Source organism: Pezoporus flaviventris, unplaced genomic scaffold (assembly GCF_033815535.1).
Source record: "Pezoporus flaviventris isolate CSIRO_AGI_PZ_B2104156 unplaced genomic scaffold, CSIRO_AGI_Pfla_v1 ptg000023l, whole genome shotgun sequence".
Taxonomy (NCBI): Eukaryota; Metazoa; Chordata; class Aves; order Psittaciformes; family Psittacidae; genus Pezoporus; species Pezoporus flaviventris.
This window is the reverse complement of record NW_026892571.1, coordinates 3,593,374-4,036,489: the sequence shown is the minus strand read 5'-3', so window position 1 is coordinate 4,036,489 and position 443,116 is coordinate 3,593,374. Positions and strand designations below refer to the sequence as shown.

Below are 443,116 nucleotides of genomic sequence, written 5' to 3'. Positions count from 1 at the left end.
TTGCTCAAAAAGCAGGTCGGTCTTTTCCTCCATACATTCACATTTTGCCAGGAGCACAAACAAACTGGGGCCATGGTGGAATAGTGAACACTGGGGTAGTTCTGTCCTGCGGCTCACACAGATTTGTGGTGCCAAGTTCCTCAGAGCTATAGGGCAGATGTCAGTGGCAGGCAAAAGAGCTCCCACCTCAGGAGCCATCAGCCTGGCGGCTCTTTCAGAGGTTGGGCTGCTACTCAGAACCCATCCTGTTCCCTGTGGAGACTGTGCAAGGCTTAGCCCTTAAGCAACAGAGCTGTGTTCAGTGCTTGCCTGTGACTTTGTTCTCACTTGCGGTTTGTGTTACATACTGGTCCGTTGTGGGAAATGCTTATTTTCAGTTGGTGTCTGCCAACATTTTAGGGCTTGTCTTTGCACACCAGCGATGTGGAAACTACTCTGCACTCTACACCTATGGGGATATGAAAGTCTAATCTTGAATTCAGTGCTGTTTCTAGCTTGTGTTAGACAACACCTGAGATGGGAAAGACTTGAGATTGTGCAGTGCATCATCCTCCTTGCTCTGAATAACACATCTGGGCTCACAACGCTCATCTGTCACTACCCTCCTCCTGCATCCCACATGGGATGACAGCAACACCGGTAACAACCCCAGGCTGCTCCAGGACATCAGTGCAGCTGACTTGCTTCACTCTAGGATATATTAGCAAACGTTAATTTTGCCTCCCCTGCCATGCCTGATGCACCTGCAGCAGGACAGAGCCTAGGTGCCTTCCTTTGTCTCTTACTCTCTATATCTGGTCTTTACTGAGCATCAGTTTGACCAATGAAATGGCCTCAGGACCAGTTTGTGTGCATCCCAACTGATGTTGGAGTAAATATCTTGTGTTGCAGTAGGACTATATATGGAGACGGTCATGTGTGAGGTGTATTGAAGTCCATCAGTGAGAGAAAAATTGCATGTAGGAGCAAATCATAGAATTACAGAATAGTTAGGGTTGCAAAGGACCTCAAGATCATCCAGTTCCAACCCCCCTGCCATGGGCAGGGACACCTCACACTAAACCATCTCACCCAAGGCTTTGTCCAGCCTGGACTTGAACACCGCCAGGGATGGAGCATTCACAACTTCCCTGGGCAACCCATTCCAGTGCCTCACCACCCTTACAGGAAAGAACTTCCTCCTTATATCCAATTTAAACTTCCCCTGTGTAAGTTGTAACCCATTCTGAAGTCCATATTTTCTAGTTTTTGAGAGTTTCTCAAGTAAGATGTTTCCCTTGGTCAAGCCAGCAGCTCTTTAAGAATACTCTCACAAGGCATTAAAAAAAAACCCTCCTTCTCCTACTACCTTCTGTCCCTCCCCTCCTTCCTTCTTGAAGTAACCAAAATAAGCGAGAAATGAGAACAGACAGAGCTGACACTTTTCAAGACAACATCCTGTTTGCTAGACTGGATCAATAAAAATCATTTTGCTACACAGAGGTGTAACTTAAAATATGTCCTGAGCAACTTCAGAGCAGAAAGTTGTAAGGGAAGCAGCATCTGATGAAAGCAGGCCTTGAGAGTGGCAGTCTACTATAACATACAAAGAAATTCCTGTTAACAGTATTTGGCAGCTGGTGTAGAACACATTAGGACATTTTAGTTGGGTTTTAAAGACAGAAATTGATACAGAAAGAGGTAATGATTTTGGTTTTGTTTTTAATAGAGGATCTGTCTAGGGGTTTGTGTTCATATCACACACATTCACTTGATTACATTTTATGGGATGGGCTTTAAATGCCAGTACATACAAGACAATGTTTCATTATTGGAGTTTGTGTTTATTCACTTGCCATTGTCAGTCTGCTCCCCTTTGACTTCTTCTGCTGCTCTTTGTAAAAGCTGTGATTTATGAATATGTGGTTTAGATCCGTCACAATAGAGTGTGGAGAAGTGGTTCAATAAAAAGTTATTAAAGCAAAAAATCCATAGTTTCATGTGCTTTTCCCAGCTTCTGTAGGAACCTCTAGTAAGAGACTCTTACCCTAAGCAAACAACTGTGTGCATGATACTGTAACATAAGCTACCTGCTCAGTCAGAACTCCTGCTGAATGCTGGCTACTGCAGGCAATGACAGGTTTCCCTAATAGGACTGCAAGAATTCACCCTCAAAGTTATGAAGGCTGCATAGACCAAAAGGAGGGGAAGAGGGGGAAATCTGCCATAGAATGTCCATTTTAAAGTTGGGAAATAAAGACTACCAGCAGCCCTAAATGGCATTTGGTTTTCAAATATGTGTGCTTGCCCCATACTTATTTTTAAAACAAAGCTCTCAGTCCTGCTAATCGCAGGATAACCAAACCTGACCAGCAGTTCCCAGAGCCCAGCTGGATTTCTGCAGAAGCCTGACACTGTTTCAGCCTAAAATAGCGAGTGAAAGGCTGATTTAGATCATTGTAGGTCAGCCCGACACAGATTTTCACCCAGTAGCACTGCTGACTTGCCACAGCTGCACAGCCACATAAAGGAGGGGACGACATACTGGCCACTCTTGCATATGGCTAGCAAGGAACAAGAGCTGCTTCTGGCACTGGAAGCTGAAGGAGGCACTCTGCAGGATGAGAAAGAATTTGCGAGGAAGACACAAGGATTTGTGGTAGAATCTGTTCAACTGCACCACAACAGTGCAAGAGATGTGTTACAGAACAGTCGCTGCTTCTATTTGGTGTTCCTGAATCTCTGAAAAAATGCAGCTCTACAAACAAAACCACCCTCTGTATCTCAGGAATGGATAACTGCAGCAAGTGAGGGTCACCTCAAGGAGTCAAACAGGTGTTGAAAACAATGAGGCATACCACTGCGCCGATGCCAGCCACACCAAACCCCCTGATCTGGCACTACATTACCCCAGGACAAGGAAGCAGAATGCATGGAGCCTGCACAGGGCACACTACTGCTGCCTTTGGTCCCCTTGAACAGAGGAGCTATTGAGACTGCAATCACAGTTGCTCTGTTATCTCTGGCAAACAAAGAATAACAGCTATAATCCTACATCCTCTTGGAGAGCTAAATTACAAGGTTCCATCCTGCCTCAGAGTACACAAAGATAATTTTGCCACCTATAGTGTTCTGCGGCCTGCCTCATGCAGTCCTGCACACCCATCTTCAGCCAGGTGAGAGGCTGGATGCTGGAATGAAGAGCAGGTATGAGCAGAAGAGCCCAATACAGCCACTCAGCTGAACAAGCAGTTGTCCAGTGTCAACATTGCTAATGCTGAAGCACCAAGGCTTTGCACCTTGCATACCTCATACTCTTTCTGTACCTCAGGAAGCACAACACAGCAGTTTGTGCACATTGGATTCACTGAGGGTAGATACCAGGTTAGATACCTGGCAAGATTCCTCTCCTACTGAAGTAGGAGAATGAAGCCACTAATTTCTACTAAAAATATAGGTAGTAAGCCCAATAAAACACATTGGCCAGCATGAAGAACAAAGGGAAAAGCAATTTGGAGTAGTGGTCTACATTGCTGGGGTTCTGAATTGTGAAATAACCAATAATCCTGTGCAGTTTGTTTCTCAAGACACGTTTGATTTTCTCATGAGTTTTCATGGTCAAGTCATTGCAGTTAACATTATCACTGGAAATCTCAATGCTTGTAAAGCTGATTTTCCGTCTGTAGCTGGTGAGGATGTTAGCAATGTTGACCTCTGCCATGTCTTTAGTGAGTTCATTTGAAGGCCCCTAGGAAGAAAGAGTATGCAGTTAGTTTTAGGACTTGTCTTCTCCTGCAGAGAAGTGCTTTAATCAAAAAGGAGACCATACAGGTAAAGATAAAACCACAGCTTCATATGTGTTCATCCAAACATTCAGAGGTGCCTTTCAGCTGCTGCCTATTTTTAGGAGTGTCTGAAGTCCCAGAGATGCCTGTGTTTCCACCATGGTATTTCTAGAGGTATTTTTGAGATCTCTGAACAAGTCTCACTCTATGTCACTAAGCACCCCAACATCCATCTCCTACAAGACATCCATCTCTTCATGTCTGTGCAGTAACTTAATGGCTGGGGAACTCAGCATCAAGGTGGGAAACCCCTTTTTCCTCTGACAGGATTTGGACCCTTGACCACTGGACTATAGCCATACTACTTGATTTCTCACGATGAAGCAGAGCACTTTGAACAATTCATTCTCATACCCCCACCCCCAGAACACTGTGGGACTGATGTTTGGTACTGTCTTCTGGGAAGGGAGGAAGAAGGGTTAATGGAGGAGTAATCTTAGAAAGATCCAGGATAACTGGGCTTATTTAAGGTAGATCAAGCTTTACCTCTTGAGGTGTTTTAGCTGCACACTTTTGTGATGAGCTGTAGTGAGCCACTGCATATTCCACAAGGGCACCAAAGATGAAGCTGAAGCAGATGCCGAGGTAAACATCAATGGCCTTAATGAAACAGTTGGTTTTTGAAAGTGAACTTCGTGACCCAATCATCAGAGTTGTCATGGAAAGCACCGTTGTTACTCCTTGGAAAGCAGAAAAGGAGAGATCTTTTGGGGTCACTTTGGAAAAGGCTTGGCCTATCCTTCTTCAAATGTCACTCTCTATTGCTTGCCAGATAGAGCACATCACTTACCAAATCCAAATCATCCATCAGTTTAAAAGCTTTTGTAGTGCTAGCTACTAGCTCCACTCAGTCTCTTCCTGCCTTTGACACCTTGGCTCCAATGTGCATTTGGCTCTTATTTTTCTTGCTTTCAGTAAAAAAATCCTCCCCTCCCTGCCCAAAGCACATCCCAAATAACATGTGCTCTACTTCCTGCTGTGCATCTGCTGGGAGCCTCAGCCATACCCAGCTCTACAGGTGGGCAAATGTACTGGCCACAGCACATCCTCCATATTGCTAACCCAGCTCTACCGCAAGTAAAAGAGAGAGTGAACAGACCGTTTATCACTGAGAAGAGAACTCAAGAAAACAACCATCTACCCAGCCCTCAGAGGCTCCCTTGCCCGCCCTTGGGCAATAACTCACCAATGCACGTCCTTGCAGGCACTGAATCTAATGTGATCCAAAAAGAAACCCAGGACAACATGACGAGCAGAGTGGAGGGCACATAGGTCTCCAAAATGAAGTAAAGGACATTTCTCCTCAGCTCAAACTGCAGGATCAGTCGTGGGTAACTGCCTGTTCATGAAAGGAAGAAACTCTGAACATGAGGTCCCAAGGACACTTGGACTGATGCTGGGATAGCCTAGCACCAGCCTTCAGCTGATGTACATCAGCAGAGCTGCACTGAAATCAGGGGAGATGCATTTCTTACACAGCTTGACTTCTTGCCTCAGAAGTTTTACTTATCTAACATACCCTAGACAAGAGGACACATGCACACAGCATTGTTTGGCAAGAGACATCTAAAACAATGTGTGGCTTGCAAGGGGGCTCCTGAACTTAATCCACAGTGGAAACATTTTGTACCAGTGTCTTAACTCAGAGGAGAGGATGGATGATGTTTTTATCTGCTCTTATACTCGGCACAACACATTTTCTCCACTGTGGAGGGACATTGCAAAGTTCAGTCTTATCTGGTGGCTGAGAAATAACACAAGATTTTTATCTCCATTCCAACAGGCTCTGGCTTACATCCAATAGCATCCGATACCTTATCATCAGAGGGAATTAGACCCCTGCATGCATTATTTGTTATCTTTGATACCCATGTCTCTTTGTGCTCAAAAAAAATCAGTCACTTGTTTAAACTCCATTTTTCAGCTGGGTTACTGGCATTTTCAGGAGATATTTCTGCTCTTGAAACAATAGTTCCCTTTGAAACATAGAAACAAACCCTGTGTTGTCTGTGGGCTGTGTACACTACAGTAAACAACAAAACACTTATGTTTAGAACCTGGTCATTCTGAGGAAGTCTTGCCCCTATTCATAGTGGCTGTGATTGGAGAGAAGAGTATTTACACTGATAATGAAAAAGACATTGAATTCTGATGTACAAAGGGATCTTATTTCATCAGGACAGAATTGTAATTTACAAGCAAAAGTATATTTTAACAGTTACTTTTACTCCCAGTTACTGTGAACATGGATCTCTGCACACCTGGTAGGAGGGGACAGGTTTTTTTGGTGGATAAGGAAAGAAGTGGAGATAAAAGAAGATAATTCCAAATCTATCAAGTGAATATAGTATATCAAAATCCCCATCTTTCCATGGACTTCCGTCTTACGCAACATCCTGATTGCAACTAATTGGATTTCAGCATGTTTCTGCCCATCTCTTTTTGTGAGATTAAGATTTGCTAAAGACTTCACATGTTCAAGCCCAGAGAAGGGAAGGGAGCTGTGAGGAGAAATAACCTGAGAGCTTTTCTTGCTTTTCTCTTTCACTGATATACCTGTTTCCTGCTGGGTCTTTGAGACGAGGGTGTAGTAACGTTCCACCGTGTACTGAGAGAGACGCAACTTTTCTATGCCATGGACAGAATCGTTTCCTCTCAGCCACGTGAAGATGACGTCGTTTTCATCATATCCCCCTGAGGAGAACATAAAGACCCATATTACTGTGATTTAGCCAGGAAAAGCCCAGCTACTGCCCTGCCCTGTCCCCTGAGTGAGAACAGAAACGCAATCCAGGCTGGACAAAGACCCTGTTGACTGTGTTGGACCATGGGTAGAGGTTGGCTGTTCTTTCATTGCTGTACTTTCAATCTGCGGGTTCAGACACTGGGAATGATGCATAACATGCAAGGCAACAGAGAACCTATTTCAGTTGTTTACATGGGGTATTTGTACTTTAAAGTATTTTAGCATTTTAGAAAATAACACATTCCTGTCATCCACAGTTTGGTAACATGCAGTAGGATAGATAATACATGCAGTGATAACCCCTTGAATATAGTCTCTTCAGTCAGGAGAGGAGGAGAAACCCAGTGGTAAGAAAACAGAGGATACAGATCCCCCTGAGCTCCTTACCAACTGGCAAGGGCACATTTCACTGAACTATCTATTCAAATGCTTAAAAATAGCAGAAGAGGCATTTTCAGGTAGTCAAGAGCTTGGAGCTGAGGCTGCTGTGTGGTTCTGAACCAGGCTCAATGCCTCGGTATGCACTGCCCATGAGACTTCTTCATTCCTCCTATCCCTAAAAGCTGTAAGTTACAGAAGGCAAATAATGCATCTGACATTTAGGTAAGGCTGAATTCCTGCCTCAAAATGGAGGGACACACGAGATCAACAACTGAAGCAGTTATCAGTAAACTCCATATATGGCAGCTAAATAATCGTCTCCAGGAATGTAAGTGATGGCATTACGTGACCTCAGGTTGGACTGAGGAATAAAGCTTGTATGGAGCTGCCATTCGCTTCAAAAATATCATTCCATTTAGGATCTCACCAATTGGATTCTTTTATTAAGTGCTCTGCTTTGAGAAGATGAGCAGGGATGCTTGGATTCTGATAATAACCTCTTTGGCCTGGTAGAAGGAATAAGATGCAGTTGCAGCTCTGTTTTTATCTAATTGTGGTTTTTTATTAGATAAAATTATCAGCGCTTGAGTGTGATGAACTCCTAAATGAGGTGTCCAGGGTATGAATCCCAGTGTAGAATCCTCAGCATGTGACTTTGGAAAGTTTCTAAGCAGTTTTATACATTGTGGTTACTCAGGAAAATTTTATAATAAATGATAGATCGTTGTTAATTCATCTGGTGTGTGTTTAAATAGCATTATTTCTGGGCACTTATCCTAATGAAATCTCCAGTGGGCAATGTGCATGTAATTTCATTGGAATTATACCACAACTGAGCATGATGTAGGACCCAATCACTTTTCAAACAGTCACAAACATGTCGTGCTTTAGCAGAAGAGGCCAATCATTGTTTTTTCAGGAGCTATTCTTTGTAATAAAGTTAACTATGGTGAACTAATAGGATTTTAATGTGAAAGTAATATGTGCTTCCCTAGGTGCTTCGTGCTGCAACCCCAGAAGTTAAAATCTGGCCTTTTCACTACTGAGATTTTTGTGACATGAAGTGGGAGATGGTTGCTTGCTTGTTCCGGAGCTGTACAGATATGGAAAAGCAGCACTACTCTTGCTGAGCTCCTGGCTACAAGCCCTGGAGTGGCCCAGCTTGTCCTGGAGTCCTTCCCAGCAAGCTTTCCTGAGAATTAACTTTTAATTTAATGGAGAGCAGAACTCACTAATTATTCCTTTTTTTTTTTTTTTTTTTTAAGGCTTCCAAGGCTGAGACTCCTTGTGTTTAACCAGAGTCCCATCACCTGTGTTGCTGCAGCAGGCAGGCTTCAGGGAGAAGCACATACCATGACGTTGGGTTTGCCTTAGTTTCTGTTCATGTGTTGGAGAGTTTGTTCAACTCATATTCTGGTAAGAGCCACCCTTCACACTGTGTTGTTGCAGTGGAGGTTTGGGAAAGGCAAAGATGGTGCCTTGCTGTACTCTGTCCCGTGCACTTACCTCACCAGTTAGTTTTGAAGAAGCTGTTTGGGCAAAATGGACCAAATTTGGCAGATGCTCTGTTGTTACTTCATCCTTTCTGTTGAACAGAATTGAGCGATCTACACTTTAATATCTTTTTATATAAATTGCAGTGATAATCTGAACTCTGGATTACACCACAGATGAAGAACGATGAAGCAAAGTTGTTTTCTTTCGGACATTAATGTTTGCGGGAATAAGAGTCTACTCCAGAAAGCCACTGGGATCAATCCATATACTCAAGTTGCATAGTGACATATGAATAAATGAATGATTTTTCTAGAATGCTACACTTACAGCTTTCTAGCTGCAGTCTGCAGGTCTGCGTGTCCATGGGGTATTTTGACAGGTCCATGTTACAAGCAACAGTTGTAGTGATCCTGTAGGAAAAGAAGGAACTCTGAAAGTTGCAATAAAACCATGTAATGAAATAGCTGGTTTTTATAGCAATATAGACCACAAAGACTCTGCTCTGGTTTTAAATGCCCTGTCATTTAGATAATTTTGACTTATGTAATGAGTGGATTGATATAGTGCGGGAGAACCCTCCATAGGATGATGTGTTCTCTGCAGCCCACTGGTGAAAATGTAACCAAAGGAGGAATTTTGCTTTGCTATGGTGGGAGATTTAGTGTAGATTTACGTGTTTTCCAGTGCTAGTTTGCATCTCATAATAAGTCACTGCTTGTTACCTGAGGCACAGTAAATGACTGCACACATACTCCGGCTTGCTTGAATGTGGGTTGTAAATGAGTTTTACTTTGCAGTTAAGGTAACTGGGACACAGTTACCATGAGCTGAGAAGACATAACACTGCATGATTTCCTAACACAATTACAGAACACAGCTCTGCAGTATATTTACAAGTACACTTTCTGCTAAAAAGAAGAAATCATGGCTACATGCACTGGGTAAAGAGTTTCCCACTGCCTGTTAAACTTTCACTGTTATGATACCCTCCTTCCATTCCTGTCCTGCCTCCATCTGATTTGACTGGACTTCTTTAGGGTAACACCTCAACATGTGAGCTTTGTGAGCAGGCACTGTGCTCAGGACACAGCACGTACCATGGTGGGGAATCCTGAGCCTTGACTGGCGTTTCCACGTGGCCCAAAGAGGGGGTAACAGATCAGAAGAGTATTGTCACAGTTGGCTTGTTGATCCCAAGCTCATTACCGGAGATAGCTGGTATCTGCTTCTGTCCAGTGTAATTCTAGAAATCTATCCTGACCCATCAGCAGCAGCAAAGCAAAGGTGGCTTTACCTTAAGGCATACAAGATAGTGCCATTAGAGAACAATCTTATGAGGCGGTTCCCCACGGTGACATCGTGCAGGAAGGACTTTTTGGACTCCACAATGTAGGTGTCTGGTACCCAGAGCAATTCCACCAGCCGAGCATCCAACGTGAAGCTCTTGTTGCCGTGAAAGACCAAGCGGGGGTCTGTCCAGCGCTGCCGCAGATAGATGGTAGCTGTGTAATCCTGTGATTACAGAGAGGAAAAGCTGTGAGGATGCATGTCCAGCACATCTGCATGGTGCCTCTGTGTGTGACAAGTGGCAGAGCACAAATTTAACCTATCCAAGCTCAGCTTCAAATACATGCAGTAAATCTGATTGGTGGGTTTTCATCATAGTTTTATTTCCTGTATCACATTTCTCACATACTTACACTCTAAGGTAGCGTTTGAGATCTAAAGATCATACTCATATACTTTTTCTAATGAGCTGTTACTGTAACTGATATTTTGGTGTCCATTTTGCAGGTAAGAAAATAGATAGGAAGTGGACACATTCAGCAAGTCATTGACATTAATAATCACTTGTTGTCTAGAGCTGGAAGATTACACACGTACTATAAACGTGATCATGAAAGACATCAGCACTTTGGAGAACAAAAGGTAATCAAATCCAATGTGTTATTTCACTGAGGTCTTAACAAGCCCAAGCAAATAACCCCCCCAAATTTGTAGCATCTTTTTTAATTGGAGTTTTGTATCTAAGAGCATTAGGATTAACTTGAGGTCAGTCTGCCAAAACCTACATGCAGTGACTGGAGCATTTTTACAGTGCCCTGTCATAAAAGAATAATCACAGTACTTAGCTCTAAAGAGAATTCTTTACTGAGCTGCTGGACAGACCCATGGCATTGATGCCCTATTTCACTTCCTTCCTTGTTGACAAAGTAAATGCAGCCAGTTAATGCCTTTCATTTTCCAAACATCTTGTCACAGGCAGACTGATGCTGGCGATGGTGCTAACAGTGTGAGGTCACTATGTTTCACCACAGATAATGCTGCCAGTCTGTGGAGGATGAAGCAGTCCTGTTTAATTTGATCTGTTATTTGTAAAATGCTGTAAGAGAAAAGGTCTGAGTAAATACCTGGTATCAGCTTTAGCTCTTGCAACTTTTAAAACTTTACTGCCTGTGACAGAGGAAAAACCATGTCAAATAACGCACTGTTATGGCTGCCAGTACAGTGAATTCTAACAGTGACTCAAGTGAAGACTCTTGGTTGATTTTCCAGCTTTTATTGAGGCACAGAGTAAGCTTCTGTAGTGTTTTCCATGCGGCAAGAGCAATTTAGATGGACCATTGAGAACAAAAGCTCCAGAACAGGAGCTGCTTTACAAGGCCCTTTACTCAGGTTAGAGGTATGTGAATAATTGATTCTGCTGGTTCCCCCCATCCCCAAAATGAACAATATTTTATTTAGTGAACTTGTTTAATTTGCTGGGGGAGAGGATAAGAAACAAGCCAGTAGTGTTCATGAAAGTGCTGGTATTAAGTTTTGACATTGTTCCTGATTGAACTTTTATGTGAAACTATTTACTGCATTTACCTAAGTTGCCCATAGTTTTGGTGAACCCGAAACAGGAATTTTCAGCAATCAGTATTTGAAATCCAGCTGTTACCAGAAGTGGAAGAAATCACACTCAGCACTGCTGGGAAAATGTTTTCTGTATATTGGAAACTGTGGTTTTTTTTTTCTCTTGGGATCACCAGACCTTTGAGCTCAGCATGTGTCACAGCTCAAAACCTCATTTCTCCTCCCTGAGAAGAAACCCTGTCTGTGTCTTCAGTCAGCAGGAGCACATCCAACAGAGGCCTACCCTGCACAGAGAGCTCCTGCACAGAGGAAAGGTAAAGGACACAAAATGTCCCACAGGAGTGACTTTTGCAGTTTCCAAGAGGCCCAGTTTCCAGGAGGTGCTGAGGTTTTGCCCAGTAGGACCTTTGAAGCCATCTATATTTACTTAGAAGCCCACATTACTTTGTTACCTTTGCAGTCTGCAGCCATAAATGAGCTGTGTCCTCATCACACTTCTGAAAGTGATCAACAGACACAGAAAAGCAAAGCAGCTTGAATATGACAGTTTCTGGGCTGAGCACACAGGAATATATGACAAGTTTCTTGGGCAGATACTACTCTTATAGAATAAGATTTCTTTCACTTACCATGTCACTCTCAGATATACTGGAAATACTTGCAATGTCCAGACTCATTGCAACTTGAACAGGCTCTCCTGTGGAGGGAAAGAAAAGCTAAAGCAGAGTGCAAGGCACAATGAAACCACCCAGGGTTGTGTGCAGCATGGCACCCCTCCAGCATCACATGCTATCCCTAACACTGCAGAAGCCCATAGAGGCACAGCTCCAAAGCATTAGACTCACAAATGACATTGTGATCCAAAATGAAGTTGTCTCTGTTGGGGAGCTGGAGTCCTGTGTTTGGTGATGGGAGCAGAGAACAAATACCCACGAGCACCAGCTGGGAAGAGCAGCAGTTCCAGGGCACTGAAAGGCCACTTTAGATAAGCATTAGCCACAGGGCAGTCAGCCAGGGCCAGTCCGTCCCTTGTCACCCAGCCACAAAACCCACACAGTGGCAAGAACGGTCAACCGTGCTGTTTGTCACACAGGGCTCTGGGAGACCTCACAACCACGCAGTGATCACAGCCCTGTTTCTCAGAGGAGGAACACAAACAGGCAGAGAAAGTCAGTGATTCCCGAGGCCATGCACCGGGTTAAAGCGCAGAAATGCAGCAGCCTCTGTCTCTTTTTGGTTACTGTATTAACAGGTCTATTTGAAAGCAAGTTTTCAGCGCCCAGCCCGAGCCCCGGTAGTTCCCTGTTCCATCGCCGACCGGTAAAACCCACCACAGGAGGGCAGCTCCTGCCCAGGAATTGCCGGCGCTGGGGAGAGCTCTCCGGATCCTGCAGCAGAGCATCACAGCAGCAGGACAAAGCCTTTCCCTTGGGCTCTCTCGGGTTTGTCTAATCCGGGCTGAAGTCGGGGCGCTGAGTAGGAATGGCGCTTTCCAAGACATCCCTCGCTGCCGAGGTGACACCACGGCAAGGCCCTCCCTCGTGGGACGTGCTGAAACTCCTTTTGATAATCTGAACACCATTTAGGAAAGCCCAAAGGATGCAACTTCTAAATCTGCTTCCAGGTAGTTTTGTGGGGCTTTTGTTTGTGGTTTTTTTTTTAATTGATTTTTAATTTTTAATCAAACTATTTAAAAATCCAAAATGTAATTTCATTTCCAGATGGTAGGTATTTTTTACAGGAGCTGTCGTTCGTGTCTTCCATCTTAAGAGAGTCAAAGAATGGTTTGTGTTGGAAGGGACCTTAAAGCTCATCCAGTTCTAACCCCCTGCCATGGGCAGGGACACCTTCCACTAGAGCAGCTTGCTCCAAGCCCCTGTGCCCAACCTGGCCTTGTTTTCAGATATTTAGATATTCACACTTGAAGCCCACTCAAATTAATGACCGGGGTAGATCTATGAGGACTCAGGGTCTCTGGAGGAGGTCAAACCACAGTCCTGACTACTGTTTAGCATTTATAGTACTGGTAGGTGTAGGCTGGTGTAGATGCAAGTTAACCGCTGTTATGCAGTTCAGAAGCATCTGTATAGTGATGTGACATGATCTGGAGGAGCTTTTCCATCCTGCATGTGATCAGACGTTCTAGGCAAAACAAGATGGTAAATTCTGTATTGTCCCCAGTCAGAAAACGGAAGAAGCTCAAAGTTGCCAGTAGCAGAAGTCTACAGTCTGCCAGTCTGCAGGAAGTACAATGGGAAACATCTAAGTCCTGGTGAAAGCACATGGGGAAGTTTTTTATTGAGTGGAATTTCATTAATGGGTTCTGGCAAAAAAAGTAAAATTAAGTAAAAAAAAAAATTGTAACTGTTCTTTAAACTTTAATCAGTACTTGTCAGGTGGCGAGCATCATTCTGAGAAACTCCTTCCTCACAGCATTTACCTGGAGAGTGGGAAACCTGACACCCAAAGTGGAATAGCCTCATGTAGGCTCCTCAGGTTAGCTTCAGGTAAGCTCCTATCTAGCTGACTGTCCTTCAGGTGCTCCCTACAGTTTTATGAGGGCTTAAAGCAGGTTTACTTTGTGTCTCAGTGTGAAGTAAAATCATGTGTCAAGAGTCAGTATTTCTGGCAAGGAGAATTGCTTTACTCCTCTATTGCCACAGTCCACTAAATGCATACATTCGCTAAGTATATCCACGAGATACACATGAACCAGAATAAAGCAGAAAATCACAAGGGTCAGACTCTAAACAAAAGCATATACAGTTAGAGCTGAATTTAGCTACTTGTCAGGTCTTTCACAGAAGTATTGAGGCTTATCAATTCCCTGTTCTTAACCTCATAGATGGGGACATACTCATGTCCCACACATGCATGCACAATCTCTTCAGCACATCAGTGGATGTGCAGAGAGGAGGGCATCCCTGGCTACTGGCTGGCTTAAAAGAAACATGATCTTTTAAACTGGGGCATCCTAAAGAAAGCTGAATGCACACTCTCCCCTCCACACAAGCCTTACAGACTGTTCTTCAATTGGTCAAATGCTCAGCGCCAACGTACCACCAAAGTAGGGCCGGAGGTACTTGTTGTATCCGGTGGTGAGGTTCTCAAATCCAGGGAGGGATGCTGTGTCAGACGTGTGGCCCACGGAGCACCTCCTGGGGACAAAAATACGTAGTTACGTGTGGCTGGGCATGCCAGGCACATCTGGTGTGCAGCTGCAGCTGTGTTACCAGCTTGTGCTCCAGCAGCCAAACAAACTGCATACAATGTTTATTAAAAGGAAGTCGATCACTGAAATCACAAGCACTTGTGCTCATTGCTTGTCTTGGCTGAAAAGCCAGCATTCTGAAGAGGTGGAAAATGGCAAGTTTCCTCAGCTGACAGATACAGGTTTGCACACGTGGTAGCTTAAGGATGTTCTTAAGATGCCCCAGACAAATCAAGCAAGGTCTATATATAACAGGTCTTAATAATAACCCACAATCTCTCCCTCCCCTCATGCAGTCTGTGTAAGGAAAATGCATTTCTTTTTCCTGTCTGCTTTTGAGAACCTGAGACAAAAGTTACAGACCAACAGCTCCTCCTCCCTCATCACTAGTCCCCTAAAGAAGCTTTCATCCTCATGTTAGTGTCTGGCAGAGTGCCTGCAGCTACTCTCAGGAGTAAAACCTCCGAGTACACCAGAAGAGGAAAGGTAGAGCTTCACAGACACCAGCAAAGCTTTGTGGGCTGGAGGGCTGAGCCACCACAGCTGTTGTGCATACAGAGGGTTCAGCTCTCACTGACCCTGTCAAAATTCACGTTGGGTGGATGGACAATGGTGCTGTTACCTGGCATTAGGAGGTTGATGGATCTGTACAGGCAGCTCGAGGGTTGGGGGGGGACTGCAAAAGGTAAGTTCTCTGCTGCAGTGTCCCTCTGGGGCATGTGCTCACTTGGTGAAAATAAGGGAATGGTTAAGAGTTTGCTGTTGCTTTGTGAAGGGCCAAAGGAGGTGGAAGGCAGTGTCTGTGCCTCTCCCCAGCACCTCAGCACCATGGGGCTGTAAGAACTTAGCTGTGCAGTTATTCAAAGCTTTGATGATTTGTGTCTTCTGTTCCATTTCAAGTTGGGTTATTAGTCCTGGGAGCTTTGCTGTGAGTTTTAGACCAAAAAGGCCCTTACAGCAGAACTGAACCGGTTTGTGCACAGTATAAACATAAACCATTGCAGAAATTTAGGACTTATCGTTCCAGGGATGGCAGTAACACAGCTGGGAGCCCTGTGGGAGACACTTCCAGCCCAAACTGCAAGCTGCTGTGGTCCTGAGCAGGAAACGGGGGTTGCACTGTTAATGCGTCTGTTGTGTTTTGGGGGCCTATGCAGGTTGGTCTCTTCTACACTACATCCATTACAGCATTCAGCTTTCTTTGGATGGGTTGGATAATTGGAACCATAGTTTGCTTTTGACCCACATTACTTATGTGAGCTATAATTCAGCTGTTCCCTGTGAAACAAAACAAACACCCTGCTTACCTTTGGGTTGGAAGGAAAAGACACAGACTGAAGAAGCAGAAATATCTGCAGAACATCTCCAGAGGTTATTTCTGTATTTGCTGGGCTTCTCTGTGAAGCTGAAAGGAAAAGCAAAGTTTAGTGATTTAAGGAAGACTATTTTAAGGGAAGGGCACAGGGAAAAGAAGCCCTGCAGAGCCAGCACCATGTGTGATGTTTGACATTCCCAATACAGTGGCTCCTGCCCTTTCTTCTAGCCTGTGTCGCTGCTCCCTTAATACTTTCCACATGAGACACTAGTGACAGCTCCAGGTCTGAAGCCACTGACAAGGTCACCACATTTGAGCTGCCATTTTGTGGCAGCTTTTCTTCTTTCTGCACGGGATGGTGGTTAGCTGCTGTTGGGAATGGGAAGGGACTTGTTAAAGAAAAAAGGGTTCAGACAATTCCCAGGTGCTTTTAGACTCTAAAGCCAAGTGGAATCCTGCCCATGTATGACAGATCCAGCATCTTTTAGCGCAGGGCTTCACAAATCTGCACAGAAATGCTGCAGCCCTGCACCCCATTAGCTTGTACCTGGGATAACTCATGCTATGAACAGTGATGTTGGCAAGGCACTCGGCATGCAGAACTGGATGAAATCATTCCACTTAAAATGGGTTTCGTTGACTTTTCTGGGAGTGGAACCAAATCTTGGCTTCTGGCCCAAGACTCCAGGGGCTTATGCTGTCCATGGAGCAGGCACCACGGCAGTGCACTACGCTGCAGTGCAGCTCCCTGCCTGGAATGCTGCATCAGATGCACCCCTTTTCCCGAGCATCCAGAAAGCCTTCTGCCACACTGCCAGTGTGTGTTGCCACAGGACGGGATGGTGAGTATGACACTGCCGTAGCTGCCAAGGGGAGATGGTTACTCAGCCATCGTTAGTTTGAGCTGCACACACAGTACTGCCTGCCCTGCCTCACTACACTGTTGGAAGCGTACCCTGTGTGTCAGAGCTTTCCTGCAAATACAGGCAAGGCAACATCATCCTTGGATGGATTTGAGTCTTCTTGGTTTTTATGCTGTTACAAATTGGGAATGACTATGCAAATCTTTAGTCCCTGTACCTTGGCACCTCTGAGAGTAAGATCTCAGCTTCAGATTCAGAGCCTTCTCCATCACACAAACTGGTTAGGACCTCAACTTCAAACCTGGTTGTTCCGCAGCAACCCAAAAAGCAGGAATGTTCTGCTCAGGTTAGTTTCTTCCTGGCAGCTCACTGCAGTCCAGAGGCCACTCTGCCTTCTCCACTAGTTGTATGGATCTGGTGCTGTGCCATGGGGCAGCAGGGCTTCAGGCCAGGAGAACATCTTTGAGCATACAGAGCCACTAAAAGCATCTGAACATTCAAGCATCACAAATTCAGGAAATCCCACTGGAGAAAGGCTGTTGTTCAAAACCAGATACACTAATATGTGTCCAACATCTGAATTCCTAACAAGGCTTTGCACTTCTAGTCCTTCCTCTGAATACGATGTTCAGATGTTTCTAGTGCCGAGTGCTCCTCACTATAAGGTGATCATGCAGGGATAGAGAGGGGATCATCTAGTTGCCCAGAACAATGTCAGACCACAGTTCTGATGGGAAAGAAGAAGGATTAGTCCAGGTAGTTTAAAGCAGAACTTGGAGGAAGAAAAGATGAGTTTACAAATGGGCATTTAGTTCAAGTCTAAGAGGATTCATGAAGAGCTGAGGAACCCCTTTTTCACACAGGGACTGGCATCGCTAGAATCATGGTGCATGAGTTTTATTCTACCTGATCCTAGTTGCTAAGCCCTTCTTTTGAAAAAATAAAAGCAAGCCAAATTCTGTTTATTCTGACTAGTGGTTGGAGAGCTTGAGTAGTAAAAAGCCCTCCTGGGACCCTGTTGCCTTGTCAGGTAACTGAAAAGAACACTGCAGCATGTGCTACCATTACCTAGTGAAGACAGCTGGAGCAGACCAACTCAGGTAAATGCAGAGCTGCTGCCACAGGCAGTGAGCTGCACAGCCTCCATTCCTCCCCAACTCTGCTAATTCTTAGCAAAAGAAGGAAAATCTCGTTCTCCTCCTTCAGAGGATGGCTGTGAAGATAATAAATACATCAGAGACTGAAACAGTGACAGGGGGATCTGCAAGTACCCAAGAGAGCTAGAAACAAGGCATACCAAAGCACTCATGGGCAAGAAAAGGGGATATCGGTGCACAGAGCTGAGTGTATCCAGAGCATCCCTTTACTATGCAGTGTGTCAGTTAATACAGTTCAGTTCTGCTTTTAGAGTGCAGGAGTTTCGACCAGTTCTGTTATACAGCACACTGGGAAAGAAATGGTTACAAGACTGTGTGTTTACGTTTCTCCATCCAGATTTTAGTTCACTTTCATAGAAACAAAATAAGAACCTTAAGCACTGTTCAATCTGGACATTTTCTGTGGTCACGGAAGCACGGTGCAGACAATGCCAGCACAGCAGTGGTCATGAAGGCAGCACCAGTACAGCTAGGGGAGAGACTGCACCCAGTGCCAAAGTTACATAAAAATCATCCATTATGTAGACACGGAGAGAATGAAAACCAGGAGGATACAATGGCTTCTGGCTCAGCTCTGTGCTCTCCCTGCTGGCAGTGAGCATTATACAAAGATACAGGTGTTATGATAAACCAGCTCTGTGGAAGCCTGTGTCCACTTCCAGAGGATTTAATGAAGTCATGTTTCTTTACACCAACCAACAGCAGCGTGTCTCCTGCTACAGCTCACTCTGCACTTCCTTACTTCTGCTTTATTCCTCTGTCTGTGAAGGGGTGGTAAGAGTGAAAACACAAAAGGTGGAAAAATCCCTGACAGCTTCAGTTCTGTTTGTAGGTTACAGGGCATAGGGTAGGAGAGATGTACACTGTCACTGATGGGGCCTGGAGTGGTGCCCGTGTAACCCAGAGTGACAGTCTCCTTCCCCTGAGCAGTAACTACTGGGAGGGATGCAGCAGAGCCTTACCTCCCACTTCCCATCTGGAAGCATCATCTGTGTCTCATGACACAGAACAGGGGATTAGCATATGCTCCAGTTTTCTACGTGCTGATGACATCCCAACGACAGGCAATGGGAGCATTTCTGAAGATCTAAAAAGCCACCCACAAAAACCAACCAACCAACCTGTTTACTAAGCTTATGACAGTAATTCACCCTGTCAAATTTAACTGGAGCAAAATTGCTATGGCTGCAGAACATGCAACACAGGCACCCCTGCATCTCAGAATGAAACCTGGCCAGGGAAGAGAGAGAAACAAAAGACATGTTGAAACACAACCAGATTGCATTTCCTTTGCCAGTTTAGGTGCTGCCTTTACTTACTACACAAAGTGAAGATTTCCATGATGAACTCGGGCATAATTTGTCATTTCCCCTGCAAGCTCTGCAGGAAGCCCCCCAAGGCTTCCTGTGCTGTGGGCAGGGGTGGCTCAGCCCTTGTCCCACATGCCTGGTCCTTGTGCAGATCCCGGCACAGAAACATCAGCCTGCCTGGACTACGCACAGGTAAGACTGTATCCCAGAATTCCAGCAGCCATTTCAATGGGGAGTTTTCACAAGGGCTCTGATTCCCAGGACGAGGTTTGATGGACATCACAAGGGATGAGGATGCTTATTTTCATCTCAGACACGGTGAGATGGGGATTGTTTGGCTTTGCCCTGGCTTGGCTCTGCAGCTGGAGCAGCACAGCCCTGGAAGCAGTTTCCCAACCTTTCCTCCACCCAGGCCCAGTTGTGTTGTGCAGTGTCAGCACAACCAGCAAATAGGAATGGTGCTACAGAGAGAGCAGAGGCGGAGACTTCCCCTTTTGCTCCCTGTATTCACTGCTGTGGAATAACTTTCCAGAAGGAAGCATCACTACACCAGCACCACAACCACCTTGAGGCTGCACTGTCCTGTGCTGAGCTTTCTTTGGCCACTGAGATGAAAGCAGTAGTTGCCAAATACAATTACAAAACAATGAGAGGCAAAAACCGTCATACACCCAGGACCAGACTCGCTGGCTTTGCCAAAATGTCACTTCAAGGTCAACGTATTTATTTATCTGGAAGAGGTCTGCAGTGATTTAAGGCAGATAAAATCTGTCTTTCCTTTTTTAATGTTTCTTTTTCCCCCACCCAGCCTGAACTGTGAGCAATGAACGATGAGTGCTGTGGGGATGTGTGGACAGGGGGTGTTGTAAGGACAGGGTCAGGGCATGACAGCTCTGTGAGAGTCAGGTATTCAGTGATTTATTATGCGAGCTGTTCCAATTTGAACTTACTGAGCAAACAAACCATTAAAGGCTTCCATGTTCAGTTGGTCTAAAATGATTTGCCTCTCAATTCCCTCTTGCCTGAAGAAAACGCCACGACATTTAATTGCTATCATTCTAATTGCTGAATGTTTTAAATCTAGTTTGGCAGGCCAGGAGAAAATCTGAAGTAACTAAAAGGAAGAAAATGGAGTTAACATTTTTATGCAAGCCACTCTTAGTTACTTGGCACTAAATTTATGCAGAATGGACCCAGTTATTAGAGAATCAAAGAGCCTGTGGGATCCTCTCGCATGTCAGCAGGAATGAGCTCACTCCTGGGCTGGCCAGGACAAAAAGATGTTAGAGGGTGATGGAGGAGAAAGGAGTGGGAGAACCTGGCACCAGGGGGTTGGTAACACTGCGGTTAACAGTTTCTCATGGTTTAGCCTCAAAAACCTCTTTTCCTGCTTGTAGTACTTTCTGACTAAAACAAGAGATTGAGAAAAGGTCTCAAGTGTGTTAAATAGGAGAAGACAACATGATTTTGGATTGAATGTCTCATGTTCGCTCAAGTCTGTCATGGTTTTGTATTCTGTCAAAACCTCAGAATGTTTCTGTTTTGGTTTGGTTTTTTATGTGCTGCCGGTTTCCCTGTTTGATAAAATATCAATCCAACCGCATTGTTTAATAACGTGACCAAGCCTGGAAGGTCATTCCTGGCCCTGTTTTCCCTGGAAGAGCAAGAGGTGTGTTGCAGACGTCAGGCCCCAGGAGGCACGTCTGGCCATGGTGGGGTGTGATGCTCACCCACAGACCCCATGGCTTTCTGTGCTCCGTGCCTTTTTCAGTTTCCCTGGGTGGGTCTCAGGAATCACAGACACTTGAACAGGTGACTTCATGGTACTTGCAGAAATCTTTCAACTGCATCTATCTGTCAGCTGCTCCTGGTGAAAAACAGATTCTTTCCATGCATGTCACTGCCTTACATCGCATGGAAAAATAGCCTCTCGGTTCCAGAAGCAGTGGCTGTGGCTGAGGGGACTCCAGCTCGTGCTCGCTGGAGGCTGCCCTCACTGTGCTCCAGAGCCCACTGACCCTCAGCACCACAGGGGGACCAGCTCCATCGTGGGGGACAGGGATGTGCACCTGCACCCCCAGGCCACTGGCAGCCACCCAGAGAGAGTTCCAGCACCAGGTAACACACACAGAGCCTACTCCTCATCTCACATGCGCTGGTACCATGAGTGACACGAACATCTGTATGCGAAGGCTTTATACAGCACCTTTCTCTTAGCATGAGAGGGAGGGGAAGCAGACCTGTTACTGATACGGCACCTGATAAAGTGCAGGCCCATTTCCCCTCTTACTGATTCCAGTCCAAGTCAGAAGTAACTCTAAGATACAAGAAGGTTTAGATAAATTTAGAGGCAGTGCTTATGTAAGAATGTTAAATCCGTGCCTCAGTAATGCATTTATGTTTCCCACAATGTAAACTCTCATTCTTCAAGCTGCTTATGAAAAAGTACCTTATGCTCACTTCTGCCCACCTAACATAGCCCACAGGTGTGCCTGCAGCTCACAGGCCCCAGTTCTTCAAAAACACAAAGTCTTAAATTACACCAAAATGAAGGTTTATGAGGTTTACTTATGTGAAACAAATTCTTTCCCTAAACCGTTAAGTTTGGCTTCTGTTCAGTCAGCTCATTTACTGTGTTTGAACAAATACAACGTACATAAAATTCACAAACAAACACGACTTTACACAGGAGCGTGCTCCAGGAGATCTTTTTCTCTGCACCAGATACCTGGAGTCCGCCTCCAACCTGAACTTGCCTGCAGTTGTCCGTGTCCCGTGGTGGCGGACGGCTGAGTTCACAGCTCCCTGCTCGGTCACGTTGGGCAGTTACTCCAGGCTTCAGTCACTCAGCAAACCTGCCCCTCGCTGCAGGCAGGGATCCAGGTGTGGGTGCCACAGGCTCACCTTCCGGCCCCTCACAGGCAGACAGGCACAAACCCGGCAGTGCTGCTCTCTAGGAGTTCACCCTATATATACGGTCCCTCCCACCTTGGCAGCTCCGCTTGCCGAGGCTCCTCCATTGTGTATGTGCAGGTATTTGATGTGAGACATAATTATTCTTGTTCCTATCAGCTGAGGCAAGCATGAGCAACATTAACTCCCTCGCAGGACACAAAACAATAGAATCACAGAGTGGAAAAGGCTGGAAAAGCTCTTTAAGATCATCGAGTCCAACCGTTAACCCAGCATTGCCAAATCTGCCACTAAACCGTGTCCCTCGGTGCCACTTCTACACATCTTTCAGATACCTCCAGGGACGGTGACTGCACCACTGCCCTGGGCAGCCTGTTCAGTGCCTGACAGCCCTTCCAGTGAAGACATTTGTCCTAGCATGGTGTGCCCCGAGTACCTCCTGAACTGTACCTGCAAAGGGGAGGATAATGACTGTAAGTACCTGTTACATTAATGGTAAACAAAGCAAAAGGGGTTTTACTGAGTGAGGAGCTTCCTGAGTGCTCTGCTCAGTTCTGGCCATGCTAGAGGAGGAAAGGGGAAATGAAAGGTAATTATTATGGAAGGATTCTTACATGAGCAGGTTTTGGAAAGAACGAGTGAGTCGTTTAGGCTTAGAGGAGCACAAAGATGGAGGAATACACAGAGGAAATACACTGGACATCTGATTATCATTGGGCCAAGGGCAGGGTCCATACACCAAAAGGCTACCTCAGACACATGGCCACAAAGTCCACAGGTGCCAGGTACATGTGAAAGCAGCAGCCTGCATATGCTCTGGGTGGTTCTGGATTGCTTTCCTCTGTCATGGCCATGACAAAGGGAACAGTTTCCCCATCGCGCTGTGCTGGCCAGTCTCCACTGTTGTTTCGGTGCTGTCTCCCACAGCGTGCATTGCTGGTGGACTCACGGGGTTGCTAAGAAATCAGTGTGATTGAGGGGAGCAATTGCTGCATGGCCTGGCCCTCCCCTGCAGGGCAAGAGCAGGAGGGACGTGCTGCCCTCCCCGAGGAGCAGGGGGGTCACAGCATCACCTGGTTTTGTCTTCATTCTCGCTAAGCATCTGTCTCCTCCCCGCAGCTGGGTGCCGTGGTGTGCCAGCCCCGGCACTCGGCGCGCCGAGAGAGGATGGATGGAGCTGCCAGGAGCACTAGCTGAGGGCTTGACAGCACGCTGACAAATGAGCCTGTGAGGAAAAGGATCAGATGGGGCCCCAAGGAGCACGGCGCAGACGTAATCATTCATTTCACACACAGATTAGTCTGAATGTCTGTTGGGCAGTGAAACATTCCCCACCGCAGTATGTTTTAGGGGAAAACCAGCCATGTAATGACCTGAATGCCTCCACGGCCCACTTCGCCCCAACACATTCATTTTGCTCTTGCAGGCAGCGCAGTCAAAGTCACGGCAGCTGTGGGTCCCTCCGCACCAGCATTCATTTTCCCTTAATAAATACTCAATATCCACAATAAAGCCACAGACACAAAGTACCAGCACTTGAGTTCTGGCAGAATTTAGTTTTTTGTAGATAAATGCTTTTATCTGTTGCATCAAAAGGAATAATTTATACAGGGAATAAATAAAACCTCATCCCCAAGGCGAGTGAAATCACCCACAGCAGATCAGTATGAACACTTCAGCTGTCTTTGTATCACTTTCAAAGCAGTGGCAGCACTTTGGGGCACAGGGTTAACTGCTGCAGTGCCTGCTGGGCTGGCCCTGTGTGCCCATTTACTGTGGCCCTGTACCTGCAGCGAGTCACTGCAGCACAGTGGTTAGATGCAGAGGCAGCACTGAAGTGACTGAGCTGCCCACAGCAGCTGCCACAAGGGAAACAGGATTTAACCCAAGTACCCCATGTGCTGATGTCCCAGGAGCGGAGCTGTGAGCAACACAGAGCCGCCCTCAGCTGCTCCAGATTTGACTCAAGCTCTTGCAGCTAATGCTTACCACCACCTAGGTGCCTCTGTGGGTTGTAATAGAACTTCAAAGCTATTGCACCCCAAACACCACACCTGGGGTGACAGACCAGGACGAACCTTGGTACCCATTCAGGTTTGTCAGCTCCTGCCAGGGGCTTGAGAGCAGCTCTGCACCATGTGCTCACGTTGTCCCTCCCCAGGCCACTGCACTGCCATGGGTCAGTACACCCAAGCCTGGGCTCAGGGGGTCTGCCCCCCTCAGGGGGTCTCCCTGGGCAAACTGCCCAGGCCTTGGTGGTCCCATCATCCCCTCCCTGGGACAGGCTTTACAAAAAAGCACTTAATCTGGATTCATTTTTATAGGATCATAGAACAGTTTGGGTTGGAAAGGACCTGAAGATCATCCAGTTCCAACCCCCTGCCATGGGCAGGGACACCTCAAACTAAACCATAAGGCTCTGTCCAACCTGGCCTTGAACACTGCCAGGGATGGAGCATTCACAGCTTCCCTGGGCAACCCATTCCAGTGCCTCACCACCCTTACAGTAAAGAACTTCTTCCTTATATCCAATCTAAACTTCCCCGTTTCAGTTTTAACCCGTTACCCCTTGTCCTATCACTACAGTGCCTAATGAAGAGTTCCTCCCCAGCATCCCTATAGGCCCCCTTTATATGTTCCCTTCTTTCTAAAGGCTGTTCAGCCCCATGTTTCTTAGCACAATGTACAATTTAATTTAGAGTTACAAGAAGCAAGAATCATTTTTTTTTATGTGGAGCTTTCCTCATCTTTTCAAATCACCCTGCAAATAGCACAGATATTCCCTGTTTCTAACACCAGAGAAACCAAGGTACTCGGAGGCCACGTTATTTGCACCTCAGCTGTTAGCAGCAGCAGCCAGACCACCCGCGAGGTGAACAAGCCTCCTGCAGAACACGCTCCAACAGCTCCTGCTCAGGCCAGTGCCCAGGTTCACGTCTCCCCAGCAAAACCCCAGCAGCAGCACCGCCGCCATTCCCGGCAAGGCATCACCCAGGCCGCGGGAGCAGCACCCACCCCGTACAGCTGCACCCGGTCAGTTCCCTCCTGGTTCCAGGTGTACCCCCTTACCCAGCCCCTGTGCCCCTCTCCCAGCTCAGGTGGCGACGCAGCCTCTGCTCTGCGCGGCACCAGCTTTATTTGAGGTAATCCTTCATTGGAAGGGTCATCCGTAACTGCTAACGCACTCCCTAAAAGACACAGATCAATTGACAGAGTATTATAACGCCTTAAAATATTAATGCCCTATCAAGGAGACAATTTCTCTGGGCCTAGGGACTCTTCCATTATTAGAAATTATGCCCCAGCTCTAAATAAATTAACTCAATAAATGTCTTACCATGAATACAAATTCCTGCTTAGGGCTTGCAAATAAAATGATTTAGAGCTCTTCTCTGAGGAAGGATGAGGTGTTTAAACTTGCAAAAGAGGCAGGGCTACCATATTCATTAGTCTTTTGTTTTAAATGGACTTGTGATACTAAACTGAAGGCATCCCTCTAGGAAGGGAGGGGGAAATCCTTGGGAGATGAAGCAGTTGTGCTGCACAGCCCCATTCTGCCAAGGCACAGATCTCTGCTCCACTCCAGAGGCTGAGACCCCACTCGTGGGGCTGGGGCTGCCCAGCAGCACCCTGCGGGGTGCCAGGAGCAGCAGGGGGCTGGTGCTGGGCTGGAGCTGCGCCTGCCTGCTCGGGGCGTGCGACAAGAGGGACACAGCCAGCACCTCACACACCTCACCTGCAGCCCCACTGCCCCGAGCGTGGATTTGGCCACAGGAGCTCTGTGACTGGCTCCCTGTGGCCGTGCCCACGTGCTGCCAGCACCGGGGTCTCTGATGCTGTGAGCTGCTCCCCAAGCACAGGGAGCAGCCTTTCACACCTGAAAAACTGCCTCTGTGCTGCGGCCGGCTCAGCCACTGCTCCCTCAGGTGAGGAAACACGAGCAATGTAAGGAGCACAGCCTTTCTGTCACATGCCTTTAACGTGGAGAACAGATGCCAGGCCAGACCCCGCGCTGCTGTTCGCTGCCTGCCCCCAGGTCACCCAAGCTTCAGCCGCGACCGTGCCACATACACACTGTGACATAGCCCTGGTCCATCCAGTGGAGTCTTTCAGCTTGCAGCCCCACTGTCCCTGACTTACAAAGCATGAAATACCCCACATTTCACAGGAAGGCCTTGCTGAAGCTTCAGACTTTGCAGGTGTAATTCCCACAAACACGAAGCACACATGTGCCCGTTCATCATCCCAGCACCCTGTCAAAGTGTTTGCCTCTTCATAGCGACAAATTGGCTGTAGCAACGTGAAAGCCACCCCAACACATTTCATTAGAGCTGCACTGGACGCCAAAGGCCCCTGATGTTTCCAGAAGAGCGTTACAGCTCTGCATTCCTTTATGAATCTCTGAGCTGGCAGGATGAACCCAGGGCAAAAGCAGAGCAATACCGTGGCTGTCTGTTGTCTCCCACCATTTGCGTTTTTGTCTACAGTGTTCCAGAGAAGTTACACACACACACACACACACACACACACACACACACACACAGTCTTTCCTGCTCACCGCAGTGCTGTTACCAACACATCGCGTGTGACTGAATCAGAAAGGTTTGTGAAAGAGACCACAGACCCAACCCCTTCTGCCTCAGAGAGAAATTCCATCAACAGCCACCCACAGAGACACTTCAACGCAGGGAACGGTACAAGCAGCTCATGGAGATGGCCTTGGCAGCAGCCTTCTCCCCTTCGTTGCACTGTCTTTGCATGTGTACCTGATGCATTCCCATCAGGAATGCCTGTTTGTGTGCTGTACTTGTAATGCAGCATCTGACTTTGAAGGCTGGGGTAAAGGTAACCCCAGCTTGCCCAAGTGAGGCACTGACAGAAGGCAGGGTGAGCCCCGCATCCCCAGGGCTAACCCTTCATTGCTGTGCCTGCGCTACCACAGGACCTTCAGGTACCCACCGGCGCCTTTGGCACCACTTCCCAGCCGGTGCTGCGCAGTCAGGAGCATCCCCCTGCCACGGCTTCACCACAGGCCCCACATTTCCCAGTTCACATTTCCCAGTTGCTGTGCAGCAGATCCGGCCTCAGGGCTCCCCTCTGTGTCCCCGTTGCCACCTCCCTCCCATCCCTGGTACCTGCCTGTGGCTTCCTGCTCTGTCTGCAGCTGATGCCCAGGCCCTGCTCTGATGCTCCCTGCGATGGGTAATTCCTTGGGAAGTGCTTCCTTAACAGGCTGATCTCTGCGCTAGGAAAGGACCAAGGAAGGGAAGAACATGTTATCAGCTCTGCTCTGGTGTTACAGCACACTTCCTGCTTTGGTTCTGCCTCCCAAAACCAGAATTGCTGGGCTAGAAAGTGCAAATGAATCAATCAGCTCATGGCACACTTATTTTCTGTGGCTCTGCACTGGGCTCCAATGGAACAGCAGCGACACCCACTCGTGCTACAGAGAGAGGTAAAGACTGGGCTCTTGCCAGAGACTACCTGCAGAGAGGAGGGGTAGCCCAGCACACAGGCAGGGCAATGTGGACTCCAGCTACAGCAGCGATGTAGAGCCAGACAACATCACAGCAGTAGTGTTTCTGCCTCATTTCAGCATTTAAGGCTACTGTCAAGCCAGAGCCATTGCATAAGTTGTCTTTCTAGACTGTCTAAAATAAACACGTGGAAGACAGGATAGGAAGAGGGGGCAGAAAACTGCTATTGTGAGGAAAGAAATTCCATTTTCTCCTGTAGACTCACTTACAGCCAGCTCTGTGACTTGACAGCCGTGTCTACAGCAACAAAGAAAACAAAACAGCAGTTACCAGTGCGGCGCTTTCGGGTGAAGCGATGAAGCCAACACCAGCCTCCAACCAGGCTCGGGCTGCACAGGAAACACTCTGTGGTTGTGCTTTCCCACCCAGGGCCGGGTCCCTGCCTGTCTCCCCTGCCCTGGCTGCAGCGCAGGTCACCCATGACCAACACTTGAGGCCAGAACTCGTAACTCCCAGCGCTGAGCCTCCCTTTCCCTTCGCCGTGTGTCTGGGGTGAGCAGGGCAGACCAGCACCCTCAGCGCCTGCTCCTGCCCTGCATCACCTCTGCTCTGCTGTGTCCTCCTGCACTGTTAAAGGGACGTTGACGTGGAAGGTCCCTACCGCAGCTCAGACAGCAGATGAATTGAGAAGAGCAGGCGAACACCTCACTTGAAGCTCCTGCCCTCTGTTACACGTCGAGTCCCAGCATCTTCTGCTTCTGGCTGAAACAAAATCAGGTGGAAAAATCACCTTGAGGTTCATAAGGGTTTATCTTTATAGTTAGCTTATAAACTATCAGTAGTGGTAACCTTGCACCAGGAAGACAGCTCTCATTACCTAGGCTAGGCTGTTGCTTCATTGTCTAAAAATGCCTCGTGCAGAGGCAGTGCAGTACAGAAACATAGTTTGGGTTAAAAATAGCCCGACCTGTTGTCAGAGGGGATGAGGCAATGCTTTTGTCATTTATCAGCAAAACAGAGCAGTGTGGACAAAGTCAAAGGGCAGCCGGTGCTACTCTGTGACTGAGGAAATGCTGTTTTGTCTAATTCACTGCAGCCCGTGGTGAAACATTAACTTAGCCTTGAATGATGGTGGGATGTAAAACAGCCTGAACAAAAACATTACTGGGCTGTCTTTGCAGGGCATGAACTTAGAGGTCTTTAGAACTGAGTCTGAATGGTATCACAGCACTCGACTTTCATTTTATTGAAGTGTTCACTGAAATGTTTACCTTTGGAGCAGATTATCGTGGAAATAAGGAGAAGGAAATTTTGTATGATGGAGGTTTCCCAAAGAACTATGGGAATATTTGAAAGGGATAAAAAGCAGGAATTGCAGATGCACCTTCAGTTTTGTTTTTAAACAAATAAAGAAAAGGTTTAACCAGCTTTTACGTAGTTCAGTGTGTGCTACCTGCAGAGTGCCCTGCCTGTTCTGTGTGTGACTGAGCTGGCACTGGCTTCCCACCCATTCTGGGTTGGAGCCAGACCCATTCTCCTTATGTATTTGGGATAAGCAGGTTTCAGGCTACCCATCTCCGGGTCATTCTTGATCTTTCAGATGTGTCAGAGACATCTACCTGTCCACCAGGGAACGCACATGCCAAACCAAAAGGGAAATCACAGAAGGAGGAAGCAATCTGGCATTTTCACTCGTGGTTATTTACAGTTGATGTTTGTTACATGAAATACCTCCAGCACCAGCACAAAGGAAATGAGTTTCTGCTGCCAAAAACTGGTGAAACACTTGTGAGCTGATGGAGGACACGACCTTTGGTATGACACTGATCACTGTCTGACAGAGACAAAATGCCTGGTGTCCTTAAAGGCCCTATTGCCTATTTGGGGCTAAATCTATGGAATGTCAGATCACCACACACCCCGGAAGGAGCCGTGCGCCATCTGGAAAAGTACTGATCAGTGTCCCCAGTTGGCACCCAGGTGACCCAGCAGAACCCCAGGACAATTACCAAAGGGAGTTTGCTCATGTTAGGCTGTGTATCTGCTGCCAGTGAATGCATGCACTACATCAGAGCAGAGAGCCAAGAGAAGGAACAAAACTGACACTGTCACTCATGCACACTGTTACTTACAGTTTACTTCTGTTGCCACATTAAAGCGGTTGCCACTCATATAAGAGAAGCTACACCACCACCCGAAATACCCTGTGCAGCTTTATTTCAGCCTGGCAAGCTGGTGAATTGTAGCCATCATTCAGAGCTGCTGGGCTGCACAGTGCGGCATGAAGGATGACAATTAATAGCTCCTTTGGGAATGCTGCACACTCTTCCTTGGGATGTCCCACAAAGCACACTCTTGAGAGAGACACCTGATGACGTGTCACATTTGTAAGGGAAAATGTCACTCTAAGGAAGAGAAATACGTGGGGACTCACCAGCACCTATTTTCTAACTGCTTTCCAGCAGCATTCTCTGCAACCTTGACCAAACACCATGGCCTTTGCCAGGCAGGGACTGCAGGAGGCAATGCCAGCACTGCTCTAAAGGAGCAAACCATTTTCACTATAGACTCCTAAATGCTTTGATCCTCACGTGCCTAAAGGGAAAAGGTGCTTTGCAAAAGCTTGGGCAATGCAGAGTGAACGGTGTGTGGGTCAAACAAGGAAACCCATTGTTTCTCCTCTGCAAACACCTCCTGTGCTGGAGCCACCACACAGCAGCCCGGGAGCTCTGGCGTGGGCCTCGACACGAGGGCTGGCCTTGAGCTCCACAAGCACGGTGCCAGCTCAGCTCACCATGGCTTCACTGAGGACCCTTTGGAACGTGTTTCAGGATGTGAGACTTCCTCAGGGACCTGGCACACGTATAGTGCGTTTATGACAAATAGAACAAGAGCACAGAGAAAGGAAATTGTGAAAGACTCATGGTCTGATTCTCATGTTAGACCAGTCCCCTGCAACTTTCCAGTAAATGCTTCATAGTTTCTTCTTATACTGGTTTGCTTTCTCTCCTCAGATCCACCCTCATCCATTGTTCTAAAAGCTAAAATCCATTTTCACAACTCCCTAAGAGCCCTTCTCCGTGTCAAGGGCACCACTGCATCAGGATGTCTCTCTTCCTTCACCTGGCTATTGAACACCAACAATGTCCCAAAACACCCCTGCATGCTGGGTGACTCATCTGCAGGTACCAGATGCCTGCTCCTGTAAACTCAGCATGAGCAGTGCAAGTAAAGAGGCCTTTGAAGGTTGCTTTATTTTAATGAATGACATTTTGCTGTTAAGAAAACAACCCTGTACTGGGAAATTCAGGCTCTGCTGATGTGTGGTGATGGTTTTTGAACAAGTCTTGGTGATTATAAAATTTGTTATGTCACCACAATGACGACAGTATTGGATATTTAGCCCAGCTCCACGCAGGGAGTGGGGGAGCACTCAGTGGTGCCTCGAGCCATGGGATGGGTACAGCCCATATATTCCCCATGGAAGTCACACGCCTTTGCTTTTTTTTGTGCCAAGACCCAACCTTGTGAGTACCAGCTGGCTTCTTCCATGTGTGGTGGGTGGAAGCTAAGGGTTTAGGAGAGCTGGAGTATTGCCTCTCATTAAAAACAAGGAAGAGACCCGCACACTCAGGTGCCCATCTATCAGTGCACTAAAATACCTTGAGAACAGAACCATAGGAGACCGACCAAACAACATCTATTGCTCCCCTCTTTGCCAAGTGCTGAAAGAAGCCAAAGGAGAAAAATCCCAGCAGAGGAAACAGGTTTGACCTGCTCTGTCACATGTTTGTGTTGGCCCTGCTGTCTAGCACAGACCCAGGCAGGGTTTTGTCTGCCTCTTCATGACTCTGAAGCCACGAGGCACCTCCAGCCCCTTCCTCAGGGAGCTGTAACCAACTGCCATTAACTTTCTCCAGAACTCCACAAGGCAACTTCATACTCCATGGGCTTGTCCTTGGAGAGAAGGAACAGTTAATGCACAAGGGCTCATCTGCTATGTGAGAGGCTGGCTTCATTCCAGCTCTGCCAAAGTTACCTCCTCAATCATATGGCTTTTCTGAGTCCTGCACAAGGCAGCACCTCCCAGCCCCACTGGGGGCTCTGGAGATACTCACAAGAGGTGGCAAGGTGTTCAGATACTCTCGGCACAGAGGTCAGCAAGTATTACAGATACGGTACCAAAGCCCTAGTAAAGCTACAGTAAAGGATCAGTACATCCCTCCTTCTTTATTAAAGTCTTGAACATGGCTTTTAGGGTACCTAAAATTACCTGCAGGTCTGTGCAGTGCCACTCCAATTTCTTCAGTGATCTTCTCTGGCCCTGCTGAGTGGGGCTTTTTGAGCCCTGGAATATCCTCTTCCCAGGCTGTAATGAGATTTGTTCCAAATGGGGATTCAGGGGGCTCTCTGACAAGTGAATTGTCAAGGTGGGAAAATTCTGCTTTTGCACTTTGCAGCCTCCACTGTCTTTTGCTGGGTTTTATTTACGGCGTGTATTAAATATTCCTTGCTTCAATAAGACATGGAATAGTCTTAAATATTCTGCCGATTTTATTTCATTGATAAAAATGACTGCAAGGTCTTGCTCGATTGAAATCTCTCACCTTTTCAGTTCAAAGCGTCTCCTGTTTGCCTGTATCCAGCTACTTCATTTGAATAAGAAAGAAAAATGATCTAGACAAACGTTCAGGAAAGAACTTGGTTGCAGCAGACGCCCTTAAAGATCAAATCATAGCTTAGTTGAAAATACAACACACACAAGACAAATAAACTTCTCTTTGATAAATCTTAACCCCCCCGACATAAAAACCGGGAAATCAGAAGTGTTTTTGCGGCTCACTTTGTCATTTCCGAAGACTTTCCCTAGCAATCACCCACAGCGCAGACAGGTCACCCACTAAGATGAATGTTATTTTTCTCACACACAGGGGTTGGTAGAATAAAGGGAAATGGTTTTCCACAACAGCTCGTGCTGTGTGCAGTCCCTTGTGCTGCTTCATGTTCGAAGTTCTTTAAACTCTAGGATATCTGTTCAGAACGAAAACACAGGGCTGACTTATCTCATCCTATACTTGCACTGTTGTATATTTTCAGTTTATATTGATGAGTAGATCAATACAATAAGTAGAACACGTGGTTGAAGAGGTTCCTATGAAAATGTCAATAAAGTCAATCTAAGCCTAAGATTGTACAAGATCAATCTTAGATTTGATTTTTTTTTTTTTTTAAATCAACACTTTCCAATAACTTTCTATCCTGGAAAATTCTGGATCAGCACTAACGTTTCACAGACAGTTTAACAAAAGAGATGTCTGGACATTACTAGAAGTGTCCCTTCCACTTCCACCCTTTACAACATCAGCGTACCTGCTCCTCAGATCTCCCTGCCAATATAAAGGCTAAATAACTGCGCTAAACACAAGGAGAGTGGCAATGTGGCTCTACCATTCCTACACACACCCCACAGCCCCTTCAGTCATAGGCAGAGGAAGCGGAGCTGTGGCCTGAGCAGCAGAGACAGTGGGAACACAGCCACAAGAGAAGCTGTGGCGCAGGGGAGGACCCAGAAGGTCGCAGGACTCGGTGAGGAGTGTTCAGGCTGACCGGGGCGGCCTCACTCTTGCATGGACTCCTGGCCCTGGGTGAGGGCTGTAACCGTCTGGGCTGACCTTCTGCAGCTAGGCTTAGACCACAGCTGACTCCTGTGAGTGAAACATTGCTTTGCTGTGCTGCAACCCTGTTCTCACTCTCTGTTTCATGGCACCGGCTGTGGCTGCACATCCCAGCGACTTCACAAGTCTCCCAGGTTTTGAAGGGAATTGCTCCCTTCTCCCAAAGTGCTGCCAGCCTCTTGTAGAGCCCTGGTCCTGAGCTAGGAGTGCAGATTACCTTGGTACCACCTCAGCTCTTACACAGGCCCCTGTGTGCACCATGGGGAGCTGTCTGCAATGGCCAAACACAACCCCAGGGAGAGGGCAGCAGGTGAATTCCCAGAGAAACTTCATAAGCAATACGGAAACTTACCCTGTGCTGCCAGGAGGTTTCCAGCCAGAGCCCCACAGTGATTGCAAGTCTCCGCAATAACAGACGGACACAGACATAGTTTTCTTTTGCAAGACAAAAAGGGAAGTTTAAACAAAACAGTCCAGAAATACCCACGTCCACTGAGCATCTGGAGCTCCTCCGTTCGTCTTCTGCCTCCTGGAGGGGGAGTGGGACAGGCCTCTTCTCTGCAAAGAACCAACCTCTTTGGCCAAGCCGCAGGAGTAGCTCCACGGCCAGCTCTCCACTCAGCCAGGACATGCATGCAGGGTTGCTGCTTATGCAGCTCCCATGCCCGTTCTCCATAAAGCACAGACCTGATGGGATGAAACAACATGAAATTTTGCCTCAGTTCTCTTTCTGTGCATTAGAAATAACTCCCTAGATTAAAATATCGGGCTTCAACTGACACCTGATGCCACTGTACTTACTACATGGGCAGTTGATAAAGGGGTGTCTGTCCTTGACTTGCCTGTTGTAGTTGATAATCTCCCATGCTAACTTGATGATTTAAATACAGTAAGGAGTTAGTATCACTATTACTAACACCTTGCCAATTTGTTTTTACTTGAACTGTCACACAATTAGCAGCTGTGTCGTTCTGTTTATTTTAAATAACATTTATTAAAAGACTCTCTTATCATTCCTTTCATTTGGTCTCACTGGTGTCCTCTGTACTTGTCTGCTGTCACTCTACTGCCTGTCACCGCTTTGCTTTTGCTTTGCAAAGGCAAAGGAGTTTAAATAACCCTGAGCACTGAACTGAGGGGCGGGTGCTATGATTTCGGACTGCAGCTGAGGAGGTAATTCAGGCTGGAAAGCAGAAGGTTAACAAGCTGCCCTCTTCCTAGCAGGGGGGCTTAGTTCCACCTAGGCTTGGAACTCTCAAAATTGATCCCAGCTATTTGGCTTTAGAGGTGATGATGCTGATCTGAGATTTCTTCCCTTACAGCAATTCATTCAATTGAATCTAGGTTGCAGATGAATAGATACCTGTTATCCTGCAGGGCTCTCAGCCACATCCCACTCTAGCAGGACACAAGCCTCGCTTTCCCCAGCATGTTGCATGATTTCTCTGTGTTTCTGTCTCAGATGCATCTTTTAGCCATGAATGTAAGAGAACAGAGTAGCTCATACCTTCTGCTTGTGCGGAGAAGTAAATCGTCGTGTTCCAGTATGTCCTGGCCTGTTCCCTTTCCAGCTTTGCTGGACCTTTTTGGATAAGCAAAGGTTACAGAATGAATCTCACAGTCAAAAAAAAGGTATTATTGCATTCAAAAGTAACCTTTTCCACAGGCTGAGCTGCAGCACGGGCCTCAGTTTCACACTGCCATGCTCTGGAGGACTTTCCTAGAGACACTGTGGGGACAGCATTCATTGCCAGCGCATACCTGGGCTTTTCCCAACTGTCCCTTCAAACCATGGGATGCAATGCCCCGGACAGGATGAGATGCTCCGTCTGTCACCAGGTGACAGGCTCAGCAGTGGTGACAGGCTGACAAGGAGAATATGTCACAGCAGTAACTAAGACTTCAAACAACCACTGAAGCAGACCTGAAGCCGAAGAAAGGATGAAAAGCATACGCACGTGCTGGTAAGCCCGAGCACACTGTACCCAGTGGCACTGGGTGCATTCAGATCTTGTGAGAGGTGCTGAACAGGCAGCTTCAACGCCTTTTCCTTGCAGGGACAGCAGCAAGTCAGGGTTGGTGTTTTCCATTGGGAAGTGCTGTCTCTTCTGGGCAGGCTGGTACCTTGGTGGCCAAGGGGGCCAGCCCAGAGGACTGTCCTGCTGGGCACCGTGGCCTGTTGAGGCACCAGAGTGAGAACAATGCCAGGGTTCACACAGACATCTTTATTTTCACATTTCTGCATGTATGCAAGGGAATGTTCTTTCTCCTGGGATGGGATGGCAGACATTCCCTACAGAACGGAGCTCAGCAAATGTTATATATATATATAGTGTTCTTCTGCATTTCTCCATGTGTCAGAATGGATGTTTACAACAAAGCAGTTCTAAAGGGACACTGTGAGGTTTTACTTTTTTCTCTCTAGTATAAAACAGGGTTTGCATTTTTCTTCAATTCAATCGCCTGCTCTCCTGGTTATACCTAACCATAAATGCTGAAAAGCTTGTAAGCTTTCAATATTTATTACTCCAAGATACTATCAGTGATGCAGGTAGAACGTTTCTGAACTCTTGTTTCCACCAGGGCCAGACTACCAGGTGTATATCAGTGCACCAAACAGAAGAGCACCTCTGAACCAGTGACACAAATAAATCATTAGTGTGTAAATGTTATACTCACAGCACGGTTCAGCAGTTTAAGAGCCTCTGTGAAGACAGATACGGGTTTATAAGAGACCTGCTTTTAGGTTTCACTGTAGATTTTAAACCTGACAGTGTCCCTTCAGAAAAAAGTACATAACTGGGCTCAAGAAAGGACACCCTCCTACAGGCATTTTCTTTTTATTATTAAAAACCAACGGTTTAAAAACCATTCAACAGAATTTAATACAAATTGCCATTGGAGAATAGCATTTGTAAGAGTGAAGCTATACATTGCTGCTCCGTTAACATGGCTTTAGTTATCACAATAATATATTTGCACATTGTCTTAGGTCTTCCATGGCAGCTCCACGAAGAAGAGGTTCTTACACTGCTGTTATCATCTTATCAGAGCTCACACATGGACACAAAGATGTTTGTTCTCAACATGTGTTGCAGTCAGGCAGTGCCAAAGTTCTGCCCATCATGCTTGAACCTCAGGATTTCAGTACCCCAGGTTTATAGTTTGACTTGTGATTACTCACAATATTGCAATGTATTCCAAGTAACAGGAAAACAAACATCAACAGTAACAGGCATGATACGTTTCTTTTTGCATTATTAACCACATCCCTAGTTTTCAACAGATTGTTGCCTAAAACGTGTGTTAGAAAGGCTCTTTTTTTGTAACTAATGAAACTGTCAGACTAATGACTCAGACATTATTTAAACATTCACAGCTTTAAGGACATTTGCACAGCTGATAACACTGACACACAGTCTAACTGTAACTTAGAAGCCAGCATAGTAACTACCTTCCACACGCTGGCAGTAGGTTGTATGATGGCGTGAGATTAGAACAGCATACTATGTTTTATTCAGAAAGCCATCGTAGTATTTGCCATAAATATTGCAAGCCCCATTTAGGAGCGATGGGAGGCTTTGCAAGTTTACAAAGTAACGTTACAGAAAACATAAAAAACAAACCCCAAAACATTTCCGTGCAGAGAACAGCTCTCTCACAGTCACTGGATCTCTGTCAGCTGCTGGCTGGAGCACAGATGCTATAGACGCGTGTGCGGTGCCTGGAAAACCTGGAGGCCTGCTCTGCACTAGTGCATACCAGCTTCTGGCCAGTATCAGTGGGATCAGAGCCACACACAGGATAATGAACAGTGTCACAAAGGCAGCGACTCTGCCACAGGCAGAATTTACAGTCAGAGCTCTGTGAAAATGAAACTACCGTGTGTCACTTCGCAAACCCTCCTATCTCAGCTACAATGGACTTGGGAGGTAGCAACAACAGGCTGAACGTCAGGAATGTACAGGTGGGGTCTGGAGTCCTGTGAGACCAAAACCAAACTTAGTTACGCCTCAGGGACACAACCAGTACCAGTGTGACCCTCTCTGCCCAATGCACCCCTGTTGTTACTGGGAGTAACACAGCGGAGCTGAAAAGGAGATGCCAAAACTGCAGGGTCACTGCTGGCAGCCTGATGTCAGCAACGCACTTGAGCACGCGCTGAGAGGAACGTGCACGTGTTTGAAGTGTGTTTATAAACTGGAGCCACACTCAACAAAACGCATGTTTTACAGCCCCTATGACACAGGCACCCCTGCACCACCCAAATAGCACTTCTGCTAGCGGAGACACAGAAAAACAGAGCTGAGGCCAAATTCATTGCAGCAAGTTAGCTCTGGGGACCTTCGTAGCATGCAACTAATAACGTTTGCTCTTGAAAAGACACACTGACAACTTTCCAGGCTGTATGTGCCGTCTCCTGACAAACATGGAACAACTGTGTACCTTTACTTTTAGCGCTTCCCCTCAGCTGAAGTCAGCTGCTTAGCCTGCGAACGTACAGATGCTCTTTAGGTGTGGGGGTAAAAGTCATTGTTTTAAATTCTGTCATTTGCTAAAGCGATTGCAAGAAGAACCAAGAAGGAACATTGTGCATTACTTCAGCTACAACTGATGTCTTGGTCAAGTGCCTACTGAATAAAAACTACATAGACATTACAGGACGACTGAAGAGCAAAGCTGCTCTCACAGCATTGCACGGATTCTGCATGTTACTGGAGTTGCTCTGCTCTGTATCATTGCTAGGGAAGAATTAAAGTTATTTGTGTGAAAGGCAAAAAGTAGGGTAGGCCAGGGTGTCATTCCTGTGTCCGTGTAACTTCACAGACCTGAATAGCACTTTTGACAAGTGGGCATCTTAAAGAGCTAAAAGTTAAGACTACGTAGAAGCGTATGGAGAAGCACAGTAAGAGGGGAAAATATCCTATCCTGGGGATCAGCCTAACGTTACACTAGTACTGATCAGACCTACTCCTATGATCAGGAATACTTCAACAGATTACATTTTTATAAAAGATAGGGCTAAATGAGGCATTCTCTATATTTTGTATTATAAAAAGCTTCCATTTCCATAATTTTTAAAATATATCTTCACTGCTAATCATATATTTGCAATATAGTATCTGATATAATAAAAATATATGCTTACTGGATGGGAGCGATGTAGCACTACTGCAGGGACCCTCCTTTGTGCTTTTGAGCAGCTGGAAAAGTCGGCTGTTCCCCTCCTTCCCTTGGTTTCTGAGCCATAAATCTGGGTACAGCAGCAGCAGCATGCTGGTGTGTCAGCTTTAAGAGTCTTCTGCAAAGCAGGCTCTGACATGTTCCTCAGCTGTCAAATAATCTACTGGGCAAAATCCAACCACATGATTCTTGCTGTTTACTACTTAGAAAACCCAGCTCCCCAATCCAACGCTTATCTGGCATTAGAAAGTGAAAGGGACCTGTGCAATTCATGCAATTGCCTTGTAGGATAAAAGATTCTTCTACAGAAGATGTTAAACTACCCAACAGGGCATACGGGCCTGGCAGTGGATTCTGAGACTAACAGCAATTACGTTGATCCCAATTAAACTTAGAGAGCACTTGATGTGGAAACACAGCTGAATTATCTGGGCCCCTTCCTGCACTAAGAAAAATAAATCCGTAAAGTAGGCAATGCTATACTGTAACATCCAATGGAAAAATACATTCAAATGATGAACCTAGGAAGTGTGTGCCAAACTACACCAAAAGGACCATAGAACATGACCATGGCGCTGCTGAGATGCACTCTAGAGAATCACTTTTTGTTCCACTGCGTGCTGGACTGCAGAAGGTGGCCGGTACCAGTGCAGGTATTCATCTCCCTGTACCAGCCCTTATAAACTTGCCTGGTCTTGCAAGAACTTCCCATCATTGAACAGAATTTGTTCTGTAGTTTGATATTTATATGTGCAACACATGCTTATTTTTTTCTGGCCCACCCTGATGAAGATGATGATTCTCTGGTTAAATGTGGTCAGAAAAATCTCCATGGAATAGCATGTGGCACCAGTGCATGTGAGAGGAGAAGCAGGATCTCTGCAGAAATGGGGATATTGGCCACATGGGCTCTCTGCTTAATGTCCTAGGTACATACATTGTTCTTTTTTCTCTACAGACTGCCTTGGTAAATTTTACTTTTGTCAAAGCAGATTAATGGCAAGGCATCCATAAAACAATTTGCCCTATGGTAGTACAGACTGAGATTTTCGCTTGCAATAGATTGCTGGGTAAGCTATTGGCATGTGCTATCATAGGTGATCAAGCTTGCTAGATTAAAAGCAGGACTTGTGCCTAGCAAACAACACTGTGGATTACTCATTGAACTTCGAGCAGCAGTTCTCTCTTGTCAGGGTTTATTAAAATATTCACATGCTTCCAAAATGAAACAAAGGTCCACCGGTGTCTCCTGGGGAGAAGAGGTGGGATCGGTTGCATTCAGTTCCCATTTGGTTGGACATGTCATACAAAATCCTCACACACTGAACATGGCTCAACTGTAAAAAGCTTTCACCCGCAGGGAGATCTCTGTTACACAGAAAGTCTGTGACTCCTCCAGCGCTCAGCCGGCAGCCTTACATCACGTTCTCGAAGAGCTGTAAGGACCGCATGATATTGTCATCCTGAAAACAACGAGAACACACTTTTACAAAGGCAGCATGGACAAAAGTGACTTGTAACTTTGCATGACACGGGGGAGCTCTGCAGGTGCAACTGCAGGCAACAGCCTTGCTTTCATAATGCTTTCCATCCTCGATGCGCTGGAATTGATGCAGTGATCAGGTCCTGATTCAGCAAAACAGCTGTTTCTGACACCTTGGTCAGTTTGAAGCACGCAAACACAGGATCTTCTCAGACGCTTGATGAAGAAAAGCAGAACTCGCACTGAGCTTGTGACTGTACTGAGCACTCCAGTGCCCAGCTGCATTTCATGGACCCTGGATTTACAAATATGTACATAGCCAATAGGCTTCAGCAACCCAAACAGAACTGCAGGTTTGAGCTGATCAGCAGGCTGCCTTGCAGGACCACTTCATTCCAGAAATACAACCAGCTCAAACCCCAAATAGAGGGAATCTCAGCTTCTCTGAGGTTCCTAGATCCAAATGACAAAGCTGGGAGACACACAAGGGAAACGTCAGACTGTTTCTTATTAAGCCTCGAAATTGTACTTTGAGAGAATAACCAGACTAATACTCAAAATCATAAATGATGATTCCCCATGCTCCCGAGAATTAAATTATTCCAAAAGTTAAAGTAACTGCTTACCTGTGACGTGAAAATAATTTTCCACATTGAGCAACTTAAGAGCTCTATTGCAGCTCCTTCCTCTTATCTTATTGTGAGGCTGTGTCCATTTATCTCAGCTCTAAGTTTGGTGGGCACTAGTACAAGACATCACCTTGCATGGGGAATCACTCAGCCTTTCTAAAGTAATGCAGGAGTTCACTGCTCATGAGCCATATCCTATGAGATGGCAGAGGTAAGCATTATAGTGCGCTGGGTTTTGGGTTTCATAAAGCAAAACCAGTAGGGCTTGCTCCCACCTACCACGAACCCGCAGGTGACAGCGCATCAGTCTGCAGAGCCCCTAGTGCAGGCGTGTCAACAGGAGCAGCCAGCTCTAGGGCAGAACATCAGTCAAACTCTATCACAGCCAGAAGTAAAGCTGCTTCAGTACTGAGACCACTAAGCACACACACGTACATGCAGGTAAGTTAGGAATGTGAGTAACACACAACACAAATGATCAAATTAAATACAAAGAAAAAAGAAGGCAAACAATCAGGAGGGACCAAGAATGAAGAACATGAAAATAATTACCCTTATATTATGCATCTGCTAACAAGGATTTTGCCTCCTGAAGTCCCTGACTAAGAAGCAATTTGGATGTTGCCAGAGCCAGGCTAAACACAAAAGCAGCAGGAAGCCAGCCTAGCCCTCCACAGTGAGCGTTTGCCCATTGCTCAGGTACAGGAGAGCTGTCTGACTGCAGAGCAGGGAAGATCTTTCCAGGGAAACTAACATACACAGGAGGCTGGTCTGTAATTCCTTGCACCAATGGAAACTTTCCAAAATGCAGAGGCCATCATTGTACTGATTAAATATTGGAGTCATCTCTAAGCAAACATTCACACAGTTAATTACAGTCTAAGACAACAGACGCTTGGCCCATTGCATGTTAATGCAGATGTTTGTCTTTGTGACACTGCTAAAACACACACCTTACGTAAAGAAATAAAGCACTGTGCTGAGGTGCTGGCACAGGGTGCCCAGAGAAGCTGTGGCTGCCCCATCCCTGGCAGTGTTCAAGGCCAGGTTGGACACAGGGGCTTGGAGCAAGCTGCTCCAGTGGAAAGTCTCCCTGCCCGTGGCAGGGGTTGGAGCTGGAGGAGCTTTAAGGTCCCTTCCAACACAAACCAGGCTGGGATTCTATGATACTAGCAAATATTTATTACAGCCAACCCAGTGTATGGAATTTACAAAAGAGTTTATTGCCAAAACAGAAAAATAAATTAAAACTGTTGCTGTGATTACAGCATTTGCTCTGAATGGTTGTCCATGAAAACATCAAGTGGTTTTAGAAGCCAGCGCTGCAATTAGAAGCTTTTGAGAGACCTTCAGCTCTGGGCAGTTCCAGCAACACGGTGTCTGCTAATGTCACCCAGGGGCAGCACACAGAGACAGTATCAGCCTCTTGACAAAACCAGCCCCCCACCCATGGAAGGGAAAAGGAAAAAGACAAGGAAAAGACCTACGGGAGTTTCAGGGTGGTGGGAGCTTTTTCTGCACTTATCTGCTTTTCTACATGACCAGGTGCTGCAGCTCACTCAGGAAAATAAAAGGTTTCACAGAGCACCACCAGAAACTCCATTTTGAAGCTGCTTTTTTTCAGCAAGCAAAGGAAACCTGGGATCCCGAGCAGGATCTTGTAAATGCTGGGGCATGGGCTTGAGCTGTCATTGCAGTTATGATGTTGTCCTTACCTCCTGACACGATTCAATAAACTCATCTAAAGTTACAACACCATCTTTGTTTTTATCCATTTTCTGCAAAATAAAAGAAAATAAATAATTGTTTCCATAGCTAGCACTGCAGTTATAGTACAAAATCTGACTTGATGCAGCCTGGTTAAACCCGAGGCACTTTATGAGCCTAGGTTACGGACTCTGTCATTGATTTAATTTGCCAAACACTAAGGACTTGTTTACTCTGGCAGTTGGAGCACTTTTGAGGTCTCCAACTATTCCTTCATTGACATACACAGCAACCTCTGCCATTACTATGCCATTTATTTACTCACTGCCTCAACAAACAGCACCCATAGTCCTGTCTCACTTTATGGGCAGTTGAGAGAAGTACAGAAGTGCTGCAACACATGCACGGCCTTCAGACATGCTGGATATGACACATCCCAAAGCAAAGGGTTGGGCTAAGAGACACATGAGATGCCTATGGAGCCAGGAAATCAGCAGACACTGTAGTGTCAGGCTGAATGGATGCTAGTGTTTATTTCTGAATATATAGGGGCCTAGGATTGAACTTGGGGCTAACTTTATTGTAGTGCATGGTTCAAACGTTAAGAAAAACACATCAAAAATCAAGTACCTGGAAGAATACTTCTACATGCTGCCTTGGTGCATCTTCCTTGAGCACTGGGTAGGTGTACTTTCCCATCATATCATAAATTGCCTTTACAATATCTGTCATTTCCTGCAGTAGTGTCATGCCAGCAACAACACAAAAGGAAAGATAATAGAAATGATAGCATATTTTTACTTTTTACTGCTCTTTTCTCCACCTTCCTGCTCCTGTTACAAACCAGCACAGAGAATGCCTGTACATGGGCATGAAGACAGACGTATCATCGTATACAAGTTCAGCTATAAAGAAGTGCTTCTTTCTGGCGGTGCCACGACTTGGCCACGGCCTTGCTGGAGGCTCCTGCAAGCATGGGCACACAAGCCCATGACCAGTGGCAGTAACTGCAGACCCTGCAGGTACACACACCAGTCTGACGAGACAGACCAACGTGTGTTTGCAAAATATCTGAGGTTACCGTGCTCAAACCCACGGCCCCACGCAGGGAACAAGCAATACCAGGGGAGAAGATAACACCACGTGACAACACAGGGTTTGGGGGTGGTGTGACTGCATCCAGTTCTTCAACAGTATCTCCTAGGGCAACCATGAAACCTTTGTGCCTCAGTCACCAATAGCTACTGTCACCAGGTAGCCAGAAGTTATATTTTGCTCCTGTCTAAAGCAATCTGTTAAAGCCACTATAATATAGTAAAATGTCTACAAAATCATGCGTTATAAGATCACTGTGCGCTTAACTTGGACATAGATAAATGCTCAAATCCAGTCTGGTTTGCATTTAAACTAGCTGCATGTAAAATTAATTGTTCTCTGCAACAGAAACCAGTTGTTCCTCTTCAGCAGTCACCCTTGGTTGTCAGGAACAGCCTTACCTCCTTGTTTATGTAGCCATCCTTATTTATGTCGTACAGGTTAAATGTCCATCTTAGCTTTTCATGAGCAGTTCCCCGTAACAGAATGGACAATGCCATCACAAAATCCTGTTCGAGGCAGAGAGAGGTGTGAATGTCAAGAATATCTTTTTCTAGGTCACCTTCTTTATATAATGCCAGTCAAAAGACATATTTTCAGATATAGGTTATGGCTTTCAATCTCTTCTAACCCCCTTTCCCCAAAATGTGCCATCTCTGACTGAAATCAGTGGACATATCGCCCAGTAAGATACCCCAAGTACTGTCACACTACTAAATGAGTATGCGGTAACCATTCAAACCAGTAAAGCAAAGTACTCAACTGCAGCCAATGTAAAAGCCAAGCTTATGATATGGGTTAGGCAGCTTAGCAAGGCTGGAAGGGCAGGAAGACAGAATGGGTGCTGCAGCCTTAAGCTCTCCTAGTCCTGAAGAGAGGGTGTTGAAAACAGAAGGGGGGGGGGTAAGAACAGTTCCAGTCCAAGGCAGGTGGACTTAGAGTCTAATGTTGAAGACAGGGGCTGCTCCAGCTCCTCAGACACAGTGTGCTCCATCCACACTGATCATGCCCTAAACACTGCATGGATGTAAGCGTGGCAAAATATGTGTGGGGCTTTTTTAAGGGTAGTGCCCTCTGCTCCAGTGGCCATTTCCCTGCTGCAAGGAGTCATCACTCTGATTGCCGCTGCCTGGTTAAACACAGCTGGACCCTGACTGAGGAAGTAGAAGCCGTTGCTTTCTTACCTCCAGATCTAGGGTGCTGGTGAAGAAAGGAAGAAAACCCATGATTTTTTAACATGCCCATCTTGAGAGAGGTGGAGAGAACCCAAACTCCTCTAACACAGGGAGCCACAGGTTTTGTTCTCTGGCAAAATCTCTCAGACATGACCAGATACAATTCCCACCACTTGACTCAGGCTGGGACACAGCATTTGAATTGTAGTTTCTTGTTTACAGCAAAGTTATTGCTTCCAAGAACTTTGATTTACTGTTCATACTGCATGGCAGCTCAGGCACTGCAAGCAGCATTGCTAGGGGGATTTGTTGGCACAGGCAGAGCTTCAAGCTAACAGAGCTTTACAGTTCCTGATACCTCATTTAATGCACTGGATCTGCCTATGTTCTCTCCATTAGCATGAGGCAGTGCATCACTCAGAAACCTTTGCTCCTTTTTACCAAGGCTCAAATTTGCTGAACAGTACAAAAAGTACAAACATGCTGATGCCTGACAACCACTAAAGAGGCAGGTTTGCCAGGAAGGAAAGCTCAGCAAGCTTTTTAAATACTTATCTAAGCATTTTCCCGTGTCTCAGTCTGTTCAGGTTTCTGGAAGATTCTAACTACTGAGTAGCTGCCATATGCAAAACTCCCACTGCAGCCATCTCTACAGAGACCCACATATACATATGATAACATTCCCATTTCACATTTGACAAATGAACAGAGTTCCCAGTGTTACCTGGAAATGACCAGAGTTCTTGGCCATTTGGCAGCAAAGGCAAGACTGCCTGTGATTGCTGGTTTTATAATCACAGTAAACTCGCTTTCTATGAAATCTATGAAATCTATGAAATCTATGAATCTATGAATCTATGAAATTCATCCTTTACAGGTCTGTGGCTTTGCTGCGCTCCTACAACTGTGTGTGTGAGCTTGAAGTACAGCTGTTTGTAGTCACAGCAACAGGCCTTTTAGTTAAAGGTTTATAGCTTCCATTTGGTACCAAGTATCTGAAAGGCTTGTTCAATATATCAAATAACCTTAAAACAACCCGTATTCCAGGAATATACAAATATGACAGTTCAGACATGCAATGTGTGATGACTGCACAAGATACAAGATGTACTGGCTTTTCTTTGGTATCCAAATTCTCTGTGCAACTCCATTTGCATAGAGTAAAGTGAACCAGAATTTAAAATATCAACTGATTTTAGACTGAAACCTCTCCTGCATAATCCAATGACTCCTACTAGTTTACAATGAAGAATGGATGGAAAAGCTTAAAAATACAAAATGGAGAAAGGGGCATAAAAGGAGTATGCAAAACAATTACCTCAAACTTCACTGAGCCATTTTGTGCAGTGTCAAAAGCATTAAAGAGATAATGTGCATACATGCTAGCATCTGAAAAACACAAAGGGCACTCGTTGGTACAACAGTTCACTGTAACACATTATAAGGGGTCTAAACAACATTCCTTTTGCATAAAAACCAACCTTGTAGCAATGCCAGATATCCTATCAACCAGTAAATGTTAGCATGGACTTCCATAATCCCCATGCCCTACCTTAAGACAGCCTTGAAATGTAAGAGCGTTTATGACAGTAGAAACAATCTGGATTATGGGGCTGGACCTGAAATAATGAGTTAAAAAACCAAACCAAACCATCCAAGAATATCTCTGTGGCAAATGGAGCGGCAGCACTGGTCAGAAGTACAGCAGAAGTATCAAAGAGTGATTCCAGCGTGTGTGCTGCCTTCCTCTGCCTTCCTGCTTTGTGTAGAGAAGATCCCCAGGGACTGTCCAACTTCGGAAGGGTCTAGTTCCACTACCTTGAGTTTGGACCATGAGTAACAAAAAGCAATCTTATCTGAGGTATAGTTTTGTCTTTTTGAATATTAAACTGCTGATTTTAGGGAGTCCTTTCTATTACGAAGAACAGTTTCTATGTCCACGTGAAGGATGGCTGTTAAAGGGGAAAAATCAGTAATGGGAGGCAGAAAAGAATCAAAGAGGTGTGTGAGTGTAAGACCTTCCTTGGCCTGTTCTCTGCTCTGGAGGCAATTCACACTGATCTCCTTAGTATTAGAGCCCAACTACTCAAGATGGAAGCAACTGACATTAAATGCCCTTGACGATTTCATTGCCATTCTAGGTGCCACACATTTTTTGCCTCTTCTATTCTTTGCTTCTAGCACACAGCATTATTCAAGCCTGAGTCTCCCTATTCAGTGTATGGGCATTGAGGTGAAGCCTGGTGCCCTGTGCTAGGTGGGCAGGCAGGCAATATTACTTAGCATGTCCTTATTCTGATCTCTGTGAAATGATCAAGTAGTTTTACATTATTCAAATCCAGGAAAGTGTAACAGTAGGCAGAAAAATCAAATACTTCAGTTACTGTCACCTGTAAGGACAGAATACGCTGCCCTGCAAAGAATACTCTCCTACATTTTTTGGATTCTGAAATAACACCTTCAGAATTAAAACACTTACGGGACAGTCCTAAAAGCTCCCATTAAGCTAAACAGTGACCTAAAAACATTAAACTAGGTGCTTATTTTCAACAGGGTATAATATAATACTAAATTCCTAATATTACTTGATGCCTGGTTAGCAAAAATGAAAACCTGTCAAGGATAGGAGCCCTATGTAACAAATCCATCACAAGCCTGGGAAGAGGCTGCACAACGTTTTTATAACCCAGAGATGCTTTACTCCCTCTGGGATGTACAAGTTTACCAGCACAGAGCCCTACAGAGAGCCACAGTGAAAGGATCTCTGAGGCATCTGAACTCTCACAATTTATGACACTAAAGTTACACAGTTTGGAAACCAAGTGAAAGAAAACAGTTCAAAATACGAAATGGCCTGCTGCCAAACTGACATATTGTTAAGCAGGATTGAACTACCATCATCATTAAGGGAGGGTCAGAGCCCAAGGGAATGGAACACCAGAAAAGGGGTGAGGGTCTGTCAGGCTCAGGAGAGGTGGGAAAAGTTGTCTGTCCATGAAAAGATGAAGTATCTGTGCCTGCCTGTTTTTCACACACAGGAAGGCAGAAGTCAGCCGAGGTGTGTCACAAAGGAGGCAGTACAGTTACTTGGGGCAAACTGAAAACACAAAATATATGTATAAATACATTCAGACCATACTGAAATTTAATGTAAACTTTTCATAGGTGTGCATCTTTGAGGCCATACATTTTGAAGCATAGATATAACATGGTTTGTCTTGAAACGTAGTTGAAAAAACACTTGTTAATGGCTTTCTGAAGGTACACGCACGTGCACACATAGGCTTTTGTAGAAACTTCAGCCATTATTCCACAATGAGTGCATTCTGCAGCTACTATAGAGTGGAATACAGAATCATAGGATCATTGAGACTGGTAAAGTCCTTTAAGATCATCAAGTCCAACCATTAACCCAGCACTCCCAAGCCCACCACTAATCCATGTCCCTCAGTGCTACACTTACACGTCTTTTAAACACCTCCAGGGATGGTGACTGCACCACTGCCCTGTGCAGCCTGTTCAGTGCCTGACAGCCCTTCTGGTAAACGTGTTTTTCCCAATACCCAGTCTAAACCTCCCCTGGTGCAGCTTGAGGCCATTTCCTCTTGTCCTATTGCTTGTTTCTTGGGAGAAGAGACCAATCCCACCTTACTACAACCTCCTGTCAGGCAGTTGCAGAGAGTGATAAGGTCCCCCCTGAGCTTCTTTTTCTCCAGGCAAAACATGTATTTGGAAAAGCCTCAAATACTGAATCTTTTACTGAAAAGCCACTTAAACCCATGCCTCATTTCTTTCAGTTTGAGACCAGCATCCCCACAGAACACATTCAGTTAGAACAACATAGAGATTATTGATGTCTTTCAAAGGTAAGAATATGTTGAGAGGTTTAATACAACACTTTGATATTCCGGTACATTCCATCACCCTGTTCTTAGTCACACAAACACTAAAGTGATCATTTCAGGTAGCTAGAAGTTCACACATCAACTAGGAACTGCTTTAAGAATTTTGGGAAGGTTTTGATTCATTTGCAGGCCAAAAGGAGGGCTGGGATTCTCCTGTGCTAGATACTACATGCACAGCAATCCACAGCACACACAGAGGGGAAGTGATTTAGCTTTCTGCCGTCTAGAAAGTCAGTACAAAACACCCCATCAATCCCGTTTCCATCTGGGACTCGGGGAACAAAGAGCTGACAACTAGGGGCAATCTTTAATGTGGATTTGTCCATTCCTGTGAAATAACTGTTCAACTGCACTAAGTAATTTTATGACCTTGATGTTTGTGCTTCTGTTTAGGATCCTGCAAAGGTGAAGCTCAATCCACATTTCTTACACAGATTACCTGAAGGAGTTTTGCAGCCAGCTGGCAGTAATGAATGTTAAGGCATGCTTCAAGAAACCTGCCAGATGCAAAGTACTCTGCTTACCTCCATGAGGAAAAAACTGTGCATAGATCTGTTTAAATGCCTCTTCATTAACAACCCCACTAGGACATTCCTGTTGGAAAAACAAAAAGAAGAACAAATATCAAGCAAAAAAACCAACCCCAACACTGTAAAGGTTCATTTGCAAAACTCTGCAAGCCCAAAGAGAGCAATTAGACAAACAACACTGCTGTTCTCCCAGGGCTCTGGGCATGCAGGCTGTGCAGCTGGAGACATTAAAATCATTCCGAGTGCAGCTTCATCTCATGCTCTTGTTTCACCATTATTAACATTTCTTAGCAGTATTTTCGGCAGTGTTTAATTGCTGCTTTATAGGACAACCAGGAAAGGCACCTCATGCCTTCCGTCAGGTGAAACTTCCATCATATAATTACAGATAATGTTAGTGCCAGCTAACAGTGCATGGTCTGATACCTCCACCTATATGAATTCATTAATCATAGAATCATAGAATGGTTTGGGTTGGAAAGGACCTCAAGATCGTCCAGTTCCGACCTCACCCTAGATCATGTTGCCCAAGGCTCTGTCCAACCTCAATGATTGTCAGTCGTCAGTGGAAGACTGTATCCAGAAATGTGACACCAGCTCCATGGAGGCTAATGGTATGGACTATACTGGTAAGTCCATATGAAGAAGCATCAGTATTAGGCTGATAAACATTAGACCATTCTTAACCTGTTTATCCACTCAGTCTTCCATAAACTTCTGAGAAGCCAGACTGTGCCCACGCACATTTTGTAACCTGTGGGGTTATTTGGCTTTTAAGTTCTGGCACTGGAATGTAGAGCACTGCATTTCACTTCTGGCTGCTTCAAATGAGGGCAAACTCTTAAGAAAAGGGGGGCAGATTTTCTGTCCTGAACTTCCTGACCTACTAAGTAAGTAGCCCCATGGGGAAGGGAAAAGGGGATTGATGTCCGGAGGGCTCACACTTGCTCTACCTTCAGCCAAGCAAAATCCAGGTTGTTACCTCGTTACCTCTGTTCAGACTGAGACGTTGGGGTAGCACAAATAAGCTTGGGGATGAACACAAATGAGTTTGAGAGAGCACAGTGCTGCTCAGCCCCTATATTACATCTATAATGCCAATGGTAGCATTACAGGTTGTTGAATCTGAGATGAGTAAACTTAGGAAGTCTAAGAAAATCCCTTTGAATTTTTGACATAAAAAGCTGGAGGATGATTCAAGTCTATGACTTATTTATTGATGAGTTCTTTAGATACCTTTTAAGAACAAAAAGGACTTTGATAAGAAATTCTTCAACTATGAAAAGCCTATAAAGGAAAAGCAGCATTTTTCCAGCCTCTGATCTGCCAGTATCACCTGCTGCTGTGCATTCCAACCATGGAAAAGGACAGAACAAACAAGTGAAATCACTTTATACTGTGCACGTCAAGGAAGGAGAGCAAGGAGGGGTACTTCAGGTGACAATGAGGCAGTTCCTTAATCACATACCTGTTTGCTATTGAATTAGGGTGATTAGGTTGGAGTTCCTTGCTCCACTGCAGAAATCCTGTGGTATCCTACCCACTATGTAGGTAAAATCCATCAGTGATTTGAGAAGATTTGAGCTAAATAAAAGATAATTTGTTGCTTGAAAATCCCTGAAATGATCTTTTTCTCTGCATCTGCATGTCCTGACAAGTGCCCTCCCACTGGTTATGTTGAAGTGTTCCAAAGCTGGCACTGTAGCCTTCACCTGGCTGGGGCCATCCCTTCTCCAGCAGCACTGCTCAAGGCCTGTTTCAGAGCAAGGGGATAAAAGGACCAATTGGATTAGCTACAGAGGGGGCTGCAAGGGCTGAGCCTTGTGTTTTCATTTACAGACAAAGCTGACAAAAATTCCTGTTTAGATGAATATCCTCAAAATATGCCACAGCTCCTACTAAAGCAGCCAGTGCCTGTTGTCTTTGTCACGAGAAAAGTGGTTACTGCTCCGTCTGCCTGTGCCACATCTAATGAGCTACGAATCATTAAAAGGAGAAGAATTAATGGAATATAACAGCTAAAATAAAAATGTTCTTCTGAAGTTCACATTTCTTAAAGCTTGTAATTTAATGTAAATGAAATAATCACCTATTTATTTGTGGTAGCTGGTAACCATCAGTCAGACCACCTACCTGGTAACTGGAGTGCTGCTGTTCCACGACTCACACTGGGCCTTTGCACAACTGTAGAGTATTTGACCAAATTGTCATTCTTTTTAAAATGAAGCCTAGCACAGCACTTAACCTTCCTTTCCATCGTAGTGCTACTGGCCCGAGTAGTGCTGCCCCAAGTGAAGATGCAGTTCTTTCTCTATTCTTGATAAATACAACTAATATATTCACTAAGAAGCATCGTTTTGCATGCTTAAGGCTAGTGTACACATGTTTGGGCTCATTCTTTTCTATATACTTTCCACAGTTGTAGAGTCCATTGGGCCTCTTCCACACTATATTAAAGCCTGTGTTTGCCAAGAGCCCCAGTCCAGCACCATCCACCCTGAGGATGAAGCTGAAGCCTGTGAAGGGCAGGTTGGTGCTGCACACGCTGCCCTTGCAGAGGCAGGGTTTTCTGTGGCAGTTTCAGCCATTATGCATCATTGAACTCTCTCAATTTCCACACGATCCTTTTGCTTCTGATGCTCCATCTGGAAGCCAAATGAAACGTTTGCAGCAAGCCTCCAGGAGTGCTGGGCAGAGGCAGCGCGGACATTGATCAGCCTGCTTAGCTCAGTGTAACTGGATTGCTTTCAGACACATATGCCTGTTCCAATTCATTTGCACTTAATTGATCACAATTTTGCTTTTCTAAGAGCCAAATAATGCTCAAGTGGCCTCATTAGTGCTCCAGTACTACTGAATTCAGCTGACTCGCAAGAAATCTGTTAGGAAAGGAGCAGGTAAGCTGAGCGTCAGTTTGAGTTCCACTGATGCTGACAAAGCCTTACTCATTCACGAAAACGTTCTTGGCAGTATGGAAAAGCACAGTGCCTCACCATAACAGTCTGCCTCCAGTGGCAGGGAATTAGATTCAGGCAAACACCTTGCATTGCTATAACCTACGAACTACCTACCTTAAAACAAGAACAGTGTTCCACAGTTTTGGGATTGCTAAGCACGGAACCAACCCCTCATCTTCAACAAACACTGGCACTGGCAGCATGAGTCATGCCTTTGAATCTACCCTCTCGGAACTCTTAACTCTTTTCAAACAGGAAACCACAAAGGAGCTGAATCCACGTTAAAAATAGAACCCCCCAGCACAAAACAACCCAAAAAGGAAATCAAAGAGAAGGTCACTTGCTGTTCTTTCTCCTGCTGGAATCAGAAATGAGCTTCATCAATTGCTTCCAAAGATGAGCAACGTGCACAAGCAGGGATCAGCAGCAAAACTGAAATGGGGCTGAACATAACCTGCTCACCTGGCTGCTCTCACCAGAACAAAGAGGAGCACCCAGGGGACTGATCTCCTCCCTCTTGTTCCATAACTGTTCCCTAAACTTTACTCCTGTGGGAAGCAGAAACTTCCTTCTCCTGCCAGCCTATGCCTGGTCATGTCCATTTTGTTCCTGTGCCAATACTGCCTTTTAGCTCAAACGGTGCTCTCTCCTGATGTATTTATAGACAGCAGGTAACACATTCTATTTTGTTGAGCTAAACCAAGGCAAGATCCACCAAAGGTTGTGCTGGGTTTTGCTGTCTCTGTTGCTTTGCTTGTGCAGAACCACAGCCAAAGAAATGAGTCCAAACACCTTAACCTGGCTCCAGTATGACAGCAGCTATCTGCAAGGTGCGAAACAGACTATTGCACAAATTGCACCCTGGGGGCAGAGATAACTGCAAAGATAAACAGGAACTTTTGGTCCTGGTATCAAGAGATGTTGGAGGACATCTCACAACGTTCCCTTTCACAACTGGAAAAGAAAGCTGATAGCAAAGAGAGAGGGAACACTTCCCTCTTGTCCAGGCAGCAAGCACACCAGCTTGAAGTGGGAAAGGATTTGTATTCAGTGGAAGTCACCATCAATATGGTGCAGAAACACCAGATCTGACCAGTGACACACTGGGAAGAGACTGGGAAGATTTTGAGGGCATAGGGAAACAGATTTGAGAGATGAAGTAAGAACAGGAATTAAAGCACTGAGAATTAGTGCCTAGAGGGTGCCCCAGGCTGTGCTGAACTGCCTTTGGTCAAACACCATCAAATCTATGTTCATGAGCATCAAACCTTCAACTCCTGTGACTGCAGCAGGGCTGAGCAGGGCCACATTCTCCCCTGTGCCTGTAAATGGCTCTGGGATTATCCAGGTGTTGCCTCATGATTAAACAGGACCTGTGCAGTCACCATGAGCAAGCCAGAGAAAAGAAAATGACTGTATTCCCACAGGGATCTTGAATCTCCAGATGGCACTGTAACATCATCCCAAAAAGCAGATGGTTTGGTACAACAGCTGAGTCAGTTTGCCTGCTGTAAATAATTACTCACCCCATTGAAACCATAATTTACATGCTACAAATGCTAAAGCTACCCTTTCATGTCAATTTAAACCTTAGATATTAAAGCTTCATGCATATCATGTAGTAGCAGCTGGAGAAAACCAGACTGTTTGTCCTAGCAACCCAATATAAAACATCATCTTGTCAGCACTGCCTATTAATACCAAGACCTTCAGTGAGGTTTAGGAAAGGGGTTAGGTCATAAGTTAAATGCACTTGTCTATCACTCTTGCCCTGGGAGGTAATGCCTCTATACTGCAAAGTGATAGCAGAACTGAGAGGGGCAAGGGGTAAATATCATGGGTACTGAGAGCTGCAGAGCCAGCTCCTCCTGCCAGCACGGAGCACAGCAATCCAGCACGGGTCTCCCACCAAACAGCAGTACGGGAGGCACTTTGGAGATCTTAGCTAAACACAGCAGTTCAGAGCTCTCACTGCAGGCAGCTGTGTCACATCAGATGTCTGTTAGCCTGTCAAGCTGTCTCAAAAGCCAAATGATTTCTCGCTGACTGCCCAAAGCATGAAGACGTTTCAGGTATCGGTCTACAGTGGCTACAAAACTTCACACGCGGAATGAGCTCCTACGTGCAGCAAAGGCTGTACAAATACAAGACATGCACCAAAAAGAGAAGTACAGAAAGCTGAGCTGTGCCTTGTCCTGCTCAGGTGAGCGGTGAAATAAAGGCTGAAACCACCGGACTCCTCAAACTTATTTTGGTGATGTGATTCAAGGTAACTCCAAGAGCCTGTCAGAGAGAAAGGTCCCTCTCAATATCCAGCAGGTTTCTCTCAACACTTGCAGCTCAGCTTTCTTTTGGGAAGCTTTTACCCAATGGATTTGTTTTTCTGAGAGAAACGACAGGATTTCACTGGGGCAGCAGCTGAAATGCTGGAGCTGTCCTGCAAGACGACTGAAACCCACCCCGTGTTTATTGAGCTTAATACCGATCTATTCATCATCATAAAAACATCACCTGGCACGAACCACCTGGGTGACTAAACCCAGACCCGCAGGCAACCATGTAATGAGTATTCATTCTTCAAGGGGCATAAAGCATCTGCTCCACGTAGCCTCAAAATTCCCTGTTTCTATTTATTATGACAAGTCCCTAAGAGGCAGCAGCAGGTGAGCTGGAAGCTGAGGCTCAGGGAGCTCCAGCCTCCCCGCTACCAGGGAGGATATGGCTGGTGGTTGACAAAGGCGAGGGCAGCGCTGCTCTGCCTACACAGACATGCCAGCTGGCATGGCTCCTGCTCTCACCTCAGTCTGTAGCCTCTTTCTTGTCTCCTCGGTCTTGATACCTTTTTACTTTTGATTTCTTTTTGGCTCCTGCCACTTCAGCTTAATCTGTTTGCACAGGAACTTATAGTCCTAGTGTGCTCTATTACATCATGCTGAAAGAGCAAGATTTCTGTAGCCAGAGAAAGGACACAAGCTAATCGCAAGCAAGCAGTACTGCTCATATTTGAACATGAGGAACTGACAGCAAGAATTAAATAAGTACCTATAAAACATTTTCAGGTTATCTTGAAGTAGTGGCACAGTTGGGGAAATTGCAGTGTGCTTCCTGACATTTGGGCAACAAATTGAAGGAGAATATTATATGCTGAGTATTCATCCAAACCCAGTTTTAGGCAGATTATGGTGTCATAAATATTAGATGAAGTGGCAGATTGTGCTCGTTTTGCTGTGGTAGGGGACATCTAGCACAAAACCGCAAACGTTTCGCAGGGGAACGGCACATAATGCAGCTGAGCAGGGGAGGCTGGGGGGAACATACATACTGGACTCGGTTCACTGCAGGATCATTCTTACATTTTTAAATCCTCTGTAAAGCACTTGAAGTTCTCTTTTAGTGAAGTTGGTTTGTGCTTCAAGCTGTTCCAGTCCTTCAGGTCTATGGCACACTGTAGTCATTTCTAATTCATCTTCAATTTTATCTGGAAGAGAAGACAGGAAAATATTTAGTTTGGTTGTTACCTTTGCTCTATTAACATGATGGATAGGACAGCCTGGAGTTCAAGAGCAACAGAGAGAAAAAGAAACCATCAACAGAACAGATCTCTATAACTGTTTTCAATCTCTTGAAAGCAAAATAAAAGTCGTACGAGTAAAGCAAAAGTTCACATTTTACAGGGCTGCCAATTGGCTCCCCATCTACAAAGCCAAAACTGGTGGTGAGAACAGAAGGGCAGGCAGCAGATATGTTGCTCCAAAAGGCAACGCCAGGTATTTCTTATCTAAATATTGAAACAACGTGGAAGAATAGGCCTTTCAAAGTACCAGCTTTGAAAAAGCTGTGCAAATACAAGTGAGAGAGCAGACGTGCTTAAGCATATTAGGCAACGGCATTATACTGAGGGTAAACAGTGAGGGAAGCTCTTCTGTTAACCAAAAAGCTTGCTATAGAGACACTAAAGGTCACCTTAATCCTAGGAGAGATTCAGACAATGTCCACAGTTGCTGAGTCTGGGATGAAACCAGCCTGCATTTGCGTGGATTTTTGGGGGAAGCAGATAAGAAATGAAAGATTCTGATACGCATTTTATTCAAGTGGGTATCCTCACAAGGAAGAAAGATACCGACCTCCTGTATTGCTGTAATCTCACCTCTATTCTGATGCATGCTTTTACTTGTCAAGCCCATTTCCCCAGAAGTGTAGGCAATGCCCAAATATACACAGATGCTTAATGTGTGTCGTTTTGAGATTCTCTAAGCTTCGAGGATCAGATGCAGTTTTCAGGTGACATGAAAATCCCATCTACATCCAAAAGTGGCCTGGCATAAACCCCAACACCCCCCTTGTTATCAAACCAGCACAATTTATGCCCTGAAGAAGTGTTTTAGATTATTGGGCTCAAGATACTACAGTAATTCCTGCTGAAAGACACGGATTTCACAAGAAACATGGAAGGAAATGGAGTCACTCTGAATGGGGGAAATGCATGAATTCAGAGCAGACTGGCTCAGTGAAAGAACAGGCCAGACTAAAGCTCCATTTTCATAAGTGAATTCTGTACATATATACGAATGTTATTAACGAAGGACACACATCACTGAGTGACAAAGGTTAATTCACATCAGTTCACACTTCCAGTATTAAGAGATCAGTTTGAAATCATGGTGTATTCAGGCATCCTCCTAATCCACTGTGTCTGGAGCTTCACAGTCTGTGTTTGTGGGGCTTGAGCTGTGAAAATACATGCCTAAATACAGTGCTCAATGTCGCTTGCAAGGCAAGGAGACCAAGGAAAGAGGCTGTAACAGCATGGGGTAGAAGGGGAGTATCACAACCAGTTATGATGCAGAAAGCTTCCTGAGGTGGTAGGTGGCCAGAAGAGGCCTGAAGGAGCCACCTTCTCCTCACAAAGGGAAACTGAGAGTCTAGAGATTACAGCTCCTGTTAAAAAAAAAGAGATGGAAAAGGATGTCTGCTACAGGAAGAACAGATGTGGAATGGGAAATAAGGGGGGAAAGCCATTTTCTTTGAAGCACAACACATGCCACAAAATTAAGGAATGCAGAAGAAACTATATAGAGAGAAAAAAATGGGGAAGAAATTCCTTGAAATGAGGGAAGTGCAATGAGTGGCTGAAAAAAGGAGAGGAAATACATTTATAAGGGAGCCAGGTTACGGAGACTCAGAACTAATCCATACATTATATAGCAAATACTTCTTTTTTTACCTTTGGTTAACTGCAATTTACCTCAAAGCCTTTACAAAATGCAAGTAACACCTGACTCCTCTCTTGCATGTTCCTGCTGTTCCCAATGCAATAAGCAGTTTACAAATGGCCTTGACGGTCACCTTGGTTTTCCCCGGCGAGCCATGCATTTTGTACTGTGCAGTATGTAAGCAAGTTGCCTCCGAGCCTCTCTCTGCTCTTTAACCAGTTAAACACACCCAGCTTTTCACTGACATTTCCTACTGAGTCACTCGAGTTCTTTACAACTTCAGTCAATGGAAAAATCTAAGAGTAAAATACTGGCCATCTACTCTTTATATCCTATAATTCAATGGGGAGGGGAAACCCAACAATCTATGCACTCTCAGGTAAGTGGTGAGGGTAATGGGGGAAGCCAGCCTGTTGGAATACTCTTAGGCTTGGTTTTATTTACCCTTACAGCATGGAGTTTCACATGGTTTGTACAGAGGCAGGAAAGATCCAGCTGAGAAAAGTCACACTCTTTGCAAAAGCATTTTGATGTAACCGACTGGTTTTGGTGGGTCTTTAATTTCCCATATACTTTCCTCACCTCCTTAAGCAACCAGTGTTAGTACCCCTATATCCAACCTGAACTTCCCTTGTTTTAAGTTTGAACATTACCCCTTGTCCTATTGCTTGTCCTGCAAGGATATGTTTCCGCAACACTCAGTTCACAAGCTTTGGTCCCACAGGGCAGATATTCCTATGTTAAAAACAAGCCAGATGACTGCTGTAGATTTGATTCTATTTCCCATGCTGAGAAATGCGGCTCTTTTCTTTATAACAAACTGTAGAAAGGAAAGGATGAAAAATCCATCCCTTTTCAAAGGGATGCTCCAGTTTTTCCTTCCATTTCCCCATTCCAGAACCAGCATTAATCTCTGCCTCTGAAGAGAATCTGATGGTCCCCCATGGGTGAATCCTTTCATCTGCTTCCTCCTCCTTTCTCAAGGGAAGTATTTTGAAACTTAGCAATAAAAGGTGTGTGAAGCTTTAGCTCTGGCCCAGGGGACACTCAAAATGACACCACAGCAACAGGCTTCCAGGGGGCACATCCTAAAAATGGCAGAAGCTTTTCCTTCGATGGAACATGCCCGGATACAACGGAGCAGACCTGGGCATTTTCTGGAGCACCACCTCAGAAAACAAGTACAAGAAAGGCTTATTAGGTCATTTTGTCTATCCCTTGCCAACAAAGAGCTGTTTTCCACCGTGTTTCATGATAGTATTGGTCTTACAAGAGAAGACACTTTTCAGGAGTAACTACTTCACATTAATGGGCCTCACAGATCAAACAGTCCCTCCCCTGTGCTCAAAATATACCAACACTTTAACTTTTCTCAGCTGGCAGCCCACATTCAGAGATCCCCCTCCAGCAACACTCTGTTCATCCCTCCTCCCTCCCTGGCAAAAGCCTGCCCTGGGCACAGCACAGACCTGTATGGGCACAAACTGCTCTTCCAAGCAACTCGATCATTTCCAACTCAATAGTCCTCACCTCCCACAAAGATTTCTTTGTCAATATTTGTTTCCTTTCAGTGTTTTCTCTTGACTCAGGTCTTTAAAACCCTTTTCTTCCACTCTCATATACCCTATAAATTAACCACAGTGACAAACCCACAGATCCTGTCACCTCCTCATCTGCTCTTGCCTTTTGTCATGTATATTGTGTTTCCTCTTACTTCCATTGGCTTTGTTGCACTGGCTGGGTCCCTCCCAGCTCTCCAGGGATGTCACTGTGTGAAAGACAAGCCCTTGCATTTGTAAACACTGCAATTGCATTAAACTGAAGCTCACTTCATGGTGCTGAGTGCAAGCAAAAGTGTATGCACATAGATCCACACATTTTTAATTAGGAAAGCATTGTGTGAAGATATTTTGCCCAATATCATATTCTTCCACAGTTTTGCCTTGTCTACGGCTTGCTGAGCACTCTGAGTGGTTTGAGGGTGGGAAATGGGCATGCCACTGGTTTCAAGTTCATTTTCTTCTTCAGTCTGCAAGCTCATGGAAAGCCCGAGGGAATGACACTGCCAGAGATGCCCATGGTGCCCTCCCCAGCTCAGGTGCCATGTGTCAGCAGCTGATGCTTACGGCATCCCTGTGGAGCTGGAACTCAGCTGTGCCCTGCTGGGGGGACACACTCGCCTCAGGGTCTGGGTACCACACACCTGGTTAGTGAGAGCTTGAACACTGGCAAATAGGTCCAAATTTACCATTCTGAACCTGAAAGCATGATTCTGTGCTCCCCAGTTGGGTGGACTCAGATTTCTCCCGCTTGCAGGTACTGATAAATGATAACTTTCTTCTTGGTTTTTTGTTTGTTTTTTAGCTTCAGCACTTGTTGCAATGGTCCCTGGATCAACCCCTTCCGCACCAGACAGTTGCAGTGAGTTGTGTCTTAGAATCATGGAGTCATCGAATGGTTTGTGTTGGAAGGGACCTTAAAGCCCATCCAGTTCCAACCCCTGCCACAGGCAGGGACACCTTCCACTAGAGCAGCTTGCTCCAAGCCCCTGTGTCCAACCTGGCCTTGAACACTGCCAGGGATGGGGCAGCCACAGCTTCTCTGGGCACCCTGTGCCAGCGCCTCAGCACCCTCACAGGGAAGAGCTTCTGCCTAAGAGCTCATCTCAGTCTCCCCTCTGGCAGGTTAAAGCCATTCCCCTTGGCCTGTCCCTACAGGCCCTTGTCCAAAGCCCCTCTCCAGGTTTCCTGCAGCCCCTTTAGGCACTGGAGCTGCTCTAAGGTCTCCCCTTCAGGAGCCTTCTCTTCTCCAGGCTGAACAAGGACTGGTGTAAGATCATCTGTACTGTTCAGCTGGTGCAGAACATGCCTGTGCACTTGCTCAGCTGTTTTTCTTGCAATGTATTTGAAACTGTAAGAACAGAAAGCAGCACTTTCTGATTTAGAATTTGTCTCTGGCCATAGGTTTACGGCTGCTTTAGTAGCAGGATATGAAGTGTGGGTCTGGGAGAAGCAGCTGTGTTAATCCTACTCCAAAATAGGTCCAGGTTGTAATAATGATGTAATTTTGCATGTTTACTGGGGGCAGAACACCATCCCTGTTCGCTTAGCCCATAGGATAGGCACATTTTCTGTATCAGACAAAATAGTGGCTTCACTTTGCAAAGAAAAATACTGCTGACATACTTGCATGTACGTGCATATTTTATAGATTGTTGGTAATGAAAGACACAGTTTCATTTCTCTGCTGCTTGCTCAAGAGCAGAGAATGAATTTTCATTAGAGTAGATCAATATTTTAACTGAGCACACTTTGGAAACTAATGAGGCTGGGTTATACACCCTTTCATTTTCATCCTATTTTTACCTTTTGTAAGCTTTACAATTGGAAGGTTTCTGTGCTTAGACTGCCTGCAAATGGCCCTGTGCTTCACTGCTGTAAACTTTGCTGAACAGAATTTGCACTTCCCCAACGGATAAACTGGAGTAATCCAAGCCTGTTCATGTAACAGCTGGTTTGTGCATCAACACACTTACAGACAAAATTGGTTCATCACTGAGGAAAACAGATTTTTATCTATTAACTTTGAAGGAAAACAACCTGCTCCGGTATTTCACTTCCCCAGATCTTTCGGTTCAGTTGGACACAAGCTCCTTTGTCTGCCATGTGATGGAAAAAATCGTTTCGTTGTCAATTTATCTTTGAAGTGCACAGGTATCATAACGCACATCCAGACAGCTGCATGAACCGAGGCACTGCCCAAACCCAGCTCCTAAAGGTGCAGAGACCAGGCACTAACTTGCCAACACCAGCACCAGAAAGCATGTGCCATCAACACAGAGGCCAAGTCCTAAAATCCTCTGGTGACAGCACATCTCCTGGTACTCGCTTTAGCAACCTGTTTCCACACAAAAATGCCTTCTTCAGATCCAACTATCCTTTCCTGCTAAACGGAACAGATTAAAGTGGTCCCAGACAATGCCAAAGTTGCATTCGTGCACTACAGAACAGGAAACAGTCGTGTGTTATTTACCAACTGCTTTCTCAGCTCTGCCTTTGAACAGCCATTGGACCCAAGTTCATCGCCCTGCCTGTCCTTCCTCCCACTGGCGCTGCCTCTACACAAGTAACATCTTGCACAGAAGCCCAGCGCTGGTTTCACTTGGCCAAACCCCCTTGTGAAACACAAGAAGCATCAAACACCACTCCCTGCAGCGGCCACATCAGCACTGCAGCATTTCCAGCCCTTCAACCCACGTGCCTTTCAAATGGCTCAATACATTGCTAGGGCTGGCCAAGGACAAGCCAAGACCTAAACCACACTTTAAAGGGAGGGTGTCGATGATCCTGTCCCCTGCTTCCTAAGGCTGCATGGTGAAGCTGCAACAGCAGGTTCTGTGGCTAACGGAAGGGTTTTGAAAAGATGCTGCTTATAAATAAATTCAGGTTTTGTTAAAGACGAATAATCAAGGCGTAAAACGCAGCTCATGGGCCCGGTGTTAACTGTAACACTGACAAGCATTAGGTGAAATGGGTAGTTTTACAAATACAGCAGAAGGGGATTAAGATATGTGCAAGAATTATTAGACTGCACCTTATTTTTATTAAAAACCCATTAGTTATATTTTAGGAGTGAGGACCTGAAGGAAAACATTAACTCCAGTTTATGCTTTACGTCCTTGGAATTAATCTTCAGACAGGCCACTTGCTTGGGCAGATCTTGTAGGAAATACATCCTGCCTGTGGGAAACCAAGTGCAAACAGCTGAATATTTCACGAAGAGACATAATTGAAGGCCTGAGTCCATAAATTCTCATTAGGGCCAAAAATTACAGGATGGGAGTCAGGTGAGAGCTGTTATCGGTGCAGACCCTGCTTCAGTGTTCCCTCCCAGTAGTGTAAGCAGAAAAGGTAGGAAACACTGCTTTGTGAAGTCCTCTGAGAGCCGTGTTTCCAGATCCCTGGGCAGAGACAGCTGCCAAATACAGCTCCACTCTCTGAACAGTCAAGGTATTTGTGTGCAGTTCCACCAACAGAATCCAAATGTCAGCCTTTAAGCGACCCCAGCTGGCAAATACTTGCAAACCAGCAAGGTTAAGAGGGCAGAATGACGGCTCAGCTGGAGCTTAAACATATGTACAGCACATCTATCACTTCTTAAGAAGGGTTAAGGAAAATCTGCTCATGGCAAATACCAGTAAACACATGACACTAAGATACCAACTGATATATTAAACATCAAACAATTAAAATGGAACACTCCTTATTAATAAATTATTATTGTTATTAATATTATTGCCTGCCTGAAGAGATCAGCTTCCAAACCAAAGGGACTCTCTCCAGCCAATAAACCAAAAAGGAGCTGATGTCTCCTTACCCACTCCCTTTTCCTTGAAGGATTTTCTGACTCCTTCAGGTCCTTTTCCACCACTAAATCAGCAACATCAAATTCCTTGCACTAAGAGTCAAGCTCAGCAAGGCTGTTCTGCCTGTGCGCACCTGCACCACCACCAGCTGCAGGGAAAAGCTACATGAAAACCCAACAGTATATCAAATTCTGAGATTTAATTACAAAAATGATAGAATTTCAGGATTTCTTGGCTAATTCTTGCTATGATATAAGCAAAAGTCATGTATATACTTTCCTCTGCCTCTATACTCTAATCAGCTCCACAGCTGAACATAGGGAAGCTCAAACAAGGCTGTGCTCTGAAAAGGGAGGTACAGCAGTCAGAGGCTACGCCTGCCTCCAAAGTGCCTTTGTGGCACACAACTAAGATCCAGTACAATGATTTGAAGATGAACTACACAAAGTCCAATTTGGCCTTGAATGTTTCTGCAAACACTGTGTTAAGTGTGTTCAGCATCAGAACTAGCTTTGCTGCGGCCATTCCCAGAGAAGGAGACAGCAGGTTGTTCTCCCAGTGCACCGGAACTTGTGACAGCACTTGCTTTTCACTTTTCCTTGCACATTCCCACTTATCTGTAGTAATGTTTATAAGGGAAGCAACTTCAAAACAGGTGGAAAAACACTGAGAGCTTGAGGGTGCTTTGCTGCTTTTTCATCGGAACGCTGCAGAAAATGTGCTTTTGGGACAAGGGCTTTCTTGCAAGGAGCTGGTCAAAGATGAGTTTGCAAAACAAGCTCACTAGGAACGGTAGAAAATCACTTCCCTTTGGTTATTGTTTGAAAATTCCCAGCAATACCATCTGAAAACCTTACCTGGAGGGTACCTGAACTGTGAAGTACTTGGCTGAGCACTGCGCAGGAGGACATGGAGGTTGAGGGAGAGCTGGGACTGCTCCCCTCGCTGCAGCCTTACCAGGGAGCTGGGCAATGCTCAAGCACCTTTCATACCAGCATGGAAAGTGAGACTGAGCTCAGCCAGAGGGAACCTGTTTCTTAGCTTAAAAAAACTTTTGCTACGAAAATTAGATGACCAATAGAGTCAAACCGGTTCAAGTTTTACCTCTCTGATACACGTAAAACCAGCAGGCAGGGTCTAGGAAAAAGTAAGAAAAAGATTTAACAAAAAGAAAGTGACAACCATACACAGCTTTGTCTGGTGGTAATTTTAAGGTGACACTGGATGTGCTCTGCATGGGCCATAAGGTACTCTTTCCCAGTGACTGTAGGATTGTTTCCAGGTGTATTTAATCGTTGGTCCTATCCCCACCTCCTCCCTCCCAGAACTGTCTTTTTCCCTTACCGTAGGGGCAGGAAGAGAAGTCAAAGCCCACTGTCCCCTGCATGACCATGGAACTCAGGGCAGCAGTGGAGAGAATCATGCACACAGTTATGCACTCATGCAAGCATCCATGCATACAGAAAGACAGCAATGCAACAGTCAGTGTAGTAACTCTGAGAACGGAGAAGAAGGACTTTGCATGCACTTCTTGAAGTCTGCTAAGGGGCAGCAAGAGGGGCCACAGCCTCCCGCTTCCTCTCCACAGCATAGCTCTTTGCTGTAGAAATGAAGTGATTAGAAGAGTGAAGAAGTCTCAGGGGGTCTGGAAGGCTCTAACTTGTGCTCTCTGCAGTCACTTCACTTGCAACGGGGTTATTTTGTACTATCCTCACATCCCCTGGACAGTAAATTACCTGGCCACAGAAAACTGGCAGAAATAAGTATTAGACCACAGCTTCCCAAGAGCACCACCTACATACTGAGGAACTGCCTGGTCAGGCAGTATTGCTGAGGCACAGTGCTTGGCCTCACTAACCCCGGCTCAGCTCTTCTCAGCCTGAGGAATGAACAAGTAAAGAAAAAGCCCAGGTGAACACAAGAAAACCACAGTGGATGCTCCAGTTGGCTGCTGCAGCACAAAAGCAATGGTGATACTGAGGACAATCACATGAGAGATCAATAACAGAATCAAATCCTCAAGGACTGGCTACTCACACAGGGATATAATTCATATTAGTGACTATAGATACCTCCACACTTTTCCCTTTTGAACTGAACTTGAAGAAAACTCCAAGAGAAGCTAATCTCCAGAGCAAAGAGCCTACAAACAATCGTCATTTAAATTGCATTCATAGACCACGACACATACCAGAGGCAGAGCAGTACATATCTAGACCTTTACAGAAAGCATATAAAACAATCAGTAGGATGTAACAAATTCCACTGTACCCTATGCACACTGTACCTACCACAGGACTTTTTAACCTCCTTGAACCACCAAGACAGGATTGCAATAAATAAAGGTTGCTTAAAGAGGTCCCAAATCTCTGCTGAAGCAGGTTTTGAACTGTTAACCATTAAATCACCTGCTGCCAGGGAAATCCCACTTTGCTGGGTAACCTAAGGACAGAGGAGAAAAAACCAACCACTTCAAGCCTAATAAGGCCAGTTCTAAATTCACATGTTAACACTAGCTACAAACTAATTTCCCTTGATGAGAACAAAGAAATGTAAATGCAGTCGTTAGAGAGATCATGATAAGAGCATCCTGATTTAGTAAGGGTGAAATCAAGGAATAAAAAGAGCCAGAGTACATCGAGAGGTTCCACTGTCAATATTGGGCTTGAAAAGATGAAGCTGCATTAGAGATGATTACAGATAGCAGGCAGACAGTAGGTGTGCTGCAAAAAAGAGAACGGTGATCTGTTTTTCTATACTGGGTAACCTTGTGGGTTATTAAAACTTTAGACTGCAAAGAATGCCTTCTGGATATAAACGATGTTTTCTTTTCTTCCTCAGAGAGGTAGGAAAAAAGCCCTTAGAAAAGTGAAATAGAAAATGCTTCTTGTAACAATACACTTCATTATATGAAAAACTTCACAGTCAGCTTTCAGGGGTTCAGGGGAAAATTAATTCCTTTCCAGATTATTCAAATCCAACTACGAGGTTTTGGTTCATAGGCTCTATTTTTTTATTTAACACTGCAGTGGTCTTCTTTGACAAATGGCGTTTTTCAATAAGCTCAAGAGGAAACTTCTTAACCATCAGCTCCAATTCAAATGCTTATGTCTACTTAGCATATTGAATAGTACAAATAGGAGAAAGTACAGCGTTGTTACTGCCACTTACAAAACCTCTTCCTAAAGCATGCAGAAGCAGTTACTGAAGACCTGGTTATTTGCCATCTCTTCCCAGAGGAGTTTTAGGATTGGTTTTTTCCCCCTAAAACTCCCAGGTTATGGATTACTCTGTGAGCAACTACAGATCAATGAAAAAGAAAATAACTTGGCAGAAACTCAGTTCATCATTGCTGAGGATTATTTCTGACAAGGTAAGCTGTTTAGAAGCAGCAGGTAATGCCACAGCCAGCCCATCAGTGCTGTGCATATGGAATGGGACTGTCCCTGTACCTGACCAGGGGGAGCTGCACCAGAACTCAAGTACCGAAGCCAATATAATACTCTACTTAAATCATAACAATCTAATTACATTTTTCAATGTAATTGGACTTTTCTTTGTACCCTAAAAAAAAGGAAAACCAAACACAAACCTGTCAGGTACCAGAACAACATGTGGGAAGCAGTGATATTAAAATGGAAAAAAAGGAAGATTGGATTTGCAGCCACATAGTCCTGTTTCAGCACCGGCATGCTAATAAGATGCTCACATTTCCCCTGCAACATCTGCCTGGCAGCAGTTTTCATTTGTGCCCATGGCCAAGCCTCTGAAAGTTCAGCCACTACCTGAGCACCAGTGGGTTTGATGTCGTTCCAATGGCGCTGGCTGGGAAACCATTACACAGCCCAACATTAGTGTTTGACCTTGTGCCTGTTATCTGAGAAAATAAACAGGGCAGATAGCATTTATAGCAATGCAAACCCCAGACCTGTTGGAGAGCAGCGTTTTGGTACAAGGCAAAAAGAAGGCATTTTTCTGGTTTTCTGGCTTTTAGAGTGCTAGAGTTCTGTAGGGTGTGGTGAGACAGGTTGGCCAGAGACACATCCACATAGGGGTTCTTCCTTATATCAAGAACGCTTTCAGAATCCGAAGGTAGAGGTGGGTTTTTTAGACTCTAATCCAGACTCATTGTTTCTTTCATAAGAATGAATTTAAAGGAATTTAATAGATATAAAACGGCTTTATACACAAATTCCTCACTGCCAAACATACTGAGGGGATGGGTCCTCAGCTCCAGGATTGTTTTCAACCAGCTCTGTTGTTTTCTCAGTGACAGGAGCCCCAGCACAACCTCCCTGCTCTCAGGGAGAAATAAACTGGCTTCATAAACATAATAGAGCCCTTGGGAAAATTACTGTCCTGCCATTGTGCCACATCTGGTACAGAGGCAGCAAGTAAACGCCTACTACGGGGAATATTTTGCCCTTTGCAGGGTATGGGCAGTTGAAAAACTTCCTTAAATTATGCAAACTCCTGCTCGCTAAGTAGGTGAGAGCGGGATTGAAAAATAAGGTACGTGCCCAGTGGCAGTGGAGGACAAGCTCCGTGCTCCAGGAAGAGCTGCTCCAGCTCCAACACCTCCCAGAGCAACCTCTGCCTGTGTGTTTGCCGAGGGTACCGTGGGCTGAAAACACTGAGCTGGACACAGCCCCCTGCTTCAACCTGACCCCTCTGCCCCTCCTGGCTTGTACAAAGAGCCCCTGGGGATGAACAGCCTTTTTTTGTGCACTTCAATCTTGCTGTTGAGTGATCTCAAGTAGCACAGTAGGAGCGCATCCCATTTCTCAGCATTACTCTTTATTGTTGAAAAAGTCACGTTTCCTTACACTGCCATAACACAGACATTCAGAGCACAAATAAAGCTTCATGTTACCCGACCCACACTGGGAAGTGAAAAGCTTGATTATGTTCAGGCTTTGTAAGGAACATAGTACATCACTTAGCACTTAAACAAGATACTGAAATGCCATCTGGTAACACACCCATTCCCACTGAAAAGAAAAAATGAAACCTATTTACATACTCTTTATATAGCTGAACAATTTTTGTATTGTTTGTTAAACAAATGTATTCCCTACAATACATAAATTTTACAGGCCATAGAACCTGGCAGCATTTTCCATTTTACTCTGTTAATATGAAATTGTGAATCCATTCAGCATCACTGTTACAATTCAACCTCTCTGCACAAAATACAGCTCCGGCTGACATAATGCTCACCTGCTGAGAATAACTGTGGTGTGTGTGTGTTGTTGGGGTGTTAAAGGCTATCTCACCAAGCACATACCATCTTAGTTCAAGAGGTGGGTATACAGCTTGCAGTCCTGTGGGTTGGTGGCAGTTTGGACACGGCTCTCGGTGGTACCTAATGAGATGTGCAGTATCTGAAAGAGATGTGCAGTATCTAAAAGAGATGTGCTTATTCCCACAGTAAGCCCCCATTGCCTTGAAGCCCTTTTCCATGGTGGTCAGGCTGGGCTGTGCTGAGGGCACAGATGCCATGTGCAGAGTAGCAATTCCAGAGCTCCAATCCAGGCTGGAGTTAAGGCAAAGGCACTGCCAAGGGCTGTGTCCAAACTGCCACCAAGACTGCTTGTGTGTTTTGCAATGTTTTCTGCTGCTTTCCAGGAATCCTGTAGGTGCCCGAAGAGCAATCAAGGCTTTGGTTTGTACAATTCTTTCCCAACCATCAGTAATGAGTTTCATGGAAGAAGATGCTGGATGTAAGGAAGTTCTTTACTGCGAGGGTGGTGATGCACTGGAACAGGCTGCCCAGAGAAGTGGTGAATGTTCCATCCCTGGTAGGGTTCAAGGCCAGGTTGGACAGAGCCTTGTGTGACATGGTCTAGTGTGAGGTGCTGGAACTGGATGATCTTAAAGTCCTTTCCAACCCTAACTATTCTATGATTCTAAGATATTCTCTGCTCTGTCTCAAATGCAAGTTTATACACAGAGGCCCTGACAAAGCCTGCGTGAAGAGGTAATCCAAAGACAAGTGCAATCAACCCTTTTCAAACACTAAATGGCACATAACAAGTCATGGCTACAATTAAACTGTAGGATTGCAAGGGGACAGATGGTGAAGCTTTTTCCCCAGCCCCCAGAAAACACCACTCCAAACCCCAATGCTCTGCTCCTTCTCCGATGCCCTGCAGCAGCAGCAGGGAACCTCAAGCCCACCAAAAAAAATCTTCCAACCACTTAATCCTCCCAGAATTAAGTCATTGCTACTTAAGTGAAGTAAATCATTTCCCTGTAGGAGATTCAAAGATACGTTAGAAATCAACTTTCCCCTTAAAGGGGAGTTTTGCAGAACTTGCAGTATTGTGCTGGAAACACAAAATGGTTTATATGAATCAGTTGTTGCATCTATAGCAGGGCTTGGGCGGCAGAGCCCAAGTATTCAAAAAGAGGAATGTGCAACACAAATTGCAATGCATCCTGAAAGCCACCTTGCTTGAGAGCTTCTTCCAGCCTCCTAGTCATGATCATCAGTACCATCAGCAGCGTTATTTGCTCACGACAATGCACTATAACCAGAAGCACCATTTCACAGCGTTCAGTTGCTTATGAATCTATTTCCAGCCCTACTACAGAAACTAATTATGTCTCAGTAGCTCTCTGGCAGAACAGGACAAGTAAAGGCAATTTGTAAAACCTCACCAGTAAAATGGGGATAATAACACTTATACATCCAGACATGCTCTCACAGCGTTCCACTTGAGTCCCCTCAACTTCAGCAGCACCCAGCCCACGTAATGCATCTCCCTTGTAACAAATGGGTCTGACTTTGGTTCTGTGCTGTTGTGCAAGACAAAGCTCCACTCCACTTACAGCACAGACTATTTCAAGACTTGGTTTGCTTTTCTAGGTTGGTATTTAGGCAGTGCTTGTACTATGGCTTTTGCTTCTAAAGCACTCCAAATACTTAAAAAAGAGCAATCTAAGGAACACAGCCAAGACTAAGAGTGATGAGGCCAAAAGATGAGCAACAGGAAGAACTGGTGGTAAGCATGCATTTGATTAAATAAGAACAAAGCCCAATGACTTATCTGAAGGAGGTGCACCAGATTCTTTTGCCATATTCCCAGTTACATGCTAGTGAAATTCCTTTTCAATCTACCACTAGTATAACAAACCAGGTTTAACATGGCTGGTGGTGTATGAACACATTTATACATCCACTGCCACATCCAGAAAAGGTGACATGGGACTTCGGGAGTAGGGAGGCAGTCATCTTCCATGCCATGCCCCATCTCAAGGCTTTATAACAAATGCCAGAAGTGCAAATAAAGGATATAGATGCAGTAATCTTCTCAAGAAAGCAGCACCAAGGCACTGGCACTGAATGGGTTCCCCTAGCCTGGGACACGCAGGCTGAGCAGGGACCAAAGCAACATTTTCATTCCAAAGCAGCAAGGAAAAGGAAAACCATGAGAATGTGTCAAGCTATCAAACTGTGATGATTTCTCAGAATAAATAGTAGAAACACTTCATAAGGCACCTGATAAATGAAATAGTCATAGGAGACTTCTGGATTATAAATTAAGTAACTGAACTGAACATTTTTTCTCTTCTGGAATAGGTTATTCTTCAAAACCCCTCTGATGAGCCTAGACAATGCATTACAAATGGACTTATTCTCTCCAAGAAGAATTATTGCTGCCAATGGTTTTTTTATCTCATTGAAAAGCAAATCAGACACTTCAAGTCCCTGATTTATTACTGCACCAATTTCCACAAACGTTGGTTTGCTCTAGCTTTAAGTTAGAATAGGGGGTTTGAAAGAACAATAATCAATGAACATATAATGTGAGGAAACCAAGCAATCAGAAATAGTAATCAGTTCAGTGCCTAATTCAAGGACGCATTATCCTTGGGTTATTTTAGGGGGAAAATTCAGGCAGCTTTTAACTACAGCGTAAAAGTTGGACTTGAGGATCTTAGGGGTCTTTTCCAACCTACTTGACCCTATGATTCTAAGTAAGTTGTTTTCCCCCTCAGAGGGGGAGCAGCTTGGATTACATACACTTGGCACTGGCTGCAGAACTGACACAGGAGTTAAGCAGACATTTGGAAGACCAAGACTAATAGACAACAGTGTGAGGACAAACACAGCTTCAGCTTTGTAAAACCTTTATAATGGCAGCCTCAATCACATATACAGTGTTTAGGTAATGATTGCAGGGGACCACAGAGCTGCAGCTTCACCTGAGATTTTGCAGCATGGTCTAGTGTGAAGCATCCCTGCCCACGGCAGAGGGTTGGAACTGGATGATCTTAAGGTCCTTTCCAACCCAAACCATCCAATCATCCTATGATTCTATGATTCTTTATTCTGGACTGGGACTTTTCACCTGGAGAGAGAGAACATGTGCATGTGCATGTGAGCATTATCTTCTGATGGAGGCCTTGCTGTGCCTTCCATAAAGCATGCCTGTGCTCAGTCACTCTAGGCTGATGGTCCCAGTCTGGAAGCACAGCCTCAGCGCTGGAAGCCTGTAGCAGCAAGGCATGCTGTGCCCATCACTACCCACCACCAGTGGCTGCTGTGGGCCTATCCTCCCCAGTGTGCTCCCATGGCCATGCACAGGAGGTCCCTGCGTCTGGGCCACCCTGGGGTGCGTGAGCAGCTTGGGCTGCGCTCCCAACCAGGGCACAGGTGCTGTTTGGAATTCAGGTGGATGTCACTCTTCCTAAGGTGATGTTCCAGATTGGGAAACTAAATTGAAAAAAAAAAAACCCCTTTTTCACAAAAATGGAAACTTTGCCTGGCGTTTGGAAAACCTCCTTTTGGAAACCCTGCAAATTTCATTTCTCTCAAGTGTTCACATCCCATTATAATGCAGGCAGAAGCCACCTCCCCCTGGACCGTGCTCAGCCTGGTTACAGCGCAGCAGCCCTTTGGAGCTTTCTCTCAGGCTACCCAGTGCCATAAATGTTTACTTCATTCCTGGGTAACTGCACATTGAGTGAGCGGAGCTGTAACACATGCCCATAGCCAAGGACCTTCACTGGAACTCTGCACTACAGAAATGTCATGCCAGGTATCTCTCACTCCCCCCCCCACCCCAAGGGGTGTCACTAGTTCTACTTTAGCCTAAAGTTTCAATTTCTTACTATGAGTTTTCCTTAAAATAGAGCTTGCTTTGTTTTTAAACAGAAACTTCTATTTTCTCAGGCTTGAAACCTGGGTGGGTTTGCTCACATTTATTAAAAAAGAGAAAAAAACTATTTGGTTTTGTTTATCAACATGCACGTAATCCTGTTTGGAAAAGCAGTGTGGAAGACAGGATTTGCCAGGTAACTCTAAGGTAACGCTAGCATCCCCAGCAGGATTGAATCTGGGAGTGATTCTCAGAGAGGAGAGCTCACCTCCACACTGCAGCAATTCACCTCTGCAAAGGCTGGAAGTACAGGCTGTTCTGGTCCAGGCAGAACCGAGGAGCAAACACTGCTATCAGTAAGCGCATCATAGATCCCATCTGCACAAAACAGTATCACCCAAAGGATTCTTCCTTTCCATTTCACAGAGCTGTGTTTAAGTTGAGCAGATTGCTCCTAAATGGGAAGCGTATTTAAGCAGAACATAAGCACCAATTCAGCTCTATTTGCACAGAAGGAACTGCTCAAGATATATTGTTCCAATACAGATCCAGATTTTTCAATAGGGCACGAGAATATCTACTGGAATGCAGTTGCTTATTAAGGCTTTCTGCTGGAATACACAGTATGCAGCCATGGGGGAGCTGACAGCATCCAACCCTGGTTAGAGCTCCAGGAACACGGCACAGGTTTTACTTCTGTAGGTATGCTGTTAGAAGGCAGCACCTATACCTCAAGCGCTTAAATGGATCTGATCTCAGACAATGTATGGAAGCAACTAATAGCGCCTGGCCTTCCTGTTCATAAAAAACATCAGCATCATAATTTCTGGTTTGCCAAGAAGGTGAACAAGAAGTGAGTCTTCAGGACACTGGTGTAAATAGACAGTGCTCTGCTACTGGTGTTTCTTCAAATACAGCCTGCTACATATTCCTTCCTGAATCAGAAATAGAGGTGCTTTAGTACCCGTGTGCTCATTCAAATTCCTCAGCAGGCTCTTTAACTGTTGCGCTTAATCATTTTGAACAGACACAGCTATAAATCGGGTACTTACTTTTCTATGTACACACCACTGACCAGGACTGAGGGCAATGACTCACTGAAACTCGTCATCAAAGTATCAGCTCCTGACATTAAATAAAAAAAGAAAACCCATCCAACACCCTAGATTCCTTGGAGTTAGTAAGCAAGAGGAATAAATTGTACCAAAATACCTAGCAGAGATTTTACCCTTACAAGGAACCTTTGTGTCCTTTTGCCTGGCTCACGGTGATACTCCCAAGAGTGGCTGTTTCACCAATCCCATCACCCCAGCTGCTGCTCACCCCTCTCCTTCCCTGTGCTCCCACCTCCAAAGAGCAGCATGGGCACTCTCCAGGCTGAGGGCAGGCTCTTCCTTGTTTTAGCCAGCTCTGAGGAAGAGAGAGGAAGCGTCCTACAGAAAGGAAGTGCTCCAGAGCTCAGGAGTTCAGGTCTTCCTCCCTTTGCTCAGCGGTCTGCAATGGTCTGCTGAAACCCCACAAGTCCCCATCGAGTGGTTCAGTGCAGTGAGGACATCCCTTCTGGGAGTGCCTTTAGCAATTTGTGCCTTTCTTAGAGTGGGCAAACACAAACACATGCACACTGCAAAGATGTACAGATTTTTCACACGGGTTTCTATGTTCCACTAAAGTATAAAAAGTCAGGTGGGGAGGACAAAAGACACAACACATTGGTATCAACCAGTAAGCAACCCCATAAAGTGGGAGCTAAACCACATGTTTCATACACATTGTGATAGATCCCTCTGCTATGGTCAATATATCAAATATACCAGCACAATATACCAAAGCAGGAGCAGAACTGAGCTAGACCTCTCTAAACTCCATGCTGGATCCAAATCACAAGCAGTTGCCAGCCAGCCAGCAAAGCAGAGAAGCAGGGAGCTGAAACCCCAGCACACAAAAGGCAGGAAAGTTTAAGTTAACACACAATAGCTTAGTAATTTCCAAACTCTGGCCCAGCTTGTGGTGCTGGGAACCTTAAAACTTTGCTTCTGCAGCAAAAGCTTAATGGGACAAGCACAAAACGTGCTCCCATTTTTCTCTATCTTTATTCTGCCTCTCCAGGAAGGGCAGTAGGGACTAAGGCACACCCTGCCTTAGGGTATAGATGCGACTAACTACACACTTGACAAGTCTCCATGCAGTCAAAAGACATCATCGTTTAAAACTACCATGCTAAAGTTAGAAGCTTTAAATTGCACTGATTTGTCTAAGGATCTTTTTGCTTCTGAAACATGAATTTTCAGACAGCAGGAGGAAGACCATGAGACTGAGATCTTCTCAGCCTGGGGCCTGGCTTCCATCAGCCCCCTAAAAAGACTGGCAAATTGAGAGACCTGGTCTGATTTTTGAATACCACCACCAGAGAGAGTAATTTGAGGCTGATAAACATCAGTGCTTGCAAACACTGGAGCTCTTCTGGTTGACAATGTCTGAGGACTTCTGCAAGCAAAAACCAAACACACAACTGGGAACGTGACCAGTGCCAGAATGCTGCTTATTAAATTTTCATGCTGACTCTGATTGCGTTCATTTAGCAGCACAGATGTGCAACAAGGATGAGAAGATAGAAGGGCCCATGAGAACTGGGGAATGGCTGGCAGTGTGAGCAAGGTTCGGAAGCCAGCCACTTGGAGCAAGTGTTCACATGTGCACTTACCAGCTTGTGTCATACCAGTAGCTCAATTTGAAAGAAGCCATTAATGTATTAGATTTCATAATTGTGATTCTTCCATTCTGGTTTGTGGGAGTCACAGTGTAGTCCACAAATGAGTTTGAAACCAAGATAGGAGAGCACTGCTAAGAACAGTTAAAGAAAAAAAAACCCAAAAGGAATTATAACTCAATCCAGGTCATATATGGAGTGGTTTTAGAGTATTTTGTCTGAAATGTCACAGAATCAGGGAACAGTTCATGTTGGAAGGGACCTTAAAGCTCATCCAGTTTCAAACCCCTGCCATGGGCAGGGACACCTTCCACTAGAGCAGCTTGCTCCAAGCCCCTGTGTCCAACCTGGCCTTGAACACTGCCAGGGATGGGGCAGCCACAGCTTCTCTGGGCACCCTGTGGCAGCACCTCAGCACCCTCACAGGGAAGAGCTTCTGCCTTGTGTCTAATCTGAACTTCCCCAGTTTAAGTTGAAACCCATCACTACATCTCTTATCACTACAGTCACTGATGCAGAGTCAACCAACATGCTGAGCAGCTCCAATCTAGTCTATATGAACAAAACTGTAACTGAGCAAGAGGCACAGGAAACAGATTTAGACAAATATGCCACCATGGGTAAGGTCATCCCAGTAGTAAATGAAGAGCTGCTTGTGCAGATGAGCCCCCTGGCTCTTTTCCTTTTGCTCTGGGCTCTGACATGAGGGTGCCAAGGGACCAAAAGAAGGGAAGAGGTAACCAAGCCCCACAGCCTGCGTGCTGATGGGAACTCCTGGTCTATAGTCCACCTAGGGAAGCCTGACTTGCCTGTGCAAGTGCTCATTCCCATTTATTTTAACAAGGAAGAAACATTTAGCTTGAAACAATTTCACTAGAGGACGTGAAGAATAAAGAAGAAAAATTTCCTTTTCTGAATGCTCCAGATTTCATCTTATAATCGCAATTCCCCCTTTAATCACCTGCAAGAAATGTAATACAGTTTTGGCCTGATCCCCACATAACAGGAAACGGAGAGTTAGAGCTTTGCACATAACAGGACACACAAAGGGAGCCTCTGCACCCGCGGTCGGTGTGTGCCACCAGCCCTGCTCCAGCAGCCCAACCAGCCCCGAGATGCGGGGACAGGGCACCGCTGCCCTCCTCACCTTCCAGACAGGTCTGGCAGCTTCACCTTTCCCTTCTACTGCTCCTGCCTAAAACCCCTCAGCCGATGTCAGCTCATGGCAGCACATCCATGTGCATGGTGCTGTCACAGACCTGCAGGAACACTGCCTGCCTCCCTTCCTGCTCCCGCTGCTGCTGGGATCACTGCGGATACGGCGGTGCTGTCAGGAAGTGTGCTGGACTTCAGGTGGACAAATGAGATGTTCTCTTTCCACAGTAGGAAGTCTCCTTTTGAGAGAGGCAGGATTAACTGCTTAAGTAGTTAAATTAATAAGGACTTAATTAAGATACCGTTGGACACACATCCTCAATTCAAGGTTCCCATGTGTAGATTTAAGAATTATGGGAGAGGGATTAGGGTAATGTTAATTATGCTCCATTTATAGAGACTGTTTAAATAGCTATCCCTTCCCAGTTATGAGCATCTCTAACTCCATTTCTTCAAGAAAAGCAGCCTTACCTTGGAAATCTCAAGGGTATTCTTCAGCCAAAAGAAACATCTCCCCCTCCAACTGTAAATTTATTCAAGCCAAGTGAAATGATTCTGCATTTCAAATCACAGCATGTTGCTGCAGCTCTTTTGTGCTTCTTGCAAGGCTTTGAAAACAAGGAGACAACCACGCAAACACAAGCAGCCCAGTGTTTAGACAAGTGATGCTTCATGTCACTGAAGTGATTCAGCAACAAGACAAGAAGCTGGACCAGAACTCTCCTTTTGAGGTTTACTAACAACAACACGTCCATGGTAATTTGGCAAGTCAGTGAAAAAGATGAGACCCCAGCCCCCAGAGTCCTGTGTCCTGCTTTGGGTACCCCAACACACATGAAGGATGTGGACCTGTTGGAGCAAGTCCAGAGGAGGCCATGGAGATGCTGTGAGGGCTGGAGCAGCTCTGCTCTGGAGCCAGGCTGAGAGAGCTGGGCTGGGTCAGCCTGGAGAAGAGAAGGCTCCTGAAGGGGAGACCTGAGAGCAGCTCCAGTGCCTGAAGGGGCTGCAGGAAACCTGGAGAGGGGCTTGGGACAAGGGCCTGTAGGGACAGGCCAAGGGGAATGGCTTTAACCTGCCCGAGGGGAGACTGAGATGAGCTCTTAGGCAGAAGCTCTTCCCTGTGAGGGCACTGAGGCGCTGGCACAGGGTGCCCAGAGAAGCTGTGGCTGCCCCATCCCTGGCAGTGTTCAAGGCCAGGTTGGACACAGGGGCTTGGAGCAAGCTGCTCTAGTGGAAGGGGTCCCTGCCTGTGGCAGGGGTTGGAGCTGGATGAGCTTTAAGGTCCCTTCCAACCCAAACCAGTCTGGGATTCTGTGAACATCCCACCAGAGCAAAGTCACCTCAGAGACCACCCCAGGGCCAGGGCAGGGCTGCATCTTCAGAACCCAGGTAGGCTCTCAGGGTTCAAGTTATCACCCTCAGAGGACACTCTTCTTGTTCCTCCCACGTTACTGCCCCCTCCCCTCTCTCCCTAGTGCTTCAGATGAAGGTCAATCTCCCACCAGGGATGCACACATTGCTTCAGGACTGTTCACCTCTCTCAGGGGCACTGCTAAGGCTGATACTGCTTATGGGAACTCACTGCAGGAACAAGAATAGCAAACACAGCTCATTGCTCCTCACGCACTGTATTAAAAGTGACTAAAAAACCCTGATTGCAAGATTCCAGACACCTTCTGCGTAACAATGGTCTAAGTTCACATTGGTGTAAGTCAAAGAACTTCAGCTGTTTAACCAGGCCATGTCTCTTTAATGCTGTTTTCACACTATTTAATAACTATAATTTAAAGATGCATGGAGAGGGGGAGGAAAAAAAAAGACTTATTTTCCTTTCTGCTGCAATGAGAAACCACATTTATTTCATATAAAAATTTACCACCATTATTTATTAGCAAGCAGAAAGCTTCTGGGTGTAATAAAAATTTGGTACATAAAGCTGCAGCTGCCTGAGGAGAGTGGAATTAACTGTAATGACACTGCTTTAAAGAACCTCATAACATCACTTGAATAACATGAAAAAAGAAGGGGGTAGAAGCAAGAGGAAAAGGAAAGATTTCTTTTTTCTGTGGTACATCACAAAATATTATATAATATTATATTTCTGCTAAACTTTCATACGGAAACAAAAGACAAGTTTTCCTCTCTTGTTTGCATTTCAAGTGTATACCTGGAAGGAGCATTTTCTTCTTCCTAGTTTAGAGGCTTTAGCTGGTCATCACACATGGGAGAGGGTAGCTCTTTCTCACAACTAAACTCCCCTTTTCTTGCTGTTACTCGTGTGAGCAGCTCAGCTCACATCGCTTCACTCAGGAAATAAATCCAGTAGCATCTAGAAATGAACCATTTCCATTTGCAAAGCAGTGGCAGGACTGAAGAAACAAAACACATGGAGAAATTCAGTTCTGGGGAGACTGCACAGTCCCTTGTAAACTGAAACCAGCACCACAATTCATAGACCGGCTTGGGTTGGAATGGACCTTTAGATCATCAAGTTCCAGCCCCCCTCCCTTGGGGTAGGGATACCTCACACTAAACCGTGTCATCCGAGGCTTTGTCCAACTTGACCTTGAATGCTGCCAGGGATGGAGCATTCACCACTTCTCTGGACAGCCTGTGCCAGTGACACACCACCCTCACAGAGAAGTACTTCCTTATATCTAATATGAACTTCCCCTCCTTCAGTTTGAACCCATCACTCCTTGTCCTGTCACTACAGTCCCTAATGAAGAGTCCCTCCCCAGCATCCCTATAGACCCCCTTCAGATACTGGAAGGCTGCTATGAGGTCTCCACGCAGCCTTCTCTTCTCCAGGCTGAACAGCCCCAACTTTCTCAGCCTGTCTCCATACAGGAGGTGCTCCAGTCCCCTGATCATCCTCGTGGCCTCCTCTGGACTTGTTCCAACAGTTCCATGTCCTTTTTACATAGAGGACACCAGAACTGCACACAATGCTCCAGGTGAGGTCTCACAAGAGCAGAGTAGAGGGGCAGGATCACCTCCATGACCTGCTGGTCACGCTCCTTTTGATGCAGCCCAGCACATGGGGGGTTTCTGGGCTCAAGCACACACTGAAGCCAGGTCATGTTCAGTTTGTTCAGTTTCTCATCGACCAAAGCTCCCTTAGAGCAGGAGCGTGTCTTGCCCGGCTGAGTAAGGCAGGCAGCGATGGCACTCAATAAAGTATGACAAGCTCTTACTGTGGGAATTTCTGTTAGATCCCTGGCTGTATTTAGTTTCAGTGGGTGCTTTGGTCATCTCAACTTGAGCATTTGGTAAACAGCTTTGCTGCAAGCAATATGTATGTCTTGAAAGTCCTCAGTGCAACAGCCAGATAATGATGTGAGATTTAGAAAGCTTTACAGCTCTTAGATCCAGCTACACTAGAGAGGAGAAACTTTAGCACTTAAGAACAACTATTTGTTTCTCATGCTGAAGCAATCATGAATACTAGGTGTCTGAGTACCTTAGACAGGCTCTGCAGGCAGATTTTGCCTAGACAAGATTTTGCATGTTTTTATAGTTTTGCTCCTAAAGTCACCTTTCTCCTTCACCCTTCCCTATGGAAAGCTGCTCAGGTTCACTGCAGATAAAACCCCCCCAAGGTAGGAGCCTGTCACGAGTCAACATCCAAGCTGTCGAAGGTGGCAGTGAAGTGTTCGGAGTACAGGTGGGCTTGAAGAAAATAAACTAATCACTACATGGTGATGAATCTTAGTACACAATACTACAGCACAACACGATGATTATGTGGCAAGCAGGCCTGTGTTTAGATTATTATTGCAAATAGCACCCATTAATCACCATGAGCAGCCCTGATCCTAACATTCTCCAAGATAAACTACATTCCATTTCCTAATTCCTTATAATAATGATCATTAGACATTTGCATCTAGTCCGCCATGCAGCCCAGAGGTGACTGCTGACACAGACAGAAATAGCTCAAACCTGGCACGTAGCACCAATATGAATTGTTACACATTTTGCCCAAAGCAGGATTCTAGTTAAGATTCTAGGAAAGGTTCAAACATCATTCATAGCTGGTTTGGTTAGAAGGTTTCCCCCAGCATCTAAAAGAATTAAACACAAAATACAGCTCTAGAGATTTCATTAGAAGCGCAGAGAACAACCCCAACCCGTACATGTGGAAGTGTCATGAAGATGCTTTTCCTTCAGCTCCCTTTGTATTCCATATCCTTGATGCAACTAAAACAAATCCTTCTCCCAAAAGTTCATGTGAAACAAAAACGCGTCCTGATAAACAACTTCAATTAAACAGCATTCCAAAAGATATATTCATGCCTAAGCCAGCTGCTTCTATGCTCTTTCAACTTCTACAGCTCCTCATAGGACAAATGGCACTGGGCTCCTCTGCACTTTGTGCCCACAGTTGTGATCTTCACAACACTTGAAGTGAAGGTGGCAGAACCTGCACCACTCATTTATAAAGCTAATTATGCATTTTGTCGCTGCTGCCATCAGGAGATTCCATCTCAGTCATCAGTGGACACTTACAGTTGAGAGAGCTGTAGAATCTGAGGATAAACTAGATGGATAGCTTTGCCCAAACTTTACTACACAGTGTCAGAGGCAGCGTGGCTCTGAGCAGCACCTCCCCAGCTGATGCTTTCCAGCACATCTCTCAACACAAAATGGGAATTGCTGAGGTACAGAGAGAGCTCAAAGGGACATGTACTCTTCTGTCTGATGTAAACAGACAAGAGTGGAAGGCAGAGGACTTCAGCTAGAGCCAATGAAATGCAAAGCAGATTCTAAACCACATCATTTTACACTCATCCGGTAACACCATGATCCCTACTATTGTGGTCTGAAAAGCAACAAGATGGCTCACTGGAGTTCCACCACAGGCATCCCCGCTTCTCAGGGGTGCAGCACTGTTCACTGCTCTCACTGTTTCTGACCTGAAACATGGAGCTCAAGAGGGATGAAGCTGCTGTGTGTATTTTGCATTTCAGAGTGGTTCTGTAGTCCACAAATGCAGAGCCTTGCATACAGAATCCATTTGCTATGCTATTAGCTGTCTTAGTTTACAACGGTGTTAATACTGCAGAGTGCTTGAATTCTGAAGGAGGTACAGATGCAGGGTTGGTGAAACAAATGCCTTTTGGTGTCTGCCAGACAGCTAATTGCTATACATAAATTATTTAAAGCATTACAGAGTTGTGGGGATATGAATTAAATTTCAGCAAAAGCAGATAAAAACGGGGGAGGTAGAGATGAACAGATAGATATGCTTGACCAAACCCAATCTCTATTAACATCACACCCTGCTAGAGAACATATGAAGATTTTCAACCGTATATACATTAACCTGCAAGCAAACACTAGCTCCTTTTGTGCTTCATATACCCAATCTGCTAGCTGCCACGCCTCCCCCAAACTCTATTATGTGTCAGCTCCATGAGAACAGCCTGGATTATCATTTTGCTGCTCTGTATAGGTGTAAAAGAGAGACTTGACACCGGCACAATTTAAGAGCCTCTGTCAGGAAAGTAATATACATTGCAAGCTTTGCACGGGTAAGATCCTTTTTTTACTGTTGCTGCTTGATGCAAGGGAAAGAAATAGGCAAATACATTATGCTCTGAGAAAACATAACTGGTGACAAATGAAATAATCAAACTATATGCCATTATCAAACTATTGCACTTCCAGAACAGGATGAGAGCACAGTTAAAGTAAGCTCCACTCAAACAAGTGAACACTTTATGGAGGCAAGGAAGTTGCGTTAGAAGTTTGTCTTCATGACCCAGACCTCACTGATGGGACTGACTGCTGGCAAGTCTCCCAGCAGGACAGCAGCCAGACAGGATTAAAACCCAGATCTTTTCAAACCTCACCCTGAATTTCACGTTTTCAAGCAGCATTTCAAGTTACAGGTCCCATTAGGAGGTAGTTAAACACCATTAATATCTGGAGCAGATACCTTCTGCTAGTTTGGATTGCAAGACTTGCCACAAACTATTTCAGTGTTCCCTCAGTGACACAGTTCTTGCGCTACAACAGTGCCTGTTGTGCAGAAGCCACCGCGGAGATATATTAAAGCAGACAGAACCCAATATTGTACCGTTGGCACATATACTAAGTTAACCTCCAAAACACTCCACAATAAGATCACTGTGTTGCCACAGGAGCCTCCAGGGTGCACAAGCAATTGCCCAATTGTAAGGAAGAGAAAAATGGCATCACCCTGTTGCAAATCCTGAAGTAGCTGTGAGGGCTGGAAGGATCCACAGAGGTGTCTGAATTCCTTCCCAGCAAAACCAGCTGGCACTTAAACCCCTTCAGAAATATTCTGAAGCCTTCTCTAAAGCCAAGTCTGCCCGAAGGAGTTTCACAAGAGAGCTTTCAGACACATTTGTGGCACAAGGTGGCTTCCTTATAAAGCTTGCCCTTGCGCTGGTGCTCTCCATCCGCTCCAGCAATAGTTCACCACTTCCTCATCATCCTCACCAGCCAAAGGATAGCTGCATTCAGATGTAGCTCAAACCTCAGACATCCATTCTAATCCCTAAAACGTGACCAGATCTCACGGCAAGCATCCAGACAGACTTAGCTTTTCATTTAAAACATCTGCCACTCGCGTCTCTAACTTACCAATACACTTTAATTAAATTTATCGGCAAAGATGTGCCTCACAGATTGTATCTATTCCCCTGAAGATTAGTAGATATGGACAACTGGATCCTTCACATCTGGTGACACTATGCACCTTTGCTACTGGGCTATATTTAAGAGTTAAAACCCAATAATCTTCCTGCAGAAATGAACTCTCTCCAGATCAAACTGATAAACTGTGTTTTAACCTTCAGGAGAGGGTTCTGTTGATTACACTATTTTGGAAACACTCTCCTTCCTAAACAAATGAACCTGCACGGACTGAGGCACATTCCTGCCTAAATTCCCCATGATCCACCTGCTCTTCCATCCCAAAACACATCAGAGAAAGGCCTTGAAGGGAAGAGACAAAGAACAGTGAGAGATCAGAAAACCAGACTCACCAAGTGCCCCCAGTCTGACAGGTACCCATCAATCCCAGTCCTGCAGCATCTGCCAAGCAGCCTGACACCCGGCTCAGCGGCACTGAGGAATTTCTAACTTCCACAGCTGACACTTCCAAGGGCTATAAATTAAGACCAACTTTGACAGCCTTTCAGAAATCAGCTTTGCACAAGCACAAACTCCTCTCAGCGATGCTGCCGGTCAGTTTAGAAAGCGCCGTGCATTTGTTTTTCTTAACCCTCACCAGCTTTTCCTTAAAACAAGTATGTGCTTGGCAGGCTCTACCTGCACCAAAGCCTCCCCCTTCTCTGCAATGACCCCATTTACCCCACTGTAATCTGCAGCGATGTGGATCCACATGCACAAGTGCATCACACTCCATCAAATCTTGCTGTGTTTCTGAAGTAGAGAGGCTACCTGGAGCTTGCTGCTTTGTAAGGTGGATGTGATGCAGCATGTTGCAGTCCACAGTCTCTTTCAGCTCTAGCAAACAGGTATCATTAGCTCATCCTCTTTTGAAATATGCTATGACAGATTACCACCTCTGTTCTACCTTGGGAAAGAAATGAAGCCAAAGAAAAATCCTGGCAATGAAACAGGATATCCATCAAGTTTTATGCAATTCCATTCAATTTATTTAAAATAGGCTCAGAATATTAACCTTTTCTAACATCCTTCTTCCCAGCAGATTATATGATGGATTTAAGGAAGGAGTCTGAAGGAAGAAAGGCAAGATGGAAGGGAAGATAAGTGAATAGGTACAAACCTCATGTGCTACTGCATTGTTATATACATGGGAATTATCAGGAGCACAGAAATAATGAAATTATGGTGTGTGGTATGTTAACAGCTTTGCTGTGGTATATTGGTATATTTATTTTTGCATGCCTACCATGCTTTTTAAGAAAGGCCTAAGTAGCCCTCTTTGAAGTTATGCTTAGTAAAATAACTAAGATAGGTAGATACCTAGCCTACTCATCACTACCACAAAGGTCTGCACTTTTCAAACCATTAACAAACTTCTAACAGCCAAGTTCTTCAAACACTAATGCACAAAGCACAATAAGCGCTTCTACCGTAGAGCAGCTTACTTTTTACCTGCCCCTCCAGTGCTCTGTGTTTCCCACTTGAAAGCACATCTCTTTCCTTTCTTGGCCATCCGCTGCCATGCTCCATGGAGAACACTTCTATACCTCCAGTCACGCTCACTCCTCCAAACCCCTTACACACAGTCTGCATGCTTGGGCTTTCCACTGATGCTGGTTTAGGAAAACGTGATTGTGCTTTCAGAGGAGGTGCTTGTGGCTCTGCTTTTCCACACAGTATTACTTCAGTCCTTTCACCACTACACTCTCTTCTCCAGAATGTGAATGGAGATCAAAGAGCATTTCTTAACCTCCCTCAGTGCTGTCACAGGTAAGCGTTATGCACATGATACTTCCTTCTGCAATGCTTTCTGTTAAGAAGGGTCTGGTGATGCTGAGAGGCTTTCTGAAGAAGAAGGCTTGCCGTGTGCACATGGACCGACTCTTGTACAAACAGACTAAAAGTAAAATCCATATCTATTCAATTCGAACTGCTAAAGCTGAAAGGGAAACACATAGAATACACCCCAAGGGAGGACTGATGGAATTACACCCCTGCAATAGTCCCACAAAACATTATTGATCTCGGACTGAATGCTTACATTGTTGACTACTTAGGCAGGAATTGTAAAACACAGGTGTATTTTTGTCACCTGAAAGAGGAGGAGGGGCACTTTGGCACTTTCCATCTTCTTGGTATTACAGTTGTCCTGATGTTACTAATTTTGGTTGGACAGTGTCGACCCTCAGAGTCTTACATCAGAAACACAAAGACCAAAATTGAGAAGCCATGGAGGGATGCAGTTGTCTGAGAGCTATACCAGCAATTAAAGAACGTGACTTAGAGGCTGGGGGGTTTGCTAGCCAAGGAAGCCAGAATGAGTCAGCATCTCCTGCTTTCACATGTCTTATGCATCATTAGCATCTTGCTGTAATCAGCACAAACCAGGGGTCTGGAGGGGCTGTTGCTGCACTGCCATGTGATGCCTGTGGCGAGGTGACACCTCTCTTCACCGTGCATAAAGGGGCAGAAGAGAACAGTTTCTCAGCCACAGTCTCTAAAAGAAAATCCGACATGACAGGGTATATGGGATGTCTCCCATCATACTGTCATCCTGTTTTACTTCCAAGCTTCCCAGCACTGGTGTTTCTGTGATCACTATGTTTTCTCTACCTTCAGAAAACCAGGAGACCAAAGGCAGGACTTTCTCCTTTGCCCTGGAAGGGGCGAACAGCTAAAAGAGAAGGAAGGATTACAGGGCCATATCCTTTTTTTGCCTTTCACTTTCTCAGGAAATACTGGAACAACCAACGATGTCTGCTCACAAGTGTGGGCTACTGAATTGCCAAAACTGCAGTAGAACAGAACTGAATCAATATAGCACATCCTTGTGTGGAGGAGAGAAACAGGGAACACGTTACGTCTTCATGTGAGTAACACTTTTGGACCTATCTCACCTACCATTCTCCTCTGGAAGCTGGGGAAAGGAATGGTTTATGAGGCTTCCACGAGGCACATGGCAACTGGGTGCATAGCTCTTGAGAGGCAGCTCTCAGCAGCTCAGCATCAAAACAACAGGAGGGATGATGCACAGCTCCACACAAGTCTTTTGTAGGTCTGGTCCTGGTCAATATGTTTGTAACCAAGCTGGGGATCTAACAGAACAGGTATCATCCTGTTGGAAAGGACTGCAGGAGACCTTTGCAAGTTTGAGAAAAGGCTTGAAGGTAACAACCTGAAATTGAGTAAAGACAAAGGGCTACAAGTTTGACAACAGCATAAACCACACCAAAGGGCTGGCCAGGCTGCGGATCTACACCTTACAGCGGGGCAGAATTGGAACATAAATGACCAAGATGGTTTCCTGTAAAGACAACAAACACTTCACCAGACTTACAAACAGGAATACACCCTGCCAGGCACATGAAATAGCCCCTCTGCTGGTTTCAGTGGCAGTCAGGTCACAGCTGCAAGACAGAGGTGCATTAACAATAAATACTTCAGGTAAGAGCAGTGGAAATGATCAGGGGCTAACTCACAAAACAAACAAGGAAAGACCAGAGGAAGTAAAAGTGATTTAGACTAGCAAAGAGGAACCTGAAAGAGCAGAGAACTCTTTAAAGGCTTTTACACAGATCAAGCAGTCATCTGTTCTCTGTGCCCACTGGTGGACTGAAGACAAGTAATACTTGTACAGAGTTTGCCATGCTGCCATGGACAGGTACAACCCTGCTCTGGACTAGGAGGCCTCTTCATATGCCACATCTACTTCCCTGTAATTTTATGAGGCATTTACATACTTTTCCCATAAGAGATTTAGTTTTGGATCTAACCAGCCTCAGACAGATTTTCAGTTCTGTGCCTGTGCAAGTTATGGGGTACTTGTGGGATATAGCACCCACTGATGCTGACCTTTAATTAGGAAAGTAAATGCTTTTAAGCAGCTCAGTTGTTACGTTTCACTCAAAGAATTTGGTAGGTAACAACCACAGACGTTTCAGTAAGAAGCTGCTAGTCTCCAGTACCACAGTTTATTGCTGTGCTCTCCCTCCCCTTCAGAAAAGATAGAAAATGCACTACTGTCATTTGGGAATTGGGAAAATATGATTGCATCTGTCAAAATGTTACAGCTTTTGGCAATAGCTTTAATAACCTTTTTAATAAAGATCGGTATTTGCCGGTCTTTATTCTGATGGGTCAGGACACGCATCTGCCACTTTCCACTTCTGAGTACCTCACTGTTCCCTCTAGAGTGACAAGCAGATAATGCGAGCATTAACAGAGCTAGAAAAGGAGCCTTGTATTAGTTCTAACTCTTAACAGGAAACAATGAAATAAACCCAAGCTCCTGACTGCTTAAGCAGGAAGGCACTAATCAAAGTATGGAGACACTGAACAGCTGCAAGGACCAGACCGTGTGCTAAAGGCAAAGTAAATGTTCAAGGAAGTACATGGGAAAGAGGCCCAGGTAGCAATTTCGATGCTACCTATTTTATACACGGTTTGTGCTGGTCTTGCTTGAATGCAGAAATTCCAGCAAGCAAATAGAGCAGGTTTTAGTACTCAGCTGGAAGGATGGGATTGCTGTGGTGCAAAGAGAGTGAAAGAGCATAGTGTCACGTTCCTCACAGGTTCTGTAAAGCAGTGACATTTAGAACCCCTTGATAACAAGCAGAGGGACATTACCATGATAAAAAGCAGACAGGCATTAACACAACAAAGTGAAAAAGACCAGGCAGCATTTCAGGTGAACAGAGCCAGCCAACACAGCTCCTGAAAGCCAGAAAGGAAAGTGTGACACGAAGAGCAGAGGGAAGTTGATAAGCTACAAGGAAAACAAAACTTATGCACATGTACAGGTGAGGCAGCTTTACAGAGACACGAGGGGATGCTGGACAGAGCTGTGAAACTGAGGATGCTTTACTACTGCATGCACATAAATGAATGTGGAATCACTATTTCAAGAGAAAGGTTATCAATGGAGCAACTATGATAAACAGCGAATCACGGAGTCCCAGATTGGTTTGGGTTGGAAGGGACCTTAAAGCTCAGCCAGCTCCAACCCCCTACCACAGGCAGGGACCCCTTCCACTAGAGCAGCTTGCTCCAAGCCCCTGTGTCCAACCTGGCCTTGAGCACTGCCAGGGATGGGGCAGCCACAGCTTCTCTGGGCACCCTGTGCCAGCGCCTCAGCATCCTCACAGGGAAGAGCTTCTGCCTACGAGCTCATCTCAGTCTCCCCTCTGGCAGGTTAAAGCCATTCCCCTTGGCCTGTCCCTGCAGGCCCTTGCCCAAAGCCCCTCTCCAGGTTTCTTGTTGGCTCCCTTTAAGTATTGCTTTTCCAATATAAGAAAACATATGCTGCCTGCATGTGAGCAAGTCTCCACCATACAGCTGTAGAAGGCAGACAAATGAGATGAGGATTTACCAAAGCCATTAAGAATGGCATTAGTAAATGGGGCTGAAAGAAGCATCCTTCTCAGTACAGAGCTTAAAACTGCATGTTCTTGGCCAAGCATAGCAGGTGCCACAATTGCCTTTGTCAGTGCTGGCCCAGAACAGCAACAGAGCTCTTAGGCAGCAAGAGCACAGAGCGTGCGAGAGGATGTTGCTGCAGTTGACGTAGCCAGCGTGGACTGTGCCTCATCTGCATTTCACTGTGCTTTATGCAGGAAGGTGGATGCCGCTTGGCTGTGCTTAGCTTACTTGTGTGTCACATCATTGCCTGCCTGCTGCAGCTGTAACCGGGTTGGGTCTTCACCACCCAAACGTGGGCACGCTGCCTGCGGTACCAATGCTCTCTGGTGCACACCTGGGGAAGAGCAGGGTGGCAGCAGGGAACTTCCTATGATGGCACACCTGGTTTTGGAGCCAGGCACTGCTGCCGGCACAGGGCTGCACCCCTCGTCCCACAAGCAGAGCATGCAGCAGGGGTGTGCGGCGAGTGCCTGATCCCGGGTTCTGCCCCCCGCCCGCCTGGAACCACGCACCCTATGACATCAGTCGCCGCGGGCAGTGGCCGCTGCGGCAGCGGTGCGGACCAGCCCAGCCCTCAGTTGCTGTCGCTGCCATGTGCCGCCGGCAGTGATGAATCTGCTCCCTCTCCTTGTCCCGCTGGCCATGGGCTGGCCCGCTCATGGCACGCAAAACAGCTGTGGGTAAGTGGCCCGAGGCTCTGGGAGGGGACCCTGGCAACTCTTACGGAGTTCACTGGAGGGAGCCTGCTTGTCCCCCAGCGGTACACCGCAGCTTCTCAAACCCCATGTGGGCACCTGGGGCTGCTGGCACAACTCGTCTACAGGACTAAACCAGAAACGGGGCAGATGAACAGACGCGTGCCCCATAGGGTTCCCTGGCCCTCCTTGTCCATGCAGCACCTTGCGGGGAAGGGAGAGAGCTGACCCGCAGCCCCAGCAGCAGCAAGCCATCGGAAAGGACACTAATGAGCTTCTGCTTACAGAGCGAGCTGCGGGCGCCGGCCCATGGCTGCTTACTACAGCAAGCAGCGCATCGTGGGTGGCAGAGATGCCCTGCCAGGGGCCTGGCCCTGGATCGTCAGCATCCAGCAGACCTCAGAAGCAGGCACCGTGCACATATGCGGAGGGTCCCTCATCAGCCCACAGTGGGTCCTCACAGCAGCCCACTGCTTCATAAACGCCAAGTAAGGAGGACAAGGGAGCGGGGGGTATTCCCATAACCTAGCAGGTGCCCTGTCTGCAGCACCACGTTATTCCCACCCCATTTCCTCGCAGTATGCCCAGTGGCTGGTCACTGCAGAGCCCAGCTGACAGACTGCTCAGGAGAAGGCTGGGTTCAAGCTGTTGCTTCCTAGCAGCCTCCAACTCGACATTCCTTGAGCCTAAGGCACACAGGGACAGTCGCACCCTCTGCAGCACTGCTTCCCTTTCACCCTTGTGAAGTGGAAGGCACCCGGCTCTGCTCCCAGTGACCCTTTCTCATCTGCCTTCCAGGCATATCCAGATGTGGTTCGTGCTGCTCGGGGCCACTCGGCTGACACGGCTGGGCCCCGAGGCTCAGGTGCGCAAGATTAGGAAGCTAATTGCTCACCCCTACTACAGTAGGGTCACAGAGGAGAATGACATTGCCTTGCTGGAACTGGACCGGCCTCTCCAGTGCAACGACTACATACAGCTTATCTGCGTGCCAGACATGTCGATACGAGTGTCCCAGCTGACAGACTGCTACATCAGTGGCTGGGGTTCCAGGAAAGCAAAATGTGAGTTCCCAAGAAACACTCATGTTCAAAGGGCAAGCTTAGCACACTGGGGAGACGGGCTGGGCTTCCTGAGAGCAGAGGTGAAAGCCAGAGTCACTCTGTGGGGTTGTTTGCCTTGAGAGATGGGCCTGACCCACTGTGCAGAGCAGCACAGATGGGAAACACAGGTCCAATGCCTCTTGAGGGGCAAAGCCAAGCATTGGGGAAAGGGAACTGGCCATGAGCTGCTGAGTGTTAATTCCTTTCTGTGCCCACAGCTGCAAGCTCAGCTACTGTCCTGCAGGAGGCCAAGGTGCACCTCATCAATGTCAACACCTGCAACAGCAGCGAGTGGTATCAAGGGGACATCCACACCCACAACCTGTGCGCTGGCTACCCGGAGGGTGGCATTGACAGCTGCCAGGTAGGAGCGTGCTACAAGTCAACCCCAGCAGCACAGGCAGCCCGGGCACAAGTGTCCAAACAGAGCCTCAACGTGCTCAGCCTGGAAAGTCACCCTCCCACCTCGCTGTCCCTACTGCTGCTGGGGCTTCCATCACTTCTCCCATCTGCAGGTCCTTGCCCAGTGACCCCCCCATCCCAGGGGCCTGGCACTCTGCCCCATCCAGTGCTCCCGACAGCCTGTAGGTCCAGTTCCCAGTCCTGGAACACCCCATCTTCCACACACCCATGGCCACTGTGCAGACACGAGAGCGTGCTCTACCTTACAGCCCCAGGACCCGCTCCAGATAAGGTTCTGCAGGCTCCAGCACCTGAGCAGAGCCTCTCTGTGCAGTGAATACAGCTCTGGCGCGTGCTGTGAAAGAGCAGGAACCAGCCATAGTGCCGATAGCGGCCACCTAATGCCAGTTTCATCCTCTCTCCCCCGCCTCAGGGTGACAGCGGTGGTCCTCTCATGTGCAAAGACAACAATTCTGACTTCTTCTGGCTTGTGGGAGTCACCAGCTGGGGGGAAGGCTGTGGGAGAGCACAACGGCCGGGAATTTACACCTCCACCCAGCACTTCTACAACTGGATGGTGGCATCGATGAGACTGCGCCCGGCAACAGCAACCAACCCAACACCACGGCCGGTCTCCACCTCACCCCCTACTCAGACCCCACCACCCCGCCCTCAGACCTCACCAGTCCCCCAGACCCCCACACCAACACAGGCAGGCACATTCACGCTCTGCCCACTTCCATGCCAGAAGATGATGCAATTCCTCAACCTGCTGCAGGAGCTCCAGCGGTCCCTAAAGGGAAAAAGCACTGAGAAGCAGTAGGACACAGGATGCGGGGCAGACTGTGCTGTACCATGACCATTCCCTTCTGAGTCAATGCCTCCTGATTCAAAGGCAGCCTCACTGTTAAAGCAGAGTAGTACAACATGCTCTGATAAACACACAACCATAAGTAATTACAGCTACTCATTGAATCCCTCCATAGATCAGAGGGCTGAGGCAGAATCTCTGCTGCTAAAACAACCCCTTCTAGTTAAAAGGTTTAACTTGCCCATCTGAAAGAGTGCCAGACACTAAAGGTTGTGCAAGAAGAGCAAGGACAAACCACCAAAAACTAGGAACTCCCAACTTCATTTTGGCTGTAAACCCCTAGTTCTGGCCCCCCATGGGTATAGATTATGCAGTATTTACTGTATGGATATGAATAATCCTCACAGAGCAACACCATACTCACAAGTGTTCAGACTGAGCAGTAGGAATAGTTTAGGCATTTCTCTTCTGACTGCTTCCCTCTGGAATGTGGGACTTTGTCTGCAAGTTACCAATGTGTCTAAATGAGCCAAGCCTTGAAAGCGGGGTACCCCTATGCAAGCATGGGCACAGGAACACATCGTTACCATGATACATCCCTGGCCATAAAATAAAGTGAGATTCTGAAGCTGAAAAATCCACGACAGGTTTGGTGTTTGTTCAGGTTTCTAAAACCTTATTTTTACTGCCATATCTTACAGACAGGGTCTTACTGTTTCCTGCTGCACAGTAAATAATTGCATAATCTCGCTCAGAACAATTTCCATGAAAAACCTGAGATCATAGAATCATATAGAATCATAGAATGGTTTGGAAAGGACCTTAAGGTCATCCAGTTCTAACCACCTGCCATGGGCAGGGACGCCTCACACTAGACCATGTCAAGGCTCTGTCCAACCTGGCCTGGAACACAGCCATGGATGGAGATCTAGTCGAGATGCTATGGGATTTAATAGCTGCAGTAAGAACCATAGCCCAAAACACTGATCTACCAAACTGATTCAGCTCCCTTTTAGTCTGAACAGCAATTCTCATAACCTTCTCTATGAGGTAAAAATGACTGAGAAAATACAACAAATGGAGGAATTTCCATAGTGGGGCAAAGAACAGGGCTCCTGTATGTGTGCACTGCTCCAGCCTCCGCCAGCACTGACACCTCTGGGGCACTGCAGCAGTGTCTCCCAGCACTGACCCCACACGCAGGTGCTCAAGCTGCTTCATGGGGGCTGACGTTACTCCAGCTCTGCCTCTGAACAGCCTGGGGTGGCAGGAAGAGAGCAGGCGATTTGGGCTTCAGATGGAGAAATCTGTACAAGTGTTGGAATAACGGAACAGCAATCGCTGGGAAGACGTAATGAGATGTGTTGATTCAGCTCTAACACAGCCTCTGCACCAGGAGCACCTTCACAGGGGATACCCTGGAGAAGAGATTCCACTTTCCTGCTCAAATCTCTCTCCTCCTTCCCTCTCTTTAAAGTGGGTTTGAAGTTCCAGTCTGAATCTTGGAAGGAACAAGAGGAAGGAACATGCTCTCACAAAAGCTTTTATGTACGAATATCCCTATTCCACATTTGGATTAATCAATACCGTATCAAATTATGAGAACCAGACAGAGCACACTTTTCACTGCAGGCCAGCTAGCATCTGTAGCAGCTGGGCAATAAATACCTTTGTGGGAGCCAGAGCAGGAACCCTGGTCTGCCCCTTGTGCAGGACTGCTCTCTCCTTCAGAGGCTTTAACCTTTAGGTACTATTACTTAAGGCCGTGCAGTTCTGTCCTGGGTTCAGCAGTAGCTGAACCCAGGACAAGTTCCTCATGAATCAAAGCAATATCAGGTGTGATTTGCCTTTAGCTATTCCCAGCCTCAGAATTTGCAACAGTACCAAAGGCTATTTAAGGTGATCAGTTACCAGATCATAAATCCTCCCTCTTTGTGGTTACTTTGGATCAGAACTCAGGCAAAATCCCTGCTTCAGCTAGTTTTGCTTTCAACTCAGCTGCTCCCAGGTAAAGCATTATGAAGAACAAGCCTCTCACTCTGAGGTCTGGGTTACCTTAAGGGTTACTTGGTACAACAGCAAACGTCTGTTTCCTCTCTCTCTCTAACATCATGTACTCGACACACCACATGAAAAGGGGTGCACTGGAAAGCCCTGAAGCACTTATTCTAGTGAAGGGAACTGCCTTTAAGCTCTATCTCCATTGGCAATTTTATCAAAATTGTTCCAGTGGCACCTGAAATCTACCCCTTGGCAGTGTATTTCTGGCATACCGTTGCATGAGACACGTGTAGTAACAACCTCAGGAGCATCTGAGATAGCCAATTTGTACCTTTACTTATTCAGTCAAAAATATTTGAGCACCTGCTTCTAATCTGTGCTAATATAAGTGACTTCAGCTAAGGAATGAAGGCTTTCCTGTATTAAAAAGCTAAATCCCTGACATTATACTTGATGGTATATTTTAACTCTATTTATTTTGAGGGGGTTGCACCCTGCCATATGTATTACTGAATCAATATTGAACTAGTCCAAAAGCACAGTTCATATTTGCCCTGGATCCCTCTGACTAGAAGAATTATGATTTATGTGTGCTTCAGAGGTACCTGTAGGATGGATGGATGGATGTTTTGCAAAGAAGCTGGGTTAAAGCCAAACTCATAAAGCAAACGCACAGCCAGAATTTACTCTCACTTGACAGAGGCTTTTGGTCTCTAACCACAAGTTAATACAAGGTTTCCCCAGATGTTTCCCCAAACATGTAAAACATAATTGTTTGTGGATACACGGTTGCACTAAAGAAAACCCATTTTCAGCTCTTAGCCCACCTTTGGATGTGGTCATGAGCTGCTCTATAGGAGCTGGGAACTAACCCTATGGGAGTGCAGGAGCTCTGTCGCAGCACAGAATGGCAGCAAGGACACAGCCCGCAAACATGGACCCCAATAGACAGCACAGTGGGATAAAGCAAAGAGTCATCAACACCCTGTGTCTACTGGTGTCACCAAAACCTGCCCTGTGCTTTGCAGAACTTCCTCTGGTTTAGCAAATTTTGCCTGTTAAATGTATCTAGCCAGTACCCTTCCCTGGGTTGCAAAATGGGGACATTTTCATACAGAATTTGGAAAACACAAACAGTGCAGCCGGCAAAGGTCTGATCTTACTGCAGCTCTCCTGCTCGGCTGACTTTCAGGGCACCATTTCACAGAGACTTGTCCCAGCTGCATTCCAGGTGGACAAAACAAAGTAGAAAAAATAACCTCTTGGTTTAATATTGTATTCAAAATGCTCAACAGGTTTAGGTTGTGCTCAGGGATGTAAGCTGCCCCTAATGGCTGTGGCGTCGGTTGTTCCCAGTCAAAGCCCCGAAATAGCTGACAGTGAGGATGGGACCTCACCTCTGGACCACAGCTGTGAGGGAAGGTGGAACTGGGCTCACGTGAGCTCAGCTGCAGCAAGTTCTGAACCTTCACATTTCCCAGTTACTGTCTTTCCCTCTCATAACTGTTGCTTCTTATGCTAGACTGATGGAGAATCAGCACTCCGCTTTATCTTTGTTTTCCTCTCTAACCAGGACAAAGGAACATTGTCTGAGAAAGCCTGTTCCATCTACAGGAAACAGAATAATTTTAGTTCTAAAAAGAAGTAAGTCTATAGGCAATTTCAATGCCTTATTTTAGTGTTATTTACACAGTCAGGAGAAACTATATGGATTTTCTAGATGCTTATGAATGGAAAGCAACAATCATATTCTAGTGAATGTAAAGACGTTAGAAATATTTATGTGGCAATATAAGCACCCACTGTACCCTTCCTATTGCTGCCTCCTAGCACAGGCAAGAAAACAGTTTAATGCCACTTGTAAGGAGTGACTGAAATCTGCACTGCACTACAGGAATGATCACCTGCACTACATTAATGTTACTATCCAGCCGTTTAAGTAATTCTTAGCACAGGTACAGAATCAGAAGGGAAAATCACAAGCTCGTATCATTTAATGAGTACTAAGTAAATATATCTTGGTCTCCCCGTGAACCATTCTGCAGCCAGAAAAAAAAAACAGAAATCCAAGAAAAAAATACCTAAAGCTAAAAAGGTTTATTAAGTGTACCCTATACACTGTCAGGTAATCCATCAGCAAATAGGAGCTATGGCTATCGGTAATTTTGGTAGGATTCCCTTAAGACTTAAAAGAAGCCGTACTCTTCTGCGCTTGTATGGATCGAGGGATTATTGACTGCTGTCTGCAACCTGCAGGTGAGTACAAGCTGGGGCTATTTGTTCACTTCTGCTCGTCATCTTTGAACAGATGACTTCCTCACCTGGCACACATTTAACTTTGTTGGGGAAACACTGGGGAGACACTTCTGGGAAAGAGAATGCTTTGGAAAGAGCAGACACTGGAATTAGAGTCAATAGATCTGGAAAGAAGGCATAGAAATGTTCTTGCAGTGAAACAGGCAGCAATGCCATTGCCTCAGCACTTGACAGCTTGTATTTCAGGTGAGCATTTCTGTTGCCATTTAGGAAATCAATTGTCATTGTCAGATCTTAATTTCTTTTTAATTATATAATGGAACTCTGGTGACATTCTGAGAGTAAGCTTACAGCTCCCACAGCATTCAGTTTGTAGTAAGGAATATCAACATTCATGTCATGACAAATCCATGACAATTTCCATCTTCTCAAACTACATAACTCTTATTTAGGAAATTTTTCCTGTTTGTTCCCAATCCTGCAGGAGGATTTCCAGGATTACACAACAGCACTGATTTTATAATAGCAAGGTTAAAATCTCATCTGCTTTTCTTGCTTTTAACATTATCCAGCAAAACATATTTCCTATCTAAATTTCCTTGACTTTTATTCAATCTTTCAACAACCCTCACTAGCTCCTATTTTAAAGATAGCATCTGAATAAAGTAATGTGGGTCTTCATGCTAATATTTTATCACTGCTATTTCCTTTGCTAGATAAACGGGCACAGTGATCAAAGCAAAAATACGCTCAGTGACTTGGGGGTCTCTGTTTTAAAACAATTTGTTTCATCAAAAATTTATTTTCTTTCAAAATTCAATGGCACCTACATCCCTATATATATATATATAAAAATTATTCTGTATAAATAGAATAAATAATACCATCCCCGAAGCTCACTTGACTGTTAACACACACATGCTTTACTCAGCCAGGAAAACCTTTAGGGAAAAACAAAGTTCATTACATTGGTAAGATGAAGAGAGATCAAATCTTCCAGTTCAATAAGTGAAAACAGGGATATTTCTGTCTAGGTTGTTTTGCTGAAGCGTCTGCAATAGCAAATACAGAGAAGTTTTGGTTTGTTCACATGCATTCCATCACGTCTTAAATCTGCAAAAGTCACGACTGTTTTAGGTAGCCGTCTGAAATCATGCACGGAATTATCAGCTGTGCTTCCACTACCCCAAGAGAGACTTGCCTTTTTCTAGGTTGGCACTAATTTATTTGCAGGAGACAAAATGAAGTAACACCAAGAAAAATCAAGAAAAGTTGGTAAAATAACGCACAAAACAAAAATAATCACGGCTTCAGATTCTCTCGAAGATAATACACTAAAAGCAAACAAAAGTCCTCAGTAAAGCATAAAGCATAATTCCCCCTTTGCAGCCTGAATGATTCTTAATACAGACAAAGACAATACTGAACACCAGTGCACTGGCAGACAATGCTTTCCTTCCCACAGCCTGTCTGCTGCCTGCAATGGCTTTCCCAAAACGGATTTAAACAGAAGTAAACAGGAGCAGGAAAACTTGGAAGTTCTCTTACCATCTGACAAGTCAATGAGCCCAAGGTAGTGCAAAAGTTTCAGAGAGGAGCACACCACCACCACAATCCCCAAAGTCTGGAGCCCCTCCGACTCGCCTTTCGTCCACATCCTTTAAGGCACCATGCGGATACCTACTGGTGTGCCTGCAAACATCTAAAGCTGAGAAATCCTGTTTGAAGCTTTTCTCCCTGCTGCTCAGCTCAGTGTACACTGCATTTCCCTCTCCCCTCCTCACTCTCACATTCCGCTTCTCAACCTCTCTACCTCCCTCGCTTGCTTTTTCTCTTGTCTTTAGCACGCAAGCACTTTCTGCATTTAACCATAACCTCTGGGTGTAGTTTTTGTCACTTGTTGGTAATTCTCTCAAGGTTTCGCTGTGCCCCTGAACGACTTAGCCCTGTGCTACCAACCTCAGCAACATTGCTCAGCTCTGCCTTTTCTTTATTTAAGCATCTGTGATACCAGTCAACTTTTGCTTTGGGGATTTTCTCAGCAGTTCTGCCAATGCAGATGCTTTTGTCAATGCCTCTTCTGTGCTGCATAAGGGAATACAGCACATCGTAAGGGGGAAAAGAAAAGGTCTTTCCCTGTCTTAATTTCCACTCCTACAGTCTCCCACCCCCGAGATGGTGGGATATTCATAAACACACTTCCCACATACATGTCTATACCCACATAAAGCACAGGATCTACACAGCAATTCTGTTTGTAAGCAGCAGCTCCAAACTCTGTTCCTCCGGGTTAGCTGCTGGACAGCAAAGAGCGTATTTGATTGGCATTTATCACATACTCAGACATCAGGGTGAACAAGTGCTGGCTGGAACAAGCATCCTTTGCAGGCAGCTAAGGCAGACAGATGCGCTTGCACTTGTTCATCTTTCAGTATCTCACCAGGCTGCTGGCATGGGGTAGCACTGGGGGCTGCTCTCCAGTTAAGTCAGTTATGTATTTCTCCATTATCACCACAGATGAGTGAACACTTGGCAGGTTGAGCGTGTTATCAGAATGGCAGATGTAAGATCACAAGACCAGTAAAGGCTGTATTTTTCAAGCATGCTGTTAGTGGAAGATGCTGGCTTACCCATGTGGGATGTTCAGAAGAGAGAGAACCAGTGCCTGTTATTTTACAGGACTCAGAGGCAGTCCTTTTCCCCATACTGCTTCCACACCTGAGGCAAGCAGTAGCCCCAGCTGAGCAGGGCAAGCTGGCTTTCACCCACACTCTGCTCTCAGAATCTCTTCTGAAGCTCCCTTAAACTACTGCCCAGCAGTTAACATCTGGAGCAGAACCTCAGAAGGGCTGTGTGCATCACATTAAGTAATGTGCTTGAATTGCTTAGGGATGTTCATATGAAAGCCAAGTTGGTAGCGTATCAAGTCAACAAGTAAGACACACCTGAACTGAGCTTCTGTATGCAGGTGGCCAAGGAAGAGATCACACTTGTAAATGTGCTACTGGGGTTCTCTGTCATTAGCATCTACCTACCTAGAGCTCAAGGGAGTGACATCAAAGCCACTTCTTTGTGCTGATGAGTTCTTTAGACCAAAGGACTGGTTTTGGTACTCTATCCTGCCACATTAGGTTTTCATTGCCTTGGCTGTATGACTGCCTGCCTATGATGCCACATTATGGTTCTTATTTCCCAGATGAACACATTCAGCTATAAAACCATCAAGGAACTAAAATTGCTGCACTGACAAATCTCTCCTGGACAAGTAGAAAAGATCATGAAGGAGAAACATGATAAATAGACCCTAAAATGTTTAGATAATTCCTTATTCCATCATGTCCTATTTCTATTGCCCATCCTGTTTCCTGCAGTTCTACAGTTCTCCCACTATAATGTCCCACCTCTGCATCTTCTAAAGCCTTGCAGCAGTGCTTTAGCAAGAGGGATGGGGAAGGGCATGAAAAACTGGTAGTTCCACTATTTGTATTACTTCAGTTTACTCCAAGTCTAACAGTGCAATTCTTTAGGTGTTCCTGATACAAGCAACTGCAAAAGAACACGCTGGTTTGGTCCCCAGAATCCTCACTGCAGGAAGACCTCATGCATCCCAGCAGCTCAGAATACATCAGACAGGGTCAAAGCCAAATCATGAGGTTTTGACTCAGTTTTTAAACAGGCTTGGAGGGAATACTGAAGGACAATTTTTCCCCCTTAGGACCTTCAGGCTAGTTTGGGACTGCCTTGGACCCAGAGGATCTTCCTGAACACTGTTGCTTCTCCCTCATTTCCCAAAACAGTAATGCAGCTCATGCTTTACCTGCTTGTTACTGCCCCGAGAACCAGAATTCCTTATGTTAAGGATACATTGATGTCAAGTCATGCTAATGTTTCATGGAAAGTGTTGCCTGAGAGGCAGAGCACCAGACCCCTCCATCCATGCAGCTTGGAAGCCACATACTGACCTACCATGGTTAAAACAAATCAGCTTTCTACTTTTATTTAAACATGTCCCTGCCCATGGCAGCGGGGTTGGAACTGGATGATCTTAAGGTCCTTTCCAGCCCTAACTATTCTATGATTCTATGATTCAAATCATCAGGAGTGACTAAAGGGTTGACTACAGCTGCTTTATGGGAGGCAAATCCTATGGACCCAAATCCTGAGCTATGTTTTGCCCACTATAAAGACTCATTTAAGTAAAAGATAGTATCTTTCCTCTCTGATGTCCCAGCTCAGCTCCTGAGGTACAGGAACACTCCTTTTCTGTAATATTGAGCTAATGAGAGAAACGGGCTCTGTGCTTGAAACCAAAGCCCAGTTTAGCTCTCCAATAGAGAAACAGAACCATCAACACTTAACAAGAGGCACAACTATTAGTCAAGAGCTTCTTAGGCATTTTATTTGAGTCACTCCTGGAGCAATAAGAACCCCAAACCAATGCCAAATAAGAAGAGTGGGATTTTTACTTTTCAGATCTTTTTTAGCTAAATATTCTACAGCCTGAAAACCATTCTGCAGATCTGCAGCAGCTTTTGGATCAATGCTTCCCCAACATTCCTAAATCTGCTGCAAAATACACACTGTTATCCTCAGAGAGGTCAGCTCAAGGGACTGAATGCTTTCAAGTAGAATCACACATAAAATAAAGAGCACAAACTAGAGTGCTTGGGTTTCTACCATAGCCGCTGCACACTAGATTTTGTAGAACAGCAACTGGAGTATATTTTCCTATTTATATACAGACAAGGTTAAGCTCACCAGTGGAGCAGTAAGCTTTATTTTTGTCAAATCCTAAAAAAAAGGAGGAATGGAAAAAGCCAGACGTTTAAAATACCGTATGTCTTGCTAAGAGAGATAGATGTTCTTGCTCATGTCTTGGGTACACGTCTCACATGCAGCAAAGGCGGCTGAATGCCTCAATTAGCTGTGAAAAGGTTTCTGCTGGGTATGCACAATGGGTGCCCTCTGGGAACATAAGTAGGAACTTTATAAAGATCCATCAAAATAACATGTAATGAAAAGGATTTGCGGTAATAAAAGAATTGCTATGATGAATCATATAAATGATTTATGTAATCTATAATCAGCTCTTATAATTGGGAAGAAGGGGGGGAAACACATCACATAAAGGTGTGAAAATCACAGCAAAATAGAAAAAAAACTATTCCCCACAGCAGGAGCCTCTGCCAGTGACCAAGGTATTTGGAAGACATTTGTGCTTTCACAAGAGGTTTGTCTCCTCACTTTGTTTTAGAGCAAACGCAGCATAACATGTTCTCTTTACCCACACAGCTTTAAGAACACGTCAGCAGTACTCTATGACTAGCTTGGTACAAACCCCTAAATATTCAATTTTTGTCATTTTGATTGAATATTCCTTTGCTCTTGTGTTATGATAAAGAATAAACAGGAACACCTGATTGATGCTTCTTGTATAGTTCGTTAGTTCAAGCATCTCTAGAATACCTCTGCTTATGGATCTTCTGATACTTAGCAATCAGGAACAGTCTTCTCACACAGCTGTTGTCTGTAAATCTATTCGCATTGCAGACCTCCGAAGCCCTTCCATTTCTGTTGTACTTTAGAAATGGCACAATGAGATCATTTACAGGTGGCTACAGGACCAAAAGTATGGTATTACTGTTGCACACATACTTATCTGATACGATTTCTTTTGTGCATGCACAAAGTTAGTGGGTTTTATTGCTGCTTTGATTTTAAGAGGAACAACCCACAATGAAAACAAGGTCTTTCTCATGAGAGCTTTTAACTTGCCTAGTCTCAAGCAATGATACTAATGGCTTAAATTGCAGCTTGTGTTCAGCTTGCCTTGGGCAATAATCATTCATCTGCCCTGTTCACCACAGGGGATTAAACTCCTTTGGTGTTTCTCAGATTTCTCTGGATCTGACCAGCCCGAAGTAATTTGTGCCCTCTGCAGATGGTGTGGAGAGAAAACCCATTGATTGCTAACTGCTGAGTACTGTTAACATAAAATAACACTGGGAATAAATGAGCAAATCTGGTTACTTAAATAAGTGATGGTTTAGGACCCTGTCTAAAGTACAGGTAACCTTGAGTTGAACTAACCACCATTTGGGGACGATGAACTTGGGCCCCTTCCTACTTGCACCAATACAATTCCACCCTGACCTGTCTGCTGCAAATTAATTTAGCTTCGTATCCCATGTGGGTTTCCTGGCAGTTATTCACCAGCTAGGAGGAGCTTTGAAAGTCCTGGCTAATTACCAGTTATTGTTCTTGTCACTAGAGATACATTGTCTGTAATGAGAGGTGAAGCACAAATGTCTCATTAGCTGGTTTGGATAATACAGGAATTTGGATTCTTTTCCTGTGCTGCAAAGGGAGCTGGGAATATAGAGCTCGGTTCCTCATCCTGCCCCTTCCTCACTGTGTAGCTGCAGGGAGGTAACTGGCAGATGAACCTTTATCCTGACATAATATAAAGCGTTCTGCTATAACAAAGCCAGCTATAATTCCATCAAAAATGACTCCCCTAGTTCAGTTTTCCTGACTCATGTAAAGGAATTACTGTCTTTGTTCTACCAACATCTTCAGGCTTGCTGGCAATGATAGGATGTTGGTGGACCTAAGGACACAACCAGTGAAGCAGGACTGGGAAAACACCATTTGCCCCTGAAGAGGATGGTCTTGAGCTAGCGATTCCCAGCTTCCGATGTGCCTATGAACACAACTCCCATCACCAACCCTGAAAAACGGAGGAATCTCTTGGGAAGATTCCAGAAATCCAGCACATCATGGCTGACTTCTTCCAGGCCAGCTGGGGGTACAGAAAAGCACATCCTCCTTTCAAGTTCCCACAGACTGCTGGCTGGAGGCCTTTGCATCACTCTGGACCTCATGATGGCAGAAGCTGGTGAGTGTTAGTGATGGACCCCAAAGTTAAAGTGAACCTCCTGGCAAGCTTCAAACCAGAAGACCAGCAACTACTAAAGAAACCATGTAACCCTGAAGGACTAACCTGACCCATAGTTCACACACACGCTATCTGAAACTGAGTAGTATACAGGCTATTAATGGGTACTAGTAATGGCTATTACTGGGTAGTAGAGGCTATTAATGAAAGGGTAAATAAGAACCTCTCCCAACTATGAAATATCAGTGACAGGAATTCAGGCTCTATTGCACTTTTTTCCTTCTATTTACTCTGCTTTTCACCCATTTCTTTACACTTTTATCTGTAAACCAACATAGTTGCACAAACCCCAGACCAGCAGCCTCCTCCAGATCTCCATCAGACTTCAAAAGTGCAATGGCTGCTCTCAGGACAGACCCAAGGAACTCCTCCAGCACTGAGCTTGCCCTCTTTTCAGCGCTGCTGTTTAGTCTGAAGGAAATGCTAGCGACTGCTTAGTGACCTCAGCTGCACCAGGAAGGGAGATCCGGAAAGGCTGCAGGGTTTTGTCATTGTCCTACTTTATAAACAATGAAAGCCAAGGAGGACACATGCTGCGAGGAGAATAGGAAGTAAAAAGTTAAAAGAAACAGCACAAGAGGGCATTTCAAGTGAAATGAGGAACACTGCCACATGCAGACAGATCTGGCAGGGACTAGGAAGAGGCCAGGTACAATCTGAAACTGCACAAAACCATAAACCCTGATGTTTCAATTATACTGGAGGTTCATTCCCCAAGCAGGGACAATGCCACTGCAGCAGTCCATGCAGCCAACTTGCGCTGAGCCCCACCTCAGGGTGGGCATTTCCCCTGGAACCCAGACTCAGAGGTGAGCACTCTTGACATCAGCAAGCACATGTAACTGGTGGCAGTAAGGAGGAACCCACAGTGATCAGAAGACAGATGTGACAGGCCATTTCTGGCTTACTGTATTTCTGCCACAAGCAAGAGGAGATGTGACACCTCCCGTGTGCCACTGGTGATAACTGCTTCCAGAACCAGGACAGTGAAGAGGCATAGAGCTAAAAGCCTCTGCTGCCAAGTCAGGCTGCAGGGATTCTCTCAGCCCATATGGATTTCCCCCCATATTATACATGTCCCATAGGCATCAGCTTGTCACAGTTTCATTCCCAGTTTTAATAAAAGAGATATTAACAATGCAGAACCTCTGTGCTCAGACTTTTGTTTTCCTAATGGGCTTTGTTTTTTCAGATATATATTGCATTAGGTGTATGAGAGTGGTGGGGGACACCTACCAGTTCATTATCAAAGACTTCGAAGTTCATAAGTTAACATCACACCAAACTGATGCAGGATGAATCACAGGTTAAAAACAAAATTAAACTTGCTCAACATCAATCATACCCAGTTATTTGACATAACTGCATGTATTATATATTAGTTTCTCCAATGACAAGCATTTGCCTTTCCAATGCATGAAAACCTGCTGATAACTACTAAGATGCTCCTTCTGACCAAGTCTTTTGCTTATTCCAACCTTGTTGGTAAAGGAAAAAAAACCCTGAAGGATAAAACCAGTGAAACCATCCAGAACCACATACACTCTGCTGCTCTCATACTCCTCTCCCTGGTGGGTCTTCTCTTGACATCAGTCACAGCATGAGATCAGGGAGCTGCTCACTGGGAGTTTTCACTAAGATTATGTGACCCTACTGGTGTCTCCCGCCCCAGGCACTTCCTAATCTTACAGCAATGTAAATTGGAAGGAAGAGCAGATGCCATCTACTCCAAGCTGCTGCCCAGAGAAGGAGCTGCCTCACTGCCAGCACATCATGTGCCAGACTAGTCAAGACTTCAAGACCTCCAAGCAAGCCCACCACTGGAGACAGCAGCTCACTCTGGTGCTGCAGCACTTCCCTAGGGAAGAGGTTTCTTCTAATGTTCAACCCAAACCTCCAAAGCTGCCACTTGTTGCCACTGTTTCTTCTACTATAAAAATACGGATCTTTCAACTGTGCACGAAAAGCCACGGAGCTACACTGAGTGCCATAAGGTACATCTATGTTGGTTACAGCCATGCCAGGCAGATAGTTAGCAACTCACTGAATGTCTCTGTAATTATTTAGTAAGTGTACTAAGGAGCATGATTACACCTCCCATCGTTCCAGTATGGTAACATAGAATTCAGCCAGCAGTACAGGTATCACATCTCAGGTGATCTCTCCCCTCTTAGAGGCCCGTTCTTTTCCAGCTTCTTTATTTACCCATTTACCATTTACCCTCTTTATTTACCCATTTCTCTTTAAGTAGTGAACTGAAGAATCAGTTATCTTGATGCATTTTTCCTCATGCTCCAATGGCATACTAAACCATGCTGTTCTTTTTGCATAACAATTATGCACAATATTGCCCAGTAATCTCATACATTTTTCTTAGTTACAATATATGGATTACAGGCTTAAACACTAAAACCACTCTCCATTTGAAGGATACTGGTCCATTGTTGACATGGTTTAGTGGTGGTCTTGGAGGTCCTGGGGTAATGGTTGGACCTTAAAGGTCTTTCAAACCTTGTTGATTCTATGATTCTATTCTATGTCCTCCCACCACTTTTCATGCTGTTTCTTACTTCCAAGTGGCCTCAAGCAGTGAATTCATGAACAGGGTTTTCTAAACAAGCCTGTATTTCCTTCCCCTTACTGATCTGTTGTATAAAGAAATACCTTTAAATATTATCATTGATGCTTTACAGATTCCTCATTGTACCATCTCGACATTACATGCACTGAAGTTTTAATTTTCTCCTCTGTTCATATTCCTGTTTTACCCCCAGCTTGAAAGATTTTATTTAATTAGTGATTTGCATAATTATTCTGCAAAAGATGCTGTCACAATAAATAAGGTTACTACTAGAACAGAGTAATAAATTCAGAAAGTAATTATGAAACTGTACAAAAACAACCCCATTTTAGATACATCACAGTGAATTATGAAGTAGTGCCATACTGTTTATTTCAGATCCATCATATCTCAAACGGCACCAACCCAGAAACTTTTGCAAGCCTGGGCCAAGCAACAAAACTCTCAGCAATTCATCATTTGCAAAGAAACAGAAACCAAGAACAAAGAGACCAATTTATAAAGCCTGTGTCTGAAGTTACACTTTCTAAACTATCAAGTTTGTGAAGTATAACATAGACAAACAAAAAAAAAGCAGTTTCTGCTATAGGTCTAAATCCATGCTAAACAGGAGAACTTTTGGAGTGGGATGGTTTTGCTTCTGCCAGCACAGCTCCAACTACTAGATACATGAGAGCAGTGCCACGTAACAGGCACTCGTGTCAGCAGTCAGCTCTCCACGCTGCCTCTGATTTAGGAGTTACAGATTAACTGGTTTCTTAGTGGTACCACTATTTAAATTCTGCTTCTTGGCACTGCACATGCAGGGGCTGACATTCATCAGGGCATGGAAGTCTGGTCAGCTAAGCACTTGGAGAGCTGCAATACAGGTGTACGTAACAGAAACTATACTTAGGATGTTAAAGCTAAGCAGTACCATGAAAGATCAGAGTCATCAAGTCAGTCACTGAGTGGTTTGGGTTGGAAGGGACCTTAAAAATGTTCTACTTCCAACCCCCTGCCACAAGCAGGGACACTAGAGGAGGTCGCTCCAAGCCCCATCCAAGCATTCTATAGGCTGCAGTAGGGGCAGGCTTCACATTATTCTGTGTATGCAAGATCCAGCCATGGCTGTGGGATTTCCTCCCCTCACATCAGAGAGTAATTCAGTTATGAGGCCTGTCCATTCATTGTCTTTCTGCCAATCTGTATAGCATAAGAAAAATTACTTGGAGACATTTGTTCATTGCAACTATTTGATGAGCCAAGAGATTGTAATTATTTTCTGTAGACTAGGCTTAAATTCTGGTGCTGCGGTTTCAGGCTGCTGCAGCTGACAGCTCCATTGACTTAGGGGCACGTGCTTATTAAAAGGAGTCTCAAAAGTTCTCCTTCCTATGTACCTTACAAATAAGCATGCCAAATGTCCTGAAATGTTCCAGCAGAGAAAACCTCTGCAGAGCTTTAGCAAGCTATAAACCAATGGGGCATCAAACATCAACCTCTCTTGTTCAGTTGTTTTTGGAGGCACCTCTCCAACAAATTGTGCTGTCTCATTAGACTTTAAAGCATAGGAACAAAGTTATTTAAAGGCGTTCAAAGAGTTTATTGAAGAATGGGTTTGAATTTGGTTGTACTGAAGAGCCTTTATTTCATTCAGGTTGTCTTGCTCCAAGGGTGGTAGAAATGCTTTACTGAAGAGATGGAACCTTACAATTAACTCTCTCCTTTGCCCCCAGTCTGTAATATTAATCTTGTGCTATCTTTATGCTGAAGTTGAAGTATTTTCAAGTTCGCTCTTTGCTTTTGGTGCTGAATGCACAATACTTTACTTATCCTGCTGAGACCTCCTGGAAATCTGCCTGGAATCACAAGCAGTAAGAAGTAGAATCCCAGACTGGTTTGGGTTGAAAGGGACCTTAAAGGCCACCCAGTTCCAACCCCTGCCACGGGCAGGGACCCCTTCCACTAGAGCAGCTTGCTCCAAGCCCCTGTGTCCAACCTGGCCTTGAACACTGCCAGGGATGGGGCAGCCACAGCTTCTCTGGGCACCCTGTGCCAGTGCCTCAGCACCCTCACAGGGAAGAGCTTCTGCCTAAGAGCTCATCTCAGTCTCCCCTCTGGCAGGTCAAAGCCATTCCCCCTTGTCCTGTTGTTACACGCCTTTGTTAAAGCCCCCCAGCTTTCAACCCTCTTCAAGCCTCTTCCCTCATGCATATCTAAGACTAGTCCACTACCAAGCAAGCTGGACACGGGTGATGGAGCCAGCATCCTACTCATTCCCACACCGCTGCTACCAAACATACAGCAGAGAAGAACAGAACAAAAACAAGATGGCAACAGCATGTACTGTCTGTATAGGGGAGCTGCCAGGACAGCCTGGGAAAAAGAGTCAATCCCTTTAAGAAAACAGGAGGTCAGGAAGAAAAGTAAAATGCTCAAAATGCATCAAAAGCCATGAGATGCATAGAAAAAAAGCTGTAAAAAAAATGAAAGTTCCAGGGTTTTTTTGCAAGTAGATTTACATTCAAAATTTAAGCTCAAATTCAAGGGCAAAAGCAAACTGAAGTAGATTCATGACCATAACATCACATCTGGGGAAGTGCAGCCCAGGTAAAAGAATGATTTGTACACATCCCATCCCAGGTCTGTAAATATTCGTATTTAGGGCACACTATGTATCATACACACTTCAGCAAGTACAATAATCCACAATCCTCTTGAATCACTATAGGTATTACTATTGCATTTCTATGGTTGAAGATGATATCAGAAGTATAGTTGGGGGGAGGGGGGAAGGGGAGAGAGAAAGGTGGATTTTTTAAAGCAACATTCATCTACAAGAAAGCTTGTTGGATCTTATTGCAGAGGCATGTATTGCCTGAAGCAAAAGAGCTGTGCATCTCTTGGGCTCATCCCAGGGTCAGGATAAACCCAGGCTCCAGAGGAGACGGACAGAGTTCAGTGTATTTCAGAAGTGCTGACCTCAGGACTGAAGGGTTTCTGCCAACGTCTGCAGAAAACCACATGGACGGGACTTGGAGCAAGCTGCTCTAGTGGAAGGTGTCTCTGCCCATGGCAGGGTTGGAACTGGATGAGCTTTAAGGTCCCTTCCAACACAAACCAGGCTGGGATTCTGTGAAGAGTGGCAGTTACACAGACTCCTACCTCAGAACTCTCCAGGGACAGCTACTACACTGTGGCACAATACTGATGGGAGCTGTGAGCCACTTTACCCTATGTGTGTCTCAGAAACCTCATCATGCAGTCGTTCACACCTGTAACTTGTACTATGCCATGCCTCATTAAGACTCGAACACACAGCATGCAAAGGTATGAAGATGAAAAGCCAAATCCCATTGTGAATTATGCTGGTCCAGTTCCAGTGCCAAGCTGAATTTTGGGCAGTTCAAGCACAGGAGATCACTGCTTGTAAGAACATCATGACTCACTATCCAAAGAGCTTTTTAAGGAAAAGTTGATTAAATATGTTCTTATCAATTAATCAGCTATTTTCATGATGGTCCATGGTGCTCACCAGAGATTTTAATAAACCTCTGTCTTTACGTACATATTCCTGTCAATTAGCTGATTGGCCAAGAACAGAGTATGAGAGAGGACACTCTCCCCCCTCACTCCCCCCAGTTTAATTACACTGCGGCTTATTAATTGTAAGGTACATTCTTGTGAGAAAAAATGCACTGCCATTATTAAACTAAAGATCATTTTGGATAAGTCAGTGGGTGCTGCTCAAATGTATTATAGCTCAGGCCTAGAGGGTAATGCATTTAGATAAAATGAAAGGATATTTCAGTTGTTGGTACTTACTCTGTTCCTATCTCATTTGGGTAAACAATAAACCCAAAATCTAGCAAAGATGCTCAATTATATCCTGAGGTGTTAGAGGTGACAGTTTAGTTAATCTAAAATATAAAACACTCTTCAGTACATTGAAAAATCCTTGGCTGGAGCTTACTGTATCCTTAAGCATTTTGCATTCACAGTGAGTAGTTAATTGCAATTAACTCTTTTGTTAATTGTCAGGAGACCATACACTACAATAAACTTGTCTTCATATAGGATTTATCTCCCAGGAACAGCATAAGAATTTCAAACAGAAATATTTATATGAATTCTAGAGATGTATCTGTCATTACCAGAGAGAATAAAGGTGGCACAACATCCAAGCACTTGACTCTTGACTCAATAAGGAAGTACTGTGCAGTATCCCATTTCTAACTGGCCTTGAAAACTGAAGGATGCTTCTCTGCAGAAGAGGAAAAGCATGCTGAAAAACACCTGGGAACTGCAGAAAGGCAGAAGTTTTTCCAGTTCTGTCAGATCATGAAATCATTCCTCCAGTTTAGGCTTCTTAGAGAAGAACTATTGAACTTGGTGATGCAAATTTAACTCTCTGAGTAACTGTACAAAGCTTTAGGTTTATACAGTTACTTGATGGAAGGTGGATGGACAAGGCTGAAAAAACAGCCTATTTTCTGCCCTCCATTCCCACTGCTTTGTGTAACATTCAGTTACCTGAAATGCAGCATTTACAGGCAGGCCATTGCCTACAAGTGAATTGGAACAGAGGCTTATGATTAGCATCCTTCTGCAGTTTCACTATTTCAGCCTTGTGGGCTACTTAGAAGGATTGCTTTTAGATATTGAGAAAAGTGTATCTGTATATTAAGGCATCATATATCACAACTACTTCTTTGGGAAAAAATATGTAAATACATTCGTGGATATATGAAGCTTTGTGAGCCTGAAAACTGTTTCCAAGACTCGCAAACCATCCAGTTCCACAAAAGGCCCTAACCCTGATTTAACTGCTAGCTCCAATATAATCAAACCAGGGAAGTGGGAAAACACTTGATTTCACACCTAAGCCCACAGGTGACCCGGTACAGATTCTGCTGAATAACTGATCTAAACAGGATGGAATTTTCTAGTGACTACTTTGTTACCAGGACTGCAAAGCTACAATCTTCTGTGCTAACATTCCCCCAAATTCGATCCCTGTGTATTTCCCCTGCATACCAAGCGGGCAGTCTGCAGCTGTTAGGATATAAGCACCAGTAAGCATTAATATTTAGATCTCTTCAGACCTGGGTATAAACATTTTCCAGTGAGAGAGATATCCATCTTCCTGAACAACATAACTGTGCCTGGAGAGTCAGTGGAAAGAAAAATGGCATCTTCTCAAATAACAATCTCAAATTTACAAAGGATTTCACTGTTATAACTCTAGAAAGTGAAATTAGAATATTTATTCAACACATTCAGTTCAGCTTATGTAGTAATTGTGCTCAGAGGGAGCATTAGACAGTGCATAGACTTGGAAATGCCATATAACAGCCTTAAACTTTAAGTGTCAGTTGAGGATTCTGGCTATCACTTGTTTATGGGGATGTTAAGTGCACAGACATTCATTTAATTTTAACGGCACAATATCATTTCAGGCTTTGCTTTGGTTTCTGCTACAACTCCAAAACACAGGGATAGCAGAATTAACTGTGCCCGAAGAGCTGAACCAACAAATCTTAAACAGAGGCTTTACTTGACAGGAAAGCTGTGTGGTCCACAGGTGAAGGGCTTCACCTCGCATCACGATGAATTGTCAAAGCTGAGCTGCAGCCTTCACAGGAACAGTTTCCTCAATACCTCTGCCTTGGTGGGCTGACAGGAAAGGGTGCAGACTCCCACATGCACAACCGAGCAGCTGTGGAGCGGACATACACAACCAAAGCATTGGACCATCGGAGGCCACTTGATGGGGGCTGCCTGCAGATACACCAGAACTGGCAATGAGACCTGCCTGGGAGGTACATGAAGCCCACACCTTTATCCTGCCTGACTACCCATAAAACACCCATTAGACTAACAGTGGTCAGCGTCACTTTGCTACTGGAAATCACATTTTGTCCTTGACATTGAGCCTTGCTTGGCTGAAATGTTGTTCTGTGACACTGCCATTATGGTAGTCCTTAGTTACTGGTAGGTATCACTCACATTAATGCTATTCATGGTGGGAAGCAATAACTAAACTAATAGGTGGTCAGTTTCAGCTCTTGCATGTTCCTATCGGGAATCACAAAATGAGAGAAAAGATGGATGTTACCCTGAGACTCTGGCAAGCTGGGTGCTCTGCTGGGGAAAAGTTGTGAAACCACAGCCAGTTCAGACACCAAGATGCCCTGGTGCGTTTAGGGGCCCAAAATGGAGGAGCACATCCACCAAAGCTCTGTGCTTTGCTCCCTCCTTCACAAGAGGGCTGATGACACTGCCTGGCTGGGCTGTAGTGAGAATAAGTAGGCCAAGTGCTGTGAAACACTGGGACATTACAGTAGGCGGCATTCAGAGTCTTGAAGCAGGCTATACAGGGGTAAAGGTCAATGTGACATACACAATACAGCAAATGGAAGCTATCAAACATCCACTGGCATCATTGTAGGCCTTAGCCCAAGAAACAGCTGTAAGGCACAAAACCTTAATAAGCTTTTTACGTGAATTTCAGCATCTCAGAGCTTGGCAAATCACTGCTGATTCCCTCACAAGTAACTTGTTTTTCCCTCACAAGTAACTTGTTTTCCCCTCACAAGTAACTTGTTTTCCCCTCACAAGTAACTTGTTTTTCCCTCACAAGTAACTTGTTTTTTCCCTCACAAGTAACTTGTTTTTTCCCTCACAAGTAACTTGTTTTTTCCCTCACAAGTAACTTGTTTTTCCCCTCACAAGTAACTTGTTTTTCCCTCACAAGTAACTTGTTTTTCCCTCACAAGTAACTTGTTTTTCCCCTCACAAGTAACTTGTTTTTTCCCTCACAAGTAACTTGTTTTTCCCCTCACAAGTAACTTGTTTTCCTGGAAGTCATTTGGGATAAGACCCAGCTCACATTGGCTTAATTTTGAAGAAAATCTATTGAAAAAAAGTCCTGCTCTGCTCTACCAACATGCAAGAAATAAACCCAGTTCCAGTTCACTCCATTCAGAGACTGCCCAAACTGAGGTCCCTTTTATCTAACAGTGCCCAGTAAGGCACCAGCTGCTGGACGCTTTGTGCTACACATTTCCTGGGACTTAGGGCAGGCATAGACTGACGTTTCCATTTTAATTAAGAAATCAGTTACCGAAGATGCTATCAGCAAAAGGCAGTTGCAGTTGATACAAAGGGTTAACAGCCAGCGCATCACTGTAATGGGAAATTAACAAGTTCCTGCGATTAGCCATCTAATTCAGTAAGAAGTTGCATTTTCTCATTGCATTCATTGCTCTTCCCAGCTAATTCCAACTGCAGAAAAAGATGGGAAAGGTAAGACCCAGCAAGGAACATCAGGTTCAACTGCTACCCAGCCTCCGAGCACACTCCAAAGCTGACCAACATTGCATGGCCATACCCGCTCCAAGGAAAGCTGGAGGGACTCAGCAGCTGGTTTGCGCAGCACCAGCTGCCCTTACACAAAACATGGGTAGTTTTAAGTAGCAGTCTGAACACAGTGTTCAACTACGGATTAACTGGCTCAGATCAAGGCAACACCTGGCAGCACAAACCTCTGAGCAGGGTAAGCCTCGTGTATGGAAACATTCGGGATGCGCTATCGGGAGCTTCACCCAGCCCCTGCTCTGCCAACACAACCTAAGCTCAACACAGCAAAAGTCAGCAAAGACACCGGGACAGGAAGCTCTCAGTCACACCTTTCTATCTGCCTATGGCCAGATCCAAGATCAAATGTTAAGCCTGATATTTTCAGAGATCATAAGGAGAGCAGCACTTCAGCTCTGCCTCAAACCCGCTAATGGAGAAGGAGTGCTGAATTCTATTTCACAGCAGATTATATGTTACCAGCCTAGCTCTCACCCTCCTTTCTTATCATTAAGGAGAAGGAAAACCACAAAACATTGGTTTTGCTTCCATTTCTGCTTATAAATCAAGCCACAAAACGTATCTTAGCCTTTATCTATGAACTAGGAAAACATTTGCTGGCTGTATTCTGAAGTACTGCAATTCAGTCTTCTTTTAGTGCAGGATTATTTCTTGAGGAGCAAAGCTGACACAAAAGTCTCCATTTCCCAGCTAGAAGAAAACAGAAGTAATTCCAGAGAACATCCCTTTTGTAGCAAGTCTGTGGATATTTTTTCCTGTTCCAGGTGACATAGTTTATAGACAATGCTGCTTAAATAGGTTTTAAATTTATACAGAGCACAAAAATTTAGCAAATCACTAAGAAATGGGAGAAAGTGTCCACAAAAACTGAATAAACAAATAGCTGCAAAAGAATGAAGAACTGCCCGCTGTAGGACATGATCAGGTTTGAGAACATCGAAGGAACCTGAAGGGGCACAGACCATGGGATGTGATAAAATACACCCATGGGTCCTGAGGACACTGGCAGATGAAGTGGCTAAGCCACTCTCTGTCATACTTGAGAAACTGAGGCGGTTGGGTGAAGTTCCAACTGACTGGAAAAGGGTAAATAAAGGCCCCATTTTTAAATAGGAACATAAAGGAAGACATAGGGAACTATAGGCCAGTCAGTCTCACCTCAGTGCCCAGCAAGATCATGGAGCAGAGGCTCTTGGAAACTGTTAAGACACATTGAGAACTAGCAGGTGGTTGGTAGCAGCCAACATAACTCCATCCAGAGCAAATTGTACTCAGATTTGTGCAAGGCATTTGACACTGCCCTGCATGATATCCTTGTCTGTAAACTGTAAAGACCTGGACTTGATGGATGAACCACTTGGTGGAAAAGGAAAACTCAAAGAGTTGAGGTTGACTGCTCAATACCTAAGTGGAGGCTGGTGATGAGTAGTGTTCCTCGGGGTCAGTATTGGGACCCCAGTTGTTTAACCACGGTTGTTGCCTTTATTGGCAACATGCACGGTGGGACTGATGCGCTCTCAGTAAGTGCCAACACCACCGAGCTGTGAGGTGTGGTCCACATTCTGAAGGGAAGGGATGAGACACTTGAGACATGGGCCCGTGCAAACCTTGTGCCATTCAACAAGGCCAAGTGCAAGGTTCTGCAAAGGGTCAGAACCCAAATACAAGCCCAGGCTGGGAGGAAAATGGATTGAGAGCAGCCCTGAGGAGAAGGTCTTAGGGGTGTTGGTTAATGAGAAGCTCAGCATCACTCAACTTCAGTGTGTGCTTGAGCCCAGAAACCAACTGTGTGCTGGGCTGCATGGGATCCTACCTGCAGCACTACATGCAGCTCTGGAGCCCTCGATATAGGACATGCAACTGCTGGAGCAAGTCCAGAGGAGGCCATGCAGATGAAGATGAATCACCACTCCATGTCAGTAAGAAGTGATTCAGCAACAACACAAGAAGCTGGACCAGAGGTTTACTAACAACAACACGTCCATGGTAATCTGGCAAGTCAGTGAAAAAGATGAGACCCCCCCCCAGCCCCCAGAGTCCTGTGTCCAGCTTTGGGTACCCCAACACACATGAAGGATGTGGACCTGTTGGAGCAAGTCGAGAGGAGGCCATGGAGATGCTGCGAGGGCTGGAGCAGCTCTGCTCTGGAGCCAGGCTGAGAGAGCTGGGCTGGGTCAACCTGGAGAAGAGAAGGCTCCTGAAGGGGAGACCTCAGAGCAGCTCCAGTGCCTAAAGGGGCTGCAGGAAACCTGGAGAGGGGCTTGGGACAAGGGCCTGTAGGGACAGGCCAAGGGGAATGGCTTTAACCTGCCAGAGGGGAGACTGAGATGAGCTCTTAGGCAGAAGCTCTTCCCTGTGAGGGTGCTGAGGCGCTGGCACAGGGTGCCCAGAGAAGCTGTGGCTGCCCCATCCCTGGCAGTGTTCAAGGCCAGGTTGGACACAGGGGCTTGGAGCAAGCTGCTCTAGTGGAAGGTGTCCCTGCCTGTGGCAGTGATTGGAACTGGTTGAGTTTTAAGGTCCCTTCCAACACAAACCAGGCTGGGATTCTAAAAAAAAAAATTAAAAAAAAAAAAAAAAAAAAGTATTCCTGAACATTGGAGCAGCTCAGTTTGGTTCTGCCTTGTCTTCTGTCTTATGTGAAGCCCTTAAATGATTTTTTTTCTGGCTCAGGTTTATCCACGACTTTGCCCTCAGTTTGTTCTCTCCTAATTTTAATGCTGTTTTCAATGACTTGCTCACTGAAGTCTTTTGTTTTGTTCAAAGTCACCCATTTCAAAACTTTGCTGTTCCTTCACTGCTATTGCAGTCTTACCTTTTAGCCTCCTTTCTGCTTTCTTCTGAAACAGAACAGAAGAACAGATGGAGAAAGTAAAAAGGACAAGAGGAAGTAGTGAAAATAATGATAAATCGAGACTAAAAAGGAAAGAAAAGAAAAGCCAGTTTATCTGTATGTGCCAGCCAAACTTACGTCAGTTATACTCCTAACTAGAGATGCTTTTGCTGGGAGACGTGTGTCAATTTACTGAACCAACCTTGAAGAAAAATGTATTTTAAAGTCAGAGAAAGAAAGTTAAAAATAAGGAGATAGTCTCCCATAGCCTTAATAAGCAGCACAAAACCCAGCTTTGATCTTAAGCATTTATCTACATCCAAACACCTCTGGAGGCACAAAGAGCACAACCCGATGTATACTCACTCTTTAAATTTGCAGTTACCCAACAAAAGCAATTCTGCTGCCCCTGCAGATGATACTGGACATAGACAAAGACAAAGCAGAGACCAGGAGCAGGTTATCCAGTAGGATTTTGGTTCAAGGACTGATTTCAGAAACCCATTTGAAATTCTGCTGAACAAAAGATCACTTTCGGACTCAAAACTGAGCAAGACGCAGACAGACTGCAGCTCATTAAAACTTACAGAGCAGCTCTTGAGGCTCTTTGCTTTTACTCAAGCAAATACCCATGAAGCTGTTCTGCCTTTGCAGAGAGTAAAAACATGGCAATCACTGGGGAAAAACCCCAACCAACACAACAAAACGCCCACAGAAGTACTAGGACTATAGACTCTTAAAAGGGAAATAAACACCGAAGGAGAAAGCATCATTATGCCTGTAGCTCATGCAGAGTCTTTTGTTTTCCAAGCTAAGGCAAACCCTCAAGTTCTTCTCTGAACAATACAAGGTTTTACTTCACTGGGAAGTTACTTGTTTCAGTGAAAAGTAAATAGAATTTGCAAATTCTATTTTCTCTTCAAAAGGCTCTTTTGGAGTGAACTCTGGTATAATCCAGCAAAAGCACATGGTAAGTGAGTTAGCAGTAAGGATTCCTTTAGCAGAGACAGCAAGCAACCAGTTCATTTGTGCCAAGAGCTGTACCAACACACATCACACAGAGAGCAAGCTTGATTCATGTCAGAAGAAGAGTGAGCTGCCCAACAGACACTTTAGCAGGATCATAGAATCATAGAATAGTTAGGGTTGGAAAGGACCTTAAGATCATCAAGTTCCAAACTCTGCCTTGGGCAGAGATGCCTCACCCTAGACCATGTAGCCCACGGCTTTGTCCAACCTGGCCTTGAACACCACCAGGGATGAAGCATTCACAGCTTCCCTGAGCAACCCATTCCAGTGCCTCACCACCCTTACAGTAAAGAACTTCTTCCTTAGATCCAATCCAAACTTCCCCTGTTTAAGTTTTAACCCATCACCCCTTGTCCTATCACTACAGTCCCTAATGAAGAGTCCCTCCCCAGCATCCCTATAGGCCCCCTTCAGATACTGGAAAGCTGCCATGAGGTCTCCACTCCAGGCTCAACAGCCCCAACTTCCTCAGCCTGTCTTCATACAGGAGGTGCTCCAGTCCCTGAGCATCCTCGTGGCCTCCTCTGGACTTGTTCCAACAGTTCCATGTTCTTTTTATGCTGAGGACACCAGAACTGCACACAATGCTCCAGGTGAGGTCTCACAAGAGCAGAGTAGAGGGGCAGGATCACCTCCTTCAACCTGCTGGTCACGCTCCTTTTGATGCGGCCCAGGATACGGTTGGTTTCTGGGCTGTGAGCGCACACTGAAGCCGGCTCATGTTCAGTTTGTCATCAACCAACACCCCCAAGTCAAGACAACCTTTTGTACAATCGGCTGGATATTATGTCTCCATTGATTCTCTTCTTTCCCTGGGAGCTGCAGCGAGGGCAGTCAGAGGGTTAAACCAGTAGATATAGAGCAGTGACCCTGCAGGGTAGGCAGTGCTCCCCTCTGGGACAGCAGGAGGTACTGGGTGAGCACATGCTGAATGCGGCTTTACTTCCTGTATCAAATATCCTGAGTCGGTTTCCTACCATTAAGGTACTTTGAGGAGAGCTATCATGCTTTGTACCAAATGTACCAGACCAGTCATGTCTGGGGAGTTTATAATGGGCAGATCTGAACTGGAAGAAGTTTGGCAAACCCCCACAAGTGTATTTGTTAGGCACATCCACGAGGTTTCTTGTGTCTGCTTTTCATTAAAGAAGAGTATTAGAGACAGGGAGAGAACACACACATCAGAAAGAATTTGAAGTCACTTACAAAGAGGATTCAACTGGGTATTGTCAGCACTGTTACAAAGAAAGAGTCTAAAAACTCGTCACTTTGTTTACACTGAATTTCTTGTCTCCAAACCATCCATACACACACATTGCGATGGAATATTTAGTTCTGCTCTGACACTAATTACATCGATTCGATGTAGACGTTCAATAACACGTTGGCAAAAGAGTAGTCACCTTTGGGACAGAAGAGCAGGATTCTCTTGCCTCTGTTCTTGAACTTCATGCATTTTTGGGTACCCCCAGTAAAAAAAACTAGATTTAAACAGATTGAGTGATTTCCTGAAAAATGAGTCAGACCTATTCTCCCAGGCCAGGCCTCCTCCAGAAATCTGGATTTTATGTGAAATCTATTCAGAAGTCCAGTGGTTTTCAGCACCGAACTTAAACAGGATATTCAGAAGCATGCTGTGAAAGTTATATATAATTGTAAGCTGTTTATTTTAAACCACACTGAACACTACTTAAGCCATAAGAATCAAAGTGGGCTCACTTTAGATTAAGTTGAACCTTTGCATAACACCAGCTCATGCACCCTTTGTAGGACCACAAAGATGTTTTAAGTCCTTATTTTTTCTGGTACCACAATAGAGACCTTGCAAAGCCATGCATAAGAGACCTGGATATGATGCCATCAGGATTTATGCAGTAATGCGCAAGACACAAAATTTTTATGGATCTTTGTTCTCTGGCTTATGCTGGATCACTTTTGTGCTCCAAGAAGAGTTTCTTCCACCAGACCCCCCTATGCTAAATTCTCAGGCAATGATATTTCACTCCGGCAGCTTTACACTGGCTCATAAATCCAGGAAGTTCATTCTGGACTCTGAGTTACAATCAAGAGCATATAAAAAGGCAGGTTACAAATAGAGAAGGTTGTTAATGCTGCTCAAGTGATGAGCTCCAAGGAAGTAATTTGAAATGCATAATTTCTCACTGCTCCAGTGAAAGCAGCACTCTTACACTGACAGAGGCAGAGGGAGGCAGCCTGGAACAGTAAGGAGGCACTTGTGGTCTGGCCACAAAATCATTTGAGGGCAAGAACTTCTTCATAAGAATATTTCATGAATTCTTCCGGCATCAGTACCAATGAACAATTTGTTTTCACGAAGGGGGAAAGCAAGAGTTTTGCAGAGAATTTTGAAAGCTCTGTGTACAGAGAGAATAAAACGGCTGCAGCTGACAAGTACGGCAGAGTTAATAACCTGCCTACAGATACGCCATGAAGCTATCAAGTGGCTGCCGTTCAGGTTTGCCATCCCTTTTACTGCCTCCAGGCCAAGATGGGAGGAAAAGGAGAAGAAAAGAAAACCAGGAGGGGAACTTCATGGATCCAGCCAAGGAGCTTTTCTCAGTGATTGTGCCTGACTGGAAAACTGTCGGCGTCAAAGAACAGAATCTTAAAGCTTAATTAGTAATGAGAGCTCTCAAGTTTCTAATTCACTGCAAACCAAAGTACCACACATTTTGTATCGTAGGTTCTTGTCACACATAAGCCCCCATTTTCAAATTACTCCGGAAGATTTATTTCATCGAATGGTTTGGGCTGGAAAGGACCTTAGACCACCCAGTTCCAACCCCCTGCCATAGGCAGGAACACCTCACCCTACACCATGTAGCCCAAGGCCTTGAACACATGCCCTGGTGTGCTAGACAGTTCCCATGGGGTTTCAGAAGGTGCTACACCTACTTGCTGGTGATGCTGACAACAGAAACTGCTTGAAAAAAATCACTACCAAAGTCACTGCAGGCTTGGAGACAGATTTGTGCAAAGCAAGTGGCCCCGTTGGACATGAGGCACAGAACTGACACCAATTCTGCAGCAGTACGCCACAGAACTATGGGGTAAAGCAATATGGCAAAAGTGGTGTGAGGGTCATCCAAAGCTGGAACCACAACTGGATGCTGATGATGAAGGATAAGCAATGTTGTTTTGAGTCCCAAAAGGGAACATAAAGACCTACTCCTATTCCTTTAGAGCGGAAGTCAAAAACAGCAAGAAAAATCAGGATGGGAAGACTGAACCGAAGACCAGGCTTAAGTGAGGGTATATGGGCTTTTCACAGATGAAAACAAGCCTGCTGGCTTCTGCAAATCTCCTCACTCTTGTGTGGAACATGTTGAAGACTGAGGATGACTGGATTTAGATTAGAAACTTCCATACACGTTTGAAGTTCTAGATTGCATTAATAATTGAAATTGTATTCACAACATGGGCTGGCAAGGAAATAACGAAGACTTGTGGTCTACAGAGCATTCAGAAGTAGCTGCTGTGTGCACAGGCTCCCTGACACTGGGAAGCGTCACTCTGCAGGGCTCCGAGTGACCATGGAAGGACACAGCTCTTCCACTCACCTAAAACCCCTTAGATCTGAGGACTCACTGCTGCAGGGCTAACTGCCTGCCCCTGCAGGGCCCGGCATTGACCTGCCACTGATCACAAGCTATTCCTTCTCTTCTGAGAATCTTTAACATAGTTTCTCCTTCAAGCTATTCACTATTGTTATTTAAATATGATATTTTTACAGCTTTTCAGATGTCATGCAAGAGCTCAGAGAGGACCAAATACCACAGGTACCCTTCAGCTGAAGTCCTACTTTACAAGGTTTACATCACTAAACATAAATCACCCATGTTGTTGAAGATGACATTGTTAAGTCTTTTCAAAGGCCCTCGCCAAAATACCTAAAAAGTCTGGGCCAGTAATAGAGATACACCATTTCCATGCTGTATCTCTACACTGGTATTATCAGCAAGAACATGCACTGCATCCAGCTGCGGAAGCCAGTGACAACTGCAGTAAGACTGGTCTATTTCACAGCTAGTAAATCCAACAGTTATTATCCAGTAGTGACAGAGCCAACATTTAATCTATCACCTACAGGGACCATCAAAACCTGATGCCTGTCCCCACTACGAGCCCAAAGGAAAAATAATTACATGCAGAAAGGACAAATCTCATTCTCCATTATCAGCAGCACACGGTGTAATAGATGTTTGTAAACTTCCTTTACCCCCCGCTAGGACATTCCTGAAGTCAGTGCAATACTCCTCATTTCAGCAGAATAAATTGGGAAAGCCTAATTTATTCCAAGATAAAGATAGCAGTCACTGTAAGAGACTCAAGTTTTCTTCTCTGTTAAATACTTGATTTCACAATTTCATCTCCTCATTCTTCTAGTGTAAGATTGAGAAGTTAACTTCTTTCCCTACACACAATCACAGAATGGTTGATGTTAGAAAGGTCAGACGGCACTGCTTAGAGGAGGCTTAACTACAGCAAGCTGCTCAGGTTAGTCTGCAGTCAGGTTTTGGCCATTTCCAAGGCTGGAAACTCCACAACCTTCCAGAGCAACCTGTTGCAGTGTTTGCACTGCTGCAGCCAACAAGCAACCTTCTACTGCCTTCAGCATGTATTGAGTTACCTTGCACTATCCCACTCACTATTTAAACTCATAAATGCTCTAGAAACAACTCAGAGGTTGTCTGAAATCAAGCAGTTTGGCACTCAGTCTGACACAACGGTATAGGAACAGTACATAAATCATGTAGAACAAGTGCAAGTCAAATAGCTTGATATCTGAATATTTGTTGATTTTCCATAAAATCATAGAGTGTATGGGTTGTAAAGGACCTTAAGATCATCTAGTTCCAGCCCTCTGCCATGGGCAAAGAAACCTCACACTAGACCATGTCGCCCAAGGCTCTGTCCAGCCTGGCCTTGAGCACTGCCAGGGAAGTATTTACCACTTCTTTGGCACCCTGTTCCAGTTCCTCAGCACCCTCACAGTAAATAACTTATTCCTTATATCTAACCCAAACTTTCCCTGCTTTAGTTTGAATCTATCATTGCTTGTCCTATTGCTACAGTCCCTCTCCAGCATCCTTGTAGCCCCACCTTCAGATACTAGGAGCTGCTCTGAGGTCACCACACAGCTTCTCTTCTCCAGATTGAATAGTCCCAACTTTCATGTCTCATTTGAAGACAAAGCCCAATGTAAATCTCTCCTATACACTCTCATAGTTCACAAATTAAAAGCAGAGAATTTGTTTTCTGTTTTATACACATTGGCTTTAAGGACTTTTAATAATATCAAATAAAAAGACCTTGGTTTAAGACCAAATTAAGTATCATTGTAGTAATTGACCAAGTGAATCAAATTTAAAAGGACAGCAGAAAGGCTGCACAGTTTATGTAATCAGATCATGAAAACAATGTTTTCAGGAAATGTAACAGTGTTGTTTCAGCCAACTGAAAAAACCTATCAGCTTTTCCTTACCTAGACCAAAGCCTAGGGAAGCGTTTTGATGCTTAGAGGGCACAACTTTGTAAAGGGCGGTAGAAATAATAAATGCAAAGAAAACTGGTACTTATGAGCAAACAAATTTTGACAGAGCACCAAGATTTTCCTCACCGCCCTCTACATCTAGATATGTCAGTCTGTAATAAAAGCAAACACTTAGCTAGAGACTTTTTTCTGCCATCCCCTTCCCCGCTCCTTAAAGGTGCTGAGATGTCCTAGCTCACACTGATCAATCCATGCAGGAGTAGCAGCTGGAGAAGCCAAAACTTTGTGGCTGAATCCAGGCAGTGTGGATGGGGGATGTGAATCAGATAGGGGCAAAAGTGACTTTGCATCCTTTCACCTCTGTTGACAGACTCAGGAGACCACCACAGGCTTGTCTTAGCCCCTGATTCTGGTTGAGGAGACTACAAATCTAAAGCAACCAGTTTTGAGTTCCTGCTTATTCAGTGCATTCATTCTATTGTCTACACTTAAGGAGGAATTCAATTCTACTTTTTTTTTTATTTTTAACAGAAAATAACCATTGTGGGACAAAAGCACTACTTAAAACATTCAAACCTTTAAAAACCTTCATCATGTTTGCTACTGTGAGCTGGCTCTTATCTTGCAAAGCAGGCAGTTCAGTATATCCTGTCCTACTGCAGATGTAGCATGGAAGGAAACTGCGTTGACATTCATTGGCCTTGCCATATTTTGCAAGGCAATCAAGTTGAAGACAAGACTTTTGCAGACTTACGACCCCAAAATGTGTTAGATTCCTTTCAACTCCTATTTTACTGGGGATTTTAGATTAAACTTTTAACTTCTCCCTTTTATCACAGCAGTGTAAATAAGCCTTACAATGAAATGAAATGAAGTGAAAACTACAGCATGGATAAAACCTGAGTGTGAGGTTTGCAGAAGGGCTGATGAAGACACACCAGCTAGGTTTGACAGTTGGTTTGTGCTGTTCTCCGTTATTCACTTGGTATGCTGCGAGTGCTAAGCAGTGCACAGCGTTGGTTCTCTCCCTAATTACAAATCAAATGAAAGTGGTATTTGCTAGCAGGATGATGGTTTAATTAAAAAGAAAACATTTCATAACTAAGACTCAGCCAGGAGAAGCAATTGTACAAACCTTCAGGGATCACTGAACGCTGTGATCAGCCCTTTTAGCAGAGAGGCTAAATTCTGGAGTCCCTCGGTTCATTCTGTTGGGCAATACACACTGTTATACAAGGCAAACTGTTTCCACTCATGGAGGACTGCTACAAAGAAGTCAACATTAGGTTCATCTTTTCAGTCTGGATAGCTGCATTAACCTTTTCTCTTAACACAGTACAGAAGTAGCTGGTAAATACACAATATTCTAAAAGGTTTTATTAAAAACAAGTGTTCTACTTCAGCATGTTCAAATTAATCATGCTGTAACAGTCATGGTTCAGAAAGGAAACAGACTCCTAATAGTAAGTCAACATGATAATGGTGCCCTGCAAGTTGTAGTGCAAACTGGATTTCCTAATTGGATTGGAAAGGGTTTGGTTTTAGTTTTGTTGAGGGAAAAAGAAAAGAGAGACAAAATGGTAAAAGAAAGACTGATCCAAACAACTTGATATTAGATACAGGTTTTACCCCTAGTCTGCCTAGTCACCTCACAAGCAGTGCTGGAAAAGGCACCTGTGCCCCCATGCAGCTCAAGCAAACACACTCTGACAACCACTTAATGAAGCAAGATGTTACTTTCGGACTCATCTTCACACCTACAGAAGTTCTGTTAAAACCTTCACTAAATGAAGATAGACCTCAGTGTGCCACAAAAACCCAAATGATCCAAGGTGCAATAACGCTCAGAAGGTATAAAGACGAGTATAATAAAAGCAGGGTACAGCTTTATTATAATAAACACTGCATAATGTATTTGAATACTATGGGAACAGCCACTTAACGAAACTCTGAGGACAGAGTTTGGGTGACATTTCCTTTCTGAGCCTTTCCCTCACAAACCTGGTCTCCTCTTGACTTTTTTATGACAGCTCCAGCCTGAAGTCAGTGCACCAGGAATCTGCCGTTTCTCACAGCAGGTCTCAGCAGACAGTTGCACACCTTGGACCTGCAGACCTGAACTTAGACACCCTTCTGCAGTTCTTTGTTATCTACATGATAGAGGAAAAACCTAGCAATGGAATAGGAGGCCGCCAGTCCATCGGCAAGATCACAGGTACTACACCTTTATGATCAACGCATTGCTGCGAACAACCTCCTAGTTACTAAGGTGGAAGACTGACAACTGGAAGAGGTTTTAGAGGGAACACAAGGTCTCCAATTTAATCCCTAGGCTTCAGAAAGATTCCAAAATCCACAGTGAGATACTCCTACTTCCAACTGTTCAAATGCAGGCTACTACACACTTCCCCCAAACCCAAAGGAAAGCTGCAGGCTTCCCACACTGTAGCATTAGGAGTCAGCCTCTATTTCATGTCTTTTTGCAACTGAACTGGAATCCAGCAGCTTGGGATGGAAAGAGCCCAACACATCCTTGAACATGAAAATCCTGCACCTCAGACATCAGGGTACTGAGCTACCTCTTCCCACAGAAGGAAAATGTATTATCAAGGAAAACGTATTATTCCCACAGAAGGATATGTATGATCAAGCAGGCTGGCTGCATATCAAAGACTTGCTGAATCAGAATACACTAGAAATTAGTAGGTCTAGTTGACCAAAAGCCATGCTTTATTTCAGGCAGAATTGTAGCATTGATTTTCCTGAGGTCTATGATTAATTTGAATACTGAATTATTTGTTGGGCCTGAACTGAGGGAGTTTATATTATTGGGTTGCTTGGTGTTTCTGGCAACAGCTGAACTGAGATTTCAAATGTTTCCTTCCATGGCTACAACCAGAATTAACTTCAATTTGCCTTCTGATAAAGTTTGTACAAAACACACACTGAACACAGGAACTTGCACCTCTTGAAGGAAAAGGGAATGCATGTGAAGTGCTAAGAGAAAACACAAGTGAAAGCTCTAGAGATTAAAGGCCTTTCTTTTATCCCCAGTCACAGCTGCTACTTGTGCCAGCCCTCCTCTGCAGAACCCGTCATGAGACTGATGTGTCTGCGATCTCGGAGCAATCTGTTGTATCACCTGGGGAAGAGCCTTTGGCTACCTTCATTGAGATACAGCCCTCTCATAAGAAATTCCATGTTCCCTAAGTGGTAAAGCAAATATGGGACAGATTTTAAGGTAGCAGTCAGGTCACTGAATCCTGCCTGCCACTGCGCAGAGCAGGTATGGGATTTGGTCCTTCCCCTCTTCATTCACTGGAAATCCAAAGTGCCTTTTGCTTCACAGCCTTTCTGACACTACATGGCTACATCACAGGGTCTTTTCCCCCCTCAATTTTTGTACCCACAGAAAAAAAGCAATTCACACAGACCACCCACCACATGACCATGAGCTAACAGTTAGCAACCGATGAGCCAGGTTCTGTTCATGCATATCCATCACAGCCCTTGAAATGGCCTTTGGTAGACAGTGATCAACTAAACTGGTATTCTAGAGCGAAGCCATTCCACATATGAAGCCCACAAGCATGATCTCCTGCTCTCATCCTGTGCAGTATTTAACAGGCATTGATGCACGCAGAGCATTTACCAGCTCAACCAAAAACCATGCTAGAAAATGACTGATGCAGCTCTCCCTGCATTGCAGGTGTGCTGTGAGAGGCGCTCCACACGGCCACAGGAAAAGGTTAAGTCAGGAACTGGTCAAGCTGGTGGTTACCCACTGCCACGGTTTAACCCCAGGTGGCAACTGAGGAGTTTCATGATTGAAATGAAATTAATTAGAATTAAAGGGAACATAACAAATAAAACCCAAGGCAGACCAGTGATGCAAATGAAGACCAGGACCAGCCGTGTCTGCACCCCGAGTGGAAGCAGCAGCAAGCCCAGCTTCTCAAGCTGGCTGCTCCCACTCCTCCCACCTGCCCTTTGTGCCAGGGCTGCAGAAATGAAAAGCAGAGGCTGCTTAGTCAGACTACCCGTTCCTTCCCAGATAAGAAAAGCAAACCCACATACAAATTACCTATCTGTTTCCCCTTCTTCTCCACCCCTGCCCCCACAAAACACATAAATCTCTTCTCAACCAAATTTACCTGTTCAGCAGAATTTCAAGAGCAGCTCAACATTTCATTCCCCGATGGACATCCTAATCCCTTCCAACTCTGTCAGTGCTGCAAAATCACCATCTCGAAAACGTTTCCTGCATCCCTAACACACACGTTCTTATTTACAGCACAGCACCCCTCGCATTAGCCACTGTTCTGTAGCTTGGGCCTGTGCCAGCAGTGGGGCCGTGTACAGGATTAGCACTGCGCTATGGGGGACATAGACACCTGCAAGCCAGGATGTGCTGGGGGAGCTGCATGGCTCCGCATGGGGACTTGCCCCAGATGAGCAGGGTAAGAGCAGGACAATTCACGGCTCCCTGGATCTGTGCTCTGGACCTGCAGAAGCTTTGAACAGCAACAGCAGAGGCTGCAAACCAGCAGAGCCATTCCCCAGGGACAGGGTCCCAGTTCCCATGAGATTTGAGAAATGAGAGCACAGCGATGGGCATCGTGTTTAGGCTTTGCATAAGATTTTTCCTTTCACAGGTTGCAACGGCTTCCTCCCGACAGTGCCTCCATTTTTCTGGCTACTCGAGAGCTGCGATGAACCTGTAACCTGCCCAATAGATCTTTAGTGCAAGAAGCTGTGAGGAGAAAATGGCATCCACTTGTTGAGCACTTGCAAGAAGTGTAATGAGGAAAAGCCCAGCAGAGATTCCTCTTTTTCACACTGGTTGTCTTTTAAAGGATTCCTAGTGATGCCTATGGACCACAGCACACCCAGGAGAGTTCTCCTGTGTTTGTGGAAGCTGAATTATTTCATTTCTGTTAGAGTTAAATGGCACTAGATCTCAGGGAATTTATTAGACCTGGCAACTTACACTTCATGCACCTGATGTCAGTGTTCAACCCTTCAAATGCTAAAACAGACATCCAAGAAAGGAAACAAGGAAACTTTTTTGTTATGCATGCTTATACCATATCAGAATTCCACTCCATTTCCTGATGCAAGTTATTTTACACACTTAGAAGGACTTTTCAGGACCTCATGCAAACACATACACACAGTAGTGGTCTGACTGCCTACAGTGTTCCATCCTATACACCATCTTGGCTAGAAGAGAGACACCACTGTTAACACTCAGCTCTGGATGTTCAGGAGAGCTTAGCACTCTGAGTAACCAAGAAATCAGTTTGGTTGGAGATGCCTCTGCTGCAAGGTCTGCAATGCCATTTGCAGGGAAGCCTCTGTTTTGCTCAGACCAACCATCTAAGAGCCAAACCCATGCACCGTTCTGAAAAGGCATTTGGCCCTTTTGGGGTATTATACCTGCAGCAAGGAAAACCCAAGAACAGAGGGTTTCCCCCCACACTGTTGTGGAGGAGCGTTCAAACATCAATTGCCATTACAAGTTTGTTCAGTACAACAGTCTGGAATTCAAAGGAAGCCTTCTCTGCAGGAATAAACAGTGGGATTGATTTTAAAATGGAACTTTGGGGACTTTAAGGTAAATTCTCATCAAAAGCTTCATTCTCAAATACATTTCACAGCTCATTCAAGCTGAGAAGCACTTATCTCCTGAACCTCCACACTGCTGGGCAGTGCAGAGTTTGGTTTTAACTGTTTCAGTGCATTGCGCAGGGAGGAAAGAAGAATGATGGAGGGATTTCCTGATCTGAGCAGCAGCCACTTAACCCGGAAAACCCAATAAAAATCCAAGTAATTCCATCTTCACCGCTACTTTAATCAAAGTTAATCAGCTCAGTTCAGCCATCATCAATTAAAACTCACTTCTCTTTCTGGAAATGCATCTCTGAGCTGTATTACCATTTCAGCTGTGCTTTCCAAACGTTCAATGATTCACCGAAAGGCAGAGACCACAAAACATGCTAAACTCTGCTTGCCAGGAGATGTAATAGCAGATAAGGCCTGGAGATTCTAGAGAAGAGGGACAGTGAGCAATTTCGAGCAGACAGAAAGAGCAAGAACTCACTCAGCTTCCTCAGTCTTACACGGCACCTACCTAATTTCACAAAAGCAGTGGATTCTCTGGGACTGAGATAATAAATCTATTTTACCACACATTTCCCCTAAACAAAGCGCTATTTACTGTCATAAGGGATAAATATGCAACTAGGTTTATACCTTGGTTCATACTGCTTTGCTCTTTATATCCCTGCTACACTCTTTGCAGACAAAACAGACCAGTTTATTCTGGCTGCTGCTCAGATTGCTGCTGATTTACCGAGTGGCTTTTGCAGCTCTGCTTCCTACCCCTGCTACAACCCAGCTTTTTAGAAAGAGAGAGTTCTTCCCATCAGCTCTTCTCTACATCGTCTAGATTCTTTATTTTAATTAAAGAATTAAGAAATCATTAATTTCTTTATCAGTGAAATAAGAGTTCCATTCAATTTGCATGATCTTGTAAGTATAATTTAATACAGACAACTTAGTGAACCATCTGGATAGTCACAGAATTGGTTAATAACTGTAAAGCATTTGGAAGAAAAGAAGTGGCAAATACTCTCATCTATCCGTGTATTATGTTTAAACTTGCCAGGGCGCCCATAAATAAAGCAACTTGCTGAGTGAATAAAATTACTGCTTTCTCTCTTGGAACTTGTAAAATGTGACTCCAGGAGAACATGATACATACATTTTGAGGGGAAAAAGGGTGTTTGTGTGTGTGGTAAACCCTGAGCACTGCTGTTGGCAAATGCCACAGTGGTTAGCCCTTAGGGTCTGGGTTTTTTTAAGCAATCAGAAGCCACCAGGATCTTAAACCCCACATTGTGATGAGAACAGCATTTCATCGGGCCTGGGAACAGCCACAATAACAACGACAACAAAAGTTAGGCCTTTACATAGGCACTGAAGAGGAGAAACCCGGTTTTGTTCAGGGGGTGTTCTCTCCAGAGGCAGTGCTGTCGTGGCGGTCCCCAGCTCCTGCCCCATCAGCTGCAGGGCTGGTGAATAGCCTAGGACACGGGCTATTTCTGCAGTGCCTCTCTGAGCTCCAGCTATAGCACCACTATCATTAGGGCATTAAAGTTCTCTACAAAGGCAAATGAACATTCTATTTCATGCCCTGGGCCAGCAAAAGTGAATATTCTACCAAAACGAATGAACTTCAGCGCAGTTGGGGCCCACCTCAATTTTAAGTGCTCTTATTTAGCTAAACCTCTCACTTTTAAAGAGGAAAAGTCCTCTTTAGCACACCACGTGGACACTAAGATTGTACAGATGATCTGCTTCCACCCACACAATAGCTCTCCACATTGTTATTCACCTATTAAACCCGATTTCTGCTATTCATCTACCTTCCACCTTTCCTACACATTGTGCTAACACAGACACACATTTGTGTGTTTATGAAGTTCCTTTACCTTTTAAAGTCATATTCCCTCCCTCCCACAAAACACAAGGAATCTTCCTAAGCAAGAAAATGTCAGTCTTTCTCTGAAAGAAGTTAAGAAATACAGCCTCAATTCAAATGATTTTTAGTCCTCACCTCTCCTCTGTCTCTCCACAAATTCTACTCCTACTTCTCTCTTCCCACTTCAGAGAGGAGATTTTAACAGATAACTGATCCCTGTGCGCTGTATTTTATCGTACCCTTTTCCCCAGTCGTGGTTTACATTCCTCTGCTTTCAGCTTTACAGCATGACGTCTGTCTGTATGCTAACGAAGGAAAGAATTCTTCTTTTCTGTGGAATGAAGACCTGCTTGAAAGTAAATTCCAGACAATGAAACCTCATTCCACACTCCCTGTAAGAAGTGGCTACAACAATGCAGATTGAGAGCACAGACTGGACTTGCCCTCCACAGGCTGCCCTGCACTAGGGCTCTGCCTTGGAGTAAGCCCTGGCCCTGGCTGTGCTGCAGCCCAGCACGAACTTTGCTCACTGCTGTTACAACCAACCCCCATGGTCCCTTCTAGCCCAAATCCACCCTTTCACTAGCAGTTCCACCAGGACAAGCTCCAAACTCATCACAGCAGGTCCTTTCACACAGCTCTCCATAACCATTGCTCTTTCCAGTGATCCTTATCCATGGAGGATACCCATTTTCCTACTCATGGGTGGCGCACAAACAGTGGCAAACAGGGAAAGCAGGGATAGGCCACCCCCAGCTCTTCTAGGGGATTTCTCCAGCTCAGCCTCCAAGGGTGATAATGAGCATTCCCCCTCCAGGTCCCCTCGCAGCACAGACCTCCTCCACCACCCCATCACCTGCTGCAAGCTCCCTTCACACTATTTTCACCAGGAGAAAAACTGCAACCAAATCCATTTCTAGGTTGACAGCACAGTCTCTGTAGCATGGGGTACAATTAAGCAGTTTTACACATGACATTCCCAGGAACCTGCTAATTAACATTAACATACCAGTAGAGGTAAGGTAGCTGAAAAGCACTCTAAACAAGCAACTTTTGGATATTCAGAATTACCTTTTGTCCTGAGACAAGCCTGAATGTCCAGGACCTTACAGAATAATTAAGCTTTTAGACCAGGCATGGGATCACACAATAAAGTTCCAAAGGACGTTCCAAGTCATCTCTTTTATTGAAAACACATCTGTTCCACAGCATTATGTTACTTCTAGCACAGCATGTTTTAACTAATCTGCAACCTCAGAGACCTGTGAGCATGCACCTCTTACTTGGTCCTGATTTTTCTAGTGACACAAAGCGGTAGTCTCCTTCTGACCAGGGCAACACTGAAGGAAGGTCTGTTAGTGGTATTGAGGAACCATTCCTGCTCTGAATCCACACTGCAAGGTACAAGGCTTGTTTTGGAGCAGAGATTGTACAAAGATGATTTAAGAGTTTAGGGTGGAGACGTCCATCATACCTGAGCATCCTAGAGATTTATCAAAAGCTTTGATTAGATTGGAACATGCAATTCACTGTAAGCTTAGGCCAGACCTTTTTCCATTTACAAGTTTGTTTTCCTGACCCGCATCTTATAGCGACCAAAATAAATCAAAGCATCCAGGAAATTAATGGCGAGATTTATGAGAGTAGCAGTGGCAACAGCTGGAGCTTGTCTTGGCCAGTAACTGATAGATACATGCAGCACAAAGTGCAATATTTACTCAGACTTCGTCTGGATGCTAATGCTGAGGTTTAATCATTGGAAAGCAAGACTTGGAGAAAACAGAAGCAAGAGAAAGAGGGAAGGAGGATAAACGCAACCATACATTTAGACATGCACCGTTTAAACAGTGTAAGTGAAACAGAACCAAATTTCACACACATTTTTACACTTCAGTCACAATGCAGTTATGATTCAGCAGTGGTTTAACAAATGCAGAGAACTTGCATGCACACACACACACAGACACACTTCTTTTCTGCCTTCTCTTTCCCAATGGCAGAGCCATGGTGGTGGTACAGAACAACAAACCATTCCTTCTGTACTTCAGGGAAGGGGAGAAGATTTACAGCAGCTCCTATAAAGTTACTTGGCCAAAATCCTTCCATTGAACTGGCTCAGCACAAGTCAGTCTCCTGTTCCAGGGCAGGGATGTTCAAGGATTCATGTTCTGGGTGTTTGAAAAGGCTCTCCAGATCCTCCCCGTTATTAAAGGAGTCTCCAATAGCTGACCGAGACTATGGGATGTGCATAACAGAGAGGAGCCTGCTGCATGTCACAGATGACTTTTACTGTCACTTGTGCCCACAAGCCCCATGTCATCTGGCACAGACATGCTGGCACCGCTGCCTGCACCCACAGCACCCAAATGCCAGGCTGTGATAGCTCTCCCACCAACCAGCCTCTGTGCTACAGCAGCCCTGGCCTACTGACAGCTACAACAGAAGGTCCCTCCTCACTGTTCACAGGGAGAAAAAGGAACAGGGCTTGCAGAAAAAGCAATTCTCACTTTTTAGAGAAAACAAACCTCAACTACAGCCATCTCCGTGGTTACTGTTATCATTACTAATTCATCTGGAGTGCACTGTATTGTAATAGCAAAGCCATGCAGTATTCATGCCAGCTGGGGACATGGCTGAGGTCCTTGTACCCTGCCCAAGATACAAAATGGTGTGGCTCCCCTTTTAATAAGGAGGTTTGGCTTTGTGCCCTGGGAAAAGAGCTGCCAAGTATCTATTCTGTGTGCAGTGATACCCCCTGCTTGTATGTGCAGCCCCAGGAAACAGTGCCTTAGGGAGCGGGACAGAGACTGGAAATCCTCAAAGGCCTGCACCACATTTCACCTTCCTCAAGGTCACTTGGTGGAGTTCGAACAGGACAAGGTGGCTTCCAACACGACACACAGACTGGTTCCCTCCCGCCGCCTTGTCACTATATGCCACCACACCAGAGGTCTCCATCTTCCCCACAAGCACTGGGATAGGCACTACCACAACTAATGTAATCAAACAGAAAGAACCCTGATGTCCTCCAACATTGATACCCTTCTCCAGAGAACACGTAACTGGCTCTCCCTGCTTGCAAGCTCTCCTCCTGCCTGGAAAGTCTTTTGCCCTTCAAGCTGAGAACAACAACATGGGGTTGATTTCCATTACCCCCAGCTTATTCACTGCAACAGATCACCTGCAAGCTGCAGCCCTGTGCCCATGCACAGGCTCCCAGCAGTTTTCTCTCAACTCTGGAAACGAAGGAGACCCTCTTTGCTAACCAAAACACTAACAAGAAAACCCCCATACAACCTAGGAGAGCCGGTGTAAAGGCTGTCCCCCAGAGCTCCTTCCAAAGCCATGAAACCTGTGTTGTGTGGCAGTGATGTCATCACCCTAAATATGAGTTAACAGGGCTTATGGTGAACGTCAGAGGAGAAGGACTTCTTTCCTGCACTCATTCCCAGTAACAACCCTTTGCTTTAGCTTTATTTACCGTGATTGGCCAGCAAGGTCCAGAGAGGACTAATACACATTTAAGGTCTAAACTTTCCCAGATATAAATAAAAGAGCTATGTATGCACCACTATATAATTTCTATGTTCCTTCCCCTCACCTCTCTTCTCCTAATTGCATTTACAAAGTGCCAAAGGAAAACAGCCCCGCTTGGTATGGAAAAGGTAATTCCAGGAGAGATTATATTGTGCTCCTGCAGTGACCAAGCATTATGCCTTCAGAAGAAGGCGAGTGTCACCAAGGTGAGCTCCTATGAGCTTCTGACCAAATACTACCTGCTTTTTAACTACTGCATCCTGTTGACTATATTTCTAACAACAGGAGAAATACCCTGTAGCTCTGTTCTTAGAGAATGAAAGATCAATCCCAGGTCATTTTGATGCAGCCTGATCTTTGTTATGATATTGCTTCACAGACTAAGGTCAGCAATATAATTGACACCTTTTTAAATTACAGTGTAGAAACATTGCATAGAAGAGCACATAAAGTGCATGAGTTTAATGATCAAGCTCTCAGGTCGCTGCTAAACACACAAGGGAGAAGATTCTCTTTGCTCCAAGAGCATTTCCCACTGATGCTAAAGCATGTAGAGAAGAGAATACACCCCATAAACTTCCATTGCTCACTTTCTCCCTTGCTCTTTGACGAAGGAGTTGCTGATACAGACTTACAGGTAGGTAATACGCCTACTTCCCTCTATGCCAATGCTATAGAAAACCAAAAAGGTTTTTCCTTGCAAGGGCAGACAGTCGCAAAGGACATTGTGGATTTGATTAAATCCTGCTTTCAAGCCATTCAATTGCTGTCAGGATTTAGTTGGGCTCAGATACACTGTCAGATACACTGACAAACACTGCCAGAAAGGACAATCTTCTTTCTTCCCTTCCCACCCACTGCCCTCACACTGCTGCTGCCTGCCTTGCACCAGCTGTGGTGCTTGGCTGATCCCTTGGAGAGTCAGCTCACCCCATTAATTGAGCATAAAATCAACGATTCCTCTTCCAGCCTAGCAAAAAGCCTTGGCTATCTCTAAACTTCTCTCAGAGTCTGATTTTTTCCACAGTCAGCTGGTATCCTGGCAGCATTCCAGGCATATATATCCTGGTATAATTGCTTTCTGGCCATTCACATTCCCATAACGCTTCACTGCAAGGTACAGGTTATTTCACTTTGCACCCTAGACCAAGTGGAAGGAACTGCCACATGTCACTTTATCAGTGGCCAAATGTTGCGGATGAATAAGGTAGCTCTGAACAAGGAAAAATACTGGTCCAAGAAGAGGAAAGATTGCAGGTATTGAAACGTCTGCTGTGGGACTCAGTTCACAATTCACACAAAATGGGGGACATGGTCATTTTCACAGGTGTGAGGAATCCATAGTGGTGAAGTTGTTATGAAATAAAAGCATCTATGGGATGAAACAGTCACCAGAGCTGTAGACAGAGCAGCAGTCCCTGCTCCAGGTGATGAAAAGGGGAATTTTGGGAAGGCTGCCCTGGATGGAGGCATCCTGCCTGCGCAGCACCCTGCTATGCCAACAGCTGCCATCAGACCTCAGAGCTGAAGCTGTCCCCCCTGCTCTGTGCTCGTGGCTGGGCAGGACACTCAGGGCTGGCCCAGGAGCACTGTGTGCCCAGCTGGACAGTCCATTCCTGCTCCCTGCCAGTCCGGTCTCTGCAGGGGAATGGGACCTGCCGGCAGAGGTGATTTGCTCCATGGTGCTTCTGCCAGCTCTGCCCCTCACCTCCCCATCTGTTCTTGGCCTCAGCCTTGTTTCCTTTCCCCTCCTCAGCTAACAGGGGTGCTTTGGGTAAAAGAAAGGTGGAAAGAGCACATCTGGACTAGATGTCCATCAGCATTGACGTTATGGACTTGTTTGCTTTTGTCGGGGTGCAAGTAACAGCTTTATTTCTTTAGCTGCTGGATTTCACAAGGAAAGGAGAAGGAAAGTTTCTTGGAAAACTGACTGGAAGTAGAAGGTTACATGGGGAAACATGGATACATGGAAGTCACAGCCAGGAGAGGAAAAGATAAACCTAAATGTGCCTTACCAAGAGTGCCTCATGCCCCAGCTCTTCCATTGCCCTCAACCCATAGGCACTGCTCCAAGCTCCGCTGGCCCCACAGAATTCACTTTACTAAACAGTAGTCTCATACTGACAAAATCTAGTTTTATCCACAATAACACACAGCTCTGAACCAGATCCAGCTTTTTGAACTTGATCACCCCCTTCCAACTGCATTTCTGTGTACTGGGAAACTCCCCCAGCCCTATAGGACAGGGAAATACAGCAGGAAATCCCACCCTCTCCTAAAATTTGTTGCTTCCAAAGGTTCCAGCAAGCTCCCCGTGCAGCCATGCCACATTTCCTTGTAAGCTCCCAGGTCACCGGCTCATAAACTATGCCTGAGTCTTTGACACATCTGCCTTCACTAAACCAAAACACCAAAACCACAGACTCCACAGCATCAGTACCTTTACAAGTCGGTTGCTCAAAACCCTCCTGGTTCCCTTGGGAACCAGGACTAAGAACAGTTTGAATCAAGAACTCAGTGCTTAAAACTTGCAAGTCTAAAACAATCCCACAACCTTGGACATTCAGTCTTGATTGTGAAGTACCATCCACAGCTCACCAGGATTTTGTGCCAGAATGGAGTCTAGCAAAACTAAGCAATGCCTTTAGTTCAGCCTCAGAGCCCTGCTGCTCTCTGCAAGCCTGATCCACGTGTGCAGCTACACAATCCCAAACCTTTGCTAGACTAAATAAACCAGTTGTCAAGTCTATTTATAACTAAATAACTTGGTAAAAAAAAAAAGAGTATATAAACCAGGTTTCAGAAGCACTCAACATAGTTAAAAAGCATCAAGTTTGAAACTCAGGCATGAAAATCCTTAGCTTAAAGACATGCAAAGTAATAAACAGGTCACTAAATAAGCAGCCTTACTTGAGAAGAAACAAGGCAAACATACCTGTCACAGCTCTACTGCTTCTGAGCATTGCTCCAAGCCACTCAAGGGTGCCAAACAAGGGGTGACCCTTTGAGCCTTTCCTCGCCTGGTATCCAACGTTGTGTGCATTAGCACTCAGACCAGGTGCTCATCCAGCAGCAGGATCCACTCCTAACCAAGGAGCAGGTTTCACACAAACACATTTTTGTCCAGCAGAAATGCTGCCTGACAAATGAACCTCAACAATAACACTATCACCTATTAGCAATCACAACCAGCACTTAGCAGAGACGTAGACCCACCAACACACTCCCACTGAAACACAGGCAGCACACGCATTCATCAACCTGGAATGTACATCACAGGCTTCATGGAAGCAGCTGCAGGTAAACCACAAGCAGGTGAGTTGAGTTATGGGAGGTTTGTTCATTGGCAAACAAGCCTTCACCTGCACAGGGCTCTGCCTGCTGCAGCTGCAGCAGGGAGGGCTGAGAGCCTGGGCCCTAGGAGCAGCCTGATGCCAAACCCCTACCAATGCACCCTTACATTCTAGCAGGGCTTGTGCCCTATCCAAGGGCAGAACAGGTTCAAAAGCTTTCTGCAGCATGCACACGAGTACAGAAAAGGGAAGCTTTATGGAGGTAACGATTTATGTCAGTTACACAAACACTGATTCCTCTTAGAAATCACCTGCTAGACATGAACTGGTGGGAAGCACTGATGCTGATGATAGCCATGTGAAACCAATGCCTACTGAAGTAGTTTTCATATTAAACAGGTTCTCAGAAAACACCAATAAACTGAATTCTATGTCAAAATTAGTGGTTTTCACCAAATAACTTGTCATGCTAGAGGTGCTGAAATCCATTAAATCTCCAAAAGGCTCAGGGCTTCGGAAAGCCAGGTTATTCCTTTTCAGGAAGAGCTATTAACATGGATCATTTAAAAATAAAACTGTTTTAGTTTCTTCAGCAGCTGTTTTAGGAGACATTTTATAGTCTATCTTGATGCTTGATCAATTCAAATCCACATGAAGCCTACCACTTCCACCAACAGCACATTCACTCCAAATTGGAAGGTGAGCATCTTATATATTTAATGACTGAGCAGGACGGCTCTGTAAGGTGATGGTTTGACTTGTGAGACTGCACATGTGCAAGGGATTAACTAAAAACCACTTCTAAATATTCAGTATTCTGTGTGATAGCACCAATGATCAAAGATGCAGAGAAATCCTACTTATTAATTAATAAATCAGGCTTTAATCCCCAGATACGGAGCAACCAGAAATAGGAAGTTGTCACTCATGAAACATAAATCAGCATTTTCCATTTGTTTTCCCACCTGGCTAATCACAAACAGCAATGAAACAAGGAGAAAAAAATCACTGGCTTTTTGGGGAAAAAAACCAATGCCAAAAAGGCTTTTTTGGTCAATTGATTGTAATTGTGCAAAGAACATTATCTCAAATTTGATTTTCTGACCACGTACTTTAACAGAGAAAGCACGAAAGCAGGAGAGAAAAGATACGGCGTTTTTAAATGGCAAAACCTGCAAAGGAAATTGAAAATCCTCATCATACTCCTATTGATGCTGAGATTCACAGCAGATTTCCCAAGCTGTATGAATTTTTATCATAGATCACTTACATACCAATATTTACTTTCTTAATGGACATTTTCCCTTGAATGAATGCTAAAATGTGTACTGAAGCAGAAGGTTATAAGTTAATTGCTATTGTCATTTGTGCCCAATTACTGCCTCCACTAAAGCTGTCATGCAGCAAAGGCAAGAAAGAACCACCACCGCTGAGGGTGAATTTCCTGGCTTTTATCACTGTGTCAAAACGTTATCATTCTCTAATCACGGGTTTTCACGCAAAATAGCTCAAACGGCAGCAAAATCCCAGTTTATTAACGGCAAGGAGCAGGATAAAGCACCAAAGCAGTGCTTAAGTTTTTAGGAAGCTGGGGCTTGGAGGAAGTCCCAAACTAAGCCAAGCTGAGCTTTGTGTCACATGGGACTCTGGCTCTGCCGAGGGGCTTCTGAAGGGCTACACACTGCGCAGGCTGTGTGTAAAGGGTGCTGGAAAGTCAAAGAGGAGGGGTCCTGTAACACAGGGGATTTGGCACTTCCCTCCCATGGGCATTCACTGCCATGAAGCCTTTCAGCTTCTAAGTCTGGGGACCAGGAATCCTGGCACTCATCAAGGACACCCAAAACCAAGCTTACAGTGCTGTACATATCCTTGGAGTGCTCTTGCCAACAGACACCAGAGCTGCTCTCTGACTTTGTCTGTATTAAAACCATTTCTATTACAAGCTGGACCCCAACCAAAGATGCTGGAAGAGATCTGGACCAGAGTATCTCCTAGGGTGAGATATGTTCTCCTGGGAAAGGGGAACACACCATCAAATCTCGCTTCATAAAGAAGGAATTTCACCCCTAAACCAGACCAGTGCTCCAGCCTCTTGGGAGAGGAGTTTCCTCCTCAGACTCCACAAATCTAGCTTGTGGTTTCCTTAGCACCTGCCTAGACTCAACTCTTACATCCCGTGAGCTATCTAAACTTCTAAAATAAGCTGAAATTAAATGTCCTGCATATATGTCACTTCAGTAGTTTATTTTTGGCTAAAACTAGTTATTTCAAGGTGTCAAATTTAGGTGACTGATTTTGATTCTGCTGCATAAGTATTTCAATAGAACAAATTCCACACTAATTCCACCAGTGAATTCATCAACCCCTTTCAACCCCATTGCAATGCTTTCCTCTCTGCTCAGCCCTGCAGCAAAGTAATCTCAAACATACAGAGAGCACAGGGGAGAAGATAACACAGTGTAACGGACTGTGACAGGAGATGACACAGCAATGCGGTACGATATCAATAGATCCACAGCTATCCACAGTTACAATCATTAAACAGCAGCTGAATCCACCGATGTGATTGTGCACGGATCACACACTTTCAGGTACGGCCGTTTTTGTGCAGCATTTGCAGATCAGCATTGGTTGGTTTTAATGCCATTAGGGAAGCTAACACACTCGTGCCTCTGCTCATGCGTGGCCTTCACTCCACACAGGAGGCTCTGCTCCTATCTGCAAACCTTTCCAGGTGCTTTCTGCAGAAACCACTACTGCTCACAGCAAAACTTCACCAAGATACAGGCCTGCTTCTAAGCAGCAGTGTTTGTAATAGATGTGTTTATAAGTCTCAGGAGCTCTTTCCCCAGACTCATACACGAGTCTTTCCCTGGAAATGAAGCATGAAAGTGTGGGAAACGATTCACAGCTTGATGACTGCATTTCCTTGGGTCTGCAAGCCAAACTACTAGGAGTGTGTGGATACACAGAAAGCTTATTTACAAATTAGGCAGCTAGAAAACTTGGATCAAAGGAAGGCACCTGCGTGTTCCCTGTGTTACAAATACTCGTGTTTGGTTGCCTCAAGCTGCTTGTTTCTTTGGGTACTGGGCGATATCCATTTCTGAGAATGATTTCTTACAGATTTTTCTCTAAAAAAAAAAGCATAGCAGTTTATGAATACCGCTGTTTCCTGCTTCTGAAGTGACCAAGGAATATCATCACTGGGTCAAACCATGACGCCATTACCAGACTCCTTGGGTATGGAAACCAGAGCAGCAGAGGAGAATATGCAGTACTGCACAGCTCCCAGATTGGGTGCTGGAGCATGTCCAACATTGACCATTTCTCCTTCCAATTTCTAGGATGAATGTCTCCCTTCCCAGCTAAAGGGCAATGATAACAGAGGGATCTGATACCTTCCGCTCCTGCTCTTACAGGCAGTACTGAAGCTTTCAAAGTACTTGCTGAGGCGCTGAAAAAAACCAACCTCACAAACCTAAGACAGAATTCAGAAGCCTTGCATTAAATCCTGCTAAGGAGCAAACCTCCATCAAGTGTTAACCTGCGGTGCTTATGGCAGTGACTACCAAATTGGCTGAGTGCTCCACACACAGCTCGGAAAACCTGCCAGGCCAACTGTGTTAGGGCTTAGTTACCAGCTCATTAAAATACATGGAACTGACAGGGGTGAATTTCCTTGTCTGCTTTCCTAATCCCAGTTTTTATGTTTATGCTAAACAAATATCAAGTCTAAACTCCAAGTTTTCAGACTTCTTCCCTTGGGTTCAGATTGTGTCACCGGCACTACATGTGTTACAGATCACAGCAAAATGAGTAGCTGGAATCAATTACATTGTAAGAACCACGTCTTTGTTTGAACCCCTGGAGTAAGGAGTAATTTACTTTACTATTAGAAGGGATGACAGGCACCAGAACCCGCAGTGAATCGTTATTAAAACCAATGGATGGCTTATTCACACTATCGAGGAAGATTTAAGCCTAATGTATCCGGCTTTCACTGAGAAAACAGAATATATGTTTTAATTGAGTGGGTCCCTTGGATTTTACAAGTCCACGCTGACGGTATGTACTTCCTCAGTTTAGGAATAATCTTTAGAGATAAAGAACAACTGTTTTCTTTAGTTTATGTTATTAGAAGAGCAAGGATTTGCATTTGAAACTCACTAATGAGAGAAAACCAGGTAGCTTATTGTGGAATCCCATCCTGACCTCATGGTTGGTTGGTTGATAAATTGCTGTTGAGCTTTTTTAATCCCAAAATTTTTTAATTTTGGCAAACTTTTTGATCAGGAATTTGGGGAATTCATTTGGAATAACTGAAAATTAATTTTCTTTACAGCATTATATTGTGAGCTTCACGTATTTTATGTGATGTATGCGATGAGCACTGACATACAAAAGCTTTTATATTGTCTCTAAAACAAGCAAAGCCATTACTACACAGAAACAACTGAAAAACCCTTCAACTTGCTTTGCTGTTGCAGATCGAAGCTTTACCTCGCTGTGTTTCCCCAAGTTCCTCCCAGGTGGTGACATCTCGCTCTCCAGGACCCCTCTGACCTGATTGTCCCTAGGCTGGTCCTGGTGAGAGTGGTCACCGCTCCTCTCTGCTCAGAGATGTTTGATTTCCCCTTCCCACCCTTCCTGCTTTGGCCACTACTCAAGGAAGGGCAAGAGGCTGCCTGGAGTGAGGAACGGTGTGTGGAAGCCCACCCCGTCACACCAGGAGTGTGGCTGGGTGGCAGCTGGCCAGGGCAACCCAGTGCCACCAGAGAAGTTCAGCAACTTCTGATGACCAGAGAGTGCTGCGGTTCATTCTTCTCACTGCTCGTGCATTTAAGAATGGCAAAGAGAAGAGAGGCAACAATTTCCTTCACAGAGTCACAGAGCCATCAGGGTGGGAAGGGCCCTCTGGAGATCACCCAGTCCAACCCCCTGCCACCTGCAGGGCCACCCAGAGTGGTCACACAGGAACGTGTCCAGATGGGTTTGAGATGTCTCCAGAGAGGGAGACTCCACAACCCCCCTGGGCAGCCTGTGCCAGGGCTCTGCCACCCTCAATGTAAAGAAGTTCTTGCTCATGTTGAGGTGAAACTGGTTGTGGTTTAGTTCATGGCCATTGCTCCTTGTCCTGGCACTGGGCACCACTGAAAAGGGGCTGGCACCATCCTCCTGGCCCCTGCCTCTGAGATACTGATCTGCATTGATGAGATCCCCTCTCAGTCTGCTCTTCTCCACACTGAACAGGCTCAGCTCCCACAATCTCTCCTCATGAGAGAGATGCTACAGGCCCCTGAGCATCCTTACAGATATATTCAGAACAACAATGTATTTCCAGTAACAGGGGTTCATACTACTGGCCCGGTTTCACCATGGCAATTAAAAGGAAAGAAATGCTTTCCTGATGCTGATGATTGCCTTCTGGACGCTGCTGTTAGGCTTTATCTCCAGTCACAGGACTCTCAAAAACCCCAAATAATCCCTGTAGACAAGCATTTGCCTTTCCAGGTTCTACTTGATCAGTAGACATCAGGAATGCCTTTGGTCATGTGCAAGTCTTGGTCATGAATCAGCAAGCTGGAAATCTACCACCTCAGCCCAGAGAGCAGGCTGGACCTTCACCCTTTAAAAATCCTACTTTGAATTAGTTGGCTCATCTTTCTTACACGAGTGTTGCCAGGACTGGAAACTGAGGGAAACAGGAAATGCCCATCACACTGTGGAACACTGGAAAGGTGAGGGCTACCCTAAACTGGCTCTAGAAAAGATGTGAAAGGCAGGTGTGAGGCTGCAGCAAAGGTGAAGGCTGGCACTTGAAATGTCACTTTTTATGACAAGAAGGGTTTTTTTAGTAAACAGAAATGTTCCTGTCTGGAAACATGCCATATGGTCTTCCAGCATGGGTCTTCTCTGCTCTGCTTGCTCACGTGAGCTGGCAACAGCAAGAGGAATGTCTGTGCGGTCAGCAGCTGTACATCTTTGCTCATGACACAAAGGAGTTTGCTGTTAAATGCCCATTCCTCAACTATTTAATCTTTGCTCACAAGGAAAAGAGATGCAATTATGTGTGTGAAAACTGAAGTGCTCAGACAGAACATAACTGTGTCCTCCAACAAACTGTGTCCTCCAACAATCTATGTCCTCCAACAGACTATGTCCTCCACCCAGCCCTGGCCCACTGTATGAGGGAATACCCTTACACCAAATTTACAGGACCTTTAAAGAGCACAAAGCTATGAGAGGCATGGGTAGACTAACTGGGCACAGACTATCAGGACTAAGCAGGGAACAGATTTTGCCTTTTAAGAGCTGAAATGCAAAACTCTTGAGTTAGCTAGGGATTAATCTGAACCCCCCGGCTTGAGTCAAAAAGAAGTTGTTTGTTTTTTTTTTGTTTGGTTTGCATTTTATTTGTATTTCTACAAAACCAGTGCTTTAAGTAGCGAAGAGAAATGTCTTGTTGTCAAATGCTTGGCTTTCAAAAGCCATCTATTCAGTTTTTTAGTCAAAAACTATTTGCCCAGCACTATCTACATTTGTAAAACTGCTGGGACTCTTCAGCTACTATTCAGGCTTTGCTGCAGGCTTGGGATAGTGCAGGGCAAATCTGCCTTTAGTGAAGCAGTCAGCAGCTGAGCGAGGATGGGGAGGTACTGGGGGGGCAGCAGGGGGCACAGTAGCACTGTCAGGCGTGCAGTAACACCACATCAGTGAGGTTCACTTGGGTTTGTCTTCCTCACTGTTCTCTAAGGACCAAGCATCCTGAAGGTCTGTAAGTTTCGGTGATTTCCTGCAGTGCATGCTCGAGGAGGACAGAAAGTCTTTAGGCGTATTTTCACAGTCACTGTTAAATGCCACTTTAATGAAAGACTTGGGTTAGACTTTGCTAACATTTTTAAAACCATACATTAATTCTATGAACTACAGATCACCTCGTGGAATGTATTTAGAATTACTTGAGACTATCCTAAGAAACTGAGGTTTTCTGTTAGAAAAGAAATGACCTTGGTCTGTTGACTGGCTTCTGAAAATCTCTCAAAATCTGTCTATGTGTTTAAGCTGTAAACACAGCTTAGGAAAACAAGGGTCTTGATAAGATAGAAGCAATTCCTCTAACTTCATATGTATATATATGTATGTGTGTGTGTGTGTATCAAAGGCAAGTGGGATTTTTTCATTGCAAAGACACACATATAAGTTTAGGAACCTCAGCTATTCCATGGTCAATGGCTTCATAGCACCAGGACAGTTGTGAAAGCACCAGCCTGTTTTCTTTGACTTCGTACAGAGAAGGGTAGAATTGGTCTGACTTCATCTATTTTTTTCCTTAAAAAAGTTGAGAGCAAGCGAAACATTTCCTAAAAGAGAAAATTCATAAAAGAATTCAAGAGAAATTTCATAAAATTTAAGAGAAATGTCATAAAAGGTCAAAAGCTACCAAAAATTATCTAAAGAGTAGTGTCAGACAACCAGCCCTCACAGCAAATGCTCCCTCTGGTATGTGACACTCATCTGCACTGTTTGTAATATGCACTGGATAATTTGACTTAGAAAATTTCAAAGGTGACAACCATTTTATTACCCCACAATTAAATAGCAAGTTAGTTTGGAAAAACATTACAAGTATATTTTAACAGTACCTTGAGGAAGGCCCCTGGAAGGTCTAATCTAGGAGACCTGAAAGCATCAGTAGAATTGAAAATTCTTGGCCCAGCTTACATTTGCCATCATCCTGATTATATCACATCAGAACTTGGGAAATTACTTCAGTGTTCATTGCCCATTTTATGACTTGTTAAGGTCAGTTTAAAACTCAGCTGAATCCTATCTGAATGTCTAAAATGTGGATCTATGATATATAAACCTGACAAATTATTTCAGCAGTTTCTGCACAGGACCTGTACTGGCTTATGTATTACATCAGCTGAATCATTGTAAATGATAGGTGAGCTCAAAAGACACACAATTTTTGTTAATAATTTGTTAAAGTGATATTTAAAGACAATATTCAAGACTTCCAATGGACCAATTAACTGTGCTATGCACGTCTTCCCAAAGACACAAACAACAGTCATTAACTGATATTCACATCTGCATGTAGTTTACATTTGAGGGAATATTTTAATTAAGCTCTTCTCCATTGAAAGATGTTAGTGTAATCTTAATGATCTAGCAGGGAAATTGGAAATGAAGCCCAAACTCAGCTTTAGACTGTCAAACATATTAAATGGAACCAGAGACCTTTAGCTGCAGCATTGTATTTCTTTACCCATAATCTCTGACAACCAAGAGTATCTCATTAAAAAGCCATATTCCGTATGTGTGCCCTGCATCCTTCAATTCAGCTGATGCTCTCCCTTATCAGATGGACTTTGAACTACATAAGCTGGGATTTTTAAGGACATGTGCCTGCATCAGGTTGTCATAAAAAAGCACAAACTGAGAAAAAGTCTCATGGCAAAAAAAGCCTGCATGCCTTTGGCCATGCACACGGGGCTAATATACATGGTTTTCTCTGGAAAAAGCCCTGGAAAATTAGGGTGGCAGCATCTTGCTGTGCAACAGAAGAAACAGGACTGCATGGGGAAGAAAGATGGGCTTGCTTATGAAGTATTTGCTCAGGGCACTAAATTAAATCCCTGTTAATGAATTTAATTATATTTTCCAAATTTCTGAGGGCCTGGTTTTACAGTTTATGCAACTTTTGCATTGAGTCACACAGCACGTGTTCAACAAATGTGCAGGCTCTCATTAGCTAGACTCAGAAATCAAACACTCTTCTGAGGGCACCGTAGTCTTCATTCTCCTGTCTCATACCTATGGAGCCTTTCGCCGCTGGGTGACAGAGGCTGCCCCATGCCCACCCAGCAGGTCTCCTGCTTTCCCTTCTATTCCCTCACTTGGTGGCTTTTCTCTATGATCTCTGCATAATGATGCCTTACGGCTCCCAGACCAGACTCTTCTCTAGCAGGTCTTCCTACCTGAAGCTTCCTTCTCCTAGATTCTTTGATAATGCCTCCAGTTACCTCCTTAATTTGACAGCGGGCTAGATCTTCCGAATTTAAATCCCCAAGCTACTTTCTTCACTCCCCCCTCACCCTCCCAGTCCTAGCAACACCTAAAGCCTTTTTCTTCTGTGAGTTATGCAGCTTTCCTGCTCCCCAGTCCCCGCTGTGCATCTACACTTCTTACAACTGAAGCCAGACGTTTTCCTCCTGTGCAGTCCGTCTGTGATCACAGCAGTACTGAGCCCAAGGTAAAAAGCAATGACCAATGATTCACATGCAGAGCTTTGCTACCCACACAGCTACTCCCTGAACTGCAGGAACCAAGCTTCATTTGCTAACACAGCCCTTCATTGCAGTGCAGCTTTCACGGCAACAGGCATCTTGGGGTGGGTGCCCCTAGTGCCTTTGAACACAGGTCTGTCAAGTCAGACAGTCCAGAAATAACTCACCTTGAAAGAGAGCGCTTTTGTCTGAAAACATAGCTCCTCGCTTCAAGGCAAAAGTGGCACAAGGTTTTTCCAAATGGAGCTGCTTCCTAGCTTCATTTCTAATGTACTGACCCTAAGTATATTAATGATCAGTGGGTGAAATGAGCGACAGGATTTACCAAGAACGTTAGCTCTGAAATACTGCAGCATCTCATGGTTTGAAGAAGCAATTAAACTTGATATAGTTGGGAGAACAAATATTCCCAAAGTGGAAAGCACATGTTCAGTTTGTGATGGAAACAAGCAGAAGAAGCCATAACAGTGAAGTGGTAACACACACACCTGAATCATACATGCTGTTTCTGCCTCTGTGTTTTGCTGCATTATTTAACAGGAATCATTCAAAGTGAAGAGCTGTCACCACTGCCACCAAACTTACATCTCATCCTAATAAATCAGCAGAACTCTGGAGCTGGAACCACTACAAGCTTTTTAAACACTTAAAATAGGCCATTTATCATTTTCCCCCTTTGGCCAGTTAGTTCTGCAAATACTGCAAACTAATTCCAGCAGAGAAGAGAGGGGCTGGTATTCCTTTGGTATGACCTTCTCTCTTTAGAAGGGTTTTCTTTACAGCAGAAATTTGTCATCACAGCACTAGTTCCAGCTACTGTGCCAGAATGTCCCGTTTGCAGCCAAACATCACATCTGTACTTCTGAATTCACCTTCTCAGCTTAACTCAAGGTCACTTCATTTTCTCCTTCAGCATCATTTAGCCCTCACATCCCCAGAACCTCATCATACTCCTGGCTCCCTTCATGACTCCTCAAATGTCCTTTCAGTCTTTTCCCATTTCTCTCTCCTAACTGGTCTTTTGGTTTCTGGTTCCTGTAGGTCTCACTTGAGGTTTTCCTTCCGCTTACACCTTTCATGCTGCGGACGGCAGCACAAGCTCTCTTCTACAACTGCAGAGCTACCCTTGGAGCAGGCCCTTGCACAGAGCTTGCCCTTCAGCTCTGCTCACAGACAGCACTGCCTGAGACAAACACACAAACGTGCACTGCCCTGTGTGTCCCCCAAGGCTCTTGCCAGCCTCACCAGGAGCTGAGGGTCCAGACAGAGCCCTGAGGCTCCCTGCGTACAACCCCGTGGTCTCTTTCCCTTTATCCCCCTGACAAACCTCCAGAGCCAAGGAGGACACCACAGACTCGGATCTTCTCCACTCTGCTGCTACAGACAATCTCTTGGTCCACACTGCAGCAAATAAACCCAGCAAGTGGCTGCTTTTATTGGCATTTTCCTGTCACGAAGGGAATCAGCTGCTGCTGGATCCTGCCCTTTTCAGTTTGGTGGCATCTTTCAGAACAGAAAGATTCGGCAGAAACTTCTTGTCAGCTGGAAGCACCTCTGGACTTCTAACATTCGCTAGCACAGGATGGCAGGTCTGATATAAAATCTGAACGGTGGCTAATTGACTAGTTCAAAGTAAAGGAACAAATCTGCTAAAGATAGCCCCAAAATAATTTGGGATTCATTTATTTTCTTTAACTAGAAGCGTGCTGTTACAGTGATGTGCCACAGAGTTCACAGTAAATGCCAGTGAATCCTACAATGAAGCCTGCTGTATTTGCATATGCAATTAATGCTGCATATGGTAGTTTGTTAGTTATCTCTTTAAAGTGTTCAGTAATCTGCACTTCAAGAAGTACCACACCATGCAAGGCCTTTAAAGTGCTTTCCAAACATATTTCATTAATCTTCAGCAACTTCTTAGAGGTGCACATTGTCGTCCTTACTCTAACAATGGATAAAACTTTGCGCAAAGAATTAATGTACAGTTCTCAAAAGCAGTTAGCTTAAAAACCTGGCTGTACATCAAAGGCCCAGAAGGAAACTGAAAAGGTCCAAACACTAGCAATAGGAGTAACCAAGCCATGGAAATACTTCCATGTGAGGAGAGATCAAATAGAGTAAAGGTACTTAAAAGAGAATGAACATATGGCAAAAGAGGAATAAGGAGACACAGCACAACTTGCCAGTGCCTCTTCCCTCTTCATCATGGTTTAACTGAAAGCTGCAAGTGGAGATGCAGTGAAATTCAAATGCTGATAGTTTAAAAAGAAATAATACTGTGTACAGCTACAGTGCAAATGTGTAGCTGGCACAAACTTACGGCCATAAGACCTCTTTGGGGCAAGAAGGGCTGGGGTGGGCACAGTGCTCAGGAGCAGCATCCCTCCTTGGCAAGGCTGCATCTCTGACTCAGCCTCCCCATGGGCTGTGGGAGACACCAGTGTGAGCAGCAGCTCTCAGTGAGCTCCCCTCGTCACCCTGAATGGGGTTGTTCCCTTTACAGCCACTTGTGCTCCAGATAAATGCAGTACCCCTGCATCCTCCATCACCCTGCACAGGGATACAGAAAGCCAAGATGCACCATTTATGTTTCCTAACACACACTGCTGGAATCAAATCTGGTTTACGTTATTAACAAACAATACATGATACTGGGTTTGGAATATACCTCCCAGATAAAAATATGAACTCACAACTGTTGGGGAAGATTTTATACTTTTCTTTCTAGCCCTAGCACTTCTGTTGATGCATTCTGCTCCTGCCTCTGCAACTGCCACTGTAAGAGTCTTTATGTCACCGAGGACAAAAGCATGAGGTGACTTGACTGCATCTGGGCCTTTCAGAAGAGCAGTAGAAACAAACCAGGCTTGCAGCCAGGGCTGGGTGGCCTGCAGTTTGCATCCCACCCTGGAAGTGTTCAAGGCCAGGTTGGATGGGGCTTGGAGCAACCTGCTCTAGTGGAAGGTGTCCCTGCCCAATGGCAGTGGTTGGAACTGGATGAGCTTTAAGGTCCCTTCCAACCCAGACTGTTCTGGGATTTTATGAATAAGGTAACCTGCCCTGCTGTCATGAGAGCCGTAAAGAGGGGAATTATTTAATTGCTGAACTTATTTGGTTTCTGAAATCAACAGGACAATTGCCTCAAAGACGAATGTCTGAAATCCATACTGAAGGAGAAGGCGCTAGCTGGGTAAAAACCAAAATCTCAGCTCCTATCACAGCAGAAAGCTTAATAATCCAGAGTACCAAATCCGGAAGATAAGAGGAATGCAGCTTTCTGTGTGTGAGACCATGCAAAAAAATGACCTTGAGCAACAAGGGCTGGAGCTTCTAGAAAGTGGTAACACACAGATATGCCTGGAAAAGACATGATATTACCAACAAGGGTGTAGAATTCATCATTTTTTTCACATCGGATGAGGAAAAAAATTCAACTAGAAAAGGTGTCATCCAGACTGGACTCTAACCAAAAGTATGGACACTGATAAAAATCAGTGACAGGGGACTAGATTTTTCAATAGGGAAGGAAGAGGTTAGAGGATACTTAGATAAGCCAGAGGGTTTGAAACTGGCTGGGCCTGATATCCATCCTCAGCTGATGAAACCTCAGGGCTGTTCAGAGTTATTGGCAGGGATGAGGTGCAGAAGACTGAAACAAGATAAATACACTTCCTGTCTTTACAAAAGGCAGAGGATGAGGAGATGGGGAATTAAGATACCTACCAGCTTAGGTGCAGTTCCTACAAACAAATAAAACTAAACAATTGGTAAGCAGAGAGAAAATCACAAGAAAATAAGTGGCTGCCTGATTGGATCTGTTCAGAGTAATTGATGTCGAACCAATCTCATTTCCTTCAGACAATAGATTTTGCGTCACGTCTTGATTCCTGTAAAGCTTTTCACAGTAGTTCAGCTCACTTTCTTGTATCTAAGCTAAGAAACCACAGTCTGGATGAAAATACTAGGGGGTGGATGCAGAAGTACTTGGAAAACTACTCAAAGTAGTGTCAAAGGTTCATTCCCAAAATAGAAGATATAAAAAACCCTGAGCCTCATGGGGGACTTGTCCTAGGCCTGTCTCAGTTATTATGGATGGCAGATGAATTAGTGTGCTTATTAGGCTTGCAGGTAATACCAAACTGGGAAAGAGGGGAAATAGGTTGAAGAGCAAAGGTAGATTTAAAAATCTCTTACAACAAACACAACTCGGTGGTTTATTCAACAGGAACAAAAGAAAAATCTGCATTGATGTTGGAATAATCATCTCACAAATGTGGGATGGGAAACAATTTTACTGGGATTAGAGCTCCATAAAAATCTTTAGGAGCTATAAAGGATGAAAGCCCATATGTTACAAAAAAACAGGCAAATGCTTTTCTACAAACACAGTGATAACTTACAAGACAAATGAAACAGATCTTCTAACTCTTCTCCATATTATCAAGGCCTCAGCTGGAGCACGAGGTCCAGTTTTGGCTCACACACACCCAGAAGGATACAAGACAACTACAGGAAGTCCAGAGCAGTGAGAGTGATCGATCTAATAAACAAGACCTAAACAAATTGAGGTTGCTCAGGAAAGGAGAGGCCAAAAAGAGATGATAAAGTACACAAAAGACCAGCGCAGAGGAAGAGGTCCAGAGAAGTAACAAGCTTCAAGTTTTGCAAAGATGAATCAATTTGGTATGAGGAAAAAGCTTTGTACGAGAAACAGTAAGAAAGCACTGAAATATATTACCTATTTGTGGAGTAAATAGAATAAATGGAATAAATTCATGGAGACCGGAGCCTCCACGTTGGTGGGATTTATGGACAAGTCAGAAAACAGCTGCCAGAAGCTGCCTTGGGGCAGATGTATGGATCAAATTGGGTCCAGAGGAGCCTATGTCATGGCAGTGCCTGTGCTGCCTTATGCCCACAGGGCAGTCTGCCAGCTTGCCTCAGACACACCAGGGGAAACTATCGAAGCCAAACAGATCCTCTGTGTTTGGTATGGAAACTACCTGAAAAAGGTGTCTTCCCTTTTCCTACTAAAGCCCTTCCACACCTTAATACCTTGCTCACATGTATAATGTGCTAAAGCTCTTTACAAAGCTGTAGGTATTAAAGGACATTAGGAGATGTGATGATAGATGAAATTCCCAGAAAGAACACGCAAGAAAGGCAGTGACAGAGCAAATAGTGCTGTTTCCTCTGGCTCAGGCACTCTTGCTATTGCCAGCTGCTCACTCTCTCCTCCACTATTTTCATACGGATGTACAACATTCATTAACCTTTCTCACCAGACCAGAAAACTAAGATCCCCACTCCTGAGCCGTTCAGGAAGTTTTTGCTATCTTGTTCCCATGCATAAATTTAGAACCAATGCAATTTTCTGGACAGCAACTTGTTGATTATCCGAATTCAGGCAATAGAACTAGGCTGTACCGAACCACAAGCTCTCTATCAGGTAGCTGCCATGAGGCTGGGACACACCACCCTGACACCGCTCTGCTACAATGAGGCCTTTACATTTCACCGGAAATAATAAAAGCAGCTGTTTGTACCTGTCTGAGCCCAGTTCTCCACACAGCATTTTAACACAAAATCATGCTCTGCAATGAAATGAATTCTCTCAGTTGCACCCTGGGACATGCTCCTGGAGGCGATTTCTGCCTTCTGCAGCATGGGCTGCAGCCTGCTTCCCGAAAGCCTCTTTTATCAGCAGCCACCCTGCTACTGCACAGACCTACAATTCATTGCAGCCGTGGATTTTTCCTGTTTTCCTGGCTTTTGGTGCTTTACAGTGAGTCCTGCAAGTATCCTGGAGAGTGAATGCTTTATGGGGTCCCTGGCAGCCTGTGGCTAGAAAGGGCTGGACTTGACATCACATCGCCCCTTCTCAAGTCCCTTTAACCATGCTCTGGGGGTGGGCAGCAGAGCCCCTGGGTGCTGTCTTTGTGCTTGTCTGTTCCTCACACCTCCCTTTTCTATTTCCATTGCCTGTGTCCTGGTTTATGGTGCAGGAGGCTGTCACACTGCTTCACTGTACTGCGAGATTGCTTTATCATTTGCATGCGGGTGTATTTGCGCAACGGCATGCCGAGGAGTTCAAAGCTGTTGTCTCGCTTTCAAAGTCATCCTTGTGTGTAAGTTGTCCTAAGTCGGATGTGAACCAGGCTTGTGTTTTTGTTCTTGATTGAGCCGTGCTGCAATATATCCTTTTTAAAACTCCAGCTATTCTGGGAGAGGTGTATAATTTAATATGTTCAATAAATTTCTTGTCAGGCATTCACGTACAGCTTCCTTCATCTCGCACGCAGACGTTTGCTTTTCCACAGTAATTGGATTTGCTGCATTTGTGTTTACTTTTACGACCCATGGTAAATGCTTCTTTAGTAGCTGGGGGCTATTAAAGGGCTTGCGAAGCCTCCAGCAGCCTAGCAGGTAGGGTCTGTGAAGCTTACAGTGCTAGTTTTCGGGCAGTTCAGAGTCCTTTTTACATAGGGTGTTAATGTACAAATGAGTATAGCTTCAATACTACATTAAGCAAAAGCTCCTGTGTACAACAGCAGCTGTGGGCATGCAGTGTAGGGTTATTAACCTGCTCTGCTTAGATGCACAGCAGTTCAGTATTATCTGCAGAGGGTCAGCCCCAAGCATCCAAGCAGACACCAGGAAGAAAAACTCGTCTCACAGGTGTTCTGTAAAGCCCATTCACACAGAACTGGCCTCCCCCTTGAAATCAAAGTCTGTAGACACAGTGCAGGGGAGAACCTTCAAGACCTTCTGTGGGGACAGAGCCAATGTCCCAAGAAGCTTAGAGCCATGAAGCTGACCCAGGCCTGCAGAAAACAGAAGATCTGAAGGTGGCAGCTGCATGACGTCTGCAGCCTGGACAGAGATGCACCATCTCTGCCTGTAAAACAGAAGTCAAGCTAAATAGTCCCCTTTGCAAGCATTATGAGACCTGATGGGGACAAGTGGAAGGCTGTTGCTACTGGGATAGGGAGCAGCCATGCCATAAATAAGCAAGCAGGCTCTTTGCTTCTGCTGGCTTGATTAGTACAATACCCAATTCTTTATGTTGCCACCAGTTTCTTTTTCTGTTGAATAGATGTGAGAGAGTCAGAGCTGCAGGAATGAAGGCAGGCAAGGAGAGAAGTCAGGAGTAATGATGGCTTAAAAGACAGGGCTGCAGGAGATTGCTCATGGGGTTCACTTTTCAATTTGTGCCTTGTTTGCATTGGTGGTACTCAAGTTTCTCCCAGAAGTCCCATCGCATTTGTTTTCTTTTTTCTTAACCATATGCGTGTGTGTACCTGGAGTTGTCATTTGTGCTCAGTATTCAATGACAACTGCTTTCAACCTTTTCCTTTAGTATTTAAAAGGCCCAGTGGGGAGTTCTAAACGCTGAGCTCCCAAAGATGCTTTTAAAATCAAGAAGCAAAAGTGCAAACAGCTGCAGGGAGCACTACTGAAACCTTCAAAAGGTGGGAAGGGGTATAAATGCTCCAGTACAGCCTGCTGATTCACTGCTTGCTCCTGCAGGATACAAACCTGCCAGCAGTGCCTGCACTCTCCACAGCAGCCCTGACCTTCTTGTTCTGAGCAGCACTGACCACAGGCTTTCCCTGAGCCCCTTTGCAGGGACAGACTGGTGGTAGGAACTTGATCCTTACAGAGCTCCCCACTACTCTTCAAACTCTCTGCTCTGCAGGAAGCTGCAGCACAGGATCCTCAAGTCTGATAAACGTGAAGAGAAAAATCAAGAAAAGCAAATGCCCAGCAATAGGGGCAGTGTATGGCAAGCAGATGGCCAGCAACAGAGAACCTCCTGACATGGAGAAACAAGCCAGCATGCAGTTGTGCTAGGAACTAAACTTAGGTCAACAGGAAACAAGTGACCTATTCATGGTTTTGGGAAAGAAAACAACAGAGAAAGCAATTACTGGAGCTATATTTATTTAAGAAGAAAAACCAGGGTGTGGTAAAAGAAAGAGATGAGTGATAGAATAGGCAACAGATTCAGGTCTCCCTAGTTCCACTACTGTATAATGATTTGCTTTTGTCATCTTAGTAAAATTCTATTAGACGTAGCTCACTTGCTATGCCAGACCTGATGCCCCTCGAGCTGTAATGTATCCTGCCCTGCCAAAAGAAAGTCCCAAGATGGGTCCACGGCTGCTGCCCATGCAGGCGTCAACCTGCCTTGAGCATCAGCATCAGTACCACACAGGGACACCCTTGATGGCCATGGATATAGAGGAAGTGCAGAAGGAGCCCTCTGGTTCATAACATCTCTTTGGTTCACTGCACCCTAACCTGTCCATCTCCAAGGCTGTATTTAACCTCTTCAGATGTCATAGAAGTGCTTTTTCTTCAGGATATTTCACTCCTGTGGGCTCCCTTTCTCCTTTTTTTCTGATGTGGGAAGATATCTCCTAAAGTGGGATCCTTGAAGTCCTCCTCTTGCGTTCATTTCTGGGCTGCCTCTTCACCCTGCGCTTTTTGCTCATACAAGACAATGATCCTCCACCCTCAGTGTATAACACTGTGACACCTGACAGAACTACAGTATACCACCACTGGGGTAGAAGAAAATAATTTACCTACATTTTCGATGAAATACATTCATTCAGTGTTGTCGTGGTTTAAACCCAGTCAGGTAACTTGTTCACTCACTCCCCCTCTTCTTTCCCTCCCCCTACTCCTGGAGGGACGGAGAGGAGAATCGAAAAGAATGCAACTCCCACAGGTTGAGATAAGAACAGTTTAGTAACTAAGGTATAACACAAATCACTGCTGCTACCACCAATGATAATAATGATAAAGGAAATAACAAGGGAAGAGAATACAACACCTCAGCACCAGCTGACCGATAACTCGCCCCCCAAGCCCGACCAAGCTCCGACCGATACCTCCTCCAACCCTGCAGTCTCCCAGCCCTTCCGGCTAACTCCCAGTTACATCCTGGGCATGACGTGCTGTGGTATGGAATACCTCTTTGGTCAGTTTGGGTCAGGTGTCCTGTCTCTGCTTCCTCCCAGCTTCCCCTCCTCCCTGGCAGAGCATGAGGCTCACAAAGTCCTTGGCCAAACCAAAACATCCTTGTTATCAGCTCTGTTCCCAGGCCGAAAGTCAAAACACAGCACTGCATCAGCTACCAAGAAGGGGAAAAATGACTGCTACTGCTGAACCCAGGACAAGTGTGTATTAACCAGGACACTACACATTAGTGGCTGTATGTGCGACAATGGGAGCACAAAGCATTGAAAAATGTGCTATAGAAAGCACAATAGCACAGTATTTTGAACTATATGGTAAATGAAAACTAACACACATCACAGTTTTATGGAGTACCTCTTCTTTTTCCCCTCCTAAAATATGTGTATTGTACAGTAAAAGTTTCACGGGAATGAGCTGGGGTGGCAGCTGGGGTGGAACCAGCTCCCTGAAGGTATCAGAATTAGGTCGTCTCAACACTGTTGGGATGTTTATTGAATTCATCTTTTTCCACCTCATCAAATGACACAGTAGAAGAAATTCTTTAAGAATAGTAACAATTCAGAGGTCAGGACAAAAAGCAAAAAAGGGGGACAATTTTGACAACTGGTAAAATCCTTTGAATCCAGGAGAACTGAACTATGAAGCAATTTTAAACACAGAAGCATCCAGTTAGGACAAAAGTGGGTCAGGTGTTTAATGGAAAAGCACAGACTACAGAAAAAAGTTTTTCCCCACTTTACAGTGCAGCAAACTTGAATTAATAACCAGCCCAAAGCTAGAGGGTTTTGAGATATGAAATTGGCACTTTGTCCGTATGAAGTTGGTATTAGTAGAGTAACATCCTGTGAATGCCCTAGAGAGATGATGTCCACCACAGTGGACTCTGTGGGAATCATGGGGCCAAAGAAGCTCCTTTCAGAAAGAATTGAGATGATGAAGCTGTAAATAGAGGCAGGTTTTCATATAAGCTCAACTATATCTTGCATCCAGTTTCCACCTGCCTCGTCCTGCGGTAAGGTTTTTCAGTGGTATATACGTTCCCTGAATGCGGATGGAGGTGCAATGCTGACATGGAGCCATGCACCATTGCTGACACGTTAACTGAAGCTCCGACATGACAACAGCCTACAGTGACACTCAGAGCTCACCCTTCCTTGTGCAGATACAATTTCCCCTGGGGAACCCAGCAGCTCCTGCCTGAGGTAAAAAGTCTCAGAAATTTCTGGAGGCTGATTAGGATGCTAAAACCTGTGTTGTCCTGGTTGTGAGCTCCTTTAGGGTTTCCAGCTCCTCTTGAGCTTTAAACCGTCCCTCTAGAGCCTTCCAGGGTGCTATCCCCAAGGGTGCCCACTCATCCTTGGAGAAGGAGAAGAGCACACATCACTGGTGAACCTGTGTCTGCAACACTGAGCCTTCCTGTACTATGTATCTGCTGCAGCTCAACAGCACAAATCCATTCCTTACACTCTAGCGCAAGACCCTTCCTAGGTTTCTGGGGCTGAAGTAGTTTATACAACTGGAGCATGAAATGTTGTGCTATTTGTGAGGCTTTTTTATTGTTACTATTATTTTTAACTCCTTTGTTGAGTGTTTAGGCAAAGAAGCTGCCTGGTATGCACTTGGACAAGGTACCAATGGCTCATAGGCACAAGACACTAACCATAGAATCACAGACTGGTTTGGGTTGGAAGGGACCTCAAAGACCATCTAGTTCCAACCCCCTGCCAGGGCAGGGACACCTTTCACTAGATCAGCATTTTCAGTGCTTTACTTCTTTGTCATTTTATTTTCTATGTGATGAGAGAGTACTAAAATTTGTCTGTTTCTTAAAGGGCATCGCTCAAAAAAAGGCTAAAGAGGTTGTAGGTGCTTTTGACTCCTCAGACACGATGAAGCAAAGTTTTGGCATGGCTGAGGGAATCTCTTACAGGCTTTTTCAGGCTGAAACTTATATATAAATGTCTCCATAGTCTAAATTTTAGTGACTATAAGAAATAGTGTCATTATTACTGTGTATGTGTCAACATCTCAGAACTCTGCTCTCAGTGAAAACACCAATGAAATTAAGTGAAAAAGACTGATGAAATACTTCTTTTCTTTACAAGAGTTCTAACCCCAAAAATGCAACAAGTGAATTTGAGGTCACACAAGCATACTCAAACCGCCATAAACCAGAGCAGCTCACTAGCCCACAGCAAAGTGACTCCTCGTTCCCTCCCAGTGACAAAGATGACAAATTGTTCAGCTTTCATTAAAAGCCACACACAGGCTCCACTGGGTATCACAGCCACGCACACACACCAGCCCCTGGAGTCCACTTGCAAATAAACATACTTCAATCTAAGCTGAAATAAATGAATTAAACTGAATGCATTAAACTAAATGAATTAAACATTACGGTCAGACCCCTTTTAAGTGGGATTTTAAAGGCTATAGAAACTTTAAAATATTATTTTATGAGATAAGAAGATAATCTTACTTTGTGCAAAAGCTGCCTCTGACTCTGAGCAAATAGCTACACTTATAAAACCCAACTGAACAACTGGACTTTACATGCAGCCTCCTTTCATATGTACACAGATCATTTTCCTGACACAAATATTGATCAAGCAATGCTTGAAATGAGGGCAGCCATCCTTAAATCAAAGTGAAGGAAAAGCTGTGTGCACACTGCGTTTGGAAGTTGTGCCAATACGCTCACAGAACTCAGGGCCATAATATAGCACTTCCAGTTTCAGGAGAGAACCTGTGTGAAGAACACCAGAAGAATTCTGCATTATTCTTACAACAGCTCCAAGTGACAGTTTATTTCCCTGCTTTTGCACAACAGGCTGACGGACCACCTTCTGCCTGTAGTTCTCTAAGAAACAAGAGGAAACAGGATCACCCAGAGCACCACCAGTGTATATGGGCTGTTCTGTACCTCCCCACTGGGCTGGATCCCTTAGCATGGAATGAGGTGTGAGAAATGAAGGAAAGGGCCTTGAAATTCTGTTTTAAAAGGAGCCTGGATGACCGGGACAAAAAAGACCTGGTGCCACTGTCCATCCATGTCCCATCTCACAGCCTGGGGTTGTCTCTTGTAAGGAACTAAACAAAACCCTTCCAACTAACGGATCCAAAGGAAGAAAGGACAGTGCTGGTGCCTGGTGGCCTTGGCCACCTTCCCCAGAACATGCAATCAGCTGCACCCTGTGTCAGCTGTGGGGCTCAGCATCGCACTGCAATTTATAATACACAAGTAGGGAGCCATGATCACGGGGTGAGACTCACAGTGAGACTCACTGTACTTTAGTTCTGAGATAAAGTACAGTGTTTTAGCATTGCCTTGCAGGAGGAAGCAAGGAAAGAACGCTCAGTACTGATTAAAGTGCCTACTTGCTGTTTGTGCTGCCAAGAGTCGGTTAGGTTTGCCTTTTTACCACGTTTGGCCTTCACCTACAACCTACCCTTTGGCCTCTTGTACCTGAAGCAGGTTAGCCCCCTGACGTCTTTTCTCCCTCCACACTCCGAGTTGCCTGATGAGATGGTGGCAGGCACATCTATACGGTGTGTAAGGAACAGACCTTATCCCTCCCCAGAAGTCAATCTGACTCCTATCAGGATTATCAGATCCTCTCACCCTCCTTGCTGATGTCCTCTATCTAGGATGTTTGGTAGATTGAAATAACAGCTGATGTAAACACAGGCTGCCTGCCAGAATAAAAATAGCCTTTTTGCTTAATAGAGAAAGACAGGACTGACAGCAGTGTGCAAATAAGAGAAATCAATTCTACTCAGGCCCTGGCATAGAAAACACCACTAAAAACTAGGAAGACTGAATTTGTATAATGCTTTAGAAATTCTCTTAAGTAGGAGCAGGAATCACGGAAGGCCTCAATTCTCACCCATCCTGCTCTGATGTTCGTGCTCCTCCCCACCTGAGAGGTACATTTGTCTGCCCTAAGCTGTTTTGCTGCTTTTTTTGTCTTGACAACTTAGTAGGAATTATCCAGTAACACTGAATCTTATTTTATTACTTTCTACACCTGAAGTAAGTCTATGGCTGAGCATATGAGGAAGCTGCAGCTCTCTAGTTACCTGGGAAGCATCAAGCACTTTCAGTGGAAAGATTTTTCAAGCGAAGGAGAAAAGCAGAGATGTAAAATATCCAGCTGCTGTTACAAACCAAGAGCAAAGTAAGATCAGTGACACAAAGTCGGGATCCTGATTGTGCATTACACCCAACACGTTGTCTGTGATCTCTCACACAACTTCTAAGGCATGGATTCGGTGATCGCTCTGATGATTCTCGTCTGTAGTGGCAGAGCAAAAAGTTTATTATGTGCACAGCAGTACATAATTACACACACTGCAAGCAGATTTGTAGGGTTTAAAGTCTACTGATTTAGTACTTTTCCTTTTAAAAGTTTCAAGGATTTTATGGTAAAGGTTAAGCTTGTAGGAAACGGAATCTGGTCATTACTTTTAATTCCATTTGATATATGAATAAATTGAGTATAGAGAGAAAAAGACATCCTGTCTGTCTGAGCATCATCTTGGAGAAGTGAGAGGAAAACCTCTGACACACTCCTGGCATGGCTCGGACACAGAAAGCCATCGCAGAGGGAGCAAGCAAGCTTATTTCTGTTCAGGAGATCCCTGCCTTTGGTTGCTCTATGTTCACGGGCAGTGGCACAGCTCTGTTAGCTTACTTGAACGTGCACAGTGATTTGCAGGCCGGAGCTCCCCTGTAGATATAAATGCTTTCTAAAGATCTCACCAGCCACTCGGAAAGCCAAGGACATGCAACAGGTAAAATCCCAGAGCTGGAGCAGAACACTGTGTACTTGCTACAAACAGCTCAGGCTGAGTCACAGCTGAAGCACACATCCCAGACTATGTTCATTAATGACACCAAATAACACCACTGAAACTGCCTGGTTTTAGCTTGATCATGACAACTTCATGCAGACCAAAGCAGAGGTGCTGACCCAGAGCTGGAGGGTCTCTTGGAGGCACATTGTGTGTTGTGCGTTGGGTAAAGGACTCAGTGTGCACCACACGTACCAACACATATGGTACGTGTTGGAGCGGGTCCAGAGAGGGGCAGCAAAGCTGGTGAAGGGTCTGGAGAATAAAGTCTGAGGAGGAAGGGCTGAGGGAACTGGGGGGGTTTAGCCTATTCACAAGAATGCTATTTCCATAACATCAGTTGTCACTACGAAGCAAACAACCGGACATACAGCCTTTCAGTGGGAAACTACAGACACCTGACACAGCAGAACAATCTTCAGAGCAGTTTCCTTGATACTCAGACCCCAGTGAGCTGTGTCTCTGCACTCACAACGTGAGCACTCAGGGCTGGCTGTTGGCAAAGACAGCTCCCTGCAAAGGGCTAAGACTTCATGCAGTAAATAAATATTACAGGTAACTCTCCCCGTGGTGGCAGGGCTGGGAGTGCAGGGCCCAAGACAAAGTCTGGGAGAATACTGGGTGATAATCTTAGCCCTGTAATTGATGTGCTGTGCTGATTCTCGGTGCAGGTTCTGCATGTTTGGTCCTGACTGGCCCACAGTGAGTTTCTTTGGCCTTTAATAAAAGTGGTTTATCAGCCTGATTATTTACCCAGTTGCTGAGAGATAACATAAATCATACCAGTCCAGAGTGAAATTTCAGTTTGATACTCCCTGCTAAGGCATGGCCAGAGCGCAGGAGTCCTTGAACAGAGGCTGTGGATCCTCATCACTAAGACAGTAAATCTGGTATCTCATGGAAGCTAAAAGCTGCCTCCTGCTCTGTTGGGAAACATGTCACTCCTTCCCTTTAACTCGTAAGCCACAGGCTGGAGCTGGCAGTGATTTTCCCCAGGAACATCTAGTGTGGAGCAGCTGCTGCAAAAACCGTTCAGTACTGCATTTTAACACAAACGGAGCAGCTGGGACATGGCATGGGAGCATTTGGGGTTTGTGACATTTTCATTATTGTTTCAAACCCAGTTTTGGACACAAACAAAAGCTCAGTTAGGAAAACTCTGAAATCCTCCCCTTGGCTCCGCTAATGGCAAGTGGTTTGAGCTAATGCTTCTGAGAAGCAGTATATAAGTTTCAGAGCCCCACTTGATGTTTAGACAGAGTATCACAAAGTCTTCTCAGATGCCTTGCCTGTCCAGGTGCTCCCAGATGTCAGAGTAGGAGCAGAAGGGCAGCCAGAGGCAAGATCTCCAACACCAGTGCTAGCATCCCCTTTCAGTGACAGGGACCTTCGAAGAGCATATACATTATGGGCTGGAGGGGTGCAGAGTTTCAAGAAGTTTAGCCTGTTTCTGCCCATGGTAATTGTGGTCCTGTTCCTCTGTTTAAAAATGTAGAGATTGCAGATTTCATGTTGAGAAAGTCACTTTGAAAGTCTATCTAGACAGTACTGATGAGTTTAAATAATAACTGCATTGGTTTCAGCGCATAGACAGTGTGTTACCAGTGTGTTTCTGTAAGCTGCTCAGTACAAGCAAGGTCCACAACTGTTCCAGGAAGCTGGAACTGCAGCCATGACTTATCTAGGCCAAAAGGACCTTCCAGCTATTTCAGCTGTTGCCTGCTGGCACTCCATACGCCGTGCTTGAGGCTTAGCACACACCTTTCTACTGCTGCATGTGTCTGACACCGATTTCCTCTTTGCATAATGAAGTGTAGCCACAGAAATTGCTTTTTTTTTTGCTAGGATAACCCAAACTTGAGGAATTTATGCTATACTGGCGGCGTAGATTCCTATGAAGCGTCATACTCCTAGGGATCAAGCAGGGCTATTGTCATGGTTTATTGTCATAATAGTTAAAAGCAGTTAAAACTTTTTTCTGACCAGAACATTAAGTGTAACTTCTTTGTGTAACAGCCAGCTCACAAGCATTAAGAACTAACCTATTGTAACAAACAGTCAATAGTCTCTGCTGGAAAAAAAACATGAGTGACAACCTCATTCAAGCATCTCACCTTAAAGCAAAGCAAGCAGCAGATTTCCCAAGGACAAGAGCTTCACTGGAGCATGTGTATGCTCTATGTTCTTATCTAAGGGTGGACATTGCAGAAGCAACTGCGTATGTGTCCAAACTATAAAATCTGAATATGTCAACTTATCCTGAAGTTCTAGCATCTTAATGTAGAGTTTACCTTATCCCTTCTCCAGTATAAATCACAAAGTATTCCCAATCTCCTGATCAAGGTTGTAACTTAAACTTCATCAGAAAACAACAAGACATCATTCTGATTTGCTCTGTATTATTCAAATATCTCAAACCTTCCCTCTCCTTAGGAGCTGGGGTACCAAGTGTGCAATTCCCCCCTCCTGACACAAGTAGAGCTCACAAGCACGAGGCGACCACGCGCAGGGAAGGTGCAGCCACCCAAACCCAAGGAACGCTCTCTCCTAAAACTTCCTTCTTCGATGCCTTTAAAAAAAACCAAACCAAGTTCCTAAATAGCATCTTTGAATGCATTCAGGCAGATAAAAAAAGGATTAAAAACCCCGGTGCTCAGATAGACTAATTCATAGCAGACTTTGCTAGAACTGGAGACAGAAAATTAACTGTGCATTGGGTTCTTGTAACACTTCCCTGTGATAGGAGCACACAGACTCGTAAAGGCTTGCAAAAGCCAGAATAAGTGTTTTTGTTCTGTTGTACTCTGTCTTGCTTGCACAATTTGATCATATCATTAGACCTTGCAAAGTTAGAGCTGGTACATAAAGCAACACACTAACAGTCTGTATCATGCCCTAGCTTCAAAATGCTGGGCAACAATTAGCACCAAGTACCTCTGAATGAATCCAAACAGAAGAGGTTAGGAAAAGTACTCAAAGCAACAGGAAGTAGGAGAAACAGGTACCTGCATGAGAACTAAAATGAAGCAAACCACCCAGGAACCAAAAGTCGCATGACATTTTACCTCTGGAAATGCACTTGCTGCTGGTCTCCAGGGTTCTTGGAACCTTGTACTAAATGTTGTCAAGTAATTAATACGAGGCCAACAACCTTGCTTTTTCTAGGTTGTCATGAGTTCTGAAGCAGAAAGGAATAACTTCGTATCTGTGGCTAGCTGAAGGTTATTTTGATACCTGCGTACCACGAAAATTGACCCTCAAGCTGCTATAAAAAGCAGCTGCTCAATATATATCACATTCAGGAACATTTCGGAACACTGTAAATCTGCTGTTCCTATTAAACAGTGAGACTCTCTGCACAGTCATGTTTTGATTTATAGAGCTCACTGCCTAAAATCCATCCCTTCTGCCTCTATTTAATATCTCCGTGTCTCTACATGAATCACATTGTTTATAAAAAGAGAGAGGTAACAAGAATTAAAGTACCTTTAACAGTCAGCACACAAACTATCTGCTACAAAACACATTTACATTTCAATCTGTGGTGTTTTCCTAAAACATACATGAGACTAGAGAGCAAGACTAGGCAGGTTTGTTAAAGATAAATATTCTGAAAGAGAGCTAAAATGCTTACAACAGAAACATTCATCCACATAAGCTCAGCAAGATTTTTGGATTTTCTGTTAGTAATAACCAAGAGCTAAAAGAAGCCATAATGCTTCCAGCAATTAGAACAAAATGAGAAGTGAAAACGGCAAACTTACTAAAATGTAACTCCTTCTTTCATCCCGAGCTTCAGAATGCAAGCTGCAGCTTACTAAAGCAATCAGATCTGTAATGAAGTTCTTGAAACAATCTTAAACGCAGGCAAAGAATGGTGTAAGATTATGTCACATTCATTTTCAGAGCTGCAGGGAGAGCTACAATACTATGTTGACATTTAAATACATTTCAATTGTCTAAAGAAAGCATTTGGAGTTATTTCAGCTACTGTTCAGCTCCTCTTACACTCAAACACTGCACATCCACGTACAGATCAAAGTATAATGCTCTGCAGCAAATGGCTTTCAGAATAAAATATTTTCTATTTCTTAATATCCTACCTTCATAATTGCCTTCTAGGAGACCCAGCTGCTCAAGTGCCTTCACAAATCCAACAATTATCACCAGTACAACAATCATTTCAAGTCCCTCCAAGTTCATCTTGAAAAATCATTCATGTAAAAGCATCTTTCCTTAGGGAGCGTCCTGACTCCAGAGTTAGACTTTAATTAAAAAGCCCTCCTAGCCCAAGACGTGCCACATAGCCAGATAAATACAATGCTAAGGGAGCCCAGCATATTCCCACCATAAAACATTTCCATTGACAGCAAGATGAACACAGGAATGTAAGGAAGTCAAATCTTACCATGTCTGCATCACTTGCCTGCATGGATACAGATGTTTCAGTCTCTAAGGCAACAGAATATACAGTAACCACTTTGTTTGCGTTTCCTGTCACAGCCAAAATTCACCGAATCTGACATCTAGTAACATCTGAGGCTCTTTTTTCACACTGAATTACAGTTTTAGAGAGACCCCACAGTTCAACAGCACAGAGGTAAAATCCAAACATGCTTTCTTCCTTGGTACTAAAGTGAACTTCAGAACACTCAAAGCAAAATCATCTCATTTAGAAAATGACCTAATGCTGCATTTCCCTACCGAGTGAAACACAATTACAGAAGGTTAGTTACACATTTGAGTTTCTTGTTTTACATCAAATACAGGAATTACCGACTGTGGCAAGAAGAAACTTGTTGGAGAGAAGTCTCTCGGGTTTAAATTTTGAGGGAATAATTGAGAAGCAGAATGTTTTCCCCTTCTCTGCACTGCCCTAGGGCTTGTGCCCACGGTGGGACAGCTGCCCTTGGTGTAGGTCAGCTGCTGCTCACGGCTGTGTCCAGATGAGGAAAGGCAAGAAATGGCATCAAGTACACAGTGTGCCCATGGCCAGGAGTTTGTGCAGCTTTCTGCTCTGCCTCAGGAAGCATTTTTCCAAGCACTCAGAAAAACAGGAACAGTTTCCAAGTCCTTGAACCTGACAGTTAGGGACAGATTCTCTGAAGGACCTTATTCTCACTGGACCCTTAACAGCAGACATTAGCAAGCGCTTGTCGGTCCTTCCTTCTTACCTGCACTCAGCTCTCAGATTTGCAGCCAGTTTCAGACATGCACAGAATTACAAAAAAACTCCATTCTTTCACAAATCTGGACACTTATTTTGGTAACTTGTGCTTGTTTGGTCTGCAATGGCTGCCACTCGTGTGGGATAATCTGATTTTGAAAGTGAGATACAGATGCATGTAAAAGTATAAACGTACATTAATAATGCAGTCCTTATAATATTAAAAATACTAACCTGAAACCATGAAATCTGACTCACTGTTTCAGTTATTGCTTTTTAACCACTTATATACTTCTATCTTCAGCTGATGCTTTGTATTAAGGTCTCCCAGGACATTCTTGTCCAGTTGCATTAAGTACTTGTACGACGTTATGAGGACTTGAGTGCCAAGACCTCTTGTATGGAACTACAAAATGGAATTTACTGAAGTATCAAATCCAATTGCCATGGAAATGAAACCATCCTTGGGACGGTCCAGGCATAAAGTACGATGATAATTTATAACACTAAACAACATTTTAGTATAGAAAACAAAAGCACTGATGGAACTGGGACAGAGGGTAAAAAGAAGTAACTTAAGCTTAATTTTGGTCAAGATCAGAACTTCCACTCTTACTAAAACTGACATGAGGTGGGTGGTGCATATAAGCATTCAAAATTAATCTCATTCCCCGGAAAGGGGATTTCTCCAGTCCAGCCCTTGTACCATTGCTCTCCTTTGCTGCTGCTGTCAGCTGAGCCACCGGCATAACCAAGTAAGAAACACAGAATTGCTTTTTCTTGTCAAAAAAAGTCTATTTTGCAGTAAATAAAAACATTCCCCAGGAGGTTTAAACCACAACAATCTTTTTCACAGAAGCTGCATTTCCAGAGCAGCCCAGCTCCTGGACGCTTTGATGGATTCGCCCTTCCTAGCTGGATTCAAGAGGTGAAGTCCAAGTTGTGCTTGAGCCCACGCTCAGTGCATGAGCTCCAACTGGGGACGGCCTCTCCCACCCCAAAAACTGGAGAAGGGACTTGCACAGACCTTCCTCTGTGACGCTTCTGTTATCGAATCATGGCACTGTTCTTATTGTGGAAGCTACTTGAAAGGTTTCATCTTTTTACAGACAAAAAAGCGATTTTCCAACCTCAGAGCACTTCTTTTCTGGCCAGCGCAAGCCATCGGTAACAGTGTCTTTGAAGAGAAAGAAAGAGAGAGAAAGAAGAACGTACTCAAATATACTCCTATCCAAACTTATTTAGCTAGGGCAAGATGACAGAACAACCCTGCAGGCTATGCATTTCCCACCAGTTACTTCCTCATAGCAGTATATCATATTTGTAACAAACTCTCAGTATCATTTTCAATCGGGGTGTTTTTCAGTCTGAGCAATTCTCTGTGAAGGAAAACACTGTCAACAGAGAAACACAGGAGAGTTCTGGGAGGAAAACACCCGGTTAGGGCTGATTGCAGTATGTGATTATCCATTCCCCTACCTCCATGGGGTGAAGCAGTGGGCACTGCTAACTTAATTCCTCCTCTCTGTTACAAGAGGAAGGCAGGGGGCCTGGCCAGTGGTGTGTGCAATGCCAAGGGCAAGTTATCCAGCCAGACATCACAGTGCACCTGAGCGACACATGACAACAGGAAATCAAGGTCTGTTTATCACTACAATACACATGCCGAGTCCAGCATTCCTGAGAGTTCACTATGTATGGACACTAGCCCTAAGTAACTGCTTCATTAGCATCTGCTTTGCAGTTAGTTTTCACAGCATGAGATACAAATTAAAGTGCATGAAGGATAGAACAGAAAGGAGAAAGGGGAAAAAGACAAGGCTTAGAATTAGAATTACAGACAGCTTCTCTCCAGGCAAAGAGATGGGAGATGCTCACATTCAGTGCTCTGATGTCGGATAAACTTGGGACTGGTGCAGAACTGGGTACCCACATGGGTCTGGCGGGCTGGCAGGTTAGGTGCAGAGTTGGAGGCTGCAAGGATAACTGACTTGTGACAAGGTCCTCCCCACACTTGTGGGAAACATCACCTTCCATTCCCAGCGAACAAGGAGAGATCTCCAACCTGACTCACATGTGCATCAAACAGCAGGACTAGGGAAAGCAATCCAGGAGCACCAAGGCAGTATCTATCTGTAGTTAAATTCTCCTGTACAGATGCCTTCAATGGCACATCTAATATTTGACCCCACTCTGTCAGCTCACAGTCCAAATAAACAGTTCCTCTCATTTGCATCCGTCATTCCTCCCCTCCACAAACCTTTTACTTTCTTATCTTTTCCTTTAAGCCTTTGAAACTGGGACAAGTCCAAGTAGAAGATGACCCACTCAGCACCCAGCAGCTCCCTGACTAGGGTAGCAACTGACTGCAGACTGCCCTGCTCTCATCAAGCCCAACCATCCCTGCTGGGCCAGAATTACCTCTACCAAGTGAAACCAAGGCAGATCACTGCAGAGAGCCCCTAGAGCCCCCATAAGGACGCACCCAGGGGTGCAGCAGCACAAGCAGAACTGCAGACCTTTCCCCTGCTTCCTGGCCTCTTCCCCCTGGCCCTTCCCTTCCCACAAGAAATGAAGAAGGGGACAGTGCCAGCTGCAGCGTGAGACCATTTTAGAGTCAGTGATTACACTGTTACACAGCTAACTCAGGACAGGCATTCCCAAGCCAGTCCATACACTTCTGCTCCTCAGCTCTAACACTGCTTTGCTCCTCCTGACAGTAACCAATCTGCCAGCTGAGTGTTGTTGCAGCAGATACTGGCTGATCCATCATTTTATTAATAGTATGATTACGGTATAAATATTTCATTCCATGGTGTGTGTGGGAGGCTTCATCACGCCCCAGAATCTTTGCGTGTGCATCTTGTTTAAATACAGCTCTGTTAAACTTATGGCAAATGTGTCAGCTCCAGCTCTTCAATATTTCCTTTAATGCTCTCAGTATTCTCTCAAATGCTAATAATGTTAAATTCCAGGCCAGTTTATTCAGTGAAAGAAAGTCACATCCAAAATATAATTTCTTTTCTAATACGGTCATATAAAAAGGTGAAGTGAGAATTTAATACAAATGGGAATTAAGTCTTGGAAAAAGAGAATTGTAATTTTCTTCCTTTAGGTGCTGTATAATGGAACAATACGGCAAGTACAGGTTAGGTGTCCAGGGCACTATTTTCACATCTCAGTTTCATGGATAACCTTTGCCACACTCTTGTTTTTTTTAAGGTGTCATATCATTAATACAGTGTCATCTTATCTTGCTGAAACTACTAACCACGTTCTTAATGTAGACACCATCAACAGTGTTCAGTGATTCCAGCACTAGTATGAACACCAAATTGCTCTTTAAACACAAGTAACTGCCACGTTTCTGTTTGCTGCTGCATCCCAGCAAAGACGGTGCAAAACGCTTGCAGTTTTCCCAGTCCCCAGGGTCTGCCAGCAGCTCGCACTGTAACTCTTTAATTTTACACTTCAGAGGCAACGTGGGGCTTTCTCAGTTCAAATAAATGACAAAATATTGAGCAAAGATATCTCAGCTAGAGAGCCATTTTTCAGGTGACTGATGAGGAGATATTCCATCTGTGTCACTGCAAAAATGACACCTTGATTGAGGTTCAGTGATAGCAGTGATCTCTGCAGTGATTCCGAGGCACACATTTAATCCCAAAGTAACAGTTAGCATCTGTACTAAACTTCTAGTTACAGCCTGATCCAGTTTTAGGGAGGCTGTTTGAAGCTGACTTAGAAGTCTGTGGGTCTGTGTGCACCTGCAGCAAGAGAGTGCAAAATCAGCTGTGTGCAGAACAGCAGGACATCAGCACCAAGAGCTTCTCTGGAGGAAAAAGCTGAGAGGCAACAGCAGCAGCATCATCAATGCTCAGTAATGCCCCTCATGAACCATTTCCAAGAGGGTGTGTATATCATGGATGCAGTTTACAGATGGAGAGTGGGAGGCATGGTGTGATGCAGAGACTTGGTTAAGGTCAAAGAGTCCAGCCAGAAAATGAGGTGTCTGATTCATTCTCCAGTATCCTCCCAGTCACAGGAATCCATTCTGCTCTCATGGACTTAGCAAGGAGGACAGACAACCCCAGCCATGGAAAACAGTTCAATACCTCATACTGAATACCTCTCATTAAAACAAATTAATGTGTAAAGGTGACAAGAATGCCTCCTTGTGTAAAACCTTGTCATTTCAGAGTGGGGTTAGGAGACACAGCCGCTGCAGGCTTGCATAGCTGTCAGGGGTATGTGCTGTTTGCAGAAGCCCTGCTTACAGATTCCCATTTCCTTCTGAAGCTTTAGTGGAATTGGCTCCATCAGACTGACAGGGCTTTAGAGAAGCCTCAGCTCCCTCAGCTGAATGACAAAGGAGAGCGTTCCAGATACCAGCACAGTGGATACTGGGACTGCTTTTTCTCTGCTACAAAAGAGAGAAAGAGTGCTAAAGGTATGAGGAAAACATCCATATGGTGCAGAGCAGAGCAGGGGGAAAATAAAGCAAGTTTACAGAATATGGTGAAATTTTAATGTGAAGAATTTTCCCTCTAAGCAATCATCCCAACAGAGGACAAGGCTTAATGATGATCTGCCAGGAAAACCTGGAACATCCAGCATCTATACAGGCAGCCACCTGCCTGTAATGAGCAAACCCATGTCAAGTATTGAGTGCATAAAACTCTGTCCCGACCGCAGGCAGGGTTCAAATGTGTTACTCTTGTCATTACATAAAGACATGTAAAAAGCTGTAATAAGGATTCCTTTACTGAAAGAACTGGATTAGGAAAACAAGCAACTCCTTTGGGTTTCTTGGGTACACCTTTGTTCTGCTTCTTTTAAGCAGCTATCATAACTCTCTTTAATATACAACAGGAATTTCCTAGGGAAGAGGGTCAGCGAACCAGGAGTCCGCCCAAACACAGAAAGGCAGTGCTGGATTGACCCAACCCTGCCTCAACAAGCAGCGTATGAGACCCAAGAAAGGAAACATTCTGTCTTTTGGACATTTTAGTCCCAGTTTACGATTATCATACAGACAATCACTTCAGGTGACTTTCTTGAAGGAAAAAAACCCCTATCTTAGCTCAACAGACACACCTGGAAAAAAAAATAGATCTATTTTAATCTTCAACTTAATTATGTGAAGCTCCCACCTTTCCTGGTCTCATTGTGAGAGCTGCACAGCCTGGTGGGTAAATCCTGTCCTTGCCTCGCAGCGGAAGGTGCAACAGCCTCTGTGACCGCTGGAGCAGTGCACCCACCGATAGCTGCAGGGACACTGCCACGCTCATCCCAAGTACAACTTTCAGCCAGTCGCTATGTCTGACCTGCTGCTTCTGCTATTAATTTTCACACTGCATCATAAGCCAGCTGCCTTCACTTTCTGAATTCTAATGAGAAAAACACCCTCAGGCATGTTCAAAAGGAAATATGAGAACTATGTTTGAAGATAAAATACCTCGCAAACTCTCCCATCGTGTCGACTTCCAGCAATGAATGTCCTGCAATCTAAAGGAGCTGCTATTGCAGCAGCTGAGGCACGGACTCCAGTTGTGATACAACCGAAATCATTTACTGAGTGAGCTTACAGGCTTTTTATAGCCCCCTGCCTAGCTGTTGATAATGGTGAGTATTGGTTAGCTCCTTTTCGATACTTTTCACAACATCATACGCTTTCCCCAACCGATCACATCATTGTTCACGCGCTTTTGCTTGAACAACTCATTTGTTCTCAGATGTATTAGCACATTTCCTGTTACCACTTTCTGCTACATTGTTACTTCCCATTTTCCCTTAAACACCCATTCTTTTGTGCCCTCAGTCCACATTGGAGACTTGCATTAGCTCCTGGGAAAGTCCCGGCTGCGACATTCCATCTTTGTCTTCACTGACTTCTTTGTTTCAATATCTACAGTTCTCGGAGATTACCTCGGTGTTCTAACTTCGACTCCTCTTGCCTCCCATGGTCTGCAGCAGATGAGGGTCAGGGTGTTCGTGCTCTCGTTCAGGTCTGCTGGCACAGCTTCTTGTGCAGCATTCCCCACATGCTGTCTGCTGCACAAACACGAGTTCATTCCTGTCATGAGCCATGCCCACCTGTTTTTTCCAGCCATGGCTCTGTCGCTGGGTATCAGCTCAGTGAAGCTGCTCTTCTGCCATTCTCATGTCCACAGCCACTGGGGAGGTGGCAGCAAACGGCGTTGTGCAGGCTCAAGCCACAATACCACAACTTCTCCCTCCCAGCCCCTAGGTGAGAGGTAACCACAGCTTCCCAATGCATGCGGTGGTAGAGCAGGTAGCAGCTCCTTCCCACCACCATCCCTGCTGGGCACATCTAGGGATACGGGGGACAGGATATTCCCTTGGCTTTCCAGTTACTTTCCAAGGTCTCCTCCATTCCTGGGAGGGATGTCTACACCAAGTATAGGCTCACAATCAAACTTACCTCATTCAAAGAGCTGATGAGAATCTAGGTCATGTCTAGGATTTCACCATTAACAGTAGCAGAAGCAGGGCTGGAAGCAAAGCTTCCAGATCTACTGCAAGTCCCTAGGGGTGCAATTTTCTCAGAGAATAGAAAATACCACTGACTAAAATTGTTAATGGGCTGTAAACTCCAAGTGAAAATATCCTTTCAAAGGTGGTGAGGCAACGGTTAGTTCTTCCATACGCTGTGTTTGTATTTGGGAGACATAGCAACAAATAAACTTCCCTGAAGCATGTAGCTAAACGCATGAGGCTCATTGACTCCCCTCAAGGCAGGTCAAAACCAACACAACCCAATCACTTGGGAGCAGCCCTCTCTGAGAGCTACAGAGACAGCCAGCCAGAGGATCCAGAAGATCTATACTGAATTAGGAAACCATGTTTTGTCCTGAGGGCTGCATTATGACAGCATCTTACTCATTTGCTGAACTTTATAGCTCTAACAAACACGGAGAGATGAAATATCACAGACCTAAACAGAGAAAAATGATGAAGAGCTGCACACTGTGGTAATATAGGGAGATGGTTAGAGCAAGAAACAAACTACTGATGAGATACTTGAATGCACAAAAGACAGTACGCTCTGGCCCTAGAATGGAAGGGTTGCATCTTCTCTTATGTCCCTCCTGGTTAAGAAGAGAAACAATTTGAATGGATTGAATTATGGGGTTAAAGTCAGCTGGGAAAAGCAAGAAAAAGAAGCTGATGTTTTACCTGCATGAGTCTGTCTGGAACTGAAGAATTTTCCTGTCATCTGAAACTTCTCAGGCAGGCTGCCTTAGAGCCACAAGACTGTGCTTGGTGCAGAGTATTTGTCTTTTCACTATCAAACATTTTCCCAATAGCAAAATATTACGTTTATTGAGAGCAAAGCGTTGGTGATCCAGACACTCAGAACAGCTTGAGTGGCACGAGGGAATGTGTAGCTGTGCTCATTACAGGAAATAACATCATGACGGAACCAGAAAGCAGATGGGTGGTAATCTGATCGTTGTCAAACATCGCAGATCCGTATCTGTTGGTTGGATGGACGTTTCTATTGCTTTGGCATACAGGAGATAGTGGCACAGGAAACATTTTGTTATATGTGCTATTTTCCACCTTTCTTAGTAGTGATTATTTCAGACAGCAAAGATGAAGAGATGCTGAAAGAGAGCTGAAAGGCAGGAATCCACTTGAAGACAAAGCTGGGCTAGCAAATCAGCACATCTATCAAAGAGACTACCTGATTTTGTATTACTGTGGGTAGTTTATGCTCTCCATCACAAAGTACTATATGAAATGTGCAGGAGTGTTTGCATTCTTGTTATGTTTTAACCTCATGAGAGGAAGTTGCACCAGGAAGACGAGGTACCAGATCCGTTCTCCTCAGAAGACTAGAAGTGATGCTGGGAATTAAATATGTGTTATACCAATATAGGAAGCCCCTTTTTGTCCTCAGAAACTCAGGCATAACCCAAATCCACTTGTGAGTAGGACTAATGTTCTGTAGAATATAAACTATGCTCAAGGCCAGATACTTGCAATTTGACATTGCCACAAACACCAGAAAAAGTGCTTCAGAAGAAACCAGATTTGCCTCTGGGCTTGGCAAGAACTGAGCTGTGGCACTCAATATACATCTACTAAGGCATTATGTAAAAAGCCTGCTTACTCCTCAATGTGTAAATGACCACTGAGCATTCAACTCCCACTTCAGGGAAGAAAATGTTTGAAGAGCACATGGTGAAATGGGATTCCAAGATAAATTCAATTCAATTTTAACATAAATTACCTGACAGAAATCTTAAGACACGCTCTTTCAGACACTTCCTATGCTCAGAACCATGTTGCAGGCTTCAGAAATAGGTGGGTTATCCAGGAACCCTGATGATGTTACGCTTCCCATCATTGCTACAAGCATCACCAGTAGGAACAAGAAACCTGAGGAGAATTTGTCAGGTTTTTTCCTGACCCAGGGACACGTTGTACTGGGAAAAGGAATGCCAAGAAATCATGTAAAACAGTGCAAGACAAACCCAAATCTCCAAAAAACAATCAAAAAAGCACCCCATTTTTCTTCTCTCCAGTCTGTTTCACAATACATTTAACTCCAAAGCACTAAGCATCTCTACATCCTAAGTCATTTAGCTCCAGATAGCACATTCATTTCAGGGGAGATAAGCTTCTCTCTCAGCTACAGAATTGCAGCAGAAAACCAAGAGCAGCCTGAGGCTTCCTCTGGGTCTTTAGTAAAGTTGGTTACTTTATATTTCAACTTAAGATTAGAGGCTAAAACATTTCCACTGCAGCATTACTGCTCATGGCAATGCCCATGAGATTAGTATCAGTATGATTTTTCACTTAGACAGGCCTCAGGGAGTTGCCTGGCATTCCAAGGACCAGAATGGCTGAGCCTGCTTAGAGGAGATTTAAAGCACTTTGTTGCTCAGCATCTTGCATCCTATTGGTGCTTTCCAGCCCATGCCTGGCACGTGTATATATCTACAGTAGGAAAAGCATAAAATTCTGACTCTATGGCTAAAGCTGAGCAAACAGTTCCATCAATTAAACACAAAAGTTATATTTAATCTCATTCAAAATCAGAGAAGTCTTTATACATGACCATGAGCACATCAGTGCTCCTAGCCCATAAATGCTTGGAGAACCACAGTAAAAGAAAAAGTGCAGTAAACAGAACTACAGTTAAACTACCATTGCTGCTTCATGCGGGTTACTAAGTACCATTTGGGTTCCTGAACTGCAAGGTGTAAAGATACAGAAGCATACTTTTGATCTTACAACCTTTATTTTCTTCCCCTCCAAACCACATTAGCAATTTCCTTTGCAAAAGTGCTTAGTAAGCTCAACTAATCATTACAAATACCTTATAGGTCACATCACACTCAATGAGGTGTCTTGCATCGTGCTCTGCCTACTCAAGCAGGCAAGACTGACACTGAAGGTCTCCCCTGCACCCTGCAGGGCTCCTCTGCCAGTCCCAGGACTCCAAATATACATTTAAGGATACGTTTAAAAGTGATTTTTAAATGTGTTCCAGCTCTGCACACCATTTCCAGAAGAGTAGCACAAAGACCCCTGACAACACAAATTCTTTTTATAAATAAGCACATCCCAGCATTTATGAAATGCTGCTATGGGGAGAACTGGCTACCTTGGATTTGGAGAAGGCTGAGGTTCTTAATGACTTCTTTGCCTCAGTCTTCACTGGCAAAGGCTCTGAGCATACCATCCAAGTCTTGCAAGGCAGATACAGGGACTGTGAGAATGAAGATCCTAGGCCCACTGTAGGAGAGTTCAAGACCACCTTAAGAACCTGAACATGCACAAGTCCATGGGACCTGATGAAATCCATCCATGGGTCCTGAAGGAGCTGGCAAATGAAGTTGCTAAGCCACTGGCCATCATATTTGAGAACTCATGGCAGTCAGGTGAAGTTCCCGATGACTGGAAAAAGGGAAATATAACCCCCATTTTCAAGAAGGGGAAAATGGATGACCTGGGGACTACAGAGCAGTCAGTCTCACCTCTGTGCCTGGCAAAATCTTGGAGCACATTCTCCTGGAATGCATGCTAAGGCACATGAAAATCAACAAGGTGGCTGGTGACAGCCAGCATGGCTTCACTGAGGGGAAATCCTGCCTGAACAATTTGGTGGCCTTCTATGATGGGGCTACAGAACTGATGGACAGGGGTAGAGCAGTTGATGTCATCTACCTGGACTTGTGCAAAGCGTTCGACACTGTCCCACACGACATCCTTGTCTCTGAATCGGAGAGACATCAATTTGATGGATGGAGCGCTTGGTGGATAAAGAACTGGCTGGATGGCCGCACACAAAGAGTTGTGGTCAATGGTTCAGTGTCCGGCTGGAGACCAGTAACGAGTGGTGTCCCTCAGGGATCGGTGTTGGGACCGGTCTTGTTCAACATCTTTGTCGCTGCCATGGACAGTGGGATTGAGTGCGCCCTCAGCAAGTTTGCCGATGACACCGAGCTGTGTGGTTCGGTTGATACCCTGGAGGGAAGGAATGCCATCCAGAGGGACCTCGACACGCTTGTGAGGTGGGCTGATGCCAACCTCATGGAGTTTAACCATGACAAGTGCAAGATGCTACACCTGGGTGGGAACAATCCCAGGCACAGCTACAGGTTGGGCAGAGAAGAGATTCAGAGCAGCCCTGCGGAGAAGGACTTGGGGGTGTTGGTTGATGAGAAAATGAACATGAGCCGGCTTCAATGTGTGCTTGCAGCCCAGAAAGCAACCGTATCCTGGGCTGCATCAAAAGGAGCGTGACCAGCAGGTCAAAGGAGGTGATCCTGCCCCTCTATTCTGCTCTTGTGAGACCTCACCTGGAGCATTGTGTGCAGTTCTGGTGTCCTCAACATAAAAAGGACATGGAACTGTTGGAACAAGTCCAGAGGAGGGACAAGAGGATGATCAGGGGACTGGAGCACCTCCTGTATGAAGATAGGATGAAAAAGTTGGGGCTGTTCAGCCTGGAGAAGAGAAGGCTGCGTGGAGACCTCATAGCAGCCTTCCAGTATCTGAAGGGGGCCTATAGGGATGCTGGGGAGGGACTCTTCATTAGGGACTGTAGTGATAGGACAAGGGGTAATGGGTTAAAACAAACATGGGAAGTTTAGATTGGATCTAAGGAAGAAGTTCTTTACTGTAAGGGTGGTGAAGCACTGGAATGGGTTGCCCAGGGAGGTTGTGAATGCTCCATCCCTGGTGGTGTTCAAGGCCAGGTTAGGCAGAACCTTGGGTGAGATGGTTTAGTGTGAGGTGTCCCTGCCCATGGCAGGGGGTTGGAACTGGATGATCTTAAGGTCCTTTTCAACCCTAACTATTCTATGATTCTATGATTTGATATTAAACATAATAAATAAACTACTCTTTTTTTCAGACTAAAATTGCAAATATTTCAAACCCAGGAATCCTCTTCATCCCTGCTCTCTGCTGAATTTCCTTGTTACTTTTCCACTGATGGTATCCCAATAACCTGCCTGATCAAAAGCCTAATCACAAGCCTCTCCTTCCTACCTTTCCCAAGAGCAATACGTTCTGACTTGTTTCTTTTTTCTACTAAGACAACGACAAGGAGGATTTCAACATCAACTGAGAGGTATAAATCACAAACTAAAGGCTGTCACAACAGATTTTGGAGCGCGATCCTCAGAGCACACCCACCAGCCAAGCTGGAGGAGGTGCTTCCCATAACAATTCTCTTTCCTATGAATACACTTCCCATGTATAAACTTCCCAATGCTCCTTGTTTCCCAGCCAACCAAGGTGTAAATCGAGAGTGCAGCTTTCTATAGACACCACACAAACTGGTTATAACTGAAGATAACTGCCAGTCCACATCTTCTGGGGTTTAGGATTAATTTTGTTTTAAGGCAGAATATTTTGCTTTTGATATTGGCATTAGCCTGAGGGCAACAAAGGAATTCTGCTCCTTCTGTGAGGCTTACAGGGAAGGTTTGCTTTTAAAAACGAAGTTCTAAAGCCTGATGAAATGTATCGTATGCTGGCTTCTGAGATACGCTGTGGGAAACAGTGGCTATCTATGGACAGCATTCGTTTTTAACCTATCATCTCCTAACCCCCTCAGCATCATTTCTGCAGCCAGTGTAAGAACTACATGACCTGAATATTAACTTTGACTTCAGTGGATCTGCAGAAGGGTATTTTTGTGTAGTTCTTCAACTTGGAGTTTCTCTCCAAAATCCTGTCTATACCTTAGACTACATCCAAGGTTTATTTTTAAGGATTTATTTTTGATTTGTCAGTATTCATATTCACATCTACAAACTTTTTATCTGCTCACACGTAAAAACCCTTCAAAGAGGCATACATTTAAAACAGAAATGCTGAAAGACAAGCCTGCTTTCCACTGCAACAAGACAGATGGCGTTCTCACATCAAACCCCTTACTCATTAGCAAGTCCAGAGTTTCTTAAAATATGAGAAATACTATATAGCCTTGTTACAGTACAGGGTATTTATTCCATTGATAATGTGCAATGTGCCAGGTTCAAAATGATGCTTATTACTCTTGGAGGCAATGAACAAACTGTTTAAGGATTGTGGACACTGCTCCTTGTGTAGAATTCCCCAAGCCAAGGTTGATGAGGGCAGTGTGGAGGGGGAATACAGCTGGGTACCAAGGGCAAGAGCTCAGTACATGTGTATGAAAAGGCACATAAGTATCACATGTCATGACAGGGTCAATAGTACTCACATGCATTAGAGGACGATCAGCTGCTGCAGAGGAAGAGAATCTGGTCACCCAGGTTTTGGAAACCAAACTGAGTTCAAAAGCCAAAAATGGGAAATTGGAATAAAAAGGCTTAGAAAGCACCAAATTTAGAAGTATAACCCTTCTATTGTGAAATACCTGTTCTGTACCAAGCACAGGATACAAGTTGAGATGTAAAACCGGTAGCCATGAGGTGTTCAAAAGTGGATGTGAATGCATACTGAGGATGTTTTCTCTGGTATGTCCAAAGAGACAGACGAGCATGACCAAAACCACTGTAAGCTTTCAGAAGAAAAAACATACAGCAGCTACTACAAAACCATTGGTCATTCAGAGATATATGTGGATCTATTAACACATTTTGCTATCACAAGAAATCTCAGCTTTACTCCAGAAGTAAGGCACTCACTAGCATGGGAAAAAGCTCTCTTGTTATTTCATCCTCAAAATGGTAGTGGTGATATAGTTGTAAAGAAGATACGTCTTCTTTTCTCAGTTGATAAAAAACATCCCAACATCAGTCAACGCAAGTGGAAAGGAAAGAGCCAAACAGAAGAAGTTTCTTAGCATTCATATAAAATATTTCTGGCTGATGTGGATAGTAATTGAAACGAGATAACTACATGCATAAAATCTAGAGTGGTGCAGATCTACTCAATGAATTTGAGGACAGTGAGTAGCTTTTACAGTGCCTAGCTGAAATATTTAAAGAATCTGTGTTTGGAAAGCTTCACAAGACAGCCTTGTCTACCATTTTCTGTATATTGATCATCAATATCTGTCCTGTCATTAGCATTACAAAAATAGCATTGATCTGAACAGATACCACAAAAGGGGCATACAGAAATATTGCTAAAAGATCTTTGCTGCTGGTACTGGTACAGGAATAGGGATCAGAGACTAGGACAACAGAATACTTCATAATAAAGACTTCTAAAGAAGCCACGGTTTGATTTACACAGGCAACACTTGAAAGCTAATGCCAGAATTTGACAAGAGGTGAATGCAATTGTTCCTGGAGACAACGGGAGAATAAATGAGAGAAAGAAAAAGCCAAAGGAAATAAATTTCAACTCTGACACAATAAACATGACACCATCTCAACAGATTCCACTCATTCCAATGCAAGGAAGCTTGCAAGGCCCAGAGGTTTCTTTTACCGCTAGCAGGAGTTGTCACAGAGCAAGGGTTAGGTAGGAAGCAAAGCATGCCTGTCCAATTGCAGTATCTTACTGGCTTACAGAAAGATCCTATTGCCAGGTGATTTATAAACGACCTGCAAAGTAAGCTTTCAGCCTGTGACCTGGTAACTCAGCCTCATGCAAGAGGAGGGACGGAAATGTTTGTATCTGGAATCTATCATAACTAGAGAAGTCATTTAAATGATCAAAAAACCCCAGCTAAAAGGCTGAATTACGCTTTAGAATATCAGTAATGTAAGCATTTCACATTATCTCCAGCCAATCTTGGTTTAAGGAGGAACCAGCGAAACAGTAGCTTGCATAATAATTCTCAGTAACATATTCAGTTCAGTGTCATTCACATCCGCTGTGAACAGAAAGATGGCATTGAGTCTGCATAGCCACGTCAGGCTGCAATCGTATTATCCATTCCATTTTCATTTTCATTTCAAATACTAGAGCTCAAAAATCAAGACAGCACTCTGACCTTGCTACCAGGCTGGCACAGCTGGAAGAAGGCTTACTTTGCTCACATCCATTCCCAAAGCGCACAGTTCAAGCAGCCCCATCCAGACTTACCTACAAGAAAACAGAACACAAATTTGGGGTTACAGCTTCTAACTTTACAAAAACCTACCACTAAGAAGTAAAAATAAATGTAAAACTAAACAGCAGATCCCTGAAAATTTCCCCAGCACTGAAGAGTTAAACCAACTTTTTGCAGTGTAATGAATGATTTATTTAACTGTACTTTTCTCATAGCCCTCAAATGATTCATAATTTCCTCCTGGTAATTTAATTACAAAAGGTTGCATTGCCAAAGGGCAAAACAAAAGATCTGTTGACTTTCTTCTTATTACGAAGTACTGTTTTGTCTGTTCATATAGTCTTGCCTCCCTCCCTTCCCCTCCCCAGCTTTCCCTTCCCTTGCTGCTTCCCAATGCAACAGAGCATTCCAGCATTGCTGAAAACAACATGACTGAGTGCAAGGATGAGCAGATTAGGAAGATGGGGTTTGTGCACTTGTAATTGAGCTTTGAAATAGAAGAAAAGTAATAAGCCACCAGTTATGTGGTGAACTTCTGTTTCTTCAATGGAAGCAAGTGCTTGGACCCCAAACCATCGAGTGGAATCAGCTAAGCTTTTATAGCAATGTCCTTACATCAGTGTCCCAGCAGTTTTCTTCACAGAAGGAGATTTGGGTGAGAAGTGTTTGGCAGAAGCGTTTTTGCCATTTGCCAAAGCCCATTAAATTCATTAACGGTGGTTTAATAAGCACCATGGGGAAGGCCTCTCCCACCATGGGTGGCAGGCTGCCATCTCCAACTCCAAGTGCTCCATGTGGAGCTCCCACCCCAGGTTTCACAGATGTCTAACACAACTGGCTGCAGAGTGCATCCATACAATGTACAGTCCACAGCACAATATGCTTGTCCATAAGCCCCAAGGATGACAAGGACACAAAACCCCAAGGATGACAAGGACACAGAGGGTTATCCCACACCCTTTCTCACCACAGCCCCAGGTGCCGCAATAAGCATTCTGCAGGAGATGCCACCCAGGAGCTGCTGTGCAGCTCCTACCTGCAGCACTGGGGTTGCATCTGCCACTGCATGTCTCTGAAGAGCTCTGTAGCTTCTCATGGTAAAACCTGACTGGTTGGTTGCTTTCTGTCCCCAGTGTCAGTGTATTTCGACAGCTCTGTAGGAAACATCAGTCTGTTTTTCAGAGACTGGAAGGTGGGGACTTGCCTACTGTGGTTCTACCACAAGATGTGACTATCAGAGGGTGTTTGTCTCCCCATGGCAGATGGATATGACTGGTCTCCTTCCTCTGCTTCTCATCCCCAGGAGGCAAACCCCAAGCATCTCCACAGTTTCTCAGCTCTGAACTGGTGGAGGAACAGAGGTGGCTGACATGGGGGTCTGCCTCAGTGGGGGTAGTGGGGTCTGCTAGGAGCCACCCCCCAGGGAACAGCGATCCCATCACTGAAATGAGAAGGGACAGGTAGCCCAAGAAATGCTCCTCAGCTGAAAACAGAACTTTTACATAGAAAAGATGCTGAAACAAAATGACTTCCAGGCTCAGCACTCTGCCCCTAAGATTTTATGACAGCCCCATGCACTCAGTACTTAGAATGTGAGAAAGCAACAGTGATGTTTCTTGCCAGGTACATGTTACACGGTGCACTTGGACCCAACCCGAGTCAGTGCCTGGAAAGGTAAACCCAATAGAAATCTAGAAAGGCTCTTATCCCCACCTGGTGGCATTGATATAATTGTCAAGAAACAAAAGTAAAGAGCTGGCAGTCCGCTTTAGCTTCGAAATCCCATTTGCTCCAAATCGCATTTCAGTTCTAGTATAACGGGAAGACATTTGGTATCTGCCACTGACAGTCAATGGCAGATCCAGTTAAAACACCCTCAGTTCCTGGCGTCCAAACTGCATAAAGGACCTGGCAATTTCCTGAGCAGGGAGCTGCCGGTGCAGCTTCTGCGGCTCCGTTTGTGCCCTCCCCATCCCGCTGAACTTTACAGCCGCTTCCCGGCGCCTCCTGGGGATGATTTAACGCTGGGCAATAGAAGGAGACTGCTGCCATCTGCTGCCACGGCTCCGTGCAGGCACAGCCGTCGCTCCGACTGTCAGCCCAGCGATACAGGAGGAAAGGGGAAAAGGAGGAGAGCTATACAAATTCACGTTTGGCTCTAGCAGGAATTCTGCTCCTTTCCTGCTAAATAAATGACTCCAATTTGTGCTTCACTGGCTTTGCACGTTAACACTCAGAATTTCAAAGGGATTATTTGGGCAATCCTACAGCAACCTCATGTCAATACACAAATAAACTGATGATTGCATGTACAATCCCTGACAAGTCTTGTCTGTCCTACAGAAATCAGCATCTGTGGCCCAGTCCTCACGACAAACACCACAGCGAATAAGCCTCGGTGGGTGACAGCAAACAGAGGAAAAAGGGGAGGTGGGTTTTAGGTGGGTTTTACGGAAGCAGAGGCAGCCTGCTCTCCCAACCCAGGGTGGCGTTAGCCGCTAGTGCCCCTGAGCAGGGCTAGGCAGCAGCAGGCTCAGCACAGCCAGAGCTCAGAGAGAGCAATGTGGGAGCCAGAGCCAAGGAAGCAGCAGGTAGGAGACCCAGGGCCTCTCTCCTGTTGTTGCATTGTTTCATTTTGTTTATTTTCCCAATCTCCAGCCAATGCAATCCCAGATAATGGCAGGGAGCAGCTGAAAGGCAGAGAGCTCAGCCGCAGCGAAGCTCTGGGTGCCACCAAGCTGGAGCAGCCAAGGCTGGCTGGACTGCGGCACAGAGAGAGGCCAGCACCAGCCAAGAGCATCCTTTAGTGCTTATTTCATAACAGCTTTGCCAGGCTCAGAGTCAAAGCACTTATAACTTTCATTCAAATGAAGTCAATGCATGTTAAAACATGCAAATATAGTCACAAGCGTTCCACCTTACTTCTGTTATTTGAATTAATTGAATTTCTGCCCTTAAAAGTAACTACTGGCAAAAGGTGCTGAGAGGTGGTAAGAATGTCTCAGTGCCTGTCCCAGCCACAGGTCACCTCCTGGCCCATGTTGTCCCTGGTGATAGTAGGATGTAAGTCACAGCCTGTTCTAGTGAGTGTGGAAGGGTAATGGCCACGAAGAAAGGACTAGGGTAAAAGGTTAAGAGGGGCATGATGGAGGGTGCTGGTTTGACGCAGTTGGTACTTAGATCAGCTGCAAGGAGATGAAAGGATAGCTCTTGAAAATGAACATGTAGGAAGAACATAAAGATACAAAGTCCAGACCAAAAAAGAGACAGCTACACCAAGAAGCCGTTTGTGCCAGCTGCTGGTAGTATCCACAAAGCCCTTTCATGGCTTTTTCTCCTTGCCCTCTTTCATCCAGCACAGCACTGGTATGACATCCAAGTCACGAATGCTAAAAGTATTTGTTGGTCCCTTACTAAGGAGTATCCTAAAGAGCATTTATTTCTCCTTTTGGGAGGACACAAGATTAGGTAAGATAAGGACAAGGCTTAAACCCAACAGTTACCTGCAGACCTTTCAACCTGAAGTCAAAGGATGGTGGTGCATTGCCTTCTGGCTAAAACCATCTACAGCGGATGTCTTGGTTTTACCTTCTTACATAGCATAAAGCACGTACTTAGAGTCCACGGGGACCCTGTGATAACTGCCAAAATTTGCAGGTCCTGCATTGCTTAATATTGCCCCTCTGGAAAAGGGTAGCCTTTATGCTCAGTTTTATACCTGGATTAGGAAAGTAACTTAAACCCGAAGCACTTGGTCAGATTCACACTTCTCTCCTGAGCAGCAGAGGCCTGTCTGAGTGACCAGTGCCCACGTCACGGGCTCATTGAGACAGTAGCACTTGGTGATTCACACACTGCATTTCCCACCTAACACAGCTGTTACGGAGAAAGCAAGAAAAGCAAAAGCTCAGTCTGCTTTAGAGACTGCTGCGACATCTTCCTCCAGGTACAGAGAAAGCACTGGAGAGGGGCTGAGTGTTTTCACCACATAATCCACTTTGTAGGTGCTTTCGTAACAGCATCTATTTATGACTGAATTGACAAGCCCATGATGGAAATCCTAACCCTGAAGCTAAAGGAGCTTTACATTCTCAGGGTTGTTTTATGAGGAAAACCCTATAGTAACACAGACACCTTTCAGAGTAAATTACCAACCATTTGCCAGGGGCACGGACAGACACCAGACCTCCAGGGCACAGAAACAAGTAACAGTTTCTCATTAATACGCAACCAGTGTTTTGTATTTCCACTTCCAATTTCTTTGCATTTCACACCAAAACTTGTTATTCTGTGTCCATTTCCTTTCACTTCTACACCTCCTGAGGATATAGAACTGTTACCTTAGTTGTAATACGTGTCTTAATGTGATACATCTTAGTACCCCTGTATGTATATGCAAACTGTGCTTGTCACAAAGATCAAAGGCCTTGTGCCAGCTCTCTGGCACATGAAAAAGGAAGCAGATCCCAGCTGGACAGTTCATCTCAGGGAGCCTCTGGGAAGCAGGAATGGATAAGAAAGCATCCTGGAGTCTGGGAACTACCCAGTTTAAAGGGCATAGGCAGTGTGATGAACACACAGTTCATCTTAGCGCTACTGACAGCCCACTGCTCCAAACCCAAATTGGCATAGCGCAAATATGACAGGACGGGTTATATTCCACATGGTTAACCCCCATTTAGAAAAGCATTCAGGCATTTAGGTATTCCCAACTTTCTTCAGAGTACTCAAGGATATACCCAGCTTCCTGGCTGATGAGATCTAAGCACATGCCTAATTACTGATGGAAAAAGGTCTGGAGATGCTGCAACGATGGATAATACAGAAAGTCTGAAGTGAAGACAAGATCTTACTTAAAAGTGAGCAGCTGAATTGAATGAGCTACGCCCCTTGTAACTGCTAGGTAAGAATATTTTGCAGACTGCCCATCCATAAATAGAACACATTTCAAGCAAAGCCTAGTTCTTAGCTTTATGGCATTAAAGGCTGTTCTTAATATTGCCTTTATTTAACTAACCCAAGACGCAAATCAAGTCTTTTCATTACCAGCCAATAATTTACAACCAGTGGAGACATCAGTGATTGGAGACTGCAGTCCCTGGAAACGTTATCTTTTCACCCTTTCCTTACTCCAGGGAAACTCCTCCTTGGGCTGAGGCAGTGGGTAGGGGTGAAGGACAGGCTGTATCAAAGGAAATTCCCTACTCGCCTAGTGAAATCCTAGTAATTGCACTGTGCCCACAGCACCATGTTTGTATCAACAGCAGGCCTCACACCGTGAAACACTTGATAAAAGCATGAATATGTGTCTGGGGAGCTCCAGAGACGAGTCCCCTCAGGTCTTTGGCTGTACCAAAGAATAGACGGGGCAAGGCCAAAACTATGACGCCAGCTTTTCTGTTACTCCGGTCCTTCCCTCACAACATGGAAAAGCAAGAACTGCTTTTTCACATGAACCAAACAATGACTTTGTTACAGGTATGAGAAAAAAACCACCCTCACAACTTTCGCCCCTCCTCCAGGTACCAAGTGCCGCCCACCCTGCAGTGATGAATGTGCTTTTGAGAGGCTGCGAAATCCTCCTTTGAGTACACTTCTCCCTCGGTTTGCTGTGACAGTTAAAAAAGCCTTAATAAGCAGCCTGAGATTTCCTACCCCCAGTTTTCCATTTCCTGCGCTCTCAGAGGCAGCTGGCAGAGCAGCTGATAATCTAAACAGACTGACAGAAACATTTTTATAGAGACTTACATGAACTTACTTATCTCCAGTGAATTCATTTCCACTTCGAGTTTTCTACAATCTCAAAGGCCATCCCCATTTCTCACTCCTGGGGCAGCACAGATGATGTAAAGTGTTCTGTCGTGATAGCATCAAAGTGAGAAACAGCATTAAATCTCCTCTCAGGTATGCAGGTGTTTCAAGCTCAGGAGTTTGCAGTAAATGTGAACTTTCTGGGGGTTTCATTTCCTTTATTTTATTTTATTTTGAGTTACTGTGCAGTAGCTAAATCATTCCCTGGTTTTAAGCACTTTGTACAGCCTCATTTCAGGAAGATTACTTTACAACACACTACAGATACAACTCAAGATTCTGATGACTGAGGACATCCCTCTGGTCCTCACTCACAACCAGTGTAAGGCACTCAGTGTCCCTCTTGCCTGGACTCCTGCAGCATCCTCACCCATGGTGCTGTGCTGATGGCACATGGCCACTCACAGCAAAACCACTGCTTTGCCTCAGATAGAGAATAACTGTACCCGTGCGTGGAAATTTCACACAACTTTCTTGACCTAAAAGGCAATTGCTGTCTTTGGATGGCTAGATGCAGTAAGAACAAACAACTGCATTGAAGAAATGTGGAAAACAACTTTCTGCTTCACAAAACAAAGTGATGGCTCTTGAGGACTAACCCTAGCGACTGCTTCAGGAGGGAAGTGAGAAAGGAGCTAGTGCTGGGCAGATACAGGCAGTAGAGGCAGGTAATAGAGATAGCAAAACAGCCGTCCTGAGCACTTCCATTTACACCTCTATGTACAAATTCTCTTCCTCCAGGCAGAAACACTGGGAAATACAGCTCACAAGAATGAAGCGTGGTTTCCAAAGTGACAAAGCACACATAGAATGGGAGTAATTTGGCTCTCCCACCAGCATATTGCAGCAGTCCACCCACAGAGATGATGCTGGAAGTGAAGGGACTCATTACTCTCATTAAACATGACATTAAAGCTGGCCTCTGTCCTGCAGGGATGAAGGTCAGCATTCCTTTTCCTTGTCAAAACCCCCTTAAAATTATCCACACTTCAAAAGTCACAGGGGAAAAAATAAAAAGAGACCAATAAAAATATATTTACATTTGGTAGGTTGAGGCCAATCTGATCAATTTCTAACAGCTAATTCCAACTTAAATGCAAACATAAAATGTTCCAGTGTTTTGGCTTCCATTTTGAAATGATGTTGGAGGAAAAGCCTGGCTGCATTTAACTTTAGAACTGAACTGTTATCCCCATAGCAGGGACACCCCTACCCTACCTACACCTTCAGTGAAGTTTTGGCCAAAGCAAACTCCTATTTATTGATGGTTTGCTTTTGTTAGTAGAATTTGAATCTATCACTAGATATCTCCTGTCATAATATCAGCTCCACAAAGCTGGTATTTTAACAGCCATGCACTCTGAGTGTTTGTCCAGTATTTTGTTATGCCTTGCCCTACTACAGAGAAAAGATCAAGCTCCAAGCTTACATCTATAGCCCTGACTCTTCTGGTATCTGCACTCTACAATATGAGTTTATTCTTCATAAGGCAGGCAATGGCATCAGTTGCTGCTGCTTTTTGGATGGTTTTTGATCCTCAGTGCAGCTCACCAAATACACAGGCACAAGTTGCTCTCATCATGTAAGCCCGCTGATTTCATATGAAATTGAAAATCATCCACCAAGCCAGAAGATGGCTGTTTTCCATGAGGAAATGAAATCCCAATGCAGTGAAATAAGACCCCTTTCCCTATGGCCCAACCTTCAAGTGTAATTCGTGCAAACCAGAGCCCACTTCATCATAGACTCATAGAACAGTTAGGGTTGGAAAGGACCTTAAGATCATCCAGTTCCAACCCCCTGCCATGGGCAGGGACACCTCACACTAAACCATCTCACCCAAGGCTCTATACAACCTGGCCTTGAACACCACCAGGGATGGAGCATTCACAGCCTCCCTGGGCAACCCATTCCAGTGCCTCACCACCCTCACAGTAAAGAACTTCTTCCTTATATCCAATCTAAACTTCCCCTGTTTAAGTTTTAACCCATTACCCCTTGTCCTGTCACTAAAGTCCCTAATGAAGAGTCCCTCTCCAGCATCCCTATAGGCCCCCTTCAGATACTGGAAGGCTGCTATGAGGTCTCCACACAGCCTTCTCTTCTCCAGGCTGAACAGCCCCAACTTTCTCTCTCAGCCTATCTTCATACAGGAGGTGCTCCAGCCCCTGATCATCCTCATGGCCTCCTCTGGACTTGTTCCAACAGTTCCATGTCCTTTTTATCCTGGGTTCAGCAGTAGCAGTCACTTTTTCCTCCGTCTTAGTAGCTGGTGCAGTGCTGGGTTTTTGACTTTCAGCCTGGGAACAGCACTGATAACACCGATGTTTTTAGTTGGTGCTCGGTAATGTTTAGTCTGACCAAGGACTTTGTGAGTCTCATGCTCTGCCAGGGAGGAGGGGAAGCCGGGAGGAAGCAGAGACAGGACACCTGACCCAAATTAACCAAAGAGGTATTCCATACCACAGCACACCATGCCTAGGATGTAACTGAAAGTTACCTGGAAGAGCTAGATCACTGCTCAGTCGGGCTGGGTATCGGTGGGTGGTGAGCAGTTGCATTCTCTTCCCTTATCATTATTGGTGGTAGCAGCAGTGATCTGTGTTATACCTTAGTTACTGGACTGTTCTTATCTCAACCTGTGGGAGTTACATTCTTTTGATTCTCCTCCCCATCCCTCTGGGAGCGGGGGGAGGAAGGGAGGGCGGGGGCGAGTGAGCGAGCAGCTGCATGACTGACGCCTTAAATCACGACACCTTTTTAACTACCTTTCCCTCCTAAGAGCCCCTGGAACACTCCAGTGTCCAGAGGAATTGGATGCTCACCTGCTGGATGAGCTAAGAGGGCTATCCACAATGTGTACACAGTCCAGTAGTCCTATCCCTGCCCATCTCTGTAAGACCCTCAAGAAAGAGCCTCCCTGGCAGTGTTCAAGACCAGGTTGGACAAGGCCTTGGGTGATACGATTTAGCGTAAGGTGTCCCTGCCCACAGCAGGGGGGTTGGAACTAGATGATCTTAAGGTCCTTTCCAAGCCTAACTATTCTATGATTCTATGATAATGACTTACCTGTCACTGGAATAGGTCTTTATGGCTCCTAACAGAGCTGATGGGACACTGCCACCCTAGCGTCAGATCAGCATGTCCAGCCATGTCACAAGGCTTTCTTACAATAATACAGACTCCCGGATCCCAATACCATTTCTGTGGTGCTAATTTCGATAAACCAGAACTATAAAGTACCTCAGGCTCTCCTTGGATTTCACCTCCAGATATATCCATTCTTCTCTTTTCAGAGGAGACTATTACAGTGATCAGCAGCTTTCACTCCAAATCTTGCCTTCTGCAGGGGTCCCCGCAGATGCTCTCTGTTGTAATGATGACATCAGAAGTATCCCAATGACTCCCTACTTTCCAGCAGTGTTAGAAGTGCTCAAACTCTATCAGAGACTGAAACCAGCCCATGTTGCCAGAAAGATCACTGCATGTGATGAAGAAGAATGGATGAGCACTCTTTAGCTAACTGAGGTCTCCTGGCTCATGGAGGAGCAAGAAGTAAAGTGCTCTTGTCTGAGTTGCATTTCCCCCAAGGACTGGCGGGGCTATATACACACACCAGCATTTGCAGCTCTGCAGAGCTGTTGCCTATGGAGAAAAGCAGCACCCTGCTCAGATAATTCCTGTCCTTTCAGAGAAAAAAAACACTTAGGAGTAGACTAAAAGCATATTGTTCTCTATGCACACAGTGCATTATCTTAGGCTGCTGAACTGAATCATAGGCTGCTAAGTGCTCTTGATGTCTGTATCTGTGTGTACAGCTTCATGCATGAATTACGGAGTTTTCCACTGGTGAAGATGGGCAGAGGGGGACAGGAATAGGGGATTAGTCACAGTGGGAAAATAGCACTGAGAGACGTGATCATCTCTTGCACACTGTGAGGAACATGCATTGAACTACAGGTCCTTGCTTTTCCGTGGGAGGCATTTCTACTTTTCTGCCTCCAAAGCAAGCTGTCTTGTGCTATGCAGAGCTTTTCATACAAGTCCAATGAAATCTTAAATGCAAATACCTGAAATAGGACTTATATAAAATAGAAGCATAAGTATTTGCAACTTGACTACCTCTGAAACAAGAAGAGCTAAATATAGAGACCTGGATACAGCTTTTAAACTTGAAATCCTATTTCAGGTGCTAGACATAGGATGTCATCCCTCCATAGGGGTAAGACAGTCTATGCAAACCTGGTGATTCAATGATAGCACTCATTAAACAGAACTGTCACTTCATATTAAGGATGAGGTAGTCAAAACAGCTGTTACTTTAAGTGCAGTCCTTCTAACTTATTCTGCAAGGTCTGTGGGAGTAAAGCTAAGCCTATGCTGATTATAGATCAATATTTGCACAGCAAGAAGAGAACCCATGAGAACAGAATTAAAGAACGAGACAACCCATTTTTGTGGGGTTAGAGATATACTTGGCTAAAGCAAATTAAGGAGAATCATTCCCAGGGGCAGCCGCAGATGAAACTGAATGCTGATGACCCCCACTTTAGGCACACTAGTGCACAGGAGCACATGCAGAAACGCTCTCAAATCCCAGGCTGCCAGCCACACATCCCTGCCACAGACCAGCCTGACTGCAGAAGTGTCCTCTGATTTCCCAGAAGCCAGGAAGCACCACACCAGCACCAGGAGGTACCTCTTCCTCTCAGACTCTCATGCTATGAGCTCCTGAAGCAGCCTATGTGGTCAAGTGGGCACCTATCCTGCTGTCTCCTGGATATTCGGAAGCAATGTGCCACTGTCCCGGCCTCTGCATGTGCACTCACACATGTTGGTTATAAGCACTGCTACAGTCATTGCAACAGAGCTTTACTGTCACTTCAAAATCACTCTTCATTCAAGTCAGCTATCTTAGAGATATAAAATATATTTAGACCACATAAAATAAGCACAGTCAGAAAAAAAACCCTCACAAAGGCATAAGTGCTGAAAAGGAAAGAGAAGCAACACTTGAGCTACTTCCTACAGCCTCATACTCAGAAACCTGCCTTTCTTCTCATCCATCAGCCTCTTCACTGCAGGCACTCACCTCACCCCCGGGGCTCAGGGCTCATCCTGCATGCCTTCCCCAGCTGCCCATTTTCCATACTCCAACCCTTTTCAGGGTTTGCTGGAGTTGTCATCCAAAACATCCCAAGGGTTCCTCAGCCTTCACTACATCAGGAAGCAGTTTCAGCACTCCTCCCTCCACAAGGACCGTCCTCCCTTCTTCAGAAATAAGAATATGCCTTAGGCAGACAGTCACCAAGTGCAGAAGTCTCCACCTGCTAGCACATTTCTATCCCTCAAGAGATGGAATTTCTTACTCATTCCATGAGGCAACGGGTAAGCTCTCTGCAGAAAACCTTTTCATACATTGAATTTATACCTTGCATCAACAGTGAAATTGAAACCCTAATATATGCAGTTCATCACCAGCTCTTGATTGAGATGAGACAGTGGCAATCAACAGCTCTGGGAGGGAACGGATTTGAGATGATCTCCATCAGGTGCTTCACTACCATTTATATGTGAATGCAAATACACAGCCTCATCAGCATACATTTCCCCAGTTCAAGCTATTTTGATGGTCTGCTTTAGGTAGCATTCTCTGATCTGCTTTAATCAGGCAGAGCTGATGCTCATTTGTGAGTATGTTTCAAGCAGACATTGATCTGCTGGGATGGATAAAACCTTGCTTCTACAGCTGATGCAGAAATGAAGCACCTATCAGCATATGGTTTATGAAAGGAAGGTCCTGCTTGACTAACCTGATCTTCTATGACAAGCTGATGATGAGGGAAAGGCTGTGGACACTGTCTACCTAGACTCTAGTAAAGTCTTTGACACCATTTGCCACAGCATTCTCCTAGAGAAACTGACTGCTCATGGCTTGGAGAGGTGTATTCTTTGCTGGGTAAAAAACTGGCTGCATGGTTGGCCTTAAAAAGCAGTAAACATGACACTGAGGGACATGATCTGTGTGGCCTTGGCAGTGCTGGGTTAAGGGTTGGACTTGGTGATCTTAAAGGGCTTTTCTAACCTAACTGATTCTGTGATTCTCTCCAGACAGATGGAATGAATCCTACACGGTGTTTTCCAAAGCATTCCGTGTAGTTACAGATGAGCCTGTTATCCCCTCTTGTGAGCTGCCTCATGGACAGCCAGGCTCAAATGGCAAGTGGTGCCAAATTAATTCCGTAATGCTGTGGATGGCTCTACAAGCTACACACATTATTAAGCTAAATTAATTTCTGCTGTACCTGGCCTGCTGCTGAGGAACGTTGCTTACTGGGCTGGGAATAGCTCATTTGTTTGATCTATAAAATGCTGTTACTTAAACAGCCCAGTGAGCTCCTCTGACGCAAGTTTTCTTTCCCCTGAAGAGTTTTCTTTCTAACTGAAGTTATTGATCCCTTTGGCTTTAGACAGGAAATCATCACTGCATTAGCAACCAGCAAAATGGTCTTCAGTCCCTGGAGTCTGTCCCTGACATGTCATCGATCTGAATCTTTTGAGCTGGGAATGCTGTTAAACTCCTGTCTCATGAAAAGCACAGTAATGTGCAATGCATTTTACATTTGACTTCTTGATCTGAAGTCTCAAAGCGTATGTGTGTGTGTATTTCTCTTCAAGCATGTCTCAAACAATTGCTGCTAAATTCTGCTACAAAGCAGTGCTACTTTATTAATATGGAGGAAAACCCAATCAGTGCAGCACGGAGATCTCCAGGTCTGACATGCTGGGTTCACTTTCTTAAACTTCCTGTGATAGAGAGGATTATAGCAGTTCATGGACTAATGTTAGACTCCCATTAGTGTCTGCCCCTTTATGGAGATACCTGCCTTCAGCAGCAGCTCAACCAGAAGACTGTAGGAGCCTGGTAAAACCTGGAATTTCCCATATGCTGCACTGCAACTTTAAATTTCTGTATTTGCCACGTAAATACAAAATAACCACTCTTGGAATTGGATCATGGTGCTTCTACATTCATCTATTAATCCAAGCCTGACTTCACTGCTTGGTAATACAACCACAACAGCCTGCTCTGAAGTGAATACATTATTTCATCTTACTCAAACCAGATACGCAATAGGAGCTACTTTTAACTGGTGGCACAAACAGGCGCTACCAAACCTTGTGCTCTCTTTCCAAGTCCTGGAATTCCAAGCCCAAGAGATAATCCTTCACAGCATTATATCTCAATACAGTGCCAGAACCATGAAAAATATGGTTTTGTTTGATAAACGTACCTATACCTACCATCTTACCCAGTACTGCAATGATTTATTAGTATAAAGGGTCAGAGTTGTTGATGTCACACAACATAGCAGTGTCCAAGCCTATGGATGCCTCACTGTGCTGTCAGCTTGTGGGATGCAGCTGGGTGCACTGGGGAGGCGGGATGCACTGCCAACATGACCTCTTTAGCAGATCTGTCCTGCTTGGATTTGACTCTGATGCTGTATGCAAAACCAGAACAAAGCAAAAGAGTTGTGCCGATCTGCCTGCAGCATTAAACCAGCTCTTGGGGTTCTCTGATAAGTATCTCAAATCTAAACCAAGAAGCCACCCAGTGGTTTGCTCTTCTTGTAGGAAATAACTTTTCATTTCTCTTAGCATGTCTTGGCAAAACAGTGATGCTATCTGTCCAGAGTGAGTTTAACAGGCAGCTGAGGGGTGAGGGACAATCAGATTGTCTTTATTACTGCCAGTCAAAGCTACATTGAGAAAAAGGATCCCAGAGAGCCAGCTACCCAGGTGAAAGCAAGGGTCCTCATTTGGGGAAGATTACCAGGATAATACCGGGGTGCAGGATCATGTTCTTGGCTATGAGGGGATGAATCTCACAGGTGTCCAGTTATAAAACTGCACACACCCAGCCCCTTTGGGAAATCATTGTCTTACTGGTTTGTCTCTCTAGAATGCCTGCATACCTGTGAAAATGGAAAATGCCAGTGCTCGTGGCACAAGTTTGCTATGGGAGCTACCTGCTGGATTTCGGGCAGAGCCTAGGAACCCACAACAGTCCCATCCCAGTTTATCAGTACACCAGTACTGAAAGCGCAAAGGAGGGAAACTCGTCATGCATGTGGAAAGCAGAAAGCTTTCCAGCAGAGTCCCCTGCCTGCTTTTAAGACTACATGCACTTCCACCAATGCTACAGAAGAGTTTTGCTCTAACTCACAGTACACAGCTCTGTGAATCCGTGACATTTGCACTGAAAACATCCCCCTTGAAAAACATGCTCTTCTGAGCTGCAACCTCATTTAATGGAATAAGAACCCATGACAAATGGCTTAGCTTTCCCAGGAACCTGCATGGCCTCCATATGAATTTCAGATTTATAGAGGAACTTCAGAAACTGCAGGACATGACTGCCTTGGCAAGACACAGCATCATCAATACCAAACTACAGCAATGGGCTTAGAGGTTCATAATGAACCCAGGCCCAGATCAGCTGGCTGAAGCTGTCTCTTCTAGTACTAACCACCAGTATTGGCTGAGCCAGTGTAGTCCAAAGACTTAGCAATAACTGTGATTTCTTTAAAGGCCTGTCCAAGCAAGATTCAGTACCCATTTACCGATGTTCTCAGAAACAGCAAGCTGACTGCAAATTTCCATCTCTGTATTCCATGTGGGAAGTAATGTGAACTTCTCGAGTGTACACAGGTCAAACTGAATTCCTGGCAGGAGGGTACTGAGCTGGTTACAGTACAAGCCTCTAGATCTTCAAATGCTGATACCTGAAGATTCCTCGTGATTTATTTTAAAACAGACGCTTTTCTTATGGTGGCAGAATGAAAGAACTTGAACGTTAGCAGCAGGTGCCCCCGTATTTAAAAGACAATTGTGATGCCTCTACCATGATGCTGAACAGATGTCTTGAAGTGATGTAAACGCAGCAATGAAATACCCTTAAAAATGATTTCATTTTCTTTTACAAAAAGAAAGAATGTTTATGGGACATTTCCAAGACAGCAATAATGCCCTGGAAGGAAGTAAAATCTTGGTTTAATCTAAATTCCTCAAAACCTGTTTCCACCAGACAGCTGCTTTGACCAAATCTGTTACTGTCTTTATTTTCAGTTACTATCATCAGTTCATTTTAGCATCTCAGTAAACAAATGTGAATTCAAATCAGCAATTAAAGTGTTGTCATAGTGTGCCTCCTCTGTTAATGGACAGCAAAGTGCTGTTAAAATCCAGGTTAAACTTTAACTTTCCTCTAAGGTCAAAAACTCCTGCATAGCTTCAGAGTACCTAACAGTAGACAGCACTTTCACACCCATCTTTTTCAATGCATGCATTATTTTAAATCTACTTATTAGTGAGCAGTTCATTTTCATAAGCACTCAGTTTATAACCCTCATCATCAGGCTTAACAAGCCAAGTCAATGCCCCATTAAACCCCCACTTCACATGCCTCAGGTTTACACAGTAAACCTCTGTTGCCACAATTTGTTTTCATCTCTTAATCAGTTGCTAAAATTCAAGAGTAATTTCCACTTGTGCTTTACTATGGAGTTGTAAACTTCATAGTTATGGAGATGTTAAGAACTGGTCATTAAGAACATTAACTCACAAATGTTGCCCTCTTATGTCATTTCGCCCCTCCTGAGGCATCTCTGACACGTCCCCAGCAGAGAGCAGGAAGGAGGTGCAGAGACAGCGAATGGTTTGTTTGGAGCAGGATGAAAAACAAGTTCAAAACCAAACCGCATTTCTGGCAAAGCAGAAAATCTGCTTTCTTTCACTGAAAAGGGCATGAGGCTCCTAGGGAGGGAGGGAGGAATGTGCTTGTCCTAACCAGAGCAGCCCCTTCCCTGCCTTCCCTCACGCTGTGGGCAGGGATGTGGGGAAGGTGGTGATGGTGATGCCCCTCCACTGCTCCCTGTGTTCTTGCGGTCCCCGTCATCCCGCATTCCCCAGCCCATGACTAGGGGGCCTGCAGCTCAGGCAAAAAGCCATTAAAAACCCCATGTTTTGGAGGGAAATACCATGCAGTGGCCATGCATGGTTGCATGGGAGAGCAGCAAGGCCCTGCATCAACCCACCCCACTGCATAGCTGCCATACCTGGCCCTGCCAGCAGCCCCCTGGGGGACAGTTATCCTCTATAAATTCACATATTTAACTTAAAGCATCTGCAGTGTAAATGATGTGCCTGTGATGTCGTGCTGCACAGTGGTGGCAGGGTTGGACATTGGGGAGTACCCCCTGTGGTGGCCCTTTCCCACTCCCAAGGCTTTGGGTACCTCTGCTAGTGCCCCCAAGCTCTCAGACACACACAGCCACATGGCCATGCTGTGGGAGCCTGGCAGGTCACCATGTCCCACCGCTACCAGCCTCAACAAGGAGCTTACCAATGGCTTCACCCTCAGACGCAGCAGCCAGCATGGGGGTGACAGCACAGACATGCCAGTCCACAAACGCAAAGCCTCGGTGGCCGTTCTGCTGCAGCCTAGCACAAAATGAGGGTTTTCCAGTCCATCCTGCAACACATCACCTGCTGCAGCTCACCACAACCATCCTGCTTTGCTCTGGCTTTCCGCTGACTGGGAGGAGAAACACTACCATCACTGATGAGAGAAGCAAGCAACCTGCTATGCGAGAAGCTGCTCACAACAACTACCAGGGATTTGGGGCTGTATTTCAGTGGTTTCTCAGGCTTCAGCAAGTCTCAGATATTGAGGGTCCTCCCACAAGACATCTAAAATTAACCAGCAGCAAACAGGCCCTGGTTTGTGCACCGACCAGAAAAACCTGCATTACACAGCTATGACATTGGTGTCTGCTGGTCTGTTCTCACCGAGACAGCCAGCCTGCTTCCAGCTCAAATGAGCTCCCCCCGTGTGATGCTTCAGAGCAGAGGAGGGCAGCTCACCGAGGTGTTTAATTTCTAAAGACTTAAATCCAAAGAGGAAGAGGGAAGAATATTCATTTTCCTTCTTTTTTAATGCTCAACTCAAAGTGATCAGAGATGAAAATCTCTGCATCTAATGAAGGAGGAACAAGGAAACTAAGACAGTTGCCCTATATTAGTGCTGTTGGCCTGAGGCTTCTTGTGTGCAGTCACGTCTGTCCAAAATGAAGTTACATTGTGTTTCTCAGAAAAACTCCAAAGATTCCTTTTTAGCTTTGTATAGGTTGCAAAGCATTGAAATTTTGATAACCGCTACTCAAAAGAGATGATTTTTGTCCCCAGCTAACTTAATTCTCTCTTATCCTGAGTCCTTGTTAGATAGAATATAACACAGAAAGGACTTCTGAAGCTTTGGACCACGCTTCAAAATGACATGATCAGTTTAACTTCTGGAAAGTCTACACAACACACAAGTAGGAACGGGGAGCTGGGGAATGTCTGGCAATCCCTACAGATAAAAGTCACCCAGAAGCATAAGAGTTTAAAACGTGCTTTTAAACAACATTTCTTCTTCTCCTTCTTTCTCTGATCTTGCTGCTTAGTTAAGCACTGCACAACTGCACAGCCCTTCCGAAGGTCTGGCAGGATACAAACATTTATTCCAAGCATAGAGGAACAGCCACTATCAAAAATACCGCCTTTCCATGCAATTCACTGACCTGTGTGCTCTTGTGTTACCTGGCAAATTGCACAGCTACCACGAGCATGATTCATGGTTTGCAATATCGCACACACCAGTCTCTACATTATTTATACGTCAAAATGAATCTGCACTGAGCAGTCTTAGCATAACCCTTGGCCAAATGGTTCTTATATGCAGCACTTGGATGAGATCATGCAGTTAGAAAGCAACCTCGTAAGTCAACAGATGCGTTCTCAAACTGCGTTTTCAGAAACGGAAGAACCTGACAGTCAGTTGCTTCCCCCCTGCAGGTTTACCTCCCTGTGCAATTAAACTCACTGTTACACCCTGCAACAAATACACAGGCTGTACAAAAATTGCTGTTGAAAGGCTGCTGGCCCTGATTAAACTCTACAGGGCTTTTAAAGGTTAAGACCTAACCTCAGCTCCTCTCAGCTCAGCAGCTTCCGTGGGCAGTCGCAGCAGCATTAATCAGCATGCAATAATGAGGCTGTGAGAGGCAGCATGTGATTTCTTTATTTCATCTTAATTATAATTTAAAACTTTAATGTCAGGAATTTGACAAGTGTTTGAACAAGAAGAATTATTGCCTCAACAGCAGCTAAGGTCAGGCAGAGAAATGGGCTCAATCCCAAAGAAAAGCAGTGAATTTGTCCTGTTCAGATTGTTCTGCTGGCTGCTGCTGACAGCAAAGGGGCTGGTGCAGAAGCCCAACGCCCCTTTCAAAACACGTGTGTCTGCTCTATAGCCAGAAACAGACCCTACCACAAGGTCAATCTTAGCAGATGACAAGCTTTTGGGAAAGGAGCGCCAACCACACTGAAAAGAAATATGCTCCTACAACACAAGCAGACATAATTAGGTTGCATTGCATGGACATGATCTTGCAGCAGGTCATACCATTAGTCTTGATGGTAAAGGAAGAGGCTGGGAAGGCATTCCCAGCCCTGGCACTGGGATTTTCTCCGATTCCTGGTCTCGCTCAGCTGGAGAATGGGGCCAAACAGAGTTCTTACCCCTAAAGTGTTAGACTGGCAAGGTCCCATCCCAGTGACAGCATGTGGCCCAGCCTGGGCAGTGAGCACAACACAGGCTCATGCTTTGGGTTATTCCCAGGACTTGTGCTGCTGTCCCTGTGATTGCCTGAGGCCATGACATGTGAGCGAAGCTGTGTTTCCTATGCCATGAGATACTCTGATAGCACGGCCTAAGGCCAGTACTGCTCCTTGGGCACTTGAGTGGACTGAGAGCCAGTCTCACCCTGTCTCCTTTTCTGACTTGCAGCACATCACACTCCCTAAGCAATGTGTGGCATCCTACAAAACCCCAGGGTTACAGCAAGCCCACATCCACCACCCTGACAACCTTCACAACAATAAATAAACTCCTAAAACACAGGGGTCGGATTATATAGAATGTCTCAGGCTGTTGGGAGGAAGGACCAGGCAGTATTGGTTCAAGAAATTTAACAGAACTAGTAGAAATTCAAATGAACACCAGAATGAGTTGCTACGTAGGTAAACAGTTTCCTTGAGATGACCGCAGCTTTCTAAAGGGGAAATGATGCTTATCAAGTTGACATTATTAGAGAAATGACAGGGGCTATCAACAGGAGAAGCATCCTCTGAACCAACCTGCAAAGAACTAAGAGAAGAAAACAGTCGTATGATGGCAAGTCTTGCACAGCAGAAGACATTTCAGTTCCTTTGGCAGCAAATCTGTTTTCCATATAATAGCACCTTTTTGAAATGAATTTTTATAGGCAAAATGATTAATAATGTAGGCTGGAGCAGAGCAGCATTATTCCCTGGTAGTGCTAAATGAGCAGCTGCCACAGGAGATAGGCATTACTTTGAGTGCTTAACCAGGGCTAACAAATGGGATTTTTAAGAACAAATCTTCTCATAGTAAGCTCTTTCAAGAATGAATACAAGCAGGAAAACAGTCTGTTAACTCCAGTAGTTGTAACTGTGTATGGAATTGCACTGCATTTATACCACTAACATAGGAAGAACAGCCTTTGTTTTGATGGAAACAGGGTTTATAGCACAGCAGCTGAGAAAGTTGGGGCTGTTCAGCCTGGAGAAGAGAAGGCTGCGTGGAGACCTCATAGCAGCCTTCCAGTATCTGAAGGGGGCCTATAGGGATGCTGGGGAGGGACTCTTCATTAGGGACTGTAGTGACAGGACAAGGGGTAACGGGTTAAAACTTAAACAGGGGAAGTTTAGACTGGATCTAAGGAAGAAGCTCTTTACTGTAAGGGTAGTGAAGCACTGGAATGGGTTGCCCAGGGAGGTTGTGAATGCTCCATCCCTGGTGGTGTTCAAGACCAGGTTGGACAGAGCCTTGGGTGAGACGGTTTAGTGTGAGGTGTCCCTGCCCGTGGCAGGGGGGTTGGAACAGGATGATCTTAAGGTCCTTTCCAACCCAAACTATTCTGTGATGCCAAGCAGGGAGAACTAAAGCTAGTGGATGCGATGGGATACCTGTCTGGCAGAAACTAGGAGTAGAGCTTCAAATTGTTTCCATGAGAGCAGAACCACAAATAAACTCATTCTCTATTGCAGCAAGAACCTAAAACTTGGTTTTGTCAGTGCCACCAGCATTGCCATGAGGCTGCATTAGTAAGGTTTCAAACCATTTGACATTTACCACGGACTTCCTTAATTCCTGCCTGTAGTTATGTTAAGGAGCTAATCTACACAGCTTGCACTGAAGTCTATTAAGAAATGGCAAATTCATAGTGAAAATTCACTGCCCCTCTTTTAAAACTGCCACAACACAGGCTGTCATTCCATGAGGCAAACCAAAGTCTGGGGCTGCAAAGATCTGGCACTCAAGAGAGAGGAGAAGCCCAGGTTATTCTAATAAACACATTAAGAATTGCGGTTTTGCCCCAGTCACCATCATCCTGAAATTAGATATGTGCCAAAACTGCATCCAGGGCAAAAGCTATCAGAAAGAGATACAAGAACATGTGAAACTAGAAACTCTTTGTCTTTCCATGGAGATTACCCTTTCACAGATAGCATATCTGTGCTGCAGAGACACTGGGAGCTGGGCAGACATGAATTTTAACACAACAGGTAGACATAAAGTCAACCCAAACTGGGCACGGACCAGAAGAACCACAATTTGCTTGTTTTCAGACTAGAAGCTGAGTTACGGGACAAGGAAGTGACTCAGAGTTGGTCCTGCCTAAGCAATACAGCTCGTATAAAAAGAGATGCATGTGATGAACATGTGTAAATGTCTCTTGCACATGGAAGGAAGGTGTGGAAAACAGGAAGATACAGAAATATTTTGGCACCCATTGTATTTTGTGAAGCTGTCCAGGTAACTCAGCCTTTCACATCGCTGCGCTTTGCATAAGTGAACATTGATGAAACATAGTTCCTTCCCAGGAAAGGTTAAATAATACATGTAAATAACTTGAGAAGAAACTAGGACTCCTGTCATTCTGTTTCAAATGACATGGAAAATGAGACTGACCTAATTTTTGTGTGGAAAAGCCTTGCCCTTTGTGTAAAATTGCCATTCCTGGAGAAGCAGCAAACCAAGCATCCCACAGCACCAGGAGCTCACAGCAGGGAAAGCCTGTGTATACCCTTGTATCCAACCTATCAACCAACAGTCTCAGCTCTGGGGATCTTGACTACTAACCCCCACAGTGAGGAAGCCCCTGTCGTGGGTCCGAAGCCGGCACGGGGCAGGGCTGCCTTCCCTCGGTGTCTGCCTGCGTTTAGCCAGGTGAGGTCAGCAGCACCCAGCTACCACGGGGTTTGCAACCGGCATCCACGAGCACTGCTGCAACTGCATCTGCCCAAACGCCAGCGGCTTTTAGGCGGCTCATCTCACGTGTGTTAGACCATCGTTATGTTATCCTGCCTTAGCAGTGCCAGGGCTGCAGGAAGCACGGCTTTGCGAGCTAGCTTGTGGCATGGAGCATGGGAAAGGGCAATCGTTTCCATGCGATTAAGCAGCCTTTAAAAATGCTCAGTTTTACTGGGAATCTCTTTTTGTGGTCTTGTTCCTGCTGGAGTGCTGCTTTACTACCCTACACAAGCAGGGAGCTGTAAGAGGAAGCACAGGGGTGGCAGAGAGGCAAAGCAGGTGAGAGCTGCTGTAAGTATTTCCGATGTGCGCTTACGTTTCAACAGTTGAGTGCCTTTAAAGAGCTGTGTGGGCTGGGCCTTACAAATCTGATTATTTAACACCACCAGACATTGTCTTTAAAGCTTTTCCCATTCCCCACCTACTGTTCTGCCGTCAGCAAATCCTCTTGTACTGTCACTTCACCTGAAATGCACTCTCTCAATGTGCCGATTTACACGATTTCAAGATAGCAATTCTCTTTAAAAAACATTTTCCCTAAAAATCCCACCCTCTGCATCCCCTGCAACTGGTTTTAAGCACCACCACCGCATCCCTGCACAGTGCACTTGGAGAAACTGGTCTCCTTTGACCTGCTGATCTGATTGCTCTGGAGACTTTCTTCTCTCCACTGCCCTTCGCACCAGGAGCGCTGGGTTTTCCCTGAGGTTCAGCAGCTCCCTGAAAGGCCACCAGTGACACAGGGAAGTGGGACACAGCTCCAGGACAGCACTGCCTCCCCAGTTGTTTAATTGCTCAGCTCTGTCCCTTTTGTGCACGCACATTCCTACCGAGCATCCTGAAACAGTCACTGAAGTAATGAAAGCATTTCCTTTCAACCAGTGTAACTGCAGTTTGGGTGTGCAAAATAATTTGTGTTTGGATGGCTACCAGCGAAGAAAAAAGGCAAATATGTCAGCTTGATCTCAGCTGTGGTACGGCTGAAATGTCTCATTCAGTCTGGAGGGAAAGGTGACTTTCAAGCACCCAAAAGAGTGGCTGGAAGCAGCCAAACCAAACAAGCCGAAACTGCTCCTGCAGCCTGTGGTCAGAGGCAGGTCTGTCCCTCCAGCTCTGACACCCCAAGCCCAGACCAGAGGAGCCTGCAGAGTCTCAACCCAGACCAACCATTGCAGTAGCTGGCAGCTAGAGCTGAGATGATCACACTGGTGATTTACATGGAAAAGCATTAGTAGGGCTTTTAAATGATATAGATTATGCTATAAAATGCTGATTATAAATCCCCCTGCTGTTGCTGAAATTAAATGCTGCCTCATCCCAAGCAACACCATGTGCCCCCATGTCTGTCTTCTCCAAAGGCACATTTGATTTCCCACTAGCAAGCCAAACTCATCCAAACCAAATGACTCTATAAGGACTCCTGAGCCCAGCACCACTGTTTGAAGGTCTTCTGGAGCTCTCAGAGCCCCTGCAGAGCTGTTGCTGCAGGAGCCATGTGCTGCCCTTGCAGCTCAGACCAGTTCTGCACATGCCTAAAGATGTTTTTAGTAGTGTTGGCTTTTGTACAGGACTGCAGATGTGAAGGCACGAGAGTGACTGGGGAGAGTAAGTGCCATCTGCCATGAGAACTCAGGCTCTGAACACCTTTGAATGCTTTTCAAAGTGTTGACTAAAATCTTGCCTGCACAGCATCGTCTCAGAGCTGAGATTTCCATCACAGAAACAAACTCCTCCTTCCCACCCTGCCTGGCATTACCAAATACATCCGAATGGTGCCACAGAAACTTTGGGAACAAGGTGAATGCCTCCACTTCCCCAAACCGTTCATCACATCAGTTTCCATCCTTCACTACGGAAATTAATCATGCCCCGTGTGCTGCGACTCTTTTATCTCACTCTGAAATACAGCTTTTTGGTAATTAGGCCAAAGCACCTCCCTGCTCCCTGAAGCTGCACCCCTGACAATAATAAACACTGTTTTTGCAACGCTTTCTTTCCTTTGCACCAAGCCATAGATTTAGCCTTGTTAGAAGCAACTAGCTGCTTTTGAAGGACACTGGTTTCTGCTGTTTAGACCAAATGACATGGGACATACAAACACCATCACCGAGTGCAGGATGCCAAACCGCTGCTTCCTCTGGGAGGCACCATCTTGAGAATTTTCTCTTGAACCATCAGCTAAAGAATTCAAACCCAACACAGGCTGGGTTATTGAAACATCGGTGGAAAACCAGAATGTGTGGCTTGCAGGTTGTGGAGCAGTGAAATAGGAAAGGATTTGACAGTTACGGTTTTGCTCCTTAGGTGCTGACAACACAGTTGGTGCTGCAGAAGAGAGAAGAGGACACTCTGCCTCCCAGCAGTTACAAAATAAAAAGTGCAAACAAGAAATAATCAGAGAAGACATCCGCGCAGTAGGAGATCTCAGAGCTAGATGTGAATCTCTTTGCTTGTAAACTGCAAAGGTAATGACATGATGTATGCAGATTAGTACTTGTGAGCCACAGAATAAGTGGGCTTTCAGAAGGGATTTGACTAATGAGTAAGGGAAATTCTTCTGGCAAAAGGAGTTGGTGCCTAAAAAGCAACGCTTGAATACTTCTTAAAGCACAGAATTCCTTTTAGCTATTTTGGTGTAAAGCCTTTAGCAGTTTTGGTATCTGCAGTTAATAGCAAAGGCTGACCCGAACCTGCTCATGGCACCCTCCACACTGGCTGGACACAGGCAGATGAAGACAAGGGAGCACAGCACTGGGTCCACATGGTGCCAGGGTGCAAGCTTGGCAGAAGAAGGAGGATTAAGCACCCCAAGAGCCTGTGGGGCAGCCTGAAGGGCTGCTGTGGCTGCAGGCAGGGTTGCGCTGCCCTGGGGACAGGAGGCTCAGAGCGAGCCTGGCGGCTGCGCTGCACAACATCTGCACCAAGGCGAGTTAATAAAGCCCTGTTTAACCATCTGATTTATGAGGAAGCATCGTGTGTAAAGCTTAAGGGGGTTGTAAACAAGGAATGGCTTTGCACCATATGGCGGTGTAAGTGGTTGTAGCCTTCCCCTCCAGACCCAGGGCTGGAGCGAGCTGGAGCATAGCAGTCTCCTACCGCAGTTGGTTCCTCACATTTCTCATTTTAAAATCTGATTTTTTTTTCCTCTCCAGTCTTCCCTGCATACAATGAGGGGTGGTTTGGGGGCTTTTTTTAGCTTGTCTGATAATTTCTGATCATGATAAATAATTATGTTTAATTGTCCTAGAACAAAGAACATTTATAGGTGGGCTGCAGTACTTTTTGTTAGTCTGCTTTTGGAAAGGGCATAGTTGAGGAGGATTTTGGGGCAGCCAGAGTCTGATTTAGCATAATATAAAGGATCCAGTTTCAGGCCCGCATACAGGCATTTCTACAGTGTGAAGAGCAGAGCAGATCCTGGCTTGCAGCACTTCCTTCACCTTGGCACCAACAGGAACCACAGAGGTTCCCACTTTGCATTCTGCGCATGTTTAGATACCTCATGATTATGTTCCCTGCACCAAAGCTCTAGGAAATACGGAATCATAAGAACTCCGAAGCTGTTGCTGTGGCTGGGTTATCCTGCTGCGATGTTACACGTCCATGAGGTGGAGTTACCCCAGTGCCACATGTGTCAAGAATGTCAGCAAAGCAGGGGCTGGACTAGGGTCTGCGAGACCTGGGGAAAAGCTGAGCTAAGGTCTGCAGGAAACCATGGGCAGCTTTCCCCTGGGCAAGGGAGCTTTGCAGCATGTCCCTACTCAGTAAGTTCTATCAGTGCAAGGCACTGCAGGAGAGCTGCTCCATGGGTCCTTCCCCTGGCACTCACCCACGGCCCAGGTAGCAATCTGAAGCAGCAGCAGGCAGGTTACTAGGGATTTATGATAGGCACCTTTTCCCATAACTCAGTTGTTAAAGCTCAGCATGCTGTAGGTTCCCTGCTTCACAAAGCCTGGACACAGGCCCAGCTCCTTCAGGAGCCTGAGCTGGGTAACTTCATTGGAAAACATAATGTGCAGAGCAGGTTTCAGCCCATTTTCTCCATCTTTCAAGACAGACAAACCAACTTCTGTAGCATGTGTAAACCTGTCATTCAAGCACTAAAACTCAGTGACATTGGTCCTATTGCATATTGCTTTTCCCCCTCCTGCCACTTGGAGATGAAAGAGCAAACAGCTAAGCAAATGGGGCAGGAACATCAGTTGCTGGGAAGGAGCGAGCAGTGGAGCTTTTATCAGCTAAAGGAGGGCGATGGCAATTATTCAGCAGCACACAGCAGGGCCACAGTGTCTTAACCGCAACCCCCTCAGTGCACACGGCTATTTTAGGTGGAAGCTGTTAAAATCTTATCTGTGAAGTCAATGATCTGTGGTTGGAGATGGCTCCCTCATGAGGCAGAATCTGGCTCCTTCAAAGAAAAGAGCAACAGAAGAGTTTCTTTTCTTTCACCACTGTGAAGTTCCATCACCTTCTACATTTAACTCTTGAGTAGATCAATACTGTTTGCAGTCACAGCTGTGGAGTCACGCCACACCAAGCGCAGAAGGATCCAAGAGACTCAGGCTCCAAGAGAAATAATTCTCTAAATAAAAATCCTTTGGCAGAAGACTGTTAAGTCCAGGAACTGAAATATCAATTTTATATCTCAAACAGTAAGATATAGCACATCTTTCCAAAAGAAATCAATGTTGTGCTACTGAAATCTGGTCAGCTAATGACTCTGAAACATGTCTCTATTCCAGCTGTCCAATAAAGCAGCGTCCTGCTCCTTCCCTACTTGTGGCTGTGAAGGCTATAACCAGGAGATGAATTCTTCCCCTGCTGTCACTACTGCCTCTGCCAAGAAGGATGCCAGGCATGAGGGGAACATGTATTTTCAACAGACATCGGTTATACACAGCCAACTTCTTTTTCACAAATCACCAATGAATAATAAGAGGGAAGGACCTTCAGCAGCACAGGCAGAGCACATAGCATCAAACACCTAGGTGACTGTAGGTACCAGTTTTTATCAAGATAAAGTAAGCACCATCTGGGACTGTACACAGAGCATCAGCCTGCAGCTAGAAGTAGGGCTGGTGGGAAATCTTTAGCCACAATAAATGCCAGTTTATGAAGCCCCAAACCTGCTGTTGCTGAGCAGTCCTGGTATCTGGGGTTGATATGGGGAGAACTCTGCAACTCTCAAACTCATGTTCATGCCAAGAGCGCCCAAAGGCTTGCAGGTTTGTGAAAAGCTGGGTTCAGTGTGTCTCAAATAAAACCAATCAACTCCACACCCCCAAACCCAAGAATTTGCTTTAAACTGAAAAAACCTGCTTACTGATCAATGCTACCTGTAGCTATCAGCAACCAGCGTATGATCCAGCCAGCATGAAACCTGCTGTGAAAATGGATGGAAAACACACAAAAATGAAAACCTGGGCATCGAAATTATTTACGGAAATCTGCTTCTGTTCCCTAAGCTGTGACACCCGCGGGAGAACAGGAGGAAGGACGAGGAGAGCACTGCTGCCCGTGCGGGCAGCGCAGGGACCGCCCCAACCCGTGCGGGGTGAGCAGCGGTTACAGGAAGGCAGCGTGTGCCCGCATTAACGGTGCCTGAGCGATTCCCTGCGAGCCGCACACAAAATGAAGCTTGTGATCGAGGCTGATGCTTCCAAAGACATTTCAAAACGAAGTCCCCATAAGGATAAATAATTTCTTCCCCTCCCTGATATGGGCAAACCTTTTTCATGAAGACATGGGTGTTAATGTCGTCCTGCATGCATGGCTCGGAATCCAAATAGGGCTCCTGATCACTGCACACAGGGTGGAAGAGATGGAGCTATACTAAAAATATTTACTGCCTTCAGTAGCACGGAGGTCTCCTGCAGTCTGGCAGTTACGTGATACATCTTTGGTCCTGCTGTAGAAGGCAAAAGGCAGAGGTCCTAAAAAAAAGCTTGTATTTCTAGGTAAGCAGCTAGAGAGTTAAATCAAACTAGGACGGAAAATGTGAAAGAAGTAAGACAAGAATCATAATACACCCTTCTGGATCTGCAGATTAAGGTTTTAAATTGCCTTTTGATTGATGCTTTTATTTCCCTTTCTGTGTCTATTTATCACAGCAAAGTGATTAAAAGCCAGAGAGAAGTTCTGCTGGCAAAGGATCCTGATGTGATTCACTACTGGTGCATGAGCGGTGCCCAGAGAGCCCAGCACCTACAGCAGGATGTGTGCTGCTCTGCCCAGCTGCCCCACACATGGCTCAGCCTTGTCCCTGCTTGGGGGACACTGTGGGAGGGAGCATTGGGGTGCAGCACCCGCTTCACCTCACCGGCTGTGCCACAGGCTCAGCCCTTTCACAAGTGCAGCTAACTCCAGCTTCTTTCCAGGGCTTTCTGCCAGCAGAAGCCTCAGCCAGACACAGAGCTGTTCACAGATCTCCCCAAGGCCTCACTGGTGAATGCACCCAGTACCTAAAAGGCCAGGGTGGACACAGCCTTGGGTGACATAGTTTAGTGGGTGGTGTCCCTGCCCATGGCAGGGGGTTGGAACTGAACGATCTTAAGGTCCTTTCCAACCCTAACTATGCTGTGATTCTATGATTTACCCTGTGAACTCGTTGCTGGAGTTTCACTTGCAATTAAGATCTGTGCAGAAGGGGTTGAGGCCCTTTGTGATTTCTATTCATGGCATGTCTTAGAAACCAAATTAAAATCCTTATCATTAAGGAGCTGATAGCTCCCATAATTGGAAGCATCACTCTGTGTTAGCTGGAGGGAGTGGCACAACTCACTGGCTAACAGAAGTAGATCTGTTCAGAAAAGAGGAAAACTTCTAACCAAAGAGAACCCTGAGCCATGAATTACTGTAGGAAAAGCATTAATTTCAAACAAATTACAAACGTAATTTGTGCTGTCAATGCAGGAACTTTCTCCTAAGCTAGTTAAGAGAATTTTAGCACGTGCTGCTCTGAATCACCTCCTGCTGACCTACAGTGCATCAGCTCAGGATTCCAAAGAAAAATTTTCCCTCTGGGATGAGGCATGGCTCTCTCTGCCTTCAGGTTCAACCCCATTTCGCTTTGCTTTGCACAGAGCACATGTCATAAGAGCTGATGAGGTCAACAACTGACACGTTGATCCATCTACCCAGAATAATTTGAAAACATATTAAAATACTCTCACATTCGAGGCACCCGTCCCCTGTGTTTCTTTGTGAAGGGATGATCTGTCACTTGAGTGAGGAAGTCCAGGAGGATGCAGAGCTAGTGCCGGTTTAAACAGGATTTGTCAGGCCTTTTGAGGTCACAAAAAATCAAACAGACAGGTAGGAATAATTGCAGCATGCACTAAGGGGCTGACTTGCCTCGCGGAGTTCATTTGCTGAAGACGGTAATGCTCACATGGGTTGGTTTTGCTCTAGGAAGAGGCTGCAGCGCACAGCCAGCCAGGCAACCAATTTAATGCGAGTGGTGGCAGATCAGAGCCCACAGGGGAACAGCAGAGCCACTGGGGAGCCTGCTGCAGTTCAGAAGAGCTCCATGTACTTACAGCCTTGGTCCAATTTGGAGAATTGAGCTCAAAACTAAATTAACAAGTGGCCTCACTGACGAGGTGACTCTTTGAACCTCAGGATTGCTTAGACAGAGGTTTTATCCCAACCTCAGGTCTCTCATTTGAAAGATTTATTCTAACCCTGGGGGTTATTTACTGTAACTGCTGAAACATCCAACATCTGCTACTGGAATTTCCAATACCTACTCTCACCGCACATAGGGTTCTATATTAAAGAAAGTGTATTTTTTAATGCTCTGAAGTCTTTATACTTCCAATCCTCAGCAGCATGTGAGTGCGCAGCAATGCATTGGGAAGGATGCAGCCCAGACATGAGACAGAAGGAGGAATCCCCCAGGTCTGCAGAGGAACAGGAGTAGGGTTGGGCCCTGGGTGTGGGATGGGGAGGCTGCCCTGGCAGCCCCATGGCCCTTTGCCCATCCAGCAACCACAGCAGCACCCAGTGCTGGGAACCAGGTGAATGGCTGGAACAGTCCTGGTGATGGAGTTTGATCTTGGAAAACACATAAGAAGGGAGAAGAGAAATGCAAACCCTACCAACACAGCCAGGAGCACCCTGCACCTGGGAGCAGTGGGATGGTGGTCTTTGGTGCATGCAGCAAAGAAAGAACATGCATCTCTCTTTGCAGCCCTCCTCTTGCAACCAGCCATCTATCAGTGCTAGCTTAAACTGCCGAAGTTGTTTGAAAGACAGGCATCAGGTTTTTCTGTTACAACGCATTGCCTTTCAATTGGAATTTAATATGAAATACAGCAAAGACCCCATTGGGTTCCTGTTTTACTGAAGAAAGAGAAAATTATAAATGCATTAACCAAACTGTTCTTAACAGTGAGATGAGTCCTAAATCTGTTAGAAGTGTGAAGAAGCCAGAAGTAAAAGAAGCCTCCATGAAACATAAAGAAATTCTACAGAAAGAAGAAAACTGCTCTCAAAGCACAGAACAAGTTGCACTGAAGAGCAAGCAGCAAACAGAGCCCTGGGCTGTTGCACACAAAACCTGAAGGACAGAAGGCACTTTTTTCCAAACAATATACCCCATCAGACTGCTCTAACTGGAGCCATGGGAAAGCCGGGCATTCCAGCTGTACCCAGCTGTGTGTCACCAGCACGTTGCTCCCTGCATGCAGGGTATAAAGGGGGCAAATGGCTTGGGTGGCTTTGGCTCAGTGAGCCAGATGCTCACCATCAACCCCGAATTTCAGGCTTACCTATATCTAATCAGAATTAGAGAGGACAAATGCCTGGGGAGCTCCTGAAGAGCCATGGCTTGTGGAGTGCTTCCATGGAAAACTGAGAAACCTGAAGAAATGGAATTAACTGAAAGATTTGGGAATAAGGTGCAAACTGATGCCTTTAGCTGGGCATCCCTGCTGACAGAGCGTGACTCCAGCAGCTACCACTGCAAATTCCCTTGTGTGACACCATTATGGAACAGATGTGCCCAGTAAGAGTGGAGACTTGGTAAAGAATACCGGCATAGCAGGAAAAAGATACAGTTTTATTATTTTAGGAATGGAAAGAGAAAAACATATGCTCTTTTACACCACTATATGCTCGAGCTCCATAATTTCCACATAAAATACACAGTTTACTTCTCAAAACTAAAGGAAACTTCATTGAAGTGAAATAAACCTGATTAATGATAGCAATAACAGCAACAAAAGGCATGTGAAGACACTAAAATGAATCTTTTCCATTCCTTTCATGCTGTTTTATTGTGTGTAGAAGCATTTACTTAAGCCCACACTAAAACCCAAGAACTGAATGCAACAAACCACCTAGAGCTGTATGGTCTCGGGGATTGCACATCACGACTTGTAGCTTTATATTGGATATTCTGCTTCCAAAGGCTTCAGCTGAGCTAAAAATTCCCTCCTGGTGTCACTCCATATCAACTTGCCTTTTAAAAATGCCCCTGCTCAGGGGACACACTAAAGACCTGCAAACCCCCTGAAGAGGGGTGGCCCAAGGAAAGGAGTGCGAGGCTTGTATGAAAACCCAAACTGTCACAGGAGCGTGGCAGCACAACAGCAAAACAGAACAGCCGCTGTTTGGAAAGTAACATCCAAACCAGAAACAAAATGCTGTGGGAAAGCAACCCAAACTGCTTCTCGTTATGGTGTGCTCACTGACTGCAGTTACCAGTACTACTGCTTGAAAAGCATCCTCCATGCGCGAGGAGCCAAATGTAAGGATGGAGATGGATTATGCACACATGCAAATTACATCTCTCAAAATCACCAGGGTCTTTGCCTCATGGCTCGCAGAAGTCAATGAGCAGAAAAGGTTTTCGAAACATAAAGCTGGAGTAAGACCTATTTTGTGCCCATAGTTGCACATTAAGGACTTGGTGTTACCCTGGATCCCTGACCTATAACAGCGCATCACCCAGCAGCCACTCTGGGACCACAAGAGTCTCGACCTATCCCTCCCTCCAGCAGCCTGCCATGGAGCTGCAGGATTTATCACATGGTGATGCAGGATTTATCACAACGTGGTGGTCAGGACAGCCTTTCCCCATCTGCTTTGGTGGAGGTGTCATTCCCTGTTAACGTGGAGTGGGAACCAGCTGCCTGGGCTGTCACAGTGCTAGCACTGAAATACTTTGCCAAGTTTTACATCAGAATTCAACCAGCACACAAGAGCCCTTGGGCTTGAGCTCTCTGTGCTCTACCCAAAGCCACAGCAGCTGTGCCTACTGTCAAGAGAGACCAGCTGGAATGTGCCAGCGCTGTCCACCTTCTTCAGGCTTGCAGGAAGCATGGGCTGCAGGCTGAATCTGGCTCTCTAGGACCCTGGAATGAGGGAAATCCTAAGAAACATCAATACCTCTGCAAGTTCCAGTGCTAGACACCAGCTTCTTACTCTCATATAGAATCCTAGAATGGTTTGTGTTGGAAGGGACCTGAAAGCTCCTCCAGCTCCAACCCCTGCCACGGGCAGGGGCACCTTCCACTAGAGCAGCTTGCTCCAACCCCTGTGTCCAACCTGGCCTTGAACACTGCCAGGGATGGGGCAGCCACAGCTTCTCTGGGCACCCTGTGCCAGCGCCTCAGCACCCTCACAGGGAGGAGCTTCTGCCTAAGAGCTCATCTCAGTCTCCCCTCTGGCAGGTTCAAGCCATTCCCCTTGACCTATCTCCTACTTCATCTGGTCAAGGAATCACAGGCAGGCAGGAGCAGGACTCCTCAGTGCACATAAACATCAGGCCACAAAAGTACTGGGACTTTTACATATACCCCAAATGGTTTATTCCAATTCTGCTGACAAATTGTATACAAGCAAACATCAATTCTGAGTTTGCTGTACTGTTAATGAGTGACCAAATACAGTGGTATTTCATCTCAGATGCAAGAACATACGGCTTTGTAAAATTTATTATGTTTCAAGTTGTACAGAGATACCATCAGAAAGCAGAAGTGCTGGCAACTATTCAATAGAGTTATGATATTCAATACTGAATTTTATTCAATATTGAATATTCAAAAGCTCTGTTCAATAGAGCTTTAAAATAATCACAGTTATTGTCTAATTTTACGACCTTTCCATACTGAACATTCAGTGTCCCACCTCACTTCCTCACTGGAAATGCAGTGGTCCACCCCTTGCAGCAGTAGTACTTGGTAGCACTCCGCAGCTACCGGAAAGTAAGGCTTGACCTTCTATGTGGCTGCCCTGTGCATACCACATGCTGCTGACAGACTTGCTCCGGAGCCTGTTCTCCTTCCCCTGAGCCTGGATCTATCACTTTCCCCTTTAGCGGTTGCAGGCACACATCCCCTCCTGATGAGCCTTCAGGAACCCTTTTCCCTAGCAAGCACCACCCCAGGGGGAAGCCTTGCAGCTCCTGCTAAAACATATTAAGACAAGGAGACTTTCATCATGTTGTTATAGGGCTAGTTTCATTGCTTACCCAGGCATATTCTTATGTATGCTAATTTGGTCTTTTCCATGCTAGTTACAACTCCATGTATAAGACAGTCTCACTAAGATCTTGGCTTATGTGGGGTAAAAGGGCACAGCCACTCCCCAGAGCAGCAGGCAGGGAGTCACCAGAAGCCCATCAGATGAAGGCTTGTTATTTTTCACTTAGATGAACTACAAGGCTATATAAGCATCTCATTCCTTTGAAAAACCCGGACTTCCTTTTGGTGCAAACAGAAGATTTAGCTGCTAGCAAATATGGAACTGATTGTCTGCACACCAAGGAGTTGAGGTTCTGAGTATGAACTATAAATACTTGACTGCTGAGAGCTATTAGGGGTACAGCAGAGGGACCTGGTGAAATCCCACTGCTTAAGAGGGCTTGTAGGAGGACGCATGCGCAGAATACTGCAATGGAAAACAGAGGCTAAACTGAAGCATGGAACATTTTGACCAGGTTTCTAAAGCAGAAGTTCAAGATTTCAGATTGTGAAAAATCCTCTCTAATTACTGTGACACTGATGGAATCATATAATAATTGGGTGTTAAACCAAGACAGGAGTGTTTTCACTCACCCCGGTTAGTCACTGCTGGAGTGTTCTGAAGAGTGTTTGGAAGAATACTCATGAATTTCACTCTTCCACAAATGACCAATTCCCTCCCAACTTCACACTGAAAACTGCTTTACTGTCACCTCTTCACTGGTGCAGCCTGGGATTGCAGAGCCCTCCGTGCCAAGAGCAGATATTGCTGGTAATGAGGGGACCCATCATTGCAGCAAACAGCCAAAGGAAACATTAAGAGACTAAGAATCCCTGTCCTGCGAGTGCTGAGTAACAACTGATTTTACTGCACTCACAACTGAGTCACAACATAACATGGACACCAAAATGAAGTAAACGATTGAAGCAGCTCCCTTTCACCACAACCATTTGGCATGTGATAGCATCCTGCATCATCACAAACACTTGGCTTGCTTGTTTAACTCACATGCAGATCTGGCACTTGTACACATGCAGAGGGAAGCTCTGGGGGGCTTTTCTCCATTTACTGTTTTAGGGAAACAGAGACTAAAATGAAAAATATTCAAAGAAGCACAAAGGAAACAACCAGAACAAAGTGCTGGGAGAGCTTCTACCTTCTGAATGCATTTTTGTTTCCATAAAATGAAAATGCAGTTTATTCACTGAAAAAAAAAAATCCAACAAAAGCCACAGACATGCTTGTGTATCCAAACAAATGGTGAGAAGCTCCCTGGAAAACACCATCTGTATTGGCTAAGTGGGATGAGACCAGCAATAGGGCCCACATGCTGTAGCTACATCTCCTACGAGGTGTCATGACGGGAAATGAGACAGCAGAGTTTTGGGAGTGTAGGCAGAGAGGGGAGGGATTCCCTGAACAGAGGACACCATAACTGCATGCTCTGGGTTCCCAGATGATACAGGTAAGGATGGGAGGGGATTACAGTTGAAAGCATTTCTTTTCCATTTCAAATATTTTATCATAAACCCTATGTTTTCCACCCATGCTTCAGTTAGGTGTCCCTGGTAGCTTGGTTTACCTTTATATCAAAAGTCAGTCCAACCCCATGGGAAGGTGCAGTCCTGGGTGCAAAGGACACATGATATCATTCACACTCTTCAGCAAACCTTAGGTACTGCCCCACCTTCATAAGACACGCCACAGATCCCAGTGGGCAGGACTCAGGCAGTGACAGAGCTGGGGCTTGCCCTGGCTTTTGAAGCCTCAGCCCTTGAAGGACCAGCATCACTGCCTTAATGAACAACCTCAGCCCTTGAAGGACCAGCATCACTGCCTTCATGAACAACCTCAGCCCTTGAAGGACCAGCATCACTGCCTTCATGTACAACCTCAGCCCTTGAAGGACCAGCATCGCTGCCTTCATGTACAACCTTAGCCCTTGAAGGACCAGCATCACTGCCTTCATGTATAACCTCAGCCCTTGAAGGACCAGCATCACTGCCTTCATGTACAACCTCAGCCCTTGAAGGACCAGCATCACTGCCTTCATGAACAACCTCAACCCTTGAAGGACCAGCATCACTGCCTTCATGTACAACCTCAGCCCTTGAAGGACCAGCATCACTGCCTTCATGAACAACCTCAGCCCTTGAAGGACCAGCATCACTGCCTTCATGTACAACCTTAGCCCTTGAAGGACCAGCATCGCTGCCTTCATGTACAGCCTTCAAAGACAGCGGATGGGACAGACCAGACATACCACAAATATACACCAGGAATTACAGGCACATTATCTAAATACAGACTTTAAAGCCTTCCTCTTACTATAGTCCAATGAGCAGTACAAATTGAGGTGCATCAGAATTAACTGAAGATTAAAGACTCCAAAGCAACATGTGTGTGGAACATTCAAATGGAACTTCTCTGTTACCAGATCATTACAGAAGAGGCTTTCTCTATGGAGAAAGGGAGAAGAAATCTGGCTGACAGCACTGGCTCCTGTGCACTGGTCAGTTAGGAACAACTGTGTGGGTGAACAGGTTACAAACAATCCTTTAATAAACTGAAAAATAGTTTTACTGAAAAAAAAGCTGTGCTCTAAGAGGCTTTTCTGAAAGTGAAAAATGAGTTGTTAGCAGAAGTAAAGGCAACAAGATCTGTAGCAAAAGGTAATATCTTTTGGTAGACTAAATGAAATAATGGGTCTAAACCAGACAACCAATTTGAAGTGCTCGACCTGCCAGGTTCTGCCTTGTTTGATGGTTACATTGGTTGGTCTGATAAAACACAAGACTCCTCAGTTCTTGCAACCTTGGATCATCTTAGGTAATAACAGTAGGAGCTGCTTTTACTGTTTGGTGCTATGATTGCCCACGTTGTTAAATTCTGCTCTCCTATTACTTTAAAGGCACTAATAGCAATGGCTTATTTAGACTGTAGTTTTTCATCCAGAACAGGAGTCCAGTATTGCACCAGATTTCAGCTGCCACAGTGTATCTGCAGCAAAAGGCAGTGTTTTACTGGCCAGATTCACTTTTCCTCCCATTCTCCACACCCTGGGTCAGCAACAGAGGTTGGCAGCTCTAACCAAACCAGAAGGCAGGGTATGGGCTCACTCAGAGCAGGGAGAAAAAAAGGCTTTTACTTCAGCCAAAAGAAAAGGGGCTTAAATCTTGCAAAGGTTAGCATACCTCAGCCAAGGTACTGACATCTGAATAAAGACATGCACAGGCAGGTCTGGTAGTGCTGAGCTCAACAGTGCCTTCGTCGTGGAGCTGGGAAAAAGAGTGGATCCTTCTGGATCAGCAGGTTAAGTATCACCTGGAGGAAACAGACTCCAGTCACAGCCTTTGGTAATGATCCTTTTGAGCCACCATCAGTCTTCACTGCTCATTAATTGAATTTGCTGGTTAGCTGATGGTGTGCTGGGTGAGCTTGTGTGCCACACAACCCTTTTGCATAGAGTCTTTAAAGCCATTTCACAATGAATAACAAACTTGTCTGTGCAAACAGCACTGCAGTGAGCAGGCAGCTGACCCCTGTGACTGTGCTGTGTGACTGATGTTAGGAGACTGAATGGGAGATGAAAGAAAGGAGCAAAGAAATGGATGAAAGAAAAGAAAGGTGATCCCGCCCGCAAACTGCACCAAAAAAGTATGTGACACTCTGTTAGCTGTGGTGGCATTCCCCCAGTGACAAAAGAACCACATGCCTCCCACGGTGAGTCTTTCATTAAACCTCAGAAAGCAAAGGAAGCCTCTGCTCTAATGCAGACATGAAACAGGGTAAAATTTAGCAGCACTCGTCAGAAATGAGAGCTTTCAGGCAGACTGGCTGGTACACAGCATGTCAGCCTTTCACTACAGAGCGGGTCTTCCCTACAGGCTGACATCAACGGGAAGGAGCTCTAAGACCTGATGGCAGGGTTTGGGGGACCACACACAGTACCAAGCACGTAACATTGTATGTTCAAACAGTTATGGGGCAAAAGCTCAGAGATGCGGCAAGCATCAGCAGGGTAGGGAAGGAGGACAAAGCTCTGTGGATGCTGATGAGAAATATTTACATTTGATACCCGTTCCCAAACGCAGCGCAGACATAGCTGGGAGCTGCACCACCTACACGCACAACGCAAGCGTAGCTGATGACAGTGTTCTTTAACTTGTCAGGAAAAATGCTGCTGTGAATGAAACAGGAACTCCCATGGAATGGATCCCTCTATAGCTCCCCATAGCTACAAGCAAACCACAAGATTACTGGTTTTCAGATCAGAAGATGAGAATTCCTCTTTGTTTTTTATTCCAAGACAAACTTTCGAGAAAGAAAAAAGATATTCTGAAACATTTCCCAAATGTTTCTTGGTTTAACCTCGCGATAGGAACAGAGACAGCTATTTCCAGTCCTCTACAGCGGAATGTCAGAGGTAAAACCTAAAACCACACTCCATGCTGTCAAAGCACGTGGGGCTCTCAGTTTACAGGCATTTCCTAAAAGAGCCAAAGAACAAACAGAGCTGGTGGGACCCGTTCGTGAGCCACTTCCCAAACCCCTGCATTCCCTGCCCTTGTTGCTGCTGCCTCCCTGCCCAGCTCCCACAGCCCTCTCCTTTCCCAAGCAGTGGCCTCACACCAAGGTATCAACCTTATATTCCACCTTGCTTCAAATCAAACGTCCCACCATGACTGCAGCTGCAGAACACAAACATGATGCCAGCAACCGCTCTTCTATAACCAGCTCCATACAGGGGGAATTAGGGACTGAGTCTCACTGCACTTAGCCCTGCAGTTTCCTCAACAGTATCTCATGTAGCTCAAGGCCAATATATTCAACTGAAAAAAAAAGGGGAAATGCCCTATAAGAATAAAATGCTAGGGAAAACCATGATTTAATAGGCTTCTAAAGTAACTCACATTTGTACAAGTCACCAGACAACCTTGTACACATTTGTACAAGTCACCTGACACACTCCTGTTTGAGGAAGGATGCTGCCGAAATCTTGGCACAACAGCAAAGTTTTCCTCCCTTGTGTAACTAAAGGAAAAATACAAATGAATTGTTATGGTGCAACAGCAGGAATAGGGAAGATCAACCCTGACAGCACAGAGCTGAACACGAACGGTCCAACACACCCCATCCTTGCTGCACAAGGTGATGCTGCTGCAGGTCTCTGCCCTTCCCCAGCCTGAGATCTCATTAACTATGTCAGTTAAGCAGTGTTTTTTTTAATGAACATGGTGTGCTGGAAGAAACTTACTGCTGCATAAAGATGATGTAGTTCCAAGTGAAATTAGAAGAGTGTCCTAAAGGACGTGTTCAAGGCCTATAAATGCTAATACTGTATTTTCCACAGCACTCTGTTTGATAAACTTCTCTATGAATATTCCAGGCATGATTTCTATTACAGCCACAGCTCCCCACTCAATCGCTGGATTTCATTTCACAATGAATAACAAACTATCCAGGGATTTTTGGCAGCTTAGTGCTGTTCTAACCCGTTGGTCTTGTAATTAGTTCCAAATGTTGTTTTCGTGAAGCTGTATTCTTCTTGATGTATCCTAAAGTCCCCAGCTGTCTTCTATACTTAGCCTATTACATTAATGCTGGGGAGCATTAATATATAAATAGCATTAAAATTGCAAAAAGCTGCTGCTTGGATATTTTCTCCATACATCTTTGAAAAGAGAAAGGGTTTTAAATGTTCTGCACCTGAGGATGGACCAAACCTCCATCTGTAGCTTGGTATTCAAAACCACTGTGGTCTTTCAGGTCAGCTAGCTTGAGATGGTGGAACTCATGGCATAAACAATGATCAGATCTTGCACAAATGAGCTCTTCCTTAGAGACTGATGATGGGCACAGCATTACACTTGTAGTTTCACCCTTTTTAGGTCACATCCTATTTTACATCCTGCTGACTTAAGGATGCCAGCAGAAAACTGAAAATGTATTCCAGGACTGATGCTGGGATTGAAGTACCCAAGGGTAGGATTTCATCCTCGATATGGAAACAAAAGCCCCACACTCTGAGCCAGACACTGGGGGAAACTACTGACAGAGCAAGATTTGACCATAAACCAAGTTCATCAAGGGGATTCTTCAGTCTAGTGATCTGTAGTGAACATTTAGGTATTTGGTTTGTATGTTCATGTACGGGCACGTATCTATGCGTATGTATGCTTGTATTCTCTGGACCACATCAGCCTGAAAAGCTGTTTTGTTCAGAAGGAAGAACTATTGATTAACAAGTTCTTATTTCAGCTTTCCTCTTTATTGCCCCCTTACCAGGTGATGCCAGGCACGGGCTGCGCCTGCCGTCTGTATGTTCAGATGAGGAAAGCAATCCAGGCAGATATTATACTGTGGGGTGGAGAGGGTGAGGGGAAGGATCTCTCCATCACTCACAAGGGAGGGCAGAGAAAGGTTGCTTTGGGCAAAGCACCTTAATCTAGTCCTGACTGTGACCTCCCTCTGTGAAATCATATAAAAATGGTAGTTTAAGGACTAATTAAGATAAGTTTCACGAGTACAGCCCTGACTTTTCCTACTGCCCAAAGCTGGAAAGGCCCTACAGCCCAGGAGAAATGGGAAACAGTATCCTCCTACGTGCTGGCAGCAGCTTACTGACATGGTTACGCAGCCATCAAAGAAATATCTTTGTGATTTAGTCCATTGTGGCAGGAATAAGGGAAAGCATTATATGAGTTAAATAATGGTTTACAGCTTCATTGGGGTTTTTCCTTCCAAAAAGGCCAATAATAAACCTGCATGAATGGATTCATTTCATAGCAAGAACAACTCCAGCATCCCTTGGGGCATTGCTGGACACGTGCACTGTGTCAGCAGCATCCTGGTGCGGTCCCTGCCGCAGAGCTGGGCTCCATGCAGACACTCACAGGGCTCGCTGCTCTCCTTGCTGCTTGGCAGTTGCCTGAAGTCACCACCAAGTTGTTAGACCACTTTAATTTGCAAACCTATTCATGAGCATTTAATGTTAATGAAATGTTGCTGCTGAGCAGCTCTGGCAGATGAAACTCAGTTAGTTCATTGTGTGTCTAATTTATTTAGTGCTAAATGTTTGCCCTTATTTTCTTTATACACTGAAAAGTCATATTTAGATAACAATTTTGCATTTCAAATAAGACAATTTTTTAGAAAGTTAGGCAAATTTATATGTAATGCTTGTCTTTGCATTTCATATTAAACTCTGCTTGGGGACATATAACTTGCCAAGATGGAAACGGAAGATGTAGGCAGCTCCCGGTCCCTACATACTCATAAAACCCATGATGAAGGAGATAGCTCCCATCTCTACCAAACCATTTTAGTAAATGTAATGGCAGTGGAAAACTGCAAGAGATCTTACACAACCCTCAGGTAGGGGGAGATTCAGCTGTGAGAATGGATGAGGAGGAGCCTGATTCTGTCATCTCTGGGTACCAAATTCAGAGCATCTCTGATATCCTGCACTGTGATCACCACAACATCCTGACTGGCCAAATATTTATTACATTACACACAACGTATTAATAGTGGTAGCCATCAGAAAGAACAGAAACTCAGTATCGATAGGGAGGTACAGAATCACAGAATTGCAGAATCCCAGGCTGGTTTGTATTGGAAGGGACCTCAAAGCTCATCCAGCTCCAACCCCTGCCACGGGCAGGGACACCTTCCACTAGAGCAGCTTGCTCCAAGCCCCTGTGTCCAACCTGGCCTTGAACACTGCCAGGGATGGGGCAGCCACAGCTTCTCTGGGCACCCTGTGCCAGTGTCTCACCATGTTCCTGTGCACCAGTCCCCGTGTGCAGCAGATGGGCAGGAGCTGCAGGAGCTGCCCTGCTCACACACGCTGCTCTGTGCACACTGCTGTGGTGGCTGGCTTTTATCATGCAACAGGATAGGTGAAGACAACTGGTATAACAGCTTTCAGCTACCTTTCTCAAGGAAATACGATTGAAATAGACAATATTAGTATTTCCTCCTGCCCAAGAAAAACAAATCAATTTTCGCTAGCACACTGTACCATAATCCTGTGTGTTTACCAATGCTTTTTCTACCTTCTACTGGCAAATGTAATCCTGAGCTAAAGAGATTTTCAATTCTATTAGTTTCTAAATGACCGAGTAAATCTAGGAAAACAGATGGGGAAAAACGTGCCCTATCACAGATCCCTGCACAACTGTATGAGAGACGTTTCCTGACTTGTGCTATCTCCACCTGAACGCACTGACCCCTGTTTGGAGGCTGGCAGCGTGCCACAGCTCAGCTCCTGGGGGCCCTCATGGGCTTTTATAATGCTATTAGGGCATGGACGCACAGTGTTTGGACACGTGTCTCATACAAACTTCACCTGATTTAAGCAGAAAGCTACCCTTGGGAGGCAACTCAAGGGAGATACAGCTGTAATTTGATTGTTGGATGTTTATTCACCAGCAGATTGCTAAATACTGATGTATTACCACACAATGAGACACCCATTAGCTCAGTTCATCCCTCTGTTTTACGGGGCAATGTCAAGCACTGAGAACCCCACCAGAGGAAGCTGGTTCGGAGGCTCAGCACCTCTGACCACTGAGCTCAGTACAAACAAACCAGCGAGTCCAACTCCTGCCCCTGGTGCTATGGAGCTCCAACCAACCTGCCAGTCCTGGAGAAGACCTTCTAGTCCAACCATTCCCCAGCACTGTCAAGGCCACCACTAACCCATGGCACTGAGAGCCTAGTCTACATCGTGTGTGATCACTTGCAGGGACGGTGACTGCAGCCCTGCCCTGGGCAGCCTGTTCCAATGCCTGAGCACCCTTTGGGGAAGGAATTGTTCCTCAGCTCCATCTAAACCTCCCCTGGCAATACTACAGTCACTCTGCAAAGACAGCAGTGCTGGGTGGGAGTGAGCAGAAGGGAGTGGGGCACTGGGGGACAGACCTTATGCAGAGCATGCTCTACAGGCTAGAGAGGAATATTTCCTTTTCTTCCTATTTCCCATGATGAACAGATGTGCACAAGCTGGCAAAAGTCCTTGTTCCTCTTGAGTTTCCTTTCACATTCTTCTTAATGCAAATACCCATTACCACCTTTTCTATTTGTCTTGAGCAAGGCTTTCTGCAGGTTCTCACTGGCATTCTTTTTGCTTCTGCCTTTGTTGTGAATGTTTCTGAATGGAAGGTAACAAGTTACAGTGCTGCAGAGAAAGCAGTTAACAGCCATTCATTCTGGCAGGTGCAAAACCAGAGAACATTAGCAAAAAGAGAGAAAGAAATTAAGGAGAGAGGATGCATTTAATCCCCCAGTGAACTTCAACTGACATTTGGCACCAGTTTGCCAATACTTTGCTTTTATGTTTGCCTGATAAATTATTAGATTTAGCATTATTAGTTGCTAGATATCTTAGCAACTATCAATCGACACTTCGAGACTAGATTTAAGCAATATGCCTGAATTTCTCTGTTTTCTTCTATACAACATGCCTCCAGAGATCTGAAACCCCTCCCAGCTGGAATGAATAACATTCTTCCTCTCTGCTTTTGCAACACTACACGCAGGGATGGATGTTTTGGCAACACATTTGTATTCATTTAGATTGTCACAACTGTACCCTGCATCTGAGACAGCCCGAGGTCCCATCCTTCAAAACAAGATCAACTTTGTGAAATCAATCAATGGAAGCTACTACAGCAGAGAAAACAAGGGAGGCTTTTCTCAGTGTGAATTGTGTACTACCATTTTATTATTTAATGTTCTGCTATCAGTAAAGCAATTCCGAGAAGTCTCTGTGATAAGCACTCCCTGGCAACAGCTCATCTATTTGCCAAACTCACATCAAAATAATGTCCATAGGATTAACTATGGAGTCAGCAAGCATAAAACCAGTAGACGCAACGTGACATGTATATATCAATCACAGACACTCCACTACATCATGGATTAAATCTTTGTAATAAACTTACTTATGAAGCATGTGCGGGGCCAGGAGCTGCTGCCTAGCACTGCCCACTGCAGTGTCTTCTGCTCACTGTTTCAAGCTGAAATTTATATAATTGGCAAAATATTCCAGCCTAATTTTCTGGGGTTTTCTTGTTGGAAATTCAGCCACAGCAACTCAGCTGGGTTTGTAGGTGAAGCTACAGAAAATCACCTGCTTTTTCTTTTGTCACTGTAATTGGACAATCTCTTTGGCTGCTCAGCCTGGGCTTTTCCTTCCCTTGTCCCCTGACGCGTTTCTCCCTGCTAGACCTGCATTTCTAGGATTTACAGGCAGGACTGCAGGTTAATTTTGCACAGAAAACTTTCATCCTGGCATCATGGTGTTTTCAGTGCTTAACTTGGTACCATTTGCACTCTGCTTACGGGTAGGAGCTGTCTGCATCTGATGGAAGAGCAACACAAAGCCAGTGTCCCTGCTAGAACAACCGTCATGTAAGAGGCAACATAAATCACACCTTTTACTTACCTATTACAGCTAAAGCACAGCTCAAAATAATAAAGGAAGAGCACTTTCCCAATAAACCAAGGATAAGTGAGGGCTGAAAGGTTGCTGAGTTAGCTCTTTGGAGCGCAAACACAGACTGCTCCTTACTTCAGATAAACTCCATCCAGTCTGTCAAGATCAAGCACTGCACACTGCAGACCAACTCAGTGGAAATGCCACAGGAAACTCTTTCTAGGTGCTGTTAACCTCACAAGAGGACTCTTCGGGAAAACTGCTGACCTTCAGGATTCGCGTTTGTACTTTTGCAGACCCAGCTGCTGCTCCCTGTTCCACAGGCTGAGCCTTTTCATTAACAGAAGGAATGATCAGGACATGGGGAGATATAAATATGCATCACTTCATCCCTAGTAATATAAACAACAGCTATATGGTGCCAGGGAGAACACGGAAATTTCGTCTTCTTTATTCCCTTTGCATTTTTATGAGAGATGCTGCTGGATTTCCTTGGAGAAGTTCCCATGACCTCAAGCCCAAGGAGTGAAATGCAAGATGCAATGTGAGGACAGCCACTTCTGCTGAGCACTGGAGCGTGTGAGGAGCTGCAGCATCCCTGCCTGCAGTATCCCCTCCTGCAGCATCCCCACAGGCAGACCCTTTTGTTCATCTCCACACACCCAGCCTGCCCTTGGACTTTCAAAGTGGCCCCAGAGAAGTGACTGCCACCTCTGCAAAGGCACACCTGAAAGAAAACCTCACTTTTGGACACTCCAAATGGGAAATGCTCTTCTGAACCTGGGCGCCTACAGCCATGAGACAGAGCTGTGGCTGCTTCCCTGCCCACTGCCCAGGACGAGGAGGTGGTACTCACTGACCACACCAAGCATCATGCTAGGAACCACAATAAATCGGTGTACATAAAAAAGGCAGCAAGGTAAGCTACATGAATAACCATTTTGAAGATCCATGCTTACTAACAGTCACAACCTAGTTACTCCTTATATTTGGCAAAACAAGCCACAGCAACCTTTCAAAACATTGTTCTTTTCCACACCACTCCTAAACATGATCCGTCCAGCAGCATGCAAGTGCCTGGCAAGCAGGGATCATGCTGGGGAGGTGAACATCTTCCCCTCCAGGACACATGCAGTGGGGTGGCCCTTCACACCCAGGAGACGGGGTTTGCCCCAGGGCCCTGCTAACAGCCCAGCCCTGGTTAGGGGCTGCACCAGAACCCTCCCTGAAACCACAGGCATTATTCTGCACCTTTCCAATGCTGTCAAAGCAGTTAGCAAATAAACAGCTCATAACAAGCAGTGGAAGAAGTGTTGTGAAACAGCAGATCGCAGAACTGTGAATGAGATTCATGGCTGTCTTACTCACAGTCCTGCTACTCTGTCCTCAATATTTTAATTCAATGGCATAAACACTATTTTATTCATTGCAATAAGCCACCTGGGGGGATGCTGAATTATTTATTGTTTGAGGCAGCCAAACAAACCGCTTGTCAAAAGAGATTTTAAATCTCAAACCAGAATCTCAAGTAACAAAGCACAGTTTAAAAGGTGCAGTGCATACCCTCCACATTTTGAACTCCTCTCCAAAACACTGGGCAAAGGAGCTGCCTTCACACATTTAACTTCCAGGTGTTGGATTCTGTCAGAGCATGCATTTAGCTACACATTCTGCAGTGCTTCCAGGTTCTCCTGTCCCATCCCATGCCATGCCATCCCATTCTAAACAATGAAAGCTTTCCAGCATCCCTGGCACTGTCCCACAAGGCACCCCTGAAGCCTCTGCTGAAACCAGGGGCAAGTGTTTCTGCTTGACCCATACACAGCCCCTGACTCTGCAGAAGCAATAGAGCATCAAAACACTGAGGGACTGGGTCTGGGGGATCAGGCTTTGCAGAAAGCTGCCTCAGTCTTCTTTAGTGTGTTAGACTCAAACACCAGCTTGCTGGGCTGGGAACCCCAGCACCTAAAGAATAAGACTTTTAAAAGACATAACAAAAATGTATCTTTCAATATTAGTTTCCCTTCAGGAATGAGTTTCCCATCTAAACATAGGTAAAGCAGACTCTGGTCAGCACGCCTGCCCGAGGCTTCCTGTGCACTTCAGGAAGCTGCTGCCCTTGCCCAGGCTGCCAGTGGGGCACAGCCAGCCATGGCCAATGCTCCTGGTGTTCCTCAGCAATGGAGCAGGACGCCAGATGTCTGAGTCCATCCAAATCACCAGAAACCCCGGACATAAGATACCAGTCAGGCTTACAAAACTGCCCCCAGAATCAGCACTGAATGTGTAACCAGCTTTCTACCCTGAGAACGATTATTCTGCAAGCTTTCACATCTCTCATTTTAAGTTGTATTTACAGTTGAGATTGCCAGAGCCATAAATGAAACAGGAAAGTTTTAGCATGAAACTGATTCCTGCTGTTTTGAAGACTGGTCTAGTAGTAGAGACTTGATTAATATGTATTTTCCCACCTCGCTCTTGTTACCAAGCTAATATTTAAACATTGTTAGTGAAAAAAGGGAAGGAAAGAAAAAGGTGTTTCCCTGCATTTTGTTATCAAATATTTTACTTTTCTGCTATGAAATGACTGTGTTGACTTTTGCTTTGTAACACAAAAAAATAAGGGGGGGGGGGGGGGGGGAGGAAGAGTTTCAAAGGCTTTTTAAGAGCACAAAATCACATCAAAGCCGTGCATGGTGATACACAATTACAAAGGTCTCCATCAAGAGGTTTCACACCAAAGAAAACATTAAGCAAGAGGCAAAAGATCTGTAGGTATATTAAGAGGTATGTGAAAGTGAAAATGAATTAATGAAAACTATTTTCCTTCATCTCCTGCATGCAGAAAGAAGTCATGATCTTGCAGAAGCTGTATTCAGCTGGATGAAATGCTTCCTCTATTTCATAGATACAGCTTTCAGACTTGGGGCTTTTTGGACCACCTGGCATGGAAATAGCAGCTGTGATTTAGCATCACTTCTTGATGGAAGGAAAGTTTTCCAGTGTGGCCTCAACACCTTGGCTCTGTGCCTCTATCACCATTCACCATGAGGTACGGAAGACAGAGCTTTGGGATCATTTGGATCCCAAATGCTTTTTCTTCCAATTCATTTCAGACTACTTTCTACTATACATCAAGTCGTGGAATACCACTGGGTTCAATTATTGTCCAAAAAACAACTGGAGCTGAAGGTGTCAAGAAGTCATATTGGGGACTGTGTAATAATGTGGAAAACGTTGGATTTGAATGACCAAAGGGCATTTTTTTCTAAGGATGAATATCAGAACGCATGGGTCCTTCACCAGGGGTGGGGAACAGGAAAATGAAGAGAAGTCTCAGGTTGTGGGATATGTTCTAGGAATGGTTTAGAAACTTTCATGGGAAAATAGGTACCTGCACTGGGATGAAACCCTGCTCACTGCCAAACCAGTTTGGAGTAAGGAGCTGGAAAAAGCTCTCCTGCATCTCCCGGAGCCCCTTGGGCTGTCTGTTCATGCAAGCTCTTCTTGCAGGCTGGACGTGTCAAGAGGAGGAATGCAATGCAGAGCCAGCAGCGAGGGCAGGCTCCTGGAGAAGGGTGCTAGAGAGGAGATCTGAATCAGGCTCCCCCCCCACCAAGTGTTCTAATTGTTCTGAAGGGCTTTGGCAGGAGAGAGGTTCTTGCCACCACATGCTCACAAAGCACCTGCTTTCTCTGCTACACCAGATTTACTATAAGGGCTTGAAAATAAGACGTAGTTCACATGAGAAATGAACAATTCCAGCATTTTCAGTGAACTGACAAAACCCATTCCCCCACTCTGTCCATCCGCTTCCTCCCCTGCTTTCAAGCACTTCCCCTGCTTTCTCTCTGCACACACTGCCTTTGCTCCATCTATTGCGAAGTGCAATTCCTTAAATTCACTGTAGTTAACTCGCCTGGTACCAAGAATTTAGTCCCTAGGTTATAATTTTGCCTTACAGCACAGAGAGTCAGTAAAAACTTCAGTCACTGGGAGGTGCCATAATAATCCCCCAAATCTCTCCTAATCTTGGCTGCTCATTACTCACTCATCCCCCTAGCTACAAAGCTGATGAATTCTATAGCAAACCAGCCCGTTTTGCATGGAGGGAGGATGCTGAAACATCATCTCACAATGACACTGGCCAAAAAAAAAAGAAGCCATTAGCATTACATTATCTGCTCTCAGATAATTTTCCAGATGAATCACCAGAAAAGCCTCTGAAATGGTCTCTTGCTCTTTCTCTTTGCATAACGTTTCATTGTACTCAAGATGCGAGAACCTGTAATTCATCAGGCTTTTATCTGCATGAGGATGTTAGTTTTGGCAGAGTCCCTGATTATGGGAGAAGTGGCAAGGCCAAGTTTGTCAGCCTGGAAGGTGAACCTGTAAGCAGAAGAGCACAGTTCATGTATCCCCTGCAAGAGCAAGGGGGTCTAAAAGTGAGTAGAGTGTAGCTGGGTGCTAGTGCTACCCCCCATCCTCTCATCTGGGCAGCATTCAAGGCTTTACCCTTTGTGGATGATTATTCATCAGGAAAGTGCGTGGCATGGCTTGGCCAGTCCCACGCACAGAGCAACAGCATAGCTGTCTGCAATACTCAGAGAGGCCACCTCTATCTCTCTCAATGAAACCTAACCCATCACGATGATTGGTATCTCGGGATTGTTTCCGAGTCAGACTTCAGCCCGCGGTGCTCTTCTCCCCCAAAGAAGGCCCCTAATGCCCGTTCCAACCCTCTCCCACCCTGCTCCAGCTCTGCCTCCAAGGCCCTACCATCCCCAGACAGGCATGAACGGTATTAAAGAAGATAACTGCCACGACAGGGGCTCCACGTCACGCACAAGGAGCAGGCCTAATTATTCTCTCCAAGGCGATGCTGAGCACTGCTTGCTAAACGCACCATGTGAAATTCCAGCTGCCACCTCAACAGAGGGAAGCACACAAAATCACCTGCTCCAGGTGCATGTGTGTGGGGTGGTGTTTTCTTATTCAGGGTAACTGGGCTGTTTCAAAATTTACTTTTCTCTGATAACTGAAAAATTTGGCCGAATCAATAGTTTCTGAGAAAAGAAAGTAACGAAACCTGTGAGAAACCAAGCGGTAGGTTATTTGTCAAAGGAAAAATGATTTGTGTAATTCATTAGCTCTAATGTTCTTGCATCTCCTCTAATGGAGGAGGAGAGAAGTCTCACAATGACAGCCATTAAAAGAGGGCTGATCAGGTGTAGCTGTCAGCATCCCAGCCGTGCTGTTTGGCTACCCTGCAGGCACTCCAGCCAGGTCCAGCCGCAGCCAGCGCTCCACCAGGAGCATGGCAGCAGGAGCCCAGTTCCTGAGGGTGGCTCTCAGCGCCTCCTCCTGCAGCCGCTGGACGCGGGGTGTTCCTGCACCGTGCTGAGTTTTGCCACTTCATCCTCGTGTGGTGCCGGTGCCATCTGGCAGCAGCTCCTGCACTCCAGTTTCCGTGCCGTTATAAATGGATCAGAGCCCTGTCAGGCTGCCAAGTGAACCATCATTATCATTCAAGATATCATTTAGCACATACTCCACATGGCAGTCAATTTCTCGCATTATAATCACCTCTTAAAACTGCGACTCCATAGATATAATATCCCTGCGGGCAGCCTTCACCTGTTACATTAAACTTACAGGTATTTAAAATGTCAGACAATCTTTCACCCGAATGGCACTGCTGTCTGACACAGTCCATCAGTGGCTCCGGCAAGCAGGGTTTGGTTCTCGGGAAAGAGGCAGGAGGAAGCAGCTCTGCTGCCTTTGCTCGCAAATGTCCCATTTGTCTTCGGATGTGGGAAACTAATTTAGTTGTGCGTAACCCTGAGTCCTTTGGATATTACACTGCTAATGTGAAAGATCATCTTTCAAAGACAAGGCAGCTAGTCATGGGGCAAAGGCTTTTCTTCTACGTTACCTTCACTTTCAGTATTGTGTGACAGCTGTAAGTTTAAAGTAAAATTATGCTGAAAAGATGTAATAATTGCCTTCACAGTTGTTTATAGTGTTTTTCACTATTAGTATTTAGGCTGTCAGAATTGGTGTGGTTGGTAAACTGAGGAGCCTGGTGTATTATCTACACCAGCTTCCAGAGAGGACAAAGTTCCCTTTTTTCAGAGCAAGATGATGGAGGACTCCAGGAAAGGAGGCTTGTCCCTCTCCAGAGCCTTCCTGTCCCAGCAGCCAGACTCACAGCTCTCTCAGTGTCGGCCCTGCTGCCCAGGTCCCTCTCCTGGCAAGCAGAGCCATCACACCAAGCACTGCAGCTACACCTGGAGCACGGCTCTGCATAGAAAATCTCTTTCTATACACCAGACACCTGCCATGCTGGATTTCTTCCTTGGCTACACAGCCTGCTGATACAGCCCATATACCACCAACCACACTCCTGTGCATACTAACACTCCTTCTGTCCTTGGAGTCACCCTGTCCATGCAATGGCTGTGCCCCAGCTTCCCCCTGCTTACTGGGCAGCATCACTGTTTTTAGCTCAACTGCTGTCACCAAGCCTACATAGAAGCTGCAAACCTTCCCGTTCCCTTCCCTCCCCTTTCCCACTTTGAGGGGTTTTACCCAATTTCTCTCATTCCCCAGGATTAAACTACCAGCTCTAAATCTCCGTTGGTGAGTGATGCCAAACCAGCCCTTGGCACTCGCTGTCCCAAGGTGCCAGTGCCACTTTGCTGTGTTCAAGTAGAGGAGCTGCTCCAAGCAGTGAGATAAACAGGCTCAGAAGTGACAGCAGAAGAGTTCAACTCTAATCCTTGAATGCGCACCTTTGTTAGCCAGGTTGCATACAGCAGGTTGCAAAGCCTGAAACCGTGCTCCGAAAGCAGCAGCACCATCCCTTACCACAGGCAAGGCCACCTATTCCCTGCTAGGATCCAGGCACTGAGACAGGCTGCCGAGCCCTGCCTGGAGGAGTGGGATGTTGGGTGCACAGAGCACAGCAAGGTGCCGAGCACGCCTGCAGTGTGTGTGCCCAGGACCTCTTTGGGAGCTGGGGTGGGCTCCCTGTGCAGCAAAGCTGCTGCTGTCTGTCGCTGCTCCCCGCCGCTCACTGCTGTGTCATTTGTATTCCCTGGAAATGACAGCAGGAATCATCTCCGCCTCTTCCGTGTAGCTCACTTCGCTGGTAATTGCGGTGATTGCTGCCATGCTGTTGTTTACATGTCTTTGTTACCCAGCTGCTTTGTGGGGTGCTGGGTTCATACAAAATTCCACACCTGGCTCTGTATTACTCTGTGTGAGCACAGAAAGGCCAACCCAAGAAACATATTGTACACTCCTGCCCAGCTCCTTTTCCCAATTCCCAGAAATGCTTAATTAAGTTAACATCTCACTGAGGCATCTCCAGAGCACTTAGTAGGGATTTCTGTGTTTCTTTTATAATGCAAAACATTCCACATTGGCTGCAGTGTTGTTATGGCAATACAGCATCGCAGATTTGGACAAGGAAAAGAACTGACGTGACAAGTCTCAGTTTGAGACACACAAGATACAATTTCAGAGGCCTTGGGGAATCATGTGTAATTGTGCACTAAAGCACAAACTCTGCTTAGAATGAGCACTGGGGTTGCACAGGGTGATCTGTCACCAAACTGCCCCTAAAGCTAACGAAACCCGGGGCATTTAAAGAGCTATATTAATGACTGCACATTCACATTCAGGACTAGTGCTCATGAATGAAGCTGCTCTTTGCAGAAGCAATGGCAATTTACAAAGGAGCCTGTTGTGATAATGTCTCCAGCTCATTGTGCAGGTGGCAGAGGCTCAGCAAAGCCCAGTCTGAGCATCTGCCCAGTGTCAGGCCATGCCCAAGGTCCCACCACGCAGTTCTTGAGCTGAACGAGGCAGGTCAGTGGCACTGTTTCCAACAGAACTTGTAGGGGAGGGATAGGCCCTCTAAGTCAGAATTAAGAACACCTGCTATAGTCACTGCAGACCAGTGTAAGAGAGTATGGCTTCTTTTCTGGAGGACAACTATAAGTACCTGCAGCAGGGTCAAAGTCACTTGACTTGAGTCTGGGGGACCAATCTCAAGCAATGCTAGCTCCCTTTTCTTTATTACTCCACACACACCTTTGAGCCAGTAAGAAGGTGAATAGCATAGATATTCACACACCATACCACCTAAGAGTATCGTCATCTATTTTTTATGAGAAACCACAATTTTTCTATATGCCAAACCAAAAAGGTGCAGTGAAGTGACAGTTCTCCTCCTCCTCCTTCCTCCCAGAGTCAGTCAAACACTATTAGACCTGCATACTTCAAGTACCAAATTTGACTTTGTATTTGCCATTGGCAAGGTATCTGGGAAGCTTCAAACAGAGTCAAGAGAAACCACCAGACACAAGGATGTAGCTCCCAATCTTTTCAAGTGCTCTCAGTATGAGCTGGTGTATAAGGCGGACCCAGCCTTTACAGCCCTTCTGCTCCGGGACACAAATTAGCAGTTCTGATCTCTAGACCTATTTCCCCAGGCAACGCTGACCCCCATCTCCCAGCCATCCCCATCTACTGCACGGTGTTTTTGGCCATCCACAGCCTGACAACCCAGCAATGCTCCCTCCCACCAAACCTCCTGGCTGTTTGTTTGATGTTCTTAGCTCAGACCTGTTCAGCTCTGTACACAGGTCTCCATCAAGCTTACAGCTCCATCCCTGCCTCTGTTCTGAGCAGACAGCTCCTGTGCAGCGCAGCAGAATCAGCTGTGGGGTAAGCCCAGCTCTGGAGAGCAGATCACACAGGGTGACCATAGCCCCTTCACCACAGCATGAGATGGATGTGCTGCAGCTCTGGACATGGAAAGCACATGGCTAAAGTGGATGTTCCTAATTATAAGTTTTCAAGGAAATTAAAGAGAACCAAACCTTGGGAGCTGGATTTTTAAAGAAAGATTCCTCTTCTCATGTTTTCTTTTCCTCAGCATATTCTGGCACAGCTGCAGAATACTTTTAACCATGGCTATGTATTTGCTTTAAATTAATGCTGATCTATTAACAGTGGTGCTGTTGCTTCAGTTATTATGTTCTCAAACATACATCCTATGGCTGCAGCTCAACAGACAGGCCTTGAACACTGCACACAGTCAAAGAATTACACTGCACAGGAGGTTTCCAAAAACTTCTCCAAGCACTCTGGGAACACCGGGTTTTCACTGTCACAAGAATTCCTCTTGAGATACGGAGATGGTTTTATTCAGGAGGATGGGACCATATTGCTTAGTAAGTTCATTTCAAAGTGGGTGAATTCTCCAAATACAGAAATACTGCAGGTGACTGCCTCTAGTGCCAACAAAACTAGAAGAATACTGTTACTAAAAAGAGTAAGCGTACTTCAGAATTACCAGCTCATTGCTCAGATCTTCACGGTAAGGGAGACGTTTCAATCTCAGAGGCACAATGGGTGAGGGGTGGGCTTATTTCTGGGATTGCAGCAGTACCAGGACTGTATGTTTGCTCCAAACATGGACTCAGTGATCAACAGTGGGAAAAACCACTGCTTGGTTATCTGGATCCTGTGAGAAGGCATCAAGATTAGCAATGACCAGCCTGACAGCAGCCACTACTAGGTACTTGAGTAGCTCTGTAACGGACTTTATTCATCTTGAGGCTCCCTTTGTCTTGCATGCGTCAATAGAAGAACAAAAAATACCTGCTATTCTTCATCTCTCTTTCCTGAGAGGTACGTGAAAGCAGAATCTACACAACAGAACAGTAGGACTTCTTATGGAAACGGTTAGAATTAAATGTTTTGCACAGCATCAATGGGAAATTCCAACTATGGACCATCCAGCTCCCATAGCTCACCTACGGGTTCAGGAGCTGCATTGCCTCCACTGAGCACCCCACCTCAGAGAAGCAGAGGCTGACAGAGATGTTCTTGCTTGTCCAAATATTTAAGTATTGACACTATTAAAGTCCCTGGTAGAGTCTGCATTTAATTGGTAACGTTTTCCCAAGGCACACATGGATTGGAGCCACCTATCCTGGCCCTTTCTGGTAGCAGCATTTCCCTTGTTCCCCTTAAGCGAGAAAGGACAGCAGTGATGAACTGCTTTGAATACTTGTCTGCGTTGGTTATGGAGAAGTCATTGCCAGCTGAAATAACTGGGAACTGCCACTACTCTCACTGGTAAGCTCTTTTCCCACAGTGATTTAAAATCTTCCTGCGGTCCCTGGCACACGCAGCAGAGCTCTTTAGCTTTTCACTTGGATATTTCCAATTACTATTCTTACTTATGGAGTCCCTGAAGGAAGACACGTGCAGACTTTAATAGCAATGTATAAAGAAAGTTATTGCAAATCTCTATAAAGCACACTGGATCTTGGCGATAACCCTGATTTTTGGTGCAGAGTGGATACAGAATTAAGTGCACCAGACTGCCGGAATCCCCAGAGCACAAAGCTGAGACAGCAACCCCAGGCCACCTGCCCAGCTGTGACAGCAGCCTGAAGGCCACCAAGCTCTGCAGAGGGGACAACCCACCCCGCACTGCCGGGAACATCAAGATGCAAAAATTCCTCATCTCCCCAGCAAGAACTCAGCCACAGAGACAAATCCCATCTCTGAATGACCCTTTGGGGGACCCTGTGGGCTTTGTGCCTGAAGGCTGTTAAAGCCTCACCAGAAGTGGGCTTTTGTGCACTCACTACCTTAACAGGGAACTCAGTTTCACACAGTGCCAGTCTGACACTTTAGACCAGAAAAATATTAAGCACCAAGGCAGAGCAAGTCCGTGAGCCATTTCCAAACACCTTCAATGGGAAGCACATACATAAATACTCAAGTTTACCCAGGAAATATATGCAGAGAGTCTGACCACGGCAGATTATTTCTTACAGATGCTTCTACTGAGGCTAAAACACTTGCAAGTCACCCTGGTTTGTAAACTGTTTGTGAAACATCAAAGCTCACTTCAGGTCTTCAGTGTTAAGGGTAAGCTGTTGAATATAAGAGAAAGAACATGATCCCAAATTGCTTTGCAGGTGAAGCAGAGGGTGCCATGCCCAAAACTCCATCTGCTTGATGAAGATCCGAGGACATCCTCCATCCAAAGGACCCCAGCACAACCCCTGCTCACCAACTAACTGCCATGTCCCTTATCAGTCAGGTTTAGACCCTTAAATTCGAGTGCTGGAATCCAGTGATTGCCCCGGGTCATTGGCTTGTCTTGGCAAAGGTAGGAGAGGGCAGGAGCTGGTGCACGAGGTCCCCCAAGGGCTCTCAGCCCTGATACCCTGCGCTGTCTGCACCACTTTGGAGATCACAAAGACAAGTCAAGATGCTCCTTCCCTAACATGAAACTCAACAAAGAGCTATGTGGGTCTTTGTCAGCAGCTCCTCGCTTCCTCCCGCCCAGGGGCAGCACCATAAATAAGTTCTGTGCTCTCAAGGAATGTGACAGTTATGATTCAATGAATGAATTACAGGGTCATTCTGCGAGAGTGGGAAGGGAAAAGGAAAGGGGAACGGCGAGGGGAAGGGAACATTTTACTTCACAGGAACTGAAATACCTCAGAGAAATATTAAACCCTTGACAGGAAGCACTGCTGAGCACTTTGTATGCTGGCAATTTTCTCTCATTTTGTTATTAGTGCTTTCAGTTTTTAACGTGCTTGTGATGTTCAAAATATAGACTTAGAAACACATTAAGAATGCACTTCCCTGTCACATCGGATCTTTATGATGTGCTAGGAGCTGTGGAAGCCAGGAAGGCTGGGATCTGGTCAGAGGGCAGTGAGCGCAGGTGCCTACTGGGACTGTGTCCTGTACCGCCTGCATCCACCCTGGCAGCCACCAAACTCCAAAGCAAAATCTTTCCCTTCAAAACCAGACCTGCAGGGTGGGAGCAGCGAGCTCATCCCATTTTTTCTTTGTGAAGGAAAGGACGTGAGAGCGGAGAGTCCTGCGCTCACCATGGGACATGTCCAGAAGCACCTGTTGGTTGGAGGGACGGTGCTAAGAGTTGAGGCCTTATCTTTGAAAGACAAAGCTGGAAGGCAAACACGGGAGAGGAGCTGTGACTGTTACCCTGGCACACAAATGCATGGGTTTCTCTTGTGAAATCCAACATTTGCCTGAATGTATCCAGGCAACAGAGTCCTGGATTCAGCCAGTCCAGGGCACAGCGATGTGTGTAGGAGCATGGAAAGATGGAACCATGTGCCAGCACATGCAGCATCTACCCCATGTCACACCTTTGGTTCATGTGTACACTCACCAAATAGCACACTGTTTCACTCGGTGCCTGCAGGGGTTGGTATGTTTAAGTTCATTCATTGCAAAAAATGTGCTCTGTGCTTGCATGTCCCCCAGAGGAACCATCTTACCCTGCAATAACGACCCGCTGAGCCTGCCAGCAGCAGCTTCCCATGTTCAGCAAAGCCTTGGCTTCTCCAGGTACCTGGACCAGGTTTCCTGATCCCCCCCAACATCCCCTGGACAATCAAAACCCATTTGCAGAGCAGAGAGCTGAGAAGCACCGACACCAGCACCCCACCTCCCACCAGCCCCAGCCATGCAGGGCTCTGCATTAGCAGTTAATGATTCAATGACAGGAGATAAAGGCATACAGTACTGGAAATATTATCATAGAATCCCAGCCTGGTTTGGGTTGAAGGGACCTCAAAGCTCATCCAGTTTCAAACCCCTGTCACAGGCAGGGACACCTTCCACCAGAGCAGCTTGCTCCAAGCCCCTGTGTCCAACCTGGCCTTGAACACTGCCAGGGATGGGGCAGCCACAGCTTCTCTGGGCACCCTGTGCCAGTGCTTCACCACTGTTTTTCTGTTTCAGAAGCAATTAAGTAATGTGGTTTTGATCCCTCCAAAACAAGGGCTTGTCCTAGGAGACCCTTATTGAAGACACTTCCACCCTGATGCCCAGCAGCCCTCTGGCTGCAGGCAGAAGCACGGGGCAGGCAGTGTGTGCTCACAGATGGAAACCGCGTGGCATCGCGACTCCTGAGGAAGCTGCTACCTCCCATTTCACCTCTGATTAACAATAGAGTTCACAGCTTCTACAGCATCTTTGTAATCAGTCAAGCTGCTTGGAAAGAAATGGGCCATGCTAAAGCTCTTATTGCCCATGGAAAGAAATGATCCAGCATCAGTGAAATGGATAGTCATTTTCCTTATGCACAGAAAATGCTCTTTGCTTTAGATCAGGGAATAGCAGCAGATCTACGACTATACGATATTATTAGAGAGGAAGCGATCATTTGGGGAGAAGGCAGACACAACGAAGAGGTACACAGCTCTTGAATAAACAGACTCATTTAGACAGAACAGCCTAAAAGAAAGTAGGAATCTAAAGGCGTCCGTAACTTCTGAGGAGCACTGCCCTATGACTGTGTGCTAATGAGCAATTGGGTACTGCAGTGAATCAAATTGCATCAAACAACACTTTATTTTCTTCTATCAAAGACTGTATTTTTTCAACATCAGAGGCTTTCAAGTAATTAATACTGTTTCTCTTTTTGTTCAGTTTCCCCCTTCCTCGTTCATTTTGTGGTTCTCAATTTTGTACCCTTTGAAATCGCTTTAGGAAGCAGCGCAGCCTAAGGAATGATTTGCAGCTCTCTCCATTTAAGCACAAAGACTCACCTAGGAATACATACTGACACATAAAAAATAAAGAAGAAAAAATCCCCATAGAAATCAGAGCAATAACTTTCCAAAAGGAAGGCAGGAAAACCTCCAATTGTGACACAGGTTTTAGCCTGTAAGGATGCAGCACACAGGACAGGGGACCTGTGCCCTGAGTAAGCCTTGTGAATATTGTGCTCAATCCCCATTCATGTCTGTATCACAATGGATCCAATGCACGCATGCACTTGCGCAAGGGACCACCACGGGGGTGCATGGGCTGTATCTTAGCCCCAGCCCTGGTGCCATTTGGAGCTTTCTGGCTGGTTCTCATTAACATTTCTAGATGTCTGTGTCAACATACAGTAACAATAACTTGTGCAGAGCTCAGCGTGCCGATTCGCCAGCAGTAAGTAAAGGAAAGCACAAATTCTGTGCATCCCACTGTTGCTCCTTGCTCTGCAGCATCCCTGTTGCTGCTGAACCTCCCTGGGGCAAGGGAAACCCCGCATCCCTCCAGAGCCCCAACACGTACCATTTGCTGATGCTCTCTCAGTCACAAGGAAGCTGAGGCAAAGACAAGGCATCTCACAGGTCCCTGTGTCTGATTTTCTAAAGGCATAAGGTGTACAGGAACTATGTTCCAAGTCCCATAGCCTGCCAGGGAGACTCAAACTCCTAAATCCTTACAGCCCTTCTGAAAAGAGACTGGACTGCAGGTTTGCGAAGGAATTTAACTACCTAAAGCTGCAGCTGAGTAACCCCATGGCCCCTGACAGAGGTACATACGATAGGCCTGGGGACAGGGCTCTCCCCTTCCAGGTGTATTTTCACATGGTTTCTAAAATGTATCTAAATCTAAGTTTCATATTGAAGTGCAAGAAGCAGGATCCTTTTAACTTAGAAACCTGACCAACTGTTTCATGGTTTTCAGATGAGAAAGCAACTAGAAGAACAGTATTGCCTCGGTCACTGGAAGCATTTTGAGGTATCAGGGGCGTTACCACATACGTTTTGCCTGAGCTGCACCTTCTCCATACCTGCTGTCAGCTCGGCTGCCCCCATAAAAGCCTGATTTGTGTTTAGCTGGGAGTGGTATAGGATAACCCCCTGCAAGTGTGATCCAGCTCCTCCGAGGCAGCATCCCTTGAGCATGGTTCTCACTCCCCTGGGAACAGAGAGAATTATTGATGGTAATAGTAAAATTACTTCATGTATGCAAGACAGAGACAGCATACATCAGTCTATCAGGTACATTTAGCCTGCCCCAGAAATTAAAATATCGTCATTAGAAATAGCATCTGGAGCATTTCAAAGTTGGAAACAACTTCTTGATCCGCCACGATGAGAAAGTGCTTTCTTCTTCATGTTTGCCTTCTTAAACTCCACTAATTCAGTGGAAACAGCGTTTTACAGGCAGTCATGAAGTCACTAATTGGGCTTTGCCTGCTGCTGGGCTTCCTAGGGCAGGGGGAGGCCAGGGCTGCTCCTCCCAGGCCATGCGTGGCTGCCTTTGGAGAGGAGGGAGCACACTGTGTACCGCGGTCACAGCTCCAAAATAAATTCCAGTAGTAAAAAAGTCACAACATGAGAAGGGAACTGCCCCCTTGGTCACAAGGGAGACAGGCTGGACAGAAGCAGCAGAGGTGAAAATCACTGTGAGTGGTTTGACAGAGAGTTTACAGACAGCAAACCCGGAGCTGCAGTGCAGAAGCAGCCTGAGTACAGTGGCCGGGATAAAACAACAAAACATCCTGGGAATTGAAGTTTAACATTGATTTTCTCACAAGCTGAAGTGAATGAAGTTCTTTCTCCTGAAGGACTGCAGATTGCTTTTGTGCAGCTTTTGCCCCCTCTTCGGAAACGATGTCCTTCTCCAGCCTATTTTGTCTTTGAAATGGTGCTGCTAATCTGGTGCAGCAGATTCTGTACTGAAGTGAGCGCATCCTCCTAAGGAACTGCTTTAAGCAAAATTAAATATTAGTAGTCTAACTCACTGCGGGAGTTTAAATGTCTGATAAATCTAGCTTTGAGGCCGATCCTGCTGATTTTCCACCCCCTGAGCATGCATTTTTCAGCACACAAGAGATGGGGTCAAAAGCTCCAGGGCTCTGAAGCTCCTGCCCTGCCACTGGCCCTTCTCTGGAACAGATGACAAATGCTGGTTAGAAAGCAACCTACAGCTGAGGAGTATATCAGCCTCCAAAGCAGCTAAATACGGGAAGCCCTAAGCTATGCTTCTGTGGGCTGATGCACAGCAATAAAGGGGTTCCAGGTCAAAACGACAGTAAAATATATCATTTTTATTTCTCATGATAAAAATGAACTTAGGGGAAATTATTATATTTTCTGAGAACTGCAGCTTCTCTCAGGAAGATTGCTTGAGCGGGAAGTTCTCCCAGAGCGCCATTACTCAGTAACACCTTGGTGAGGCTCTTTGTGCAGCTGCGAGGGGACCAGCTTTGCAATGAAATATAAATCATGTCTTCCATTTCCTAAGTTCATTTGTCACATTTTACATTCACTTCCAACAGTCCCCTGCCAGACACAGACCTCTGTGTTTCTATTAGAAGCAGTTTGCTGCCTTTTCCATCAGCTGAGAGATAACCAATTGAATGACACCTACTCCAAAGCCAAATGGAGGAAAAGTAATGATGAGCACGAAGTAGACAATCACAGAGCATGCAGCCTTCCATGGCAAATATCATTTACTTATCAAGATGCCCAGCTGCCAGTTCACCTGTTGAGGAAGCTCTGCTTCAGGCCTGGGAAGGAGCTGAGAAGCTTGGCCCTGCAGAGTCCTTCTCCGTGAGCTGTGGAGCCTGCCACAGGAGGGCTCGGGCATCGCTCGGCAGCAGCACTGCTGAATACTCCTGTTGCTTTGGATATTGAAATGCTTCTTCAAAGCTTTTAACTGAAACCTTTAAGGCAAGTGTGGGCTGTAAAAGGAGCAATTATCTTAACTACATTTGTAAGAAAAAGGAATTGGTTGTAATGAGAAGCACTGGAGTAGAAATCATACAAAGAGGAGGCAGTTTTAATTTCATGCACCTACACTTGGAAGGACGTAAGCACAGACGTGTCTGGCAGATTTTGGGACTTTCAGCAAGTTTAAGGCATCCAGGAAAATGCCATGATCAAAACACAACCTAGGACAGGAAACATCCGTTCACAGCTAGCTAATTCTGTAACAGCAGCAAGGCACCCAAGGGTACGAACACAGCCTGCCCCACTGCCCCGCTGCATCAGCTCCACACAAGAACCGCTGTTTCATACTCAGCAAAGCCTCCAGACACGTTTTGGACATGCAATGTCAGTGAGACTGAAATAAGCTTAAAAGCATTGCTGAAATGGAGCTTCACAGTACCTGTGTGGCAACCACAGCCTCAAATTTCCTTTGTTTATATGTTTAGAAGGCAATAAATGAAACAAAACGGTTTCTCCTCCGTCCTGAAGAAAAGGTTACAAGATGGGGCTAAGAGAAAGAAAATGGTAAACCCATACTGCAGCACCACATGAGACTTTCTACCCACTGCAGATGATCCAGGAGGCACTTGTAAGCCTTCTTTAGGACTATAAAGGGATTTTGTTTCAGTTGCTAGGGTTGTGCATAACTGGATCAGCACCAGATTCAGGCATGAGACTGCTGCAATCCAGGTCTCACAGCTTATGCTGTGGTACACAACCACACAGGGCTGAGAGCCAGGCCTGGCAGGGACAGCCCAGTGATGCCCCAACACCGACACCTGAGGTGAGAAGTACAGCCCCTTGGTTCTCCTCCAAAGCAAGCCAAGCGAGCTGGTCTCTGAAAAGACCTGTTTCTAAAGGAGCTTCCAGGGATGCGCTTAACCAGGATATCTGGCATTCAAACCCTTTGCTAGTGCCTGTGAGTCATCCAAAGGAGAGGAAGAGCAAGTGATTCATCTCCTATGAAAATAGGTGCTCAAGGGAGGTGGGATGGGGAGTTGTATAGCGCTGCCTCTCTTCAGAGAGCACCAAGATCACCTGCCTCACCAGCCCAGTCACTGCTCACAACTTCTACACTTCTGATTTAGCTAAGATTATTTCTGCAGAATGAATTAATACAGCTAACCCTAACCTTTAAAAATGATTACTGAACAGCATGGGGAACCAGGAATGAATGAGCTAAAGAGCAAGGCAATAGGTTTTAGAGGGGAACTAGAAAAAGTTTCACAGACTTCCCCTTCCACCTGCAGGTGATGGGTAGAGCCAGAAGGCAGTCTCAAAAGTCTTGATTTTGACAGCATCTGCTTCTGAAGCACCTGGTATTTTGACTGCTTTTGAGCTAAATTCGGTTGAAAATCTCAAACCTCAATAGCAGAGAAATAAGTTATCTGATGAGGAGGGATGGGCTCAGAACCAAGGTTTAGTTGTAGCCCAGAGGTGCAAATTCTGTGCATACTTCTGAACTCCATTAATAATGCAAGATATTTGCAGCAAAATGCTTTCTTGCTCCTTGTTTTACTCCAATTCCAGTTATTGGAATACAACTGGATGAACTCTTGGATTGCCATTACTAGGTCTGCTCCTGAATTACATCAGAATCAAGGTGCTGCTTGCTGGCTTGATGGCTGACCTGCACCCTTAGCCAGGATCAAGGTGACAACAGGGCAAATCCTGGGGCAGGTCAAGCAGAACCAGTTTCTTACCCATGTTCACAGTACAGCTGCCTTCTCTGCCCACTGCCCTGCTCTGCATTTTATAGATCTAACCATACTACAGAGAATCTCAATTTCAATTTCATCCCAACACAAAATTAATTTGAATGCTAAAACCTCCTGGCTCTCTTTCAATGCAGTCAGTCCTGTATTGCTAAATACTGCATGCTGACCCTCACAGCAGTAATATTGCCAAATTAAAACCACACACAGTTGTTGCTAATGGTCCTAATTATTGTTGCTAATGGCAAAAGTAACAAGAAGATGATTAAAAAGTCTACAGTACCCGGTGTTCCTTTGAATTGCCTTTAGGATAGTGATCTGCATTTGTTTAGCATAGATTTCACAGTGTGAATAGCTATATTTTAATAGTGCTTTTGCAAAATATAATATGGGAAAGAAAAGAAGACTTACTTGCACTGTCACTGAGAACAGGGTGAATATTATGGAATCCCAGACTGGTCTGGGTTGGAAGGGACTTTATTTAAAGCTCATGCAGTTCCAACCCCTGCCATGGGCAGGGGCACCTTCCACTAGAGCGGGTTGTTCAAGTCCCATCCAACCTGGCCTTGAAGTATTGATCAGCTGGCCTTGAATACTGATCCCATTCAACAGCTGTGGCAGCGTTAAAAAGGACTGCACAGGTGTAACAATAAATAAATGAAACACAAAGAGAAATCCAAGCTCGCTCTTTCCAGACTTGAGCTCAAACTTTTAGACCACTCCTTCCTTTCCTTCCCCTCAGCCTCATGCTAACAGCTGATCTCTTAAGGCAATTTTATTCAGCAGATCTTGATTTAATATTGAGTGAACACTGTCCTATACATGGAAAGATTTGCAAAGGAAAGGAGAAATACCCTTCACCTTCTGCAATCATTCCTAGGATACAACCATGTCTTAGGATCCAATATAAACCAGCAAGTTCAATTTGACATGACACTGAGATAGCTTAACAAAATGAAAAACAACCACCCCTTTCAAACCTAAACTAATAATCCAGAGGATTTATTTCCTTGGTGAGCAGAAGAAAGTCAATGGTTGGCATAGCTTGAAAAGAAAGAACCTATTTCATACTTTGCCATGCTAATCAGTAGAGGAGATAATAAAAAAGAACAACTGTATGAGTAAGACAAGGTGTGTACTTTGAAATCTCACATGGTTGTGGTCTCAAATAGACCATTCTTATATCACAATTACCTTGATTTGTGTGGAATTTATCTGTGAGACTACCTAAGCAGAGACTACATAGTGGAGCACGCTTGTGCAGTCAAAATGAAGGGGGCATCTCTTTGCTCCCTGGAGCACCCAACACCTCTGACTTGCAATGACTTTGCACGTATTTCCTCACACAAATCAGTTTTAAAGAAGAACAGATGGCATTTCTCCCTGGGAGGCACAAATAAATTGGGTCTTTTTTGGAGGCATTTTTGAGTCAGGGTGAGGAGGATTCTCAGTCCTGTGCTAGCAGGCATTTATGGATGGGCAGCCTGAAACTCTAAGGAACCGTCTGTTCTATTTTCTGAGGCTCCCTTTCAGTAAGCAGAAAGAAACAGCCTTTAGAAATGTACCTTTAACATTAGATAATACCCAATGTGAAGTGACCCCTGACAGGCTTGTGAGGTGGGCTGATGCCAACCTTACAAAGTATTCACTTATGCCAAGTGCAGGGTCCTCCACCTGGGTGGGAGCAATCCCAGGCACAGCTACAGGTTGGGCAGAGAAGAGATTCAGAGCAGCCTTGAGGAGAAGGACTTGGGGGTGTTGGTGGATGAGAAAATGAACATGAGCCGGCTTCAGTGTGCGCTCGCAGCCCAGAAACCAACCGTATCCTGGGCTGCATCAAAAGGAGCGTGACCAGCAGGTTGAAGGAGGTGATCCTGCCCCTCTACTTTGCTCTTGTGAGACCTCACCTGGAGCATTGTGTGCAGTTCTGGTGTCCTCAACATAAAAAGGACATGGAACTGCTGGAACAAGTCCAGAGGAGGCCAGGAGGATGATCAGGGGCTGGAGCACCTCCTGTATGAAGACAGGCTGAGGAAGTTGGGGCTGTTCAGCCTGGAGAAGAGAAGGCTGCGTGGAGACCTCAGAGCAGCCTTCCAGTATCTGAAGGGGGCCTATAGGGATGCTGGGGAGGGACTCTTCATTAGGGACTGTAGTGATAGGACAAGGGGTAATGGGTTAAAACTTAAACAGGGGAAGTTTAGATTGGATATAAGGAAGAAGTTCTTTACTGTGAGGGTGGTGAGGCACTGGAATGGGTTGCCCAGGGAGGTTGTGAATGCTCCATCCCTGGCAGTGTTCAAGGCCAGGTTAGGCAGAACCTTGGGTGCCAGGGTTTAGTGTGAGGTGTCCCTGCCCATGGCAGGGGGGTTGGAACTGGATGATCTTAAGTTCCTTTCCAACCCTAACTATTCTGTGATTCTATAACTGACTGTAGCCCTCAACAACCAATCAAAATGGCCCGGCAGCACCATTACTACAGGAAGGAACAGAAGCACAATCTCTCACCCAAGTGTACAGCTGGACAAGCTGACCTATTGAAGTAGTTCACTCAAAGTGAACTTCAGGCAAAGCAGTTTTTTAAAGTTCTGGGTTATTTTCCTTATTTTGCCTGCTTTAGCTGTCATTTTATATCAGGCTTCTTCTCAACACAACGCAGCTATGGAAAGGGAATCCAAGATTGTCCTGAGATGATACAATTGTTAGAAACAGGAAATTTATGGTTAACTTTTGTCTTTCTAAATTTGATTCCAAACCCTAATAAATGAACTTAACAATTGTATCATCACTTCATTTATTACCTCAGAAAGGAACAGTTTTCATCAAGACCAGCCTATTCTTTTCAGATGTTACAAAGCAATTTAATTCATTTATAAAAGATTTCAAACTGTCAGTACCACATCTAGCATTATAATATCAGACTTGAAAAAGACAGATGACATCACTTGTCCCCCACCAAATGTGCATACACTATTGATTAATTTAAAGCCTCACGAATAGGGTGATTTGTAATCGCTACAATGTAAAGAGAATGCTGCTGAGTGGAAGACAAGAAGGGCAACTTCTGCTCTTGGCTCTACTGCCATTCCCCTGCAATGGAGCTGGAACTGGTTTAGTACATAAGAGAAAGAGGAATGAGGATCATTGCCTCTCTCTGTAGCAGAAAACTGCTCAGAGCAGCTGTGGGGCACTGCCCAAAGAGGAACCACTGGCACAAAGGATGTGACAAGCCCTGCTGCAAGACCCATTGCAATGCAGCCTCCTGTGCTTAAGCACTAAGACCGACCATGTTGGTTGGTGGCCCTCCTCTACCATCCCCTTCTGCCCTGCATTTGCCTCAGGAACAACCTTCAAAAGATAAAACAGAGCCAGCACACACAGGACATTTATGGTCTGTGGTCGCTAAGGAGATTTACCCTATGGTCACAGCATAAAATGCTGTGGTCCTTTATTATTTCTGAACAGATTTTTCCTCAATAGCAATTGAAGTGTTTGGAAAATAAATGTCATTTTCACAATTATTCCTGGCAATATTTCCTAAGAGCCTTGTGGTTTTCCAGTGCAGTCAGTCAAAGCTTCCTTGTGTCTGCCCCGCTGCCTGTACACGTAGCTGTCATCACCAGCTCCGCAAGTTATATGGGGCCTGGGAATAATTAGTTTGAAATTCTCTCTATGTAGAACAAAACTGTGGCCAGGACCTGAAATCACAGTCACATTATTGAGCTATTTGTGAGGCCATCCCCATAATGAAACACCCGTCCCGCTGGAAACGGTTCCAGCTCAAGAAAAGGCTTTTAACTGACATTTAAATGTCAAGCTACTGCATTAAATGTTATGGGCATTTCATTGCTCAGCCCAGGAGAAGCATGAACACATCAAAAGCTCCTTAATAATCAACTGCATTAAAAGTTGATGGGCTTTGGCACCTGCAAAGACAACTACAGATGACGTGTTTAATCAGGGCTGATGGATATCTACCCGACTCAGCCGCATGAATGCAAACCCAAACACATCTTCAGTAGGCCACAGGGAGTCTATCAAAATAATTATTTCAAGGATAATAAGTTCATTCTTTCTGAAAAAGTCCTATTCCCAGAGTCATATTGATTCTTTTTGCTTTACTTACTGTGAGCTTGCCCTTCTCCTAATGGAGCCTTATGAGCTAAAACCAAGTGAAAACTTGCTCTGTTTATCTTAAGACAGAGTAGTAACCCATCATCCATACCCATGTGTTTGCCTAGAAGGCCATCAGCTGTGCTATTCCATTTGCAATCTACATTTATCTGAAATGATCCATTAGCCTTGTACATGTAATTCAAAAAAGGATACTAGCAAAAATCTCTCTGAATTGAAGTAATACTCTGCAGTCCAGTAAATTCTTTAAAAGGTAGAAGAGGAATCAGACATACTTAGCAAACCCAACATGTTTTTTAAAGCTACAAAAATGGGCTAAATAAAGTCAGGAGTAGATAACAGACAGAGAGTACCAAAGCCACCAAGAGAGTAGTGAAAGATACAGATCAATATTTGATATTCCCAATCCCATCTCCAGAAAGCCTGCCATGGCTGTTAGAGAGGATCACAGTAACACGTGGTACTTGCTGATACGTGGTACTTGCTGATATTTGTTAGCATTGGGTGATGTTGCACAGCCATTTCTGGCAGCGTCTGTAGTGTGTCAAATGTTCACTGTCACTAGTCAGAGTTGTGTTACCTTAACTACTGGCTAAAAATACAAACTTTTTGAGTTCACCTAGAACTCAAGCTCTCCTGCCTGGCTACAGCAGGCTTCCAAAATGCAGCCACTGCTGTGGGGAATGGGGAACCAGCTCTGGAAAGGACAGGCTGCACACCACTGTTCTCCCCATTTGGAGAAAGGCTGCCAGTATGTGGGGAAATCATAGAAGGACAACCAGCACAGGGCTGCACTCCTCTAATTATTCTCTGATACCTTCTGCCAAGGTGGTTAGGACCTAAAATCCTGCTTCTTTGCCTATGCATCTTTGGCTTGGCAGCTGAAGCAGCAGAGGATTAGAACACACACCACAGTCAGGTAATCTGAGCATCACTAGCTTTCTTTTGAAAATATCCTATATGGAAAATTGTACACGGCCATTTAGTTCTCTGTTCTGCACACACCTATGAAGTCCCACATTAACACTTGCAGCACTCTCGCAGACTTGGCCTTAAGATCTAGCTGGTGTCCTGGCTTTTCTCTTCACCTGAGCGGCAGAATAAATCGGTCCTGCCTCCTTCCACCTGTGGTTGTCAGGCCCAAGGATGCTAATGAGGCCCTCCTCCATACATGGAAAGTGAAAGGACAGGGTGATGCACTGAGCATTCAAGCCCTTTGCCACCTTTGGACCAAGGTTGCTCCTGTGAGGACCGGGCAGAGGATGTTTTCCCTGTGCAGAAATAGGAAGGAAGAGAGGAGGAAGTATGGGTGCATTCTGCACGTACTGCAGAATATCTGCCTGGGGCTGCATTCACTGCTTTATGTATTCAAGTTTTAGAGGAAAAATGGGCTGTGTAGAACAATACTGCACTCAGCCCCAATAGCTACAGCAGCTGGAGTAAGAGGAGCAGGACCTTTGTGTCAACCAGGTTACTGGGGATTCATTTTTGTACAGATTAGGGCCAATGTGGCATGTAAACTCCTGATACCGTCACTGCTACTTTCTTGCTTTTAGCTGGCTTTCTATTAAAATCACATTACATTTCAAACCCGTGCCCAGTGTAGCAGAGCAGCAGCTAACATGGTGGGAGCTAAAGGTTTCCCTGCCTGCAGAGTGCCTTTCTGCAATAATTCATGCTTCTTTCTCTAAAATCTCAGTGGAGAGAAGTATTTGAAAGGAGACACAGAGCCCTTCTTCTGTTGCTGCCTGCAAGAGCCATGATCTGTGCATCTCCGCTCTGAACAGACGGCAGAGCTGTTTGGGGTGGGAGCATGCAGCATCCTTCCTCCAACCACTTTCCCAACTGGATAAACCAGAAGGAAGTGGCCATTTGACAGACCTGATGAAGAAATTCACTGAGACTCAGAGATGCTCCTGTTAAGGAGTTCCTTTTTTCCCTTGGTGAGCTTAATTTTCATCACACTAATTTTCTTAATGCTTATTAAAGCTCTTACTTCTTTTACAGGAAGAGCTTTCCTCTTAAATGGCAGTTGGAGACATAGATTTCCCCAAATTGCCATGTAGCATGGCTGTGTTGGTACCTTCCATATGGACCACCTTTTTCCACTTTGTTCAGAGCTATAAACTGGCACTACAGAGATGTTTCGCAGTTTGCTATTGTATTAATGATGATTCTTTTGTTACAGACAACTCTGGTGTTGAGTCAGCACTGGCTATTGGAAATGTCTTGTCTTTTAGAAGGCCATTGGGACATCCATGGAAAAGAAGTCCAACCCTTTTAAGAAAGGACAACCAACATTTTTCTTTCCTCCTCTACTCAGAACTACTTCAGGACTAATTAATTCAGGGCTTGCATAGCTTGACAGAGTAATTTTTACACTCTTTTTGTATCAGCACAGTGGAGGTCTCCACCACCTCCAGCCCCACCAGCTCCCAGGTAGTGCTGTTCAGCTGCTGCGCTTCCCTGCAGCCTGACAGGTGGGATGGGGAAAATTGAGGCTCAGCCCCCATTCTTTGGCTGCATGTTCCCACCTTGGAAATATCCACCTTTCAGGGTTTAGACATTGCAAATGACCAGAAAGGAAGAGGAAAATGGGCCCGATTTCCTCTAGAAATGAGTCTTCCGGGAGATACACCTTTCTACGTGCCTCTCCTTCACCCCTCCTTAGCAACTTCTGTACATTCCAGCTCAGTCCCGTTCATTTGATCTGTTGGGGAAAACATGAGAAGAGCTTCAAAGATAGTCGTAGATGCCATGAAAACTAGTAATATATAAGCAGCAGCCAGAGGAGTACTACCAAGTACCCCATTGAAAAGAAAAGCTCCATCATCAGACACCATTAGAGACTTTGTGCGATAAATGTTGTACTAATGTTGTGGCAGAAAGCAAAGCTCTGTTGATACCTGCCCCTGCAGCACACAGCCCAAGCAGCTTGCCAACCTGGCACAGGCTGGCATGGCCGTCAGACAAACCTCATCTCTCCTGAGTGCCAGCTCCTGCCCTGCCACCAGCAACTCCTCTGCGCTGGGCCCAGCCCTTTTGCAGCGGATCCTGCCATTCTTCAAGGAAATGCAGATACAATCAACCTACATTTTAATACAGAAGACTTATCCAGAGATGGTAGGAAAACTTACTGCTGCTGCTTTAGCTCCAGACTAAGAATTATAGGGAGTACTGGAGGTAAATAACACTCATGTGTACTTAGGTTTTGGTTTTCAGTCAATTCCATTTAATTTTTAAAGCACCCTGAGCTGCACTGCGGAGTTCATGAATTCGGCAGATAACAGTACCGGCATGAAAAGCTAAACTCAAAGCACACATCTCCCTTTCAGCCTGATCAATTGTAATTGCATTCCTTAGGAGACAGAGCCTTTTTCACAGGCAAACCTCCCACTGCTCTGAATGCAGAAACACTGCCTGGGATGAGGCTGCAGATCCCTGCTCCCAGCTCAGGAGAGCAAGGCACAATGAGGCAGCGGAGTTGGGTGGGCTGCCAGCACTGACAGAGGAGATGAAACGACGTGTGTTTGGGCAGCAAAGACAACCTGAGCTGTAAAAGCCACTCTCCTGTGCAGAGCAGAGCTTGCTGAAGAGCTGGAGCCATCCTGTTTTCTCTGGGTGCAACACAAGCATGGGACTTGGTTGCCACAAGTGGATACTGCATCCTCAGGCTGCTTAACAGTCTTTAAAACCTAGCAAGGTTAATGACCAAGATGAAAAAGAAGCTAATGATTAATCACATGAAGGTTACATTTGCTGACATTAATATCATTAAAAGTTCCAGAAATAGCCAAAATCCATTTCTGAAGTTCACCGTGCTAGAAGGTTAAAAAGACCCTCCATATAGTGCTTAATTTGTAGAAGTCATCACAGGTTCATAAGACTGTATTCATCTTAATAACAGTTGCCAGCAGTGAAGTATTTCTCCCTTTGACTCTAAAACCAAAAACCACAGAAGGAATGAAATAGTCTGGGAATTTTGCTGGAAAAGCAAGTAGGCACAAAGTTACAACAGCTCAGGTTTCCCTTTCCAGCCGATGCCAGGGCAATTGAAGAGCCAGGGTGCCTGGCAGGTCACTTGCCAGGCAGCACCTACTCTGCCTGTAAGGATCTGGATTTCTTTTCACCTCAATTTGAAAAACATGTGAGCTTCCCACAGGCAGACTGAGTACCTGAGGCCTTAATTCACACTATGGAAACTTCAGACATGCAGAGATGTTGTCTTACCGTGGCTGCATATTGAAAGATGGTCCATTTTGTCTCGTCATACAAAAGTCCTTTCTGCCTGGAAACCACTATAATTCCTCCCCACTTAAGAGTGTCTCAAAGCACCTCTTCTCATCAGCACCTGATCTCTGTCTGCACGGTATCTAAAAGAACTGCTTTTATTAACCACTAATGCTGGGAGGGATGCTCCCTTCTGCTGCCTTGGTGTAGACCAAATACCCTACAGGAGAATTTAGAAGACCACGAATAAGAACTGGAGCTTCATAGCACCTCATGCCCTGCTCCTGGGCCAGGCAAGCACAGCCAAGCTGGGCTCACCTTCCCACTCCAGGTTGGATGTGTTCTGCATGATGTGGCTTCTCCCTGCTAGTCCCAGGGCACAGATCCTTGGCAGAGCTAGCTTGCCTTTTGGTGAGGAACTTGAAGAGGACAGGCAACAGTTACAGGTTTGAGTCATTTACATATCATTAACACAACATCATTAACAAACTGTGCAACAAGTCAGGAAAAGAAGTGTTCTCATTTTGAGTTCTTACAGAAATTCAGCCCTGTATTTGTTAACTGCAGGTGCGAGGGGTCTCAGGTTAGTGCAGAGAAGATGTGACCACACAGCTAGTCTTCATAACCACACATAACAAACATTTCATAACACCACATGAAGATAACCACATATATAAGCACATAATTCTTCATAACCATAATCTGGCTATTGTCAGAATGAAAGCTCAGATTCTCTCCCATAACAGAGATAACAGACAATCTAGCAAGTTTTGTTCTATCCATTGGTAAATCTTGGGTTACCACATCAAGCAGTCATCAATGGGTCCAAGACCTGAAACCAAACCCTCTATAGGGAGTTCTCAGATTTAAACCACATTCCCTGCAAACCATCAGTTCATCTCATGGCCCTGTTAACTGTTAAAGAATTCAGACAGAAGGGATGGGTATAAAAGAACGGTGCTGTATCGGGCTGTTGTATTCCAAAACACAAAGAGAGAGAACTATTCCTGACACAGTGCATATCTCTGCTCCTTCAGCATTTGTGTAATTATAGCAGAGTCTTTTGAACATTCAATGCATCCCGCAGAAAATGAGACATCCACATACTGTGGCTTAATGAAAAGAACTGAAGGAAATGTACCAAATTATTGGTTAACAAGCAGCTGCTTCATAAATGCTTTCTCCCATCTGTTTTCTCCTTCCTATATCAGCTCATTCAGCCTGATGCCTATAAAATGCTGAGCCCAATGTTTCAGGGCTTCTCTAAGCGCTCCTGCCACTGGTCATGGTTGGCTCCAGCAGCCGAGTCCTGGGTTTGGTAGCTCCCACCACTGCACTCACCCTGGGCATGGTCAGGAAACAAACCTGCCAATGCAGGGTTGAGTTCTCCCATCTTTCTCTCCAGCTCCCTCATTTCCAAGGAGTCACTGAGTGATTAGATAGAGCTGCCTTAAGTAAATGCTGTATTTGCAAATGCCTCTCTCCAGCCTGGGAGAGTCCTTAGACTACAGCAGTGCTTTGCAGCACAGCCAAGCAGGTCCTGCTCTCCTGGGCAACCAGCAGGGGATTGCTGCTGGACTCAGTCAATGATCTGACCCAGTAAGACATATTCCTTTGCAGCTTTTTGAGCACCATGGATGTGGCATGTGCCACATGCCATGTGCTGAACAACCTGCCAGGGCAGCCCTCGTGCAGGAGCAGCTTGGCGGTGAGGACTCTGGGCCGAGGCTGTCTCAGAAACAAGCCAGCTCCACACCTGCTCCACTCTCCAAATTGTTGCTTGTCTCTTCTCACACCATCTACCTGCTGCCACACATGGTATTAAGCTCAACAAACATTGGCAAGGGCCAAGTTTGCTCAACCACAGGGGTGTCACAGGGATCAGTGGATGGTGGTTACGTTGGTAAAGCCTCTGCTGATGTCAGGAAGGCTCTTGAAAATCGCACCCAGACAGGCAGCACGCTGCCTAAGAAGGGGAAGATGCTTTTCTTTCCCAGCCATGCTTTACTTCTCACAGACCGAGCTACATCCTGTCCTGCTGATCCACCTTAATCTAACATAAGAGCAGACAATGGGAATCAAATCCCCCCAGCTCCCCAGGGAGCACGTGGGAGCAGGTGTTTGCAGTGAGAACCATCAGCCAGCTCCCGCACTCCCTGCTGCGGAGCTCAGCCCGGTAATCGGGGTAATATCCACACTAATTCCTTCCTAATTTGCCAAGATAACAAACGTGCAGAAGCAAACAGGTGTGGGTACTTGTTTGATTTGTTTTCCCCCTAGCAAAAGGAGTGATTATATTTCTCTTCATTCCAACTAGAGCTGCTACCATAAAATATTCAGCTCAAGCCATCCGGTTCCACATTATAATTACCTGCCAAAAATTGCTAACAGATCTGCTTCTGCCATCAACACGAAGCTGGCTAATCCTCTGGGAACGTCTTTTTAATTAAACACCTAATACAGCATGATAAACATTGAAAATATGCACTGCTCCTCTATCAAGAATGTGGCTTGATTTCTCAAGTGCACCTAATCAATTCAAGTGTAATATTTACTGTGGCAGCAAATCTTTAGGGCTTAATATTTCAGGTAAAGGTTGCTTTAGTTATTCTATTAAGAGAAGGAATGAGTGAGTGCAAATAAAACAGAATCCCAAGGATTGTTTACTCTACCCTTGGGTTTCCCTTCTCTGCTGCTCTCACTGACCAAGCATGTGGGTTTGAGGTGCTCAGCTCTGGATCTTGACTTTCCTGTCCTTATCTGGTTGATAGTTTTAAGTGATAATATTCACCTAATCTGTAGATGCACCTTCCACCCCTCACACAACATGTTGGGGGCTATGACAATCTCATATAAAGCACATTACCAGTCAGTAAGCTCTGGTTTCGTAGCACCCATCTCTTCTTTCCTTCAGTCCCTCTTTCACATCCATCTCGGTCTCACAAAGAGCCCATCCTGCTACAGCAGCCTCAATGTCACCAAAACACCCTTGTGGACCCTCTGTCACAATAAAAATTCTCATCTCTTTACCTGATAGGCTTGGAGTGCACTTTTCAACAGGTACAGCAGAAGACAGATGTAAATAATTTGACTGCCGTGGGTTTACTAAGGAAGTTGCTGCAAACTGTTGTTTGCCTTATGTAGAGATGCACGGAAGTGCAAGGGTACAGTGGCAACAGCATCACCCTCGGTGTCCAGGGGCCAGATGTGCTTCACCTCCCAAAGCAAGATGAGCCCAGTCCTAGAGAACTCCTCTCCGCAGGCATTCCTGGCAATATTGTTGAATCCAAAAGGCCCAGAAAGAAACCAGAGGTAAAGGATTTTAAGGATCAAACACCACAAAACCCACTGACAACAAAGAGAGTCACCACAATTAACACAGACCTGTAAGAACTGTTACATAAAAATCTTTGTTTCTGGTGAAGATCACAGCCCAGTGCTAAGTCATGAATTATTTAAAAGCCATGCAAGCCGATCAGGTCGCCCCTACAGTGAGGATTTGAACAATTAGCAATGTTACAGAACCTCCCTGTGTTTCGAAGGCAATTCACCCAGTATAATAGAACCTCCTTTGGACTGAAGAGGATGAACAGCCTAGGCATACAGATCTGTGCTCCCTGGGAGGAGGCACGTTCATGGCTGCAAGCATGTTGCTGTTAATCTTAAGGCTCTGAGATAGATGGGGGCAGATTGACACTTGTGAAACCCAGCTCCTAGCCCACAGATGGACTTTTTCACATGCAAGATGATTTCCCAAAACACATTTTCCTGAGGTTTCATAATCAAGCTTTTAATGCACCTGGAGACAAGGAAGCAAATGAGGCTGAGCAATCCCTTTACTCCCAGCTACTCCAGAGCAACCTCCGCAGCGAGTGCTTTATGGAGTGTGGCAAAGGCAGGTGCCACAGGACGTAAGCAGCAGCTTACAGTGTACTGTCTGGAGCAGGATGCTTAGTTATAATGTTGCATCTACTCATGTAATAAGCAGGGTCTTTTTTCACTTCTCTGGAAGAATGAGTTGCAGATATGAATCAAGCAGTCAGGGAAACAAGGACATCTCCCCTCTGCCCATAGCTGAAGCCCCTTATTTCTCATTCAGTTCACAGGTGCACTCATGCATCTGTCACTGAAATCAATGAGACTTGAACTTATAGATCCCAGTGTAAATCTATGGATTGGAATGGCTCTGAAAAGGCATTAAAATACCGTAAGGCCAAGGGCTGAAAGTCTGTCTGAAATCACATTCACATGTTTTTCTGTAACCGCACCAAGTAGCAAACATAGCCAGTGTCCTCAAGCCAGGAAAAATGAAAGTACCCAATAAAACTTTAAAGAAAAATAAAATGTCAAGGGAAAATATATTATGCTGACATTTACATGCATTTCTTCTAATCCAGATTTCACCTTTTGCACAGCTTGTCCTAAGTGAGACCAAGTCAAGCTGGCCTGAAATCCAAAAGGCACTAGTGAATGCATTTGATAAAGACCACCTCAGCTCCTCAAATACAGCCTGTTCACAGATGCTAGAAGCTGAACACCAGAAAGCTTTGCAGAGGGGATTGTGCTCAAAAATGATATCTGACAAATAAATTTGCACCATTCTTAAAAATATGCAAGCAAAAACTTATCGAGAGTCTCTCCACACTGCCGCCCCCACAAGCTTGGTGGTTTGCAGAAGCCACAGCTACCAGCTTCATTTGGTACCAGCTCCTGGGTGTTATTGTTTGGAGGGCAAGGACTCAGCAACACATCCTCTGACTGCCAGGCTAACTCCTGCATTGCCCCGGGACTGCCCTTACTGTCACCTTGGTACTAGAGGAGGTCAGCATCATGGGCACGAGTGATCTTAGCAGTGTGAAGCTTTTCTTGATGTGCAAATACCTGGCACAGGGAGTGAGACAGGCACACCAGGCCACTTCATTCCTCCCATGCTGCAAGGAGGTGGCTCTATCATTCCACCTAAGAACAACATCAAGAAGGATTTAGCTGCTGTTTCTTGCTCCTTAGCTATAGATAACTTTACAAAACGCCGTAATGTCAAGCTCTGCTTTCCTGATGGCATTTTCCAAGGGCTATTAGTACAGCGTTAGATCTGTCTGGGCCTCTCCAAGGAGGTGAACCTGCAACACAGCAGCTTCCTTTCCACTTGCTTGTTCCACGTGGCTGACCCAAGCCTCACAGTCAGATATGAGCAGCAGTCATAACAATGGGCTGCCCAAAGGGTTACACTCACTGCTTCAACCCACCGAGCACTGCTCTCTCCTCCTAGTGCACACACATGGCTCTGGAAGTCAAGCCCTTCCACAGCCAGCTCTCATCCCTGTCCTGCTTTCAGCTGTAAGAGGGCAGGAGAAAAATAACTGTTACAGCTGAAACCAGGACAATCCCCACGTCTTCTCTATTGGTTACAGGTTTCTTTGGTCCATCTATCTGCGCATGGACTACAATGTCTGCAGGACTTCAGAGCTACTGCCCACCTTTTTCAAGCCTCAGTGTCACCATCTCACAATGCAAAAGGAATAAGAATCATAATCTTTCCCCTTGGTGTTTGTCTCTAGGAAGAAGTACAGTCTTTTTCCCCAACACATTCACCCTGAATGGCAGCACCAGAGCTGAGCTGGTCCCAGGGGATGGCCAAAGAGCTCTGAGTTGGAGAAAGGCACAAGGCAAATAGTCAAAGGTACCCACCGCCCGTTGCACTGCAGTGACCCGCAGCAAGCATCAAACAGGCCCAAAGGTCCCAGAACATTTGTTAGAACCCTTTAGTTACTATTATCATTATCCATTTTCAAAAAAAACCCATTTCAGCAGGTCTTTTATATACTTTTTTGTTGTAGTTAAATAAATCTGATGAATAAATGGATCTGCTTAAGTCAATATGGGACCAATCTATGGAGTGTGTAACATCATATCTTAACTGATGTTATCTAGGTTGATTTCATGAAACTAAGCCTGCACAACCTACCATTCTGGTTCCTAAGAAGGAACAAAATGAAGGAGCATTCTGCTTTAATCTGTGTAAGCAGAATCATGCTGTCTGCAGCTGATGCTGGCCAGGACTTTAGAGAGAAGCAGAATACCCGTTCAGCCGAGAAAATCACGCTAGCTAAGAACTGTAGTATTTAGTAGCAGAGATAGATGATCTACCAGTCCCCTATAAATCCAGACAAGCCTTTGTAATTCTTTTCATACAGGAAAAATGTATATGCAAATAAATCATTCATCAATTAACAAGAAAACTCACAAGAATTTAGGTCATGAATATAAACTTCCCTGCTCTCAACACACTGAAATCTCTATTTGGTTCCTTTTAAATTTCAGCAAAACAAAGGGATTGATATCTGTTTTTCCCATCCTATCAATTTCACTAATTTCAGTCCAATAAGAACTACGAAAAGGTTGCATGTGTCTCATGGCTAATGCAGACATCATCCTGTGTCTGCATTAGCCATGAGACACATCAACTGCTTCATGTGCCGTGGCAAATGCAGTGTGACTTCTGCTGATTGCTCCTCTGATGCTACAGCAGCTCATGCTGAACCAAAGCAATTCGTAACAACCAGGTGTTCACTGAGGGCAATAACAAAACCCCTCCAAAACCCAAAGGAGGCTTTCCTTTCTGTACTGGTGGTGCTTTTCAAGCTTTAATGGGAGCAGACTTTTGGCAGGAAAACATGAGGAAATATGGTTTTACCTGAGCCCTTCTGTGCAATTTGTATGTCTCAAGAAGCAGAACAGCCAGTGTCTGTGTGGGAACGAGGCCCACAGGAATAAAATATGAATTATTCACAAACTGATGTTCTTGGGTTTGGTCTGGGATCACGTACTGCCTTCTCCTGGTAAAATAAAACTGGCTTCTCTCCATTCAAACAATGACCAAGTATTTAAATCCTTTGTCAAAAGCAAAGCATCAGCAAACCAAACAAAACTAACCAACCAAACCAAAAAGCAGACAAGGGGGAACTCCACTGTAAACCTTTTTCTTCAGTCAATGTCTCAGCAAAGCTCAAGCAGCCCTGAAAGGCTCTGTGCAACGCATTCACCTCTTCCTGCTGCAAGAACTCACGCTCTCCAAATGAGCTGTGTGCAACGGAGCTCTGCTGCTGTCACTTAACTAGCCCTGGCCATGTTGTGAGAACAAGTTTGAAAATGAAATTTTCATCAAATTAAGGGGTAATTACAACGGGGATGAGGGGATAGGCCAGCCTGGGTCTGAGCAAGAGTAGGCAAGGGAAAAGAGCTGACAATTCCTAGCAAAGCAGCTCTGATATCACTCTCAGGTGATCACTCTCAGCCTACCCTTACACCTAGAGATCAGGGCTATGCCTGCATGGCACAACTTGCAGACTGTGGCACAAATACAAGCGTTACAAAATGAGCTCTGAATCCTGAAGCCGAACAGTCACACATCCATGGAAGCTGTTGTTGCGGATGTTAACCACACAGAAAATCAGGGCTCCTGCTCTGAGACACTGTACCTGGCTGGCTCCTGCCTTCCCTGTCTTCCTAAACCCACTTTGGATACCTTCCTACCGGCTCCACAAAGCTCTAGTATTCTATAGCTTTAAGAGAGATGGTTTCACTGTAAGGGGGTGTCTTCCCATCATACACACCAGTTTCCTCGGACACTGAGGCCTGAGAGGTAGCAACCAGTCTGCTTCTGGTGCATCACAAATGTCATCCAACAGCTGACCCAATACAAAAGAGAATTCTTTATGTTTCCTGGTTGTCTGGGCCTTCTCAGTAAGCATTTTGCAGTGCTCATTGTGTGTCTTTCATCAACTTAGCATCTGAGGATGAAAGTTTCTTGCTACTCTGGCTTTTGTATTGACAAGAATTTTCATTAAATCAGCTTCAGTAAACAAAAAAAACCCTTGCTTCTCCCTGCCACAACAAGCAAGAGAAAACAAGGTCCAATAAACCCCAAGCCACCACCACAAAGTCCCATATCTGAAATGTTATGGAAAGGGATTTGATGAACTCGCCTTTTTGCTGACCTCCCTTAGCTGAACGCTCTTGGGGCGCACATTTACAAATCAGGCTTTGGTCTCTGAACCAACAGAAATGTTGTGACTTCTCCCTGCCCCTGCCCTGCCCATGATTTGCAAAGGTGGTAACTCCCAATCAGTGCAACTCCTCAGTTCTTCCCAAGGTGATGGTTGCACATATGTGAATGTCAGTGTTCCATCTGCAGCCCAAGCCTGCTTTTAGGTTTTTTGGAGGAAGCTATAAGTATGGGGCACTGCAGAGATTTTGAACACCACTCTTTAATCAAGTGAAATATTAAAGCCGAAACTAATTCAGTGTCAGGCAGTAAACATCGGGGGACACTGCCTTATCTAATTTGCTGTCATCTGCAGTAACCTCTGCTATTAATATTACCATGAAGAACTTGGTAATTTTACCATGTGAGGAATTTAAGTAAACTTAGGCACTTAAAAGTTCCATTCACCGCTTCAGCACGGTCACTCAGGAACGTGTGCCAGCAGGAGTGATTGCTCCTCTTCCCTCCTCAGCCTCTGGTCTGAATATTGAAACCCCAACTACAGCACAGCAACCAATATGAAAATAACAACTCAAATGGCTGTGAAAGGTGTGTGGGCATCAGAGATTGGTGATAGGTATTCAGCAGAGCTCGAGCAACACGTGGTGGTCTATGTCCTTTCAGAAACAGCAACCCATCGCCAAATGTGGGATATGGACCTTCTATGGCTCCTGCTCAAAGTACGGACCCAAAGGACAGACAGACCAACTATTGACCTTCGTCTGATGAACAATTTACCTTTTTGGTTTGTATTAACAAAAGCAGTTAGAAGATGAACAGACCAAGGGGTTGTTAAACTCACACAATGTAGTGAATAGCTGCTTCCCTGGGGACATGCTCTCTGCTAGAGTCAGTCACTTGGTGTCACAAGGGTCACACAACTGGGGAAGAACAAGGAAGAGGCCAGGGATAATACAGTGGCACAGGAACAGCTAGTTCAAAGGAGGTCTCTCTGGCTACAGCCTCACAAGACAAAGCCCAGGTCTGACCCCGGCATGGCTGGCAGGGTCTCCCTTCACACAAGTGCAGTAAAACCACCTCACAGGGCACTGCAGGTATGGCTGCACAGCAGGTGAAGGTGCACGTTGTGTCAGGGGCCCATCCCTCCCGTGGCTTTAGTATGGCAGCACTGATGAGGATAACAGCAACAGTAAGGACCCAGGCAACAGCATGTGCTTGCCAGAGCCTTCCAGGGGTTCCCCCAGAGCACACCCCCCTCTAATTCTCTGCTATACCTGGAGTCATGCTAACAAGCTTGTGCCTGCACACAGAATAACCTCTATTTGCCCTGCAGACATCCTGGTGGTGTTTCAAATCAGACATTTATGCCTTTGCCCCACACCTAAGTATTAAACTGTTCTGTATGTTCTGACATCTCCCTACAGTTAAACCTTCCTCCCTACAAAGTATGCTTTTCATTTGATCTATTTTAATCTTTCTATTCCTTATTGAATTCCCTGACCTAATAAGTTAGCAGTACCTTAGAAAGCAGAACAGCAAATGGCAGCTAAATAATATTGCTATTTTACCAAGGAGAACTGAAACACAGAGGAAATACTTGAAGACAACAAGAAGAATGTCTAAGGCTGTCTCTGCACAGAGTCACATATCGCACATCAAACATCTTGGACAGCATGCCCCTTGCTGGGGGGCAGGAGGACATTCTCCTGGATCAGCTGCAACTAGCAGCATCCCCTACCAGCTTGAGCACTAGTACTGACAGATAGTACGTGATGGTCCTCAGTACTAACATAGCTGGTGTGGAGTTCGAATGAAGGATAGGATAGTTCAGTATTATTCAGCTGCTCTTGGATATAAGCCAATACAAATAACTCATTGCTTATCTCATGCCAAAACCACTGTGCACTAACCCTATCCTTATCTCAGTGATTACACAAGGCAAGAAAACCCCAGCAGAAACTCAGCTACAATTACTTGACATCTAAAGGCCCTTGCAAGTTGTACTTGATGCTCACTGTCCCCTTAATACCTTTTGTGATTATTAGCTACAGTCCTTGATTTGTTGCTGCTACTCAGACTAATAAATAGCACAAAGTATTTTATCCCTTCAGCCAGAGCTGGAAACCGCTCAGACGTAGTTTTAAGAGATCAGAGGTACCTTGCAGAGTGCAAAGCACCGAGCTGCTGAAAGAAGAGTTGCTGGGAGGGAGGGCGAGCCCCAGCAGTGCCAGGCAGCCGTTAACCCTGCTGATGCCCACAACACAGCTCAGCTTCCACTGCCAACTCCAAAGTTTGTGTTTTATTGACAAGCTTGGGCCCTGCTAAAACCAATACAGAGTCTAACCACAAGTCCAGGAAGACCTCAGTTTTAGGCGAATCAAATGCCAAACTCTCTTACATGGCATGCAACAAGATGGTCACCAAGTTCTCAAACCTGGCTGGACATCACTGCCTACATGTAACAAAGCACAAAGCCCACCACAGATTAAGAGACATGTAGAAAGAGATGTTTAAGAACCATCTGCTGTGCTTCAACACATTTTTAAATCCAATATTTTTGGATTTTTTTTATTATCTTTGTTAAACAATTTGGATTCATGACAAATTTTGAAATACAGAGATGTTGTCTGCAGAGATGCCATCAGTGAAGCTCATGCAATTCCTGGTATTGGGCCTGGCTGTGGGTAACTGTAAAAGTTAAAGGACAGGCTCTAAAGACTTAAATATGAACAAATTATTTATGAATCAGCTTGCCATCTTAAGCCTCAGGAAGTCCTTTATTAGTGCAGGTGAGCCCAGCCACCCTGCACAGCTGCCCGGGAACAGATAACTGAGATTAACTGAGATCTGTATTCAAAAGAGTTTGACAGACTTTCGTAACACTGTACAGTGAATGGTTTCTGTGCATCCTAGCAGGCACACCTGGTACTCCCTTCTTGCTTTCTCAATAATTGCTACATGCATTAATTGGATTCAATCCTTTCTGTGATATGCAATGCACTTATCTTGCTGTGGGTATTTGTGACTCAGGCTGCCATTCTGTAGCACATTCTGTAAAGCTGTCATCAATACAGGATTTAGGTAGAGGGTGAGATGCTGGCAGGGGGGCTGTGACTTGAGCAAGCCCAGGGAAGGGCAGCATTGGACCCTCTCAGTGTTTTACATTCTCTTCTGCAGAAAATATCAAACAGGATTTCACTGGAGGAAGGACAATCATTTTTCAGGTACCACATGAAAGAAATACCAATCTGTTCTGCACTAGATTATGTGGGACAATATGCAATACATTGCTAGCAAGTTATGACATTGATTCATTCCTTGTATGGAATTTGTTCACAGTAATGAATGAATTACTTGTCCCTCAAAGGCCCCAGGCTTTTCTCTCACCTTTATTGATTAATGGTTTATAACTTTGAAACTACCTGCAAAAAGTGATTAATGTGACTTACTTTCTAGTCTTAAAAACAGTGTAAGCAATTAGGGTTCCTACAGTAAGCCCCTGCCTAGCAGGGAATGAAACTGCTGGAACTGGGTAGCATTACCTGAGCCATTAGCCTATATTTCAGCACAGAAAACAGTAAAAGGGTGCATTGACACTAAACTGAAGCACATTCATCTCTCCAAAATCACTCTGTAAAACATGGAGGATGGACTAGGAAGAATTAATGGCTACTACAAAATCTTTCAATAATCTTTAGAAGTGGTGCATGGAAATAACTGGGAAAGTGGGATTCTTCATCAAAAGCAATGGCATAATTCTTGGCTTCTGCAAGACAAGCAAAGAATTAATAAAAACTTGTTGGGGTGGGAGGACAAAGAAAGGTGAGCTGAGCAAGACTTAAAGAGGTGCACAATGTAGCTGCAAAGGTAAAGATGAGGTTGAAGGAGGCACCTTGAAGTAGGTGAACAGCACTCTTGAATAAAACAGTGTAGTTCATTGGGTTGCAGTCTGTAACAGAGATCTGTGTAACCCATTCCTTCACCTAAGCTCTGCACCATAAAGAAGTGGCAACAAATGTCCAACCAACTCATAGGGACCTGCACGGCAAAGCCGGCAGCTACTGGAAGCACCTGGATGAAGGCAGAGGAAGGGAGGGCGGACAGAAAACCAGCCCTGAGATAAACGTGCTCATTCCTGGAGCTCTTTAAAAGCCTGAAAATGGAAACGAAGTTGCTAAGAGGTGCTAAAATGGTTCTCCCTAAAGCTGCTTCATTTGCCCTCATTTACAGAAGGGCAACAACCTACAGACATTTCACATATTCAGCAGGCACAGTGACATTGCTGTACACTCTGCTGTAGGTTAGGAAATAACAGCTTGCATCTAGGTAACATTTTCAAATATGATTAACTTCAAGGACTATATGCTGCAACTGAAGAGTGATCATTTCTTACGCACTCCTGAACAGGGCTGGTTTTCCATTTTTCATCAATGGAGAAGGCAGAAAAATTTGTTTTGCTGCCCAGGATTCCAAAATGACTTTAGAAAAAAAGCAATACATTTGTAGAGCAATAGCAATTAGCTGCATAGTCATTTCCACTCCTAATTGCAGGTAATTAGGATGACAGTGGTCTCTGAACAACAGTGCTCGTGATTAAGAGGAAGGAGTGAGAGCAGCACAATGAAAGCAGTGCACACTCCCCTCTACTAGTAAGTTTCTCTCATGTGAGTTCTAACCCCCATGTCAGCTTTCAAACTCCATTACTCCACCTCAAGTGAGGACTGAAAGCATTCGATATGGACACCAAACTTTAAAGCTGCCCCAAAGCCTGGTTGGTCTGTGTTCCCCTAGGGGACCCAAAGCCCTGGGCACTTGGGGAGCTGATTCCAGCCTGGAGCTGGAGGACTTCTGCCAGGGTTTCAGTCATGGGCTGTTCCTCTCCGTCTTGCAGATGCTTGTTAATGCAAATGCTTTCTAATAACATCCTAGATGTGGTTAGGGACGGGTTGCCAACCGTTTACACTGTGCTTAGGGAGTGGATATCAAGTTGGTGCCCTGGAAGCCCTGAACCTGTGCTGCACGGAGCTTGTAATGCTACTGAGACAACCCCCAAGGGAAGAGTGGCAGTCTCGATGAAATTCTCCAGAAAACCCTGTGGAAGTCGGGGAAGCCCAGCTGCACACTGTGAGTGTGTTGAAGAGCTGGTACTTTATCCGCCCTCTCTGCACACACACATTGTCAGAGCAGGGCTGCAGAGCTGAGCGCCTCCCAAGACTGAGCACAGAAAACAAAGGGTTTAAGCGGAAAGAAGATATGGAAAGATGATCTCTTTATGGACAATACTGAACTGGAGAGGACGTTCTGATAGAGGTTGCAGTTACACTGGAAACGTTTCACCAAGACACTGTGTTAACTCCACTCTCAAGTAAATCTGTTGATTCAACAGCAGCAGACAAGCAGCAGCACAGTGCCAGACACACGGGGTGTCCCATAGCGCAGAGCCTTTCCTTCTCACTGACAGCAGCAAAAAGTTGGTGTAAGCAGGTGCTCTCCGTAAGTTCAGTTTGACAATGTGTCTGACTGTCCCAGGGGCTGCACTCCCCATAGGTTTCCCTGTGCTCTCAGTTACAGAACCACAAAGCATTCCAAAGAGTAGGAGAAGAGGACAGGATCACTTGGCAAGAAGCACTCAGGCACGCCAGGAGCCTTCCAGGGTTTCCTCCTGCAAAGCTTGCCCAGCTGGGCCAGACAGATGTAGCACTGCTTTGTAGACCCTCTGGAGAAGATAACCCAGCTGCGGCTGGTGTATGCCAGAAGCACAAGAACTGGGCTTGGATTTTGTCCAGGCAAAGCCCTCAGGAAACATGGGATGGGGTGAACACTCCGTAAAATGCTTCCATGGGTACCAGGAGCTCTCTGCCCTTTCTCGTCTCAGAAATCAGATCACTTCAGTGCTGCTTCTTGTCCTCTAAAGTTATGCACCTACAGGAACACCATTTTTTGGATCTTTATTTGATTCTGCTTATGAATTGTCACTCATTGAATACAAATACATCTCCCAGGCTCTGTATGTGCCAGGAGAAGGAGGGCTATTGCCCCAGGGCCTCTCCTATAATAAACTTGCATTGTGATACAGTTTAAAAACACTAACAACCAAAAAATTCAATCCCGTGCCTGTAGCAAATAAAAGTTGTAGCCAACCCTTACAGATGACATAAAAGAATAACGTAACCATCGTGGATCCAGAGTACACTGCAAGACACTGCTCAGAACAGCAAGAGTTTTGTTGATCTTTATTTCAATGAAAGTAAGTGCAAGCATACAACACAGCAAACCATCTCCCTGCAACAAACAGCCTTATTTCCTTTGCGCTCTACATATGGCAGAAAAATTGTAATTCTAAATGGATTTCCGTGACAGGTATTTCCAAATCCTCGCGGGGAGCATTAGTCATTAGCGCAGTTAACTTCATTACACCAACATGAATAAATCCCACTGTGTCCCTGGCAAAACTATGTGGAGGAAAATTCTCATCCAAATGGAAACATTTAGCAGTTTTGCATTCAGTCAAGAAATGGCAACCTGAAATCTCACTTCCCGCACTGGTATGTGGGGCTTGCTGCAGTATGTGCTCTTTTCAAGACATCTAAGATTATTTACCAAAACCATGAGATGCTAGGTTAGAAAAATGTTTTCCTGAGGCCCAGACCTTTGTGCCTCACCAGGCAGTAACCACATCCATTTTGCTGGTTTAGGAGCTACTACATTACTAGGAAAAGTTACGAATCCAAGTCTGATGAAGTCTGCAGCATCACCCTCCACATGTAGAAATCCCACGGACTGACACATTTCGAGTCACTGCAGTTGAGGCAGCAAATAAAGAAGGCTGGAGCACACCTTATAGTGGAGGTAATAAGGTTGCAGACATTAAAGACAAATGGAAGAGCCAAGTTGAAAGTCAAAGTGTCAAGCAGAAGGACGTGTTGGAGAATTACTGCTTGTGCACAGGAGGACTTGCTTCTTTGTCTGGTGTTGTGTTGCTGATGAAGGCAGCTTGGAGCACTGTGTGGGTGCTGAGGCCCTGGCACAGGGTGCCCAGAGAAGCTGTGGCTGCCCCATCCCTGGCAGTGTTCAAGGCCAGGTTGGACAGAGGGGCTTGGAGCAAGCTGCTCTAGTGGAAGGTGTCCCTGCCAGTGGCAGGGAGCTGGCACTGGATGAGCTTTAAGGTCTCTTCCAACCCAAACCAGGCTGAAGTTTGGCACACAGAAATGGCAAGAAAAATCCGTTATCTGAGCCTAACATATCACATCTACAAGGTGTTTCTAGTTTCAAACGTGTGCTTGTGATGAAATGACTTCCCGCTTTGATAAAGCAGTTGCTAAGTAAGAAAGCAAGCAAGCCAGTGGTCTAAACAGCTGCAGAATCACATAGCACTAAGTGATAAGCATGGTACTGAGCAGAAACTACATAAACCCATTAGTAGTGTTCAATACAAATAAAAAAGGCCCTCTGTTGTACTAAAATCGCATGCCTAACTGAGTTTACTTTTTTATTTTTAAAGATACCCAGGTCAAGTTGTGCTTCCTCCCCCCCCCCCAAAAAAAAAAGAAGCCTCTCAAAGCTTACACACCTTCATGTTGTTTTGTAGCTCTTATTGCTTGGAAATTGAAGTCTGTGACTACAGTTACAACCTGAACACCCAACCCAGCTGAACTGTGCCAAATTTAGGATGATTCCAGTCAAACAGATAATACTCAACAGCCTCCTGAAAGAATGATTTTGCTACACACATGCAAGGGAGCCGCCTGCCACTCCAGCATACAACCCTGCAGTTCTATTAGTAGCTGCTGCAGTTACTAATGAGGTCCTAAGCAAGGCATCCTACCTTACATTTGCAATGACAGAGAGAAATGGGTTTGAATTGAATCACTAGTTCCTCAGGAGCTCTAAAATAGAGTTCCTCTGTATTGGCCACAAAGGAAGGATCCTGAAGCCTAATGCTAGACACAGCTCTAAAGAGAGGGAAGGAAAAGCAATGGTGACATTAAGCAGCAAGGACAGAAGCTACCTCAGGGACAAGGAGATGCATTTCCATACTTACTAACCACTGGTAACACAGAGTGGGGACGCAGACATAGTCTATCACATCAGTTTTTTGTTTGGGATTAATTTTTCCTGTTTTGCCCATCAAAAATGTAGGCATTGAGTCTAAAGAGCAGCCAGTGAAGAGCAGTAAGCAATTTATCACGTTTTCTCTTTGATGGACAGATTTTCATTTGGAGAGATGGATCACTCTCCATTGACTGTAACTGGGCCTTAGAGTAAGAGCTCATCTCAACACCTACCTTTCAGCCAGCTGGAGGTAGGGGAAATGAATCATATTGTGGGTACTCATACAAATACTACAGAGATAAAAAAGGAAAAGGAGCCAAATGGCTGCCACTCAGAGGAAATAATCATTTGGGGGCTGCTGCAGCTGCACACTTTAAGTTCAAGTGATAGACACTTGTCTGAAATTAGTACCTAACATTAAAATGCAAGCTAGAATGGGTAATACCTGCCAGCTGCTACTGACAGTAAGAGTTTGGACTGGAAGGGTTAACTCTGTATAAAGCCATGTTCAGGTGGGGTAAGGAGATCAGAAAGCCCTCAGGTCTATGTTTAAAGGACACTTACTATTAGACAAGAAAAGACATGTCACAGGGATGGGTGCAGGCAATTGCACCAGCACTTTGTATTTTGTGCTTCCCAAGGGAGATCAATTCCCAAGCTTCCTGGCATGTCACTGGCAAAGCAGCCCTGGGAAGTGCTGGTGGTGGCAAGCCCTGCTCTGGGGGAAGCAGGGCCAGGTAGAGCACCCCAACTTCCACCCGCTGGGCTATAAAGATGGCACCTGGAAAGGGTCATCTGCTCACATTTCACCATTCTAATATGTAACAATGAGCTGCTATGAAGACGTATGAAAGGGATGTAAAAAAAACATGACAAACAAAAACCACTAAAAACCCCAGTAACACTGAATCAAACTGACCACTACTTGGGTAATGGAAATTAGGCCCAATTAGCATTCAAAATACTAGGAAAAAGGTCTATTTTATCCACTGGAATTATTAGAACTAATGCATTAATGCAGAACTCTGAATACATCCACAGAAAATCCATGAACTCCTGCTTTACCACACAGGCTCTGTCCCTCTTTGCCAAGTTCTCCAGTTTTGGCCAGTGAAGCATAACCAAAAGCACAGAGTAGCTTTCCCTTCTGTGTCCTCCAGTCTCTTTCTCCTGTACAAGCTCCATCTCACGGCCTTTTCGTGCTTAGGAAGGCTCTTAAGAAATGGAGACTCACTCCCTCTCCTCTCCCAGGGAACAAACCAAAGGACAGAGCAAGGGCTGTTGCAGCTGACCTAGTCCACAGCCTTTACTTGCTACTGGTGATATTTCATCATTGGAACTTTGAAAGAAACCATCTAGTCTCCAGTTTACTGTATGATGTCCTCTCTTGCTGCTCCTCCAGATTGTCAAAAACAGAAGGGTAAGAACTGTTCTGGGTCATCCAAAAAGCCAACCTCGGAACCAAACCTTTCTTCATAATGAGAATGGCACTGAGCAGGGTAGGCAGGAGGCAGCTGACGGCTGGTGTCAAGCACAGAAGACAAACTGTCTTATTGCTGTCAGTCTATGTAGCACAGATGATCTATTACTTAGTGGTTCAAACAGCATCTCAGTACCAAGCAATTGAACAAGAAAGGCTTCACGGCCCCCAGATCGACTTTAAAGAAATGAAGATGCAAAACACATTTCAGTAAGGGAAAAATCCTGATTTTAGATTGAAATTTGTTTCTGATAAAGTATTTTCAACTCCTTATCTATTGTGATGTGGCCTTTGAGTTCTGCATTGATGAGTAGCAACTAAGGCACACGAGAAATAACTAAAGAGTTCACAGCAAGTCAACTTGGCAGACTATGTTTTCTTTAGTAATTATACAACACACAAAATTCCAGGAATTTAAAAGCAGCAGCATCCTCTCTTGCAGTTCTATGCAACAGCTCAGCCCCCAAACCCAAGTCATTAAAATGACAAGTCAAATAGTATTAAACAGGATTCCCATGGCTGTTCTGCACTGATTACAAGCTCACTCCATCACTCCCAGGGCATTTTACTGATTGACAGCATTCAAAATAAGGGATGTTTAGAACTGACCTAATTCTCCTTGTTGACATACCTGTTATGACATTGCTTCATTACCACCCAAACTATTTTTAACCCATTTGGACAGAGTAACGATATGTATCAGGAAAGAGAGATTGTACTATAAGAAGCAAAGTATGGCAGCTTCACCCACAGCTCACTTTGAGAACATAACCCCCAGTTACCTATGGGAAACAACTTTGCAAGCCAAGGCCAGGTTATGCCATCTCTACCAGCAATGACAAACAGGCCCCGGAGCAGAGATATGACACATCTTATCTAAACATGGGGGATGCAAGGGCCTGCGCAACAATGTGCCCGAGCCCTGGCAATCACAGGTCAAGCCAGTGACCAGAAGCAGCTAATCCCATCAGTTTATAGCTTTCCCACAATGAAACCTCCACGCTAGTTACTGCTAATAGGGTGAGTTCTGGCATTCCGGGTGACTGTAACATTTATTAACCAGTCTGGAACAGGGCAAGTATCCGGAAAGTCCTTGCTGCTGTTTCTTTGTTCAGAACCTCTCTGTGGCTTGAATGGATTCTTTTTGTTGCCATCGACCTCTGAATATTTTCTACATAACACAAAAGTTTTAAACTCTTGATTAGCAGCACAGGATGCCTGAAACATTTCTTTATCCAGTTTTGTGGCCAGTGTTTATTATGGATTAAAATGTTCTTCTTGAAAATGCCTTAAAATATTTCCTCAAACTTTCTTCAGTCTCCTGGGAGCACCACTTACATGGTCACATTGAACTTCAATTCACCTGAAGTCCTTATCTGCTTGGGTTTCTCCATTTCTATGAGCAAAAACTGGTTTCAAACTGCCAGAGGGCAGACTGAGATGAGCTCTTAGGCAGAAGCTCTTCCCTGTGAGGGTGCTGAGGCGCTGGCACAGGGTGCCCAGAGAAGCTGTGGCTGCCCCATCCCTGGCAGTGTTCAAGGCCAGGTTGGACACAGGGCTTGGAGCAAGCTGCTCTAGTGGAAAGTGTCCCTGCCCATGGCAGGGGCTGGAGCTGGAGGAGCTTTAAGGTCCCTTCCAACACAAACCAATCTGGGATACTGAAAAAACCTCAACATTCTGCTGCCTCTTGGCCCCACATGGGGCCATGAACCCCGAGGTACTCAGTGTGGCTTCTCACTCGTGACTATTTGCCATAAATACAGAAGCGTAACTTTTGCACATCAGCTTTACTCCTGAAGTGAATGGCTGATTTAACTTTGCTGAGTCTCCCTGACCCCAGGGTTGCCCCACACCTTGAGCTAAGGCACAACCACATGCCCATAAAGCTCAGCCTGCTTTCCAGCTGAGATTTTCCAAAACTCCAGCCTGCAGATGGAATGTTGTGTCATCTACCAGACTTGCAAGCCATCTTGTTGATGTGGGACAGTGTTTGAATGTGACCACTTCTGAACCTCATCTCACAGGGCATGGGTGATGTGGGGACAAGTGGCTTGCCATAGCCTGTTTCTTCCCTGTGCACCTGGTGATACCAGGATGCTTAAGCAGCCCTGCAGGAACATAATAGAAGAAATTATAAAGATGGGATCTGTTAAAATATGCAAAACACCACCAATACTGAACAACTGCAGAAGTGTTACCACAGATAGTGGGGCAAAAGAGTTCTTGATAACTTTGTAGGCTCTGAAATTAAATACAGTGACTAAGAAAGTGCTTGGAGATCTGCAAATGGAAGAGCTATCTTTCTTCATCTAAACAAACCTGGGAGGTTCTACACATACCCTCAAGCTAGGGAATGATCATCCTTTCAAACTCAACCCAAAGGATATTTTTGGGTTAATCCCGCAGCTTTCTGTTACCATACAGTGTACTAACATCAGATTCATACAGGATCCTACTTAACAGTTCTTTCTCTTTTTTTTTAAAGTCAGGTCTTTGCAGAAGGTTTTCTGGTGTCAACAGCTTTCTTTACAGTTACTAGAGCACAAGAGCATATGCTGACTTTTGAGGGATGCATTCTGAAAAGATGGAGCCACAGGGAAGCCCAAGGGTAACACAGGTGCAGAAAAAGACCTGGTTTGCTGCTTTCGTTAGGCATCAGCTCTGGAGAATGAGAGACTTTGAGAGCTTTGCATAAAAGGCTTAGGGCCACCAGAAATTTGAAACATTCCATAAAAGCCTTCTGTTTTCACCAGGGTAAAAGTGACAGGGAAGATGCTCAACAACGAGGTGAATAGTTTGCATTCGGGCTCCTTTCTCTTGAGGGGATGAGAGTGGCGAGTGCCTGAATAGCTTTAGGGAACTATCGGGAGGTACTTTCCCAGATGTTAAGCTTTGATGCTACCATAACAATGACACCAGAGCTGAGATTAGGCCAGTCTCTAGTATTTTATTCTGAACATGCCTATAGACTGACTTCTTTCCTAAGCTCACAGGTTGCTCATCATCTTTGTGCTACTACTAACTGACCTAGTATAAATGTATCCTTCAGCATCACTTATTTTTCCCTAAGCAGGAGTCACAGTGTACATCAGTAGGCAATAGAAAGATGCCTGTAGTAGTCATTGCTGAATACCTTACTCCCAAATAGTCCTCATACTTGTCCTTACTGTTAGGAGTTAACCTCATGCTTTCTGAGCCACCCTATTCTATTTTAGAGAGAAGAAAACAGAGTGTATTATGAGCCAAATTTTAAACGTATTTGGGTACCTGAAAAGGCAGATAGGCACCTGCTTGGATTTGAAGACATGCCAGAGCTGGTTAGGTGCCCAAATGAGATAAAAGGTACCTTAAACTGCTTAAATATTTTTAGAGGAAAAAAACCAACCAACCTCCTGTCCAGTGCCTCACTACCTACATAAAAACATTCTGCATCTAAACCCCCTTGGTCAAGCAGAGCTCAAAGCACTCATCCATGCTCACAAGGAGTGTCTGTACGTCCCCATCCCATTCCCAGTGGCAGGCACACCTGTGGCAGCCATAGTCCTGAGGCTTTGCTGCAGCACCCCAGCCCAAGCCCAGGGAGTTGCTTTAAACTTAGGGTGATGCATCGGGGAGCAGAGGGATGCAGGGATTGACAGAAGCGGGTTTTCTCCAGGGGACCTTTAAACTAAGATCAGAACTTCCACCGGCAGCAAATCTGCTCTAAAGCATGTCTAAGCTTTTCTTTTTCTCAAGAAAAGCCCAAAACAGAGAAAGGCAGCCGGCTGAAGTAGCCTTCTGTCATCGTGTTGGCAATCACTGTACACAGCAGGGCTCGGGGACAGCACCAGAGGGAAGCCTAGCACTCAAAGTTTAATTAGTCAGCTCTAACATGGAATGTTACCTGGCTCTTTCAAATGCCAGCCCCAAAGACAAGCAGGGGCTTTTGCTGTAGATCCCTGCCAAAGTTGCTGTCTCACAACGCTGAAATGCGCTAGGCTCGAGCTGCCACCAGTCACGGTTGTCATAGAATAAGTTGTTATAAATCGAGCAAATGAGCACAGATTAACTGCAGTATAATGAATTTATTTTTTAAGATACCACACCTGGGAGCATCTCTTTCTCTTCTTCTAGAGACAAGGTTCTGCCAAAGCATCCAAAATATAAGTTAATGAATTTCTACTAGTGAAATCTTTGATTTGCAGCCCAGCATTTCTCTGCTAAGGGAAGCTGGGATTTGGAAGAAAGAGAATAATTCACCACAGGGGACTGGGAACTTTGGTGCAGGCAATACTTCCTGAAAGCAGTGGCCACAAGGTGCCAAGCTTCCTGCAGACCAGGTGACACAGCAGCCTTCCTTGCTCCAGGCAGGGATGCAGGCACAGGATGAGCACTGTGAGTGCTGTGTTGGGAACCCAGGTGTGTCTTAATGGACTGAGATAGTTTTTCCCCTTCGTAAGTGTACACAGCAATAAAAGAAATCAGGCTTCCATGTATCTGCGTGGGGAGAAACCAGACTGAATGTCAAATCCTAATGTGAACCAGGAGGTAATCATCTAAGAGAAGGCAGTGGAAGAGAACTCTGCAACAGTAGTCCTGTGGTTTTCATCTAACTGTGAGCCAAACAGTCACTTTATTACAGCAAGTGAGAAATCCCACAGTGAAACAAACTGAAAGCACAGAGCATTTCCCACATTAGTTAACAACATGTGCCTACTGCAGCTGCACCCTTCCTCCTCCTCCTCTGGTGTCATCACCCACATCCCTACAGCAAACACAACCGCTCACAAACAATCAAGGCAAGCTCCTCCTTGAAACCTGCGCTCCCTTTAGTACCCTAAACTATATCTGCTGATGCAAAATACTCTGATCAACAACCATAAAAATGAAGCAGTGCATCATATTGAAGACCAACAGGGTAAGTCAACTGGATGAAGAGATCTGAGGCTGGCAGCACCAAGGTGCTGCTGAAAATTAAGTGAACACTGCAACACTGAGGTGGCTTAACAAGATACACAAGTGGTTGACTGGTAAGTGAACAAGTTGGGTAGGGAACAACCTTCCAAAAGAGGAGTAACATGAATAAAGAGTCATAGAAACACGAACGAAGATATATTGAGTACTAACTGCCCATGATGGACATATAGCAAAAATCTGAGCAATCAACTGACTTAAGTCTTTTTTGATCTGCATTATTTTTTGTAAGCTCTTCTGAAATATTCCCTATTGACTAACTCCGTTTTTACCACAAACCCTTATAGAACAGAAATACATAGCATTGAAATTTCATCAGTTCATATCATCATGAGACCCACACTTCCATTCCGGTTTGGCCCCAAGCCCCAGATTCACAACTGAGCCTGAAAGATCACTCAGATTGTAACTGGCTCCTTCTGTGCATGCCTGGTTGCCCTTGCTTCTTCAGTCGCAGCTAATAGAGTAAAATCCAGGGGACAAAGGGTTCTGGACATTTCCCTTCTCTGTTTAAATGTTTCCATTGGCTGTAGACAGTTTGGAAATAAAGGAGAAGAGTTTAAAAGGCAGCCATTCCTGCGGCTCTAGAAACAGAAATCATGAAGATTTGTAGAAAATAACCCATACCCCAAGGGGATCAGAAGTGGTAGCTTTGAAGTAATAGGCAGTTGCTTTGATGATAGCCATTTTTTTTGCAGCAGAAAGTATAAACACTGTTCAAGTCCTGGGCACTGTAGCATCATTTTGGATGACGCGTATATTTTATTTGGTGTCTTACCATTACTTTTCATTTTCTCATCCAAGTGTAAGGTTGAAATTTAATGTCGAAATAATCAAATACACTAAGCTTTCTTTACTGGGCAGACTGAAACCTCTACTCAAAGAAATAAAGGAATGTTCAAGAACCACCCTTTTACAAACACCCAGCTGTTTCTATAGTGAAAATAAACAAATCCCTGTATGTTTTCACTTCCCCTGTGTTTAAAACGTACTCCAAATGGTTTCAGGAGGATGTAGAAGGTGGACAGTAAGTTCACCATTCGAGTATCTAACCCTCTACAGAAGGGCTGAGCACACGTGCTGCCTCACACACCTCTCAGGAAAGGTAGCCTGTAGCTACCCTGTAGCCTTCTGATGTGTACTCATACAGCCAGAAGGTGACATTTCAGTTGATCAGAATTCAATTCCAGCCTGGGAGAACTCCCAGACAGCCCCAGAGTTAACTAAGATGGAGCCTTCCACATGCTTTCCTTCACTGACGCTACACTCCGCAGGCATCTCCAAACACACCGCTTTAGTAGGCAGCAGCAAACACCTCGGTGCCTTGCCATAGCTCGACAGACAGTGGATTTCTGAGACAGTCTCTGGCTTCAGTTACATGTCTCCTCATGAAGGGTATCCCTGTAGTGTGGGCAAACCCCCAGCCCTCCCGCCCCCATGTTAATTAGCAGCTCTGCAAGCCATCAGCCTTATGAAAAATTGCCAACCTACTATAACTATGATCCTGCATTTTCTCCGAAACACTGCTTACGGTAGATTTTTAATGGCAAGCACTGTTGGTAGCATGTGCTAGAAGATACAGTTTTGAACAGATGTTCCGGAGCACCTCAGGTGTTCACATAGTTCTGCCTGCAGGTCTGTAACACCCTGCGAAAGGGAGACGTGCCACACAGGAGACAGTGACAAGTCAGGCTCGAAACACTCCGAGTGTCCTCTGCCAGGGGTTAGCATTCAGAAACATTTTAGGTCTCCTCTCCCAGCATTTTTTAGATACATGACTAAGAAGGAAGAAAAGAATCAAGTGAGAGTATTTTTCTGGTTTGACTAATATTGGACAGAGTAACTTCTCCCTTTTAAGTTGAAGTATAAACTTGTCCTGCTAAAGGTTGTATTTGTAAACTTTTGAAGATGTTATGGAAAATGGGTAATAGTTACTCTCTGTGTAAGGATTTCATATAAAATGTACGCCTGGTTCTCTGAGTTCAAGAATAGCAAAGGGAATCACCTCAGGACTACACAGAGTTTGGAGGCCAGAGGCATCCATCAGATTCAGTCTAGTCCTGGGCTGTGGTGAAACAGGGAGTACAGCAGTAGGGATGAGCAGAGGCTGCCAAGGTCAGAGATATCTGGGAGATAAGAGAAAAAGATTCAAGACTTGGTCTGGCTCCATTTTAATTCTCTGCAGAATACTGTTTTCCCCTGCTGTCTTAGATACATCACGAGATGGCCCCTTGAACAGTTGTTAGCAAGGCACAGTTGTGCTTAATAGAGACATCAGCAGCCCGAGGTGAACCATGAAGGAGCTCAGCTTCAGAAGCACATCTCCTACCTTTGACTGCACCATGTAGCCTTACTTTGTGCTAGGGAATGTCTAAAGAACCACATCATGCATATACATGCCCCAAAACTGATGCAATGCAACAGGCTACAGATAATGTACTTGGCTTGTACTATGTATGCTAGCAGCAAAGTATATACCTACCTACCTACCTATCTCAGGTTAAGGACGGCACATGAGAACATGGTAGATGTACATCCCTGGAATGTACAGCCACCAGCCAGCGAGCAAGAACTGCAGCCGCAAACTGCTTAAGGCAGGCAGCTGTGTAGGGACACGGACACACATCAGCTATAGGCATTGGTAAAATGAAGCAGCAGCAACTGGCTCCAAACCCACTCCCCCAGTGCTGCTGGCATTCTGATCTCTGCCCACATGCTGCGCACTTCAGTGCTGCTCCTCACCCTTGCCGTGCTCTCCCCCCACACACTCCTGTGCGCTTCTGCATCCATCAGGAAACAGGACAGGGGCTAACCACTTAATGCATTAAAAACCACCATTGTTTCTGGCTACATCGTTATTCTTAACTCTACAATCTTTTCTAGATGTAAACCACACTTTCCCTCGGCTTGGAAGCTCAGTCAGTGTTAAAGATCAGCTATCTGTCTGGCACACGTTAGAGTTCTGACAGGTCTATTTATAACCTCCTGAACAAACTCTTAACAACAAGCAGTCTTTGCTGATGCTAATCGAGCTGTTTGTTAGCCTTGGGTATTTAAATATAACTAGCATTCTTCCTAAAGCTGGAGCCAGTGCGCACCTCTTCGTGTCACCTCGATGTGGAAAGCAATGCTATTTCAGATGAAGCGTGAGAAATCTTGACAACGATAAAAAGAAGAAAAAAAAGGGAAAAGCAGATTGAAAGTCTCCCAGTCAAGACGTAATTTTTATGCTGGTTCTTCGCATGATTCTGTGATTTAGTGTTAGTTTTAAACCACAGTTCTGGATCCCACGCATTCCTGGAACATTATAAAGAAAAAAGGAGTTGGGGAGGCAAGAAAGATTCCTTTTGGCTTCAGTGGGCTGGATCCAGCCCGTTATATAAATAAGCAATAGCACCATTTTATAATGATTGAATCAAAAAACACCACAGAGGAGTGGGGAACAGACTGCCTGGAATATGATTAAAATACGTTTGATTCAGCAAATGAAACAACTTGATGACTCCCTACAGGATAGTGGGGGACCAAGTGCCTGTTTTTTGTGTGCAAGGACTACTTTGCTCATTTGTTTGCTTTGTGTAATAGTTGACTTTCCATTAGCAGCCACCTCGTATTTCATTTCAAAGGGTTTCTGCAATCTAATCAGTCGGTAAAATGTACCCCTGCCCAAGACAAGAGGTGTGATTACAGCTGCTGTATTGCTCTGAATTACAGCTTTATGGCTCTGGCAAGCCAACTGTGCTTCACAGAGCAAAGAGAATTTAAAAATGTTTCAATTTGTTCTTTGCTTATAGAAAGTTCAGAGGAATGTGAATTTCTGCACCAGGCATGAATGTCAAATAGATCAGTCGTGAACCGCTGTAGGCTGCTGGTGACACCATGCACCATGGCAAACCCTGCTGCATCTGAGCAGAACTGAGGAAGATCCACTGGAAGCTGCAGAAAAGTCTGTCCCTACTTTTATTTGTGCCTGCAAGTGGGGCTCTGCTGGCTCCCATCCTGGAGTTCATGGGTCTCATCCTGGGTCAGCCTCCTGGGATGTTCAAATAAGACAAAGGGCCATGGCCCCAACCTATAGCACATGTGCTCAATCATGTCTTCAGAGCTTTCTCTTAGTCTGGAGACGAGAAGGCTCAGGGGGGACCTTATCACCATGGTGGTGGTACAGCCTTGAACCAACCCTGAGAGCCTGGGCACTCTAAGGAGAGTGAAAAGGCAGGAGGGAGTGTCTGTCACTTCTGCTGACAACATGGACTTCCAAGCTACAGATGGCATTCCCCTCCTATTCACCCTCCTTCCCACAGGGCATGCAGGCAGGTCTTTTACCTTCACCAAGTAAAAACTGAAGCATGAGAAAGCACCTTTTCAAATGCTCAGATTTTACACCTTCAAGTTCCAATTCAAGTATGTGCTTCTTGCAGTAAAGACAGACAAGAGTCCTTGCCTGAAAATCTAGCTGGGATATGTTTCTAAAGGATTCAGAAGCAATTATGCCACAGAAGAGCCAAAGAGGATTGCCCATGTTTTTAACACATGCTAACCTTTGTATTATTGCTTTCATCGACTAATAGGTAAATCTGTCCCAGCACAGGCTGTCAGCAAACTAGGGCAGTCTGGTGAGGTGCAGGGACAGGAGGGACATGCTGGGTGTCCTGCAGCCACTCACCACCACGCACCCTGGGAAGGAAACCTGCAGGCCCTGTGAATAAGTATCATGAATCGAAGCTGCAAAGCACAAGACAGAGCAAGAAGTTGGCAACGTTTCCCCTCTTCCCTTACAAAGGGTCACAAATCATTTGCCCATCATTTTTACTAGGCGTTGCAGTGTATTGGAATTATTTTCACCCACTACCAACATTTCTGGTTTTGTTTCTGTACAGATGCATCTGGGGATTTCTGGAACATGCTTCTGTCCTTCGGGCATGTTGATGAGACCGTAAAGAAAGCTCCTTCCAGGCTCAGCCAGCAGACATGCTCTTCCCAGGCTCCAGAAATACCCACCACATTTTTCCAGTTCTTTGCTTTGTTCCCTTGCTTAAACACAGCCACAATCTGTATCACAGATCTCATCAAAGTCGAAGTGAGCACCTGAGAGAGAGCCCTGTTGTCATGGCACCTCCAGGGACTTGCCACCGTAAAAGCAGAGATGCTTCTGCTGGGCAAAGAGATGGCTGGGTTAGGAAGCCCACGTTTAAAAGATCAAAACACCTTAAAGCACTTCTGCCCCACTGTGTAAGATGGTTTTTAACTAAAAGCTGCTTTGTATAAAGTGGATGTTACATACATGTTTGCACAGCACAAGCCACCCGCTGACACAGCGCTCCTTCGGAAGCACAGGCAGGATGGCTTTTTTGAGCTCACTGAAATTCATTTTGTGTGAGAGACGTTTGACAATTTTACTTTTAAGTCGATCAAAATTGCTAGGTTTGTTTAAGAAAAAACTTCCTAGATTCAGGTGTAAAATGCAACTTCAGGCTGAGGCACCCCGGAGCCAGCACAGCCTTTCCTGCAGAGCTCTTCAGACAGGGTGCAGGTTACAGGAGATGAGCTCCAGCAGCTCCACAGGCAGCGACACAACAGGCATGTTGCTGGCTTCCCCTGACATGAGCAACCTGTGATTCTCACACAGAGATGTACAATTGCTTTATGGAACCTATTATGAGAGGCAGGAAGAGATTTCACTGTCACATTGTGTGCAACACGAAGTACGTAGAAAGGAAACAGGGAAAGAAAAATAGACCTTTATTACACATCTCTGAAACCTTGAATAACTGCAAGGACCATCCTCTGGTACTATTGGTTGCAGATTTGTCAGCACTGAAGCCTCTGAAGGACTTCAGTTCCTGGCAGAACCCAAAAACATTGCAGTGCTGCTCTTATACACACCTACTCTTATGTTTCAAGCTTCAGTTTTTCCCTGGCACAGGCCCCGGGATCCCAAATGCAGGAGGTTTGTGCACTTCCCATTGAAAAAACAGCCCATGTAAAAAACCCCATGTAAAAGCACCACAAACCTGCTTCAAAGGCTGTGCCTTCCAGATAGCTAAATACACTGTGCTAGGCCTGAGTGTTACCCAGGTGCACTCACGAGCTTTAGCCAACAAAATCCAACTCTCCTAGACACTGTATTATTTCTAGAGCACATTCAGAAGCTGTATTCCAATGTATAGGTGCATCATCCAAACTGCCCCTGACACCAGTTAGACTTCTTGCTCCCTGACATTTGGAATATGCCAAAATACTTGCACAGCTTTTGAAGGAAACCCCAAAATCCCGTTCAAAAGAAAAAGTACATAGGAATGTATGTACAAGATCAGAAAACAGTGAGGCTAGGAAATGCTTTGGGGAGAGTTTAGGAACAAGGGAAATAGATGTGTCTTTGCAGGCTCCAGCTATATGTGACCCAGGGACTTGACCTAGAAGTTGCTGTCTTTGTATTTAGAGAGCCTATTCAAACACATTGTACTGGGGAGTTTCATTCTACCACGGAAAACAGTCACCTAGGCAGTGGCTGATGTTTGATGTGGGGGCAGGAAGACATGCAGTGTCATGCAGTGTCCTTGAAGCTCTCATTTGCTGTCACTCGCCATCCCCATGTGACATGAATTGGACATAAGCAGCACTGAGCACTTCTCAGACTAAATGTCATTTCCGAACATCACAAGCCAAATTGATAAGACAAATCAGAAAAAAAGTTTCTCACATTCAAAATGCTATATTAGGCATGCAAGAAACTGTAAAATTAAGGAATTAATCATTAGTAGAGGAAATGTCAATGCCACGAGTTATCATATTGTGTTTATGGAGAAGTAATTTGCCCAAGCCTGTACAAAGCAGGAACACCAAGCTCCACCGCTGCAGTTTTAGACCAAACCAGAAAGACACGTTGACAAAATGCTTATTTGGGATAAAATCCAGCCCCCAAAAGCCAAGCACAAAGCTTTTTTACCAAAGAAAAACCACATAAGCCCCTTCATAAGGCTGAAGTGATGCAAAGGCTTTTTACTAGCACCCAGCTGATTCCCTCTTCACTGACCCAGTGCTTAAAAGCCAAGCAGCACAGAAAATGCTTTTCAACAGGTTATCACAGAGGGGGTTGCAGAGGAACTGGTCTCAGGTTCATTACTGGTTTTGGTTTTTTAAGTACTTAAAATCCCATTAAAAAAATTAAAGTTCCTGCAGTAAGGAAGAAACCAGATCTGCGTAACAGTGAAGATAGAAGCCAGCTGAACATTGCACAAAGGGTGTGTGGAAGGGAGCAAGGACCAAAACGCAACCAAGGATGAGAATCCTGACATGGAAGGGAGGTGCAGCAGCTGCTGCAGACATTTGTAAAGCAGTAGACAAATTTAGAGTGCCTCAAACCCAGAAGCTACTCAATACTGGCCCATGGAGGGAGCTGCAAGGGCAGCTAGGGTCAGAAAGACTTGGCAGCATTTTGGATGGTTGCTGTTCTTTGAGGAAAGCAGAAAGAACAGCCAGGAAGGCAACGGTAGCAGAGGAGTGGGATGCTGGGACTCACATCCTCTCAGGTGCAACCCACCCCCTTTCCTCCAAACCACCCACCTCTGACAGAAATCCCTGCTCCCCTGAGCACCTACACAGCATCAGAGCGATGGGACAGAGTCACAAGGTACCTCCCCACAGCAGGAACAGGGAGGTGGAAAGGAGACAGCAAAACATCCGGAGAAAGAAGAGAGGATCAGGAACACAAAAGGGAAGAAAGGAGGAGAATCACATAGCAAGACAAGTAGAAATTTAAAAAGAAAGGTTAGAAAAGAGCAGGATGTTGAAATCAAGAAGCAATTAAAATAATCAGTGCCAAAATGCCTGGAGACCAGCCCAGAAGCTTTGGCAGCAGAACAGCACACTGGCAGAATCTGCACCAGGAATAAGTTCTTCACAGGGCCCTTTTATTATTCAAAATACAGCAGTTTTGAAGCTGGAAGAGAAGAAAATATTTAAGCGCTTTGCTAAAGGCCTCCAGGAATGCCTTATGCAGATACAAGTTCACTAATCCTACGGAAAAGCTACAAAGCCCCACCTGAAGGGTGACATTGAACACTTCCCACACCGAAGGAAACATCCCACCACCCAAAAAGCTCTTTTACCAGCCCATGACCCCATTCCCCATGTCTCTGTGGACACTGGCATAACACTGTCACCCTCTACAACATCCAGAGAGATTTCCTTTGCGAGAGATACTGTGAGCTTCAAAAAGTGAAATATTTCATAGAGTCATAGAATCAACCAGGTTGGAAAAGACCTTCAAGATCACCAAGTCCAGCCACTCCCCAGCACTGCCAAGGTCACCACTAACCCGTGGCACTAAAGGCCTCATCTGCAGCCTGTGAACACCTCCAGGGATGGTGATACTTGTCTCGGTTTGAGCTGCCAATGGGATCTGTCACTACCCTGGGGTTTGCTGCTTCTCTGGTTGGGCGAGGGACAGCGAGGGGAGGGAAATGGAGCTGCAAACACTGCACATCAAGCTACGCGAGTCACAGATTTTACATATACATCTCCAAAACTTCGCTATTGAAGATAACTGCGCTGCACCCTCAGTGTGTGGGAAGGGAATAAACGGGCAGCAGAGGGCAGGGATCTCTGCTCCAGGACCCCAGCAAGTGCTCACTGACTCATCTCACCTTTGAGACCTCGGACAAGAAGAAATGAGATTGAGAGAAATGTATCTGAAGGGCACACAGAGGTGGCTGAGTAGAGAAGGAATGTGATGTTTACACTGCTGTGCTGGCAGTCACTCAGCACCTAAGATCCTGCTGTCCTGTATATGATTACACACAGATTAGATGGGAAACATCAGACTTGAAAGTTCCCCACCTAAGCCATTCCAACCTGGCTACGCAGTGGAAGCACCAACACCTGCTGTTTTGCGAGCTGTTTCAGCCAGCCTGCACAAAGCCTTCAGTAACACCCCGAGCACAGAGCCCACCCCATGGATATCCTTTATCCTGCTCCTGCTTTAACAGATCATCTCCTTCTCTCCTCTGGTGCCAATTACAGCAGAAGATATAACTCAGCAGTTTGTTGATGCAATTTAACTACTGAAAATAAGCTACAGGGGCCATAATCCACAGTGATCCAAAGCCAAGGGATTTGGATTACAGGGAATCTGGTTTTGCAGTAGCCTAAGGATGGACTGTATAACATGAGTCAATTTTTCCCCTCTATATTATAGCCATATTTAATCATCAAGCCATGGAAAACAGATTAGCATCCTGAAGGAGCACAGCTCTTTCCTGTGCCCAGGCAGCTGCTGATGCTCCTGCTGGCATCAGTCACTGCCCCCACCTGTCCCATCTCACATGGCTTGTAACAGTAATAGACCTCAAGGTTTCCAAGGCCCAAACTCTCTTTATGTAGGGCTAATGCAACAGCTGAGGCTGCATCAGTTCCTGCCTTTCTAGAGAGTTCCTTGCTTCTGGTGCATGAGACAAAATACCGAGAATAACACAGTGTGAAGAGTAAGAATAAGTGAAATACCAACCAGAGGGATCTCTTCCTTTTCCAGCTGAAGTCAAGAGCTCAGAGCAGCTTTAACAACATGGGTTTACTGATCCAAAAGCTTGCACTGACTGCTCTGGGATGTGTCCTACCTGCCTGCATCCTTCTACAGCCTAGATGGACTTCTGGGTTCCCTTTGCCACCTTAATAATGTTATCTGCTTTCCTTCTCACCCACCCCCATCTTCATCTTTTTGCATTTTCCTTTTACAGACTGATACCAAATACCTCTTCCCTTGACTAACACAGGGGAACTACAGTGTTGATAAAAGAGGTTCATACCAGATTTTAACAATAAAAAACAAATCCTGCTTCTTCCTTGGAGTAATTTTGCATGCGTCCCTATGTCCCAGGATAAGCAGAACCCAGGACACCATACAAAACCACTAACCTGGCTTTGTATAGCACTTGTTTGTTGTATTGTATTTCAGCTTACAAACACATATAAAGCCTGGCGAGGTAATCCTGACTGTCCTAGCAAGAGATTAATGTCATACCTAAAAACATAACCCTGTGGGCTCCTGACGTTAGCTTGTGAACTCGTGTGCAGCTCCTTCTCAATGAATTTTCACAAGCCCTTCTTCATTCCAGTCCTAACCTCTTACCATGTCCTCAAGACATCACCAGTCTACCCCAAGGATACACAGGGCTGTAACTCGGGCTCAAGCTTCTTTGACCTTTCTCTTACTCATTTCAGTCCCAGCTTCCAACAGTGGCTTCCTGAGGCAGGTTAGCTCTGGGCATGGCAAGGGGGAGTGAAGAAAACCCCATTCTGCCAAGGGCAAAATTCTTTTCTTAGCTCATCCCTGAAGTTCAGGAAGCAGTGAAATAGTCAGGACAGCCCATCATACAAAGCAAGAGCTGGAATAAGCTTGGACTCCTTTTGAAGAGCTTAATAAAGTGAACCTTCATATTTTGAAGGCTTAATGCCTTTAGTTCAGGCAAAATCTAATCTGCTTCTTTGAAAGGATGAAAAAAGGAAGTGGAATACTCAGAGATAGGATGTGTACTTCTGAGGTTGAGTAGCTGCAAATTTTTCTCAATATCAATCACTCCTATTCCTGCCATGCTTGATTAAAAAAGAAGAAGCTACAACTAGATTAAAACCATTTGTCACCACAAAGGCTGTATTAGCTAGGCAAGATCTTTGGATAAAGGCAACAGGGTTTGGGTTTTCTTCACAAACAAGACAGCCCGCTTTCGCCTTTACAAATTTATGACTTTAATTCAATAATCTTTCTCTGTACAGAACTGTACAGAGCACAGCTTTCTGAGCTGTATGCAGGATGATGCCTCCAACCTCGCAGTGGCACCTGCGAGCTCACCTCGTGCCAGTATCCTGAGGCCATTATGAGCGGGCCTGGCATTTTCAGCCTCAGGCAGTGCAATTGCTTTGATGAAGGTGAAGCTGTGGCTGCATCACAGTGTGGCAAACAGCGATGTAAAGTGAGTGCTCATGCATGCTGTTGTCTGGGAGGCTTTTCCTACAGCATGCTGTCTACTGCTGCGTACTTACATTTAGGAGTGCTGAGGTCGAATCTGCCTAGGGAGGCAGTCTACAGTTTGTACTAAAACTCACACAGGCGATGACTGCATCTGGCACAAGCTGTCTATGAGAACAGCAGCGTGGCTGTAGGTACGATATCCCCACACATGGGGAAAGCTGCTGGCTTTCAGCTTGTTTACCCATAGAGCAAACTGCAGCCCAGTGTTGCCACAGCCTGCAACCCCAGGGTGGGAAGATCACAGGGGTGATGAAGAGGCACAGATCCTGCGGAGGGCAAGGGAGAAAAGAGCAGAGTTGGGAGCACCAACATCGTCCCATTTCCACAGGGTGAATTCACAAGGTGCAGTTGAAGCTCTCCCTGAGAGCCAGCAACCTGCAGTTCACATGTGTGACTTCAGCAGTAAGAAGCTTCCCACTGAACTTGACTCTGAATATCTGCTGCTCCTGGATTTAATGACTCCAATCCAACACTTGGCTTTCAATACTACACTATTTGCTTGTCACTTGCCAAAACAGTGGCTCCCTCCCACTTCCCTTCAATAAAGCAATCCAAACTGTTGCTGCTGACAATAGAGCTAATATTTATGATTAATTACTGAAAATATTTCAAGTTTAGTGGGTTCTGCAGAGCAAGAAAACAACTACAGATAAATTTACGATGTAAGATGAGAGGCCAAAATGCCTTAGAGAAGTGGTGTCTATAGATATTGAAATCATTCTGCAAACCATAGGGACATTGTACGTGCAGGAGTTCTTTTGGAATAACTGATGTGATGATTACTGTCCCATGTGGGAGAAAATGGATACATGAGAGGGACCCTTTATTCCTCTTCAACTCTGCACAGGGGCCAAGGCTGATATTGGGTGAGTTATCATCCCCCCCACTTCCAAACTCCTTCAGAAGCCAGCAGCAGAGTGTGCTCAGTGGGGTACATGTCTTTGTGAACAGTACCTTTCAGGGAAAAAGGACATTCAGGGTTCAAGAGGTTTTAACTGAGAGTGAGTTTGGATTCTCCTTTTTGCCCTCTTTTCCACCAGGGAAGGAAGCTATGAGAACATGCTTTGTGTTTTAAAATAAATATCATACTAGCTGTATTAAAAAATAAATAATCTCCAAAGTTTCATCATATTCTTAAAGGCTTCTGTATCTTTTGGTACATTTTTGTGATCCGTATTCATAGTTCAAAGGGACAAAACCCTGTTCTACTTTTGCCTTGCACAGAAGGCCATGTCCTATTTGGCTTAAAAGGAACTTGTGGAGGCTGCTAGAGGGGAAGCTCTCAAACAAAGCACGTTTCTACCCAGACAATAAGGACCACACCATTTGTGGTTATAAAAGCCTCTTCCCTGCTTTCCAACTTGTTTTGCAACAGTAAACCAGGAATCTGGAGAATTTTTAAAAGGGCCTGCAGGATCATAGAACCATAGAATAGTTAGGGTCGGAAAGGACCTCAAGATCATCCAGTTCCAACCCTCTGCCATGGGAAGGGACACCTCACACTAAACCATCTCACCCACAGCTTCATTGAACCTGGCCTTGAACACTGCCAGGGATGGAGCATTCACAGCTTCCCTGGGCAACCCATTCCAGTGCCTCACCACCCTCACAGTAAAGAACTTCTTCCTTAGATCCAATCTAAACTTCCCCTGTTTCAGTTTTAACCCATCACCCCTTGTCCTATCACTACAGTCCCTAATGAAGAGTCCATACCCAACATCCCTGTAGCCTCCCTTCAGATACTGGAAGGCTGCTCTGAGGTCTCCACACAGCCTTCCCTTCTCCAGGCTGAACAGCCCCAACTTTCTCAGCCTGTCTTCATACTGGAGGTGCTGCAGCCCCCTGTAAGGACAGGACAAGGGGAACGGATTTAACTTGACAGAGGGGAGACTTAGCTTAGATACGAGGAAAAAGCTATTCACTATGAGGGTGCTGAGGTGCTGGCACAGGGTGCCCAAAGAAGCTGTGGCTGCCCCATCCCTGGCAGTGTTCAAGGCCAGCAATGGAAACCTCTTTCTTGCTCAAAGAGTGTGAGTGGCACCCCATGCATCTGATGTTTCAGGGATCATAGAATCCCAGTCTGGTTTTGAGCTGGGAGGGGCCTTAAAGCTCATCCAGTTCCAACCCCCTGCCATGGTAAGGGACACCTTCCACCAGAGCAGGGTGCTCCAAGCCGCTGTGTCCAACCTGGCCTTGAACACTGCCAGGGACGGAGCTTTCACAAAAGACCATCCCTTTCCAGGCTTCCCCAAAGCCTTGGAAGAAGCTGCAGACTGAGACTTTGCTTTGGCTCCTTTAAGTAGGTTATTGCCACCAAGAGGAGCAAAAGCCTGTAAATGAACCTGCCTGTTAATCTTCTCTCTGCCTACCTTCAATACCAAAGTGTGCACCTCTGCAGTAAATGGGAAAGAACTCTGCTGCATCCACAGCAGAGCCAGCCTCCAGATTTTCAGGCTGAACCAAGCTTGACGAGACTTGATGAGCTCCTGGGCAATTAGTTCCTGCCTTCAGACTCTTCTCCCAGCCCCAGAGGATGCTGTAAAAGGCAGGCTAACATTTTTCCTACACTTGAAGTTTAAAAGCTGAAGCTCAAGGCAAACAAGACATGTGCCAGCTTAAGATGTTCAAACAGAGAATCCTGCATACATTCCAGCTAGGAAGCAATGAGATTTTGGGGCTGGGTTTTATAAATCCACATCTGTTTTATGAAGGTTTCAAGGGGGACTAATTATAGTGCAAAAATAAAGCTATCCAGCTTGTTTCTGGTGTTCCCCTATACTGCCACGTGTGAGCAGGTTTAGCATCCAAGACTGTTCATCACTAAATCCCTTCTGTAATGTGATGTCTACTGCAAACTGCATTACAGAGAACAACAACAGAAGATGGTAACAAGTGATTTTCCTCATTTTTGAGCAGTTTCTTTCTGCAAATTTCTCCTTTCTTATTGCAGTCCAATAAACATCTCTAACAAGATAGCGTAAGGCAGGTGAAAACTCACCTCTGGTTTTGAAACTGAACTTTCAGGAATTTAAATTCTCTATTGTTGTTCCTCTAAATTCTCTTTAATTCTACAGATACTTTACTTATCCTTTAAGTTCCCTGCTTCAAAGCTGCACAAGCCTGCAGAGACTCCAGGCATGAGCACTTGGCCACATGCTCCAGGAGTGCCTGTCCCAGAAATGCATATTTATGAAACAAAGAACCAAGCAGCAGAGAAAAACACTTTCCTCCATTTTCTGGAATGTCTACAATGAAAATAGGGAAAGAGACAGTTTTGGCAGCATCTCCACATTTATGTGCATCAGGAAATGCAAATCAATTTGAGGCTCTCCTACTAGTACAAGAAATACTCTGTTAACAAATGTGTTGTTCTATAGGAACCAAACCTAGAAACCACCTCACTATGCGCTTTGCTAGAATTGGAGCAGCGCTCTGCTGCCTTTCCCAGCACAGACACCAACACCACCAGCTCTCTCCCTGCTGCAGGATCCTTCACACCACCTTTCACAGCAGCAAACAGGTTAAAATCCAGAACACTATTTACTGAAAGATCAGGCTCAGAAAAACAGGGAAATAGGAGGAAAGTAAAAATGTACATTGGCTGATCCTGTCACTCAGCTTGAGGTAACTTCAACTTCACTAAGTGTGCACTGCCTTGATAGGAATAAGGACACATTTCAAAAGGCACAAAGAATTTAAGCCACAAGGATTTGAACGGTTACTGCTGAATTCTCTTCACTCTAGAGAGACCTCAGGAAGGCGATGCTGATTTCCATGCACGCATGCCCAACCTGGCTCTGCAGGTTCTTAGCTTTCTCTGTCCATTTCCACACGAGGGAAACGACACACTCAAACATTCCCGCTTGCTGACGACAGCAAACATTCTTGTTGGTGCCGCACAGCCACTGTCCACAACCATTCTTGATCTCTACACATCACGGCAAGAAACCCCTTCTCCTGTGCAGAAGGCAGCTCTCCAGCTATTCAGTGGGCTGTGGGAGTCTCTCTCACCCACCCCTCAGGACATCTCACTTGTCCCTCCAGTTCTGCTATGAAAGAGCTCAGGCCCTTACCACACCTAACAGGTAGTGATGAGAAACGGCCAATGTTACGCTGCAATCCATCAGTATCGCAAGAACCACCATACTGTTCTGAGCTCCTTCACCACAAAGGGTAAAACCGGGTCCTTCTCTTGTATCCGCATATCCAGCAAAAGAGTTCCTAAACATAAGGTGTGCAGAGGAAATGAACTCTCCTGAACACGTTGCATTCCCCATCATGGTATAGGGAAGAAACATTTCCCTGCCCGTGCTGGGAAGAGAACTGTGCATGCAACTATCTCAGCATCACGTAGCCCGTCCATAGCACTGTCAGCCTCTTGAAGCACAGCCCTGAAACTACCAATAACCTCAAACCTTATTGCTTGCAGAAAGCAATGCAGGTGGTGACTCTGCTAAAGACAGTGACTCTGAGACATGGTCTTTGAAAGTGGCCTTTGTTATTCCAGCCATCCTACCACTGCCACAAAACATCAGTGACTACCAGCTGACTGACAGCAGGAACGTTGCTTCTGCGGGTGGGTGTTGTGTCAGACCATCTGCCTAACGTCATCCTGCCCTTCTCCACTGGCAGCAGCTGCACAAGCTCCTGATCCAAATGCCCCATCCACAGCAAACCTGCGTGCACAACATGTACCTGCCGTAGTACCCAGCAGAGTGGCTTCTGTGCTGTCTGACACTGGAAAACAGTCCCTGCATCATGAGTAACGAAGCCGTAGCTTTGACCTGCCACTCTCCTAAATCTCACATGCTTGGGAGCTATTTCATAATGCCTAACAAAATGCAGTAAAACTAAATCATAGCAAGCAGGCAAATGACAGTCAATTCGCTTGGGCAAACCTCTGCAGCTCGAACAGTTGTCGCATAAAATCACAGCAAGCTGGTGAGATGGCCACAGGCACTAGGGCTCTGTGGCTTGGCAGCATCACATTCCCAAGCCACAGACTGGGAAGTGCTGGGCAGTACGTGCTGTGGGAGACACAGACCCGGCCACAGGGGGAGCACTGACAGAATCAAACCTTTAGCATTGTTCTCACCTCATCCTGCCTCAGGAGTTCAATTTGTAGGGAAATGAAGCTCCAGAAACAGACTGCCTTATGTTCATGGCTAACAGGACAGAAACACAGGCATGAGGGAATGAGCAGGATCTGTGTGGGCTTCTGCAGGGAATCACCTCTTCACAGAGACATGGGAGATAGATAATCAAAGGCTCACTCCTTGCTTTTTGTTCTTTCAGGAATTCAGTAGTTTGTAACTTTCTTGCTGGTGGAAACCTTACTGCATACGTACATACCTCTAGGATTTGCTTGGCCTCAGCTTCAGCACTGCTGGAACGCAAGGGAAAGGCAGTGGCACAGAGCAGTGAAGGGGAAGTACCCAAAGTAGAAATGAGGAGCTCGCTTTGTGTTCTCTGAGGCATCAGAGACACCAACATAGGGATCACAGAGTTGGGCTGTTAACTTCACACCCCAGCAGCTTCTAACAACTCTCTGTCTCATTTTGATCCAGATGGAGGTTCAGAACAATTTCCAGCTAATTCTCCACCATCAATAATTTCCAGGCAGCAACTCTAAAGGGAGAGTGTTTTGCTAAAAACAAAGAAAGCAGAAATGTGGCAAAATTCATTCCAAGTCAGAGCATTTCCAAAGTTCCCCAAACATCTCATACATAAATGAAAGTTTCATGTTTGGACCAAGCTTTTAGTCTAATTTGCTTTGTAGGTTGTACAAAGCAGTAGTGCGTACAACACAAGAGTGTGTTTGCTGCAACAGATATTGCCCCACATTTAACTTACACACCAGTCACCTTGATGTGAGCTGTGGGTGACATTCGAAGTAGCACATTGCTGTGTTCTCGCCTGTGCATCAGCAGCAAGCAGTGCCTGAGGAAAGCACACAGCGCTCTGATTGCCTGAACTTTTGAACTGTGAGTACTTCACCTCCATCACTAGTCAGGACAGAGAAGAAAGAAAAGGCAGCATCAGCTAAAATAAAGATGCAAATGCAGCCATGTAAAGTGCTGTATGTGATGGCATTACCCTGAAAATGCCTGAGCAGAAAATTCCCCTTGTTTGACAGTGCACTTCCCTGGAGCGCTGCGGCGAGCCACGTGCAGCCCAGTGCTCTATCGCAGAGGTGATGAGAAATGATAGGGCAGTAGCTCAGCTGTAATGTCCTCAACTCCTGCCAAGCAGAGGATGCCAAATTGCTACTGCAAATCGCCCATTTTGAAGCCTTAAAGACCTGGAAATGAGAGGCACTTTCCTGAAAGCTCGGTCTCTGGTTGGCTTTCTTTCCCGGCACCAAACCTGCTCTGCCTGCAGGTCTGGCTGCTGCCTACACAAACAGGAATGGGTCTCATGGGACCCCATTTGGTTTGCAGCACTGCACATGCTGGCCTTTGCCTGTCAATCAGTACATCCAAATGTCCACGCAGGCAGGTTTTTCCTCACACCCTAATGCAGCTCTTTGTCTAGGCGCCTGCAGCCCGGCTAATTCTTATGCACAGGACTGCAAACTAGACCTTCTGCAGGCTCACATGTGGAAATATTAGACAGAACCGAAGAGGGTGTTACAGAGATTCAGATGCACACAAGGACACGTTTCAATTCCTGGGGTGCTGGTATCACAGTTTGGGGTCACATCTGACTCTCCCAGTGAAGCATGTAAACTAGTGTGTCAATTTAATTACACTGGCTTATTAGGATTAGCACACAGCAATCCTCTCTGCACTGACACAAAAGTTCCTGCTTCCCATTTGTTTCTTTTCACACACTGCTCCCAGCTCAGACGGCAATGCGCAAGTGAGGATTAAAGGTCCAAAGGGATGGTGATGCTTCCTGCTGTGTCACGGGACTCACTTGCATGGGATGAAGCAGTTTCCCTAAAGGAAGTTGTCCTTCCCCAATGCTGTGCTGGCTCCTGACATTTTGCAGGCCAGGAGCTAATGGCATTCCCCTGCACAGGGCTGTGTGCGTGCCCTACAGAGACCAAACAGCTCCTGCAGTTTCATGTGCTACATCGGGGTCCTTGCCTGTGGATTCAGCTGATAATCAAAAACTCTGTGAGGCTGATGCGCAGCATTGCTCACTGGAGGAAAGCAACAGCAGCCTGGGTAAATGAACCTGGAGCTCAACACCGAGCTGCAGGCAGGCAAAGTTAGAACTGTTATCAAAGCTTTCCAGCTCCGCTTCTGAAACTGTGCTCCAACTGGCTAAATCATGTGAACATGGATTTGTTTCAACCAGGCTTTCCTGCATATGAATTTGACACGCAGAAACATGTCTCTTCTCAGAGCACTAAAAGGCCCTAATGCTCAGAACTGATCTCTGGCACACTGTAATTAGGCTCCCTCCTTCCAAGGTGACACTCTCCCTTCCCAGTAAGGACCCTCAGCAGAACGATGCAGGCGTCTCACGGGTTCCCTAGAAACCTGCCTCCAGCAGCACGATCCTCACAATCATGCTGTCCATTAGCTGTTCCCAACCGCAGTATAAAATGGCTTGCCCCTGCGTGCTGGCTGTTAGAGACAGCAGCTGTGGCCGTCTACGGAAATTCTGGGCACTTCCCAACAACCCACAGGACAAGCCTGGGGAGAGGTGGGTTTTTCTGGAGCCAGGGAAAAGCAAACACTGGTGTGTGTGTGTGTGTGGGTGTGTGTGTGTGTGTGTGTGTGTGTGTGAAGAGCTGCACTTGTTGAGTTTGTCAAGAAAGGAATGTTTGGATTGAGGGAAGCCAAACAGATGAGGCAGAGCTCTGCCAGGAGAGGACAGCTCTGTTACCCAGCTCGTGTCTTCCTTAAAACCTCCCTAATAGCCCGACTGGGGCCAGCTCCTGTCCTGCTTGCCCCTTTCAGCGTCCCAAGCATCTCCTCTGTCCCATGTCTGCCCAGGGCACACAATCCTCCCCTGCCTCCCATCAGGCACGCTTGCTACCTGTGAACTTCACCTCATTTCAACTGTGGTTTGTTCATAGCCTCCAGGAGCCCCGGCCCCCTGCCCATCCCAAGTAACACCCTCATTATCATGACTGGAATCAGAAGTTACCTGACCACTATCTGCCATTTTCAGTCCAGACCAATGGCATCACCTCACAGTGACAGCCACAAACACAGATTGGACGTACCTGGTCACCGCTTCCTTCGTTTTCGACTCGCCTATCCTGAAAATGGGGATGCAGTTTACACCTTTAATCACTTCTTTGTTTTTTAAGTACAAACAGTCTTACAGTTATTACCCCTGGCATCTCAGAATGAATATAAGGAGAAGCTGAAAGATCAGGCTGACAAAAGGATGACTGTACAGGGCACTGGGACATCTAGTCTAGGTCATGCTTGCATAGAAAGGTTAGACCAGATGATCCTTGATGCCCCTTGCAACCTGATATTCTATGATTCTATGATTAAATACCTTGCTTGGAACCCTAAATATATTTTGGTTACAAATGCTGCTGTGATGCCATATAGCTCTAACCTGCATTTCCCAGTTGGATAAGACCCTTGCCATGCAATTTGGTACCTTCCTGCAAAGGATACAGGGTGCCTAGAGCATCCTGCACTCACTGAGAAACACCTCTCAGAGACACGCACAAGTTGTCCACCTTGCAACTAGCCATGGTGCAAGTGGCAACATGACCCAGAGACCCTGAGCACGTACCCAAACGTTCTGCATCACTGCGCATTGGTTTTGAGTAAGAAACATGGCACTCGACACAAATACCCAGGTCTGTCCCTCACTGCAACAGAAGAACTGCTTTAGCAATCACACTTTTCTAGTCATGTCTCAAGCTACAACAAAATTACAAGCCGGTTTGGGTGAACAATCACAATTAATATCAATTTAGATTTATGAAACATTTGACTAAAAAACACACCCCACTACTTAATTTTTGATGAATTTGTAAATTGCCAGGGTTTTCAGTAAAGCTTACATAAATGTGAATATAAGCAGGCAGACTGCACACTCGTAAGTAGAGAAATACAACATTTTTATTCTGCCCCTCATGTTTGCTCAAAATCAGCAGGAGGTTACAGCTTGCTTTGCTTGTCCTTGGTCTGCTTTCTTATAGATAAAAGTTTTCCTCAAAAATTCAGTACAACCTTAAGGGACTCCAGCTTACATTTTTGGTGACATTAACAATGGTAAAGCTGGGAATCGGCCAAAACCTCTGCTAACACTGAAGTTCCAAGCTTTTCGCATCTAAAGTGTTAAATATTTGCAGTTGCAGAAAATCCAAGTGCTTCACAGCACCCATTCCAATCATCAAATATCCAGAAAGTCACCCTGGAAGAGCTGGTGATAAAGGCTGGAAGATTACCAAAGCTGAGAGTGAAAAGTTGGAAAACATTTTCTGTTTTACCCTTTTGGATTATTGTTGAACATTTAGAAGCTTTAAAGCACTGCAGCCTGCTGCCCTGCAAAGCTCAGGTCCCTAATCAGCTCTGTTACGGTGGGATTTCAGGGCTCTCTGAGGATGTGCTGTGGTTTGAGTGGCACACAGTACCTGTACCCAAGGGCAGGAAATAAGCACATATGTATACTAATGCAACACAACATGTAACACACTGTAGAATCTACTTTCCCCCATCTGTTTTTCTTTATTCCAAGCCTCCAACCTGGGTCTGCCTACAGCGTTCCAGGCAGGAGCTGTATGCCTGTGGGAAGCAATCAGGGACATATATAGCTTATTTTAATTTAATCAGTGCTATCCATTCTTAAGACCGGGTATTTGAGATCCCTCTGCCTTACTGCTAGGAGCTGAATTTATAGAGAAGCAAGCAGGAAACAAAGCAAGTGATGAGGGAAGTAATTTGGAGTTAGTAACTGCACAGGAGCTAAATTCATTCTGGCCGAAAGCTGGGGAGTGGGGAATAAAAGCAGTCACAAATCCCTCCAAGCAAACCCCACGCTGTGCGAGCTCTGGCCCAGGGCTACTGAGAACATGGGCAACAGGGTACAAACTCCATGCCACCCCCCTCAGGCGTGTCCCAGACAAGGCTGGGATGGCTGTTTGGCTGCTGTGATTTGAGCAGCGCCCCGAGCACCTCATTGGACTTCAGAGACCAGAGTTTCACACCAAGTGGCACGTTTGGACAAACACTTGCTAGTGACCACAGTGTTTCCAAACTGCTGCTGACTGAGTGTGCACACCAAGAGCGTGTCATTGCAGAGCGCTGCTGTGTGGACCCCTTACAAAGACAATTCCCCAGAAAAAGCTGCCTGTCAAAGCCTCAGGTTGCAGTGCAGGCAGCCAAAAACGTACCTGACCTGTCAGACTGCATCAGGTGACAATCAGACAGGACTAGGGAGAGAAAATGAGATGTCAGTGCTGTGCTACGGGCTCTAAGACTCAGCCAGGAGAAAACAAGCCAGCCATTCCTTCCGCTGCCCCAAGCACCTGCAGGCTCAGGTCTGCCACCAGAGGGAAGATGCTCTGCTTGCTCTAGAAGGGAAATAGGGAACTGAGATCTTCTAATAACAAAATACCCATGCCACAGGGCTGTATGGTCTGAGTCTTTAGGGGACACACATTTGTTCTCAACAGAGGCAGACTGACAAGTTTCTTTGAGAAGCAGAAAGCAAGAGAAGGGCAACCTTCAAAGTTTTTCTTTCTGCCAAACCTGAACAGATTTTTGAGGGATAAAGGCAAGTCTGCAGCTCCTCCTGGATGAATTTCAAAGGCCTATCAAGAATAAAGCTGCTCTAAACAGCTTACAAAGAGTTGCTTTGCAATGGTACAGACTGGGCAAATAAAAATCAAGGGAGCTACCCTGCCCAAATCTGCCATTCCCATCCTGCAGCAGTAGGGCTAGGGCCTAACAGGGCTGATTCCTTGAAACCCACTTGAACCACTTTTTCTTTGTCTAAGAAGAGAAGCAGATTTTTTACAGTGCAGGGAATTGAAAGGGCTCAGCCATGACATTAGGAGCTCAGGTCAGACAGATGTTTTTCTGAGCACTGATGAGCCCAGCAATGGTGGTAAGCAAACCACTTGAAAATACAGCTGGTCAGCCATGAAACCTGATGCTTTGGGCCAATAAGCCATTTCAAAGCAAACTTTCCTTCAAAACAAAGTTTTTTGTTCATGTAAAACAAAAATGGCACAACTGCTGTTGTATAAATTACATTATAAAAGTGGCACAACTGCTGTTGTATAAATTCCTGCTGTTAGCCCTTGCAAAATCTAACAACTGTGCCGGGCTCCTCTTGATGATTTAGGTTTGGATCAAAATCTGGTTACTCTCATTCAACAGGCTCAGATTCCCAGCCAAAACCAGTTCTGCTTTCTGCTGGCGTGGTCAGGGGAAGAGCTGGAGCCTGTAGCTCTAAGGCCAACAAGATTCAGGTACTGAGAAGTATCTGAGTTATATTTCCTTTTCACTGGGAGTAGGAGGTGGGTGTTCTGTAGAGAAAAGAAATAATCCCTTATTCCTTGATATTTCTTTTCGACTGGAATTGAATTTGCCCACACATGGCAGTGTCCCCATCCCCACTGCACACTGCCACAGAGGGAGGGAAAGCCATCCAAACAAGAATTTCCCCCTGCTTTAGCAACCTGCTAATGCGAACGTTTCCATGACAAATCTGGAAATGACTGATTCTAGCCATAAATTTGGCCACGATTGGCTGCAGACTGTAAAAACACATGAAAAACGTCTCTATTTCTGCAGCTAGTTGAAACCAGAGATGTGTCTGTGTGTGCATTATCTGCTGTGCTGGCTCTCTGCCTTTTAGTGTTGTGGGTTGGGTTTTTTTCCCCCCTAACTCATTTATTGTTTTATTGCTTATGTTTGCTGGAGGATATACAAGCAACTTGAAATTCTTAATCTTGTATCTAAGTGCTAACTGCCAACATACTAGAGAGAGGACCAAGCACTCTTCTCAGCTTTGCTGGTGTTTAGTGCATACTGAGATCTCAGTGTTTCTTCCTCTTCCTGGTGCTCTGAAGTCCTTTCACCCTTAGGATTTAAGGTGGCAGTAATCCCAGAACTGGGTGGATGAGGTTGGAAGGGACCTCAGAAGATTGTCTCATCCTCAAGACAGGTTTAACTACAGCAGGTTGCTCAGGACTGTGTTTTGAGTATTTCCAAGGATGGAGGCTGCACAGAGCCTCTGGGCAGCCTGCTCCAGTGTTCAGTCATCCTCACAGTACAATCTTTTTCTTTTATTTTAGCTGAATTTCTTGTATTTCGATTTGTGCCCACGGTCCCTTGTCCTGGTGAACCGGGCTCACCACTAAGTCTGGCTTCTTCACCTTTCCTATCCACCCATCAGGTATTTTTACACACTCATAAAATCCCTTGACCCTTCTCTGTGCAGACTGGACAGTCCCTGCTCCCTCAGCTTCTCCCCATATGTGAGATGCTCCAATTGCTTAGTATTCTCTGAGTGCTGGAAAAGGCAGACAAGAAGAATCCCAACAGTGAGTGAAGTTAAACTGCAAGCAATCGAAGTTATCAGAGGACATAATTTTTAATCACATGTACAAATAACCTGTGGAACTTCCTCAAGTGGCTACCAAAGCAAACAGCACAAATCTCATGGACTGTCCAGGGACGCTGCAGCAAATGGAAAACTTCCGCAGCTTTATCAACAGGATTGCAAACCTGAGAAGTAGAAATCTCCATCCCACAGGACAGGGCAAGCAGCTCATAACCTGCCTAGACAAAATGCCCGGTTACATTGGATTAAGTTTTCACATTCAAGCTAAACAAATTATATTCTCCTCTACAAACCCACAACACTGTTCACATCACAACACTGTCCAAATCCAGAGACAAGGTCTCACACTTGAACCATTGCTCTCCACTTTAAGACAATTTCTGTGCTACTCCTGCCTTTATTCAGGCTCCCCATTTTCGTTAAAACACGGAATTAAATCCTGTACTCTTGAACAGTGCTACAACACATCCTCTAGCATTGCTGCTCACAGCTGGAATAGCCACCAGCCACCATTCTCACTGCCAGCTCCCTAGACCCAGCCAGCTGAGCCATGCCCGGCACTGAGGCTGGAAGGGTTCAGCATGGGCCACTCTGCTGGGATCCATCACATGCACACTGCTATTAACTCTGGAAACTCCTCACTTGAGATATAACTTGCTTTATTTTCCCTACTCTTAAAACAGTAGACATTGCTTTTAGTTGATTACACCAAAGATACGTAGCTCCAGAAACCTGTGTGAGCTGCTCAGCTAGAAAAGACTATAGAAATTGTCTTCAAACTACTGGGAAGAGCACATACTGAGACGGCAGTGTAGTTGCAGAGATGTGGACCTCGCCCTGTTATAACCATTTCTTCAAGCCCTTATTTTAGCAGCAATATTTACCTCCTACATAAATACTGAACTATTCAAATAAACACCGAAATAAATATAATAAATTATTATAGTAGATAACCATTTAATAATAAAATAGATAATAAACACTTTGCTCAATAACAGATATACACAGCGACATCAAAGTGAGCAGATATACCAAGGCACCATTAGCAAGGTGCCCTATGGCCAAGAAGGTGACCTGCATGGAGGGCTGCATCAACAGCCACACAGCCAAAGCTGGGATGCGTGAATCTTCCCCTCTACTCAGAACACAGCAGAGTGCTGTGGTCAGTTTTGGGCTGCCCAGTACAAGGCAGACATGCACACGTTTAGGCATGGTCCAGCAGAGGCCACCAGCATGGTCAGGGGCTGGAGGAGATGCTGAGGGAACCGGTGAGCAGCACTAAGGAACCCATTAGGCGATGGTAATTGACTTCTACTCACTATTTAGCTCAGACAAAGAACAATTTCACATTTTATTCAAGTGCAAAGTGAAATGCTCACAGTCAAAGCAAAATACACCAAGCAGTCCAGAGGCACATGCAGCAAACACGCCTCTGCTACTCATGTTTGGAGATCCAGGACATCCTCTGGGCATCAGTATAGAGGAACATCTGCAACTGGCTGAAGAGAGTGAAAACCAGCAGCGTTGTTCTTTTCTGCCAGGTAAATAGTGACTGAAAGGTGTGAAATTCTGTACTGCCTTTGAAAATAGCCAAGAAAAGAAAAGTAATTTCTTTCAACTTTCCAACTGGGTACCCTACTAACCAGCAACAAAACGTGGGTAACACATCAGAGCCAAGAGGCCACAACTCAGGGAACATGAGTCCTGGTAAATACAGGTGAGCAACGACTTCCAGAAGGCATCAGCAAGATGTTCACTGTAAATGTTCAAATGTGTGACCAGATGCTGGGTGTTTACTGCTCGTGAACTCCCAACAAAAAGCAGTTTCTTCCTTCCACTGGACAGCTGAGCCAAGTGCAAGACCACAAAGTGATAGAGAGCAGATGCATTCAGCACAAAATTATCCACATTGAGTGGAAATCAGCTCCAGATTGCAGGTTTCTGGCAGGTGGAGAAGACCCCCCCCACACACTGGATGTCTCCACAGCCACCGTGCCCAGCGCACTGCGCTCAGCTCTCCTGTGCTTCCCATGGCTTTAGGTGTGACTTGGTGCCTGGACAGCTGTGCAGTTATACTTGCATTGTAAATAATACCATATCCATCCCAGGCAATCCCACAGTTATGGCTGCATTACAACAACACAGGAAGGTGAACTGTAAACCATGTGCACACACTGTAATAGAAATTTTACCCTACCTGCCTTGGACCAGGAACACAGAACTTGACACTGACACTCGCCACAATCACAAGTGCACAGCCATTCCCCATTTCTATTTAGAGGGATTTCTTGATATTTGATATTTCCAAGGATAACTTGTAATTTAAATTGATAGAAAATCCACACCAGCTTGGATTCAAAGGTATAGATACGAACTGAGCAACAGATCCAGTGGAAACAGAGACCTACCCTAGGAATACCGAGCGACTGTTAAATGCAGAGGTTCTGGCAGGGAATATTTGCAAACAGCAGAAAGACTTGCTGAAGTTACAGCGTCTTTCCTGTTGTTTCTTAAACAACACTCATTCTGTATGGCATGGATGTGTCCCTGAGAGTGCCTGTAACTTTCTGCTCAGCAGCACCCTGGAATTTCTGAATTAACCCTTGAGGAAATGGAGCAGAGCTCAAGCAAACACTCCACACACCAGACCTCCCAAAACACCAGCATTTCACAGCCAGTATTTACAGATTTTAAGGATTCAAATCCCTGGCATAGCTGCTTATTTCCAAATTTTTCATGAGCTTCTCCTCCTCTCCTTCTTTATGAAAACCTCCCAATTTTTTTTCCCCTCTTGATAATCTTTACAAAACACACATCATCAGCACTGCACACTTGGTGCTGGATTACTGAATATGCAACACTGACTTGAACAATACTTTCTAAGACAGAACCCACAAGGTATTGGGAAGTATTTGCTGTGTATCTACATTTTATTCCCTCCTCGAAGGTTTTATAAAACATGGGATTTGGAAATAAACAAGTCTCTTCTGCAAGTGCTCTGCATATGGAGCCTGTGAGTTTCTCCTCCTCACACACACACACAGATGCCTGTACGAAGGATTAGAGTATTTCAGCTGCTTTTCACCCCCCAGACCCCTCCACAGCAATATTCTCATGCCCACATACCTCCTCCACCACCCCATATCCTACTCTCTGCAAACTGCACCTTACAAACACTGCTGGCTTACTTGCAAGTGGCACATGTTCATTTTCTCCCTCCTTCCCAATACGAATTTCTCTCCCAGCAAATATACAGAAGGGACTGGAAAAGCAAACCAGGAGGTCTTACCTTTTGATGGTCTTCTTTGTTTCGTTTGTAGAGAGGAGAACGTACCCATTACAGCACCCATTGCAAAAGCTACTTCTGAGTTTTTGAGGAGGATTTATTTTGGCTGGGGTTATTTTTCTAATCCTTCTCCCCCCAGCCCTCCACTGCCAGTGAACACAATCGGGGGGAAATGCCCCCAAGAACAAAACAAAACAGAGGAAGTCAAGAGAAGAAAGAAAAGAAGAAAGGAGGAGGGAAAAAGCGAAGCACTGCAGCTCAGCGTTCAGCAAGCGTTAAGCTTTGAGGGCTTTTTTTTAAGTCAACACACATGCACTGACTCAGAGCCGGCTGCACTGTTATTATTCAAAACAGCTCCCCATCAAAATTTAAATGCTAGGTAGATTCCCTCAGACCAGAGCTGGCAGCAGATGCATCAAAATATTTACTGGAGCACAGCCACATAAACACACAGGCTAATTCTTCCTCCCGATCCCTTATGGCTCCAACCAGCAGCCGGGAGGTCTAGCGCGGGAGCATCAGCTCGTCTCTTCCAGTGCATACTAAACTGGAGTCCTGTAGCCATGCCGAGGGGCTCGGGGGGGGGAGCCAGGGCTTTGGGCTGGGTACCAAATCAGAATGAATGGGAATCTTCTGAGTGGGAAAGGATAGTGAGGGATGCATCAAAGCTCCAGCTGCACGGGCTGCGTGCTCCTGCTAATGAGGAGCCTGACAGAAAGGTAGGAAGCAGCAGTCTCCAACCGTGCTCCCAGGCACAGGAGTCAGGGGAAACAAGTAAATGCAACAGAACATTTCACCACAATCCTTCTCTTCCATATCCCTCCTCAGGCAGCAGAAGCATGTGCAAGATACTTGTTCACTTATTTTTCTGTCAGATACGTATGGGCACATCATTTTAAAGGACATTAAATGAACAAACTGTTCAAATAAAACTCTGCAAGCATCCAGGAGCTGGGAGGGGGTAGGAGAGGTCCCAGAATTTGCCCAGTTCTGCCATATTTCAATCAATCAGCTACACACCTTGTTATGTTTTCTCAGAAGGTGAGGTAGCGAGTGCCCAGGTACAGGAGGAGTTAAACATACCGAGGCAGCCTCAGACCCAGAATTAATTTGCTGTTTGCACAGGGTGACTTGGGATTAAGGCAGCATCTGCATAAATACTGTACTTGTCTGAAGGAATTCATCCCTGCACCTTGTCTCAACAGGTTTCCCCAGCTTCCCTTTAACTTTGCAGTAAGGATCTCATCACACACCGATCCCAGAGGCCCCAGAAGCTGCACTGCATCCGTGTGGTGACACAGCCCTTTGTGACCTGCTGCGCTCATCACCAGAGATGCTGTCTTTGCATGCTCAGGCGGATTTGCATCTCTGTCAGCAAAGAGCTTTCCATTAGTTGCTAGTTGCAAAAGGTATCATGCAAAGTAATTTGTTTTCTTTAATCTTGTTTTACAACTCAGAACACAGCAACTGCACTTCTTCTGAGGAATGCTGGGGTGAGGTGAGGTCCTGTTCAGATACTAAGGTCTTGAACTGGAACACAGCTGTTTGCAGGCAAGCGCAAAGTGCCCGAGACTTGGGGCACATAGTGCTGCCATGCTGTCATCAGTGAGGGAGCCTGACCTGTGCAACACTCCCTGGCTCCTCAAAATTCCTCCCCAAGGCTGGCTGTGGCTGCGGTCCCACAGCCCCAGGTTAGAGGCCCTGATCCAGAGGGGGTCTGGCAGACTGAGGGCATCTCCACAAGGCACTGGAAAGCTGGATGAGATTCTTCAGCTCTTCTTATTTAAATATTTTGTATTTATTTTATGAATATTTTATCTGCATTTACTCAATAAAATAATTGATAGGCAACAGCCTGCCCATGGAAAGCCCCTGCACACAGCAGAGGCAGGAGAGTGACCAGAGGCCATGGCAAATGTGCCGTCACGTAATGGCACCTGCACAACACCCCAGTTGCCAGGATGAGAAAAGAGAGGTGAAGACCTGCCTGGAAATGTGATTTCTCATACAAACAGAGAGCAGAGAGAGATGATGGAGCTCCCATTGAGCAGGCGACATCTGCTCTCCCTTTGCCACTGCAGCGATACATCACTACCCTGACTGGACGCTGGTGCCATGATAGAGACTCCCCAGGTCTTGGGGCAGGAGCTGTGCTCCTACAACTGAGTGGTCACCCCTGTATCAGGCCTTCACCAGTGGGTGAGGGCTGTGGTGGTCCTGCCACCCTGCAGCAGGATGGAGGTCTCAGTGCTGTGTCTGGAATCCTCTATCTGCATCAATGCAACTGAAAGCATCTTCCCACCAAAAGCAATAGCTGCCAGAGGGACACTGTACTCCCGTCCCCTGCTCTAAGGCATGAGGTCTTCAAGATGTCAAAAATGGAATCCTCCTCAATCTGGCAAAGCTGTCACTAGCAGAAGTCAAGGGGCTTCTGTTCCTGTCACACTGTCCACTCACAGAGCCACATGTCCATTGACTTATGAACTGGGAAAAATAGTGCTGTACACTTAAGAACTTAAAGAACTGCTCAGATTATCATCAAATCACTTGGGTTGGAAAAGACCTTTAAGATCATCAAGTCCAATCGTTAACCCAGCATTGCAAAGGCCACCACTAAACCACGTCCCTCAGTGACACCTCTTTGCTTCTTAAATACCTCCAGGGAGGGTGACTGCACCACTGCCCTGTGCCAGTACTTGACAACCCTTCCAGTGAACACATTTTTCCCAATATCCAGTCTAAACCTCCCCTGACACACCTTGAGGCTGTTTCCCCTGTCCTAGTGCTTGTTACCTGGGACAAGAGACAGACCCTACCTCACTACAACCTCTTTTCAGCAAAAGGCGCCTAGAAAGACTTTAGGATTCCTCCTGACACCAGCTGGATCTCAGCAATGCAGAAAGATCTCGGCCTGGGAGCGACAGCCCATATGGTGAGATACTCCAGAAAAAAGTAATTTAGGATGAGAAAATTGCGCCCCCGATGCAGCACTGCTGTTTACTTCAAACAGGGTGGTATATGGAGGCGGAGGGCAATGGATATTCGTTTTAATTTGAAACCTGAAACAAAAATAGATTCATCTTGGCTGGAAACCAGTATTGACAGATCCACATGAAATCATGGGGATAAACAGTTACATGGATTTTTGTTTGTATGACTAAAACATGTAAGAATGGGAACAAGAGGAGAGACCATGTCTGTGCTGGGCAGACAAGCACAGAATCCCACATCGCCAGTTCAAATGCAGCCACTTTCTCTCATAGCCAAAACCCGAGACCTCAGAGGAACAGCAGCATCAGAACCACTGATGAATCAGGGTACTTGCCACAGCAGGCCAGAGACGACCATCCAAATTTATCAACCTATGAGATAATAGTTGAGAACAAGTGCTGATAGTCACGCTCTATCTGAGGAGATAAATATTTATCAGAGCATTTCCTTTAGAGGTAAGATAAAGGCTGAACTCTAATGGTGATGGACAAATGCACACTTCTAGCTGTGTGGGTACCTAAGACAGCATCCTAGGTAAGAACTGCTATCAGAGAATTGAAAGCACCTTGGGGGAAGGAGATACCGTGTTATGCCAAACCTGACTGCATCCGCAGTACTGATTTGCAGTGCCCATAGCCCTGCTCACCCCCAGAGCAGTGAGACCCGCAGCTGTACTCCTGGGGCTCTCTCCCAGCACGACTTACACATGATTCTGGAGCAGTTTGTTGCCCTGCTGAAGGTATGTACTGCTTCATACTGCCTGTGGCGTGCCTAAACCCACAGTGTCCCCCAAAAAGTCCACCAAACAGAAGCTGTGTGACTGCCTAAGGAGGGGAGAGTCCCCCATGGGAAAGGGCCATGAGTGCTTCACACAGGCAACAGGCAGACACATCAGGGTGCAGTGAGGTGTTGCCCAAGTGCAGCAACACATGGCATGTGTCCTGGGGGTGGCCTCTGCCCCAGCAGAAGCCTTTGCACACACTGGACCAAGCACTCCATGCTGTGTGCTGACCTGAGCTAGAGCAGCAAGACAGAGACATGTCCCCACAAGGGATCCCATAGGTCATTACCTGCCAGCAATTAAACCCAAATTCATCCTTTTACCACTACTATATTCCATATTACAATAAATTGTCTGTTGACTAACAAAACCTTGACATAATACTATTCATTGACCCTCTTCCAGACTTTTTTCCCACCTCTTAACTCTGCACAGTTGACTTTAATAAGCATTTGGGAGACTTTGAAACATCAGAATAAAGTAGACAGACACTGGCAGTGATGTAGAGGTGGTTATTGGATGTGGCCAGAAGGCTTGGTAAGAATAAGTAGTTCATTATTTTTAATAAATGCAAATATAACATCTTCAATTAGGGATTCATATGAGCAGCTTCCCAATAGCAGTATGGGGTGGAAATCTCCTGGGAGCAAGGTCACAGGGACTGCTACAGCTCTGCTGCCTGACACAGGATCACGTCCTCTTCCCACTAAAGACAACTGTGGTGAACTTACATGTGCTGTATCTATCCTGAACTATGCATCTGGGTATTTTTGTGGGTATATAGAGGAAAGCAGAGGGGGAGACTTGGTTTTCATTGTGCAGAGATGTGGACTGTTGCCAGAAGAAAACATCCTCCCCACCCACAAGTGCTGAGGGATGTAATCTCTGGTTTATCAGCCATCCATCCCTACAAGGCAAAGCTGGCAACATCCATCTGCAGGACTGGTAAGAAAGCCTCAGTCATACCCAGATTGTAGAATTAATGGCATTGGTGACATTCATTCTGATGTAATTTTTTGTCTCCCAAAGTACAGTAATGAACATTTGCATAATAGGAACAGAAATAAAACCTGCACACTGCCTGTTTATAGCAAACCCTTGTCATTCACTCTGTATCTATCAGCTTTGAGTGCTTCAAGGTAAGCTCTGCTTTAAAAAGCCTAAAAAGAGCTGGAATTGACCAATTCCCTTTCCATTCCTGGTATCTTAGGAATAGGACCTAGGCAGCATCGGCCTACATGGTTTAGACTACAGGAATTTCATTTTTCCTGTTCCAGTAATTAGCACTTGTTCTGGAGAGGCATTTTACATTTACCCACTCTCTTCAAGGCAGAAGGGGCTTTCTGTTCACCTGAGCAGCTACTATTCTTCTGGAGTTTGAATGTAAGCAGAGTCCTTCTGACAAGCCACTGAGAGCGTACAAGGAGCAGACAGGGAAATGGGGTGATGCACCATGAGCACTGACTCCTGCTTCCAGCTCTGCCCACTTAGCTAGAGCCTGGTCAGATGTTTCACAACTAGATCTGCCAGCACCAGCCCAAATACTGCTCAGTGCTCTGGCACAAACCTGCCCCTAGCCATGGCTGTTCCCAGCAGCACAACTGTGACACTCTGGGCATGGATTCCTCCATGAGGGATGGCAGCTGGGGGGAGCGGCAGGCAGGGATTGCACATTGATTGCACAGGCATGATATGGCAGCTCCCTTGCTGAAGCTGCCCATGCATCATGAGAGCTGCCCACATGCTCTTGCCCTCTCTTTCAGCTCTCTCCGATTTTTAAAGCAGTTCATGAGACACTGAGACTTGGCTATCCAGAGGGAAAAAATAAAAGTCAAAAGCAAGAAGGAAAATGTTCCTTTTCTAAGAGAATGAAATGAGAGTTTCTGTTGCTTAGCAAATCTTTAACCAATTGCTGTCCTCAGCTGTCTGTGCCAGATCATACTCCGCCAAGTGCTTTGCCTGACCCTAAGCCCAAGGCCCTGCAGAAGACCTGGCCCGAGCCAGTCTGAGCCATGACCTGTGATGGTCAGAGTCACTGCTAGCTTGTGTGAGGGCTGCAGGGAGCATCTGCACCTTCCTCACCACACCAGAGCACTCCAAGCATTCCCTAGCATCACTGAAGGACTCATCCTTCAGGTCATCTTGGTGCTGAAGCTCCAGGCAGCAGCACTCCACACAGGCACAGGCCAACTAAGGAACACCAAGGCCAAAAGCATGGTAGGAAATGAATAAAAATAGCTCCAGCTGGACTCTGAAGAGAAGCAGAAAAGATCATCACCATCACAACCACATGCATAGAGCCTGGGATGCTGACACACTTCCACAGTGCGTCTCCCCCAGCTGAACCTGCAGGACCCTGGGGAGCAGCAGAAAAGCAAGCACACTGTTTCTCTTGTAGAAGTAGCCATCATTTTTCTTTTCCTTTTCCTTAATTCTCTGCTATTATTAAAAATCATTCTTTAACTAGACCACTAAGGTTTGAATCCCACTGACCAATACCTTAAGGTGTGTTTCTTTACTCCAAATATACACTATTAACTTACTGAAATTGTCCCAGTTCGAAGCAGGAAGGGAGAACTAACAAACAGCCACTGCAGAGACCGACAGGGATAAATCGAAGCAGCACCTGGAACCCAGCTTGGTCACAGAGAGATCAAGATGAAGCAGGTTTTTTTGCTGGTCTATACCTGTAAAACACTGTTTGGAGGTCTTTGTGAGCCACCATCTACCTTTTTTGTCCGTGTAAGGACATAACAGGTCTTCCTACTCCAGATTTTCACAGCCAGTTCACCACATCGGTATTTCTTTTCTCAACACCAATTTTTTGGAAATGTTTCTTCCAAAAAAGCAACCACCACACTCAATAGCCTCATTCCAACCTTCTTTTCTCACTCACAAGCCATTATAATAAACGGGGCTGCTTTCAAAGACATCTTTAGCTCTCTGTAAGGACAAGGAAGCAGAAGAGGAACTATTAAAGGTTTCATTACTGCATCTCTACAGGCCCAAAGCAAATTCTCATGCTAGCTAGCTTTGCCAAATCTCACAAGCAAGAGGTCCTCCCTTCCACCTTCATGGAGTTTTTCATGACATGAAAGCCAATGAATAATAATGCTGAGAGAGCAGATGGAACAGATGAGGGCTAAAGTTTTGCGATAATCTAGATTTTCATGCAAATAAGACAGTGACAATATTGAGGTGTTGGAAAGCCGCTTGCTTTCCAGTCTATAGCCAACATAGCTCTGCAAAACCAAAGGAAATAAATACAATGGCCACTTAATGCCACCAAACAGGGAATAAAAAGCCAGGCAATGAGGTCTGAGCAATAAGGAGTGCTCCTGCTCCTTAACATTCTGAGAAGGAGGGCAGAGCTGGCGTTTTACATCCTATTCAGAACAAGCAGTCAAGTATCAGTCTCCTGAAATCCAGACCAGATGTGTCTGCTCTGGTCCAGCCTTATTCCTGCAAATACTAAACCAAATCACCACTGCAGCTGCACATGCATGCATGGACTACACGTCTGTGCACTTAAAGAAAAGAAAAAGAACAAGGTATTGTTCAGCTTATATGAGGCACCACCAAAGAGCTGAAAATAAAACCACATTATTGTCTGCTGGCTCTTCTTTTTATAGTAATAAAACTGGGCAGAACTCCACAGAGTAGACCTAGTGCCTGCCCTATGCATGTCACACTCAAAACCAGATAGCTAAGAGCTCAGGAAGGGAATACTTCACATTTCTAGTTACAACTTCAGCAAAACATAGGTAGACACTGGTTTGTATCTCTGGTTGGGGAATGTCTTCTGTAAACAGGGGGAGACTGCTTCCAGCCAAAAACTTGAAAGAATAGGAGATAGATGAAACCTGGGCAAAGCACTCGGCTGAAGAATGACATGGAGAAATGCCTGATGGCAGAGAGGAGGGATGAGTTGGGAGCATGGAGCAGGGTCGTGGGGCACACTGCTGCCGGACAGAAGGAGCAGATGCTGACAGATGGGCAGCAGGACACAGTGCTGAGCACTGTGAAGGTAACAAGAAGAAGCTGCAGCTAAGCAGAAGGTGAGAGAGCCAGAAGATGATCAGAAAAGACTGATGGCATTACCGTGACAAAATGAAAAGGAAGGTGGTGAACAACAGTGGTATCAACCCACCTGAAGAAAGGCCGGAGATGAGCAAGAGAAGCAGGAGTAGCAAACAGCTGTGCTGCTCCCCGAAACACAGGGCTTTAACAAGGAAACTGTCAGTAAATATGGGGTTTAATAACAGGGAAACAGAAAAACTGGAAGAATTTCCTAACAACATCCATCTGGGAAGGGAAGGAGGACAGGGGTCAGTCCTGAAACCAGGCTGTGGAGCTGGGGCACTCAGAGGAGCAGCATGTCTGGCACAGCCGAGGACACCCGGGAGCAGGCTGTGCACAGAGGAATCCAGAGCTGCAACCTTTTGTTCTCAGGATGTCATTACAGTAACGCCCAAGGATGAAAAGCTCACATTTCAGTAATGAAAACCATCTATTACCCCATGAAATCTGTTTGAACATTGTGCCAAGCGAAGTCTTGCCTTTCAAAACTATCAAATCCATACATGAGGAATTTCAAGATGGTTTAAAGCAGAAAACCTTGAGGAATATTAGCCAGCACCATTAGGGTACAGAAGTGAAGGATACCACCACTGCACTGTAAGAACTGCACCAAAAAAGAGTCAATGTCATTTGAACAGTATGCGGATGTAAATGTAATGGGTGAAGGCATCTTTCACGTACGGAATGAGGGAATTTTGGCAGGCAGTGGTAACAGAAGCTCCCAAAAGCCTTTTCCCTTTGCAAGTAGAGAGTCTAGGGCAGAGATCCTGCACCACGCTGTGTCTTACAAAGACTGAATAAGACCGGCCTGCCTAAGGGGAATTGGTAACTTGGCTGTCAGGTAGGCATTTAGTCCTGGTCCCTGTGATGGCACTGACAGCAGTGACGGCAAAATTCACAAAACAGGCAATTTAGCTGCTAAAACCACTGCAGGGAACATGAAGCAGCCAACACCAAGTAACAGGTACATGCACAAACCCAAAGGTCTGCAAATCATCTTCTTATACCTTAATACATGAGCATTCCTATCACATCCTCAGCCTCTATGAACATTACAGAGGGAGTCTACAGGTAAGTTCACAGGCTCAGTGACGCATATTACAATCAAACACAGAAAAATATCCTAGGAAAACGTGTGCATGGTGATAGGGACATGTCTCCCAACACTGGGACAGGCAGTGCCAGAGCATGGCATGTACTTGCTCCCTCGCTCATCCACTCATTGTCAGGTCGGCACCATTTGAACTGACAAAGCAAGCAGGCTGGGTGACAGATAGGAGTTCTGTGGTGGCTTGTTCCCAGAAGCATTAAAGAGAATATGACAAAACTGTACAAAGGATGTGAACAATTGATGTCAATCCAGGCTAACAGCCAGTTTCCTTTCTGCCTTGTGCTAATGGCCAGAGAGGCCTCACTGAGGAAGAAAACCAATCCTTAATTATTCAGTATTGCCAGGAACGACTGACAAATTGACTCCCAGCAATTCTACAGCCAGTGAGTCTGGTGTAGGAAGGAGAAGAGGGTAGAGCAGACAACTAGATAATCTTGGATCTCTCCTTCTTTTTTGCTTTAATGCACTCTAAAGAAATGTGCCAAACTAACCATGTATAATCCAGGTCATTGAACAGATGCACATACTGCTGGGTAATTAATGTGGAATGTTAACCAGCTATTTGTGTTTCACATTTCACTTCTCACCATAGGGCCTGGTAAAAGAGAACAAGAGCAGCCATTAGACATCCCTGGGGTAAGTTCGGCTTGTGTCAAGTTAAATCACATCTGGCAAAAAATATGCCTTAGTAAGAGGATATTCTATTTGTTCATAGAATCATAGCATCATTTAGGTTGGAAAAGACCTTTAAGATCATCAAGTCCAACTGTTAACCCAGCACAGCAAAGATCACCACTAATCCATGTCCCTCAGTGCCACTTCTACACACCTTCAAATACCTCCAGGGATGGTGACTGCACCACTGCCCTGTGCAGCCTGTTCAGTGCCTGACAGCCCTTTTGGTAAACGTGTTTTTCCCGGTATCCAGTCTAAACCTCCCCTGGTGCAGCTTGAGGCCATTTCCTCTTGTCCTGTCGCTTGTTCCTATGAAGAAGAGACCGACCCCACCTTACTACAACCTCCTGTCAGGCAGTTCTAGAGAGCGATAAGGTCTCCCCTGAGCCTTCTCTTCTCCAGACTGAACCCCCCAGGTCCCTCAGCCGTTCCCCATCACACTTGTGCTCCAGGCCCTGCACCAACTCCATTGCCCTTCTCTGGCCCTGCTCCAGCACCTCAATGTCTCTCTTGTAGTGAGGGGCCCAGAGCTGAACATAGGATTTGAGGTGCAGCCTCACCAGTGCCCAGTGCAGGACAATCGCTGCCCTGGTCCCACTGGCCACACTATTTAGTTGGGTATACAAGCCAGGACGCCACTGGCCTTGGCTACCAGGGCAAATACATTGTCCTGTTTCATTCTGAATGTGCTGGGAATGCATGCCAGGCCTGGGTGCTCCCTCTGGCCAGGTGCTCTAACGAAGTCAGATTTATTTGTTTTCTAATCATTAACAGCATCACTCTTGAACTGAAATGACACACAACATTCATTGCACCTTCTCGCTTTCAAAAGAAGCATGACTTTCTTAACGGAGAGTCACAGAATCATAGAATAGTTAGGGTTGGAAAGGACCTTAAGGTCATCTAGTTCCAACCCCTAACTTTATGTTTATGTTCTACCCTGTAACTTCCCTGCTGGAGAAAATCTGATTGATTGGTTTATTCCACTATAAGGTTTGCTGTTTGAAGCTGGATAAAACAAAGCATCAAAATGGAGCTTAGCTTGGCAAACTTCCTTAAGATAAGGTAAGTGCCAATGACTCCCAAACTCATAACATCCTACACACCAGCAGCCAGGTTTATATCTGCCTGAATTTTCCACACTGCAAATGCACATCTTCTGATTCTCTGCCTGTACAACCTGCCTGCAGGAAAACAAGAGTTTGGTTTTGATGCAGAGGTGCCCCTCAGAACATTAGCATCAGCATAGCATAATGCCCGGGAATATTTTGATGCATTGCTAATGTGCATTGAATTACACTACTTTTGTGCAAGACGGAGCAGATTCTGCGCAGACTGGACATAAACAGGCTCTGAAGTTAAGATGTGGCACCTGCCCTGAATACCCAACTAAAACCAGATTAAGTTTGATACCTCGCTACAGCTACAGCAATCCCAGACAAAAACAAGCTTAGGAACAAGTAATAGATGTGAGCAGGGCAGTGGTTTACCAGTATCTATGCAAGCAATCATGAGGAATCACATTGTCCCTATGGAAACCTCAAGGTCTGTTACATTTGTTACATGTGCAATCATTACCACCAGCAGTTCATCACTGAAGCCATTCAGTAAATTAAAAGAAAGACTAAATTGCACCAGAAAAAATCATACTCCAGCTTACATATAGAAGTAAATGTAAATGAACTGGGATTTGGGGTGACTGAGGAAGTAGCATAATAGTGAGATCTTTATTTTTAAATCTCCTTAAAATGGGACCCACAGGACAAAATAAGGTTTGTTCTGCAGTGGCTTTCATAGGGGAAGAGGAAAAGAAAATATTCAGGTAGCTCCCAAGTACTTAAAATCACTGCCACTTTCAGTAAGTGTTTTCAGGATTCAGGAAATCCTGGAATCATGATGGGATCTGAATCCCCCTTCCTTCAACCACAGGAAAACATCAGTCTTTTTAGGAAAACAGAGGAAAAAAATGGGTTGGAAAACCTGTTTCTTAAGTAGCTTGTTCTTCTCTAGATTCAGTTGCATTATTACATGGCAGAACCATATAAAACTACAAAGATAAGATGTGAAAAATACACTGTTAAGATCTCAAAATTCTTGACAGATTTGGAGGTCTCTGCATTTTGCAGAGAATCGCCCGTTTGGGGGAATAACTGCAGCCTCCTGTAATGCGTTCCTCTGAGCAGTGCTGGTGAATAGTTCCATCTGTAACTCCATCCTAAATTCGGTTATGTGAGAGAATTCACATTAAGGTCACAGCAGATGAGGAATGCTTCCAATAAAAGGGATATATGCTGTTCCTATAGTGCCGGCCAGTGGGCTGAATTATTATTATTACAATTATAGAATAACTTTCACCTTGCTGCTGAAGTGCTCCCCACATCACAGCACTGGGACAACTATTTTCCTCTTCTGCCCAATACACCTCCAGATACTCTCTGGTGGTATTAACTAATTAAAAATATTCCACTTCAAGAGAGACCACATGCTAGGGAGGAGACAGCTCCAAGACAAACTGTGGCACCGCTTCCACTGCTGGCAGCATGCTGGTGCAGGCAATAACCCCAACTAAAGCAGGTGGATCCAAAACTCAAATGCAGCCATTCAGGTCAGAATACCTACATTACTTTCAATGAACCCAGTCGAGGGTGTCTTCAGAACAGAGGATCAACTCGTTTCAGGACACAGGGCCTTTCAAGCACAAGCTGAACAGGCTGCACTGGTGGAGCAGGGCTTGCTGACAGGGAAGTGATGTCCCTGTGGTGCCACCAGGGCCACAGCCTCAGCTGGAAAATGAACCCACACACTGTGGTTTGGGAGGCCACACACTGCACATACACACAGCCAGTCAAATGTTTCCACACCTCTTTCACAGCCCCCAGGCAGATACATATGGGCAAGAGCCAGGCTGAGAGAGCTGGGCTGGGTCAGCCTGGAGAAGAGAAGGCTCCTGAAGGGGAGACCTGAGAGCAGCTCCAGTGCCTAAAGGGGCTGCAGGAAACCTGGAGAGGGGCTTGGGACAAGGGCCTGTAGGGACAGGCCAAGGGGAATGGCTTGAACCTGCCAAGGGGAGACTGAGATGAGCTCTTAGGCAGAAGCTCTTCCCTGTGAGGGTGCTGAGGCGCTGGCACAGGGTGCCCAGAGAAGCTGTGGCTGCCCCATCCCTGGCAGTGTTCAAGGCCAGGTTGGACACAGGGGCTTGGAGCAAGCTGCTCTAGTGGAAGGTGTTCACAAAGCCGATGAACAAGTTCTCACCAGGTTCAGATCAGTAAATTCCAGTCAGCTCTTTGTTTTCTTTCCAGGTCCCCTCCATTTGGCTTCTGCAGAGCACCTATTCCTTTCTTTCCAAAGAAACAACAGCAAAAATATTACTAGCAAACTTACATGAAACAGATCTTCAGCAATCCTCTTTTGTGGGCTAGGAAGATTGTCATTAAGATTTCTTTAATCTAACGGATAAGGTCCTGGCATAAACCAGCCACTGGGGATCTGTAAGATGTAGGTGGGTTGCAGCTGTGGCTGCTCCGTGCCCGGGCACAGTGGGGATCCCAGCTGCTCCTCTTCCGTCAGTTCTTTCTGGCCTTCTCATGTTCCCTGTGACAAACTGCAGCCACTATTTTAAAAGCTAAATACACCTTATCTTCTCTCCTTAATGCATCCAGATGACAATGTCTAACATTATCCTGACCTTCCAACAGGGAGAAAAAAATTCCTAATTCACCAAACAGCACCAGAAAAAAACGGGAATATAGGTTCACTGCTTCTGATCTTAGTGGAGTCACTGGCTTCATTGCTGTGAGACACAGCAGTGAAAAATATGCAGGTAAAGTAATCCTTGTTCCTGCTGGGGATATTGGAGCACTCCAGGAGCATAAATCCAAGACTCTCCTAACCACTTAGAATAAAACACCTGCCAGGATGCACTGACCTTTCCCAGCCTTCCAATATGGGCCTGGCAACCTAAACAGAAGTGTCCTGAAGCAACTAGGAATTATTTCCAGGGACATGGGGAGGGAAGGAAAAAAGAGGAACAAAGGACTAAGAGACGTCCTGGTTGCACCAGGATTAGCGCAGTTCTACCAGAGTGAATGTGGGGCAATGACAATCTCAAACTGCAGGAATCTGAGCAAGTGTTACACAAAAGTTGAGTGCATTCTATTTTTTTTTTCTGCCATGAATCTCCAGCATCCACTCTAAATACACCTTTGTGGCTAACAAAAGGATCGCCAAAGTGTCCTAGTTACTTCTCTCCTTCCACAGATGCTCATGGTACCAGATAGTGACCATTCAGCTCTGATTACATCTTTACAGATCCACAGTGCTGCATAACGCATATACATGGAATTAGTTCCTAGTCCAAAATGCCTGAAGGAGCTGTCTGCAATTTTAGTTGAATTGAAAGTTTAACCAGTGAGCCTGGGGTGTGAATGATGTACAGACCCCAGGAATGGTTCTTAGAGCACGGAGCTGCTACTGAAGTGCTTGTGTCAGGGCTGAGCTTGACCTACTGCTGAAGTTCTCTGTTTGAAATTAGAGTCAAGTCTAATGGGGCTTCTCCACTCATCCCTGCTTTGCATATCAGCTCCTTGAGAGAGATGTTCGAAAGCTACAACACGACACATTCTGCAGCAGCAGTAAAAATAAATAAATAAATAATAAAAAAGCCTAATGAAAAGTATTCCTCATAGCTTCTTTTCGTGTTGGCAAATAGGCAAGCCTTTCTGGCTGAAAGTCTGTGCTGGTTACAGAAGCAATGCATGGAAAACCTCAGCCGCCGGGACTCATGCTCTGCCATTCAGAAGCAATTTCTCTGTTGTTCCTTGATTACAAATATTTATTAAAATGATTTTTCATACCTTCCTGTCACAGGCAGAATAGCTGTGCCTAGCATTTAAATTATGGCATTCAACAACCTTGCTTATGCTAATTGATACTAAATATATTAACAAGGCATGGATTAGCATAACATAAGTATTCACATGTGAAAAACTACTGGTCCAGACAGAAGAGAGAGTTCAGCAGCAGCACATGCATTTGTAATTGTTCCATCAGTACATCCAATCCAACATTAATAACATTTAAAAGGGGATGTCATATATAAAATACGTTGTGCCATGTCACGGATAAACCTGAAAAAGAACTCCCTGTTCTTTGATAAGCAGAAAATGTTTCAATTGGATGAAGTTAGAGATTCATGTGCGGTGGGGGTAGAGACTATCTATTGCTGAGAAAAGCTGTTTTCCACACAGAGCATTACATGGCCTGTCCCTGCAAGATGCTGACCGCACTTCAGCTCCTGAAAGCAAGCCCCATAAGAGAACAAACCATTACCAGCAGCAAACTTGAAAGAATTTTAGATAAATTCTACTCATGAATAAACGTCTTTATATTTCACATGCACCAATAGCAGATATTTCCTCCTTTACTACAACATCCAAATATCTGACGCTATCTTGTGCTCAATGTAGATGACAAGGTCTTACACTATCTCACGTTCACATTCCCGGTGTTTATTATGCCTTGGTTGCACTCTTGTGTCCAAGGTCAAACAGCAATAAAACTGGAATTCAACATGTACCAAAGGCAGCTGACAGGAGGAGCACAGGGCTGAGGTATAGGGCATCATGTGGGAGGACAAGTGAAGTAACAAAATACCCCACGGGCTTCTTCAAAGCCAGGCTTTGCCTTTAGTCTCTCACCATCAGACTTGCCCACAAATGGTAATATGAAATACTGGACTGGGCTGAGGACAGCAAGCATGTGCAGAGAATTCAAGAAAAAACTGGAGGGAAGGATTAAAAAAATCTGTCTTTTTTGAAATCATGTGGTCCTTGGCTCACTTGAAGTCAACCGAGTGTCACTTCGTGTCTTCCTGGAGCGCTGGGAGGCGTCACAACCTCACTACATGTCAGCTGAGCCTGGGTGAGTGCGATTTCCCCAGCATTTCCCTCCCCTCCTTGGGGCAGGTTTCTGTCTTTCTGGCACCTGCCCTCCACCTTGCCAGCTGAGCACTGAGGGTGAGAATTCATCTGGTCCCCTGAGAAATGTCTGCTGCTTTTGACAAGAAATTGCTCCTTGAAGCCCGGCTGAATGTTTCCGTGACCTTGTGCTCCTTTCGTGCCTGAAAGATTTCAAACCCTTTAACTTTTTCTGCAATCTTCCTTTCTCCCTTCAGCTTTGCTTTTCCCTCTTCTCCTACATTGCGCTCAGTGTTGTTCTTTGATCTTTCGATCCTTCTTTTGTAATTGCATCTGATGCCTCCACTCACCCGAACCTTTCTGAAGCTGTTTTGGGAGTTTGAATGTGAAGGACCTCCAGGCAGGGGCATTTCACTTGCAGGTGAATTCAGTCTTAACCTGCAGTAGTACTGTAAAAGGCTGTTTTTAACCTCCTGGTTGCAAATGCAATCAAATATTCACTCACTTTCTGTTTAATGATGGTGACTCCAAAGAATTAAAAGAGCTATTTTGGTTGTAATATTTTCTAATTGTTTCCCTTGGGAGGTGGAAAGACTTTAACTAGATGTGGTATCATGGCTTCATCACTATTTTGAAGTAGATAATATGCAAGTTTAGATGTGCCACAATTATTCTTTGCAGTTAATACTTTCCTTTCATTCTTTGCCATTAACATAATTTTTCTACAGCCTAGTTCAGTGCTGTAGCCTGCATTTATTCCATCACTCGATGGGCTATTGAACAAACCAGGACAACAGACCAACATTACTTGTCTTTTCTATAGTATTAGAGCTTATTGGTAATCAAATTGCAAAAGATCTGGACTTGATGATGAGTTAAAGGCCATTCCAGGTCCAGGAATGCTGGGATCAACACAGCTAATAAGGCAAGATTGCCACTGCGCAAGGGGCTGGTAACTTGGCTTATGTGTTTTTAAAGTGGCCATTTGCTTCTTCTCCAACTTGATTTTCAATATAGATGACCTGTTGCTACTTGTATCAGTTATCCAGACCAAGCTGCACGTATGAAGTAGTCAATAAAAGACACACCTTTGCTTTCTTCACTGCAAAAATGACAGCGCCACACTTACAGAAACCAAAGCCACATTTATGTCCACGATAATGTGCCACAAAGTGAGAGCACACGAGAGCACCCAGCCTGTAGGCCCTTGGCTTTCTGTGACTCCTGGATCAAGCTGTACTTGAGGTTCAGTCCCGGGGAAGTGTTTTGTAAAAGCTCCTGTTAAGGTGGGATACTTAGGACTTTGGACATCAGTTTACTTTTAGTCTATGTTCTATGTTCTAGCCTTTTAATCTGTCTTCAGAGAATAAAAGGAAAAAGACAGTCCTGGGGTCTGTCACTTGGGTGCCAATTATGCATAGTGAATGTGCTGCATGACCAAAGAGATGTACAAGGAAAACAAGAGGCAGCCCCTGAATATGGCAAATGCGGACAGAGCCCTCATGCTGCTGGCGTAAGGGTGCAACACAAACATGCACACTGAGACTGCCCCAGCCATCCACCCTGGGCTTGGTGGATCCCACTGACATCTTCCCAAGTGGGATTAGAGAGCAGCCCAGACCTGCGTTTTCAACTGACGTATCTTGAAACCAACATTCACCAAGAGCCCTAGTTCTAAAACCTGGTTGAACACTCCTTAAAAGCAAATCTGAAGACCTTCACTCATATAAATAACAAATATTTCAGCCTTGCAGAGGCTGAAGACTAACTAAGCCCAGAATTGATACAGTGCAAGTCTGGCATGTTATCAACCTCCACAACAAGGAGCGCTTGTGTATCCATCCACCCAACACAGAACTGTCCCTGGAATAAACCATCAGACAACAGATTTCTTCTCTCTGAATAACTGCATCGCTAACAGATGGTCTGCAGGTCTTGCAAAACAAGATAGAAGCAAACTGCAAAGCTTACAAAGTACGACTAACGCCCTTCTACAACTAAGTAATCACATCTCAGAGGAAAGGGAAAAGAGTGTTTTACCTCACAAAGAAACCTGGAAATTCATTAATTCTGACAATTCAGGCAAGCAGAGGAGGTGGGCAATCCAAATCTTAGTACGTATTTATGTTGGAGTCTTCAAACAGGCTTGAATGTAGGTGAGATATTAAGAGAAGCCTCCTCTCAGTCTTTCACAAGGACTCTCAGAAGTGTGCTGTCTTCCCCCCCCCACTGACATTACTGCACCTCGGTCTTCTCAGAAGAGCAGAATTCTTCAGTAAAACACACCACTTTTGGCTAGTTAATTTTGAAAAGTTAGTCATATTTGCTCATAAACACAGTTTGTGAACTAGCATTAAGCAAGATTTCACCCACGTTACTTCAGTATGCCACTGCTAATATCCTATTAGTAAATATCCTGGCATGGTTTCTTTCTTTTATGTCTAAACTTCAGTCCTTGCTGGCGCAGGAGGCAGCAGTGCTGTGCACATACAGCTTGCGCTTTTCTCCAGAAACAGTGGCATGGGATTAGAATTATAAGTCAGGTATATCTATCTCAAAATATCTTTCAATAGAAATGAAAAGGAAAGAACCAGAGCCACAATTCCATCAGCTTCAGCATCTGTACTTAATAAGACAACTCCATGGGAAAACTCCTTGGGAAAACTCATGTTATTCACCACAGGTGTTGTGCCTGCAGATTCCCTGCTGAAGTTTCCCCATCCTTATGACAGTTATTTTTATGCAAGTTCACCATCAATGTTTAATGTGCTTTAGAAACACAGCAGCAGAGGCAGCACAACTATAGCACGCCCACAGCCTGGCTGCAAACAATAGCCACAGCTCTGCTAAAGACATTCCTACCCTCCATCCTTCTTTCCCACATCCATCTCTTCTTTCTGGCCTCCAGTATTTCTGCACAAGGCTCTGCAGAGCACTGCCCAGGTCCAGAGATCTGACAGGAGGATACTGTATGAGGACACTGCATGAGGACAGCCTGGGGCTGCAGCTCTCAGCACGAACAGCATTTTTAGGTAGCTGCTTCTCTATAATTATCAAAATGTCAGCTCAAAACTGCATGGCAGAATTTAAATGCATTTTTAGTTTTGTGGAAGATGATTGTGGCTTTTTCAAAGTTCACTTGACATCAAAACAGTCTAGAAAGAGCAAATGGAATTAAAATCTTCCAGGAACGTTGCGGTTGATTAGAAGTTCAATCACCAGCAGCCAGTGAAGGAAACTGCAAATACCAGCTCCACTGCTACCTGGAAAACAAATCAGCTGCTCCCACTTACAGCCACCTATATGGGATAACGTCTGTATTTTTGCAGGTTCCTTATTATTGCTATTAGCATTTCACCACCTGCCCATAGGTACACTATAAAGCACAAGAAACGGGACTGCCTAACTGCAAATACTTATGTATTTCCAGAATTCCTCCTCAGATGTTTTATGCTCAAAGTTTTCAACTCATATAGAAACTTCATGCCATAGCTGACACTGACCAACATAGGAGTTCGTAATCAGCCAGCACCAGGCTTAGGTACTACCTAGGCATTGCGTACCTTTCTAACACCTCCAGCTCCCCTTTCACAGCAAAGACTGAAGGGTGACTGCATGGGCCTCAGGATTGTTACTGTTTCCAAGTTAGGCAGGAACGTTTCCAGTAAAGAAATAGCTCAATTAAGTCAGAGATTTACGGTTTTTCCATTCTTAAAAAGCAAAGCACAACCAGTCACTGCACCACTCAAGCTTCAGTAAATAAGAGACAAACTCCACGTGTAGTACGTGAAGGAAGGAGGAGGAGATCAAAGTCAGTGCAGGTGTTTATCACCCAACGGTTACAAAAATCTAGGTTTCACTTTTCCCCTTGACTTTGTGTGAGCTTGCAGCGCATGAGCACTGCCTTGCTGTATCTGGAAGTTTAAGGATTAAATGAGTGCTGGGGTGGCTTTATGTCCTGAATGGCTAAGGAAAACCAAAAGAAGAATTTTTAAGCAGAGTTACACCTACGTCTGCACACAGAAGGTTTCATAATAGGTAACTTCAGCATTGGCATGGGTTTGTTTAAAACAGATTCTCTTCTGTCTTACTGCTTATACACTTTCAGGAAATCCAGATTAATGCCCTTCCCTCCCCTTTTTTATTTCCAAATCAGAAGCCTCATTTTTCAAAGTAGTGCATTTAAAGTGTTTTATCACAGCATGTTCACAATCTCACAGTAGTGGTGAGGCTTTATTAGCTATTTGCCACTTCTACATATCAGATCAGAGTAGCTCTGCGGGCACTTCAGTGAGCACAGGCAATAAACTAATGGGAAAAGTAACTAAAACAGACGGAAATTTAAGTTTTGATGGAAATATAAGTAGCAAACGCAAAGTCTTATTAGTTCCTACTGGGGCTGTGTTAGGTGTCTGTAGTGCTCTTGGTCTTCATGTTAATAAAATTAATCAATGCTTTAGTAAGTGCAGCTATCACACACTGATTACAGATAGCCAGCAATAATGCTTGCTCTGACACTGACTCCAGGGGAAGCAGAAGACAGTTTGTTGTTATGAGGACGGAGACAAGGAAGGACTGGAAATAAGAAAAAGAAACCCAGGGCTATTCTGAGTGTAACACTTATTACTTATGGGGAACAGGAGACATTGCTCACAGGGGAATATCTACTGCAGCTCTGCAGCCCTAGCTCCATGTTGCAGTGATCCTATACACCCAGAGAACTTAGCAGTAACAAAATCTGAATTTGCCTCTAGGGAAGGAGGTGAGGGTTGTTCTGTTCTGTAGAGGTGCAGGAAAGAGAAGTATTAAATAATTTCCTAATGAAGGAAACATCAGTAACTGATAGTAGCTTCACAATAAACTGTTTAACCAGTGTTTCTTTTGGCAAGCTGGGAGCCACAAACTTCACATGCAGCCTTGCCTTAAAAACCAAGACTCTCTTCGCTGGTGTTCCATTGCCTTCCAATTTAGTATCATCTACAAACTGCATTAACGTCCTGTTGAACACATCTTCCCAACCAGCAATGAACTCGAATCAAGTCCTGCAATAGATTCTGGCAGCCCTCCACCAGCAGCCTTCCTCATGTCAGTGCATTGCCTCTGCGTGAAGTCCTCCAGCCAGCTGTCAGTCCATGTGGCTCAGTCCTGTTCAAAATCCACTGAGACTTCTTTTATTTGAAATGGAAATATGAATGAGGAAATACCAACTGACTTATTAAACCCCAAATATATCACATCGGTGCATTCTCTTCATCCACTGAAACAGTTATGGCAATAATTAAGTGAAAGTAAATTGGTAAAGATCATTTATATATAAAACCTCGAGACAGAGCACTGGGGAGCTGTTAAAGCAGGTATCTGAAGAGAGGAAATGCTGAAGAAATGCACTGCAATCCACCTAAACACTTCAACAGCAATCACATAATCAGCCGTGCTAGAATAATTATCATTTAAATTAGAGAACTAAGGAGGAGATACGTATTGGTAGTTTTTGGCTGTGGAAAGACCCCAAGGTGGATGTGGGGGGCTGTTCCTCTGGTTCAAACAGCGGGCATGGCAGCAGAAATAGAAGCAGCAACTGGACAGGCTTCAGTGGCGGAAAGCCCAGATCAAGTAACCTCCCGAGTTATTACTTATACGTAAACCCAAGATTCGGAGCCGTTTGACATTGTCTAGAAAATCACTGTTGGACCCCAAACACCTCATTTCATTTCCTTAGGACTTGTTTGCATCCCAACTGTTTAATATGTTAAGGGTTGTGATGCTTAATAATGGAGTTCCCCCTCTTTATCTGTGTGATACTCAGGCTGGGAATTCACCAGGCAGGGATACAACAGTGAGGCACGGCCCAGCACAAAGGCACCAAACTGAGGTCTGAAAGTGCAGCAGCATTCACACACCATGCACAAAAGCACAGTTTCTACTCACAATACACAGATGTGGTTCAGCTGCCTGAGCTGCGCAGCTGGAAGAGCAGAGCACAGTGGGGACAGCCACGGGAGTGGGGCTCAGGGCAGCTGCTCAGCTCCAAAGCTCTGTTTAACAGCTGGCTTTACCCTCCCTCATCATGCTGCCCTTGATTTCTGAGGAGTGCAGTACAACTCCACATCTTAAGGGACTGAAATGGGGCCTACAATGATGCTGGAGAGGGACTCTTCACCAGGGACTGCAGTGATAGGACAAGGGGTAACGGGTTAAAACTGGAAAGGGGAAGGTCAAGTTAGATGTAAGGAAGAGTTCTTTAGGGTAAGGGTGGTGAGGCACTGGAATGGGTTGCCCAAGGAAGCTGTGAATGCTCCATCCCTGGCAGTGTCCAAAGCCAGGCTGGACAGAGCCTTGGGTGACATGGTTTGGTGAGAGGTGTCCCTGCCCATGACAGGGAGTTGGAACTGGATGATCTTAAGGTCTTTTCCAACCCAAACCATTCTACGATTCTATGACTTACACTGGCTCCTTACGATGTATAAACACCCTAGAATACTTAACAGAAATTCTTCAAACCATGGGAATTCCCAGACCATGAAGTCAAACACCATCCCAAGCAGTACTGCAAGGCTCAGAGGGACACTGAAAAGGGAGACGCACTTCTGCCAGAGTCCTTTATTGGGGCATTCACTTTGACCCCCCTCCAATTCTGCATTATGCAACCAGCACTTAATAAATGTTGTTATTTTACAAGTCCCTGCTTATTTTCAGCACTTAAAAAAGCACATCTAGCTCTGATGGGGTCTGCTTTCACTAAGAGCTAGCACTTTAGGAAAATGTTAGAAGCACTGAATACTAACAATAGCTATTGTTAGTTATTGTTATTAGATTACAATACTGTTCTCTAATAATAATAAAGTTATTGTATTAGATAACAATAGATATTGTTATCAAACAATATCTAAAGATAAGCAGTAGCCAGGCCTTTGAGATATGCTAACAGGTCCTGATTTTGCATCAGCTTCCTCGAAGTTGGACTTGGCCCAAATACATCCCTAATACTTCCCTATGCATCTTACATTGGGATTAGCAGAGTCTTAAAACCATCATACTTCAGGAAAGACTCACAGCCAGTTGTCTGGATTAATCACATTAGGACCTGACTTGGGTGCAGTCCAGGCTTCTATTATTTACTACTGACATCTGCTCAGTTGAATTTTGCCTAATATTTCTGCCTACTTCATAAGGACTCTTAACAAGAATGTTAAATATGAGACACTGAATTCATTTTGACTTGACTATGTTGTCTTAATTATTAAGGATTCTATTTAGATTAATACAAAGAAATCTCCTGACATATATTGCCTTGCAGCACCGAAAAGATTATGGGAAATGACAGTCTAAGAAGGCTTCTCTTTGAAGTGCAGTATTTGGGTAGAGACAGCTTGAGCAATGCCTGTTAAACAAGCTTCTTGCTCACTGCTCGGGTGTGTATGAGAACCACAAGGCCCAAGTACTCAACGTGCTTTGAGCTCAAGCACCCACAAAATGACAGCGCTGTCACTGTGCTGCCACTCCAGCAGTGCCTGTGTCTCTCACACACACATTGAACAGCATTGGAAGGATGGGTGGTTTCCCCTCACAGGACAATTCTAGCACTGCTTTCCAGGAAGGAGCCCAGGGAGCATCACTGCAACCCTGGCTGTGGACACCCTTCATCTCCCCTCACTGCTCCCAAACATTTTCAGCTGCTCAAAGGAACCAGTCTCCTCTTAACCACTCTGAGCTGCTAGTGTGCTGCAGTCCCTGTACCTCATCTTGCCTCATGAGCCTTGTATTGGAAGAACAAATGGGTTTTCATGGTTGCTCTTAAAATAAGTAAGGCAAGATGCTTTCCACAGGCAGAAGGAAGCAAATTTCAGGCAGGAAGCCCCTCAGTGAGAAGCTCTCCATCTCTGACAACTAGCTCAGACACTGGTAGTAGACTCGTAACTGCCCATGAAGGAACGCAGAGACTATTTGCATCTATAGAAATGCAGAAGTGGAGATCATTTATTTTCCTCCAGAATAATTTCCAAATCCTGTTAAAAACTAAAATATTTTGAATCAAGAATGGAAAAGGCTGTCTGGGCCAACTGGTGTTTTAGTCTGAAACCAGCTTCTGCAGAGAAGATCCACTGAGGTTCTTCATGATGTCTAAACTGGAGGCAGAATGGTTCACAGGTCTTTCTTTAAACCCACTATATGGTAAAAAATTTACCCAGTAATATATATTAAACATTTCTTACTCTACTGTGAACATCTCTTGCTAGGCTTAAGCATCTCATTCATATTGTCCTTGCAAATCACACAGGATTTATTAGCCAAAGATACAGGAGATGTGTTACTTTTGTACACTGCAGCTCTCACTGGAGGCGGCATGCTAACACTGAGTTTGGACAATGCAGACTTGAACATCAGAAGCACAAAGAAACAATGCGCTACCTCTGTCTCATTTTAAATGCCTTTTTCTCCATCCCAAGACAGACTCCCAAGGACTTCATTCAAGAGAATTGCCTTCCTTAGGTTACACAATATGGGCAGGGACACCTCACATTAAACCATGCCACCCAAGGCTCTGTCCAGCTCAGCCTTGAACACTGCCAGGGATGGAGCATTCACAACCTCCCTGGGCAACCCATTCCAGTGCCTCACCACCCTCATTATAAAGAACTTCTCCCTTATAACCATTCTAAACTTCCCCTGTTTCAGTTTTAACCTATCACCCCTTGTCCTATCACTACAGTCCCTAATGAAGAGTCCCTCCCCAGCATCCCTATAGGCCCCCTTCAGATACTGGAAGGCTGCTATGAGGTCTCCACGCAGCCTTCTCTTCTCCAGGCTGAACAGCCCCAACTTTCTCAGCCTGTCTTCATACAGGAGGTGCTCCAGCCCCTGATCATCCTCATGGCCTCCTCTGGACTTGTTCCAACAGTTCCATGTCCTTTTTATGTTGAGGACACCAGAACTGCACACAATGCTCCAGGTGAGGTCTCACAAGAGCAGAGTAGAGGGGCAGGATCACCTCCTTCAACCTGCTGGTCACGCTCCTTTTGATGCAGCCCAGGATACGGTTGCTTTCTGGGCTGTGAGTGCACACTGAAGCTGGCTCATGTTTATTTTCTCATCAACCAACACCCCCAAGTCCTTCTCCGCAGGGCTGCTCTGAATCTCCTCTCTGCCCAACCTGTAGCTGTGCCTGGGATTGCTCCCACCCAGGTGTAGGACCTTGCACTTGGCAAGGTTAAACCTGATGAGGTTGGCATCAGCCCACCTCCCAAGCATGTCGAGGTCCCTCTGGATGGCATTCCTTCCCTCCAAGGTATCAACCGAACCACACAGCTTGGTGTCATCAGCAAACTTGCTGAGGGCGCACTCAATCCCACTGTCCATGTCAGCGACAAAGATGTTGATATAACAAACCCTCAGCTACCATGGTCCTACACACACTGACCATTTGCCACCCACCTCTGCACCTTTTGTTCTTTTTACAAAGTCATTTTTTTCAGCTGTTTTTTTCAACAGCCTTTTTGAATTTCTGCTTCACTTTCTGCTAATTTACTTTACAGTTTCCCCATCTAAATCTCTCTCCCAGACCTCATCTGCTGTGTTCTACCTCTCTTGCTGTTACCTGCACTTCTCCTCCTGACATCTCAGTATGGACTTCTCTCCCTAGCTAGGTTTTCATTTCATTTTTGTTTCTTCACACAGAAAACATCCATCCCCAAAAATTCATTCTTTCTAGGGCAGAAGAGCATTTTCACCTTGATGCATTGCGCTCCTCACTTTGATCAGCATCTGCTACTTTATTTCCATCTGTGCATCTCACCTATGAACCCTGACTGTTCTTTGCTTTGAATCCTACCAGCAGATACCTGCTGGTGGGTGAGCCAAGGGTGTTTGAAATGCCTGTGGGAGCTCAGCAGGAGTCTCCACACTGCAGAGGACCACAGCATGGTCCTCCCTCAGAGGTGGTAGCTACGAGCTCTCTCTTACTGGGTCCTTCTGCTGCCAGAGCCACAACTAGTGGCCTACTGGTTGGGACTCCATGCTTCACCTGAAGTAATTTAACTCATTGTCACTCATGTCTAAATTGAGGATTTTTGCTCTCTCTCTTCTCTTTCCAAGTACTGGGAGAACAGTCAGCTGTGAGTTAAACACCCAATTAACATTGCAGGAATCTCTTGCAGTACTAAATCAGGTAACTGAAGCCACTGATAAAATTATCCTTTCCAATGCTCACATTATATTTTAGAGATAAAATTCATCATCAAATCAAAGGCATCAATTACAGACTTTAAGAAAGCATCAGAATAACTCAGATATTACATTAGCTTGAAAAAGGCCCAGCAGTAATAACTGCTCTAGCATGAATATAAATGTTGGCATTGGTGGAGAGGTAGTAAATGAACAGAGTATGGGCATCCCCTCCCTCCCTGCACAGCCAGTCCTTTCATCATAGCAAGCTGTATTTCACACTCAATCTGTGATTCTATTCCTGACTGCCACTCCGTCCTCTCAGGTTTGGGAACAGATTTTGGGAACAGAGAATGTGCTCCCTGCAGGGACTGAGGCAAGGCTGGTTGGCCTCCCGTACCCCTGCTCCTCCTGCTTGCCTGCCTTAAACACAAGCATAATAATAACCGCCTTGCATCACCCATCCACAACCTTCCTCAGGTACCATGTTTCTTCAGAGGTGACAGACAACTGCCCCAATCACTTGGACTAATATTTTGTGTGCCCTCCAGCAAATCCCATTGTGCCATCACACAGCCCTGTGCTGCCTGTGCACAGCGCATGTCACTGCGCTTCCATGGCTCCTCTCTCCCTCCTACCCCCATGGGGGTCTGGGAGGAGGCAAAACAGGCACTGGGAACTATGGGCTTTCTGGTGTCATCTGCTGTTGGGTGTCTGCCAGCCACCAGCACAGAGATTCCCGAGCAGGGATGGCAGGGTGAGCGCATGGACCCACCACAGCAGTTCTCCCATGCTCTCTCTTCTGCCTGGCACCAGGAACCTCCGCAGGCTCAGCTCCAGCTTCTTTACTGGAACTCTACACAGTGTGGCAGATGCACTTTCTTCTTCTTCGTTATAACACATTTCTTTCTTCAGTACCACTATTATAGGCCCTTAATGGAACTAATCAGTATTAAACCCAATTAACTTCTTCAATAATTCAGCCTCTTGCCATTTAGTAACCTAACAGTGGATTGTATATATTGATAATATTAGAGGTTACTCAGTATAAAACCTATTCATAATGTTCAGTGTTCCACAGTCAGAGCTTCACGTAACCTCCCTGAGCACATTAGGTGAGCTGAACTCTCAATCGCATCTCTTAGAACCCTGGCACATCCAAGGCACAGGGCATACAATTGCCCCAAAGTACCATGATGTTTTTCAGTTACCAGAGATGTACTTCTAAAACCATGGAACACACCTTTCCCATTCATTCCCTGCTCTGCAACCCACATCCAGGGCTTCTTGAATGTTCATTAGCACGCTAATCTCAGCTGCAAAGGTGGAATGTGTTCTGTTTGGGTGTTTTAACAGTTTTTCATCTGCATCAGAAAGAGGCTGGCACTTTGCAGTTGTTTACAAGACATCAGGTTTTACATAGCTCCAGGGATAAAAACACTGAACCCAAAGCACACATAAAATGCATCAGCCATTGGAAAGTACACCACAAAAGCTTCAGAAACTATGCAGAAGTTGTAGTGTGCAGCACAGATGGTTTTTGAAAGCACACCTCAGAGTTAACATCATTTGTGCAGGCAGAGGCTCGAGAATCATCAGTATTTCTTTCCAAAAGACATTACATAGTTGAAAATCAAATTATTAACATGGGCAAATCCTTTTGCCTAAGCCAAGCTCAATCCACACGAGTCAACTACAAAGAGCTGTTTGGTGGCGCAGGCAGTTGAAGGGGTAGCTGAATGTGTTTCCTATCTAGTTTTACTTCACGCTAATCAAACACCTTAGATATGCACTTGGCTCCTATGCCAAAGCAGGCTCTGCGTGGCTCTGGGGTATTTGTATTGTTATTCCAAGGCAGCATTCTCGAATCACAGATTTCAGATGACTTTTGCCATTTCTTATATAGACTTTCAGTCTTCCCAGAAACAAAGAATTTCCATGGAAACACACCCCCCCGAGATCCACGTGACTTTGCTCTGAGCTGGTATATAAGGACTTGGCTGCTCTGGCCCTTCTCTGCAGAACAGAGTAATTGGTTCAGTCATTACTGAACCTGCTTCCTATCATTTATGCCTCCACTAAATGTGGACTAATTACACAATGGGGTCATCTTCATAGACATTATACTTGAAACAATAGCTAAAAAAAATAGAAAGCTAAGCCATTTCATTTAAACATTTTCACTCTGTATTGTCGCACTTGATGCAAACCTCCCTCTGCCTGTGTTTTGGTCTAACGGGCTGCAGGCTGTTAAGTGATGGAGAAGCACACCCATTGCTCATGCAGCCTTCCTCCTCGCTGATGCTGCTGTTCATAGCCAGGAGGTCTGGAAAAGTGTGAGGAAGGCAGGTGAGAGGAGACAGGCATCGCGAGGGAAAGGAAGGTAAGGAGAAAGAAACAGGAAAGCTTCAGCCGAGATGACCCTGTTGCTGCAGGAACATGCAACTGCTCCCACAGGCCTGACTTCATCTCCCTTCTGAGCAAAAGCCCAGTCCTCAGGACAGACCGCATTTAAGTTGTTTATTCCTCTGCATTTTTGTTTCCAAAAAGAACACATTTAATTAGGAAGGGAAAATAACACAAAAACCTTGCACCATCTTCCTCCTGCAGTGGGTACATTGTGACAGCATGTTCCCAGTGCTGGGGCAGAGGCCAGGCAGCCCTTCACCTCCACAGCATTGCAGGGCCCTTCCACACAAACTCTGCCATTGATGGTCCTCAACTTTTGATGTGCTCACATCCTGAGTTTTCAGAAGGACTGTGATCCTATCCCCCCCTAAAAGGATCTACAGACCACAAATAGCAGCTCTGACAAACCCTTAGCTACTTCTAAGCCTAAAAACCCAATAGCTCAGCACAGCAAAAGTAAAACAGAGGGAGAGCTGTCACCCCTGGAAGTCATACTTTGATTTTTCCAACTGCATCAGAGGAATATGATTTTTTTTCTTTTTTAATAATAACTTTTCAGGCAATAAAAAAACAGAAAGCAAAAGCATCACCCAGGCAAAGGAGTATTCCCTAGATGAGATGAACATTATGGCACACAGCCATTAAGTATCACAACATGCAAGCAAAGGCTGTACCAGACTGAGCACTGGAGAAGGACGACTCCAGATGCCCATTTGACCTTTTCTTTCTAACAATCTCAGCAAGCAACACTTTCCTCTAAACCATTTCTCCCTTTTGTCTCAACCTGGAAATGCTTTTCTTCTGCAGGCAGAACAAACCTTTTATTAAGTCTCCATAATCCAACCATATAAGATTATATTATAAGTAATATTTTTTGTAAAGGTTCTGCATGAAATTGAGTTTCTTCATTAACCATGTTACAAAGTTCAGGTGACCCTAAATTATTCTTATTACTGCATTTAAAAAGGACACTTGATATCTAAAGAAAAAACCCCTCTCATTTTACTCATGACTAACAATATTTTCCCATCTGTTGAAAATTTGCTAAAGCTCCTAAATTCCTCATTGGGCGCAGTAACGCGAGGTCAGAGCCTCAATTTATTTTAAGGGAGAAGATCCAAACAGATTTTCTTTTTTTCATCAGTGAAATTCACATAGCTTGCTGAAATGTTCTGACCAAACAAGGCCCACATTTACCAACAAAGGTACTCTAAAAAAGCAGCATTTTTTTTCCAAGCAGTCAGCCATTCTTATACAGAGCAATATAATGTTTAACTCGAGTTTCTGACATTAGAATGTTTCAGGAACTTCTTTTTTTTTCCTCATGTATTGCATTTGAAAACTGAAAACAAATTTTAATGAGGACAAAATATTGCATAATGTAGTTTTTAGAAAGGCGGAGACACGTCCCTAATAGTCTCTGTGGCTCCTGAATACAAGCCTTGCCAAGGAGATTCCTCCCAGGAGCAGCAGAGACTCAGTGCTGTGGTGCAGGAGACAGGAGGGGACCCAGCTTCTGTCATTCCGGGCCCCCTTTAAGAGTTTCTTTCCCTGCCCATCCAGCCTCCCCCAGGCCCAGCCAGGCAGCTCCACCGGTCTCCACCGGGAACGCTGAGCTCAGCTTTGCATGCTTCTGCCCCAGGTGCTGCCAAGGGCTCTATATACCATGGGCTGCAGCGTGGGCTATGCTGGCAGATGATGCTATTCCCAGGTTCCTGCCTGAGGCTACAGCACAGTCTCTGCAGAGGCATTTGCCTCTCTTCCACTGATGCTGGTCTCTGCTGTCAGTCAGCTGCCATTCAAACCCAGCAGGCCTCAGAAATCACCACAAATCCAGCCACACAAAGCCACCAGGAACCAGTTAACCCATCACATTGCCCTCTCACAGTATTTAACATCCTGGAAAAGACACCATCGGGTCTGCAGGACACCATCCTCAGCTTGCAAAACCCACAGTTCCTCCCACTCTTCCCAGCAGTGTATAGAGTTCACATGCCCTAGACATGCTTTGGACATACGCAGTCCATATCTAGACTATATTGACTATATTTCTTTCTGTAGCATAGGATGAGAAATACAGATGACTTGAGGCCCTCCTCCAAGAGAGCAACTCTCTGCTGTGCCCTTGAAAGTCAGGTGTCTCCTCCCTATTCCTTATCTCTGTATTTTATTCCCACCTATTGCAAGTGATTCCTGCTGAAGGAGTTTATGAAGGTTCTCCCTTCTGCCCCTCTCGATACCATTGAGGGAAGGCTGCCAGTTTCCCCTAGTGCTGAGGCTCCCACTTAGTGTCAGTCAGGACAAGAGATGAATTTCTACACTGCTATGGGGTGCCACAGGCACTGACTGCTGACACTGCTCTACCTTCTGTACCCGAGAAACATCCCCCAGGGCAGAGATTATGGAGGTGCAACTTCCAACTCCACAAATCATCATGAAATTGCCCATTTAGTTTTTTTTCTTGGGATTAGAGCCAGGAAATAATGTGACAGAAAAATTGTGGGTGCCAAAATCCTTCCTGCTGCCCCATTCTTCTCTATGGCTGCAGGAGGTGCCCTGTTGAAATAGTCCTGATGCCTTAGCGCATGGCATTATGTGACAGCCTTCAGTTACAGGCTGCCTAAATGCAGGCTGGGCAGGTGAGGTTGACTGCCCTCCCTCCCCCTCGGGAAAGCAGCTTGCCAATAAACTCAATTCCCCCTTTCCTGAAAGTAAAGGGAAAGTCCTGCTTTCCTGCTAAGCCAAACGTGGCAGTGCAGGTGTGTCAGCATTTAGAAGCAGACGCAGGCAATCAAAGTAACAGGGTTAACACCAAGAGCAGGCAAATGGGCAACTCTCCTGCCAAGTGTCCAGATGGGTTCTTCAAGGAGACATGTTCAAACATGTACAGTAACTGTGAACCACTGAAGTGTGCGTGTTCTCCATGCAACTAACATACCCATTACAACGGAGTTTGCAAAATTCTTCTCTCTTTTGAGGACTTCTCAGAAAGAAAGAGCTGAGAGGACACACATGGAAGTGCAGAAGTAGGCATCTCGGCAACACCTCCAGGAGAGACAGGAGGAACTTCATTCCAGAGCTGCAGTTCATGTGGGAGCAAAAGGCATTGTGTCTAGGGACTCCAAGTGGTGGGACTGTTACTTCAACTTCCCTCTTTCTTAGCTATTGGGTGCGGTAAAGGGAGTAGAAGTTAAACACAGCAACGACAGAAAACCTATCCACAGACGTTCGCTTTGCTATACAGAAAAGGCCATATCGTCATGCTGTCAAATCCCTTCAGGCTTCTAATCCTGCCATGGACATTAGAATCAGAAATGGCAAAGCTGGATTCTTGGCTGGGAATGAAAACGGCTCTGGGAATTTACTGACATTACTGCCAGTGGGGTGAGCTAGCAGAAAGCCATGTCTGAATGCTGTCAGTGCCTCCTCTTCATTAGGAACCACAGAAAGGGGTTTGCCCTAAGCAAAGGCAAGCGGCAGAGTTAAGCATTGACTTTGCATGGATTTGTGTTTCCCACAGGTGAGCAATAAACAACCAGGGAGGTCTGAGCTCATCATATCCGAAATTCCAGTGACATGCTCCATCCTAGACTGTGACGTTTTCAACTGGCATCACAATATACAGTGGATTTTAAAATGAAATTAATTTACTACAAACCCATGTATTGCTGCCAGCTGAGCCCTTTCTGCTCACATGTATGCACTGTTACTGATTTATAACATCACCCACTGTTTTTCTGACTGACATCTCACGTGTGCTGCCTGCAGGGAGGCAGCGGAGGAGGCTGCAGAAGCCTGCAGCTGGGAGCAGAGGATGTGCGCTGCCCAACTTAGGGCATGCAGGAGTTAGAGATGGGCACAATGAGAAACACTGAATAAGCTCAAGCCGCCATTCCCTGAATGGCACCCCGTGCAATAAATACTGTAATCATGTCACTGAAGGCTGTGTCATAATGCAGGCTCACCAGGGAGGGAAATAGTACTGCACAAACACCATTAATTCTGGCCTCCTCCTTCACAGCACTTGACATAGTTTAAAAAAAAAGTGAAACAAAAAATTCTTCTTTTCCTAAAGGAGGAAGAAGTCCCTTCCTGTGTTAAGTGAGCAGGATCCGCACACCACAGCACACATCTCTATCGTCTGGGCTGAAGGGCAGACTGTGGAAGCAGACACGTAGTTATGCCCCTGCGGACCAGCTGTGCGGCTTAAACATGTTTGAACAGCTCCATTTTACATACAGAACAGAGGGGGAGCCAGACACGGGATTTTTCCTGAGAAAGAAGGATACCCACAGAGGTTATCTTCAGCCTAACAAGGCGACTGGCTCTCTGCACCACCTCCCTGCAGCCTGTGGTCAGACCTGGCCCCGGAGGGTGATTCACTGCAGCTGAATTAGGGTCCTGCTCTCAGTCCTTCTCCAGAGGGGTTGCTCAGCCTCTGCTCCCTTTACAGTGGGTGGCCCTTGGAGAGATAAGCCTCACCAGGCTGAAGTCAGCCTTTGCGAATACCCTCCTGGATCTGAGCAGCACCGAGTTGTACCGGTCTCTGAAAGTAATCCCTGCTGGCAGCGCATTCATTGTATCATGCTGGCAGGGAGCAGGGCGTTATTGCTTGCCTTATCAACGGAAACTGTCATATCTCATCAGTTCTTTGCTGTGGCAGGACCTTCAGACAAAGGCAGCTGCTGGTTCCAGTGTATGGCACGTAGACAGGCTTTCTCTTGTTGACCAAAACACACTCCTCACTACCCATTTCTGATGATGAAAACTTTCTTCCCAGACATGACAATGCTCACATAAGCCTCCAGTTTTGAGCTTGCCTGCTTTTAAGCCACATGAAAAGGTGAAAGACGTTCTTAGCTTGAAGGTCTCCAGAGACCAGAAACAGATGTTTCAATTATTTCTGCCCTAAAGAACATCCAAAGAACCACCGCCACCACCCCTTGTCCTGTGCCCTACAGTGGCTAATGAAAAGAACAAGTAATGCAAGCAGATGTGTGCAGCGACTGCTTGCATGAGGTTGGGTGTGTTCAGTGAATTCAGGCAGACAATGTGCCACTCATTTCAATCACTTGACATTCGTGTGTTGTTACAACCTTTACTTCAATTTGACCAGCAGACTGATTTCCCAGCCACCACCCCTCTGCTTAGCCAGGCAGTGCTGGAAATCAGTAGTTACATCCATATTAAACCTAGGTTTATACGAGGACAACAGAAACTTCAGAACTGTACTGCAAGTATTTGATACTCTCACATCAGGAATTGAGTTGGTTTCCAAGAGGCTGCTTGTTTGAGCTGCTCCTTTCAGGAGAGCCAAAGAATGTCATTTGGCAGCAAAAGGTATGAAACACTGTTTTGTTAGGAAAGTTAATGATAGTTTGCAGGCACTTACTCATTTGTATGCCCCCAAACAAGTCACAGAGATTAAAATACCTTTATGAAACTGTTAAAAATCCCATAGGCATCCCACACCAACAGCTTCTAAAAATTCAAAGAGGTACCACACTCCAGGCAGCAAAATATGTATTTTAAACTCAAACATTCTAGTCCTGTACTGCTCATAGAAAAGGCAGTGAGGTTTATTATGGTTTATTAGGGAGCAGACCCAGCATGCAAGCAGAGTTTCAAAGAAGAAAAAGCCCCTTCCTCCTGGGCAAATGTTAAACCCCATGAGAGGCTCCACAGTCTGTATTTAAAGATCAGCCCTGGGCATAGATGCCTGGAGTTGGGGCTCCAAGGGTTTCAGATGACCTTCCACCCTTGCAGATGACACAGGAAGCAGCAGCACTGCCATCACCATATGTACAGAGAACTGACAGGAGAAGTTCTGGTGGGCAATGCCTTATCACCCACCTGAAGTTCCCCACACAGAGAGATCTATGTTAACTATAATTAAGAGGACACTGCTAGAACAATGCATATATACCTGGACCAAACATACCATATATTTTTTTAATAAAAGAGAAAACATCCCTTAAATCTAAAGGATTAAATGATTCTGGGGCAGGGCTGTGCCTGTGTAGATGAAGTAAATCATTACTAGTGAAGGAAGAGCTGGAGGGCTGTTTAACTTAGCTGGGCTATGGAATAATCAAATACATAACCTTTACCTAACTGCTTTCGGCAGGTTCCAGCTTCCAGCAATTTTTGACAAGGGAAGCTGACAGAGAGCCTTACACCAGGCTCTGGATCTGCAGCTCCACAAAGTACTGTCCGCATTGCCCTTGCCAAGTGCCATCCTGGTGTGTCTGCAGTGTAGAGCCCCTCTGACAGGTAGGGCTGTAGCATTACTGTCACTGTGTGCCTCAGCCACAACCATCAACACAACTTCTGACAGCATTCATCTTCCTCTCTCACTTACAATGTGATTTCTCTTGTCAATGAAAGAGCAGACATGACATCTCCGGATACCAGAGCTGATTGTTCATAGCCCCTCACAGGCCTTTCCTTAGTTACTAGCATGAACAAGCAAAAGGTAAGATAGGTTGGATGGGAAAAAAGGAGGAAGTTGCATTTGCTCTTTTAAATTCACCTGTCATCGTTACTGCATGAATAAATAACAGATGTAGAAATTACCTTTTGGGATTTTCTAGCACCATTTAATCTGTCACTCCAGGAAAGTCACAGATCTCTCCTGAAGCTCACTTTATTTACTCGTATTCAATGACTGTTACAAAAAGGGACTCTTCAGGGGCATGTCATCTCATGGCATAACTTAGCTCAGTTATTACTGCATACACGTAACTGGCTTGTTTCTTCCCTTAATTTCACATTAAGACTTGCCCAGCTCTTTCATTCAGGAGGTAATGTTTAAGACGAGAATTTTCTGAGCTCAAGACTTCCTCACAGGTATAATTGTCACATTGCTGCTTTACCAAGTGTAAAAAAACTCAGCAAAAATTAATGTTGGAACATGAGGAACATTGCATAACCTGAACGCTTGGCATCTTATTACTGAGAAAACCTAAGAAAATCCAGAAACAAAGCTAAAAGGGAAATAATAGGCAATGAATCCCGAGCTAGCAGGGTACCAAGCATGCTTGTAGACACACTATACAACATGCAGTGACACTGGTGTTACCAGGCTGGTTAATTGACCCCACAATTACTGGTAAATGAAAGACTTCTAGCATTTCAGTCTGCTGCAGTATAAGATATTTCCTCTCATTTCTCCTCTTGCAATTCCCACAGCAACAAAGAAGCAGCAAAACCTCATAAATTTAGGCTGACTTTCCATGCACGCACACATCCCCATACCAAACCATGGCCAGCATTTCCAAAAGGGGATGAGCAGTGGGGCTTGTTTGAGACACCGAGTCACATTACATAAAGACTGGTAAGGCGGATAAACCTAAGAGTATCATGTTTGTCAGGTGAGGAGCAGGTATGGGGAGCCCAGCACCATGGGCAGGTGTGGGTCTCTGTGTGTCCCCAGGGTGGCCCGACTGCATGCAAAGGAATGAACAAATGTTGCCTTACCTACAAACCACCAACCTGTTTCCCTTCTAGAAGAGCAAGATGATGATGATAAATCAGGTAGTTTGTCCCCTCTCACTGCACTACTTGTTTCATTAGCAGCACCGGCTCTCGTGAAGGCAGAAACTCCTTCTGCAACATGCACTCACTGAGTTTTTATTCTAAACTTATCCCTCCCCCCAAGCTAACTGCCAATGAGTAGGGAAAAAAGTCTGCATGAAACATAAAAGCAGCTCATCAGAACCTTTCTTTTAGAAGGACAAAGTGCTGAAGTCCATCCAGAAGGCAGGAGCCACTTCTCCAAAACAGTGACCATCAGAGGTGAGGGCACAGTTAATTATTCAGCAGAGGCTTGTGATAACCTCCAGATGGATGCTGACCACTTCAGGCAGCTCCCAGCATGCTGTTCATCAAACGTTCAGCTCATCTGACCTCAATTACTACAGCTCTCTTACAAGTCACTTCTGAGAAACTACTCCAAAGTTTTGGTGGAGCTGTGAGCAAAGGGCTGTAATAATAAAAGTTCAGACTTACATAATGCTCTGCATAGCCAAAGTGACCTGACCAAGTCAGGAAAACCATTTCAGAATGCACTCAACCGTTCAGGCAAAGGTTTGAGCATCTCTGCAACTCCTGTGTTGACACAAGAGGTCCTGCTTTCTGTTTGTGGCACCTGCATGTGCAAATAATATGGAAAAAAAAAAACTTAATATGACTTGGGATGCAAAAAAACACATTAATGTTGTACTTCAGAAAAACCTGCTCCACTATGACCGGATCTTTTGGTTTAGAGTATGAGCTTTATCAAAAATGAATGCTAAAATACATGAAGAAAGACAATCTGTTGCTGAAATCAGCCATCTTCTAGAAAAGCAGTTTTTCCTCTTTGCTTTATTTATGAACCAAAAAGAGAGATCTGCAAATACTGATGAGAGAGTGCCTGTACAACATTACAGATGTCACTAAACTTTACATAACTCGCACAACTAAACCAACAGTTTGGCCACCTGCCACAAGACCTGTAACACCATCACAGCAGCAATTCACTACCGCCTCCCCACCTGCTGACTTGCATCATCTGCTCACACCATCTTGAGCATCCAAAGCTAGTCTAATAGGCAAAATGCAACACTGGCAGGTTTGATTCTGATACAGGAATAAGAGCCCCGCTTCCTCTAAATAGCATTGAAACTGGTATTATGACATTGCCAGGGATAGAGCATTCACAGTTCCCTTGAGCACCGTGTTCCAGGGCTTCACCACCCTCACAGTAAAGAACTTCTTTATATCTAACCTGAATGTCCCCTGTTTAAGTTTTAACCCATTACCCCTTGTCCTATTGCTACAGTCCCTGAGGAAGAATCCCTCTTCAGCATCCTTGTAGCCCCCTTCAGAAACTGGAAGGCTGCTACGAGGTCACCAGGCCACTTCTCTCAGCCTGTATCCAGAGCAGAGGAGCTCCAGCCCCTGATCATCCTTGTGGCCTCCTCTGGACTTGCTCCAACAGTTCCATGTCCTTCTTATATTGAGGACACCAGAACTGCACACACAGTGCTGCAAGTGGGATCTCATGAGAGCAGAGTAGAGGGGCAGGATCACCTCTGACCTGCTGGTCACACTTGTTTTTCTGCAGCCCAGGACACAGGCTTTTGGGGAAGTGGTGGAAGTTCCTCATCGCCATCATGCTCCTCTCACTCCACTCTGGTGGGGTTTCAGCTCCAGCTCAGCATGCCTCAGACCATGCAGGGTAAGGGCTAAACCAGCCAGCAGGCAGCAGTGCCACCGGGGTGAGAGCCCAGCAGCCATGCAGACAGCACAGCTCTGCTCAGAGCTTCGGAAATCATTTATTTTTGCAGTTTAATGGAAAAGAGTAAGATACCATTACTGCAAGAGATGTGAGCAAGTGATGTGAAGCTGCATTCAGTGAGCTATGTCATCTTTTGTAGCCCTAAAGATAATACAGAATTTGTGTGTTACTACTAGAGAAGAAGACATGATAAGGGTGATGCTGCTCTGTCCACTCAGCTATCAGAAAAGACTTAGACAAAAGCCTGTATTCTAGAGGCTTGGAGCAGAAATGCTGGAGTACTGCTGGGAAGGTGCAGTGCTGCCAGGATGCAGCTGATACCCACCAGCACAGCCAGTGTCCTAGACTGCCCAGACACTCACTCACTCAGAACCCCATAAGTACAGCCCCTGCACCCCAACCGGCCACCAGCCCAGTGCTCCTACCCCACTGCTGCTGAGCACACTGGAGAGACCCGTTTCACAAGGGTGCTGGTGTGTGCAGACTCTTGTTATTTATGGGATCCTCGGTAACTTGTCACAGCACACTGATGCTGCTTCTGCTCCTGCCCCATCAGACCACACATTATTAGTGCTTTCAGTTGTATTGGTGAAACGAAAGAGTCATCAACTTCCATAGCAGAAACTGGTGTTTACCCCTCTTGCAGTCAGCCTTCAGAGGAGATTCCCTACAGGTGAACTCTAAAGTTTCAACAGATCCTGGGAGAGCAGCACATTTTTAATTGAAACCCCATGAAACTTGAAGTTTAAACTAATCAGTTTGATTAATAGAACCCCAGAAGGTTTGTGTTGGAAGGGACCTTAAAGCTCATCTGGTTCCAACCCACTGCCACAGGCAGGGACACCTTCCACTACAGCAGGTAGCTCCAAGCCCCGTCCAACCTGGCCTTGAAATTCCCCAGTTTCAGCTAAGTTCTGTTCTGAAGTGCAGGTGAAATCTCAAACCAACACTTAGGGGCTTGAGCCACAGAAAGAAAAATTAGTATTTTGAGAGCAGTTCCCACTATCACCAAGAGTTGCTGGTTTGGCACCATCCAGGGTCTCCCCGTACTGCTGAAGTAAACTGTTCTGGGGTCAGCAGTAGCAGTCATTTTTCTCCTTCTTGGTAGCTGGTGCAGTGCTGTGTTTTGACTTTCGGCCTGGGAACAGAGCTGATAACACCGATGTTTTGGTTTGGCCAAGGACTTTGTGAGCCTCATGCTCTGCCAGGGAGGAGGGGAAGCCAGGAGGAAGCAGAGACAGGACACCTGACCCAAACTGACCAAAGAGGTATTCCATACCACAGCACGTCATGCCCAGGATGTAACTGGGAGTTACCCAGAAGGGCTGGGACTGCAGGATTGGAGGAGGTATCAGTTGGTGCTTGGTCGGGGTGGGGGGGGGCGAGGTATTGGTCGGCTGGTGCTGAGGTGTTGTATTCTCTTCCCTTGTTATTTCCTTTATCATTATTATCATTGGTGGTAGCAGCAGTGATTTGTGTTATACCTTAGTTACTAAACTGTTCTTATCTCAACCTGCGGGAGTTGCATTCTTTTCGATTCTCCTCTCTGTCCCTCCAGGAGCAGGGGGAGGGCAAGAAGAGGGGGAAGTGAGTGAACAAGCTGTCTCTCTGGTTTCAAACCACGACAGAAACTCATATTACTTTCTAGTTTTTGGATATGTTTTAATACTTGTAACTTCTGACACTTACTATTAGCATCCTCCTCACAGCCCTGAGATGGTGAGCATGAGCTGCACCATGTGGTTCACCATAGAGGGACAAGAAAATTGTGTTTCTTCTCAGATAAGTCCCTGATATGCACACCCTGGTGAACTGGCAATTGCCACATTGCTCAGGTAGGAAGCAAAGATAGGGAGAAAGAGAGGAGGATATCCTAGAGGTTAAAAAGCAGAAGAGGAAGCAAAAAGCAGCAATCCAAGATGCTATATAAGATACTATGATACTATATATATAAGATACTATATATATAAGATACCATGCAAATCTGAACAGTATATTTGAGAAAGTGTATCTCACTTTTCATTTTGGTGTTGAAACAAGCTGGACTGACTCTCCAAAAACTGTTTGCATTTACACCGATGCTATTTTCCATCCCAAAAGACAGACTGTTCAGTCCCGGCCTATGTCAAGCAGCACGATTACACAAGGAATGTAATTTTTCCTATTTAAAGCCAACACAGTTTAACCAGCAGCAAGTACTGCTATCCTAGTGTAAGGCTTAATGCAGTTGAGCTCAACAGTCTCTTACATGAGAACAGATACACTTCCACAAATGTGGCTACACCGATATCATTGCATCTAATGATATTTCACTGACTCACGCTGGAAGAAAGTTAAAGCAGCACAATTTTGATGCCTCCAGGTGAGGTTATGCTGGCAAGGGAGAAGCAGGAGCAATAACTGAGTTTTGGTCAGCTTAACTGATATGGTCAGTAGTATCAGCAGCCCTTTGAACATCCACAGAAAGGCTGGTCAAAAAGCCAGTCCTCTTCAAAACGGTGCTGGTGGCGTGACCTCATCCAGCTGCCACCAACCGCAGCTGAGCTGAGGAATTACCACCAAACAGGTTCTCATTTCCAATATGAAGTGAAGGAAATGCAACCAAAGGAGACAAATGTCTAGGCCAAGATATCATCTGTAGGGCAGAGGTGGCATCTGAGATCTGTCATTTCCAGCACCACAGACTAGAACTGGACACAGCACCAACTACAAAACAAACTGCAGTTTCTGCCATTAAAACACATCACCATAGCTGGCTTCTCTGAGAAAGCTGAGCTGCCTTCAAACGGCTGCCTCAGTGTTTTGTGGTTTAGCTCTCACCCCTACCATATACACCAAGGAGAAAAGCTGCAGCAGGTTAAAGATTTAACCTTAAGAACAGAAAAAATACACCCAAACCCCATACTGTTTCCAGCCTGTGACATTTGATTAGTCAGTTCTTTTGGCTGTTGTACGTTGGTGTGACATCATTAGTTTCAGAGCTCATCTTTCCCAGTTAAGAATATGACCATATGATCTGAAAATGATGACTTTTCACCATCTGGTAAATGTCTCTATTTCTACCTGTAACTATACCAAGAATAGGAGTATTTTCCACTTGGGAGGGTACTGAGAACAGACTGATATTCATCAGCATGCCACAACAATTGCTTAGAAACAAGTTCCTCCACTTTGATTTCCCACTGCCAGACTAACAGGTATCTGCCATGTCAGCCTTTCTCTCTCTCGACCGCTGACCTGACTGAACACCATCACTGCTGCTCATCATCACTTTTTCCCCCACTTCTTGAAACGTTCACTGATGATTATCCCAAAGAGACTGAGAATCAATTTCTCAACCTGATAAGGAAGCACAACTTGTCCTGCTTCCCAGAACTCTCTCTGAGCCTTACTCAGGGGCTTACCCAGGCCCAAGGGTACTCAGACTTGCCCAGGACCACTCTGTGATTTCCAGAGCAAGCCAGATGACTTGAGGAGGTTGGTGGCTTAGGTGACGAGAACATCCATCCCCACAGCTCACACACTATCACTGTCATCAATACCTTCCCCCTTACACTTAGCTGGTAATACTTTTTCAGTTTAGACTTTGATATCTTACACTGCAAACTTACTCTTTCATGTACCCATCACACTTCACTTCAAAACAAGGTTGTGATTTTCATGCCATCATTGCTGAAGCCTGCCCTGTGAGCTACTGAATGGTGCTTGCTTCTTGAAGGATGCTGGGTTTCACATCTCAGCTGCAACAGCAACACTCTATAAGCATCAGGTCCTTTGTTTTCAGAGATTTAGAAGCAAGTTACATCATCACCTTAGTGCTGCAGAAAGGTTATAGAGCAGGAAGGACAGGACTGAACCAGATCTCATGAAATAAGCAACATTAAAAAAACATCAAGACAGCTGAGTGGTGTTTTATTTCTAATCTCAGTCCTTGTCGAGATAACTTATTGAGCTATTTAAAATAGCTCACCATCAAATTCTGCATTAATCTCCTAACCTTGCTGCTCTCCAGAGGATTATAGAATTCATAATTATGGCTATAGAAACCAAACCTGTAGATACAGAATTTCAAAAGGCCTGGATAATTGTGTAACTATAACTAGTTATGCAAGATGAGATAACGAGGTCAACAAAGCATCGTGCTTCAAGGCACCCATTAGAAGGGTCAGGAAGGAATTACAGTCTCTGTACAGCTCTGCAAACCTGGCTATGTTTTTTAGTCTGGAACAGAAGAGCCTGTCTTCTGCAGGAGAAACAATGAGAGTTTGCTGCTCCTACCTGCTATTCTTTTGAGTCAAATAACCCTGAAATCCCATTGGGTTTGGGAGGCAACACATCAGAAGGAGATGAGATCCCCAGCCGGTGAACTCCTTTTAACTCGAGTTTAATATTACTTTCCAGTTAGCTGCTGTAAGTCATCCCACTAAGGACTGCCAGGTATCATCTAAGGTTTTCTTTCAGCTTCCGTAAAGTCCATCCCATGGAGATTTCCTGCTCCCCACAACATTGTGTTGATGGCTGTGATCACGCCGATAGCTTTTCAGCTCTGTGCCTGGGAACGGTAAAATGAGTATGATCTGAGTGCCTCGGCCAGGCAGAGCCCCTGCTGGGCTGGGGGCATGTGCACTTGCACTTGGGGACTGCAGCCACGTCCAGAGGCGGAATGCTGATTTTTATAAATATATACATATGTATGTATATGTGCATGCATGTATATATAAACCACACACACTTCCATGTACTTTGCCTTTTTTTCCTCCCTTACTTTAACTTCACACAAGTCATATGCTGAGAATACTTTGGTCACGACATAGTTTTGTGAATAAGGCTTCAGACAGACGTCAAGGACATCTTTCTTGGAGCAAACACCTACATAAGGCATGATTTTACACAGATAATAAGTGACAGATGACAGTGAGCCAAACCATGTGTTTACTGGCAGACTCGCTTCCCAGCCCATCTACCTGGCATGAGGGGTATTAAGTCAGCTCTGGCTCTTGCAAGTGCTACCTAAACGTGAAGGATTTTGGGAATAACCATAGGAGGCATGTAGCAGCCTATCCCGCTGTGCTAGAACAGACTGAAAATGATCAAGGCTTTCCATGAAAGAATACTAAACCAGCCTTTGTTTGAAAAGCAGAACTGCCTAACAATTGGGCACATTTTATAGAACAAAATTACTTGTCTGTCTCTTCCTTCCACTGAGGAAGAAGCAAGCAGGCAAACAAGGGAAAAAACAGGACAGGAAAAAGACACCAAGAAAGGCCAAAACTCAGATGTTTATGTTTGGTCAGACATGGATCTTCCTCACGGAAGATTTTATTAGCTTTGAAAAATGCCTTTGAGAGGAGAGAGGAAGGAGAGAGAAGCAGCAGCTTTTTCTGACCTGCTCTATGAAAAATGAACTCTTCCGTGCACAGAAAAGCCCCTCCAGCTTGCAATGCTGCTGCTCCCCTGCGATGAGACACACCCCCCCATGTCAAAATTTGCTAAACTAGAGCCTTTCCTCAGCGCAACATTCCTGCAAAGGTGCAAAACCCTTTGTACCGCACAGGAGTGCAAGTGTGTCCTGAACACAGACCTGCGTTTGCAGTCCCCTGGGACTCATCCAGCACCATGTCACTTCCCCATGACAGGCAGTAGAACGGGCCAGCACTACTCAGGTCTGTGACATTAACCTCTTCCCAGCTGACATCATTCATGCCCTGCCCGCAAAAACTCAGACCTACCATTACAAAGTTATCATTTGCAGTTTGGTTGCTTTCCCCCCCTCAGCCCTGCATCAGTGTCTTCTCTTAAGCGTTTCCTCTGGTGGCGGTGACAGGAGGAGCTGGCACTTGCTATGGAGCAGGAGCCAGCTCTGCTCCCCGCTGCTCCCGTGCTGTGCCACGCCAAGCCAGGAGAAGCCCATTGCCTGTGCTGAGCGGCAGGGGTCCCGAGCGCCCCTCGCCACCCCCGAGCCGGCAGGAGCCGCAGAGGGGGCAGGCCCTGCGCATCACAAGGCAGCTATTCATCAACTTCCATGCTCCAGCTACGGGCTGGCAAAAGCCTTCTCTTTTCCAGTCCAGTTAGTGGCTATAATACTGAAGCTCAATGGACTGCTCCTTGTTTGCCTTGCTTCCTAGGAAAGCAGAGGCTCTCCCAGGATGGCTGGAGTATTGCACACAGCTGCTGTAGGCTGCAAGAAATGGTGGGGTGCCAGGGAGTCCTCTCAGTGTGGTGCTGCATGCACTGCTGTTCTCTGGGCCTTAGGAACCGGCTCAAAGGAAAGACAAGGGCCTGAAAGATGGTTTCCAACCTCACCACCAGGAAAGGCAACCTCACCTTCAAATCTCTTAGAGGGCAACGAAGAGGCCAAGCCTGCACATGCACATGGCAATGCTCTCAGTCAGATGCACACAGAAAAAAGATGTATTAAACCAAGCAGAAAACCAGAAAACACCACAAGAGTGGCTTTCCTCTATCTATCTATCTATCTATCTATCTATCTATCTATCTATCTATCTATCTATCTATCTATCTAATGTTATGTAGATAGATTAATGGATCTATAACACTATATACACAGATAAAAAGCATTACAGTCAAACTTCTCCAAGGTCAGCCCTCTTGGGCACCTGCAGGCACTTCTATCCCAGCCCGTGTTGACTTTGCTTGGTGTACAAGGCAGCAGCACTTTGTTCAGAGAACATGGGCTGGGTGTTCGCATGTGGGTTGTGGGTGGTCCATAAACTTCTATCAGGCAAGGCAAGCACTTAATATCATTATGGAAAGCAGAGATATTTTATGGTAATATATTTCAATAACAGTAATGTAAGTTTTTAAACATTCACTGGGCAGAAGGCAACAGAACACGTGGTTCCAGCCCTGACAGAAGGGTAGGTCAGGCTAGGTATACATCAGGTGGTGTCACAGCCTGATCCCAGTGACTGCAGATGAAACCACTGTGGGAGGATCCCTCACACTCACTGCGGGACTCACCGGTCAGAGCCCCAGGGCAGCCACTCTTAGCAGGGCCTTCATTTATCCACATGGAAAGTGCTGATGAGGTAGATCTTTCCCAGCTGTTATCTGTATAGTGATCTGCACTCGTATAATCTATTTATCCATTCTGCTTCAAATCTGAGTACAAAATACAGTGCAGTATCACGATGGGCAGAGAGTATGAACATATCAGTTGTTGTATTAAACAAAAATACTGTTAAGGTAAGGAAAAAGTTTTCAATGCCCAGATGACTAGTTTTTTTAGAGATGGTATTTCACCATCTTTACACTATCTTTCAGAAGCATCATTAAAAGACAATGCCACGTTTTTCTTGCCAATTTGGAACTTCAAAGAGAATATAACAGCAGCAGCAAAATAAAGATTTTGATACCAGTAAGAGCTTTGCCTTCATGGATGTATAATTTAAACTGCCAGACTTCTGGAACATTTCTATACAACACAGACAGTCATTAACAATCCTGTCCCTCAAGACATCTACTAATTTGTTTTATTGCCTTTATATTTTTGTCCCCTTTCATTTTCTGCAATATAATCATAGTTCAGTGACTTCATCTGCAAGGAATCCAGCAACAAAGCTTTGGCTGTAATGATGTACAACAAATGAATCACAATGCCTTAATCACCCAGTTCCCTTTACTGTTGCCTCATTTGAAATCAGAGATTCCCCCACCCCCCACCCCCAATTCAATTATATTTGCTATTGCTTTACAAAAATTAACACAGGTAAAGAATTGAGCATAATTGTCCCTACACTTCCTGAAAAATAAAGCAAAACTAAAAAATAATCACAAGTTACTGCAAAACCAAGCAGTTTTCAGGCATCAAAGCTTTCTGCATCCTCAGAGGAAGAAGAAATGGTCTTGAAGAACTACATGGTTTTCCCACCACGTTGTGCTACACAGTACACAAAAGTGACATTCGCCACTGGAGTGACAAACACCAAAGGTGCTGTTACAAAAGAATCATGAGATTGGGATTACAGCAGGGTTTTTTTATTCCCATTTAAGCCTTGCTAATGTCTAACAATACACTCCAGAGCAAGAGGAATCAACATCCTGGATGCAGAACTGCTGCACGCACAGCCAGGCACACATGGCTATAGGGTCTCAGCATCGACTGAGGAATCTTCGTGACAGTAATTTCTTAGCATTTGCATAGAAGAAGCACTTGTGCAGTATTTATTATGGGTTTTCTTATTGTCTTTTGCTGTCATGAGGATGAGAACAGTAATGAAGTTCCCCTGTCCTGTACCTCAGAAATTGCCTCTTCTCCTGAAGAAAACATTCCTGCCTGATAGCTTTGATCTTCCTTGTGAGTCTTTGTGGTTCAGAGCGTGTCCTACACCTTGCTTACTTTGGTATTCTCACAAGATCCCAAGATAAAAGGCCAGCTTCTGTCATACCCTCCCAGACGACTTTCTTCTAGCCTCAAGTGACAGTTGTTAAGCATTTTTAATGGATCTAGTACCCCAGAGACTTTTGTGAGCAAGCAGAGATCTCTCCAGCACTCTGCCCCATCCCAAAGGGGATTGCTCCAGAGGGGGGCTCAACAGGCTGGGCACAACCTGCAAGGCCTGTCAAAGGTTTGAGGGGTGAGAGCCTGGTTCTAGAGTACAACCAAATGCCATACAACAAAATCCCTTGATCTGCTCAAAAGAGAAAATGAGACAAACTGGTGTGTACCTGTTCTGCCTTTGAGATCATCATCTTCAGTTTCAACCAGCCCATTTTCTTAGTTCAGGATTCCAAAAGTAATTTGCACATAAAACTGGGCAAACAGATGTTCCTCCATGTGATCGGAGCACACAAATGATGTTTGTGCATATAAATTACATTTTCCTATCCCCAGAAAACTGACACACTAAAAGGAAAATTATTTCTCTCCAGGCCGGTCAAGAGACATCAAGAATAAATATTTTATCACTCAACTAACTTGAACAACAAAGGAATCTTCCAAAGCTTATCACATTAAAAAGAACCCTTACCTGAATTAGGACCATTGTACTTAAATTGGATGCTGATATACGATTCCTACATTGAGACCACTTGAAAATTTGGCTAAGGAGCTATGGCCATATCCTGATCTTGCTGATGCTTCTGTAAATCCACTGACACCAAAGGATTTTGTCTAGATTTTCACCCAAGGAATGGTGATTCTGCCCCATACTTGTATCAGTTTTGTTGGAAGACACTCCTTGGAGAGGCTGTCTCTCTCATTGAATCATCTATTTGTTTTTTAGGGAAACAGCATAAAATCTCGTCAGAGCAAATTTCAGGGTATTCTCTTCCTATTTGGAGAGGAAGAGACTTTACAAACACTGATATAATGATTTCCTGTAAGCTCTGTGCAAATATGAAGCTTTCAGATACGGAGGGGTGAGGAAATGGTGTGCTTCTAAAGCAAATGCCCCAGCTTTAATTTTGCAGAAGCAATTAGTTTTAAACTCAAGAACAAGAGAATTTCATTCTTCTCCTAAGAGACAGTAATGCTCTTTCAAATATATGCAGAGGCATTCAGATACTTTATGTCCGCTAGAATAACAATAACTAGTGAATAATGATTTGGAGTTTGTTCTCATTTTCCCCATGGCTTTGACTTTCAGCCCTGGGGGTCTGACTGCATTCCCAAGGCCGGAAGGAAAGTAGTAAGAACTGGTCGGTGCTGAAATTACAAATGCTGCCCAGTTTCTCATTCCACAAACCCATCAATAAGCCCAGCTCCCACAGCTCCACACAGAGCCAGAATTCAAAGCTCTGAACCACATATTGGGAGACTTTCACCTAAAATGCTCAGATTTATGACTAAGCCTTTTATCATTCAAGTTCCTGACAAGAAAAGGTATGATGCTACACAGACTTCCCAGCAAAAGTCAAGCGGGCAGAACCTAAAGAGGAGCAGGAAGGATCTGGGAGAGCCAGACCTGCTGCCCAAGAAGCTTCAAACTGGTGGCACAAGCATCTTAAACCTTACTGGAGTGCAGCAGGATCCAGTCCCCAGCTGGCACAGCAGCAGGGACTTTGTGCTCAGTGCTGAGCACCCCTTCAGAAGCTGCACAAGGACTGGCAGCCCAGTGGGCTAATGCCTTCTTGAATTACAATTCTTAAATCCGCTCTTGGCAAAGTGAATAAAATTGCCATTGCATCTTTGAGAAAATGTTCAGTTTCCCATTCAGATACATCTCAGTAACCCAGGTCTTGCTTCAGCTTTGTAAAAAGGAGCTATTTCTCCAAGGTCTGGATCTCCATGGTCTTTGCTGGCAGTGGCAGCAGTGCAGGCCCTTGCCTGCCCCGTATTTCCAGTCACTGCTGGGGATACCATCTCCCATTGTGAGCAAGTTCACAGGGAAGGACAAGAAATAGGGAACCAAGCGCTGTTCCCACAATGTCCTGACAAGATAACTAGGTGGAGTTGGGGAAGGACACCCCAAAACCAGAAGGGAGTAGCTAGAAACATCCTGACGCCTGCTCATACCTATGGGGGTTGCAAAATGGTGTTTTGCCAAAGATTCCTACCAACCCTTTCCCCTTCTGCGAGGTTGCCCCAACTGTATGTTGGTGCTCAGACTGACTTGGTTGGATGAAAAATTTACTGCCATAAAGTATAAAAAGAAATACCCATGAAACCAGATAACTGCCCATGGTTTTCCTGTTCTGCTTTTTCCTCATCTATTACAGAATCAACAGAGCACCTTCATCTTCACATTGCATTCAATTCCCAGAAGGTGGATAAGCATTCAGAGCAGCTCAGATGTTAACAACAATTTAAATATGACCTGCTCACTTAGATGACCAGCAGTCTTCCAGATATATAAGGTACATAGGAATCCATTTTCAAAATCTCATCATATAATACTGGTTTGAAATGCAGTCCCAAATCTGATGGTAAGATACCAAAATGAGGATTCAAACACAAAAGAAGCTCTTTTTACATACGGGAGTATCCAAACAGGCAGACAGGATTACCCTGAAGTGTGCTTATATTAAAAAAAAAGTGAGGTAATAAAAAGTATAAAAATATAACATCTTACTGGTTCTTGGTGTGAAACTATTTAATCCATGGACAGGTGAGTTTTCAAATCTGAACTCGTTATAAGAGGACCTGCAAAAAGAGGAGCTGTTCTCTTCTGTGTAGGATTACTTCTGTGAGAACATGCCCATTTTTGCCCAATTGTGTAAATTAAAGGTGTTGCACTGGGAGACTACACATTCACATGAACAATCCCAACTAGAGTGGCTTTTTGTGGCAGCCATTTCATTTTCATTCCGTAATTCCACCTAGGTTTCATTCAGTGATTATTTAAAATTACCAATTCGTCTTCTAAGCCCCAAATACTGCTAATAGCAGATTATACTTAAAATTGCTCTAACAGGTCTAACTCCCACACAAAGAACATTGCAACACAGAATGGGAACCCTGGGGAGTGTTTCCCAGGTAGAAAATTTTAGACTGTGAGGCTGCACAAAGACAAAGAAGAACCTAACACTGGTACATGGAATAGCAGCTTTTCCTAAGAGAAGGATATTTAGCAAGAAGCCTATTGGGATGTGGTAGGGGATTAACCTACATCCCTTCAATTCCTGCTTTGGCATGGCTCTTTCTTCCTTAGCTGACTATTCACTGGCAGTGTAGAAATTCAGGGCAGCAGGATAAGCTGCACTGAAACATAGAAATTGTTCTGAGACTTCACTACTGTGCTGTTTGGGGACCATTCCTGAAGGCTTTCATCTTCAACTTTGCTTTTATGTCATCAAGCTGGAGCATTTAAACTATTTACCTCCCGTTTTATGCTACCATGCCTTGCGCACTTGTAAATAAGCATGTACCTTCATATCTGCCAGGAGTTTCTGTGTCTTACTGCCTTCAAACCTCAGTTTTACTTGCTGCACGCAGAGCCCTCAGCAATAAAAATGATACTTTTCAGTGATGCTCTTCCTTTCCTGCTGGCAAAGAGGACACTGGTTTCCTCCCTCATGGAACCCTTGCCATCCCTTCCTCCACTGGCCCTCTTCCTCCTCTAACCCTACCCGCCTGTCTGCTTATTTTGCAACCCCCAGCATCCCTTCTGCAGCCCAGGCATCACCATGCAGGGCAGCTCTGACAGCCTCTGCCCATGGGGAAGGCTTAAACCCTCTCCAGGAGCCCTACTGGATGCATTAGGTGACAACTACAAGGCAGCCTACTCTCACAGCTCAATCCTTTCAATCTTGAATGATTAAGTGTCATCAAGCACTCAGTGAAGAGAATTTCCTGTGAGGGAATTCCAGGGGCACCCACTCAGTTGTGATGCTTACATCGTGTGCCCAAACCCAAGCAAAGACTGTTCAGGTCAAACCAGATTCAAGAGCAAGTAAAGAGAATATGAACAAAGCTAAGGAAATCTGTCTGTCTTGAGCACATGGGCATTGTACCTATCCATGATCCCACCTGGATAAACATTTGATCCACTGCAGGATTTGCAGTAGTTTGGCTCAACTTTGTAAAGTGATTCCTGGAGCCATTCAATAGCTCACAGGAAGAGGCACAGGGGAGAGATCAGAGATCCTGGCAGGGACCCAGGGCCTAAATTCCATTCATGATAGCAGAAATTTGTCCATTTTCAATGTTTCTATCAATATTTCTTTGAAAGGAAAATAAGGGTACCTACTTGAAGACGAGATTTTTCTTCATTTCCTGAGAGATACAAAAAAGCCACTTCTAGACTTTGCCCTAAGCTAAACCAAACTCTCCACCTTCTATTCAATTGATTAATAAAGTTAAACTTCTCCTTTTGCAAATTTTACAATAGACTAGACTAGACAAATAGACTTTGCCCTAAGCTAAACCAAACTCTCCAGCTTCTATTCAATTGATTAATAAAGTTAAACTTCTCCTTTTGCAAATTTTACAAGGTAGAACATCAAAGAGCAATGCTGCTCCTTCGCTGTGTGTGAAAACATTAGTTTTCCTCACATTTTTACTAGGTACAAAAAGAATTTAAAGTGCACATTGGTGCAGCACTTGAGCCAGGCCTGGTACGGATGCAGAGAAGCGTTTTGGTATAATTTATGACAAAGAAAGATTCTAAAGGATTACCTGTCATGTGAGACATGAGCAGGATGACACTCAAAGCCTCACAGTTATAGGGAATAGTTCTTGAACCACAAAAAACAGATTTGGATATTTACTTACTCATATATGCAATCACATTTTAATTGGAAGCTTTGGCTAGGCTGTTTTAAAAGATGCATGGAATAAAACCTGAAGGCAAAAAGGGTTCAGAACTAATCTCAAACCATGAATTTTAGAAGCTTTTGGATTTGAGTTTACCAACATGCCCAGTATAATGAATAGCTTTGCATATGAATAGCATTATGGGCTAAGAATAGCCCATTCCAGGCTACAACAGGAGAAAAGAAATGACCTAAAGAATGTTCAGAATTGTCTTCACTGTTGCAACGATGAGTTCTCTGTTAGTAAGGAGAAACATAAGAGTTTTGAGAGTAATTATCTGAATACAAGAAGAGATGTCATGAACTCGAGCAGGACAAAAGCTGCAGAGACTGCCCCATAGAGGTAAACATGCTCCACAAAACAGAAAAAAGTTCATGATGAAAGCTTACGCTGCACTTCATGGAAGGCAGAACATCACTGCAAACCACAGAACTACCCCAGGGACTGATGGTTCCAACAGAGAGCGTCCCAGAGAGAGATTTCACTTTTCTGTCAGGAGGACAAAAAACAACCAAAGATCTGTCATTAGTCACCAACAGACCTTCCCAAATACAATAAAACCTAGCACTAATAGACTGGTCACTGTAAAGCTGTCTAGCTCATAGCTGCTTTCAGCTTTTGGGTGAGTTAAACTGTAGCAAGGTGCATATTCAGACAGGCTCCACTGTCATGTATCTACACCTTCTCTCTAAATGTAAGTCCCTTAAGGTCCCCTAGTGTGGAGCGAAATCACTGGAAAGAATCCAGCAGGATATTGCTTTTCCCAACTGTCCCACTCTCACGGTCACATAAATCACGCTATTACCTTGTAGAAAAGGGGAAGCAAACAGATGAGTACACACAAATTGAAGTCAGGACCTGAGGGTCTGGAGGGAAGAAATCAGCTCCAACCTGCTCTTGTTGAACTTGTCAGCTTTTATCACCCCACCTCCATAATGAATGATTCTATGATTCACTGTAGCCCAGGTCCAAAGAGAGACCAGCATGTGGGAGCAGCAGCAGCACTGTGCCTAGCAACACACTCCAGGTAGAAGAGCTACCAATAGCTTCACAGCTCCAACCCAAACCCTAACACAACTTCAGGCACCAAAGAGAGCAAAGCTTAAGCTGTCATGAGAAATGAGCTTCTTGAGAAGCCAAGGGCTCTTGATGACAGCTTTGTGTGAATCACAATGAGAAAGAATCTTCAGCAAACATTTTCCTGTCAGTGTTGAAGCTCAACATTTGCAACAGCGTGTTTGTTCTCTAATCAAAGGTGAGAGCTTATGGCCAATGTCAAAGCTGAATGAAAAGCAAAGCTAAGCAAGTGATTTACAAAAGAAAAAGATTGTTACAGTCCTTTTACTCTTAATTTCTGAAGTTTTCAAAGCCAAAGGGAATTTTGCCCAGAACTTTGCTAAGACCTACATCAGATCTCCTTCCTAGCACACACCAAAACAGAAAGAGGAAGTTTGCAAGGACACAACCATTTACAACATTTGTATTTTAGTGCTGTCATGCACTGCTCTTCCAAGGAAGCCTTTCCTGGTTTTACCACAGAATTCCTGGCTATACCGAGGCACCATGTTATGCTGTAGTATTTCTGGAGCCAGCTACTGTGCTGGAGAGCTCCTCCTGTAAGTGTAAATAATAAGCTAAAAATCTTGGAAGGAGAGATGCAAATACTGCTATGTATTGAAACACTTTTAAGTCAGTCAATGCCTCTGTATCAAATATAACCAGAGAATGTTATGCACAGGGTGAATTTTAATAAGCAAGGCTTTCCTCCTTCCTGCATTACTAATATGCAATGTCAGGAAGGTAAAGGAGGGTTCTTTAGTACTTTCTTTAATCAAACAATTATTAAATCTGAGGTGTGACCAGGCTAGGAAGCACTTGTGCTCCTACAGATTATCTTCTTGGCAACCGCTAAGACAAACCGCTCACCACACTGCAGGCCAGGACCGCATTAACAGCAGCACCAGACAACTCTTGATGTGTGCTGGGCTGAGGCATCCTTGTAGCTCTGTTCTTTGGTAAAGGGAATTACAAATTTGCAACCAGGTAATTTTCATCCAAGTTATAAATGCTCAAAACCCCACCATCTCCCCTTGTCCACGCTCAATAGAGAGCAGTTACAGTTCTTTAGTTCCTGTGTTGATGTGTTCCTCCATACCAGATGGCTTGGTGAGATAGTCAAGCACTCCCAAACAGGACATTTTTTGGCAAGTTCTTTTTGGAGACTGGACACCACTGGCACTTTGGCAGCAGCTTCGTTCACTCTGAACAATGAATAAATAACACTGACAGGCTCAGCTGTTCCTCTGCTCCAGGAAACGTGCTTCTGCTTTGATAAACCGGCTTAGTGAGCATAACAAACAGGCAGATCCACACGGGCTTGGACTGGATATTTATCTGTAGCCTCAGAATGTGCAGTCTTTCTGCAGTAGAAGCCATTTCCATGGAAATTCCAGCAAGACACCAAATAAATATTTTGAGTTTAGATCTAACTACAACTCAAAGTGAGAAACTACCTTGGAGTGTGCTTCTGTTGCACATTCCACAGGAAAATGAGGCATCCGTTTCACAGATGAAATGGCACACACCAAGATTTATATTAAGCCTGTAAAACATTCTTGGTAAAGGTGCCTAACAGTTAAACTTGGAGAGCACGTAAAGGTAAAGTAGGACAGATGATTGAACTGTCTAAAAGTCAGTGTTCTATAATTTTTCTGCAGGAAAGGAAAACATTCCCTGACATTTTTCTATGTCAGGGAAAAAAAAAAGGACTATTCATGTAAATAGCTGTTGAAAATAGCCAGGAATTATGAAAGAGAAAGGAATTTGGTTCAACAAAGCCATCTATTTTGCAGGTTTCCTGCGTGCCTCCACCTGCAGTCTTCTCTCAGATGTTTTTCTTTTCATCTTTAAACTGAGAACATCCACCTATTTCCAGTCCTCTGCCACACAGTTATATGCACTGGTTTGCATTCAACAGAGGCCACAGGGGACTTGGTAAATGATCTGTCTGGATTCTTTCGCATATCAGGAGTAGGAAGAGAAGTACTCAAAAAAAATAGATTTTTGAATATTCAGGCTGTAGCGCTTCATGGAACTTCCTGTGAAGTGAGAGTGACCCCTGTTACATTTAAATGAAGTTAGATCTGGCCTTCACTGAACATATGCAAAAGTCTACCCCAGCTGGTTCCTAAACATCAGTGAGAGGGTATTCCCTGCTCAAAGACATACCTTTAAATAAGAGAGGCCCAAACAACAGCCCCCTGCTGCAAACCCAACAGGCTGAGTTTGTCAAGAGCCTCTGACTCACACAGCAGTTAAAACTCAGCATCATTACTGCCAGAGTTGGTTAAACATTGATTGCCTGGTAATTTAATTCTTGCTTGTTATCCACTAAGAGAGCATAATTATAACAAATATGTTTGTAGCTTATTGTTTTCATGTATGTTTGTGGGTCTTCAACAAGCTGAAACATCTCATAGCCAAACAGACTTATTGTTCATATTTAGACTAGTTTTATACAGGCTAACTGTAATCCCAAGAGTTACCTCTGATTCCGTCCTAGGAGATAGACTCAGCATAGATCCCAAACTGTGCCATATGAAGAATGCATGGCTGCTGCTACAGGATCATCCTCTGTCACGACCCTGTCGTTTATGGCCATCACCTTGTCTCTTACTGCTTAAGAAATTGCCTTTTCATAACTCACTTTTGGGGCTGTCATAGAACATACTCAAGAAACAAGAAGAGATGAAGGAAGAACAACAAATGATGGAACATTTTAAGTCTTACTATTGCCAGTATTTCAGATTAACTGTTTTCAGTTAATATGGCTATAATCTCTAAATCAAAGAGGCATCAAACATAACCACATTGCACTCCCAGCTAGCCATCCACCAGGATAAAGAATGACACGGTAGCTCTCGCACGTTGCTGCAACGTTCAGACTGGAGAGGACGCTCCTGCCGTGCTGCCAAACCACTCCCATTCTGTTATGGATGCAGTTACACAGGGAAGGTCACTTCTCCAAGTGGGAAAGGTGGAAGCTCAGCCTTTCTTTGCTATGCAATTGACAGTGAGCCCTGCCAGAGATACGTGGCGCATGAGGACACTGTTCCAGCCCACCAGTGCTAGTGAAGGACAAAGCAGGATAAGGGCAGACATGCAGCAGACTTGTCAGGTGTTGGAGGAGAGAACAGAAGTAACTGGCTGGCTAGGACAAAGGCATTACCAGAAAGCCATTTCCCTGTGCATACATAAATACACACATACATACATAGCCACAGAAGAATTCCAATTTTGCAGAACACAGAAACAGGCTTTTCATTTCTAAGCTGAATTCTAAAGCAAACCCTATTTCCCTGACATACAGCAAATGTCAGTCAGCATTTTTAGCCTCAAAGAACTAAATTTGGGAAGCCTTCCTTACAATTTTTATTCTCCATCCTTCCAGCTTCACCTCAAAAATAATTTATGAGCTTTGTGGCCAGTAAAAACTCCCTTCTTTTAAAAGGAGTTACACCCTCCTGCTAAGGAAGCAGCCCTGAAATGGGTCCTTTAGTTCGTTTCTTTGTGTAAAAGCACTCCTGACATAAGAATAATTAAACTATGCATGACCGAGATGCTTATGACTACTGGATCCAGTCAAAAGAATATGAGACCCTGGTAGCACAGAATTCTCCATGCGCTGGGGCATCACCTTCCTCCTCTGTTACTATTTGAACCCAGAACAGACTCTGACGGCATTAAAAGAAATGAGACCTCCAAGCAAAATCTGGAAAAGTGACAAGGAGAGGGAAGGAAAAACCCAAGCAACCAACTGAGCCTGAAACAAAGAAACAATCCAGTGGAACAATTCAAGCTCCTCAATAGTAACAATCACTACTGGCATTTCAAACTGCTGCAACATGTGAACAGAGCCCTGGTATCCGCAAGGAAGGAGATGGTCTCAAGCACAATGGAGACACATACAAAATAGTGAGTGCTCTTAAATGCTGCCCTGAAGGCCTAAACACCATTCAAGTAAACCAGGATGAGAGGGCAAGCTATTAACCTCAAGTTTGCAAGTCTGAAGAATATTGCATTCTGAAATACAGCTGTTAGGAGATAGGAATATTACCCATGCCTGTAGAAGGAAGAAGAGCCCATTGAAACATTCCAATTGCTCTTAAATTAATGAGCCAAAACAGGACTGTGATTCTTTGGCAGCTTTTTTCATTAAACAGTGACTGTGCTCAAAGAAGAGACTGCTGACAAATACAGGCCGACCAACAAGGCAGGTTGTGCCTTCAGAAAAGTCATATTGCGTTGAATAAAAAAGTTCAGGTCATTCAGGATTGATTTCACAGGTCAAAAGGCAAGAGAAATGCAAACAAAAGCATTGCAGAAGGTACAGCAGAAATACAACCCCAAATAATCTCCAGCATCAAAAAAAACACTGTGCTAAATCTACAGAAAGAGCCATTAAGCAGAATGGAGCCCACCAGCAGCAGAGGCCAAGGAGACCAGCACAGAGGTAGAGGCAGCAGAGGAAGGCAGGCAGAGGGACTGCCACCAGCAGTCTGTGACCATGCCTCAGTACCCTCAGCAGATGATGACACAACATCATTTCATGTGGCTCTGAATTACTTATCAGTCATTGTGTTTCAACTCAAAAAAGTTTTGGAATTCTGAATGAAAAAAACATTATAAGCTGGTGAAACTGGAAATTTAACATAAGGACATAAGTTTCCTGCTGAAAGCCTGAATCAAATACAACCCACAGTGGAAAGTTAAACGTGCAGCTAAGTTGGTTTTAATTACTGAGAATTTTAGGATTAAAAGCATGTGTAGCTTTGGCCTTGATTCAGTGAGCAGACACTATGAGACAGAAAACAATTACTCAGTCTTCAAAACAACATGGAATACACTTACAAAGTCACAGGAAAACATCAAGCCCCACAGAAAGCCATGAGTTGGCAAGACTACAAAAGCAGGACAAAGCCAGCCTACACCACCTCCAACCAGTGCCAGACACGTGCCCACAGAGCAGTGCAAGTGGTGTAATTACTGCTTGTGTGCCAGTGAGTTTCTTCAAGTTGAGTTTATTTCACAAGGAGCCTTAAAGCTCCTCCAGCTCCAACCCCTGCCACGGGCAGGGACACCTTCCACTAGAGCAGCTTGCTTCAAGCCCCTGTGTCCAACCTGGCCTTGAACACTGCCAGGGATGGGGCAGCCACAGCTTCTCTGGGCACCCTGTGCCAGCGCCTCAGCACCCTCACAGGGAAGAGCTTCTGCCTAAGAGCTCATCTCAGTCTCCCCTCTGGCAGGTTAAAGCCATTCCCCTTGGCCTGTCCCTACAGGCCCTTGTCCAAAGCCCCTCTCCAGGTTTCCTGCAGCCCCTTCAGGCACTGGAGCTGCTCTGAGGTCTCCCCTTCAGGAGCCTTCTCTTCTCCAGGCTGACCCAGCCCAGCTCTCTCAGCCTGGCTCCAGAGCAGAGCTGCTCCAGCCCTCGCAGCATCTCCATGGCCTCCTCTGGCCTCACTCCAACAGCTCCACGTCCCTCTTGTGCTGTTGCCCCAGAGCTGAATCAGGACTGCGGGGGGGGGCTCCCCAGAGCACAGCAGAGGGGCAGAATCCTCTCCCTCAACTGCTGCTCACGCTCTGGGGGTGCAGCCCAGCACGCACGGGGTGCTGTAATGCTGCCTCAAACCCTTCAAGTAGTTCTGAACATCTCAGGACATGATTTCATCACCCTAAATGCACACGTTTGGAACTTCTCAAGCAGACGCAGCAGTTCATGCTCTGTACAACGCTCCTAGGCTAATGGGAGCAGGGTGTCAGTTCACTGGCTGGCTGGCAATCTGAAGATTATGCTTATCCACATGTGTCTGGAAAACTCAGACCAGATCCTTAGGTTCAAATCAATATAAATCAGAGACTGATAGGAATAAATGGATTTCCACAAGCATCAGGACACCTGATGTAACCCTTCCAAACATGGCTGTGTTACTACAGCAAGAAATGACATTTCTCAGTCTGCAACAGGACATCGCCACTCACAGCTATGCAAAAAGAAGGTTTTAGTGGTTTTAATTGGTGTTGGCTTTGTACATTCTGTTTTCCATTACAGGTGTGAATGAACCCAAACCTTCAAAACAAAAATCCACTGAAATTCATGAGTTCTGCACAACAAAGAGACTTGTTGAGCTGATATAAAAGTCAGCAAAAACCGTCGGAAATTACTCTGAGGTTCATTGAAAAAGCTAATGAATTTCAGTGAACCTAACTGCTGCCACAGGCTCTGAGCTTCAGCAGTATCGTGGCTAAACAGAAGCACAAGGAGAACCTTGTACAAAGAAAGAGGTATCTTGACTTTCAAGGAACGCAGGAGTGGAGGCAGCTGAGGAAATGATGTGTAGATGATGGCAGAACTGTGGAAAGCAGGACTCTGCCTTCCATCTCCAACCTCCATTAAATTTGTTGATGCCTTCAGGATGGAAGGAGCACAAGGCAAATGTAGCACTCGGCATCAATCTTCATCATGAAGAATTGAAGATGCAAATGGAAGAACTCGTATGTTCACAAAGTAGAAAGTGACAAGTGGATTAGAACAAATGCCCCACACCGCAGCAAAGCACGAGGCCACAGGCAGGTGCAATTAGAGGCAGATGAAAGTCACCCAGAGTTGGTTGGCAGAAGAACCCAGGTTGGCAGAAGGACCCTTTGTGGGCAGCTGGGTTGTTCAGCCTCTCACATGAGCTTTCTGACCCCTCCAGGCAAGAATTAGCAACTCTGCTCAAAACTGTGCAGGTGAGAATACTGCTTTCTCACTTTTCAGAGGAGAAATTCCTCTTTTGCACCCAAACTGTGCAGAAATGAGTGAAAAAAGTCACAAGAAGAAAGAAGAAAGTCACAAGAAGAAAGTCACAAGCAAATCATCCAAGGAGCAAAGAAGAGGCACAAATCAACAGAAATCAAACTCCAGTTAGGCAAATTGCTGCCTTTTTGCAGAACTAGGACAATCTTCCCCCAGCTGTTCTGGCAGAAGAGAACCATGAAGATTTTCCATTAGCAATTTCCCACAGAACTTGTCGTTCAGGTAATTTCTTATGCTCCAGAAACCTCCAGTAAGATGTGGTTGCAGTGCTGCTCCTGATGCTGTGTCTGGCTGCAGGGCACAGGAGCTCCCATTGTCCCCAGCTGTAAGGAAGAGGAGGAGTTGCATTTATGCAGAGTAGGCCCAGCTCTTCCCCACAGTACAACTTCCAAATGACAGAGCTGTCTGTAGCTTTCGCTTTAGGTAAATAAGCATTTAGCTATGAATGATAGGTACAGACAAGTATTGTTCACACAGTCAGGAATATTTCCACCTTTTAAGTACTCTTTAGAAAGCAAAAAAAGCAATCCCAGCAAAGCAGGCCAGATACTGCTGCATCACCTGCGTTTGTGTTCATTAGCCACCTCATTTCTAGCACCTAAGACCTGCACCACCAGCATGGCTCTCTTGCTGCAGTAGTGAGAAAAAACTCTTTCATTAAACAGAGAGCTTTTACGGAGATGTCACATACATCGGGCCTCCATGCTAAAATAACAGATCGATTTGATCAAGTATGTATTGTTATGGCACGTGTCAATGGAAGAGATAAACAAATAAACACTGAAATGAAGGAAACCTGCAGAAACAGCTCCCGCTTAAGATCCCATGCAGGAGCACACGCAGCTAACAGGCTCCAGGTCATTACATCAGACAGCACCATCTCCCTGGTGTGGCAGGAGCAAAGGGAAATGCAAGTGTGTGCGCATGTGTTCGTGTGCATGGAGGTGGCCAGAGACAAACGCCAGCCAGCTGCACCAGTTCACTGGGCACACTGTAGTGGTGACTCCTTGTGCTACTGAGGGAGCAGGTGATAAGCAGCCTGTGAGGTGGGAAAAGGGTGCAGGCAAACAGCAGTGGGGAATACACAGGAAGGCGAAAGGGTGGCGGAAGAGCAGAGCAGAGGAGGAGCCCAACTGGAGCAAGGGGGAGCTGACAACTAAAGCAGGAGGTAGAACACTGGATTTTAGGGCCCAGGGCAGGCAAGAATTGGCACCAGAACCAGCAACTGGATGTCAGCATGAAGGCATCATTATAGCGAATTGGAAATGGGACCGTGCAGTGGGCAAATGGACAGCAGCATGCCAGGAACAGGGCACTTCCAGCACCAGGAGCTGTATAATCACATGATAACATATCCTCCTGCATCTTAACTCCATGTGGTGGGCTGACTTGATACCACAGATGTACAGCGCAAGTCTCTCTCTAGCAGAGTAGAAATGTCTTGAACAATGTTTCCAAGTTCATCTGCATCAGTGTTTTTTATTCCTTTTTGATTTCTCATTTTGATTTCTCTTCCCCTTTAAGCAGCAGTGTTTAAAATGCAGCTTTTAAATGTGAGCTGAGTAATCACGTCATCAGAGAGAGAAATACACAACTGTATAATTACAATTGATAAACAGTATTTAATGAAAACTCTCAGAACATGATGCTACCTTTGGGGAGAATTATCTTAGTTTCAGCAAGTAGCAATTTTTTAAATAAAAGTTGATAAAAAAGGGGGGTGGGGGAAGGAGCAAAAGGGGGAAGCAAGACAAGAACATACGAAGAAAACATCTGCATAAGAAAAGTTGGTTTAAAAAGTGATGTTACAATTTAAAAACTAACAATATGAGCAGGAAAGGAAGAGGGAGTCAAAATACATTTGAAATCTTAAATGCTAACAGTGCAAGCAGATGAAACAAGGTATCAGCCTTTACTCAGTCCTGTCCTTCAACATACTATTTGCATGCTTGTCTGAAGAAAATCCCAAACCTCTATAGGATCTTCAGCACTACAAGCTGGCTCTGTGTGACCTCGGTAAGGACTGCCACAGAGCTCATTTTTTGTAACCTGAAAGGCAAGTCCTAAAACTTCTTATCAAATGAGATACTCAATTTCTGAACACAAAAATCAGTGCCACCCCTGAACTGGGCAATGTACATGTATCCAAAGAGGTGCTCGCATAATGCTGAAGCAGTCTACAGATGAATCTACTGGGGACACCCTCCCCACAGGTTATATTCCATCCTTTCCTACCTGATGCCTGACTTGGGGCATTAAAACATCCCACAGAAATCTTTAGCAGCTTTGTACAAACTCTTCCCTCAACACTCAGACAATATCGCTTCCAAGGAAACTACCAGGTACAGGGAAATCACACCTAGGAACTTCAAAAATAAAATATAAATCAGGTCCCCAGACTGCCAAGCAAGGGGTTGCTGTGCTTGATCTGATCAAGAGCTCATAGTCTGTTCTATTTTACAGAATTGGTTAGGTTGGAGAACACCTCTAAGATCATCAAGTCCAACCATTCCTGAGGTACTGCTGACTATCTGATATTCAGAGGCGAGAGGGAGCAACAAGGTGTAGTTATTCCCAGTACTGCACACCCCACGTCTGCGTGTCCAGCAGCATAGGCCACATTGCAATGTCTGCTTGAAATCAGAGGCGAGACAGGACACCGAACAGATCCAGCCTCCCCATATAAGCAAAACCCTTCAAAACCTAAGAAATTTCAATATGCAGAACTAGAAAACTCATTTCTAATCCACCCATTAAGCTGGTTTGACTTGCTTTTTATACTATTTTTTTAAAGTTGTCTTTCAGTTTTTCCTATTTCTTCCTCTGTCAGCCAGGGCGGAGATCCCAGAGCTGCTCACCAGTGGTGCTGAGCAGCTGGGAACAGCAATGACATGGTGCCTCTAACTCGGTTTTGTGGCACACCTGATCCCAGGGAGGCAGTGCCAGCAGGGGAAAGGCATTTCTGTGAAAGGTGTGACGTTTGAAGAAGTAATATTTTGCCAAGAAGAAAGTGATCAGACACAGTGGTAGCAGGGAAAGCAACTGCAGGAACGATGACCAAGGAATGCTCTCAGGAAAGCAGTAGCCTGGCAATCTTTGCAAGCTAAATATCAGCACTGTGGTACAGAGAGCGCTAGTGGGCTGTATTTTTGCCTCACTGAAAAACCACTTTCAGTAAAGCAGCAAAGACGCATATATGTGCCTGCTACAAATATTTAACAACTCCACAACAGCTTCGAACCAGCAAACTAAATACACCCATCGTTTGGAAGCGATCCGTTCCCAGCAGTGCAGTCACAGGTAACACTACCCTCTGCTGTAGGAACCCACGCAGTGCCGGCAGCCGGCGCTGGTCCGGGCACAGCCGCTGGAAGCCCGTCCCAGCAGACCCCGGCCCCCATCACCCACCGGTGGCAATGGGCAGCTCCAGGTCCCCACGACTCTGGCACACGATGTGCCTGTAGCTGGCCTCACAGCCGCCCCGCTGGCTCCAACAGCAGCGGGCACCCCTTGGTGTGGAGAGCAGAGGGTTTGTAACAGTGAGTGCATTGAATTACGTAGTTTGAAGTGCGCCTGTACTGAAATATACTTTGGCCTTTGTCTTTCTTTATATTAAATTTATAATTTATATTCGACAGAAATTATTTTAAATTATGTTCAGTCTTTCATTACCCTTTCCCCCTGCCATATTCTGTTCCCTGTTCAAACCACAGTGATCTGTCACAAATACTTACTTCCTAGAAGGCTGAAAACAACATCCGATTGCTCTGTTGCAATCAACAGCCTAAACTCAGAGCCTACGGCTCAGCCTTTGCCCTAAAGAGCACCGGCTGGTGCTGCTGAAGCATCTTCTAGGGTACCTCAGATTGTTCCAAAGGGTCTTTCCTAACACCGTGGACACCCTCTTCTTTGCATCAGGACGATGTATAGCATGCAGACAGCAGAGAGCACTGTTACCTGCCATATAGACCCGAGTCAGCCAAATTCCCAGCTCCCAGGCTGAGGACAGCTAAGAGGGAGAAATTCAACTGAAAAAGGCAGCTGTACCTCCAGCTCCTTCGTCTCCTCTTCCCTGGGAATGTTTGAGACTGGGAGGACCACTCCTTCTAGCAGGGATGGAGAGGCAGATACTGATGTGTGCTCCCCTCAGGCAGTCCACCTACCTGGCGTGCAGTGAGGATGCAGCACAGCTCCCTTCCCTCCCCAGGGGAAGCACAATGCAATCTCATCAAAGACTTGCTCAGAAAGAGGTGAAATGGAAAAGGTTTGCACTTGGCTTTCAGCCCACTAACCCTCTGAAACTTCAGCTACTGTTCCCCAGCACTTCTGCTGCCAATGTAGTAAAAACCCACCAGAAGTGCCAAGGACCAGTTTATGGGAGGAGGGTGATGCTCTCAGCTCTGACTACAGAAGTTACTCAAAGAAATATCTGCAGGTAGAATGAGCCATCAAATAACCTCTTGTGACTGGGGATTGAGCACAGGGAAGGTATTTCACTGGGTAATACATAATAAAGCTGGGGAAATCCTTCCCCAGGTTATAAATTCATAGTATCAAAAAAAAAAACGAAACCACATCATGGACAAAAATTAACTAACTAAATAAAAATATAATCCATGAAGTCTCATTAAATTCACAGATCTTACTTTTAGAGTTCAAGACATGTCTGGGTTACTGAACTCTAGAGATGAGGAGGTTATTTAGGGAAGTTCCTGTATATGCTTGCCATGTTCTGACAACCTTTCCTTGGCACCCGATACTCACACCGCCTAAGACAAGCTACAAAGTCTAATGGGCTTTTGGGCTAACTTGGTATGGCAACAGTTGTGGCCAAGAAAAAACGCTTCAAGGATTATGCAGTTAAAAGGAAATGAAGAAAATTCTGCACTGCAAGGTTTCTGTGAAAATGGGCAAGAGGGTTTGCAAGCCCCAGGCTTAGGCTTTATCTATAGAGAACAGACAGTAAATGACATTTGAATTGCTTTAAGAAGTAGCTTAGTTGTTATGCATTACACCCACTTATTCCTCATGCTGATCGTCTTTAGCCAAAATTGAGGTACCCTTTGTTGGATTCAATTTATTTTGTTTTGAAAGTAAAAGAAGAATTACGGGAACTTGCATCCTGAGAAAGTGTCAGCACTGTACCAAACACAGACTGCCTTCACATGTTAGCTCAGCGTGCCAGGACTCTGAAGGACATCGTTCGGACTCAAGCAAGAGTTCTTTACACAGGCCATTCTGGCACCAGGAAGGATAGAGTAATTCTGCGTAGCTATCTGGGATACCAGAGTATGCCACTTATAGCAACTGCTACTTACCAGGCTGCTTTTACTTTTTTAACAAGAAACTAAGCTCCCCAAACTCACAAGCCAGATGTACAGGGCTCAGCTGATGTTTAGAAATCCTTAAGACAGCACTGCTGACTAAATTATAAACTTATATATCCAGAATGTCATTCATTGCCTATGAATATCCCCCAAGTCCACAAGGCTGGTGGAATGATTCTTGCCCAGCTCTGCTCCAAGAGAGCAAATCTGAGCTCCACGCTGCAGAGCCTGAAAATGAATTCAAAGACAAGCACACCACAGGCATTGAGACAGTTCCTTTGCTTGTGAGTAAGGCTGAAACTAGTAACACCCTCAAATGATTGCATATCTGACTATGGGAGTGCTTTTTAATTCTATTATTTTTCATTCAAGTTTCATTATTGAAAGAAGAGGGTGAAAAAAAGCAATTAATGGGAAAAGATAATAAACAAAACCCACATAGATAAAGAATCACCCATTCTCACTTGATCCATTGCTGCAGGCAAACTAGATATGAGGGAGGCAGCAGAGTTTTCTGAGTAATATGCTCTCTTGCAAGCTCAAAATCTTAAAAACCAGACCTTGAACGTATTGAAACAGTTGCTATAATAGTTAATATTCATTATAACAAATGCACCACAGTGCAGCATGCTGTTCTCTTACCCACGCATACCCAGCAAGAGCCAGACAAAGGGTATTAAATGCTCTTAAGCCTGGCTGCAAGATTTGGGTCTTCTCCTTAGAGATTAACACCCAGCGCTGGCAAAGATTTGCTTTCTGGCCATGGGGTCCTTTGCTTTGCTCTGTCCCTCAGTTTCTACATCTATGGAATAAGAGTGACAACCTACAGCCTGCTTGGGAAAATCCTTCCCTCATGTCTGTCCCATTTAGCCGATAGGGCAGGGCTTGTTTTCAAAGTAATAGCTCAGGCAGTGCAGAGCTGAGATGTGGGACCACTAACTATTCCAGCTGTGCCATAGCTAGACTCCTGCCATGCTGTCACCTCACAGAAGGACCCAACTTGTCTTCATGGCAGCCCTCCTCCCTATTTAGATAGTGTGCATGCTTTTGCAGAGCTCTTTTTGGATGAGAATGCTTGGTATTACCCATGCTATTTACTGAGGGAGAAATTCTGCAAATGCTGCCATGAAAATGTACAGTCAACCTATTTACCGAGAGCAGGGTATGGAGAGGGTCGCAATGCTGCTTAATGGCCAAATTTGACATTGTGGAAAAGGTATTCCTGCAAAATCACAAGCAGTTATTCCCCACCACTCCAACCCCATTATCTTGTACCAGCAGCTTTACATACATACCAGCCAAATACACAGAGGGCTGCTGGTTGGTTGAACTGGCAGGAGAAAGCAGAGCACTGAGGACAGCCTGGTAAGGGTCAGGAGTATGGCAGGCTGGGCATCAAATGGCTTTCACAGCATTTGTCAACAGCCTCCACATTCACTGCATTGCAGTGAGGGAGGTGGGTCCCTGGGACAGATAGACCCTGCCTGCTTCCTTCTGACTTCAGTCCACAGCATTTGTATTGCTCAGGTGATACCAGCACTGTGAATACTTGATAGGCAACCTCCAAAGCGCTGGGGAGTAAGGGCTGAAGCTGAACTCACCGTCAGTTTTACAATGAGCAGGGTGATATGAAATGCCCTTGGTAACACTGCTGAAGCTGAATAAAAGCAGTGGGGAGCATGCACACACGAGGTTTTTGGAAGTGCCTCTTGCTGGCTGAGCTCTGTTCCCCTCCACATGAAGTGGAAAAGCAGGGTATTACTGGGGGATTACAGTTCCAAAAGCTGCAAATAAACACATTTACCCCCAAAGCCCCCAACAGCTTTGTAGTTCAAATCAACTTTCCCTGGAGATGGAGCTGTTATTCTGCTGTTCTGTTACAGAAAAGCTGAGGTGATGCCTTTCCCTTGCATAGAGCTCAGGGCTTGTGGCATGAGGGTGATGGGAAGAGAGAAGCTACTTCTTCCATACCCGACAGGCACTGTCCCCCGTGTAAGGTTTGCCTGTCACCACACACACTCTCTTTTCCCCCTCATTTCCTTTGTACCCTCTAATTTTAAGGCACAGAAGAGAGATCTACTAGAGACAAGCTGGAGCCTAAATGCTAAGCTCTCCCTCTCCTTAGGCTGCGCAGGAGCAGTGAGCTCAGTACTGAGATTCACAGGAGGAAGAATGTCAAAAGTCAATATTCAAGAAATCCTTTTGGATTTTGTCCTGGAGGCATTCATGCAGCTTCACAGTCCTGTGTAGTCCATTTTTTCAGCACATGCATACATAGTGAAGAATCACAAGCTTCAGAACAAGGCTCTGACCCTTCCCTTCTACTTGATCCTGGTGAGGCCATATCTGGAGTACTGTGTCCAGTTCAGGGCTCCTCAGGACAAGAAAAAGAAGAAGCTACTGGAAAGGGTCCAGTGGAGGCCACAAGGATGCTCAGGGGCCTGTAGCACTTCTCTTAATGAGGAGAGATTGCAGGAGCTGGGCCTGTTCAGTGTGGAAAAGAGCAGACTGAGAGGGGATCTCATCAATGCAGATCAGTATCTCAGAGGCAGGGGCCAGGAGGATGGTGCCAGCCCCTTTTCAGTGGTGCCCAGTGCCAGGACAAGGAGCAATGGCCATGAACTAAACCACAATCAGTTTCGCCTCAGCATGAGCAAGAACTTCTTTACGTTGAGGGTGGCAGAGCCCTGGCACAGGCTGCCCAGGGGGGTTGTGGAGTCTCCCTCTCTGGAGACATCTCAAACCCATCTGGACACGTTCCTGTGTGACCGCTCTGGGTGGCCCTGCCTTGGCAGGGGATTGGACTGGGTGATCTCCAGAGGGCCCTTCCAACCCTGATGGCTCTGTGATTCTCTCCAAATGAACAAAGTGTTGTGCATATTTTGAGGCTGAGGATTTCTTTTCAGATGAAGCAGGAATGATGTTAACGGCTTGATCAAAAATCAAGAAAGCATTTCAAGTAAGGCTTTTTTAAAGGAAATTGGGGCAAGAACACTAGCACATAGGAAAATCCACTAATTCTATACTTTATGTTCATAAATTCTAGAGCACCCCTCCAAAGACAGCAAGCATCATGGTCCATTTACAGATTAAGAGCCAAAACACAAAAGGAACCGGAAAGACCTCGGGGCCTGCAGCATGCCTGCACAGCAAGGGGACATCTCCAGCGACCAGCTCCACTGGGCTCTACCACCACCGTGTGGCACAAGCATGACAGCATCAATAGCTACTGAGGGTACAGCACAGCCTGGTACTGTCATGAGGCTGTTTTCTAGTTAAATCAAATTGCAGTCACATACAAGTAGAACACATGCAGCATCCAAACCCATATCATGGGTTATCATGAAATGGATTGTCATTCATCATCTGTTTTAAAGTCATTAGGGTAGTTGCTGGTTCACTAAGACCCACTAATGCAGGTGCATGAATAGTCTACATGTAAAAAAGAGGGTTTAAAATCCCTGTTTACCATTAGTTAATTTGCTTCATTAAAGTAAACTACTACCATGCAGCAAATACAGAACAGAAGAAAAAGAGTCCCCAAAGACTCTGAATTCACACGTAGCAGCCACAGTAATTCCCGATCAGTTGCCACTTACAGGGACTCTTCATCAGGGACCGTAGTGATAAGAGGTAACTGGTTCAAATTTGAACAGGGGAAGTTTAGATTGGATATAAGGAAGAAGTTCTTTACTGTAAGGGTGGTGAGGCACTGGAACGGATTGCCCAAGGAAGCTGTGAATGCTCCATCCTTGGCAGTGTTCAAGGCCAGGTTAGACAGAGACTTGGGTGACATGGTTTAGTGTGAGGTGTCCCTGCCCATGGCAAGGGTTGGAACTGTGTGATCTTAAGGTCCTTTCCAACCCTAACTATTCTGTGATTCACTAGCATCCTGACCAGTTCTGGGAATGAACCTTGCACAGACACATCTTAACACTGTAGCATTTCTCACTCCACATTGGCCCAGGCCTCTTTCCTGAGCATAAATTTGGGAAATAAATCATGTTTATGAAATACTCCCTCACGAAAATGTAAGCAGGAGTTACACTTTGATTGCTATAAATGCCATCCATTATTGATTACCTGTGCAATGGTTACAGAGCAATGGCTATATTTTAAAAACATCATGCAGACAACATGAAACATTTATTGAAGTGGTTGCACACGGCAGAGAGCTTGATCTGAGCAGACTTTGTTGCCACCTCCATGGAATGAAGACTGGCAGTTTGACAGTCAGCACTTTTCACGGAAGCTTAAGCTTGTTCAGAGCCACTGAATGGACCATTTTCAGCCTGGCAATTACACAAGTCTGGAGGTTTTTGCAACTGTGACACAGCCAACAGCATGCAAAGAGGAAACAAAGCCTGTTTATCAATGAGAACCATGCCTGTGCCCAGAGGGAACACACAGCTTCCAAAAACCAAACCACAGCTGAAGAGAGAAGGCAGGGCAAAAACCCCCATCTCACAGCCAAGTTGCTACCACACCCAGATTTTACCTCAACCAGAAAAGTCTCTTTTTCACTCTTTCCTACTCACATTTTATTGTTTGATGTGTCGTTTACAACTCCTGCTGTAATTTTGCGGATTACTTGGGACTAAATTAACTGGGACTAAACTCCATTATTTTCATTACTGCAAATGTGTATTTCTTGCTGATTTTCCTGAATCACTGGTGCATCATCTTGTTTATTTTTCCTTGAAAGCTGATTACATTTATTTAACCCTCTGGATCAGCAGATCTGAAGACCAGACTCTTCATTGCCTTACAGCACTTATCCAAATAGCAGTATCGCAAAGGAAATCTCATGTCCACATAAAGGTCTGTATCCCTTTGATAGAACTTCTGCTGTTGAGTACTAAGTATCAGTAAACCTTAATCTGACTTTGCATCCCAAAGGGAAAAGCTGTGGGGTACATAAGCACAAGCCTCTTGTCATGGTTTAACGTTAGCCAGTGACTAAGCCCCACACAGCTGCTCACCTACTGCCCATCAGTGGGATTGGGGAGACATTTGGAATGGGAGTGAGAAGACTCATGGGTTGAGGCAGTTTAACAGGTAAAGCAAAAGCTGTGCACACAAGCAAAGCAAAACAAGGGATTCATTCACCACTTCCCATGGGCAGGCAAGAGTTCAGCCATCCCCAGGACAGCAGGGCTCCAGCAAACGTAACACCGACTTAGCAAGACAAACTCCATCACTCCCAACGTCCCCCCTTTCCTCCTTCTTCCCCACTAGTTTATCTGCTGAGCACGATGCCATATGGCATGGAATATCCCTTGGATCAGCTGGAGTCAGCTGTCCTGGCTCTGTCCCCTCCCAACAACTTGTGCACCCTCAGCCTCCTCACTGGTGCGGTGAAGAGCAGAAAAGGCTTTGGCTCTGTAAGCACTGCTCACCTCTAACAAACACACCCCTGTGTGATCAACACTGCTTTTAGTACAAATCCAAACCAGCCCCACAGTACTGCTGTGAAGAAAATTAACTCTATCCCAGCCCAAACCATCACACCTCTCACAGCCAGACAACATGCAAGTATTGCTCAAGCCTTCTGCCTTCAGTTCTGGATACCTTCACCATCAGGTTTGTCCCTGTAGCCAAAGTAATTTCTCATCAGCACACGCTGCTTGCTTGCATCTACTATGCCCAGGATGAATAATTCTAAGAATCAAAATGAAAACACGCTCTGCAGGTTATACATGCTCAGCACTTGGAACAAGTTGTCCCCCAGGCAGCAATATGACATTTCTGTCCATCCGGAAACGCCACAGGAGACAACCTGCCGTGGTGGCACCAGGCACCACTTGGTTATGTTACAGAGTCACCTTTTTAGATCAAGGATAAAAAATATGCCTTTGCCATGCTTTTCAAACACACAACTAAATTGCTGTTTAAGATTAAGGGGCCCCAAGTCCCCGATTAGGTTGAGGACAGGCACAGTGTAGCACTCTCATTTCTATTATTTTACCAATATACAAGAGGAAAATATAAGAAATACACATCAGATTACAAATACAGAAACTCAGATCGTGCTTAAGAGTAACAGATAAAAGGGTGACAGGCTCTATTTGGTGCCCCCTTCTCCTGTCCCAGCCTCTTCCTTTCTGTGCCTATACAGTAGACAATAAAAAAGGCACAGGAATATCTGCCACTCCACCAGTTTAAACAAAACAGGTGGCAAAGAACAGAACTGAATTTATTTTCGAGCGTTAAATACTGTTTGAAAGAGAGACACAGCGGTCGCCTGAGGCAGGCGAATGACTGACTGGATAAAAGGGGGTTTACAGGGTTCTGTGAGATGCCTGCGCGAAGGAGCAGTGCAGCCTCGCACCACTGGAGTGTGCTGTCCGGTTGCAATAGGAGTGTCTGCTCCTCGTCGTGCTGCCACCTCGCCCCTCGCACCCTGCTGCGAGGTTCTGCAGCAGCCCTTGCTCTGGCTCGACCCTGAATCCTGCCAACATGTCAGGCGATCGGCTGCTGTCCTGGCAGGGGACCCTATCGGCAGCAATGGGGCAGCTGCTCACCTCACAGCCAACTTCACCCTACTCTCACCTCCACCAGCCGTGAGGCCACCAGTGCTGTGACACCGCAGCAAGCACGGACCTTTCTGCTTGCTCAGTCAATAGTTCCACTCATTAGCCATCGAGCAGGTTAATTAAAATAGAAAGCAAAGGAAATAGCAGTCTATACCAGACTGACTTATCTGACTTGACTGAAACGACAGACTGAAGGCTGTCAAAGGTCTCAAGTTTGCTTCGTTTCAGGAGGAAAATCAACCAACCAACCAACCAACCAGGGAGATCAGTGCTGCTGTAAACATTCAGCGCTTGAATAACATTGCTTCCCTCAGCAAATATCCGGAGCCAAACCTGTAATAGAGTAAGCTGGTGTTACTTCAAGGAAGCCAGCACAAGTTGAAACCACTGCAGGCTTTTTGACCTGTAGGACCCAATTTATTGCGGCTGCTCAGGCAGAACACAGTCAATCAATGGGACATCAGTGCAAAGGAGTAAGTCTAAAACTGGATACCTGAAACTTTACTCTCTTTTCGCAGTGTACAGTAACAGAAACGGCTCTGGCTAATAGCAGGGAACTTAAGGAAGCAATTATTTTTAAGCTAAGATGAAAATCTATCCTGAACCCTCATTCTTTCACCTATTAGTGGTATAAAACCGTCATTCTCCTGCCAGGTGTCAGGAAGAAAAGGGACTGTGGTGATTAACCTGCAGAATTTCGCTCCTGTGACTTGTAAAGAGCCCTCTTAACAGATTTTCAAATAAAAAAGCATTTGAGTTTGATCTTCCACAGCTCCTGCTGGAGTCAGGACACAGGTGAACCCGGAACAGAGATGGTGAAGTTCTTGAAGAGTTCCATTTGCAAATTACTGTGTAATAAAAGAGAACCAAAAAGACTTTGAACAGTAGAGTAGAAAAATCATTTACTAGCTCTCCTCCTCACTTATTTCAGATGGGAAAACTAGTCAAGGAAGGCCAAGCCTTTAGGCAAAACACTTGATGCATTTTTGAAAGAGAACTTAGACACTGGGACAGCAACATAATGAAGATGGAGACATGAATTTATCCAAACTGCAATAAAATTTGGTGTCTGCTCATTACTTTTACCTACTGCACCCTCACTTTTCAAATCCCTGTAAAATCAGCCTCACCCTGTAGAACACAAAGGGCTCCACAGCCAACCATGCTATCGCACCCAAAAAACCCTGCCTTCACTCTGAAACAGCCTCAAGCACAGGCACTGTGTGCAACATAACACCCTGCCCTGCAGAAACACAGGAAAAGGTCTGCCATGCTCAGTGCAGCACACAGGGCTGGGGCTCCCTCCAGGACCATAAGGCTTCCTTGGGGAAGATGCTGAAAAGCAGCTTAGCTCACTTGCCTGAGGTGCTGTGTGTGCCCAGGGCTCCCTCACTGCCAGGCCAGCAGGGAGCCTGGTTGCCTCCTCATTGACATAGCTGGGCCTGGGGCATGTCTGCTTCACGGGAGACTGGTACAACCAGGGAGGCCCAGTCCCTTCAGGAGAAGAAAACAACATCCCCCCTTCCCAGCCTGTGTGATAGGGGTCATAGCCCCTGCATAAGGGAAGACACATTCAGTCTTGAAGAAGTTCGAATAAAGCTGCAAGGCTTCAGCATCTTCCTTACAATTACCCAGTCGCATGCCACGTGACTATAAAACAAACTACCATTGCTCTTTACTACACCATAGATAGTGCATACATAACAAAAAACACAATCTACTGTGTTTTCTACTGCCATAGCCCACAGGAGGGGACAATTCGTTACTGAGATGAAGTTCACTCGCTAATAATGGCTGGCAGCAACTGCTGCTGCTGTCATAATGATAGCACTTGCTTAGTTTTATGTCTCTATTCCCTGCAACAGCCTAGATGCCTTGCCACAAACTAACGCTGCCATCCAATAAAACATTAAAAAAGGCATTAAGTACAGCATTGTGCCAAAAGCTACTACAAACACAAGTGTCTAAACGACCCTGTTTAACAGTCTGGAGCATACTAAGGAAAATGCTTTTCTTGCTTACATCGACGTCCACCAGACATTCCCCACTGAAAGCCTGGGTTAAGGAGGTCAGGAGCAGGTCCCCAGCATGTAGGGATGAAGACAAAAGGCTCAGTACAAACAGCATGGGGCTGCTCTAGTCCTAAGCACTGCTATGGATCATGCATGCTTCCCTGTGGTCCCTACATTGCAGCAGAACAGCACAAGCCTGTATACTGCTGTGCTGTCCTCCCAGAGCTGATGAAGAAACAGCTCTTTAACACTGCTGCTCCAAACTATCATTTGGATCTATGCACTCTTAAAACATACAGCTGAAATAACAAAAATATAGGGTTAGCTTCATTTTTCCTCTGTAATCATCTGGGACATAAAAAGCAGCCCCTGTGCCGACAACACTGATGAAGGAAGAAGCAGGTGCCTTGGTGAAGCTGAGTACAGAGCTGACTGCGAACTGCTCGTCCTCTGAGCAGGGGTACTCCTGGTCCAGGTACTGTGTAGCCAAAGTGGAACAGAACTGAGCTCACCATTACATGGTGCATTGTTAGGCCACAGCACGCAGACATTTCTGTCAATCAGCATCCTTTGCATGCTGTCCCATATACACCTATTGGTCACTACAGAACAAGCTTTAGCATCCCACAGGATGTTAAAGCTTTTGAGGAGTTATTAGCCCACATCTCCCAAGAGACAGCAGTTGTGAGTGCTGACAGAAAGATGGCACAACCCAATCCAACCCTGATGCCCCTGCAGCAGGGAGCTGGGCTGATAAGCATCCACAGGGTTTTACCCTCCTGCAGGAGAAGCTCACAGCTTCACCAGACCTGCCTAAGAGTCAGCCTGTAGTTCTTAAGCTACGCGTAGCTCTGAAGCATGAATGGCGAGGCCTGTACCATAGCTGTTTCAACACAGTTAATGGCATGGCTGTGCTAGATAATCCCTGCTGCCATCTCTAAAATGGCTGAGGCCAGCAAAGCCATCTTGGGCTTATGCTGACAGTCTAGCATCATCCCAAAACTGAGCAGTGGGTCTACTGCAGTCATCTGCCACAACCTTCCTGGGGTATGTGAAAATAGAATTAGACTGTTCACCACACAAAGATGCCTCTGTGCTGATCATAACCTAGGGGTTTCTGACCAGGAACTCCACTGACTGTGTGAGCACAAAGCACTAAACTATTTCAGCTCTGTAAATCTCGTTGTTTTCCTATCCAGTATTAGCCTGGGCAGAAAGTGCAGCTTCTTGTAAAATAAGCTGCTGATAAGGCAACCTCTTGAGGAGCTGTTTTAGCTATGTGCAGGAGATTAAGCACTGAGAAGCTGGAATATGTGAAGTGCTTTCTCAGCCACAATTTCCACCCATTGTAGTTCTGATTCTCTCCAAGCCCAGGGCAAAAATACGGACATCAAATGGGCGTAACAGTGTAGACAAACCGGACAGAAAGTAGACAAGGTGACTTTGTTGTTGTTGTATATTGTTTACTAGTTCTAGTCCTCTCTGTAGCTTAATCTCCACTCAGGTTAGTTAAAATAAGTAAATAAAAAGAATGGCTCACAAAATACAGCTCCTGTCAGTTCTGACTGCGCAGCCAGAGCCTCAGCTGCTTCTTTTAGCTGTGGGCAGAGTGTTCAGCCAGAAACAAATGCTGCAACCTCAGCACTTTGCCTGTTTTTCCCCAAACAAATATTGAAATTGAATACTGAGACTCCCTGGTGGGGCTGAAGAGATACATTATTTTAGCAGATTAATAATTACCATTTTCTTTCCACATTGATCCATTATTATAAGCTTTAGAAATACACAAAAAGGGAATAATTTCCCCAAGGCTGTGTTAAATATAAAATCCATTCATCACAACAGAACACTTACTGTTATGGACTGCACTTGGCAACAGCTCAAAGTTGTGCTCATGTTAAGATATCATCTCTTCAAAAGTACAGAGAGTTTCTTTAAAGGACGTGTTAAAAGACACTAAAACAAATACAAACCCCATCACTACCCACTCAGAAATGTCTATCACAAGTCTTGAGGTGCAGCTATTTTAAGAACATGAAAATTGTTTCCACGCTACTGCTAATAACACACAGACACTTTGACAGGTCCCTGTCTTCAGAGAGCTCCTGCCCTCCTGGAGGGGGTGTAAAAAACACCAGCTTCAGACCCCAAAGCTCCTGTGCTGCACATGCACCTGGAGAAGAGCAACCACAGAGGACCTGGCAAACATTTTCCATAAGAAACACAGTGAATTCTCTGGATTAGCTCAAAATGATTTTATCTCATATTCCTGAAAATCATACTACACAACTGGTTTTCTTTAAAGAAAGATATGCAACTTGGCTGCTCACATTTCTTCTTTATTATTATTTCTAATTAGAATGTAGATGTTTGACAAATTATTTCTTTGCTTACCAGTGGAGACTATTTGCTGATTTAAACTATAGACTGCTTTTTTAGGTACTGGATTTATCACAAGCAAAGGGAGGGAAATTCTTAGGCATCCTTGTTAGAATAGGGTGCAATTCCTAAGGAACAGTGTCAATACATATAAACTATATCTTGGTGGTTTAGATCCTCAGGTCTAATTTCTATTAAAACGTATAGATAGCTCTTGCTATTAAAGAATATTCCTTTTGAGGGAGTGAGATGAGCTAGTAAAGAATGCATATCATAACATGAAATCAGGGTAGGAGCTCAGGATGAACTGGGGGAAATCCAAAGCCAAACCATCAGGCAATCAGCTGCTGATTTCCAAAGCAGGATCCATGTTCCAAGTTCAGGCAGCACTGCTACAGGAGACATGGCCTTCTTTAAGGTTTGTTGGAAGCTTCACCCTTTTGGCAGTGGATATCTCAACTACTTCAGAGTACCCCAGCAAGGCTAAGGCAGAGGAGCAAGCCCCCGCAGTGGCAGCAGATCCCAAGGCAGGGGGGACACAGCCACCCTGCTTGGCTTACTGCGCTTCATGGTTTGCCCTGTGCAAACAGGAGGCAAAGCCAGCATTTTGTGAGTAATGTGGCTGTTAATGCCTCAAAGGGATAACCTCAAGCCTATAGTAAACAACACTAAGAGCTGCTTGGAAGAAAAAGCAAACCTTAAGAATGTTTGGTCCAGCTTCGTCAGGAAATCAGCTTTATATTATTCCTATAGCTCATCCTGGATCTCTTGCCCTACCTAACCAGTTTCAACTCAATTTGATAAAGAAGTGATTCCCAAAATGATAAATACCTTCAAAACGCAAGAAACAAGTAGCTAGAGGCTGCATATAGGGCAAGGTCTGGTCACTGACATGAGCCAGAAATCCATGGAACAGAAAAGGGTGTCAACACTCTGGAAAACTTAACTTTCAACTTAGATACAACCAGTCTGTACACAGGAGGCAAAAATAGATGAAACCAGATGTCTGCCACTCAAAGAACCACCTGCCTGGCTTCACTCTGTGATAGTGTCTGCGGGGATCAGCCTGTACCAAGCTCAGCAGGGTTCAACTCCTGCTGTACAGAGTCCCCAGAAGTAAATGTAAAGTTTTATGATCATTTTAGCTCCTGCTCAAGGGGTCTCTGATTTCCCTAAATATGCTGAGGTTGTAAAGCACAAGGTGAATGAATACATAAGGGACTGATTAAACCAGTGCTTAAAGGCATTAAAGCATCAGGCTTCACAACAGAAGTCGTAAGTCTATTGGCTTCATATTGGCCTTTCAGCAGCAGCAGCAGCAGCAGTGCTTGCAGCATCCAGCTGTGGGCAGGAGGCCAAATGCCCAGAGCTGGCACTGTGCTCCCAGTTGCAGACCCCCACGACAGAGGCTGGAGAGAGGCAAATGGTCACCCAAGATCCTAAGGTGCCACAGGGCTGAAACTCTCCTTGGTGAAACTGTAGATGGCACCCAAAAGCTGTGCACTGTGCTACAGCCAAGCAGCTGTGGGCTGTGCACCACTGCATGGTTACTTCTAACAGCATTATAGTCCCTATCCAGCACTGCGAGTTTCTCCCCAAGTCTGGAATCCTTTATATACCATTCTAGAAGAAGAGCCACAATCGAGACACCAGCTGTAAATGGGTTTTCAGTTTATGACACTGTTATTCATGTTTTCCTGAGAGTATTTTAAAACAAGGAAAAAGGAGTCAGAATTGAACAAACCTCTGCACAGAACATGTGGAAAGCACACAGCAGAGCAGAGAATTGTTCTGTAGAGCTTCTGCCTGCTGGGGAAACAGTCTTTAAATATTTACCAGATAGAATACGCTAACAGGGAGCTGTCTAGTCCTCCTGCTCACCATACCCTGAAAACAGATGTCACTTATTTCTCCATATTATGAAAGTGGCAACCTGTTTACTTTAGGAACATTGTCCTGGGTTCCAGGTTGCCAGCTGGGCTTAAACCACGACAAACATACTGATCCCAGATTTGCTGGTTTGCGGACTCCTGCATTCATGCTTCAGCTTTAGATGACAGGAGATTTGTTTCCCAACAAAGGCACTATGGTTGAAGGGACACTTCTTGTCTCATTTTTGCAACTGTAGCACTAATAACTTGGTCACACCCAAGAAAACTTTTTCCTGTGACTTTCAGCCTCAATGCAGAAACATAATCTCAGTTTTCCAAACCCACTTAAATTTAAGTCAAATTCAGTACAAAGTTGTAGCTGAAACAGAGCTACTGACCATTAGAGACCACTTGAAGAGACACGCCAAGAAGCTGCTGGTGTCCATGCTCTGCTCTATTCTGCACAAACATCTGCATTTGTGGCACTATCCTAAGAAAGGGGATTTCTGGTGCCAGTCCCTCTTCTGACAAAGACTGACTTCTTCATACAAAAGCACATTTAGAACCAAGATAAAAAACAGGACATGCACTCCCATCTCCCTGTATAACGAACCGTGGCTCTTGGCTCTTCTAAAACGTAAAAGAGGAGGGTTCAGGCACTTAAATGTATATATCTCATTGCGCTTAGGTCTTTCCACCCTTCATCTCCACTGCCAACCCCCTGCAACATTTGGTAATCTCCCCTTCCAAATGTTTCATTTTATTTCTGTCATTTATTCTATTCACGCCCACAGTAAAATTGTCTATTCTGAAACAAAGGGAGATTTTCTTTTAAAAGAAGAAAATTTTTCCAGCATTATATTTGGCAAGTAAAATGCAAAAATTACATGTTTATTCCAGCCTAAAATTGTTCCCCATTTCCCAACCCTGGGTACAGCTGTGCAACTGAAAAACCTTTCCATAGCCCTAATCATGGCATCTCCAAAATCATGGTGGAGTTGGGACCAAAACCAGCAGCACATCCCAGAATTAACACAGTGAGGAACAATCACAGGAATTATTTTGCTCACTTCAGCCCTGTTTTTCTGTAACAGCTCAGTAATTTTGGTAAGCCACAAGCTCCGATGCAGTATCTTTTAGCCTCATTCAGGGTCATTCCTGTGTGTGTCAGAAATAGTTAATAAGAGACAAGGAGGTTGGCATTTTGGCCTAAGCACCCTTCAGCAATGCTCAGGATGTGTTAGAAAAGTTACCGGATTAAGAAGAAAAAGCTTGACTCGATAGGTATTAATCTTACAAACCATGCTTTCTCTTGATGGAAACTTTTCACTTCAGAATTGAGTACTCATTTGTTTGGGGAATTAAAAGGCAACGGAAGCCACAAACCCACAATGTGTTCCTATTTTCCCTCAGTCAAGGCACAGCATGTAACTTGGAAGCAGGTTCTAAGTGACAGCTGCCCAGCAGCCACAAGGACAAAGCCACAGGGCAGTGTGCGCATCCGCAGCAGCAGGGAAACCCATACAGAAGTGGCCTCAGGTTTTCCCCCTCTTCCCAAGGGCCCCCCAAATGTTGCCTGTGTTTTAAAGCCACTGATCATATCTCGAGTGATCTAGATGCTGATTCCATCAGCACTGCAAGTCAACCATGCCTGACTTGCCTAACTTTCCCTTAGTGATGGGAGCACAGGGCAGTCCTTGCTGGATGTAGGTGGCACATGAACTCTCATGCCAGACAGCACTCCAAAATCCACACTTAGCCTTTCCCAGGGACTGTGGGAATTGGGATTAAGGGAAAACAAAGTGACTTTCCAGTGCTTAAAGAGCAGGACGTAGCTCTGGTTTTATGCATCTGAAAGGGGATTTTTACACCAGCCACTGCAAGGAATAGCTGGAAGAGCAGCACAGCGAGTGGTATCTTATTCCTTCAATCCTAAGGCTTCCCAAGGACCTGCGTACAGATGAATACGTTACTTAGTGACGAGCAAAATGACACAGCAAGCATAGCAAGTAAAACTTCTTGTTGTTATTTCTCTTCTATTCATATTTGATTCTGAAGATAAAAATCAAAGACAACTGCCAGGACAAATTCAAACTCCTCTGGAAGAAGTACTACATTCTCCCCAAGACTTTCAGAGGGCTGGGTACACAGCTGATCCTCAGCAGGAATAGATAAATATACTGGTGTAAATGCAAACAAAAAAAGCTCTCTCTGTCCTATGCTTTCTGCTGAATGTCGGTAGGCCTAAGCCTAATTTGATCTGAAATCAGATAAACTTTTGGATCAAGAAAAGAACAGTTCTAAATAGAGACAAACCAGTATTTCATTTCACAAACAGCTTTGTGCACAATGTAATATCTCCACTGCCTTCAGAGCAGAAGTCAATAGAAATGACTGAGAGATCTGCAGCCTTGGTGGTGGCCCAAGGAATGACGGGGGTAGACAAGGCACCAGAGAGGACCTGGTGTGGGAGTGCCTGTGTCAACTGTAAGTGTCCCTCAGACAGACTCATTGCCACAGAACTGCCTGAACAGCAAACACATGGCGTCACTTGACAGCTCTGTCCTGACTGGTGTCGCTCACCTGGGTCTCCCCCAGCTCCTGCGCCTTGGCTGTTAGAAGATGGGAGCTGCCACTGTCATGTTTGGGTCACAAAATGTTTAGTCTTGTAGGCATTAACTAAACTTTAAAGAAAATAATAGTGACAAAAAAGCATTAAGTTTTGTGTGAGCTGAAAGAAGAGAGCAAAGTTAATTGATCCCTTGGTGCCTGCTCTCAACACCCAAAAGTTATTTTGATGGCTTTTGACAAGACAGTATTTCAGTAAGCTGTACAGACAGATAAATGCTATCATAAGTCTCATCACCAAAAGCCAAAGCAACCCTGGAAGAGAATTTCCTCAGGAAACAGGGTATGAGAATCAGTTTTAAGAAATATGACTGTTTTCAGCTCCTACTTCCCCTGATTTCCAAGGCAGCAGGATCCAACCCGCCAGACTTTACGAGTTGTGCTGGTCTGAATAATGACAGTACCAACAGCACAAAATGCAGAGAAAGTGCTGGAGTCTGCAGAACTCTTTCTGTGCAGCATCTGGCATTCTTTGCAAAGTTTGCCATGAAGTCTGCAGCTGGACAGTATTTCCATTTATTGCTCTGTGCAAAGCCTCGCATGAAGCTCTTTAGAAAAGGCAACTATTAATTAATTCTAATGACGATACAATTTGCTTTCAGCAGGCTTCCCTTATTGAAAACAGCAGAAACAATTGAGCTGAACAACAAAAGAAGTTGCAATTAGAAGCTGAATGTCCGCTGGCCCTAGAGCAAAACGCACAGCTGATGCCTAATGACAAATTAATCTACATCTCCCATTCTAAGTGTTGACAGCAATGCAGAGCATGGAAGAGGTATGCCATGTATCCTATCAGGCTTCACCTTCTCAACTGAAAGCTGACAGGGAGAAAAGATCCTCAGAGGTATTTTTATTCCTTGACAACTTTTTATTAAGAGCTGAAGCACATCTGGAACCTGCAGCAGCAGGTCTGGGAGGAACAGAGGACTGTTACCTCTCTGACATCCTCTGACACTCTTAAGAAGTCAAAAGTGTTTCTAAATGCTGAATTCAATGCTGTGTGTAGAGGGGTATCAGGTTAGATGGACCACTGGTATATACACATGTGCAAATTCCTGAACTGAGAAAGACTGCCATATCAGAAAGCAGTAGGGAAGTGGCAGTGGGAAAATGCCACATGAGCTTCAGTAGCTCAAAACACAGAAGCAGGTGATTACTTGTTCAAACTGCCATGTTTTTCATCCTAAGGTACCTTTAATTATCAATAAGGTTTGAAAAAAACAGTTCTCAGAGTTCTTATCCCCTGGAATACCTCAGAAGAATGTCTGCATAACAATCTGGTGTTTCTTTGGCCTTGGTACATCCTCTGTACACCCTTCAATCCAGTTTGCATCTGGAAAGGCAACAAGAGACACCAACAGAAAAAAGCTTGATGTGTCACCCAGGTTATAACCTGATTTGCAGGAAACCTTAAAAAACCCTGAGGAAATCTGATTCCTGCCATTTCCATACATGCTTTTTCTCCAGAATGTTTATTTTGTGCCACACAATGCTATTTCCTATACCTCCAGTAGAAGGTAATCCATCAAACTATTACGAAAAAGGCTTTTTCAGTATTTCTTGTCCTTAGATCATGACCACGCGGAGTTGAACACAACAGCAATTTATATTCTTTTCCAAATGCTTAATGCAGCAAGAACTATTCTAATGCTCATCTGCTGAACCATGGTTATTTGTGGCACTCATTGTGCTTGGGGAATACTCTTAAGAATTATTGTCAATTTGACTTCTACATGCAATCAATATTGAGATTTTAAATAGCTCCTACTGTACCAAAGTGACCTTATGCAATCCAAAGGTGGAACCACTATGGAAAAAAAGAATCAGGATTTAACAAAGATAAAAAGCTGTTCAGAAGCTGTACATGCCCACTCCAGTGAATAAAAAACCTGTTACCCTTCAGGAAACAAGCAGTACTGAAGAATATTACAGTGTAATTGCCTTAGTACCAATGAGCCAACCTTTTCCATACTCTTTTTTTGTGCCTGAAGTGTGTATTTATTAGAAGCCAAAAGAACCAAGGCTTGACCAGTCTCTCAAAGTTTCGTTACAGGGGTACACTTGAACCAGTCCAGCCCACCAAACCCCAGTCTCCCCTCTGTATCACATATACTGCTTGCCTTCCTTAATCTAGACATCACAGATGCCAGACAAGGAATCCTGTAGCTCACAGACTTGACTAAAATTAACCCTGCAATAAAACAAGTAACTGGAAAGATGCCTGACTTGCAATGTGCTCATGGGATCTTTGCAACCAACACAGAGGAATGACAGGAAAATGCTTCATCCCTGTTATTTCATCAGGAGAGAATTTGGTTCATTGTGCTTGGCTGCTTCTTTAGTTTGCATCAGCTTGCACGACTGAGGGAAGAGTGAACTTTGAAAAAGATTAGATACGGAGAGTACAAAGATGGGTTTGGATTCAGAGCTCCCAATTGAAAAAAGGCCACTAGGTCCTACCAAGACCTCTTGCTTTTCACTGTTTGAATTCCCTAAGCTTCAGCCTTATCTAGATCTATAAAGTCCAGTTTGTCCACACTGAATTCCCTCTAGTCTTTTAATGTGTTTGGCATTGAGAAATAAAAATGCTTTAAAAAAATCCATTAAAACCCCACTGAACACAACCCCTGAGAGACTGAATACCCAATACGACTTTTCACTTAAATGCTTCATTTAAGGAAATAACTAATTTAAAATATACTAAGAACACAGAAGATGATTCCCAGTTTCCACTGCAAAATACAAATGTTGGAAGGACAAGTCTTGTACTCACCCTAAATTATTAATAAAAATCTGCAATACATATATATTAAAACTTAAATAAGGCGTTTCTGCACTGTTTTCTACTCATTTGGTCTACAAAAGCTTTTGACTTACAAAGATGTAGAAAGAAAAAAGTAATCAGTATATTTAATCTGTGAACCCTGCTTTCAGAATAGCCTTGCCCCTGGTTTTATACATTCTTTATGATATAACGTCAGTGAAATGAGAAGTCCCACCAGTTTACAAGTCTTGAAAACTTAAGACAGTCTCCAAGGAAAAGTATTAGTGCATGAAATTAAACTACACATAAAATTGTTCCACTCGAAATGACTTATTTAATTGTGCTAATGCAGTTTCTTCAGATTTGCAGTAAAATAAATATTGGCCAAAGAACCAAAGGCATGAAACCTGATTGACTGAGATCACTGACACTTCCTGTACACCCAAACAGAAATCCTGCTTCCAAATACCTTCCAAAATGATTCGTTCACAGTGTAGCTACAATCTCTTCAATGGCCATCCTCCAATTGCATTAACTATTAACCACTTACAAATTTTGACCTAATAATCAATTGACATTAGTTGAAGTCCATTCCAGGGACTTTCGGTGCATCTACTGCAACCAGCCCAGCCCATCTTTCTGATCCTTAAATTTAACTTTTTAACGAGCAGCCACAGTTTACACTGATGTGAATCTAGGTTCTGTCTGTATTATAAAGTTACACTACTACACTACACTACTACACTTGTGCATTAAGCATTAGCTACTCTAATTTCAAAGAAAACGAATGAAAAAAAGGGAAAACATAAATACATCTTCCAAATAGAAGACAGGGAAGAATATATAATGACCAAGGCTTTTAGGGGACTGGAGTCAAACAGCTTGATACCCAGTCCCAGACACACTAATACAATATTTGAGCATTATGCTCCTCCCGCCTCTTCCACATCAAATACCACTTTATTGTTGCAATTTATATCATCAATACATATTTTTCTCTCTCTTCCTCTTCTAAGACAGCTGACTGCTGATAATGGATATGTTTATATTCATGTTCTTTTGTACTAGTTTCTAGCTGACAAGAACCATGAAAGGCATTTGGTTACAATGCTTGCAAGGTCAAAAACATCAACATAGGACTAAATTTCTCCTCTCTAGTCATGTTTCGCCTGAGATACTTCACCCTGGGAAAAGCAGAGCTTTGGGGAGAAGGCAGGAATACGTGGCTAGATGCTCCAGGGAGCTCAGACCCTCACAGTGCCCTGGAACATATCTCTGACCTGAGCAGATGACAATGCCTTTTTACAGTTGCAAATCAGTGCATGCCACTTTTAGCATATTATAATCCTTCCCAGGACGTGGCACTGAGACCTTGCTGAGGGATGCTCAGCTTCACTGGGAGTTTCCAGGCTAGGGACTGAAGGCAGTTACCACAATTGCAGTCAGTATTAACAAAGTGCTGCTGGCAGCTGACATTCCAGCCCTCCCTGGTCAGTGAGCCCATGCCTGCTGCTTTCCTTTGGCATCAGACACATCTGTGCTTTTACTAATTTCAACTTAAACATTGCTTGTGGCTTCATGGGCCTATTTCAGCTGGAATTCAGGACCACCAGTATGTTTTTCATACTACTCCAGTCACGTCAGCATAAAACCTCTCCCACCTGCAATCGTTTGAACTTGGAGAATGATGACTATCTTGCATTTTCAAACCAAAAAGTTCCTTATAAACCTCCAGCCACTCCATCTGCAGCAAGAGATTTATCCAGGTCAAACAGCATACTTGCAAATTTGCCTACAAGTAGCAGACTCTCCAGGAGGCTTATCTCTACAATAGCCTCTCTCATTTGAAGCATAGATTTGGCACAATATTTAATCAGGGGTTGATTCCATTGATTTTCTGACAACGTGTAGTTTTTGAAAGGCACAAAACTTTGTGATTTTGAAAATACACTGTACTTCAATTGTCTGTTTGCTGCTCTTCAATGGGGATTAGAGGGGACTATGAAGATGAAGAAAAAGGCTCTGCTTTCCTCAGCATAAGTTGCACAAAACAACTGTCAAAGGAATCACTCCAGAGTAAATTTTGATGTCTAAGAGAGGTCCATCTTGAAGGTTGAGACCTGGTTGGCTTATTCAAGTCTCAGGAACAAGGGACTGGTTCTACCAGCCTGCCCTGGCTGTGCCCCTGCATACACAACCGTACTGTGAGAACAAAGCTGGCTGGGAACCAGTCCCAGAGTGGAGTTACCTTGTACTGAGGCAGCACCAGTGCACGCTGTTTCTACTGCCTTTCCAGAGCAATAGAAAAGAGCATGAATTTGGATAAGCAGCATTTAAATCACAATCTGAACAAGCTTGCTAGCATGCTACAACCATGTGGTTTATAGCTGCTTGATCCCTCACTTAGAATTGCTATTCAGACAGATACAGTTTACTCATTTATTAATTAAAGGATTCCTGTTACTGCTTCCTCATGAACAGGCTTATTCTCTCATGTACCTACAGAGACCTTGAATAAACAAGCTTTGCCCAAATAACTACATGAGGAAGAAAATTTGTTTCACCAGCCTCACACAGCATATTGCCTATTCGGGAAGAAAATCAGAATCAAAATCAGGGTGGCAGACGGACCTAGGACACAAAGGTCCTGAATTAAGAGGACTTAAATCCAGCTCCTCCCTAACCCTTCCTGGTCACCCTGTGTCCTCAGTCACCCATCAGTAGAAATGGCCTTGCCACACAGTTGCTGCTCTGGTAAAGCACTTGGAAATAGCCAGCCTGGTAAGAGGTGTTACTGCAAATCATTTTCCACCACTCTGAGCTACGAATCTATTCAGACAGATCACCGTAATGGAGGTTAATGAAGCTTGTTGTGCCTTTTTCTCTGCACTCTAACTTCTAAAAGACCTGAGTTTCAAGATCCCTGCATCTAGGGTGGAATTTCAGCCAAGCAAAACCAGACTGCTGCAGAGAGGTGCCTGTTACAGGCTCCAGGCACAGGGAGCATTCTGCAGCACTGCTGCTCAGGAGGGTGTCTCCTGTGCCCCCCCCACTTCTGCACTGGTCATAGCATGTATGTACAGGACAGACACCAGTGTCACCTTCCAGGAACAGAGGGAGGACTCTGGGCTGTGCTGTTCCTCTTCCTGTGTATGCAACCCACCCACAGCAGCCAGCTATACCACTTAAAGCTCTTGTTAAAAAAACAAAACAAAACCCTAAGCCCACAAAACCAAAGCACCCCTCCAGTCACATCCCCCCACACCCCAAAAAGCTTATATCAAGAGTTTTGGCCAAAGACTTTTACCAAAGAGTGGCTGTCAATAAGTAGACACACTGTGTTTTCAACTGCTGGACCAGACCGGCAGGTCCTATTTGTGCTGCCCTGCCTGGCCCTGACAGTGCATCACAGCCCTCACCCACGGCTCCCCCAGCACTCAGCCATTTCATATCAGCAGTACTTCCCTCAGCTTGGTTTGTGGCAAGGCCCAAACTCCAAGGAAAAACACCACTCCTGAGCAAGTTGGTGCTTAGAAAAGGGGCTAAAAAAGCACTGTCTCCTTTGGCTGAGCATACAGAATGAAGCAAGTACCCTGTGAAGAATCACAGAATCAGCTAGGTTGGAAAAGACCTTCAAGATTTTACTTTACTTTACTCCAGGACTGCCAAGTCCAAGAAAATCAGATTTCTTGGATCGTCCAATATTGCCTGGAGAAAACACCCCCACTGGTGGTCTTACCCCAACACCAGCCCTTCAGGTGCCACGCAGCGACCCGGTCTGGGGGGTTTGCTTCCATGCACTTGAATATGCATGGAACACACCAGGATAGCAGAGACGGGAAAGGAAGGTCCATGCCCAAAAGACTGCGAATGCAATGCAAAGAGGTTTGTTGAAACAACCTTTACCCTGTATTAGCCTCCATGACCACAGCAAGGGAACTGGGGAAGGAAGACAGGACCTCAGTGGGAGCTGTGCTAATTCCTCAAGGACTTTGAGGTCACTAAAGCCCAAGTAACTGCATCTCTTCTGCTAACCATACTAGCTGGTACACCTACCATGCTATGTTTGCATCTTCTGCTACAAACACATACAGTTATATAGGACAAAACAAATCTAATTAATAAAAATATGGCTAGAAAGCTTAAAAATTAAATTAAATACACTACAGTGATCTCCTTGTGATGTTTCTGCTCAAAGGCACTGATCTGCTTGCTTTAAAATATGCAGCATGTACTGCTGCATGCAAAGGCATGTGATGTGATGACATTTTAAGAGAAAAATATTTGAAATGCAGAACAAAGATGATCTTTATGTGCCTCAGAGACAAGAAAAGAAATGTAAATAAGCAACGGTAACATTTGCAAACAATGTCTTAACAGCACTGACTTAAAACAGTGGCTGAGCAATAGTTTGGCTTATTTCCGTAACACTAAGAAAAAGGCAGCTGTCCCTTTCAAATTCCAGTTGAGACTTGCTGTTTTAAGTTACTACTCAAAGTTTTAGTACATGCTAAAGCCAAGTTTCTGAAAGGCACAAGAGCACATGCAGGTTTTTTACTGCCTTCGTTGTCTGGTGAAGAAATGTCATGTCTCCATGGGTAAGTAAACACAGACCCATAGAGCAAACCACAGTAGCCATTTACAGCACCCTCCAGGTTTGCATGCTCTTCTATGCATTATCCTCAACACATCCAAACTTCGCACCTTCAACTGTTCTTGATGCTCATCAGCTAACTGGTTTAACATCAAATAAGATGTCAATTTAAAGAACTGAGAGCACAATTTTAGCTGCAAGTCCAGACAACGGACTCGCAGGATGGGAAAATATGTCAGAATCCGAGACAAAAATGCTTCTATTTTAAAAAGCTATTTAAAAACTTATTTCATGGTTATTTACCCTGTCTTGCATCCAAGCAGCAACGCTCATGAGTTTAAGATTTCCCTTCTGTTCACACTTTGCTTGACTTTCGGTTGCCATGCGCAATACCACCATAGTGAGATTTCATCTGAAGTACTTGAAGAGAAACAGTAAGTCACTCAAATTACTCTTACATTCATCCTTCATTTCTATTCAAAGTATCGTTTTATTCATTCAACCATCAAATACTCTGTGCATATCTAAGTAGAGACAAAGTGTTTTACAGTATATAAACACAAAGAGATTTAAATTATTTTAGCCTATGCTATGCTGCCATACTGATGTAGTATTGCAACCTAAATACCTCATTTGCAGAGGACAGACTGTTTTAAGGGCAGCTGGATCAGATAATGGTTCACAGTAATGAGATTTAAATGAAGTTATTGAGAAAATATTTATGAGACTCGCAGCTCATCCATTATGGACATCAGAGCTTCAGAGCAGCATGGCCTGATGGAGGCTTGTCCTTGCAAGCTGACAGCAGGGCTTCAGCTCAGCAACCAGCACCTTCTCAACAGGAAAACCAGCCCAAACCCACATGCTGCTGATTTTATTCCTCAGCACAAGGGTGATCAGTGACATACAAGCTCAATGCTTGAGCAAAATTTACCTTCACCAGTTGGTTTTAGAAGCAGAGTTAATCTATTCATTTTACAGTTAAGTTCCTATTTCCTTGCACTGACATAAAATGCAATCTGTAAATATTAAAAATTCATACAGAAAAAGTAATCACTATAAAAATTGTATTAAGCATGAAGCACTAATTCAAGATGTTAGTCACTCAGCAAAATAACAGTAGATGGTATGTCTTTTCCTCCCTTTCAATTCTTCTAAAGGGACAAAGAAGCCAAAGCACACCAGAGGGAAAACCAGACGATTTGTTGGAACTAAAATGAAGTACACGCAAAAAAACTCCTTACTTTGGAAGCCCTGATCATTTCAAGTCAGTTCCATCAAGGGCAAGCCCCCTCCTCTGTTCTGTGTGTTCACTCTTCCCACTGTGTTCCCCAACCCTGGGGTGGCCCCAGGCATCACTCCAGCAACAGCAAGGCACTGGCAGCCTCTGCCGCAGGGTCCCATGGCCCAAACAGGCCCAGAGAAGAGACTGCATTTGGTTTTCTACTGAATAGATGGATTTGTTTCTCCTTTATAACCAATCTTTTATTAATTCATTTTATGTGAGTTTGCATCTGCCTATATCTGTGTGCTTCCCATGAAATAGGCAGAGCAGCTGAAGCAGGTGGAGGATGATGAGAGGGCTTGTTGTTCAGTCTCAGCCCCAGCTTTCCACCGCATGGCAAGCATTCCTACCAGAACCAGAATGTAGTAAAGCTTCTGACCTGCAGAGAAGACCTGTAACTTCAGCTCATACACTTCTAGTGCATGTATATCTGCACAGTGGAATTTCAAGATGTTTCACAAGCAGCAATCCCCTAAAGCAGAAGTAGCACGGCTGCTTGCTAGACGAGCTAAGGAGAAAACTCATACCAGACAGACACCCAAGCTAGTCTGTCCTTCATCTCCTCAAAAATAAACGTGCACAACATTTGTTCCCAGAGAAATACTGCATGCTGAAGAATCCCTTTGATCCAAGCACATGAAGGCAGGTGGAAGCTGGGATAAAATTCTTTTTCCTTTGTATGCAGACGAACGCTGCTACCAGAAAGCCTGGGTCTGGAGCAGAGTATATGGCCATTTGACAGGTCTGAAGAAGTGGTTTTGTTAGGTTTTTAGATGATGCACACTGCACATATTATTTAATTATTTTTCAAATTGCAGAAAAAGAATGCTTCAGACACTGAATTGGAAAACTTGCACCAAAGAGGGTAAGCTTATCTGGATACTTTTGATGTATCAATGCCCTGTGTCCTCAGTGTAAAAACAGAAAGGATAATGTAAATGTATTGGACAGAGACATCAACACAGCACTAGACACAATTCATTCTTCCAAGTCCTTATTAGGTTTTCTGTGCCTAAGCAAGGGACCTGCCTGCACCTTATCACTTAATGACTGCTTTCACTTCCAGAAAACCTTGGGGAAAGAAAAAACCCCCAAACCAACCCTATTCATGACTTGCCTCTTCCCAGCCATGGGTGGAGAGGGAATTCTGGTCTCACAGCCTGCCAGGACATTCCCAGCTAAAAAATACAATCTGTGTTCTCACACCCTTGGCTGTGTTGACTACACTGTCATGGCTGTTGTGACATTTCCAATATTCCTGTTAACACATGCACAACAATCCTGGGCCTCACCAGAGGGGCGAGCAGTGATCCCAATGGGGGGTACTTGCCGGTACATGCTATCCTGTGCTTCTAATCCTGAGTAGCCTCACAACATTGAAGCTGCACAGAAATTCCACTAAAGTTTTAGTTAAAGGACATATATAAACTCTTTCAATAATTTCCTTATCTAGTTGATTTTTCAGAAGAGGTCCAATACTCAATTTTTCTTCTTGTGGAGAAAGGCACGCATAGAAATTAACAGCAGAGTAGAAGAAGGAGAAGTTTTCCATAAAAACATAACTTATTCCATCTTCAGAAAATACGGTATGAAAACAGAGACAATAGCTGGTTGTTCTTTCATTCTTTATGACTTTTGAAGGCATATATATACAAATTCCTGTTTTCATTATTTCCTAACTCTCATGTGTGATATCAGCACATACATGTACTGTCAGCAGTCACACCTGAGGAAGTAGCAGCTCCTCCAGCCTGTGACAGTACATTCGCAGTTTGTGTTCTCGCAATATTTTAACAACCAATCAAGTTAAGAAATGAAAGCACAGGTTAAGTGAAATCTAGTGCTGCTGACAGCATATTGTATGCTGTATATAGTACAAGAGCGCAGAGCACATAAAGAACCATATACTGGCATAGTATATTTACATATATATACATAGGAGTAACATTGCTTATAGGAAACAAGATCAGTTGTGTTCAACTCCGAAACAAAAGGTAAAGTGATGGAGCCCACACCATGCAGCAAAACTGCTCTGTGAGATCACAGGTCACACTGTGCACAAGCCTGCTGATGGCCATCTTGTCCTCTGTGCCACTGGACTCCTCCTTTTCCTCCTCCTATCCCTACTGATAGTTCACAATTACACTTTAACATCTCATTTGCTGTCCTGTCTTTCTGTCTGTTTAGAATGAAAGCAGAAGTAAATCAGCAATGTGTTCACAGACATACTGTGAAATATTGACATACATTTCACTGCAAACAGATCTGTTTGCGCTTCTTTTGAACCTCTATAAATAAACTCTTCTTAGAAATGAAGTGCCAGTATAATGAGGTTGAGTTGAGAATGCTGGCTAGATGGCTATTTCCTGGAGAAATCCTTCTCAAGTAGCACAGAAGGTTGAAATAACAGCAATTAAGAGTGTGTGAAATGAATCATAGAGCTCAACCTTATAAACAAGTAAACCCAAAACTACTACTTTGAACAGTTTGACAATACAAGAAAGCATTATCTGCACAATGCTGAGGCTACCCTGGTTTCCAGCTCTGAAAGTTCAGCAGATTGGTGAGCCCTGTTTATCTACAAGAAACTGCAAAGGTGTCTCCCCTTTGTGATGAGGTTTGTTTGAAATCCCTTCCTTACCAGAGAGTCTGAGCAAAGATCCCTGAGATTTGAGAGGACAACAGTTTCTGCATCTCACCTGTCCTGGAACACGCTGGTGTTTTCAAAGTATGATTTATTCCTTAGTTACATCTATGCTGAATAAAAATCATCACATAAAAGCCCAGACTGTGGACATTAAAGGAGTAACTCCGCACATGTTAGATTGAGCAGCCTTCTTCAGGAGGCTCAGTCTCAAAATAATGGGACAAAAGAACATCTCCTTGGGGAAGCACGAGTAGTGGTGCAAAATGGAGAACAAGGGCATATCAGAATAAACTAAAGCAAAGTCATAGAATCCCAGACTGGTTTGGATTGGAAGATACCTTAAAGCTCATCCAGTTCCAACCCCCTGGGACAAGCCCCTGTCCCATGCAGGGTCACCTTCCACTAGAGCAGGTTGCTCCAAGCCCCATCCAACCCTGCCTTGAATACTGGCAGGGCGGGGGCAGCCACTGAGTGCTGCAGAGGTTTGCATATCCAAGACTGATTTCATATCACTGGCATCTGTTATCACTGTGTTCTTTGAAGAGGGTGTGTTACCAGTCACCCATAAAGCAAAGCAATGTTTGCTGGGTTAGAGAAGGAATTAAAAAAGCCATGAGATGAGGCTAGGCGGTGGTGGAATGAGAACAGTGCACACAGAAATGACACCAAGATAACTTGCAACATCTATCTTACAGAAAAGATAGCTGCAACAACACAAAACCGTTCTGGTCAATATGAGTCAGGCAACTTTCATAAGCAAGCTTTCTGACCTTAACTGATAGGCAAATTCATTAATAGGCATTAAAAATATAACTAAGTTATAATAAAGATTAGGGGGCAAACCTCACACACTCAGTTTTACACCTGAGGACTGAACATCTTTATGAATAGATTAATTCAAACAACTTTTAGGATTTCCTTTTCCCTCAATGTTTAAAGCGAGCAATGGCAGAAATAGTAAAAAAAATCAGTTGTATGCATGCCTGTCTTCTACATGTCAGCAAAAAGGAGTACCACTGCTTTGCATAAGGCTAATGACTTAGGTACAACGAACGGGCTGAAGACATAATCAAGAAAACTCCTCTCCCAGTCTTGTGGAGCTCCCAATTTTTTGTGGAAAAAAAAAACAACTCACAAAGCTGGCTCCATCCTCATAGTTTGTAAGAGTTACCACCACTGCCCTGGGACCAGAAGAGTAATTTTTGCTCACTTGGGCTGAGTGAGCAACCCATTCTATACTGGTGCTCACCGTCAGCAAGGCAGGAGGAATGCTGCCTTGAGGAGTACAGACCCCCCTACTTCCTGGCCATGGCAGGGGCCATCAAGGCAGGTGATGAGTTTTAGCAGACTGCACCTGCAAAGGCACACATTCTGTGCCGGTACAGACTTGCATGTCCTGTGCTGTGGCCTCGGAGGGGGGTCCTGCAGAAAGAACCATCTCCCTCAACTCCATACTGTCTGGGACAATGTTTGAGACTCAAAGAGGCTATAAACGTTGCCAGGATCTCACGCAGTCAACTCAGTAGACACCCTGAGAGTCTGTGAAGAATCTTATATTGCTCTACAAATGTTTCTGGAAAATTTTCCCTGCTAGCACAACCTCATGGCTTTGCATCCTCAGCACAAAAAGTAGCAGCCACTGACCAACCCTGTTCAGTGCAAACCATATCCCTACAGCAGTTACACCATTTTTCCTTTCTCTCCATGAAGGAATTTACAAAAGGAAAGCAAGGAGATATTAAGAACTATACTAGACTTTATATAGATACAGCCAAGCCAGTACAACATCTTGAATGCTCTTTTCTGTAACCTTTATGTAATACATTTTTTGAAGATTAAAAAATAAGTCTACAAAAGAAGGAAAACACTGTGGACTCTCTGATCTACCTGTTAGCTGCCTCAACAACTGCCTATATTCCTTAACCTCTCATAAATAACTCCTTCACCAAAGGACCAGCACTGCTAATCCCAGACATCAAGGCAAGCATTGTCATCTAAATTACATAAGCCAACCAGGTTTAAGATCCCATAACTAAGTAAAGTGACCATGACAATAATTAATAACCCTTGCGGCATTTAGCCATGGTTCTATTTAGCACCCCGTCACTGATCCAGGTAATAATGGGGAAGGAGCATCTCTGGTTGTTCTTTTGCAGAGTTGAATCCATCCTTTAGGGACAGAACATCTCCATGTCAGGTACATATGCTCATCCAAAGTCTTGGCTGTGCTCACAGAATGATACTGTACTTCCCAAAGTACAAAAGGCTCTGTGCTGCTCTAGATACAAAATAGCAGTTATAAGTAGTATCCTAACCTTCCTATACTGGCTGCCAATCTGACTGTTTTCCTCATCCTACCTTAGTTTTTAATCCAGTTTGGATTTGCCATTCTTAGTCATTGATACCATCCCTCAGTGAACTTGGTATTTTGATTCCTTGCTCCACCCCCATGAAAGTTGCCAGTCTGGCTCAGTAGAATTCAGCCTGCAAGTCAAGAACAGGCTTACAAAGCAAGAGGTATTCAAAGTTAAGGTTGGAATTTTCTCAGGGAAAAGCTGAGTCAGTGGGGGGAGTCTGGGGTATTTTGCAATTTGCATATTATGAGAAAAAGTAATAATCATAATTTAAAAAAAACAAGCAAACCCAAACACTTCAGAGCATTCCCGAAACTCTCTCCTAAATAGGGTTTGGAAGTGTTTTCTCTAAATTCAGCTTTACTATTTTCTCAAAAAGAAAATAGATATTTAAAGCAAACAGTGTAAGTCTAAACATCAGCCAGAATTTTCCATTACCAGCCATTTCTACAAAAGCCCAGTTCCACTTCACTGGGAAAATATGTGATTTCCAGTTTTACCCTCCAAGGTCCATAGCAGCAGCTTGCCTTGCAATTGAAACAGTTAAAGAGAGAAGCAGGATTTAACAGGTTACACATATCACAACAATTCCTGAGTTCACAGCTGCCCCTGTTCTTCACGCTAAGGAAACAGGAGAGTCCAAGTGCGTCCCATAAAGTTCAACTCTCCAGCACAGCAGAGAAGGATCAGGGGTGTGGGCCAAGCCCTGCAGCAGATGGAGTGATGGATGACAAAGTCTGGAAGTACTTCAGCTTATCTATCTCTTTGCAGTACAGCGGGTAATTTAAAAAATAAATAAATAAAGCATCCATTTCCAAAAGCTATTCACAGGTTTGGAACTGTGAGCAGAGCACAGCACGGGGTGATCCAAACATGTACTTAGGGAAACATCAGCTTTCAACAATGTCTTATGACAGGTTTTGGTTCCTGTTACTAATCTTCCTAGCCGGATATCATTCCCACAGAGTCATGATTATTGAGCTTCGCAACTGTCACAGGATGGAAAAACAAGCTGAGTATTGCTGCTCTTTTTTTTTAATCTTCATTATCCTCTATTTCCCTCTTCAGGTAAATTCTTCTCGTAAATTCTCTTCTTTCCCATTTTTCTTTTGTCTTCTGTATTTCTCAGCAGAATAGGTAGTGGCCTTGAGGACATAACAGAAAAACACTTGCATCTCTGCCATTCTGGTCTGCAATAATAGTTTGGTTCAGCATGGCGCATATTCAAGCATTAAAAAAAAGCCCAGAAAGCTGGCTGCTAGTAGAAGACAGACAGACACTATTTTCCCCAGTTTGAAATCTGCTGCCAGAGAGAAATTGTGGCTGTAACAGTTCTAACACATGCTTTGTTTCATTGTGAAATGACCCTTCACCACCCTTGTTCATGGCCTGCAGACTAACACAGTACATTTGCTATGAAAGAAAGGTGGCACAGCACATTTCCTTGCAAACCTCTCCTGAAGATACCATTTCAGGCTCAGCAGGCACAGTGCACATACCACCACCCAACCTCAGCCCTGCTTGGAAGCAGCACCTCTTCTACAACTTCACCACACGTATTATTTTGTCAAACTACTATGTTAAATGTATGAGTGTCTTCCCCATGCTTGTAACTTTTGCCTATAAAAGATAGTCTCTTCCAAAAAGTCTAAATCTTAGTAGTCCACCCTAAACCCCCAAATTCATACTTTATCTTACAAGCCTCTTTCAGGTGTTTTCAGCATCCCACTTGGATGCTATTTAAAAGAGAAGATGTTAAAGAACGCAGGCTGTTTGCCATCCAAGTTACTTTCCAGAGAAGTATCACACGATCTGGTCTATTTTCAAGTTGGCTGCTGGCACTGAGAAAAGTGACAATTTTTCCCCTTCCTCCCTCCTTCCCTTTAAGAAAAAAAACCCACTGTTTTTTTGCAGCAAACCGAGAGCAGTCCAAAGGCATCAGAAAAATCACATTACTGAGCCCTGTGGACCATGAAATATATTGAGAAAAGCCAGAACTTGGACTGTAAACAAACTCATTGATAGGAAATGCAACACCGAAAGGCAAAATCATGACTCCTGAGAGGGTCCAAAGTGTGGGCAAGTTCTCTCTAAGGGCCTCAGGAGGTTGATTACAGGATCAGAAGCAAGTCCAACAGACTTGTTACAAATCTGTAGCTATCCAAATGTTTGTAATGTCAAAAGAAATTAAGAGGACTAAAGGAAATTAGAATATTTAGGACAAAGCCCGTTTTGCTCAACAAAGTGTCTGGCACAGACCTTTTTTTGCACATCCAAGCCCAATGTCATTGAACTCAAAACTGAACTAGTTACCTACACAAAGCCCGCTCGCCACTGTTTGAAAGAGTCTTTCTACATGCGAAAAAGGAAAATGGGAGGAACTAGAGGCTCTTCTTTCAGAGTCCTTGCTGAGGGTACACAAAATTGTCTCAGCACCTGTACTAAAAGTAGAGCATAAGGCAACTGGAAGTGGCTAGAATACATACTGTGATAACATAATGCAGGCAATATGTTAGAGCAGCTGGATACTGTGTCATCATAAATTCTTGGCACACATGGTTCTAGTCCCTGTGCTATCTGGGCTCCCCAGCACTGATCCACTGAGCATGGCTGGAGTTCAGATTATTAGAAGTTGGCTGTATTTGCTTTTGGCCTGTGGAAGAAACCAGCAAGGTCTCACATGGGAAATTTGTGCCATTTACTTATTTGGGCATCGCAGAGGTCTTACCAGGTGAACAGCAGGCAGGCACGCGCTGCAGCTTCTGGATGACAGGCGCACACTAAGAGTGCAAGCTGTAACTGTCGTTTTATCTTAATTTCCATTGTAACCACTTATGGATCATTCTGATATCTTTAACTTGGCTCTACAATGCTAGAAGAAGTTTGCAAACCCTGCAAAAATCCTGCTCAATTCCCTTGCTTATTCCCACAGATAGACACCTGCTGATTTCTGCAGATTTTGAAGAGGCTTTGGCTAACATGTCATTAGTTATTTCCAAAATATTTCAATGAAGAAACTGCAGAGATGTTCCCATGTGCAGCTATTATTTTGGCATAAATACCTCTGCAGGAATCCCATCTTGTTAATTCAAATGCAACACATAAAACACTTAATGTAAAGGGTACCTTGTATACAGAGATAGTACATGCCAAAAAAAAAACCCAAATCATATACAGGAACCAAGCTTACCAAGCTTCCTGCACCTCCCATGCCAGTGCCAGCTATCTGCAAGCATTTTGGAGAGCACTAGCATGAAAAGCAGGGTGACTACTTTCAGTCTGAGAACTGCTATCACCTACAAAAAGTAGACAGCAGGCTTCAGTTATTCCATCAAGATGGAACTGATTAGTCACAGTTCTGTGTAATAGGATTATTTATCAGGAATGTTGCGGATGGGTACCTGAGGGCTAAGGGCTAAGTTCTAGCCATGTATAAGAAATAGCACCTGGTATACCTCAGGCACTTAGTCTATCTCTTCCTGTGTCACCAGTCACCATTCCTTTAGCTTCTCTGCCAGACAAACAGATGCTCATACCCACACATAGTTGGAGAAGACACTACAGTCATCCATCCACTAGAATGCTGCTTTGTGGCTTTGTTCCCTATATTTTTCTTATGCTCAGCATACCTGCAAGAAATACTACAGCTAGAAATTCTTCTATTTGTCAAAACGTTGCTTCAGTTGCTTACACTAAGTTTTAGATAGCTCCACTTAGTGTCTGCACAGGCTGTCAGTATAAATCCCTTCGCCATTGAAGTAAAGTTATAAAAAAACCTATCTCGCAGAGTTGAAAGGGAACAATATTATGCTTTTTTATCCAGCATTCTTCACCCACCCTTATATGTTACTGTTTTAAAACATCCAGCTAACATCAGAGACCTCACCATTCAGCCTCACCCCTCCCCAGTTAATCTCAAACTCAAGACCATGGACTTGAGGCTCAGTTCAAAGCAGAACACCCCGATTTCACACACCATCCCCAAAACACTGTGGTTTTTCCATAACTGCTCACACATATTCAAAGCTCAGGGAACAGTTCTCACCTTTTCTTACCTTTAGCCTGAAAAAAGCTTATTTGCCTAGAAATGAGAAAAGCAAGAGACTGAAAGATCTGAGGGCGATGAAATAATTTTGCCAAGAACAAAGAAATCCAGGGTGAGTGTAGAACTGCTGAACAAGCACGAAGAGAGACAACAAAGATTAAACACTGCTGATGTTTATGGTCTGAAGTAGTGAGCCATAGCATTTCATCAAGAGGTTTCCAACTCCTGGAAAATGTCTCAGAAGTTCCTATTAACGTGTGTAGCACTGTTAACCAAGCTCACCAGTGAAGGGCTGGGGTTTGTTAATTTGGTTTGGATGGAAACTGTGTCGAGACCATTAAAAATTTAACACAAAACTATGATCTGAAACTAGGTTTTGTATATTCTTGCTTACTGCTCTCTAATTACAGTACCATGAAATACAAAAGGAGAAGGATAAGGAAAGTAACTTTTTAGTGCTCAAATCCATTCCTCTGCAAGCAAAAACAAAGTACACAATATTGGGATCCAATTCTCCAAGTAGTCATTTTTAAGCGTAAACAGAAACATTGCACTCTCCAGGGGACTCGGCTTAGCTGCAAAGACCGCCCTCTCCTAACCTACTGCACTACAAGAAATGAGTCTGTAAAATGAGGCTACAAAACATACGAGCATCAGCACTCTCTGCATTTGAGATCAGAAAAAAGTACTCAACCTGGATTGATGGGAATAGAAGGAATGTCCTTATTATAGTCACACCTGCATTCCTGGTTACGAACAAGGTAAATCAGGGTAAAGTAATCCACACCACATCCTGGTCAGGTGTCCTTCTGGAGGCTGGTTAAATATGTCAAGCCCTCCATGGAACAGAACATCCTTTCTTAAAAGAAAAGGCGTGCTCAAACTTTTAGGCTCTGGCAGGTCAGTAATTCTTTCTTTCCATCTGCACTTTGAAAACAAGCAGAAAACCGTATCATACCTCCTAAACAAAGCATTCATTCCTCTGCCTTCTAGCAAAGCCTCCTGCTACTGCAGAACTTCTGCTCTACAAGTGCCAGCTCCTGCAGATGGCATGCACAAACATCAAATTATTCCCAACAGTCATAGATTTCTATCTTGGTTCATCAGTCCACTCCTCACAACACTGTAAAGTCAGCAGCAATAACACAGAAACCAATAAACTAAACACCAAGAGTGTAAACAGGCAGGTCCAAGGGAGAATTACATAGCTAAAGTAAGAAAAGCTGATTTTCTCTACATATAATCATTGAGAGGAGGAAGAATTTACATACTGAAGCACATTTTTACTATTGAAAGGGGACCCAGTGTGTGTAACTGAACCTATGCAATCTGGATCAAGTCCATGCAAGTATACTCTCAAACTTTCCTGCTGGGGAGAAGAACTCAAGGCAGAAATTGTTCATGTGCAGATGTAGCCTACTGGAAATATATACAGGCTATATGTCCTAGTGGCCCAAATAACTTTTTGTTCAGCTTTCCTTCCCCTTTTCTCTTTGAGAAACTTAGATTTGCACAAAGAACTCAGTTTTGCTCTCTGTGGGTGTTAGGTGTTTCCAGCAGCTCTGGTTTCTCTTTCTCTGAGCTGCAAACACATCCATGTGGCACAAGAACCATTTGCTTCTCTACAGTTCCTGGCAACCAGGACCTCACAGTGCCAGCCAAGAGAGGCAGCTGCTGCCAGTAAAGCTGGGGAGAGAAGTGACACTGAAATGACCAAGCACAAAGTAACCTCTCATCTTTGCCCTCCCACAAGTATTACCCCTCCTGCCTAGTACCTGTGCCTCATCTTGATATCTCAGTATTCAATTATCAATAAAGTAAGCAAGCAAAAAACGGCACTAGGAGTGCAAAGACCAAGATTACAGACAACCCAAAAGCATGATGAGTTGGAAAAGGTGGAAAAGTCTGAAAACTTGCCCTATTCCTGCCTCTGTTCTGTCAAGACATGAAGTTAGGGCTTCTGATGTGTGAAAAAGCCCATTTCCCAGCAATTCTCTCCACACATCTCCCTCCAGCATTCCCCTCCCATTCTCCATACACAGAGTAGCTGAGGTTTTTGTTTCTATACATCAGAGCAGAGTAAAAGTACTTCAACCTGTGAATCTGCAAAATACAGACTGTGATCCCCTGACGTGTCACGTATGTCAGGCACTGCAGCTGAGACCCACCACAAGCGATGGAGAAGCCCATCTCCAGGCTGCTGCATCACCTCCTCTCTCACACTTGCTAAGCTAATGAGCTCTGCTACCAATGGCTCATTTGAGTTTTTGATCACAGTAGAAATTGCTCCAGAAGCCTGAAACTTCTCTGCCATTAACTTCTTAGGGCAATGTTTCCTTGAAATGGATTCATATTCCCCAGGAAAAGAAAGAACTCAAATTAATCATGTTCCTTTCATAAAAAGTGTATAGTTAAGCACATAAAATGCCTAGATATTGGGACTGCACTGCAAAAGGAAATTTAACTGCTTTAGGAAGCACAACATCAATGCCATTATTTATACACCACAATGACAGTCTCATTTACGATAACTTTCTGCAACAAAAGGATAAAGTTAAGAAAAAGAAGATTTACTTTAATTCCTTATGTCAGTTGGACTTTGGGTTTTTGGTTTTGGTTTCCACCACTATGTTTTGTATCTCTTTTCTGGAAACTTCATAACTCACTGCATCAAGGCTGATACACTTATATTTTGGGAGTACAGGAAGCTAAGGATTAGCATGCCCTGTGTCAGTCTCCCTATCCCAATACAGGAAAGCAGTAAATGTGACAGCAGCAAAGGGCATCCACACGTGGGCATGAACAGTAGGCTTCTCCAGCTATGGGATTCCAACAGGCAGTTCACATGAACCATACCAATAACCCTGACTTCAAAATACTATTTGATAAGCAGCAATGAAATAATACTTACAATATACACCTTGTACTCAAGTTATTGACACCCAGGCTCCCCAAAACAGAGGTTCTCCCTCAAGCTAGTAAAGACAAAAGTTTCTATCATTTCTATATGACTTGCTATAACCAAACTGTCTAATGTCCACAACTTCGGCAGTAAATCAAATCAGGCAGAACATGCTGGACTTGCTTAAGTTAAGGGGCTCACCTTCAAACTGCACATGCAGTAGGTCTGACACACCTAGCACCTGTCAGACTGCATGCAGCCATACTGCTACCTGGGGTTAGCTCTGTTTAGTTTCAAAAAGTAAAAAGAAGGTGAAAGCAACTCTGATCTCTTCTGCAATACAGTACTATGCAACTCGACTCATCTGCTCAGAAATAACGTTCCCATAGTTAGAATTACTTAAAATCACAGACTGTCATGTCCAAGTATCTTCTTTCCTGAAAGCTTTTTTACATTTGTCCTATTTTCTGCTTGCGCTTTATCAGCTTGGCAAACTATCCAATACAGGGGAGGGAACGAAACCCTAACAATCTTGGTTCGCAGGTCAGGCTACATACTAAGTTATACTCAGCTAATATATCTAGTGTCTTCCATTATGCAATTACATTTCATTACAAGGATTTGGCCTTAGTAGAGCAGAAAATAAATATTATTCCCATTCTATAGATAAGGAGTTGAAAGACCTTCTTGCAGATATGGTGCAAATACTGTGTCTCCCAGCACGTGCAAGTGGTACCTGTACCATATTTCATACTTTATTGTATCAGAGAGTTGCTGCACTAAGTTCACAAGTTCAGGAAAGGCCTTACATTTGCTCTATGTTGTAGTTAATCTGAACATGACAAGCTGAACACGAGTCTGTTCTTAGCAGAAGAGGTACAACACAAACTTTGCATAAAGTTCCCATTGGCATCAAGTGTAATGTGACATGTATTACATGCCCGAGACTCACTTTCAGACAAAAGCAGGATGCAGTGAACAGTTAAGCATCCTCTCTAACTTCAGTTTCAAGACACAATAGTGAGAGAGTTCTTAGTAACTTTAGAGATAAAAGAAATCTTACCACCACAGCATTGCGCTTTACTACAGGTACAAAACAGGGAGGCCCATTAGGAAGCCCTAAGTATTACCATTTTGCATCCAGGTCTTTCTGGTGCTTCTAAAGGATCAGTGAGTTATGAAATATGAACAGTTCTTTGGATCTTCAGAGAGTACTGGAAAGTTATTAGTGTCCTCTTTCCTAATTGAAATAAACTCGTAGTGTAGTATATAGTCATTTTTAGTAGGCATCATAAAGACAAGCTCAGTGGCTCTTGAACAAGGAACAGTCACATTAAAAATTATGCAAATTAGAAGGAGCAGGAGATCCTAACTGCTGGCATGTGAAAGCTGCATGGAGACCTCAGAGCAGCTTTCCAGTATGCAAAAGGGGCCTACAAGATTGCTGGAGAGGGACTCTTCATCATGGAGCATCTGATAGGAGAAGGGGTGATGGGTTCAAACTGAAACAGGGGAGATTTAGGTTGGATATATAGCAGGAATTCTTTACTTTGACAGTGCTGAGTCGCTGGCACAGGGTGCCCAGAGAAGCTGTGGCTGCCCCATCCCTGGCAGTGTTCAAGGCCAGGTTGGACACAGGGGCTTGGAGCAAGCTGCTCTAGTGGAAGGGGTCCCTGCCTGTGGCAGGGGTTGGAACTGGAGGAGCTTTAAGGTCCCGTCAACCCAAACCAGTCTGGGATTCTATGATTCGTGTGATCACAGCAACAAACTGCTCAATAGCACGGGAGATCAAACCAGAATCTCTTGAGCTTCCTCAAAGTTTCAGATTCACAGCAAAGTCAGTGAGACCCCTGGGAGGACTGCGAGCCACCTGCAATGAGGGCCCCTACAAAAAGGGGTCGGAACAAGATGGGGCACCTTCAAGGACAACAGTTTGGGTACTTGTTACTGACGAGCACAGCAAATAAACACCAGAAACACTTTTCCCCTGCCACTGCAGTAATGTTTGCAGTCCCTTCATATTTCTATTTACTAAACACTGTAATGCTAATGGTTATACAGTTTCCCATTCAGAGCCACGTGCATTCTCCCAGTTCCTTCCAATAGCACTTACAGAGAAAATAACTCCTCAGGTACATTTATCTTAATTCTCTTTCATTTATTCCATAGCTTCTTGCAGTTCACACTAATTATAAGTGGAGCTACGTTGCTAGCTCACAGACACAGCAGCTTGTTCAGTTAAAGCATTGCTCATTTTTTAAAGCATCATGGGAAATTATCCCTCAAATTTAATCTATTTTGGCCTTCGCCAAAGGGTTTAATTTGTAGGAATAAAATAAGTGGGAAGCAAGACATTGACAAGAAACTTGTTCAGATTTGAAACAGAGCATTTGAAGTTCAGAAAAGCTTCCTCTGATACCATTCATCTTCCCTTTTTCCTCCCTCAATTGTAATTAGGTATCAAATGTTAAACCAGCACCTCCAGCATAGCTTGGGAAGGTGCCTGTAATTTCGTTTTTCACAGCTAAAGCTAGTATTTGGTAAAGGATTGCAGACCAACAGGTGCTACCGCCTTTAGTTCAAGTGACCCTAACTGGCCTCCTTTGGTCGGCCGCCTATACTAGGAGTGCTCTCCGGAGCATGGCCTTCCCAGCAGTGATGCCACAGTGCTGCTCTGGGTCAGAGTAAGGCCTTAAGAAATGGTGCACAAGTTTTGTAGCTTCAAAATAGGCAGTGAATTAGTGTCCCAGCAGCAGATTCTCACACAGAGGCTACAGCTGGTCCCATGCTCCTGAATCCAGGGAAATTTGCCTTGAATCCTGCCACTGTGGTAGCCAGGTGGAAGGCTAGACTAGGAGTGCAATGTCTGAAAAGGAAGAGGAGCACCAGGGCACGTGATGATTCCATTCATCAGATTTTCACATCTTCCTCCCTCCCCTAAGGTTGAAAACATAAAAAATGAAAAAAAAAATCCATATATTTAATAAGACAGAGGCTATTTTAGACTTTAAAACCAAATTACAGTTCATAATACGGCAATCATTTGGCTTGCCATTTGAGAGTTCAGCTCTCACATCACATTGCTGGGTACAGGTCAGCAGCACACTGACATATCCCAAGGTTAGAAGTGGTTATCAGCAGCACACCTTTAGCCCACCCAAGTTATGTTACTGGGTTAGTTTTCCAAGAGCCAGACCCTGCATCTTTGACATATCCAGACTTGTTTAGTCACAGAATCATAGAACCCCAGGTTGGAAGGGACCTCAAGGGTCATCTGGTCCAACCTTTCCTGGCACAGCTACACAAGATGGCCCAGCATCCTGTCCTGCTGAATCTTAGAAGTGTCCAATGTTTGGAAATCCACCACTTCCCTTAGGAGATTATTCCAACTGTCCTCAGTGTGAAAAATTTTCCTCTTGTTTTCAGCCAGAATTTCCCCGTGAGTTATTTGCGCCCATCACCCACTGTCTTTTCCACATGGCTTCTTGTAAAAAGAGAGTCACTGTCTTCTTCATAGTCACCCATTAAATACTAGAATGTGGGGATAAGGTCTCCCCAGAGTCTTCTCTTCTCGAGCCCATCTCTCTCAGACTTTCCTCACATGGCTGCCCAGACCGTGGATCACCTTTGTGGCCCTTCTCCACCCTGTCCACACTTTCCCACAGTGGGACCAAAACTGAGCCCTGGATTCCAGGTGTGGCCTGGCAAGTGCTGAATGGGACAATGACACCTTGATATCTGCTGGTGCTGCTCTTGTTGATGTAATCCAGCATCCTGTTGGCTGCAGTTGCATGCTGTTCGCTCACCTTAAGCCTGTGTCCGCCCAGGATCGCCAGGTCCCTTTCCACAGAGCTGCTCCCAAACAGCAGGTCCAAGCTTGTGCTGCCCTCCTGAATTGTGTTTCCCCAGGTGCCAAAACCTTATGCTTCTCCTTGTTGAAGTGCATACAGTTCTTAGCCCACTCTTCCAGCCTGTCCAGGTCATCCTGTAGAGTAGCTCTCCATTCCGAAGTGCTCACTCCCACACTCAGTTTGTATTGCCAGCAAATGTGGTCAGGGTACACTTGATCCCATCTTCCAGATGATTTATGAAGATAATTAAATGGTGCTGGGCTCAGTATCAATCCCTAGGGATTTATCTAGAGGATCTCACTTGTATCAAAAAGTGATAGAAAACTGCACTCAACCAGATCACATTTTATCTGGGAAGAAGGTTAGTTCATAAAGGTCTTTTTCCAACCTTCAAATGTCATTATTTAAATTTAACTACATCACTTCTCAAATATTAAAAATTACTATGGTCATAAATCTTTCCAATCTAGATGATAGTAGCAGGCTTCATCTTACTTAGCTTTAAGTGTTTAACAGACAGTTATCTAAATCCAGGCTTTGTGTGCTCTCTTCTGCATCAATAAGAGAAAAGGTCCTTTTAGGGGAGAGTCATCTGTTATCCTCAGGCAGCGTGAACTCTCTGAACATGTCAACATCTTTTACCAGCAGCAAGCCCCAAAGACCAGCTTAACCTGAAACAGCAAATTATTAGATACCTAAACTTGTTTACAGTGCTCAGAACACTCTCAAGGTTTTACTGGATTACTTCATTTGATTTCCTTTGATCTCCAAATAAAAGAGCTTTTCTGTCTCTCAAAAGTACAACTGTAGCTCTTTTCTGAAGCTCTGTGCTAGATCATCTCTTTTTGTGTGCCGGAAGCAGGCTAGAGGAACGTGCTGGACACCAAAACATATGGTATGATGGACGTTTTGCTTTTGTCTATAGGACTCTGATAGATGCTAAAACTTTGACTGTAAGTCTCATTCAAACTGATTAAAACTGGTGGCAACAAAGCATTCACACTGAGCAGTTGATTCTTAATGCTTAATGCCTAAGCTTTCAACACCACTAGTCACTGCTACAGTCAATTCCTTAAATCTCACTCAAAAGATCTGTCAGATTTCTAAATTAAAAAGCTGTACAAAAGGAGTAGTAGGACCATGCCTTAAGAAAATCCACCAGGGTATGTGGTAAAGGGGCCCCAGGGTATGAGAAAACTCAGGCTCTTCAGCTGTAGTTGGTCTCAGTATTGTGGCTTCCTGGTTTTCAGCAATTAATCTCAAAAAGGACAGTGCTCTTTCATACCTTACCATTTATGGTTACAGAAAGCTTTGGAATAGGGAAACTAAGTTAGTTCAGCCACAGCAAAGCAAGCCCGGAGCAGGGCAGGGAAGGAAGATAATCCTGACATCCCCTTCAGCTCCAAGATACGCTATCCCAACTCTGTCATGTAGCAGAAGGTTTTTCATCTAAGAAAGAAGCATTTCATCAAAACCAGTAAGTACATTTCTAAGCAACTGTTTTTTCCTGGGAGCACGCCATAGCTTTGGGGTTTGAAAAATACAGTACTTTTGAAAACAACAATCTTTCCCAGTCTGCAGCACGACTGAGGACAGCCCAGACAGTTCACATGCTACAGCAAAGTTACTTTGTTCTCTCTTTTGTGACTGGATGCACTCCAGTATTTCTCCGTAGTTATTAACAAAGATAATGCTAATATTTTCACAAATTAGGAGTCTGCAGCCCATGAGATTTTTTTATTTTTATTAATTTTAATGGTAAACACACCTTTACCTTTAGGAGTTTCATGGCTTTAGGTGTTCAGCGCTCCTCTGGAGGCTGTGCTTGTCTACATCAAAACTGGACTGGAGCCAGGTGCATGAACTGTCAGGCTGCCCTGATATCCACTCAGATTGATTTGTTCTGTGCAGCCCTGTAATGCATGGAATCCAAAATTCCAGAAAGTTTCCAGAGCTGCTCAACTGAGCAAGGAACTTGCTCTTTTTCTTTCCCTTTTTTTTTTTTCTCCCCTTTATGAAGCCCCAGGTTTAAAAGCTAACAGAATGACTCTATAAACACCTGCACAGGCTTTGAAACAAAAACCTAACTGCCTTAATTCACTGTAGTGTCACATCAGGTAAAGAGTTCACTAATGAAGCAAAATGATATAGCATATTTCATGAAAGAAATGTAGCTGTATCATGTCAACTGCTGCTTCAGGTTTGCAGGAGAGCTGCATGAGTGCATGGCAGAATCTTTTCTCTGCACATTTTTATTGAGGTTCATGATCACCTTTTCTGCAACACACACGGTATTTGTGGTCCCAGTTGCATGGGATGGATTTAAAGTAATGGGTTCTAATCAATATGCAATGAACAAAACCAGTGGTCCCTGGCCCCAGCACCCCCAGCAAAGGCAGATCTATACCAGCAAGAACTGCATCTAAATGCTGGGGTAGGAAATGGCAGGCAGGGAGAGGGGAATTGAGTGCCATAGCAGCATAACCAGTACACAGATCCCATTTATAGATCTAAAAAACTTTTGATTGCCTTCTGGTTCCCACACAAGATGCTTGTCCAATAAACTGATAATCAATACTATACTCCTTTGCTGGGTGTGTATGTTGTCCACATCAGGTATTTTGAGAATAAACCAAGAAGACTGTTAAGTTGGCGCTTGACAGCATAAAATCGACCAGCTATTCCGCATGTGGAGGCAGTAGAGGCCAAAAGACTCAGGCCTGTTTCAAAACTTACTGTTTCAGAGGCGCAGATGACTTGCATCACTCTTCTTAGTGTGATGTAGTATTAGCTTTTGATGCTCATCTGAAAGCTATACCTAAGTGTTCACTGGAAATTCATCATACGCTGTAGGATAAACCAGCCCCAAAGAATTAATAGCTCGCTGGTCATATTTATTCCCAACTGAAATTTGGGAGAAGGGTTGAGCACCCTCTATTCTGCAAAGGAGAGAGGTGTATTAATCAGTGCTACTGTTCCTGCCATACCCAAGTTCAGAGCAGCCTGCAGCAGCTGGACAGAAAGGTCTCATCCCAACTCACAGAGATCACAGCACTGGAAGGTCCTCGAGAGGCAGGGCAGGAGGAAGCATAGACTTCCCACAAAGTATCAAACATGTCTCTTGATCAAAAATGTCTATTCCCAACCTGAGCAGGTGGCATTCCTCAGGTTATCACCAGCAGCTGTCAACGCAGTGATTATACACGGAAATTGCACAGCTAATGTACTGTATAATTTAACTAGACTGAAGAAAAAGATTAGGGAGAAGGAACATTATGAAAAGATTTGGAGCTTATATTTTGCTAGCAATTAAGGAGGCACCCCACAATCTTCAGTGCAAAAGATACATTTACATTTGCTCTTAAAGGACAGATTTGCCCTTAAAGGACAGACTAAAACCCATTATACACTTCAACATCTTCCATTCAAATATGTTCAGACTTCCTGGGCCAATCAAGTTCTCTGCAGTGCTTCATTTTTCGAAGGTTTGATGATTTTGTCAGAGGAGTCACTAAATTTGCTCTTTCAACATCCCTCCTAATATACATTGACTGAGCTAGGAAGCAGAATAGAAGAATTTTTAATCTGAAAACAAATTAACCTTTCAAACAATGGGGAAATTTCAACTGAATGTTTTTCCATATGCAGCATTGCTTTGTCTTGAGGGCCAGAAAATGCAGGATTTTCAGTGCAAGAACACAACAATATTTATATATGAAAGGAAAAAAAGCACACATGGGGTTTCCTTCACTGACCTGGGTCTGCTGTTAAATTAACCTGTACATTCAGGAAACATCACAGATTTTTCTGGTCTTCTGAATTTTAAAGCACAAAGAAATGGAGCAGGAACTATGTCTTTCAGTTTTAGGGACCATATTTACAGCTACTGTGGTGCAGCAACACCACAGTGACATGAGCACCTCTGATCTACACTGCCTGAAGACCTACCTGTTATATTTAATGTTTATAGAAGCCCTCGGTGAGATATTTCAGAAAAATCTTTCTTGCTGACATTCTCTGCATAATTATATGTCCTTATTCTCTTTGGGGTAGAGGAGAAATCTGAACTGGGGGAGCAGAGGCACACGGAATCACCCCACACAGAGAACCAGGGTCAGGCAGCCCAGCTGGGGTCAGGATGGGGAGCACACTGCACATCATGCTGGAGAACCTCTTGGCCATTTTTGAAACTTTCCAATTTCCACATACAAATGCCTTATGTGCCTGAAAGAGATAGTCTGACAGTTTAAGATGATTAGAAAGGATGAGCTTACTGGTACTTCTGCTGCATATGTGGCTGACATTCAAACGGACTGATGGGGCAACTACATTTCTTATTAATCTTCTGATTAATAGTCCTACAATTCCTGTTTTCCATGTAACAAGGGGTCCGATTACTCCACTATTCCTTGATGTCACTGGGACAGCTATGTCATTATGGCAGCATTATGGAACATCTAAAACTCCAGACACTAACAGCACTAGGCCACTAGCAGTTTTGAACAAGTCGCAGTGGCAGCACCAATCTCTGATTTTCTATTTTCTCAAAGGACTAAAGATTAATAGAATCATAGAATGGTTTGGGTTGGAAAGGACCTTAAGATCAACCAGTTCCAATCCCTTGCCATGGGCAGGGATGCCTCACACTAAACCATCTCACCCAAGGCTCTGTTCAACCTAGCCTTGAACACTGCCAGGGATGAAGCATTTACCACTTTGTGCAACCTGCTGCAGTGCCTTACCCCTCTCAGGGTAAAAGAAATTCCTTATATCTTACCTGAACTTCCCCTGTTTAAGTTTGAACCCATCACCCCTTGTCCTATGACTACAATCCCTGATAAGGAGTCCCTCTCCAGCTTCCTTGTAGGCCCCCTTCAGATATTGGAAGGCTGCTATCATTGTTACTATAAGAAATTCTTGTCAACAACACAGGCTTGCACTGGTCTATCATTAGCTTCTGAGTTATAACGAAGTGCCAATCTGGTACCACATCTTAAGGCCCATATTCCAGGACCAATGATGTTCCTTTATTCCATTTTCCCCCAACCAAACTGCACAATAAGGAAAGGAGAGTCAGTTTAATATCAACTGGTCTTACAGCGCTGTGGTGCACACTGTACCACTACTTAAAATATTCTGGAATTCTTTGGTTATTGGGTTGGTTGACTTTTGCTGTTCCCTTTCACCCCCCCTCCCCCCGAACCAAAACAAACCACAGAAGTTTCCAAGGGACAATCACTGCTGACATTCACTCAAGTCCCCTTGCAGGGTGCATGTGCCTCTCTGCACAGTTTTACATGAGTACACAGGCACAGCATGAGCATGCTGGCAGTGCTTGATGCCACATATTTTATTTACAGCCCCATAGACCAAGAAAAACACAAGACAGCCTTATTTAAGGGCATTAATGCACATTCTGTATTAAACGCAAATGTCAGTAAGCAGGTAAGGTTCATCATAAGTCAACCTCCTAAGAGGCTTCTAGCAATGCCAGTGAATTATACATGATCATCAGAAAAACAATTCCCCTCAAAATGCTGTATGCAAAATTTGCAGTGGATAGTGAAGTTTTATTTAAAGTGGAATCAAATATGGCACTGGACAAAACTCAGTATTTAAACAACAGCAACTCCTTTAATTCCTAGGCCAACTCAGAACAGCCTTTCATTGTGATATCCTGTAGCAGCAACTTCAAAACCTGTACTTTAAAAATTCTGTAATTAGACTCAAGTTATGCTAAATGACCAAACCTGGTTACTGTCCACAGACAGGTATATTTTTATTGTTAATAACACTAATATTCAGATGCTATAGTAACCTAAAACCAGTAGCATTTCAGTGTTCAGATACCATTTTTCTTAGATTATCAAACTGTCAAAGGCAGACGCTTTCCCCAGAGAAAACCAGAACTAATAGGAAAGAAAGAAACACTGAGATTACATTCACATTCCTCCTGTAAGAGCTGGTCGTGTCTTTATCTAGTCTTTCCCCAACTCCAGTATCACCACAACTCTGCCAGCCTCAGGCAGCTGGAGACCATCTACTCTTGGTTAACCTGAAGAGCCTATTTGCTAAACTTGGCTTGTGCTTGTCTTAAAACTGTGTCGAAATTTAAGTCTTGGTATTTGATTTGTTGTTTAGCTACACACAGGCAGATTTAGGCCATGGACCACGTCATCCCAAAGGCCAGCCAGAAAGGATACACTAAGGATCCACACTAAATAGCTGCACACACCTGAAGCTGAAATAATGAAAACACACCAGCTACCATATGTCATGTGCATCGTGGTCTTGCATATGAGACAGGACTGAAACGTGTTTCAGCTTGTACGTAACTTATTTTTCATTTCTCCTTCTCCAAAAACACCCACACAAATCTTGCCAGTTTTATCATTTGCCACAATTATGGCTTGCACCATATTTTCATGAAAAAACAAAACCAAACACACAAATCTTCAGCTACAGCTTTCAGTGCAACAGACACTGGTGCTGGGCTGAACTTGCAGTGACTCTTATGGCCCATTTATACATTAATACAATCCATCAGCCATAATGACTTTACGGCACATGGATTCATAGTAATTATTTTCTGATTCTCTTTGCCAAAGCAATATCAAGATAATTTTAAATACTATTTGGCAAAGGAGTTGGGGTGAAATGCCAGGCACCCCAAAGCTAGGGTTCAGACCGCTCACACTTTTCCCTCTTCCACTAGTGCCAGCAGCTGTCCTTGACTCAGTGTGCATGGTGGAATGACAGCAGTTTGAACAGCTACGTTTTCTAATCCTGTTCCATGGTGCTTGGTGGCATCATACTATTTCTGTCTAGAAAATGCAGCTTTTCTCAGCTATTGGATCAGACATCAAGTTTTGAGCATCCCTGAATGGACAAGGCCATACAATAAACATGCACAATTCAGAAACAGGCTGATTTTATATTATGCTGAATTGTATATTATTTCCGCTCTTTTGAAATAAGACAACCACATTTCAGACTAATCCAGAAGAAAAGGTATCGTGTAAAAAGGATTCTACAGTGGGAAGATTTTCCTTTCATGCAGCCTTACACAACACAGTATCTCTTGCTTCAGAGAAGCATCAACACAAAATATACTGGATAAAGGCTGAGGACTATCAGGCTTTTAACAGAACTCTGCTCAACATAATGACATTTTCTTGCCCCATCTCCTAGTCCCCCCACACACATACTTTTTAAAGTACTATATAGGAAATAATCGGAAAGTAAAAAAGTTGCTTTTTTATTACTGGTCATAAACACAGCAACTTTCTTACAAATTCTAAGTTTTTGCAAAAATGGGACTGTTCCTCTATGGGGTATGTTACATTCCAGAAGCTAGTCACACAACTGTAGCCAATCCTAACCATATTTTCCCTCTCCTTTTTGTCCTTTTATTTTATATGAGGTTGTTCAGATTCCACAACTTTAAATCATGTTGGGAAAAAAGTTGGTGACTGCCCAGAAGCGAGGTGAGACAAGAGCCCTGTGCCTGGGGCTGGGAATGGTTGCATGCTCCATGATGATGTGCTTCTTTATTGGGATCACCATTGTGCCATTCTACACTAAAAGGTAATATCAGCCATTCCTTATGAATACAAAGCTATTTATTTTCCTCTCAGCAGCAAATACAGTTAGTAAAGCAGTGCTAAAATGTATGCTAGTACATTGGACAACATGTTCTTGAATTGCTCGTAAGAATTTAAGGCAGAAGAAAAGAAAGGAAAAAGTGAACCAAGAAGTCAGGAGACATTAGCAGCTAAGCACAAGAAAGAGGGATAGAATGAGAACAATAAAACTAAATAAAATAAAACTAAAATAAAACTTCAATAAAACTAAAAAAAAAACATCAGCAACAGAAGTCATGGTAAAATTGTTCAGTTGAGAATATGTATCTTGCTTCCAACTCAAGCATCATGAGAAACTGGCACCTTCAGCAGCAAAGTTGACTGCAGCAAGTGTTGCAGAACACAATGGCTGTGCAAGAAATTACTCTTACCCATGATTTTGTTTTGTTTTGCAAGTTCTGCTTCCACACACAGAATCTATTTGCAAAACCCAAAATAAGATGAAGAGTGCAGCTCCAGTTTTCACATTTGAAGCTTTTGATAGCGAAAGCAAGTACATCACCTCATTCTTCTTGTTAAGAGCACTTTTAAGTTCAAAAATGTTTGAAAAACAGTATCTTTAAAACACAGTAATTCACATTTTATTTACTTTCCAGCCTCCTGATTATATTACAAAAGACATTTGTATGTCAAAAGATGGGTTTCCTAAGAACTGGAGTCAGAGTATGTCTTTACTTTTTTGCCACCAAAGTGTACCACTAGAAGCAAAAGCTTGCTATGTTATCAGTAATAAAGAGTAATTCTTGAGAGAAAGCGATAAGTAACAGCAAAAAATGAGCTTTTGCCAAACAAAATCCTGCTACTTATTCATGCAGAAAACGTCTGTGTAGTAAAGAAGGGAAAGAACAAGGGAACTGATCTGAGTTCTGAGAATTATTGAGTGAAATTAGTCAAAATAATCCCAAGACATCAAGCATATGCACTTCCAGATATTTGCTACCACATATTCAAATCCACAGGAGTTTTTATTTCCTGAATAACACTGATAACATCTGATTACAGATAGGGCTAGAATCTATGTTTAACAAATGGCCACATGAGCTTTCCTGCCTTGTTTCCCCACTTTGCTTCCTCATGGCTGCATCCAGAGCAGGGCTGCCATCCATCTGGGGTGGGCAGAGCTCACCATACCAGGACTGAAACCCAGCCACTCTGGCCACTGCTGACAGACAGCACAGAGAGGGTCACCTTCAGCACAGAACTGAGAACAGATGCTGCTAACACAGTTAAAAGCATTACCTTTTATTTTGTCTTTGTAGTGTTTGGACAACAGAAACCATGTGCAAAGTACTCAAAGCCAACATCAAGGACAAAGTTCTCTGCCCAGATGGCGAGGGCTCAGAGGATGAGGATATCTTTCCTTACCCCTGTCTACAGGTGTGGGTTAATCTCACAGCGTCGGGACAAGAGGTTATGCTGTATCAGACTGAAGATACACTGGAAAGAAACCCTAAGGTACTTGCAACACAGATGAAATAATCACTCTGCTGCTGTCTAACACCTCTGAGAAAGGGTGATCATTTTTAAACCAAGCAGTAAAATAAGAACAGGAGTTTTTTAACTTTTGCAATGTCTGTGCGCAAACCAAGGCATTTTTAAAACATACCAGAAATTACACAGTTTGGGGTTTTGTTTTAAACACTTCATAAAACATTAAGTTAGTACTTGCTAAGGAATTACATCAACTAAACAGGAGTATTTAACATTTATGAACATGTAGAAATACTCAAGTCTTCAAGTTGAAGACCAAGGGTAAGAAGCAGGTAAAAAAAAAATCTCAGTTTTACTTCCATTTTAGGTGTGCAATATGAAGCAGGGAATAAAGATGAAATGAGGGTGCTGTTGGGAAGATGATGCACAGTTTAGACAAAGCAGAAACTAATTAGTAGTTTTGAAAGATGTCTTTGGTTTGGTCTGCAGGTGTTTCTGGCCAGTATGACAGCAGAAAAATGGAATCATGGAGTAGGCAGTGGTGCTGTAGGAAGCACTTATATAATGCAGATGTTGGGTACTGCAGTAGAGGCCCCCTGATCAGCAGTTTAGGGATCTCTTCCCCAGAAGAAGAGTGTAGACCATTGGCTTCAGAGGTATGATTAGGGAAGGAGGAAGTAGGATGTCACCCCTCTGTTCCTGCCAGTGTTTCTTCTCAGGAATCAGTGAAGAGCTCAGTGTTTTAGGCTTGCTCCCCACAGCTAGAAGTGCTCCTACAGGTACACTGTCTCAAGGAAGGTGAGGTTCAGTTCAGTTCCAAAGCCATGAGTATTTTAAGGCCTTATTCCAGCTCAACACTCCCTTAGGGGGCACAAAGTGAAATTCGGATCTTGGATGCCCAAAACTGCAGCACTTTCAGAATCCAAACCAAGCATGCTCAGACTACAAACGCTCATATTCTTAAAGAAATTCTAGAAAGTTTCACAAGTCTCAATCTCATAGCATAAACCACTTAAGCTGATGAGAATTTTGCTAGCTAATGCCTGTCTCAGGAAAAGCTACATATAATGAAGCAGCCAAGCAGAAATTATCCGCTGTGGATTGAAACAAGAGTGATGTTCACTGCCAGAGGAGGCGATTTGCTGACTTCCTGGCTGCTGTTTGCATTACTGCAAGTACAAGCCTTCAGGTCAGGAGCCATTATTCTCTTTCTGTCTTGTTGAGTTTCCAGCTCCAGACACCTTAGCATCATTATCTATGTAAAATAATTTGGCAGAAAAGAGCCTGTTATGAATACCAGTGATGAGTGGTTTAAAGTCTAACAGTATTTCCACTGAAGACTAAGTAACAGCATTACCATGAGAGGTCAAAATAGTTCTGTGTTACAAGGACAAGTAGGAAGCCTGCAACAGCCCTGCTGTTCTTACATGTTTCTAATAGTTACACCCAGAGGTGCACAGTGAAGCAGCTTGGTTTCACTGCACACTGGCAAGCCAGACTGAATGTCTGCACAGCTAACACGTCTGCTGTGGTGGTGCCTCACTCCTCTGCTGCAATCCAAGCTTGGCACTGTAATAATAAAGTGACAGTCTCAAAGGCTATAGTTCTATTTTGAGCTTGTATGTATTGCTAGTATCTAACAACATGACTTCAATCTGTAAATCTGCAGACTGGGGGCATACACACACTGACAGAAGCAGGAAAGCATGGCAAATGGTTTATGGACATGAGGTAACTAATACAATGCTAGCCAAACCAGAGATGCTTTTGCCAGCATGTTTGTTGCACTCAATCTAACTCCAAGCTTTGTGTTAGAGTACCCATTATAATGAGTGACCTTGATTTCTTATTTCAGTGCTCGTATGTCCCAGGCAAGTCAGAGAACTCTAAAGAAGTTAAAGCACGAATAGAAACAATTGCAAGCAATTTCAAGAAGTACCAGACTTTCCCGTGCTACTATGACCCAGGAGGAACTCAGCCCAATGTCATTCTAAGCAGACTTTATCCCCCCAGAGGCCTCCTCTTTGCTTTCCTTTGGCCCACACTCATGTTTACAGGTGGATGTCTGATTATTGTGCTGGTAAAAATTAGTCAGTATGTTTCTGTTCTTTCTGCTTGGCAGTAGAAAATAAATACCTGGTATAGATTGATGCATGATACTGAAGTGCCTTTGTTCTACCTGTCTAATGGCATTTTGTAACTTTTACTATACAAGGGTTCAATCCAACTGCAGGTATTATGGAAAACTGAATGACACCCGCTATGAATGGCAAACCATTATATGAAGTCAAAATATAAAACCAATTCCCAGGAATGCCTGAAAATACCCCATAAGAACACACAGACTGAGTTACTAGCTATTATATCCTTGGGCTTTCTGAGGTACAGCTGCTTTACAGAGCTACAACTCAAGTTTACTACGAAGCACTTGTTCCACATTTTAGACAGGGTCCTAATTTTGAGACCAGATCCATACACATCATTATTGGCACACACACCTTTTATGTGCTTCATTACTGGTACAGTGCATATTCATGGCACACTTTTTTCTGTCAAGAAAAGAGGGGGTTTTATGGTCCAAAGTGATATTTGTTATGGATATCTCTGCTTTCAGGAAAGAAGAGAGGAAAAATCACCCAAAAACTAGATGTACACACATAGATATTGCAAACTTTGCACTGTGAACATCTAAACCCAGTTGTATGTAATGAAATATATGCTTAAATTATAAGGTAAAGAAGGTTACCTTAGTTTTTGCATTTAACTCAAATCTTAGCCTTGCTTTACTTTTTAAAAAGGGGTACCACTCCAGAAAGGCTACCAGCTTGCCATTGAAATACATCATAGACCTCTTTAGGAAGGGAAGTTACAATATAAAGAATATTATTATGTAGTAGAAAACATCCACGATGCCTTACTAAATACAATAACCTAACCACAGAAGTTTGCATGCTTAGCACATAGGTATTTCACCATAGATACGTGTTTGTTTCAAACAGCAGGACTCATAGGAATGCTCTGAAGCACATATAGACACATTTTATGTTCTCGGAAAATAACTCCATTTTTCTCAGCCAATTTTCAAATTGATACAGGAGAAACACAGGATAAGTCCAAGCTTTGTATTAGAGCATCCATCAAAATGAATCACCTTGATTTCTTATTTCAGTGCTCGTATGTCCCAGGCGAGTCCGAGAACTCTAAAGAAATTAAAGTATGAACAGACTCGGGACACAGTTAACACGGTAGGCAGCTGAAACTGTTCTAACGGTGTTCTCAATTACTCTTGAGCTTCTGTAAACGTTTTCCTCTTCTTTTTCCATCTGCAGAAGTTGTAATCCACTCGGGGTGAAGTTTTAATAACACTCTACACTTCTTACAGCAGCACACAAGGAGTCTACAGAGGCTTCAGGGGGTTTTGCTCCCTTTTTTAAATCAAGTCTACAATAAATCTGATAAATAAAATGGTATTTTTCTTATATCCAGCAAAACACTTCCTATGAGGAGTGCTTCAATACAAACATCGACCACTGCAGTGACAGATGTAGACAACTCATGTCTCAAGGCAGGGTAGATGACCAAGATATGTATCACAGCATTAAACCTCCTGCCAGGGGAGAGAAGTGGCAGTACAAGCAGATGCTGATGGAATTCACAGTTGAAATCTGTTTGACTATACATAACTTTCACCAGCATTGATGCTTAGACTATAGTAATAGTGCTTGAGGTAACTGAAACATGGCAAGGAACGTAAGAAGAATGAAGACAGATTTTAGACCCTGATGAATACTTCAGTTGTGCAAGCCCTTCACATGTATATACAAATACTATTGTTTTTCTGAAACTATTAAAAGGGCACAGACTCTCAGGAGTACTTTTGCACCAAGATGCTAAAAAAGGCTTGGATGTGGTGATTCTCCTGTTGGAAACTCAAAGAGGACTAAAGCCCCAGCACTATTCTTAAGGGAACTAGGATTTCTCCTAGGAAAAAAAACCAACCAAACTCCACAGCTGCAAAAGGTTGTAAAACAGAGCCTATTCCATGAATGGGAAGCTATTTGTGTGTATGAGGTAGATTCAGCTTTCAGTAGATTTTATTAAGACCACCTTTCCCTAACTTAGGTGGGGTCACAACAATGGCAACTGAAGAGGAACCTGTGGGACAGTGATTTGCTAAGAAGCCACCTGTGAGTCACCAGTATGTTCTTCATATACATGAACAGAAGCAGGCACCTTCTGGTACCTCTGACAGTTCTGATTTCATTATCCTGCTATCTGGTGCTATTTTTATTACCTGATCCTCAAATCATCCACAGGGCAGTTTACATAGAGAGAAGACTCTGGTCCCTAGATCCCTCACTCATTGCATAAGCCCACTGTACATGACAACAAAATACCTTTCAATGGAGTAACTGGTACTCCCTCCTTTGTTTTGGAGGGGTTGGTGTGGAAGTTTTGTTGCTTGTTTGCTTTGGCTCTTTTTTAGTTATTGCTTATTTCAGTAAGGAAATAAGAAAAAAATCAATGTGGGGTCTCTAGACTGCTCCCTATTCAGACTCCACACAAAACAACTCAGATATTTTACCTCTGACAATTTCCATACTAGGAAAAAACCCTCAGCATTTAGGGTTAACTGTAAGACTCGAAATGTGCAAGCTTGCTTGAGGATAGAAAATATAGTAATACAGGGAAAATAGTTCTAAATATTGGAGGCAGTTATCTCTTATGAGAGAGCTGGAGTTGTTCAGTCTGGAGAAAAGGTGGCTCTGTGAAAGCCTTAGAGCAGCTCCAGTGCCTAAAGAGGCTGCAGGAAACCTGGAGAGGGGCTTTGGACAAGGGTCTGTAGGGACAGGACAAGGGGGAATGGCTTCAACCTGACAGAGGGGAGATGAGCTCTTAGGCAGAAGTTCTTCCCTGTGAGGGTGCTGAGGCACTGGCACAGGGTGCCCAGAGAAGCTGTGGCTGCCCCATCCCTGGCAGTGTTCAAGGCCAGGTTGGACACAGGGGCTTGGAGCAAGCTGCTCTAGTGGAAGGTGTCCCTGCCCATGGCAGGGATGAGCTTTAAGGTCCTTTCCAACCCAAACCAATCTGGGATTCTACTTCTTACTGCTTGTGATTCCAGGCAGATTTCCAGGAGGTCTCAGCAGGATAAGTAAGGTATTGTGCATTCAGCACCAAAAGCAAAGAGCGAACTTGAAAATACTTCAACTTCAGCATAAAGATAGCACAAGATTAATATTACAGACTGGGGGCAAGGGAGAGAGTTAATTGTAAGGTTCCATCTCTTCAGTAAAGCATTTCTACCACCCTTGGAGCAAGACAACCTGAATGAAATAAAGGCTCTTCAGTACAACCAAATTCAAACCCATTCTTCAATAAACTCTTTGAACGCCTTTAAATAACTTTGTTCCTATGCTTTAAAGTCTAATGAGACAGCACAATTTGTTGGAGAGGTGCCTCCAAAAACAACTGAACAAGAGAGGTTGATGTTTGATGCCCCATTGGTTTATAGCTTGCTAAAGCTCTGCAGAGGTTTTCTCTGCTGGAACATTTCAGGACATTTGGCATGCTTATTTGTAAGGTACATAGGAAGGAGAACTTTTGAGACTCCTTTTAATAAGCACGTGCCCCTAAGTCAATGGAGCTGTCAGCTGCAGCAGCCTGAAACCGCAGCACCAGAATTTAAGCCTAGTCTACAGAAGATAATTACAATCTCTTGGCTCATCAAATAGTTGCAATGAACAAATGTCTCCAAGTAATTATTCTTATGCTATACGGATTGGCAGAAAGACAATGAATGGACAGGCCTCATAACTGAATTACTCTCTGATGTGAGGGGAGGAAATCCCACAACCATGGCTGGATCTTGCATGCACAGAATAATGTGAAGCCTGCCCCTACTGCAGCCTATAGAATACACAGCTAAGATTACGCATACAGTGGGGGTAAATAAACTCTGTGGCCTGTTTAGAGTTTTGGCACCACAAGTTTTGTTTTTACTGCACTTTTTAAGAGTATATTAAACTTGCTACATAGAGATACTGTTGTGTGAGTAAAAGTCTGCTGCCTTTATTCACACGTACTGTTTTTTTCTTCTATGACCCTGAAGCCAGTGACAGAAGCAGAGGAACCAGCACTCTTTTATCCATGTCTGTCACTGTTTGGGAAATCAGAAAGTGGCAACTGCCAAACCTGTTTGCCTAACCAAAGGAGAATCCAGCTCCTGAAGCTGAGGGAACTGAGGTGATTCACTGCAGACACAGAGATCAGAGATCCCTCTTTCTTCTCCTCTGATCTTATTGCATCAAAAATTTTGCCTTGAACTTGGAATAAAAGAATAGCTAGCCCATTAAAGGAACACTTGCACAGTTGTTTTGGGGGCTTTGGGGCTTGTTTCTGTAAGCCTTCTACAAATGCACGTTTATCAGACTGTGACAAAAAAAAATATTAAGCCTCTATGAGAAATCCTCTGTGAAGCAATTCATTCCAAATACAGCACTGAGGCACCTGCACAAAGATATACATTGATAGCAGCAGTAAAACAGCTTTTAGAAGTTTTAATCTACCTTTCCACAGATGAAAAAATCGAAGTCTCTGTTGTTCCATTTATAGCTACTGATGTTCCTCTCTACAGCCACTGAAATGGTTCGTCATGCCTCACTTGTGAACAAGAAATAATTCATTGCTTTCTCAACCACTTTCAGTAGAGCAATGAAACAGCACCAATGAAGAGAACTCTTAAAGGTGTTTAAAATGGTACAATCCATCAAATCATCTGAACTCGAATTCCACATTATTTACTCTTCAAAAGTAGCATGTTAATGTGGAGATTCAACACACGACGAGCAAAGTCAAGTACACCACCACCCCTCAAGGAAAGAACTTGGGGTCCTTTGTGGTCAGGTAGAAACACTATCGATTGTTCAATTCTTGCCTAAAGAACTCCACACAAGGTAAAAGTTTAGACTGGAAGAATCAAGTTGTCGTAGCAGGACTGAGCTTATGGAGCTATGCTGCAGTGGCCTGCCTGCATCCATACAGCATTCCCAACTACCCAATAATCTTGCAGTGTATTTTGGGACAGATTAGCTGGCCTGAGAAAACAAGACAGAATTACCCAACCAAACGTGATGGTTCCTGGAAGCTTCTAGTCTATAAAGTTGTAACAGTGTGCACTTGGGAGTCTTTCCAGAGCAACAGAACACATTGCCAACATTGCTCACGTAAACACCCAGTGCAGGCTTAGGAACCCATTTATATGATGTGGCTTTATTCCCCTCAAAATGGGCACCCTAGGGGTCCCCATGCATTTTCTGCATAAACACAGTTCTTTAAGTGTGCCCCACTGTCTGTGCTTTAAACAAAGGACCTCTTGGCTTTGGTCTTAGGGTAGCACCATGTATTAGAAGATTGGGTCTGCCATTGGAGGTGAGGAAAGCGCATATGTGAGGCACGTACATAAACTGCCCAACGCTGTGGCTCAACCTGCAGTGTTCTGAACATCAGCTCAGGAAAAGCCGTCCCTTTTACAAGACAGCGATGAGAAATACCAGTGCTAACAGTGGTGTTACTGCTGATTTCAGTAGACTCAACGATTTAATTGACTCATGGATGACTCATTGACTCAGTGGCAGCTTCAGACCAGGGCTCTGAGTGACACTTCATTTTTACCATAGCTCAAGGAGACATTGGAAAAAGATGATGAAATTCCAGTCTTTGTCACGTCTACTTCCTAGAAGTAACATACTAAACTGGGTTCAGAAAACCACAAAACTGTTTAGTCTTTTTAATAGTTAAAATATCAGTTGCTTTTCCAGGGCATTTAAGTATGCAGCATATAGCTAGCAATAGGGAAATCTGCAAACAGAAGGGAGATTAGAAACGGATACAGATTACACTGAAGTGGTGAGACAGACCAAAGCTGAAAACAGGATTTAAGGCAGTGGCGTCAAGACACTGTTGGGATAATATCACACTATTAGTCTCATAAATGAGTCTTAATGAGAAGATAAAACCCAGATGCTTCACTGGTAAATACCACTGTAGGATAAATGAATTAATGTAAAGAGAGTTAGCAACATACTCGAGTTATGGATTGTGTTGAAAAAGCCAAAACATTATGAATTTGTTTCAGAATGACAGGTATTAAGATTGCTTAAAGTTACTGGAAAATCCTAAATATTTCAGTTAGTACTAAAGAACAGCTGAAATATATTTAATGTTGCAAACATACCTTATCCCGTGACAAAGCTGTGTTATTTTGTGGTGTTTTTTCCCCAAACACTCTCCACACAACACTGTGCCTAAGAATCAGCTGCTTTCAAAAGCATGAAAAGATTTCTCCTGGACTAAAGAGCACATGAGCACTGTAGAGGTTCTGGAAATCTTCAACAGAAACACAAGAAGCATAGTCCTGACCTTAAAGGTCACCTAACGCCTCACAACACCTAACAGTAACACATTCAGTCTTAGAAGGGGGCTCTCTCGTGGCTGAAAACGAGCACTGCACAAATCTGTCGAAGGAACCCAAAATACAAATAAGAAATAGAAGAGCCTTTTAAAAAGAAAAGAACAAAAAACATCACTTATCAAAAAACAAAACCACCCCCTCCCCCCCCAAAAAAAAAAGCAAACCGACCCCCCCTCCCCCATTATTGATATTTGTAGATGTGTGTTTTGGGAATGGACAATTTAGGAGAGTTTAAAGCATAGAATCACAGAACAGTTAGGACTGGAAAGGACCTTAAGATCATCTAGAAATCAGCAGGTCACTAGCTCTCTCTGCACAGGAGGATCCAAGTCTCAGACTGCCCTCTGGAAACATGTGGCTGTCAGCATGGGACACCAGCTCCATCCTTCTCAGTCCCTAGCCACTTCGAAAGACGGACGAGTCTTTTGAATGCATGAGGAGCTCCTGTAGTCTCACAGCCTCTTTAAAAGTTCAGCAAATGGATCAATACAGGAAGCCTGAACCCAGCTGGTAATTCACTGGAAAGCAGGATTTTTTTAAACTTATGAATAAAAGCCCGTAGTTGCTGATTTGGAACAAAATTAACAACATGCTTCTTCATTTATTTTATATTCTGAAAAGCAGCACTGTTTAGGTTCATGGTTGCACAGAATTTATCTACATGGAAAAGCAGCAAATCACCCACTCAGCTGATATTTAAAGTCTCTCAGACAGCGTTGAGAACAAGTATTTTATACAGTTATTAAACATCAAGACTCTACAGGAAAGTAGTTTATAAAAAAAATTAAATTTCAAGACTCAAACTGATGGATGACACTTCATGATCTCAAATCATAGCAACGTACAGGAATATACGTATGCATATTAAGATTAGAAGAATTATTTCTCAGAGGATAAAAATGAATTCAAAATGAGAAGAATCAACAGATAAAGTGTAATACTGTTGCCCGCCTTCTCAACTCAAACTAATTCCATGTCAAAAGCAGACACTGGCACCTAACTGCAGTAGTCAGAAAATACAAATTCAGAAATTAAGAATTTATCTGGCTGCAAAACATGAAGGTACAGCTGTAAAAATTAACAGATGCTTTTTCCAGCATTCAAGAGCTAAGTGACTAAAAGACACTATTAATTCCACGAGATCATTACTGCATCTCACTGTGGCTGAAACAATTCCATACAGGAGAGCACTTAGCCTTTAGCAGGCTACATCTGTTTCAGATTCCACAGTAGCTGGATATAGAAGCAGAATCGGTGCCCACCTAAGATGCTACTGCAGCAGGCTGTTGCTTCTCCCAAGTACTACCCAAGGGGGACTATATCCCAACACTATTTAGAAACAAGTTTGCAGCAGAATGAGAACAGCTCAAAAGCAGAACGATAGATTGACTGTGCTGAAAGTGGCACAGAGGAAATAACCCAAAACAAACAACAAAACCAAATTAAAACAAAACACTTCCCAACCTCAAGCAAACACAAAACACATCAACAAAATCAAAACCTCCTAAACCCAGCAACATAAGCCCACCAGGCACCTCACCAGATGCTCGAGATAATCACTGACACGCTGGGGACAAGGATAAAAATACAGAAGTAAGATGATCACTACTAAAATGACCAAAAAAACCAAACCACTCTGGAAATACAGTTCTGAGAGCTCAGACGTCACCAACAAAAGGAAAAACTATTTCCACCTCCCTCCTGGAATACTACCAATTTTTGTATGATACTAAGTATTAACACTTATTCTATAAAGATGTACAGAGCTTTCATGCTCCTGCTCCAAATTTCTGTCAATTTACTTCATCAAGTGTGAAAAAGAAGAGTCCCCAGCTCCATACACCTAATGAGAGTAATACAGTGCTAGATCTAGCTGTTAGCAGAGCAGGGTGACATGTTTAAATAGATTGTTTTAAAGTGGACTTTGAACAGCAGTTTCAACTATATGCTATTTCCTTAGTTTGATTATCAAGTGTCAGGTACAGGACCTTCAAAACAAAAAGTAGATAAAGCAGCACTGCATCTCCCATTTCCAACTCTCACACCAGGGATGTTTGCTAATGAAAGGGTAAGAAGGCATGGGGGTGTTTCTTTTGTTGTGGGGTTTTGCATGTTTGATTTCTGACAAAAGCTGACTAGCTGTGGAAGGATGGATTGGGTTTGGGTGGGCAGAGAATAGGGAAGAGGAAATCATTCCAGAATTGGCTCATCTCTCAAACAGTTGTACTTTTTTCATTACTTATTCTATTATCTTGCTCTTGCAGAAAGTTAGGTTGGTTAGCCTGTACATCCTTTTCCTCACACCATGTTGCAGACACAAAATTGCCCTTCCCAAATTCCCCCTGTGCTCAGAAATAAATTCCAGCAGCTAAAAGATTGCACAGATTTAGCCCTCAATAGGTATTTTCATCAGGCAATATGAATTCAATCATGTCTGACTTATCTAAACACTTTTTAGCCGTTATTCCCATCTGTGCTTCTCTCCTTGTGGCAATTAACTGTGTGAAGCAACAAGTCACACAAACTGGTGTTCGAAGGCTAAAAGAAGAATCAGTGGTTACTTCAGCCCAGAGCCACTCACGATTTTTGTCTGTTGTCTCTCTCATTTCCAGTGTATTTTTAGAATCTTTTATTGCCATCTCTTAAGTCCCTTGCCAGTTGTAATAACTCATTTTGCACCTTGACCTTTCTGCTCTTATCCCAACATGCTTCCACTATTTCATCTGTATTAGTCTCTTACATTGTTTATCTTCCTGTACAATCAGGATCATTGCCTGCCCTTTCCAGCAGGGACCAGCTTGCTTAATATTATCTTCTCAGTAGACTACATACCAGCTTCCCAAGCCTGCCAAATCTTATTTCTGAAGCCCATTATTCTCATACTGTTACTCCTCTCCTTTCTTCATGTGGGCTGAGAACCTTGTATTAAACAAATGCCTCCACCTAACACTGCCTCCCTCCCTCAGCACATCTAAAATCACATAGTTCTAAGAAAAAAAAAAAATATATATATATATATATAAAGTTTGGTTTATTAGCAAATTCTTTAACTTTACCTGTATCTAGTATTATCTGTTGTACCATAAAAATAAATTCATAACCTAACTGACATAAAGAGCTGTTTATTACCCTGCTTATGTTTCTGGCCTGTAAAACACTTGACATTTGATGAAGTCAAAACAGAAATCTCAAAATACAGCATGTATTTCAATGTGATCAGAGATCAGCAGATACGGCAGTGTGGTAAAACGAAATGTAAGGGCTGAACAACATGAACTGGGGTTTAGCAATCTTTATTGGGTTTGCAACGAGAAAAATAACAGCATCTTCAGCTGAAGACAGAGGACTATTCTGCTAACAGATCCAAGAGCCTCAGGATCCAGCTAGAGTGCAACTGAGACTGAAATTTTTGACTCCCTGTACTTGTAGTAAGAAATGTACTATTTAGGGTCTGAAAAAGGTAGGATAGTGTTTGAATATCGCCAGTGGCAATCCTTCAACGTAGCATATTTACACTGATTACTGTCCATCCACATCCACCTCTGCAGCCTCTCCACACCTCTCATCACACAATTGCAAATAAGGAAAAAGAACAACAGTTTTTGGCAGAAGTTACAAGTGGGCTGTAAAACACATCTGGTTTAAGTAACATTAATTTGCTCTCCAGCTCCATTAAAACTATGGACATGGTTGAAGAGATAAGCAGAATCAATGCTGAGTTTTTATCAGAGATTGAAGAGCATAGCCCGTGTTTCAATACTTCTTTTTAATCATGAAAATAGTGGGCTTTTCTTTCCTGTTTATATGCAGCTTTGGCAAAAATAAATGGGAGTCTCACCTTCTCCAGGCAGGAGGAACTATAGCAGAGGGCTATTCCCCCCCCACCTTCCCCCTTATTTTCTTCTGTCTGACCCAATTTATGTTTCACTTTTGTGGGGTTAATTTTTACATGGATTTCTTGTTCTGTTCTCCACGTTTACTCACTTCAGTGACATCCCTCCTGCACAACTGAATGCGTTTCAACTGAATACAAAGAAAATAGGTGAACAGAGTGTACACAAAAGAAAACCTGCCATGAGAGAAGTCTGTATTTCACGCGACCACTCACTGGGGAACTTAGTAGAAGTTGGTCATTCAACATTTAAAATTGTACCAAATCTCCTCCAGTTTTGTTTCTCTGATCTTTTATTCTTCATTAAAAAAAGACTTTAAGAAATAAGAGTCAACAAATCTGACTTGGAAAATGTTAGTCAGTTCAAACCCTATTGTATTGAATTCAGAGAATAAGAAAGGTTTACATCTGTATAGCTTTAAACCACATATTACCATCTTAAGAAGAAAAGACCCACTTCAATTCACTTTTGAACATTGCACTAGTGAAGCAGTCCTCTAACACCTTACTCAACAGGACCAAGTCAACCACGTATGTTGGACAGAAGCAATGGAGCCTCCTGCCTTATGATTAGCGTTATTCTGCTTTAGTACCTCTGGTCATTTTCCTTGCTCTCACCCCCCAGAAGAGAGAATAAACAACTACTGAACCTGCTCCATGTATGATGAGACTGATCAACCCAACCAATTAAAATGCACTTTTCACTGAAGCAGACTTGGATACTGATCATTTATCACTACTACTTCCACATTAAGTCTCAATTCCATTTCTAATCTTTTTTGTTTTACTGCTGTAGCATCATTTGAATCATGATATTGCTGTGTGAGTTTCAATTTTTAGTGTAATACATCTTCTGATAGGTACTTATAGAAAAAGATCACTGAAACAAAGAAAATCGTATGCAACACCATTAGGGCAAAGAACCAATATGCAACATAAAAAAAAACCAAACAGAAACCACCCCCAAACTTTGCTTTTTTAATCAAATAGCTGATATGCTTTATGTCTGGAACAAAAAGTTATGATCAACCTCTTCCTCCATAATACAAGCTATAATAATGTTTCCATTTTTTTATTTTTACATCCCATCATACTCAGATAAACCACATCCCGCTGCTCAGCTGCTCAAGAAATCAAAGCTACTGCTTTAATATTCTGTAACCTGTATTTCTTAAACAGTCAGACAACTACCACTTGATCATATGTATCGTGCTCTTGAGAATCAAGAGATCTCAGCCTCATAGTCAATGCCCATCTAATCCTGAGAAAGGAGTCAACGAGAACACTGTCAGGGCAGGCTGCTGAATCACACCCATCTCTGAAACAGGCCTTAAAATGCTCCAGCATGACAACAGGTTGAAAGTTATCTGTCCCAAAATACCTAAAAGCCTCATCACTGGAATACTCTGATGGCTGAGTCACTGCTAATTTGAGCTAACAATTTTCCCTGAGGGGACAGACAAAGTTTTCCCTTATTCCTACATGTGCAGTGTTTCCTTTGGTCCAGACCCTGGCATTCAACAGGCTGAACCCAATCAAAAGGTTAGCTTCTGGCATGGACTTTATACCCTACTGCCCCTATTTCTGCACAGAACCTCACCTCCCACCATAAGGTAGGTTAAAGAGGGAAGTAAAGACTTGCTGATCTCCTTCCCAATATGCATATACTGCCAACAATTCAACTATTTTAAATTAGTAGAAGACATTATTATTAATCAAATGGATGCCCAGAAAAAGGCAATCAGTCAGGTCCTGCTCAATACTGGAGCAGAGATTTCATTCAGGCACTAGTCAGCACCCTTCTCCAAAGGCTGTACCCAAGCAGAATGTTATGTTAGATAAATGCTCTAGAAGTTTATTCCCAAGTTTATTGAATTCATAAAAGTTTAAATTAGAGATAAGAAATGAGGCTTTGCCATTTCAAACTCCAGGATGAAGAATGCTGAAGAAGTTAAATTATTGTTTATGCTTTACCTGGAAGATATCAACCAAGACAACTGTGCAGACAGAGGACTTGAAACTGAGCATAGGTTTAAAGCTATTCTTTAGTTATGGCAGGGTCTTCTCCATTTAAATGTAGACACTAGCACCTACATCTTTCATTTCCCTACTGCCCCCCCTTCAATGTCTTCAAACTGGAATACCCATTTTAGAATTCTAGCTGCACAAACATCTCATGCAATAGTAACATTCATACTGAAAAGGAAAAACTTGAATATTGTGCAAGCTGAAAATCTCTGAGGATATGACACAGTATTTTCCCTGCAATATAACACTGCAGCAAACAGCATAGAAAAAGCATAAACATTTGTGATGCTTCTCTTGAAACCAGCACAGAAAAAAACAAAACCCAAACCCCTCCTTTTTGAAATTTCCTCCCATGCTATTGCTGCTCTCACCAGAAAAAAAATGCCAACTTCAATTCGTACACAGAAAGCAGAATGGAAAGTTTCTCATTACTGTGCTTCCATGCACAAAAGCCAGTCGATTTAAGCTGAAATAAATTTTTACACAAAGGACTTCAGAAGGAAGAGTAAAGGTACCTTGCTTGGTTTATAGTTCACTAGGGCTCCTAAGTCGCCTGGAAATTTGGATTAGTGTCCTATAGAAACTGCATTCCCTTCCTGAAAACACAGCAACAAACTTGCTTCCAGAGTATAAAATCCTACCTGCTTCACAGAATTTTATTTAGCATAGGCAGGTTTGTGGATGCTTTTTGTTCATTTTGGTGTTAAAACACACATAGGGGAGCCCTTTGATCTCTGTAATGCACTGTTTAATTTCAGAGTAGCACTGGAACAGGGAAAAGATGCATGCCAGTGAAGTTGCACCATCACAACTGCTTGCAGAACCTATTTCTTTGCCTGGCTTCTCTGAGCCTTTTCAAGCTTAAAGTCCTTCCTCCTCCTCAGTCCCTTATGCAACTTCATTCTTCACTTTCTAATACCGCAATGTCATTACAGCAGCATTACTGACAAGCATTACTCAGTGCTCTGTTGTTCAGAGCCCACATGACTTCCACTTCGGTTGGCTGGGATACCTATGCCAGTTTGCATACGGTTCCACTGGTAAGTAGAACAAAGCCAAGAAAGATGGCCAACAAGTGCATTTCTAGCCCTAGTTGATCTGCATCCTACTATTGTATTGTATTGTAATTGTGCTACATCATGAACTGGAAGAGGTTTGTGATACAAGATGGTCAAATCAACAGGTATAACAACAGCCTGTTGACAGCTTTATTCATGAGTATTAGATGCAAAAAACAGTGAGAATGCCCAGAGATGTTGCTGTGGATAAGTGGAAGAATCTCTGCAATGCAGGGTTTGCAGATAGCATTTTCTTGGTAAATTAAAGGGACTTGTGCACAATCTTTTTTAAACAAGTTTTGCATGAAAGACATAGGGAAAGACCATTATCTCTTTCCCAGTGAGTCCTAACGAAAGGGCAATGTCCCTTGGCACGAGAAGCAGTCAGGAGCAGTCAGAGCCTCTCATGTCTCGGTTCTACTCTTTTGTTGTGTCAGCAGCACACCCTGCTGCAAGACACCATTGTTTTCAGGCTTTTCTTCAGCTGGAGAATATTCGTGGCTGCTGCGTAGCATTTACATCCTCTCCTCCGGTAATCTGATGCCAGAAGGTATGTCCTTTGTGCAACCCCTAATGGCTCAGGGAAAGGAGGATAAAGAGAGAACTGGGTGCACAGCACACTGACCTTTTAAAAGAGATTTTCACCAGCTCTTACCAAATCTGTGTTTATTTTACTATAACTCCTTCTCGAATATCAAAAAGACAGTAGCTTCTAATGCTGCTTCTAATTGCAAATACACCCATGTTCTTGGCTCCTAGTCAGACAGCAGCTTCAGCTTGAGAAATTCAGATTATACAGCCAAGGTTACATTTTGATATCTATTTTGTTGAAGGTACAATATTAAAACCAGATTGTTTTTCAAACCTTGTTTAGCTACTTGGGCAAGTCAATGGGAATTGTTTTAAGAGGTTGAAGGCTGCTAACCAAAGCCAACATTTGTGAAGCAGAAAGCATTTTTTACTGGAGTCAATTATATTAGTGCAGTAATGGAATTCAATTTAGCTGAATTCTCCGCATTTACAGCCCTGTATTAATGCCAAACACTATGAAATAAAAGGACTTATGAGAAGGTGTTTTAGAGCCACACATACAGTTTTCTAGTTTCTGAGCACAAGTCCATATACTTTTTTCAGTTGTTTATACTCATGGCATTGAGTTGAGAATTTGGGGCCCAGGATCTGAGGCCATGGACAGCTGCTTCCCTTTGTCCTCTCACAAACAACTACTGCAAGACAACTCAGATTTTGCTTCTTGGTTTGCACAACACAAAGCATTCATATGGCAACGTCAACAAGTTCCATTCTAGAGAGGAATGGATCAGCTTGCAAGTGCTATTTGTGTATACACTACTTATAGTTTAGTTTGTTTTGATTTTATCTCCCTAACAACTACTCAGTGCTTTATATATGCACTAATACTATACACAGGTATTTGTTGCCAAGAGGTTATTGTCAACAGTTGTCATAAAGAGCTTCCTAATGTAATACATATTTAACTTGCTTAGAAATACCTTTTAATAAAGTAAGAGGGGATGAAAAAAACAGGCTATGCTATAGCACTACTGCAGCCTTACAAAGGGCTATCAATGGGAATAGACAAAACCCTGTCTGCAGAGATGTATACAGACAAAAGCAAGAAAGCCCATGGGGAACTGGGTAAAACTGTCTCAAAGTTCCAGATGTTAGTTCCAGTCCCATTTGGTAAAGAAAAGGTTAATAATTAAGCTGACAATACAAATACTTACAGAAATGAAATCATCAATAAGCAGAAAACCAGAACAACATCACACAAACTCCTTTAGAAATTCACTTTCTACTGGTTTTCTGCTTCACAAGTGACTTCCAAATCAGGTTAAAGGAGTGAACAGCTGGTTTGATGCAAAAAAGTAACTGAACCCCTCCAGTAGTTCAGTATGCATACATGGTGCTTATTTACTCAAGTTTTACATAGCTAATGCCTTGTGATGGAGTTACAAAGTGCAATAAAGACACAAGCACCCAGTCTGTCTTAAACCAAGGGATGCTCTATCATCAAGATAGTGTCAGATTGGATCCTTGGAAAGCAACTGCTTTTAGATAAGATACAGCATTCTGGAAACAGATGTTACAGTTGAAGTGATGGACTTAAGTCTTCATTTCCCAGTCCTCCAACTTGTCAAAAACCACCCCAGACTGGTAAAAGTAATCTTAGCTCTGGGCTCCTTTTTTCTTGCTTTAATAAATTTTATTTGCATACTATAGATCGTCAATTATGTTTGTCTAATACTGCCATTTCTTCCTCTTATAAACACAAATGCACAGCTTGTTTATCACAGCTGCCTTCACAAGACAGTCTGTGGTCTTAACGTTTTACCTCCCCATGAAATACTGCACATAGGTTCAGCTTCTAACAGTGGTTTTGCAGACGTTCACAATGCAAATGTTCCCCCTGTTTTTCTATGTGTAAAAAGACAGAAACCTCACAATAAGCAGAATTATTTCTAAGATGAACACAGGGCACAGCATGAGGTATTACCCCATAAATTCAAGTGCCAGCCCTTGATGCAAACCACACTTCTTTCAGCTTCTGAAGGAGTGATTAGCATCACTAAAATTGCATGAGTGAGACCTTTTAAAAACTGAAAGGACCCTGGTTATCACAGCTCACCATGATGCCAGTAACAATCACAGCAGCATCCTGAGGTACCACATCTGCAGCATGGGTTACGTTTAAAGGCTTTTATTCACTGAATCTCAAATTGCTTCTTATGAAACAAGTGATAAAATTCCTTTCAGGGCATCAACATCAACACAGAATTCAACAACTGGGGGGCTTTGAACATGTTTGCAAGCTAACTCAAAAACTCCCTGACCACTACGAGTTTCTTTAAAACACATGAGCTAAAGAACTGCTACTCCCCATTTACACAGAACGTGACAGATATAAGATCAAAAAAAGAAAAGAAAAAAAGAATTAAAACCATCACAGCAAACAGATGTTAAGCAGGAAATTGAGAAGCCTACCTTACTTTCATGCCTTTTTCAGCTTCAAGCTTACTTAGCTCTCCCCTAATTTTACATTTGGAAACATAATTTTCATTTCTGTTGGCCTCCTCTTAGACTGAATCCAGATGGTTCTTATGCAATTTTTATAAACAGTCAGCTGCAGTTTTACTACTTCAAGGTGGTGTGACAAGAGCCATATTTTAGATGATTTATTAGACTAAGCATTTTGATGTAGAGCATCTCATGCTTATTCCTCTAAAGTAATGTGTTTATCTCTACCAAAGATAAATGATAAAAATCTCTCACACTTTTTATTCCCTGCTTTACTCCAGGAACTCCCTGCAACTGTTGGAATGTTGATGGACTACCAGAAGGCTGCTGCTGCTGCTGACACTCATCACTAGCTGTACTATGCAGTAGTAATAATGCTTTTTCATGGGTAACCATGAGGACTTGTGAATGTAAAAGGCAAAAACTAGACTGCTCCTTTCTAAGAATTGCTATGTATAATTTCCCTATTCTTTGAAAGATGGATGATGAAGTTTATCATTTACTCTGTTTATTATCACTAAACGGAGACTTAAATTGCTAAGTATCAGCAATTCATGTTTATGAATAGTTATGTTAAAGTGGGCATATTTCAACAGATAACCTATTCATACCTCAAGATTTTAATCTGCTCATTTTTATCCTCCAGTCCCCCACACCACACGGTAACAACGGGAATGAAGAGAATGCATATTTATTGCTTAACTAAACACAATGCTTACAAGGTTTCCCTGCACTTCCCTAGGGGACATTTGATTGATACCAGAAGCAAGATGACAAGGCCCTCACAGTCCTCCCTTCTGAGCAGCACTAGCACTGCACAAAAATCATGAAAATTGCTATTTGTGAACTACTGTGAAGAGTTCATATTACGAGCACTTATTTCACTGGAATATCCCCCCTTCCAACATCACCAACCACCATCATCTTTCCATACAAACATACAAAACCATTCTAGAGAGAGAATGATATTCCCCATAGTGTGATTTCCCCAGGGACCTGTTATTAATTTCATTTGAAGCCAATACACACTTCTAATTCAGACTGGATAATGTATGTGATCCTATGGTGAATTATTGTCTTAATCCCAAAGCAGTATGCAGCACATTTCGATAATAAAGTGCACAGATAAGACAATCCGTAAATCAATGGCATTTATACCAAAGCTATGAGGGTATACACCAAAAAAACCCAGACCATGTCATCCTCAGCAGCCAATTCAAAGACATTTTTTAAACTGCATTTGCTTGTTGGAGACCAACACCTTTATTACAAGTGAGAAAACATTACAGAACTATTTCAGTAAGGCAAAATATTGCATTACTCACATTGCTTTCAGATGGGGTTCTACACAGTTAAAAGTGGATCCACAGAGACAGGTGAGCAGTACACTTCTCTTGATCCTTACCTTTAAGTCCACCTCTGAAAGCCTCTCTGTCCCCAGGGGATATTCTAAAATATCAGAGGCCCATAATGAAAAGGTAAATGGCCCAGCCTCCTTAGTTGCAAGAGGGGCAGAGAAGGGCAGAGCAGTTCCACATAGCCAGTGCATCAATCACACATGCCTTCCAGATCTGCAACACTGCTATAAAACCACCTCTATAAACTGGAGCAGCTTCAGCAGAACACCTCCACCCAAACCCCTGAAGCATGGTCACCCCTCCCTGACCTGATTCTGTAGATTACCTTGGCTGTTGAGGTGGGTAAAACTTTCTGGAATTCAGATATGAAATAGGGCACCAAAAATCCTTGTTTGAAGTTCCTCACATTTATGTATTCATAGCTAGAAGATGAAGGAAGCAGCCAAGAGTTTCAGAGCCTCAAAACCAGTTACTTTTCTATGTAGACTTAGCCTTCTACATGCTTCATGGCACAAGTGAGGAAAGAAGTTGGTTGCTGTTCATCAAGTCAAACACACTGTATTCCCTTCAGAATGGATGTATTCATTCATTATATCTTCCATTACCCAGTTTAAACATGACTCTTGCCAAAATCATCCAGAAACAAACATCTGATCTTTTAGCTGAAGAATTTACAAGTGGCAAAACACCAACATATCTTGCAAAATAAATTAAAAAAAAAAAAAAGCACCAGAAAAATGTCATGCCACTATTGCACATTTATAAGACAGATTTACCTGAAAGTTGAAGTTGTCATTCAAAATTTCAAAGGCAGGCATGTTAAACTCTTCTTCTTTATTAGAGTTTTAAAGTTTCAGATTGCAACAGATTAAAACTACATTATCTTTTGCTAGATGCAATTATGTAAATTATATAACAAGGTTTTATTTTTACACTCTCAAAACTCTATTTTGGCTTCACATGATGAGCACCTAATCAGACCTGTGGTAACAATCTCACTCTGTAATGTAAGGCTACTGCAGCAAGTCTCCCATTTGTAAAGGAAGCATTAATCACTCTTATTTGTAAACCTCAGACTACTTTACTTCCAGTTACCAGCATTAAATGTACTCTACCCTTGCACCCCACAAACCAGATGTTGTGAAACAGTCATTACAAAGAATGAAATTGGAAGTTAAAGCCAGCTGAGAAGTTAAAGTCAAATTGCATATACATGCTATTGGGTTTTACTAAAGCTGTGCAAATGTGGAAGAAGTTGAGCATGAATATTCATTCCAATTACACACAAGCTTTAGTGCTGCTATAGGTAAAACCTTCCCATGCCTGCTTTCCATTACATTTTGATTTATGAGCTTTACTAATCATTGTAGAACAACAACAACAGCAAAGTTCAAGAACAAGATCCCCTAAAATACCATCAAAAAGGAGAGTGAGGACAGAATTTCATTTACATCCCTAACAGTGGATTCCTGCTCAGGAAACCAGTTAGCTTTACTGACATGGAGTAGAAACACTCCTGTATGTTTAGCTGCTAGCACCAAGGTGATCATGGTTTGAAAACACTCTACGGTCAAGCAATAATTCACAAAAATACATACAGAATGTAGCCCAAAATAGAGCTGACTTGCAGCTCAAGACTTGTTTCTGAGCATGGAAAACACAGATAAGTGTTGCTTTGTTGTCACCCTTTAGTGTTATGATACTGGAAATAAAATTACATCTCAAAATTACACTTCATGTGCTAATTTAAACTAATTTAGGATGATTTAATGAATGCTACTATCCACTTATGTTGAGCCATCTTCAAAAGTTATCACTTTACACTTAAATCCATTCATCAGATAGTTAGTAATAGGGTCCATTAGGTCAAAATATGCTGTGGGTTGTTCATTTGGCACCATTTTATATGACAAAATCTAAGTGGCAAATTAGCATCTCAACATAGCTACAACATAGGTGGAAATGCCTTAGTCACCGGCCAGCAGCGTATCTCTGGTTAGCCCACTAGTTATGAAAAGAAAAATTAAAAAAAAACACCAAACCCAACCAAAGCCAGCCCCCACATGATTCCAAATTTTTCCTATGATATAGGATCTACCATGATTTATTGCTTTTTTTAAATTTTTTTTTAATGAGGGAATCTGAAAATTAAACCATCAGTTATGCAAAAAAAATAAAAAATCAATACATATTTCTCTAGAGAAACTGCCTATTACCGTAGTCCTGAATACAGACCTGGACAGTTAAACTAACATGTCTTGTTTTTCAGACATATTCAGAGTAGAAATCTCACAGTTGTCATACCCAATATTCAGAGAAGCACCCAGTTTACCTGCTGATATGATACAAGATTCTGCAGTATTCTGGGCTATCAGAACACAAATGCTTATCGGAGAACATGATTTAAAAAAAAATACCCACCAAAAAAAAAATTAAAAAATAAAAAATCACCCAACAAAAGCCCAGCCCTTTCTGAACAGTTTCAAAAAGGATAAGAGAACATTTTCTTCTTCTATAAGTAAAATTACTTCTCTTTTGGGGCTACCCCATTGCAAACAATTGAGTTCTTAACTTTCTAGCACTCATGCACCCTTATGTTTGCAGAGGTAATAGTTTCTAGAAGCAGAGGTTTATAGAGTTTTGAAAGGAAGACTATTGCATTACCGCTTCCTCTCACTCTCAGTTCTCAAAATTCATCTTGTTCCTGACAAAAGACACAAGTGGAATGCATGTACATATATTCAGATTACTCAAATAGTGTAGCTTTTTGATTTATCTGCAATTCCTTTTTCAGAGACATACAAATGTGTACCATGCCAAGCAGAGGTGTATGTTGCTTGGGGGGTCAAAGATTCAAAAGCATGGACTAAAAATAACTAGGTATGCTGAGTTTTAAAAGCAGCAAAACAAAACTCACAGACACCTCACACAATGACGTTGCAGAGCTTCACTGGGTACAATTCAGATCAGGTACTGAACTGTGAAGCTTCATTAGCTGTGGACTATTCTCCAAGATGCACAGTGAAGACAAGTGGCAGCCCCTCTCTAAACGGGACTTTGCACAGCATTTTGTGCACAGAAAGTCTCGCTTACTTTTCAGGACCATTCGAGAAACATGGACAAGCTCTAACCCTACTCTGTAAAAGCATGTTATTCACTTGGTTTCAGTAACCACTTGCCTTATTAAAAACAGTTAAAACACTCAGAAAAGTTTTATAAAGAGAGGGCATAAAAGTGCTACTACAGGAGCCCTCTGAATCAGAGCTTCTCTAAATTTGAAGTCAGTAGCCAGAATTCAAGGAGTGAAGGTGTGCTACATAGCAGCAGGAGAATCAAATATTTTTCCATGTCACACAGGTGCAGGATCCCTGACATCACCTGCACAACTGCAATGAGACTGTGTCTAAATCCTCAGAGCATTTAGCAACATTTACCCTACCTTTGCATTTTCAGAGGTTGAAGTCATGAAGACAAACCTAACGCAGTGCCAGAATGCTCCAAAGGAACAAGATTAACTTCCACTGAGAGGAGACAAGGCCTGTGTATGACTAAAAGAGACCATGCACTTTCCTTACCATCTCGCATAACATCTCAGAAGACTAGCTGCAATTTGGATTCACAAAGCAGCAGCAAAACACATCACATGGCTGTGAAACACTCCGAATACTTTTCTTTCATGGTGAGAGAAGCTGTGGGCAGAGCAAGATGTTTGAAGACTTTATCACTGCAGTTGAACAGATAATTAGGCAATTAAAACTATGAAAAGTGGACAAATTACCAGTTCCAGATGAATTACGCTGCAGAACAGAGATGGGAGAAGCAATAAAATAGAAATGAGACCCTTTGGCAAGCATTTTAATAGCACAAATAAAAGAGGGGCAGCTCTGGAACAAAGGTGAAAGGGCAGTTAATTTGCAGAAACTTATCTATTTTTGCAAAGGAACATTTTGAAAGAGTTGGTCCCTAAAATTATCTTGCTTTTCTTGCGTTGATAATTAGAATACATTAATAGAAATCCAAAAGATCTCATTCCAGCTTAATTTCTGGTCACTCAGCAAGGCCTTCCTATACTAGGTTTTTAATGACATTAGCAATATCTTCACACTCACACAGAGGCTTGTGATTTAATCATTCTGCTCAATAGGAAGCCCCAAACAAATTCATTCTTACCACCCCTACTTGCTCTGAGGGCATGGAGGATGAACCACTATTTCACATACCACAAAAGTGATGTGAAAACATCTAAATCTCACACACACATATTTGAGGCAACTCTGGTGAAACTGCTGTTGCTCACACACTGTCCATCACCACCGTAACTCCTCCCCTGCATGTGCTGGACCCCCATGTAAGCCCAGAAGGAGAATAAGGGTGTCATTCTGCTCCCAAAAGCATGCTTCTCCAGACATGTTTTCTTTAAGGCATACATCCAACTGCACAAAGCTCTTTGTGGAAGAGGCCTTTCACAGAGCAGCAGAGACTTCTGCTCTGTTAGGTTTTCCAAAGAGCGGACTAAGACACAAGATGGCAAAATTCACTAGTTCAGGTCTGCAGAGGTACCAGCTATGAGCTTCCTGGCTCACAACCTCCTAGATTTGCTACAGATTTAAATCAGGATATACAGAACAGGCTGGTGAGCACACAGTGGTATTAAGTGTGCCCATTCCCTTCCTGCCAACTGCAGGGAGAGCCTGCGGCCCCATTGCACCCTGATGCAGAAGAAAGGACTTTCTAGGTGCAGCTCAGACAGTCTCATTGTTATTTTAAATAATCAAGGTGAAAGAAAAAATGTTATCAACACAAGCAGAAGTCATAGTGCATAGCTAAGGATTACACCACATTGAACTGTGGAGTATCTCTCACTGCAATAACCCTCAGAGAGGTAGAAGCATAAGAAGAGAATTAATCTTGTGTCTCACAAACAATTCCCCTTGTAAAAAGTGTTTAAAGAAAATAAATAAAATGAAAAAGTATGAAGGAAATGAGGCAAGAGTGGGATAAAGAACACAAGGGATATTGCTTGAGTATTCAAAGGTATGTATATGGTGTACGTTAAAACCCGGTCACTAATAGCTATATACAACAGTTTATTTCTTGGCTTTACATGCAGAAGTTTTATTAAAAGAAATAATAACCCACAAGCTCAGAGATAAATGCACAAATGAACACTTTTTATCTTTTAATTCAACACTTCTGAGCAAGTTTTCTAATAATTTTCTTTCTAGTCATGAGTTTCATAGGTAATGATATGAAAACATTTAATTATAACAGGTCTTTGATACCTATGCAACAAACTCATTCACATGGTTTATTTCTTCCTGAATCTGGTTCTTCCAGTTCAAAACACAAGCAGCTAAGTAGAGAAAAAAGTTTAGAGTTTTGAATTCTTTGAATCATAGGAAACCACTCTTATCTAATCCAAGCAGCTTGAAACAAGGTATCGCCATTAGAAAGATGTGGGTCTGACTGTATGATACCAATGCATGGGCTGCAAAGACAATGGCAGTACAGTGCTGGCAACTTCCAGAAAAAAAGGGAAGTGGTGGGGGGAGCAAGTCTTGGACATTTTCTACTCTTAATTCCAGCTCTCCACACAATGCTGTTCTACTGTCAGACTCAAATGTTGACATATCCCTTTGCCAGAGCAAGGCAAACAGAAGATGAACAGGGGCTGCTTGAAAACTCGCATTAGAGGAACTGCGCTAGACAAGCACATGGGAAAACACCACCAGAACTCACATTGCGCATTGTCTTAAAGGGGGTTCAAGCAAACAGCACAAAGTTTACTGTCAATCACTGGTGAATCTAACAGTCTACACCCTATATTCCATTATCTCCTGAAAAAAATACAAATATACCATACTGACATGCTGTAGAGGATGATGTCCCGCAGACAACATCCTACAACTACTTTCTTTTCTGTATCATGATAATAAACAATTTTTCTCACTATATTTACTTCTATGGATTTCTCCTTTGTTTTCAGTATTAAAGAGACAACTTGTCATTAACCATGAATTATAACCAACACGTAACAGCTCTTTTCTATGACAGCCTGTTACGGTTTTTAATCTTTCTTCTGCTGGTGTTTGACAGCCCACGGATGATGGGGGCGGGGGAGTGGAAGAATAAGTACAAGAAGATGTAATTTTAAACCAACAACCTTGGTTTTAAAAACAACAAACCTGTCCAGTATTCTTCATAGGAAGGATATATGTTCTCGTTCAGCAGACTTCTTTTTGAAAGCTAGTGAGGGCATGATGAGAAAACCGTCTTAGAATTATATTTCTTTTCTAGAGAGAGAGATTGAATAAGTTCCCCCCAGTTTCTACTAAAGGAAGCTGTACTTAACAGTTCTTGGCACTTCCACATTTACTATTTTAGAAGTCACCTCAGCCTGCCTTAGTTTATCCTAGGAAACAACTTAAACATTAAAATTCATGCAGGAGCATATGTGCTCCAGACAGCCAACACAGCCACACACCTCCGAGAATTCTAAACTTATCTTACTCCTTGACAAATACATTAAAAAAAGCTTCAGACTTTGCATTTAAAAATTCACCATAACAGAGACTCTTCAGCCTACACAATCTTCCCACTAATAATTTAGTCTGAACTGTATTATCAATTCCAAAAGACACATCCCGTCCACCCAAACACGCACAAAACCTGGAGAACTCTGACCCTCAGCTAAACACTGTCCATATTTCAAAAAGCAAACAGCAGTCAAGCATACCATTGTTTGCTATTGTCAGGAGTTCTCAAACAGGTCACCAATACTCATTTAATCAGCTTCCATAGGTGCTGCTAAGATGTATCACTATGAAAGGCACGGCCAACAAAAATAACAACAATTTACCTCAGTGCACCATCGCAGGAACTACTAGATTCACAAAGACAACTAGAGGATTTATTTTGCTTATTTTGCTTATTGTTTCATTTTAGTGAAGAGTACAGCATAACTAACTTAGTTACTGTTCCTCCTGCACATGGGAAGGCACGCAGGGCATAGCTGACAAGCAAAACTTAGATATACAAAAGGTACCCACATGCACGCGATAAGCAGCGACCTAGATTTTGAACCAAGGTACACACATGCTTCAAACAAGTAGAAGTGCTAAACTAGAAAATAACACAGAAGCACCGATTACTGGCAGTTACAAAATCTAAATTTTTGGAGCTTCACATCAGTTGCTTTCCGAAACACCTCTCCAACACACTGAAATAGCCTGCTACAGTTGCGAGCTGTGGCAGGCTGACAATACAGGTTACACACTACACAAGTTAAAAACAATTACATAAGGCTCCAATCTTCCCCGCACATAGCAACTTCTTTCAGAGCAGCCAATTCCCCGAATTAAAACAGAACACCTCTGAAGAGACAATTATGAACTCTAACGCAAGCCTCCTTAAAGGGTACAAAGCTACCCCCACAAAGCCAACAGCACAAAAGAACAACGTGAACTTAACCTTGGCTGAGAGTGCCTGTGATGAGCTTGAAAATAGTCTGAGCAAATTTGACAATCCCATGCTTGCATCTCTTTGAACAGCCACTCATGGTTCAAGCGTGCAGAAAAGCTCTTCGCTGTCACAAAGTCCAGGAATAACAAGAAACAACAACAACAAAAAAAGGGAGTCCTTTTCGAAGTTGCAGTGACAGTCTGTGCAACGGGCAAAACTCCGCTCTCACACACGGAGCCTCTGCACCGAGGTTTGCCTCTCTGGAGCTACTACGAAAGGTTGCAGTGGAGAAATGTGCATCCCCTCATCGTTAAAGGCACGGCTCTCCCGTGGAGCCTCCCGGCTGCTATTGCACGCACTGGCCGCGATGCCCTGATGGAAGTTGCTAAGCGCAGGCAGCACCTCAGCCAGGCAGGGGAGGAGGGGTTTGATTCACGCGGCTTTGCGGGCTGCCAGCAGGGCACTGCTAATGCAGCACTTACCGCTGGAGTGTCGGGGTGGTGACTGCTGCAAACAAAAGAAGCCGCTGTTCGAAGACCCTTTTCTTGGTGCTCTTTTTCCAACTGATTTCAATGAACTTGCCAGCTTTACTCTCCTAACACTGTAATCGCACTTTGCATGTGGAAGGCTGCAGAGTGTTCCTTCACAAAACCTGCTGGAAGTGGGAAAGCAAAGCTGTGCCCAGAAAAAGTCTTTTTTCTTTTCATTTTATCACAGCTTAGGTGCTGCTCAGCTGTTGATCTGCTGGATGCTCAGGGATGTGCCAGCCGGCCTCCAGGCACCCGCGGGGCTGGTGTTCACAGCTCTGTGCAGTGCAGGGCTACTACAGACCTTCACTTTTTGCACATTATCTCACATTATGCTCACTTGATGCTCACCAGGTTCCTTCTTACTGTACTGGTTCTCCCATAGCAACAACCATAGCTCTGGCTACTCCATTTGAATCAGTTAATTCTCCAGGCCTGGAATACTTTGATTAAAATGACTTGAGTAAAACAGAGATACCTCAGAGCCTTTGACCCCGGCTGAGGGCTGGGTAGAGTCAGGACTCGTTAGGCTTTAATCCATGCCCGAGTCCTCTCAGGTACTTTTAAACAACCCCCAAATGCAGTTTTTGCTTGTTCCAGAACGGTTACAAACGGATTACCTCAGGTTTCTGAGCACTCTCAGCTGCCCCTTGTTAGATGGTTTGATCAGCCTTAACACCAGCACCTGGGGCCAGCCTCACCTCAGAGCAGCAACAGCTAAACCCTGCTCTGCCTTTACAGAGAAGCCAGCACTGCAGACAGCGCTTCACCTCAGGGAACAACGATAATCCCTTCCACCCGGGGGGGGCACTGAACTGCTTTACAGTGTAAATTACATCCCCCTCAGGCAAAATGCAGGGCTTTGCCAAGCAATTCACCTCGCTGTGAGGCAGGCAGCGGTGTGTCCTACCCGCTGGAAACGCCGTCCCTCCTTCTCCCACCCTCACAGAGGTATCCCGCGCTGCCACTCACCTTCCCCTCAGGCAGGGAGCTGAGGAGCCTGCCCAGAAAGCCTCTGCACCAGGTCATTTTACCTCAGAAACGGGTACTTTGGCACGTAAAAAGCGAAATTCAGACAAAATTACTTCAGTAATAGCCCCCATGAAGCTCACACTCAGACAGCCACTCCCGTACTGAGCCGCCAGGCACCGGACATCTTGCAGCCCACCGAGCTGCCACCTCACACTCGATTTCAGGTCTATTCAGATTTAATAGTTTGCATTTTTTGAAAACTCCAAAACATATCAAAAGAAATGTTCTGCAGGAAGCAGGGATGAGCTGGTGAAGATGGTTGGACAGCAGAGACAGCGTGAGGCCTCCAGGGCAGCCCGCAGCCCCACACGGATGTTCCCGGCGGCTGCAGCCTCCATCCTGGGGCACTGCCCCCACACAACCCTTCAGGTACGTTTTCCTCCATGTTTCTCACAAGCCTGCTCTTTGCTTCACCACTGAAGTCACCCAGGCAAGCGCTTGGACACAGCCCGCAGAGACACGGGGAGGTGGGCACTGGGGGCAGAGGAGGGGAGCAGGGTCCTGGCTGCCTCCGAATCCTTCCTACCTGCATTGCAGCAAACATTCTGAGTGCTGTGGCTCCTGCCACCATCACCTCCGCACAGCCCACAGCATATTACACGTTTGGGGACCCTCAGCCCCCACATGAGTTGTGTTGGGTTTATGTTAGGAATGGGAAATTGAGGTAGAGATTACACAAAATTCCTGAACATCGTTAGAAGTATATTGCTAAATAGAGTGGTGCAGGAGGTTCAGGTGTAAAATAACCCTACACCACAGACTTCCAACCAGTAACTAAACAGAGCAGAGTGATGTGAAAATGGAGGGAAGGGGTTGAAAAAGCCAAGAGCTACTTTCCTCTGGACCATTCACCTTTTCTGACTAAATAAAATGAATGGCAGACTTGTGGAAAACACAGCGCTAAGTGTTTTGCTAACTCCTTCATGGAGCCACCTCCAAGGCTTCCCAGAGATCCAATTCAAAGTTGGAAATGCAGTTCATCAGAAGAGAAAAAAAAAAATCTATAAAGCAGTAAAATATCAATAGGGAAATGAAGGAATCAGCAGGTTGCTAATTAGTATATCTCTGTATCAAAGGTTTGCCGGATGTTTAATTGCAAGTATATTTATACATCATGATATAATTTGGGGGGGTGGGGGTGGTGGAATGTAGGACAGTGAACAAAACAAGTGCTAGGAGCTGTATTAAAGTTGCAGAAATGGAGATCTTGTATAGTAGGGAGAAGGAAACTGTGTCATATCCCAGATAGCACTTGAAGCCTCTCTGGCACTCTTAACTTTCACACGTTTGCCTCTATGTTGTGGTTTAAGCCCAGCCAGCAACTGAGACCCACACAGCTGCTCACTCAATCCACCCCCCCACACATAGAGGGGTGGGGTACAGAACTGGAAGGATGACAGTGAGAAGACTCATGGGTTGAGACAATTTAATAGGTAAAGCAAAAAAACATGCACACAAGTAAAGCAAAGCAAGGAATTCGTTCACCACTTCCCATGATCAGGCGGGTATCACAGTATGCTAGAGGTTGGAAGGGACCTCGAAAGATCATCTAGTCCAATCCCCCTGCCGGAGCAGGAACACCTAGATAATGTTACACAGGAATGTCTCCAGGGAAGGAGACTCCACAACCTCCCTGGGCAGCCTGTTCCAGTGTTCCGTCACCCTCACTGAGAAGAAGTTTCTTCTCAAGTTTAAGTGGAACCTCTTGTGTTCCAGTTTGTACCCATTACCCCTTGTCCTATCATTGTTTGCCACTGAGTAGAGCCTGGCTCCATCCTCGTGACACTCCCCCTTTATATATTTATAGACACTTACAAGGTCACCCCTCAGTCTCCTCTTCTCCAAACTATAGAGACCCAGCTCCCTCAGTCTTTCCTCATAAGGGAGATGCTCCACTCCCTTAATCATCTTTGTTGCCCTGCGCTGGACTCTCTCCAGCAGCTCCCTGTCCTTCTTGAACTGAGGGGCCCAGAACTGGACACAATATTCCAGATGGGGTCTCACCAGGGCAGAGTAGAGGGGAAGGAGGACCTCTCTCGACCTACTAACCACCGCCCTTCTAATACACCCCAGGATGTCATTGGCCTTCTTAGCCACAAGGGCACAGTGTTGGCTCATGGTCATCCTGTCGTCCACTAGGACCCCCAGGTCCCTCTCCCCTACACTGCTCTCTAACAGGTCGTTCCCCAACCTATACTGGAACCTGGGGTTGTTCCTGCCCAGATGCAGGACTCTACACTTTCCCTTGTTATATTTCATCAAGTTACTCCCTGCCCAACTCTCCAGCCTGTCCAGGTCTCGCTGGATGGCAGCACAGCCTTCTGGCGTGTCAGCCACTCCTCCCAGCTTAGTGTCATCAGCAAACTTGCTGATAGTACACTCAATTCCCTCATCTAAATCATTGATGAACATATTAAATAATACCGGTCCCAGTACTGACCCTTGAGGCACTCCACTAGTTACAGGCCTCCAACTAGACTCAGCCCCATAGACTACAACTCTCTGGCTTCTCTCCTTCAGCCAGTTCGCAGTCCACCTCACTACCTGATCATCCAGTCCACACTTCCTCATTTTAGCCGTGAGGATGCTGTGGGAGACTGTCAAATGCTTTGCTGAAGTCAAGGTAGACCACATCCACCGCTCTGCCATCATCCATCCACTGTGTTATTTCCTCATAAAAGGCTAAGAGGTTGGTCAAGCATGATTTCCCCTTGGTGAAGCCATGTTGACTGCCCCTCATAACCCTCTTATCCTTGATATGCCTTAAGATGGGTGTTCAGCCATCCAAGGGGGCTGGAGCATCTCCAATACAAAGGCAGGCTGAGAGTACTGGGGTTGTTCAGGCTGGAGAAGAGAAGCTGCGTGAAGACCTCAGAGCAGCCTTCCAATATCTGAAGAGGGCCTACATGGATGCTGGAGAGGGACTATTCATCAGGCACTGTAGTGATAGGATAAGGGGTTTAAACTTGAGCAAAGTTCAGGTTCGATATAAGGAAGAAGTTCTTCCCTGTGAGGGTGATGAGGCCCTAGTGCAGGCTATCCCATCCCTGGCAGTGTTTAAGGCTATGTTGGACATAGGCTTGGGCACCATGACCTAGTGTGATGTGTCCCTGCCCATGGCAGGGGGTTGAACTGGATGATCTTAAGGTCCTTTCCAGCCTAAACCATTCTATGATTCTGTGATCCCCAGGACAGCAGGGCTCCATCACACATAACAGTACCTTGGGAAGACAAACACCACCATTCCCAGCTTTATTCCTTCTTCCCCCTTAATTTTATCTGCTGAGCATGGTGCCATATGCCATGGACTAACCCTTCGGTCAGTTGGAGTCAGATGTCCTGGTGGCAAGCCCTCCCAATTCCTTCTGCACCCCAAGCCTCCTCACTGGTGGGGTGAGGAGCAGAAAAGGCCTTGGCTCTGTAAGCACTGCTCACACATCCCTGTGTGATCAACACTGCTTTCAGTACAAATCCAAACCTTAGTAGTGCTGTGAAAATTAACTCTATCCAGTCAAAACCAGCAGACCCATACCAAACAGAAAAATGAGTTAAAAAGAACAAAAAATATACATCAATAGGAGTGGAGCATCTTAACCACAGGGTTGCATAAAAGCTGCAGTAGGTTCAGTAGAGTGGCAGAGATTTGCAGACCTGTAGTTTAGGGCAGCTGGAATTAACCAGGCTTCCATCAGAAGTTTCAGCAGCCAGAAAGCGCTTGAAATGAAGCTCCCACCACTGAGAATCCTAAAAAAAACCACTTGGACATAGAGATGCTGACCATGAAGGGCCGCAAATTACTCACTGCTGTTATCCTTGGGCAAGTACAAAAGCAGCTTATTCTGGTTGCAGGAAAGTATAGACAGTCTTCAGTAAATGACTGAGAACATCTGAGGTGTTATGTCCCTGTTTGACTTTTTTATAGTGGCCTCATACAATAAGGTGAGCACAGACTGATAGTTTTTCGTATATTAGTGTATATTAAATGTCTGTGTGTCACCAGAAGACTAATGAGGTCAGTCAAAAATAGAGAGGGATACAAAAGTAAGGTTAGTCAAAGAGAAGGCTGTGATGTAGGCAAAAGTATTTTTCTCTAAAGATTTTTGTATAAATAAACTCCAAATTAATACAGAATATGTCCTCTAATTTATTTTACATATGTTTTCAGCATGGTTAATAAGGGACTACAGTAGTTACACAGCGTTCAGAAATATAACTG

At 44.6% G+C, this 443,116-nt stretch overlaps 4 protein-coding genes and 1 long non-coding RNA gene across 17 annotated transcripts; 3 read left to right on the top strand and 2 right to left on the bottom strand.

Moving 5' to 3' along the window:
* Nucleotides 1-1,687: 1,687 nt before the first annotated feature.
* Nucleotides 1,688-16,551, bottom strand: GABRP (gamma-aminobutyric acid type A receptor subunit pi). Its single transcript, XM_061456413.1, has 9 exons — nt 15,826-16,551; nt 14,368-14,465; nt 11,937-12,004; nt 9,743-9,960; nt 8,776-8,858; nt 6,381-6,518; nt 5,011-5,163; nt 4,311-4,504; nt 1,688-3,727 (listed from the first exon to the last, which is right to left on the bottom strand). Exons 1-9 carry the CDS (start codon nt 15,879-15,881, stop codon nt 3,425-3,427), a joined length of 1,311 nt encoding a protein of 436 aa, XP_061312397.1. The 5' UTR covers nt 15,882-16,551; the 3' UTR covers nt 1,688-3,424.
* On the top strand, nt 8,211-11,462 carry LOC133270850 (uncharacterized). 2 transcript variants are annotated; one of them, XR_009743938.1, is made up of 3 exons: nt 8,211-8,367; nt 10,243-10,377; nt 11,325-11,462. It is a non-coding gene; the product is annotated as an uncharacterized LOC133270850 (long non-coding RNA). The 2 variants fall into 2 exon arrangements; XR_009743937.1 differs by having other exon boundaries at nt 8,211-8,721.
* A 22,814-nt stretch (nt 16,552-39,365) lies between the features above and the next one.
* On the bottom strand, nt 39,366-437,494 carry KCNIP1 (potassium voltage-gated channel interacting protein 1). 9 transcript variants are annotated; one of them, XM_061456428.1, is made up of 9 exons: nt 437,351-437,394; nt 178,108-178,199; nt 55,247-55,371; nt 48,931-49,000; nt 45,820-45,890; nt 43,728-43,835; nt 42,862-42,966; nt 42,240-42,302; nt 39,366-39,875 (listed from the first exon to the last, which is right to left on the bottom strand). In XM_061456428.1, the coding sequence occupies exons 3-9, from the start codon at nt 55,346-55,348 to the stop codon at nt 39,828-39,830; spliced, it is 567 nt and encodes a 188-aa protein (XP_061312412.1). In that variant the 5' UTR covers nt 55,349-55,371; nt 178,108-178,199; nt 437,351-437,394; the 3' UTR covers nt 39,366-39,827. The 9 variants fall into 9 exon arrangements, with proteins under 9 accessions (XP_061312412.1, XP_061312409.1, XP_061312411.1 ...); XM_061456425.1 differs by lacking the exons at nt 178,108-178,199; nt 437,351-437,394 and adding exons at nt 256,836-256,914; nt 297,296-298,018; XM_061456427.1 differs by lacking the exon at nt 437,351-437,394 and adding an exon at nt 256,836-256,884.
* On the top strand, nt 88,098-91,172 carry LOC133270855 (acrosin-like). Of its 2 annotated transcripts, XM_061456419.1 has the most exons (5): nt 88,098-88,204; nt 88,507-88,707; nt 89,018-89,283; nt 89,541-89,686; nt 90,158-91,172. In XM_061456419.1, the coding sequence occupies exons 1-5, from the start codon at nt 88,134-88,136 to the stop codon at nt 90,545-90,547; spliced, it is 1,074 nt and encodes a 357-aa protein (XP_061312403.1). In that variant the 5' UTR covers nt 88,098-88,133; the 3' UTR covers nt 90,548-91,172. The 2 variants fall into 2 exon arrangements, with proteins under 2 accessions (XP_061312403.1, XP_061312404.1); XM_061456420.1 differs by lacking the exon at nt 88,507-88,707.
* Nucleotides 402,281-412,182, top strand: KCNMB1 (potassium calcium-activated channel subfamily M regulatory beta subunit 1). Of its 3 annotated transcripts, none has more exons than XM_061456412.1 (5): nt 402,281-402,441; nt 407,106-407,291; nt 408,397-408,551; nt 409,867-410,062; nt 411,894-412,182. In XM_061456412.1, exons 3-5 carry the CDS (start codon nt 408,415-408,417, stop codon nt 412,161-412,163), a joined length of 603 nt encoding a protein of 200 aa, XP_061312396.1. In that variant the 5' UTR covers nt 402,281-402,441; nt 407,106-407,291; nt 408,397-408,414; the 3' UTR covers nt 412,164-412,182. The 3 variants fall into 3 exon arrangements, with proteins under 3 accessions (XP_061312396.1, XP_061312394.1, XP_061312393.1); XM_061456410.1 differs by having other exon boundaries at nt 408,388-408,551; XM_061456409.1 differs by lacking the exon at nt 407,106-407,291 and having other exon boundaries at nt 408,388-408,551.
* Nucleotides 437,495-443,116: the final 5,622 nt, after the last annotated feature.

Coding starts and splice junctions, on each gene's coding strand:
- GABRP (XM_061456413.1), bottom strand. CDS start 15,881: ATGTTCTGCAGATATTTCTGCTTCTTCAGTCTGTGTCTTTTCCTTCCA. Junction 12,005..14,367: donor CCTCCGGCCCTACTTTGGTG/GTACGTTGGCGC, acceptor TTCCCTCCACAG/GAGAGCCTGTTCAAGTTGCA. Junction 9,961..11,936: donor GTATATCTGAGAGTGACATG/GTAAGTGAAAGA, acceptor CTGTAATCACAG/GATTACACAGCTACCATCTA.
- LOC133270855 (XM_061456419.1), top strand. CDS start 88,134: ATGAATCTGCTCCCTCTCCTTGTCCCGCTGGCCATGGGCTGGCCCGCT. Junction 88,708..89,017: donor CACTGCTTCATAAACGCCAA/GTAAGGAGGACA, acceptor TCTGCCTTCCAG/GCATATCCAGATGTGGTTCG. Junction 89,687..90,157: donor GTGGCATTGACAGCTGCCAG/GTAGGAGCGTGC, acceptor CCCCCGCCTCAG/GGTGACAGCGGTGGTCCTCT.
- KCNIP1 (XM_061456421.1), bottom strand. CDS start 96,449: ATGTGGACGAAAGGCGAGTCGGAGGGGCTCCAGACTTTGGGGATTGTG. Junction 43,836..45,819: donor ATGGCTCAGTGAAGTTTGAG/GTAATTGTTTTG, acceptor TGCCTCGAACAG/GATTTTGTGATGGCATTGTC. Junction 39,876..42,239: donor TTATTGAATCGTGTCAGGAG/GTAAGGACAACA, acceptor CGTTGTTTTCAG/GATGACAATATCATGCGGTC.
- KCNMB1 (XM_061456409.1), top strand. CDS start 408,415: ATGTTGGGAAAAAAGTTGGTGACTGCCCAGAAGCGAGGTGAGACAAGA. Junction 408,552..409,866: donor GTGCCATTCTACACTAAAAG/GTAATATCAGCC, acceptor TTGTCTTTGTAG/TGTTTGGACAACAGAAACCA. Junction 410,063..411,893: donor CACTGGAAAGAAACCCTAAG/GTACTTGCAACA, acceptor TTCTTATTTCAG/TGCTCGTATGTCCCAGGCAA.